Raw genomic sequence first — 576,716 nt, forward strand, 5'->3', positions numbered from 1 at the left:
AAAAGGTTAAGAAGCAATTCCTGTTGTTATTTCATGCTCTGAAAAAGTATATTACAAGTGAAATCAGTACTCAAGATTTGAAAAGTAACATTTTTAGTGCGAAAAACGAGATGATGCATCTCATGGGGCTGATCCTCCAATAAATATGTCCATATAATGCAAGCCACGATTATTTAGACATGAGTTGATCGATGAAAGAATTTTTTACTACTGCTAATTTAAGCAAATAAGTTTCATATGGGGCGCATGTCTCTTCCAAACAAAAGTAAATACAAAAGGGCAGTCAGGTCCATGTATACAAGGAAGACGCCAGGGGTAATGTGAGGCATGTGTGTTGTAGACAGTGTGAACTCAGATCTGGAGAAGGAAAAGAGGTGTCTGGATATATTTAAAAAGTCGTTCAAAGCTTCTCAAAGCACACAAACACACATGGCCATGGAGCTGTGGTCAAAGCATTTTTGGAATGTTAAAAACATCTTAATCATATTTCAACAGTCTGAATAGCAGTTCAAGTTCAAAATGTTAATAATACATCTACGTAAAAAAAAAAAAATCTAAGTTACTGTACTTTTCATACTGAAAATACCATCTAGAAGCAAAGTTTTAAGTTGGCAATGCTGAGCAGGACTAAGTAACTCTTGAGGCCAAAAGCACCACTGCAGATGTCGTAGCATGTTGCAGTTTTGTACTCATTAATTATCCGTGAGAGTAAATACTACGATGGCAGAAAAGACAAAGGGAGAAAGGGATATTGTACATCCAATTACACAATGGAGATATTTTTTTTTAACTCAAATTTGGCTATAAACACTGTTTAAGTGGCGCTAGCCTGCAGTGAGCTTTGCCCGGTAGCCTGTTAGCTTCTTCTTTGTGATTCCATTAGTGTGTATTGGTGGCTCCGACCCACCACAATTGCAGGAAAGTTGCAATTGTGGTTTTCTGGCCAGAGACACCAGGGTGAGATGAAAGACCTCCCAATCAGCCCATCAACAGTTGTATTACCCCAAGAGGGACAACGAAAAGGATTTATTAAGGTAAACAAGTTACATAGTGCTGCTTTAAGAGAAAAAATGAGTGTGGTATAACAGACATATTACTGATTTTGTTCAGGTCATTATAAGATATAATCAATATCAATGAATCTATCGGTTTGTAATTATTCATTTGTATTTTAACTTCTATTTTTCAGGGGAGTGTAACTGTTAAACTCCACACAACCGCTGCACCGTCATACCTTATTATGAAGTTGCATGCTAATAACTCTCATTTGCACATATATACCGTAAAGTGTTGTTTGGTTTTATTGGAGAAAAGAAAATTAATCTAAAATGCCTTGTAAGAGACCTTACCGTCCAGTCTTTTATTGCTGCATGAAATAAATGTTTTACTGCCTTGTAATGAATGTTTGGGTGCAATTATTGTCTGTATCCTTAAGGACATACTGTACTCTGTGTCTCTTATGTTTTATTGACCATTTGATGAAGGGCGTGCACAAGCTTTACGGAAAACAAATTATTTATAGCCTTATTTTCTTTGTCGACATTCAGGACAATATTATAAGCAAGTCAAGGTCATTGTCATGCTCCACCCAATCCCATGTCATCAATCTCAGAGGAAGACGCAAAACTTCCTCTTGTGCAAGTTATTTCTGTATCACACACACATTCTTTTGGCATAAACAAGCTCAACTTTGGAGTCATTGCAAGCTTTCTGTTGTGGTAACCTTCAGTCATCAGAGCAAATAAAGCAAGAATAATAATTTATATATATATATATATATATATATATATATATATATATATATATATATATATATATATAAAGAATACAATAATAACACATCTGGGTAAGCTCTATAAAGCTCAAGAATTTGGTAACTCCCCTTTTTCAGACTCTTTCCTGATCAATTCATAAATCTAACTAGACACAGAACACAGGACCTGCCAACCAGGTTGACCTATCCCTTGTTGTCATATTGTCCCTCCTTTCTATTTGATTTTTCAGGATTTTTGACATAGTGACTCATTTCCTAGTTATCCAGAATGTTGTTGATTTCTGGAGATTTTTTATTATTATTTGTATTATTGAAGAGTTTAGTGGTGCTAGGCTAATGCTTGGCTAGCGCATGTCTATGGTAGCTAGTAGCCTGCATTAAAAACCTCTTCAAAATCATCGGGTAGACCTCCAAACGTTGCCATATCTGTTTTGTAGAAAGCTCCTTTGTTAATTCCTCGTGTAGTAATGCCGACCGCAGGTAAACACTGTAGATCCGGTAACCTCGCAGATCACTCCGCCACTGCGTAGCTTACAACCAGGAAGCTGATGCTGCTCAAATATAAGTTCTTTAAATGCAAAATGGTTATATTTCAAAAATGACTCAGTCAACACAGACATTTATATGGGTAGTCTGGTGTTATAAGTGATTTGCCTGTGCACTGTGCTTGGGTCAGACTGTTTTTAATGCAGGCTACTAGTTACCATGGACATGCGCTAGCTTAGCACTAGCCTAGCACCACTAAACTCTTCAAATATAAGGACTGCATGAATTAAAAAAAGAAAATACCTCCAGAAATCAACAACACTCTGGAAAACTAGGAAATTAGGCCCTATGTCAAAAATCCTGAAATATCCCTTTAAATCATTTTTGATTGTAACATGTAAACAAGTTTCTAACAAGTTTCTAACTCTTAACTAAAATCATTGTCACTAATCCTGCGATGCAAAGACACATAATTAATACCCCCAAATAAATATGGTCCATGAAAATTCTGTAAACACCACTGGCCTATATAAATCATAGCTTAACGGCATTCCACAATCTAGCTGGCAACCCTCGCCACATATAAGCAACACAACATTTATCACATTGAAAACAAACCAACTTCTCTGCCCCACCACTCAAGTCAGACCACACTGTAAGCAGGCCTAACCACAACCCACAAATTACAACTACAGATGTATTCAGTGCCAAGAAAGAAACAAAACAATGGTGGGACAAACCTCGGTTGATTAGGCATTCTACTGTATGAAGTATTTAAACAATTTGATACTGGTCTACAACAGATGTAGCCTACAACATTGACACTATTTATACAGCAGCCTTGCCTCCATCACCTGCGCAGTAGGGCTATGCATTCAGATCCCAAAATCAAACCATCTGTTAAAGATCTATCAATGCACTCATCAATTTGAAGCTCATCATCATTATACAACAGAAGGATTTTTGACCTGGGGGCTCCACAGACACTTTCTCACATTGAGTTTTCATCCACGCACTTTCCCACGGTGAAGACCCACCCACATCTACAACAAAAATACACAAAGCCCAGTCCAGGATTGAGATTACATTCTGGTGTTCGTATGAGGAAGAGTCTCATTTGGATTATAAACACGGATGCAGTACTGCTTGAAACAGTTTGTGTAGTCCATCTAAAACCGGACTTGTCGAGTAAGATTTCAATAGCACACAGTTGCCTTATAATTTGTTTGCAATATTCCTTTGCAAGAAAGAAGCGTGGACCTTCAACGGTAACAAAATGCTACATTCATTCAAGCAATGCAGGTGAAATACAGCCCATAACATCATTACGGAGAGAAGAAAGCAAACCGCCGAATCTCTGCGAATTGGGCTGCACCTTCTTGATAATTTTTAGAAATGACGATTGCTTTTGACTTCCCAAAAAAGCTCATGTGATTACCAATCATTTATATCAGCTACCTACACATATGCTTCAATATTCATAATGTAAGTGATATTTCAAACATAAATGATCATAATTTAAAAAGTTCAGATACAATGCATTTCACTTTGCTTTGCTTTTATCAATACTAAAAAGTAAAGTGTGGGTTGGCTCTTTGAATGGCATTGAAAGATACACAGAAAAGTGCTTTGTGCTGCTATTGTGTAATACATCTGCACTGCACCTGGCCATACCAAAGCTTTTTTTTTTCATGCTGTTTGCATTAAACACATCTGAGGTTGGCTGTGTGTTTATATCCAATCTTTTCTCCATCCCTTTGATGAAACATGCACCGTTTCTGAATGGGGCTTCAGGTGAGTCGAATTGTGTTATTGTGTTTTCAAGCTAATGTAAACCCGTTGAAAGATGCCATTAAGCTGACTTCAGGCAATATTCACTGTGCACTGACAAAGCCTCACATACTATTGAGTTGTTTCTGCATTTAGTGAGTATAAAAACGAGTAAATGACCTAGATATGTTCTGCAGTGAGTGCCAGTGTGAAAGCTTGTACCATTGGCCATCTACACAAAGCCCTTCACCACAAACAGTATGAGGAGAAGCTCCCGGCTCCAGCTGTTCCTAATTCTCTCAGAGGGGTCTCTCCCATGGTGTGGCCAGGAAACCGCATGCTAATGTACCCAAAAGTGCATTTGTTATGTCAGTTTTAGGCAGTACAGTGGTCACATGGACGACTGCAGGAAATGAAAGTCCTAAGGCAAAGGCACTGGTGCAATATACTGGAAAGCAATGAGGCCAAAAAGTTGAAAAACATCCATGGCCTCATTCTCAACGAGTAGCAATGATAAATGACAGTGAAACACCAAAGGGGCTTTTGAAGAATGTGAGATAAATTAAAAGAAAGCATGAAAGAAAAGGAAAGTTTAAAAACAGCTAAGATTTTGCTACCCAATTCTCTTAAGTTTGGCCATTTTTGTGATGTTTATAGTTTCAACATACGCAGAAGAAGGTAAACCATTTTAAACTGTTGCCGTGCCAACCATGTTATGTCAATGGGAAATGAGTGAAACTGCTAAAAAATACAATTTTCTGCCAAACATTTCTTCATTACTGCTTCACTGAAATAAAATGATAATTATGCAACCAATGAACTTGCAACTGATCCATCTAAACAAGTCATATGCAGTGTAAAATATCTTAAAATATTCAACATAAATATATGAAAGGCCAGTCAAATAATATTGGTATGTTGTACAAACTTACCAAGGGATTCTAAACCAGGATTAACTCACGTTCTTGTGATAGAATCTGGAGAAACTGAAGTATTTACAAAATGTAATCTCAGGCTCCCTCTAGTGGGAAAAGGGTCTAACTACCAATAAAGTGTCAATAATAAAATAAGTTACAAAGTGATGTATATGAGCAATTTGTCTTGCATTAGGGGATTTTGACTATTTGACTATAAAAGAACAACAAATGGAAAGATGCGTTAAATACATGAATATATCTACTGTTTATTCAGGCACGATTATAAGTAGTACTCGTTAATTTGACAATATCACTGATATTGCAATACAGGCACATATGGTAACATTTACCTCTTCTAAAGTCGAATATGTGATAAAAAAAACAGCCGTTCATTTAAGTGCATTTCTTTTTCTGCTGTAACCATGCATAATATAGGCAGCACTGAAGCTCAAAGCAGCTTAGACCAAACTATTAATCGTGAATACAGCTCATCCGCCCCTCGGGATTTGGAATATGTGCAAAATGTTCCCAAGTAATGTCCAACCAAGAGTTATCAGTGTTCCATTGTATGTTGTCCTTTCAGTCAATAAGGGTCCATCTTGATCCTTTTGTACAAGCAGCAGGTCAGCACCATCCCACAAATCTGAAACAGGAAGTTGTAAGTCAAAGAGAGCCTTTCGGTTACTATCTGACTCATCCGGCTACACAAAGCAAGGCTAAGCTTTGAAGATGAAAAGTTACTCTCTTTTTTTTATTCCAGTACTGACGAGCATAGGGAGAAAGTGTCTGAGCTGCTGCATTAGCCAAGGGTGCAATAAAGAGTGGAGTCAAAAGCTAAAAATATAACATTCCTAACAATTAAACATAAATTCCATAATAAAGTGTGTGGAGGGTTATTGAACTGAGCCCTTTGGATGCCAGATCTGATGTCGAGTGTGCAGATTCAAATGCTCTCTGAAAACACGATTGAGTGAGCCAGTGCTATATGTATCGACTTATCACCACTTATCCTGAGGCCATTTTCCTTTCTTCTACCAACACCACCCACAAGGCCATGTATACCTTGCTGGACAGAGCAAAGATGTAGGCTATAATAATATTTTAACCTGATGCGTGCGCCTCATTTTAATAATATGAAAAAATAGATGTATAATAATAACAATAATATTAATAATAATAATGCGGAAAACAGAAGACATGATAATGATTTGCTTATACAAATAATGGTCCATCAAATCTGTCAAACATGCACAAGACAGTCTCCAGCAAAGTAGTTCAGATCTAAAGATTGGTCTTGGCGCTGTCATACAGTCATCTAGTCCTTAAAGCAGCTGGAACATTAAACTGTATCAAAACCTTATTGTTTTCTGTCCTATCAACTAGCCACTAAAAACTGAACATTAAGTCTAGTACATTTCCGTCAATACGCCTGTTATCAAGGATGTCGTAAAAATAAAGAAACACCAATCTGAAATAAAATACACTGAAACAATAGAAGACTTCATAGCCACGCTCCGTTATATTTAACCTCTTAAGCCCCACTTTAACCAAATGGATTTGCTCCAGTTCAGCTTTACACAAATCTAAAAGGTTACAGCCTATAGGCCAGTGTAATGCCTCATTTGAAAGCTAAGACATACAAAACTCATTTAAATGGATCTTTCACTTTTTCCCCAAATTTTTGTCCTTTTTTCGCCCCATTTTTGTCACTTTTTCATTGCTTGTATGTCACATTTTTGTCGCTCTTGCATTTTCATCCTGGTTTTTGTCTCATTTTTGTCGCCATTTTGTCACATTGTTCAAGAAGATTTTAGATTTGGGTAAAGCCGAACTGAAGAAAATGCGCTCGGTTCAGGTGGGGGAGGTTTAAAATCGCACCAGCAGAGCTCTCATGTCCTTCGATCAAAAGGTCCTGGACGTGCCCAGGTCCCGGTACCAACAGTGGGGCGATCGTTCCTTTGCTGTTGCCCTCAGTCCCCGTGTTCTTACAGGCCTGTCCCTTTTAAGTCCAGGTTAAAGACTCATCTCTTTGAACTGGCTTTTAACACCTAGAACTCACTGAATTATGTCTAGGATGTAGTAACTATGTGTTTTTAAAGCATTTTGGTCTTCCTTTGTGTCGTCGTAAAGTGAAATTTACTTCGTTTGATTGATTGCTTGCTTGCTGACTTACTTTAATCTTTTTTTTTAAGGGACAATATACACAGACATGAAGCTCATAGAGACAGAGAAGTAATGAACCAGATTGCGAAGATGGTTAATTAATGAAGCCATTCCAAGCCATAAACATACAAAAACAGGCACCGGCATTTGCAGCACCTTTAGGCACAGTCATCAGGTGCACAGCAATCAAGACAAATACATGCAAATAATTTCAATTCCACAATACCATCTGATCTTGTTAGTCGAGCCGATTAAACCACAAAGTAGCGTATAGATAATTATAAAGTACTGAAGTCCTCTTCCTCTTCTTTATATAGTAGATAGATAAAACAGGCTGTCAACACTGCCCCTGCCAACTACAGTCACACCACACAAACCAAAGTAAGGACAGACAAGGTAATGCACCATGGAGTTAGTTTGAAACACAATGACATGTAGAATTTAAATAGTGGCACGTCACAATGACTGGACAATTCTATGTTATTACATGAAATGCAGGCAAGAAATTTGGACAAAGTGTTTTTTTGTAAGTGCTAATTAAGGACTAACAATAAGGGATAAACTTCAGGAGAGGCCCCAATCCTGTACCGGTTGTTCTAGTATTGGAAGGGTCCTTAAATCTGACTAATCACACTTGTGAAATTGGCTAATAATCACGACTGCGGTACATTTTTCTCTAATAATAATAATTATATTCATCATTAATACTTGGCCAACATAAAACATTCAACATTTCAGTAACTAAATATTCACTGTGTCATAATTCTATGAGAAAAGCCCAAGAGCTTCGAACAGGGATCTCCAACCAGCAGCTTTCCAGCGCTTTCTGGGTCACTCGTCCAAGTCTTTCAACATTTCTACACACGCTTGATAAGTCTTTTAGATACATTGTCTTTGAACACTTTGAATAGAATCTGCAAACCTTTGGGTACATAAAGTGGAGTTTAAGGACAAAATGAAAGTCATTTTCACTGAAGTAGCATAATTAGACAAGCCTCTTTGATGCATAAGTACAGTAGCTCTCTGTCCCTTTTGTTACACAAAAGTACCTCATCAGGTGAAAAGGTTGGAGACCCCGGCTTACAATATGTAGCTAATGCAAGTGCTTTGTCTATCAGGTATCAGGTAATGTGCTCAGATACAGGAGTGTGTTTGGTCAAAACATATATGATGCGATAAATTTGTAATTAATTCATGATTAATGCACTAATTATTTTTGTTGAAAAAAACGTTGAAAAAGACCTAATCTAATCATCAAGCATTTTAACTGATTGTGAATTAGCACGCTACTTGCTGTTAACATTACTATGACAGTAAAGCTCTGCTTCCTGAAAGTTGTAAAAAACAATTAAGATCTTAGAATTTAGATGTAATAAACATGCTAGGAAAAAGTGAGAACCAAAACTTAACTTAAATTTGATTTACTTTCTTTGTTTGTAAACCAAAAATTTAAAATTAGAGTACACGGCTTTCAATGACTGACTGATTATTGATTATAGCTTCACAAATAGAAAAACTAAAGTCTGAAAGGCATTGCCACTAATACATTGTTGAATATGAACGTCACAGGTTTAATTTTGGAATATTCTATGTAATAAAAATTCAACCTGTAATAGTACTATTACTTACCTGCAGACAAGCCACTCCAATCCCCACAGCTCCAATGATCAATAAATGATCTGCAAGAAACTTCTCCAGCTTTGTTATGCAACCACCCTGCAGTGGGATCAAAGCAGAGGAATAAGAATACCATAATGAATCATTTACATTACACTGCTGAAAGTCATAATAAGTAATCCTACAATAATGACCCACCTCCACTTTGTAGATATTGGAGGGGTGATCTCTCTTTCCACAGAATAAGGTGATAGTCTTGCAGCAGCTGTCAGGCACCACTCTTCCCTCTGAATGATGTGATTGTATGTAAACACTTTGCACCCAGTCATGAGAGTTGTTGCTTCCACAGCACTTGAACTGCAACGTAAAATTACAAAGTTCGATGATTCTTTATGTTACTATAAGAAGAAAACTGGTAAATAATCACATTAAAACATGCAATTGTAATTTCAAGCATAATAGCTGGTCTGGCCCTTACGTCCTGTTGCAGTCGATCCACTGCTAACGTGATGGCGTCCTTATCTCGCTCAGCATAATTTTCAGTCATGGTCTGGTGTAGATGCTGCTTTAACTCTCCACTGAGCTGAAATTATATTTAATAATTAATAACATATTTTTTTTAATTCAAACAAACATGTACCGTATTTTCCGAACTATAAGTCGCTCCTAAGTATAAGTCGCACCCGCCTTGGCAACTATCTGGGCATAGAGGCGTAACTGCACCGTTGACAAGCCTCTCCCGGCAGCCTGTTTTTCAAGCAGCCATTTGTAAACTCGTTCCTCTAGCTGTGGCCATTTAGCTTATAGTTCTGCTTTTCGCCAGTCCCTCACAAGTTTCTCGCTCACTCCAAACTCTACCATTTTTAAATTTTTATTTTTGGGGCGGAACGGTAGTACAGCGGTTAGTGCTCGTGCTTCACAGCTAGAGGGTCTGGGCAGAGCTGGTGCTGGCCCTTGTGGGGCCCTACAGTAGCATCCCAAGATTATTCGACGAAGAGCGAACTCTTTTACGGTCAAAAACAGTTCCACTGTGCAGTAGTGCAGGGAAGAAGTGGAACATAATGACCTCAATTCAGGCCCCGTCCCTCTGTGTGAGAACCACTAAGCCACTGTCAGACTGGGATTTAGGACTACTAGTAGTCTACTTTCCAACTTTTAAAAATGGTAAATGGCAAATGGTCCCATTCTCTTACCTCTGGTCCCTGACCCACAGTTTGGGAACCGCTGATTTAAAACAACTGAAACCTGCACCTGACGTTTTTTTCTGTCTGACCACTGAGAATTAGCCTGTGAGTAGCCCAATTCGTTCAGGGAAACAACACCGTAGTTTGACTGAGATGCGAGGCCCTTGTGGCTACACAACTTGCATAGTTTGCCTATAGGAAAAAACGGCTCTGGGTCCGGGTTTGATTCCCACCAGGAACGGGGCCTTTCTGTGTGGAGTTTGCATGTTCTCCCTGTGTCTGCGTAGGTTTCCTCCGGGTACTCCGGTTTCCCCTACCACTAAAAACATGTACAATAGGTGAATCCTCCAGCCTGGTGTTTCTGACCACCAGCCTGGCTGCACATGATGGAGATGGGTCCCCGAGCGCCGGCCCACGCTGGCAGCTCACTGCTCCTACAGGTCGCCCCAGCGCCATTGAGGATGGGTCAAATGCAGAGAATGAATTTCCCTACGAGGATTAATAAAGCATACCTAACCTTAACCTTAACCTTAATATATACAGTAAGTCACACCTGAGTATAAGTCACACCCCAAGCCAAACTATGAAAAAATGTGCGACTTGTTGTCCGGAAAATATGGTACTTGTTTGTTTATAATTGTTGTTTTAATTGTTTCTTATATCGAAGTTATTTGTTTATACAAGAATATTTACCCTTTGGTAGTAGACATAAGCCAATACTCCAGCCACAAGCTCAATTAGGAATATCAGCAGCAGAAAGAAGAAATACTGTTTTAAAAGACAAAAATACACAAATGATCACATTCACAGTTTAAGATATACTTTATTAATCTCTGTAGAGGAATGATGTCTAAACAGCAATTACATCATCAGCATATTTACCAAATGCCACAAGCCTACAACCACTCTCAAGTATCAGAATAAAAGACATTCCTTTAAAGTAGCGAGCTGCCCACACACAACGCTAACTAAACTGCACGCAAAACCCACGGCTGACATCTCATTATTTTTATATTCACAGATCTATAAATATGACACAGTTTTGTTTGATATTCAAACAAAAATTGACTTCAGCCACCTCCTCACTCTCTTGCAGCACCTATGTGTTCTCTGACTCTATCCATCAACAGGGGGTGGATAGAGCTAGAAATAGAGCTGCAGTAGCGCCTGCCTCTCCCACAGGCCTCTGTCTCAGTAAAATAATGAGGACAGTGAGCGCCTTGTCAGGGCCATTTGTCAGGATCCAGCAATGATCCATCGAGCAGAGGTGATGAGATCCATGTTAAAATGTTTAGAAAGACAGCAAAGAGAGTGAAACCTTTGGAAAACGTCTGCCTGGTCACTCAACACAATCAATAATTTACTACTTCCACAAGAGCGTCCATACTGCTCATCGATTTTAACTGATATTAGAGGATTTATTATCTTTCTCTTTCTTTTTGCAGAAAAACCTGACAGAGGAAATATCTCTAGTGAAACCTCAGCTCGCATAATAAAGCAATCACATGCTTCTGAACAGATATGGTTTAGAAGAGAGGAGTTATTGTATTATTAATATGCAACCTTTTTTTAATGAAGGACAAATCAGAAAACATAATGTGTGCTTACTGTAGAGAGGCAGCTCTTTTGTTCACGGATCACAGCGCAACAGCCCAAGAAGCCGGTGAGCACAACCAGGCTGCCTGCCAGGATCAGAATATACGCTGAGACTGCAAAAGTACTGGACGCCAGCAGACTCAGGTAATCACTCTTCTCAACCAGAGTCCAAACTCCCACTCCCAGAACAGCCACTCCCCCCAACTGAAAGACACATTTAGTGAGATAATTTTAAAAAGGCAAAGAAATATGTGACAGTGTTATGGCTGCATGAGGCACATTCAGGTGCAGCTGTGTGGTCTTAAAGGGCAGGCGGAAAAGCAGTAAAATCAGAGGTCAAGTCAGGGCAGCCTAGTTCAAACAAAAGTGGACAGGATTCCAGGGTGTTGTCCACATCTATTCTTTTATCACTTTCACAGATGGGCAAATAGGAAATGCCTCAAAGTGCCTCCTACTTCCTCCCACCCTTTTCCTTTAAAAGCTTGAAACACCATGGGGATTCAGATGTTTTCAAATTCAGAGAAGCGCTGTCTTAAAGTGCACTATTATTTTAAGAAGAAAAACTGGTTTGACACTGCCAAAGTTGTTCACCCCACCTTTTTTATTCATTGCCTCCAGACAGACAAAAATATATCAAGAATGCATCATTTTTATTTTATTTTTTCCAAGAGTGCTTATTCATTGCCTCTTACCCAGAAGAGAAAGTTGAAGACAAAAAGCAGGTACTTGAGGCACACTGTTAGCCAATCCGCTTGGTCATCTTTGTAACCCGCCGACATGTTGATTTATTCACTGCAGCTCTGAAATAGAACATTTATGTATGTTATTATTAACTAACATCGTCTTAACATAGTCGTTCTGTGCAGGCTCGTGTGGCATTTTAGCTGTGGTTGCATGAAAGTAAGCCAGGAAGTAGCCTAGTTTGTCATAGAAGATGCTTTATTTGACTAGAATATTATTAAAATGATTATATGGTGATAAAGGCAACTGTTTGGCTAACTTTGCAACAATACACAACTGAACCACACTCTTAAATGCTCTAAACAGCCATTTTGTGACGGATTTTCATTCCATTATAACTCAGCGTCGATGCCAAAATTGAGGACTAAAGAGGGGTAAAACACCTAAAACGATGTATTCACTCATCATTAACGATTTGATTAAAGGAAGACGGTCTTATATGTCTAATAATAGTCTGTAAAAGCCGCGATGTTTTGAACAGGTGGCAGAGAAAACTATGAAAAACACCTCCCCCCCCACCTGCTTAACCCAACCTCGCGTGTAAAGTTTACGCTCGACTGTACTGTACCTGTCTGCAGTGTCAAACTCCACAGTACATGATTGTTGGGCAAAATAGCTTCGCACAACAGTTAGTCTATCCGTCAAAATCCTCAACGTACCAGATAAACATCGATGCGTCCAGCTAGTGGTCCAGCCAAGCTATCTTGGTTTAGCTGCTGCTGTCCAGATGCAGGTTAGTGCGCATGACGCGTTCACGTACAACGCGAGAGTCAGAAATCCAAAAATCACATCTTAAAGCATAATAAGTAATTCAATCGCACATATTTAATTATAACACTTTTGAAGTCAATTAATTATATACGTATATATAAAGATAAATGGCTAAATTCCGATCTTACTGGTCAACTTGTTGCGTGGACTTAGGCAGATCATAGGCGCACACATGGTGCACACTCAGTGAAGCAAATTCCACAGCCATAATAAATAAGTTACTGTGTAACTACATGGCCGATGAAATGGAACTGATGCATGCCGATCTAATACAAAAGCTTAGCCGGACTCCAACGAGTTAATGTACCAGGAAATGTGATTGCGTGGCAGAGCGGCGTCCTGTTTAGGTCAATAAGCGTGTTGTAGTGGTTGTAGATCGCTGACCAGAGACACGTTTTCGAAGTTAGTCGTAGCGGTGGCGTGGCACAGATAGAGAGGCTTGTCGTATATATGGTATATGGCATATGGTATGGTGCATACCATATGCACTATCCATACAAGGTAATACAAGGCAGATAAAATACTCTTAGTTACTGTAAAATAACTGTTTTCGTCCTGGATTTGAACATTGCCAGACCTGTCACATCTTCATGAAGACTTCCAGTGAGCAGGCCGTTAGTCTAACCTGCATGGATTAGTCCCTCTAAATCTGGTTTAGAGAGCATATCTCTTATCCTGGCAATGTTTTTATACAGTCTTGATGAAAAGTTTAAGACCAGTTGAAAGATGGCAAAACAATACAATTAATAAAGCTTTTATTGAAAACAACAATTAAAGTGAAATAAACTGTTTTGCAGTTGCTCCAAAGTTTAGGACCACACCTGAAGAAAAAAAACAGATCAAAATAATGCACATGAACTCAGTAACACATGAACTCTATCGTTACTGTTAATCACTTTTAATCAAATTTGTGCCTGATGCAAGTGTTTCCAGGAGGTGAGTGGGAACATTTCTCCAAGTGGTGAAGACGGTACCAAAAAGGGCATCTACTGTCTGGAACTTGTGTCCATTTTTGTAAACTTCCCTTGCCATCCATCCTCAAAGGTTCTCAGAGGATCGAGATCAGGGAAACACGCAGGTTAATTGGTCCTAAAGAGTGATGTTAATATCCTGGAAGAACTGTAGCGTTGTGCTGTTGAGAAACCCATTGGTTACCACACGGGCCCTCAGTCATGAGGGATGCTCTTTGCAACATTTGCACTTACAGTAGCCAGCAGCTGTTTGATGCCCGTACACCACCTGAAGCTCCATTGTTCCACTGAAGGAAGAAGCACCTCAGATCATTATAGCACCCTCTTCACTGTGGCATATAGAAAACATATAACATATCTCAGTTCTTCAGTGCACCATTCCTAGATTGTTATTGAAGGGACTTCCATGTCCCAAGAATGATGCTTGCAAACAACACGGGACTGCAAAGAAATAATTAGATTTGAGTTTGGCAGGAGCAGCAAACGAGGGGGTCCTGCCCAGGCTGGTATCCCCATGTATAAAAAATACAGAGGGGTATCATTCTGGACTGGCCAGGCTACCGCTTCAGAAGTTGTAGATAAAAGCAGCTATGTTGCTTGTTGGGAAAACTATATATTTTATATTAACAAAAAAACAAAACAAAAACACCTTTTTCATGTCTCCACTTGACCAATCTTTTCATTACTATATCTGTCATAGCCGTCATTGGCTGTACATTTATTGAAGTGCTCATGAACGAGAGTTAACAGTCAGGCACGGAAATTTGTCAACATTATATAGCGTGTTTAATAATATAATGTGTTGATTAATTGTGTCTACAGTATATGCCTATGAACTATACGTGCTGTCCGCACCCTTGATGATTACCAACTGGGGCTACAATATTACTGCTGCTGCAAAAGCATCAGACAATAAAAACTATACAGACAAATTATCTGTACTGTATTATAAGTGCTGAGAAGGTTATTAGTGTCAATTTGGTAACCTTAGAGTCAAACACACAAGTAGAACTGGCCTTTCTGCCTAAATGTAACCTAAAAGCGAGAAATCCATTAATCCATTAATGTCATTGTTAAACTTTCATAATTTGTAAATTAAGACACCTACCCCCTAGAGAACATATGTGTAAGTCATTTTAGACATCTAATGCGAGGAGAGAGGCAAAAGTTACATTTACTACTTTTTACATAATCCTTTACGGCCGGAACCATAAGCCATGCTGCAGGCACACATTTGGTTACTTCAGCTCAGCTGCTTTGAGGGTTGGGTCTAATGTGACAACATATTTCCCTATGTGCCTATGGGACAACACAATATGCCTCAAGTGCTTAAATCTCACCTTTAAACTGAAGTTTATGTATTATGTGTATGAGCGTTCAACTGCAACCTGGCAGGAGCCAAATTGATATTACAGTGTGAATAACATTAGCTTTGATTGCTCCTCACTTACTGCTGATTGGATCAAGTGTGCCTCACTTTATCCAATCAGAATCAAGTCTCAATATACCGTAACAAACCAGCAAATCCATTAAATATTGTGGGGGGTTTTGTTGTTGTTTTTTATGTTATGTGTGTTTGTAAGTCTGCAGCGCAAGATGGATTTGTGTGTGTTTGTCAACTCACACATTTTGTGAGGCAAAATTAGTCCAACTGACAGGGATGAGAATACTCACTTTTACAGCACACATGCATAAGCCAATCCAGCTTTATTAGTCTCAATATCAATAAGACTTATGTTTTGCCTGTCTCGGTACCAATGTGGAGAACAAAAACAAATTCAACATAATACTAAACTAATGGAAAAGGCAACAGAAATTAGATTTTAATCAGCAAACCTGGGATGTGCTGAAAAGGTTCAACTCAACTTTACTGCCAACACAGAAAGTTTTGTATTGGTTGACTCTTTTGTGCCCAAGAGGAAATTTGGCAAACAGGTTCTAAATATATTGTCAACAGGTGGGAGCAGTATAGGTGCCTGAATACAATCTTGAGCCATGATTATGTCAGAATTACCAAGATGGAGGGATGTTTTTGGTTTATGGGGGGAACTTGCGTGTTCATTTAAACTCCAGACAGGAAAACCTCTTCTAGCTGTACCCTTCTGAAAAAATGTACATCATTCATGTGATAATGATTCAAGAGAATCTTAAACTGAAGTGTAAAGTGTAAAGAATATACTTGCCTCATAGCTTAAATGGCGTTTCCATGGAGATAAAAAGGAAGAGGTTGGTCGGCTATTTTTTAAGTGCTTGGAATTTATTTACTGCCAGTTTGCGACACAATACACACATTTGATTATAATATTTAATAAACAATTTTGACTTTAGGTCATGACGTTAGGTCTATTAATAGTAATGATTGCAGAGTGATGATCCATTTGATGTGACACCCACAACGTTTTGTGTGAGGTAGAGTGGATGAACGTATTGTGGGGTGTTACGTGGGCCCATGTAGTTACTCAAGCAGCACTTAAACTCATCCATAATTAAAGCAACTACACCCTGCTGGCATGTGTTTGTGACTTCTTTGTCAATTATTCCTAGACTCTTAATGCTGAAAAGGTTAGTCAACTCGGTGCTGAAGTTGAACACAGCTGTCAACTAAAAGAAACATTTGACCAAAAAATGCTTTTGTTGAGTGGTAATTCTCAAAGAATAAGGCAATCCTACATGTGAGGAACTCAGAAAAATATATATATTTGTAGTATTAGTGTCTGTTCTCTCATGAATACCACTGAAGCAAAGCACTTGGGTGTATCTGTGATAAATACATCCATGTTTGCTCTGTTTGCAGCTCACAGCTGGACGCCTTATTTGGCCGTGGGCTGGTATTGGATGGAATAATGCTATGAGTGAGATGAGCAGCAGGTAGGCGCACAGTGTGGTCTCTGAGAGGAGACTCGCAGTGTGCGCTTGGTTGTTCATGGATGTAGGTTAGGATGAAGCGCCAGAAACCTTCCCATCTTGACGCTCTCAGATCTACTGGAATAAATTATTAACGCTATTAACTCGTGGACGAATTGAGTTTAAGTTGGCAACACATTTTTAATAACTCTTTAGAGGAATGCATTTGTTCTGCAGTTTTTAATGACTGTTATTTTTATCTATGGATAAAAATATAAGCTGTGAGTTTGACTTGTTTTAGCGTTCTTTCCAAAATCTCGCCGGCTCTCATGGGACTGAGGCATTCGTCACGTTGTTTGCTGCTACGGCGGAAGATGGCGGAGGCGGACAGCTCGGAGGTAAGAACCTTGCAATGTCCTGGAAATAAGTCATTTTGAAAACTGCAATTTAAAATAGAAATAGGTTAATAACGGTGGCGCGCATTTACCCACAATGTATCAGTAGGGTCTGTTCTATTTCTTGTCGTTTGCAATGAGAATAATGCAGGGATATTTTTGCAGACGAATGAAAGTACCGCTCTCTGTGTCCTGTACATTGAATAGGGGACACACATAGATTAAACGCTGCCGAATCAAGGCTCTCGTGCGTGTGTGTTTACGATGGGACAAATGTGCAATAACTTTGGCGCGTGCCTTTATGATATCTTCGCTGTCCTTGGTGCTGACGCGAAGCACCTTCCGATTCCCTGATCGACGGCTCCGCTCATCGCCCTGTTTAGCCATGCACAAAATGGGAGATAGCAAATGGAGTCAATCTGCACCTGTGATGAGGGGAACTTGAAATATGACTTAATATGCACATGGTCACATATATTTTATACATGCTTGGAGAATAATGTTTGAAACTTTTTTTTCTTTTTAAGCGCCAAAAGCCTGCCTCGCAGCTCTCCCAGTCTGCTCACCCCTCCCCTCTCAAACAAGTGCCTAGTTCCCACTATGTGCCATGTGTACCCCATGCTCCTCATCTAGTAGCTCTGACCACTTGTGCTGGCAGAGGCAAAAAGTTCATCAGTCCAGAGGATATGACGTCAAGGGACTACTACTTTGACTCCTACGCTCACTTTGGCATCCATGAGGTAAGATTTATAAACATGACTACAGATCGTATGGTCCTGTGTCTTGCATGACATTTTAGTAATAATAATAACAATATGTGGGGAATGAAGACTATTCCCTTTGCCATTGGAGCACTTGGACTTGTTTAAAAAGATCTCAACAAGCGCACAGCCTGGAAACATGGATTTAAAGCAGGTTTGGAAAGTCAGTTTACGGGAATAGCGTATATATTAAGACTTTTTTTTTTGTCTCCAAAATTGAACAACCATTACTCAGTTTTGTTGCATGGCTTGCACCGGGACACCAACTTAGCTTCCGAGATCTCATGGGATCAGGCATAGCAACGGCATTATTGTATCTTTTTTCATGCTGGAAGAGTCAGAATAAAGTGTATATAAAATATTAACTTTAGGGCAGCTTTGTTGTTCGAAGCTTTTTTTAAATTTCCACATGAAAACACATTATTTTTTACATCAGCGGGTTTTCAATAAGTTACAAAAAAAAACAAATCATAATGTAAAATGTAAGGTAGGTCGTCAGCCACCATGGTCCATTGTGAAAGCTCCAGTCAATAGCAGGCCCTTAAAGAGACTAGATGCAAGTTGGTATTCTTTATACTCACTACTGCCACCTCAGGTCTTCCGTGTAACTGCAGCTTCTATATTAAGCCCGTGCATGACGGCACTTCGGACCTGAGGTAACAACTCTTTGAGTGACAGTGCAGGATTTTAGAGGCAGTTGTGGTGAACAGCTCTGGGCTCATTCTACACATTAGGCCATTGCTGGAACATGTAGGGAGAGGAAAATACTTCATTTTACCGTTTTTAAACTCCGTATAGTCCCTTTAAATGTATTAATGACAGATGCAGTAACCTTGATCCATTAAAAGGTTGTTGAAATGCTTGGTACCAGATTTTTTTTTTTTTTGTGTGTGTCCATATTTAGAATTCGGGTCAGGTTTTGTCAACTTGAGGTGCGTCCTCATTAAAAGATAGGAAGGAAACAAGGAGGAAGGAAAGTAGGATGAGTATCAGAAGGCCCCAGAGGCTTTCTGTTGATTACTCAAGATCCTGTTACTGAGACAAAACTCATGAGAAGAAATAAAATGACTTGTTAGTTATACACATACATATTTATGACTTCATTGTGTTATTAACAAGACACGTGTTCTGTTTGTGAAGGAAATGCTAAAAGATGAAGTGCGGACCCTTACCTACAGAAATGCCATGTATCACAACAAGCACGTATTTAAGGATAAGATTGTTTTGGACGTTGGCAGTGGCACTGGGATCCTGTCTATGTTTGCTGCTAATGCTGGTGCTAAACATGTCTATGGGGTAAGACACACAGGGATTTTAATTTTCAGCAAATCATCTCACATGTACTTAAGTAATTTTACATTGTTCTGCTCAATGCAAGAAAGTGTAACGAAACAGAATTGCAGGGAACACTGTGGTCCTGCTTGGTAAAGGGCGATGAGGTTTACTCATGAGCGTGACATGTCTGATTCACTGATATCACAGTTAGGATGGTACACAGAGCTAAAGCATGCATTCATCTTTATGCAGCACTGACTGTACAAGAATATATGCCCACATGCTTAATATGCCTTAATGTATTTTTTGTTGCTTATAAAAACACCCTTGTTGTTCTCACAGATCGAATGTTCAAGCATATCAGAATATTCAGAGAAGATTATCAAGTCAAATCACTTGCACAATGGTAAGTAGGGGTAATTTCCCATACCTTGATAATGGATATGTGTTTCTTTGCACAGATGCATCAGAGTGAGAGATCTGAGTATTCACATTCATTAGCGTCACACTCGAGCACATTAGTCACAGCTTTGAAGTGGCAGCTCACCTCTGATGTCAAATAATGTTAATCTGTGCCATCAATCAGAATACCCTCTGTTCATGTTATTATAGATATCTCCTTGAGAACTACAAAAGGATAATGCAAATGGTCTAATTCAAATATTTTAGCACAGTCACTTTTGAGTCCATAGTTTGAAAGAAAATGGAAGATGCAAGAGGGAAGTTCAGTGTGGAAATGTTAATTCGAAATGGGGTGGGATTAAATACATTTCTGGCAAAATTAGAGCTTTCTTTATGTTGAAATTAATGTTTGTTTTTTGATTATTATTTTTACCTGAAATAAATAAAAAGAACAATGCTTATGAGATAACACAGAGCTTCACGGAACAGATCAAAACGTCATTTTATCTGAGGTAGTTTGTAAACTTGTGCTGGTTCTTTCTGTGCTGCAGTCATCACTATCTTTAAAGGAAAAGTGGAAGAGGTGGAGCTGCCTGTGGACAAAGTGGACATTATCATATCTGAATGGATGGGCTACTGCCTCTTCTATGAGTCTATGCTGAACACTGTCATCTTCGCTAGGGACAAGTGGCTGGTATGTTCTCAGACGCAGAATTGAAAACAAATAATCATTTGTTTTTTTGGTTGCCCCATATCGGATCAGTGTAATGCAAGCTGTACAATATGATCTGTAATATTTAAAATTATGTTTTTGGCATTCAAGCTGGTTCATCTCTTATCTTGGCATATACTCTATTGGGTAACATCCATTCACACATACAACAAAGTGGATTGATGAAAACTCACTATAGTAAACGTACTTGTACATACTGTATGTGGGTCTACATTAAACTATGTTTCTCACTTTCAGAAACCTGGAGGCCTAATGTTCCCTGACAGAGCAGCACTGTACGTGGTTGCCATTGAAGACAGGCAGTACAAGGACTATAAGATTCACTGTAAGTGACAATCATATTCTCAAGGTTTTCACATTTTGTCTAATTATCGCTTTTGTAATCTCTTCAATGTATGTTCTGCAAGCAGCTAGTATGAAAGCTTTAGTAGCTTTTTTCTCTGTAATAATCAATTTGAAATTCCTCTTCAACAGAAAATGGGTTTATTTTGACAAATAATTGAACAAAAAGTCCCTTGTCCTCTATTTATTCTGTACTCTAGTGAATTGGTGTTCAAATAGCTATCACAGCTGGAGAGGCAAACTTAACCTTGTTATTTAGATCAAGGAGCCAATATTAGACGTGCCATTTTCACTTGTAAAAGGCAAGAATCTGGGTCAGTAACTCTGACTGAGTTTAGTGCATAGGTGGTCTTTTCTGTTCTGTTGCATTATACACCATAATTCATCTTCCCAAATATACAATATGATACATTTGTATTGGTGCAGACTTTGGGTTTGGCTTTCTGACAGTGCAAGGTGTAGCAAAAGGACAGAAGGAAGGTAGGAGGAAAAGCCTTTCGTGTGAGCAACTCAAATTAAACTAAAATGATGCGGAGGCGGAGTGACTATTTCTGTTTTTATAAAGAATAACATTTCTAAATAGGGATAAACAGTCAAACGCTTATAGCAAGCTGTTTTAGCACAGTTAAAGGGATAAATCTGTTCAACTAATACAAGATTTTGTCACATTTACAGGGTGGGAAAATGTGTATGGATTTGACATGAGCTGTATTCGTAATGTGGCCATAAAGGAGCCTCTGGTGGATGTAGTAGATCCTAAACAGATTGTAACTAACTCCTGTCTACTCAAGGTAAGTAAGCAATATACAGGTAATGAAATATGAAACATGTAATATTTGTAGTATCTAATTCAACCTCCGTGAATGGTGTGTGATGAATAATGCACACAACTGAAAAGCAACATTGGTGTTTGGAAAAGCACTATATGCTCTCTGTAAACCATGCCAAACAAGTTTCCCTCCCAGGGTCTCCTAATACTCCCCGCTGGGACAGACTATTTCCTGCTAGATAATAAAGCTATAGATAGCTCAGTAGATAAGTGCTTTCAGAGAAGCTTTTTCTGTTGGCCGTTTTACTTCACTCTATCTATAAACCATTTTCAACAAATCTGGCCACTCAAAACACTTCACCATTGTCCTGTCAAGCGACTCAGTCACTCCATCTCATCCTTAATATTTTGCCCATATGAGGAGTAATATCAGACGGTGTTAATTGAATGAGAGTAAGGGAACAGGAAGGCCTCATTGTCTCGGTGAATATCTGGTATGGATATTAGTCAAAAATAGCTTTCCGTGTCAGTGGAATAGTTTTACTACTACCTTCTTCCAACACTTTACGTAAATCCCATCCAGCTTTCTATCCTCCTGCCTCTCCTGGACACTCGGAGATGCACTTACTTACACTGTCTCTCCGCGCCCCGGCCCCATGGCTTTCCACACTGTGCCTCCAGATCCCCCTCATGGCCTTCGCAGTGTGCCAATTAAACACACTCTCGAAACTACGCTAAAAATATATGTATAATTAAATGTATTAAGTTTAGATGTAACAGCGGGAAGTCTCCTCACAGGGATTCCTATGTGCATTGTATCATCGTTTGCCTTGGCACACAGCTACAACTCTTTCTCATTGTGGTCATTGCAAATGGGCGTTTTTTTGTCAGCTGCATTATTAAAACAGCGGCACAAAATAATGCCGTACAATTCCATTTGATCACAATGGTCTCAATGTGGTCCCCGAGGCCATTGCACTTGATGCCCGGCACTACCAATAATACAAGAGTGTTTTGGAGTGTGCAGCCTCATGCCATGATAAAATCCTGTTTAAAACATGTTTTGCAATCCAGTGTGTTTTTTATTGGCCCGTGTCTTTTTTGTTTACACGTTTATTGTAGTGTAGGAATTTGTCTGATCACAATGCCCGGGTTCTGCCAGGCATACCATACAACCATCACAGGCTGCACCGCCCTGTCACAAAGCTTTTTTCCTCCTCTTCCCAGGTGGTGCTTCCATTTGTCTTCATGATGTAGGATAAGGGAGGTTGTGTTGTTCCTGTCTCCCTCCCACACACTTGTGTTTAGACGTAAATTAGTGCAAATCACTCGCGCAGTAAATGGCAATTTTATACTTGAGCGTCAAATCCACGCTGAAGCACTGAACGCAACTGGCAGCCACGCAAATGTGTCCCTACTCCAAAAATTTTCATACCCAACATGAGGAAACAGACATAAACATCTTTAGTCTCCCTCTTCCAAGTTATTTCGGATTAATATATTTGTTCCATGATTTCGTGCTTTTGTGTTTCCACTTTTTATGTTCTTAAGAAAATCGTGTGGGTGCCTTCACATAAACAATTCACAGAGGTCACCCGCAGCTGACGCTTCAGACGCATTTGGTGTGAAAGTACCATATCATCTGCTCTTGCATGGATTTTTTGTGACTGTATGATCACAGTTGTTCAAAGAGCTTTTGTCATCCTTCACATTTACTGTAAATTATGAGCAGTCTGTTGGAAAGGACAAAGATGTTAAATCATTGTTGGTCATGCAGAGATCATATGGCCGAGCTGTCCTCTGCAGACTGCTTCTTAAGATGAGCACTTGCTATCCAAAAGGAACATTTTAAACTCTGTTCTCACAATGGTTGCAAAACATGGAGTTTAGACGTACAGAAAGCGATGTGTTCTCTGTTTTGGCACACATGCGATGCTCTTATGCATAAACTCAGAGTCATAACCTCACTCCCTCAAATCTACACGGAGGACACCCACACAACATGTGTACTGCGAACAGGCTTCACATGCACGCTGTGATTGAACCTGTGGGTTTTTCCCACATGCAAAAATGCATAATTAAGCAATATTTTTGTTTTTTGGGGAAAGAGGAGGGATAGAGCATTGTCACTTGCTGCTTCAAGATTCCCAGTTTAATTACTGCATGTTCAATGTCGTTTCAGGAGTTGGACATTTACACTGTGAAGCCGGAAGACCTGTCTTTCACCTCAGCTTTCTGTCTACAGATTCAGCGTAATGACTATGTTCACGCCCTAGTCACTTATTTCAACATCGAGTTCACCAAATGTCATAAGAAGACAGGTTTCTCTACTGGTACAGCAGCCTATAATTTGAGCTTATATATGATTTCAACTGATCACATATATAATAAGTGTGTCCCAGCATCCAAAGACATGCATGTGTCTGGAAAATGACTATTATTGCCTCTGTTATGAGAGTGAACGGCTGTATCTTTGTGTGAAATCATCTTTCCCTTTTTTAAGCTCCAGATGCCCCTAGTACTCACTGGAAGCAGACAGTGTTTTACTTGGAGGACTATTTGACAGTGAAAAAGGGAGAGGAGATCTTTGGCAGTATCACTGTTCGGCCGAATGAAAAAAATGTGGTAAGACATGAAAACATGAAATGCTTATGGCCTATTTGTATATATCCGTGTGCTTACATTTTAAGCACTTTTCTTACAGAGAGACTTGGAGTTCACTCTGGAGCTGGATTTTAAAGGACAACTGTGTGAAGCTGCCATATCACACGACTACAAAATGCGCTAGTGACTAATACTGCAGCTTGAGAAGTGAATGGAATTTGGCTGCATTTTCACAGCATCAGTAACCTGCAAATCAAATCCACTGATGAATTAATCAGCAATAGTGTGACAGCTGAATGAAACCCATGTGAATGTAAAATTTGCTAATTTATGTGTCTTTTTATGCGTTTTTTTTGGTCTTTATTCCCCATTAGGTGCAATAATGTAAATGGAATGTAATAGATTTGCATGAGAAACATATGGTTGTTTTGTGGGATAGACTCAAAGTTGAACTAGTGTCACAACAAAGTATGTCAGTGCTTGGAAAGATGCAATAGAGACAAAATAATGACAAACACCTGTTCAATTTTACTAAGCAATGATGATTTTATTAATATTTCTAATTAAAAAATAAATCAATGATTTCACAGAATTAAGCCCGGCATTACATACATGGACGTTTCTTTTGTTATAATAGACATAATTCATAAAGCGTTCTTCATTTGAAATCACCAATGTCATTAAAATCTTTATATACAGGATGGTGTGTGTGTGTCGTGATTTCAAGTCAACACCCACAGCCACATTTATAGACACCTCTGTCTCTCCATGTGAATCACTGAAGTGAAAGTTACTTGCAGCAGGGTCTCTTCTTAATAGGCTGAGCTGTGAGGATTATTGTAGTGTCTCTCACTCTGTCCTCCTGCTCCATTAGCACTCTGGTATGTCACATGGGAAAGAGATAGAGGGGAAATGGTATTGCTTTCATGTTTTTCCATAAAGCTCATTGAAATAAATCATGGACACAAGGCTAGACAGTTACCGGGCTAGGTGCGTTAAAGATTCTTCCACATACTTTCCTGTGTAGGCACTGACTTCAAAAAACATCACCTTGTTTTCCTAAAAAAAAAAAAAACGAAAGAAAAAGTAGTTCATCACCAGTCTTACATACCCACTGTAATGTAATTACATATCTATTTACAAAGGCCAGTTGTTCAGCCTCTTTGAAGGAGACCTCCCTCTCTCCCTCCATGTCCATCTTGTTGCCCAGCAGTAGAATAGGGACACCTTCTCCCGCCGCTTCCTAAAAGCACAATTCTATTTTTTAGATCCATATATTAAGTTAGTACATTTCGGTTGCATCATCACACATGAGATACTGGAGGAATTTTCTAATGTCAGACCTGTACATTGATCAGCCAAGGTCGAACTGCTTTAAAGCTGTCCAGCACCGTGACGTCATACAGCACCACCACACCATCTGCCTTACGGAAAAACTGCTTTGTAATGCTGCGGTACCTGTTAACATATAAACACTGATTGTGAAAATGTGTTTTTGACCCAAAAAAAAAATTAGTATGTTTGAATTGACTATTGATAAGCATGTGCCATTAACCTTTCTTGTCCCGCTGTGTCCCAAAGCTGCATGGCGATCTGCATATTATCCAGAGTTAATGTCTTTACACTGTAGTCAATACCTAATTCAAACAAAAAGGAATGTCTTTATTATGAGGCATGAGCTGATAACTTTCTTATTTCGTTTTTCATTTGGAGAACAAAGCAGAGATAATAAGGATTATGTGACTTTTGAAAAATATGAAAGAGAAACTGACATAATCTTAGGTACAGTGTGTGCCAGGGGTTTTAAAGAGTTAGTGTAAAAGCTTCTTCATGTGATGCTAAGTCAACCAATTTAAGCATCAACAACACACACACACAGCAATGCCATTCAACAGTTCAGATATATTACTTTCAGTGATCTGAGCACGCACAATGCTATATTTTGTCGTGTAATGTTCTCACCTACAGTAGCGGTGGTAGTAGGGTGAAATCGCCCTTCACAAAAGGAGCGGAGTAGGGAGGTTTTGCCAACACTGGAGTTTCCAACAAGCACCACCTTAAACAGACGATCAGGGGGCAGTAATGTCGCTTCACTGGTTTTCTAAGGAAAAGAGTGAAAAACAATGATATTCATGTATATTCAGCACAAGAACATTGTTTATGCACTGTGAACCTACTTCCTGTGTCTCCTTCCCCACAGGCTGCCCTCTTGGAGACTGAGGTGTTTTCTTCGCCCAAGTGAAGAGGGACCTTCTTGTCTCTGCAGGGTCTGCTTGTTCAGAGCCTTTCCCTCTGGGCGGTGTGGATGACAGATCTGCAATAACACTAGCCTCCATGTCGCTCTGTGCTTCTTCTGCCTCCTCTTCATCTTCATCCTCCTCCTCTTCACTCAGCTGGTGCAGCAGTGGTTGAGGTCCTCCATGGAGCAGGTGGGGCAGGTGGTCCTCCTCTATTGAAATGACTCGACGCAGGGGCCACCCGTCTGGGGGAGAGTCCAGACCCGCCTCGTCCAGATGACTGCTCCGTCCCTTTTCAGGTTTCCTTGATTTCTCTCTGTCTTTTGAGGTCAGTCTCTTAGCAGTAGGGATTTTGCTGGCAGGCTTTCTGACCTTTGTCTTTGACTCCTGCGCTGTGGGCGCTGTTGTCCTGGCAGGACCGTTGGGTAAGACAGAGCTCTTCTTTGTAGCGTATCGCTGTGGGCCAGAAGCAGCAGGAGATGTGACACTGGGCATGTCATCATCACTACAGGAGGAGGAAGCGACAAACACGATTTGAAGGTGCTCTATTGGCAAGGCCTCAAGAGACTCGTAGGAGCCATTCACCATCAGTGGTACTCTTTGGAAACAGGAGAAACAGAGGATATTCTCCATTACAGTATATAATGAATAGGGGAAATATAAATCTTAAAGAACTCAAATACTGAGTCATTTTCAAATTTTAGATCTTAAAATCTTAAAATTATTGTTGTTAAATGTAAATCATATATCCTCTGTTTTTCCTCCTCGCTGCATGTTTCACAATGATTAAGTTAAGACAGTAAGTGGGTAATAAAATAATCACCGTCTTGTTTGGGTGACATCATCAAATAATTCTGAAAGTCCAGCCCTCTGCTTCTGCTTCTTTCGTAGCGATGATCGAGGCTTGTTATACAAAAAACAAAGAAACATTATTTTGTGCCAATAATATCCTATCCTAACCACTCAAATACACTTACAACACCACGGCTTATATCTCTCTCATCCTTTAAGTGTTTGTTCATTTCTCTGCAAATACAACAACACACACAAATAAAAGGGTTAGGGTTTATTCAATTATTCAAATCACAGTATGATCACAGTAATACCTGAGGAGATCTAGCTGCTTCATGAGACTTTGCTTTTCTCTCTGCAGACCTTCTGTGACTCTGTACATCTCCCTAAAGATGGAATGCGCACAGAAATTATTAGTAAGATGTCATGCATTGCAATAGCATTCAGTCGCTCCACCCACATTTCTTTCTCCTGCTGCAGGCGGGCGGCCTGTTCCTGCAGAATAGCCAGTTGTTCCTGGGCCAACCCCAGCTCCTGGCTCGTGGTTTCCAATGCTCTGGAGAGCTCTTCGTTTGTCATTTTCAGCTTTATATTCTCACTGCGATTTTCCCGTTTCTCACTGCTCAGCTCTCCACACTGGATTTCTAGCTGCATGAAAAAAAGTTGAATATGTTTTCATTTTAAAAAGTCTATGTTTTGATACAGTTCCAAGCTGTGTAGATTTTTTTGTGACTCACCCGTTTCTGTTTCAGAAAAAGCTGCTCCAATTCTTTTTCTTTTGAGGAGAGTTGATGCTCGAGGTCGTGGCTGCGGAGCTGTCGACGTTCTGAGTCCTGCAAAGCCAGTTACAAAGGTTTAAACTAACTCTGAACACATAACTCAGGGATTAAGGCAGAGGAAGACAAAGCCACACAATATTTCCATTGCAACTTGGTAACTTTTCAGATACTAATAACAATGTTTATGTTCATCGTGTTCTTACCTTCAATACCAATTTATCTTTCTCGTTTTTGATTTGTGCCTCCATTTCTTCATACAAATGTCGGATCTCACTGTCATGTGTTGCAGCCTTCCTATAAACATTTCATTAACGGCATGCATATTTAAATTGTATTCTTTTAAGACAATCTAGAATAACCGTATCAACGTATGCACACAAACAAATCCACTAAAATAATGCAAAACAAATCCGATTACATTTGTCAAAAATACTGACCATGGTGTGAAATCTTGCAACGGTATCTTTTATATCTTACTAAAGCCTCAATTTATTCCCATTCAAGCAAGCAGCTGTCGAAACTCAGTATGCCCCAAGATTAACAGTCACTTGACACAGCTAAAGGGGTTGTGCTTGTTGGAGAATTCCAGGTAAATCCATGCAAAAATTTGCTACATTCTAGTCATATGCATAAAGGAGCGATATTTCCTTTGACTAGAAGTAACTAACACAGAAGCTGACATAAAGAATGCCAATAGGCCACAAGTCCTTTACTTAAGGCGCTTTAATGAAAACTAAAGAGAAATTAAGCTCAGTTAGTTCTCACACACTTAATGCTAACCTACAATAATCACAAATCACAAAGAACAGCAGCTTCAGTGAAAGGTAATTAAAAAAATGTTGTCTTACTTTTGAAGCGCACTCTCCATTTCTTTTTTCTCCTGGTGGGCCTCTTTAATCTGGTGCGTCACACGAGCCAAAAACTCCTCAAAATTTGACAAGAGATGAGGCTCGTCTCGCCTTAGCTGAGCCCAAAGACTGCGCACCTCACCTGGGCTGTTGCAGAGGAGTGACATGGTTACTTCTCTGGCGAGGTCCAGTTTTAATTATCCTTCAGAATGTCTCCAAAGGTTAGGCTGAAGATACCCTCAGCTATGACACTCACTCCTCAAACAAATTACTAGCGCCCAGGCTCTCCATCAGCATGCAGAAGTGCCTCTCCTCCTCGTCCTCAACTCCAGCCAACTTGGCCTCCCACTGACTCTGATACAGGGCTTCTGTGGCTTTCAGAATTGAAGAGCGGAGAACGTTTTGGTCATCGGGTGAAGACATCCGCCGGCCATGCAGGAACAAGGCTGAGACATCAAAATATTGACATATTATTATTCAATCAAGAATTTGGTTTTGTTTTTTGTGCGTGTAGGAATCGTGTTTCTATACCTCCGTAGGACATAATAGGAAAACTCATACATTTGTTTGATGAACAAATCTTTCACATTGGGAAATTAACATCCATTGTCAATATGTTTTAACTTCAAAGTGTTATAGGATGAATAAAATGAAAACCAACAGAATCCTGAAGAGAAGGCCTCCAGAGTGAGAAACCCTGTGTGGTCTATATCCAGAGAGTCAAACACATCCTCGAGCTCCTGGGCTGTCAGAGGCAGCTCACTGTGCAGCCTCTGTGTGGAAACAAAACAACACAGTGAAAATGACATGCACCAAGGGCTTTAAAATAACATAAATATAAACTATACGATAATAAATATAGAATAATAAGAGTGTTTTGTCCATGTATGCGTCACTCTGTTGGCTTATTTTTGGGAACTGTTGATACAAACAGCAACAAACGCGTGAATGGTCACAAGAGTCCTGTCATCATGAAACAACACCACACGACTCTGAAGGGTCATGAAGAGGTCCCTGTGCTTTGTTGTCTGTCAGCCACAGGATAAACAGCGTGTTTGTTGAGCAGACATGCTCTTCAACACTTATTGTCTTGAATAATAATGGGGTGATATAAAAAGTATAAGTCTGATTTTCTAACCCTCATATCCGTTCGCGTGATGAAGCCTTTGCCCTCCATGTCGCATATTTGGAAGAACTCCTTGGTCTTGTCCAGAAGGATGATTTGTCCCCAGTCTGAGCCTCTTCTAGCTCTACGGGGTCCAAATCCATTTACACTTATTTCCTCTTCCATTCTGCAATGTCTTTCTTATAATGGTTTAGGAGGACAGTGGATCAAACATCCCTTTTGCAAAACCCATGTAATAAATGGCCTCCATAATGATAGAAACTGGGTTTATGAGGTAATTATAAGTTGCGGTGTTTAAATGTTTCCAGGCCCTAAAAGAGGAGAAAATAAATTAAATAAAAATGACAGTAACATGATATTATTTGATGCATTTGTAAGTATTTAGAAATGTTACAATGAAAGAAAATATTACAAAAAATACAAACTTTGCAACTTGCAATACAGTGCTTTTCATTGTAAGCTTGGAACAAGCAACTCACAATGGTATGTAAACACAGAGATTGTGGATTATCCTAATACCAGTCCATGCAGAACACATGACAACATAATGCCTGCAGGACCGTGGGAGCCAGTCCAAGAGGATAAAAGTGAATTAATTTACTGCTTTGGATCTTTGGATTGTTTTTCTCACAACTATACATTGAACTGATGACCATGAGCGGAAATTCACCTGAAATGAACTTTGTGTTTTAAAAGATCTCAAATAGAGAATTTCATGCTTTACAACATGAAGTATAAGACCATTTTTGCCTCACCGAGAACATATTTGGTCTTGCTTAAAACAACAATAGCCACAAAATCAACATCAAGGCCAAACAGAGATGTTTAAAAACTGTCATGCACAATTGTATAATATAATAGAAAAGATACCTTACCTTTTCAATTAAAAATTGTTAAGACGTTCTAAGCAGCCACAGTAAACACAGTTGGCAAGTTCTTGTTTCAGAAACTTCTGCTTCAACGATGAATGTTGGAAAGTCACTCTGAAAACATGTGATATCAGGAGGAAGCCGCCCCAAGGCTTTCAAACCTCCGTCCAGACACTGCTCCTGATGTGAGAGGGGCTGCACAACCAGCTCTTTAACGCAGCGCCATGGACACACGTGCGCATTGTAGCTATGGCGACACAGTACTCAAGGCCATAGGGCTTTTAATAGAAAACACAAAGCATGAAATCATCAAAACCAACTGGCAAACATTTATTTCAACGTCTCAATACATGCCAATTTGTAAAACAAGCAAAACCTTTTACTGCAGAAAGACCGACGGCTTTACAGATCAAATGAAAAATAACATTTAAGTTAAAGTTTGTGTGTGCAATGACTGGATACTTCTTGTGATGTAAACAGCTACAATTATGAGTCAATCAATTGTGAGGTTTGGTGAATTATTTTTTACTGCAGAGTTTATAATAATGGTCCTGAAGAAAGCAGCTTTTTAAAAGTAAACAAAAAGCTAACTTATGAGCTAAAGACATTTGAGACATTTCTTCTTCTGAAACACTGAAGGGGCACCAAGAGCCCCCCACACCTGCAGCACAGTGGAGGCATCACCAGAGGCACTACAGGAAACAAGCAGGGGACAAAGGAGGAGGTATCCAGGCAAAACCGTTATGGAGCAGAGGGAGCTACACAGGAGGAAGAGGAAGGAGCTGACCAGTGCAGGACACCACGCTCTGAAATAGGTGCCCCATCCGAAACCAGCTAAATTGGTAAGAGTTACGCCAAACTGGATGTGCGTCAGCGTCCGCCATGACAAGAAGTGTCCGAATTGGTCTGTCAGTTAGGAAGGAGTTAGGAAAAGGAGCCTCAATGCTAACCGGTGATTAGGAGCTACGTGCCATCCCATACGCCAGCACGCCAAATCCCCCCACCACCCACGGCCCCACCCTCTTGATTCGTGCGCAACCACTGTTGATTGACAGGCGCATATTAAACAAATAATAATAATAACAATATAGGAGAAGATTGAGATTGTGCACAAACCAAACTTTATAAAAGTGATAAAATACATGTTAAGAGTCGTCACAGCTCAATCACATGTCAGTGTGTTTAAGAGCCGCCTCAGTAAATGGTTTAAATGAAGGCAGTTTGTGCTTTTGCTTTCATTTAGTAGAAACTTAAGCCACATGGCTAATCTTTATTTGGACAGTGTTGTTGCATATGCAATACAGTAGGTGGCGACATGCACTTTTGCAAAGAAGAAAAACAGCTGTTGGTGTTGTTACCTCCCCTTCCCCTGGGTAAGGACGGTCGAATTGTGCAAATGCTGCTGAAGCTCTAGTTCACTAACTGCAAAGAGATCCAACAGTTGACCCCTTGAAAGGTTAAGTATTAGTTGCTAGTGTTAGTACTTAGAGGCTATAATTTGATGGTGGTGCACCGTTTCAGAGGATCAGAGGAGCATTGAAGGTGCCTCAGACTACGGTTTCCCCACCTCCAAAAACATGCTGCTCAGGTTGGCCCACAGCGGCAGCACGGCTCAGTCGCAACAGCTCAGGACTACACCTTAACATACTTTCGTTGTACAATGACAAATAAAGCACTTACTTATCTCATATTTCACTTTTATTATGCAGTAAGCTATGAACTGTAATAAAATGCATATTATAATAAATACAATTTCTAGCTTTTCCACCGTCTCCATTCCTGGTCATTTTGACATACCTAACCTTGTCACACTGCCAATGGCTGCTGAACATTCCGACTTGATGAGAATAATGATAATGATTGATGAATGTTGTCAAAAATTATGTTGAGGGCAAATCATTTTGTAATTAAGAATAGGTCTGTGTGTGTATAAGCCCAATAGGGGGCAGTTATTAACCAAAATAACAGTACATTTAATATAGTACTAATTTAATAAATCTTCGTGTTTGAGTTGCTTTGTTGAGATTTCATACAGTCCAATGGCGGAAGATTTCTATTCAGAGTTCCTTTTGCAATCATTTATCAGTTCTCTGGATTTTCTGTAGTAAATATTCCATCTGAAGGTTGAGATTGGGCTGTCCTTTCTTTGTCTTTTTGCAGAGCCTCTGATACGTGTCCATCTTTTTCTGTTTATACCTCTGGATAGCCTCCTCACGTTGCTGCTTGTTCTTTAGGTACTCCTGAAAATCAACCAAACAGGACATAGTAAATCAAACATGACAACTTTATCATCAATAACGTCACAATTCTTCACCTCTTGTTTCTTTCTTTGATGTTCTCTTCTTCTTTCGAATTCTTCTTGTGTTTTCTGATGAGATGTTTTCTTCTGCTGCTTCTTTCTCATTCTGTTGCTCATAGGAATACTTACAAAAATAAAAATAACAAAAAAAACTTTTAGATCTGGCTCACACACTATACAATACATTTTCACGTAAATAGTTACCTCTGCGCTTTGTCACTAAGCTCTGTTGTTTGTGTAGAGTCCTGGTTAGTTTCGGTTTCCTCAGATATACTTGGGTCATCTGTATCTAAGCACAATTGTGGTGGATCATCAGCTTCATGGGACTCTTCCTCCTCTCCCTTGTCTTTCATTCTCACTTTGCTCCTGTTTACTCTATGGGCCCAGGCTTCTTTTTTTAGCTTCTCTTTCTCCGCTAAATAGAGATGCTTAAGATGCTCCGGATACTCGTCTTTATACATATTTTTTGGCTCAGGGTGTTTCTTCTTCTCCTTACGCAGCAGCTTGATGTACTCATGCTTGGCTTTCTGCTTTCTCTTAAAAGCAAACCCTAGGCCTAGAACACAGATCGAAGACGCAACATGATTAATCAATATTGAAATACAGCTGATATCACTGTACAGTACCATATTATTGCAGTATATTGTAAAACCTTGAAGCTAAATTTAGACATTTTGCTTACCTTCTCCGACGCTACCTTCGAAATGTTTGTGTTGCGGAACCCATTTCTTCTTTCCACCACTAATTTTACTTTTATTCTGCTTGTCTCCCTTTCGGTCTAAAGTTGTGGGCTTCATTCTTTAACCTTTAGACTTAATGAGAACGTGTTAAAGTGTTAAAGATAACAAATTGTATGTTTACGGCATTCGGTACGCACGCGGAATTAAGCTGACCAGGGCGCATGCTGATGACGTAACACAGACATGAAAAGCAGATTCCCGTGTAAATTTGACTTTCCCATTTTCCATATTAATATAACTTGAATTTAAAACACATTTTGAAAATATTATTAATATCCAGATAATCCACGCTGTTTTAAATTGTGCATATACTAATATAGAATTATACACAAACAATCTGTGCATTTTCTACTGCTCATGCCTGTAACACCATGTCAGTAGAGGAAGACGGCTGAAGGGCTTCACTTGGATCTCTTTTTAAAATACACTTTGTAAACATGATGCCCGCTTCACAGAGCCTTGTCCAAATTCAGCAAAAGATAGATGAAGTCATGCGGTTTCTTACTATAGCCTTGAGCATCTCTAATGCTCACACTGTAGAGTTTTACACCCACGATGTGTGGAATCGCTTTATGGCTGTGGCTCCAAAGGAGGTGCTGTCAGCTGTCACTGCGTGTACCGACCACCAGAGGGAGCACGAACTCAAGGAAAATGGTAAACCTCAAATTAAAACTGTTGTTTTTAATGTGGGTAAGGTTATGTTGCGTCGCAGAAAAATATATGCAATATATTTGTGTTGTTCTGTTTTATGATGTTGTTTTTGTTTTGACAGAGTGAGTTTTAATTGTGCCGTGTTGAAATACAAATTTCGGCTCTTTTGAACAGACAATAAAGTTATATTCTATTCTATTCTTCTATTCTATAAAAGCAAGTTTATGAAATATATCACTGACTATGGCAATTCTGATTCTCTCTTTTTCCATTTCTTTATAGGAGGACTTGAGACCACATTTGGATTTTGTCCTGAATCTCACCGTCTGGTAAATATCCATGAACTACTGAAGGCAGCAAGAATGCTCTCTCTCCCTGGTCTTGGTATCTGCCTCAGTAGGGATGAGCTGCTACAGTCTGTTCAGCAAATCTGCTCATCTTCTGGTGATTCAACAGAAGATTCAGGTGTGACTAGCAGGATAGTGATATTTTATTGTTTACACAGGCTACTAGATATAATCCTCTGTTCCTCTTTTACAGTAAGTGCGTTTGAAACAGATGAGTTTATGAACACAAAGAAATCCCATGAAGTCCAGTGTATGTCTGAGGTAGTGGCCCATTTGGCCCGGGGATGTCATGTGAAACAGGTGATCCCCCACCCTTTTCCTCTAAAAAATCGGTTTAGTTTATCAGTGCTTGCAATGCGTATATTTTTCTCTTATAGGTTATAGATGTGGGCTCAGGGAAGGGGTACTTGAGCTCCTTCTTGTCTATGCAGTATGGTCTTCAGGTCTATGGTATCGACTCCTCCAGTATTAACACACACGGAGCACAAGAAAGAAGTAGGAAGCTCAAAAAGTTCTCTAAGGCCTACAGGCAACAAAGCAAAGCCCAGAAAAGGAGCACACCTCAAGAAGAAACACAGTCCAACATTGTAACATTAAATGATCAAAGATCAGAAATAATGGAGGAAAATCGACCATCGCTATCATTCGATGGTTTGCCTGTGGAAGGGCATTTGGAGTGCCAAGAATCTCCTGGGGATTTGTTTTTGAGTGCATTATCTTTAGATATTATTGAGACTACATCATTGACAGTCCCTTCGTGCCAACTGACCGATGAGGAACGAGAGAGAAGGAAGAGGGAGAACTTGGAAAGAAAAGCCCTGAACAGAACTGGCAGTGAAAGTCCCGTGTTTTCACCAATTACATCCTATGTCACAGCGGATACTGAACTGCGAGCGCTCATCAGCGAGCTACAGGTGAGCTGAAGAAAGCGTGCTTTTATTTAGACATAGCTTCAGCGTGTAATCTTTTTTTTATTAACTATTTGCAATGTTTTTGCCATTCGTATAGGCTGCAGTCCTTGTTGGCTTGCACACATGTGGGGATCTGGCACCTAGCTCCCTGAGAATGTTTGTGGCTAAAACAGAGCTATCCGCTGTCTGCAGTGTGGGCTGCTGTTATCATCTACTGTCTGAAGAGTTTGACCCAAATGCACAGGGTAACTATAAACCACTACGAAAATAGTCGATTTTTGTTACAAAACTTAGTGTTTCAAAAGGTTCAATAAAAACCTTTTGAGACACTAAGTTACATCCTTCTTAGATGTAGAAGAGCCAACTGGAACACTGTTCAGCGTCATGGGCAAACAATTTGCTGAGTGTCTCTCACCCCCTTTCACCCTTTGATGTCCTGTCCAATAAAGCCTGGACAAAAAAAATCTGAAGGAGAAAAAAAAAGTTGTTGCAGAGCCAAACTACAGTGCTCAATTGGGAGTATGGGGTCTTCACTCTTTTATTCCAGACATTGTTTGTCTGAAATAATTGTGTCCTCATTACTATCTACTCCTCAATTCTGTTTTGTACAAGTTAAGCGCAACCAACTTCAGCTGCAATTTTTGCTAATGCTTCGTTCGGCAGTCTCTCTCTTTTCGTTCACTGCTCCTTCCTTCCCTCACTCACTAACCCTTTCAGAGATGTCATAAAAAGGATGTTGGTCTGTCGAGAGCTCACCGGCCGCTATTCCTGTTGAAGACTGTGTGCTCCATTCACAGACTGTACAGTAGCCATTGACTAAGTGAGGGTGAGCGTTCAGCGCAGGCTAACTGAAGGTCGTCAATGCTAGCAATTTGGCTGGATTTTTGGAGCCGGCTCCAAAAATAGTAGAGTGTAAATAAAAAATCAAAAGGAAAGGGACAAAAGACGGTGTTGCCCATGTTAAGACAAACACACACCGGTAAGAATGACAAGCCTGTGTTCAATAATGACTTAAAGAGGGGCAAAAAAGTTCCAGTGGAAAGATCCATTACAGCAACGAGCTTCCGGAGCCTGCCCCCATTTCCTATTAGGCTTCTCAGTTCTCACAGTTAATAGTGATGCTACATCCTGTTTTTCCCAATCTGTGGTGCAAATACATATTAAGAGACCTATATCAAACAAGATAAATACATTTTTATATTATTTATGTTGCTGTAATGGATTGATAGGTATCGGTATTAATATAGTGTTTTATCTGTCTTCTCTTAGATAATGCAAAGAATGTATGTGGATTTCCTTTGAGTCAGTACCTACGTGAGCAGTCCTATTTTTGTGGAAGAAATGCCAGGATGTCTGCATGCCTGGTGAGTTTGTAGCACATGCTTTGTCAACCAAGACAACCTCTGTCTCTTTGTTGTAGCTGTCTTATTGACATTGTTTGGGCACTACTTAGGCCCTTTGTTGTAAATTATATACACAGCATTAAATAGTACAGTATATTTAAGGGTCTTTTACGAGTGTCCAGATTAGTTTGTGAATAAACATGCTGTTTTGTTTTACTAACTATACGCTTTGTTATCAGGCACTGGAGAGGGTTTCACATGGGCAAGGGGTGAGTTGAATATGTACTAAACTATCATGTAGTGGCTTTTTCATTGGTTTGCCTTTGTCAAAAATGACCGAATGCTTCAAAATAAACAAAATACTAAAAAAAAAACTTTATTCTGATATTAAGTATGATATTAAGTACCCAAGGCCCAATTGCAAAGTGGAAATATTTTTTTTGTTAGACTTAATATAAGGCAGTGAGGTCAACATTAAGACTATGGTAAGTCTAATGCAATCGATCCATCTAAATAACATACAGGTCTGACTATAAGAACATAATAGCATCAATCCATCTCATTAATTAATCATTGTGCTTTATCTGGCTTTGTAATTGATGACAGTAGATTTAAAATATGACTGATATGACACTAGCAGCCAGCCATCAATATGAAACATTTATAAATATTAATGTAATCACAGTGGTGAGATTGATTGTGTGCGTTGTTATTTGTACTTAGAGCCGGAGTTCAACTCCAGAAACATGATGAGAGTGAGAGTGCTTGTAATATTCATCTAATTAATACCTGACTTTTATTTGTTTCTGTGAGCAGATTCAGATGGAGTCTCTGTTTTATCGGGCTGTACTTCATGTTATACTCAGAGACCACTATGGTTCATTTAAAAGGTACTCTTTTTATCTTAAAAACATCCTAAACTTGATGTTTGCAGAATCTTCTAGTCAATGGTATAAGCATTACATTTTATAATGTTTTTTTCAAGTAGATTTAGTAAATGTATAATAAAACAAAAATTATAAATGTCGCTACAATCTTTCCAAAGTTTATTGTGGGATTATGTGTTGTACCATTCTGACCTTTAGGCTGTTTCTTCTTCTTCTGCTTCTTTTTTCTTGTTCTTCATCTTCTTCATCTTCTTCATCTTCTTCATCTTCATCTTCTGCTTCTTTTTCTTCATCTTCTGCTTCTTTTTCTTCTTCTTCTTCTGCTTCTTTTTTTTTTTTTTCTTCTGCTTCTTTTTCTTTTTTTTTCTTTTCTTCTTCTTCTTCTTCTTCTTCTTCTTCTTCTTCTTCTTCTTCTTCTTCTTCTTCTTCTTCTTCTTCTTCTTCTTCTTCTTCTTCTTCTTCTTCTTCTTCTTCTTCTTCTTCTTCTTCTTCTTTTTCCTTTTCTTTTCCTTTCCTTTTTCTTTTTCTTCTTCTTGCCTATCTATAGTCATGTGCTGGAGATTTGGCTTTTCCCATATTAATCGATCCCAGATTAATCGCAATTTTTGACTAGATTAGAATTTTCATACTAAAAGGTAATACATGATGTAGCTGATTCATGGACTTAGATTGATTGTCTCATCAAAACTAGGTGTTTTTGCCACAGAAATGGCTGTAAACCTGGACGTTTAAAAACTCTCATGACGATTATTGAGATTGTGTATTTCGATACATTTTTTATTAATTGTATTGACATTGAATTGTAAATGTTGTTTTAGTGAAAAACGAGTGGGCAATGTTTACTCCAAGACTAAATCATTTGTGGATTATGTGCGGAGAGCTCTGCAAAGACTGGAGCTTGATGAGATGAAACTTTCCGACAGTGATATCCAAGGTTACCACGATAAATACAGAACGCGAATGAATGAAATGCACGCATTCAATATGGTTAGTGTCTTCGCCCTGATCTGATTACAATGTTTCGTATGTTGCTTTTGTCCTAAACTACACATATTTTTGCAGTTAAAAGTGACCCTGGCACCGTGCATTGAAGGTTTTCTGTTGTTGGATCGTCTGTGCTACCTCAAAGAACAGGTACACAACGCGTATTTAGATGGTTTAACATGTATCAGTGGATAATGTGGTAGATGGTGAAACAAATAATAGTAGTTGTAGTTTAATAATTCTTAATTCAATCTTTTGATGGGAAAACTCCTTAAAATGGTGTCCACATCAGGGAATATATTACATAGGAAATAATAATATTAGCATATTATTATTATTATTTTTTTTTTTTTAATTAATAATGAAAAAGGATAGTTTATTGAACACATGCCAAACAGCAGTCCACAGATGTTGAGTCTCTGGAGGAAATATCAAACGCTTTATTTTTTAAAATTACATTGTGTGTGGATTTTGTCATCCCATAGGAAAATGTATCATACTCCGCTCTGGTGCAGCTCTTTGATCGTATACTTTCACCAAGATGCTACGCTGTCATCGGACTCAAGAAAAATAGATGAATGAAAGCAGTCGCACTGTCAGTAACCTTTTACGGGAGTTAACATTTCTCCAAAGAAGAGTGTGACATAGTATAATGTGTGTTGCATAATATCTTAATTCTATTGAAATGCTTTCATTTTAACTTCCTTTGAAGAATAAATCTTTTTTTTTCTTTTTATGTTGCTGAGTTCTTTGACCTCTTCTGAAAGCTTGAAAATACATATATGGCAAACACCTGGAAAACATGTCTGTCAGTTTACTTGATTGAAGAACATCTCTCCCTGCCCTTTGACCACAGAGAGAGCTGTAGTTGTGTTAGGGTTTTAGGGCCTGGGACTTGGGAGCTTGGCCAGTGTTTATTAAATCTGGATGTATCTGGATAGTAGTCACTTTGTCATAAATAAAGTAGAATATTTCAGATTTGTTTTGGTGTAGTTAACTAGACAAACACCACCTCAAGCATAGTTATTTATCTTCCTTCAGTTGTATTACTGCTGAATAGCTGAAAATGTACTTCCAGTTATTCACAAACATCATCCATTTGTGCTTCTGACAGTATAAAAAGTTCAAATGATTGTTGATACAGCTTGGTGCTTTAACAAAGATACCTGCAGTATCACATGCTCCATCTTCAGTGTTATTTGTCACGGTAGCTGCCACCTGCACACCTGTAGCTCATCCATAGGCCTGTCAAAGTTGTTATGCTTGCCTAAAACCATGTTTCTGGGCTTTTTGTTAATGTTTGTCTCAGTGATGGATGCAGGCATGTTTCATTTTGACACATTTTGATTTGTCTTCAATTTGTTTGACAATATAAATGAGTCTAGTTTAGGGATTCACATCCACCTGTGTAGACTTTGACTTTTTGCATTCAGCTGAACCTGTGTTATTGTAATTGTATACAGGAGCGGTTGTGGTTATGCAATGAGTGAAACGTTAATTTCAAAGAATTCATTTCCTGACATGACATATACTCAATTGGAAAACCGTTACTGTATGTGGCCAAGTTTCAAGAATAGAATAAGCAACAATTAAACAGTTAATGTTCATTGCAGGACACAAGTGAACTGAGGCATTTCTGGAAATCCGGATAAACGCTTCTCATGAACTTTGTTACAGGAAAAAAAGGAACAAACCCATGTGAACTGTTTTATTGTTTGGTTTTGTATATTCTATTATTCATATTATATATTTGAATAAGTAATATGATTATCTGTTTGTGCGTGAAAGAGTTAAATTCTGAAACTGAAGGTTAATCTGATTCAAGATTGTTCCTTTCCTCTGTTTTCTGCTGTGCAGCTTGTACTAACGAGCGTGAGTTCCAGAGATTTTTCATTTAAAGATTTAGTTAGATGCCAATTTGTAGTTAGTACATTCATTGCAATAATAATTCATTCTGTACACCCACAGCAATGTTATATGGAGATGTACACACCAAATGAGGACGTTTAGAGTTACAAGAGTGGCCTTCAACACATTCATTACAACTCCCACCACTGACAGACAGGATCAGGACCTCCTTAAAAAAGAGATGGTTCATCTTAATGCTTGAAATAAAATGAATTATTTAATCACCAAAACAAGAGACAGAAACAGATTCCCAAATTGTCACTGTAGATGTAACAATCACACTATAGTCCATTTTGCATTAAGAGCGTGAGATGTGAGGAGTAAAGTGAGCCTCAATGTGTCGCTTACAAAAATACACTAAAAATACTCAAACGGGTTTCAGAGGTCAAGGTCTAGTTTTGTTAAGTGAATCCGCAACGCTGCAGACTACACTGGAGTGATTTTGTAACCTAAGACATAATGCTCTGTCACTGTCCCCATGATGGTACTTCTGCTCTGATACCCCAAACACCCCCCTGGAGCAGCCATCTGTTTGTCATGTCCACCCCAAGCCCTAACAATGAGGCAGACTTCAGTCCAGCTGGTGGTCAGACAGTCAGAGAGGTCAGGATTCACCCCAGACACAAGCACATGTTTCAGAGGAGTATGTACCAATCAAAGGGACGGATAAAGTAGCACCCACTTCATTTAACTAAATCAATCCAGTTTATGTTAAAATAGGTGCAATCAAGAAAATATGACTTAGATTGTACAATTTATAAACGTGCATAACCCAAGTCGCAGTGCGCATGCGCGTGCTGAACCCCACATGCGCCTCTCCGCTCTGCCCTGAGTGCTACGGTCTGCCAGAGCTGTGAGATGCTCTCTTTGAGACGGAAGGATGCCGCCTGTTTTGCCCTATGGTTTTTGACTCGTACACGATCCCTTTGCCACAGTGGAACCTCCAGAAACGAATATGGGTTAGAATCAACATGACGAAGTTTGCCACACTTTGTCTTTCTCGGGAAATGTATACAGCCCCGCGAGCCGCGCCGACGAGGCAACGCGACTGTTGATATATATCCCCCCCGGCTTTTAGTGACACGTTGGTGGGACCCCGGAGCGATGTTCACGGAGCTGGTGTGCAGCGCTGCGGCTGTAGGTCTCTATGTCAACACGCTGGATGCGGACTTCTGCTACGATGACAGGTACGTACAGGAACCCGTCCTCAAAGTGCACTTGTCTTCTTGCACAACAGGGGCAGGGGCGCGCGTGGGATGGGTCGCAGATTGGCCCGTCCATGCGAGTTTTACAATGTGTTGTTATTTCAAGCGCAAAATGACATTGTTAGATTATTACTAGGTCTGAATTCTTTTTTGGATGGATTATACTGGACTCTTCTTCTTTTGTGTGAAACTTAAAAGTTGCTCTAACGCAGCCATCCTCTCGTTGTGTTGGTGATGCGTGGAAATAACTCAATAGACAAACTAACACGTGTGAACTTAAAAACAGCGCCTTTGTGTCTGGAGTCGAGTCACATGTTTAGAGGAAAATTAATGCACATTTTCAGGGGCTGCACAGTTGCACCAGCAAAATCAATTCTTGTCAATTCTGTTTTTCTTCATCAATATAGCCTAAACATGTATTTTAATTCTGTTTGTCATAAAATCAATACATCCTTATCTGTATTTCACTATGCTGAAGAAAGACAGATCATGACACATATTGATTCTTGATATTATGTGTGATTTGTCCAGTACGAGCTGCTCCTGTGCTCCTTGTTGCTCAATGTCCAGGATTGTTGCTCTTTCAGCATCAATTGTGACTGAGTTTGTGCATCCGAAAGAAAATACATAAACATAATACATATGTCAGCAAATTAATGAACAGCCATCAACAAAGTCATCCATCCACCAAGTTTGTCTGTATGTTGAAGATTGTCGGGTCTGGTGGAAAGAAGCCCATAGTGACAGATTACACCCTGGGCTTTTAACCCACACACACGCCCCAGTAAAAGCTCAGTGTTCATCAACTGTGTGCCGAATCTATCAAGAGTCACTCTAATAATTTACACTCCAGGGATAGACACGTGTTTTGGTTCAGTGCTTGCAGAGATGGAGGCGGTTGAATGCCAATCGCAGGTATGGCCTCGCCGGTTGTTCATCAAATGCTGTCCTCTTTTAGGGTGAAGAATCACAGACACCTCTTAGAAATTCCCAAAGATTTATGGTGTAAAGGTTAAAGTATCAGTTTCCTTTTAAAATGTGAAACTAGTCAAATCACTGCTCTTAAATTGTTTAACACGCTGAGCTTTTTAGCTGCTGCCTTAGCTGATGATTGGAATTCGTCCCAAAACAAACTAAAGCTGGAATCAGTGACCTCACTCTCTGCCTTTAATCGCCGGCTCAAGGATGTTTTCAATGGCTCATGTTAATGTTTTACTAATGAATGATTTATACAGTAACTATTTGTTTTTTATCTCCTTCCCCGTCCTTTTAAGCACACCCTAACCAAAGCAGGGTCAGGCCAACATTGTAAATAAGAATTTGTTCTTAATGTTTCGATACAATAAAGGAAATTAATGAATGAAATAAGTTATTGGACCTGTGACCTTGCAGCCTTGTGACTTGCTGTGCTCTCAGTTGTTGACGAGATGGCGAAAAAGTAGATAATTTGTCTCTGGGTCCACTTTGAGTTTCGCTTAGGCAACGGTCAGGACGTCTGAACAACGAAACCAAATAAAGCTATATAAACTTGAACTAAATAACTATGGACGGTAGTTACTGGGAAGAATCAACCCCTTGGACTGTTCTTTAACAATGATTTGCAGTCAAATCAAAACTGCAATTTCAATGGTTGCATTTGGCAAACGGCAAAGGCTTCAGTAATTTTGGTAATATACTGCGCTCTGAAAACAACAGCATAATTTATTTCCAGGAGGATTTACTGACTAGTGTAACTGCCCAATCACATAAAAAAAAAAGAAAGTCAGGAAAACTGAAACATTTTGGATCCAACGGGAGATGTTTATGGGGCTCAACAGTAGAGGCTCCGCCAGGTGCCATATGTAATACCCCCATTCAAAATCTCCATAGACTTTATTAAAAATTTTGAATATCAAGAGATTAAAAGCACAACAGATGCTGTGAGCTATCTACAGACCATAGTGTGGATATTTGATAAGAAATACGTCAAAATGCTTTTAATAAATTTAGTTTTTTTTTTGTTAAATCTTCTTTTTATGGTGTGTTTTACGTCACGACTTACCACATAGCGAATTAGCTGCTAGTTCTTTTAAACCTATCATTTTATATAGTGTGCATCCATCGATATGTATTTTTACTTCCACCACCATGAGCTCTATTGGCTACAAGGTAAAAAGGCTTCTGATTGGTTAAGAACAGAGGCAACAGTGCTTAGAGAGTAGAATGAAACAAAAATTGCAATTTGGACATATTTGTAAATGATATGAGAAAAAAAAACTGCTGAAGATAGTTTTACGTACCTGAACAGTCAGTTTCACAAATGGGAACGGTTCTCTCCTGTCAATTATGTAAAATATAGAGAGATATAGAGTAACTAATCTTTAAACAGCTAGACAGTAAGAGTTGTAAGTGAGTAAGTGCTTTATGTGTCATTATACAACCGTATGACATGCCATTTTTTCACACTCCGTTCAACATATTAACATAGCAATGAATGTCTTTGTTGGGGGAGAAAACTATATGTTTGAATGCATGCTGTGGCTTTTAGCGGTCTGACTCATGTATCCTAACATCTGTGACCCCCATCACGTCATACTCCCCTCCACCAGAAGCACAAATGAATAACTGTCCCGGCAGGAACTACTATGAAAACATCTCCTCCTTTTGTCTCAGAGCAGGCTGTAGTCAGTGGTTCTTGACTGTGGTGAGGTTTGGTTATTACAGTGCCGTGACATTTTTCTTTCGTGAGCAAAGAGCTGCTGTTAGGAGGAGCTGGTGCATCTAGATGGCCACAGCTTCCATTGCACTGCATCTTCTATTAACATATTTTGATGAGCTATTAACTACCTTTTCATGCAGCCTTTCATAGATACAGACGGCATCTCTGGGATCGCCCATATATGGTCATGTTTGAAATCAGTTAAGGGGGAGAACAATTTGGAGAAAAATGTAAACTTTCTCTATTCAAAAACTACTTTAACAAATGCTGAATTATGAATATAGTTTTCTACTAAATAAAGATACAAAGACATGGGGAGGAGCAAAGTGGTTCAACAGCCCGGATTGTGGTCTCTAGCTATGACTGCCTTTTTTTTTCGCTTCTACTGAACAATCTGCTGTGAATAAACATCCATATGGACTCGATTCAGACTTGACTTTATTTGTATGTGATAAATAAGTTTATATTTTGCCAGAAAATGGCTAAAAAGAGAGAAAATGTATGTTTCCCAAAAGATTCTGTTTTCCCCCCTCGACGAGGCCACGCCCCCTTTGTGCCGTCTGTATCTGTCCCTGTGCATATGTGCTGCTATAACACAGAACACATTACACTTGGAACTTGGACCGTGTTCCCAGTTTTTTACATTTCACATCATTCCAATAGTTTATTGACTTTAAACTCTAAACTGCAAAAAGAAAAGTGTCGAAATCATTGGACACATATAATCAGGCCGTCCGCATGTGTGTTCCTTGTGTGTTTTTGAACCCCTTTATGACCTCAGGAACAATGGCTTAAATTTCTACCAACATTAACTGTGTAAGCAAATAAGTCTTTTGTGGCGTTGTATTACACTTCGAAATTGCTTTTGACTTCCCTTCTTTAAACCAAGGTGCACTTTATGTATGGCTTAGAGCAGTTGTTGGCGAAATATAAAACCAAAACCAATCCGGGGATCACAGCAATGGTAAGCAGTGACCCTCCTCTAGCTTTTGTAATCAATCGCGTTTGAATCTCAACTTTCAGCGCGTGTGGATTTTCTGTCTGGACAGCTGTCAGAACAGAAAATTAAATGACTGTGAAGTGGTTGGATTTCACCATAGGCAGCGCAGGGTTGTGACTTTGAAAAAGAATCCCGTGTTGAGCTTGACTGCTTACTTTCCCTCCACCAGGAGAAGTGTAGTGTTTTCTAAAGCGCTGACAGCTTTTCTCCAGTGATGTGGGGCCTGTCAGCAGATAATGGAGTAAATGGTTTAGTTGATGGGGAACGGGCTTTACTCTCATGGCCCTGCGGACAACACGTGCAGGTGGAAACAACGGATTTTGAGAAGATCTGAAGTAAATATAATGGAGAATATTGTTTTGGAGTTTTGTTGTATGTATTTAATCTAAAAGCAGATCTTAAAGGGGCTAGATGCAAGTTAGCCATTGTATACTCACTACTGACACCTCAGGTCATAGGTGTCACTGCACCTTCTATATTAAGCTCGTGCATGACGGCTCTTTGGACCCGAATTAACACCTTTTTGAGTGACAGAGCAGGATTTTAGAGGCAGTTGTGGTGAACAGGTCTGTGCTCATATTACATATTAGGACAATGTTGGAACATGTAGGGGAGGAAAATACATAATTATTCTACGTGACTTTCTTCTCCCACAATCCTCATTAGCTCCTTCACAGTCTGCTATAGCGATCCCCTGAAGGTGCTCTCTAAGGTAGTTTTATCCACCAGGCTCTCAGAAAGCTGAACTCCCTCCCTTCCCTGCCCTCCCTGTGCTTCCACCCCTTACTCCCCACTCCCCGCTGCACAACAAGGACAGGAAAATGAACTTGATTCATTGTGAAATTAATTGACAGTAAAAAAAATCTGAGCTTTATTGAGAAAATTAACCTCTTTAATTCCTGCCTTAACCAAGTGCATTTACTCCACATCGGGCAAAACCCAAATCTAAAATCTTCTCAACTGAAGCTTACAGCCTATAGGCCAGTGTAACGCCTCATTTGAAAGCTAAGACCTACAAAACTGACTGGAACTTTCTGTCGCCATGTTTATGTCACAGTTTTTAAGCGTTCTTGTCGTGTTTTCATGTCTTTTTTGGGCACTTTTTGTTGTGTTTTCATATTTTTTTCTTCAGCGTGTTTTTGTTGCTTTTGATTGTCTTATTGTTGCTTTCCCTGCATGTTTTTGTCACTTATTGTGAACAATAACTCCATTATTTAAGTTTTTAAATCTCCTTTAGTTTACAATTGCTGCCTGCTAATCCCATAATGCTTAGCGATATGACGTCACATTCCCAAACTCTATATAAATGTAATGTGAATGCTCTGATTTTCCAGACTTCTGCAGCCTTTCAATATGATTCTGTATCAATGACATCTTCATCTTATTCAAATTTAAAATATCAAACTCTACAATACCGCTAATTCATTATATCCACATGTTCTCAAAGGGGATTTGGCATCTTTATATTTCATCCTGGACCAGATTATTTGTCCTGTAGTGGGAGATAGCCTTTCTCTTCTTCCTGCTTCCTCCTGATAAGCGCCTAAAAGAGGAGAGTGTGTAGTGTTGAACGCTTGATAGAGGAAGTGCAGAGATGTGTGTCGCTGTGTTGTTTTGGAGGGCTGCTCTTTGTGGCACAATAGGGAGCTATTTGTGGGAGTGATGACACAGGACTGATGATGTTTTAGAAAAGGTCCAAAATAGAGCTTTGTCATATATTCAGGCCACCTTCATTAGGGATTTAGAGGCCATCACAAAGTCACAATTTAAATGGTCATAAAGGCTGGGGTCATTTTGGTGATATGTTTTCTGCAAACAACAAAACATCCACGAATGTTAATGTGTTTTAACGTATGTGCACTGTAATATAAATCTAAAAATATGTACATAAATAAAAACAATGATAAACCAACTCTAGCAAAAAAAATCCTTTACTGATATCAAAATGATGAGCAAATGAACTAAATGCATAAGAACGCTCTCAAAAATAACTGCAGAGACAGGAAGTATTTAAGATCTAATTCATCTGGGTGAAACACTGCCTCTTTTAAGCTTCTGTTCAGCACACCCTCCTAATTGTCGGAGAGGAGAGTCGGCAGCTCCAGTCTCCTTAGAGTATCAGTCGCTATTTTCACAGGTACTTTGCCGGAGATAAGGTAAAGAGGTGCCAAGCTAAACATGGCAGTGATGTGGAAGGGGGTTTGATAAATGGGGGAAATTTGCATTTGATAATGGCTGCTTTTCTGCCTCGGTCAGCTCAACCTCAAACCAGCCAGTGTATTTATCTTTTCTTCTGATGGTAATGGGTTTGAACCATCATTTGATATTCATGGATCAGTAGCTGCATTGGATTCCAGATAACCATGTTTTTTATTGTACAAAGGATTTTCAATATTACTATTATATTTTTTGGCAAAGAAATTTATACGGAAATATGCACAGTTATGAAGATAAAAAGACAGTCTAGTGGCACTTAAACAGCAAACTTGTACTGTAGATTATTCCCAGGGACCTAAAACCTAGAAATACACCGATCCAGCATTTTTGCTACTGACACCGATTCTGGATTTTGAGCATCTGCCGATACCCGATATTTACTGATACCACTTTATTAAAATTGTCTTTCTCTAAGTAAAAAAAATATTGACTTTTTCTCCATTTTAAGATCAATAAAGTCATATTTTATTGTTTTTGGATAAACATTTAACAAGGACAGTGCTTCATTTGTAAATTAGTATTTTCAGGAACACTTTTGGTCTTATGTGATGGATTTGGGGAACAGGCTAAAACATTTGCCAGGAACACTCTCATTAACCATCAATATATCAGATCAAATCTTTGCCGGATCCTCCTGAAAAATTTCCCGGGTCCTTTACCCTGAAAAACAGAAAATTGGAGGAATGCGTTCTCCCAAACGGGGGATCAAATTAAGCACTGATCAAGGACCACTGGACTTTTCTACACTAAATATCCTTGGGTATATGACTTTAGGCTACATTAATATAAACAACTCACATAAAGGTATTTCTTTGTTAGTTTATGTCCCAACTTTGATTAGCTTTTGTTAGCATGCTAGCTTTAGCATTTTGTGCGGCAATCAAAAATGCTCTTGCGGGGGTTGAAATTAACTCAGCGATTGTTTTCTGGTTCTTAGCTTTCCAATGACATACAGCATGCCCATATTCACTTAGATTTAGGTGATAAACATTATGTTTTTAAGGCGATGAAAGCCAAAACTGATTTCGGTTCAGTAGCAGATATTTGTAGCCGATTTTTTCAGCATTTCTACGAATATCAAACATCCTGTAATGTAATTGTTATTGTTGAGCCTACCAAAGAACGCTAACAATGAACACTAACAGCGTTTTCCAGAATTTCCATATCTCGCTGTAAAGGTCCAGTAGCTTTCAGTGTAATATGGATGTGTTTTCCTCATTATGGGACATCTTAAGGTCACTGAATAATTCATGTTACTGACAACAATATGGCCATTTTCCTTTGCGTTTGATAAGAAACGGAGCATGTAGCAAAAGATAAAAGCCAACGCACGGTCCCTGCTAGTAATACAGGAAATCAATTATTTTCCTTTTTGCAGCTGGGGGAACAACTTAACCCAGTGTGTAGGCAGGACAAGGACCGAGATCAGAGGCCACCGTCGGTTATGCTGGGTGCGTAACATCAGAAAATCCACATCATATTTTCCCAGCGGCACGTTCATTAGTGTCATGTCACATCCAGGCTATCCATTACACAGACACCAACAGTTTTATCTACTCTATCCTGCTTTTTTCTGTTCCTTTGATAGCCTTGTCAGCAAGCCCATGTCTCATCTCAGCTGTAGACAGATCCTGGCCGCGCTCCCAAATATCACATGTTACTTTAAAATGCTTTGCTTTCCCTAAGATGCCCCTTCCTTCATGGCCGTTCTCCATTATGATACCGTAGAAGACGTACAATGAAAAAGAAGAGAGGATAAGAACTTTGCCTTTGCCTTGTTAAAAGATTGGCAGCTGTACTTGGATTCGCTTCATTAGTGAGTGAAGAGGTGCAGTCTCGCAATGCTACTGGCACTCTTTGAAAGGAAAAAAAAACAAAAACGATATGAATATTTATATTAATATCTTTCAGCCTGTTCCTGATTTCCAATGTAAAATTCTACTGATTTACAAGCACTGTTTTGTTTCCTCTCTTCACTAAAACCTTTGCACAACTTCTACCATTATGCAAAAACAATGTTCAGGGCATTACTTTCTGTTTGTGATTTATCTTAAAGCAAAACTTGGCTGCAATCTTGTAAACGCAGACCTACATGCTTTCAGCGTGATGCTATACCACTGACCTCATATTTGCTTAGTCCAGCAATCCATCTAATAAAAAGAGATCTAGTTTATATTATTATTATTCTATCATGCATTTCACAATATAACCAAGATGTTTTTCTGATTATAAAGTGTAGCATTTTTGGAAACTGTTGGTAAATATGACTAATTTGTTAATACTAATTATTTTTCAACATCCTATAGTGAGCTAGAGAAAGTTTGACCGTTGACTTCATCATGCACAAAGATAACAGGTTCTCTTGAGAGTGGGAGACAACGGATGATTAACACATGGCTGCAATTCAGTGTGGTGTGTTTACTTGCATGAGTGCCATGTGTTCATTAGCATGCACTGTCCCAAACAAATAAACAAAACAAAAAGTATATTAGACATGACCTTATGACTCAAAATACAACAGTATGGTTAATTGGCACTGCCATTACTTTAATGATAGCACAGAAAGCTTTTCATTTAATATGTTTCTGATTCTCTGAGTCTTGCAGAATTAGCATACTCTGAATGAAGGACATGTTTGTTTTGGCTTGGCCTCTGTAGTGCCCCTCGATATCGGCAGCTTCTCATTTTCTAATGCTGGAATGTGACAACTGGTCACGGCACAAGAAAGGGTAATCTATTCTCCATTTCATACGTTACTACATGGTGTTAGTGTGGCATTCTCGCCCTTTACTACAGACGCTTTTAAGTCCCCTTAAAGATGACTAAAATTATTATTTTTATTAATAAACAAAGCACTAAGCTAGATTTTATAATCAGATAGAAGGCTTTGACCAGGAACAGAATGTGGCTTTGATACTCCAGCTGCTACTTTGGCAAAACTCGCTCCCAAAATGGCTCAACAGATTAACACGTGTATTAATAATAATAATAAATAATACAATCTTCACATCTGACCCACTTAAATGAAATTCATAAGAATTGGTAAAAGTAGAGAAGTAATGCTTACAAGATTAAAAGTGTATTGCAAGCTAGAATATGGCCGACAGTGGCGCAGATCGTCCCATGATCAGAAGGCCAGAGGGTCGAATCCCGCCTCCTGCAGGAGCACACTGTGGTTGTGTCCTTGGGAAAGACACTTCACCCACGTCGCCTCCAGTGTCTGCGTACATTGGTTTATGAATGAGAGTGTGAATGGGTGACTGGTTCCTTGCTGTAAAGCACTTTGGGTGCCTAGGTGGAAAATACTATATAAATTGAGACGACTTAGAAAATAAGTCTTGCCTTTCTCAATAAATGACACCTGGTCCTGTTGGTGTCTATATCTTTTATGGATGCACCAATATAACTTTTACTCAAACCAATTTGTTCGCTGATGGAGGGCTGATATGAGTAAAAGGCATTTTCTTCAAGTATCTGCTGTCTATCTTGTTCATAGCAGATTGCGTTATCGGCACTCAGTTGTTAATTCAAAATACAATAATTAGAGTGTCAATTTAGGAGCCAAGAGAGGGTACTTACTTGCACAGCATTATGCCCTGCCTGCTATTTTAATCCAGCCCGAACAGCCCACAATATGATTTATGTCCTGTTATTTGGGCCTGAATGCAAAGCTCTGTCCAATTTTAATCAAGCATCACATTTATCACTGTGGGCACATGCAGGCAATTACTTGTCTATAGTCGGGGAGTGTAATTAACTGAGGAGCGTATTGGAAGTAGAGATTGGACGGTGTGATTGGCTGCTCATTTGTTTGGTGTAATATACTGGAGGCAGCGTTCCACCAGTGACAGGGAGAGATGAGGACCTGGTTTACTGATAAGAGCTCAATAAAACCAGTCTTTTTCGCATTCCCGCAAATGTGCGTAGTCTCCACAGTCATTAAAACATGTAATCGCATATAATTTTGGTGCTAATAAGCAAGGAGTCTAAAATAATCGTAAATCTCATAGTGTTGGACAATATGGGAAAGTAATTCAGTGCATGTGTGGCAAAGTTATACATAATAATCTATTTTAGTTTTAGGCAGAACTGGAAAACATATTACTGTATATCTAATCAGCTGAGACTACTTTTAATATATTTTTCCTATCCAAGTTTGCTCATTCGATCACTTGAATGTGGTCAGGTTTATGCATACTGCTGCTGGCACTTCAGTCTAGTAAACCACACTGGCCATCACATAAAATCCTTGATAATTTTACGTTCGTCAAAGCCTTTTAAAATGCCAAATTCACTGTTTTAGTCACTCGAGCCTTGCTGTATTTATACCAGGGCCTATAGCGTGTGATTTATTATCCATAGATTTTCCATTGCCTTCTCCTCACAGCACTAAAGATTCATCAGTCTTTTATTGACATCATTTCTCAGGGAGCACACCAGCTGAGCCAGCAGTGGTGTCACTGTTGTCGTCCCACCTTTTGTATTATAAGAACAGTTAATGGAAAGTGATTAATCAGTCAGTCGATCGGTCAGTCAGGCACAAAAGCTTAATCAATCAATCAATCAGCAGTAAAAGCATTAGTTTGGAAGCAGGCAGGATGCAGAAAAGTAGGAAAACCTTGAAAAAGGATGAAAGGGGAGCAGTTTTGTTCCTGTTTTAATAGAGTCACATTGTTAAGTCAGTTACATAAAAAAGAAAACATTGGCCTTAAAGGGACTATACACAGAGTTTAAAAATGTTAAAATTAAGTATTTTCCTCCCCCTACATGTTCCAACAATGTCCTAAGGTGTCGAACGAGCCCAGACCTATTCACCACAACTGCCTCTAAAATCCTGCACTGTCACTCAAAAAGTTGTTACTTCGGGTCCAAAGTGCCGCCATGCACGCGCTTGACATAGAAGGTGCAGTTACATGTATGACCTGAGGTGGCAGTAGGGAGTGTAAAATGGCTAACTTGCCTTAAACTCAACTAAGATGGGAAGTAACATTAAATATACTCAAACAAAATGATACACGTTTGGCTTTTTGTATGTATTTTCTTTTCAAGGGAGATTTACATTGCATAGGTTGTATTGCTTCAGGCATATGTCTTGAATTATAAATACATGGGTCAATTGAAGCGCTGCACTAATTATATGTGAAGTAGTTGGCATGTTAGGACAGTTCTGTTGCCATATCAACACATTTCGTTCAAAGACCAAAACCAGCTTCCTGATTCACTACTCTCTGAAATAGTTTGACTCTCAGACTTGAAACCGACAGTAAAAAGAACGACTATTTTTGGAATACAAGACGACACATTCTTCACCGCAGTATATACGGTGTGTTTCAAATTCCTGTTTTACCAATTAAAATCAGCTAACCTACTCCTGAAAATATTCTCATTGGCTACTCTGCACTCAAGGGGGTAACGCTAGAGGCTACCCTGCATGGGCTATTTTTAATCAATGAAAAGATAAACCCAGTGAACTGAGAAGAAGAGAATGTGGGTTACTGAGTGGAATACAAATAAGGCTCAGTCTCATAATAAAAAAAATAAAAAATAAGGCTCAGTCTTTCTGGCGTATGTATCATATTTTAGATTATTTACATATTTGTGCTTCAACACCACCTTGCACTTCATCAGTTTGTGGTTCTCAACTTGATACATTTTGTTGAGTTTTTTGTTTATTTGAATTGCAGCAACTTGATTGACATTGATGGGGCTCCCAAAGCTTCACACCAGAACTGTTAACAAGGTTCTGATTTATGTTGAATTTTCTGTGTCATTAATGTATCAAAAGTACTATTTCGTATTATTACTAGTTTCACTTTCCATTCCCATATCTATATTAAGAGCCCCAGCAACGGCCTAGCAACCAATCACCATTCACCTCCCCCTTGTCTCTCCACCAATCAGGAGTTGGTATCCCCCATCCCAACTTTCAGTCAAGTCAGTGCGCAGGTATCATTCCTTGGGAACACACGCTCCATCCTCCCTCCCGCAATTCCGTGAAAACCTCATCTATTCTTCAATTATGTGTTCATGCGTCCATTAGAAAGTAAGTCATGTCCTATATTGCCTGTGTATTGTTTTATAGTAATAGTATTCATCATAGTCCGTAATCTAGTTGTGTTTTATAGTTTCATGGTGTTTTCTTATGAGCGCGCGTTACGCGCAGGCCTTGCTCTAATCACGTGATGCACGTGTTACGCGCACCACTCTCTCTCTAATCACGTGATGCACGTGTTACGCGCATGCATCCCAGCCATAGCATCCAAGCCTAATTATATTCCGGTTTTGTATTTTGGGTTAATCATCACTGTTTGTTTTTAATGCTTCTTTGAATGTAGTTCAGCCATCTCTTATTTATGTCATTTATACTTTAGATCATTTATTATTTAGACTGAAAGTAACTATTCATATTTCCTAGTATTGCATTTCTTTTATTGTTATCACTTAATCTCAAATATCATCACTCATAATTCATTTATTTGTGTTTATAGAAACCATGAACATGAACATGAACATGAACATCAACCATGATCCATGAATCACATGAATCACCAATTCAGTCAATAAAGAGTGGCAAATGAGTGAATCCATTGTTTCTTATTGTTCTAACCGGACAACCTGGGGAGATTGAAGATTTGGAACCAGTTCTATATACAGTCATTATCTGAGGTCACAAGTTTGGGTCTCCTTCCCGACACCTCCTTCACATGGTCCTTCGAGCCGGATCTTCAGTTTCCTCAGCTCTACAATGGATCCCACTCGACCTCGCCGTGATGTCCGTCTGCCTCGCTACCTCGATGACTTCTTGGTGTCTCTCCCGCCACGTAATCTTCCCCCTCTCACACTCCATGGCCACTCCACCGAGGGAGCAGCTCTTCCACCTCCTGCTCCAATCATCACTCCAGCTCAATTCGTACCTGCGCCTCAGAACCTCAGCTCCGAAGCAGTCATGTCAGCTCTGCAGGAGATGAAAGAGGACAACAACCAGCTCAGGCGAGATATGCAAAGCCTTCTCAATTCTCTCTCCCTGAGAACAGCGCCTCAGCCTCAACGCGTCGATCCAAGGCATTCAGTTCAGTTTGAGGACAGCGCCTCCTCATATGTGGCTTATCATCCTCCTGAGAGAACATCCACTCCTAATCACAATCTTCAAGCACCAGTGGATGATCTTCCACCCTGGCCTGACGCTTTACCACCTCCGCCCTGGAGCGCGCCTCTACCTCCTCCACCTCCAGTTGACATGCCGCTACCTCCGCCACCGCCACCGGTGTCATATCTGCCGTCATATGATGTAGGGTTTCAGTCCACTCCAGCGTATGTGGAGCCGTACACTCTCCCTCACAACCCACCTTCGGTGGAGGCGACATACAGAGGGCCAAAGCCTGACGTTCCATGTTTCACAGAGGATGATCCACGTCAATTTGCCCGCCTCAAGATAGCGCTCGACAACCTCTTGCCCAGAGACGCAACTGAGCGATTCAAATACCAAATACTAGTTGACCACCTCAAGCTCGAAGATGCGCTCCTCATTGCAGACTCCTATAGCAATAGTTCAACTCCCTACTCCAAGACGATGGCATCACTGACTGAAATGTATGGGCAACCTCACAAACTAGCCCTGCAGCGCATCAACGAAGTCCTGGCCGAGCCTCCAATCAGAAGTGGGGACAGTCGAAGCTTTCGCCTCTTCGGCCTCAAAGTCAGAGCTCTGGTCGGCATGTTAGATCAACTGGGCAAGGAGGGCAAGACTGAGCTGGACTGCGGGTCACACACCTCACGACTTCTGTCCAAGTTGCCGCATGAACTCAGAGCACAGTTCAAGCGCTACATAGACCCCATCCGCACTCCGATACCAACCTTGGTGCACTTCTCTGATTGGCTCGAATATGAGGTCCGTGTTCAGGATGAGGACTACCAGCCTTACCATTCCCGGCCTCCACGAGATGAACGCCAGAAAGCTTTCAAGCCCAAGTCACAGAAGTCTAGTGCACGCTCTACTACAGTTTTGCTCGGCTTTGATCCTGCTCCTAAGTCATCTGAGTCTTCGTCACAAGTTCGACCTAGCAGCGCCAAACTTGAGAAACCTAAAAAGTATTGCCCCTTTTGTGATGACATCCAGCATTACATCAATCAGTGTCCAGAGTTTAAGAAGTTTTCCACTGATCAGAGAGTGTCATGGATCAAAACTGGGAAGCGCTGCTGGAGATGTGGCAGAAATCATCTCGCAGCTCAATGCTACCTCAAAGCTAAGTGTCAGCAGTGTAATCAGACTCACCTTGACATACTGCATGAGGTCAACACTCCTGCAAGCAAATCAGCACGTTCAGCCACAGAGACTGGACAACCAGCTACCTACTACCTCGATCCAGATCTCAGGACTAGCTGTGTATTGCTGAAGATGGTCAAAGTTCTCCTCCACAATGGCAAACACAAGCTAGAGACTTACGCCATCCTCGATGACGGCTCCGAGCGCACGATCTTGCTTCACAGTGCTGCTCAAGAGCTGCATCTCAAGGGACAGAGTGAAGACTTGGCGCTCAGAACTATCCGTCAAGATGTGAAAACTGTGTCAGGAAAGTCAGTGTCATTCTCTATATCTTCATCTGCCCATCCTCAGAAACGGTTTCGCATTCACAAAGCCTTCACCGCGGCAGAGCTTGGTCTTTCCAAACACTCCCATCCAGTCGAGGCCCTGCAGAGAACGTACCGCCACCTCAGAGGCCTCCCGCTACATTCAATCAACCAAGCGCAGCCACTTCTCCTTATCGGGTCAGACTACCCTCATCTTCTCTCTCCAGTTGAGCCTGTACACCTAGGTCCACCAGGGGGCCCTGCAGCGTTGAAGACTCGTCTTGGCTGGACTCTACAAGGTCCTGCCAAAGTCCTGCTGCACCAGACCTCCACCCCTCAGTGTCTCCTCATCAACACTCCTCCTTCCTCTACTGACCTTCTCAGTCATGTGTCCAGATTATGGCAGATGGACATTCTTCCTTATCGTAACGAGAAGCTCATCACCAGGTCCAAACAGGATAATGCAGCTGTCAAACTGCTGGAGGAGAAGACAGTCAGAGTTAATATTGATGACGTCCAGAGATATGCCACCCCTCTGCTGTGGAAGGAAGGTCTTGCTCCGCTCAGTGCCCCAAAGGAAGCTGTCCTCAGTCACCTACGAGGCACAGAGAGTCGTCTCACCAAAGACCCAGTCAAGGCTGCATCATACAGCCAGGAAATCAAGAAGCTGGCAGACTCAGGCTACATCAGGAAGCTCACATCACCTGAAGATCAGAGCAGACAATCCTGGTACATCCCACATCACATGGTCCATCACAATGGCAAGGACCGCATCGTTTTCAACTGCTCATTCACCTTCCAAACTTCCAGCTTGAATGAACATCTCCTTCCAGGGCCAACCCTAGGCTCCAGTCTCCTCGGTGTCCTGCTCCGTTTCAGGCAGTATCCCACAGCGGTGAGCAGCGACATCAAGGGCATGTTTCATCAGGTCCGCCTCCTGTCTGAGGATCAGCCCTTCCTCCGCTTCCTCTGGAGGGACATGAACCGCAGCAACAAGCCCGACATCTACCAGTGGCAGGTGCTCCCTTTCGGCACCACCTGCAGTCCCTGCTGCGCGACCTTTGCCCTCCAAAAGCATGTCATTGACCACAGCAGCCCTGATGAAGACACTCGGCTCTCAGTCGAGAACTGTTTTTATGTGGACAATCTTCTTCAAAGCTTCTCATCCATCTCAGAAGCAAAGCAGCTCGTCCACAAACTTCAGACTCTGCTCCAATCGGGTGGCTTTGAGCTGCGTCAATGGGCCACCAACGTGCCAGACATCATCAGCCACCTGCCACCAGAACTCACATCCGAGAGCAGAGATCTGTGGCTATCTATGGAGGGTGCAGATCCACCAGAACGGACCCTCGGTCTGCATTGGCACTGCAGAACAGACACTCTCACCTATCGCCTTCGCCACACAGAGCAACCTGAGCCCACAATGCGCAACATCTACAGAGTCCTAGCCCAACAATATGACCCCCTGGGGCTGCTCATTCCCTACACCACTCGAGCCAAAATCCTGGTGCAGAGCCTCTGGGGAAAGAAACGGGACTGGAACGATCCTAATCTTCCCGAGGATCTGCTCAAACTGTGGCAAGCGTGGGTGAGTGAACTTCCGTTACTTCCTAATGTTACTGTTAATCGTTGTTATGTTCACTCAGACACCGACCTCCCAGCTGCCTCCCAGAGCATCCACGTTTTCTCAGATGCATCAGAGAGGGCCTATGGGTCGGTCGCCTACCTACTTACCGCCAGCGCCGATGGTGATGTCCAGGTGGCGTTCCTGGCGGCCCGCTCCCGTGTGGCTCCAGTCCGCCAGCAGTCCATCCCGAGGCTGGAACTCTGCGCTGCCCACGTCGGAGCCCAGCTTGGTGCAGTCCTGAAACGAGAGCTCACCATTCCCATCTCATCCATCACCTACTGGACCGACTCCACCACCGTGCTAGCTTGGTTGCTGTCTCCTTCCTGCCGCTACAAGGTGTTCGTCGGTGCCAGAGTTGCAGATATCCAGGAGTTAACCGAGAGCAGCTCATGGCGCTATGTCCACTCCAGTGAGAATCCTGCTGATGATATAACTCGTGGACTGACCCTCTCACAGATCCAGAGTCACAGCCGCTGGAGATCCGGACCCGCCTTCCTTCACGACAGTGAGTCAACATGGCCTTCCTGTCCAGACATCACCGGCCCTGTTGATTCAGCCGAGCTGCGAAAAGCCAAGTTCTGTGGCCTCATCTCCGCTCCTCCTCATCCACCTTTGCCTGACGTGAGCCAGTTTAACAGCTTCCAAGAACTACTGGAAGCCACAGTTCGAGCATGTCACGGGGCGGCCCCAGACTCTAAACCCACAGCTGAGTCCTTCAGACAAGCTGAACTCTCTCTCATCAGACAAGTGCAAAGCAACTGTTTTCCAGAGGAGTTCGCTCTCATCTCCTCCCAAAAGCCCATTCCATCCAGCAGTAGGCTCATCACTTTGGCCCCAGAATATGACCCAGAGACTCAGTTAATCCGCGTCGGGGGCCGACTAAGACGCTGTGAATCCCTCAGTTCAGACACTTTGCATCCCTTTGTCCTAGACTCTCATCATCCCATCACAAAGCTGATCATTGCAGATTACGACAGCAAGCTAGCTCATCCAGGCCCTGAGAGAGTCTTCGCTGAGCTGCGCAGAAGATTCTGGATCTTACGGGGGCCGAGAGGCTGTCCGCAAGCACCAACACCACTGTCCAGAGTGCCGCAAGTGGCGCAGCCAACCCATCATTCCCAAAATGGCCGACCTCCCACCTTCCAGTTTAAGGTTACACCATCCAGCCTTCTACTCGACTGGAATGGACTGCTTTGGTCCCTTCCTCATCAAGATAGGGAGGCGCAATGAGAAGCGATGGGGTATAATCTTCAAATGCCTCACCACACATGCAGTGTACCTAGATCTGCTGGCCAGCATGGACACTGACTCGTTCCTCATGAGTCTACGTCGTTTCATCTCTAGACGGGGAAAGCCTCACGAATTGCTGTCTGATCAAGGCACAAACTTCAAAGGTGGCAGCTCAGAACTTCTAGAGGCCTTCAACTCCCTTGCCCCCGCTCTGCAGTCACAACTCGCCAGCCAGCAAATCCATTTCCGCTTCAATCCACCTAGTGCACCTCATTTTGGGGGTTCCTGGGAGCGAGAAATCCACACCATAAAATCAGCGCTGCATACCATACTTGGATCACAAACGGTCACCGAGGAGGTCCTCCGAACCATCCTTACTGAAGTGGAGAGCATCATCAACTCCAAGCCCCTCGGCTACACCTCTTCCGATGTGGCAGACCCAGATCCAATCACTCCAAATGTGTTGCTGATGGGGCGGCCAGATCCATCCACTCCTCAAGTTGTGTACTCAGGTACAGAGCTCCTCAGTCGCCGCAGATGGCGACATTGCCAAGTCTTAGCGGACCAGTTTTGGATCCATTTCATCAGGAACTACTTACCATCCCTCCAGAGCCGCTCCAAGTGGCAACAGGAACAAGAGGACATCTGTATTGACGACATTGTTCTTGTTGTTGACCAGCAGCTTCCGCGTGCCTTGTGGCTCGTTGGTAAGGTCACAGCCGTTTTCCCTGGAGTTGACGGTAGGATTCGCACTGCTCAAGTCCAGGTCAAAGACAAATCCTACACCAGACCTGTCGCTAAGCTCATCAAGCTACCTGCACTTCCTCAAGACATTCCCGATTGACTTGTGTTCAACTTTGCTGCCCAAAGTTGGGGGCGGCTGTTAACAAGGTTCTGATTTATGTTGAATTTTCTGTGTCATTAATGTATCAAAAGTACTATTTCGTATTATTACTAGTTTCACTTTCCATTCCCATATCTATATTAAGAGCCCCAGCAACGGCCTAGCAACCAATCACCATTCACCTCCCCCTTGTCTCTCCACCAATCAGGAGTTGGTATCCCCCATCCCAACTTTCAGTCAAGTCAGTGCGCAGGTATCATTCCTTGGGAACACACGCTCCATCCTCCCTCCCGCAATTCCGTGAAAACCTCATCTATTCTTCAATTATGTGTTCATGCGTCCATTAGAAAGTAAGTCATGTCCTATATTGCCTGTGTATTGTTTTATAGTAATAGTATTCATCATAGTCCGTAATCTAGTTGTGTTTTATAGTTTCATGGTGTTTTCTTATGAGCGCGCGTTACGCGCAGGCCTTGCTCTAATCACGTGATGCACGTGTTACGCGCACCACTCTCTCTCTAATCACGTGATGCACGTGTTACGCGCATGCATCCCAGCCATAGCATCCAAGCCTAATTATATTCCGGTTTTGTATTTTGGGTTAATCATCACTGTTTGTTTTTAATGCTTCTTTGAATGTAGTTCAGCCATCTCTTATTTATGTCATTTATACTTTAGATCATTTATTATTTAGACTGAAAGTAACTATTCATATTTCCTAGTATTGCATTTCTTTTATTGTTATCACTTAATCTCAAATATCATCACTCATTATTCATTTATTTGTGTTTATAGAAACCATGAACATGAACATGAACATGAACATCAACCATGATCCATGAATCACATGAATCACCAATTCAGTCAATAAAGAGTGGCAAATGAGTGAATCCATTGTTTCTTATTGTTCTAACCGGACAACCTGGGGAGATTGAAGATTTGGAACCAGTTCTAAATACAGTCATTATCTGAGGTCACAAGTTTGGGTCTCCTTCCCGACACCTCCTTCACAAGAACTATTGTTTCAGTTGATGGAAACAACAAATGATTAGAAGTGAGGCTTCATGAAAGGTGCTGAATGAATGCCAAAGGTCATGTCACACACCATGAAAAGATGGTGCCTTTGTGAGGCATAAATCTTACAGGACTTGGCGGCACACAGTGTAGATGTGTGCGTTTTATGACATTAGCAATGAGATATTTTTGCCTTTCCTCTCAAATTGGTGCCAGTCTGCCTCAAACGATTGTGAGAAAGTCTTCATACTGCATTACATTGTTCTCAAGTGTTGTCATGTTGTTGGAGCACGCCCTTTAACTTCCTAATCTAGCTTCAAGATACATAAACCAAATGCTAAAGAAATATGCTTTCAATTTCGGTGCAGTTGCCCTGATGTAACCCTTTCATATGATTTTCAGTGTGAGGGGTTTATCCTGAATTAACACCGTTTCATGTCACTATTAATCAAATGTATGGAATTCAACCTCTTGATGGAAGTAGGAGACTCGTGTGTGAAGATTATTTTACACAACAGTGCAAACTATAGTCAATTAATCTGTATAACAGGCCCAGTCTTTAAATAGAGCCAGTTGACCCTCACCCTGCACAAACTCTGCAATCTATGATCATGTACTAATCCGGTTAGTGTTGGATTAGTACTGGGGCCCATGTGGACTTTGATGCCACCCACACAACACAACATTTGCCATATAATTTGATGCACTGGGTGTATGAGGGTGTGAATCCAAATGAATGTGAGAAGAAGTAATGCAGGGAAAAGGTGTCCGTGAATGCAGAACACAGCCATTGATATTGTCATTATCAAATTTACTTTAATTCAACTTGCACCGATCCAGCCTTTTTGCTATTGATACCGATACTATATTTATCGATACCACTTACTTACAAGTTTCTTTCTCTGGGTGAAAAGTTGAATTGACTCTTTTTTCCATTTTGAGATCAATAAAGTCATATTTTATTGTCAGCTCAATCATCAATTATATCTATTGATAAACCCTTGGATCAGGGTTACTCAAATATCCTTGGGTAATGACAGGCTTTAGACTACATTAATATAAATAGCTCACATTATCGATTAGTTTACATTAGCATGCTAGCTTTAGCATACTGATGCTAACCGATTGAATCCTTCTGGTTCCTAGCTTTACAATGATATACAGCATACCCATATTCACTTAGATTTAGGTGGTAAAAGTTGTGTTTTTAAGGCGTTGAGATAAGGCGTATCGGTTCAGTATCGGATATTTGTAGCCAATGCCCATATATCGTATTTTTTTCAGTATCGGCTCTGGTGCATCCTTAATTCAACTTATAGTAGATGGCAGTTCTATGCAAGAAACAAATATCGGCTGAGCAATAATTACTGAAACATGATTCTGTTATTTTTATTAATTAAAGGTGCATTATGCAACTTACTTTGTGGGGGAAAAAAATGTATTTGTGTGTATTTCACCTTGTAGTGAAACAGCGGCGCCTTTACTTCCCACAGTGATTTCTTCTCTCCCTCCCATCAATTGTTTGGAAGATTTTCACCGTTGTCGGACCCTCTTTCTAGAAAACCCGCAAAAAGTTTGATCCTGGAGCGTTGTAGAGGCCACCGGGATTGAAAGTAAGGGTGCCATGCTAACGACAATACAGCCGCTACAAGGAAGTCAGTGCTCCTTTATACTCAAGTAAAGTAAAAAATTACGCAAACCCTTCTTTTTGATGCACTGGGTACATGAATTGAGTCACTGGGACGCTTGTTTTCGTGACGTCATCATGACAGAGAAAGGTCAGTGCAGAGCTCAGAGAAATACAGTACAAAAAGAACAATACCATCTGCTCTGGTTTTGGCGACTTTTACTATTTGATCAGTCCACTCCACATCTGTTATCTCAAAAATCACAGATTGACAAATTGAAAAAGGACTCATCAATAAAGTATAGTTCAATGCTAAAAAACAAACAAACTAAAAACATTGCCCTGTACCCTTTTCCTGATTACAAATACAAGTAGAACCCAGAATCTTTCCCCTCTAATGCCTCTTTTTGTGCGCTAATAGAATTCCCTTGATTTTACCTCCCCCCCCCCACGAAAGGAGGGGTAAATTGAAAAGAGCCAGCCCCGTCCTGTACTTTGAGGATTGTGTGAGTAGTGTGCCCCTCAGCTCGCCTGCCTCTCTGCCTCCCTGGCTGCCCCAGTTACAGACGCTGAATACAAAGAACCCCCTCATAAGAGCAATCACTACGGGAGACCACTCTATCTGCACCAATGAAGACATCAGCGCTGCACTCACAAATACGTCGCCAATCCTTTCACCTATAGTCTATTGCTGCATGTATGCATACGCACAGCCCATTGGACCCGGAGTCTCTTACAATCGCTCCCGACTAATGCATTCTTTTATCCCTTTGAGGCAGCGACAGGGCATGAGATGAGCGGTTGGTGGTGCTGATTTGAATATTTAAATTATGTATTAGTTCAAAAACAAGAGACACGGTGAAAATATTTAGTGTTTGATAGTGTTGTCAGAATTGAAAGAGTTGTCACTGTAGAAATTGAGAAACGTCAGTAAGCCTTGTTATTATATGAAATTCAAAATATCTTCCGTGATATTTTGCAATAAAATAAAATAAAATTCACTGAGTCACTGAGGAACAATGTAGTGTAAAAAGGAAGCGGTTTTGTAAACTGAGTGACGTATTGTAATGGGTCTTTTACAAGTGGTTCCTCTGAGGCTGTGTATTATAATAGGTCAAGAGCATGAGAAAGTCACACTCTCCGCGCCTGATCCAGAACAATCCTGGGAAATGTACGAATTCAATTGCTCACTCAAATGCACTTGTGAAGGTGAAATGTGTACAGTGCAAATGCCCAGGCCTTATCAGTGTGGTGTTGCGTTGTATTTAGGAGTTTAAACTAGGGCGGCACCGATCCGATACTGGTGTCGAACATCAGTGCTGATAATAGAAAAAATACGATATAGGGTATCAGCTACAAATATCCGATACCGAACCGATACTAGTTTTGGCTCTCAATGCCTTAAAAAAAAAGTTTGTCATTGTAAAGCTAAGAACCTGGACAATGCAATAGCTGAGTTTGTTTTAACCTTTGCAAATGTGTTTTTGATCGCCGCACAAAATTCTGCTGTTAGCAATAGCATGCTAAAGCTAGTGGGAGCATGCTAATGCTAACAAAAACTAATCAAGGCTGGGTCAGGAACTAAAACAGAAATGCCTAAAGTAGCCTAATAAATTAAAATAACCACTGCTGAAGCCAAGTGTAGTTTAGTTTAACAAACAACTGATCTAACATATTTGTAATGATCAGATCACTTCATGTGAGTTGTTTATATTACTGTAACCTAAAGCCTGTCATTTACCCAAGAATATTTAGTGTAGAAAAGTCCAGTGATCCTTGTTAAATGTTTATCCAAGAGTTTATCAATAGATATAATTGATAATTGATCTGCAACATGACAATAACATCTGACTTTATGTTATTGTCAATAAATAAATAAAAATGTTCACTCAGAGAAAGACACTTTTAAGAAAGTGTCTTGGTATCGGTAAATATCGGATATCGGCAGATACTCAAAACCCAGTGTCGGTATTGGTAGCAAAAAAGCTGGATCGGTGCATCTCTAGTTTAAACCCAAACCAAATTTAGGTGAGGGTGTTTTTATCATTAGTTGCTTTTGCATCAGCTGCACAGGTTGCAGGACTATTTTTAGTGGATCATTATTTTGGGTAATCTTTCGATAGTTAGTGATTATATTATGATTAGACAAGGCAACTTTATTTATAGCACATTTCATGCTGAACAGATACTCAATGTGTCTTACAGCAACATAAAATACAATAAAACACCAATAAAAACTGAACTGCTGTATAGAGTCAAACTTTAAATGATAGATGAAAGGCCCGAAGTTAGAGCATAATGAATCTAAAAGTAAAATTGTTTTCATTCACTTTTGTCACAGTTGGTATATTATTCGCATGTAATTATATTGTAAACTAACAAATGCTTTACTTCCTTGGTGAATATACAGTACATAAAGTTACTTTCATTTTTAGTTTGTGTATTTCAATTCAGCCAGACACATACCCTTTCCGTCTTACCTCACTTGCTCTTACAGGGGTAAAAGCCTTTCAGCTCAGCCCCTCTCTGCCCTTTCTCTTTTCTCAGCGATGTCTGAGTTACAATCTGCAGCAGACAAAGGAAGTCCTTGGCTGGCCCCCTGACGCTGGCTGCTTCCCTGCAGTAATACAGTTCATGCTAATCAAGTCCTAAAACAAAATGACCAGTGGGCTTCTGCTGTTCAAATCCCTCATATACTTTTCCATCTAGGTCAGCTGTGAAAATGTGTCGAAGAGATCACAATGAAATCTTTTGATCTAAGAAACTGTAGACTCAAGTTCAACTCTGTGATACGATAATAATTTGTTATTTACACCTGGCAATGAGGCCTCACAAGAGATGTGTAAACAGTAGATATTTAAATCAACCCTGGCTCAAACAAAAAAAAATATAGCTTTCTACTGCCGTGGAATTGACTGCAGACCAGAGAATTATAAAGAACAGTGGCTATTTTTTTTTCTGACCAGTTGCAATTCCAACTGTTATAAGATACTTTATGAAATACATAGAATTGTACACATTGCTAGACCAGTATAGTTTTGTTTGATTAAGACCCCACCTTGTTTGAGTTCCAGTTGCATCCATCACATTTGTCTCTAGTGACAAGCCTCATTAGTTTTGTGTCCCTGTGCTCTAATGTGGCTCCAGTTTCAAGTCATTATCTGTTAATTAGGGGAATACCAGCAGCATCCTCAGTGTGGTGCACTCAGATTGTTCAGATCAGTGACCCTGACATGTGTACAAGAGCTACGACAACAGTTGCTTTTCTCTAATGAATGTGTTTTATTAACCCCTTAACCAGAACCAAGGGCTTTTTCTCCAGTTTGGCTTTCCCCAAATCTAAAGGCTTCTTGAAGAAAGTGTCAAAATAGCAACGAAAATTAGGTAGAAATAAGGATGAAAATGCAACAAAAGAGGGCGAAAAAACAAGTGACAAAAAAGACACAATAGAGCAGCAAAAAACAGTAACAAAACCGATGAAACCCAACAACAAATCAATGGGGGAAAAAATGTCAAAAAAGTGACAACAACACAAGGAAAAATATATATATATAATATATCCTTTGCATTGTGTGGTATTGTTGGATAAAAAATAGCTTGACGATTTATGAATATTTGTTTTTCAGCCGTGCCATCAAGACCAACCAGGACCTCCTCCCTGAAACTCCATGGACCAACATCCTTTTTGACGACTTCTGGGGCACCTTACTCACCCACAGCGGCAGCCACAAGTCCTTCCGCCCTTTTTGCACGCTGTCTTTCCGCCTCAACTACTCTCTCCACGGCCTGCGTCCCTGGGGCTACCACCTGCTCAACGTCCTGCTGCACGGACTGGTCACGTGCCTCTTCACGGTCATCTGTCGCACCCTTCTCGGTTCGGGACCTTGGTGTCTATTGGCTGGGCTCTTGTTTGCCTCTCACCCCATTCACTCTGAAGCTGTGGCAGGTGTGGTGGGCAGAGCGGATGTGGGGGCTGCCTTGTTCTTCTTGCTGTCTCTTCTCTGTTACATGAAGCACTGCAGGCTCCGGAAGGGGCGACACAAGAGCCACGGTGGGAGTTGGGCGACCCTCTGTGTGGCCTGGCTGCTGGGTAGTCTGTGGTGTGCGGCGGGCAGTATGCTGTGGAAGGAGCAGGGCGTCACGGTGCTGGCTGTGTCCGCCGTCTACGACCTGTTTGTGTTTCAACGACTGCGCTTTCGACAAGTGCTTCACCTCTTGCTTGGAAAGGTAATTCCATGTTTGCTTGTCCGTGTACAATGTCTCTCCTGTCCTCGCTCTTAACCCCCTTTACTAATGGAATCACAAAGAAGCTAGCAGGCTAACAGGCAACGCTAACTAGCACTAGTTAAATGGGTATTTACCACCAAGTTTGTGTGAAAAATCTGTTACTTAGTTCTGCTGTAAAGGAACAGGCCACAGTTTTTCCATAGACGAGTAGATACGTACCTGTCTGGTCTTTGTGAGTGCCCGTGGAAGAGTGTGGTAGCTTCCAACTTCACCCCCGTTTGAAGCTATAGGAATATACTGGGAGAGGCCAAATGCTAACAACATCTTTGGTCGTTGTGCGTGACTGAGTGCACACACAAAGACCAGACAGGTAGGCATCAACTCGTCTAAGCTCAGGTAAGAACATATCTCAGTATGTAAAAACGGTGGCCTGTTCCTTTAAGCAGCTGGGGAAGACCAGATTTTGTGAATGATGTTGGAAGCGGAGGCGGGGAGGGCGGGGAATGGCATAGGTCTCTCTGAAGTCATTGAAGTTGTTTTTTTTTCTTCTCGAACACCACATGCGGTCCCATGGCAGGGAATTGTTAGTCGCTTCCTCTTCCTGCCTTCCAAAGACGAACAACACACCAGCTGTTAAACGTTTCATGCTGATAAGTGTTAAGTGTTATGCAAAGTTGGAAATGATATGTGTCCCATAATGTTTTGCATTTTATTAGGGGTGTTATTTGGGATGCAGCTTCAAGTACAAACCCCACATATCCTGTCCCTAATTTGTCAGCTGGTAAACAGGTAACAACATCAGACAAAGGAATGCCAAATAACACCATCACATTCTCCTAACACTAATTTTGAAAATCTAGATCAAGATCTCAGCTTCAGCATGGGTGATTGCATAATATTTTAAAACGTTCTTACACACTGTCCTTACCTATAATATGCTTTACCCTTTGATAACCTTTCTAACTTTTTTATTGTTTATAAGGACACCCTCACATGCTTTTTCAAAAGCATTAAGGGCATGACACTGGCACAGACACACACTTTCTCATAAACTCTGGTCTTAAATGCCTTTAATTGTACTTGTTAAAGCATGATGAGTGTAATAAAAAAATCCCCTTGAGCTAATGGACAAGGGCAGCCAGCTCTGAACACACGGGGCTGTTTATAGCAGTGTCTTCATATGGAGCCGCCTGTAAACATCTGTGCGAGCTATCAACATCTTTCATTCGGATGCTTTTGCCATTACTGAAGGGCATCTTCCTCTGTGGTCAGATCTGGCAAAACAACAGCCCAAAAGTGTTATTGAGGAGGGCTTATAGTAAACATCAACAAGAGGCCCTCCTGCAGTTTAAGTACTTAGGAAAATAGGGAAAAGAAATGGCTAATTATCTTCCCATGATGTTTGTTTGCGTTTTCTGTTTTACTAGTCATAAAAGATAATTATCTATTAACATGGTAGTTTTCCATCTGAAACGATATCTGAAGCAAAGCCTGAAAGACATAATGTGTGCCATTGTTCTACTGTTGCATTGCTGCCTAAAAGATTTCATCACCCTGTATACTTGTCACAAAGTGTAATGAAGAATCGCCCTCCCTGTTCATTCATCATCGGGCGCAGCAGAAGTATCCCCAGCTGCCCTGGCCCCTGTGCTCAGACACAACAGTCTGGGAGCATGTCCCAGTGCAGGCAGCAGGTCTGGTGCCAGTCCCTGCCCACAGCTGCTGCACATCTGGATCATTTATCATGGTGGAAATGCCCTCCTCTGCTGCCCCGGTCGCAGTTATCAGATTGTAATGTGCCAGGCTAAAGCCACAGTGGAGTGGTTTCCTTGATTAGGAGCCAGACATCTTGTGACACGAAGGAAAACAAATACAAGCAGAGAGTAAACGAACAGTACAGGGAAACTATGCTCTCACTTCCTTTCTTATCTGCCCTTCTCACTTGCCCTAACACCTAGCGCAAGCATAAAATCATTGTTTACCATCATTGGGTATAGGAGGTGAAATGGCATGTTTGATGAAACTACAACAAATATACACTGAGACCACCTGGCCTACAAAATAGACACGACCATGTTAAGTGTGATGGCCAACTGACTAATATGTATCCTCCTCATAGACAATAAACTGATGAAGGATATATATTCGGTTACACTACCCTTGATACATTGTGTTATTGTGTACTTAACTACATTTAGTACAATGTAATCTGCTTTGTAACAATCTGTAATAACTTGTGCCTATGAAGTACATACAAAAGGGAATAATGTGTATTAGTACTTTGGGGGTACATAATGTAATTCGACCTTATGGTTAGACTTAGGGTCTTATTACATTATGTACCTCCAAAATACAAATGCATATTATTCTATTGTGCAAATAACCCATAGGCACAAGTGTTTACACATTGCTACAGTGAAAATTACATTGTACTACATTTGTCAGGTACAATGTATCAAGGGTCGTGTAGAATTAAAGAAGCACTAAGTAACGTGTTTACCTTAATAAATCCTTTTCGTAGTCCCTCTGGGGGTAATACTAGTGTTAATGGGATGATTGGAAGGTCTTTCATCTCCCCCTGGTGTTTCTGGCCAGAAAACCATGCTTGCAACTTCCTGCCTCCGGGTCAGAGTCACCAATACACACTAATGGAATTACAAAGAAGAAGCTAACAGGCTAACAGGCAAAGCTAACTGCAGGCTAGCGCCACTTAAACGGTATTTACAGCCAAGTTTGAGTGAAAAAATGTATCTCCATTGTGTAATTGGATGTACAATATCCCTCTTTGCCTTTTTTGTCAGCGTAGTATTTACTCTCACGGACATTTAATGAGTAAAAAACCAGCAGTGGCGCTTATGGCCTCTAGGGGGAGCTACTTAGTACTGCTTTAAGTGTTACCATATTTTTCACTCTCTAAAACAAATTAGATGCCAGCTTGTCTGTTGAATCGATCAGAATTCAGTGACTGTGGCTCAGTTGCTTAGAGTGTTTGTCCACAGATCTAAAAGCCAGTTGTTTGAATCCTGGCGCAGATATTGTGTCCTAGGGCAAGACACTTCCTCCACTGCGCAGAATAGCAGCAACACGTCTGTGGCGACTGGTTACATACGTAATTTACCATCACTGAGTATGGAGTATATAAAAAAATAAATGTGCCCTTTGCGAAGCTTGTAAAGCCTTGGTAATGTCAAACATTTCTTTTTTTAATCTTAGACCTCTCTCCATACCTGTCATCTTCAAACTAATACGTTCCATCTACTAATTCCATTTTGAAGAGACAATTCAAGCTATTATTGTTGCCTGTGAATTGTGAAAGTCTGGATGTTTCCCCTCAAATTATTATTCTTTCTGCCTCCACTTCACCAACCACAGGCAATATCGTGACGCAAATGACTCATGTGCACTTGGGAGGGAGGAACGCGTGTGTTCAGGCCAGCACTGTATTTCTCATTGTGTGCGTTTGAGCCACACTTCATTTTTCATCCTATTAACTGTGTAATCAGACTCAGATGAGGCTTCGAATGATACAAGGCAGAGCGACTGTGGAGCAGATGAAGATTAAAGAAGGTGTGGCAAGCGCATGGTCAAGAATGTCAAAAGGAAAATTCCTACAATGTGTCATCATACTAGGGTCACAACGTCTCTTTTATATTGACAGGTGTAGTGTAAAACACAGTTACCTACACAAGTGATTTGAGTCAAGGTTTGTTTTCACCAATTAGTCTAAGTCAAACGTATGTTTCTCTCTGGTCGTATGTACCCCGTACACACACAAATTTAAACTACAGTAACCCTGCATTTATCAGCTGTCCCACAACCATTTCAGGTGTTTGGGCAGCAGCAGGCGTTTCACCAGGAGAAGCGCACTGTAATTGGGTCACTCCGTCAAAGTCAGTCGTTCAATTCCATCCATGGCTCTGATGTCTGGGGTAAATTGCCCCAAGTCAGTGCCATCCAAAACACATACGCGAGTCCGGAAAAGAACTGGATGTGCGCCTCAGTTCAGCTTTCATCACTACTGGTACTTTGAATGCCACTGGTAATTCATCAAATGTAGGGACTTCAAAGTACTGGCTGTGCCAAAAGACACTTTGAATGTGATTCCAAGACCATGGAGCTCCTTTAATGAGTGATTTGTGGTCACAAAAGGGATATTTCAGGATTTTTCACATAGGGCCTCACTTCCTAGTTATCCAGAGTGTTTTTGAATTCTTGAGATATAATTTTTTTTAATTAATGCAGTCTTTATATATATTTGAAGAGTTTAGTGGTGCTAGGCTAGTGCATGTCTATTAACTAGTAGCCTGCATTAAAAACAGTCTGACCCAAGCACAGTGCACCTGAGGCAAATCACTTATAACACCAGACTACCCATATAAATGTCTGTGTTGACTGAGTCATTTTTGAAATATAACAATTTTGCATTTAAAGAACTTATATTTGAGCAGCATCAGCTTCCTGGTTTTAAGCTGCGCAGTGGCGGAGTGATCTGCTCGGTTACCGGATTTGTTTTGTTTACCTGCGGCCGGCATTACTACACGTGGAATTCACAAAGGAGCTTTCTACAAATCAGATATGGCAATGAGAGGAGGACTACCCGATGATTGTGAAGAGGTTTTTAATGCAGGCTACTAGTTACCATAGACATGCACTAGCCTAGCACTAGCCTAGCACCACTAAACTCTTCAAATATAAGGACTGCATAACTTTTAAAAAAAAAACACCCTGGATAGCTAGGAAATCAGGCCTATGAATTATCCCTTTAAGGGGCTTTATTTGTCATTATTGAGAATATATAAATATATATATATATATATTTTTTTAATATTTTTTTCAGCATGGGGTTATTGAGTTCATTTATTTTTGGTCGGAAATGATAAATCACTTTTACAGGGATGACATCATAGGTCTCTCCTAAAAAGCCATGTAATAAACTATGTTTTTTTTTCCCTTTTCATCTAGAAGATTGCTCTGCCATTGTTGGTGCATGATTGATTGGAAAAGCAATTAGGAAACCATTTTGACATTGCTTCGGCAGACTGAGATGAAACTCATTCACCTAAACACCATAATGACTTTCTGGAGTTGGCTGATATTGAGGCACTAAGCAGAATTGGATTTTTTTTAAACAATTTTCCTTCCTTGAGAAAAAGCCCTTCCACCGACACTTACAGCCTTCCCTTCAGAGTAAAAGTCTCACCAATTTGCTTCTCATTCTTGTTTTTTTTTTTACTGTTGTTCCTCTTTCTTTTTTAACCTTCTTTCCCATTGCTGGCTCCTGATCTTTCTTCTTTTTCTGATCATATTTTAGTGCGAACAAAAATTAATATCTTAATTTAGGTCATCAGGTTAAAGAAGTTGATATCAAAGCTTGTTTCTTCATAACTTGTGAGTTTTTTTTTTCAAATATCACTGGACTGTGCTAATTGAGTTGGGGAAGTTTGGCAGCAAAACCTGATTCGTCTCGCTCTTGGCTTCAGAAAAAATATCAAACACAAGACAAGAGCAGGAAGAAGCTTCTTAAGATAGAAGTGAAATAGGAAAAGTTAAAGATTTTTGCATTGAAACAATTCAGTTCATTCTTTATAGCAAGATTTGACAGATTTGTTGTGGAGCCAATGAATGCATCATTAGTATGACGAAAGCTGTAAAGTAAACAGACAAACGGAAATCCCCCTGGTACAAGTTCATCCAAAGTTCATGCTTGGAGGGAAATTGAAATTGATTGAAATCAAGGAAGTATTCTGCATCACTACTTTCCATGTATTCTTTCACCTCTTGACCTCCGCCTTCACCAACTGCATTTTCTCTGATCTTTGTATCAGCTTTGCACAAATGCCTACAGGCCTCATTTTAAAGCTAAGACCTACAAAACCTTCCCTCGCATTGTCACTTTTGTTATGTTTCACATTTTTGCCACATCTTTTGTGGCTTTTCTGTTGCGTTTTCTTCACACATTTTGGTCACTTTTTCATCACTTTTTTGCCATTTTTCTGTTTCTCTTTCATCCCTTTTCTGCAGCTCTTATGTGGCTTTTTTCTTGCTTTTTTTTTTGCATTTTCACAACTTTTCTTTGGCTCTTTTGTTGCGTTTTTGTCACACTTTTAGCACTTTTGTCACGTTTTTAGGTTTGGTTAATGCCAAACTGGAGAAAATGTGCGCGGTTCAGGTGGGGGAGATTAAATTATAAAGCTCACAGTATAATGACATGGTGAATAATGAATTTATTTTTGCTTCCGATGGCCAAAATCAATAATTCTTTTTAGAGCATGACTAACATTACAGTATTTAACATTATCATTTTTATTATTTTTTCATTTATCGTGTGAGCGTTTAGTCAAGGTGTTGCGTGACTCAGATCCAATGATGATCATGCTGCAGAAGTAAGACTCTTATGTTTAACACCTACAGCGTGCAGAACATGAGGCCCAAGCTGATTAGTATTCACTTAGTTAAACCATGAAGAAAATTACTTCTGCTGGTTCAGAATTCACCTGTTATTAAAAGAAATAGAACGGCACAGTATGTATGCCAGAAGTGCAATTTTTCATTGTTATAATATTCTTATAATATCCTGTCTAAATGGGATTCTACAGTACTTGTATGTTAACCATATAATTTAGACTTGTTCTGAATGTACCTTGTGTTTCATTTCGCAGTTCACATCACAGTCTTTTCCTTATAAGTTGCATTCACGTGACAAAAGAGCCTACAGTTTAAAATTGAGGGGCAACTGAAATTTCCATGGCGGTAACTATGGTAACTGTTGTAACTGGCAAACTGCAGATTTTTATGTCTTAGTTTTGATTAATATCTCAGTCATTACTGGAAGAATCCACATGAAACAAAAACTGTCTCTTTGTCTTCTCTATCAGCACATATAAACCAGGGTCCAATTATTTTCTCTGAAAGGCTAGAAATAACGTGCCGGGTTTGTGAATCCATTCACTACCAAATACTGACGAGGAAAAACATTTGTTCATTTTCGTTTTGGAGATTACTTGCAAAAACGGTATTTCTCCCATAGAGTTGTATTGGCCCCTGCACCTCCACCTGACATCATGACATCATCACCTGCTAAATCGTGAATGCCACCTATTGTTACCTGAATGTGCTTAAATGTGGTTTGTCAGTTTTGATCTGATCTTTTAAGCTGACTAAATTTGCAAAAGACTCATCAGAAAACAACAATCCAAAACATGACTTACAAATCTGTGAAGTGAAAGAAAGAAACCACATGGAATATTTTGTGTTGACTCATTATCTCAATTGAAAAGCTCCTTTTTTGTGTTTCAGAAAAGAGCTACTGCAGTGTTACCAAGCCTCGGTGCGCTCGCCTTGTGGGGGATGCTCCTGCTGTCAGCTCGTCTCTACTGGATGGGAAACAAACCCCCGAATTTCTCCAACTCTGACAACCCTGCGGCAGATTCTCCACACCTCCTTACACGCACCCTCACCTTCTTCTACCTGCCTGCTGTGAACGCCTGGCTCCTCCTCTGCCCGGATAAGCTCAGTTTCGATTGGTCGATGGACGCCGTGCCCCTGGTCAAATCTTTCGCCGACTGGAGGAACCTTCACACAGTTGCCTTCTATGGAGGATTGACCGCGTTGTCTTTGTTCGGACTCCACGGCCCGAAATGTCACACGAAGGAGAGTAATGGGAAAGCGCATGTCGCTAACGGGAAGACAAACGAGAATGGTAATCCCGTGTCTGACACAAACCATAATAACTACTCAGAGAACGGGTCTCCAAAGACAACAATGAATGGGTCAGCTGTGCGGCACCACCTCCCACAGCAGACTACACTGCCTCCCACGGAAAATATTGTCGTCTTTTCAATAGGCATCATGTCTTTGTCATTCCTTCCTGCCACCAACCTCTTCTTTTATGTGGGGTTTGTCGTCGCAGAGCGGGTACTGTACATCCCGAGTGTAGGATTTTGCTTGCTGGTTGCGGCTGGAGCCAGGACCTTATATGTCAAACTGAGGACTAGAGGCAGCAAGGCTCTGATTGTTTGGCTGTGCTCAACACTAGTTCTGCTGAACGGGCTGAGGACAGTGCAGAGAAATAGGGACTGGCGCAGCGAGGAGAGCCTCTACAGGTCTGGGATCAGTGTTAATCCCGCAAAAGGTAAAAAAAGAAAATTCATTTTGATAATCACCCATGATCCAATAGCCTGACAATGTTACTTCTATTACATGTACTCACCAGTGAGTTAAAGGCCCTATACACCTGACCTCATTCCTAACTTTTGTAACATTTTGTAAGATTCTTGACAGGGACGGGTTTATAGGCACGTTTCACAACTTGCAAGAGTAACTTTTCAGCGTCACAGTCACAGAAATTCTAGATTACTAGCCTGTAAGCTATTGAAATTGATACAAATGCTTTGTTCCTTCCTGCAAGTGTTTACAATACACTAAAGTTATGAAACAAAATAGTGCCTTTAAGCATAATGGAAACATTTAATCAATTTAACTGCTTAACCCTCGCCTGAACCAAGCACATTTTCTCCTGTTCGACATTAGCCAAATCTAAAAGCTTAAAATAAAAGAGTCAAAATAACGGCGAAAACGAGACGCAAAACGAGGATAAAAAAGCAACAAAAAAAGTGATACAAATGTTACAAAAATGTGACATAAAAGCAACAAAAAACTGATGAAAAAGCTTCAAAAAGTTACAAAAAAGCGACAAAAAAGCATCAACAAATCGGACATAAAAGTGACAACAATTTGGCAACAACGCACAGAAAAATCTTAGCTTTCAAATGAGGGGTTACACTGGTTATGTGCTTGGTTAAAGTGGGGCTTAAGAAGCTAAAAATTATATTATATTGTATGTAGGAAATCGATTTAATACTTTGTAATGGTACATGTTTAAAAAAAAAAAAAAATTAACAGATGCTAGATGCAGAGCCAATTTCGTTTGTATTTTATATACTACTATACAACATACTTTTAATGTGCTTACAAATACTTCAAATTGGAAACCACTTGCTTAATGCTTCATTGATTTTCATGTGTCCCGTACAGCCTGGGGAAACTTGGGAAATGTGCTGAAGAACCAGGGCAAGATTATGGAGGCGGAGAGCGCCTACAGGAATGCTCTGCACTACAGAAGCAACATGGCGGACATGCTGTACAACCTGTGAGTGTGAAATATTCTTCTTCTTCTTCATCCTGTCTGTAAGAGTTTGTAAGAGAAAAAATGTAGAGAAGGCAGAAAATTGCATTAGAATTAACTCACAATAAGCATGATTGAAGTAAATGAAGAAATCACACAAATACGGCAAATCGCCCTGGGTCTCAATATGTATTAAATCATATGATCATATTGTTTGATACATCTTTATGTTGTTGACCTTGAAGTTGCATAGTAGATTGTTTCTTACATGTATATTGAGTCCCACACAACACGTATTATATGGGAAATTGCTTTTTTATTACTATTTTCTCAGGGGTTTGCTGCTGCAGGAAAATGAGCGTTTCACTGACGCACTACATTACTACAAACTGGCTATAGCAAGTCGACCGACACTGGCATGTAAGTTCTGTGGAATGTCTCAAGGTTAAGGTAACTTTATTTGTACCCATTGGTAGATTTGATTTGCCTCATATACAACATCCCCTCTCGACAAAGCAACACAAACAACAGTACATGACTTCAGTAAAGGTGCTCAAACCAAATACTTCTCAAGCTTGTACTGATCAAAAATGAAATGAAATCAAGAGAGGTCACAGTCACCACTTAAAATATCATCCCTCAATGCGATCAATAAATCCTATTAAAAAAGACATCAGAAAGATTCTATTTTTTCATATTCAGCAGTGTCACAGTTACAGGGACAAAGCTATTTTTGTACCTATTAGTAGGGGTGTAACGGTACGCTAAAATTGTATTCGGTTCGGTTCACGGTTTTGGAGGGCTCGGTTCGGTTAATTTTCGGTACAAAAAAATAAGAACTAACACATTTTTTCTTTTGAAAAGCTGCCAATACACAATAGAATTCTTGCATAAAATAAATAAAAGCGACCCCCTGTGTGAGGACCACTAACCACTAAACCACTGTGAGACTGGTATTTAGGACGACTACTAGTCTATTTCCCTTTTTAAAATAGTAAATGGCAAATGGTCCCATTCTCTCACCTCTGGTCCCTGACCCACAGATTGGGAACCGCTGATTTAAAACTAACTGAAACCTACTCCTGGCGGTTGTTTCTGTCTGACCACTGAGAATTTGCCTGTGAGTCGCCCAATCCGTTATAGACTGTGCACATTCAGAGAACCAGAGTTACTGTAAGTTACTGTGCTCATGAGAACCATGTGGATTCAACTCAACAAAAAAGGGCACGGAGAACGGCTTTACTCTCGTCTACTCATCAAACTACTGTCCTGATGCTCCAGACTCACCCTCACCAGACACAATAAGAAGAGAGTTTAAATGAGAGTGAGGCCCAGAGTTGCAGCCCAGAGTCCGCGCAGAGAAAACATGAGAGCTGCGCCCGGGACACGGGTGACATGATGCAGCCGCGGAGGAGCCGCGCATGAGGAGAAGCTCCGGAGACAGACGGCCGAGCGGGACACGAGCGGAGAAGCACTCGCGCTTTGGAAGAGACGGGGGAAGGCGGTCGGTCTCTCCTGCTCATTCACTTCAGCAGACTGCTCCGTTTTGGTGTTATATGTGGCGAAGTAGGCGGAGAGTGAGTGCGCGCTGGAAGAGCCTGTCCCCGTAACAACGCATTGATTAATCAGTGAAACAACACTACGCACCTTGCGTAGTTTGCGTATAGGAAGAAACGGCTCTGAGCGCTGGTATAACTTTTTGGCTGAAGTGCGGACGTGATGGGATATTGTTGTGAGGCTCAAGACTTTTAATCAAATACTTAAAGCCAGCGCCTTCAACGACTGCAGTTTCTCTCAGCTAGTCATGCAGCTTCAATAGCGTCCATGCGGAAACTCGCGTAGGAACTTTGTTCCGCGGCACTTAATTTGACGCTAATAATAAATTTACATTATTTCATGAAAATAATACACCGAAACGGTACGCAAGTGGACCGAACCGAACAGGCCGAACCGAAGCGGTTCAATACATCCCCGTGAACCGTTACACCCCTACCTATTAGTATGGCACTTTGGCACGAAAAACCTCCTTCCAGAGGGCAGAAACACAAAGAGGCTGTAAAGGGGGTGCGTGTCATCAGTTAAAATGGAGGAGGCGATCCTCGGCACCTGTCGGTTGTACAAAGATTCGAGGTTGGTCTGTGGCTTACCAAGCAGACGAACCATATCACCATATCATTATGACTTCACTTAAAGGAATAGGCCACCGTTTTTGCATACTCAGATATATTCTTACCTGAGCTTAGACGAGTTGATGTGTACCTGTCTGGTCTTTGTGCGTACACTCAGTCACGCAAAAAGACCGAAGATGTTGTTCGCATTTAGCCTCTCCTCCTCTCCTTGTGTAACTACTCACGTAACCGTATTTAATAAGGAAAACATGGTAGAGCTTGGTCGCTTCTAACTTCACCCCCTTTGGCACCATAGAGGAGAGAAGGAGATGCTAAATGCTAACAACATCTTCGGTCTTCGGTCGGACAAACACCAGACAGGTACGCATCAACTCGTCTAAGCTCAGGTAAGAACACATCTCAGTATGTAAAAACGGTGGCCTGTTCCTTTAAGAATCAAATTCAACACATAACTATCCCCACAAAGTCTGTCTTCAGAGGATCTGTGTCATAGCATTATGATAATTTCTAGCAAATGTGTGTCATCCACAGCTGCCTACCTTAATACAGGAATCATCCTCATGAACCAGGGAAACCAGGAGGAAGCCAAACACACCTTTCTAACTTGTGCCGAAATTCCTGATGAAAACTTGAAGGACCCTCACGCTCACAAGAGCTCTGTCACCAGCTGCCTGTACAACCTGGGCAAACTGCTGCACGAACAAGGACTGCAAGAGGTCATACATAAATATGCCTTTTTTTTTTTTTTTCAAAATGCACAATTTGTGATGTAAATATGACTTTCAACATTGTAAAGCCTGCCTATTCCTGATGAAAAATTATTTCTTCTCAGGAGGCTCTGTCCGTTTATAAAGAAGCAGTGCTGAAAATGCCCAAACAGTTTGCACCACACAGCCTTTTCAACATGATGGGTAGGTGACTTTTCCCGCTGACTCACAGACCTTTATATGTGGGGTGTATTTTGCGCTGTGTAGTACAATATGAAAAAAAAAGCCTTTACCCACTTTAACCATCCTGTAATTTTCACCATTGTAATTTATTGTCATTTAAAATGTTTGTAAACAGTCAAATTTTACTCAAACTATTGTTTTTCAAGCCGTTCTACCCATTTACTCGTATTTCCTCGATTTACCGCATTCATAACAGGTTCAGAAGTAATAAGCATAAAATAATAATGTTTCTTTGAACTCTGAAAATGTGTGATTTCAGTTTAATGACTCGTTTAATGGCTTGTGACGTGTGTGAGAGTGAAATGAATGTCTTACCTGCAGGAGAAGCATACATGAGACTGAACAGACTGGATGAAGCAGGTCATTGGTACAGAGAGTCTCTCCGAGCCAAACCAGACCATATCCCAGCACACCTCACTTATGGAAAACTCCTATCCATCACAGTAAGTGCCCCAAATCAGCCACAGTGTAAAGGTTTAATTTCGTGGTGTAGACAAATTAAATGTGTAGTTGCGCATGGAAGGAACTAAAGCAGTACTAAGTAACTTGTTTACCTTAATAAATCCTTTTCGTAGTCCCTCTGGAAGTAGTACACGTGTTAATGGGATGATTTAATCTCCCCCGGTATCTCTGGCCAGAAAACCACAGAGGTCAGAGGCGCAATACACACTAATGGAATCACAAAGAAGAAGCTAACAGGCTAACGGGCAAACCTAACTGTTTGCTAGCACCACTTACACGTATTTACAGCCAAGTTTGAGTGGAAAAAAAAAATCTCCATTGTATATTTGGATGTACAATATCCCTCTCTCCCTTCGTCTTTTCTGACAGCGTAACATTTACTCTCACAGACAATTAATGAATAGAAAAAAACGCAACATGCTACGACACCTGCAGTGGCGCTGATGGCCTCTAGGGGCATGAGTTACTTAGTTCTGCTTTAAATAATGCATACATATCTAAGAATGTATTGGAGTATAGTATTTGAGTGAAATGGACACATACTCTAAATAATATTACCGGTATTCATTTTTTCCTATAGGTCAGAAAGAGTCTTGATTGATTGATTTATTAGGGATATTCGAGATCCTGTGTTTTTAACAATGCTGTGAGGTGAAAAGTCATTGTGCTTTAGGGAGTGGACTGGAAAAAATTTGAAATCAGTGAAGTTATTTTTAATTGCCAATGACAAAATGAAAAGAAGAGGTTTTCGCTGTTTATCCAGACGTTTTCGTAAGACATTGCTGTGGTCGTCCTTTGACCTTCTTCCTGACTGCAGTGCACATACTCAAGCGCCTTAGCAGACCAATGTACGTCTAACAAAGTCACTGGGATTTGAGTTACACATTGTGAGTGGACATCTGGTGCACTGCCTCAGGCTCTGGACAGCACTCCATGCACTAGTGAGCCCCCCCTCCCCTCGACAGCTTAAGGAACAGGAGATTGGACGGACAATGGGCCAGTGGACAAACTTATAATGAAATTACATTGCTTCCTTATTGAATCACCCAATCTGCTATATTTTGGCCATGCAACTGGATTTGACTGATAATGCAGGCACAGGACAGGACAGGGTGAAAGGAGAAGGATGAGAAGAAGAAGAGTGAAGAGTGGGAAGAGACATCCACCAAATTTTCAGAGCCGGGACATGAAGCCACAATGGTGAAGACAAAACTGTGCGCTGTATGTGTGCAGCAGCCGTAACCACTAGCTGCACCATAATAGACTTATTCTTGCCAGGCACCTGGACTAGCAGTGAAATGGGAAAATAAGTTCACTTCAAACAGTTTACATTTTTTCACAAATTGAATGTCAAAGTCAATTTCATGCCTTTTAATATTACCATCTTTTCCCCAGGGTCAGAAGTCACAAGCAGAGAAGTACTATTTGAGAGCTATTCAACTTGACCCAACAAAAGGAAACTGCTATATGCACTATGGTAAGATGAAATCAAAACAACAAACAGCATTATTTTCCTGTTGAATGGCTTCAGATTCAGAGCTGTGCCATGCTGCCTTCATCGCCTTCACAATAGGGATCAAGCTTTGCTGTAATTGGTCCTTGGACTGTAATAAAGCAACAGTGTGCAAGATCAGAAGAAGAACTTAATTCTGGGGCAGCTTGTTGTTATGTAAGCCATTGTGTAAATGGATTAATGTTTTGGGAAGTAATCAGGATTTGCCTCAACCTTGACATGTTGAAGCCATTTTACCTTTAGCCCCCTGTGTTGCAGCTGGACACAAGTATACTGTAGTCATGACGACACAAAACATACCTTTATCCTGATATGATCGTCAGCATTTTATATCATGCACAGACCCCATGCGAATATTTACAGGATATTTATTTGATTTTTAACAAATAAATAATATTTGTTAAAAAGTAAGAACCCTCTCAAACACACTCTCATACATGGTTTTGGTGGTGAGAAACTTACGCAGACACGGGGAGAACAAGCAAACTCCAAACAGAAAGGCTCCGTCCAGGTGGCAATCGAATCCGGGTCCTTCTAGCTGTGAAGCACGAGTGCTAATTTGTAGTAAACATATTGTGAAATTCACCCTGATTTTGTTAAGTGCAGTTGTGACCCAAATTCTTATCGACATTTCCTTGCTCCACTTTGTATCAGTGTATTGTTGTCTTTGGATGAGCGCTCTCCCCACTTCCATCTGTGGTCCCTCTTTTTTGAGGAACACATTATCTGACTGGCTTTGGAGCAGGTGCTGTTTATAGAGGCTACTTGCAGACTTTATCATGTGAACTCTAAATGTACTCTTCTCCAATTGTAACACAGGTGTAGTAAGTATTTTACTAAATAATTTGAGTTATAGTTGAAAAGGGTGCATTCTTACCAGGAGAGCCAATATTTCTTGAGGACACTGTATGTGTTTTTTAGTAATGACATTATTGAAACATTGTTTTTTCTGTTGAGTCATGAACATAGTATTCTACAAAGCATGTATGTTTAACTATGCAGTGCTCATTCCAAAAAATACTTGAAAAGCTATTCTTGGGGAATTAAAGTTGTAATAAAAATAATTCAGTGAGGGGGCGTCTGTTTATGCAGTATATATGTGTTCTATAAACATGTTCAATAACTTGTTCAATACTTCTGCGCATTATTTGTCTTTCTCTCCTCAGGTCAGTTCCTGTTGGAGCAGTCTCGTCTCAGTGAAGCTGCAGAGATGGCAGAGAAAGCCGCACAGCTGGACAACTCTGAATTCGATGTGGTCTTCAGCGCTGCCCACATGCTCAGGTTTCTACATCACACTACATCTATATGAATAAGAGTAACATCGCTCAAATACCTCCCCCACCCACCCCCTGAGCCGCCTTTTCCATATATTAAAACAGCACTGCAGCCGTTCCTGCACAGTGAACTTGTGAAGAAGTCATCTGAGAATTTTCTTCATACTTTTGCCAAGCGCATGATTCATAAAATGTGTCAAAAAGGATTGCATGTGTTTTATGTTCCGAGCAAACCAAGAAAATAATAAAACCAAGTGCCCTAATCCCTTTTTGAGCTTTAAATCTGGAAAAGTCGTTATTACTCTCTCGTGTCCAACTCGGTTAAAGTCCACAGAGAATGTGTACCAGGTGAAACTCGGAGTTTGGCAAAGTCTGTTTTTGAAAATGACAGATCATTAATGCGTATTGAGGAGGGTTTATTTCAAGGGGCATTTTTATAGTATGTTTTTGCTTTATTAACTGGAACTGGGGGTTTTCAAAATAGTGGTTCACATATAAACACTCGATCAGAGCACATTTTCTCCAGTTTGACTTTACCCAAATGTAAAAGCTTCCACAAAAAAGTGACAGAAAAGCAACAAAGAAGAAACAAAAGAGTAACAGAAAAGTGACACAAACGTGAATAAAATGTTACAAAAGAGCAACAAAACAAGCAATGAAAAAATGTCAAAAAAGTGACGAAAGAGGAAAAAGATCCTTCTAGATCAGGTATGAAGGTTTTAGCTTTCTGACCTTACTCTGGCCTGTAGTCTGTAACATTTTAGATTTGGGTAAAGCTGAACCGGAGAAAATGAACTTGGTTATGACAGGGGTTAAGAGATTAAGACATAAAAAGGAATCTCTGTAGTGAAACCTTCCTACTGAGTTTAACTTGTCCTTGCACTGGTTTCTTTTCACTTGACCTATTCAAGCAAGACTGTGTGAGGAAGATGATGACTTTAATGTTTGAAATAAAGACCATTATCATCATCGTATCATCACATAGAGACATTTATCATCAGTTCATAAAACAAAACTCTGAAACTGCACTTTTTTGGTCACACATGCATATAGCAAATGCAGTAGTTAATCATGGTAACAAAAGGGCTGGAAAAATGGTAATGTTATGATATTTGACCCAGCTAAAAGGGATAACAAGCCCTTAGTCTGAATAAACATAGATGGTTGGTCAAGAAGAGCAATTCCAGAAGGGAAAAGCTGAATGAAAAGAAATACTCAAATACGATCTCAGATACTATAATTAGGCCTCATTGTGTATTTCTTTACAGACAGGCCAACCTGAATGAAGCAGCAGAACAGCAGTACGAGCATGCCGCCAGCCTCAGACCAGATGTAAGTAACTGGACTTTTGGGAGAAGTAATGGAAACACATACACATGTCTCGGCTTTGAATTCAAAGTACAACGACATTATTTTCGACATTGTGGGACATACGTATAGCCGTGTGCTGTTGTTACTGGCAGAGACCACGTTACATGCGACTGTTAGTCACTGCTTTACTGAACACAAACCCCAACGAAAGAAGACTGTCCCTCTAGTTTCACACAGAAAGAAGAATGTTTTTTTATGTGTGTGCCTGTGTGAGGCGATGCCATGATACTGCATCTCATTGCTTTAATGCTGTACTTCTAAATTGGTTTGGCGTCAGGACTCACCATTACTCTAAGATGACAAGCTGTGACGCAAATAAGAATTGTTTTTGTTACTATACTTGGGTAGTGTTCATACATCTTCAGTAATTAAATATTGAAGAAAATGTTCCCAGGGATAGGCCCGCAACCCACTGAAAATGGTTCTGCGACCCACTTTTTGGTCTCGAACCGCCCGTTGAGAACCACTGCTTTAAAGGAACAGGCCACAGTTTTTCCACACTGAGATATGTTCTTACCTGAGCTTAGACGAGTTGACACGTACCTGTCTGGTCTTTTTGCGTGGGCTCAGTCACGCAAAACGACCTAAGATGTTGTTAGCATTTGACCTCTCCCAGTATATTGCTATAGCTTCAAACGGGGGTGTCGAATTCCTAAGCAGATAAAAAGGGGTACTACATTGTAAGGCGTAATAACACCTTAGGAGCACTTCGACGTCCGTGCAGAACTATCTTCACTTTACTGCGCGCACAATGACCAGACAGGTACGCCTCAACTCGTCTAAGCTCAGGTAAGAACATCTCAGTATGGAAAAACAGTGGCCTGTTCCTTTAATGCATCAATCCCTCAGATGAAGAAGATGTGTGAATCTGAGTGGGAAAGTTAATTTATGGTCAAAGTAAGTCCTGCTTTCTCAGAATAGACTCAAATGCTTTCAGCTTTTGGTGTGATGAAGTGGTGTGTAAAGCCATGCAGGTTATATGAGTAATGCATTAGGGAGGATATTGTGCATAAAACTTACTCCAAATCAGTATGTACTAGAGTAGGAGGTAGAGTTTAAGGATAAAGGCCTTGTTTTGCTTATGATAGAGGAGAGAAAGAAAGCGTCATGTGAAATATTTCATTAAATCTGAATGTGCAGTTAATTACTTGTATTACAATGCCTTATGCCTTTGAAGACACCATGGTGGTAAATGCTCCACTAAGCCACTCCTGAGCCTTTTGCTCACATAATATCATGATAATATCTCACTTTTTTATGTCTCCATTTCCTCAGTACCCAGCTGCTTTAATGAACCTTGGTGCCATGCTCCACCTGAACGGGAAGCTCGCTGAAGCCGAGGCCAACTACCTGCGCGCCCTCCAACTCAAGCCTGACGACGTAATCACTCAGTCCAACCTGCGCAAGCTCTGGAACATCATGGACAAACAGGGACTGAGGACCAGACAGACCAACGGGAATGGCCACCAGTGAAGTGGACAATACACTGTGAAGTAGCACTTACCATGGGTGGTTTTCCAGCTGTAAGGCGTATTCATAAACAATAGTGGGTCTATGGAAAATGCGCTGCATGCCATTGAAAAGTTCTTCTTAATTAGAAGAGGATAACTTTTATATTCTAACAATTCCCCAATAATGGTTCAAATGCATTAGCTGTGGTCATTGAAGCAGAGTGAATGACACATAAGACACAGGTGAAACATTTTTGCCTTTTTCTGGTGAAATTATAGCTGAGGTCATAAAATAATGAGATGAGGTAATGAGTTCAATTACCGGTACCTGTTTGTTTAGGTCAGGGGTGTCCAACCTAAATTATTTTCGTTGTGGTTCACATGTGTTGCGGTGTGGAGGGCCACAGATGGTGGTGAAATATTTAGTAGAGGTTTTAACTGTGTGACCACGACTTTTTATTTACCGTCTAACCTTATTGCAACTCTGTCTCACACATTGTTTTTAGTCATTGAGGCTGAGAAGCTTGAGGGCCACAAAACCTGATCAGAGGGCCACACAATGGGCAAACCGGATTTACGTCCCAATATTGTACAAGGCAGTGTAAAAAGAAAATGAAAGTGAATTTAGATGTGTTTGTTTTACATGTATGTGCAGCCTTCTCAGCTGTGCCAAAACATGTATAGATTCTCCACACCTCTGGTGCCAAGCAAGAACATTTTATAATGTGTTGTGTATCAAAGCTGATCAATTTCTTGTGATTAATTTATTTATTTAGTTAACAGCACTGCAATATGTCTTATTCTTGTACAGATAAGTTCGGGTAAAGTTTGGATTCTGGTGGAGTTCAGGCACCGGCGCACTGCTCAGTGATATTATAGTTTCTTAGCATTTCACGTTTTTCTGTAAAGCTGGCTTAAAGTGAAGAAAATTGTACCTGGGAAAACATGTTTTTGTATAGAAATATGGACCTTTTTCAATAAACACTTCCTTACAAATGCTGATTATGGTATTTATAGATTACTTACGCTGTTTGCAATTTACTTTTGTAGGAAATGAACACAATGACAAACAGAAATGCCTTTAACAATAACTTTTATTAGACTCCAGAGGAAGATAACATCACATAATAGTTAAAATGTGTTCTATTGCCTACTCTGTATTATTTTTAATTTTTCAAAAGTAGATTAAACTAACTTGAAACAACAATAACAATCAATTGGCCCAAGGTTTATATTTGATTTCTAGTTAAGAATTTGTAGTTTCAGCACAAAATGTACACCTGGTTCATCAATGCTGTTTCATGAGCCAATGATGGGAATTTTGTGGATTTCAATGAACTCTTATGAAATGCTAATAAGTATTTTATTGTATTTTCCTTAGTGTTTGGCAAGCACTTGGATGGACAAATCCCAGTGGTTGCCTTTTGTTGTGACTTACCATTTACTGTACAAACACTGACCTCTAGTGTCACTTATAGTAAGGTACAGAAGGCAATACTGTAGCTGGGTTCTAAGCATAACTAGTCCTACATCATAAGGACTCTTTGAAGTAGAAGTAATAGTGTAATCAAAAAAATCTTCAGTTAAATTTAATGCATAAAAAGAAATAATTAATCTATCCTATTTGATTTTCATAATTAGGAAAATATTTTCACCACATTAAAGTGCATATGACAGCTTTGATCATGATTTTATTTCAGTGAAGTTGCAGACTAACTAATGTATATATTAGGGAAACTCTTATTCTTATTCTTATTATTACTATTATTATTTTTACATTTTATTTTGCTTGTTACATAGAAAGGGGGAAAGTACCATAGAATCATTTCTCATTGATATATGGTTGCTCGGCCACAGCTATGAGTTTATCTCTACGTATGTCACTTCCTACCCAAATCCAATAATGAAGTGAAATAATAAACTTAACAAAAAATGTTAAAGCAGCAGGGAAAATAGGTTAAAAAAAAAAAAAAAGAGCAAAATATAATTGAATATAATGGTCGTAACTATGTTTTAGTTTTAACATCATTCATAATTACTGTGTATCATCTGTACTGAATTAAATACTCTGGATATATTTGATTGGAGTCAAATATCACATACATTTTGGGAAATTTGATGTCATCCACACAGCTGTCATGAGAGTGATCCTCAGCAACTTGATCAGGTTTGTTTAAATCACGATGTCCCTCTGTAGAATTTCCAACCAGCACCCGTGCCAAAAACATGATTTTGGTGGGCACATCTTGTGCATCCACTGTCTTTCGGCCATACAGAGGCAATGCACATCTGCTGCTGCGGCTGTACTTATCTGCGTATGTAGCATGTATTGCAAAGTATATTCCTTGAAGGAGAAAAAAAAGGCAATCAATGTCCTGGAAAGCGCTCTGGGCACCTTCTGGTTGTTGTTGGGCGCTATACAAATAAAATTTGATTGATTGATTGATTGATTGAATGTAGGGCAGGGGTAAGGGGTAAGTTTGCGTCGGGGAGGGACGATTTTTTGAGCATTGCCAAAACACCAAGGGCCGAACCTCACCATGGTAGCCTAAAGTAAATCAATGTTTTCTACAAATACCAATGTTTTACATCTGCAGTTCTCAAGTGGTCGGGACCCACCATTACCCTAGAATGGCAAGCTGCCACCCAAATAAAATTGTAATTGGCCATATATCCTATAAAATAATACGTTTTTATTGAACAAGTAGTAGCTTTTAAGAGATCAAAACAACACAATGACATTAACTTCAACAGTCTGTTTACAGGCACTTTCAGATGGAAAATAAAATTAAATAAAAAAATGTTCCCTTGCAACCCACTGGAAATGATTCTGCAACCCCCTTTGGGTCCCAACTCACCAGCTGAGAATCACTGGTCTACATTGTATATGACCAAGTGGGATGTTCTGTCAGGTATTTGATTTCTTATTGACATAATATATGGAGGACCATGGCTGCCAAAACTATAAATATATACATAAATAAATAAATAAATAAATAAATTTAAAAAAGATAAAATTTGCAAAGAAATGCGTGCAATTATGAGAATAAGTGCATTTATTTCTGTATTTATTTATTTATATATTTATTTATTTCTGTATTTATTTATTTATTTACATATTTATTTATTTTTGTATTGATTTATACATTTATTTCTGTATTTCTCTATTTATTTCTCTATTTCTGTATTTATTTTTGTATTTATTTATTTATTTATATATTTATTTATTTCTCTATTTATTTATTTATTTCTCTATTTATTTATTTATTTTTGCATGTATTTATTTATTTCTCTATTTATTTATTTATTTCTCTATTTATTTATTTATTTATTTATTTATTTATTTATTTCTCTATTTATTTATTTATTTCTGTATTTATTTATTTATTTCTGTATTTATTTATTTATTTCTGTATTTATTTATTTATATATTTATTTATTTCTGTATTTATTTCTGTATTTCTCTTAATGAGATGCAAATCATGGGGTGGGTCGGGATGCCTCTGCTGTAAGCTCATTGGTCAATCTTTTTCCTTGCTCCAGAGCTTGTCCAGCATAGACGGCCATGTTGAGATCACTGTGTTCTCGCTATAGCCATGTCAGAACGAAAAAGAAAAAAAAGCATTCTTCCATATGCAGCAATTGCATTGTGTGTGTGTTTTTTAAACAAATAAGTAAATTATCCTTTGCTCTGGGTCGCTGAACAGCCTCCATTTTGGAGTGGTGAACGGTTGCATGTTGGACCTCAAGCATATCTAGTTGGGGACTGCTGTGCTATGTTACTACCCCTTACAACAACTAGTAGCTAGCCAAACAAGTCGGAGACTCGAGATAGAAATGGATTCGCTTTGGAGTGAAATTTCTAATGAGCTGAGAAGACTGGCGGACAGGCATACGAGAAACTGTAGCGTTGACTATATTATTTTCCGTTTGGATCAGTTACGTAAAGTCCCGTCGCCAGACGTCAGTCAGGGGGGCATATGAAATCCACGCAGGGGCACATTTAGTATTACTATAAAGTACATATTTTTCGGTATTCGCGTAGCCCTGGCGCACACTGATCATTACATTAAACATAATCAACAGCAAATATGACCAGACCAACTACAGCTGTAACATCAGTCCTCGTGGCGGAAACGTCAGTAGGCCTACATGCGTTTCTCCGAGCTGAGCCTCCTCATCAACACATCCTTCTACTCAAACTTGAACTTATGAGTGAGGTCCTTTTCAAAAGCAGCTGAATGAGCTGGGCCTTGCGTCTGTGCAGAATACTGCGCCGATGCAACGAAAACACGTTTCTGAGCGTGGAAAACGACCGGACTCTGGGGCTGTAGAACGAGCGCCTGCACCCCCACACTCCCCCCACACACACCCCCACACTCGCGCCACCGTTTGTACCATGAATATGGCTCGGTCAGTGCTGTGGCCGCGTCCACTTTTCAGTCTCTCTCAGCCTTCACTGAAAGCTCCAGTGTCTGAGTGTAAAACGCACACTTCGAACGCGGGGACTTTTCGGCGGACTTCAGCGCTTTGTAGTAAAACACACAGGAGCACCTGTCACTGCCTTTGCCTCTCACGAGCATCGTGGACTCTCAGGGCGGAGGAGGATCGTTGATGCCCCTCTATCATATCACCTATATTTTATTTTGTGCCCAGACAACACGGGAGCCGTGCGCAATTGCGCACGAGCGCAGCTTGGAAGGAACCGTGCCAGAGAAAGAGAGAGAGGGATGAAATGCCGCATCCGTGCTAGAGGAGGAAATAGTTAGGCTACTTGTTGTGGAGTTTGGGCTGGTCTAATCGGGCAGAAAGCGCGAAAGTAACACTGTGCAAATGAGTGATCTTTGCCCAATTTGTAGTGGTTTGTAGTGGGCACACGCATCTTGACAGCATGGCGCTTCTCAGCGCACGCCTGTAATGTACATGTACGCACTTTGCGCGAGAGAGCTCGTCGCGTGCGGTGTATTAAACCGATTGAAAGCGCAAAGTAACACTTCGCACATGAGTGATACGTATCTTGGCCCGGTTTGTCGTGGTTATCCGGCCATCCTGCATGTTTTCTTGTGGTTATACCCGTCGCTATGGGCTGGCCATACGGGGCCATGCCCGCCCCCCCCCCGACACAGATGTGGTGTAGTAGACTACGTGATACGCAGACATACGCCGTATAACCACGAGAAGGCCTGCAGAACTGCTGTATAACCACTACAAATTGGGCAAAGATCACTCATTTGCACAGTGTTACTTTCGCGCTTTCTGCCCGATTAGACCAGCCCAAACTCCACAACAAGTAACCTAACTATTTCCTCCTCACGGAGAGAGAGGACCCTCTCTCTCTTTCTCTGGCACGGTTCCCTCCACGGGAATTGCGCACGGCTCCCGTGTTGTCTGGGCACAAAATAAAATATAGCTGATATGATAGAGGGGTATCAACGATCATCCTCCGCCCTGAGAGTCCACGATGCTCGTGAGAGACTTTTGGCAAAGGCAGTGACAGGTGCTTCTGTGTATTTTACTACAAAGCGCTGAAGTCCGCCTCCCTCATAAGTTCAAGTCTGAGTAAAAGAATGTGTTGATGAGGAGGCTCAGCTCGGAGAAACGCATGTAGGCCTACTGACGTTTCCGCCACGAGGACTGATGTTACAGCTGTAGTTGGTGTGGTCATATTTGCTGTTGATTATATTTAATGTAATGATCAGTGTGCGCCAGGGCTACGCGAATACCGAAAAATATGTTCTTTATAGTAATACTAATGCCGCCTTAAGACTGACGTCTGGCGACGGGACTTTACGTAACTGATCCAAACGGAAAATAATGTAGTCAACACTACAGATTCTCCTGTCCGCCAGTCTTCTCAGCTCATTAGAACATAGCACAGCAGTCCCCAACTAGATATGCTTGAGGTCCAACATGCAACCGTTCACCACTCCAAAATGGAGGCTGTTCAGCGACACAGAGCAAAGGATAATTTATTTATTTGTTTAAAAAACACACACACAATGCAATTGCTGCATATGGAAGAATGCTTTTTTTTTTTTTCGTTCTGACATGGCTATAGCGAGAACACAGTGATCTCAACATGGCCGTCTATGCTGGACAAGCTCTGGAGCAAGGAAAAAGATTGACCAATGAGCTTACAGCAGAGGCATCCCGACCCACCCCATGATTTGCATCTCATTAAGAGAAATACAGAAATAAATACAGAAATAAATACAGAAATAAATAAATAAATAGAGAAATAAATACAGAAATACAGAAATAAATAAATAAATAGAGAAATAAATAAATAAATAGAGAAATAAATAAATAAATGCATAAATAAAAAAATAAATAGAGAAATAAATAAATAAATAGAGAAATAAATAAATACATGCAAAAATAAATAAATAAATAGAGAAATAAATAAATAAATAGAGAAATAAATAAATAAATAAATAAATAAATAAATACAAAAATAAATACAGAAATAGAGAAATAAATAGAGAAATACAGAAATAAATGTATAAATCAATACAAAAATAAATAAATATGTAAATAAATAAATAAATACAGAAATAAATAAATATATAAATAAATAAATACAGAAATAAATGCACTTATTCTCATAATTGCACGCATTTCTTTGCAAATTTTATCTTTTTTAAATTTATTTATTTATTTATTTATTTATGTATATATTTATAGTTTTGGCAGCCACGGTCCTCCATAATAATATTTCTCCAATTGATCTTGAGGGCCAGAGGTTCTGTGCTGGCCGGCCGGATTTGGCCCCCAGGCCTGATGCTGCCTACCCCTGGGGGGAAATGATTTTTCCTTACCTTTTCCATAAACATGCCCATGGTATCCAGCCAGTCTTAGGTCAAAGTTGTACTTGCAAATGCTGTCGACATTACTGTTTTGGGTCCCATGGAAGAGTCTCCTCTCCTGAATGTCTGTGACACCATGGATCCTCATTAACTGTTTTTTCTTTCTGTATACCAGAAGCACAGACAGAAAATTAAACCATTGACTCTTTTTAACAAGCACTATTTTACTTTTAACAGACATGACATACCGACAGTAAAATTCCCACAAATCTTGGTTTTGTATTCTACAAATAGATACAATAGGCTTGTCCAGCAAACCATCTTTGCTTACATAATTTGCAACAGTTAGATACTCTGCAGTGGATTCATTCAAAGGGATTAACTGCATACAAAAAGAAAAAAATATATATCATTACAGTCACAAAAATGTATACCCTGACTGCACTGATATTTACTTGATATGGACAGGAGATATTTGTCATTTCCCAGAAGACAGGACCAGAAGAAAAACAGGAACAGCTGTAGGTTTAGGCAGTTTCACTTTCATTTTGGAGTAAACAGTACCTAAAACAGAATGACTTCAACCTTCACTGGTATTTACCTTCTCTGTACATTATACCCGCGCTGGATTCTTCTTTTTCTTCCTGTTTTCATGTCAGTTTGTATCATGTCTAAATGAAAAGGAGGGAGGAAATATTTCTGAAAGACTCCTTTGATGTACACATTCAGACAATGGCAATGTGTAGTGAAACAAGTACCTGTGAAATGAATGGATTGGGCTGTGTCTGTTGAAAACACTCCTCTTGAATTTATTAGATAATACTTTTCTATGTCTTGGCTATTTAGGGGGGTTTCTGGGTCATCCTCCAGAACAGGCAGATGGGGATTAAAAAGAAAATACCTTTCAACAATCTCAAGATAAACTTCCCTAATTTTTTTTGTTTACCTCAAATCTGTGCCACTGTCCGCAGTCTGCCAGGTAGTACCAGCTCCAGGGATCATCTGAGGTGTCCATGTACTCGTCTGTGTCCCACATGTTTGCTATAGATATACACTTTAGGTTTGGATGATGTGAATAAATAAATGTGTACGGTACATTAAAATATGAATGACATCTACACCAAAGAAAGTTCAACTCTGTGGTATGTGGGTGCAACATGTTTATTGTTTCTTATTCAAATACTGTATATGCCATCATGGCTCTGACGTAGTCTGAGCCTATTCAAAACCAGATACAAGTATTTGGAAATACTGCCACTGCTGCTTAAAGTATTGGAGTTTTGGAGTAAGTCTCCAAAATAAAACATTTAGTATTAGAAAATGACTACCTTTGTGGTGAGTTGTTGTAGTAATGGGCTGTTTAGTTTCCTGTTCAGTCTCTGCAGCACTGTCTCTTCCTCATGTGGCACTCAGCTGCTTCAGTCCAACCTACACTACCAGGTTAGGGTGTGGTTTGTTTCAATTACTGTATTGCAGGTTCGAATGGCACGCTACATGCCATTTTTATTTGTGCAACTTCTCAGCTCGAACAAGCATTTAAAAACCACACACACACACTGCAAATATATTATATATAGGCCACACATTTATTCTTAATTCAAGCACATGACCTTATTTAAATAATTTGAGCTAGCACAGTGACACCATACAGTTTGGACAATTATGCTTGATAAGACACAAATACAAATAAACACACAAATATAAAGTGTTTTAGGGAAGTGTTGGACATAATACTATGATACTATGCCTCTAAAGCTACAAGACAATCAGTATGACATTAAATTATTAACATATACACAGTATATGCAAATCCTTTCATAGAAAGGGTAAGTTATTAAACAGCAATGAATGTTCCTTCAAGTGAGGGTAATTATCAACCACCGCACTAATCAGAGAAGCAGGACCATGCTACAGTTTGGTTTGGAATCGCACAAAGCTCATAATGCGAGTTGGTTTGTCTCATCTAAAAACCTTTTTCACTAAACTTTTGAAGCTAAGGAAGCGAGCACAGACTCCACATTAAGTACAACAAGAGCACAAAGACGGTTCTATTCCTAGCACGCAGCTAAGGCACTTTATGATATCCATGCTTCTTTTTGGCACAAGAGTGAAAGGTCCAGGTCTTCCCACAGCAGAATCTTGATGTCAGTAGAACTCTATGATATATTCTGGATATATCTGATTGCTGTCGAAAATCACAAATATCTTTGGATTGGCCAGGTCGTCCACACAGCTATCAAAAAAATGTATGAAGCTTGCATCTTTAGAGGGCGGTCTACAGTACAGAGGATGTCCAACAGTGAATTCTCCCACTAGTACCCTCGCCAAGAACATAGTCTTATAGGGAGGCTCACTGGCAAATATTGGCGGAGTGAGTCCATGTCTCTGTAAGGTGGTATTGTGTTTGTTCGTAGTGTGACAAAATTTACTCGAGTATTTGGCATCTCTTGCGAAATAGCTTCCTATGAGGGCAAAAACAGGGTTATGTACTCGACATGACAGTAAATTGTATCCCACAAAAACATAGACTTACCTTTTCCATAGACATCTCCATGACTTCCAGTTAGTCGCCAATCAAAGTTAAAAGTACATATTGCTTGTACATTACTGTGTCCTGTACCATGAAACAGCATCCGTTCTTCTATATCCAGTGTATGTTTTACTTTGCGCAATTGTGTTTTCTTCCTTGGAAAAAAAATCAGGTGCTTGTCAGACATTTGGAAACACATTTTGGCAAGAAATTCACTAAACAGCAGAAGGGTGACTTGTGAATTTTACATAAAAAAAGTACCTGCAGAAAAACTCCCATAAATCTAGATTCTGGACCCTTTGCACAGATTTTATCGGGTGGTCCATTGTTCGCTCATAGAGTCGAGCTACTTCTTTAAATTCATATGTATCTCTACCAAGTGGGATGAGCTTAAATGAAAAGAGTGAAAGTCAGGGATACACAAAAGGCCAACAAGAAATCACATACATTTACAACATTAATGTATATTATATTAATTCAATAAATGACACAAATCTCTGCAACCTGATAGGGCTCATCAGTGTTAATTCTTTCCCAGTGACAGGGGACCGGCAGGGCAAGATTATCACATATAAAGCTGTGAAAAAACAGCTGATTCAATTAATTATTTTATCATATTCATTATGTCTTCTTGTTTCAACAATTGTTTATAATGTTATTTTAGAAACTAGGTATAACAAAGTATATTTTGTTTAATACCAAAATGTATTTTTTGTCATACCTAGTGGCATAGTATAAGTATTCTGGCTCATTATTATAAAGAACTGCAATACTTTGCACTAAATCAATTAGAATATGCAAGTTACGTTTCCAAAAGTTAAACACCAACTGTAAATAGGCCTACATGTTGCTACTTTTGCAAATACAATCAGTGCTAATTTGTACTTTGTGCAGCCCTTTGGAGTTTGTGTTGGTAAATGGTGCAATACAAATATAGTGGTTTGAATTTCATAGAACATATTCCAATATATTAGTAACAAAATTTACCGAAATCCAGTTGCAGATTGAAGAGAGCGCTTGATCGGCCTTTGCTTCCCAGTGGTTACATTTATTTGTCTCATCACTACACATTAAAGCAGCATTAGGTTTTAATGATTGCAACAAGCAAATATCACATTTATTTTAAGTAAATTCCTCACCAGAAAAATCCAGTCTGTATGTATATTTGGCAGTGTAAAACTCCATTACTCCACGCTGATTTCTAATGTAACACTGTTCAATTTGAGCACTTGTTACAGAACATGCAGCACTAGGATCAATCTGATAGAAAGGGATCACATGAGTAAGACAAAGACATAGCAAAGAAAGCCTACTTTACACCAAAGTAACGTTAGAATAGTCCAGCCAGTCCTCAAGTACGACTGGAAATACAGAGGTGAAAGTAAATTTACCATTAATACTTCAATATTATTATTTGCTCATTTGTTTCATAATTTGTTATTTTATTGTGCTTTAACGTTACCTCAAACATATGCCATACTCCACATTCAGCTAGGTAGAACCAGCACCAGTTTGTCTCCGAGGTGTCCATGTCTTCCATCTCTGCAGATTCCTCCTCGGAAGACTTGATGGGAAACATGGCTCAATCTGTGATCAGTAAACGAGCATATCAGCATGTTTACCAAGCAAAAGAAAAGCGCCTGTATATCACGTGCATACTCATTTTAGAAGCACTAACAAAAGTAGATTGATACTTTGTTACGGTAGCTGAGGAAAGATTATGCGGACAGGAGCTTGGATACGACATACAAAATTACCAACGCTAAAAAGCATTTACGTTTGTATATACAAGGCCACTGCGCTTATTTACAATGATCTTACCAAAGCCAAGTCAAGTGTATCTTGGCTTGATTCCTCAACAATACATGTTCCCTCACTCTCTTAGGGTTAATATTGAAATATGTGTGAATGCCATCTCTATTTGTTTAAATGACAAGCAACTTAGCAACTGTCGCCTTCTGTTTACATTCATTTCCTGGTTCGAGGCAAGACGTAACTTACGCACAGGGCGCACCGCTTGTTCATTTTTCCCGAAGCTTTGTCTCTTAGGCACCGCGCTGAGTTGTTTTAACCAGGTTTTAACCTCTTAACCCCCATTTTCACAGAGCGCATTGTCTCCAGTTCGGCTGTACACAAATGTAAATGGTTGTTCGTCGGCTGGGTCTGCTGTTATTTTGTATAGATCCATGAGTTGCTTTGTCTAAAAATACAAATAACCATAATCCTAACCTTAAAGGAGCTATACCTAATTTTACTTCCAGAAATGGAATGAAATATATTTTGTCCTCCTTTAGTAGCTATGTTGTAAACTCAAAGGTGTGTGGGAAAAACAGCGTGCATCAAATTATAAAACATTTTTATCAATTTGATGAACTTTCAGTCTATTTTTCAAGCATTTTTGCGAAAGTGACTGTTGCCCATGGATCTATTATACACGTTTGGTCACGAATTGCTACATAGCTGATTAGCTTTTGCGGTAACGTTAAACTCTTAATATTTGAATTTTTGGAAAATCGACGGTCGTGTAGACAGGGGTTTTTTGCTTCCGGACCGGAGCAACAGGACCGCAAGAGGCGGGACTGTGGAGCTCTATTTATCTCATGTTTTACAGTTGTATTGTTGGGATTATTTTGCGTAATTTAGTGTTGACATGTAACTTAGTTTACATGTAGCCTACTATTATTTGGGTTAATTTATCAAATTAAAACTGTATGTTTTACTCCAATATTTCGTTGTATTTTGTAGGACAGTGCCTTCATTTGTTCAATAAGGGACAGAGACAATATTTTGGAACAAAATAAAATGTTTATTGTGGTAACAGGCCGTGCCTGTAACCAGTAAAGATAGGAGAGAAATCATCGGATTAATAATGTTAGCTTGCAGATGCAATAACAAAGTAAAAAATACAATTTGTACCTTCAGGGTCTTCCCTGTTTCAACATCACAAAACAAAAGATCAACACTGATGTCATTAATGTGTAAAAAACAAATGTTGTAATTCTGGGCTAATATAGTAATAATAACAATAAGAATAAGAATAATAAGAATAATACGGTCAAAACTAGTCTGGAATGACATATACATGCAACAATGTGCCATTAATAATGGTGCCATAACTTTTTTTTTTAAACTATATTTGTCCTTTATTTATCCAGGATACAATTCGAGTGTCCTGGCCAAGATTCTTTAAAATTAAAATATGCAATAATTTGCCACAGAAAGTGACATCATTATGAATAAATTATAAATTTACTTTACAGCCTGCAATGGCATTTTTTGGGTAGCATGCATTGGGATTTTTTATTTATTTTTATTTTTCTCGGCTCCGGGTCTGCAGCTATCCCCTTCTCATCAATTTTGGAGAGAACTCTATGGATCCATGGGAGCCTTCATTATGAATCTCGGGGTGTCTCCATTTCCAAATTGTGGACACACCCCCTGCACAACTTTGCGAAATCAAACTACAACATACGCTGAGAGCACGCGCGGCGAAGGACACGAAGGGTTCCCAAACAGTTTTTGAGCCTGTTATTTAGTAAGTTCATTTAATGTTGGCATGCATTACTCTTTAATTGACAGCCTGTAATAAATCAAAACAAGGAGACAATTGTAATAATATGCGCATTGACTGTGCGTCTTTTTAAGGATTGGAGAGACTATCATGGGCGGGGAGACAGTCGACGGACCCCGCGGTCCTGAACACGAAAAAGGAATTCCTGAGAGAGAAATAAAACCAAGGGGAAAATGGGCCAACAAAACAGAGTTTATTCTCGCTATGGCTGGAGAAATCATCGGTTTGGGGAATGTCTGGCGATTCCCTTATCTGTGCTTCAAAAATGGAGGGGGTGAATAAGAAGGCTGTTTTAATTCAATAAAAGCATTCAGCTTTACATGATTCTTATTTTGTTGAACATGCCATTCCTTGTGTCCCATCCAGGCGTTTTCTTCATCCCATACTTTGTGTTTCTGTTTTTCTGTGGCATCCCTGTCTTCTTTCTGGAGACGGCTCTGGGACAGTACACAAGTCAAGGAGGGGTGACAGCCTGGAGGAAGATCTGCCCCATGTTTGAAGGTGAAAACAAGGCTTCCTCTCTTCTGTAATTCCACACTTGTCATACATTCTGCCATGCAAATGTTACTGTAAAAAAAAATGTACATGTTTTTTTTTTTTTTTTTTTTACAATTGTTTGCACAGTTTTAAGATGTTAACACTTTACACAAACCGAGTTGATACTTTTTATTTAATCTTCTATTAATATTGTTGTTGTTGTTGTTGTTGTCATCGTGTATGTTACTACACAGGGGTTGGCATTGCATCCCAAGTAATTGTGACCTACCTGAACATCTACTACATTGTTGTTTTGGCCTGGGGCATTTTCTACCTGTTCAACTCCTTCAAAAGTCCGTTACCTTGGTCCACATGCGACAACTGGTGGAACACTGGTAAGGCTTTGTTTCAATTCATGTCTATACTTGTCTTTCCTTATTCACACAAAGTTTAATGAAAGACTTGGCTCTAACCCTTCTCTCTTCTCTATTCAGAGGACTGTCACGCTGAAGGTAGCATGTTGTCCAATCCACATATGTTTAATAATTCTTCAGACTGGTCTTTTCTTCATAATGTCACTTTGGAGGATCATATTGATGATTTTAATTTCACGTAAGTTCACACACATTGCTGTTTGTGGAAAAAAAAAGTCCTTTCCTTTGAATATATTTCATTAGAGCTTCTTGGCTGAGCAGTGCATTTTTGTCCGATACAATATTATTGTTTTACACTGAGGAGGTGAGAAGTACACCACATTAATCTCAACATAATCGTTTTCCTCTGTTTTAGAGCATAACTTCAACTTATTCTCTTAAAAAGCTATAAAAATCAATAAATTACACAATTCTTTGCTATTTCTTTTTGCAGAAGTCTTCAACAACCATCATCACCAGAACTTGAATTCTGGAGGTGAGAAACACACAGAATCACACTTTATTTTCTCAGTTATAGTTATGCTATATTAATCCCTGTGGGGGAATTTGTCCTCTATATTTGTAGTATTATCATGTAATAATAGAATAAATCCAGGGCCATTTATATGGGACTAATAGAGTTCAGTTTGATTTATATTACATGAGGAATAATATGTCTTTTGCAATATACAGCTACATATCTTTCAAAACTTTGCTCTATTGCAACAATCAAAATGTGCTAGGCAGGTTTTTGGCTTTCTTTCTTTCTTTCTTTCTTTCTATTCATCAACACAATGTGCTCGGAAAATGTCCATTTTGACGCACACCAGGCGAGGTGTTTATAGACTGTATACATACAGATACAAACAAACACAATACAAATAAGCAGATGGTACAAACTCCGAGTAACACTGTATTATATGCTTGTGTCTTTCTCTCTAGTTTCCGTGTTTTGAGAATAAATGACGATGATGGTGGTGGAAAAGTACTCTGGGATTTAGCCTTATGCCTCCTCCTTGCTTGGGTCATCTGCTACTTCTGCATCTTTAAGGGAGTTAAATCCACTGGCAAGGCAGGTTCATCCGAAAATTCATCATTCATCTTTTCTGTTATTTAATGCAGTGTTATATTATTTGTGACAAACTTTCAACTTAACACAATATTTTTCGTGAATGTTTTGAATGGTGTGCGAATGTGTGACTTGTTGCAGGTTGTATACTTCACTGCCACATTTCCCTACCTGATGTTATTCATCCTCTTCATCCGCGGTATTACACTTCCTGGAGCTGGAGAAGGAATAATATATTACCTCTACCCAGACTTCAGCAAGCTTGGTGATGCGTCTGTGAGTACTAAAGGCCACTCTATGAACACAAACATACACATTTATACATACATTCACTGATGAAACCTTAATGTCATCAAGTTATGCAAGTCTTATATCTCACTCTTACTTGGGTCACTTTCTTTCACAAAATCTCTTGAGCAGTTTTGATAACAAAGCGGTGTCTTGGTTTTCCCTTCTATGTCTTTCCGGTCTTCCGGTCTTCTCAAGGGACATACAAATTCACTCACACAAAAAAAAAGGCAAAAAATGCATTTCCTTCACATTGCATTAGCAAGTTTTCCATTTTAGAGACTCCAGGGGTCAAAGGACAGGAGGTTTACCTTATGACCCCGCATAAGAAATGGTTTCCCTCTAGTATCTTGTCAGGGTGTCTCTCAATAGGACTGTCTAAACCACAGACCTAATACCATTTTAGCATTTACATTTTTCCACCTTTTAGGACTTGTTTGTATATAATTGTAATTCTTTAACGTTGTGCAATGCCCTTGCTAAGTTCAAAAGCAGGGTAAGTTAGACATGGCTAGCGGTCTTACGTAAAGCCAGATGTTTCTTCAACCAGATGGATAGTTGCATATGGGACTTTCTGGCTTGCAAAATACCACCATGTGCCCCAGAAAAGCTTGGAAAGAATAAACCTGGAGTCCCTCTGCTCATTGGCTTGGAGCCCTGCTGCAGACATTCCAGTGAGCATGTTAAAGCTCATTAAAGAAAGTCTCGAGACGGATGCAACAATTTCCTCTTTGTCAAATGTGAAGACCCTTTCACTGGACTGGAGCCTACATTACAAAGTGGATCACTGTGGACGCCTGCCATCTTATCGTGAGAAAGGCGTAATGGTACCTCTAATATTATCCAGATGATTTCCAGACCAAGGCCCAGACCAAGGCTTCGTGTAAACAAACCCTCACACTTAGTCACAATCACTAGCTTCACACAACAGAACACATGTGGTATGCACTCGTTCAGGAAACAGTGCCACGTGGGATTTTTTTTTTTATTTGCTTGGCTCACAGTTAAAAAAAAAATATCCATAATCAACAATTTCTCGTGTTTTGTAGGTATGGAATGATGCAGGCACACAAGTTTTCTTCTCCTACGCTGTGTGCCAGGGAGTACTGACTGCTCTTGGAAGTTACAACAATTATAACAACAACTGCTACAGGTTTCTATTAATTTGTTATTGATTATTTTGTACAGATGCTTTTTTTATTTTATTTTTTTTATTTTTTTACTTTATTACCTTCCTCTTTGCTTTTGCAGAGACTGTTTGGCATTGTGCTGCCTCAATAGTGCCACTAGCATTTTTGCTGGTTTTGTTGTTTTCTCTGTGCTGGGATTCATGGCTCATGAGCTTGGTGTGCCAATAGAAGAGGTCACTTCTTCTGGTGTGTATTATTCTAACGCTCCACAAGATGGCAGTGGTTGTTATACATCTGAAAGGGCTGAAATTTGCATGATTTACCCATCAAATGCAATGCTTTTAAATTTTTAATTGTTGAATATATTGTTTAATATCCCTAAACTGTATCGACAAGTCTATGTTAAAGCATTTTGCACACCCCACATGCTCTGTTGTAATTCACACGATTTAAATGTTATTTTTGGATTGAAGGTCACGACATGGTTGCATTTACTGAATTCTATGACTTTGTGTCCCTTGATTTAGGTCCTGGTTTGGCTTTCATTGCTTACCCAAAGGCACTTTCTATGCTCCCTGCACCTTCATTCTGGTCTGTGCTATTCTTTTTGATGATCCTTTTCCTCGGTTTGGACAGTCAGGTACACACTGACCCATCTATGTATTTTGTACTTACCTTCATCATCTTGAAATCAATTAAAATGTTTCCAGTTTGTCTGTGTGGAGAGCTTGGCCACAGCGCTCACAGACATGTTCCCACGTTTCCTGAGGAGACGTGGAGCTAGAGAGATCCTTGCACTGGTTATTGCCGTGGTCTGTTTTCTGCTGGCGCTACCACTTGTTACCGGGGTAAGTGACAAAAGGTGTATGCGCTTAAATTGCACAGTTTTGATGAAAAATGTTGTGTTTGTTTCAGAGGGGGATCTTCCTGTTTAGCATTATTGACAATTATGGTGCCAGTGGATTCACTCTCCTGTTCATTGCCATTTTTGAATGCATCGTGATTGGCTGGATCTATGGTATGCTATTATTATTCTTGTCCTCAGCCACCTTATATAATTCATATAAAGTCCAGCATAAAATCAGTTATCAATACGAATAAATCCTTACAATAACCTGTACAATAAAGGGATATTTCAGGATTTTTGACATAGGGCCTCATAGTTGTCCAGAGTGTTGTTGATTTCTGGAGTTTTTTTTGTTTTTTATTATTCATGCAGTCCTTATATTTGAAGAGTTTAGTGGTGCGAGGCTAGTGCTAGGCTAGTGCTAAGCTAGCGCATGTCTATGGTAACTAGTAGCCTGCATTAAAACCAGTCTGATCACTTAGAACACCAGACTACTGATATAAATCTCTATGTTGACCATAGACCTAATATTAATAGACTATTTCTCCTCACTTCTCCCCATTTGCCATAATAAGCACGTTCAAGGGGGAAATCATGGCAGATTTACAGACTCCTCCTACCCAGCTCTGACGTAGCATGTTCCTAATAAGGGCATAAGGGCAGGATCTTCACTGTAGACTCGGCCCTCTCGTGACGTGTAGGTCGTAGCCACGCCAGGCCGTTAGCTCTAATGCTAACGGCCTGGCTGTCAAAGACCGGCCCTCATTAGTGTACGAGATTTCTCACGACAACCAGCCCAGAACCTGTAATTGCGCCTAACACAAAGAGGAATATCAATATAGAAAGTTTAGGAAAATGAGGCACCAGGCTTTGAAGTTGTTTTTAATGTGTCTAAAGTGCAATGGTAGCTTATGGAAGACTAGCTTGTTCTGCCAGCCCTATATGAAGGTACTGCAGCAATGTCGGCCCATTTTGCATTTAAAAGAACTTGAGCAGCATCAGCTTCCTGGTTGTAAGCTACGCAGCAGCGGAGTGATCTGCTTGGTTACCGGATCTACGGTAGTTTTTTACCTGCAGTCGGCATTACTACACCTGGAATTCACAAAGGAGCTTTCAACAAATCAGATATGGCAACGTTTGGAGGACTACCCGATGATTTAGAAGAGGGTTTTAATGCAGGCTACTAGTTACCATAGACATGCACTAGCCTCGCACCACTAAACTCTTCAAATATATGGACTGCATGAACTTCAAAAAAAAAATCTCCAGAAATCAACACTCTGGATAACTAGGATATGAGGCCCTGTGTCAAAAATCCTGTAATATCCCTTTAATTTCTTTGGTTGAGAACAATGTTGTTCAAGTCAACTGTTATAATGTGTTTGAGCAAAATGATCAGGGAAAAATATTAAATCATGTGGGTACAGTGGTTCTCAAACTGTTGTACATGTTGTGTACCACTGGTAGTACTCGGTGATTCCTCAAATGATACTCAGGGTCATCTGTAATTTTAGATTTCATGTATTGAGCTGACATTTCAGATAATTTCTAATGCTTTGGTAATGCATTTAAATTCCTTGTTTTTCTGACTTAGACAAGATTCACACCTAATTTATGCAATCTGGTCCAATGTCAGTTCTGGACGTCCTGATATGATCTTGATGCAGGCCTTGTGGTTTTATAAGGTGCTTGATGTGAAATGAGAACCACTGAGAGGCTTCACTTTTGTCTTTCCTAAACAGGGGCTGACCGTTTCCTTCACAACATCGAGGACATGATTGGATATCCACCAGTGCCTGTGTTTAAGTACTGCTGGATGTTCATCACTCCATTAATCTGTGGGGTAGGTCTCTCATCGTTATTATAGGGGCCTGCAGCCCCGGTATGCTCTCCCTTTAAAAGTTTCATGAGGTCATTATTTTGTCATCCCTCAGATTACACTTCTTTATAATCTGTATGACCACATCGGTGATTTAGTTGTGTATGGCTATGCGATGTCTGATTCATACAAAAGAATCGCTGCCTTACTCACCCTCACTCCAATGATTTGCATCCCACTGTTTGTTTTACGTCCCCTGTTCTACGTAAGTACATCATCATAAAAATAAAAATGAAATACATCCATTGAATTGTCATTCTGATGTACATTTCTTCATGCTGTATGTTTTTTTGGTCCATAGAATTTCAATGAAATGACCACGCCCTCCAGTGACCTCCGCCAGTCGCAGCCACACAGGCCCATATTGACTCTATGCAAGCGCGTGATCTTTGATGCTCAGGTGACACCCAATAGGAACCTGCCTTTTGAAACAAATGAGAAGTTGGCGATGCATGACCCAGATGTTTAACTGCACAAATACAATAGAGGCTCTTTTTTTTCTGGGGTGGCCAAAATGATTAGAACTCTTGTCATATTTAAGAATATGTTTGATTGGAAATTAAAATTAATTGTTCATTTATACCAGTAGTTCTCAACCTTTTGGACCCCCGTTATAACAATTAATGGGGTTCATGACCCTCGTCCGTATACGTATCTCATTTAGTCCCGCTGTTGGGTCACACTGTGGGAAATGGGGATATTAGCCTATATATTACTAAAAAACAAAAGGGAAAAATATCAAATCAAATTAAGAACAAATAATGACACAAAATGACCCTCAAATTTTCCCTCCATGGGAGTCCCGACCCTCAGGTTGAGAATCCCTGATTTATATGACAACTATAATCTGAATAAAATTGAAATACGTTTCTTCAATACATGCAGATGTTTTATTGCTTTTGGCCATAATAGTGGAGCAAATTATGCCTTCTCATTTCAAACTTTTCACTTTGTGATATGTGGACCTTGAGTTTCAGCAAGGGCCTTTTCTGCCCCAAGAATTCAATCTGGGGTCATTTTGTTATATGGTTTTCCATTAATACATATTCTGTATATTAGCCAGGTGTCAGATCTCTGATAATGGTGTTTTTGTTTCCTTTTTCAACCACTATTATTATTTAGAGTTACCATACTGGACCCCATACTCTATGACAAAATGTTAGATTTGATGCAAAATGACGGAAGCGTCCTGGTCTCACTTGCATATCTGTTCCTGTATTTTTTCACTGGTATCACGTTATTTCAAGATAATTTCATGTTCCTACAATATATGGATCACATTATTTCATGATATGAAATCATCACGTTATTTCATAATGAAGTGGTATCAAATAACGTGATATTTTCATCAAATAACGTGATCCGTACATTGTGCGAACATGAAAATGCAAGAGAGACCAGGACGCTTATGTACGTACAAAATACCCTGAATTCTAATTTGATTTTTGTTTACATTACATGGGCAAATGAGGTAAAATAAAAAACAATTGAAATAGAACAACTGACACTTTTATCACAAAAAGAAGATGTTTTTGGCTTAATTTGTATCATTGCATTCAGCTTTGTTTTAATAAATTAAAATAACAGATACTGCCCTTGACCAAACACTGATATCATATACAATGCTGTTAACCATTATATGTTAACCTTGTTAATATTCAATGTACTGAATGGATGGAATATAGCTCTGATTGGTACTTTATATCATGCATTCTCTTAACTGCCTGACTTAACCTAGTGTATTAGATTCACTAACCTAACATAACACGTTGCTATTAATAGCAGTGCTCAACATTAGATTGATAATGCCTGCCAGTATTGATCTCTGCACTAACCAGTTAAAATTCATTAAGATTTCGTCTCTTTGTTTTTTCATTTGTTATCTGACACTGCATTGTCTTTTCCATAACAGGCCGTGCTATATACTCTTGTTTAACATTCATGTCAAAGCTTTAACATATAGCTCCTAAAGCTGTGACATCACACGCTGTAGTGCATGTGTTTGGTTCACCCGCATCATGGCAAACTCATTCATGTGTGTAATCCAAAGCGGCATTCAATTATCAGTCAAATCCGCTCAACAACACAGAATGACCCTCAAACCTGAAACTTGTCCCCAGTAGCAACAACTGTGTGCTGCAATGCGAAATGTATTGTGCATCTTTATAATGTTTTGTATTTTTTTTCTATAATAAAAAAACAAAAAAAGGAAAAATAGTTTTTTTGATTCATTTTGATTCTATATTAGTTCGAAGACTACTAGTGGCCTAAGATAAGCTTCTATTTTGCTCATCGACAGCTGTGTTTGTTTTCGCTTAAGGCAACTATAGGTTAACCACAATACTGAAGCGCTGTTCATACGTCTGTAAGTGTAAACAGTTAAATGAATGTCAACAGCTACAGCACAAAAAGCCAATCGAAAAAGCCCATATTACCAATCATGTGTGTGCGCCCCAATTCTATAGCTTGTTTAGTTTCGACCCTTATTAATTATAGCTGAATTTGGTGCACAATTAATGGAATCATGTCCTTCACCACTTATCCCCTTTCTTCATTTATTTTCGACATAAATAATCACTGGACACAAGAGGAAACCATATCATTATCAAACTCCTTGCTGTTGAATAATTATGTGTACAGGATAGGAACGGAAATGGAAAACACACATCACGTCGTTCCAGGCTACTGAAAACATACACTAAATGGAAGGGGGCCTTTTTGAAAGATAGAGACCAGGACAGACCAAAAACACTCCATAAAAAGATCAGTGATGGTCGCCTCATTGCGTGTATTGAAAGCTGACACATCCCAATTCATGTCTAGGTCATTATAATCATCAGTTTGAGGCGTGAGAGTATTCAATGTGTATATGTATTCAACAGTTTCTTTAAAAAGGAGTTGCTTTCAAAATGAACATCCTGCTTTTTGAAATGTCTTTGGCTGTGTTCACAGGAGCTGATACTTGTCTTTGTAGTTGCAGGTAAATGAAGCGATAAAGTGTTACACAAATACACTAGAAGCTTACATAGACTATAAAAATGAGAGAAGAAAGGATAGTCCTGTTTGTCTTGCTGTCAAACACTTCCGAAAAACTAAATCCTGTCCAGACTTGCATTACCGCACACGCTGCAGATTCATGATCAGTGCATTTAACTGCCATTATGAGTTTGCTGTGTTGTTTCTTGCACTAAGAACAGTGTTGGGAAAGTTACTTCAAAATTGTAACATATGCTATACTAGTGATTACAATTCAATTCAATTCAACTTTATTATAGACTCGAGGTCCAAAGAGACAGCTTTAAACATGTAATATGTTTGTATTACATACTACTGTTTTTAAAATGTAGCTGAGTTACACTACTTTGAGCTACTTTTGGCAAAAAAACATTACTGAGCAAAAGTGGTGCTGCATTTTATTTGGAGGGAGTTTGGAATTTTTTCATTCATATGTTCAAATGCTCTTGTAACTCAGTGACATGAAATGTAATGATATATTCCCGTATTTTAAGTAAGTAACAAGTTATATTCCTTCTTAACTGAAAAAAATCTTAAAGATTTTAAATGACTTTAGGTTAAATTATGACTCACAGAAGGTCACAGTGTTGGTTCTCATGGATCTGAGCGCTGCCTTCGATACAGTCGACCACACTATTCTTTTAAGTCGTTTAAAACACATCGGCCTCTCTGGTGCTGTACACAAATGGTTTACTTCCTACCTCACAGACAGGACATTCATGGTAAGTGTGGATACCTGCTTTCTAAGGTCTATACAATTACATGTGGTGTGCCCCAGGGTTCAATTTTAGGCCTGGTGCTATTTAACCTGTATATGCTCCCTCTTGGTGATGTCATCAGGAAACATGGAGTAAACTTTCATAGTTATGCTGATGATACACAGTTATACGTCTCCATGTCTCCAGACACCAGGCCAATAGATGCACTTTTTAACTGCACACTATGGCAGAAAGCTTTCTCCAGCTTAACAAAACAAAACTGAAGTTTTAGTCATCGGCCCTGAGGCCCAGAGAGAGAGACTTTTACCCAAACTACAGTCACTGTCTATTAATCCTTCCTCACAGGTGAAGAACCTGGGTGTGATCTTTGACTCTGAGCTGGCGTTTATTCCACACATTAAGAATATCACAAAGATAGGTTTTTACCATCTAAAGAACATAGCCAGAGTCCGCCCCATTCTCTCTTGGGCCAACACGGAGACGCTAATGCATGCTTTTATCACCAGTCGTATCGACTACTGTAATGCCCTGCTTTCTGGTCTCCCAAAAAGAGTATCTCAGGTTTACAACTTTTACAGAATTCAGCAGCTCGTGTCCCGAAGACCAGGAGGCGGGACCACATTACACCGGTTTTAGAATTGCTGCATTGGCTCCCCCTGTGTTTCAGGAGCGATTTTAAAGTTCTTTTAGTGGTTTTTAAATGTCTTAATGGTCTTGGTCCTTCTTATCTTTCAGAACTGCTTTTACCTTATGAACCTTCACGGCCCCTTCGCTCATCCGGCAGGAGTCTCATAGTTATTCCTAAAGTCAACAAAAAGACTCACGGCGAGGCGTCTCTCCAATATTACGGCCCTCGCCTCTGGAACGACCTGAGGAGGAGCTCAGGGCTGCAGAGAACGTTCTTGTTTTTAAGAGCAGGCTCAAGAACCACCTTTTTAGCTTAGCCTTTAACTGACATCTATTTATTTAATCCTAATAATATTAGGATAATAATATTATATATTATATAATATACAGTATATGGGAGGATGTGCCAGGCGTATTGTTTTAAATGTTGTAATCTATAAAGCACTTTGTGATACCTTTCGGTATGAAAAGCGCTTTATAAATAAAGTATGATTGATAATGAAAAAAAGTAACACAATTTTGTAAATTGTAGCCCCCAACACTGAATAGGAAAACAATAACAAGTCTGGTGTCTGTTTTAATTTGTTTTATGAAAACTTTAGAAAAATACTATTTGACTGAGTATTAGGTCTCCAATCCAAAAACATAGTATGTTGCGTATGTAAAACTCATTCTATTAACTTCTAAAGTACGTTTAGCACACTTAACCATGTAAGAATCAAAGATTGACAGAATTGTGTTCCATTTGTTTATCCTTCATACATTTGTAAAAAAGTGAAGTGAGTCAACTACAACATTATTTGATTTCCTGTTCATTTGCCCTATATTTCCAGGGTCTTTGCCAACAGTCATTGCCTGCTGTATTTCCCAAAACTGCACGAGTCCTTTCACAAAGCAGCCCTTCCTGTTGGGAAACACCATGGTAACGACGCAGCCAAAGGCCGACCTCAACTATCATCACAAACACTCACACAAAAAACAACCACACACACTGTATCACTGCAGCCACTCGATCAACTCCAAGGCAGAATTGGCCAATTGACGTATCCCATAGCCCCGGGACTGGACCAGCCACAGCTGACCAGCAATCAAAGCAGACACACAAGTCGAACTTTATTAGACACCTTTCAATAGACGCGGTTAGTGTTGCTGTAACTCAAAACAGTAAAGGCTGAGCTGCAGTGCCAAAACTACTTCTGATTGTTTGCATGGAGGCAGGTCAATCTGGAGCAGACTTTAAAATTCACTGCTGACAAAAGGTTAGTCACCAGGGCATTTTGGATTTTAATGTTTCGGACTCCCAAAGCTGATGGAAATCTGATGAGCTGACACAGGACATCTCAGAGGTAAGGAATAATGTCACAAACCATCATGCTTTCCTCTGCATTTGACAGGACAAGTTATTTCTAAATCTAGAAGCAGAAACCTATGGTTTTCAGATTAAACTGTAATGTGCAAGGTTGCAAATGGATTATTGCATTAAGTACATGGGTATGTTGATTCACAAGAGCATGAATAAATGTAATGCTGAAAGTTTCCACTGATGAAATAATAGTTCACTTCACAGAAGCCATCCTCAAAGGGCATTTGTGATGTTTGCACATTATTGTTGTTGAGCTGTATAGGATTTTCTCTATTCATTAGTAGAGTATGTTTAAAAACATTATGCAGTAGTTGGTATGCAAATGAAACGTGCACTTTTACATTTTTCCTACAGAAGAAATGTTACATTTCCTCTGTAGTACATAAAAAGAGAGAAGCATTTATTGCATTATTTTAATTTTAGACATGCCCAGCAGGCAAACACTCATTACCAGTGTCAGGAAATAAAATTAGGCTCTCAATGGGTTTTCTGGGTCAATCAATGTAAACAGGAACTTCCCGTCAGTGTATGACCTTTGATCTCTGATGTCACACTAGTAATGTGATGACTCGAATTGATGTTTTGGAGAAAAGTTGCAATTTTTATTTGTTTCCGGTGGCTTTAAAGCCATACTTTTGCAGACATTTGATGCTTTTAACTTGACCTGTCTTCTGCTATCTTTATGCTTGTTAAAATCTGATAGTAAACAGTTTTGTATACAAACAAATAAACAAAATGCTTTAACTTGTAATTTTAAGGTTACAGCTTTTCTGCACACTCCCCTGAACCGTCAGACACAGTGCTGTAGGGACTGGGCTCCCTGACTGGTTCCCTCGTGCACCACTCATGGGGAAGACTGGCCAGAGCACAGGGGCCCTAAATTCCCCAGCAGAGGTTAAAATGGCCTTTGAGGAAATGGACTCAGTAGCAGCACCTGGAAACAAGAAAGAGAAAGAAGATCCTCCAGATAGGGGCAGCTGGAAGGGAAAATTTGACTTTCTATTGTCATGTATTGGATATGCCATTGGTTTAGGAAACGTTTGGAGATTCCCCTATCTGTGTGGGAAGAATGGAGGGGGTGAGTGGAGATGTTAAAGTAATTTGTGACCAGTTTATATTGCATAATTTAATTTGTGTGTTGTTTTTTTTCGCTAGGAGCTTTCCTTATCCCGTATTTCACTACTTTGGTGTTTGCTGGAATCCCACTGTTTTTCTTGGAGACAGCTCTGGGACAGTTCACGTCAGTGGGAGGTCTGGGAGTTTGGAGACTTGTCCCAATGATGAAAGGTAAAACAAGCACTCAGCTATGAGCAGGACAGGGTGGGTGACACAGGTTTTTCAAACAACTGTATCTGACAATGGATAAATTTGCAGAAAATTGAGTGATAGATATTTATGCTAGGGATTTGTCATAATTTGATGTCATGTTTGTTGTATTTCATAGGTGTTGGTTTTGCTGCCGTGGTGCTCTCTTTTTGGCTTAACATCTACTACATTGTCATCATCGCCTGGGCTCTCTACTACCTGTTCAACTCCTTTGGTTCGGTAAGTCTCACGGATGGGGAATGTCAAAATGATTACCACTGTGAACAACAGTATGATTGTTAGAAGGACCCTAATGATACAGTCCTTTAGGTTCACTGGTTTGACTTGACAGCTTACTCGCTTCTAGCACTGTCAGCTGGCAACACATTTCTCTATATTGGAGGATGAAAGCTCACCTGTTATTGTTTGCAGGAGTTGCCTTGGCAAAGCTGTGATAACCCCTGGAACACAGACCAATGTTTTTGTAACTACAGCCTTACGGACACCACTAACCTGACCAGCGCTGTTGAAGAGTTCTGGGAGTAAGTCACTTGATCTCCTATGTATAAAGTGACTGTGAATAGTGCTTCCATTGTCATTAAGCTGTATAATTTTCTATTTTTTAGGCGTAACATGCACCAATTGACCAATGGACTGGAGGAGCCAGGGGATGTGCGCTGGCCCTTAGTTGGGACTTTGGCCCTGGCATGGGTCCTTGTCTACTTTTCTATTTGGAAAGGTGTTGAGTGGACTGGAAAGGTGCGACTGTGCTTTTTTTTATTTTTTTTATTTGAGAACTTTCTTTTAGATGTGACTTTATGTTTGGTTCCTATCGTCATCTTGTTATGGTCATGCAAATTCGGGCTGGACCATAGAAAATCATCCTAGGACATAGATGTACTGTAAATTATGTAAGTTATTATGTGAACTTGCAGTAGAGCCTACTACTATTTGGCCCTGAATGTCAATTCTGTTTAAAGAATTTGTCACCTTGAATAGGTTTAAAAACTCCTTCATTCTGGTCAAAATAGACACAAACTTCACAAATACCCTTATATTCAAAGCCTCTGGATTGGTCACAGCTGACTGGTGATGAAAGAAGACTAGTGTTCTTCCTTTAAGCTGTGTGGTGCTTGCAGCCATATTATAACACTGTAAAAAGATGTGAACATGGTACACAAAAAAGCTTCTATTTGGGCCTTTTCTTGTCCTGACATAATACATACAGTAAGATATGCTCAATATGGGGTCTGTACATTTTACCTCTAATTACAATAAGTTTACACACCCTGGTGGATTTGTTGATTTTTTGGGGGCCATTTCTCAAAGAATATGACTGAAAACACACACAAAAAATGTTTCCACCCATGGTCAGTGATGTTGTGAAGCCATTTATTGTGAAAAAAAGGGGGAAAACAATGGGAAAAACCAAAATGACCTTGTTGAAAAGTTTAAACACCCCAATGATTTTGGCCTGAAACATGCACACAAATTGACACAGATGGATTTGAATGGCTGCTAAAGGTAATTGTCCTCACCTGTGATTTGTTTCTTTGTAATCAGTGTGTGATTATAAAAGGTATTCTAGTTTTTGGGCTCTTGACAGACCCTTGCATCTTCCATCTGAAGCTGCACTACGTTTCCAGTTTCTGAGTCATGGGGAAAGCCACAAATAATTGTCACAGGATCTACAAGAAAAGAAAGGAAAGGGATATAAAAAGATATCCAAGGTACTGACAATGCCAATTTACAGTGTTAGAACTCTGATAAAGAAGTGGAAAATTGGGGTTCTATTGAAACCAAACCACAGTCAGGTAGACCAACAAAACATTTTGCAACAACTGCCAGGAAAAATGTTCCCGATGCACAGAAAAAACGTCAAATAACTTGTGCTGAAATTCAGGACTCCCTCAAAAAAAAAGTGGTGAGGCTGTTTCCAGAATCACAATAACGATGCATTTGAAGAAAAGCATCTTGCTCACAATATGCCAAACAGCACAGAGACGAGCCCGGACATTTCTGAAACAAACAACTACCACAAAAGACTCCGAGCTGTCATCGAAAGGGGGCAATACACGGTACTAGGAACTTTTCAACAGGGACGTTTTTGGTATTTCATTTTGTTGCGCTGATTTGAAATGAGTTAACTCTACAAGGGTGTGTAAACTTATTGGCACAACTGTATGTTATGCCTTTTGGGTTTCTGCATTTATATTTCATGTACCCCCTACTTTGAGGGTGCTCGTGATGACTTAGAAAGTGATCAACCAAACCAGAGATTTAAGTGTGCTAAAAAGTCTGTTAAAAGCCCGAAATACTCCTCAAATTAACACCTTTTACTGTTAATCATTGGCATTAACCTTGCATCACTGAGTACCATTTAGGTTCACCTTCTTTTTTTAATCTTAAATAACAAAAGTACCACTGGTTGGGAAACACTGACTGAGCAACAATGAAAAATCCATGCCAAAACGTTCTGTCTCAAACTTGGATTTTGGCTTATTTGTATTTTTTCATTTGGGGATGGCATTTGCATTGTCATCCAAATACAAAGAGCATATGAGCCCATACTCCCCTTTCTGTGTCTTGCAGGTGGTGTACTTCTCTGCTACCTACCCGTACATTATGCTGTTTATCCTGTTTTTTCGTGGCGTTACTCTGCCTGGAGCCATTGATGGCATCCTTTTTTACATCACTCCGGACTTTAACAAACTTATGCGATCAGAGGTATACTGCAGTCTTTACACAGCAAAACACAATATTGTCCCAAATGTAATCTAAACTAGAGCATGTGGATCCACTTTAGGTTTGGCTAGATGCAGCAACTCAGATCTTCTTCTCTTATGGACTTGGTCTTGGATCTCTTATTGCTCTGGGCAGCTATAACTCCTATAACAATGATGTGTACAAGTAAGGGCACATCCAATAATCAGCCACAATATTATGACCACCTGCCCTTTCCTGTATGTAGCCTCAACCCAACACACTCCATGGCATTTGATTTATTCAAAACAACACAGATTTTGTATGCATCACCGGTGCTTGCCTATGTACTCTGTTTTAGGGACTCCATTATTGTGTGCTGCATCAACTCTTGTACGAGTATGTTTGCTGGAGTAGTCATCTTCTCCATTGTAGGCTTCATGTCCACTATTACTAAGAAACCTGTGGCTGAACTGGCAGCATCAGGTAGGATTCAATTTTTTTTCATCCTTCTCTTTTTGTGTCACAATGTCCAATCATCTTACCTTTTAGTTTTCATTGGTTCACAAAATGTATTTAATTTGTCCATTCCTGATCCATCCAGTTTATGCTGTCCCAAGAGAGGAACTTTGAAAATAGTCACCCAATTCTGATTGTCGATTAAAGCAGTACTAAGTAACTTATTTGCCTTAAGAAATCCTTTTCGTAGTCCCTCTGGGGGTAATACAAGTGTTGTGATGATTGGGGGGTTTTTCATCTCCCCCTGGGGTCTCTGGCCAGAAAACCATAATTGCAACTTCGCTGCTACCGGGTCGGAGCCACCAATACACACTAATGGAATCACAAAGAAGAAGCCAACAGGCTAACGGGCAAAGCTAACTTCAGGCTAGCGCTACTTAAACAGTATTTACAGCCAGTTTGAGTAAACTGGCTGTCCCTTTGTGTTTTTTGTCAGCGTAGTATAAAAAGCAGTCCCTTCTTGGCCTATTAATCTGAGCTTGAGGCAAGAGCAAAGAGTGACCCCTTGTGGTCGGATCCAGTTACCAAACAAAAATAATACACATTTCAATTTAAAGCAGTACTAAGTAACATGACCCTAGAGGCCATAAGCGTGTCATTGCATGTTGCGTTTTTTTTACTCATTAATTGTATGCTATGCTACTAATACTATACTGATAGAAAAGACAAAGGGAGAGAGTGATATTGTACATCAAATTGTACAATGGAGATAATTTTTTTCACTCAAACTCGGCTGTAAATACTGTTTAAGTGGCGCTAGCCCATTAGCCAATTAGCTTCTTCTTCGTGATTCCATTAGTTTGTATTGGTAGGCAGCAAAGTGGTTTTCTGTGCAGAGACACCAGGGGGAGATGAAAACCCCCTAATCCTATTAACACTTATTACTCCCAGAGGGACCACGGAAAGGATTTATTAAGGTAAACAAGTTACTTAGTCCTGCTTTAATGCCCAAAATGCAAATTATTAAATTTGCTCATTAATTAATCTCCATAAATAAATAAATATGTATATTTTAGAACCATGTCCATTTTGTGTGATTTCATTTGATGTTTCTTTAGGACCAGGGCTTGCCTTTTTAGCTTACCCTCAGGCAGTGACCCAGCTTCCCATGTCCTCTTTGTGGGCTATCCTGTTTTTCTCCATGCTGATGATGCTGGGGCTGGACAGTCAGGTATGATAACCACAAATCTACACATGATGGTGAATATAATAATCTACCATTTGTGTACGCTCTCAGTTCTGTACAGTGGAGGGCTTTATCACTGCTCTAATGGATGAGTACCCCATGTTACTGAGAAGGCGGAAGAAGCTCTTCATCCTCATAGTGTGTTTAATCTCCTTCATCATTGGCTTCTCCAATATCACGCAGGTACTGAGGCATTTCTGTTTATGTGTGCACTCATTTACTGTAGCGCATGATGTACCAGTGTGGTCAAATTTATGACAGTACTAATCATGTAATACTGCTCGCATTAAGAACTTTAATTTCTTTCATGTGTTCAAGTTTATTCGTATCGCACTTTTCATCCATGCAGTATAATGAGATTATGTGAGGAAAACTGCCCTGTTTTTTCAAATACTTTATCTAAAAACTATATCACATGAATATAAATGTTTCAAGGTACTGTAGGCCTACTTTCGATTTGATATGATCCAATCTAGAACAAAGAAGAACACTCTGGTTGTTCCACTCACCCTCTTATATGGAGGTTTAACAGAGGCATGTGTAAAAGGATGCAAATCTTTGGCATAATAAATAATAGCTAAATGGGCTAAAAAACAACCCAAGGGGTGCATCTATCATACATATTTTATGCACCAACAACAAGCCTTTTAATATACAGCCGTGAAAACACTGCGTGTGGGTCAAGTTGTTATGACCTTGTGGATATGAGTATTTGTTACCGGAGTCTCTTGTGGGATTTTAAGTCTTTACATGGTCGCTGAATTAGATTAACTCATTAAATATTAAACTAGGTAGAAGGGAGATGTTATTATAACATTATTATGCAGGGGGTATTGTACCCTTATAAACTAATCCCCGTGTCCATGTGTGCGTGTGACAGGGCGGGTTGTACGTGTTCAAGCTATTTGATTACTATTCTGCCAGTGGGATGTGCCTGCTCTACCTCGTCTTCTTTGAGACAGTGTCCATTTCCTGGTTCTACGGTATGATTATGAGTTCTCTTTAATTGACAAACAAAAAAACACCTGTAGATTATAAAGCAAACAGTGTCTAGACATAGTAATGAAACAATATGGTGATTAAGAAATTGATCGCCTTTATAAACAACATTTTTCACTGTATCTTGCATTACGTGTGTTGTCTTGTTACCACAGGAGCAGAGAGGTTTTATAAGAACATTGAAGACATGATAGGGTATCGGCCCTGTGTCTGGTGGAAGCTCTGTTGGATGATCTTCACTCCACTCATCTGCCTGGTATTTACACCCATAACTAAGATCAAGACACTATAGCTTGCATTTCAGGAGACCTGTTATCAGCAGTGTTGGGCAAGTTACTTTAAAATTGTTATATATTCTGCATTAGTACTTTCTGCTTTAAAAATGTAATATGTTGGTATTGCATATTACTGTGTCAAAAATGTAGCTGAGTTACACTACTATGAGTTACTTTTGGCAAAATATAAACTGAAAATAGAAATAAGGCCACTGAGCAAAAGTCCAGTCAACTATTTCCTTTTCCTTCACTATCCCCCATTCTCTCGTGTTTTGCTTTGACAACATTAACTACGCATTTGAAGATCTTATACACCAATGTCCAACTTGATTTGATGCTGCATTTTATTTGGGGGCATTTTTTTGTTCATACATTTAAATGCACTTGGGACTCGAGTTACTTGAATTGTAATGACTAATATATTCCCATATTTTGTTTCAGAAATACGTTGTATTCCTTAGTTAATGAAAAAAAGCAATATATTTTTGTAACTTATTACTTTTGTCATACATTACCCCCCAACGCTGGTTATCAGTGCAGCATATTACATTTATTACATGTTCCAGCCATGTCCTAATGTGTAGAATAAGCCCCGACCTGTTCACCACAACTGCCTCTAAAATCCTGCACTGTCACTCAAAAAGGTGTTACTTCGGGTCCAAAGTGCCGTCATGCACGAGCTTAATATAGAAGCTGCAGTTACGCATAAGACCTGAGGTGGCAGTGGTGAGTATAAAAAGGACCAACTTGCATCTAGTCTCTTTAAAGGAATAGTTCACCGTTTATACATACTGAGATATGTTCTTACCTGAGCTAAGAAGAGGTTGTTAGCATTTGGCCTCTCCCAGTATATTCCTATAGCTCCAAACGGGAATCTACCACGCTCTTCCACGTGCACGCACAAAGACCAGACAGGTATGTATCAACTCGTCTAAGCTCAGGTAAGAACAGATCTCAGTATGGAATAACTGTGAACTATTCCTTTAAGGTTGGTATATCCTTCTTTTCTGTTTTGCTAATAACAAGAGTAGTATTTCAGTACTAAGCCCAACGCAACAAAGTATATGTGTGGTTTATTGTTGCTGCCTGCTCCCTTTTTAAATTCACACACCCGCACGCACACACTTAATACTGTATTTTATTTTCTTTCTTTAGGGAGTGTTTACATTCAGCGCCATAGAGATGACCCCGCTGACCTTGGGGAAGTATGTGTACCCGCTGTGGGGCCAGGTGATTGGCTGGTTCATGGCTCTGTCTTCTATGGTGCTAATCCCTGGTTATCTCATCTACATGTTCTGCAGCACCAAGGGTGGCATCAAAACGGTAACTTACTTTTAGTATCCTGTCATTCATAAAGCTTTTCAGACACAATACTGCAGTGGTTTGTGTGAATCGCAGTGCATTTTAGGGTCAGATGTTTTACTAAACTATGGCTTTGCTTTCACTGTGGACTTGACCAGCGTTGGCGGATGATGACAACTGCACGCGAGGCTGAGAAATCATCGGGGCATGAAGATGTGTCACCCACAGGAGGCGCCGGTGAGGCTCCTGTGTAGCTGCGCTCTGTCAGACAGAAGTAATAGTAACACCATAATCGGGCAGAATTATGTCAGAGGATTTTCCTTCCACAGCACAGAAATTACAGAAAGGTGCAGATGTACTGTATAAGAGAATGTAACATAGATTTTCTCATGTTGAATTGTTGCACGTTGCAGTTTGAAGAATGTACTGTATATGTTTTTTTTTTCCTTTTTCAGCTATTATTGTATAGAAAGTTAAAGCTTTCAGTCGACTAATCGGTGTAAAAATCAGTCAAGTTATTGCAACCTGTGTTTTTGTTTCTCATTCTAAAAGGTCAACTAAATTATATGAAACTATTAATAAGTTTCAATAAATATATTATTATGAACATATATCTTTTTTTTGACAAGCTGTAAATTATTATATACGGTAGTCAAACTTGTAAATTTAGTATTTTTTACAGGGAAGTGATGTTCACAGAGAGTAAAATTAGTGTAATTGTCTAAACGTGACAGGAAAGCATATAATAATGTTATCCTTGACAGATGTTGTGGTATCACTTTAGATTAAGGTGTGCTTATTAAGTATTAATATACATTACTAATCATTTTAGGGTTAGGGTAAGGGTTAAGGTCAGGGTTAGCTATGAATAATAATTATTAATGGCCTATTAGTATGTTAACAGATAAAAGTATAATAAGCAGTGTGTTAATACTTTACAAACATATTATTAATGCTTATTAATACTTAATGAGCACAACTTAATGTAAAGCGTTACCAATGTTTTCAATTGAATAAAAAAAAAAAGAAGCTGTATGTGTAAATGTATTTTTCATGGGAAGAACGCATATTTATTAGTTATAATAGCCTATTTGTAAAAAACGTTAAACAATATTTCCTGGTCACACTAAAATTTCATTTAGGATAGAAGTCTATTTTGTAAAACTAACCACGTTGTCTTAAAGGAGTTACACCTGATTTTACTTACATTTATTTTGTCCTTTAGTATATTGCAAACTCAAACGTTTGTATCAATATTCTGAACGTTCTTGCATTTTTGTGAAAGTGACCCTGAAAATTGACCCTGCAAGTTGTGAAATGTGCCTATACCTGTAAACCTGTCCCTGTAAAGAATTTGGATGCTACAAGTATATTTCATTGTTTGCAATCAGAAAATGCACAGGATATACATTCCACAAAAAATACTTCAAAACATTAACCAGACCAAAAGCTTGTGGTTAATAGACTTGAGTCATCTTTAATAGCATGTTGATATACTGCAAAGACAGGGAACTTTGAAAGGTCATAGTTCAATCCTGCTTCACTCAGTTCACACTAAATCCTCCTGATACACCGGTCTCCTTGGTATTGTAGTTTCTAACATGAGCAAACACAGTGTTATAGACCCACATCCACACGTCATTCATGGAGCAGTGCATTGGTATGTCAGAGCCCTTTTCACCTTTCCAAACCAAGTGAACGGCACGGTCTAAATTGCTACATTTGTTAAGCATAAAAAAGGGGATTATCACAGCGCCAGAACAAGCACTATGTCAATTTTTCAGGCTACCGGAAAACATCAGGAAAAATGGCGCTGAAGCTGGTAAAAAAAATAAAAATAACAATAATTTGCACAAAGAGATTTCTGCTGTGCATTAGGTGCAGATCGCCGTGTTCATCTATCCATTTTCTTAAGAGGCTCTTTGCGTTATTAAATATATACTTTTTTAGTTCTGCTACATATACAGCATGACAGAAATATGCAATGTCTTCTCCTTGAGAGTGCTCCCAACAAACTCACTCATGCACAAAACCTTTGGGGGATTCAATAGACTTCTAACAAGCTGAAACATGCATTCAAGGAAAAAAACAAAGGAACAAGCAAACACCCATATTGCTAAATTTAGATTAAAAAAAAAAAGAAAATCGGAAGCAATCATAGCAATCATCCATTTGAAAAACAAAACAAATAACATTGAACCTTCATTACATAAACTTCTTTGTGACCCAGTTTGCAGTAGTACATTTTACAGTCGACCAATATCTGTCTTACTTTTTATTCCCACATCCTTCAACAGTGACCTTTTGAGAACCCTGAAGTGAAGGAGACATTTATGAGATAAACGCCCCCTAGTGGGGATTTGCTGTAAAATGACAAAATGGCAAGGGGCCACCGTGAGGCAGCATTAGGCAAACATCCATTGTACCTGGTGGCCTTATGATTAAAAGATAAAGCGATATTTCAGACCGGAACAGACAGTGACCTATGAAAAGCAAAGGAAGGATGTGCGGCAGTAGCGTTTTTGAAGAGCAACGTAGCTTGTCCTTTGTGACACTGGTATTTACAAACTTGGCAAGGGGTGAAGAGAAATGAATCAGATAATAATGCAAGATTGTTGTCCCATTCGTATTTAAAGCAGGCAAGCCAGCAGCATAGAGGCTGTACCGATAATGCCAGCATTTGCAACACAAGCAATGCACACTGTTGTGTTCTTTTCTTTTTTCTTTTTTTTTCTCAAAATGTCAGCTCAAAAAGGTTAGATCTAAGGGAAAAGTCACAAAGAAATAAAAGCAAAATGTGTTGTGCAGACAGAATCGACTTGACATTTTTTTCTTCTTATAAAAACAGACAGGTATGTGTTACAGTAATGAATAGAAACTCTCTCTTATTCATGGCATTGTTATTTTGGTAAAGGTTCTTCACTTAATAAAGTTATGAATCCTAGGTTTAAGCAGTTAGACTTGGGTAGCAAAGCTTATGACTGGTTGCAGTGTTTTTTTTTTTTCTGTTGCCTTTCACTATGGGACCAGCTGAGGGAGGAAGATGTCTGTGTGTGTGAATTTTGAATCAATTACAGCAGCTCCAAAGCCACAGAGAAGCAGATAATAAATAGAGCTTATGAGACAGTTCTTGACAGGACGGGAGCGAGGATAATCCATCTCTTAAAAATCAGTGCAACTTGGGGAACAGTTTTTGATGAAACGGTTCCTAAGTTGGTCTATGAACAAAAAGCATGACAGCGGAAAAGCAAAGTCTTCTAGCCCTAGCATTTAGTGCAAAAGGTCCGTTTGCAGAGGAGGCTTATATATTTTGGCACATCTTCATTTCGGTGTCAAGTGAGAACACACGCACACAACACATGTGAACAAAAATGACAGAAGCTCAACTGTAGCAGTCCTTGATCTGTTTCCACTCACTAAATTGATTGAGAAATGTTTGACAGATTGCAGTTTTAACTGGCAAATACTGTAACTACATGAAATCCTTAGAAACAGAGTATGTGAGTAATCTTTTCCAGTAGAATTGACAAAAAGTTATAGAAATTTGTTAAAACCTAGTTTATTTAAAATTTCAAAATACACGTGGAATCAAGTTTATATATGTATGCATTTCATTTTTAAAGTATTATTTTTCTATTCATCTTAAATATATGCATATAGTATTTTTATCATATGTATGTATATATGTACATTATGTACTAGTACTAGGTAGTGAAGTGTCAGTGTGTCTTGAGGGATCATTTACACCATACTCCGCGAGCCGCTGGGGGTTCGGTGCAAAGACAGACGAGGGTCCGGGGGTATATACTGGTGCGGGTGGTTATAGGGCGGGGGAGGGGGAGGCAGAGGCGGCTGATACCCTCCGTCAGCAGAGTGCACAGGGGTGGACATGGCGGACTGGCTGAGCTGATGCTGGTAGTGGTGGTGTGTCGGTGTCTGGCTGAGGAACCCCTCGAGGCGGCCGTACCCGCTGTTGTCCAGCATGAAGACTTTGACGATCTGCTGACACTGGATGAGGGCTTCAGGCCGCAGGTCCGCCAGGCTGATGGCGGGCTGGTGCTGCAGGGGGACTGAGTGGCAGGGGGTGCTGGTCGCAGACAGTAGCTGCGGGTGCTGTCGATGGCTCAGGCCCAGGGGGCCCTGCTGGAAGACCTCCCCCCGGTGGTTAGGAAGGGCCACGTTCTCGTGGGTCTGAGCCGGGCTGCTGCGGAGCTGGTACGTCTGAAGCCTGTTGTGAATTGACACCTAGTTTAGAAAACAGCCAAGAGAACAGCATCAAATGTTATAAAACTGGTTCCTCCTCTCTGTCCCGTAAGCCCTCTTTTGTATTTTGGGGGTGGTTGGTGAACAGCAGACACACAGGGCATGCTTGGGTGCAGGCGACCCATCCCAAAGGTATTGTGGGGGTGTGTTCAGAGTGGCACTGGAGACAAGGGGGGTATGAAAGACTTTTGGCAATGCTACAGGCAAGGGCCCGGTGGTTCCAAAGGGGACACTGAGGGCCCCTGTGCCTCCTTCCAAAACCACTGTGTAGCGCTATGGTGACAGTGAACACAGGGTACTTGAGATTGGGGTCAGGTCAGACAACAAAGAGGGAGAGGTGGAAGAAGAGGAGGAGAGGTGTGAGCTGAGTGACAACTACAAAGGTTGACAGGCAACACAGAATACATTTAATGTCTGTCCTGCTCTGGAACTATTATGTAATTCTTTTTTAAATTATTTGCTGAAGTTAGTGTTAAATCTGTAATCTTTGATTTTGTCCTGTAGCTACACATTCAAGAAAACACTCTACCATCTGTCTTAGTAACACATTTGTCTTAGTAACACTCAATCAGCAGCTTTTGATATTAGGCAATATCAAAAGCTGCTGATCCACAGGTGTGAAGAGGAGCAGGTGACTGTACTATAACAAGCTTCCCACAGGTCACTGGACTGGACACTGGAGCGGAGCCATTGTTAGAGTAATTGGCTACACCAGCTGACAGTACGCACCACAGTTTTTACATTTGGCAACTTCCTATTTTGTTGTCAGCGCAAAGCTAAGAAGGCTGCTACCCAAATCACTATTTTGATTCCACCCTTTATTTACAGCTATGAGCTACACTGATGCAGTCGGAGTCACACATCTTCACATTCATGTCTGGAGTATACACAGGCTCGGGTGGGTGACCCCTGTTTTTTGGAGATAGATGCGTTTGGACAGCTCCCCACCAACCGCTGACATTTACTGTGGGCTGTGTGGCAGAGGGGAACGCGACTGTTGAAGGTAACTCAGACAAGCATGACGCCTGACCTAAGGCGCAAACATGGGTGAAATAATAAAGGGGAAGCACAATCGAAAGCTCTAGTATAAGACACATACATTTACAATTCCTCTAGTCTTATGGTTTATTTGGGGAATGCATAATGTGGTATAAATTAACTGTTATATTGAAATTGAAAGGTAATGTTTGTTGAATGTGCTTTCAGTGGTTTAAAAAAAGACACTACAACTACAGTTTGCCTTAAGCTGGATACAGCAATCACTATATGTGTACATGTAATTACTCAATTGAAAGCTTGAAATAGCGAGAGTAGTTACTTTATGGTTTTAGCCATAGGATCTGGCAATCCAAAGTGTGGTCTGACTGAGAATCAAAACGAAAAAATGAAAAACCAAAACAACTTTTACATATTCTAAATAGTTTCTGTAATTAACTGTCAGTAAAACCAATATTCAATATGACCATGTTTGCCTCACATCTAGGGACATGTTTACCTTTAATGGAACAGGCCACTGTTTTTCCATGCTGAGATATGTTCTTACCTTAGCTTAGACAAGTTGATGCATAACTGTCTGGTCTTTGTGCGTGCGCTCAGTCTTGCAAATGTTGTTAGTGTTCAGCCTCTCCTAGCATAGGTATAGCCCCAAACTGGGGTGCAGTTAGAAGCTACCAAGCTGCTCCACGATAAAAAGGGGTACTATATATGTAAGGTGTAGTAATACCTTAAGAGCACTGCGCGCAGTAAAGTGAGATATTACTGCTCGGACGTCGAAGTACACCTATGTTATTATGCCGTATATATATAGTACCCCTTTTATCCGCTTAGAAAATCAACATGTTTAATTTTGTGAAACTAGACTTGGATCATGTAACTTTTCACGTAACATATATTTAAATAGGGAAAACATGGAAGAGTTTGATCACATCTATACCTATGCTATGAGAGGCTGAACGCTAACATGGTAGCACAGGTACGCATCAACTCGTCTATGCTCAGGTAAGAACATATCTCAGTATGTAAAAGCAGTGGCCTATTCCTTTTATACAAACGTAGATGAACAAATGTAGTGTGTATGTATCTAAATTGTATCCAAAATCTGCATTCACCAGAATTAAGCTGACCCTAAATTTGGCTTCTGGTAAACTGTTTACTCTTGAGACACATCTATAAGACAGAGAATAGAAAATAGAAAGGCCATCTGATGCCTTAAGTATCCTGACTGCAAAGGCCTATGTGTATTGAACTACAGTCTTCTCTTGCTTACAGGGTCTTAAGCAAGAGTCTCAGCAAAGCAAGAGTAAGCTTTCGTCTCAAACTTTGGCAAAGGCGGGTGACACGTCTGGGTCCCTAAGAGTGGTGAATTTATCTGCCCACATGGTGCTGTGTTAATTAATGTCACAGTGTTGGATGTGTGTTCTTGTCACTGGTCTGACCTGCATGCCTGGACAATCTGGATTAGTGAGGTTCATTACTTATATACCACAATGGAGCTCAGTCCCACTCACCTTGAAAAGATAATACATAATGTGTGGTAATACTTGACCCTTTCAATTATGTCATTTCCTAAAACTTCATAATCCAAAAAGTTAAAACATTTTCTTCGATCTAAACTAAAATAACATGCTAATCATGCAGTTCCAACTTTAAACCGATGTTATCATTTTATTTTTAGTCCTCACTCAGCCAATCAGAAGCGATCACCCTACATCAAAGATCCCACTACTGTGGCATTTGACCAATCAGCAGAGACCGGTCGCGCTCTCAACTTCCTGTTTTCTCTCAAGTCTGAAAAAGACCCAAGTTTGGCTAAATTTATGGTACATTTCTTTACATAACTAGAAAACTAACCATGGTAGGTTGATGAAACTCACAAATTTTATTGGCGGGTAACTGGTAACTAAGTGATGATATGTGTTGGTTTTGGAGAACGTAGTGAAATAAGTGTAATAACACCATAAAAAAGGCAGGAACCCTATTTGATCATACGTTCACTTAAACCTAAAGTAAATTAGTTTTGTCCATGCCCGTTGCACCTATTATTCATACTTGCAGTATTTTCTTGACAAAAGAACCAATAAACCCTAGGACTATGTTACTCTTTATGTTGCCAAAAGTTATTTTTAGTAACTTTTTAGGCAAACAATATTGGAGGTGACTGACCACTCCCACTGCTGTAAAGCACAATCACATTACAAAAACTCTTGCCTATGACAGGTGTGATCATTCAAACATCAATATCACAACAACACTTAAGGGCAAGGAACCAAGTATGGTAACTCCGTTCACATTGATTTTCTGTGTGATATTGAAAAAAATGTAAAAACACTGCAACAGAACTAAAGTTATGTTTTGTCCCCCAATCACATTCTAAAACAAACAACTTAAATGTATTTAAACTCGGGTTAAAAAAAACGGGTTAAACTCATATTATTAAAAATTTTCAGGAAGTCCAGGGGAAAAACTAAAGGAGACCTGGCTTCAGGGGCCAAAGTGGGATTTAAGGTGAGGGACCGTTGAGCTCCATTGTCAAACAGGAAGTAGTATTTTTGATTGTAAAGGGAATAAAGGAGTTTAATCATATGAAACACCGAAGTCACGCTTCCTTTCACTGAAGAAATGTGGTATTTTCACGCTTTATATGAATTACAGTTATAGTGCTGATATAAACCTTTACAATCTACACATTCAAAGAAGTCAGATAATTGCTGGTTTGCGTCAAATCACTTTATAATATACTAAACTGATGGGTTGGATGTTATACAAAACGCTAGTAAAATTGGGTAGTTTTACATTGCATGTTCCTTTTACTACTTTATTTATTTATAATATTGTGGTAGATTAAGCTATACTGTCTGTTTAACTTACACAAACACGTACATTAGTCACTTGCCTTCTACTGTCTTCTTCTACTCTTATCTCTGCCGTTTTACTTGATAACCACTGTACAGCCTGTTGTACGGATGCTGGACTGCTCATAATGGGCCAGTGGACCTGATCTTTTCCTCCCTTCACAGTATGAGTTAATCCTCACTGAGGGACTTACCTGCTCAGTAGGACATGCCCTGTCACTATGCACTTACCTCCATTGCGTTGTGTCCACTTCTGTCATCTACCTTCTGCTGCCCTGAACAGACAAGAAAAGACAAGGAGTGGTAAAATTTACTGAATTGCACATAAACAATGGTGGGCTAATGGGTAATCAGGAGAGTCGTTTCCCAGTGGGCTGCGGCACTTTTGGGCCGTCAGAAAAAATAAAATAATAATAACTTGAGTGGACTCTCACAGTGGGACCAATCCTACAACCTTACTAAAGCTAATGCCCTACAAGATGAGCTATACATTGGGGGAAAGTGAGCCAGTCTAAATCATAAAACTCCCGGGCTGAAATGATGTCCCAGAATGCCCCTGCACAAAACACACAAGGCAAAAAAGTGGCTTATTCCCAGTTTTAAAAAAAATGGGATCTTTGATGTGTTTATTTATTCATTTAACTTAATTGCTATTATAGAGCTAATGTTGGGCATCACCAACATAGGTTTTGTTGGGAGATGATAGCACTGTGTCATGACCATCATGGCTGCCATCGCTGCAATACCTCAACACCATCTAGTGGTGAGGCACGAATTCAGAGGAGACAGTTTAAAGGGATATTTCAGGATTTTTGACATAGGGCTTCATTTTTTAGTTATCCAGAGTGTTGCTGATTTCTACAGATATTTAAAAAAAAAAATCTTGCAGTTCTTATATTTGAAGAGTTACGTGGCGCTAGGCTAGTGCAAGGCTAGCGCATTTCTACAGTATCAGCTAGCCTGCATTAAAAACAGTCTGACCCGCCCACAGTGCACCTGAGGCAAATCACTTATAACGCCAGACTAACCATATAAATGTCTGTGTCAATAGAGTAATTTGAAGCATTTTGCATTTAAAAAAACTTATATTTGAGCAGCATCAGCTTTGTGGTTGTATAAGCTATGTGTGATCTGCTAGAAAATAGTCCCTCAAAATGCGATCATTCATGTGATGCAAGGTCAGATATATTTCAAAAATTATTCTAATGGCACAGACATTTATATCGTTAGTCTGGCGTTATAAGTGATTTGCCTCAGGTGCATAATGGAGTGGGTCAGACTGTTTTTAATGCAGGCTAGCTGATACCGTAGAAATGCGCTAGCCTAGCACAAGCCTAGCGCCACAAAACTCTTCAAATATAAGAACTGCATGAATTACAAAAATAATATCTCCAGAAATCAGCAAAACGCTGGATAACTAGGAAATGAGGCCCTTTGTCAAAAATCCTGAAATATCCCTTTAATGTGGAAACCAAGAGGGACTTTACACATGTCAAAACAAAAAGAAGAAAATTGCCATTTCTAAAGCTAGATATTCCCCTTGTGATAACTCTGAGATGGGTACAGTTGATTCAACCACATGGGTTTTTGTGGTATACATTTGAAAAGTTTTTGCTTTGGGTTTTGATTGGGCCGCAGTGGCGCAGAGAGCAGAGCGGGTCGTCTTGTGATCGGAGGGTCTGCGTACACTGGTGTATGATGAGAGTGTGAACGGGTCACAGTGCCTAAAGCAGGTGCTTTTAAAAAAGGCGCTATATAAATGTGATCCTTTATTTACCCTTTACAAGCCCTGGAGCATTGTAGAGGCTTGCTGCCGCTCCGCCTGTAGGAGGAGACTGAACTGCCGTTATGGATTCTCTCTCGAATCCTGTTATTAACGTAAATGGGGAGGAGTGAGCACAAGAGGTCTATCAATATATAATATCTATGGTTGGTTTCAAAAGCGTAAAGGGCGTATTTTCAGTAGGGAAATTTGTAAAATATGATAAATGAGTGAGCGAACAGTCACAGTATTACAAGATTAAGATTGGGACAAACTGTCTGTAACCTTGTGTTGTAAAGGTAAGCATCCATCCGGCCAACGTGAGTGCGGATGCAGTGGAGCATGCTGCTACCGTCTTATCGGGCATTAAAACAACTTAAATAGTATTTTAAATTGTTCAGTGAGAGACGGTATAACAAGCTATACATTTAAAAAAAGAAACAATCTGAGCTGGATCAGGAAGATAAAGATAAAATGAAATGCATGTTTTGTGCTTTAAATCTTTTTAATTTGAAATATGATTGATACGACAGCAGTGGTGGAAAGTAACTTAGTAAAAAGTACAAATTATTAGGTACTTTTATTTTACGCAAGTAAATTTTATGATGAATACTTTTTACTTTTACTTTTTAGAGCCTGTATTAGTACTTTCTACTCCAGTACTTTTTTAAATTGGGTTACAGTTTAAGTATTTTATTTTCAAAGTGACCTCTTTACGAAGAACTGGTTTAGTCCCAGTTTAGACTTGGTTTAGTGGTTTATTGCTTTAGACCTTGTTTAGATCTGGTATAGACCAAGTTTAGTCTGGGTTTAGTTCCCGTTTTTGAGCTAGTGGTTTACTCGTTTAGACCTGGTTTGATTCAAATGATTAAAAAAAAAAAATTAAATATTCTTAGTAAGTACAATTTACAATGCTTTTTACAGATTTTATCAGGAACTTTTACTTTTACTCAAGTACATTTTTTGTCCTGTATCTGCACTTTTACTTAAAGGGACTATACAGAGTTTAAAAATGTTAAAATGAAGTATTTTCTTCCCCCTATATGTTCCAGAAATGTCCTATGGTGTAGAATGAGCCCAGACCTATTCACCACAACTGCTTCTAAAATCCTGCACTGTCACTAGTAGTGAGAATAAAATGGCCAACTTGCATCTAGTCTCTTTAAGTAAAACTTTACTTTTACGTCTTCCACCACAGTATTTCTTGCTCCTTATTTCCTTCCAGTTTCTGTATATCTTGTGTAGTTTATAAGGCCAACAAACATCTTATATTTGAAGTGGTCCAAAAAGCAGGTTTTAATGAAGATGATACATTTTGAAGCATAATGCAAACTCGCTTACATACATTTCTCTGCGGCTTTCTGCTTTATAATATTAATGTCATGACATCTGTGTGAAATGGAAATAAAGCCTGAAAATCTTTATGAAGGCTTTTTGATGCCGCACCTGATGGAGAGGGTTGTTTGCCGCGAAGCTCGAGTTGCGTTCCATTCTTCACCGAGTGCGTCTTCGCCCCCTGCTGCTTCTCCAGTTCCCCTGTGCACAACAAACGACCAAATTATTCTTATATCCATGACGGGAACCAAAGCAACAAAACATCCAGGTGCCGCCGTAGTGTAGGAGTGACAACCATATTACCCGGTGTAATTCGAGCTGCTTTCAAATGAATCAGGATAACATAAACACTTGCGGCAGCCTCTAAGCTCCAAACATGACTCCTCATCTCTCTAATTAAACTTCACACTTGATGGTAATTGCATGTCATTTCCAATCATGATGACTAAATGTGGGTTTGTCTCGAGCACGGTACAGCATTCTAATTTTCCTGGAACGGCCCAAAACCCACTGCAATGAGGCCGAGAATACCAATCTAATGAGGAAGTTAATTATTACCAAAATGTGTGTGTATATGAGTTTGTGCGCGTGCATAAATTTTTCACAGGAACAATGGCAGATCCTCCCTGGAGTGTTTTTATGTATCTGAACACTCGTCACTGCAGATGTTTCAGAACCTAGTAGGATACTCTTTTGATCCCCCCTGACAGACTTGGATTAAAGTACTTTGTGATACCTTTCGGTATGAAAAGCGCTTTATAAATAAAATTTGAAATTATTTTTTTAAGTGTTTTGAATCTGTGTTTTGGTATGTATTGTATGCATACCAAGAGGCATTTGTCAGTGGTCCACTCCAGACAGAGATACAAAAAAACATACAACCACGTAGAAAAAGAAGGCTTACACTCAATGCGTATCTGCTCCATCTCTGACACCTCTGCAATGGACTCTTTTAGGTCCTCAACAAACTTAAGTAGCTCCTCTGCACTCTGCGCACAGAAATTAAAAACCTGCTTCTTGTCTGAACCAAACGGTGAAAGGATGGTGATGCCATGAGGGTAGTCTATTAGAAAGAAAGAAAACAACAACAACAGAATGATTGCACAAAGTTAGCAACACATTTGAAAACATAGCATTTTTGTCTCAAATCTCTCTGCTGTTTTAAAGCAATTGAGTAATATCTATGATCCACTTACTTTCATTTTCAAACAGATGGAACTGCATGCCAAGAAGGCCCATAGCTTTACAAAAAGTGTACGCAGCAGAACTCTTCTTTTTCGGACATAACTTCAAGATCTGAAAAGAAAACGACCATGAAGTGGTTTAAGTCACTCAAGTTAATCGTCAGAAGATAGTAAGAATGTAAACTGAGGTTGCCACTTCAAATCATTTGCGTCTTACATATTGTAGACGCAACTCTGCATCTAATAACTTGAAATAGTCTAAAGACTGAAAAACTGATCCAACCATTCACCTTCACATAATTAGAGGTGCAATAATCATTATGCTTGACAACAAAAATCTAAATTGCAATAATAGATTATGGTAGGTATTAAATATAAAATGCAGTCACCTGTTGGAGCCAAGGCGTCCACTCTTTTGTTTATTTGCAGGGATCATTTAACTTAACCTACATTTTTTTTATAATGGAAGATCCTCTGGGATTGAAACAAGAGAGAGTATGCAGGCTTCTCTGCCTTTTCTCCAACTTTACACCCTCGGCATTCCTCCACCTAGCCACAACAGTACTGAACATAATGTCACATGCAGTATCCTTTCTTCTCTTTGGACACTGTTGTTTGACCCTGCTTTCCTCAATGTGCCTTCTTCAAAATGTTTTTAAATTACAAACAAATATTATCATTGCTACAAATTAATTATTTTTGTACATGTAATGTTTCATCTAAACAACCAGCTTTGAAGAAAAGGGCTTTACTTTTAAGGAGATTACAATATTGAATCTCAATACTTCCTCTAAAAATAAATATCTGAGTTGCGAAATGACATAAAAGAACATGAAGTCCTGAGGGAATGGCTCAGAGTCAAAGGAAAGGATGCTGCAATGCTGCAGTCAGAACAAAATACGCTGCTTCCGTTAGCACCGGGAGAATATATTTCATACTGTACCATTATTACTTACTGCCATTACTTAGTGTCATAAGTGTCTTTGTGCACTCAGGTACTCACCACAATCAGATCATTGAAGAGGAAGACTTCTCTCTGGTGAGCTGCCTGTTTCTGAGGTTTACTGACATCAGTCACCTCAAAAAGACGACTACAGCACACCAGTCTGCGGTGTGGGACAGACAACACCTGCACATACAGAGGAGCAGTGATTTTAATCATCACACTCAAATGTGTACTGGTACTTATAGAGTGGGTAGGATGGTAGTAGATGTACAAAAAAAATGTGGAGTGAAGTGAAGTATACTCATGAACATTGTAAAAAATGCTTTAGCTCTTCAGAGAAAACCTGATTCTCTCTTGAAATGTGTGTGTTTTCCATTTAGGTCATTTATGTGCGTCTTCAGAGACTTAATGCATTTATTCCAAAACAACCTTTTCCTTGACTTTTATCAAACCATCTTCGCTGTCAAGCCCTGTGGGATTATTGACACATCAAATACCAGCCCGGGCAATCCTTTGAACACTGACCATTTGACACCAGTGTATTGATTAAAAGACTAATGTCAGTATTGCTCATCAAATATTTCAAAATGTAAAAATATCATCAATTGAAATTTAAACCAAAAAAACAAACTTGTTTTTTTTTTAACCCACTGACATAATTCAAAGCTGAAGAGAAAAACTTTATCTGGACCACTTGTATTTTCTGGCAGATGGCTCTTCTGGGCAGGAACAGTCACTTCCTGTCACAATGATCCATCATTGGTTTGGCTCTGACAGCCTTCTCTGTCATCTTACGACCACTCATCCATCACACAGAGACACTTAAGGAGCTACACACACACTGCATGAGGAAAGGGAGGCTCCAGAGATACCTCAATGTTTAATATAGACAGTGAAACTATAGCCATAAAATTTAAATTCTGGGCGTTTTGATCCAGAGAATACAGTTCACTAGATGTTTTAGTTAAAGGCACACTGTGTAACATTGGCTTATGCCATTACTAGCAATAAAAACATGTTCCTAATGACCAGCTTAACACAGAAAATCTTTTAGCCGTGGGTAATCAAAGAATAGATCTGGATGAGGAACTAACCGATTTAAATCTTATATTTGGCTGGAGACGTCCCGCTCACAGCAAACACACATGTTTGTTTGATCATTTTGGTGGGTACTTTTCAACTGTAAAATAAATACTTGTATTTTACTCTATTCATTTTGTGTGGCAGAACTAAGTAACTCATGCCCCTAGAGGCCATAAGCGCCACTGCAGGTGTCGTAGCATGTTTTGTGTTTTATTTTTTACTCATTAATTGTCTGTGAGAGTAAATACTACGCTGACAGAAAAGACAAAGGGAGAGAGGGATATTGTACATCCAATTACACAATAGAGATAATTTTTTTCACTCAAACCGGGCTGTAAATACTGTTTAAGTGGCGCTAGCCTGCAGTTAGCTTTGCCCATTAGCCTGTTAGCTTCTTCTTCGTGATTCCATTAGTGTGTATTACGCCTCCGGGTTGGAGCAGGGAACGCTGCAATTGTGGTTTTCTGGATAGAGACACCCGGAGGAGATGAAAGACCCCCCAACCATCCCATTAACACTTGTATTACCCCCAGAGGGACTACGAAAATTATTTAAGGTAAACAAGTTACTTAGTTCTTCTTTAAATATCGTTCCCTGGCATACTGTGTCTAATTTGTAAGTCTTAAATGTACGTGCTTATGAACACTTTGTGTTGTGTAAAGAATGCCAACAGAATGATGAGCAGCCTTACAAGATACTCCCCGGTTCAATTTCCGTCCTGTGTAGGCCTTCAGTGTGAAGTTTTCCCATCAACTCAAAATAGTCGCAATACATTGATAATCCTCTGAACAGGAGTTGTTTGTATATAACAACTATACATATTAATCCTCATCCTCTGTTTGAATTCTATGACCTGCCCTTCCACCAAAGTATTTTCTCTTGTGCAAGTCCCAGAACAAACATTCAGTTTTCAATGTATGATTTGTATGAAGAAATGCTATGTTATATGTACAGTAAATAAACAAACAAATAAAACAAAATCCCCTAGCTATGTGTTCTTGACCTTGAAGCCTGCTATTAGCCTCTTCCCAATGCTCCTTCATTTTTCTTTAACAATGTCACAATGCAGAGTAGCAGGGTATATATTTATTTATTTCAATTTTGCAAAAGGCTGAGACATGACATAGTGTTTCCCCCCTGCTCTCATCAATGTAGTTTACATAAATAAGTAAATTATTGTATTTTATAACAAAACAATTCATTTCAGTTACTCCGAGTCCAAGTGTTGGTGATCTTGACCACCACATTTATTGCACTGCTGCTGAAGTGCCCTTGAGCAGGTCATCAACCCCTCACTGTAATATTGTGTGTGTTGCATTTGTCCACTTTGATTATGCATTTAGCCCTGAACCAGCACTGAAAAGTGTACAGACAGCTGTGTATAATGCTGTGTGTATTTTTGGATGATGATTGCGCAGCTGATGAGGCATTTAATGGCTAATAAATGGGCTTTGATAGCACTGCAGTAGTCACAATGGCCGATAAAGAGTTGAATAATAAGAAACCATTTGCTTTAGAACCTGGCTCGATCTATATGCATAATTCCAGCAATTTTTATTTTATTTTGCTTGAGATGCATTATATCTATTTACACCATCAGCATGTTTTTTTGCAGCAATACTAAATAGTAAATAACGGGGGAAGAAGTATTAAAAAATCTGTCTCATGCAAAAATAAAAGTGCTGTTACCGCAAAACACTAATACAAAACATCACAATTAAAACGCTAAGCAAAAGTAGCCATTTACTTCCACCTTTGATTACCCATTAAAGAAATTACGAGTGCACAATTGAACGATCCAAAACGCTTCTGACACCTGTGGATTCACAGACCTCAACTACTTTTTTTTTTTTTTTAACAAAATGCATAATTCATAAAATAAATCACCAAGTAAATAAAGAGCCATTTGAGAGAGCTACTAAAACACACAGCTGATGTAAACCCCCCGCTCCCAGCAGCAGATGGTCAGATATAAAAAGCAAGTTCTCACCGTTTTCATGCCCACGATGGACTGCTCCACTTTGGAGACGTAGGTGACGTGGTCCTCGTTGGAGCGCAACTCCCTCAGCTGTATGCGCTCATATATCCCCACCACCATGTCTCTGGGGATGTCAGCGCCATCATCCACACCTGGCACACGAGTGGACAAGGACAATGTTAATTAGTGCAAGAGCAGGTGGGATCTTATTCAAACCCTGGTACAACTCAACTCAAGTATTGCACGGCAGATGGAAAACAAATGTGTGTTACTTACAGGTTAAGTTAAAATGTCACCCCTGAAATGTGTTAGTGCCAAGTCCCTCCTGTGCTGTATTGCATAAGTCTGAAAGGTTGCCCCGAAGATGCGCGCCCTTACATAGCATGTGCAGCTTCATATGCAAAAGTGCCTTGTTTCCATTCAGAATGTGCTTGGAGAAAATGAAGCCGTCAACATAAGGAATTGTTTTACAAAAGATTACCAGGATGTCACAAGGGAGAGCGTCTTTAAACGGCAATTTCAAAGTATAGGAAAAAAAAGAAGCATCTTGTAAATGAGACAAAGCCTTCTAATAAGCTACTCTAGTGGTTTAAGCTTGCTTGCCGAGTATTAGGCGTTTGTGGACAATCTGTGGCACTGTTTGGTCTGTTTAATTGAGATGATGAATGCGCTTTTGGCTGGTATTGGTTATTGTATTTGGACTTAATCAGTTTGCTCGGTGGAGTGTTTTTGTAGAGGACTATGTGAGCGAGCAGGGTCACACGGAATGACATTATATCTGAAGAAGACAACATGAAGACAAAGCACAGACATGAAGGAAAGCGAGGCGAAGAAGATGGATAGAAAAGACAAGTGAGATGCATAACTATAATTTACATGGGATCCAAAAATTGATTTTATAGCTTAATTTGATTGTGGTACACGGTCAAGAATCTAAATTGTTGTGCATCGACCTGTATTTGCTCATTGAGAGCACAGAGTAAAGTAAAAAGCATCATTTGTCTTTTTTACTGAGAGCTGTGTGTCTGCCTGCAAAGAACTAACTACATTTCTAATCTGGGCCTCAGTCTTGTAGCAATAAAGCATTACAGTAATGCAATGTGATATTTGCTAAATGGTCAACCTTTCATTTTATACAAGCTCGGTTCCACTGGACCAACACAAAAGCGTCTGCACCTGTGTTGATATTATAAAATGAAAATACTCCATGGATTAAGGTTAAAAATCATAAGTTAATTGCCACATATGAGGAAAAGCACCCTTTTTTTAAAAGATGTATTGGCACAATTATCAGCTAAATCAATATTGTAGCATAGAAAAAAGGTGATTACCTCGTAGGTTCCTGATGAAGTCCTCCAGTAGCATCTTGCGGTCAGGCTTGATGTTGGGACTGTACATGTCGGTGTTGAGCAGGATGATGGCAAAGGCGAGGATGAAGATCGTGTCTGGGTTGTGAAACTGTTGCACTATGTCGGGGTTACACATGCAGTAGCGCTGGCTGCAGGACCAAAGACAAGAATGAAAAAATACTAAGCAACATAGTTTTGACAGCAATGACAAATGTGGCATCCATTTAATGCATCTACAGAGAGATAGAATGAGAATATTTGAGGTCAAACTCAAAGAAAACCTGACAGAGTGATGACAAATAACTTCTTGTTTGTAGTTGTTTGAGGCTCTAAAGATAAACTTTACACTGATAACGTGTACATGTCCTTGTCCATGACTATGGTCAGCCATAATGCATCATGAGGATGTTTTAGTTTTCTTCTCTTGAGCTATATTCTGCAAATTCTGAGCCATATTTAACCGCTATGGGGCGTTTATAGCTTCTGGTCTCTGGATTTATATTGTTGTTACTGTGCCAGAGGGAATAAGCATAAACTTTAAAGTTAGAAACTCCAATTCCAGGGCGCTTTTGTGTCAAGAATGAGACAGGAGTGATGTTCCGCTTGATGCTTGGTGTCCCAAACAATTCATTATGTTTTTATTGAAGCCATGAATCCAGCAGTTTTGTTGACATGATGGGGCTGTGCTGTTTGTTTTTGTATTTAATAAAAGTGCCCATGGGGTAGAGATAAAGGTTGTATAAAGTCTTAGTTAATGAGATCTCTACCTAGAAATGCTGCTTTCAAAATAATTACTCCTGCAGTGAAAATTAAAGACTGTAGAGGAATCAGTGAGCCACATGATTGGAATATGATGTACTGTATCTACGAATGAAGTTATTTCCATCCCTGGATGGGATTTAGTCACACGGCCTTTCTGTTTTTCTTATTTAGGTCACTTTATGGTCAGTAATGAGTCAAGAACACACTGTTCAGAGCCAAAAATATTTATGAAGCTACAGTACCATTTAGATTGATTTGAATTTATTTTATTTGATCAGGGACAATGCACAAAAGACATTAGTCTAAAAAAGAGTTGTCATGTGCCAGGTTGTGACAAAGATGCTAATTTTCACCCACCAGGTTGATACAGAATAATAATACATGGAAGCATTACTTCACTCACATCATAATGCCAAGAAAATGTATCTCTGAAGTACAGTAGGGATAAATCCTTTGAATGACCAAATAAGCAGTAATTTAGGTTGAACTATAACCTTTGTAAACGAGCAATATATTGTCTCCATAGGGTCTGGATATGTTTAAAACAATGTAGTTAGACTTGTACAAACATTTTCTGAAATCTATCTGATTCTTGTATTAGTTTACCAGTTCATATTTCATTCTTCTCTTTGATATGTTTCAAATCTGCACTGTGAGCTGATTCTTACACATACATTGCTTGGAGACTGAATCAAATGTAATATATTGAATGTTACCAAACAAAAGAGCTGCAGAAAAACAGCACTGGGTAACTGGTGGTAAATAAATCCAACACAGATTATTAAATGCAAATACTGCAATATTTTACATTTCACAATCTCCATTGGTTTATTATGCAGGGGTCTCTTATCACAGGGGTATCCCATTTCACCTAATTTCTAAAATCTTGTCACATTTTATGTATTGTATATGAAGATCTGAGGCCGAAATCCAGATGGTATCACTATCACCATTGTTCCATTCTTTCTAAAAATAAAAATTCTAATTTAAAATACAAATATTCTATACCAATGTTTGCTTGCTTTTTCTTTTGAATTATCAATCATGGTGTCAGTGCACCTCCTCTGAGAGTACAGGTGGTATTGAACATTTTTATAACCCGGTATAATGCATGTTTACTTTGGGGTCAATGTTAAGTTGTACACTGCTCCAAGAATACTAAGCACCTTTTGATAACACAATTATTTATTTGTCAAAATAATGTGCAATCCTACTGCACAGCGCTTTTCTAGACTGGAGGTGTGCTGTCATTACTAACGCAACTCTTTCCCACAACAGAATAACAACATTACTGGACATCAGTGCCTAATCGTGTCTGAGAGTTGACACTTGGGCAGGCAGAAAATGTTAATTACACAGTTGCCTTTCACTCCCACAGAAACTTCATTTCTGCTATATGAAAAATATGACTCTATACTTGATGGAGCTCAGTGAAAGAGTTCTTCAACATTGGCATTTAAGCCTGCTTTTAAGCTTAAAAAGAAAATTTCATAATGCACGGTCATTTACACTGGGCTTGTGTCATTAAAAAGTCAAAGATAAACAGACTTTCAAAAACTACTCCACTAGAAACAAGGATTTGAGTATTTGTTCATCCTTGAACTACAACAACTCCATGCACAGAAATTTCCCTCATTTGTGAGACATTGATTTACATTACAGCAAAAATAAAATCTATATAAAGAAGACTAAGAACACTCATCGAAAGATCGTCCTTCTGTGAGTTAGTTCAGAGCCTCGTATCTTAAAACGGCCCTATGCTGTGCCTTTTTATGTCAAGTACTTTGGGTACCTTGAAGTACTACTATATGAGTGCCAGCAAAGAAAGCAGTCACAGAGAAACGGCAATGATTATACAACTGGGGTTATTTATAAACCCTTCTCCTTTGTTTTCCCCATTCTTTTCTTATATCCTTCCATGCTTCCTTATTCTCCTTTTGTTGCTGATGCCAACATGCGGAGCTAACCTGATGTCCAAACATTAGCAGTGCCAGCTCTTGCTTCCCGCTCAGTGTGACAGTGATGGGTGTTTTCCTCCTCATTGGGCACCTCCACAACTGGGACAGGACGTTGTTACGCCAAAGGAACGCGTTAAACAGATAGCATTAGCAGACTGTGCCACAGCTGCTGCACATACTGAATCTCAGCCGCACAGTACTGCCACAAATTACATCCTGCCTATTTCCACAGTTGGATCATAAAAGGGGAAGCGCTGCATGTCATATACTGATCAACAGTCACAATATTATAATAATACTGCATTAGTCTTATATCGTCAGATTATTACACATGAACTTTTCTATATAGCATATAAACATTATAAAAACAGGATAATCAACAATAATCAAAAAGTGTTTGATTGATGCTGTAAAAGCGTAGGGGTTTAGGCTGTAGCAAATACACCGAGCATTCAGTGTTGTGAGTTGTTACCCAGCTCAGGTCATTTTCTTGACATATTTCATACTGTCCAGTCAAACAATCCCTGCAGACTAAAAACAAAATAATTTGTTTGTCTAAATTTGCCCATTGCTTCACAATAACAGACAATTATATTTATGTCCACATCTCTTTATCACCATTATTTGGGACTAGCGCTGACAATGATGGTTGTACTGACAACTCACATACTCGTTTCCTATCTGTTCATTTTAAATAGTTAAAGGGAAATTACCTGAAAGCCTCAATAAGTCGTTCCACTTTCTGGGCTTCTCCTTGGACTCGAATATGAGCCTGAAACTTCCTCAGAGCTTCATCCAGCTCCATTCCAGAGAAGTCCATCTCATCCACCACACAGCTGCGAAAAGTGAAGAAATAAAAGCTTTCAAATCAACCCGACCGATATTACAAACGCAGCTGTCTCAAAGGGGTTTACTCAGACTAACAGATTAATTTAACATCAATGGCATGAAAATTAGTCATAAGTAACACAGAGAAAGACGGGCAAAACACTTAGATGAATATAAAGATGATAAAAGAAGTACGCGTGATCGTATTAAAGGTTGATATAGTTCAGTAGACACGGTGCGGTGTCTAATACACACAGACAAAATAAGGTCAAAAACTGGCCACTGCAGTCCCTTAGAGCAGAAAATCCACCTACATGGCAACCCTTAAGCTCAATAGTTTCAATTAAAAAGGTTAAATGTTCTATCTGATGAGTCTGAGGCGGAAAAAATACAGAGTTTGCAGTTTCGGGGGTGAGTTAAGGATTAGAAGTTACAGGTGACCTTGAAAGTAACGTTCAATTTGGGATTAAACTTTAAAGCTTTGATGTACAATTTTGCGTGGAGGTGGAAAGTACCATGATAATGAAATATGAAATTACAGCTGGTTTTGAACACCAAGGTAGCCTTTCATGTGGCATATCATGTACTAGATAAGGTCAAGTTAATTATCATGAAAGACTCCCCAACACGATGGATTTAGATGTTTTTTGCTCAGTGATAATGGAACTTGATCAATCCTCTCTATCAACAAGCATCTTTGATCATTCTTTGTGACTCGCTATCTGGTCTCTCCTACCATTTATGTAATGTTCAGCTCAACTCGCAGTTCTGAGCTGTACTCCTACGTTGAGATTATCTACAACCAATTAGGTGTGAGCACACAGACCCACACAGGCAAACACAACAGACAAGTAGTGGAACCGCTTTCTGTTCCACAGCAGATTATCCATGTCCGAGTATGTTGTGATAGATTGATTGTGTAGAGGTTAAAACTCAAATGCTCTTTTGGATACAACCATCTTTATTCATCAATGTTTGGTGCTGACACAAAAGTTTAGTATTATCCCGCTTATACCATTGTCCCGCGAACTGAAACTGCTCATTGGGGCTTGTTTGCTCATTTCTTTTAAGTCCTGGGCAAGAGTTATTTCACTTTTTAAGCTGTTTTACCTGAAGCTAGTTCAGCTCAATTTTTTGTCGTCACTATGGAAACAGCTGCAGTGGAGTGATATACGTTAAGTGGTGACGTCACATTTCTACTTCCGGGTCCTGAGATGTGCGAGAAACTACAAAAAACTCTTTAATACCACAATCAATATCTCTGAAACTCAACAGAGAGTTACTGAACATACTTATTTATCAGGCCCATTAGCCAAAAATGCTGTACCTACTTCTATAAAAGTAATATTTACCAAAATCTGTACTTCCGGTTTAGCAGAGATAAATGCTAACAGCGCAGCAGCTATGCTAACCCCGGAAGTAGTGACTTTAATAATACTTTTTTAGCAGTAGGTACAGCATTTTTGGCTAATGAGTCTGAGAAATAAGTAGGTTCAGTCACTCTGCTGAGTTTCAGAAATATTGACGGTTGTTTTTTCCCGAGGGGGAAAATAGAATCTTTTGGGAAACAACATTTTTCACTCTTTTTAGCCGTTTTCTGGCAAACTATAAACTCATTTATCACATACAAATAAAGTCAAGTCTAAATCGGATCCATATGGATGTTTATTCACAGCAGATTGTTCAGAAGAAGCAAAAAACGGTAGATAGTGTTAGCATTAGCCCGAGGCTAACATGAAGCATCAGGTTAGCATTCTCCGTTATTTATGTAATTATGGACTGTTGAACCACGTTGCTCCTCTCCATGTCTTTGTATCTTTATTTAGAAGAAAACTATATTCATAATTCAGCATTTCTTTAAATAGTTTTTGAATAATTCGATTTTTCTTCCAGATTCCAGAGATGCCGTCTGATATATAGTTTGAACACAACTATCACTTTGACTTTGACTTCTTAAAGTGAAGATTTATCATTACTGTTAGCTAAAGATTATAGTACTAACTACTATTTGCAGACAACCAACATGCCATGATACACATTTACCAATTCTGAAATATACAACTTCTAAATAAAGCTAGTGTGTAGCCTTAAAAAAAAAAAACATCCCTCACTTTCCACATTTGACAGCACCTGCCGTCTGTCCTGTCTTTGAGCGATCCAGAACCTTAATTGTAGGTTTACAAAGACATCGCAGCAGCTACACACAAATACACACTTATGCACAGCAGTTAAGCCAAATGGGGCTGTATTTTGAGCAGCCAATCAGAGGATGACAAGCTGGTGGCATATCTGCTTTTCCTGCTAAGCACTAAGCTGTATATGAGTCATTGGGGGACCATATTTCTTGGAGCATTTGTTTATAAATCTGTGATGAGGCCTGTCCTTTGCGACTCTGAGCTTTATGTTTCTCACATCTTTATGCCAACCAGTCACTAGCACTGATAATATTTACAAACAGTATAAATCCGAGTTAATAATCTGCTAAAACACCATTGACCAGTATGTTGATTTGATACAGGGTCATTATCCAGTGCTTTAGCTGAATGATCCCGAAAACAGCCTATAATAAAAGGCCATGCAATTTCAAGATTTCAAAATTATACTACATCATAAATACACTTTCTCTAACATTGTGCACCTTTTCAACATCACTTCCTCTTGAGCGCGAATGTCTCACTATTGACTAGTCATGTGCTTATGCAACCCAAGGTGAACTCAGTTTTCAAGGTAAAAGTGCAATCTTGTTACCGCAACAACCACGGAGTCCCTGCAGTGTCCCGTATGAGCGCAAGAGAGGGATTGGCTAAGTGCTATCTTATGTCGTGCTGACCTTGAGGAGAGTGAACAGGTGATGGGACAACCCGCTTATAAATCCACCAACTCAGGCTGCTTGGTCATAAATATTATTCAGAGTTTAGCTAATTTCACCTTACACACTCTCTGGGCACACATTTATCTACTTAAAGGGATATTTCAGGATTTTCACATAGGGCCTCATTTCTTACTTATCCAGAGTGTTGTTGATTTCTGGAGATATGTACTGTATATATTTCTTAAATTCATGCAGTCCTTATATTTGAAGAGTTTAGTGGTGCTAGGCTAGTGCTAGGCTAGTGCATGTCTATGGTAACTAGTAGCCTGCATTAAAAACAGTCTGACCCAAGTACAGTGCACCTGAGGCAAATCACTTATAACACCAGACAGACTACCGATATAAATGTCTGTGTTGACTGAATAATTTTCGAAATATAACCATTATGCATTTAAAATCACTTATCTATTATAGAAAACGCTATCTCAATGGCCGCCGCCTGGGCGCCGCCATTTTTATTTCCCATACCGACTTTGAAGCTAAGCAGGAAAGTGCCTGGTTAGAACTGGGATGGGAGACCGTTCCTCGGATGCTAAGCAGGGAAGGGCCTGGTTAGGACTGGGATGGGAGACCGTTTGGGAACACCAGGAAGCCTGGCGACAGTAGTGAGTGTGTGCGTGGTTGGTGTTGGGGGCTGATGTGCGCAGACTGGGTGCCTGTCCATGAATAATGCACCAAATTGTTAGGCGACTTTGAGCGTCTGGAAAAGCGCTATAATGCATTATTACTCTTATTATTATTATTACATCCGCGGCCGGCCCCCACGTGACGGTCCCACCGGCCGCGGGCATTGGCCACGGGTCCATATGGACCGCGGTGCTGCTGTCCGAGGACAACCCACCGTCACAAAAACGCGAGTGCACGACATCTGACTGCCGTGCGTGTGCGCGCATCCAAACAGGGCGATGTGTGTGCGCGCGCGTGTGTGTCTGTTCGTGCGTGTGTGTATGTATGTGTGCGTGTGCGTGCGTGCCCAAAACCTGGTCAAACACGAGCCTCTAATCAAACGCGCTGCTCCGACTGATTTATCCTCCATGTGAGTAAAAGCGAAAATGAAACTACCACTTAACGAGCGCATGGCCTGCACTGCGTAGTTTTTTCCTTTTTTTTTTCCTTTGCTGCTGTACCATTTGTTTTCTATTTTGCTTTCACGTATTGTGAGCCCAGAGGTACATTTTATTCTAAAGCAGCTTGGAAAGCATTGCCAATTTCATTGTAAGGTTATAAATACTGTCTAACAACGATCATTAGGCTATTTCATTTCAAAACCTACATATTATTTTTTTTATTGTACACTACCGTGATGCACCAAACCACGGGACCTGCACCGTCAACCAAACCGTTAGAGCTGAACCCCTAATATTTATCCATAATTATCCCACTGTCTCTTGAATCCTGTTCCCCGAGTTTAGCGAAAATATTGTCATTGTAGTATATAAGAAAGGAGCACGGGTGCATCAAACACTCCAATTGCAGTTTGTTTGAAATTCTTTTTAGCCTTCATTCTTTTACACATTTGTAGTGGCCATAGTTTTTGGACTGGGTTGGGAACCACTGGTCTACAGCTGAACTGTGTGACGGGTTGGACATTTCTTTGTAATCACTCACAATCTCAGAATATCAAATGTGGAGACTAGCGAGGCCCAGCCGAAGGCCGGGTCTCAGCTAGTATACTTATATATGAGCAGCAGTATCAGCTTCCCGGTTGTAAACTACGCAGCAGTAGAATGATCTGCTAGGTTACCGGATCTACAGTAGTTTGTTTACTTTGGAGGACAACCTGATGATTTTGAAGAGGTTTTTAATGCAGGCTACTAGTTACCATAGACATGCGCTAGCCTAGCACTAGCCTAGCACCACTTAACTCTTCAAATATAAGGAATGCATGAATTAAAAAACATATATATATATCTACAGAAATCAACAACACTCTGGATAACTAGGAAATGAGGCCCTATGTCAAAAATCCTGAAATATCCCTTTAAGCAAAGATTACAATTACATACAAAATGCTAATGTCAATCAGTTGTTTTTCATTTTCATCCTGAGTACAGATATTGTTACATGTTGTAGTACAGTATAAACTTCACTCTGCCTTAAGAATGTGACGTCATTGGAAATGCTGTAAGTTTTTCTCATAATTTGAATTAAAAATGTATGTATGTTGTATATATTTGTTCATAGCTGAAAGCACTCACTCCAGCACATCTCTGTTGAAAGGCTTCTTGCTGTTTCCCAGGAACTCTCCGATCATCTGGCGGCTCAGGCCTTTTCTCTGCAACAGGAAGTGGGCCACGCCGATGGGAGTGTCTGGGATGAAGCCTCGGGAAATCAGGAACTGCAGGCCTTTGTCTGGGTTCCTATGAGACGAGAATCAACATGAGAATGACTTAACACAACATTGCTTTGTCCTTTCATCGATGTTATTTACTCTAAGGGAGCCACAAAGACAAATGAAATTAATCTAAATAAGAATTCATCCCTACACTGGGTTATTATAACATTCACTAGCAGTCACAAATATTGCTTGAACATCTCATTGCTTTTCATACATTACTTTTTTATAAACAACAGCAACACACCAAGTAAAGCAACTCTTTATCAGCCCGATGCATTTATGTTTGATCTGAAAAAGGAAACATCTCTACGTGTATTGACTATTTTTAACCACTATTAGGCACAAAAGATAGATGCTTCAGGGACATACTCCATTACTGCCTAAAACTTTTGCTCTGCGCAGTGCTTAAAACCCTTATGTAACAGGGCAGTTTGTGTGCTCCCTCTAATGGGCTTACTAAAGGGACGAGCTGGACACGGGGGAGAAAGGGAGAGAAAGAGAGCGCAGCGGCCAGGGAAGGACAGAGATTTGGAAAAGGACCAAACAAAGCAGATGTTTGGAAACAGAAATATGGGGACACGGAGGAGTCAAGCCAGAGCTGCCAAAGAGATACTACTATAAAAATGTAATCATATGTCTCTGAAAGTTTACACCCAAATGTGAAATACATCGCACATGGGTGTTACCTTCACCAAGTCATGCACTGTCTGATTAATGTACCCCCCCACCCATCCTGGACAGTGTTAATCATCCATTACAAGAGCAGGAATTCATTTGAAGTACAAATCATCAACAATATATAAATGTCTTCTATGTCGAGACACCATCACTATCTGCAAGTGTTTTTCTATTTTGTAACTCACAAATATTGCTGTGGTTTATATCCAACTATTCACTGCCGGATCATGTAAGGAACTGTGACAATTACCACACCTTCAAAAAGGTCCTTAACCTCTTAACCCCCACCTGGACCGAGCCCATTTTCATGAAAAACTTGACAAAAAAACACGACGGAAGAGCGATGAATAGGCAACAAAAAAGCCACAGAAGAGCCACAAAAATACGATGAAATTTACGTAAACAGGACAAAAAAGCAATGGAAAAAAGATGAAAAAGCGTCAAAAACAAAACAACAAAAAATATGAAAACATGACAAAAAAGCAATAAAAAAAGACACAAAAAAAGATACAATCCGTTTTGTAGGTCTTAAATGAGGTGTCACACTGGACTAGAGGCTGTAAGCTTTTAGATTTGAGTAAAGCTGAACTGGAGAAATTTGCTCGGTTAAAGGAACAGGCCACTGTTCTTACCTGAGCTTAGACGAGTTCATTTCATTTCATTTTTCATTTTATTTATTTATTTCATTCAAAAGTGATGTTCACAATCACAATAAAACCGCCAAGCCAACACAGTATGAATGAAACGGAGCAGAGGAGAAGAACAAGTCTTATAATATCTGCCCCTTTTGTTACTTCACACTTTACACTTCACATTGTTGTGGTATGTCTACATACATATATTTACAGTCTTATGTATATACATATGTATATTCACAGTATTAACAGATGTTTTATATTCTATATTCAGTTTTTCAATATATAAAATACAGAACCTTCGTATTCTTGAATGTTTACAAATGGTCAAAAAGAAACAAACCGTCATATTCATGTTTGTTCAAATCAAATATCCCACATTATTCATGTCCAAATACTTCATACTTTTTTAACATTGTGGCTTTTATGTGTTTTTTAAACTCCAGGAGAGTTTCTGACTTTTTCACTTCTTTCTGGAGTTTATTCCATAAACTGATTCCTGTCACTGTAACAGTTCGTTCCATTGCTTTAGAGTTGAACCTGGGCTTGTTAAAGATATCTGTTCCTTTCAGATTATACTGACTTTCTCTTTTCTCAAACATTTCTTGGATGTTCACTGGCAATATTTTTCTATTTGCTTTATACAAAACCTGGAGGATATTAAAGTCTACTATATCCTCAAATTTTAGAAAATTACATTTAATAAAAAGTGGATTCGATGGATCTCTATATCTAACATTATGTATTGTTTTCAGAGCCCGTTTTTGTAGAATGAACAGCGGCTGTATATACGTTTTACAGGTTGAGCCCCAAATTTCCACACAGTAAGTTAAGTATGGTATTATCATTGTGTTGTATAAAGTGAGTAAAGCGGATTGATTTAGAGAGTATTTGACTTTATGTAACACCGCAATGGATTTGGCTATTTTTCCTCTTGTGTAGTTTATATGTGACTTCCACTTGAGGTCTTCATCAATGATGACTCCTAAAAATTTTGTTTCTTGAACCCTTTGAATTTCCATACCTTCAATTTCTATTGATACATCAACTGTCTTTCTTTTGTCATTGAATATTATGAAGTTTGTTTTTTTAACATTGAGAGACACTTTATTTAGATCAAACCAATATTTTATTTTTTTGAGTTCTTCATTGACTACTTCTGCTATCTCCTGTATATCTTTCCCTGAGTAAAATAATGTTGTATCATCGGCAAATAGAATACTCTGCAGTTTGTCCGATGCTTTTACAAAGTCATTCATGTATAATATGAACAGTAATGGCCCAAGTATCGAGCCTTGGGGAACCCCGCAGTTGATGTCACGCAGGTCTGATGCTGTATCATTTATCTGTACATATTGCTTTCTATTTTCTAAGTAACTTGTGATCCATTTATGAGCGATACCTCTGATTCCATATTTTTCTAGTTTCCAAAGTAGTCTTGAGTGATTAATTACATCGAATGCTTTTTGTAAGTCAATGAAAATACCTACACAATAGTTTTTGCTGTTTATTTCTCTTGCTATTTTCTCAGTTAATTCCATTATAGCCATTGCTGTGGAGTGATTTTTCCTGAATCCATACTGACCATTGATTAGAATATTCTCTGTTTTTATGAATTTGTGCATTCTTGCTGCAAACACTTTTTCTAAAATTTTTGAAAATTGTGGCAATAAAGACACTGGTCTGTAGTTTGAAAAGTCATGCTTGTCTCCGCTTTTGTATATAGGTACAATTTTGGCTTTTTTCATTTTCTCAGGAAAAGTTCCTGTCGTTAAAGACAGATTACAGATATAAGTGAATGGCTCAATAATAGATTCAATTATGTTTTTTATGATCATCATGTCTAAACCTTCACAGTCAGTTGATTTCTTGTTTCCACAGTTTTTTACAACTTTTCTTATTTCATCTATTTCCACATGGTCAATAAATATACTGTTTACATTATCTATGATTGTATTTTCTGTTTGGTGTATTATTTGGGGTATTTTTTCTGCAATTGTAGATCCTACATTTGCAAAATATTTACAGAACTCGTTTGTAATTTTTTTCTCCTCGGATATTTCAATATTTTCTTTAACAAAGTAATTTGGGTATGCACTTTTGATTTTGTTTCCTACAACACTGTTAATTATACCCCATGTAGCCTTTATGTTATTTTTGTTCTCATTTAGTTTTTCACTGTAGTATTCCTTTTTCCTTTTCCTGATGATCCACAGTAATTTATTTTTGTACTTCTTGTATCGGTTTTCTGCTTCTTTTGTTCGAGCTTTTAGAAAACAGCGATAGAGATGGTCCTTCTTTTTACAAGCATTTTTAATCCCTCTTGTGATCCATGGTTTATCTTCCTTTTTTTTGTTGTAATATATGATTTTACAATTTTTGTTATACAACTTTATTACAATTTCTGTGAAAGAATTATATGCTTTGTTGACATCATTTCCATAAACTGTATCCCACTTCTGCTTTTTGAGTTGATGTGTAACTGTCTGGTCTTTGTGCGCTCAGTCGGGCAAAACGACCAAAGATGTTGTTAGCATTTGACCTCTCCCAATGTATTCCTATAGCTCCAAACGGGGGTGTAGTTGAAAGTCACCGCGCTCTTCCACAGGCACAAAGACCAGACAGGTACGTATCAACTCGTCTAAGCTCAGGTACGAACAAATCTCAGCATGGAAAAAACTGTGGCCTGTTCCTTTAAGGTAAGAGGTTAAAAACACATCAATCCTGCTCTCACAGGTAGATTATCAATTATCAACCTCTTGGGCGTGTTATCTCACATGTGACTGTCCTTGCAACTCTGTTGTTCAATGTCCTATGTCTGTATTTCTCTCCTGTGTAATGTTTCTTATACATGCCTTAGGACAACGGATGCAATTGAGCTATTATGCTAATTCTGGTGCATTTACATTGAGGCTTTCTGCTGACATGTTGATTAATGTGCACTGTTCTAATTCACATTAATGAATAAATAAATAAACAACCAAACTATAGGTCCGTGTTAAAGCTAATGAACAGATGTTTGCTTTTCCAGATGCAGAGGTTTTGGTTTCAATACAAACATTGACGTTGGTTGAGCATTATTACGTCGTCATATTTTAACTTACTAAGCTACAGTATTTGTTTATAACATATAAAACATAGTCAGTTTGAAACTTGGTCAATGGAAAAATGTTAACAAATGTTTTTGTATTGTTCACCACAAAATAAATGTCCATTATTTTAGTTAACTGCACTTATTTTCCCTATCTTGTGTTATCTTATACTGAACAGCTGGTCTTCATTATATCATAATATTATATGTCATGAAATCAGCCCTGTTTTAATTTTTTATTTACAGTCAGATACTAAAGATGATTTGAGCTTATTTTATAGCTAAATTGGTGATTAACTCTGGACTCAAAAGTTTGTTGCCGGGCAAACTTTCCAAGAATTGTAATTAATTTCAAGTGGCTCGTTGCAATGTTAGAACACAAATTATAATCAACGGCTTGGATTTAGCAGTTTGGAAAATACATTAGTTGGGTTAACGAGGAGGACATTATGAAGTAAACAGAATTTTAATTATTTTCAAAAGATGAAATGCACTCATCAAATCCCTTTAGTGGCTTCCTTTCAACAATCAAGCCCTGAAGGGAGACAACCATTATTTTGTCCACTTTTTAATAAGCATGATGTTTCAGTTTGGTTCCTTTTCCTTGATCTCCTACACATACTTCAACAGATCTTAGCAAATACTCCTTCTACTACTGTATACAAGACTGTTGGAACAATCAGACCAAAATCCCACTTTTAGCCCGAAGCGCATAGACCTGCTTAAGATGCAGCAGCTACATCAGCCAGGTATTAGGGGGAGGGTAAGAACTGGTGGAACTAATAAGCCTCCAGCTTTATTGCCCCACCTCCTGCGCATAGATTTCGGCTCTCCTATCTCCTGTCTCCTGCTATCGCACTATTTTAAGCCAGTTCATTAAATCTGAGTTTATCTAAGATTGTGTTTGATGCGTGGTAAATGACATCATTGTAAAAATGTTGAGTAGTTATAAAAGTTATTCACTAGGATAATTAATAATAATAATAATTTACTACGCGCACATTCAAGCATGTGGAAAGAGAGCAGTATGGCAGGTGCAGTAATGCAATAAATCATTTACGTTAATAGTGTATGATTGAATGGCCTGTTCTGATTACATTTCTAATGCATTTTCCAGAATGTTACATACTCATTATTTCTGCTGTTATTTACTTCTCTTACTTTACTTACTTTACTTCACAACTTTTTTTTTATAAGTCTACAATATGGCAATCATTATACTTTATTTATATACAAAACTGTGTTTGGATTTATCCAAAGCAATAATTATGGGTATATGACGCTCACTGAAGATCATTGAAGGTCATTAAAGGAACGGGCCACCGTTTTTGCATACTGAGATATGTTCTTACCCAAGCTAAGACGAGTCAATGTGTACTATATTGTAAGGCATAATAAAACCTTCGGAGCACTTCGAAGTCTGTGCAGTAATGTCGAAGTGCTCATAAAGTATTATTACGCCTTACAATATAGGACCCCTTTTTATCCGCTTAGAAAATCGAAATGTTTCATTTTGTGTGATTATACTTGGATCGTGTAACTGCTCACGTAACCGTATTTAAAAAATGTGGAAGAGCTTGGTCGCTTCTAACTTCACCCTGTTTGTTCCCATAGAGGAGAGGAGGAGAGGCTAAATGCTAACATCTTTGGTCTTTTTACATGACTGACTGCACGCACAAAGACCAGACAGGTACGCAGATAGGTATCAACTCGTCTAAGCTCAGGCAAGAACATATCTCAATATGCAAAAACAGTGACCTTTTCCTTTAATTCCTTTAACAAAGGAAATATGCAAATTGTTTTAAATCTTGAAGAACTAAAATAACTTTAATGCAAACTTTGAGTCAGACTTCTGACAAACGCAGTAAACGAGTAATTTAGCAAGATACAAGACGGATGCTAAATATAGCTGGAATATAGCATACAGCTATTTGTCACTATGTTACATCAAATTTACCATTTCAGTTTGCCCGTTTTACAGTTTAGGGCCCCAAATGTGATATGTAAATGAGAGAATGCCTAAAAATATGTAAATTACTCACTCAATGCTTATTTACTTTTGTACATGACCCTAAATGTTTGTTTGTTTTCATCAGTATTCTTTGCTGCAATTCATGAAAATAACTAATTGTGGTCAAAACAGGACACAACTTTTAGCATGAATTAAGGCAGATCTTAATTAAGCTGCCTTGCCTGGTTTCTTTATACAATGTACTGTAATTCTGTTACAGTATCTGATGGCATCTTCTGTCTCTCTTATTGATTTTCCAGACATCTCTTTCGGGGAAGACAGAAGGCAACTCAGACGTTCAGGGAGCTGGGCCTGACACTGTTTGTTCTTTGAACTCAATGGGGAGCTGTGAAGAAAAATGATTTGGTTTGAAGCGTGAGCCCAGAGGCATCCTATCAAACGTCAAGTACGACCCTAGAGAGACTGGCACGTGCGCACAGAAACCGGCTACACTTTCCTGCTGATGCCCAGCCACACTTTAGAAGGTATGAAACAAGTGACACTAAACTGTTTTATACAGTAAATAAAAGTATGGAGATTAATAATGAATAGTGCTTTGAATTTTGTAATTTTGTTTGTAACTAACTGTATTAAAACAGATCACATGTATAATACTCACACATTGAAGAGATTGAGACCAATGCGGTACAGACGCTTCCTCATGACGTCGGTGGACAGTGTAGGCGACTTGCAGCTGGCTGGGTTCTCACAGTGGTATCGGGGCAGGCTGAGGATCATGGCCTGCAGAGCCTCTTTAGACGAAGCCTCAGATGTGGATCGCGCCTCGGTGGATGCACTACTACTGCTCATCTGCTCCGAGCTGTTATCTGCCGTCTCTGAGCTGCACCTCTTCACCTCCAGCGTCTCCACTACGGGAGAGTGTCCCAGGACTGGCTGCTGGTGTGATGCAGTGGTAGGAGGGAGTTGAGGGGGCTCTGCTGGGGGTGGTGGTGGCGGGGCGGGGGTTCCTGTGTCCTCTGCTGGGGGTATCTTATCCAGAGGTGTCAGAGGCGGTTGTTCTAGCTCTTCTTCACTGGGAGGAGGAGCGGGGAACTCGACGTCTTGCTCGCCTATGTCGGTTATCTCTGTTTCGGGGGGAGGGGGCGGTGGCTCTTGGGGAGGGGGTGGTGGGACAGTAGCTTTAGCTGGAACTTCTGGTGGAGGTGGGGGCGGTGGCTCTTGGGCATTGAAAGCTGGCGTCGATGCTGAAGTAGATTGTTGTTGTGCGCAGCTGGTGAGGTTCACTGACGCTGATGTCTCCACCACAGATGATGAAACTGTGATATTCTGGTTGTCTATCTGAACAGTAACATCTCGTATGGCCATCATCAGCTTGCTAGCACTTCTCGACAACTCGCTCGGATCTGTCGGACCTTGCGACTCGCCACCCCCCTCTCCTCCACCCGTTGCATCTGAAGCAAATTGATACGCGCCTCCTTCCTGCAAAGAGCACATTGTCTTGAGACTCCAGTTGCTTAGAGCATCGTCTATAGACTTGGCCAGCGACTGGACTTGCTCGGTGAATGAATCTTCCAGGTCGGTCAGGGTGCCTCCGACGGTAGCGGGCAGCGAAGGAGAGCGCACGAGTGGGATGCCCGCTAGGTTGCAGCCTTCAGCCAGGGCTCGTTCAGCGGAGAAGCCCTCGGTGTTCGGTACGCGGACTTTGCGCATGGAGATCCGCCGGGGGAGTCGGCTCTCCAAAAGGGAGTTGCGGATCTTCTCGAAGTTCTTGCTGAGCTGGTACTGGCGGAAGGCAGTCTGGATCTTGCAGGCGGCGCGGCGCGAGATGAAGTGTCCTCCGTACTTCTGCTCTAACATTTCGATCTAGGAAAGAGCAGAGAACAGGTGAAATTAATGAGCTGTGTTTAAAATCATGTTATAGACATCCTGCTATAAAAAATGACTATGTTGGCAACTCATCACTAATTCAACAGAAACCATGTGAGCTGCAGGGGAGAAGCTGAATGAGATGAATGTGGACTATAAGAAGAGGAAATGAATGTCCTGGAAAAAACAATTCCATTGGTTGTGGCCCAAGAGGCCATGAGCGCAACTGCAGGTGTCGTAGCATGTTATGTTTTTTAACTCATTAATTGTCCGTGAGAGTAAATACTACGCTGACAGAAAAGACAAAGGGAGAGAGAGATATTGTACATCCAATTACACAATGGAGATAATTTTTTTCACTCAAACCTGGCTGTAAATACTGTTTAAGTGGCGCTAGCCCACAGCTAGCTTTGCTCATTAGCCTGCTAGCTTTTTCTTTGTGATTCCATTAGTGTGTATTGCGCCTCTGGGTCAGAACAGGGAAAGCTGCAAGGGTGGTTTTCAGGCCAGAGACAACAGGAGGAGATGAAAAACCCCCCCAATTATCCCATTAACACTTGTATTACCCCCAGAGGGACTACGGAAAGGATTTATTAAGGTAAACAAGTTACTTAGCACTGCTTTAACAAATGTAAATTTTTGTTATCATTCATTTATTTAATTTTAGACTAGATAGATTCTTAAAAAATACCCAAAATACCCAACCAAGACACCTGAAAATAATGTATGACTGGTTGTAAATTCAATGAGACTGTGAGCTTTGTGGCACTGTAGAAAAAACATTTAAACGAAAGGTGGAAAGTCACGTAGAGATAGAGAGGTCTATTGCTTTGACAAAGATACATGACTATAAGACAATATAGTCTTGATCTTTCCAGGCAGGAATTAAAGTGCAGATATACATTGTATCTTACATCTTATTCTTCCATATAACTAAGTATTTCTTGATTCATATAACATAAAATATGTATTGAGCGGCCAAGAATGGTTGTGTAGATAAAGAAAGAGAATATAACTTGCAATCTCTGTATTCCAGTAAATGAAAAAGAAGTTCTAAAATAACACGTATAAAAATGACTATTATTTACTTTAATCAAAACTAGCCCGAGGAGCAACAAAACTGTAGCAGTTCATCAGAAGCACCTCGGTAAAACTTAGTGAATGCTGAGTCATGGCATTCGGAAGGCTGTTAATTTCTTCAGCAAATACAACTTATTATCTCCACAAATCCCGCAGAGGAATCCTCCACACGAATCAAAAGTGTCTAAACGCAGGGAAAAAAGCTATTAATCTTTTTGTGTGAAAAATTGCCCAAATGCTGTGGGAAATAGATAGAGATATTAATATAGCCACGTTTGTCTGGCAGCGGCTCAAACACTTGGATGAAACCTTTTTGAGTTTCCCAGAACAATCAGGTTGTGGAAGTGCCCTTATCTCCTCCTTTCACTCCTCTGCTCACTTTGGAAATCCTTTTTATTCAAGCTCAGCCAATGATCATCCTCCTTTCTATGAGGATGATCACCTACACAGAACACAAGAAGGCTTACCATGCATCAGGAACAACTAGTTACGTGTGTACATTAAAACTGCAAATCTCTGTATCGCCTTTTGTAGTCTTTTGTCTGAAGGTCACTTAACAAGGGTGTACAGATATCTCCGCTGCAAAGAGGTGCTGATTGGGTGTAATGCCTCGAGGCCTTGAAATTTGTGATAAGTGGTGATTTCAAGTCGACACTGCCTCCCTCATTGTCATTGGAGATACGCAATCACAGACAGAGCTCTTTAGAATAGACCGATGACACTGGAAATCCATCTTATCGAAAGCATTTACATTTCACTGCAGTGCCACTGTGAGCCAAGCGGGACGGAGTGAGAATATTAAGGTGCTTTATGAATAGGATGCACCACTGTAAAGATAGGGACATCTCAGTGGATCCCGTGGCTCTCCCTTTTAGTGCACATACCCGGAATATCTATCACGCTCCACGCTCTCCTTTGACTTCCTACTAAAGCAAAAGGTCAAACTTATGATGTCATGCTTTGAAAATGGCTACAGAGGTTATGTAAGGTTAACCATGGCTAAGTACTGACAAAAGGTGTGCCTTCTCCAAACAACTCTCAGGGATTTCTGCAGCAGGTGACCTTTAGAGTGAGAAAGACACCTGGGAAAGTCACCTGTACACGTGTGGATGGAATATGGCAGCTCTGTTTATTAACTTGGCTGGAGCTTGTGTTTTGCTTAGAGGTTATACGTCGGCCGGTCGATATATCCAATAGAGACTTCCCGTTTTTTGCATTGGAAAGAACGAAGTTCTGGAAAACAAAAAATTCCGCACAACTCGAGTTTGCTCCCACAGTTTTATTACTTACTCGTGACGTGTCGGGCGTCAAGCCAGCCCTTCCACAGACATGTCTGCAGAAGGGCTGGCTTGACGCCCACAAAGTCGTGACTTTTCGGGCGTTTTAAGGACTTCGTTCTTTCCAATGCAAGCCAGCGTCAAGCTAGCCCTTCCTCTGACATGTCTGAGGAAGACATGTCTGAGGAAGGGCTGGCTTCCTCGCTTTAGACTCTCACTTTAGACCCTGATGTGCGCGCCTGCTCTACTCACAAAGAACGGAGTCCCCCACAACTCCCTAGGCCTCAGGGGGGGGAGAAACATCGCAATGGAAATTGATTAGCTACAGGTTTCACTAAACCTCATGGTCATGCTGCATGTCATTTTGAAGCAGAGTTGTTTAATCAGACAGAATCAGATTCTGTTAGCATTAGCATCCTGCTGTTAGCATTAGCATACTGTTGCCATGGAATTTTGCACAGAGATCAAAAATACAATTCCGGAGGTTCTGCGATTGAATTCACTCAATCACAGAGTTAGTTTTAACCTCCGTAATTGTATTTTTGATCACCAAACTAAATTCCGCAGCTAGCAACAGTAGGCTATGCTAATGCTAACGGCAGGATGCTAATGCTAATGGCAGTCTGCAAATGCTAACGGCAACTAATCAAAGCTGGGACAGAAACTTACCAAAAGTTATAAAGTCAAATCAGCCACTGCTGGAGTGGCCAAGTATTTATGTTTTTTACAAGATTATAGACCAGCCATTTGGAAAAATCGGTCAAAACTATTGGTCAAAAATAACGGCCGAGCATATCAGCATCGGGCAATAAAAATTTCCGAGAAAAAAGCACATCGGTCGGCCTCTAGTTTTGTTTTTGTTTTCAGGAAGGGTCATATAGGCCAAGATCATCTTTATAAATGCATAAGCGCAGACTTTTTGGCTCAATAAATAGAGAAATCCTATCTGCATTGTATAATATCTAATGAGGTCTGCGGTCTAAAAGTTGCAAATGGTGACTGTTCATACACCCAGTTGAATCTTTTGAATCGTTCAACAGTGAACAAACAAGAAACCGCATACACCAGAGCCGCCGACATAGGTGAAAGATCTTTGCACAAAAATGACAGTTGTAGCCACTTATCTGTTCTGAAAACTTGGATGACTGCAGTGTAAACATGTTCACTATCCCTCAGAGTGATTAGTTCTCAGATAACATGATTTCTCAAGTTGGTTTCTTTAAATAAATCATGAAGAGAAGACAGTCTTTTGAATGCCTCTTTGAAATGAACAGATCCCAAAGATATAGCTCCCATTTAAGAGCGTAAATCCCATCACAAGGTGCAGAGTGGATAGACAGATGGGACAGAAGGGAATTTGAGCGATTTAATGCAACCGAGCAAGGGTGGGAAAAGACTAGTAGTAAAGTAATGGCAGAAAAAGGCTAAAAAGAACCAAAATGAAACATGAACAAGGTTATGAGTGAACAAAGACAGTCGAGGCAATTACCTAACTATGGTAGAAGTGGTTCAAGTGTGAATGCCTGTTGTGCCACTGTCACTGCAGCCTCTGATCACTACACAAAGCGCTGATAGAGAGAGAGATTACTCGGGGAGAGCCGCCATGACACCTCTCGTCTTTCAGGGGCTCCAAATTGATTGTGATGGACAGATCAGTACTGCAGTGACCCCATGTTCCTCTCCCTGTGAGGCGTTGGACAAACCTCAGCGGATGGAAACATGAAAGGAAATGTGTAATGAAAGACAGGCTGAAGGGAAAGATAATAGGGAAAGGCAAGATGGAGGAAATGTAAATATTTTATGATGATGGACACACTGTGCTCCAAATAACTAAGATGACTTAGGTTTAAGACGGTTTTGAAAGTCATACACACTTTTCAATACTGAATCACAGCAACAATACAATTTTAACTTGTGACCCTTTTGCTAACTACATAGGCACAATCTAAGGAATATTTAACCATAACTGTATTACAAGAGGTTTGAATATGTATTGAGCCATTTCCACAAGCAAATTCTGATTAGGGATATAAACAATATTACTTTTTCTCTTGTCACTTCCTAATGAGTGGTTTGTGGGTCTCAGCCTAATTGCGCCCATTATCCGATCTCAAATGGTGCAAAAACTGAAGGCTAAAATGCAAATCTACAATTATTAGTTTTCGTATGCAGTGCGTTTGGAGCACACAGAAATCAGCATGATTAATGAGGCGATTATATAAGAGCAAAACTGGGACACAACTAATGCTGACTGGATTACAAAATAAGATGATAAGGCTTGACGTCACTGCAGATTTTAACTGTTTCAGTCCTGGGTCAGATCATACACTGTAAAAACATTACAGTGTCTGACCCAGGACTGAAACTGTAGACCAGGAGTCGGCAATGTCAGGCCCGGGAGCAAAATCCGGCCCTCCAACATAGAAGCTCTGGCCCTCAAGATGATTATCCGGAAATAATTTTACACAAATCAGAGATCAAAGACCTGTTAACGTCTTTACCCCCACTTGAACCGAGCACATGTTCTCCAGTTTGTCTTTACCCAAATCTAAAAGCTTCTTGAAAGAAAGTGGTAAAATAGCAACAAAAACAAGGATGAAAAGGCAAAAAAGTGACAAAATGCAACATGTAAGTGACACAAAAAGAGACAAAAACGTGACGAAAATGTGTCAAAAACTAAGATAAAAACACAACAACAACAAAACAATGAGAAGGAAACAAAATCATGATATAAAACCCACACAGAAGCTTTTAGTCTTGGCTAAAGCTGAACTACAGAAAATGTTTTGGTAAAGGCGTGGGGGTAAGAGGTTAAGTAATCATTCAAAATGTCTCCCTTTAAGAAACTTACCAGTGAAAGTCAACTGTCTTCAGTATAATATTGATGTGGTCCAATTTTTAATGTGTGAAATGGGCTGCTCATTGCCAGACAATGGGCTATACTGTAACTTGTGAAACATACAGTCAATTCCTTTATAGTTTGGAGCAGAAAACTCACTGAAACTTGAAAGTGATGCTTCACTTCGGCTGCGCGATGTTAATGTAAAGATGATGGGACAGAAAAGGAGAAGAAGTAATAAGCACCTGTCTTTCTAAGCTACGCCTCCGAACCATGGTCTCGTAAGCGCAAGCACACTGGCCCTTAAACCTTTAAAGAGGGGGTATTATGCTTTTTTCAGCCACATAGCACCAGTCTATGGCACACTACAATGATGACGAAACCTTCTGTTGGTCTGTAAATGCAGTAAATTAGAATAACTGCCTTGTATAAAATTGCTCTTTCAAAATGGCGGTAGCGAAAGACTTGAAATAGGCCCCTGTCTCTTTAAGAACCTCTGACCCTTTCCGACACGCCCCCTCCACACGCTGTCTGTGGCATCACAACACTGCGCTCGTTGTCTCAACTGTATTGAAACTACGATCGGTGCATTTTAATTTTTATTGTTGGAAAGGAGCTACTGTTTATCACTTTGTGAACAATGGCCACACAGGATATTATTTGGAGACAAACCTTCCACACCGGACGCTTGGAAGGGGCTCTTGCCTGAAAAATAACTGCTGTTTGGAGGCTATCTCTTTGCATCCATGCCCTATGGATCTCTAACTATACCCCCATGGACGACACCAGGATCTGCAGGAGCCCATACGATTCAAAAGACGGACATTATCTGTGCAGGTGGACAGTGGTTTTTCGAGGTTACCCCGTTAGCTTGTTATAATCGACTACAGCTCATTGTTGATGAAAAGTCTGCAATAAACCACAAATGTGTAAAGCCAGGCTCATTGTGTGATCATCGTAAAGGCTGCTTCAAGTAGTTGCCTGCTTTATTGACGTTATTTGTGCATAATATGCTGCCTGTTTTCAATGAATGTTGTGAAGGTGAAGGTTGTTAGCTTGTCGTGGCTAATAGTGCCTTAGCTCCGGGAGAAAACCACTCGGCTACGACTCACTGTAGATGAAATGTGAGCAATAAACTACAAAATCAACAAGCCAGGCTCCGTGTGTGATCATCATAAAGGCTGCTTCAAGCAGTTGCCTGTTTTAGTGACGTTTTCAATGCATAATATGCTGCTTGTATTCAGTGAATTTTCCCGTTAGCTTGTCGCGGCTAGCTTGTTAGCTCCGGGAGAAAGCCACTCGGCTATGACCCATTGTAGATGAAATGTGAGCAATAAACTTCCAAATCAACAAGCCTGGCTCCGTGTGTGATCATTGTTAAACGGTTCTTTATGTGTGTGGTGGTTTTATTGACTTTATGTGTGCATATTTCTCGTTTTCACGTGATGACTCGAGGTTTAGCTTAGCATTAGCTTTCTCCGGAGGCTCTGTGCATCATCAAGGCCCAGCGCAGAACCAGACACTGAAATAAGTGTTCTTGTCACCGGTTTTAATCCTGGGTGTTTCGGTAACAGAAACACTGATGTGTGTCTTTGTAAAAGTCTGCTGTGGCTCCGGTTCACAACACATGAAGCTACTCCTCCATGATGACGCTGTTTACATCTTAGGGCTAGACACCGCGGGGAGGGGGTTCTGCTGAGGGGCAGTGGTTGGTTACTCGGCTGGTGACGAAAGGTTGGAGGCGTATCCTGGAGGTCGGAGGCGTTTCCTGAAGGAATCAGGCGTTTTATCCCTAAAATGGCTGCCATCGGAGTTTTTACAGATTACTCGAAAATACGTGAATGTGCTAAGGCAACACTTCAGGCATGTTTTTAATGAGGGAATGACTTAATAACATGATGTAAAGCTTGAAAAAGTCGATTTTGCATAATACCCCCCCTTTAAGTCTGTTTATGTGGTGATGAAGATAAATTTCATTAACATTGCTATAACACTCTACATTTGCAGATAGCAGGATATCACCTTTTCTCCATAGACGTGTTGCTGCTATTAAAATACAATAGGGCCTCCCCCCGATGTTTTTAAAAAAAATATATAAACTGATGCAAAAATCGCATTACCAGTGTGTATCTGAGCGCTAGGAGCATGACTGTTCAGTTTAGCTGCGTTTGTGACAGAGCAACATTTCTTTGTTATTGTTGCTGATGTGTAAATGTACGAGTCTCTGCAATATTTCATTTCTAGATGATGGATGCTGCAGTATTCATAGGAAATTTGCTGATTGAGATTAGCAGTAATGAAGCCTTTGCAGCAATCATTAAAGCTGGTCTTTTTCATTAGCAATCACTTCATCATGTGTCTGAAACAATGGGACGCAGACACCAAGGACTCCCCCCGTAGCCTTTTCCTTAATGACTTTCCATAAATTTGCCTGTGATGTTTAAATAGGTACGGCTTAACAATGTGAGTTCAAGGGGCTCTGACGAGGGATGTTTAAGTAGACTCAGAGCTCAAAGTGGGAACTGCATCTGTTGTTGTTCTATGATTAAAATCTAAAGTTAGTGGCGTAAGGCTGTTTAGGCATAGCCATCGATATGTGTGTTGTTTGCATTTTGGTGTTAAGCAAGGAGGACAAACATTAGTCATGGTTAAAAGCTGTAGCAGTATGGTCTTGGTTCTGTAAGAATGCCCTGCACAATATGGAAGTTAATGCTCAAGTCAAAGGTCCCTCTGCAGCAAATCAAGGCGTCAGTGTGCCGATCCAATTACTCTGACATTGATCTTTGGTTGTAACTCGCCCCACAGCAGAGACAGCCGATCAATCGCACTGATCAACTATCTCCAGCCCCCCGTCAAGAGCCGCGTGGAGGAGTTGGCTTTTCAGATCATAGATTAAGAGCCTGGGAATAAAGTAGGAACCTGTAAACTCTGATAGAAAATGATGAATTGAACATGAAGCTGAAACTCAAGAAAAACGAGGCCGACAAAAAAGGGGAAGAAAGAAGAAGCTGCGATCTCAGCAAATCTGTCCTCAATTTCTTGGTAGGAAGACTCTTCAGCATATTGCTTTAGTACACTATTCTATTATTAAGTTTAACCAAATGTAACGGTGTGTAATGAGGACAGGGCTGCCTTACCTGAAAGTGAGCCCATGGAGGAAAGGAGGATGGTGATGGTGAGACTGATGACAAAGGAAATGCAATGGTGGATGGATCTGGATGCGGTGGGAGTTATTATGGGGAGGCATATTAAGACCTGGTGAGCAGCGAGAAGACAGAAATCATCACAGTACACATGCGCACACAGACACAAAGACACAGCAACAATGTTACTGCTTGATGTAAAGCACTTTGTGTGCCTAAAGTAGGTGGAAAAGCGACATACAAATTGAGATTCATTTACAAACAATCATGTTTTAACAGACAACAGCACGTACATTTTCCTTATGACAATCGGTGGTTACTTTTCACACAAAAAAATTAAATGAAATAATTTTTGGACACAAAGATTATGTTATAATGTTGCCGTAATGACTGATTCTTTATGGAAAAACATAATGTACGGATAAGTACTGAAGTAATGGCGATGGTAATGGGGCTTTATGATGCATGTGATGTAAGGGAAGGACTGGTGATCTGTGCAATAATATTTCCATTGATTCACTCCCCAATATAAACGCAATCAAATTTATCAGACCACAAACACTAGAACTAGAACTAACACACACAGTCACACACCCTTCACTATCCCGCCCCTCAACCACTCAACACCAACACCCTACCTGCTTATTTTTGAGGTCAAGTGAGAGCTCATAGTCGGACGTGATGGAGTGCGATCCGGCCCCGTTTCGCTGTACCCTGAGTGGCGACGCCGTGTGGTGCAGGCTAGCTCTCCTTCCTGCCATGCCTGCTTTAGCTCCGCCCCCTTCATCCTCATCCTCTTCTGGTGGCTTAGCTTCCTCTTGCTCTGTCTTAACCTCTGCGAAATCTTGAACAACTTCTGTTTCCGTCTCCTCTTGAGGAGGCGTGGGCTCCTGCGGCAGCTCTTGCGGTAGTTCTTGTGGTGCGGGTGGTTCTACTGGGCTTGGGGTCTCAAATTGTGGGGCAGGTTCTGGTTCTGGTTCTGGGGTAGGAGGGGGCGTGGGGTGTGGTTCAGGAGGAGGAGGAGGTTTGGCTTCTTGCTGAGGTTGCTGTTGGACCTCCTCAGATTGACTCTGCGGCACTGGTGGAGGCGGTATCTCTTCTTGCAGAGGGACTTCGGGTTGGGGCGGTTCCGGTTGGGACTGTGTCTGGATCTCAATGCTCTCTCCCTCACCTTCACCTCCCTTCCCCTCCTCCCCCACAGAGGGCGCTGGATCTTGGTCATCGCTGTAGAAAGGAGGAGAAAACGCAGAGTCAGGGTGCTGCTGCATCCGTGGTGAGCTTTGACCTCGTCTTCACGCTTGCCTGGGTTCACCTGTGTTTGTGTGTGACCTCACTCACTCTGCCCTGATACCTGCCCTGTGCTGAGCTAACTAAGCAGAACACCATAAAGCAAAGAACCACTGTGTGTGATAGAAATTGTAACATTATATTCAAAACGAAATGTGACAATATTTAGAACTGACATCCAATGCACACACACACACGCACACGCACACACACACGCACACGCACACGCACACGCACACGCACACGCACACGCACACACACAAACACACAAACATAGGGATTGTCATGCAATGTGACTTAAATTGCATAGTTACTGTGGCTGTACATTAAGAAAAAATAAAACAATGTAATGTCACTTATTTCTTTGTGGTGAGAGGCAGTTTTGTGTTAGCATAGGAAGATCTCCTTCCAATAGAATGACTGGAAACACTTTATTTTACACTACCCATGGTCTTGATACATTGTACCTGCCAAATTGAGTACAATGTAATGTGCTATATAGCAATGTGTAACAACTTGTACCTATGGGTTACATACTACATAATTTGTACTTTGCAGGTACGTAATAAGACCCCAAGTCTAACCCTTAAAGCGATATTTCAGGATTTTTGACATAGGGCCTCATTTCCTAGTTATCCACAGTGTTGTTGATTTCTGGAGATATATATTTTTAATTCATGCAGTCCTTATATTTGAAAGGTTTGTGGTGCTAGGCTAGCGCATGTCTATGGTAACTAGTAGCCTGCATTAAAAACAGTTTGACTCAAGCCCAGTGCACCTGAGGAAAATCACTTAGAACACCAGATTACCGATATAAATGTCTGTGTTGACTGAATAATGTTTTAAATATAACCATTTTGCATTTAAAATAACTTATATTTGAGCAGCATCAGCTTCCTGGTTGAAAGCTACACAGCTACAGAATGATCTGCTTGGTTACCGGATCTACAGTAGTTTGTTTACCTGCGGCCACATTACTACACGTGGAATTCACAAAGGAGCTTTCTACAAATCAGATATGGCAACGTTTGGAGGACGACCCCATGATTTTGAAGAGGTTTTTAATGCAGGCTCCTAGTTACCATCGACATAGCCTCGCACCACTAAACTCTTCAAATATAAGGACTGCATGAATAAAAAAAAAAATAAAAAAAAAAAATATATATATATATATATATATACATACAGAAATCTACAACACTGTGGATAACTAGGAAATGAGGCCCTATGTCAAAAATCCTTTAACTTGACCCCAAGCCCTAAGGTTCTAATGTCTTATTACATTATGTACCTACATAGTACAAATACACATTATTCCATTGGGTTTGTACAACATAGATACAAGTTATTACAGATTGTTACAAAGCAGATTACATAGTACTAAATTTAGTTTAGTACAATGTATCAAGGAAGTGTAAAATAAAGTGTAACCAAATAATTTATTTTATCAAAATGTTTAATTTAAGTAAATTGAGTGAATATTCTCTGTTAATGTTTGACTTGTTTGGAGGATGTGCTCAAAGTGGTTTAAAAAGGCGCTACATTTGATAATGGCTTCATTATGTAAAATACTACAGTACTTTAAATAATATTACAAGTTCATTTTGCTGTTTTTAATCGGTTGAAAACCCAGTGAAACCACTGGTTTTAATAATCAGAAGAAAATGTGTTCACCAGCTTGAACACAGAAACATTGTGAGTAGCAAACGTTTTGCAGGTAACATTAAAAATGTTTTGACCATATCCTGTAAATCCTTGCTCTTGCCCACATTGATCAAAACTAAAAACTGTAAAGTAAAAAGTTATGCAGTATATCCTCCTTCTGGCAGATAAGCTTGGCCTTGCTGTGTCTATAAATACAGTATGTTTATTTAATTGTTGACTCCTCAGTGTTTTATAGGCACATATATCAGAAGAATTCTAAATTAAATCTGGTCCAAGCTTTGCCTTCCTGCACACTACTTTCCTATTCATTTCACTTGACGGAGCTAGGAGAAAGTATCTTTAACAGAATATAGCTGCAACCGTTACTTTTAAAATAGAGCTTCTATGAGGGATGAATAATGAATAGTCTGCTGCCTCGTCTCTCAACTCCAGGTGAGGCTTTTTACTCAAGAATAGACATGGCTGGAAAAACAAGAGCTTTTAGCTGTGGAGTTGTCTGTCTCATACACGCAGCGCTATTGTCCTGAATCCAAATGTAGACCTTATTTTGCATAGTGCCAGATAATCTGACACTTAAGTCTATAGGAGGCATAGCCCATGCAAGGAAAAGTTTCCGCAAAAGGGATGGTATTTTTAACGTATTTTTTATGACGTGGCACGTGCTGTCACTGAAAACGTACTATACTGTTGTAGGTCTGTGAATCAGCAACAGACCTAGTGTAAACTATTTTCTTTTGAATCCGTCTTGGACATCTCTCGACATCTGGATCACTTCATCTCCGCTGCACTCACTCACTTCATCTCCCACTCTGTCATCTGCGGTCGAGCCATCTCTCTTTCACATACAAACTGGCTAGCATCCTCTCCGGTTTGGTTATTGTTAAATGGTTTAACCAACCTTTAGTTGTTTTGTACAATTTTTCAACTTATAGTGTACAACTTTCATTGAGCAATAATGTAATGTAAACAACAGGCAGGTATTTTTTTACTCTTTAAATACATCTACTTGTCCGGTAAAATGTATGTATATTTTAAATTAAACAAAATGATTTACTTCTAAACCAATATAATTGACATTATTATTTTTTAGCATTTGTTCCACTCTAATGTATTCTTTTTTATTAATCTTGCTTGACAATTGTTAGTCTGTTTATTTCCAAATATGCAATATCACTGTCACTTGTCTCAGTATGTTGTTACAAAACTATATTTACTGCCGTGTATCTTATCAACAACAAACGGACAAAAAGTGGGCCACTTGATTTATCTGATATAAGTCTGTCGCCAGGACTGTGCATTTTTATATTTTATCACTCATCCTTATAGCTTGTGTTTTTTTAAATGTGTTGCAAACTTCTGGATTCAATGTTGCAATTAACCATAACATTGGCAATATAACTTCTAAAACTGCTGCTGAGGGAGAGGCGGGTCACAACTCCGACAACAGTTGTAGCTGTTAGCTTTATGTTAGCTCTCTGCTACAAACACAAGCTTCTTTCTGTCTGCGAGGAAATCAGTGAGAACTCAGGCAGGAAAATTTTGCATAAAAGGCAAAATAAGGATCTGTGCGGAGGAATAAACTGTCGGGACACGTAGTTCTGTTACTGTGTATTTTTCACTTGCCCCTCGGGCAATAAGGGAGAGCAGGGCACTTGCTCAGATTAAAAATTTACTTGCCCTGGGCAAGAGGACAACCATCAATGTCGAGCCCTGAAAAAGTGGCTCACTGGTTCTTTCTCAATTAAAACGCTTATAATGAGATGTAGTGCACACAAAGGTCTTTATTCACACGTGTCTGCTTTTACCTGCTGAAGGACAAAACACACTTTTTCAAAGTGAAGAGCATATAAACCATATGCTCTTCAACCCTAGTTCAGTTCAGGGGCAGTTTATGCGGCGACAGAACGGCGGTACGTTGGTATCGGACCAATGGACGCTATGGGGCTGCCATTGCTGTAGTACCTCCATATAAGCTAATGGCAAGGGGGGCGTGGCTACGACCAAACTACGCAACCCACGAGGGCCGAGTCTACAGTGAAGATCCCGCCCTTTTGCCCTTTTAAGGAACATGCTATGTCAGAGCAGGGGAGGAGGAGTCTCTAAATCCGCCATAGATTCCCTTTTGAACGTGGTCATTATGGTCAGCGGGAAGGAGTGAGCAGAAGCTGTCTAATTCTACAGTCTATGTATTGGACGCACATTTCGTTAACACAGCATTGACATCGCATCGCCTGACACCTGGCCTCACTGAAAACTTTGGACGGGGTAGTTCCATGTCTCGGCGGGAGGCCATTCTCAGCCACACTGCCTCATGAACAGGAGACTCACGATTGCATTATTGTGTTGTGAAGCTTCTCACATTGCTATTTAGTCAGAATGGTCTGTAAATAAGTCGCAATCATTTACTTTTACTCTAGAAAGCTCGAGAATTGTCTTAAAAAGCCATATTAATTGAAAGAGATTCAGACAGATGTTTTCTCTTTGTACTCACGAGACCTATAAAAGCATGTGTTAGGAATACAGCGCTGTTTGCTGGACAAAGACGTTTTCCTGGAGACGGACTGTCTTTGCCTCTCTGCTGAACGACCAATTGGCCACTCAGAGGATTGAGCCATTCTGGGATCTGGAGACAAACTGAGGATGCACCTCTCATTTCTCAACACGTCAAGGTTTAAAGATGGACATCCTCCAATGTGCCCCATCCATAATTACAGAGTCTGCTCACGCTACATCCTGGTTCTGTCATAGTGCTAATATTTATGGCACAGACTTTAGAGAATTGGGATTGGTCTACATTTCAGTAAAATCACTGCTTAACCCTGGAATAAACCTGCTTATATTTTAATTCAGATTTAATCAAGTGCTAGTCGTTAATCCCATGGGTTTTTATCTAGCTTAATCCTATAATAGTTATAGTTTTGGTTAAGTCCTTTATTTTTTGTCCCCTAGTAATTCAGTTCTTGCGGTTGTATTTGGTCGAAAGCAATTCGCTGTTCCCTTCCTTTACCGCAGCACAGAATCCAAAGCACAGTGTTTATGTAACCCTCAAGATAAGGAGTACAAATCCATATATTAATGAGACTATACATCCTTTCGTCATAGATGTACTGCCTATTTTTGGACTACTGCTGTGTTGCCTTGGAGGGATGCTACACACTCTGGTTGCCCGTAATAGGTATTTGCTCAGCATGCAGTGCAGTCACTTGCATTTAGAACTGCAGCTGTGGATATTTTTCGTAGCTTTCTGGCTACTCTTGCACATATAAAACAAAAGAATCGCTTTGAAGTAGAGCCTAGTGTCCTCTGATGCGCCTGCTGTGTGGTCAAAGCGACACACAGCAAATTGCATGTGCTATGTTCACAGTACAACCCACAAATGTGCCCTTATTGTGTTACCCCAGGCCTTGAACATGGTGGGCTCTGACATGAAGCCCTAACATCTGTATGGAGGGGAGTAAACAGAATAGCTAACAGAATAGCTAACAGAATAGCGTTGCACTGCTGTGGTGGTGACTTTCATTAACCTTGGTGGAAGGGCTAGTGCTGCGTCATCAGTTCGTGCAGGAGGTGAGATGAGATATTGGACCCCGTGACAAGTGAGTTCAAGGGTCTGTCCTCTGGTGGAGTGGAGCCAGAGAGTTGCTGAAGGGGGCTTTAGGAGCTGCGCTGCATCAGAATAAGCCACTCATAATGAGGTCCTGGAAGAAGATGCCTGTTGCTAAAACTAATATTACGTCACTGTTCTTTTTTTTGTCAACCATTTTAAGAAGAATTTATTAGTTGACCTTAGCTTCAGTGTCCAGTAGCAGTTAATATCAAGTATCTAATTCTAAGGACTAAACAAAGAATAATTAGGGCAAAACTCTACATTTAATAATGATTCGATTTGTTGTATAACAGCTCATGACATGGCGTCTGTATTATGCCAATTTAAGGAGCAATTTATTCATTTAAATTAAAAAGGAAGACAGAAATGTTGCTTGACATTATTTGATATGTTCAGCCACAGTCAGTGATATCTGTGAAAGTTAATAAGGGAGCACTGTTATTTACTCACTTCTGTTAATCCCGGGCAGTTTCCGCTTCCACTTTATCAGTTTTTCCTGTAGATTGAATCGGTTCATCAGGCTGAGCACAAGGGCAGACTGGAGAGCACAAGCCTCTGCATACATAAGCTATTGCTCTCTGTTGAAGGGATAATGTGTGGGGTAAATGTGCAACAAAAATTCAACTTAGAGTCAGTGAGCACGGAAACATAATTTACTGCAACATGCACAAACCTCAGAGTAAGAGAGGACGGCCACGGGGCAAACTACATCTCTAAGGGAGTTTTGTATTGATTTACAGATATAAACCGGGCGGAGAGAATTGATGCAATATCAAATCAGATACAGTACCAGAGAGAATCGTAATATCATTAGATGAAGATAAGCAGATGCACCGATCTTAGACAGAAAGATGAAACGATATTTGCTTGTAGATGTTCCACATGGAACAAGAAAGTTATTCTTGAACTTAAATAGTCAAATTATTACACACAGCCGATATGTTATTGATACTTTACAAGTACTTTACTTTTGGGATTTTGTACACGGTCTTTACTTCATTAGTAGAATGTTTGTAGTGTCATTGGTTTTGCTCTGTTACTGTTTTTTTTAATGTACTTTGGTGATTTTTGTGACATTTACATATGAAAATGCTTAAATATCTGCGCCAACTAACCTTCTGACCACCACCAACGATAGGAACCTGGGGCCCATCCAGGTAACAGGCCCTGCCCTGTTTTACCATCTGAGATTGGGTATTCGCTGATGGGGCCTGTTTAAGGAGGCAATGGAGGCATTTCTATGTGATCGTTTTATATCGCATTTGAATTTGCATCAGTTTATGGCATAAAACAATAGCCTAGTATGTGTGCAAACTGTCTGAATTCACATTGACAACAGTCAATTAGTCTGATCTTCACAATTGACTTCATTATTTGAAGAAAATCTGTGAACATTTAACTTGAAGCCTATGAGTACTACAATGTAGTTTGTATTTTGTATTGTTTTTTAGATAATTGGGAAACAAATAGTGATACAAATTTAACAACAGCCCTGAGTCTGACGTCCAAATATCACTAAATTATTTGCTGTAAATACGAAAAAATTTAACTTAACAGCCACCACATAGCTGGCTGCTGTACTGCTTTTTGCCTCCAGCTGAAGTGGTGATGTCACTGATGACACCGGCAGCAAAATCTACCATCTGTATCCATCTGCATAGTGGAAGCTTTACAAAGCAATTCATTCAATGCATGGAATTTAGGGATGGGTACCGAATCCTGGTATGATAACGGCCCCAGGGCCATGTTTGCCGGTCCACCCGAACCAATAGGCTCTCGCCTCAACAGTCTTCTTACTGGTGTTAAAGAGTCACACTTATCATGTGTGCTCAAATAGGTGCTTTAAAAAGGCTCTCCCCTCTCATGGATGCATTCCCTGCATGGGATCTGTTCATCCTGAGAGCACACGGTGTCGGACCATTCCCGCACTTCCCTCCCTCTCCAGACATGTGCACGGTGAGAAAGGTGTGCTAAATATGACTTATATAAGCACACGGGAAAGACACGCTCACACATGCGCGTCAGCACGTCTTGACCCACTGGACAGTGGACACAAGCTGAGAGACAACGTGGAGAAAACTTAATTCTTAATTTGCTAGTTAATTTTAAACATTTTCATTTAACATTTTGGTTTATTGTGTATTTTACATCCCATTAAATAAATGTTTAGTAGTTTATTTCACAGGGACTATATACAAAATACATTAATCTTAATGATTTTGTAACAGATTTAGCCAATGCTAATTTCCATGCAGTCCCCAGGCAGGTGACACAACAGGACAATGTATATGTTAATTGTAAATAAATTGGGCCTAAATTATTTTCTTTTGGCTTTTAAAGTACTAATAAGAGTACTGTTAAAGTACCAGATAGATAAGGAGTATCGATAAGAGTAGTATTGACAAATCCTTAACGATGACAAATAAAGAAACAAACAAACAAACAACCCTAATGAAATTCTATGAGTTGGTATTATTATGTGTTTTGCTCACCTCACTTGTTCCATAAACTATGAATCAGTAACAGTGTGCATAAAGATTTAATCCAGATGTAGGGCTTAAAACAGGTTTTCTGGTTGAGCATTTTGCTCATTAAATATACTACATTTGATTGCTTGACTGATGGGAAATTTGTTGTAACCATCTTGAAATTCTCTGTACTGGTCTGTTTTAGCAGTGTAGCGTGTGCTTGATCAAACTACTTGACATTTTGCAGATCTAAAGGGATTAAAACCCCCTTTGAGTTCCTTAATCACCAGTAATTGAATCAATATTTCCCAAATGCTATAGGGGGCCTCCTGTAGTAGCAGTTGTGAGAAGCCAACAGCACAGGGGCACAGTCTATGAGTGCAAATACCCAGGTTTATTGTTGCAGTGAGTGAGAATATTTGCTTGAAAGGGTTTTTGATAATTGTGTTTAACAAACAGTGTGCTAAAAAGAGTTTTATGCATTTACTGTCCCCGGAGAAAAATTGCGTATTTTTTTTCCAACAAATACTGGGTTTGAAAATGGGTTGGCTTTATGAAATATGAAAAAAAAAATATGTCAAATTGACTCTCTTCAAGAGCTGCTGCCCCAGGATGTTGGTAAAATGGAGGGAAAAGAGTTGCTGAAGAATAAGTGGATAACAGGCAGAACGATCTATGACTGACAGAGAAAAATATACCAAGGGTCCAGAATGACTTCAAGGATGCACCGCCCGTGACACACAGATAAATCTGCACCTATACGACATAAAATGCATTCTCCAGTTTTGAAGAAGGATGGACATGTTACAGGGATTGAAAGTATACAAATTTGACATACCTACTTGACATTATTTTGTGTACATAGAACTGCACATCGTTAATAACTGTCTAATATAGTGTTACACCACAGTCTGGGTGAATACTCGACTCTGATTGGCTGGAGGGTGTAGGTTAAAAAGTGAAAACAAACAGATACAGACGGCATCTCTGGAATTGCCCGTATATGGTCATGTTTGAAAACAGTTAAAGGGGAAAACAACTTGGAGAAAAATCTAAACTGTCTCTAATTATTCAAAAACTACTTTAACAAATGCTGAATTATGAATATAGTTTTCTATTAAATAAAGATACAAAGAGGAGGAGCAAAGTAGTTCAACAGCCCATAAATACATAAATAACAGATTGTGCTAATGCAAACGCTAGCTAGCGTTAGCTACGACTGCCATGTTTGCGCTTCTACTGAATAATCTGCTTTGAATAAACATCCATATGCATTTCGTTGCATTTGACAGCTACCCTAGTTACCACCATGGAATTTTCAGCTGCCACCCTCCTCAATTCAAAACTACAGGCTCTTGAATGCTGTGATGTCACATGAATGCAACCTTATAATATTGCATTTGCATTACATTGTGCAGCCCTAAACTTGTCCTCTTTAAATGCCATTGCTGTGTTGTTTACTAACAATGAACTATGTTTTTCTTTCTGTATAGTTTAACAAAAGAAATAGCTATGTTTACTTTGTGGAGGCAGAGACAGAGTGCTCAGGAAAAAACAATTCCTTAAGACAAAAGCTGCTGCACTGAGGCGCTGTGACTGAAGCAAACTTCCTCAACCTGATAATTTCACCAGCTAATTGCTAATTATGTGGGCTGTTAGACAATTTGTTCTTCTTTTTGTGAATATCCTAAGGAAGGTGGAATTAATGCGCCACACTGCCCAAAATGACAAATAACTTCCAGCATCGTGTTGTTAAACTTAAGATCACATGTTGCTCAACATCATCATGGAATTAAACTTCAGATGGTAAGAACAAAAGAAGAAGAAAATGTGAAACTTCCTCTATGCTTTATACCAAACCCTAAGTTGTATATAATTTGGGCTCATTATCAGGGAGGCATACCCACAGCACATTCTGTTCTACTGTGCATAATTAGCTGGAAGCGTCTTCAAAATCATATTTCTTATGATTCATCCAAATTATGATAAAACTTTTCCTATTGTGCTGGAGCTTCCTAGCTTTTGGGGGAATTTCCGACAAACAATTCAGAATAAGTTACTCTGAGGAACCAATTTGTAGTTGAAGCTGGAGGTAAGGAATATTGTGAAGTGACAATGATCCATTGGGTTAGCATGGTGCCTTTACTTTCCAACACGGCGACCTCCAGGACGATCCTGGATCCATTGTTTGTAGGGTTTCTGGTTGGTTGTCTGGATGGAAAGTATGCGTAACCATGCAGTGTTCCATCGGCAGAGAAACCCTACCAGAAAGCCTAAAAACAATCGATCCTTGAGTGTCATAGAGGCCACTGTGATGGAAAGTAAAGACACCATGCTAACCACCAATACAGCCGCTTGGTCACTGAAAGGTTAAATACACACAAAATTCTAAAATCCCAGCTGATTCATCTCACGTTTTATTTGTAGAGTACGACATGTTGCGCTCAGGGAGTCAATACAGTGCCAGTAAATGCGTTAAAGAAACAGGCCACCTTTTTTCCCACACTGAGATATGTTCTTACCTGAGGTTAGACGAGTTGATGTGTCTGGTCTTTACATGTGCGCTCAGTCACGCAAAATGACCAAAGATGTTGTTAGCCTTTAGCCTCTCCCAGCAAATTCCTATGAACCAAACGGGGGTGAAGTTAGAATTGACCAAGCTCTTCCACACAGTAATATCTTCAATCCTAAAGAATTCTGAAGATATTACTGCACGGACGTCGAAGTGCTCCTAAGGTGTTATTACGCCTAACAATATAGTACCCCCTTTTTATCCGCTTAGAAAATCGACATGTTTAATTTTGTGTAACTATACTTGGATCGTGTAACTACTCACGTAACCGTATTTAATTAGGGAAAAAATGTGGAAGAGCTTGGTCGCTTCTAACTTCACCCCCGTTTGGCCCCATCTTTGGTCTTTTTGCGTGACTGAGCGCACGCACAAAGACCAGACAGCTGAGGTAAGAACATATCTCAGTATGGAATAACAATAGCCTGTTCCTTTAAGCACAGGCTGGTCCTTGCCCCCTCCACTCCCCTCCTATTGGGCTGTGGGGAAGCTTACAGCCATGGATCCCCTGTCCTTGCCTCCCATTATTCTCCCAGAAACAAACCATTAGTTTATTCTGGTAAAAGTCTGATGCCAATCCCATAATGCTTTGTGATATGACACGATCCCAAACTCTATAGGTTAATCCTCCAGCCAGGTGACTAGGAAAATACATTTTGGCTACAGTAAAATCACTAAGCAACTTTTGAAATTAACTAGTAGTAGCAAGTACCATAAGCAAGGGAGATAAAAATAAGATAGTCAAAAGTCAAATTGACTGATCCTCTATTTAGATATCCCCCCCCCCCCCATTTAAATAATAGTGGCTTTTACAAATATAGTTCATAAACATAGACAAGGAGCTCTCCAGTCCGGGAACATTTAATTAAAAAAGTTCCTCCAAAGTCTGGATTGCACTCCAAATGATGATAACCTGTGATCTGTGATGGATTCAATTAAAATTAGATAATTGCACAGCCCTATGCTAGAGTATAATTTGCAAATGCTTATAAAAAAAAAAGACAAAAAGACATGAGACAAATTTAACGATTGTGACGCTGAAGATGAAGCCGAGGCAGTTTAGTCTTGCATTAGGCACTCCAGTCACTGTCGGACATATTCTCTCTCATCTGTCACCGTCTGCACTGTGATACACCTCCTACACTTTCTACTGCGGTGAGATCCTCTCAGCGGTGAAATTACTTCTTCTGAGCAAAGGAAATTCTCTTAGTATATCCTCAGATAAAAGTTTTCATCTTCAGTATTGGGATGCCTTCACAATGACATACAGTAATACATAATACATTTTGAGGGTTGCCATTAATCAAGGCAGGTGCTAAATAGAGGGTGCAAGCTGAAAAGTAAAATCTGCTGTTTTGTGGGCATGGTGCACTTAATTTATAATTTGAGGCTTCTCATCAAAAAGTGCTTTAAACCGTAAAACTAATATATGATAGACTCCTTATATGCAAAGTGAGATATGTATAGCTTTTATTTGTTATTATTTTGATTATTATGGCCCAGCTTGTAAAAAACAAATTAAAATCTCTGTAAGCCATAATCATCAATACCTGTGTGTATTATATTTTCTGGCACCTGTTTAAAGTCGAGCCTCTTGGACTAACTGCAGGCGGGAAAGAGCTTTGTGGCTGATGTCAGAGTAAAGTGCATTGCAGTAGTCCAGACAATTTGAAAAAAAAAAAAGCGCACAAGACTTGCTCAAAGAGGTTAGAAGCTAACAAAATGTTTAATTTGGATTAGGCGAAGATGATAAAAGCAAGACTTTAAACCCCATTGATCTATCTATGGTGACGCCAAAGCTACATTATTTCATTCGTTGTGCACTATATGGAGCGTGCACAACCGTCTGATTCATAGCCCCACATGCCCTTGCTTTTTATAATAGGCTGGGGCTAAAAAAGTATGACATCTGTTCTATTTATTGAAGGAGACTCTATAGGTTCTGCTCTCATTTGTTGGATATGAGGTGAGTAATGTCGCTGGCTTGATTCTTGTCATGATTATTGTGTTAAGAATCACAAAAGTGACACAAAAGTGAAACATCAAATATTACTCACAATAGTTTTTCCTTAGTAGCAGGAGCAGTACCCATTGTGGCCAAAAGCAGTGGTTCCAAACCTTTTAGGTTGCTATCAATTATTTTAAAAATGATCAACTTAACTTTATTTGTATGTAGCCATGTGTTGGGTTCAAAATAAAGCTAAACCACTCTTAAATTCAAAAACATTTTATATTAAGATATCACAAAAAAAAGCCTTTCTTTTCATATCATATTGAAGTACTGGCCAGCTTCCTTTTCTTTTGGAGGTAAGACAAAAAAAGGAATACAAATAGGCAAACAAGCTAAAACCATACAAGATTCCTGACTTAATTAAAAGCTACAGTAAACAGATAAGAGCTGACGTAAAGTGACTGTCTAAATGGTCACATTTATGTAGCCCCTCTACCTGCTTAATGCACTCAAAGCGTTTTACATCAAAGAACCAGTCACTCATTCACACTCTCATTCATTCACCAATGTATGCAGACACTAGAGGGGTGAGGTGTCTTGCCCAAGGACACAACGACAGTGTGCACCTGCCAGATCCAAACCACCAACCCTCTGGTCACAAGACGACCTGCTCTCTTCTCTGCACCACCGTTGCCCAAGGTGCAAGGGCAGTGCATTCCACAATGTTGGGCCTGCAACTGAAAAAGAACAATCACCGCTCAGTTTCCTTTGAGTCCTTGGGACTGCTAACAAAGAGCGGTCTCCCGACCTGAGGCTGTGAGCAGGAGTATATAAAGCTGAAGAAGGTCGGGCAGATAGGCAGGTGCAAGGCTGTGAAGACATTTAAAAACAAGTACGAGAAATTTAAAGTCAATACGGCGACAGACAGGGACCCAATGTAAGGACTTTAAAACAGGCGTTATGTGCTCAGGCTTTTTAGTGCTAGAAGGTGTGCAGCCACAGTTTGGACAAGTTAAAGTTGGGCCAAATTTCTGAAATACTGACCCAAGAGGGAGGAGATACAATGAGAAGAGGAGAGGCCCAAGAATAGATCCCTGAGGAACCCCACAAGTAAGACTGGATTCAGAGGATTCAGACGATCCAACACGGACGCAAAACTGTCCATCTGTCAGATAGGAATTAATCAACACGCTGCCTCAAATGTCGACACAATTTTCCAGCCACGGCAGGAGGATGTGGTGGTTCACAGTGTCAAAGGCTTGAGTTAGGTCCAACCGGACCAGGATGACTTGTTGGATCCGCGTACCACCTGGGGTCCCTGTACCCCTGGAAACAGTGGTCTAAAGCACAGCCCAGAACAAAAAGGCTTTAATCGGACTTGTGAAGGAGCCACTCCTACTTTATGTTTGAAGGCAGAGGCATCTGAGGATTCAGCAAATCTTTTCTGTCACAAGTCTTGTGTCAGTAAATCAAAGATGATCTGCAGCACATCACTCAAATGCTGAAGACATTTCCTTACAGATTCCTGCCTATTATTATCAAGTGAACTCTGAAAGACTTTAAGTCATTTGTTGCACTGCATCTCTTGATTGGTTAATGCATGTCAGTTATGCCAGGCAAACCGTTTCTCTTAGGTGGCCAGTCTATAATTTGACTGCACTCTGAACACTAAGCATTGGTTATAATACCAAATTCTCCTTGTCTTCAATTTTTCCTCACTGCTTCATTACTAGGAACATCTCTGAGAGACAGCAGGTTGCGCTGTCAGCACATTTTATATTTTCCTCCCCTCGCACTTGCCTTGCTCTCAGTCCTCGCCTCTCATTTCCGTGTTGAGCTTAGCACAACTGCCGAGGAGATGTCAGGACAAGGACTCTGCACCAGGACGTAGGGGTGGTGTGACAGGGGTGCACACACCTGGGACACCTAATGGTCCAACACGAGGAACAGTGGGGACAGACTCACTCCCACATATTAAGGATATATTCAAATCAGAATTCATTAATATGGCGGTTTATTCATTGCACCAACTCTTTCTAAATTGGGGTTTAGTTTTTCATGGCTGACAACCAAGGCCGAAAAATATGACAAACATGTCACTGTCCTTGTCTCACGTTTGTGCCCCCTGCTGATCAGAGGGTGTTTCAGAAACAGTTTAAAGAGTACTTGTTTCAACGGCTTCAATATTATACAGTCCAGCAACTCACCTACTACACCATGGGGACATTTTATCAGAGCAGAGTCAGCCACAAGCTTAAAGTATCGACTACAGGATGCAACTATAGGGCTTGTGGGATTCTCCTGATGCCAAGTAATAGGATGGCAGACTATTAAAAAAGTGGTTGGGGACAGAGAAGGGCATAGACGCTGCTTTAGCACATTTTGTACTCTTGCGCCATGAAGTATCAAAGAACAAAATGTGTTCCCTAAACTAAAGCCTTATCTCAAATCTACTGAAATGGTGGCTAATCAAAGCTTCATTCAGAATGAGAGCAGAAGGCGTTCTATTAGGTAGAGATATGTGACAGGTATAAGCAAAAAAAGCACGGTGGGAAATGCAGATTTATTGTTTGGCAGTGACTGGAATGGTTATTACTGCAAAATCAACCCGCGGCACATTTAAATAGTTTACGAGTAATGTTCACGGCAGTATCTCTGGGGGCAAGTCAGCCGCCTCCTGAAAATGACCATTGTTTAGAACAGTGCATTATGGGACGTAAATGCACACTATTATTCACACAGATGCAGCAAAAATAAAGTCTACTGTATATAAATTGAATTCGTCAGCAGCCTATATGCCACGCTGTTGAGTCTAAAAGTTGGCCTTTTGTACTGTCAGTGCTGATCTATAAATACGGGCTGCTGAAAGCCTGCTGATTCATGACACCCAAAGACATACTAAGCATCATGCGCAGCGCCTTCTGCAGCTGCAAAGTCATCAAATGTGGGGCCTTTATGAAATCTCCATTGTAATAAAACTCAGTGCCTGCATCACAGTGCTGAGATAAGACACAGTGGAGAGGAGAGGGAGAAGTGGAATATCGCAAAATACTCATCACTGAAGCAGCTGTAACGGAAACTCAAGATTAAAATGGAAAAACAGAGAGTTTTTCCCCCCTCAAACTATGCTGTAAGGAATGCACGATCTCATTTGTACATTTCAATATTAAAACTGTTTGAACTTACGCATCAGTCCAGTTAAGATATGAATAGTAAGCAAAAAAAAATATGGTAATGATAATAGGAGTAAAACGTCCGCGCAGTAACTCCTAAAGGTTATTGACGGAAGTGAGCGGGGGAAGTCTTTAGGAGTTACTACGCGGACGCTGTGCTCCTCGTATCATTACGCCTCACAATATAGTCCCCCTTTTTATTTGCTTATAAAATCGACATGTTTCATTTCTGTGTAAATATACTTCGCATGAAAACACTTCACGTAACTTTATTTAAATAGGGAACTCGTGGAAGAGCTTGGTAGCTTCTATCGTGAGCTTTTTTGGAGCTATATGACATGTGGGAGAGGCTGCGTATGTGCTCCGTTTGCCTGGCAGAGCGCACGGACAAAGACCAGACGGGGATATATTAACACGTCTAAAGTGAGGTAAGAACATATCTTAGTATGTAAAAACGGTGGCCTATTCCTTTAAGAGCAGCCAACCAGATGAGCATATTTTCATAGTGTATTGTGGTACTTTCCATAGACTGCAATTATGATGATTGTGTTATCAAACCAAAGGTTTCCCTGCTTTAGCCTGTTTGTTCCCATGACAACCGGACAGTAGGCAATGTCACTTTCTTGAGTATAACTGATAGATTGAAACGGAGAGACAAAAAAACACCAATACACAAACAGGTATTACACTTATACTTAATATATATACAAAAAAACTTTCTATTCACATTCTCTAACTCTAAAGTATGAAATGTTCATCATGTGGTTTCTAAACGACGGGTTCACATGGTTTGCCAGGGATTGCAGATACAATAGTTTGTATCCCACAGCGCCATTTTGAAATGAGGTATTCATTTTGTTTTTTTTAAATGCGACGGCCTTAGTGTTAGTGTTTGGTGCAGAAGTAAACCGCCATCTCCACACCCATGTTGGAAATCCATGTTCGGACTTTGTTTACGAGTAGCGGGTGCAGCGTGGATGCATCCAGGTCAGATGACTCAGGCCTGTCAATCACAGCCTCAAACCCCTCCCACCAATGCTTTCTCTGACTCGGTACGCTACGCCTCTTTTTCATACATTTTTCAAATCAGGCTTGAGGCTCTGGAAGGTGGGGTTAGTTGTCCTTTAAATGAAGGCTGGGAGGGGACACATCCACAGTGAGGACCACCCATCTCTGACACGAGGCTGACAATAACAAGGACTGTGGCATACTTTTTCACTATGCCCATGAATGTCCCCCAACTAAAAGGATCAATCATTCTATCTGAACCTTCTTCTGCCTCAATGCATCCTGGTCCCTGTAGTCCTCCACAGCCAGAACCCTCATTTGTCTCAGTCACAAGCAAAAGTGACAAGGCCTGTGTACTTATCCTGCACATGTTGAGTGAACAGTTAATTAGTTCACTTTATTAATGTTGAATAACGTGAAGGATGCTGTTTCCTTTTTGGGAGTGTCACCATTGCAAATCCTTCAAGCACGCAAAGTATTACATGTCATTTTACAAAGATTACAGAACATTTATGTGTCCTCTTCCTGGCACGGCCATGTTGGTTGGAAAAGGCACAAAAAACAAGATCATCTTGTGACTGTCGGGATTACAGTTTAAAGAAATCCTCAAATTTATGTAAAAAAATAAATAAATAAAGTCCTCACAACTGAAAAAGACATGATTGAGAGATATCTGTCTTTTTATGAAAGTTCTTTAAACACCTGCATTTTGGATCCAATATCCAATTATTTTTTCGCATTTTACATAAACATACATTCTGGGTCTAGCAGTGTGTTATTATACCACATCAATAATTGCAGTCTATGCAATTTACATGTTGCAACCATGCAAACCGCTGTCATCATGAATTTGTATGTACAGTATTTGTATGTAACCACGCACTACTTTCATAGCTTATAATATCATAAAAGATGAGGTTAATTGCATGGGCTGCAATAATCTGGGGGTGTCAAGTCAATATGTGCATTTTATTATTCAAAATGCACATACTGACTTGACCAATCGCATCAGTTCCATTTCTGCTTTATATTCACCATGGTAAAAATTCATTGAACATGGCCTGCCACTTTCCCACTGACACAAGATAAATCATTGTGGCCGATTAGCCGAGATAATTCATTTAGGTATTGTTCAGACCGGCCGTGTTCTGTTACTTGTCAGGCGAAAAAGTCTAAGTTTAGATGCTTTTAGAGAATAATGAAGATGTCTTTCAATACTTGGAAAAGGCAGTTCGTCTGGCAGCTAATCTGTTACAGTCTCAAGCTGTCAAAATTATGGAGCATCACCTGCCAACACTGACTGGTGGTTTTATATTTGACTCTGAAACCAAAACTGTGTTTACTATAGTCCCAGCTGGTCGCCATGACTCAGATGCGACAGAGGCTTGATTTGATTTGAGAAGATGGATTTATAATCAAACAAAAGGGAACATGTGATGCATAACGTGCGTGCCATAATAGTGACGTTGATCTTCCAATCGATTGATTTACAAAAGACTCCCCCCCAAAAAAAAAAAAAAAATGAAAACAGTCCATCTAGCCCTTCAAGCTAAATCAACCGTAGCAGTCATTGTTTTTTATCTGTTTGACACATCCTGTCATTTAACACCTCAAATCTGTCTCTTGTGAGGATGCTGACAGTAATTCTAGCAAGAGCATGGAAAATAAAGGTGTTTATTTCATCCAAGAGGTATTTTACAATATCCTTTAGCTGCAACTGGATAGTTGTGACACCTCAGTTTTCAATCTTACAAAAATCAGGCTGACCTTTGGGCTCAAAACCATGGGTGAATTTTACATCCATTTTTAAGTTAACCAATAACAACAAGGACATTTTCAAAACTACTATCAGCTCAGCAATGTTGTAAAACATGAGGTATGGACTTACAAACTCAAATAACATTTAAAAAAAGTAAATATATAACTTCTATCAACCAAATCAGCAGGAAACATAATAAATGATATACAAATGATGCACTTCCTGAACCATTTATACTGGAGTCTCTCCTGCTTGATACTGTGCTAATTTTATTTGCACTGCAATATATATATATATATATATATATATATATATATATATATATATATATATAATTATTATTTTTTTCATTATGATAAAAAGCCGTGACCCAAATATGACTTGAACTTGTAAAATATAATGTAAAATATAGATTTATATGATATGCCCAATGAGATAATATATAATGCATACCGGTAGTCATTTACCAAACTCCCGTGTCTGGTAAATACACATTTGTAGGAAATCCCATTACTGGCTTACAATCACATTTTCCTTGTTTCCTAAAAATGTATGCTAGCGCACAGCTGCCATTCAACCCTATAATCATCCGTCTTGAGGCTGGTCCAACAGGCATCCTCAGGGGTGTCATTATTCACAATTCTGCTGCTTTTTCCTATGCTAAAATATTCAGTTGGGCTTTCCATCCATTTTAAGACTGAGCCTGTGTGTGTACTGACGACACCAGGTCGGCTAGAAGTTCATCCTAAAGCAGGCCACCAAGCTACCAATGGCTGAGTCAAATTCACTGAACACTGGTTGATGTCAAGTCTTTGGCTTAAGAAGAAATGTGTGTCATCGCAACACAAAAGGTTGTGTTCTTGTTATCATGTTGTGCTATTATTAGTCTGAGTCATCAAACGGTCTGATGAAATCACTTCACTACAGTTCACTATTCTTATAATGTGGTATTACAGACTTAGAAAGTATCTCCCAACATACAACAGTGGTACAGGTGATACTGCTGGAGTGTTTAGAGACAATGTTAAGTGTGGTCCTCTTTTTGTTTAGTCCTATGGCTATGGGTAAACATGGTTTGGCCTCAATTTAGACCTGATTCAAATCTGGCAGTCATGCTACACATCTGTCTTAAATCTGTTGGTAGGTGGTGTACTTTGAGTGAAACATTTACTGCATTATTTTATTGCCGTTTTATTGTAGAGCTATAGTAGAGATGTGCGTTTCACTTAGAGCATCTTCAGAAACTTCTTCTCGCTCTTGTCGTCAGACAGTGAGGCTGGTGTGAATTACCCGTTTTCAATGCAAATCTCTCATCCTCAAGCTTGAGTTATCCCATGTTACAATTTGATCTTAGCAAAAGCCATAATCTCTAAATCTCTGCATACCCCACTTCACAACTATCGCAGAGCTTCACTATCGCTTACCATCCGTCTCCAGACAGTTCAGCAGTTTTTGATTATACAACTGACAAAGTGTGTCTCCAACATGTCCTCACAGAAATGACTGAAGATGTCGAGCAGAGATCAGCACCTCCATAGGGTCCTCATTATAACTGACAGTGAAATCCTTACCGGCTGTCCACTCATTAGATGATCCAATGATCCAGGTACACTGCATTATACCTGCCATCTTATAACTAAATCTAACAGGCTAGATACAAAGTGTGCCTTCAATTTATTCTGTACGGAAATAACCCACACGACTGCTGCCCTTTTCCCTGTCTGGCCCCGGCGACAGCGGCTAGGATTACTCACAGTCGAAGAAGCTGCACAAATGAAATATCAATGATTGCATTTAGGCTCTCCAGTTGTGAATGTAAAATGATGCTTCATTATGTTGTTGGGAGTGATTCAGAGGAAGCAGTCTGGTAATCAGAAGAAATGCAGTTTGGTCTGTTGTCATAAAGAGGGTTTAAACTAATACTTTGCTGTGCCATTTGGTCTGATTTATCAACTAGAGATGTTTTTCCAAGAAGCCCCTCCCTGCATGAGCTGTAGTCAGGCCAAGCCCCCCTGGTTGGGAACCACTGTACTAGAGTAAAAAAAATAAAAACAACAAATGACAAAAAGATTGTCTAATTCAAGGATGTTAAACATACAGCCCACGAGCCTGATCCTGATCTGATGATTTAATCCGCCCCCTGCCATGTAGAGCATAAATTTCAGTGTATGTGAAAAAAAGGTAAGTCTCTAGCCCGTTCCTGTGCGGAGTAAGAATAACTGGGGGCAGCTAAAATTTAAAAAAAAGGAAAGATTTTCACACGTGACCAGCAGAGGGCATTGACATAATACGAGATCAGGATATGAACAACACATTATAGCCACGTGGTAAATGGATAGTCTGCCCCAGGGCAGCTGTAGCTTCAGTAACAGCTTACCACCACCGAGTGTGGAGTCAATGAATAACTACTATGCAGTACTTTGAGACACAGGCTTGTAAAGTGCAATTTTACAGTGTAAGACGTTGTTATTGATTAGGCTACAGTCAATTTGGGGCTTGGACCAAATCACAGCTCATCATTATTATTCATTTATTGGAAACAATGTTCTCAATAGTATTTTCCTGTTTACATGAACCCAAAATGAGTTTGACACCCCTGGGCTTATTGATCAGGGACAAAAAATATATGTGTCTAGTGTCTACTAACACTCATGCTTTGCCTTTTTCAATGAGGGAACAAAATGTTTGAATATTCTTTTCATATTGACATTAATATTTGGTTTGAGAAGTGCAGTGCTGCAGCCAGTGTGTGTTTTAAAGAGACACTTTTGCATTCCTGTTTTAGAAAATCATTATTGCACCTTCGCTCCTCCTTCCACAGATTTGCATATCATAAAAGAGCGTGTGAGTGTGAGTGAGTGTGTGAGTGTGTGTGTGTGTGTGTGAGTGTGTGTGTGTGTGTGTGTGTGCGTGCGTGCGTGTGTGCGTGTGCGTGTGTGTTTAGGTGTGTGTGTGTGCAGTGTATGCATGTCTCTGACACATAACAGCGCTTTAAAGCACACACACAAAGACAAGGGCTGTGTGCTCAGGTCATTGCCAAGTCAAAGCATGCAACATGAAACAACTATTTTCATTTATTTTTTTTTACTCCACATGAACACAGATGCATTACATGTGTCAACAATACAGCTCACTGGTCTATGGCATGGCGTTGAAGAGATACTACAACACACACACACCACTGCGCACACACACGCGCACACACCAATGCATTATGGGAGTTGTAGTAGCATAGACAGTTAGCTCTCACATAAATAGCTGGTTGCGATCACAGTGGAAAGAAAAATATTAGCTTGATCGGTGAGGAGGTTATGATGGCGATGGACACAATGGCCGTGAGGTGGGTGTAGTTGTGGAGCCATGTTGCAGCGGATGTGTTGGAAGATGGACAAAATCACTGGCAACAATGTGGAAATACAAGAAATAACAGCTTCCGCAACAGGAACAGAAAGACATAACAAAAGACGAAGAAACACACGCTGCTAAGTCCTACTTTTTGTTCCTCTCTAAAGCCCCAGAGATGATGGCTTTGAAGCGGTTGGAGCTGGCAGGAGGCTGACAGGTTAGCGTAGCCCCTTCTGTTCTGCACTTTGTTTGTACCTTTAGTCGAATAGTCCCAAAGCCCAGAGCAATCAAATCCCACCACAGCAGAAGCACCTAACTCCTTCCAACTGACAAAGTTCGAGGCAAGCCACGCAATATTGTTGTTGTTGTTTTTTTTGGCCTTTTCAACCCTTTTTGTTTTACTTTGACCGTTTCCTTTTACAGATTGGTAGTTCGGACTTTTCAAAACCACTTGTTCGGCATCCGTGACAGATAAAAGACACAGTTTGGACGATCACACAATGATTTCATGATTGTGTTATGTGAAAAAGTTCCGTGAAAGGATTTGGAGAATGTGTCAGACAAAGAAGGACTTACGTGTAAAGGATCAGCAACATTTTGTGGCGGGGTGACGCTTCTTATTTAGGATTAATCCCAAAACACTTGTGTTGGTTAGAAAATGCTTTATTGATCTAAAATGTAAAATGTATTCCACATGGCTTGGCCGCTCTGACGGGCGCAGCGAATCACAGCTATCCCTTTAAGAGGACAAATAACAGGCTGTCTCTGCGGCTCCAAGACGACTTTAGCATGTTGTTTTGGAGTTGGCACTTTTTTGGCATCGTTAAAGCGCCAGCAATAATCTTTGACTAACATCGCAGTCATTTCACTTCGCTCAAAGTGAGTTCTCCCAGATTGTCTAATTTTTTATTAATTAATCTCTATCATAGGCAAATAAATGCTTATAATTACTATCTATGCCTAAAATAAAGAAACCAGTGACATCTGAGTATCTACAAGGGCAAATAAAATATCTATGTCTTATCTATGGCACTGATGGTAGTTCACGATGACTACTGGGGTAAAATCATTCTTAATAAATTATTAATAACTGTTTGATTATGTGAAGTAATTAAACAATTACATAAACTGAGCAGAACGTCTATTACTACACAATCCGATTTACAATTCTTTCTGTTCAAACAAGCTAATAATGGTAGATTGCCATTGTTGTAGGTCTATTCTGAGTCTAGCCATGTGCTTGATTTAATTCCACTGCGTCTGAGGTATTCACAGTGTGATGCTGTCAGAGCTTGTTGGTCTGCCGCCTTCTGCCACTTATGATTGTGTCTGGAGTCGTGGGGAGCTGTGATTTACCATCAACACACAAGTGCTATTTTGTGCAACTTTTTTTTTGGATTGTGGGCATTTTGTGACAATCCATGATTGAATTACACAGTCCCCCCACATAGAATGCACTCAATAGCTATTGGTGCACTTTGGGCAGAACATTCGCAGTAACTCACAGAGAAAATCCACATTTATTTCGCGTGGAAAAAAAGACTTTCCTGATCAAAGCCAGTTGAAGATTTGTTTCTGTTTTACTACTGCACATGTAAGCAGGTTTTATGAGGGTATCTACACACATGAAACTAACATGTTTTCTGTTCTTCATTTGCATACTCAGTTTTCTGACTAAGCTTTGACTTGGATTCACATTTAGCTGCATCATCTCATTTAATCATCATCTGCAATAGCCTCATCTCTTTCTCATTTTAAGACTCAAATTATTTAGCCATGTTGTTTACAAGCCACAACTTGGCATCATCTAAAGTGTCACTGTCATGCATTAATCTATGACAGACAATAACGTCACAGTCATTTCACTTTGCTCTAAGTAATTTCTCCAGATTGCTTAATTTTTCTGCTCTATCACAGTCCAGATTAGAAAATGGGATCTTGTTTAGATTGTTCCGAGTATTATGCATGCTCTAGTTGATTTATCAGCTACAATAAAGCATCATCACAGAAAACAATTTCGCAGAGACCTCCAGCCCAAGATTGTGTTACAATCCCCTCAAAGGGTCAGTCAGTGTCTGTCACTATGGGCCCATCGTTGCTCATTGCCTTTTATTAGTTGCCATAAGCTTCACAACCACATCAAATCCAGTCATTCCTACTGGGGCAGTTCATCTATGATCGCCTTAAGGAGAAGAAGAAGAAGAACCGATATACGCTGCTGCATTTACAGGATGCATGGTATGTGGCTGCAAGTTACAGCAAATCAACCGTCGAACAGAAAGTACAGGAGTGAGTCTAGAAGAGTGTGCATGTGTGGGGAGGCTGTGGGTCTTACCTGGGGACACAGGCGGAAGAGGTTTCTGCTTCCGGAGCGTCAGGGGCTGGGCAGCAGAACTGGTGCAGCACAGTCTGGTTTCTGACAAGTGGGAGACACAAGAAAAGAAATGTTAAATACTCCTAGTTGGGTCTGTTCTGAAGCATATTCAAGTGCAGATTAGTAGTAATGCCGGCCGCAGGTAAACAAACTGCTGTAGATCCGGTAACCTAGCAGATCACACCCCGCCGCTGCATAGTTTACAACCAAGGAGCTGATGCTGCTCAAATAAAAGTTATTTTAAATGCAAAATGGTAATATTCAAAAAATTATTCAGTCAACACAGACATTTATATTGGTGGCCTAGTGTTATAAGTGATTTGCCTCAAATATAAGGACTGCATGAATCAAAAAATACATATATCTCCAGAAATCAACAACATTCTGGATAATTAGGAAATGAGGCCCTATGTCAAAAATCCTGAAATATCCCTTTAACCTCTTACCGCTTAGCTTTGCGTTGTTGTTTTTCATCGCTTTCTTGTCGTGTTTCACCACATGTTTGTCACCTTTTCTATTGCTCTTTAGTCACTTTTTTGTTGTTGTATTATTGTTGCTTTTCTGGCACGTTTTTTGTCACTCTTTTATTGCTTTTTTGGTCACTTATTTGTTTCGTTTTTATCCTTGATTTCATTGCTATTTTGACGTTTTAGATTTGGGTAATGTGCTCAGTTCTCAGGGTTAAGAGGTTAAACAGTGTTTGTATGGCATTACAAAAGATTTTAACAGTCTTTGTCTGTATTATTGATCAAATCATCTGTGTTTTATTAACTCTGAAAAAGTTATGATATGACTATGTATCAGAGGTCATTGGTGTAATAGGAAAAAAAAGTGGGCATTGCTGCTGTAGACTACAGCTGGTAGATTGGCTAAAAGATTTATTTGAGGCTAGGACAGCTGTGTTGCATGATTTATACAAACCAATACCCAGTAATAGTGAAGAGGAACAGCCACAGAAAGCACACATGTGGGGCTATTTCTAGCAAGGATTTCAGCTCTGTGTTTATAGTGTGTATTTAGTGGAATTACAGTAGATATGTTCCTTGACAAAGGGAACAAATTACCCAGGCTTGGGATTTACTACAAAGAGTGCACTGATGTGATTCAAACAAAACATATTCCTCCCTTGTTTTAGCCCCTTCTTCCAACTTGTGCTTTTAGACAGAACCCATTAAAGACACCTGGATATTGCTTGACTTGCACTGACTCATCTCCAGTGAAGGTGAAATCTACCAGGCTAAGAGCATAAATATAAAACTTTAATGTGTGCCGTGCATGTAAAAAGTAGAAATGCGTTTATTTTTGCTCCTCAATGCTATTTCTATATCTTCTACTTCTCGGACATTGCATCCATCTCTCGGCTCCTGCTCTGCCAAGGTCCCTTCCCCCATTTCTCTCACCTCTGTCCCCTCTCCACTGATTTTCCATCATTTTGATAGCCCCATCCCCCGCATGGTGCGGTATAGAGCAGAGCTACTTGATCTATAACTCTGGATGTCAGACAAGGCGAGCTGTAGGAAGCCCAAGACGGGACAACATGACAAAGAAGTGGAGTATCCCTTATTTGCCCTGTGATGGCTTTTAGCATCAGTCTCTACATTTTGTTTCTCCAGGGATTAACAGGGAAACAATGAGACGTATATATCTTCTTCCTCAGTGCCACAGGGCCACAATCTCAGCCCACACAGAGATATCTTCATTCATTCCTAACCCCCATTCAAGTCTTTATTGCGCTGCACAATGTTTTATGGATTGTAACATTCAAGATGTTGTGTTTCAAGGATGGTGTAACAAGGATGCTATATATTATCAAGAATAAGTTCAGGGAGTCAGAGCCGGGAGGGCAAATTTTGTTTAAGGGATGCTAAGGTTCAAGATTTCCTCCAAAAATACTTAATTTGTGCTCATTTTCTATTGGCTACAATGCAAAATGCTCACAGCGCCCTGGGTTCCCACAGCCTTTCAGGGAGCAGCGTATTGAACACTGTTCATAGCAAAAAGTAAAGGCAGCCGCAGAATATTGCATGTTAACAAAGTGTGTTGGTGTTTCATTCAGCTCAATGTATTAATAATTAGAATTTTTCAAAAACTGTATATATGTGTTTGTGCTTTTTGTCACTGTCACTACCAATCTCCAAGTAGCAAATATGTTGCAGGGTATCTAAATACCACATGTGATTTAAATGACCATACGCATAGCAGTTGTGAAACACATGTATTGTATGATTTGCCTTCAGCCTGCGTCTTGCAGTGCACTGAGTATTCCAGTTAAATTGCTATGGACCAGTGAAATCCCAGTACGTGACGACCTTTACTGCTGACTCTCCTTGTGCCTTCCGCACCTCTGAGCAAACCCGAGCACTCGTGAATTCAATCGATGGCTCTTATTGGACCAAAGCAGCCTCAGTATGCCTGTGATGGTGACAGTGGATGGTCAATCTATAAAGGGTTTTGCCAAACAAACTCACCACTGCACAGCATAAATATTTTAAGTGAATAAATAACAAGGTAAACGGTCCACTCAATAAAACGTTGCAGATTTATTTTTACCACTTACTTTCTATTTGACATGCTTAAGCTGCACCTTTCTTTCATCTTTGATCTTTGCACCAACAATATCCCAGCAATTTCTCCACAACGACATCCAATCATCTAATAGAACTTTATAGCATCAGAATCTAGTCTAATTTTTGATGAGGTGGTGCAACTGTTTACAGCTTAGGAGCTATCCGTGGTGCTGAACTCCCTTTATGCACACACTTGAGTCGGATTTCTCAAACATTTCCCATACAAAGCCTCGACAAAATTCTGCGAGACTTCACAGCACACACACTTGGATGTTGTTTGATCAGTGGGTGCAAAAGATTAAAAGCAGCGCACATGGCCTGGTTTCTGATCTTGAACTCCACCAACTCAGTTCCTCTCATGGACTAATCTCACCAACCTATGAAAAGTCTATAAGCTTTCATAAGCCCTCAAGCACACTCGCCCTGGTGGGACTGGGTGCAATCAGCATGCCACCATCTGATTCCTTCTTGCCTCTATCGATTGTTCTTCCCTCAGTCTAATTCAGACACAAAGATTGCTGTCCTGGTTTAGGGTAAGGGAGTATAAGACATGAAAGAAGATGGGCAAATGGAGTGTAAGGTGTAGGCTTTTTGAGATAGGACAGCTGAAAGGAAGTGAAGAGAATGGACAGGGATTCAGCAAATTTCCAGAGCCATGACTCAAACGTTAACTCAAGACGATGAGAACAGGTTATTGACGGTAAAAAACAAAACACAACATTATTTTATGTGTGCTTATAATCATAAAAAGGCCTATCATGATCAAGGATGAATCATGAGCGTTGATCATGAGTAACTCATTCATTTATTTTGAGAATTAATTTGTGGGTTTGCATGTATCTGAAGCCAAACCCAGCAACATAGAGCCAGGCACGTTGGACACACTGGTTTGGTATTCTCCAGTTTACAGACACTTAAGGAAATTTAAATGAAAGATAAACATCATCATCTCCCAAACTAGTAAAAAAGAGTAAAGTAAAGACATCATGAACACACATAAAAATAAAAAAAAAGGAATGTACATCAGAGCAGGTCTGTGCTCTTCCTGGGTAAGGAGGCAGGGGGGCAGGGATATAAGTAGGTGCACAGACATTTCCAGAGCACAGAACATACAAAGGAAGGGCAGAACAGGATTCCTTAGGCATGCATGAATCGATCGGTCAGAAAACCACTCCATGTAACTATACACGAAAACCACCCTAACCATCTCAAAAGCTCACAAAAGTCATTTTTGCATAGTATGTCCCCTTCAAATGGCAGCCTTATTTTTAATCACTAATTCGCCAAGACATGCATTTCTGAGGACACTGAGAAAAGGCCATCGAGGTCACATGGAGACATGTACAATTTTCAAACGCATAATGGTGGCAGGGTTTAAATGTTAAGCAATTCATCATTATAGGAATGTTGTGAAGTGTTCCAAGCTGTGGGCGCAGCATAACTGAACGCTTGTTTTCAAATCAGTCTGCTCTCAAGGAACAAACAAATGCAAATGTCACGTGAATGCAAGCAAGTGTGACTGTTAGCTCTTTGTAGAAGACAGCTCCAGTAAGACATGGCAATTGCTTTGTAAATTAAGAGTCTATCAATGAGTTATTACTGGGCAATTAATTGGCTGGGTCATGGCTGGGTAGTATTTGAAATATAATCAAAAACAATTTTGGTTAAACTCAATTATCACCGTGATACTTTATATTTGTCAGGTTTACAGATCATTCTTTGGAAGTGACAGCATCTTTTCCTTGTCCAGCGCAAGTGTCGGCCAGTCTGCCGTAGCTACAGTTCACAGTGATGGGTATGTGTACCACAACCAGTCACACATCTCTATGTGCCCTGATGTACGATGTTCAAAGTCTGAAGACATTTTCAGTCCTCACACATCTTAGTTATGTTTAATTGAGATACATATCTATATCATAAACTCAGTGCATACCTAAGACTGCACTGAGAGTAAGAAGTGTCACCTGTGGGTGCTTTTGCACCACAGGGATGGTGTCCTGCCTACACCTACACTGTGAGAAATGGAGGGGGAAAACACAGAGCTTGAAGGGCCTACTTTAAAAGCAGCAGTGAAAATCACTGTATGACGAAAAATGTTACAATACTTTAATATCACATCCGAAAAAAAGTACTCCAGGTATGTCTCAAAGTGTCCTGTAAATTCCATTGAATTCCCGTGAAAATGTAAATCGCTTCACTCCAATGACTGCAGTGAAATTAGGATTATTTTAAAAGGCTGAAAGACGGAAATGAAATACTCACACCAGATGTTGTTGGTTGTCCCAGGATGTTAGAGTAGAAATTCAAAGAAGAAAATAATAATGCAATGGCTTGCATTGTGATAAATATATTGCACAGATGTATCTAGTTTATTACAGGTCAACAGATACATTCAAACCTTCATTCAATAGTGAGCGAACCTGAGCCCTGAACTGTAAAAACCCATCAACACAAATAGCTTTAATCTTCTCTCATTGCTGTACTCTACAACTGATGTGAACACTATCAAGCAGTTTTTGCAGCTTATTGGCCATAGAGGCGCGCTGTGTTTCTGCCAGCCCATCTGCTAAAGATTTGGCACTGGGTCAAATTACACAGATATCACCATGCTCTGCACTCATTCTTAACTATCAAAACGGCACTGCTTGTGATATATCAGCTTGTCTTTCAGCTTGGGGGAAATTCTAGTCATGCACCTTAGGCGAAAGTAGCCATAGATTTTGTGATGCAGTAAATAACATTCATTAATCACACTCAGCGCACAAAGGCTCGTATGGAAGATGGTACTGCATGGTATCTATTAAATATGGAAAAGATTTCAGACTTGAAAGGGCTTTCGACTTCACTATCTGAACTGACTCATTCTCACTTCATGCGCAGTTCATCCTGCAAGCTTTAGCTGTTTTAGCTGAATCCACAACATACTCCTCCCTGTGGTGTGTGACGCAGTCAGTGACCTAGTCCTGGCGTAATGGTTTGTGTCCACTGGTGATGTAATGAAGATCAAGAGGACAAGTAAAGCATACGTAGTTAAAAATTCACGAGTGTGGACCAATCAAGAGCTTTCTCCAACAACAATGTAGGAGCAGAGCCTCGCAGATCATATGCCTCAGATGTAAACAGTCATGGAGGATTAGCTTCATCGTGTTGTGAACCGGAGCTACAGCAGCTCTGGGACTTTTACAAAGACACACGTCACTGTTTCTTTTACCTAAACACCCAGGATTAAAAGCGGCGACAAGAAAACTACTTTCAGTGGCTGGATCTGCGCTGGGAATGTGTTTGGGCCTTGATAATGCACAGAACATTCCCACTGGAGAAAGCAATGCTACAAGCTAAAATGTGAAAATGAGAAATATGCACGAATAACGTCAATAAAACCACCAGCTTCATAAGGCAACCGTTGAACAATGATCACACACTGTTGATTTTGAAGTTTATTTCTCATTTCATCTACAGTTTGCCGCAGCTGCTCGGTCAGCACTGCTAAGTCTGCTAACTAACTTCAAGCTCGCATCAATCCTGTGAAAAGCCGGTAACTACATAGAGCAGCCTTTAAGATGATCACACACTGAACCCGGCTTGTAGTTTATTGCTCACATTTAATCTACAATTGACCGTAGCCGAACGGTTTTCATGGTTTAGCATCAAAGAACATCTCTGACATGTGAGAGCCATATGAATCATATTTCAGACAAATGACATGGAAATAACAATGACCACTAAACTTTGTGAAAACAAAAAAAGGTTTTTGTGTTAATGTTGTTTGCTAATACATGTCAGCTATTGGCTTGGTTGTTTATTGTATTTGTATCATAAATGGTATTGTATCAAGGCACCTGTATCATGAAACGCAAACAATTTGAAATCCCCAAAAATCTATTCAATTTGATTGTTGATTCCTGCAGCACATATTTATTCAGCACATTATTCAGAACAAACACACTGACAATCATAACTTTACTTGCAAAGCTATAAAATATTGTTTCTTAAGATTCATCATTATTATATAATGGACACGTATCGCGTACCATGTACTCTGTATCGGGATACGTATCATATCGGGAAGTTGCTGGCAATACCCAGCCCTGTGAAAGGGGGTACTCAAAAATGCCAGATGTTGTTTTTGGAGATATGGTACGATTCTGTTGGTATGATAGCCAGATAAGGGATAGCAGGAGAAGCTGATTAGACACTATGCCTATTTCAATCTGCAACCCAATGCCTCCGAGTCAGCGCAATGGCTTTGAACAGTTAACTGCACCTGGCATTTCCTGAGGCGCGACCAGGAATGTGTGTGTATTTCAGAACCCATGTGTATAACAACAGTAAACATTGAGAAAAAAGAGCTAGGGCAATAATGAATGAGGCGTACTTTATATAGAAACATTTGGCTTAAACAATGCAGTGTATTATGCTTAATTGAACACTTAGGATCAGTGTAAATCACTTGTTTAAGGCAAGTGCAACTTTTTTTTAACCAACCACCAATGTTCTGAGCAAACAATATATCAAATCAATCACAACATGTACAACAAATTAGATAATTAGATTTCCCCAGCAGCATAGACAAAGAGAGAAATCTACTGAGCAGCTCCAGAAAGCTTCACATTTAGATAAAAAGCCATACCTCACACACTATCACACTTTCAGCAAAGTGACCACACACAGCTGGATTCCTCCTGACAACCTAGAGTGTCTTTTTGCCTTGCTCAACTTGTGCATAAAAATAGCTAATAATGTTGCAGCAAAGTCAGGGATCACCGTAGCAGTTTCATCCTCTGAGAAATGAAGCAATTTAAAAGCACTGTACACCAAATGTGATATTCATGATTTGAACTCAGCAGCAGAGCCAAGCCAGAAGCCATACTGCCTGCACGAGTATGATTTCCTTTCACTTAGAGTGAAGGGTAGGGGAAGGCGATGAGGAGATCCCACGCATCCAGAGGAGGCGTGTCAGAATCTAACGTGGGAAAAAATGTTACGGTTTTCCCATTTTCTTTTGATTGTGAGTTTTATTTTTTAAAGGTTAAGGTTAAACTTTACTGTGCCATAGGTAAATTTGTCTTGGACTTGCTATGCTGTGGTTGACCGTAAATATTTTGCTGGCACCAATAAAGATTGTGTCATGTGACAGAAGTCCTTTATTGCCAATTGTTTGCATCGGGACTGGTACATATACACAAAGTCTCTAATCCTCTCCTTTTCACCTTGGATTTGGGTACGTATTCTTTCTGCCAATTCATCCTTGTAATCTTCCAGAAGGAAGGCATCTCGAAAGTGCTTCTGAAATTCCGACCAAGTGTGGACCTTATGTTTTGCATCCCACAGGGTGCCATGTTGCACATTTCTCAATGCTGCCATGAGTTCCTTATTGGTTTAAGAGTTAAGTGCCAAGTAGTCCTCGCAGCGCTCCAGGTACTGCAGGGGATCTGGCGATTTCTCAATTTAACCATACACAGGAAACTGAAGTTTCTCTGGGCTCTTTCCAATGTCTATTCTATTCAAAGCAGGGTGAAACAACCAGGTGCTGCCATCTGGACTCCTGTCAGCCCAAAAAATACTGGGGGAACACATTTTTTTGTTTCATTTGTTTAAAAAATGTGAAAGTCATTCCAGTTACATTTATGAACAGCTGTGATGTGACCAATCATTATCAGTAATTTGCTATACTAAAAACAAGGGCATGGCTTATCGCACATTGAAAACCTTAACCTATCAGAAATTAAGGATAAAAGTCCAAGCATGTGCTCATTGTGCATTGCAGGCTAAATCCCTCTGAGATAGGACTAACGCTTAAGTGTTTGCCCAGTGCTGGCAGAGCTCCATGACCATTGATCTGAGCGATATGTGAAACAAGAAAAGACTGCAGTATCCAACCTCCACTCAGCAGGTACGCAAGCTAATGTATGCCACACAGCGGACGCTGCAAGGTGCTGTCCATATATCCCCTTCCCCCACTCTAATCCAGAGGGAGACTGACTGTGGTTAGAAGTGGCAAACGCAGAAAGATGCCACACATTCAGTGGAACTGGACAGAACTACTTAGCGAGACTGTTCTGTATTGTTCAGAAATATCATTTAACCAGGAAAGGGGTAGACAAAAAACAATGACCTTGTCAGCTCACTGTAAAATAATTGACAAAACCATAGTTCATCTGTTAATTTTCTGATCAGCAAGCTGAGGGGAGAAGTTGTATCTGCCCTGTTGCTGTTCAGCCTAATTTCATTTCACCATCAACTTAACCAAACAGAACAGGCAGAGTGCATCCCACCTCAAGCCCAAAGAAATGGCTCAAATACACCATAAGTGGCATCTAATGAAGAAATACCTGTATCATACACAGATTCCTGCACTGGCTATTATCAGAAAAGGGATTTTGGAGCTATACAGCACCTCAGCCTCAAACCATGGATGAGCCTTGCACTTTGGCAGGGAAAGGCAAACAAGATGGCATACTTTCGGCGGATCTGGAGAGGGAGCCATCTGGTAGAAAAAGGAGGGCATGGTGGGTGAAAAGGAAGGCATGGGCCAAAGCTGAAAAACAAGCTGGTTTGCCAGGTGGCATGTGGCGCACAAGGGTTGTTTTGTCCTAAGAGCAAGTGCTTATTCTGACCGCGAGTGCGTGTGGGAGGCAAGGAGGCAGCAGCGGAGAGGCACCAACAGTAATATATGAGAAAGCTGGGGTTTGCACCTGAGGCAAAGAGGTGGCATGTCTAGCACACACTGCACCATCCGACCTGTCCACTGTAATTACTGTCACTCTGGTGTGCGGGATGTCACTGTATCAAAATTTACTTGGCTCATCATTGTCAAAAGAAGAAGCACAACCTGAGCTCTTTAATGCAGCCTGGAAATCGGTTAAACGTTGTGATGTGGTTGTAGACAGTTGGAGGTTGGACATGAATACTCAATCTGGCTGCAGAGGTTTCTACTGTAGCAGAAGCTGCTAATTACAGGAGAGGAAAAAGGAGACAAGATAAAAGCGTTTCTGAACTAAAAATATGAGCTATATATACACAGACAGTCAAGTAGACCTAAATGGTGAGAACATAACTGGAGACAATATAAGCAGCAGGTGTAGGAGGATGAAAGGGGTTGCATTGCTTAAGGCTTCCCTAGGATCACTCCAGCCCATAATAGAGTCAGCCCGATTGCTATACAATATTGCCTGTTTACACAAGTCTTATTTTTCTGCAATAATTAAACCATTCAGAAAACATACCAGCTGTACATTCATTTTACACCCTTTCAATAGCCCATGCACTTTAATGTACTGCAACCTTTGGTGCTATTTTACCATTTGCTCGCGTTAATTAACATTAGCCTTTAGCTTCGAGGCTTAAACATTTGCACATTTGAGGGCATGAAGGTTTGTTTTATTTTCTCTGCACCTAAATTTGTACATGAATTTGAAGGCAACAAACACAGATCACAGGCAGTCGGTTATTTCTTTAAAGCTTTAGATTTGGATTAGAAGATTTCTATAATAATCATCATTATCATTATATTTTTTTTATTTTTTTATTTAATTAATAACAATTATTAGTGAACATCTTTATTCATCTTTTTAAATGTTAGCTCAAAGGTGCTCAATCAGAAATAAGAGCAGTAGCAGTTCTGCGCAGCCTCTGCTCATGCAGTTTAGCAGATTTTCGGCATTAATAATACCCACTAATCAGGTGCAAAACAGCAACAAAATTGCACTTGCTCATTTTAAGTATACCCGCGAGTTAGCACCTGGCTTAATAAATGAGGCCCTTACTATACAGAAGTCTCCTCTGAAGTATTACACATCCTAGTTTTTAACATGTTATAATTATCCACCAGCTGCTTGTTTTCAAACACTGTTTAAGTATTTATTTCAGCAAAACATGGCTAACTCTCAATAAAACACAGACAGGAAACAGCCGTTACCCTAGGAAGTTAGCATCATTGTTAAAAGTGCATTATAAAGAGCAAAATATCAGTATATACACACATCCTGTAATTGTAGAATATACCATATATTTGATGTATTGATTTTTTTTTCATGTCGCTAGAAAATCAACACAATACCAATTTCAATAACCTGAGCTCCTCCTTGTCTACTCAGCGAACAGTTGTCCCTGTATACCCTCCACCACATCCTTATCCAGTATTTTTAATATTTAGTTTGTGTACCTCATGTTTTGTGACTCATATGAAGCACTAAATCAATGTGATATAACCAAAGCAATGCAAAAGCAGTGTGTAGAGCAGATGGGGCTAAGCAGCCTGCCTTGTGTTTATAACTCTGGGTATTTGTGCAGCTCTGTCAGTTCATCTGACCTTGATAATGGGGACTATACAAAATTCAGCACCATAGACAGCACCAAAACAAATACCACGAATGCAGTAAGAAAGAATATGTTAATGTGCTTAATTTGAAGTTCCAGCTCAGTGTACTTTAAAGGGACTATACGAAGTTTAAAAATGTTAAAGTATTTTCATCCCCCTACATGTTCCAGCCGTGTTCTAATGTGTAGAATGAGCCCAGGCCTCTTCACCACAACTGCCTCTAAAATCCTGCACTGTCACTCAAAAAGGTGTTAATTCGGGTCCGAAGTGCCGTCGTGCACGAGCGTAATATAGAGACTGCAGCTACGCGTAAAACCTGAGGTGGCAGTAGTGAGTATAAAATGGCCAACTTGCATCTAGTCTCTTTAATGAGACGTAAGCGATTGTTACTGTAAGCGGTAATTTAGCCATCATTGGTTTACTTTTATTCCGTCCTGACTCCTCCACTCAGGAGATGTCAAATTAGCTTACATTCAACCTATTCCCATCATACAATGTATACGCGAGAAGAAGCCTCTAAGTGAAAAACTGAATCAACCATGCAAATTATCCTTAGACAAGCACGAGTACAAAAGCTTGTGTACATTTGACAAGGCACCATTGGAATGTTTGGACAGCAGGGCCAGAGCTTTCCAAAACTGTAACCCTTGAGTGCATGTGGACTGTCTCAAGTCATGAAATATTTAAGACATTGCTGCCATATCACTGGGCTGCCCGATTTAGAAAAAAAAAATGCCTTATTGTGATCGCAATGAGATTTGAAAATCACAATTCAGTGCATAATAACAGGTTGGGGTGACAATGACGGAGATGAACCGTGAGGTTGGCGGTTTTGAATCCCGGCTTCACTGTCATAGTGTTCTTTCGAAAGACACTTCAGGAGATTCTGTGTGAATATAGCATGGTCAGAGGGGGCCGATGGCTATGATTGGCAGCCTCACTTCCACAATTGGGCAGCTGTGGCTATAAAAGTAGCTAACCACCATAAAGGTTGTGCACGCCATTACTATTACTATCATTACAGCTCCACGGGCATAAACAATTGAGAGGAGTTAAATATGCTAAATGCTAAACTAATGCTAGACTAAGATTTGCATAATAACAACATGTTTGTCGAGGGAGATCAAGTTACATGAAAAGACCATAATGAGAAAGGAGGATTGTTTGTTATTTGCAGGGGTATTGCTGTGTTTGCTATTAGCAGGTCACGCTAAACTTTAAGTGGCAATTTCAATTCGATTGCAATTGATTGTGCAGCCCACACATCACCCAGTAACATGTTGATGGCAAGATATCATACCCTCATCCTCAGATGCCTGTTTAAAGGAATAGTTCACCGTTTTCACATACTGAGATTTGTCCTTACCTGAGCTTAGACGAGTTGATATGTACCTGTCTGGTCTTTGTGAGTGCGCTCAGTCACGCAAAAAGACCAACGATGTTATTAGCATTTGACCTCTCCCAATGTATTCCTATAGCTCCAAACGGGGGTGAAGTTGGAAGCTACCACGCTCTTCCACGGGCACACACAAAGACCAGACAGGTACGTATCAACTCGTCTAAGCTCAGGTAAGAACATATCTCAGTATGGAAAAAAACTGTGAACTATTCCTTTAAGCTTTCCCAATCAATATCCATCAAGTCTTCAATTGATCTAAAAGGCCAACAAAACTCTGAATATGAGGACATTTTCAGGATAGATTTGAATTACCTGTCAAAAAATAAGCTGCTTGTCAAGGGGATGAGGCCTTAATCAAAAACAAATTACAGGCATTTCAGGACACAGGGTTCAGAGAAAAGTAATGCCTGTAAAGCTCGCATCCACTTTGGTTTCTAATTACAGATCAATTTAAGGCGTTCTGACAGAAACAGCTGCACTATTTTTGAAGGATATAAAATAGAGGAAATGTATAAGGCTTGAGCGTTGTAGTGATTTTTAACATTCAGGTCAATGCACACAATCTTCATTAACATTTACAAAAAAAATATTCAACAACTGTTATACAAGCATTTCCTACTTTAGGGGACAAATAGGTCATCTTTAGCCTATAACATCCATGCAGGCAATAGTAACGGCCCAGGTACATTCCTGCACTGCAGTAGCCATATTCTTGCCAACGTTCAGGCTCAGTAAGGCAAAGATTTTTTTATTTTTTTTAGAATAACCGTATGTGGAGCTTGACCTTATCCTGCACGTGACTTCTTATTTCTTTTTTTCTGTCATTTTGCGTAGTGTTTTTTTGTGTGTGTGTTCAACTTACTCTGCTTTCCGGGCCAATCCCACAGAGCGGCAGAGCGTGGTGGGGGTCTGCGGGACCAGGGACTTGCAGCACGGGCTCCTCTTGTCCTCCTCGCTCGGGTCGGGGCTGGCCTGGTTTCCTTTAGGCGACTGAGGCGAGGTTGGCACGAGCTGCAGGTGCTGGGGGTGATGGGCGGCGGGAGGAGCAGCGGCAGGGGTGGTCTGCGGATGATGGTGGGGATGGTGCTGCTGCTGCTGCTGCTGCGACGCTACGGGCTGGTGATGCGCCGAGGGGGCTTTGCTAGCAGGGGCCGCGTGCTGGTGCAGGTGTCCCGGTGCCTGGGGACTGGCGCTGCGGTGAGCGGTGGTGTTGGTGGTGGTGGTGGTGGTGGACACGGGGTGGTGGTGGTGGTGATGATGTTGTTGGTGGTGGTGGCTCGTCGGCGCAAGTGGCTGGGGCACGTAGTGGTGAGGGTCCCGCAGTTGACGGTTCTCGCCGATCAGATCCTCCACCTTCCGCTCGAGCTCGTCAATGCGCTGCCGCTGCGTCTGGATGAGGCTCTGCTGGTTCTGCACGATCGTGGTGAGCTCCTTCAGGTAGAGGACTGCTTTCATGGGGTTATCCAGCAGGCTCTCCATTACTAAAGCCGTGGCTGTGGTGGTCGTGTAACCCGCCTGGAGGAGCCTGTTTGATGTAGCACTGTGACTGACCCAGTTGCTCTGACGCTCTACGTTCACCGTGCGCGGGCAAGACGAGCCAGGATACACCTCTCTCTCTCTCTTCTCGGTTTGCTGTTGCTGAGCCAGGCGGTCATGAGCGTCAGCCGAGGGGGCAGGGGGAGCGCTGTGCTGTGCCGCTGTGGATAAGTGACGTAAGCGCGCACGAGAAGATTGTCAAGGTTGTTTCATGCGCACTAAATGTAAATAGTGTTGCATTTGTTTGTAGCCACTAGCTATGTATCACACTGCTTTAATCGTTTTCAAGCAGGCTGATATTTTGAAATGGCAGGTTGCAGGGCAGTCACCAACATAGGGTTGGCCACAGCCTAAACCAAAATACCCCAAACACAACGCTTGGATTGAGATGCGTAATGACAACCTTGTGTTTTCAAAATTAAGCAAAAATGAAAGCATTTCATTGCAAAATTCCACTGACGGAGGTTATTGCAATTATTATATTGCAATAAGAAACAGAATGAAGCATGACCTACTTCTAGCCAAGGGATTAAAGTGCATATGACAATGCTTTTGAAAACATTACTTATTTAGGTGGATAACATCAGTTGCAAGTTCATCAGTCGCATTATCATTTTTATTTCAGTGAAGCAGCAATTTTAATGAAGTGATTTTTTTAAGCTGCTGACAGGAACTGACAAAGAAAAAGGTAAAGTTCCATTGACTTGACATGGTTGCACGGCAACGTTCACATTTTTTTGTTTTACCTTCATCTATGTCACTTCCTCTGTGTGAAAGTGAAACCATAAACTTCACAAATATGGCCAGACAAAAGAAAGCTGGGTGCAATCTTCAGCAAAATTATATATAACTTAGATATAATTGTGTTATCTATGTTTTAGCAAAAAATGTATCTAATGTGTCATATGCACTTTAAGCTTTAATTGAATGTATTTGGCTCTTGTGGGATCATGTGTTGATGAGCAGTGGACTCTACTAAAGAAAGTCTCCCCTATTTAAAAGTATATTATAATATGTTATTTATTCACTACCACATAGCCTATGACTAGCTACCCTAAATGATTGTGTTTTGCTACAATGTGAATTAAGAATAGGTAGGTGGTACTGCAAAAAGTAAATTTGTCTTTCACTTGATCTGTCCATGGGGCAAGATATTAAGTTTTATTTCAAGCAGCCAAATTTTTTTAAATTTGTTTTATCTAGTTTTGAGTGATGTGAATTATTTAATCTTAATTTAAGTGTAAATATCTTCCCGCACCTCAGATTTCTTGAAATTAGACTCTCAAATCAAGGACAAAAGTTCTTATTTCATTGAAGTTTTACTTATTTCAAGATTACTTTTTGCAGTGGGATCGCAGCAGGTCTTGCTGTTGGCTTACAGCTTGGAATCCACATAGCTAATAATGACACTACACTGCCATCTACTGGTCTTTATCCTACCCTATATTTCATGATCCCACTTTGCCCAACAACTAAACACATAGATTTTTTTTAAACTTATGTTTATTTACGAGGATCCCCATTGGCTGTACCCTTGGGCCATAGTCTCCCTCAGATCCTTACCATTACAATCACTTTAATTCACAGACATGTTTTAGGAATACAAATTTAGCTTAAAAAGTTTGTTCAAGTCCATCTGCAATTGATTTTGTTAATTTTTTTTAACATAGAATATTCAACAGTACAATTCACAACACTTCATACAGCCATACAGCTGACAGTTCATACTGGATAACAACATACTGCACGAGCACAGCCGCAGTGAGCATCAAAGTTAACATGTTCCCTAGGTTTAGGTTCATTACATTTGACATTGCAGGAAAGAACAAAATGTTTAACCTGAAATGTGTCAATTACAATATTATAAAAACAGCAGTATACAAAAAATTAATAAAAACATCTATAAAACAGATTATATCGAGAACCATAGTTACATGGTTCCCGATTCTGTTTGCCCATTGAAGTACAACCCTCTGAGGATCATTGTTAGAGTTTTATATTAACGAAAGAAAGTTACTGGAAATGTATCAGTGTTGAAAACAATTAAATACAATTATTGGCTAAGGCTCTCCATGTTGCTGCAGTTTTACAAAGACTTAATAAAAAAAAAACATTGTACGCTACATTTAAAATAACTGACATGACACTCCATAGATTATGATTGAAAACATTGCAAATTAAGTGCATTATTGTACATATGCATTGCTTTAAATACAATTACGTTGGTCCAAAATGAATGCAATATAAAACATATATAAAGTCAAGGCTAGGATTGTCTGTAAATCATTATTTAACTATTATTATTTAAAGATTGCCTGCTATGTTATATGCACTGCTATGATTTTGAAATTATTCAGCTAAAAGCAGACGCAATCCTTTTAATTAAAAGTTAAAAATAACACCCAGATAAAACAATGGCATGAATTTGTAAAAAGAAAAGGGAAAAGGTACACAAAGGGCTGTTCAAAACATATTTGTAGTTTATAAACAATAGTCTTGTGCCTTGTTGGACATGACTTTTGGGAATGTTTTTCTTTTTCAACTGTTAAACGTGCCTAATGAAACTTTTTATGTGGAAAAAAAACAACTTTTTATTATTGCATATTTGACCTTTTAGTGACCCAGCAGCTGCATGTGTGGGGCAGCTTCACTTGTTTTACTTGAATTGTTTCTAGAGTTTTTGGCAGGTTTTCACTGCCCTCTCATCAGAAAAAACTACAAAACATTTGATCCTGTTGAACTGTAGAGGCCACCATGATCGAAAGTAAAGATGTCATGCTAACCACCCATGCAGCCACGAAAAGCTAAATCGCGCACAAATATCTTTTCTTTTTTTTTTCGCATAAAAAGTTCCATAATGCATCTTTAATTGCTGACTCATTGTTTTAATTGATTTCTTTTAAATCTAAGCAATGTTTTTTTTTTGTATTTTGTATTTGTAGACTTTGTTTCTGCATTTGATCCATTCTTCAACCAGTGTGTCAGGGGCATTGTCAGGAATACCTCATCAAGATCAGGTGCCCAGACCTTCTGTCCGTGGATCGAGCCTGGGACCTTCAAGCAGTGAAGCAATAGCGCTTTGATTTTGGAATTGCCTATACCAAAAACTTGACAGTCCCTTTTATGAAATAACACATTTGTCCTGTTTTTTTCTTGGAGATGGTCTTGGAGATGGTGTTGGAGGTGCGGTTGCCTCCAGAGAACCGGCAGTTGCTGCAAATCTAAACGACGAATCTGATGTGAACGTGCGTGGATTTGATGATGCGGTCAGATTTGTTCGAACATTTTGTGAACTTGTTGAGGATGTTTCAGTTGGATATTGTAAGGGATGTGAGAATTGTATGGTTGCTGCAGGAGGTGGATTTGATGTAAAAGCATTGGATGATCTTGAGAATGTTGTGCTTGGATTTGTCACCGAAACATTTGAGGATACAGATGAGGATGTAGTGGCCAAATTTGATCTAACAGCATTTGATGAACCGGTTGAGGGTGTTGGGGTCAAATGTGCAACCGAAACATTTGAGGATACAAATGAGGATGTAGTGGCCAAATTTGATAGAATAGCATTTGATGAACCGGTTGAGGGTGTTGGGGTCAGATGTGCAACTGAAACATTTGAGGATACAGAACTTGTTAAGGATGATGTTGTGGTCAGATTCGTTACTAAAGGATTTGCTGCAACTGGAGAGGCAGATGATTTTGTGACAGGTACTGGAGGAGTCATCACTGTTCTTAAAGAGACTGCTGGCGTGAAGATGGTGTGTTGGCGCCTCTCGCTGTACTGAAGCACATACTCAGGGTAGATCTGCTGCTTCTCAAACACAACAAAGATGGAAGGGTTCATGACATCGTCCACACAGCTGTCATAGAGATTCACATCCCCTCCGTCTTTAGAAGGCGGTCGTCTGTATTCAGAGCGCCCCCTGGTGTATTCTCCAACCAAAACACGAGACACAATCATGAACCGGACATCAGAGGTGCCGGTGTAGCTGTGGGAATACTTGGCATCACGTGCAAAATAACTGCCTGAAAGAACGGGATATACCCACCGTTACACTATTACTGGTATATGACATCTGTATTGTTTCTTTTTGAAATACTTTTAGATTCAGGGCGTTTTCACACATGTTGGAGCGCCTTATGAGTCGACCTTAATTTAGACAAACCTAGTTTCAATTGAATTTACTTCAAAGTTAGTTCAGTCCGTGTTCACATGAGCTCGCACCAGAGCCTCGTAACAACACTCAGCTGTTCACTGAACTTATTCCCATGACAACGGGCATTAAGCTGTCAAAGCGCTGACACATGCGCACTTCTCTGATGTTACTGTTAGAGAATATGATTAAATTGCTATTTATCATACTGGGTCAAGCTGTACAGACATACTATCTCTGTTGTAACCTTGATTGTGGTGCTCAGGCGCCTACTCTCAGCCAATGAATGTTTTGCTTGTGACACCATTGTTTATTCTCTATCAGTTACACTACAGTCACTCTTCTCCCTCGTGGTTAAGTACAATGAGGCTGACATGCGAAGCGAGGAGAAATGTACTTAATCGTCACATGGAGAGGAAAGTTTTACTGTGCAGCAGGAAGAGAACGAGGGGCAGAAGAGAGACGTACCAGGGTTATTTATATTGATCAATTTTGCCTCGTCAGAGTAGTAATCCAATCGTCCTGTCATGCAGCGTGTACAGTAACCATTCTTTCTTCACGCAAAAGGAGGCATGAAAGTGGCAGTTGCTCCCAAAAGTGCCGCTCTCAGGTCGAGGGCCACTTTAGGTTAAGCTAACTAGAGCCTGTGTGAAAACGCCCTTAGATCTCATTCAGAGACTGACCTTGGCCATACGCTGTCCCGTTGACTCCACAGACTCTCCAGTCAAAGTTAGTGGCACATATGGTCTTGACATGTGTAGGATCGGTCCCATGAAAAAGTTTCTTCTCGGTCACTGCTTGCCCATTGTTCTTGTTTTTCAAGTGATTCTTATGTCTAATGAAAGACAGAAAAATAAATAGAGATAATAAACTGATAGCATTTGGACCAACTGCAGTATCGCAAATACTTACAGCTGAAAGGCTTCCCAAACAGCTTTGTTCTGAATCCTTTCAATTTCCAAAATGTCAAAACCTTTCATTGTTTGACAGAATAGATCGTGGATCTCTTTATATTCACTAAGAGATGGCTGGAGACTGATGCACTATAGAAATAACACACATCTTATAGTATATAGACTCCAATAAAATATTTGCATAGTCATATTATATGTTCTTGTACCCTGTGTTCAGTTGGCGAAATTTGTGTTTTGTCCCAGTAGACCGGAAAAGTGGTCGGGTTGGCTGGTTGTTTCCTAGAATAACTTTAATATAAAATATATAATACCACATGTACAGGGCATGTGCATATACACTCAATATAGTTATCTATACCTCTTTGTTTGAACTTCAGCTGCAGAGACAAACCGTGGGCGTCTCCTCAAAATCCTCTTAGTGCCATACTTTATGTTGGTTTGAATCATATCTAAAATCACATCAGATGTGGATACTACCCTTTACAGTCAATACAAATGTGCATGTTTAAAGTCAATGATGTCCTGCATGCCTACCTTGAAAACGGAGCTCATATAACTGTGAACCAGCCTTAAACTGGATCACATCCTTGTTGTTATTTAGATACAGTTCCTCCAGCTGTTTACTGGAGACACTGGCCATCTCGTGCACACTTGCCTGAAAGATACAAACATCACATTGGTTGCATGTTAAAATCTGTAAAAATACTTTAAATATACTCTACTTAATTAGGCCATTTTTATCATGGTTATTGTTACTTCTGTACACCTTTAACCAATTGTGGGCATTAGCAAAGGGCAAATTAATGACTTCAATTATACAATAAAATAGAATTAAATATGTGGATATGGAGACAGCAAAATAAACACTTTTACTCCATGGCTTATTGTGAAGTTTTGCTTTTAAAAGCAGACAAGGCACATTTAAAACAGAAATAACCATTTTGAATCTTAATATAAATGGGCTGGACTCTGAGCAGTTTTCTTCATATGAAAAATCAGCACTAAAAAAACTATTTCCAATAAAATCGACCATACTGAGTAAAAAAAAAAAAAAAAAAAAATCCATGATTTTGGGCCAAATCATCCAGCTGTATTTTGACTTTCTTCAGTTATATTAGATTGTATTGTACTATATCTATACTCTTTACTTCTATGGTATTTTCTTTGGAAGTATTAAGATTTTAACATTATAGTTTTGCATAGTTTGTCATTACTGGAACATAAACCAAACATTTATGCTCAAAGAGTTACTGAGTACTCACAGTACTCAAGTAACATTTTCTCCAAGTACTTTTTTTTTTACTCTGACTTGAGTAGTTTTGGGAATATTTTAAAATAACATTTCTCTTACTTGAGTAAATATTTTTGCAACGCTCTACACCTTTCATAAACAGAGATTCAATAAGCCATCAATAACACAATAGGTTGCATTCATGAGACATCACAACACTCCAAAGAGCCCATGCTTTAAAACTGAGTAACCATGGAAACACTCAAAATGCAGATTGCTCATTTTATTTTATTGCTAATTTCTCTGTAATTCCTGGGCCAATCCACATGAAACAAATATTGTCACAAAGTTCAAAGTCCTCTATTTCAGCACATATGAACCATGGTCTAATTATTTCCTCATAAAGGCATCGAAAAGTGGAGACAACATTCAAAAACATGAGCATGATGTTGGTCATTAGAAACCGTTTGTGAATCTAGTCACTGTCAAATGATGATCAGGGAAAACATTTGGATATTTTCTTTTTGTAAATTTGTAAAAAACTTTTTTCTCTCCCATAGAGTCGTATGGGAAACACAATTCTACAACATGAACGCAACCTATTATAGTCGATGGCGTAAATGGTCTGTATTTATATAGCATTCATATACACTCTCATTTACATCAGTGTATCCACTCGACCATCTGGGCCTCAGTCGCCCAGAGTTCACAGAGAGAAAACTGACTGTTGAACCAGAACATGCATCCACTCACATGAGCCCCATACTGCAGCCACTTCCCATCGTTGTCCTCCCAGAACCAGAGCCAGTCTGTGGTGTGAATGAAGTTCGGCTCCAGCACAGAGTTAATGGTAGAGAGGCGTCTCACTTCCTTTTCTCCACACTTCATAGTGTCGAAACACACAAGAGGACAGGAGGTACTGAGGAAGATAAAGTATAAATACAGATATAGATATATCTATTCACCCCCCTCCCCCCAGAAATGACTATTCATATTCATCCTCGTCTTCGTTGCCATTTTGACACTTGATCTCGGCATCAAAAAGCGACGAAAACAAGGATGAAACAAAAAAAGACAAAAAGAGACAAAAACACGATTAAAAAGTGATGAAAACGCACAAGAGCGACAAAAAACACAAAAAAACATGTAAAAAAAATTACAATAACGCAAACAAAAATGTGCCAAAACATGGCGACAACGCAACAAAAAAGTCAACAAAAGTCATGAACGCCTCATTTGAAAGCTAAGCTAGGTCTTAGCTTTCAAATGAGGCGTTACTCTGGCCTCTAGGCCTCATCTTCGGTCAAGAAGCTGAACTGGAGAAATTGCACTTAGTCAAGGGTTGGGGTAAGAGCTTGAGGCTAATTCATAGCCAATTGGTCATATCAATAATAGATAATATAGTGGATTTATTACAGTCATATTCCTTTATCCACATTGCAACACCCATGTCAAACACCTATTATTAGTTCTAAGTCTTTGCATTTATGGCAAGTAGTTCCTATTAGCGCTAGTTGTTTACCTATAGGCGTTTGCAGGATCACAAAAGGCCTGCTCAATACTTTCATTCTCAGCCATACGAGTCCACTGTCCATCCTGGTTGATCTCCCATCTGTACGGCATCTTGTCATGAGCTTTGAAACACCGATCTGTCGACACATGTCCACACGATGACACATACGCTACTACAGTTATGACAACAAACAATAATTAGTTATGTACCTTCATGTTTACAGTGCCCTTTGATAAAGTACATGCAGATCTCGGTTTTATCTATAAAGTGGAATATTTCAATTTAGTGTTTGTCACCACAGCTTCAAATGAAAGTTCCAAGATGATGACGTTACCTCTTTTTCCTTGACCTTGTCTTTTATCAATGATGTGTTTGGGACTTAAATCTGTTTGAGAGAGCATCCCATCACTTTGGGAGTCGTTGCCCCTGCCCCTACCTCCTCTGCCCCTGGTTCCTGTATTGCCCCCAAGGCTAAACCCTCTACCCCAATTGTTGCTGCTTGACTCAAAGCCAGTGTTAAGTGTGCCTTGACTGCTGTCATATTCAAAATCATTAGAAACTGCCTTTTGGTCACTCAGCCCACTATTGCCCCTGTCTCCCCTGTTTCTCCGATTGTCCGACTTGTCAGCGGATCGCAGCGCCTCTTTATTTGCATAGACAGACTTTAAAGACTTAAACAGACTGGCTGGGATACGCCTGTCCTGCAGAAGCATTAAGGGCTGTGGGGCGAGAAAGTCGTGCGTCCTGAAGCAGCTGCAGTCCTGGCAGAGGAACTTCTCACAGATGTGCAGTCTCTTGCAGCTGTCCTCGCATCCATTGCGGTTATTGTAATTATAGCAAATCTTTGAGAGAAGAAAAAAGTGCCAAGTTAAATAACAATGAAGCAACAATTTTCTTTATTACTTTTTAGGCAACAGCTGCCCTAGGGCTGACTGACAGAGGGCACAAATCTATGCAAACAACTCAAATTTATTTATTTATATAGCACATTTAAAACAACTGTTGTTGACCAAAGTGCTTTACAAAAAGGTCTACAGTACAGAAATAATAATAATAATAATAATAATAATAATAATAATAATAATAATAATAATAATAATAACAATAATAATAATAATAATAATAATGACATGATTATAATAATAAAAACGAAACAACTGTTACAACCACTATTTGACTCAAACGCCATATTCACGTATAGGCAAGGTGGCTGAAGTGTTTTGCCCAGAACACAAGGACACTTTGCACTGGTTGGAGGCTGAGATCAAACAGGCAACTTTCCAGAAATAAGACAACCATTCCACCACCCGTGTCACTGAGTCCCAATTCCATGCACATTAAAACCCTTACACCTGATTAAATGGCATCAAAATTGTGCTGTAAAAATATGGCATTGTCAGTGTAATATAGGCTATCTACATAGTAGCTGTAGTTTTCAAGCATTTGATGAACAAAGGGATCCATTACTTACTTACTGACTTACAGCACAAGCACAAAGGTTATCCAGTGTTAAAAGTGTCACGTTGATGTGTCATATATTAAAATTGAATAAAGGAACAGGCCACCATTTTTCCATACTGAGATATGTTCTTACCTGAGCTTAGATGAGTTGATACGTACCTGTCTGGTCTTTGTGCGTGCGCTCAGTCACGCAAAACGACCAAAGATGTTGTTAGCATTTGGCCTCTCCCATAGCTCCAAAACGGGGTGAAGTTAGAAGCGACCAAGCTCTTCCACGAGCGTGCACAAAGACCAGACAGGTACGTATCAACTCGTCAAAGCTCAGGTAAGAACATATAGTATGGTATGGAAGAACTGTGTGCTCTCAGTCACGCAAACAGACCAAAGATGTTGGTAGCATTTGGCCTCTCCCAATGTATTCCTATAGCTCCAAATGGGGTGAAGCTAGAAGTGACCAAGACAGGTATGTATCAACTTGTCTAAGCTCAGGTAGGAAGGAACACATCTCATTATGGAAAAACGGTGGCCTGTGCCTTTAAGAGTAAGGTAAACATGTATAGGTTTTCATTATTTTTGAACTCCCGAGAGAAATTTGACTTAAATTAGGGGTCTCTTGCATACTATTAGTACATTACACATAAAGCCAATATGAACAATATCAACGATAATGTCCAGATTCATTTGTTTATAACCTTGTTATGTTTAAGAATCTTAAAGTTAATCTGACCCAGACACTGTGTAGGATTAGATATGAGCTGGATGGATTCTCAGTGAATACCGGTGAACTTCTTGTGTGCGTAAGAGAGATATGGGAAAGAGTTCTGAAAGCAGCCTCTCTGAATTTGTGAACTTGTGTTACTGTTGTCCATAAATCTGGATCTGGACACGATATGCACCTCTCTGGGGTTTTGTTATTTTTTCAACCTTAAAACTCTTGAAAGTTAGGCTACTACTCCACACTTAGTTTCAATGATTGAGGCTGTGAGAGATAAACATGTTATGAATGTGCTTTCATTTAGTTGTACATACACAGGGTAGTAGATTGTTGTTGCTCTGCAGCAGGAGGACGCACAGCTGTGCCCTGGACAGGGTCTCCAGACCAAACTTTTTGAGGATCTTCTCATTGTAGTCTGAGAGGATATTGTGGGAGAATATGCAACCTCTCCTGCGACACAATTAGACAATACTATGATGTGAACAGTCATGCTCTATAATCTTAATCATTTGTAATACATATATATAAAAAAATAACAAAATACACAGACGTGGGTGACATAAATTATGAGAAAACAAACAAGAAAGCAGATACTTCAAATTAACTACTTGTGAGCCGAAACACATTGACTTTTAAATGAAATTAGTTGTATTATTATTATGTAAAATAAAGGCTTTTACTCATCTTTTTGAGTGCCTCAGGTTTGTTTGTTTGTTTTTTTACTTTGACTCGCAAAAAAAAGTGAGCACCAGGGTTTTATGCACAGTGACGCTCTCAGGTAAATTGTGTCCATGTGATTGCACCTTGACCCCTGGCCTGCCTGCTTAATGCACACATTGCTACTTCTTTTTTTTTTTTTTTTTTTTTACTGTGGAAAGTTTTCAACAAACGCTTAGGTGAGTTACCTTGTTGAGCTAAATTGGCATGACCCCGTGAGAAAGAATCCTTTACAGAGGTGCAGGCCCGCGCAGCCTGGACATCCTTTGCGCCAGCACAGACTCACTGGACTCCGCACCACAACTTTCGGTGTCCCGTTGAATAAACACGTCAAAAACTTGTCATTTTTACAAATCAATTCCGACAGAGTGTCAGCGTCACACAGGTTGAACAGGTCAGAGGTGTCCACCGCTCCCTGATTGTCCAAAATATACTTTAAAACCACCGTCTCCATCAGGCTACTTCCTGGGCGCAGAGAGCAACACGCCAGCCAGTCAACAAAACACGTGATCTGTAAGGATAACTCTCTCACGTCTGGAAATCGAAACCTATCTACACTATTAATAGCCAGTATTGTAATTTAACAGCACTCCACGAGGGGGAGTAATCGCCTAAGGACTGTAGTCTTTATGTTTTACAGTATATGGTCTTGTAGAGTACAGTGTTGTCAAACGTTTTACACTAAGTAAGTAGCCTACCAGAATCAGAATAGAAACTAGGAATCTTTCTCGGTACAATCGTGCAACACAGAACATATAACACAGAATTTAGATAAAAATAAACGATACAAACTTAAAAACTATAAGTCTATAAGGGCATGCATAAAGAATATTAATATGAATAAATAAAAAGTAAAATATGACAAGACGACAGAAATTTGACATAGAACAACAGCGGGATTGTATTCACAGATGTTTAGGTGTATTAAGTGATAGCAGCGGGTCTAAGTGTGGACATACCATATAGTGCAGTAGAGCAGATTACATTCATGAGTGATACAGAGTTATAGGGTCATTTTTTTGGTTCATGAGTCTGATGGCGGAGGGGAAAAAACTGCAAGTGGCAAGGGGTCTGGGTCTGTATGGACCGTAGCCTCCTGCCTGAGGTGAGAAGGGTCAGCTGTGACCTGACCCACACGCCTTCGGGTTCCTGGTGGTGAACAGGTCCTCGAGAGATGGGAGCTTACAGCCAATCAGCCAATGAGGGAGCTGATGGTTGGCTCCCACTTAAGGTCCTGGGTGATGGTGCCCAGGAAACGGAAGGAGTCTGGGGCTGTCTGTCCTGAAGTCCACGATCAGCTCCACTGTCTTCTAGGCGTTCAGCTCCGCGTTGTTGTGGCTGAGCCAGGACGCCAGCCAGTCCACCTCCCTCCTGTAGGCGGACTCATCACCATCCGAGATGAGCCCAATGAGGGACCGGTGACTGGAGGTGCAGCAGTTTGTGCACAGGAAGAAGAGCCAAGGGGAAAGTACACAGCCCTGAGGAGTTTCAGTGTTTATAGTCCGAGTGTTTGTACCAGTAGCACCTTTTTAAAAAATGGCTCTTTGAAACTTATCGCCGTGAAATCTAAACCGGCCAATAACAAACCAGGTCTAAAAAATTGGCAGAATCTGGTCTCAACGAGGGCTAAAATGTCCTAAATATAATTAACCATGACTTAAGTATTTCAAAAGGACTAAAAAGTATAGACAAAAGATAACCTGAGCGCCACCTGAGGCAGCATGTGCGATACCCATGAGTTTGAGAAATAGGCCTAGTGCTCTACAGTCTTTGGTGTTGTAATAAAGCAGCTACGCCTGTGTTAAACTTAAATGTGTGAAATAAATATTAAACTGAAACAAATCAGCCCACATTACGTAAAATACAGCATGTCATTTCTTTCTTTTCAGTTCTCACACACCACATGCTTGGCTTTCCATGTGCAGCACCAGGTCGAACACAGCGCTAACCGCATCAAGTTAATAGTTAGAAATATTCTGACAATGATTTGTATTTTGCGTGGTCAAAGGTGTAAAATAGTTTTAGCAAAGTTGGATCATACTAACACCACAACTTATGCCCTAACAATTGAAATGTGCTGAAAACCTGCATGGGATGTTGATTCCTTTAATATTCAAAATACTTAATGAAGAATATGGGAATCAACAAATCTTTTGGGTTGTTATTATTATCAACACTATTTAGCCTTGTGCATACGCAGATGAATAACTGACAGCACATTTCCTTCCTTTATTGCTTCCTGTCTTCCCCTCCCAGAAACACTGGTTCAGATCTTATTGTTAGAGATTTTCCATCACTCCTCCCTACCATCTGCTGTCAGTAAATGAAGCTACGGCAGCATTCCTCAAGTCTTGTTTGTGTTCTAACCCCTATCCAGTTATCCCAAATGCCCATTCAGATATACCTTGATGATCTAAGTTCCACACTTGGCCCCGACTCCAGCCTTTGGAACCTGTGCTGTAGAGCGTAAGGGATGATCTCTGCTGACCTAGTGACCTGACATCTGTGAATGACTTTTGAATGAGTTTTTAAGCCTTTCAGACTCAGCCGAACTGAATGTATTGCCCATTATGGCTGATAGACAGTTTGCTTCAGGCCAGAGTTTACCCAGGGGATAAACAGGCTATACCCCACAAGCCAGGATATACTGAATGAATGAGAGCATTTATTGCCCTTGAGGGGAATAAAGTCTAACACCGAAAGCATGAAACAAAAGCAACATAAACACATAAAAAGCACATCAAACTTATATACAACACATGAAACAAGTCACACAGGGATGAGTTGTTTTCCCATTCGCTGGTCAATTATTTTGGAGCTTACTCAGATCACCATGTCAAACTTGTTTTTGTTTTGTAGGGACAGAGCACCGCTATCTGAGCAACGCACAAAAGTTCCTGTAAATGATTGGGTCATCCATTTATACTCTGACTACCCCTACCTCGAGGAGCTTGCCAATATTATTACAAAGTGACCGACTAAACAAAGATTGTTCAGTATTTAAAAGTGTGTTGTGTTCAAAATGAAGCTAAATAACTCTCAACATCACACCTTTTACTGAAAAAAACATCGCAATTCTACTCAGTCCCCGTACCCCTGGTCTGGAAACACTGCTATAGGCTATTACTGTGTACACCGAAGATATAACCTAGGCAAGGCATAGATGGGGATATACTACTTGGGCCTGTTACACTGTATTACATTATTCTATGTATTCAAATAATTATTTTCCTGGTTGTGCCAGTGCAGCAGGAAACTTGATGGAGCAAACCGCAGTTGTTACAGTAATCTTCTTCTATCAATAGGAGAGTCACTGCTAAAAAATAACAATAGTGCAGCCTTTTTTTTCTTATTAACCTTTGTAAAACGTATGATAATAGAAGAGAACTTGCAATAGCACAGCATAGGTGGTGAAGTTACAGGGCCTACTGATTTAGGTCGCATTCACTAATAGAAGCACAATTCATCAATTCATCCCTGTAAACAGGGGCGGACTGGCCATATGTCCATTCTGGAAGAGCACAGGGGCCACCAGTCCCGCCTCAAACGAGCTTTACGCAAATCTAAAAGCTAAAAAATGAAAAGTAGTGAGAAAAACACGGACAAAAAAACACAACAAAAAATGCTAGAAAAAATAATAACAAAATTCAACAAAAATGTGACAAAAGCTCAACAAAAATTCAACAAAAATTCAACAAAAATGTGACAAAAATTCAACAAAAATGTGACAAAAATGTAACAAAAATTCAACAAAAATTCAACAAAAATTCAACAAAAAATTCAACAAAAACTCAACAAAGATGTGACAAAAATGTGACAGAAATTCAACAAAAACTCAACAAAGATGTGACAAAAATTCAACCAAAAATGTCACAAAATCTCAACAAAAATGTGACAAAAAAGAAAAAAAAAAGAAAAGGAAAAAAAAACATACAAAAGGTGACACAACACAGCAACAGCGCGAGGAAAAAGGTCAGTTTTGTGGGTCTTAGCTTTCAAATGAGGTGTCACACAGCCAAAAGAGGACAGAATGCATTGGTTTAGGCGGGTGGTAAGAGGTTAAAACACATTTGTGGAAGTGCACAATTACGCTAATTTGGGCCAGGCTGGTCAGAGTCCAGGTCTGTTTCTCAGTCCCAGTCCGCCCCTGCCTGCAAATAAGATAGGGCTTCAGCAAAAACACTAATCTAATATCGATGTAAATGAAAGTTATGGAATAGCTAAACATTAACCTGCCTACATCTCACACTCTTTCAGAAGCCCTGTCCTGTTGGGTAAACCATAACATTGCCTTGCTTTCTTGGCCGCATATTTGACTGTTTTTTCTTTCTTTCTTTCTTTTTTTTTTTTTTTTTTGTACAATTGCAAACTGCTTCCCTCTGTCTTCTGTTTCTCCGCCTTGAGCAGCAACTCGGCCGGCCGCGATTTCCTACTTCGGGTTTCCCTTTAAAAGGGGGCAAGGCTCGTTGCTGGGAATTCACGTCACTTCGCCGTTTACACACAGCCAGATCAATGAGCGCGGGAGAGGGAGCTGTGGTGCGCTTCCAGGAAGGGATTATTATTAACGCGCGCGCAGCCGAGCACCGACGGGAAACGCTCAGAGACAAAAGAAGTTTTCGCAACGATCGCTGCGCCATGGATGCAGCCAGCACTTAGAAAGCACGCGGGCTTGCAAAGGGACGAACTTGTTTGCCATTAGAAGTCGATAGTCGCGAATGCCACTGCCCAGGGTCTTGTTTTGGTGAGAAAAAACAGGGAGAGAGACGAGTGGGGCCGCGGGAAGTGAGGAAGGAGACGCGGTGAAGTTGACGGAAGATAATGTCTGATTCCTCCCCTGCTGTGGCCAAGGTAACACGCTCGAGTCGCTCTTTGTTTTTCTCCTGCACACACTTTGTTTACTGACCACATTTCCAGGCTAGCCTCCGATGTGCAGACTAGCGTCTGTTTGGACACTCATCTGTTGCTCGCCTCCGCTTAACACTGCTCTATGCGGCTGCTGTTCTGATGTCGTGACTGCCACAAAACGCGTGGTTCGTTCAGCACACGTTGCCTAATCTGTAGCAAACTCAAGGCAAATTACTTATTAACAATGTTATGCAGTAGTTAATTATTTATTAAAGCAACAGCATAAGACAAATGCTATTAACCCCTTCTCATGCAAAAAAAATATATAATTCTAGTCAAATGGCCAAATGCAAGTAGGCTTCCCGAACTTGAGTGTTCTATTACTTTGAAAAAACAAATAAACAAGAATGAATAACATTAAATATAACCGAGTCAAAGTTCCTAGACACTCAAAATCCGTTGTTTTTGACTATTCTGTCATTATTCAATATTTCAATTTAAGATTACAGAAATGCAGTTGGAATAGATATTGAAATATTATGCTTGATCAAAAGCGCTGTGTCCAGTAAAATGAATAATTCAGCCAGTGATGGCAGCCAGGGTATCAGATTTTCTGGTAATAATCTTGCCCTTCATTCAGCTGACTCAAACATGCATCTTGTAGTGTTTGTCACCAGCTGAAATAGGTACATTACATGTTATAATAATAATTTAATAATTTTTAAAGGCCCAATTTGTTAAATTTTTATTGACACAATGGCCACAAAATGTTACATTTCCTTGCATTTTGTGTTTTATTCCATAATAACAGGATTGCAGGTAATGGTGGGTAGCAGTAGAATGGCATCAGAAGCCAAATGAATGGCAATTCTACACTGTTATGATTTTATTTTGACACTCAGTTCAGAGTGTTCTGTTAAGAGTGACGATAATAAAGTGAATACCCACTTATTCTTTACATTTTAAAGTGGTTGCACAGTTCTACAGAAGCAGATTAAAGCTATACCATCAACACAGCTCCTTCAAGCATTGCAAGTGACACCCTTAATCACATTATCTTTATCCATCTGTGTCGATTGCACTTGCACTCTCCTGTTGCTGCTGTCCCTGTGAGAAATTTATTCCAAGAAGAGGAGAAAGGGAAGAGAAAGTGGAAGACTGCTTCACTTTTTATTGGAAATTCCTCATTTAAACAGAGTAGAGTCCTGTTCAACTGTTGTTGTACTGCTGTTTGTTTTCTTGAAGACGGCTCAGCCCTTTGTGTCTTTACCAAAGTGTTTGAGTGACTGGAAACATGGAATGATGCAAACTTTAAAACTGCATTACTAGCTCTACATAAATAGACAATAAACAATAGTACTATGTTTATGTGCTATACTGTGTGACAAATAGTTCTCTCTCTTAATATTGGTTTACAAAGGAAGAAAATTAATAAAAAATGTTCCAGATCATGCAAATGTATAAAAAAAGTTTGATATTTACAGTTGTCAATGACAAGACAGAAAGACATAGCGGGGCATCCCGGGAGAAAGGAAAGAGGATCAGCAGATTGGGTTTAAACCTATAATGTTGGTTCTGTGCAAATTCCAGTTATTCCTTATTGCAGGAAGACTAATTTTAAAATATACCAAAATAATCAGTTGTCACCTGAGAGAGATTTATATCCTTCCAGCGGTTAATGTGAGCTTTAGAATTGACACGGAAAACTGTGAGATCGTGATCTCAATCTCCGTTCCTGCAATATGAATCACTTACCTTTTTGTATTCAAACATTGTGGTTGAATATTGCTTCAGGTTAATGAGAATATGAAATGTTTTGAATGGGAGAGTCATTCAAAGGTAGTTGTATGTTAATTGTTTTTTTTTTTAAATGTTTTTACAAATTACCTGGATGTTTCCATCTACAATAAATTATTCTAGCTTTAATGTGTGCAGTGCAGAAGAATTTAAATACAACTCATGACAAACACAGTCACACAATGGTAAAATCCAGATCGGAAATGAAACTCTGTAATGTTTGATGCTCTTTGTATTACATGTTGTACATATATCACAAAACATGGTCATATATGATGGCATTGTCCTCAGTAGTACATTCATTGTAATATTATGCCACTGGAACAAAAATAATTCATATTGGATAGTTTATATTAGGCCTAGGAGCCTCAATTGGTCACACAACAGTCATTCAATTGTTATAGAGCAACAAATCTTTTATGATGCTTTTGCCACAGGAGGTGAGATAAGTTGACTTTCAGGGCTGTTTGGGTTCATTGCTGCTGCGCTGAAATCTCTGTGAGCACGGTTTGTCTCTGTGTCTATTCATAGCAGGAGAGGAGCTCTTTCAGTCCTTCCGCAAACCCGCTGCCAAACTCCACTTCCTCCCCCGTCCATGCTCCCGCCTCGAGGCCAGCCAGCCGAATGGAGGACGAGCCCAACAGGCTGCCGGCACACCTGCGTGAGTCACACCACTGCACACGCTTCCACTTAGGTCCACTGAGATCAGGATGATGATGATGATGAGGCCTTTCAATTAGGGATGAACAATACAAAACAAGTATGTTTTGCAGTTACTGTTTTGAATGAGGCATGAGCTGTTGATTTATAAAGTACATTCATAAAGTCTTTAGAAGAAATGTTGAACTTTATTTTATGAATTCTTAAATTTTCACACAGGTTCATATGGCGGCTTTACCTTTCTGTGTTAAAGAACAGAATCAGATTCACATTATTTTTGTTGAAATCCTTTACTTTACGCTCCAATGTGTTGAAACTGAAGCATGAGTCCTTGGTGAGACCGCTCGACCTCATCTGGCTTGACCAGTACTTGAATGGGAGACCGTTTGGGAACACCAGAAAGCCTGGTCGAATGTAGAGAGTGAGTGAGAGGTTGGTGGTGGTCGGAGGTGGTCAGTCTACCCAAGGGCAGCTGTGGCTACAATAGTAGCTTACCACCACCAAGAATTGTGAATGAATAATGCAATGTAAAGCGTCTTTGAGTGTCCAGAAAAGCGCTACATAAAATCAATGCATTATTTTCTGTCATCAGAAAGATATACAAAAATGCTGGAACCCTCCCTCCTGTGCTTCCTGAACAATTGCCATGTTAGAGTTTGCATGTCTGTTATATTGAAATAATATTCAGCATTTGTTATACAGTCTTAACTGTCTGTAATCAGTTTATGATTTCTAACAATTCTGTATGATTAATATCAGACTGCTACATGATATAAAAGAAATCATTTTAAAAGGTCTGAAATAGTTTTAAAGCGACTGCCCCCAATAAGGCAATTCAGTTTCAGCTGAAAGTGCATTGGCCTCAACCCAACAAAAACAAGAAGATAAAACAACAACAACTTAGAAATAAACAGAAAATAGAGCTAGCCTAATTCTTTGGTAGAAATACTATTATGGGATCTAATGGGGTACGCGTTGTCATGAACATGTTGCATCTTTCATTATTACCTTGTGTACTCATTCTGTGATTCTTTCCTCTTCCCGGTACCAAAAGAAATAAACCAAACAAATGATCATCTCACGCAGAGACATTGGAGGAGAGCATGAATAAGTCATGATGTTGCGGATTATCACTTAAATAGTTAAAGCTACTCTCAGATACTCAATTTTGCTCGACCGGCATTGTTGCGCCACCTTTGCAAACAGCAAGCTGACTTTGTACCACAAAAACAAGCTCCGCACCTCCTTCGCCTCACAGCACCCCCCCCCCCCACACCCTTCACCTGCCTCACCATGTAAACACAAACATGTGCAGGGATCGGCAACAGTTAGCAGCTAGCACAGTCAGAGTTTAGCATTATGACAGAAGTTTACAAAGAGATCAATCCAAGGAGGAGCCGTCAGGTTTTTTTTCCTCCTCATGATTACAAAGCAGGCACCGGGGGCTGTGAGGTGTTCAAGGGTTGCGGGGAAAAAGCTCTGCACTGTAAGCTTAGTTCTAAATGGAAGTATTGTGTTCTAAATACCCCAAAAAAGAGAGACTTTCATGAAAGTTGCAGTTTAGCAAATAATATAAAGTATTATAGCAAATATCTATATTTTTTTTTACTTTGCTACCTATCTTAGTTATGCTGATAAATGTGTGTTTCACACAAGATTGATGAGATTTCCGCATCTCATTGAACGCAATCAGAGCAGTGTGTGGTCTGTGGTGTGAAGGGGAGTGGGTGAGGGTGAAGGGGGAAAGCCAGGTGAGGGGAGGAGGGGGGGAGCAGAGCAGAGTTCACTACTGACACCTACTGACAACAAAACATCAAAAAGACATAGCTGAGGGACACTTTAAGCTACACCATGTCCCATCCATCCATTTTCTTCCGCTTTTTCCGGGGCCGGGTCGCAGAGGCCACTTGTATCCGCGATCTTGTCCGGTAAATCGAGAGCTTTACCCCCCAGACACAGCTTATGGAAGAAATATGTTTAAGCTGTTAATCATCACATAATTAACAAAAATAAAAAAGAGGAAGTCAGCCATGTTCAATGTTGATTCCAGTATCTAGATTACTATTTAAAGGGGCAGGTGAAGCAGGTTGGAATTGGAGAAAAGTGTGATGAATGGCTTAGAGAAAACATGAGGCACAGCTCAATTGCTTGCTTGGACTTCTTTTCTTTCCAATAACATACACCCTCAGAAATTAATGGAAATTTCCAGTTGTTTTTTCAAGTGTGCATCGTATTTGTATTTGAATAATCTAATATATGCTATATCAACACTCAGTTAAATTATTGGCTGATATTAACACACTTTTCTTACTGTAAGTGTTGATTTATTGGGTGTGTTTTTATGCCTTGTCGAGTTAGTGCCAACTCCCGATTGTTCAACCAATCCCAGTGCAGGTGGGGCTGGAGAGAAGCCAGTGGATTGATAAACCTGTCCAAAGACTAACCTCTTGCCACTTTCCATTTGTGAAGTGTGAAGCTCTGGCCAGTAGATGAGGCACACAGGAAACCCCCTCTGTTCACTTCCTCTTTGCATTGTTACAGAAAGGGGAAGTAGCCTCAGTAGGTCCGTGTTTAGTTTCCTGTTCAGTGAGCCCTGAGTCAGATCACATCCGACCTACAGTGGAAGTCCTGGGGCCTTCAGATTAAATAAAAAGTAACATTTTTAGAGACTAGTAACAGTTCAGGTGACTCATGGGTGCGAAACCTATGTCATTCAAAGGTTTATAGTGTGATCAATGTGTGTATAGTGAGAGAAAAGATCATGCGCTTTCAATTGATTGTATTTGTGATATTCTGGAATAGAACAATATATTTGCTTTTTTTTTTTCATTTTAAAGTTGGAATAAAATCTATTTTTTTATGATAGAGACAATATTGAACTTAATTAATCCTGGCTTGTGTTTCATATGAATAGGCCCAATAATAACAGAAGTCGGCTAACCATAAACCAGACCTGATTGAAACATCTACGCATTTTGACAGTAAAAAATCTATAGAAAACGAACCTGCAGTCTACCTCATACAAAGGCAACATACATACGGTACTTCCTCTCGTCTGACCCTTGAATCTGTGACCGTGTTAGAAAAAAAGCAAACTGCTTTTCTTTCCCTGGAACCTGACTCAACACCCACACTTTAAGATCCTTACAGACACTTCAGTCCAGAGGGAGGAGGGGGAAGGAAGAAAGGACAGAGGGAAAAAAGCCAGAAAACGAGGGAAAAAATGAGGCAGGAAATTGCAGTGTGGGCAGAAGTCTCCATTTCCTGAGGAGGAAGTGGATTTGATCAGGGGAGAGAAGCAGCCTGCTCCTCTCTCTGAACAAGGGCAGTTCTTAACCGTAACATATTTTTAAGAATCAACAAAGTGCGCACAGTCTCTTCAAACATCTACTCCCATGAAATATTAATGAGTATTAGACTTCCCAACAGTGTGTGTTTCATGAACTCTTTTGTGTTTCGTAATATTGTAATATTGACAGGTTACATGTAATTTACATTTTTACATCTTTTTTTAAAAGCCAGTGAAATAGTTTTCTGTGTCATTCTTTTGTTTGATTTTCATTTGAAGTCAGTATGTCTGGACTTGTCACACCCATAATTTGAAGTTGATCTGAGTTGAAAGAAAAAGGCCAGTATTAAAAGTGTCAGTCACAAAATAAGCTTGCTTTGTTTTCTATGAATACCCATGAGCTGTAAAGAAATGTGTGTCTGACAATCTCAAGATATCTTAGTGAAGAGTTATTAGAAGCCATGGAAACAAGACAGGCTGGTTTCCTACATTGTAGGCATGTGAGTCTTTGCACAGCTGGCTCTGCAGGCTGCAGTGGGTGGATGACTGAGTAAGTCTTTGTGTGAATTCTCACTTTGTGTAGGTGTACATTGTATACGCAATTCATTCCTTATTGGCTACTGTGTTACTGAAAACTAGTTTATGTTGGTCTGTCATTTTACATTAAGCTTGAGGCATTTTTGTGCAGGAGAGAGTTCCGTTTCCGGACAGTCTGGGAGTTCAAATATCCTTCAGTCGGCTTGTCCTGGCCTGGAGACTTTTTAAATGTATTTTATTTGACCTTTATTTAACCAGGAAACTTGGAAAGTTTTTTTCAGTTTAGTGGTAGGGGAGACTGGAGTACCTGGAGGAAACCTACGCAGACACGGGGAGAACATGCAAACTCCACACAGAAAGGCCCCGTCCAGGTGGGAAACGAACCTGGGACCTTTTAGCTGTGAGGCACGAGCGCTAACTGCTGCCCCTTTGCGGTCCCATCCCTGAATGCGGCACACTAGAAGAATGTATGATTGTGGCCCTTTTGTAGAGCATGTATTTCTGAGCATGTAAAAAAAACAGTATGTCTCCAGCCTATTCCTGTGCGGTTATGGGTTTTTAAAGAAATGGCCAGAATGCTCACTCCAGCCACTAGGGGGCAGCTTAAATTAATCAATGATCACCACTAATAATGAAAATGATTAAAATAAAAATTGGGAATTTACATAATTTTATTATAATTTTCTCTATAATACTATATCATCGTACACAATAATTGGTGTATTCATTTTATTGTATTTTTTATTAATTTAGAAAGAAATAGAAATGTGCACAAGGAAAAAAGAAACCTACTTACATCCCACCCCCTCTTTACACCAAAAAATAAATTAAAGCCAGATCAGATCAGATCATCAAACTATACCTTTTTCAAATTTCCAAAACAATATTAATGACATAACAGTATTAATATTGCCAAAGTACAGCAAAAGTCGTCATCTTGGTTAGATTTTACATTTAAGTTGAATTTGTTGTTGAAATTTGGACTTGCTATGGTTTATGAGCCTCCAGGAAATGAGAACTTCAGTGCTATGTCCCTTCACATTTGCAGTCCAACATGCTTGGAGTGTGAGGACTTTTTGCAGAGGGGAAATTTCCTGCCCCTGGAAGCCGCTCTTGTCCCAAGGAATTTCCTGAGTGGGCAGACACAGCTTCCTGAATAGATGTTGATGTTGTTGGTGTGTATTTCTGGCCTAAAAGAGAAACTTTTGTCTTAATGTGGCACAGCTCCCATCTCTTCCTGTTTCACACTCACCACATGGCATTTTCATACTCCAATTTTACTCACATCCAGTGCATGCAATAATGTCATGCTTTCATTAGTTCATTGGCATGCCGTTGGACTGGAGTGTAGAAATGATCACAACTGTCTCTGTAGGTCTTAGCCCTGCAACTGACTGACTATGTTCCAGGGTCTATCCAGTGAGAACACTTCTTTTGTGTGTTTAGGATCGAAGAAATATTTAGAAGCATCGGGCAAAGATTTGAGATGATATAATCACATTTGTGATGCCATAGCGATTTTGACCTGTTCTCCGACCTGTCCAGTGGTCCAAAAGTATAGCCTGTATCGATTTTACATATTAAACACTGACTGTATCATATGTTACTATGGTAGACAAGACACAAATCAAGTAACTTCATCTTTCTTTGGTTTTGTTAGTTCTGTTCTATTTTTGACCAAAGAGGCTTCTTCCAGTCACTTTGCCCTTGACATTTTTCTTGTAAACATTGTGGAACCCTTTGACCCGTCCTAAAACACATGTGTGGCCTAGAGCACATTCAAGCACAAACAACCCATTATTGTGTGTTACCATTAGACGACAATCGAATCTAAGGTAATGGAGCAGAACAGAACAGAATAGGACACCTCAGAATGTGATATACTGAAGGTCCGCATTAATGAATAGACATATTTGAATGTGAGTCTAAGTGCTGCAAATCCTATACCTTCTGCTACTTACTCGGATATTGTAATGCATTTTACTAACTATGTTGGCAGAAAGTGTCTATGCCCAATTTATTTGCACAGCTTAATAACGCTGCACAAGCAGTTTTCAGCAGTTTTACTTTTACTTTTAAAGGGGTTGAATGGAGTCTAACTCTGGAGACCTGAGCTTTTGTATCACTGCCATCATCTGTATCAAAGCATAGCCTGCCTTTCTTTTGTTTATTTATTGAGGTGTTTTATAATCGGCATATCAAGCCGTGTAACATTGTTTATCGTTGATGCAAAATCAGGCATTAAGATTTGAAAAATAGCAGGAAATCATTGGTATCATAATCAGAGATTGTAGTTTTCTATCTTGGTTTGACTTTGTTACAGAGGGGAAAATGCATTCACTAAAGTTTGGTCTAAGAAACTAAGACCAGTTTTTTATTTGTAAACAAAGGTTTTCGAAAAAAAAAACAGAACAGAGCATATTGTAGTAGTTGAAGAAGAATGGCTGGGAACAAAAGGAAAAGTGTCAGTTGGAGGCAAATTCAGGAACTACAAGTACAAGAGTGGGCTTGTTCCTGCCCCGGCAACTTATCAGAAACCGGTCGAGCCACTTCCTGCCCATAAACGCATGTGATTGATGAGCTGTTTAATGTTTGTTTTGACTGGATCTGGTCCAGTCGTGCCGGACGGGGCGGGCACGTGCACTCACCGGAGGAGGAAGCAGTGGATGGGGGAGTTCCATTGGACTCAAGAGTTAAAGTCCAATGTGGTGGTGGCTTTTCCTCCACGCCTCCTATCTGTCAGAGATTAACTTTGAAACATTTGAATGTTTAATTCAGTTTACTATGCACATTTTAAACATGTTCAGGTGCTTTAACATGTGAGAAGACTAACTGCTGAACACAAGAATCACTAAGAATGTTTGTATTTAGCAGGTTTGATTCAATTGGGATTGATCTTGCATCCTTATACATCATTCTAGCAGGTAGTTTTGGCCACAGTTTTAATATTGCATGCTGTTATCTTTACACTCTATTGTTCTTTTTATATTTGGCCTGTAATTTTATGAGCTGTAATTGCTCCACTTTGTTCTGGACTTTGAGAAATAATTTAGATTCAAACCTGAATGTGGAACGAACCACATGCTCTTGACTCAGGAGGAGGTCACAGGTCACTACAAAAACTCCCTTCGCGTGCCTCCTTCCTCCTCCTCTCCCTTCTTCCTCCTCCTCTGTGTCTGGAGAAAGAAAATCCTTTACTCTATTGAGATGGTTACACCAATATCCGCCCACTTCAGCTTCGACCGAAAAGACAAACATTTACAGAAGAAAAAGCATGACTAAGGAGCTTTCAGTTCTCAGAGCAAAGTCCCTCTCTTTCAGACGCAGACATGGGCTTTTTGTTTTCATTTCCTTCAAACGGGAAGTACACTAAACCTATGACTTGTTTTTTATTGCTGTATTTCTAATAAACCACCTTTCATGTAGGTTTTACAGCCTACAATGGAACACAAACAGGAAGTGAGAAGCTTGTTTCTTTATTGTGGCATAATCTTATGAGAATAGTGGGAACTGTTGTTAACTGTAAACTATATGGTTATTATACTTTGCATACAACTAGGAAGCCCAGTGGCTAGTTTCCCCTTTTTTGTTCTTGTTTAGATACAGGATTTATAAAGCTTGCCATCTGGATCGAGCACAGAGTCGGTGCAAGGCATGCATCCTTTGGAAAGTGCTTAAGATGGAGAAAAGTTAGCTATTGTTGGGCTGAGGACTGCCAGTCGGACTGTTAATAGGCATGCGGCGTTTAGCGCTCATGCCTCACAGCAAGATTGTCCGGGGTTTGATTCTCGGGGCCTTTCTGTGTGGAGTTTACATGTTTTACCCGTGTCTGTGTGGTTTCCTCCGGGTAGTCTGGTTTCCCCTACCACTAAAGACATATGGTAAATAGTCTCATCTTGTAAAGCGCTTTTATCCAAAGCGCTTTACATCGGGGAACCACTCACCCATTCACACTCTCAAAAACACGCACAATGTTTTTTTCCTGAGATGGTTTATCACACTGGATAAATAAAGGTTTAAAAAGAGATATTTATGTTAATACAAATTGAACAGTTCTATGATCATATATTTTGATTGTCATTTTCAGTGTAAAGTCAACTATCTCATTTTATCAAAGCATTACTTCCACAATTTCAGTTAAAATGTTATGTATTTGTTCAGCCACCAAATGTATAGCACTTGTACATCTTAACTGATCAAGTAAATCCTGTTTTGGAAATCAATTTTATTTTTAAATGCTACAGTCAGTGAAGTATGTTGACTTTTATAGTGATAATTATTCATTTTGTATTATTATCATTATTATTATTATTATTATTCGGTAGATCTAGATTATGCTATAATTTGTGTTTTACATTTTGAAATGAGAATAAAAATCAAATTATTAACAGATCAATTATGAAGTTATTTGCAGTTGATACTTTTCATCTGCTTTTCCCATAGTATTTCAGACTGTGTTTAGAAGATTTTCTCTTTAACTTTTTTTTTTGCATAGCTTGTACAGTATGACCACAAGCCCTTGACTATACCGTCCTAATCTTCTCTGATGACACATTGTTTCTGTGGGAAGCTTCTATCGTGAACAGAGTTACCAGGGCAACTCATAAGCGCCGGAGATGAATGAAGGGAAGAGGAGGATGAGATCATTGGTGTCTTGTTTCGCTGTTGCGGTACAGAAGCCATCGACTTCCCCTCTCAAAGCCAGACGAGTTAATGAGCTCCGTCCTGCTGCCAAACTCACGGGTGCTGTCCAGAGACCCACTCACCTCCATCGCTTCCACAGAGATGATGAGCGGAGAGTTGAGATCAGGATGTTTTGATGAAAACTGGGACTTGCGAGTGACGCAACTGACGGTCGATCTGTCCACTTCTAATAAGAGTAAAACAAACCCATTTTCTGGAACAGCAGCAAAAACGATTAGGCGCTCATTCTGGTTGTGTGCAATAATCATGAATGAATTATTGCTTCAAGAAAGACATTCTCCATCATTGCAAATAAGTGCTGCAAAGTGTTGTGTATAGGCATTATGTTATATCAGGCCCTCTACACCTGATATTTTATGATAGTGGAATGATTATACACTTGTTTTAGCCTTCAGTATATCATAAAAGCAGACAAGTGTGGAAAAAAGACCTTTGTTTTCATCTAATTACAATGCCTTTTATTCATTGTGAACCAGCAGTAGTATTTGTTGTTTACATTGCTGGAATAGTATTGCTCCCTTAGAGGTGTGAAATGTGCTTTTCAACACATCCCTGCAAGGATTTGAGATGTTAGAAATGTGTCAGCAAAGTTAGGAATAAGTGTTTGCCTTTGTACAATGCTGAATGTAATGTCAAAATTACTGCCATACTGGAATTACCTTTGACAGAAAATTGCACTGGGTTGTGAGTAGAGATGCGCTGATCCGATACTGGTATATCGGAGGTGGCACTGGAAAAATATCTACAATATCCAATACTGAACTGATGCCAGTTTTGGCTCTCAACGCCCTAAAAACACAACTTTCACCAACTAAACCCGAGTGAATATAGACATGCTGTATATCTTTTTGAATGGAAGAACCTGGAGAATCCAATCGCTGAGTTAACAACCTATTTGTGATGCAACAGCATGCTAAAGCTAGCGGGAGCATGCTAATGCTAACGGCAGCTAATCAAGGCTGGGTCAGAAACTATGATAGTAATATCTAAGTAGTTTATAAATACCTTAGTTTGTGAAATGCTGTTGAAGATGAACTGATATAAGATATTTTTAATGCACACGTTGTTATGATCAGATGACTTGATGACTTCCTGTGAACTGTTAATGTAAAATAGCCTGTCCCAGTGTTTTTCCATTAGTTTATTAATAAATATAATTGATAATTGATCTGTAACATCGTGACAAGAAAATACTTTATTGATCTCACAATGAAAACAAGAGGACCATTCACTTTTTCACTCAGAGAAAGTCACTTGGTGTCGGTTAATATCGGATATCGGCAGATACTCAACCGGCCAGTATCGGTATTGGTATTGGAAGCAATAAAGCTGGATCGGTGCATCTCTAGTTGTGAGCAGAAAAATAGTTTAACATGCACAGCACTTACAACTGGCCCGGGTACAGCCAGTGAGTTACGTTTCAGCGCTTGAATCCCATCTATATATCTTTTTTTCTTTTGCCTCTGACATCTCTTTCCTCTAAATCCACTCTTCCTTTCTTTCCTCCACATCCCACCGTCACTGTGTAACCTCATACGGAGGAAGTTTCCAGCCCTGAAACTGAGCCTGTGCTGGATTACTTCCTGCCTCGGCCCGTTGCGGGATACTTTTGTTTGGTCCAGTTTGTTTCCTTCCACCCCCACACTCCGCACTGTGTTTTCTCCTATGGGCTGTGTGCAGATGGCTCGGGCCGGATCTCCGAGGATCTTGGCAGAGCTGCGTCACTCGGGACGGCCCCGGAGGAAGCATACCGGAGCCGTGACCCCGTGACCCGCACCGTACTACTGCCTGCCCCGGACACTGAGCGCTCTCATGTAGGCCACAGGAGACCCAAGTCCAGCTGCTGTGTGCTGGACAGATGGCTGCTTGATTCAATATTGATCAAGTCACTGATGTAGACTCTTTCCTTTGCGTTCTCTCCATCCATTTCTTTTAAACTAGGACACTTGATTTTTTTAAAAACTGAAGCAAACTAACTTCTGAAGCGTTTATGCTGGTGTAGGACTTTCTTCCAAAGTTTTGTCATCTACACCTTTGGAACTCTGGTCAATGATCAAGACTGACTTCAATGAATGCATAATAAAATAGAAATATTCACAAATCCTTATGATGTTTATTTAAACCTTAAGCTGTTTATTTGAGAAAACCGACAAAGGAAATATGAAGCAACACATTTCCTTATCTGGACCACAGTAGTTCCTGTCAGAGTGCAACACCTGCATCCCTATGTCTGACTTTCTCAAGACGCCTTATGTTACAATGCTACAGTTCAGTTTGTCAGACAGTGCACTGTTCCTTAGATAACCTACATCCTTTTGACTTATCATTTCAGTGTCAAATAGACTGTTACAAGGAATGGGAGAATGGGAAGCTGGGCATCTAGACAGGGTTTCACATGATATTTATTGCTCTCTCTCTCTCTCTCTCTCTTGCTCTGAAAACTTCCTCTGTTTTTGATGAGTGACTGTGGGGGTTTGGCAGCAAGGACAAGGCTCCTATTACTGGTGTGACAGTGACATTGGTGGCAGAAGATAACAGCTGCCCGACACTCCCCTGGGAAGTGTTGTAGGCAAGCGATAAGTGAGAAGTTCAATGTTTGGTTTTGGCACAGGGAGGTGAGAGTAGTCCGTTCTGGGGAGGTGTTCATTTCTTTGAAATAATACCGCACAGCATTATTTTTTCTGTTTTGAATCATTTGGTAGGGCTTCGGTTTTGGACGGAGGGCCCCGACCTGCCTTGCGCATGAGACAGAGGGGTTTTGAGTATCTGCCGATATCCAATACTTATGGATACCAAGGCACGTTCTTAAAAGTGGCTTTCTCTGAGTCTTTTCTCCATTTTAAGATCAATAAAGTCATTTTTTTATTGTCATGATATGGATCAATTATATCTATTGATAAATTCTTGGATAAACACTGAGCAAGGATCACTGGACTTTTCTACACTAAATATCCTTAGGTATAATATATGACAGGCTTTAGGCTACATTAATATAAACAACTCACATGAAGTGATCTGATCATTACAAATATGTTAGATCAGTTTTTTCTTAAAGTAAAATACAAACACTTATATTTTATTAGGCTACTTTAGGTATTTCTATCATAGTTTCTGACCCAGCCTTATTGAGTCACACTTAGTATTAGCATGCTCCCGCTAGTTTTAGCATACCGATGCTAACCACGGCATTTTGCGCAGCGATCAAAAACACGTTCGCGGAGGTTAAAACTAAATCAAATTCCCCAGGTTCTTGGCTTTAAAATGATATACAGCATGCCCCTATTCACTTAGATTTAGGTGGTAAAAGTTGTGTTTTTAAGGCGTTGAGAGCCAAAACTGGTATCGTATTTTTGGTACCACGTCGTTGGTCCAACAGCCCAGATCGAAAATGACCATTGAGCAGAGGTGCTATTAGTCCGAAATGTTTAACCTTGTTGTGTTGTGGATTAGAGAGCCATATTCACCTTATTCCGCCCCGCCCACTTTTGCCACTCTTTGCTTTGTCTCGGCACTTTCGATGTACAAACACTTCCGGTCGAGCGCAAAGCCCGGAAAATATTCTCCGCTCAAATCTGATGTTTAGCGGATTGATTTGTGTAAAATGGCCAATGTTCACTTGCACCAGCATTTTTCCTGTAATAACTGATTTTATCTGGACTTCTCCAGTCCCATGTTAACAGATAGGAGAAAAGGGGCGGGCGCAATTCATGGCGGCGCCCATGCGAACTTCTGGAATAAGGTGAACACAACCATTGTCCCTAACCATAAGGTCTGTGGACTCTTACCTGAACCTAATTTTGGGAAGGACAATTTCAGTTTTACATATACATATTCGGAATAATGAGATTTCAGCACTAATGGGTTGTCGGATTAATGTACGGGCCCCGTACTTTTTGCAGTATTGGTTCCGATATTGGATCGATGCATCCCTACAACACGTTTTGAGTGCATAAGCCAACTACAACAGTTTAAGGTGGAACACTGAACATTTCCCCTTCTTACTTCGTACACATATTTCGTACTACTGTTCCAATGATACTTGGGGATAAAACAAATGGCAGGAAAGGAACACTGTCCTTTTCCCTCCTTGTTGCGCCAAAACAAACCAATAAACTTTCAGCATCCTCATGTGGGCTTGAAGGAGCAAAGATTATGATCAAATCTATCTCCATATTTTGCACATCCCATCAGGCCCCTCCCGTCTCCATGTCCTAATCTCTCCTTCTCCTCTGTCTCCTCCTCCACGTGTTTTTTTTTCTTTCTTCATTTTATCCGAGCAGCCGTTCCCGTAATCACTCCCTCCTTTTGGCTTTTATCTCCACTTCCTCAATATCCTTTTTACGGCCTGTGCCTCTTTCCTTCCTGTGCCCTTCCCCCGCCTCCTCTCTCTCTCCTTCCTACTCGCCTCCTTCCTGGCCCCCTAGCTCCCCCCCCTCTCCCGGCCCCTTCTGCTGCATCTTCACTGAGCTCGCGCTTCCTTCCTTCCTTCCTGCTTCTAACACACTGCTTTTTTTCAGTCAATGCGACTATGGCTGCCTTACGTTGCTCATTTAAATGAAAACGAAGGTATGACGGTTTATTTTTGCGATCAAGTAAACAGCAGCTGCAATTGGCCAAGCAAAACTGAGAAAAAAAAAACCTCCGACAAGACAAAAAAATAACAGACATAACTTCACTAGAACAAGCATAGAATATCAGATCGACACAGAAGACAGCAAAACTGAGGGAAGAGAACATTTGTCTGTCAAGGGCTTATTTTTGAAGATTTTCTGCTTTTTGTCCCCATAAAGTTCTACTAACTAATATTTGCTTAGGAATCATAAACCTAATGTCAAAAATTAGGTGTTGATGGTGACTTTTTAAAGAGCTGTACAAATAATTGAATTGTTTGAATTTAAGGGGGGAAAATGTAACTATTTTGTATGAAATAGTATTGGAAATTGTTGAATTGTTGAAAATAGCAATTTATAATGCTGCACAGCTGCGCTATCTCCGTCGTAGAGCCTTATAGTAGAGTGTTTTCGGTTGCTAATCAGTATGACGGTCAAAAGAGGGTATTTATCCCTCTTCGTGTGGAAGTATAGGCAGACTTGAATGGTTAGACTAGGTGATGTCTCCGGGCCTTGAACTGATGGTAAATAAACTTCTCAAGCATAAAACGTCTAGACTCCGGCCTATTTTTCATCCTATCCTCTCAGACACTATTGTTTTTTCTCCAGAAAGCCTATTAGAAAAAGGCTCATTGTTTTGATATCGCAATATAAAATTGAATCTAAAATCAAGATCAACCTATATAAGAAAAAAAAAACATACATTTTTGTATTTGTGTCAGTACCTGCTAACAGTATATGGGGCAATAATGTTAGACTCATAGTTTTCTCTTTCCTTCTCACTCGTGCAGGTCTGCAGCCGGTGTACTGGAGCAGGGAGGACGTGGCCCAGTGGCTCCGATGGGCAGAGAAAGAGTTTGCGCTCCGACCCATCACCAGCAGCTCCTTTCAGATGAACGGCAAAGCTCTGCTGCTGCTCACCAAGGAGGATTTCCGCTATAGATCACCACATTCAGGTACCTGCCTTTTGTTTTTATTCTTTGGATTCATGTCAAGGTGAACACTAATGCACAGTCACAGAATCCTGGGCAAAATGTACTGTATGCCAAATTTTAGAAATAAGCAATAGATAAGGTGAGGGAGCAGACAGTTGGTATAGGACAACATAGAAGGAAGTTGATGTTATGTAGAATTAGTTTATGACCAACCTCAGCTGTCACTCTGTTAACAGCAGTAGATGTAGAAACACACTCCCAGTTTTCTGATATGATGATATAGTGACGTTGCTCTCCTGTGGTTTAAAGCAATGCATAAAGTCATTGTTGTAGGAGGGGAAATTAAACAATTGTGAAATAATGAGACATAATAAGCTTGAGACGAGAGGAAGAGTGAAATATGTCAAAGGAGTATCTTATAAGCACTTAATTACAATAAATAATTTTAGTTGCATTAGCATTAGTTGATTAATGAGAAGGGAGGGAAGGGAATGTTGTTTGTATTATGCTTTTTACGTGACTTAAATCACCCAAAGCGCTTTACGGTAAGGGGATTTTATTCATTCACTGCATACTGGGTACTGTATGCACAGTGTGTGGCCACAGTTGCCCTTGTGGCAGACTGACAGAAGCGCGTCTGCACACATCTGCACACATCTGCACACATCTGCACCAATGGACCACCACTAACCACTCTCACACACCACTCATGATCTCCCATCAATGTGTAAACAGGCCCGACCCTGCTTAGCTTCTGAGATCTGACGAGATGAAAGTTGAAGTAACAAATGAACGCAGACTTGTGTTGACATTAGGCGCTCAGTTTACATGGAAACCTACTGCGCTTGCTTGTCTGCCTTTTGTTTATGGTCGGCAGATAAAAAAAATTTAAGCTGTCCTTGAGATCTGGTCACACACATCAGTTTTGTATGTTTAGACTTTAATGTAATGTAATTCTGATCAATAAACAGTAATAAATAATTTGGACAAATGTGTATACACCATGAATAGAGCTCCAGGAAGAGGAAACAGGAATTACCTCCACAAAGCAAGTTGATGACACACAACCAGAAAGTGAGAAGTGAAACGGGTGTGTTTGTCAGAAAGTCAACTTACTTATGAGAACCATTTCCTTGTTATTGGAAGCCTTTAAAGGATAACATTACAGTGTATATACCAAAGGTTTGTTAAGAGGCATCATGTCATCATGACCCAGGTAAAAGTGTTGAATGAATTTAAAGCTCTGGGCTTTGTGCACTATGTCATCACTGCGTTATGGCCTCTTAGAGCTTAGTCACAGTGCTATGGCTCATTTACATGCATTGACAGAAAAAGCATGTTTAGCAACAACCTTTCACTCATCGCTGCTTGTGTTCAAGCTGTTCTAATTTCCTTCCTAATGTAGAATTTTATGGGATAATTGATATGTCATGTTACTTCTTGCATTACAATTTGAATAATGTTCCTTCAGGCCCTGTACATGGAGGAAGAGTGTAGGTGACCCCAGTACTGCTGTAATATTACATTTTATGGCTTAGAATAGATAACACTGACACTTTTTAAAGTTTAGCCTTTATATGAAACATACAAGAACCTTTTCAGTGCTATGATCAAGTTTATCCCTGTCCCTGAACAATTGGGAAATGCTCTCCTAGATAACCTTGTGGGTTAGGCCAAAAAAAATTTAGGAAAAAAACAAAGATACTCTTATTCTACGCGGCGTGCTTGCAGTGACGACATGGCGATAAATCGACCTAGAACAAGTCTGCTGCTAAAAACTGTTGAATATAGATCGTCGCAATTGTGGAATAAGCTGCTTGTGAATTAGAGATTCATCCAATTTACATGTTTTCAAAAACACACTAAAATCTTTGGTATGGTTTCAGTAATTATATGTATATATATATATATATATATATATATATATATATATATATATACTTGTCCTGTATTACTGTTGTGCCCTGTTTGTTTTAATGCATGTTATTTTATTGTAAATGCTTTTTAATCCTGGACCCCAGGAAGACTAGCAACCACTACGGTGGTAGCTAATGGGGTTCCTTACCAATAAACAATAAACAATAGTGTTAGAAGCCATTTAAATGTCATGTGACTGCATGAAGCATTCTCAGACTCAATGTTGTTTAATGCAGTCCAGTTTGTTTAGCTTTTAACACCTCCCTTAAATAATTCTTCAACTCACACTCTGCGACATTGCATACAAAAGCCCAAGTCCAATATGGAGGTGCTCACACTGTACCGAGGGTTAATGCACATGTGGCTTACCTTCTCACTGTACCAGGCCACTTTGCAGCTATATCGCTTCAAAACAAACTACCTTTTATAAACACAGACGTTTCATTCACTGAAGTATACATCCTACATCAAGTTTTTAACACATGATACGATATCGTCTACCAGGAACTCACTGTCCACCACCACGTGAAGTCCTGCGCTTACTCACAACATCAGATTAGCAAAACCAGCGGAGCCACATTGTTCAAAGAACCAATTGGTTTTCTTGTAGCAAACATGTTTTTACTGTAAAGTAAAAAGGAATACCGACTTGCTAGCATGAGAATAATGTTGTGTTTTTTGTGAATGGACAACATGTGGTATAATACAGGCTGATGAACCACTTGACCAGACTGCAAAACCACATTCATTAAACATTCATTAAAAAAAAAAACAAAGCTGAATGAATGTCTGGAAGTAAAAACATTGCACAGTATGTAGCAATTAAAACATCATCATATTTCCAACCAGAGAGCACAGAAAAAATACTTAATACCACAAGGCCCCACAAAGAAAGGATAGTTATAGAACCCTTAAAGGAATAGGCCACCGTTTTTAAATACTGAGATATGTTCTTACCTTTGCTTAGACGATTTGATTCATAGCTGTCTGGTCTTTACACGTGCCCTCAGTCATGTAAACAGAGCACAGGATCTCCTCCATGGCGATCCATGTTGAAATAATGGATTTTTCACCTCACAGAGTTTGTTTTTTTGGACTGCTTATAATTACTCTCACGCTAGCAAGTTGGTATTCCTTTGCACTCTAAATAATATCGCCCTCAACCTTGGAGAGCACCTGTTTGATGCACATTTCAAGGACCCTGAAGCACTCACGTACGCTATATTTCATGTTTCTACTGTATTTGTCCAATTTCTGGTATTGGTTAAGCTGCAGCTGCCAAGAAATACACTCCAAGAATAAGAGGAGCTTTATGACGCCACATTATGAGTCCATTATGCTTGTTGGTTTTTGACCTTCCTTCTTTGTTTCAGGTGATGTCCTATATGAGCTGCTGCAGCACATCCTGAAGCAGAGGAAGCCCCATGCTTTTTTTCCTTCGGGCTACTTCCCTGGGAACTCCTTCCACTTGCAACCTGACAGTGTTGCAGTGCCACACATGAAGCTTGATGGTCAGTTGTTAGCCAAAGTAGCAAATGTTGACTGTGTTGCATTTCCCTCCAGTAAATAGAATAAAATACAAACATCGGTTTCATTACAGGTGTTTTTGTTGGTGAAAATTGCCTTAAAAAACATATCTTTACTGAGTGGGTCCTCAAACCTGACTCGTAGCTTGCCGTATATCACCAGCTTGTTTCCATGGAGATGTTACTGCTTGCTAGTTTGTTAGGTGATGATGTCATCGCTCAACTTCCGAGTCCATCAGAACTTTAGCCCTATTCACTACAATGGGATATGGCTGATTTTAACCAGCTTTCGCACAGAAATATTACATTTACTCTGGGGAAAAAAAAGAAAAGCATTACCAAAGACACAATGAAGGCTTATTTTAGATATAAAAAATTTGCCGAAATGGACAGAAATTGACAGAAATAGACAGAAATGGTAACCTATATTATTCTAATTAGGAGACAGCCTTCCATCTGTTATTTCAGCAGAAGATTCAGGACTTGTAACAGGGCATTATTATTTTTGGCAGCTGTTTAAACAGGACTCCCAAATGCAACAGTATAGCTTTACAGACCTGTAACAATTGTGAGACAAGATATACCCTACCTTGACAAACGAAATGTATTTTGCAGTTTTTTGTAATATTCAGTCAGGTAAATAGTACAGCGTGTGTTGCGGTCTTCGGCGAACATGTGGGGGAAGGTTATTTGGCGTAAAGTGCTCCTTCACCTGCACGCTTCGACGTAAAGCAGGGCTTGAGCTTTAGCAAAAATCCATGATGACATTCATGCTGTTTCTGATGTAAACACAGGTCTTGTGTGTGACGTCAGAGCATATATAGCCGCTGGCAGAGATGTACGCCCTCCGGTTATTTATGTCCACACTCAAACGCATAACCAGAGTATTCCTAAATCTTCACTTTGGCCGGAGATCGTAGGAAAATATCTTTGTTTTGTGAAATGCCCTGCTACGTGTGGACGGGGCCTCAGATAATGTTGCGTTTCTTTTTGCTGCGTTTATCTATGGAGCTCTCAACAGTTTGGACCCGGTCACACTTAGCAAACGTATAGACCATTCTCAGCCATGTGACTTTTGGTTGGCGATCAGCTGGAGCCTCAAATGAATGGACAAATCAAATAATAACGACTCTGTCCTTTTGGCTGCCCAATCAGCTGTTTGGAACAGAGACTGAGAATGGTCTATAGGTAGCCAAACATTAGTTGCATTATTATGCTCTATTTTTGATAACCCACTGTGATACAGATTTGTCTGTCTAGCTGATTATTAGGAGTATTTTTTGGTTCCAAAGGCACGTTTATCCTGCCTTAACTATACAGGACATATGACATATCTATAGTTAACATCAAGCATGTTTCTGAGTATCTGACCTGTAATGTAGTTGCTTTGAGCAAAAGCCAATTTTAATTTCAGCCAAGTGGATTTTCTGTGAACAAATAAATCAGGTTGAGGCAGATGTCAAGTGTGTTTTCAGTGTTGTCAGTGTTTTGAAGAGGAAGTTGCTTGACATACCTGAGTTTATGATTGTGATCTTAGAAAATACTTGTCAATGAATGTGTGAGCATGTTGTGGCTGTTAAACCTGTTCCACAAGGAAATATTTTTCTATTTATAACAATATTTTTTTTAATTTTAAACAAAAGCAAACAATTGAGTAAATAGTCTTGCTGTCTATCTAAATACAAATAATATATACGGTTGATTGGTGACATCTAGTGGATTAGAAGACAAACTACAGTTGGTACATGACAAAAGAAGACAAATGTTAATGTTTGGACCATACATATTTTACTATTTAGATGATAGTATAGTATTTTATGACCTCTTCTAGCTGACATGCCAACAATGTATGTTCATCCAGTTCTGACTTTACTCTTGCTACAGATTAAACTATATTAAAGAGAGATCCAAATATTATAAATTTTCAATTTTTTTATTGTAATGTCCACAGAGACTGTACGGAGGACGTCCCGAGGACCAGAGCCCATTCCCCAGCACACACCGACCATTGAGCTGCGGCACCGCTCCCGCTCACCCCATCACCTCACGACCAGACAGTCCTCCCCAGAGCAGAACCCTCGCCCCACCAATGAGGATCACATACAGGCCTTTTCACAGCTGCCGGACAGCAACCACCACCTGCCTGAAGATGTGTACCCACTGTCTGTGTCCCCTACTGCTCCCAACGGCCGCTGCACCACCCCCAAAGAGGCCCTCTGTCCTGGGAGCCCATGTCCTCAGGAGGCTGGACCTCCGCGGGTCATCCAGCTCATGCCCAGTGCCATCATGAATCCTCTGCTGCTCAGCCCCAGCAGGAGCTCAGTGGGGATGGACTTCAGACACGGGCGCTCGGGGCCCCCCTCTCAGGTCAAAGTGGAGAACGGCCGGGACAGTAAGGTCCATGGTTTGCTTCACCCGCTCGCCTCGCAGCAGCAGCACCTCATTAAGCAGGAGGACATCCTGTACAGGAACATTATCATGCCTGTGTCACCACCTGAAGAGCAGCATATGCCCTTAGGACGGATAGCAGGTAAGACCAGGTTTTGTGGCTGGCTTCATTTAAGTGGACAGGATCGTACAAAATATATATATATATATATATGCATAAAAGTTCAACAACATTTAGTTATTAAAAGTTGTTGCTTAATTACAGGACCAAATGCATGGCGGCTAGCTAACTCTGTGTTTAAAAATTGTTGAGATAAGTTTTCTTTTGTTGTCATGCTGTGCCCTTAGACTGTAGGCTGCTCTGGGATTATGTCTACCAGCTCCTGTCCGACAGTCGGTACGAGAACTACATCCGCTGGGAGGATCCTGAGAACAAAGTCTTCCGCATCATGGACCCCAACGGCCTCGCCAGACTCTGGGGCAATCACAAAGTAAGTACACTGTCAAAACCATCAGCTATTTTCTTTACTCTTATGGTTTGACATGTAGCTATTGCACTTCCTCTTTTTGGAAACTTCTCATGCCTTACACGCTGCCATTAAGCATCCTCACGTCCTTCCTCTTAAAGCTTTGTCCATATTAATTATGGAAGTGAAATATGCTACTTGCCATCTACTGGTGTGTTACAAAGTCCTTTTGATCTTTCATCCTAAGAGTACATGTAACAAATGTTTTGTCACAATAAAAAGTACGAAAACACAGTTAGTATCTCCTTGCATTCACCTTACACTCCTCCCCAATTACTTCAGAAATGATTCCTTCTTACGGGCTATTGTTTATGGTTGATTATGGTTGTTCTTGCTTTACAGAACAGGACAAATATGACGTACGAAAAGATGTCAAGAGCACTGAGACACTACTACAAACTTAACATTATCAGGAAAGAGCCAGGACAGAGACTTCTATTCCGGTAGGTACCGCCAACAGGCTAGACGAATCTTATTTTCATGTAGCAGAAGTAATAGTTGTTGTAGTAGTTGTTGTAGTAATCAAATCCTTCTGTCTGTTATCCATCATTAGGTTCATGAAGACCCCTGATGAGATCATGAATGGCCAGGCGGAGCGTTTGGAACATCTCGAGTCCGACATGGATGAAACCGTTTACATCAAAGAGGAGTGTGAAGCAAGTGTTGGACATAACATGAACTAGTCCTGGTCAAGCTTTGGTCCAGTCATGATGCCTTTCAAAGCAGCAAAGGACAATCGGAAAACAGAGCCTCCACTTCACATCTCTGCTGCACCTCCCCAAAAATTACATTTGTTAATACGGTGCACTTCAATGGGTGAAGCTTTTTTTTTCTTCTTTTTTTTTTTTTTGATCAATGCAACAAAGTCAATCAGTTTGTGATTTTATGACACTTTCTTGATTTTTTTTGTCTTTACATGTGAATCACAATACAGATTTCTGTTTCTAAAAAAATATATGGGCGTGTGCTTGTGTGACAGGAATATTTCCACTCAAATAAAGCTTTTTGAATCATAATTTGTCTATCACTAGGGCTAGAAAATATAGGCAAAATCAAAACTTGACCACTCTCTATTTTAAAATTAAATACATTTTCCCATTGCTTTTATGTACCGGTGTATATAGAATATACAGTATTAATACCTTTTCATTCTTCCAAAAAGAAAAAAAAGAAAAAACATTGAAGTGACTAATATATCTTATCTGAACCTCTTATCCCCGCCTTAACAGAGCACATTTCCTCCAGTTCAGCTTTACTCAAATCATAAAGCTTCTCGACTGCAGTCTATTATAGGCCAGTGTAACGCCTCATTTGAAAGCTAAGGCCGACAAAAACGGATCTTTGTCGCGTTGTTGCCGTGTTGTCATCAACGCTGTTTGTTGCGTTTTGTCACATCTTTTGTGGCTTCTTTGTAAATTATTTGTCACTTTTTAATCGCACTTTGTCATATTATTGTCCCTTTTTGTTGCATTTTTATCACTTTTTGTCACTTTTTCATTGCACTTTTGTCCCTTTTTTGTCCCTTTTTGTTGCATTTTTATCACTGTTTGGACACTTTTTTATCGCACTTTTGTCACCTTTTTGTCATATTTTTGTCACTTTTTTATCGCATTTTTATCACTTTTTTGTCACTTTTTCATTGCACTTTTGTCACTTTTTTGTCATATTTTTGTCACTTTTTTGTTGCATTTTTGTCACTTTTTTTGGGTCACTTTCATCGCACATTTGCTCTTTTATGGCTTTTTTGGGTGAATTTTCACCCTCATTTTCGTCGCTACTTAGATTTGGGTAATGCCAAACTGGAGAAAATGTACTCGGTTCAGATGGGGGTTTAGAGAGAATGCCACCCTATTAAAACAACTTATAAAAATAACCAGTGTAACCACTAGATGGCACTGTTGCATAGCGTTTGAAGAACAATTTCCACACCGCGATTAGCCGATTAAATAATGAAACCACTAGCCTATAAGCCTGATGAAACTAAGAATTAACTTTAAAGCCAAGTTAGCCTGCAAATTGACACATTATTTTTTTATTTATTTTTTGTTATAAACTGCAGTAAACAGCTCCTAGCTCATTATTTCATAATGACAATTTCACACTAACATGATGCATATGAGATCGCAGCGTGACAGGCAACGAGGCAAACGAATCGCTCCTGCACTGACGGTGGAGAGACTCCATAAAAGTTGGTGCGGTGTGCGCGGAGCCCGTCAGAGCGCGCAGAGAGGCGGAGGGGTGCGGACCGAAAGCGGCTCCACTGTGTTTCAACGCGTTCATTCAGAAGTGTGTGGGCGGGTGATGCAGGAGGAGGTCGCCACGCGCCGGGAAGTAAACCACATCCAACAAGCTCCCGCGAAATCTTTCATCCGCGGGAAATCCGTGTGAACAATTTGGGATGTGCCAGGAGGAGACACCAATGCGCGTCAGCTGAGATGCCAGTACAGATGCCCAAGAAGAACAACTGTTAGCATTCTTCTACGTCGGAATTAAAACAGAAGAGAGAGAAAAAAAAAGACTTCCCCAGGTCGTGTCGTTTTTGCCCCGGCTCAACGCGTCCATGTGTGAGCCGAGAAAGGTCCACTGTGCATTGTAGCACCCGGCAGATGTGTTAAAGGGAGCCTGAAGGCGCGGGAAGGGAGAGGGACATGTACAGGTAAGAGGCATTCGCACCTTACCGATTTCAGTCAAATTCAAAAACCCTAAAAGTGCCTGTATAATTGTGGGGTTAAAAAAAACTACTTTGAACATTAGGCTGATGTTAGATTGAGGCTACTTCACATCTGCCTTCTGAGTTCAGGAATCGGGGCTTTCTTTTCTATCGCATATGCCATTGAATAATCGTGATCATCTCTTAACAACATGGCATTTGTCAGTGAGGAAATGTTATTTTGCCTCTCAGTTTGACATGCTGTTAAGAATGAAACTAGTGCATTTGCATATATTGCTGTGTGTGTTTATTATTGCATAGGCCAATTTTTAGAGGGACACATTAGTTCCCCCATGCCATGCAATAATTTTTCTATTATATTTCAACTATTGCCTCACTTTATGTGTAGCCTTTTGTCTAGCCCAGTGGTTCCCAACGTATTTTGTCTTTCGTACCCCTTTGGCCTTTCAGTGGTCAACCGTGTACCTCCTACCTCAAGGGTGTTGCAGTTTATTTAGAAAGTAATTACTTAATAAAAGTGGTAAGAAAAAGGACAATTTGCAGTCAAAATAAACCTCAAATTTTACTGAAAAATATAGCTTTTCCTAAAAAAATGTATGTTACATTTTCCCCTTTTTTCAATCTTAAATAGTTCCAAGTACTCCCTGCTAGGTCCTGGAGTACTCCCAGTGGTCCCTGTACCCCTGGTTGGGAAACACTGGTCTAGCCTATCACAATTTTGTGCAACTTAGATGCCACTCTGCTCTTTCAATGATTATACATGATTATGTTGTCTGTGTTCATCATAGCTGTGTGCCCATTAATAAGCCTTGATTATTATTTAACAAAGACGTGAACTAAAGATGATTTGTTTACTATATTAAATTTGGGTGCAGTTCAGTTATGACAAACCTGAGTTGTCACCCTTTGCTCATGTGTTAAGCGGAAGCTGACTATAGCTGCACACCTTGTTAGTGCAGCGAGCTGAAGCTGGTGGAAGTGAGCTTATTTTAATAGTGATTTATCGAGGTGCCCCGGCGCTCTCAGAGACAGACCTTATCCTGGTTAATATGATGAAACACAGTGACAGACCGCAGCAGCCCTAACCAACATAAGCCGTTCACCTGTAAAACATCACTGCCCATTTAATGAAGGACATGGGTTTGCCAGGGGGGCAAACACTTCTGCCTCTCAGCTTTTACAGCAATGTTCTTTCAAAGGAAATACACGTGCATGATTTTTTCCCCCCCATTTGCTTCAGATTGTTCCGTTCAGCCATTAATCAAGAAGTATTATTTTCTTAGAGTATCAAAGATTTCAATCAGTAACATAGATACAAACACTTCAAATGCCATATATAATGACTAGGGAATGCCAATGATGATGTTATGCACATTATAAACTGGCTCAGTAATTCTTATATATGGATGTGCAGCTGTCATATAGCTCCAGCAAAATGCTTTAAACTTTTACCTTTTGACAGAACTTTAGAACTTTATTTGTCAGACTTAGTGCATTGCTAATGTACTAGCGCTCTAGGTGGTCTAGTAGTATCTATTTGGTAATGCTTTATAGTAAGGGGTGCTCATTACGTATTAATAAGGTAACCATTAATAATCTGCTTAGGGTCCAGATAAAATAAAACATTCCGATGACCTCCTGGTGGTCAAAGATATGCACTGACTCGTATGTCATTTGCAGTTTTCCATTCACTGCATTATGTAAGACTGGTACTGTGTTCAGAAGATCTTTTTCTTTGTAGTTGCAATGGATGTGTCCTCAGTAGATGCCTCCTGTTATATATTCTTGTGCATTAGTAATCATTTCAGGGTAAGGGTTAAGGTCAGGGTTAGGTTAAGGGTTGGCTATGAATAAGCATATTATTAATGGCCTATTAGTATGTTAAGAGATAAAAGTATAATAAGCAGTGTGTTAAAACTTTACAAGCATTAATGCTTATTCATACCTTATAAAAACTTAACGAGCACGCCTTAATATAAAGCGTTACCCTATTAACTTTAGGCTGAAGTCCCAAATGGTTGGTTTGGTTGGAGTTAAAGATCACGGTAGGCCATGTATATTTTTATAATAATAAGTACTCAGTAATTATTCATAGCCTATTAACAGTTGATAATATAATAAGCAGCTTTACAAGCATATTATTCATGGCCTATCAACTACTAATGCTTATTACTGTAATACCTTAATGAGCACCCCTTAATATAAAGCGTCACCAAGTATTTCAATGGAAATGCTTAGTTTCAGCAACAACAAACATAGTTTTATTTATTTGAGCTCATTTATAATTACTCACTGGACCAGATCCGCAACTTCCTGTGTTTTTAAGATAAACGTATTGCCAATTAGACCACTTTTGTGACTCTAAAGCAGAAGTAAATATAGTAAATGTAGTTAATTGTTGTGAACCAAAAGGAGGAATACAACCTCAGTACACTGAACTCTGGGTCGTATCGGCTCATTAGCTGCTCTGGGGTTTGGTGCACGCGGCACTGCCTTCTGTACCCTAACTTTTAAGAGATCAAATGTGTGCATTGACTCTTGCATTCCTGCATTATTCAAAATGAAACATGGTTCTTGGTTGACTGGTGGGGCGAGTATCTAACAAGAACAAACTTAAATAGATTTTTTTTTTTAAAGTGAGTAGACTGCCACAATTCTCTCTTCTGCAGATCTGAGTTTTTTAATGTTTTTTTTTTAATGATTTATTGGACAGTTAACTTGTTATGTAAATGTAAAGCTCCACAATAGCAACTCAATCTTTCAGTCTTTTTTTCCCTTAGCTGGGCAACAATCCATTTTCACTTTCACAGATGCTTCACAGGCGTAGCCTTCATGTGCTTTTATGTTACACTTAAAATCCTGTTTACAACATAAGCACAAGCTCAGCGCTCACTACAGAGTGCACAGGTCACGGTCAAAGCCAGGCCACTCACACAGATATTGGCATCATGGAGTGCAAATGACTCTCAGCTATTCATCAGTCTGTTCGGCCTCGTGTGAAACCTTCACAGTTAAAAAAAGAAAAAATTCAGAAGATGAAAGTACAACATTAACAGCATTGTGTGTAACAAGGATTTTCCCAAATTGTTTCCAGTAGGGTTACTAATGTAGTGTGAATATCAATAATGTGTAATGGAATATACGGCTGGTATTTTATTTATTATATCTGTATGGACATATTCATATTTTTATCGGAGAATCAGCCCCATGAGATGAATCCTCTCGTTTTCAAGGGCAGAATCACATCAAAACTAAAGCATGTAAACAGGTGTAAATGCCAATACATGAAAGGATTTACAGCTGGATTAATGCAATTGATGGAGAGTTTCTTCAAAACCTTCCGTGTATAATTACTCTGTCCTTAATTACAGATTCTCATCACCACATCTGCCTTTGGGTAGACTGCAGTCTCTTCACCATATCAACTATCACACAAACATATTCACACAACGTGAATGTGAATTTTTACTATACATACTGAGCCACATTACCTAATATGTATGATTGACAACCTAACTTTTATGTGATGATAAGTAAATAAATAAATAAATAAATAGTGTGTTTGTAAAGTGTGAGAAGTGTATATACATTTTAAGCTGTTGTTCTAAAGAGCTTCTAAGAGCCAAGTCTCTAAACCTTAGTGAAAGTGCAGCAGTTTGATGGCATGAAATAGTATATTTTTAGCCACAGTGCATCTCCACACTGCTGGGTTGCAGTCTCCCGCATTTCAGTTTAAAAACAAGCTTTGAATACTTTATTTATCTGTCAGCGGCTTATTAATAATAATTCACTGTGTGTCAGCAGAGGACCATTAAAAATACAGGACCTGATTATTCAGCTGGCATTATTTTTATGGGTGATTTAGAGGCTCATTTGCACTGGCTGTCACTGTCAGCGCAGTAAATATGAAATGCTTTTTGGGCTTCAATTTTGAAAACAGAGCATCCTTCATTTAATGTTAGAGGTCTTGTGATTATCTTCTAATCAGTGGCAGTGTTGTGCTGTGTGTTCACACTGTCCTGGCAATTTGCTGCAGAGATTTCTGTTAATTTGAGCAGGGTTATTCAAAGCATATTCATGTCTTCACTCTTTGTTTTTAAACACCAATATGTATGATTCTAGAATATCTCTTTTTTTTCTATCATTAGACAAGAATCCTTTTCCTCATTTTGTTGTTGCAGTTTATGTCTTTGCTGTTAAGAAAAGTTACATTTGTAAAACTAGAATACTTAAGCACAATACTGCTGTGAAAGCCCAAATAGCCTGTTAACTACTGCCAATCAATGATTCAAGTGTTTTTCATTGTGCATTTGCTGATTATACAACTAATTTTAAATCCATATAGAGTCTCTCTGAACATTGATATTCATAAAAGTATTTGGTGGGAGTTCCAGGGTGCTATAACATCTGCTGTTTACCGCCTGAGATGACGACACGCGCGCACACACACACACACAATTTGATGCATTGTTTTTGATTATCTTGCAGCTCTGGGTCCCTGGGCAGAGCATGTTGTGATCATGTTGCACCTGCCTGAATGCTGGAAATCAGAGCCAGACTTTGAATTGGAGAAGGAACAACTTCACACACAATAATCTTGCTATAAAGACCAAGTCCCCTACTGAAGTAAAGGAATGCCTGATCCATTCTCCTCTCAGCATTAAAGCGTTATAGCTCTAATATGGTGTGCACAGTATGTAGTTGCTCGCTGATGCACTTCCTCTTCAATGACAGAAGTTGCATGAAAATATTTGTGTTGTTAAATGTCATGAAAAGAACATTCTAAAGGCAGACAGACAAAAATCTTAAAATAAACAAATCAAACAAATCAAATGAAAGTTACATTTTGCTGCGGAAGTATAATGCAACATCGTCAACATAAAAACTGTTTTATATTGTGGTCATATAACAACATCTATACCATGGTCCGGGTGAATACTCAATTTTGATTGGCTAACTGACGTGCATTAAAACCCTATAATGCACAGTTGTGGTGCGTTCATGTGGACTGGGGTGTTCGTTTTCCCGAGATGTGACGTCATTGTCTCCAGTTGGTTTGTGTTCATGTGGTTTTTATGTGGGAAGGTGGGGATATTGATGTCATCTTTTATCATTGAGTAGCGCTTAGCTGAGCTTATCATTTAAAGCAGTACTAAGTAACGTGTTTACCTTAATAAATCCTCCCCGTAGTCCCTGTGGGGGTAATACAAGTGTTTATGGGATGATTGGAGGGTCTTTCATCTCCCCCTGGTGTCTCTGGGCAGAAAACCATGTTTGCAACTTGACTGCCACCGGTCCGGAGAAAGCAATACACACTAATGTAATCACGAAGAAGAAGCTAACATGCTAACGGGCAAAGCTAACTGCGGGCTAACGTCACTTTGAACAGTATTTACAGCCAAGTTTGAGTGAAAAAAAATATTTCCATTGTATAATTGGATGCACAGTAACCCTCTCTCCCTTCGCCTTTCCTGTCAGCGTAGTATTAACTCTCCAAGACAATTAATACGTAAAAAAATCGTAACTTGCTACTACACCTGCAGTTGCGTATATGGCCTCTAGGGGGAAGAGTTACTTAGTACTGCTTTAAATGTGTTGTTAGCATTTCAAAAGCTAAAGGTTAGTTTGTTAGTTTAAAAAAAAAGAAATCATGTAAATTTACTTTTTGCTAACGTTGGTGACCGGCATTTCACTCGCAATTTTGTTACTACGAGGATGACGACAGTTCACACTTAACTCAAAAAAAGCAGTGTTTAACTTTAAAGCTCACATTAGACGGTAGAAAAACAAATCAGCTGATTTCCGCAGTCAGGTGTGGAAGTCTGGACGCTCGTCTTGACCCAAGTTCCCCAGTTGTTTTCCCCAGTTGAGTGAGTGTTCATGTGAATTCCCAACTGGGGAAGTCGTTCACCCAAGGACCACATGAACGCACCATATAGATACAGACGGCATCTGCAAGAAAAATCTAAGCTTTCTTTAATTATTCAAAAACTACTTCAATAAATGCTGAATTATGAATATAGTTTTCTACTAAATAAAGATACAAAGTCACGGAGAGGAGCAAAGAGGTTCAACAGCCCATAAATACATAAATAACAGAATGCTAACAGGATGCTTCATATTAGCATTGGGCTAATGCTAACGGTTAGCTAGCGCTTCTACTGAACAATCTGCTGTGAGAAAATATCCATATGGGCACAATTTAGACTTTACTTTATTTATGTGTGAGAAATAAGTTCATACTCCACCAGAAAATTGCTAAAAAGAGTGGAAAATTGTGTTTCTAAAGATTCTATTTTCCCCCTTGGCGAAGCCACGCCCCCTTCCATGACGAGATGCTGTCTGTATATCACTCCACTGCAGCTGTTTCCATAGTAACGACAAACATGTGAGTTAGTTTCAGGTAAAACAGCTTAAAACAGAAAAATAAACTCCTTCCCCGGACTTAAAAAAAAAAAGCAAGCAGGCCACAATGTACAGTTTCAGTGACCATGGTATAAGCGGATTAAACACGAGGAGCCGTGCATTATACAGTTTTAATGCACTTTGTTCTTGCCTCCTCGTCGTGCATTATAACTGTGTAATGCACGGCTCCTCATTGTTTAACCCCTACATTAAAACAACAGCAATAAAACTAGAGACACTAATGATGTTTTTTTTAATAATATTTAAGCCGAACCTGAGGAACATTATGCTATTATCCTCTATGTCACAGGCCCTATAGTACACTTGTCTACGTCTCACCAACTGGCCTTTCTCCAGTGTTTATAGACAGTGCTGCTTCAACCTGATGTGTGTATGTGAAAGGGCATGTGGACAGAGCCTGATCTCATACACCCGACTAAGCCGCGCACCCAAGGGCTCCACAGTGTAACTCAAAGACTTGATACGGCTGCCTGTGGCTTTCTATCAGACCGCTCCCTCCTCTTATCTGGCCAATAAGCCCTTTTAATTGCTTACACACAGAGCCCTATCGGTGCGTGTAGTGAGTGTGAGATAAGGGTTACGCGGAGTCAGGCATTAGTAACAGGAGAGACGGCCGCAGAAAAACAGAGCGCACGGTCCCAGGAGGAGCAACAGTCAGGAAATAGCTTTGGCCTGCCGATTCATTTCACACTGTCCTCCTGGAGAGGTCTTCAGGCCGGGTTCACTGTAAAGACATTGACCAAGCAACACAATTAAATTAAACGATACATTACTTAGCTAAAAGAAATAAGCGCTCACACCAAAGCAACATTTGTAACTTTGTGTTATAAGTTATTGTATTGTATTGACAACAGGTAGACGGTGTGTGACCAAGCCAGCATACTGTATCGTTCAAAAGTCTGGCAACACGTTTTATGCATTGTCGTTGTTATTTTTCCAACACTGTTTACATTGTGTGTTTCTCATTGAAGATATGAAACTCTGAATGAACCCATGGAAGTATGTCGGAAACAAAAATAAAGGTGTGAAATGACTCAAATTATACCATGGTCAGTGAGAATTCCAAGGCAAACTGGTGTGCATTATTTTCGTATAACCAGACACGTAGTCCGTAGTTAAATCACTGGGATATCGATCCGCTGCGGGCATCGCCATGGCAAAGCATAACACAGCTAAATCAGATTTAATTTCAACATTTTTGGCCATAACAAAACTTTTGAAGAATGGGAAGTAGAGGAGAGCAAGCAGCTAGGTTAGCCTACTGTTAATAAAGATGAGCTTTCCATTTCTATTGAAAACGGTTAAGGCATTCATTATTTTCAGACCTACATTAAATGATCCCTGCACGTAAGCATATTTAGATGGATTAGTACAGTTAAACATAAAAGTTTCAGTTCGTGGGACCGAGGTATAAGCGGGCGCCACCGCAGCTGTTTCAATAATTAACTATTGAGCTTCAGGAGAGAATGGCTCACTCTGAGAGGAGCCTTCAGACAGTGTAAGACCGGCTAAAAACCCACATAAAATAGTCCTGGTAGTTTGGTGTATCTAGCCAGTTTAGTAAATGAAAAATAACATTTGTTAGAAAATGTTAAGTTTGTGGGACAGTGGTATAAGTGGATTAAACAACTCACAGTTTGTGCCAGAGGCAGATCTAGAAAAAAAACTACAGGGTGGCTAGCAGAGTCAGGGAACATTTCTGGGGTGGCAACATATGTTACAATGGCAAATGTTTACAGTGGGGGTGCACAAGACAATGTTTCTATTTAGATGCAGGCTGAGCCTCCCAAAATTATATACAAATAGTAGCATTGTATAAGTAGGGGGTTTCTAACTCGGGTAAAATATACTTTTGTTAAAAAAAAAAAAAAGCATGATCTCGGGAGCCACAGGAGTTGGCACCTAGCTCCTTATTTAGCTATAAAGTTGTTATAATTCTTTGTCCTGTAAGTACTAAGTGAGAGTCAGCCTCTGTAAGATCCCAGGTAGCTTCTACAGCAGATGTGAGACATCACTTGTCATCACTGGGGTGGCAAGACAATTACTGCCACCCCTCTAGATCCGCTCCTGTTGTGTGCAATGCTGGCATCTATTTTAGATGTTTTTAAAGTTCTGATTTGAAGCCAAAGTAACCAGCACTGCACACACTGACCACAGATATGGTGTCTGTTTTTGTCCACATGTCCCATCTCGCTGGGACTTTTGTGTTCTTTTGTAATGACCTGGAGTTTTTCCGATGCTGTGCTAATGAGTAAGACCTGGCTGTCTCCAGGCGGTTGAGCCCCACGGAGCTTCAGGCTTAGGGATGTGTTCATGCGCTGCTCTGAAACAGATGTTATAGGCTGAGAAACTCACGGACAAATGATTTCTTCATTATTTTATTCAAAGAGTTGTACCCAAGGGCATAACACTAAAACACAGTTTTATTGATGTTTCATGAATTAGTCTAATAATATGGTGTTTTTGCTTTTACAACAAAGTGTGCTCAATGTACTCAATATTACAGTATACAGCTACCATGGGGAAACATCTTTTGTATTATGTGCTATTGTGAGAATCTATACGTGAAAAGTAAATTGGAAGTTATTATTAGCATAGTTACTTTTTTACACAGGCACTGCCTGAACTAAGAGAAGTCAAGGAACTAGAATTATTATTTGAGAAAGTTATGAGTGTAATTTCATTGGACTTTGGGTCTGGTGGTCATGAACTGATTTGACCATTATTTATCCCACTGAGATATAAGAATACAAGAACATGGCAATGCTGCCATGTTCAGAAATTGAACATGGGACTTTCTCGCTGCAAGGTGCGAGGGCCAACAACTGTACCACTTAATGGAGGTGTGGGTTAGTCGGTGTGGACATATTCACACATTTAGACAAATGACAGTCCAATTCAACAGTGTCTGCTGCCAACCCTGCTGCACGACGACTTCTCAGTTTCAGTAATTAGCTGTCAGCACCTACCGCTGGAGTTAGTAATTGGTGTGAGTTCGAACCTCATTATAGAGGAGTATTTGAGATGCTGATGTAGGCTCCGCCCTCCCGTTTCACAACACGTGCGACATGTGTTGTGCGCATATCGTTTTTGAAAAGCATAAGGCCTATGCACGGAGTCCGTAGAGTTTAGAGTTCACTTTTTCAAAATCTTTTCAATTCTTTTTCACCAAAGAGCTATCCTTTTTAGTTGAGTCATGCATATTTATTTATTTATCCAGACAATACACATATATTAATACGCATATTACAATACAATGTAACTTGTAATGAAAGATATGACTCAACAGGAAAAATCGCAATAAAATACTTACTATACTATTACAGCTCTTCACAATGCAAGTAGAGCTCTCCGTTGACTTGAATGGGATTTTCCAACATTCTACCAGTCATTATTTTCTGATAGAGGACCTCTGAAAAAAATAAAGGCCGCTGCCAATGGCAACGGAGTTCTTGCTTGTAATGCAGGTCTTTCATATCACTCCGCACGTAGTAGTTGAGGATACTATCTCTGTCCCCGTCTCTGTGAGAGAAGTTGGGGGAATCACGCGTGAAGTCAACGGGAGTCGGACTTATGTGCTGCGGAAATCATTAAATAAACCTTTCGGCCTTCAGAGCGAAACAACTTATTTTCCCGATAATGACCAGCGTTCTATACATTATCCCTTACTAAAAAGTTGCAATTATCTTCTAGTCCCTGTACCTGACTTTTTTTCCACTATCACACCAAAAACAGTCCAAACATATTCCTAACTGTCCTTACATCACCACTTTTCTCTTCAATGAGTTTAAAAGCACATGTGACAACTTTCAATGAACAAAGCTGAGATGCACACTTTTTCCAAGAGTCTGCTCATCAATAGAGTCACACATACCGGTAAAAATCTTCAAAATTGTGTTTTGCTTCAAATTCCATGCCTGTTTTTTGCTGCCTCGGGAATTTGGCACAATCTAGAGGGCTGTTTGTAATTTGTATTTACATTGTCACAGGGCACCACTCTGTCGGAGTCCTTTAGCCGCACACTGTGATCCCCTTTGGCTGCTGCTCCTCTAATAGCTACCGCCACACAGAACTTGTTATCCTCCCATTTCCCTGTAAGTCACAACAGCCTTGCCCCATCACGATTCGGAGGCATTAAGTAATTATGAGCGCTTATTGAGTGCTATGGGCTACAATAAGAGCTGTAATTGCAGTGGAAACTCTAATCATGTCCGGTTAAAATTGTGAGGGCAAAAGTGTCACCACAGAACAGCCACCGTGTCCTTGTCCTTAAAATCCACTTTCCGGAGTGTTTTCTTTCGTATCACGATGAACCCGAAGCTCACATGGTTCTTGGAGATGAGAACTGAATTTCACGGATACACAGATAAAGGTCATAATGTGACATTTATCTCTGCCTGTCAAAAGCAAGAAGTGAACTTTTGAAGATTCATATACGTATATTGCCATCAAAACCATGGCAATCATGACTGAATGAGTCAGATAAAATTGTATTAAAACATTTTTAGCATCTAAATTCCTTAAAGCTATTGATTTATAGGCATTTTCATTAAAGGAATAGGCCACTGTATTTACATACTGAGATATGTTCTTACCTGAGCTTAGATGAGTTGATATATACCTGTCCGGTCTTTGTGTGTGCGCTCAGTCACGCAAATGTTGTCAGCATTTAGCCTCTCCTAGCATAGGTATAGCCCCAAACTGGGATAAAGTTTGTGTGACTGAGCGCACGCACAAAGACCAGTTAAGCATCAACTCGCCTAAGCTATGGTAAGAACATATCTCAGTATGTAAAAACGATGGCCTATCCTTTTTTTTTTTTTAATGCGTGTCTCAGTGTCCTAAAGTGATCCCCCATATCCATAGCCACCTATTTAAAATGAACATGGGAGAATGGGAGAATTCAGGGAGAATACTGGTAAATAGTATCCCAAACTTTACAAATAACAAATCCCGATTACTTGGCAAATTATTTTAACATCACTACCATGTGCCAGTCCGTCCTGAATCTTCTATATAAACACATTTTTATTATATGTGCTATTGGTTATCTTTCAAAACAGTCGTCAGGAGCTCTTGGGATGGCAGGTCTGTTATGGTCTGTGATTGAGGACCTGGGCTGATCGCTTGGCGTTTTGGGGCTTTAAGGGGAGACTCAGTGAACGTAATGACCAACAGAAGACAGCCCTGCAGTGTATAGTCTGCATGCTTCCCAATTATGTGCTGGCACCGGTCTAAACATGGTGGTGCTGCAGAGCTAAATGCCCTGCCTCTGAGTTAGGTATTGGCTCTAATGAGACAGGCTTGCTGTGGATTCTATATTATCACAAGCCTAAGTTCTGTCCACACTTTTGCTACTTCTGAAATATGTGCTTTATTTTGACTGCATCATCTGTGTTTTGTTGTTTTTTCACATCACAATGTCAGCTCAATAAAAAAAGTAAATCTAGTTTACATATACATAGATCCACATAAATGGAACAAAAGCATGCCCTTAAAAAAACATTCATGAATCAATATTAGAAGTAGTCACACTAAAATGCACACAAAATATGACTACAATACAATGAAATATGGTGCTGTCTTGACAAACAGGGCTTGTTTTGTCATATTTTATTCATAATCTGATCGTTCTGTACAACATCTCATTGGAGTCTTTATACCTGACAAATTATCTTTATACCTTAGAATATTTGAATAAAATGATCTGTTGTTGTCTAAAAGGAAATAATGTCTTGTCTGGCAACCAGTCATAGTTGATTGTTCTTCAACAATCTTATCTTCAACAATAATGAAAGTGTCATGGGCAGAGACTCTTTGTGGGCATTTTGGTTTGATAATGTTTGTTGATGTGTAACTATGGCAACACACAGTCAGAATTAAGGTGGAAGCAAGCACTGTTTCTTTTGTTTGCCATATCATCTAGGATGTGAATCAAAATGTTATTAGAAGCCAAAGTGATGTTAAAGGGACTAGTTGGAAGTTGATATTTTTATACTCTCTACTGCCACCTCAGGTCTAACGCGTAGCTGCAGTTTCTATATTAAGCTTGTGCAAGACCGCACTTAAGACCCTAATACCTATTAATCATTGAATCTCAGAGAGCATGTGCACCAACCATATTTTTTGGACTATAAGTCGCACTTTTTTCATAGTCCGGCGGGTGCATCTTATACTCAGGTGCAACTTATACTATGTGATCTTTTTCCCTTTCTTTTTTAAAAATTCAAATATATAATTTCACATGCAGAGGGCACTTTAGGCTAATCGAGCGGCAGAAAGAAAGTTTGGAGTGAGCGAGAAACTTGTGAGGGACAGGCGAAAAGCAAAGGTTACTCTTATCGCAATGAAGAAAACAAAAAAAAAGCTAATCTCGGGCTAAATGAGAGCTTGAAAAACGTGCTGCCAGGAGAGGCTTGTCAACGCCGCATTTACACCTCCATGCTCAGCTAAGATAAGATAAGATGACACTTTATTGATCTCACAGATGGAGAAATTGCATTCGATGAGAGAGCATCCGGCAGCAGCACCCATTCAGTGCGCACCACTCTTTTTCCACTCTTTTTTTTCTTTGGTGAAAGATCGTTGTGTCGTGGCCGCCATCTTCACTGTTTTGGTCACAGGAGGAGCACTGGTTGATGGGAAATCCGTAGACGATGACCACGGCGGTGGAGCTCTTGCGCTTGGCCACGATGTTCTTGGCCACACAGGTGTAGTTGGCCGTGTGGGACAGACGCGCCTGCTTGATGATCAGGTTGTGTCCACGGTGATGTAGAAGTTCCTGTCCTAGTTGCCAAGGCGATTGTTCAGAAGTGACACAGAGGATTTCAATGGATTTAGTGATTTGGAGTGTGATCGAGAGGTTGGTATGTTCTTTGTGCTATAGTTATCTGAACTGTTTATGTGATGTTAACATACCAGACACCTATTCAGTGCTTCATGTAGCTAACTACCAATGTGTTACGTTAGCATACCGTACACCTATTCAGCCTGTTGTTTTTGTCTTTTTTTTCTTATACTCCGGAGCGTTGTGTAGTCCAGAAAATGCGGTGCCACAGTCAGTTCCTGTTGGCTGGTACCATATAATCTTCTACCTCGCTGACTAACATATTGACAACAGATGCCCTTACTGACCCCACCCTTGTTGTAGGTGAATGGGAGAGGCTTAAAATACCATTTGGAATACCATGCAGATTGAAACCATTTCAATTGCTCAATAAAATGCACCACATTCATGTTCTGAGTAAAGCAAAGAATGTTTGTAGACGCTTCTTCTTCTCTCCCCCCCTTTCCTTTCCCTGCCTGCAATTGACTGCCCAACCAAAGCTGCGAGTGTGACCCAAAAATTTTGATAGCTTCTCACATTGATATGGGATTTTGTCATTTTGCTTTCGTTCTCAGACATAACATTTGGTTTGACAAAGGCAGCACTGGGGCCCACCATCATTTTAATCACCTTAACCCACATCCAATCTCCGTCATTTTAGCCGTAGCAGCGAATCCATTAGCCTTCTCACTTTTCAGCGCCGATCTGCCAGAGCTATTAGTTCTGCTATGCTTCGCCACATTTCAGGATTCCGCCACATTTCAGCATTTTCACAGGGAAAATGGGAAAACGTGCGGATTCATTCGAGCTAATCCGCAGTTTTTATTTTTTATTTTTATCGCCTTTAATTGCATTTTCGCAGTCACATTGTAAATGGGCATCAGGCACAAGTTGATTTAGGGCAGTCCCATCATATTGCGAGAGCTCTTGGCATTACGTCAGACGCTCAGGCAGTGGCTTTGATTTCGCTCTTTTGAATTGGTGTTTTTGTCTCACTGCTGAGCTGCATTCATCCCGTCTGATGGATTTCCACTCTTGAATAAAACCCATTTTTCCCTTTTCTTAGCTCTTCATTTCACTATTGCTGTCATTGGCGCGCGTTTAACTTATCATGGTTAGGAATGGCTTGGATGTGGAACAGTACGCGTTTTTGTTATTTTTTATTTGCAGTGTGGGATTTGCAACGTATTTTTAGCAAGTGTAGCACTGGTTGGTTGGCTCAGATGCAAAGGAAGCTGTGGTGGTTTCTGTCAAAGAAGTCAAATATAAAGTCTGTCATTTCATATCCAAATAATAATATGTTGAGTCATCATTTGTGGTTACAGTGTAGGACGTTGCGCTTCTCATCCAAGACCCTAAAGTTTCTGACCACAGGCGGACTAAATATAGACCCAATTAAACACTCATTTCCCCACAACTATCCGTGAATCTAAACCACACTTAAACACACTACAGATATGCTAACTGTGAGCCACTCTCTCTCACGCTGCCTGAACCTCCACCTCTGTGATCGATGAGAGTGCCTTAACATTCTAAGTGGAATAAGTGCAGCATGTAATTGAGTGTTGGCTCTATATAAACTGGATGGTAAAACTTTGAATTAATTACAAAAGAGTAATGCGTCCACCATGCTTATAGCGCTCTTTGGTTGGTTTTGTTTGGAGTTTGGAGCTACGTTTAGGGGAAGAAGAAGGTATGAATATATCTGCGATTAACACAACACTTGTAAACTTGTGTGATGCAGCAGAATGATTGAGGCGGTGATCCGTGAAAATTGTTTGAGAGGCAAAGGAAGGGCTTTTTTTTTTATTACACGGCTCATGTGTTCAAAACAGGGCAGCACAATTTTGAAAAACAAGGGCCTGTAGGTTTCAAGCTCATAAGGATTTTGGCAGTCAGTGCAATTTACTCATTTAACAGTTAATATTAATTATGCAGCTGTTATACCTATAAATACTGTAAAGTTCTCCCTCCTCAAATGGTGCTTTCTATAAACATTTTGTGTCTCATACAATAGTAGGCGTCACACTTCGGTAATCATATAGAAACAAACAAAAGAGATTTGTCTTGTGGTTGGAATAATGTTCTCTGATAGTCAATACGTACCATACAGATACTAAAGCTGTATCAAATTAGAAAGAGACGTCTCAATAATTCCGCCCGCTTTATTGTCAATAACAAGTAAAGCACATGGAGAATCTGATTTTTGTTTGTCTCATGATGAAAACATGGCAACACAGATCGATATCAAATACATATGTATTGTACACAATAGGGATGTCCTGCTTCGATATTCGGTATCGATATCCAATCCAGGTATTATGAAAGTATTGGATCGGATTTATCTGAGATCCTGATTCATTTTACATGAGTTGACTAGTCGTATGTTAATCTCTCTCTACCTTTCTCTCTCTACGCCGTTGTGTGTTGATGCTTTTCGCTGTAGCTTGCACGTTTTTTATTCTGCACTCTACTGTACATCCTTAATGTTACGGTGAACTTGCCCTGTTTTAACATTAATGTCTAGGCGGAAACCCTTTTCTGTTTGGTTCACGTTTAGTTCTCCAGGATAAAGCTTTGCCTGTGTCTCTTCTGGACATATTCAGTCGATATGAAGCCCGGCTTTTAGTTTTTTCTCTTCCACGGACTCATTCACACAGGGTCAACTACGATCTAAAGGGGCATTTCCTTAGGAGAGGACCAGGGCGGAGCAGAGCTTTTTGCGGGTGTTTCCACAGCCAAAAGTCAGTGCACTTTCTCACAGCTGAGTGGATATAGGGCTAACCAAGCACCTGAGCCGCTGTTCTCCTGTCCAGACCTGGCTCTTTATGCAAAACTCAGTGAATTGGGTGCTCTTATGAGATGGCGTGCTCATGTTTGCCTCCTCATTTATTCAGCTTCAGCCTCTTCACTCCTACCATCGCAGAGAAACATCGCTGCACGTAAATCTTCACATTTCCCACAAATACAGATCAAATTGAGTCAAAAGAGAAAGAAATTAAACATTTACCTGTCAAATGAATTGGCTAAGTTAGAGTCCAGACAATTTTTTATCATCCTTCCAACTTTAATCCATTGTGGTTCTCGTTTTGCATTAATCCATTTTATGACTGTGATTGTACTTGGTTTGCATATGAATAATTGCTTAAGTTTGGTAGTCCTCATCCACCCTCATCTTTGGACATTAGTTTTAGTTTAAAATATGAATGCAACAACAACCTGTAGTCAGTTTGTAAATATGTCTATACTTTTGGATTGATGTGATGAATTTGGGGAACAGGCCAAAACAGTTGCTGGAACACTCTCATTAAACACCACTATATAGACGCCAGGCAGAATAGCTCCAAATGGGGATCTCAATAAACTTAACTGAACTCAATATCATCTGGGTCATATTTGCACCGGATCCTCAAAAATAGTTCCCTCATCCTTTACCCTGAAAAACTCATAGATGCTTCCTCCTGAAACTGCCTATAATTTCAAGTTGAGGCAGAGTACTCTATAACCGGTAACCGTCAAAACACAGATTAATTTTTGTCTTGGTGCATGGCCAATACCTCATCAATTATTGGGCCTATCCACATGAAGCAAAAACTGACATGACGTTTAAAATCCTCTTTAAGGACAAATGAACTAAGATCCAATATTTTTTTTCTTTATGGTGTCAGTCAAAAGTGGTGTCTATATAACAACGCTATTGTTGGTCAAGCCATTATTATTATATCTTCGAAATTCCTGGTCCTATCCACATGAATCAAGTTCATATTTTCCCATAAAGGTGTCCAAAAGTGGTATCAAAACATTGACGTGATGTTAGTTATATAAAAGGACTTTCACCAAATCCCTCACACATATTGGACAAGTTGAGCATTTGTTTTCTGTTGTTCTGGATTGGATTATTAAAATACTATGTTTAACCACAGGATCCTTGTTATAATCTCTAAAGAACCTTTGTATTGCAAAAGTAAAGCCAGATAGATCATTCCCAAACAGTTTTATCTTATGTGACGATTTACAAAATGCGCTTTGTTCATTTTCAGTGGAAGAGTAGAACAAAAAAACTCACACACACTCACACAGTGGAAGAGTATATTTCACATCAGGAACTGACACATCCCAGTAACACTTTATACTTGTCAAATTAATTCATTAACACCTGTGTCTGTTAGACTTTTGTGACGACCTATAAAAGGCTTTGTGATTACTATAAAATACAATGAAGACAACTGCATTTAAATAATCAGATGTTGATAGTAAAAATGTGTCCATCTAACAGATGAATGAAACTTTTTGTTTTTTAATTGTGTTTTCTCTGCTTGGTTACTCTGTTACTGTATGCAAAAGCCCTTTTAGGGGAGACTGGGACTGGTTCTTTTGTTCCTAGAGTCCACTGCTCACCCACAGAACATGAAGTAGGCTTTGTTTCCTTTAAAAAAGAAACGGGGAGAAATCTATGGCAAATTGCCTGATGTGTGGCGTAGTTTGTCACAACTGCGTGGGGTTGATTGTGCCTATTGTTATTTATGGGGGAAATTGATGTTAAATTTAGAAAATAATGTGCAATTTTTCTGTTTCTTGTGATAAAAACCTAAAATGAGTTCATAGGGCTAACCAACCAACAAGCAACAATGAGCTCTGAAATGTATGATTTCACCCAATCCACAAAAATAAATACAACAAATATTTCGCCCCCATCCCCATCAGAAAACCGACAAACACTTTAAACTGATCTCAAGGCAACCCTGGTCTGAAATATGGGGTTAACATGGCTCTACTATGACTGGACTACAGGGCCAGTCACAGTATGGCAGAGGGAAAGTCGCTGACAAATGCACTTAACCTACTTTAACGTACTTTTATAGGTTTGACTTCCCCTGTGTCCTTCATAGCACTCGCAGGATTTATGAAATCTGACTCCAGCGTCACACAGCTTGGACTTTTAGTTTTACTTGTGAAAGTGACACCACGGTTGGCGCTCTTTTTTGACATATTTGTTTGAGCAATAATGTGATTCACGATCGTGCTTTAGTCTTCATCTTGAATTCAAATTAGTCACATGACATGATTACTTTTCGCTTTACCTTTAGTACGAGGTATTAATATGGCTGTCACTGCAATGGGTAAAACATCATTGTATAGTAACGGGATGTGTAATTTTTGTAAACTGGCTGCAGTCATGAACCCTGATAAGCTGAATGATTAGCAAGGAGTATGAGTCGAGTAAAGGAACAGTAAATACCATTGTGCAAGTTAAAGAAAATGCACATTATTAGTCATTGTAATGCATAGTGTTTTTGCTCTCATAGGTATAAAATTCATATGAAACCGAGCGCCTCTCCTCCCTGTGCCTTCTTGACTTTCAGTTCTCACTTCGGAGTGCTTATCTTCCAAAATGTTTACACCGCTAATATTGATATTTGATCATGTGTCTTATAAGCAGCCATTTTGTGAATTCCCAGCCTTTAATTAATACATTGTTAATATGGTGTTGATATAGTTCATTGGGGACTTCTGTCTGAAATCCAAGCTTGTATCATGAGACATTGATGCAAAAGAAAACCATTTATTAGATTAGATTTAACTTTATTGTGGATGTTTATGTAGATGGGAGTTAGCGATCGTAAAGAATGAGAAGGTCATTTTGGTTGTTGCCTTACAAACAGGTCTGCACTGATGATATTTAACCAAAAGTATAATTTTAGCCACTCACAACCCGAGCAGAAGTATGTATGCAATCAGAGTGAATAGACTGCAATCAGGGTGAACACAAACACTAAATGTTTTTTTTTTTTAAAGACTGAAGTGATGTCGGGTTATGTGAGATTGCCACACAGCTTTATGGACTATAACACATTATTTATTATATATAGTACAAGCGCAAAGACATGTAAATCTACAGTGTTATTCTATCGTCTTGGCTGGAAATGGCTGAAAAAACATTTATTATTTGACAGATATTTTCATCATTAAAAAATGCATCATAAATGTACAAACAAATGTGCTTTTGCTGTGAGCGGCTCAGCTTTCCTAAAACATGACGGTAAACTTTACCGGGAGTGGGTACGTCTCCAGCTCGTCTCCATGGAGATGTCGACTAAACTGGTTAGGTTCACATCCAAATACATTATTTGATTACCCACTGCAGTAATAGCATTTTCTGTCTCCAGCTGGTCATTAGGAGCATGTTTTGTACTGATGGCAACAGTATAGTCCAAAAAGTTACACAGTGTGCCTTTAAATCGGAGCAGACACCAAGAAAAAGAGGAAAAAAGTGTCACAAAAATGCTCAAACTCAACTCCGTGGAAGACTCTGTGACCATGACCTGGGCACCATGAGCACAACGCTGTAGCTCACCTGCAAAAGCTCATAACTCTCCCAAAACAGTTCACTCATGTGTTTTTGACACATGAGTGTGTCTAAATGTCCTTCTCATTTGAACCGTTAGTGCCCCAAAATGCTTTGGCATGCTTTCCTTTGGCATTGTGTGAGCGCTGCAAGTCTAAATGTTTATCACTATGGCAGTGGACCATTGAAATGTCCCTCATGTCCACCTTTCAGTCTTAGCCCAGTCCTTCATTGACAATGGTTACTGTAACTTTTTTTGTCTAACAGAATGCAATTGTGTATAACAAAGAAATAAATAAAATGCAGCCTACAGTGCTGTAAATAAAGCTGGAGTTTCACAACATATATGGTATTCATGGTATTGTGTTCTTGACTCATTTTGACAATTGAACAGACTATTGTGCATGTGATGACTTATACAATGAAATGACGCTGACATGTTTTGGAATGAACAACCATTCGACTGAGAATCAACAATCAGTTTAGATCAACAAGATCTATTAACCTGGAAATTGTGCTAATTGCCGGCTACATGTACTTAATCATTTGCAAAGATGTACTGAGACATTGAGACATTGAGACATTTGCAGAGAATAACCTGTCTGTGACGCCCTATTAATGTTTTTTAGAGAAAATCAGTTACGTACGTCAAAAAACAGCAGTCGACGTTTGGCTGGTTTTGACTAATTTGATGTGCCGTCTTTGGCACAATGAAGTCATTTGGTGTCTAAATCAGAGGTCTTTCCTCATCCTTGTTTATAGATTGATTTCAGTGGGCTGATTACAGTGGGCACTGACAGCTTGTCGTGTCTTGTTTATGGGCGGCATGATGCGGATTGGCAGCATATGCCTCGAGAAGTGTGTGACAAAGCAGTGGGTACTCCCTTTTTTAAGATATTGTCATTTTTCAATTGCAGTTACAATATAACAATGCAATATAGTATTTGTAAGTGTAACGAGCTTGTGAAGTCTCCTCCTTTATGCTTGAAAAATAAAGCTGTTAACTTGGTCTTGATGTAAGAAGCAAGTGACAAATGCGTCGTACTCTTTTGAACTTCTGTCAAAAAAGCATACTTTTATTAGGCCAAGGTTGACACACTTTCCACTCACTAATGAAAGTGTAACAGCTGTGCATCTGCCCATCAACCCAGCAAAATAAGTGACACAAATGGGACAACCATTAAATAGGGGTCAAAGATCTTTCCGCATTCCTTGAAGTATTCCTCTTTGTTCTGTTGTCAGATCCAATATAGCGTTATATTTAGCTTTTAATACCACTGTATCAAATGAGACCAAGGGCCCAAATGGGAAATAAGATCTGTACAAGGGAAGGCGCAGTTGCTAAATGCTAAGACCTGCTTGAAAGGATCTTAGAATCTCTAACAAAAGCAAAGTCACAATTCAGGCTTAAATGAAAGTACTTTTAAGTTGACGTAGCTTCGTTGGTAGAGACTTAAACGTTAAGGTTGAATCCTGCTACCAACTTTGCACAGAACTAGTCATCCCGGCCATCCATCCATCTATCCATCCATTTTCTTCCACTTTTCTGTTTCCGGGTCGTGGGGGCAGCTGTTGGAGCTGCCCAAATCACATTGCACCAGCCCCTTATGGCTCCTCCTGCAGGTGGTGGGTCCACAGAAGGACGGCCTCACGATTCTAACCGGGCCTGTTAGTCTCTCATATGGGGCTTCTGAAGTGCTCTTTGTCTGACCCGTAACGTAGGACCAGTTTGCCATGGGAGACCCTACCAGGGGCACGAAGCCCCCGACAACAGAGCGCCCAGGATCATTCGGGTGCTCAAACCCCTCCACCACGTTATGGTGGTGGTAGAGAAGGAACCCATTTGTATTAATCATTTGACAGGAATCATAGACAGGCCTTTTCTGCATCTGCGTCTCCACCATTTTGTTGCATTATGTTATTTCTTTACACTGAAATTCTCAGCAGCATTTTACAGTTCCTTGACAAAAGTGTGAGATTGCAACAACAGTCTGTAGATCCACACAGTGTCTTTGAATTGCTTAGGGAAGTGAACTGCTTCCTGTTTGTGTTTGTCTCTCAAACAGCCCAGTAAAAGTCCTCTGCCCATTTCCGTCAAAAGAATCTTGAATCACAGGCAGAAATACTGTTGTTACCATTTAATCATTGATTAATCATTCAGATTTCCTTTTGTTTGAATTAAGTTCATTTTTCCACAGTGATAGTAAATCCGCATATCTACACAGCAGGTTTACGTACGACAACAGAGCTGGCTCATGACAACGGGATAAAAGTCCGATCTCTGGATAGTTTTTGGCACATGAATACCTCCGAGAACTACTGAGGTGCAGGTACCATTCAAAGACGTATGCATTATTCCACATAAAGGTGTGGATTTGCATTTGAAAGTGCAGCACAAAAAACAGCAGGGATAGGAGCCTCAGCTGCTAGACGACATGAAGACGCCCAGCAATCTGCACATGATTAAACATCTCATTGAAGATGCAGTTTATTAGAGTTTGTTTTCCCTTCTGTTCATTTGTGCGTCTCATGTTTTTTTGCTTATGGCAATCATGAGCATATATTAAGAGTTGCACTTCAAGGCCCGTTCTGTGACAACAGCCATATATTATACATGAAGTGTAGAGAGAAGAAAAATCAGTCCCTCAGTCACGCAAAACTACTGAAGATGTTGTTAGCATTTGGCCTCTCCCAGCATATTCCTATAGGGGTGAAGTTGGAAGCTACCACACTCTTCCATGGGCACATGTAAAGACCTGACAGGTACGTATCAACTCATCTAAGCTCAGGTAAGGACATATCTCAGTTTGGAAAACGTGGCCTGTTCCTTTAAGCTTCTTAACTGACAATGGCCGAATTGGATGTCTATTCTCGAGTCATTTCTCATTTCCGAAATACATGCTGAATGAGAACAAGAAGAATGAGAACGGCCGCGGGTTGGGTTAAACGTCAGTCAAACATAATTTTAAATGAGCCAGAAATATGTAATATATGCGGAACAGGGGATTCACAGTCTCAAAGCATCATGATTTATCATTTTGGGTCATGCTGTAGGCCATACCATCTCTGTAGAACAGTCTTAAAGAGGGGGTATTATGCTTTTTTCAGCCACATAGCACCAGTCTATAGCACACTACAATGATGACGAAACCTTCTGTTGGTCTGTCAATGCAGTAAATTAGAATAACTGCCTTGTATAAAATTGCTCTTTCAAAATGGCGGTAGCAAATGACTTGAAATAGGCCCTGTCTCTTTAAGAACCTCTGACCCTTTCAGACACGCCCCCTCCACACGCTGTCTGTGGCATCACAACAACACTGCGCTCGTTGTCTCAACAGTATTGAAACTACGATCGGTGCATTTTAATTTTTATTGTTGGAAAGGAGCTACTGTTTATCACTTTGTGAACAATGGCCACACAGGATATTATTTGGAGACGAACCTTCCACACCGGACGCTTGGACGGGGCTCTTGCCTGAAAAATAACTGCTGTTTGCAAGAATTGATATGTTTTTGATATCAAACAATATAACCAAGCAAGTTGTTCACTGTAAAATTAATGCAATAGCCCTATCAGATCATGCAGCTGTAGAACTGGGAATTGATATAAACAATGATACTGAAAGAAAAGGTAGATGGAGACTCAATACGTCACTGCTATTTAATGAGACTTTTAAATTATCAATTAAAGAGGAGTTACAATCCTTTTTTGAAATAAATAATGGTAGTACTGACAGAAGATCGACTGAATGGGAAGCTTCAAAAGCTTATGTCCGTGGGAAAATTATAGCGTATGCATCTAAAAAGAAGAAGGAGGATATCAGGAGGATAAAAGAACTGGAAAATAAAATTACAATATGTGAAAAAGAATTAGCAGATTGCTACTCACACCAGTTATATAAAGTTATCTGTCAACATAAATTTGAACTTCAGGAAATTTATAATAAAAAGGTTGAATACGCCCTGTTCAGGTTGGGGACATCCTTTTATGAAGAAGGTGAAAAAACAGGCAAATTACTTGCCAGACAGCTAAAACAACACAACTCCTGTAATTTAATACCAGCAATTAAAAAAGGGAATATAACCGTGACAAATACCAAAGAAATTAATGAAGTGTTGCAAAATTACTATGAGGACTTGTATACCCCAGAAACGTATCCGGACCACAAAGAGCTAGCAGATTTTTTTACTAGGGTAGACCTGCCTAAACTGTCTACCGATCAATCAAATTTATTAGATGGTCCCATTACAGAAACTGAAATTAGAAAATCTATATCAGACATGAAGAATGGGAAATCTCCTGGGCTGGACGGTTTTCCCATTGAATATTATAAAGAATACATTGACATCTTGGTACCAGTGTTGAAAGACGTGTATAATGAAGCATTATGCATTACAGTCGCTTCCCCCAACCTTCGATGAGGCCTTAATAACAGTAATACCAAAGAAAGATAGAGACCCCTTACAACCCTCTAATTATCGACCTATTAGTCTACTGAATGTGGACTGTAAGATCTTAACTAAAATTTTAGCAACTCGCTTGGAGAAAGTATTGCCAGTTATCATACATACAGATCAAGTAGGGTTTATGAAAAATAGATCATCCACTGATAATATGAGAAGACTCCTACATTTAACTAGCCTGAATCGTGAAAAAAATAGTCCTATCGTAGCCCTCTCCCTTGATGCGGAGAAGGCTTTCGATCGCGTTCAGTGGGAGTTCTTGTTTGCAGCCCTATCAAATTTTGGTTTTTCAACCTCGTTCATTACATGGGTCAAAATGTTGTACAGCAATCCTAAAGCATCCGTTACAACTAATGGTTTTATATCACCCTTTTTTTGTTTAAAGAGAGCCACAAGACAAGGGTGCCCACTGTCACCCCTATTATTCAATATCTCATTGGAACCACTGGCTGTCACTATAAGAGCAAATTCTGAAATTAGGGGTGTGGGGGGAGGTGGTAAACAACATAAATTGCTGCTTTATGCAGACGACATATTGGTCTTGTTGAAAGACCCAGCTCACTCCGTACCTCACTTAATGAGTACAATTCAATCTTATTCTACTGTCTCAGGATATAAAATTAATTGGACCAAATCTGAGGCAATGCCGATATCTGGGCTCAGTTGTGGAAAACTAATGGAACAATTTGGATTTAAATGGATTCCAAAAGGAATGAAATATTTGGGAATCAAATTAAGTCGGGAGGTTGAAGAAATGCCCACATTAAATTTTGAACCAATTTTACAAAAAATTAAAATTAACCTAGATAAATGGCAAAAACTTAGACTAACATTATTGGGTAAGGTGAACGTTATCAAAATGGTTGTCTCACCACAATTTAACTATGCTCTTATGATGCTGCCGGTTACAGTGCCAATGACCATATTTAATCAATATGACACAATAGTCAAACATTTTCTTTGGGAAGGGAAGAGGCCTAGAATCAAGATGGTTAAATTATGCTCACCTACAGACAAAGGGGGGTTGGGTCTGCCTGATCCAAGGTTGTACTATTTTTCATTTGAGATAGCAAAACTTGCCATACACTGGAATGGACTTGATCATTTAGATTGGGCTTCAATTGAAAAATCCTTGTCCTCTCCTTTCACGCCTATAGAATATCTCTCCCAGAGTCCAGGTAACACCACCAACCCTATTATGTTACATTCAAAGGAAGTTTGGATGAAAATGCATAAACTTCTTAAATTGTCACATTATAAACAGTCATATTCTTGTCTATGGCAAAATCCTACTATATGTATTGGGAAGACACCCGTTTATTGGAAGAGTTGGCATGTTAAAAACATAAGTGCATTAGAAAATCTATATGATAGTGGAGTGTTTATGTCCTATAATGACTTGGTAAACAAATATAATCTACAGGGGAAGGGACATTTCTGGAAATACCTTCAGATAAGGAACTGTGTCATGTCACTACCCCAACAAATCGAGGACAACCATATTCTGGACTACATGGCTCTGCCACACCGACATCACCGAGCCTCAGTGTTCTACAAAAGGACCAACTCCGCACTCAGCAGTGACTGTAAAAATCTAAAGGTCTCATGGGAAAAGGATATTGGATGTATGTTTGAAGATGAGGAATGGACTAGAATTGTTTCTAAGAGTGGGAAATTTATAAGAGAATGTAAAGGCAAATTTACACAATACAAAGTTATACATAGATATTATTGGACTCCTGTACGATTGAATAGAATGGGTCTCATGAACAACTCTCTATGCTGGAAGTGTCAAAAAGATACTGGCACTTTGATGCACTGTTTATGGGAATGCCCAATTATTAGTCGTTTCTGGCTGGTGATAGTTCATGCTTTGAGTGGTTGGTTGGGAAGAAATGTGCCATCATGTCCAAGATTATGTTTACTCGGTGATAAAGAACAAATGGCAAATATGCCTAATGATAAATACTCTGTTATTATGGTTGGGGTATCAGTGGCTGCTAGAGTTATTCTTAAACATTGGAAAACCCCCAAAGCCCCACACTTTAAAGAATGGGTAAATATGATGATTAGGATGGCTTCATATGAACGCATGCTTTATAAAATTAATAACAAGGACAACACTACAATGTGTGTTTGGGAAAACTTTTGGTCTCATTTTAATGTAATGACCAGTCAACAGGAAGAAACCTAATTGTATTTATTTTGTAAGTGGGTATTTTGCAAGGATTTCCACACCCTACATCCTTTACTATTATTATTATTTAAACGTTTGTGTTTCACTATTTGATCCTGCGTATGCAGAAACCCCCAATGGCCAATATGTATGACTGATTATTTTGTCATGTACCAAGTAAACATTAATAAAAACTTGAATTATAAAAAAAAAAAAATAACTGCTGTTTGGAGGCTATCTCTTTGCATCTGCCATGCCCTATGGATCTCTAACTATACCACCATGGACGACACCAGGATCTGCAGGAGCCCATACGATTCAAAAGACTGACATTATCTGTGCAGGTGGACAATGGTTTTTCGAGGTTACCCGTTAGCTTGTTATAATCGACTACAGCTCATTGTTGATGAAAAGTCTGTAATAAACCACAAATGTGTAAAGCCCGGCTCATTGTGTGATCATCGTAAAGGCTGCTTCGAGTAGTTGCCTGCTTTATTGACGTTATTTGTGCATAATATGCTGCCTGTTTTCAATGAATGTTGTGAAGGTGAAGGTTGTTAGCTTGCCGTGGCTAATAGTGCCTTAGCTCCGGGAGAAAACCACTCGGCTACGACTCACTGTAGATGAAATGTGAGCAATAAACTACAAAATCAACAAGCCAGGCTCCGTGTGTGATCGTCATAAAGGCTGCTTCAAGCAGTTGCCTGTTTTAGTGACGTTTTCAATGCATAATATGCTGCTTGTATTCAGTGAATTTTCCCGTTAGCTTGTCGCGGCTAGCTTGTTAGCTCCGGGAGAAAACCACTCGGCTACGACTCACTGTAGATGAAATGTGAGCAATGAACTACGAAATCAACAAGCCCGGCTCAGTGTGTGATCATCATAAAGGCTGCTTCAAGCAGTTGCCTGTTTTAGTGACGTTTTCAATGCATAATATGCTGCTTGTATTCAGTGAATTTTCCCGTTAGCTTGTCGCGGCTAGCTTGTTAGCTCCGGGAGAAAACCACTCGGCTACGACTCACTGTAGATGAAATGTGAGCAATGAACTACGAAATCAACAAGCCCGGCTCAGTGTGTGATCATCATAAAGGCTGCTTCAAGCAGTTGCCTGTTTTAGTGACGTTTTCAATGCATAATATGCTGCTTGTATTCAGTGAATTTTCCCGTTAGCTTGTCGCGGCTAGCTTGTTAGCTCCGGGAGAAAACCACTCGGCTATGACCCATTGTAGATGAAATGTGAGCAATAAACTTCCAAATCAACAAGCCTGGCTCTGTGTGTGATCATTGTTAAACGGTTCTTTATGTGTGTGGTGGTTTTATTGACTTTATGTGTGCATATTTCTCGTTTTCACGTGATGACTTGAGGTTTAGCTTAGCATTAGCTTTCTCCGGAGGCTCTGTGCATCATCAAGGCCCAGCGCAGAACCAGACACTGAAATAAGTGTTCTTATCACCGGTTTTAATCCTGGGTGTTTAGGTAACAGAAACACTGATGTGTGTCTTTGTAAAAGTCTGCTGTGGCTCCGGTTCACAACACATGAAGCTAATCCTCCATGATGACTCTGTTTACATCTTAGGGCTAGACACTGCGGGGAGGGGGTTCTGCTGAGGAGCAGTGGTTGGTTACTCGGCTGGTGACGAAAGGTCGGAGGCGTATCCTGGAGGTCGAGGGCGTTTCCTGAAGGAATCAGGCGTTTTATCCCTAAAATGGCTGCCATCAGAGTTTCTACAGATTACTCGAAAATACGTGAATGTGCCAAGGCAACACTTCAGGCATGTTTTTAATGAGGGAATGACTTAATAACATGATGTAAAGCTTGAAAAAGTCGATTTTGCATAATACCCCCCCTTTAATACCCTTGATTTCACAATAAATAAATAGGCTAATCGCAACGCATTTGCTAATGCTAATGCTAACGCGGCTAATGCTAATATCCCCAGCAGCTTTTAAATACTCTCACAGAGGAGGCTCTGCGACTGCTAAAACATATTATTGCAAGGAATGACATACCTTAGCAGCCCTCGCATGTCGCCTTCAGAGAAGAATCAAAACTCTGGCAGAATCAAGTCCAACAGTGGTTTGAACCCAGCGGCTTATACAACGATGCAGCTAATTTACAGATTTTTACGGTAGGACTAAAATAGCATGTGTCTGTCACAGTAAGAGTCATAATACTGCATCTGCTGTTTCTGCTGTGGTGTTTAAAATTCTGCACATGCACAACTTGACCCAAGATTGACCAATTTCTAATTTCTCCCTATTTTGGAAGGGACACATTAGAAAGTGACAAACAATACTGTGTGCAGTGTACTAGCTTGGTAACCTGTAAATTGTTTCCAAACCAGTGTACCAGCGTTAATGTTGTTGTTGATAATATATAATCATCATCATTAGAATCTTGATAATAAACAACCCACCAAACCGTGAACTACAAATTAATTTTAAGAATCGAAACAAGGCCTACTTCACATGACTCAATCATTCAAAGTTTATTTATATAGCACTTTATAACGACACAAAGGAAGACCAAAATGCTTCACAGAGAGATAAAACAATTTCAAAGCACAGACTTACAACAATTCAGTGAGTTCTAGGTGTTGAAAGCCAGTTCGGTGAGATGAGTTTAACCTGGACTTAAATGGGACAGGTCTGTAAGAACACGCCGGCTGAGGGGCAGCTGTTCCGCGGTTTAGGCGCAGCAAAAGCAAAGGAACAATCACCCCACTGTTTGTACCGGGACCTGGGCACATCCAGGCCTGGAGAGCTCTGCTGGGGTGATGTTAAAATCTCAGTAAATATGACAGAGCGAAGTCCTCAAGTGCTTTAAAAACAAACATGAACATTTTAAAATCAAGATGAAAATGGGCCAGGAGCCAGTGCAGGAAGGAGAGGATGGGGGTGATGTGACTGTGTCTGGATGAACCAGTCAGAAGACGAGCTGCTGCATAGACTCTGGCGACTGTGGGAGGCCAGAATAGAAAGTGTTACAGAAGTCCAACCGAGAACTGATGAAAGTACGAGTTGCCTTCAGGTCGTCATGTGAGAGAAAGGGCTTATCCTTGGTCAAAAGGCGCAGCTGGAAAAAGCTGACTTTGACAACAGCATTTATTTATTGGTTAAACTTTAGTTCTTGGTCAAAAACAACTCCCAGGTTCCTGACTGCCTGGCTAGCTGGACCCATGACCCTGGATTGAATCTGAACACAGAACCAAAAACGAACAAAAGCTCCCGCACGCCGTCTCACTCTTTTATTTAGACATTTGTTGCTGCAGCGTTTTGGTCAAACTGACCTTCGCCAGGCTTGAGCACAGCCCTCGCTGTCAGGTATTTTATAACCTTAGGTACAGCCCCCAACAAACAATAAGCAATCAGGTACAGGCGATGTGTGTTCTTCACAATCGTAGCATACTTCACCCAAATGCCTAAAAGGGGAAGGGAACTATTGGTAACAAAACATGATTATTTGTAACATGACATTAAATAAAAGTTCATCGTTAAGGTTTCTTGGGCTTAGAGTATTTAAATTAAAAAAACAAAACGTTTCTCATTGTTTTAAAGGGACTAAATAGAGGTTTTCTTGTAGTACACGTACGGATAAACAGAAACAGCAGCCTTTGCATCCCATTTTGCACAGATTTGCAGACATGACTTCAACTGAGGTAAGAAAAGTTTAGTCTCTTAGTTGCCTAAACGTAGGCTTAACAGGTGTAATCACCAGGCCACAATACACTACAGGCTATGCAAAATAAGCAACGAGCAAAACAATCACTCAACCATTGACTGAGCGAACATTCACTGAAGTTGCAAACAACTTGCTCTGAAAATGTACTGCAAGCTAAAGGCAGAGCTACCTTCATAACTTTTACATTTATAAGCATTGGATTTTATTTTTCATCTCTTGCCAATCGCCATTGCTGAAAAGCTGCTCCAATATTTACTCTATTCTTTGGCCTGCGCCGATCTCACTCCAGTTTACATCGTTTAGTTGCACTCGAAAGTTGTTTCTTGCGTTCTCTCGGGGTCTGTGATGGCGGTCTGCTGCTTGAGCATGCGCATGATGTCACGCGCTGGCGCTAGTTATTTTGGCCCGAAGTACCAACTTTTTGAGGGACTGTGCAGGCTTTTAGCGCCAGTTGTGGTGAGTAGGTCTGGACTCATTCTACACATTAGGACATTGCTGGAACCAGTTGGAGGTGGAAAATACATAATTTTCCCTTAAACACACGATCGTAGTCTCCGCCTCAGGGTGGGGGCGGAACCTGTCCGATCATGCAGAAGGCGCTGACACTTCTGTCCCAAATACCTAACGGGAACCTATGGGACCTGAGCACATTGCAATAATAGAATGAGAACCAGGTATTTTTGCCACACCTGGAAGAAATATCCCATATCCCCGAGCGTGATCATATGTGCCTCCACCCATGTCGTGTTGCGCTGTCCATGGACTATTTTAGCTCATGCAAATGGAGAAAATGTTGCAGTTGCCATTGTTTTATGTCTGAAAGGCAGCCATGGAGCGAGTCAAGTGCAGAGGCAGGATTTGGGAGCACTGCTAGACCTGGACATAGACCAAATTGTGTATGGCGATATTTGACCCAAGTGGCAGCATGTAAAGTGAAAAGAGCAACAAGTCCTTTGACCATTACTTAAATTGTCAACCTTTTATCAATATTTTTTCTTATCTCTACTTTTTAATTCATCTTGTTTTTATTGCTCTGCGCAAACATAGGTAAAATTCAGGTCAAATCTAATTGTCTTTGCCTCTGTGAGCCCTTCTGATATATATTTTTTTCTTCAGCCAAGTCATGCATCTCAGTTCAGAGTCCCCACATGCCTTCTAACCATGTCTATTGAAACAGATGAACCGAGTAAATAAAGCCCAAATCCAAACCAAAACAACATGACCCTAACCAAGCACTGTTTGTCCTCTGAGTCCTGAAATGTCAACAATGCTGCTTATGAAATGTCTTCAACTTTTGTATACTACTCTGAAATTGGTGTCAAACTTAATACATGCAAATTAAAAAGGCAAAGAAACAATATTTTTTTTAATAAAGAACAAAGAAAATTAAATCTCTTTCAAACTTATCAAATCTCAAATGGGTTTTTCTGCAGTACCAGGTGTGGGTAAAGCTAATGTCGGAACATTGAACAGCCCTTTTCAGAGGTGCAGTTTTAGGCAGCCATAGAAAAGTGATGCTCCGCTTCACCAATGACCCTTTTTCTACTGGGGATTGAGGGCAAACATTTACTGCAGTCACCATTATAAGCCCAGGCTCCAGTTTGGCCCAAGTAATTTCTTACAGGAGGAAAGGGCAAAGGCCAAAGAAAATAAACCTTTGTTGTCCTAAAACACAATGAATTTCAGACCAGGGACCAGGGATTTCCAACTAGTACCTCCTGAAAAACTTAACTTTTTCTTTTTTTCTAAACCAGGAAAGTCACTGCAATTAGCAATCTCATTTTCAAGGGAGTCCTGGTCCCAGACGGGAACCTATTGTACATATTTTAGTGATAGAGTACCCAGAGGAAACCTACGCAGACACAGGGAGAACATGCAAACTCCACTCAGAAAGGCGCCGTCCAGATGGGAATCGAACCTGGGACCTTCTTGCTGCAAGGCACGAGCGCTGCCCAATTTCTCCACACACTTGATGAGTCACAATTTAGATTCATTTTCTTTTTGATTTGAACATGCTGATCACAGTCTGCAAACAACTAGATAATAACATTTTCGTTCAAACAGGTATTATCCAATGGAAAATATTACTGGTCTCAATCGTAATAGATTAACATTGAAGTTATGAGAAAATATTCACCCTTTGAGTATCACCTATCATTTGAGTTCACATCCTGCAATTACAGTCAGTGTAGAGTAGATTATTTGAAATGTATCAGTTCTCCATATAATTAGTAATGTAAACCTGTGGTCTTAAATCCTTTGTGAGAAAAACTGCTTATCTATAAATGTCAGCAAAAAAAATCCCAAAATCTAAAGTGCATCAGGTAAACAACAGAAACTCTCCGAATGATCTCTTTTCTTTGTTGTTTGGGGGTGGTGAGCAAATGCATTCTGCTGTGCAAAGTTTCAGTGACTTTGATTAGTTTGTTTTCACAAGTCAAACATTAATAATTCAGGTCATGTCGACATATCACCGGATCAAAGGCTCAATAAATGTATGAGGCATGGCACTCAGAGGACTCAGTGATGTTTTTGTTGTTGCCGTATGTCCTGGTGACATACAACATGGTGGTAATGAAATTAATCTACAGCAAAAGTCATGTTGGGCTTGCCAAAATAAACTATTAATAACGTAGTTCTCAGAGAATCTACCAACCTATATGTCACTTAGGGCGGTGGATGGAAGGCTGGAGGTGGTAACAAAGGAGAAAGTGCAGGTTGTAACACGGCACGGCGATGCCACGTGACACCAAGACTGTTCCAGTAATTACTGAACTGCAGCCCTGTTTGAAATGCGATCATTGTCTGTCAGTGAAGAGTCACAGTGGGTCGGATAGATCAAGGAGTGTGGTCCAGGCTTACACTTCATTAGTGAGAGGCCGGGCAGAGGTAACTGGGGCTTGCCAGATGGAGCAGTTGGATAGCGGAAGGATAATGATGGTAAAACAGAGCGATGCTGTTTAATCTTTTCTCTGTATATCTTGTAACTGGCCAAGTAGTGTTTACCACATACAATACCACCATAGCATGACATTGCATAACATCACAAAATATCGTATAGCAAAACATAGCATAGCATAGCATCACATAACATTACATAACATTGCATAGCATCACATAACATCGCATAGCAAAACATAGCATTGTATCACATAACGTAACATCGCATAACATTGCATAACATAGCATAACATAGCATAGCAAAACATAACATCACATAACATTGCATAACATGGCATAACATCACATCACACAACACTGCATAACATCACATAGCATAACATAAATTCACATAACATAGATCATGTTAGATCATAGCATAGCATCACATAGCATCGCATAGCGTCACATAACATTACATGACATCGCACTACATCACATAACATAACACTGCATAACATCACATAGCATAACATAACATCACATAACAGATCATAGCATAGCATCACATAACATTACATCACATCGCACTACATCACATAACATAACACTGCATAACATCACATAGCGTAACATAATAAAGCATACCATCACATAAAATTGCATAACATTACATAACATCACATAACATCGCATACCATTACGTAGCATAACATTGCATAACATTTCATAGCTTGACAGCATAGCATCACATAACATCACATAGCATCACGTAGCATTGCATCACATAACAGCGCATAGCATAACATAGCATCACATTGCGTAACGTAGGATAACGTTGAATAACAACGCATAACATAGCATAACAAAATTGTCGCCACTGCCTTGTTTATATATATATATTTATAACATCATGCTGCGTCAAAGATATGAAATAATCTAAAGTAAATGCCTTGCAAGTAAATCTGGTGTATTAACATAAATTGCTCCGATGATGACAAGGCTCCTCCAGTCTTTGCGATATACTGTATTGCGTCTTGTGAGGGAGAAGGAGTGAGTTGACATGATTTAGAGTTGAAGATCCTTGACAGCAACGCAGCTGTAGTTGTTTTGTGAAGAAACACGATAAGACTGTCTAACTCTCGATAAACATGCAGGGAAAAGAGCCCAGCTATTTGTTTAACCGCATCTTCATGAAGGTACATTTAGTCTGCTGTACAAAAGAGGCTGCCAGTTCCAGTGAGTGAATGTGCCAGTGAAGGCAGACGTTTGAAGTAGCAGAAACAACTAATCAGTGTTAAATAATATTTTTTCCCATATGTTTATGCATTTATTTTTGATGCAGGATGAATGAGAGATTCGCTCACAGTGGAAGCAGAGGGGCTGTTCTCTTCATGGTGCTAGTGGTGTGCCTATGGGACATGTTGCTGTCAACAGAGGGCTCATTTGGTGAGTAAATTATATGATCATTTAAGCATTTATCACTAGCAGTAATGCAAAAATATATGCTGCTTACGTTGATGCTTTTCAAGTGACACTGACAAGCTGACAGAATGAATACAAAACATAGATTTATGTCTACTTCATTGCATATTGATTCATGATAGCCATACAATAATATAGTAATGTAATAATAGTCAAATATAATATGTGCGAAAGTTTATGCTGATCACTCATAACATCAAACACATGGCCCTTCAGTACTAAAAGGTTGCTGCACATTAAACAAAATACTGATCTTTTTTTGAATTTTCTATATATATCTGCTTTAATTTAAATATTTGAAGGGTCTGAACAGTAGTAGACATTCAAAAAAGTCCAAGTGTACAAAACCCACAGAGAATATGTCTTAAGCCACGAAAAACACTTGGCTTTTATCACTGGAATAACTGCTCAAGACATAAACAGGAGCTCCCAGAGAAAGTCCCTTTTATTACAGGTAAACATCATAAAAAGTTCAGGTCAGTTTCTGCGGCTGAGTGAACTTCATGCTATGGATGTTTAACGACATCCATGGCATGGCCTGTTTATTGTGTACTGTAGCAGTGGACCCAGGGAATGCTCACTGCGGTGTGGAAGCTTCCTCTATACAATGTAGAGTCTATAAGAAGCACATGATTAAGGTATATTTTTTATTGTCCCATAGGGAAATTTTTCCTCTGCATTTGACCCACCCTTCTATGCCACTGGGGCAACCCATAAGGCACAGTGAGCGACGGCAGTGCCGCGCCCGGTGAGCCATCTCCAGATGTGGAGCCAGGCTGATGGTCAGTCACACCTGGCTCGAGGCTTAACCTATAGGTGGCGTTCACGATTTAGAATGTGATGATGTCATAATGTCAGATGGAGGGCAGGGCCAATGCAACTCTATGGGAGAAATGCAGTTTTTGGAAGAAATCTCCAAAACGAAAATTGACAAATGTTTTTCCTCATCAGTATTTGATCGTGATTGGATTCACAAACCTGTGATATTATTTTTATGTCTGAAAGTCCTTTCTATTGGACAACATCACGGTCATGTTTTCACATATTGTCACCACTTTTTGACATTTTTCAGAGATAATAATTGGACATTAGCTCATATGTGCCGACAGAGGAGACAATGAACTTTGTGACGGTTTTTGTTTCATGTGGATTCCTCCAGTAATGACTGAGATATGAGCCAAAAAACAAAGACATAAAAATATGCATTTTGTCAGTTACCACAGTTACCATAGTTACCGTCAGTTGACCTCCACCTCAATGTTAAACTATAGGCTCTTTAGAATGTTGTGATGTCACGTGAACGCTACCTATTGTACATATTTTTAGTGGTAGGGGAAACCGGAGCACCCAGACACTACGCAGACATTGGGAGAACATGTAAACTCCACACAGAAAGTCCCTGTCCCTGGAATCTAACCTGAGACCTTCTTGCTATGAAACACAAGCGCTAGCCACTGCGCTACCGTTCCGCCGATCTTGCGTATACTCTGCATACACCAGACTTTTAGAAGCATGGACTATTCCTTGGCAGCTGGACATCACTTGATAGTGATGTCCATATCTCATGGAAATATTGGTATTCATTGAACCCCGGCCCAAATGCGTTTTGTTATTTTACCTCCAGCAAAACTGGTATGTTTGTATGTAATGTTCTGCAATGTGGCTTCAATTGACGGTGCTTGTCGCCACACTCAGACTTAACAACACACAGCCTTCAAGAACTAAAAAGAAAACAAAAAAACATTCTGCCAATTACAATTCTATATACAAAGAGAGACTCAGGGACTCTGGGTGAACATGGCCGGCAAGAAATGTTTTCACTGAGCTCCAGCTCTCAATGTGTGCCAGTTTCACTGTCAATATATTTTTTGTCTTCAAATAAATTGACTCTGTATTTTTAGGACGTTTCCACACATGGTGGAGTCACATGCGCTGTCAACAACGCAGCACCATCAGCCACGTGGCCACGATCAGCATGTGCACTCTTCCCTAAATGTTACACAGTGGTAATTTTTCTCTCTTGTGGCTAAATACAGCCAGGCTGAGAACAGATGCATTCAAATCGGTACACAGGCAGTGGCAGAGATGGAAGATGTACCTCACTGATAAAGCTGATAAAATTTGCGTCGTCAGAGTAATATTCCAAACATCCAGTCCTGCAGCGCTGCTCATTAAAAATAGCTGATGCGCTTCTAGTCCTTTCTTCGCTCAAGAAAGAGGGAATGAAACTGAAGCTAAGTCAGCCGGAGGTGAGCAGGCTTCACACCACTCCAGAGTGCGACAGAAGCTGCTCCGAGACCACGTGTCTCTTTAGATTGACTCCAAAGCAGCAGTCTCATGTCAAGAGCCCCTTTAGTTCTGCCTAATCACTGACAATGAAAACAGCCTTAAAAGTTTCATGTTTGGGCATCTACATTTTTGGTGGGTGAACTTTGTCACAGCGAAGATTCCATTGGAGAAATGCGTCTTCTGGTAATGCAAAGACTGATGTGGGCATCTCGGAGGCCCTCCCAAGTCTCACACATTGGCTGTGCAACACCCACATTTCACTGATCACACAGCACACCTCCCATTTCTCACCCTGAAAAAAAAACCTGCCCTGTGTTTTGAATGTTTTTGCCCACTTATACATGACACTTATACAACTATAAATTCCCCTTCATGCTGAACTGTCATGTAATGAAGAGCAGTGAATGTCTCAGAATGGAGAAAGGAGGTGCTGAAGGTACTGTACCATGATGGGAGGACAACCCCCTGCATCAGATGTACCACCAAAACATAACTGACGGGGCTGATATCATGGCTTCACAGGAGCAGGTCTTAAGCACCAGGGCAACAGGGGGCCAGAACTATCGCACCAGACAAGACCCCAGATGTAGACTGTGCAAGGCGGCCCCTGAGACTTTTCAATACATAACTGCAGGGAGTAAGATGCTGGCAGGGTTTACATGGTAATTCATAACCAAGAGGGGCATCTGTACTTGGTATGGGCAGAAAACCCTCAGGTGAAAGTGGGAAACACCTCCAAGTAGAGGTAGAGAATGATCTGGCCAATATCCTGTGGGACTTCCAGATACAGAGTGAAGGAATGCTAATGTTGAACCAACCGGACATTGTGGAGGATAAGGGGCAGAGGAAAGCTGTTGTGGTTGACATAGCAATTCCAAGCAATGGCAACTTCACAAAATATGAACTTGAGAAAAAAAAATAGAAATACCAGGTGCTCAGAGGAGCTGGAGAAGGCCTAGTTTGGTCAAGCATCAGTGGTGCATGTGGTAAATGGAGCACTTGGGGCAGTAACTCCCAAACTGAAGTGGTTAATGGAGATCCCAAGAAAAACATCATACATCTCATTCCAGAGACATGTACTTTTAGAACCCTCAAGCTTCCAGGATGACCATTTATTTTTCTACCTCCAACTTTTGACTCCCACCATATTTTCTACCAGTTGTAATAATAAAAAATAATAATAAATGGTTACCCATGTTTTGGAGTGATTGCAAACAATATGGTCCAAATAGATGCTGGCAGTGCAAACCTTTCAGTGCAGACAGTATAATATATTCATGCAGAGTTGTCGATAGTTAAAGCCCAGGGAGGTCAATTATGTACAATCAGCAACACTATACTGAAGAGGCGTTTCATCTCAGGACATTCTCCTGACAATAGGCCTCAGGTAATTGGTGATATACCACAACAACATTTGTATGGAAAGAGAAATCTCCATTTATAGGGTTAACGTACAACCATGGGGTTGTCTGTCAACTGATTGCTGCAAACATATTCAAAAGGTATAATGAAACTGGAAAATGTAGACAGAAACAAATCTGAGTGTGATCTTTCAGAAGCTGTTTAAGTACAAGCTGTTTCAAATTGCCTGAACCAGGACCCGTGCGAATGCTGAGGCAGCCTTGAGGGCTGCCTAAGGGCCAGATCTTGTGGCGGCGCACGGGGCGGCGCAGGCTCTTGGCAAATTATTTTCCAAGTGGCGGCGCTATATGTGCCATTCGCCTCCACCACCGTCACAGGAGGAGGTGACTGCACTGATGGAAACATGGCTGACATTCACTTCCGCGTTTACATTGCGCTGTCTTGCGTTCTTTCTTAAGCCTTAGGCTCTCACAGGTCAAACTAATAACTTTATTTACCCCATCGTGAGCTAAACGATGTTCACGTCTCGAGAGAAAAAGAGCTACAGCGTCCGCTGTGGCGCGGATCGGCCCGCGCTTGGCGTGAACGCGAAGCAAAACAAAAGCACATGTTCACCCCACACAACCACTCTCCTGGACGCGGAGTCGATCTGGTTGGAGGAAAATGTGTGTCTCCACCCACTTAAATGCGCTAAGTCTGGAGTGGCAAGATCACAAAATGTCACGCTATCGTTTCCGTTTTGATGCACAAGATCGGGCCCTGAGACTGTCGACTGCACTGGATATTATGATGTTTATCGAATGTGCTGTATAATAAAGTGCATAATGAATTAACGGTGTATTATGCCTGAAGCTAAACCGTAGCCTGTTCTAGGGATCACTGTTAGTTTTCTGGACTGACTGCCTCCCAAGAGAAATGCTTTCCTCTCCATTTTTGCTGGCAGAGGAAAGCTGAGTCTGCATCCAAGTCACAAATCCAGTCAGAAAACCACAGTTGGGTGTAAGAGGTGGTCCGTGAGGAGATTCTTGCAGTTCTTCTGTGAGCCAGGCCTTACTTGTTTTCAAAGCCAGAAAATGTGTAAGCAGCTTGGATTACTTGACTTCTTGTATGGGTTTGATTTAAAAGGAAAGTGTAATGGGAGCTGTTGTTGAAGCAGAAGATTAGGACAGGCTTATTTTTGTCAATTTTGTTGTCTCTATTATCAATAACTGTTTGGGCCATTGATTCATCATACAGCTGATCTGATCTAATCTAATCTATGAATCACATTTTTATGATAAACCTCACATTGAAAGAAAGGTTACTGGTTTATGTCTATGTTATGGAGCCTATAAAGTATCCTAACTGAGCAAAAATGGAATTCACCTTTTGTGACACGAGGCTGTTATTTCTAATTGGATTTCAAATCCAATCACGGTATTCTGTAATGTTGAAAAGTTGAATTGTTAAAAAATGCTGAAAGATCAAGTAACACAATTGGTCAAGTTTCGTTGTTGCTGTTACTGGCATTGTTATTGTTGATTGAGACAGCTAAAAAGGTGAGGAGCCTGCTCCAAGTGCATTCACTTTTTGATTTTCACGTAGGACACATTACAAAAATGTGCAAGAGCGTGTTGTTGATGATTGCACTAATGGCCCGTGTACTTTTGTGTTCATTGTATTTTTGATTTTTAAAAGAAAATGCAAAATCAAGAATTGCGTTTTTTACATATTCAGTATAAGTTGCAATATTAAAAAAAATAAGGCATTATTTTTTTCATCCATTGAAATGCCTGTCATGTATATGAAGCTTCAAACTACAGCTAAGAAAAATGAAGCTTCAACTGCCTTGCCCCATAATGTCGTATTGATGTATGTTATTTACTTATAATCAGAAAAACAACCAATGTGGGACCTGGTGGTGCGGTGAGGGGCAGTGGCGGCCTGTAGTGCGGTGACTGTAGTTGGTCCTGTATGTGGTGGCGTGGCCTGTGGTGTGTTTTGATAAGTTATCACACAGAGCAAAATTGAACTTTCTTTGGTACTTGATGTATTTGGAAAATTCGAAATTGTATGTACGGTCCATTCTATTGGGACTAATCAACACATAGGGCTGTGCAATTAATCGAAATTCAATTACGATTTCGATTATTACACTAAACGATTATTAAATTAGCATGATCGAAATTATTTATTTATTTATTTTTTCACTTTTTTTTTTTTTTTTTGCAAAGCAGACTTGCATTATTTCATGCCGCTGGGATTATTTTCCCTTCGCATTTCATGTGCCATGGCTCAAATACAAACTGCGCTGTGTGATGATGTCATCAGGCCGTGCTGCTCAGTTTACTTGTGAGGGCTGGCCAGCAGGGGGCAGGTGTGAAGCAGAGATCTCTCCTTAATCGAGGCAAACTTGAAATCATTTGTACTTTTATGACTGTTCAAAAAACATAAAATATTCAGCATAGTTGTTTGATTAATAAATAAATAAAATAAAGGTAGACTTTTTTTTTTTTTTAAAGGCAACAAATAATCGTTTGAATAATCAGGATTTCAATTATGACCAAAATAATCGTGATTATTATTTTTTCAATAATCGAGCAGCCCTATCAACACATACCTATAATTATACAGACTGAGCTATGATCCAAAAACAATAAACAAAGGAAAATGAATAAAGATAGACTTTATAATCCAATTGGATACTTGTACTGTGTGCTGTGTATTTCCCATGTCTTGATGTTTCTATATATGTACTTTACCTTAACTTAACCTGATTGTAATTTCGCATATCTTCTTTTGTAAGTCACATTGAGCTGCCTTGTGTACGAAATGCACGGTATAAATAAATCTGCCTTGCCTTGCCTTACTGTATTATGATGGTGTACATGATGACACTGGTGACCTGTTACATTCTGGAGGGGCCTGTGCGGCACTTGTGCAGCGGCTTTGGTGCATTACAGGTGTGTTATTGCGTTGTCGGCCTGCTGCATTTGGGACTGACTGTGATCGTTGTGCTGGGGGCTGTTGTCCATAGCTCCACTATGGGCTCTTGCCATAACCATGTAATTGAGTCTGTGAAGAAGTGACTTCCTCTTTCAATCCAGCAGGGCAAAATAAAAGCACCATCTTATTCATTAGTTCAACTTTCTTTCTGCCTTACTATTAACAGACAACACACTTAAAATGCGTGTATTTAATTATATTCTTGTAATATTGCAAGTACTGGCTGAACTAATCAGTAAGACGAGCTGTGTGCTTTTATTTTGGCGTGCTGGATTGAAACAGGAAGTCACTTCTTGGGCAACGTTGTTATGATTTGAAGTTATGCACAGAGTCAATTATAGCACTTTCAGGGGTGGGAGACTCTAAATCATCCTTCTTCCCACTCCTTTTTCGAGTTTGGAGAGAATATGCTCAATATTTGATAATGTACAGTGTTTGAATATATATTGTGTATCTGTTCATGTGCCATGGTTGCATATAACCATGTAAATTTGCATGAGCTTATCATATATTTGTCACTGGAAATAAATACTAATCTATCTAATCTAATGCTTTGTGCAAAAAACCTTTCACTCAGGGTTCTTTTTCTGCTCATAGGCTGCTTTTGTGTTGTTTCTTGTGTCTGTTTAGTAACATCTGTGTGAAATTGCATAAAAAACAGACAGAAAAAGATCAGCCTCTTTTCATTAATGAGATTCAGTTCGAAACATTCAGGCCAAAGAGTCATTCGAAAGAGCTGTTTTAGTCATGAACGCCACATCCCTAAACGGTGTTCTCAAAATGTCTGTAATGAAACCAAAGAGCCAACAAGCCTCGGTTTGATGTCCAAATAAATAAATAAATAATATATATTTTTTTTTTTAAAGTCATACATTGAGATCAAGTGTCCTCAAGAGTCTGGGGTATAAGGTAATAATACATGTTCTGAGCCCATCTAATTTACTGCTCATATAAAATAGGAGCATTTCCCCCGAGGAAGACAAGTTGCTGTGCATCTTTGTCAGTTTTAATATCATCTGGTCTCTACAGACTTTCCATCAGTGTGCCAGCCGTCGTAACACAGCATCCAAGTGAAGCCTAATTAAGTGGCTTTAGCCCATTCACTTCACTGTGTGCAGGCAGTTAAGAGCAGATCTTCTCCAGTCGGTTAAAATTTACTGTTTACTTCGACTGAGGAGAGTCTCGATGCAGAAGGACACGCCACCAAAATGTCAAATGCAATTAAAACGATAGAGCGGCGCAGGCTTTAAATTATTCAGACAATGGAGTGCAATCTGGTTTTGAGTATACAGCAGATCTGCACTCGAACCGCAGAACTTTATGTCATTATTTGTGTCAAGTTAAGTTTGGCTTCTAATTTGTTTTCGGCATTATTGTCAAGCACACCAATATAGATAATAAATGTTTGGATCAATCCAATTTGTAATGACATGTTTCCAAAATACAGTGGTGAAGGCCTAAGACTAAAATGCAAAATAGTGCAACAATCCTCATCGTAAAAGCGCTGTAGATAGTATCATGCATCTCATTAATAATATGGAAAATACAAATGTAGCGTGATTAGCATTTGCCTCTCACCAAAAGTTTTCATAATTTTGAAGTTGCTCAAACGGTAACAAGAACATTGTTAACAAGTCTTGGTGGTGCATGATAACTGTGATAATTAAATTTCCCACACAGTAATTCTTCATCTTTTGAGTCATATAGTTCCTACTTTCCGTCTTACAGATGATTTGTATTTCTTTATTTAATTGCAGTATTTGACCAAAACAATTTAAAGCAATTCTATGCAGCTCATGCCCCTATAGGCCATAAGCGCCACTGCAGGTGTCGTAGCATGTTGCGTTTTTTTGCTCATTAATTGTCCCTGATAGTAAATACTATGCTGACAGAAAAGACAAAGGGAAAGAGGGATATTGTTCATCCAATAACACAATGGAGTTTTTTTTTTTCACTCAGACTTGGCTGTAAATACTGTTTAAGTGGCGCTAGCCCGTAGTTAGCTTTGTGCGTTAGCCTGTTAGCTTCTTCTTCATCATGATTCTATTAGTGTGTATTGGAGTCTCCGACCCGGTGCAGGGAAAGCTGCCCCCCCCCCCAATCATTCCAGTATCACTTATATTACCCTCAGAGACGATTTATTAAGGTAAACAGGTGACTTAGTACATCAAGTCTGACAATCAAATTGGCGGCAGTTCAAACATTAAAACTGTACTATAACTATACTATGTAAAGTCTAGGACATAATTGCTTCTTTATAGACACAAATACTCAATAAGAATATCTGAATGAATGATACAAAAATAAGATATTAAGGGCTATCAATAAATATTCACAATGTTATATCTTTGATGCTTAATAATACGTGCATAATAATAAATACTTAATACTTAAATAAATGCCAAATCAGATAAGTTAGTGTGAATACTAATGGTTTTGTCCTATGCCCTGTATTTGTTAAAGAATGGTAGTCAGAGGCAGCGCTGTTGTCAGGTCACTTCTTTCCTTGACTGCATTCTTCTCACTCATGTTTTGTCTCTCTTCACAGTGGATCATCAGGTCCGGACAGGAACCTGTGAAGTGGTGGCACTGCATCGCTGCTGTAACAAAAATAAGATCGAGGAACGCTCACAAACAGTCAAGTGTTCATGTTTCCCTGGGCAAGTAGCCGGCACAACCAGAGCTGCACCTTCCTGTGTAGATGGTAAGTCACACATTGCTCATATTAACTGTGCATAGGTATGTTCTACTGACTGTAGCATGGATTGTTTGGATCAGGGATGCCAAAAGTGCAGTCTGGGGTCCAAATTTGGCCTTCAGACCCATTTTTGGTGGCCCTATAGTCTCAGGAATTGGTGCACATTACAGAGATGGTACTAATGCAAGTAAATAATTAATCCATACAATTAAAACCTCAAACACTGACATTGTATTGTCAGAGAGAGCAAGCGTTCCAAGCCTAAAGGTATGAGAAACTGTCTCTGAAATGCATCCAGTTGAATCAGGAAAAACTGGAGGCAAAGTGCTCAGGAAGTCAAAAACAATATATGTTTTTTGGAGGAAGGTGCTCTTTGGTGTTTGGGAAACAAAGACTTAAGAGAAAAACAAAAAAACAAGGCACTCCTCCCACGTCATAATTCTCTTTTTACACCCAGTTGAATGTTTGACAAGGCTGAGCACCTATCTGTTTGCTTCCATGCAGTACTTTATTATGTGGCCCCTTGGCGTAAAAACGCCCCTGGATTATTCTATTTAATTTTCAGTTTATTTATATAGCACATTTAAAAACAACTACTCAATCTTTATTTCAGCCTCGGTCCATAAAAACATGTAAAAGAGACAGAGAACTCACTGATCTAGTCCATATAAGCAGTCTCTCCAGTGCCTCCAAAGCACTGAGCTGTACCTGATACTGCTGTGGTCAGGTCTTATAACAACAATTATCATTTCATTATGTGAGTCCACGAGCCTTATCATACATGTATATACAACATTTCTTATTACAGCATTTAATGTGGTCACATTATTTTGCACAAACAGCAGACTGGCACTTTCCCAGCAAAGGCCTTTCAATAGAATCCTGAGAGCATCATTGTATACTACTTATAGCTTATGGAATTTTGCTTTTGTGTAGCAGCACCACAGGTGGGCAGTGTAGAGTGGTGTGAGTAGGCTTTGAACAAAGCTATTTTTTTTTAAACATTTTCTGTGCACATTCCACATTTCCATCCCAGCATGTTAGCTTGTGCATACAATTTACAGTACTGTCTCTGGATGTCATCATCATGAGAGAGGTCACTGCTGATGATTTATGATGTGACCGAGGTATTTCACTTTATCCACAAGCCCAAGTTCCCCTCCTGACATGGGAAATACAGCCTTACACTGCTTTCTAGTCTTCACAACCATCACTCCACTCTTTAGAGTTAAACTTGATGTCATATTGTTCACCATAATGAGTACATACTTTGAGCCGTTACTGTAGGGTGACATGATGACCAGGTCATCAGTGCAAAGTAGTTTAACATTCTTTCCCCTGTCATGCAGCCGGTCGTACAGTCTTTCAATCTTTACTGTTCTGTTGACCAAAGTGCTTTTAGGAGATTAGAGACTACAGTGTGACAAAATTATTTTATTCTCTCTTTATTTAACTCTTATAAACAAGATTTGCCAATGTTGAAAGGCACTGTAGGCACTGTGATGATCTGTGGAGATTAGATGAATATTTGCTCAAATCTACAAAGATTTGTAGTAAACCGTCAAACAATCAAAATCACAATTGTAATGGTTGATCTGGAAATCACTGATATTTGTGAAATCTCTGGAAAACAACAAAATCTGTCTCCATAAGAGTTTATAATGTATACAAGCTGCTCACCCTGTAGTTCAAAGTCCCTGACAAATAAGTTCTGAAATGTATTAGCATAACAATTGTTTGTTAACATGTTTCAAATGTTAACTCTGAACTGAATCTTTATTCTAACATAAAATGGCAAAGAATCTAAATTGCAATGCGTGTTTGCCTCAATAACTATGCATGTCCAAAGAAGCGTGCCTGGCTTTCTTTGATGACTAATATTATGAAATTTAGAATACAGTGCAGTAGCAGCCTTGAAAAAAGCAGAGAAACCACAAGTTACTCGAAGTACCTCATTAGCATTAATCATGGCTATAAAACTTGCAGCACTAAACTTCCCTGTGTGTTATTTCCACTATAATGAATGGTAATGTAATATGTGATTCCCTGAAGGTTCTTTTAATCACCAATATATGTATAAATGAATGTGTGCTGTCCACGGCTCACTGTAGTCAATGACCCACAGGGGCTCTTAGCATGCTAATGTGTCAGAGACTCTCTTTGGTCTGAGCAGCTCTGGTTCAGGCTGCACTCCCAGCACAGTCCTGTTTGACCTATTCCCTGACATTTTCCTATTGACATTTTGGGCAAATTAGAGCTGTGAGCCGCCGGCTGGAGTTTAAAGCTCGACGGGTGATCGCAGCGAAAAATGATCAGCACTTAACCTTTTAATTATTCTTTCCTTTTACAGCCAGGGATTACCTTTAGCAGCACAGTGTGAGAGACAATTTCCCTCTTTTTATGGAGACAAATGGGGCTCCACGCATCTGGAAAAACTTCCATTGATCTGAATTTGCAATTGACCCGAGCCAGCAACAAATTCTCTCTGTCTGTCTGTCTGTCTGTCTGTCTGTAGTGTTGGGCAAGTTACTTAAAAATTGTAATATATTCTATATTAGTGATTACAGCTCTAAAAATGTTAATGTAGCTGAGTTACACTACTTTGAGTTACTTTTGAGTTACTTTTGGCAAAATATAAACTGAAAATAGTAATAAAGCCACCAAGCAAAAGTGTAGTCAAAGATTTCCTTTTCCTTCACTTTTCCCCATTCTCTTGCGTTTTGTTTTGAGGACATTCACTACACGCAACTGCAGATCTTATACACCAGTGTCTAACTTAATTTGGCATGCAGGTACAAGAGTTACAAGAGCATTTAAATGTATCAAGGAAAAAAATGCCAAACTCCCCCTAACAGAGTTATTAGGGGGAGTTTGGCATTTTTTTCATTCATACATTTAAATGCTCTTGTAACTCGAGTTACTTAAATTGTAATGACTAATATATCCCCGTATTTTGTGACAGTAATATGTTATATTCCTTAGTTACTGATAAAAGTAATATAATGTCTATCTGTCTATCCAGCCATCTATCTATCTGGGACCAAATATCGTTTTGCAATATATCGCAATCATAGTCTTTTGATACTCAACTACTAAACAAAAGAGCATACTTTCAAAATGTCTGACTGATTTAATTTAACCTTTGAAAACTCAACTTGTGCTTTCTTATTCAATTCATTTAGGGAAAAGTAATGCAGTTTGCTTTAATGTAATACGTTGTCTGTCTGTGTGTCTGTGTGTCTGTCTGTGTGTCTGTCTGTCTGTCTGTCTGTCTGTCTGTCTGTCTGTCTGTCTGTCTGTCTGTCTGTCTTTAATAGGCAGTGTCAGGCCAGCAGCATCTGTTAGCTGCCTTACCAACACGCAGCCCTGATATTAATCAATCCCTTTGCGTCATAAAGTATCTATTCAGGCTAATTTTGTGCTGTGAGAATGTGCTGTTACGAGTGGAATATAATGGTCGTTCTGTTGATTAGATCTGAGACTAATGACAGCAGAGGGGCATGTGGAATGTGCGTAATGACCTCTGTAATACGCCAAATTCAAATCTGCCCAGTGTCTGCTGTGATACACTCACAGTTCAACGTTGACTTTATGGAGCAACAGTAGATTTAAAATGACTAGTTTATTAATCCTGTAACAACGGCTACATTATCTAAAGTAAATACTGCTAATGTTGTAAAAATTTACGTCCTCTTTATTGTTTCTCGAAATCATTTAAGTAAAAAAAGTTTATAAGAAAAACTGGGGCCGGGCGATATATCGATATTTAAGATATATTGATATATTTTTAAATGAGCCATGGAATTAGACCATACATCAATATAGTTCAAATTCAGATAAGCTATTAAATGAACAAAAAGAATATATAAATGATGCCCTTAGAAAAAGATTGACCTATTTTATTTTATTTTTATTTAAGACATTTTTTTTATTTATTTACTTATGGAGCTTTGTTATACAGTGTTTATGTTTACATCTTATAGCGAGTTTTCAATAAAACTACTCAACATTTCCCTTGAAGGCTCTCACTTTGCAGAAAATATATCGGGATATATATCGCATATCGATATTCAACCTAAATATATCGGGATATGACTTTTGATCCATGTCGCCCAGCCTTAAGATATGACCCATATGCCAGCAAATTGTCAAATACTTCACCCTGCGGCTGTGACACTTGCGGTTGGAGGTCATAGCTTGAGATAAAATGAAACCGATATTTCTCTTTCAAAGCAGAAACACTCTGTAAACGAGATCAGTACAATCTTTGACACTTGACCTTTGATCCCAGAGACCGTCTCTTACTCCCCATGTAATCATTCGTACTTCATAAATAATCAATGTTTATTAACTAACCATGTAGATATGACAGATGTGCCTGCGTACATGTTTGTGAATAGTCTTGTAACAGAATACATCCGCTGTGTACCCAGCCTCGATAGTGGCGCAGAAGTGGTGGTGTCAGATGCATCCGTGCCTTGATGGAGAGGAGTGCAAAGTGCTCCCAGACTTGAAGGGCTGGAGCTGCGCTACAGGCAACAAGATCAAAACCACCAAGGTACAGCTCACCCATTGGACCGTCCCGCACACTCTAACCTTCAGGACAATTATCATACTCAAATTGAAAATGTACTGTCGGAAAATGATGCTTGTGCTGTAGCTGCATTCTTAACATCTCTTAGTCATCTGGGCTTAGCAAAAAATTAAACAGAACTAGTCCTGATGCCTACTTTTTGAAACATATTTAATTACATTTTACGAATGCTAAATTTGTGTCTTATTTGCGATAATGTTATATTCAGGGTTATGAGGTCCATGCACGTTATGATCGGAGTTCGGTTCATTGTGCTATTTTTAGCACCCAAGAATTCACATAAAAATAATAATAACAACATTTGAATCATTTGTATAATGGCATTTTTTAATCCCGCTGTTAAATGAGCTGTGAAAATAATTACAAATACAAAGGGCCTGAGAGGTCAAATTAGTATTAAAAACTTTATAAAATGCAGGAAGTCATTCTAACCAGGGAGGAACATTTGTTTTAATTATGTTTTTCAGTAAAAGGTTTGATTTTGAGAGTATTTTCGCTTAATTTTGAACACAACACACTGTTAAATACTGTATAATCTTAGTGTAGTTGGTCACTTTGTACTAATATTGGCAAAATCCTCAAGGTAGGGGGTACTCAGAGTATAAATCAATGACTCAAGGGGTACGTAAGGCAAAAAAAAAGGTTGGGAACCACTGGTGTAATAGACCGGTTCATCCTAAAGGCACTTGAAGCGCAAACTAGGTGGGACAGCCCTCCCACCATCGAACTGGTCTCAAGAGATCCACACTGCTCCGCTCCTGTCAATATCCAGCTTAACAAATGGCTGCTTGTGGCTCTCATGTCGTACGTGACGGCCTTCTGGTTATACTGTATAACACACCTGTTCTTCCTTTTTAAACTACAAGCCCTGATGAACATAGCTATAGGTAGATGATTCACAACTTGCACAAACGTGATCTGAAATCTTCATATTTTGGGGTTTAATGGGAGTTGTACATCCGGATCGGATGTGACTTTATTTACGTCTCAGCCGAGGGACAGAGCAATTATCCACCTCATCTCACTTTAGCTCTGCACCCATTCACAAACACATGACTGACTGAGCTTGATGCGTTCTGGCGTGGAAAGTTTTAACGCTTGGACACGGTTATTCCTTGAGACGCTCAGCCAGAGCTTGTCCGTGTGTAAAAAGTTCCCCACGTTGACAGGATGCACCGAGCCTGAGCATTCAAATCTTTTTACTGATATTTAAAGGAACAGGCCACCGTTTTTCCATACTGAGATATGTTCTTACCTGAGCTTAGACGAGTTGATGTGTACCTGACTGGTCTTTATGCGTGCGCTCAGTCACGCAATAAGACCAAAGATGTTGTTAGCATTTAGCCTCTCCTCCTTATGTTATGAGCTAAATATTTCTCTAAAAGGAACAGGCCACCGTTTTTAAATACTGAGATATTGTCCGACCTGAGCTTAGACGCGTTGATGCGTACCTATCTGGTCTTTGTGTATGCACTTTCTCTCCTCTATGGGGCCAAACGGGGGTGAAGTTAGAAGCGACCAAGCTCTTCCACGTTTTCCCTATATAAATACAGCTACATGAGTAGTTACACGATCCAGGTCTAGTTACACAAAAATCAATGATTTTCTAAGAGGATAAAATGGGGTACTATATTGTAAGGCGTAATAAAACCTTAGGAGCACTTAGACGTCCACACAGTAATATCTAAAGAATTTTGATTACTGTGTAACTATAGATACAGACGGCATCGCGTCATAGAAGGGGGCGTGGCCTCGCCCAGGGAGAAAATTATTTTTTGGGGGAAACACAATTTTTCACTCTTTTTAGCCATTTTCTGGCGAAATATAAAGGTATTTATCACATACAAATTAAGTCAAGTCTAAATCGGGTCCATATGGAAGTTTATTCACAGCAGATTGTTCAGTAGAAGTGAAAAAACGGTAGTCGTATCTAGCACTATCTAGCGTTAGCATTAGCACGGGGCTAACATGAAGCATCATGTTAGCATTCTCCGTTATTTATGTATTTATGGGCTGTTGAAGCTCCTCTCCATGTCTGTGAAAGTTTAGATTTTTCTCCAAATTGTTTTCCCCCTGAACTGTTTTCAAATATGACCATATAGGGGCAATTCCAGAGATGCCGTCTGTATCTATACTTGCATAGTGTAACTAACGTAACCGTATTTAAATTGGGAAAACTGGGAAGAGCTTGGTCGCTTCTAACTTCACCCCGTTTGGCCCCATAGAGGAGAGAAAGTGCACGCACAAAGACCAGATAGGTACGCATCAACTCGTCTAAGCTCAGGTCGGAAAATATCTCAGTATTTAAAAACGGTGGCCTGTTCCTTTTAGAGAAATATTTAGCTCATAACATAAAAACAGTACAAAATACCTCAAATGTGAATGTAATTGGTCAAACATAAATTAATTGGATCAACATGACCTTTGCACTTCGATCTTAAGTGTTTTTAAGTGCTTTAAAGTGAGGCCCATACCCTCTGCTTGTTGAGCTGCACTTAAGGTTTAAATCTACCCAAGGTCACTGCCCCTCGTCTGCACACCTTTCACCAAAACCAGGTCTCCTCTTGGAGTGTCTAGACCCCAAGGAGCTCTGATCAATGGGTTGGCCACGTCTCCTTTGCCCTGTCAGCCCACTTTGAGCCTCCAAACCGTCCAATTACTCACTCCAATTACCTGCTTTTAACATTGTAAGGCGAGCCCCCTGTAGTCTTTAGTGTGTTATGACGAGCCTTTGACTTGACTCCTGCTTTGAGGTTGTTTAATTATTAAAACTGTCCACACCACACCTTTCTGGAGCCAGCTCTATTGATTTGGAGACTAGTTGGGACCTCATAATGGTGTTATATATAAATCTTTTTGTCTTTAAGTGGCCCACAAACGTGCCATGTGCCCGAGAAGTGATTTTTGTTGATCAGTTTTTGTTTTTGACCTTGATGATAAATAGTATTAAAGTTAACTTTTTTGTTGTTGTCTTTTTTTCCCCCTTTGTGGCCTGGCACAGATTTCTGCGGACAGAGACCAGCTTTGGTAATGCCGGAGATTGCACCATCGATCTCAGGTAACCAGATCAATATTCCTTTTTACGACAATGAATGTTGATAAAGGCCGAGTAGAAAAAGTCAAATGTGCTTGCTCTTTTCCCCTCAATGACTGAATGAATTGACAAGATTATTTTGGATGTGTGAGTAAGAAAAGCATCGCTACTTTTTGAAAAACATTTTCAAAGGACTGTGAACAATATTTGATAGAGATATCTGTATTGTGTAGACTTGTGCTCAAAAGTTTACATACAGAGTTTTAGATTTTTTTTGGACTATTTTTCAAAGAATATAAAAGATAAATAGTGGTTATGTGAAGCCATTTGTTGTGAAAAACTGGGTTTGCTCTTTTTAAATCATAATGAGAAAAGAAAGAACCAAAAATGACCCAGATCAAAAGTTTATGATCAAGAGGAATGGGCCGCTTTATCTTTAGATTATATACAGAACCTTCTCCACAACTACTACAAAAGACTCCAAGCTGTCATTGATGCTAAAGGGGGGAATAGCAATATAATAATGGCAATAATGGTACTTTGGTTCTTTTTTCATTATGATTGATCATTGATCATTATAAAAAGACCAAAAAAAAATGGCTTCACACAAACACTAACTATGAATGGAAAAACAAACAAACAGAAACACAAAAGTGGGTGCTGGTAAGGCTATAACTGCAGTGAATTTTAACACTGACTTTCAGCAGGTTGATGCTTCACAGTATTATAAAAAACATACACACTCTCCAGGAAACCACAACACAATTATCCAGGCACACACAAATTACCGGTACACCGATAAGCACAAAAGTCTGAAGCTGAAACCAGTCTGCATTTGATCTAGAAATAATAATAATAAAAAGCTCTCTTTGCTCTAAATCAGGGGTGCCCAAAGTGGGCCCGCGGGCCAAATTTGGCTCGCCGAAACAATTCTGTTGGCCCGCCAGAGAGTGACATACTTTTGCACTGCATGTGGTTAATACTTACTCTCTTCCATTCATTCTCAATGGTAAATATGGATGCAGTACACTTTATGACCACCAGGGTCAAATTGGGGGCGCTGTTTCACTCCTTTCGCAAAGTTAAGGAAACACTGTTGTGGTGTCTTGGTGTTTATCAATCACAGAGCGTTGTAGCATCAACTTTCACAGTTTTCCAACTTTTATTGCAAAGGTTGTTGACATCAACAACAGTATATGTTAAAAATCGCCTTATAAAAGAACTGATGCTGAACTGACACTTTCAAAATAATCTAATGTGGCATTTTCTTTGAGTTAACGAATAAGGTAAAGTTACTGTAGGTGCTGTGGATACAGGTGTTTTTTTTCCCCACTAAATTGCTGCAATTGTTGAATTTATTTTACTAAAATGAGGCTTTTGCCATAGTTACCATTTGTTTTAATATAGCATGTAATTTGCATAGATAGAATCAAATGCAAATCTAGGCTATCTAAAAAAAAAAAAAGAGTAAATAAAAAAAGTAACTTTATAATTTGCAGTTATATGTGTGTTTCGTGCTTGACATCGCCATGTTTGGCCTGCGACTCACAGGCACTTTTTAGTTTTGGCCCTCGGAGACAAAAAGTTTGGGCACCCCTGCTCTAAATACTTCCATCTTGCACTTGTCCTGTTTCAAGTCTAAAAAGTGCTTGTGCAGGACTCCATCAGTTAAAGCTTTGCGACAGTAAAGTCAGTGAAGTTCAGATGTTTCAAATGAGGTTCAGTGGCATGTCCATATGTTGTGTTTGTAGGAAATCCAGGTTGCGTTGCCGTGCCATTAAAGGATCTGTATCATGCAATTTAGCCATTCCAAAGTTAAGTATAGGCATTTATATGATATATTGTACCACTATGGAGCACTCATTTTTGTATTAAATATAAGTGTTTTCTGGAGGTATTTTTCAAACCCGGAAGACACAACGCTTCGATTCAGTTAACTCCGCCCCCTCTCTCCGCACATACAACTTTACCGTAATATAAATAAACAGCAATAAGTGAAGTTACTTCATGATGCAATTATACGGAGTTGACATCTGCAACACAGCTTCATAAATGGCTAACACACATGTTAATATGCTAACACACAAGCTAACGAGTGTTTTGATAAACTCACCTCTCTGGTCCATCGCTGTTTACATTATGGGACTAGCGTTGGTTATAAAAGTGAATCCACTTTGATTCAGGTGAAGGTTCACCAAACATCCATCAAGAGACAGTCACAGAAAAACACTATTTTGGTGATAGTCACCGAATCCCGGAGAGAAAAAACAACCTCTGACGAGTGGCCTCTCTTTTAGGAAGGTTGAATAAAGTATTTGTAGCCAAACGCGCTTCTTTTTCTCCGTGACATTGTCGTTAGGTAACAAAAAAGAACAGGTGTGTCCAGAATAGGTTACAACGAGCGCCATCTTCACGGCTGCAGCGCAAACATGACGTCTGTTCAGACGCTCAGGGGATGCGTTTGTTTTGACCCCAGCTGACCTCGGGCACATCCTTTTTTTTTCTCTCTCTCTTTGTTTCTCTCTTACGCACTTCCGTTCCGCTGTGACGACACAACTGAGCAAGTCAGTCGTTTACCAGGAGAGGGCGGAGCGGCTGCTCAGAGAACAGGATTCAGGAGAATTGCTGAGAACTGCGTGAATGAAGCCAAAAAACACTCTTGGGGTGTTTTTGATAAGGAAATAGCATAACATGGCTAAAAGCTCTAAAAAGTCATTTCCATGATATGGGACCTTTAATAGAGCACATTCTACGTACCCTCACTTTAAATTTACATCATCCAATTTAATGAAACGACCGTTGTTTTGTACAAGTATATTTTGCATTATGAAGACATGATATGAACCTGCTATAATTGTCATCTTGTGACAAGAAGCAGTTCTGTGGGAATGATTCTTAGGTGCTACATTAATCTTGCCGACAACTCCCAGTGTAAATGTCTGTAAAGACTCAAAATTGGATTGCAATTTTTTATGTAATCTCCCCATGATTCTGCAAGTCTCCGGCCCTTTTTCCTGGTAAAATACCCTTAATGGTGTTAGAAGTGCTTTGCTTTAAATTTGTTTTACGCATGACTGAGAGTGATTCATGTGATGTGCTTTGCAGCAGAGCAGCACTATCTCATGACAAGTGGACGGTTTGTGAATTCATCACAGCATTGCGTTGTCAAAGGCGACTCTCCTCTTTCAAAAGTTTCCCAGCGATAATGTTGTCTTACAAGTTTGGCTAGGGCTTCCCCAAACTGTGAGGCAGATGACAGATGGCTAGAATCGATAGCGGACACAGTTCTAAATGTATAAATGAGTCCCTTGCACATTGTACTTTGGGGGCGAGCGTTTTGGAGTGGCTGCCAGTCAGACACTTGGGAGAGATGACAGGCAATTTAAGCTGAAGGAGTAGGGAGGTGCTCCAGTCTGACAGCTCACAAGACAAAACAGGAGCTGTGCCCATCTCACTGATAGATCTGTACTCTCCTCACACAATGGGTTTACAAGGGAAAAGAAGATTCAAATTTACTTTTTTCCCAAATTCAAGTTCAACTGAAAGTGTATTGAATTGTGTATAGATTTTCCAGATGTGGTACATGTGGCACCAAACATGGAAGTTACAACCATTCACCTAAAACATTTGTAACCGAGCAGCTAAAGCTCCCCTTTAATTTGTGCAACAGGTAAGTCTGACTAAACAATATTACAAAGGCATAAATATGTAAAAATATAATTTTATATGTGGTTCACAACTACAGTGTGAGGAAAAAGTGAGTACACCGTGTGGAATTTTTTACATTTCTGCCTAAATTGTTCAGAAAATGTGGTCCGATCTTTTTTAAATTCACAAGAATGAGTAAACAGTGTCTGCTTATACTAATACCACCCAAACATTTACATTTTATCATTTTTTTACTGGCCACAACATGTAAACATTCACAGGAGAGCGTGGAATAAGTAAGTACACCCCCTGAATCTCGCTGAACTGCAGCAGTTTTGTAAAGAGGAATGGTCCAAGATTCATCCTGATCGTTGTGAGCGTCTAATCTGCAACTACAGAAAAACAGTTATTGCTGCAAAAGAAGAGTCAGCCAGCTATTTAATACAGGGGTTCACTCACTTATTCCACGCTGTTGTAAATGTCTCAGGTCTTTCTGCAAAATATTGAGTTAAATTTGTGAATACATTTTTCTATTGATGATATCATGTTGTCCAGGCCCTGAGGCAACCAAACAGCCCCACACCATGATTCTCCTGCACCATACTTCACAGTGAGGATAGGGTTTTGATGTTGGTGCTGTTCCATTTGTCCTCCACACATGACGTTGTGTGTTCTTCCCAAATTATTAAACTTTGGGTCCAACCATAGACTGTAAAAAAAAATGGACGTCTTATGCTCACTCCTCCCCGTTTACCAGATTGACCACGGCCGTGGGGCAATTCATGGCGGATTTACAGGCTCCCCCTCCCCAGCTCTGACGAAGCATGTTCCTAAAAAGGACATACGGGCGGGATTTTCACCGTAGACTCGGCCCTTGCGTGACGTGTAGCTCGCGCTGCTCCAATGCTAACAGTCCGAGCCTCATTAAGTACGAGATTTCAAAAAATCATATTACGAAAACCAGCCTGGTTTCATATATTGTTATTAACCCAGCGTTATCTCAGGAGGAATATCTAGCCTAGTCTAGGTTTGAAAACATTGAAACCAGGCTTTAAAGTAGTTTTTAACGTGTCTAAAGTCCAATGCTTTTCAATGGGGGCCTAGCGGCGATATGGAGGTACTGCAGCAACGGCGGAGCAATGGCGGCCCCCACGTTTGTGGTCAAAAAGCAGGGCAGCCAGCGGCCATTGGGTCCAACAGTCCACTGAATATTTGTCCAGTAGTGCAGTAGTCATGGAACAGCACACCAACATCAAAACCCGATCCCCACTGTGAAGTATGGTGCAGGAGAATCATGGTGTGGGGCTGTTTTGTTGCCTTGGGGCCTGGACAATATGATATCATCAATAGAAAAATGCATTCACAAGTTTATCACGATATTTTGCAGAAAAACCTGAGGCATTCACAGAAGCACGTGAATAAGTGAGTGAACCCCTGTATTAAATAGCTGGCTGACTCTTCTTTTGCAGCAATAACTGTTTTTCTGTAGTTGCAGATTAGACGCTCACAACGATCAGGATGAATCTTGGACCATTCCTCTTTACAAAATTGCAGCAGTTCAGCGAGATTCAGGGGGTGTACTTACTTATTCCACGCTCTCCTGTGAATGTTTACATGTTGTGGCCAATAAAAATATGATAAAATGTAAATGTTTGGGTGTTTTTAGTTTAGGCAGACACTGTTTACTCATTCTTGTGATTTGAATAAAGATCCGACCACATTTTATGACAAATTTAGGCAGAAGTGTAACAAATTTCACACGGTGTACTCACTTTTTCCTCCCACTTTATAGCAAATTCACATTTGACAAGCCCAGTTAGTAATTTACAGCCTACACTATGTGCACAAAAACTATATGGCTGACATACTTGGCCATCTATCAGCTAGCAGCCATTACTGCCAAATTGTTGGTGCACCACTAGGTATTGCGCTGCGGTCAACGTTACGAGTACCACACTGACTGAGTCAATTAAGAACAATGAAACACAGTCAAGTCAAGGTCGAATGGAGAACAAGAGCACAATTAAAAGAGCACAAAAGCCAACTGTGGCCGACTGTTGACCAAAGAAAAAGAGGATAGACCCTGACAGGTTAAACTAGCAGGGAAACATTGAATAATCGAGGAAGTTACTTTGGCGTATTAACTCTCCTGAGGGCACTATTCAGAACGGGAACATAGCACATGCCCTCAACACCTGAGCTAAAATAAGAACGAAATCAGACCTTGCAAATACAGCAATAAAACTCTAGTTCCATGAGCAAAGGGACTTACATAGCAACGTTCAAAACACCAGCAACAGCCCTGAGAAAACACCTCATCATTTACACCTTTAACTAATCCCCGTAATCAGCCAACGGAACTAGCAACGGGGTATGGTGCGTTCACAGGTGCGCCAGTGTGAGTGATTTACAAAAAAAACGCTTTTAGCTACACGGTTACACTTTTAACAAAATCTAATCCAGAGTCCAGATCTACAATGTTTTCAAAATAAGTTAAGTCCTATTTGATTTGTTGGTAGCTCTTAAATGCTACGTAAAAGTGTAATGACACACTTATCCCCAAGAAAAAGTCAAGAGAGAATCCATGTTGGTAGATCTGACCTCCTACAAAGCATGTAGGTGGGATCTTTGCTGTAAAATCCACCTTCCCGGGGCAAGAAGAAGGAAGATCTCCCGGACCAGTCAAGCATAGCACAGCCTCATTAAAAGTGCATTTTGCACTTTTTATGCAGGAAAAAAGTGTATATTAGTGTATTTGATCTGTCAGTGACCCTGCGGCTTTATGGGTGCATGGTTTGCATGTCGCCTTCACTTTCTATCCCGCTCCAGGACCAATTGTTTAAGGGCGTCTGGTAGGTATTTATTTCCTGCCAACTCCTTATAATGCCTCATTTGCAACTTGAATGCACCTTTTCGAATAGAATTTAAGCCCTGGTCCATTCAGACCTATTATATTTGTAATGTGTAATTTTTAATGGTCACAGGGTGAGTTGTATGAATAGAAACAGGAGTACGGTGTGGTGAAACCGTCTCACATGCGGCCCTGTGGACTGAAAAAACCCCAACATCAGCAGTGACTACATACATAGCTTTTCCCCGCTGCGTGGAGTGAATGTTAGATTGTCCCATGTACAGCACTTTGTGACCATGTTGTGAAAGCTGCTTTACAAATAATAATAATATACCAAAATACCAGGAAACACGGCTGGTATTTTCTTCGTAATGAAATAGAAACAGGGTTGCAAAATGCATTGTCCCTCATTAAGATGCTATTTCTACCAACCTACTTCGGCCACTTCTTTTTTATTTCTAATTTTACAACCCTTTTTGGGATATCTTCTTTTAATTATCAGGAAATTGCAAAGTGCTTTGGTTGTTCTTTTTCTTTTTCATGTGAACAAACTGCCAACATGCATGGTACTTTCAAATACTTACCCCCACCCAGTATGGACTGAATGAAAAACAAATCTCCTTACCTGTTATGTTCGGAGTGCTATACAAATAAGATTATATTCCTTTCCCTATGTTTTCAAACAATGTGCAGTTTCCCATGTAATTAAAATGTACAAACAAATGTTTGTGAATATTGGTTTGTTTAACATTGTTACAAGAGAGGAAGGAAGGAAAGACAGGAAGACAGAAAGAAAGAAAGAAAGAAAGAAAGAAAGAAAGAAAGAAAGAAAGAAAGAAAGAAAGAAAGAAAGAAAAGGCTTTAGTTTTAATTCATTAATTAATTGACCTTCTTTCAACACCTTTTCTTGTGTTTTAGGGAAATTGCCTTGGCCTGGATCATCGAAAGAGAAGAAAGTGTTGCAATGGACCTTTCTGTAAATAGACACTGAAGTTCTATGAACCATAAGTATTATTTGGGAAAAGACAATGAATTCTTTTTTGTCCAAAGACCCTCCAGACACAGACCCAAACGAGGAACTGGCCAACTGTCTCTCTCTTAAAGGACTACATATGCTTAGCCTTACACCGGACAAGGGATTTTTCTCACAATGTACTGCTTATAGTTGAATGGTGACTCTGCCTTCCAATACAATCTAAAAAAGAAGGCCTTTTTCCTTTGTGTGTCCATTATATAAGGCTTAAGTATTCAATAAAAGCAAGTTTATATTTGTTTATCATTATTATTTTAGGTCCACTTGTCATCATCAAATAATCTGCTTGATCAATTCAGCCACACAGTTTTTGTTATTACAATATCAACTCAGTAAATGGAGAAGTTTAGGACAAATTGAAAATGGCTTTTTAATATTAATGATGATGACGATTTGTTGACAATTGTGGGGTAGACATCTAACTGTCTGTTTTAACTTTCTTCAAGCCTGATAATGGTTAACTTTACAAAGAAAATGTAACTGTCTCTTTATTTCACTTCTCATGCCTTATCGGAAGCTAAAAAGTTTATCATGTCCCTTTTTTATAATATGTGGAGTCCAAGTTTAGTACGTTTCACAGCGAACACTGTAGAACTGATTAAAGTCAGTCGCTGACAGACGGGTGCCGGTCTCTCTTTTCTGTGGAAACCACTGATTTCCTTTGGCTCGTGCCAGATTTTGGTTTTGTATTACTTCTCTGGAGTTCAGATCACAATGTGGAGACAGTGTGTAAATTAAACAGGCAGCATATGGTCGTCAAGCAAACATGCATCACTGCAACCAAAGCGAGTGCTCTGCTGTTTCTCTTTCCCAGGTATCGCTGACAAGTCTATTGTCTGTGTAAGTGGTGAGCTGTAATAAACTATGATTGTGTACCTAAACCCTCTATCTTCAATACAGCACACATTCAAATATTATTCTATGTTACACAATTGATGGATATTTTGCCACAGAACTGGGAAAATGCTTCATAGTGAAAAAAAATGAAGAATGTAGTGAGAAAGGAAATGAAAGCAAACAGTGTTTGTACATTTGGTTCAGTCGAGAAGAAAGTGTCACATCTCATGGTGATGAGATAAGCCTTGCAAAATGTCGCTCATTTGATGGTTCAGAACCTCCAGATTAAGTAAAACTGGAAATAACTCTTCAGATGCAGTCGTCTGCTGCACCTTATAAAGATTACATATTATTCATGCATTGTTTTTCCTTTCTAACTTAAGCTACAGACTCGACACACATTTATTTAGTTTGTTTTGACATTTATTTGTTTATTTGGCAGGGACATTACAAGAAAACATTGCACATACTAGGTGGCCGATGTAATGTACATCGTAATTTGCAGCCCGTGTCCCTGGTTAGGTTTTCAAGATACTGTATTTAAAAGATAAAAAGATGGAAAACTATGGTAGCAACTAGGGATGCACCGATACCACTTTTTCTAAAACCGATACGAGTACGAGTACTTGGATTTAAGTACTCGCCGATACCGAATACCGATACGAGTACAAGGCATTTTCTTCAACATTCTTACTTTTTTCCACAGCAGATTGGTTTGTAATTAGTTAATTTACTCATGTACTTTTCCTTAAGTAAAATAGGCGACGCATTTAAGAGCAGTTATATTAGAATTGTGCTGATGCCATTTATTATTTATTTTTATTTTTCATTCAATATAATTTTTTATTTTTATTGCACTGTCCATCATAGACAGAAAAGCCCATGTCCAAAAGCTCCCCAATTCCTGTGCTTTATTCATATATTTTTATTTATATATATAAAGTATCATCTATCTATCTATCTATCTATCTATCTATCGTAACAATAGTATTGAGAAGTTACTTAAATGGTCTCTTTTCGTCTTTACTTCAACTCCGTGTAGATTTTCTCGTGTGTTTTGTAGCAACTTAGCGAGTAGCTACAGCGTTTTCATTGTTCTGCTGCAGCTCATTTTCGCTCAATATAAACATGCTGTATCTCTTTTATTTGGATTTTCTGAGGACTTTTTAGTCGCTGGGTTAGTTTTTCAGAAGAATAAACCCCTGGGCTTAAAACGGCGTCAGAATGGCCAAAAGTGCGCTAGCCGCGAGTTAGCATCGTTAGCCTGTATGTTGTAAACACTGCAGACGCTGCAGCACGAACAACATTTAGCTCTGGTTAAATCCAGCACAGACTCTGATTTAGAGAGCGCAGTCTGTAATAAAGTCAGCTCTATGTGGATTATTGTATTTACACTAAACAATTCTCCAGTTTGTTGCTATTTTCTCTCCTCAGCTGAGAGGTGCGCCTCGTAGGTGCGCTGGCCACACGTCAAATGGTATCGGTTTCTGGTATCGGGACCTCATGAATGAGTACGAGTATGAGTACAAGCCTGTGGTATCGGCCCGATACCCGATACTGGTATCGGTATCGGTGCATCCCTAGTAACAACATACATCAATAAAAAGAAAGAAGACATATCTGGCCACTTCCCAAGTTCATCCATACAGTTCAGTCAGTGCTCACACTTTTGTTTGTTCTTGTTTGCTATTTGCTTCCCTTATAAATAGGAGCATTTTTGTCAATGATCCTTACTCTTATGGTGGCAATAAAGATCAGCGATCTCTACGAAAAAGTGAGGCAATAGCAAAGACGAGCTCCTAAACAAACGGTGTCTTAACCGATTTCAACGTAACTTTTATTTAAACCCCGGAGTCGTACCTGCTTTTAACGTTACTTTTTACTTGGATTCACATTTTACTTTTTTTTTTACCTTGTATTGGACTGGTACGAACCAGGGGATGAGCAATGGCTCTACTCACCTCCACGCCCAGCCGTGAGAGCTGTGCTGGTCTCAGCCAGAAGGTCGCAGATCTGGAGCACCGGATATCCTTTTTGTTTAAAATCCGGGAGGAATGGGACTCGGAAATAATCATGGGCAAAACCTTAGCCAGTCCCACCAGTGCCCAGCTCGCTGACACGGCGCATGTCTCCAGGAATGCCTCTGAGCACCAGTCCAACCCTAGAACCACCTGTCCAGAGAAACCCGTATTGTTTGGTCCTGGTGCTGTGCCAGCGCAAACTTCTGAATCCAACGTGGTGCTAATCCCAAAGGTCCAGTTAGCTCGACCCCATGGAAGTGGCCAATCAGAGACCAGTGGACAACTGGCCAGCAAAAGTCGCCGTAAGTCTGGCCCATAACACCGGAGACATCGCGCTGGATCATGAGAACCTTCCTGCGCAACAGAGACTCATTTAGTGCGGGACACCAGACCACCACCACACTCAAATTAAGGTAACCTTGATTTGATTTGGTGTGGAAGGTTAATCTGAAACAGCTTTTTATCATCGTCTGTTTACTGTGTAGCTTCATATCGCTCTTGTGGTTCATGTTTGAGTCATTGAAGTCGGTGGCTGCAGTAGGAGCGTTTTGTAGTCCAATACTATATGAGTGATGTAGCTTTACTGCAACAGCTGTTAGTGATGTCTGTGATTTTAGATTTTTAATTTGGAGTTGTTAAGATCTGAGCCATAATGATCAAAATGAAGGCAAATGAGGCTACATATCTCACTTTGCATGCAATGAGTCTATATCATATATTAGTTTCACAGTTTAAGTTTAATAACAGAAGTAAATGCCCCTTTTCATGATATTCTATTTATATGACGAGCACCTGTATTACAATGTATCACACTCCAAAGACATGTTTAAAATGCTGAATTTCCTTTATTCAGTTAAAAAATAATGTATATAGGACAGCAATGACTTATTTGTTTCATACCTTAAAGAGACTAGATGCAAGATGGTTATTTTAGGCTCACTACTGCCGCCTCAGGTCTTTACGTGTAACTGCAGGCTCTATATTAAGCTTGTGCATGACGGCACTTTGGACCCGAAGTAACAACTTTTTGAGTGACAGTGCAGGATTTTAGAGGCAGTTGTGGTGAATAGGTCTGGGCTCATTCATATAGTCCCTTAAAGTGAAAAAAAAGTAAACTATGAAGTGACGTGATGCACAAGCTTAATATACAACCTGCAGTTACGTGTAAGACCTGAGGTGGCAGTAGTGAGCCTAAAATGACCAACTTGCATCTAGTCCCTTTAAGGCGATTTATAGGTTAAAGCTAAAGTAGTTCAAACATGAGAATGTGTCTGTGGAACTTCCTGAGGAGGAGAGTCACTGCATTATGTCGACCTGTGAAACCAGATTTTTGAGCTCATGAAAGGGAGATGGGTGGGATGAACATTTGGGATTACTAAAGGTGTTTTATTATAGAACATCAGAATATGGGTAATGGATCTTTATCAAAGTGCAGCAATATTTAAATGATTGCTTCAAAGAAACCCCACAAATCTCAGACCTACTGAATGTAGAACCAGGAATATTCTTGCTGTGAAGCCTAAGTGCTAACCACTGCGCCACCATGCCGTCACATATGTTATGATTCTTTGGGTCATAACACTTAAGTAAACGGAACAATACTATGGCATTGGGATTACAATTGCCCCATAACAAATACTCTCTTTATATTACTGTCCTTGGACATGTCATCAGTGTGTTTTGCAATCATAGTCATAGTCATTTGCAGCCAATGTCGATCTATTCCAGCCTGCTGCTCACAATGAATGTGTGCATTGTTGCATTGTGAACACAAGACAAGAGAGGAGCCTTAAGCCTCTCTCTCTCAAGTTTGTGCAGCATTTTCCCAGAGCGCAGCCATCAGACATCAGTCTCTGTCTTCTTTTTAACCATGGCAGTCGTTTGGTAAAATGACAAATGCAGTTGATGAGAATCAAAAGGCCATGGACCTTCTAGTCTGGGCATGTCAAAGTGCTATGACATTTAAAAGCAGCCTACAGGGACTTTTTGAAATAGCTGGGCAAATCATTTTAATGTTGGCCTAAAATCATTGGTGGACTCTGCAAGAACCTTTCTATAAGAGCACTCATGGGCTCTTCTTGCTGCTACCTGGCTGTACCTGTATGGTTATATAGGTCACTGTATAGGCTTGCATAAACTACAGGAAGCAAAGGGAGAGAGTTCAGCTTTCTGTTAGCCTGGTGGATAAAGCTGTTCTTCAGTTTTTTATTAGAATTTAGAATATTTGTATGTGTATGAGTAGGGCTGACTCAATGACAATGAGAATTATTAGATTTCACCACTCTGCTGTTGTGCAGTATTTTCTGATTATTCCTATTTGTAAACTATCAACATTTTGTAGGGCTATTTTTACAGATACAATTCAGTGAGGTTTGAAGAATTCAAAGTGAAGTACATGCTTTTTAATCCTTTTTTCTTTGCTGCAGTCATTACACAAACACATCAAAGGGATCTGCTCTCATATGCTTTGTACTTCCATAAAGAGGGTTTTGTAATTACACGGTGCACTAGGGAACTGCTGCTCATCGATTGTTTAGGAAGGGAAATTTAATCACATATGTCAACTTTATCTGTATCAAATCTGTGCTAATATTTATATATTTATGTGAGAAAGGCCAACGTAGCCAATGAGAATGCCTCATTACACACGCATGCACACACGCGCTCTCCGTGCGTTTCTTCTGTTTTTTGCACGTACACTGGCCATAGGAGCCTGTAAGACCGGTTGTGACCTCGGCTTTACTAAATGCTAAATTGCTCAAATTAAGGCGCCTTATCGCACACCAAATGTCCCTACGAACTAGATCGCCTCCTACTGGTCACAAGTTTGTTGACCAAGAAGCCATTCTTTAAGCTTCTCTTAAATGAGACGTAGGTGGTACTTTCTCAAATAGTCATTGGTAAAGTGTTCCAACTTGAACAGTGAGCAAACGTGCTTGTTTCATTATTCTTTTCTTTTTGATGAATTCATTAAGAGGCGGTGGAGCCAGATCATTCAACACTCTGTACACAATGCAATTATTTAATTATTTTTATTTAAAGTTGTCAACATTTAAAAATGTTCAGCTTCTGGCGTTCGGGACTTGGAACGTCACTTCGCTGGGGGGGAAGGAGCCTGAGCTTGTGCGGGAAGTTGAGAGATACTGGCTAGATATAGTCGGGCTCACCTCCGCGCACAGCTTGGGTTCCGGATCCCAACTCCTGGAGAGAGGCTGGACTCTCCATTTTTCTGGAGTTGCCCGCGGGGAGAGGCGGTGGGCTGGGGTGGGTTTGCTCATAGCCCCCCAGCTCAGCTGTCACGTGTTGGAGTTCATCCCGGTGAACGAGAGGGTCGCGTCCCTACGCCTTTGGGTTGGGGACAGGTCTATCACCGTTGTCTCGGCCTACGGGCCCAACATCGGTGCAGAGTACCCGGCCTTCTTAGAGTCCCTGGGAGGGGTACTAGATGGTGCTCCAACTGAGGACTCCATTGTTCTACTGGGGGACTTCAACTCCCACGTGGGTAACGACAGTGAGACCTGGACGGAAGTGATTGGGAAGAACTGCCTCCCCGATCTGAACCCGAGTGGTGTTCTGTTGTTGGACTTCTGTGCTAGTCACGGTTTGTCCAAAACGAACACCATGTTCGAGCACAAGGGTGTCCATAAGTGCACGTGGCACCAGGACACCCTAGGCAGGAGGTCGATGATCGACTTTGTAGTTGTGTCATCTAATCTCCGGCTGCGTGTCTCGGACACTCGGTTGAAGAGAGGGGCTGAGCTGTCAACCGATCACCACCTGGTGGTGAGCTGGATCCGCTGGCAGGGGAGGAAGCCGGTCAGACCTGGCAGGCCCAAGCGTGTTGTGAGGGTCTGTTGGGAACGTCTGGCTGATCCCTCTGTCAGTGGGGTCTTCAACTCCCACCTCCGGAAGAACTTCACCTAGATTCCGAGGGAGGCTGGGGACATGGAGTCCGAGTGGACCATGTTCTCCTCCTCCATTGTCGATGCGGCTGCTCGTAGTTGTGGCCGTAAGGTCTCTGGTGCCTGTCGCGGCGGCAATCCCCGAACCCGGTGGTGGCGCCCGGAAGTAAGGGATGCCGTCAAGCTGAAGAAGGAGTCCTACCTGGCCTTGTTGGCTTGTGGGACTCTGGAGGCAGCTGAGAGGTACCGGCAGGCCAAGCGTGCTGCAGCTCGCGCGGTCGCAGAGGCAAAAACTCGGGTCTGGGAGGAGTTCAGAGAAGCCATGGAGGAGGACTATCGGTCGGCCTCGAAGAGATTCTGGTAAACCATCCGGCGCCTCAAGAGGGGGAAGCAGTGCTGCTGACCTCGACTGGGGATATCGTCGGGCGGTGGAAGGAGTACTTCGAGGATCTCCTCAATCCCGTCGTCACGTCTTCCAATGAGGAAGCAGAGGCTGGGGACTCGGAGGTGGGCTCGTCCATCACCCAAGCTGAAGTCACCGAGGTGGTGAGAAAGCTCCTTGGTGGCAAGTCTCCGGGGGTGGATGAGATTCGCCCTGAGTACCTTAAGTCTCTGGATGTTGTAGGACTGTCGTGGCTGACACGTCTCTGCAACATCGCGTGGCGGTCAGGGACAGTGCCACTGGATTGGCAGACCGGGGGTGGTGGTCCCTCTCTTTAAAAAGGGTGCTGGAGAGGAGGATCCGGCCGATAGTCGAACCTTGGATCCAGGAGGAACAATGCGGTTTTCGTCCTGGTCGTGGCACACTGGACCAGCTCTATACCCTCCGTCGGGTGCTCGAGGGTTCATGGGAGTTCGCCCTACCAGTCCACATGTGTTTTGTGGATCTGGAGAAAGCGTTCGACCGCGTCCCTCGTGGTGCCCTGTGGGGGGTGCTCCGGGAGTATGGGGTCCGGGGCCCTCTGCAAAGGGCTGTCCGTTCCCTGTATGACCGCAGCAGGAGCTTGGTTCGCATTGCCGGCAGTAAGTCAGACCTGTTCCCGGTGTGTGTTGGTTTCCACCAGGGCCGGTTCTGTTCATTACTTTTATGGACAGAATTTCTAGGCGCAGCCAGGGACCGGAGGGTGTCCGGTTTGGGAGCCTCAGAGTCTCATCTCTGCTGTTTGCAGACGATGTTGTTCTGTTGGCTTCAACAAACCAGGACCTTCAGCTGCTCTGGGGCGGTTTGCAGCCGAGTGTGTAGCGGCCGGGATGAGAATCAGCACCTCCAAATCTGAGGCCATGGTTCTCCACCGGAAAAAGGTGGTTTTCCCTCTACAGGTCGGTGGGGAGTCCTTGCCTCAATTGGAGGAGTTCAAGTATCTCGGGGTCTTGTTCATGAGTGAGGGACGGATGGAGCGTGAAATCGACAGACGGATCGGTGCAGCGTCAGCAGTGATGCGGTCGCTGTATCGGTCTGTCGTGGTGAAGAGGGAGCTGAGTCGGGGGGCAAAGCTCTCAATTTACCGATCGATCTACATTTCCACCCTCACCTATGGTCATGAGATTTGGGTTGTGACCGAAAGGACAAGATCGCGAATACAAGCGGCCGAAATGAGTTTCCTTCGTAGGGTGGCTGGGCGCACCCTTCAAGATCGGGTGAGGAGCTCAGTTACCAGGGAGGAGCTCGGAGTAGAGACGCTGCTCCTTCACGTCGAAAGGAGCCAGCTGAGGTGGCTAGGGCATCTGTTTCCGATGCCTCCTGGTCGCCTCCCGCGGCAGGTGTTCCAGGCATGTCCTTGTGGGACAAGACCTCGTGGAAGACCCAGGACACGCTGGTGGGACTATGTCTCCGAGCTGGCCTGGTGTCGCCTCGGGGTCCCCCCAGAACAGCTGGAGGAGGTGTGCGTGGATCGGGAAGTTTGGGCATCTCTGCTGAGACTGCTGCCCCCGCGACCTGGCCCCGGATAAAGTGGAAGAAAATGGATGGATGGATGGATGGAACATTTAAAAATGTAAAAATACTTTTCTAGTACACGCATGCACATGAAAGGACTGTGGCTTCCGATCGGGTATCTTAAGTCAGTAAGTGCTTTATTTGTCATAGCGTACAAGGAAGTAGTGTCCAGGTGTTTATAGCCTTTTTATAGAACTGTTCAATCGGCTTTAGCGCAGTAACACCAGTCCAGGCTGCGAAGTAGTGTTCGATATGTGAGAATATCATACAGCGGAGGTCGGACATAGACACACACAAGACAAAATGTCAAACAAATGTGTGCATGGCTACGACTTTGTTCTGTTACTTGATGTTAAGAGGGAACAGAACCTTTTGCCGGAGGGCAACAGTGAGAAACAGGCATTCAGAGGAAGTGAGCAGTGCGACAGGATGTTGTTTGTATACAGCGTTAAACAAAAAGTTCACTTTACACTAAACTTTAAGCTTTCTTTTGTCCCTAAATTGGTGAGTCTTTTGAACCAAGTCTTTTCAGCCAAGTTGTTTTTACAACTTTTTGTACTTTTACAATGCCAGACTCACCACTTAGGGGTTTGATAGTTGCATATTTGTGCTGTAGCCTACTGTACTGTATGTATGTTGTACTGTATGTAACTATGTTTGACTACATCAGCAAGCTGCTGTGAGCCCACAACAAATTTCCCACAAGGGACAAAAAAGTTTAATCTAATCTAATGTAATCTAATAAATGAACACATCAGCTGCCAACATGTAAGGCAGTTGGGCAGAATGTTTTGACCAGAGTTCCCTAGTTTGTGTCTGTAGTTGTGTGAGTGCTCATGTGTATTTCTCGAGGACCAAATGAACGCAGCATGTATATTCACAGGCAATACACAACAACAACGTGTGTTTCCAAATGTAAATCAATGCTATGTCAGTAACAGTTTCTGAGGGTCGAGTATGCTTTAAGCTTAAAAGTGGGTGAAAAACAAAGTAGGATGCAGCCACACAGGATGTATAGTTCTCTTTACTTAAGAAAGGCACCTCCTGTGAGAATAGCGGTAACTTTTTTTTTTTTCTTTTTCCCTTCTCAAAGATACAAAGTTAATTTCCAGATTCTTTGTCAAACAACATCTGAGGCACTTGCCGTTGTTTAATTAAGTGGAGGCACGCTCGGCTTGTGCATTTCCTACTTGCTGCACGTTGGAAGTCGTCCTGTGGGAATGCGCTGGTTTGAGAGACTGGCGTGGGTGGAAGAGCAGAGATAGACTTGCCAGAAAATAAGTACTGTGCTCCACCAACACACTCCAACGCCCCAGGGAACTCGCGCATAAAGAATTCCTCCTGGATTTTCTCTTTTAGCCAGTCGTGTCCTCCCCGCTCTCTCCCTCTCTGTTCCTCATTTGGTTGTGTAATTCATCATAGAAAAACAAAACCATTCAAAAAAGAAGATGAAGTTGGTAGACAAAGTTGGTGGCAGAACATACAGCATATACGGCATGATAAAGAGATGGAGAGAACCCTAGAGGCATACAGAGGGGCTGGACCAAGAGCTATATATGTACATATCTGTAACATTCAAGGTTAGTGCATGCTTGGTCTTCATGTGTAAATTATACAATTATTGGAAGGGGGCGGAGCCATTAGAACATTAATATTCAACAATCCATCATCTGCTGGGTACAATGCAATTACCATAGACAGGTTTTGAATAATTAAGGCTAACTGTCTTATAGGCTGCTTTGTCAATCACTCTGTTTAAAATAGGAGAGTCAGACCTGCATTAAATGAAAGCCTGAATCCTTGACTTGAAGTAGACCTCACTCTCTTTTTTCTATCATATTGCGCTAAAAAGTTATGAACCATCAAACACAACAAAATCGACTGTGACAATGTGCCCGATGTGCGGGGCAAGTTGTCACAAGGCGTGGGGTTGGTCGTCACTATTGTTATTAAAAAGGAGTTTTTGATGTTAACTTGAAATTTGATAAACCTTTGTAACTGTTTTGCTTTTGAGATAAAAGGACAACATATTTTATAACAGTCGCAATGCAATGCCAGATGAGTTTGTAACACTCTTTGAGTGATATGATCTTTTTTCTTTTTTTTTTTGCAAAATGTTCTATGAGGTCTAAAATGTACAAAATCACTAAAAGAACCCAAACATACAGGCTAAAATATAATGTTGAAATAAATTGATCATAAAAAAATGTTAGACACAAAACAAAACAAATGTCCCACCATTTATACCGCATGTGACAAATGGCCCCTCAGGTTTTGTGACAAATAGCCCTGAGTGTCCAGTGTCCACTTTACCAACAATGTAAGCTAGCAAGCAAACGGCTTTAGCATGTTTGCTCTAAAACAGCTCAAATCAAAGCTAACGTCTCTGTCTTTCAGATCAGTGTCTTTTGTTTATGGCACTAACAAAAGGAAAGCTCTCGCTACAAAAATAACCCAAACATTAAAGTTTGGGGAAAGGCATAAAAACAATTCAAATGTGTCCTGTCCTCATGTCTTCTGTCCAAATGAGAAAATTATTATTGGAAGAGAAGAGGAATAAATACAGAAATTATATCAGAACCAGAACCATTTCAGAACCAGTGTACAGCGCCCTCTAGTGTGGCTATAAAAAGCAAATTGACAAATTACCCCGTGTGACAAATAGACCCGGTCTACCCTACAAATCAAACTGTGTCTGAAATAACGCTGAAACAACTGATTTTTTTTTCTTCAAATGGCTAAACGTCGGAATGTATTTCATTGCAGATACCCCACACCCAGGTAAAGGGGTGAGCCCAGTGTAGGAAGAATAACACCAGCTCGCATTCACACGGAACAGCGGTCAACACGGGTCTGGAGGCATGCAGCTTTGAGAACTGCAGGTCATGACTTTCATGGGGAAAACGCAGCCCTAGAACGTGGACTGAAGAGTTTTTAACAAGGACAGACTGGGGAGAACAAAACAAATTAGGTTTGATGAAGTAAACATGTGACACGATGGCGTCAGAGGACAGCGCTATGTGAGTGAAACGTTTATACGGGCCACTTGGGCTGGGGCCAGAGGAAAAACTGAGTTGTGTTTCTACATTTGAATGTGTCCTTGTGGCGTCTCTCTTTCTGTGCATCTTTACAGGTTATTCGGGACAGGAAAAAGTCGCCTCAAGAAATCAGCTTGTGAAGGCTTAGCTCCCGAAGGGCACGGCATGACACTTAACTGAAAGGTTATAATAATTATCAGACCTAATGCAATTTAGAAATGAACCAAATCATGACGGGATATTCCAAACAAAAAGTAAAGTCTTATGTGTATCACCTCATAATCTCAGGTATGAATGAAACAGGTCTCCGAAAAGATTTTTTTTTTGTCTGGGTGAGACAGATGGCATCGCTTTAAGGGGGCATGGCATCGCCAAGGGGAAACACAATTTTTGGGAAACACAATTTTCACACTTTTTAGCCATTTTCTTGCAAAATATAAACATATTATCACTTACAAATAAAGTCAAGTCTAAATCTGGTACATATGGATGTTTATTCACAGCAGATTGTTCAGTAGAAGCGAACTATAGCGCTAGCTAGCGTTAGCATTAGCACTATTTGTAGGCTATTTATGGGCTATTTATGGGCTGTTGAACCACTTTGCTCCTCTCCATGTCTTTGTCTTGTCTTTGTCTGTCATGTCATGTCTTTATTAAGTAGAAAACCATATTCATAATACAGCAGATTTGTTAAAGTAGTTTTTGACTAATTAGAGAAAGTATAGATTTTTCTCCAAATTGTTTTCCCCCTTCAATGTTTTTTGATGAGTAGAAGCTCTGCACACCCGAGGAAGCGACAGGTCTCACTCTTTTGCATGGCTTTTATTACAGTGACGTTTCGGTCGCTCTGACCTTCATCAAACTCCTCGCAAAAGAGTGACACAGTGTGCGGGAGCCTTTTTTTTTCAAGGTAAGTAACCCCTTCACTGTTTTCAAACATAACCATATATGGGCGATTTCAGAGATGCTGTCTGTATCTATACAAATAAGCTTCCATGTAATGAGCGAAGGTGAACAATTTTAACACTTCAAATGACCTATTTCAATTGGTTGTTCAGGCTCTAGAATGTGATGATGCCACAGAACCAAGTGGGGGGCATTAATATCATTGACTGGGTCCATGATCTCTCTCTGTACAACACCTTTAGAATGGTGTGATGTCACCTGAAACCCAGCACTACATCTTGTTTTTCCAATTGAAAACCAACCACAGAAAAGTGTTAAAACAGTGCAACATGTCTTCAGACATACAGTCATCATCTCTTTCTTTTGCCTGAACATGTTATTATTTAAAAGCCTACATATTAAAAAAAAAAAAAAAATGCTGTAAGCCCATATAAATGAGAATATTTGTGTTTTTAGTGCAAGAAACTGCCCTTTTAACAGAGCATTAACTACCTCAGAGACAATGAGTGAGAAGCGCAAGTGAAAAAGCGTAGGCCCTTTGATGTTCACTCTTGTATAACCCTCGACTGCCCTGAATCCTAATAAAGACCTCATCAGAGCGCTGAACAGCTAACAGACTGAAGATCACCAGCAGCCCTTAGCCCCATCTGTGCGTTTGCAGGGCTACTTCCTGTATCCTCTATCCACACTATACTCCAGCCAAACTCTGTCTCCACCGCTTCCTCTGTGCGAAGCGCTGAGGAGGAGAGTACCGAACATGCCCTGTGGTTCAGACCGAGATGAGAGTGAATCTCAATTTACCCTGGCATACGATCCCTCTGACAGCAGCAGCCAGTCACAGAAAAACAGGCCATGCTCTCAGTCTTTGTGTCTGTGGTTCTGACTTGAAGGCATTGTGATTGTTGATGGTGATTTGTTCACAGTTGCATCATTGTGCGACAGCAATTACATCAAGTTGTGTCGAGGGAAGTCAGATTAAGTACAATTAAAAGCCAACAAATGACGTTGCTACTCTGGTCAAACTTAAAAGGATATTTCAGGATTTTTGACATAGTGCATCATTTCCTAGAGAGTTGTTGATTTCTGGAGATATATCTTTTTAATTCATGCAATCCATATTTTTGAAGATATAGTGGCGCTAGGCTAGTGCCAGGCTAGCATTTACCAAAATGAATATGTGTTGCCTATTAAATAGTAGGAGTCATTAAATGTTTGTTATTTCAACTTCAATGTAATGGTAGAAATTTACATAACCATAAAACCCCTAATAAACATTAAACCAACAATAGACTGCTATTTGGATTAAATGTTGTTGCAATAGTCTACAGCAGGGCTATAGCAAGTTTATCGATAATTGTAAGTGCCACTAATATATTTATAGGCCTATATCAGCACAACAGAATAGTAGCTTTCTTCAGACTGGTATCAAAGAGCTCCTTCCCTTTGCAGCCTCTCTCTTCATTTACTCATCGCTTTGAGGTTGTCTCATTGTTTACATGCTTTTGTGCTCTTTCCTTCCCCTCGAACTATTGTATTTCATATGGGGGGGAAAAAAATCATATAATGACATCAATGACATCACTGTGGTGCCACTATCGGTCATTTGCTCCGACTAGAGCATGGGTGAGAGAGGAAGCAGCGTGCAAGGGCACGTGACATATAGAATCAGACGTATGATTTTTGTATGCAGCCTTGTGGGGTACTGTCCCGGCTACTATAATTAGCTCCACTTCACCCTCTTTCATCCTATCACAGAAAGTCTGCTGCCCCAAAACATTCCTAAAGTAGATGATGATGGTGATCGTGGTGGTGGCGGTTTCTGATTTCAAAATTTGAAAACAATAAAGTTCTTCATTCGTTCATTCCTTGTAATTGCAATACACAATAGTGCTGTTTATTCATACAGTCAGAGAGATTTTTGCTTCAAAGACCCTGCTGTGATCAATATATGGATTTTGGAGTTTGAAAAGCAAAACATTGACCTATGACCCGCAACATGCTAATGTGTATGGTAATGATACACCTCACAGCTTTGACCTTTGGCAACTGGATGATTCAGTGGACGCAGCGCTGAATTTCAAACACATTTAAAGATATCAAGTTTCTACTTATAAGACAAAACTCTACAGCATAAATGAGCCTGAGATCAAATTGAACTACTTTTGGATTTTTATTGGTGCACAATGAGTTATATTGGTACAGCAGTCCAAACATTTTTAGCATGTACAGTTGACATGCTAAGATGAGGTTTGCAAAACAACTATGCATTTCACAGTTCATTAGGTTAGACACTTAAAGATGTTAAATTATTTTACAGAATGGTAATGATGAACCAACTGGACATTGTGGTGGTGGTGGACAAAGAGAGGAGGAAAGCCCTTGTGGTTGACATGGCAATACCAAGTGATTGCAACATCAGGAAAAAGGAAGGAAGAGAAACTAGAGAAATACCAGGGGCTCAGAGAAGAGCTGGGGAAGGCATCAGTGGTGCCCGTGGTCATTGGTGGAATGGCTACAGAAAGAAAAATAATTACTTTTTTTGTTTTCTCCCTACTCTATGCTTCTCATATTCCAAATCAAATCCTGCGTTCAACTTTTAATGGGCAATACATTGACAGAGTTCTCATAGGTCAGCGTGCAACAGTGTGTGCTTTTATCTCTACATTCTCATCTGTTATTGAACCATTCATACACCTAACAAAGCATCACCTTGTCTTCTCCTCCGCTCTGCAGCCTATGAAGATCTGCGTCCAAATAGAGTTGTCGAAACATGAGAATCCCGGGCTTAGAGAACAAAAGAAAAAGGCCAAGTTTGTGTGAGATGCGTTGAGTCTAAGAGATTAAGGTCGTCAATCCCAGCCTCTTTAGGACCTAGCCCTGCGTCCTCGTGGGATCAAGCATAAAGTTGTATTTGAGACAGAGGAACTTTTCACATTAAGAAACACACTCCTCCCCTCCCTATTTTGGCTCAAATCTGCGTGCTTCGGGGCAGCAGAGATTTAGGAGAGGCAAGTGGGCGGGATGGTGCTGCGTTGGAGAACTTTTCCTGAACTCTGGCAGGCTTTGCGTCTCGTTCTTTCATCTGGGGTCACTGTCAGTCGAAGGTTTATCTCGTTAGAAGCCGCTCCAAGATGAAACAGGGACCAAGTCGGGGCATATAACAAAAAGGCCATGCTGCTGGGGTGTTTCAAAGAATGTATGGCAGCATACAAGTATTTGCGTTTGCGGTGTCCTTCCATAATTTTCACCGGGTCAATGGTTGGCACAGCTGATCCAGACATGTAGTGTTTACAGTGCATGGGAGGCATGTGTTGTTTGGCCAATCATGGAATTAGAATTATTTATTAAACACATCAGAGTTGTGAACCAAACAGAGAGCCCTGAACTTGATGACACTGTGGTTGCTGGTATTGGAATTGGTGTCAACATGTAAGATTAAACTCAGAATGCCTCTTCAAAATAGGTCATGGTCAGGTCAGGCACAGAACTAAACCCACAGCCTATGCATTGCTGCCCAAGGAGTAATATTGCCGGGCAAAATATGATGCACTAAACCCCTCTGGTCCTTGTTATTGCATATCCTGTCTGCATATACATACAATATTTACTTTAAATGTAGTCTGTTTATTATGAAATGTAGTCTGTTTATTATGAAGCGCCATATTTTTGTTGAATCTCCAGATTAATGGACTAAATATGCTGTATCATTAGCGTGTTTTATTTTGTTATTGCACCAGGTTTAAATGCAGCCAATGGTTTTAATCACTGTGTCCAATGCATGTTCAACTGCTGTGCCAGATGAGCTATAGGCTGGAATGAAAGGACACTGCAGGACACTGACGAGAGCATCTGAAGAAAAAGCCCCTTCATGTGGCATCTGCATGGCCAACATAAGTTACAAACTCGTTTCCAGAAACGTTCAAAAGGGATTTCAAACTTAGCAGATCATTAGATGTAAACAAAACTTCTCTGTAGTAAAATTAAGTTCACAAAGCACTTTGCAGCTCCCCACGTCACGTTTTTAATGTGTGCACATTTGAGTAAGAAAATTTAGATCAATTTATTAAGGTTGGGGGGCAGGTTTGATGTTTATTGGGTTGGGGTGAGCAGGATCAAGAAAAAGCTGACAAGCTCATAATTACTGTCATATATTGACCCCCTCCGATCTGAGGATACTGTTTCAGATGCCAGGCCGCTGGTTACTTGATGTCCTGTGATGACTCACCTTATTGACATCTGTGTCTGTGCGACCAATATGGACAACCAGACCTTGATGAGTCCCTTTCTCATGCTGTCCTGAAACCCCAGCAAGGACCCATCATCCCTGGGTCTATCTATAGCCTGTCCAGAGTGGAATTACTCTATGCAAGTGGTTCCCAACCTTTTTTCCTCGAAGCCCCCACTAGTTAAAAACCGTGGCCCTCACAAATGTATCAAAACCTAAGAAATAATAGCCAATAAGCATTTATTTTAAACTAATTCACTGGAAGTGTTTTATGCTCCTCTCCTTTTGCATATTTGATTCATATTTGATGATTTTTAACCTTTCAGTTTGCTCAAACAGTATCACTTATGTCCTGACCCCAGACCCCCCCCCCCCCCCCCCCCCCCCCCACACACACACACACACAAATGCACACTGTTGTTGTGCCGTTTGGCAAGACATTTTGCCTGTTTACTAGTCACTAGTGTATGAACGAGAATGTGACTTGGTGACAATAGGAAGGAAGTGCCTTGAGAAGAAAAGTTCTCTATAAATGTGAACATTCAAGTAGTAGCATTGTACATTCATACAATAAATTAACAATAAGATGGGATCAGGCATTCACAAGGTGGTATTCACAGAATGTAATACACATGTAAGAATGTTGCAATTTTACAGAAATGTTGCTAGGATAGCCTCAGGCATCCTCTGCATGCTATAATTAAATTAGTAGAATTTATAATAACTCTTTTATATTTGCAAAAAACCTTCAGACAATTTCAATGAAGAATGTGATTTATTGATAATCGCTTGAAAATGCTTTGCAAAAGAAACTACTGAAGTCTATTTGTGACTGGCAGATGTAATAACTTGTCAGGACTGCTTTTGCCAAAGGCATACATTGATGACATGTTTGGATTGCCCAAATAAAGACACTGTCAGGAAACAAATGCTGTGATTAATTTTGACAAAAGACTATTCAACTCACAGGCGTCATCTGACAGAGACTTCATGAAAAGCTTGTGTTTTCTCACTCATGTGTTGTTAGGTTACTGTCAATCTTCTTTCAGTGCAAGCCTCATTTTATCATAGCAAATTCATCCTGTAGGCTAGCCATTAATGTACGAAGGCATAATAAATGGCTTTGACAGGGTGCGTTTTAGTCTATTTTCCCAGGTAAGTTTGATGACACTGATGACTTACTCAAATTCCCTGCGCCTGTGCTTCTCTGTTGTATTGGATGTAATTCTCTGTTTGATTTGATCTTGCTTTTTCCAATTTTGATGCCTTTATAGGTTAACAATAAAATGGCAAAATTGTGTCAGTGGGCAGACAATAACACTGAGGGGGAAATGATTTCTGCAGACATTATGTGCTGCTAGACTTTGGTGTTCATTGTGTTGGTGCTGCTTCAATATTACCTTTGCAGGGCACAATCCAACACTGAGGTATTCAGTGAAGACTAAGTTTATTGCTTGTGTAAAAAAAAATCACAGCAGAGCACGTTCAATGCTCAATGTTATATCTAAAAGGTTTTGAAGTAATTATACAGTAAATTTAAATGTATTTTCATCAATGGATCCTGGCACAAAACACATGAGAGGGCAACTCATGCCCCTAGAGGTCACAAGCACCACTGCAGGTGTAGTAGCACGTTGTGTTTTTTTACTCATTAATTGTCCGTCAGAGTAAATACTACGCTGACAGAAAAGACACAGGGAGAGAGGGATATTGTACATCCTATTACACAATGGAGATACTTTTTTTTCACTCAAACTTGGCTGTAAATACTGTTTAAGTGGCGCTAGCCCGCAGTTAGCTTTGCCCGTTAGCCTGTTAGCTTCTTCTTCGTGATTCTATTTGTGTGTTTTGGAGACTTCTACCCGGTGGCAGCAAAGTTGCAATTGTGGTTTTCTGGCCAAAGACACCAGGGGGAGATGAAAGACCCCCCAATAATCCCATTAACACTTGTATTACCCCCAGAGGGACTACAGAAAGGATTTCTTAAGGCAAACAAGTTACTTAGTACTGCTTTAATGAATAAACATTGGTGATGTTCTAGATTGAGATCAATCTACAACATCACCAATCTTTCTTTCTTTCTTTCTTTCTTTCTTTCTTTCTTTCTTTCTTTCTTTCTTTCTTTCTTTCTTTCTGTCTTTCTGTCTTTCTTTCTTTCTTTCTTTCTTTCTTTCTTTCTTTCTTTCTTTCTGTCTTTCTGTCTTTCTGTCTTTCTTTCTTTCTTTCTTTCTTTCTTTCTGTCTTTCTGTCTTTCTTTCTTTCTTTCTTTCTTTCTTTCTTTCTTTCTTTTTGGGTGTGGGGTTGTATTCTCAGGACCTAGACACTGGTGAGATACATTCCATGAACATTCATTTGCAAACAACGTTCAAACACCATACAGAAGGGGGCCTCCCATCAGTGAAGCCCTAGTGCTAACCGCTGCGCCACCATGTCCCCCATTATTCATTCACACAGGAAAGGTGTCATGTCCAAATACACCATAACACTATGCAATGGCCAGTGCTTGGATTAAATTACCAGTGCTTCGATGTAATTGCTGGCTGTAAGGTCAACTAACAAAATCCACTGACGACAAACAAAGTGACGTTTAGCAACACCCTTCTGCTTTCTATGCCATATCCGTGGGTAATTCAGCCCAGGCCTTCAAGCAGCTCAAGGGAGCTTCACCAACAGCCACAATCCATTTTGGTGCTTATTAGAGTTGTCTCCATTTAATTGGCATGACTGGGACCGGATGCTGGTGTTAATGTCAGCAACTGGTAGTAGATGCTTTAGGATATATACTCATCAAATTTCCAACAACTAAATATAGTCATAAACTCATGAGGACAGTCTTAATGACATTAATGAGGACAGCAGTGATGTATGACTCCAGCACCTATGATAATAGGAAGCTTAATTCAGCTGTTACGCTGGGGGTTTACCTCAGAGGTCTAGGACTCTGTGGTAACTGGGGATTAAAATGGTGGATGAACCCGTATTACATCTTCTGCACCTGTTGAACGGGTAACATGCTGACAGGAATTTAAACACAAATAAAACATATTTGTAGAACAGACGTTGTATGTTTTTGAACTACTGCTTCAATAAGCAAAAAGTATACAGTACAACCTATTTCTGAACCCATTTAGTGTGAACTTAAAGGCGCTATACCTGATTTTTGATCCAGTAGTGGAACGAAATTTGCTTAGTCCTACCTTAGTGTGTAAAACTCTTGACATTTGCGGGAAAACTGTGCCTCTAGATTTGGAACAATTTCATTAACTTGCAGGATAGCTTTGTAGCATTTCTGTGAAAGAGACCCTAAAAAGTGACCCTGCAAGTTGTGAAATGTACCAATAAACTTGTCCCTGTGAAGACTTGGTAGGCCACAAATATGTTAGAAAAGTGAGGAATGAGTTTGAGCCACATCTAACATTTTAATTTTGTGGTTTCCTCTTTCATTATTTGTAATCCAAAAATCAGGTATAGGGCCTTTAAGGGGACACTGGATGTTCTAAAGAGAATATATTTGTCCATTTCAGGTGATGAAATATGCATCCTCACACACTTACCCTACAGTGGCAATACAGCCGGCCTAGATCATTATTGATCAGTATGTTTATTTAAGGAAAATATTTTTTTTCCATTATCATATGGTGTGGAATAAGTAAGCACATGCCATTTTGCATGAATCTACCCTTAAGAGCTGAAGAAAGCATCAGAAAGAGATGCAGCGGATCCACCTGACTCCTCTCAACATAAAGGAGCAACATCTCTACTCCAGGCGTGTATCCCGGAACTCTGCAATGCTAATGATGCTTTCACAATAAACGTGTCAACAGGCAACATACGCTTGGTTGCATGAACACGTTGCAGTTACTTAATTTGCACATGCTGTGCGCTTCCTCGCGTCTTGCAATGTGAAATTAAAACTCTTTAAGATTCCTCCTCTTTCACCACAACAGCCTGGTACAGAGACGTCACACAGATAGTGACAGTAACAGTTTAACTCACACTCCATTCTTCCCTCACTCGTGAACAAAACCACTGTCTCCTCCACTTCTTACCAACCTGAAAGCAACACATAAAAGTCAGTTATACAAAATCCCTAAAACTGATAACCCTTAATTCAAGTCATGGGTTAAAGTTTATGTTTTAACTCTTGCAGCACGCCTTTACACAAACAGAGAAATAACATTCTCAATTTGTTATGTGGCAAAACAGCAATACAAATGAACCAAGATTTCCCCAGAGACAACAGCAAAAACATTTTTTCCTCAGCATCGTGGAGTCTGAGTCAACTCATGTGGGTACTGTACTTAAGTTTACCCTCAATTATCTGCCTCAGGCAACATTTTGTTTACAGTCAACCACACTTTTTCCATACACAGCCTACTTACATTTCAAAGCAATGGGATTTTCCTAATGATCTAATGATGTAATTGAGTTCATGCGGGTTTTGTCCATGTTTTGTTTGCATTTTTTTCTCACAAGAGGCATTAATCCAGCACAAAGATCCTTTCCAATAAAATATGCTATATTCACTCTATTGAGATCAAAGAACCTGTAGAGAACAGAAAAACACACACGGGGAGAACATGTACGTAAACTCGACACACAAAGCCTGAAAAAGTCAAGGAAGCAATCCCAGAACCAACTGCCCACAGTCTGCATAGCTGGAGTTTATATTCACGCTCTAATGGCTACAAGTGCAATATAAGACGTGTAACGACATACAGGAACAGTTACTGTGAGCACAGCATTTGAGAAGAAACATTATTGTTCACCTGTGTGTCTTTCGTGGTTGAGGAAAGCTGGAGAAAGTCCATAAAGAAGCCTATACACAAAGGTAGACTGGCCTTGGGATAAGAACAATACACAAGGCATTGAGTTGCCTTGCGTAGGAAATGCGCGGTATAATTAAAGTTGCCTTGCCTGTGAGACACCAATTAGACAAAGCTTCTTCTTGAGCCAACAAAAGTATATAAATAATTGGAGACTCACAAGAAATACATCACATCAGTTATATCACAATTAATAACTTCCACTGTGAAAGGCTATGTTAGTGCTGAGTTAATCTAAAACCAGACATGCCAGGGCTATGAGCATAAACTATTTTTATGCTCAAAAAAGTAGCCTTTATTGCAAATTTGAAATTGAAGTTTGATATCTCTGTCATAAAAGGAGGACATTTGCTGAAATTGATACAAAATGTTCCCTACTATAAAATGACTGAAGTTGATTTGACTTGGGGCCTTAAGTTATCAAGTATCCCTTGAGCTAACATTAAAAAATAAACTATAGCCAATTTACTTTCTGTGACCACTGACTCATTTTATAAAGCAGTCAATGAGAGATTGCAGGTTTTAGAAAAGCGCAGCCCGGGCTCTGAGAGGGACACTTGGCTGTAATGAAGCAGAGTGGCTCCCCGATTTAGCCAGACATTTTTGCAAATGTGATTTATGCTCGGTACGCAGCAAAGAGGCTCAAATCTTTAATTACCGTGCAAATTACTGGCCACTGTAATTCATCAGAACACAAGCAGCAGGCCCCTGTTTCCACACAAATTTAATGAATAATTGCTTTCTCAGGAAAACGTCCCTCTTGTAGTGAAATGGCAAAAACCTCAGGAGACCAAAGCTGATTTCACCGCATTCCTTTCTGCGCTAACGCTAATCGTTGTGCAGCATAGGGGGTACTCATTGCATTGACGTCTTCATGCTGCGGGGAATGTAGGCTGTAGCACCTCCACAGCAGATTGTCTGGATCTCCCTTGCTTTTACTTTCTAACTCAGGGAGAAACAAAAGAAGCCCGTAGACCTGCTCGGATCAAAAGAGGCCACCACTATGTCCAAATAGTCAGTGGAATAGTACTGCCAGATCTACAGGGGTGTAAAAACTCCCTCCGTTAACCCTCATCTTGCTACACATATACAGGTTAAACTCAAAATTAGTTTGTTAAAGTTGTTTTATATTTTTTCAGTTAAGCTTTTCAACATCTAATTAATAAAATAGTATTTTTATTATTGTTAAAGATCTATATCTATGTTGTTTCTACTTCGGCCTCTACATTGACTAAACTCAAGACTGGACTGAGACCGAGGCAAACCAAAGACGTTTCAAAGGTAAAAGGGGAGTATATTTACGCGGCGCTGTCACTGACTGCATTGGGCCCTCCAAGATCCCAGTCCAGCGTCACCTGATTATTTTTCACCTTGTTTACAGCCCTACCTCCATCCCTCCTTGCATAGAGCTGTCTCATTATGTACATCTCAAACATGCACTCAGCCGAGAGCGGGAGGGCGAAGGGGACTGGAGAACAGGTAATACAAGGACAGGTGAGCAAAGTCGATTAGAAATGAATATAGTCTCTGAACATTGCCTAAATTTGTCCTGACAGAAGACGAGGAGGTGTTTAGTGTGGAAATGACTGCCAGGCTGAACATGCATCTGGAGCAGGGCAGACTGGAAGGACATAGTAAATGGTCTTTTGTATCACCGCTGAATCGTAAAGAGGAGTGACAGAGTTTACTGCACACATGCATTGGACAAGATAAGACCTTGCTGGTCACTTGTTACAGCATCTCATAAGAACACACAGTGGAGCTCAAAGAAGAAAAATGCACTCAAAGAAGAACAAGACATTAATTATTATAGAATAAAGGTATCTCATGTAAAATGGATACATAACTTTAAAAAGGAAACAATAATATATATTATCTACTTAGAATATCAATCAAATGTGCAGGTACTTGCAGAGAGGTTATTGTACATGATTTTGCATATAGAGATCATGCACTATATATTAGGGTTGTGCAGTCTGACAGTAGTGGGGATGAAGGACTTGCGATTGTGCTTCTTGCACTGAGGGTGTCTCAGTCTGCCACTGAAGAAGCTGCTCAGTGCTCAGCTCCTGTACAGTAGGTGTTGTACATGATGGATGGACAGAGCTGTCCCTCCTGACCAGCTTGTTCAGTCTCTTCTTGTCCTGCTCCGTTCGGCCTGGCAGAAAACCCTGAATAGAAGAGGCTACCAGGGTCATTAGAGGTCTGAGCAGAGGCCTGCAGTCAGAAGACTTTGGCCCCTCTTGTTGGTGCTGTGGGACAAGTGTAACGGGGTGTATAGTTGAGGTGAACACCTTTAAACTGTCCAGCGACTCCCCTGAATGTTCACTGGTGTCTCATCTCCTACGTCTAAAGGTACGTTCACACCTAACCGCAAGAATCGCGCTGTCGCTTTCATTTGGCTGCATGAAATGCTTGCAATTAATCTCTGCGCTGTTGCTGCTAAGCACTAGGATGTGAATGAAAATAGTTTCCTGATTCGTTGCTTCTGCTTTGATGACAGTGTGACAGTTTTACTATCTTTCCCTGACACTTGACACGTAACACGTTTCTTTTCTCTCTCCCTCTCCCGGATAATATCTAAATACGTGTGGTTTGAGTGTGCATCTGTCCTGTACAATCCACTTTAAAACATGTTTGTAGTCAGATCCGGTTTGATGATGTTGAAAGTGCTCGAGAAGTCAAACAACATGACTTACTTAGCGCTCCCTGCGGTCTTCGAGCTCACCACGGCACGAGATAGGTGGGGATGAGACTCTCCATGAGGACCAGCAGAGCTGGTCTGCACTGGTCCTCAGCAGCCTGGGACTGATGCCGTCAGGTTCTGCAGCTTTCCTCCCCCTCAGTCCCCCTTCTTCCTGACCCCCTGGTCTAAATCAGCCGAGGGAGGATTGTCCGTGTAAAACACTATCACGAGGGAGAACTTCCTGGGGAGATAAGGCCACGTGTCCTAATTAAGCCTCTCCGAGCCCTGGCTCCATCCCCTTCCTTTCTTTATACACTGCGTTCCAAATTATTATGCAAATGACATTTTTCTCTGATTTTCTAAATTGTCAACTCAAAAGAGAGTCAGCATAATTTTCAAGTCTTTACCTGGTAGAGGATCATTTAAATGTGGTGGAAAAAATTTCCTAGTGATAACAGTATTTTTTCCCAAAATAAATATAGTAAAAACCTCAAAATCCACTGTTTCCACATCGTTTCAATACATTTTAAAGCTTGTAATTAACTGAAAATGGTCATTTGTTGTATTTGTAGCATTAGGAGGTCATATTTACTGAAATCAGAAGCTATTTCAATCAAAAAAAATATTAACAGGCCAAGTTATATTTTACCATAGGAGCCCTTCTGTGATAGCAGCTTCAAAATTCTTAAATCCATTAAAATTGTGAGTTTGTGGACAGTTTCTGCTTGGATTTCTTTGCAGGATGTTAAAATAGCCTCCCAGAGCTGCCGTTTGGATGAAAACTGCCTCCCACCCTCATAGAAGTGTTTTTTGTTGAGGCTCCAAAGGTTCTCAATAGGGTTGAGCAGCCAGTGATGCAGAGGTATTCTTTACAGTATGACATGGTACGTTGTCATGCATGAAGAGGATTTTGTTAGGGAAAGCACGGCTCTTCTTTTTGTAGCATAGAAGACAGTGGTCAGTCAGAAACTCCATATATTTTTCAAAGGTCATTTTCACACCTTCAGGGAGCCTAAAAGGACCTAAAGGGGCCGACCAGCTCTCTCCCCATGACTCTGGCCCAAAACATGACTCCGCCACCTCCTTACTGACGTCACAGCCTTGTTGGGACATTGTGGCCATTCACCAACTATCCACTGCTCCATTGATTTGACCATCCAGGGTTACACGGCCTCATCAGTGAACAAGACTGTTTAAAAATGAGTCCTCATGTATTTCTGAGCCACTGCAGCCGTTTCTGTTCATCAGCATTCAATTAACCGTTTAGGGGAAGCCCGGATAGAAGGTTTATGCACAACTGCAGCCTCTGGAGGGTCCTACACCTTGATGTTCGGGAGACTCCAGAGGCACCAGCAGCTTCAAATACCTGTATGCTGCTTTGTAGCATCTGTTCTCTTAATCTGATGTGTTTGTCTGGCAGAAACCGTCCATATTGTGCCATTATCTGCACAAAATGCGAGTGCTCTGAATCATCCACAAATCTCTTATCAGTACGATGATTACACTTAATCTTTCATGAAATATCGAAGGGTTTCATACCTAGACCAAGGCATTCAACTATTTCACGCTTTTCATCAGCAGAAAGACCCTTTTTCTTTGCCATATTGCTTGAAAATGATGATCTGCATAATAAAGTGGAACACCCTTTTCAGCAGTTTTTCCCTTAACTGGGCTTAACCTGAACACTAATTATCCCAGGTCTCTGAGATTAATGTCAGTGATTCATAGAGCCCCGAGACACGATACCATCCATGAGTTTCATTATTATTGTTTTTTTTTTTACCTTTTTGACACAAAAATCCAATTTGCATAATAATTTGGAACGCAGTGTACGGCTCGCCGCCACTCTCTGGGCCTCACTGGTGAGTTTAAATCCAAGTCCATACTTTAAAGAAAAATGAAAAATAAGCCAAGAAACAATCAATAATAGCAAAAGTAGGAAGAAAGAGCACTGATCTGTTGTAACTTATGGCTGGTCATTAAGCGCCATCTTGGAAAAATAAATTCAAAATAACAGTGTTCTTGTTTGAAAAAAACAAAATCCCATTTAAACAAAATATAACACAAAACAAGCAAAACAAAACAATCCAGCACAGCATAACGGTCCAAAACGAAGTCTGACCCTCCCCTAAATAAAGCTGCAAGGTGGATAAGAAGGGATTGCCATGTAATTTTGTAAAATAGCATTCAAATAACTCCTCACAAAGGAAATTTTACAACATTTGTTTATGTTAAAAGAGAAAGGTTTATTGGCTCCCTGTCTTAGGTGTACACAGTGGGTTACATGTTACACAAGTGTCGATTTATATCCTTCGATGTTGAATTTCCTCCTTATCACTTGGACAGCATTGAATGGTTCATTGAAGTCTATGTAACCAAAGAAGAATCACTACACAGAGACCAGTGGACACACAGCAGTCATGTACAGGTTACAGCAAGAGACACTGTATGATTATATAACAGGGAACTGCAACCCATTAAAACTAAATGGGTAAAGCTTTCATAGCCTGCGAAGTGGGCTCATGAAATGCCCCAATAAGCAAATGAGTTTGGGCAAAGTTCAAGAGCACAATCTGAATATAGTCCCAAATGCAGAAAACCATTAATGTGTAAAATGTAAATGTTCAAGGTTGGAGCCTGTTCATTTCCAGAACTTCCAAAGGGCTGAAGTGGTGACTCTTTTAGGGAGAAATAGCTAGTTTGTGGACGGCTCTTTGGACAAACTTGCCCTGCGACAGACGGTGCATATTGTCCTACTATCATTGGACACTACACCAGTAAAGCTTAAGAATGTGTGTGATGAGTGTTGAAAAGATGAGACATTCATGCTACATGAATGATGCATTGTTTGTAATTTCTTACTTATAATCTGTGTTGAAATAATCTCATATTGAATGGATGTGAGTGCGTACAATTCCCAAATCTTTCTTGTGCAAGTCTTGTAGGTTTGTGGCTCATCGATTGGCTCTTTTTAGGTCTTGAGAGTCTAGGGTCCATTGGTCTCTGTAGCCACAATTAGCTCGTCACTCTCTGGTTTTCTGGAGCAGAACAAATCAGGAAGGAGAAGAGGCTTACTCCATTGCTATCCAACCGTGACCTCTCTTTACATTATATCCAAAATACACGGCTCAGTTGGATTAAAATCCCCAATACTAAGGACAGGTTGATTTCCCTGTAATTAATCACAAAGTGATTGGGTGTATCATTACACAGCTGCTGGGAGGTTTAAATGGCTAAAAGCAAACTTCTTGACAACTCTGTAGTGATATGGTTTAAGGTGGAAGAATAATTCAAAGGGAGTTTTAAGTCAATAATAAAAAATAAAAAAAAAACATGCTGGTCAGGTTGACCCACAATGGATTAATCTGAATGCAATTCTGTTGTACAATTACACATAAAGCACTTACTTACTTACTAACATACTTGTGTATGACAAAATAACTATACAAAATATAATGTATGATATTACACTAAAAATACCTTTATTATTATATAACTCCCATATATACATAATATTGAATTAGATATTCACCTTCAGATTAATAATATACATACTTGGAACTTGGAATGCTGAATTTTTATTTGCACATGAAATGAAGCTAGTTGGTTGTCCCAGTTCAAATAAATGATCAAAACTACTGGTTTTAAAGTACTGCTACTAGATAGAAGAACAATGTAGTAGCACTGAAAAAAGCAATGCTCAGATACTGGTATCATAAAACAAGCACTGTTAAAGTATTGTTAAAAATGTAAATGTACCCAGCACTAAAGACTTACACTAACCATACAGAACTTTGTCAGTTACAGAAAACAACAAAAACAATCATTTGTTTTTACTTTACATCGTGTAATCAATCCACAGATTTAAAAATGAGATCAAATAAAAATCCCACTTTGATAACCTGCTCGGCACTCGGACTGTGAAGTGCACCTTCAGATATTAAAAGATAATGTCAATCAAAGGTCACAGAGACTATTTTCTGTACTTGCAGATATGAATTGATCAGCACAGATAAACCACATATGAAGTCCCTATTGCGTCTTCATCTTGTGAGGACATGCAACAAGCCTCAACTGGTTGGTATGTTTAGGTTGAATTGAGTGATTTTGTATCATTTTGTAGTTGTTTATTTATCAAGACCATATTTGCTGATTTGATGATGAAATTGTCATTTTTTTTGCCATAGAAAAATTGTTTTACGTGAGCATGGCGTTATCTACTGAGTGTACAGCTAAATTGAACCGAATGGATGGTGTAGAAATATTATAAAACAAATCCACTGTGAAAGCTTTGGCATTTAAGTTGAGTGTGTAAGTAAGAGAGGGCTGAGCGGACTGCAGAACTTAACTCTTTAGTGGACTCCAATGGATGTAACTTGATGTCACATGTTAAATGGCCTCTGTAATATTAGGGTGGTCCAATTTTTTTTTTTTTAAGATTCCCGAGATTAGACCTCTTAATTCATATTTAGAGGTAGCACAAGACACTTGAAAATTGCCCTATACTATAACATAGGCGAGCCAAAGGAAAAAGACTTACTATAATCATTTGTGGTTTTATTTTTCAAAAACAAAGTGAAACTTGCATAAAATGTTACTCAGAAAGTCCACTATCACCGACACCGTGGCTTTATTGGCATCACAAAAGATCCGCCTGTGCTCTTTCACAACTTGCAGGGTGACCTCAGATCTGACCAATAAAAGAATCATTAATATCTCAAAAGCGAAACCAGCACGAACGGACATTTTTTCAGATTGTTTTTAATATAAGTTTGAGTATGATGAGGGGCCAGGTTTACGATGGTGGCCAAAGTCCGCAGTAAATCCCCGGATGAGAACTTGCTTTACCGAGGATGCATCAGAGGAGACTTGTGCGTATTCCGCCAGCTATATGGCTGATTTATACTTCGGCTTCAAATCCACGCTGAAGCGCCGGCCGCATCTGGCAGCCTATGAGTGAGCTTGTGGTGATGCAGACGTGTCGCGGACGTGCACCTATTCTAAAAAGTCACCTCGTGTCAAGCTCAAGGGCTGTGATTGGTTGATCCATACGCAACATGAGGAAACTACGACAAACTCCTTTGGGCTCCCTCTCCATTAATACGCTGTTCCCATGTTTTAGTTTTGTGTTTTCACCTTTGTTATTTGTTGTACTATTGATGCACTATTGATCAAGATAAACAAAAAGACTCAAAAGACCTAAAAGTATTAAATTAAAATGATTCACTCGGGTTGCAGTGGGGTCCCTTGAACTTTTTTAAAGCTGTGAGATTCTGTTGAGTTAGAAATCAGTGCTGCTGTGTACACAGCTCAAACAGCCTTTAAAAAATATGGAAAACATGTTTGTTTTTTTATTAGCAAGCTCTTGCCCTGTCTGAACTGGACTCTCATTATCATTAATAAAAGTCAACATTTTAGTCCCACACTGTAAAATAAAATTTAAAAAAAACAGTGATCTCAAAAACTCTACCCTTTTACCTCAGGGTGTTAATAACATCCCTATTTGACTTGGACACAAGAGGTTATCTAAATAACCTGATGATGAATGTGGACAAATGTTTGATTTATAGCCTCTCAGTAATGACCTGGCTGTCACAATACATGTCAGAACCCCTATAATGCAACAGTGCAGGTAATAAGGAACAATGAAAAACCATCACTTTTAATATATGGCAACACGGTAGCACAGTGGTTAGCGCTCGTGCTTCACAGGTAGAAGGTCCCGGGTTCGATTCCCACCTGGACGGGGCCTTTCTGTGTGGAGTTTGGATGTTCTCCCCATGTCTTACTAATAATAGTAACAATATTAGTCATAGTAGCAATAAAGATATAATTCAGTGTGGGTTCTGTGAAATAAAATGAGTAGAAGTATGGGGTCGCTAGTCCCGGGCTCACCTACAAAAGGCACTGCTTAAAGCCGGCAGTTTGGCAAAATGTCGGCATCGTTGAGTTGCATGTGTGCAGGCTAGTCTGTGTAATGTTTGTCAGGGCAACACATTTTAATACATATATGTATGTGCATATATAGATGTTTTTTCTGTAATTGTATAGATTTATTTGTTTTTATTTGTTTTTATTGTATTTTTATTTTCATTTTTCAATCCAACGCTATGCAAATACAGAACCATTTCCGGCGCCGTCCACCAACCACAGAACAAGATCTGACAGAAACCTGTGCGTAATTCGCTCACACGCTTCAGCTGCGTCTCAAACCCCACCTCCACCTGCTCCTGCACAAGGGACACTGGCAAAGGAAGGAGAACAAGCTGAGGGACGGAAAGCGGTTTTTTCCCACTTGGTTTGAGGAAACAGCCAAACAGAGCCTCACGATAGTGCATAATAAAAATCTAATGTCATCTGTTAAACATCATGCCGATTCTATTACAGACTTTATTGTACATTTTCCATTATTACACAAAGCTTGAAACAGATGACCTTTCCCCCTGAAATAGTTGCTCACATTCTTCACAGCTACTAATCAGTGCTTTGCCACTTTAGTGGAGCATCCAGCTGGTCATTAGTGCACAAACATTAGTGTACAACGGAGCATTATGTGGTATTGTTCAAAAGATAACTACAATTTCTGACCTGATTGTTACCAAAGAGGCCATAGCGAAGGACCATCCAAATGTGGGATAAAGATAGGAAAGAAGAGGTTGAATTGAAGTCTTCCATCAAATCCTCCCTCTCAAAGAGTGTTGGTGTTGGTGAGCTTGACGAGCCAGTACCTCTGAACTTCCTGCACTAGCTCAGGCTCCTTCCCCAAACCTGAGGTGACGTTCAACACCCTGACAGCCAGATGCTGCATGTGTGGACTGGGCCGTAGAAGCACCTGCCTCTGACTATGTGAGTGTGAGTGAGTGTTTGCCCTAGGTGCTTTGGTGCGGGACTATCCGGTTGAGGTGATATGCAGATCAAATGGCGACCTGTGGCAGCCAGTACGCCCCAGCCGCCTCTCTGAAAGCAGACACAATCCCAATAAATGTATTTCTGTCAACATCGCTGCGATGCGTTTTTAATGCAGTCCCGGGAGTATGCAGGCTATAAAGCAGCCCAGTCAAACTCCATTTCAGTGTGGAGAGGTGACAGGAGTCCCATAGGTCAGGGACTGTCCACAACAGGGAGCAACTTTTTTTTCTTTTCTGTTTGTGTAGTTTTCAACCTATCACTGTTCTTCTGGTAAATATGTTGAATTTGATAACTGCTTTAAAATGTTTAACATGTTATACTGTGAAGACAGAGTATTTGACGCATGCTGTTGTTCAGTTGTAACATATACAAACATTTAAACAGTAAAAGCATCAAACGTATTTCCTTTTGCTCTTTTGTAATGCAGGAAAAATGTATTTCACAGTTGCATGTGTTTTACATGGATCCTTTATGTAATGTGTTTCTGTGTATCAAGGTGCCAGCATAGATCGCTTTTGTGTTCAACTTTCTAATGTTCTCTGAAGAATGAGTGGGCTTGTTAGAAAGGATAAACCACAAAGTAACTTGTATGTAAAATGTTCAACTTTGAAAGAAATTAATTAAGAACAAATGGAATGTTGAAGAAAACTTTTAAAAAGGTTTCTTTGATTAACTAAGGATTTCATATGGTCAGATCTGCCATCACAGACACGCCTAAACAAGCTGCACTGAACTCATGCTGGTGATGATGCTGGTGAAGTTAAGTGGGGTCTTTCTGTGTGAAAGGATTACTCCACTGCAAGGTTTTGGGCACTGTTGACTGCAGTTTGTCAATACAAAACAATGGTTCTTTCTGGTTACCTAAGGGCCTACATCGGGCCTACTCAATAGGCGGCCTGTGGGCCAGTTCCGGCCCACCAAACAATTAAATCTGTCCCGCGCCTCATTTTGTATAAACATATATATTTTTTGGCATTACCCGTGCTGCACTCACGGTGGAATCACACTGCGTGGCGCAAGCAGTGTGCTTGCGGCTTCATCTCCAATAGAGTGGGCTCAAATAAAAACATGGCTCTGTAGAACTGTGCAAGATGGCTAAACTAAGAAAGCAGAAGGCTTATCGTTGAATGGGCTGACAGATTTTTATCAAACCGAAGCACAAGGACACTGCGCATCTATGCAAAAGCAGGACTCTTCACGGTCCACGGCAGATGAATAGTGTGTTTTCCTGTCTTCATTGTGTTCAAGGGCTTGACCAGCAACTTTAAGGTAAGGAACATCAGTTCAGTTGTGGATGTTTGTAAAGCAGACGATGAAGCTGATTAGTTTGGGAAAACTGCACTGCACATGTGTGGCGGATCAACGTAGCGATCAGGTCAATGTAGGGAAAACAAAGCAAAGGCAGCAAAGACATGATGCACCTCAGACCTGGACATCTACATCATATTTTCCTTGGAATAATCATAGCAGACTTTCTCTGAAGTGCGTCTCAGATCAAGGCATCACCCTCTTGACATCAATGAGGGACCTAGATGTTGAAAGGTTTTTCCCAACGCTATGAGTATGTAGGACGCAAGAGCTGATCCGTCCGAAGCCACTGTGAAAACAAACAAACAATCCCTTCGATGCGCAGTATGGAGTATTATAGTATCTTTGGAAATATTAAGCCCGTATTCACCCTGAAAATACCATTTACATGTAGAGTTAAATGTACATGTGGATTATTTGCTGAATAAGATTATAGTGTGCAGGGGGGTTTGTTGCTGGGTTATCTGGTTCATTGCCAAAAGGCCACTTAGATACACTAGTGGCAATGCGGAAAAATCCTAGCCTTTGAATTATTAATAGCTCCATACAATTAAATATGTCCATAAGTTTAGGGGGAATATGGTAGAGTGTCAATCATTGAGTTCCGGTACTGTATTTGGAGAACGCAGTTACAGTGAATGTGAGCTACTGCACATTTTGATCCAACAGCAAGGATTTTTACACTGGATGGCTCTGCTTAATAACCGTAGCTAATTTTTTACATTACAAGCATTTTTTACAAGCATTACTCAGACTGGCAGCCCCTTTGATGCAGCTGTATCTGTAGTATTGAATCTATAGAAGAAATGTGATACAAAATGAAAAATACACAGTAGATAGAGGATCTGTGATTGCTTATGTAAATTGCCGCTCACTTATGTTCATAGATGATAACACACACAGTTCTGTAATGCATTTAATGTCATCATTTGTAGATTACAGAGTTTGCCGCGAATGTTTGTATAAAGAAATGTAGCACTATGTAACAGCACCTAACGGGACTGCGGATGGAAAATAGCTGCTGAGCTAAATCTGGTACAAACCATCTCCTCTTGTAAAGACTAATGGTTCTGTACATTGTCCCTGTTTCAATAAATAATGATAATAATAATAACGGCAATGCGACATATTACAGTGCAATTAAAGAGCTTGAAAATGACTCAGAAATGTCTGTTTGGGAGTGGCGGTCATATATATATATATATATAAAGTCTGAAAGGTGTGATGGACAGAGGCCATCTTGGGTTGAAATAGTCACATATCGTTCCTTTCATCTTGCACAGCCCAACCCATTGTTCACACTCAACAGCTTGAACACTATTTCAACAAATCCAGCATCATTTGTTACGTCCAAGGGCGCCTCAACAACTGGAAGAATTTATCTCTTACCCAGCAGTGTGCTTGTAACCGACACCTTATAAGCCTCAGCAACTTAGAAAATGAAATGAATGAAAAAAGAAAAGAAATGGTAGAGAGCGCTGTACTGGATCGTTATAGTGAAGGAGGTGATCTTCGGAACTTACAAACACAGGTGCTCTCTTCAAACTTGGAGGGGAACATATATTTGAAAGGCAAGAAGAAGCTGAGGCGCTCTCTACGCCGAGATTATTGATTGCAAACCAACGTGTTTCTACAATAAAGCGCCTCAGCTGCTTCTTACCTTTCAACAAATAAAATGAATGTTTGGCTCATGATAGTGTTAGCTGCTGTATCTTGCGATGGACTTAAAAGATTAAAGCACTCTGTTTGAAACGAGGTATAACGTGTCCAAATACTGTTGTGGAATCGCTATATCTACTTGTGTTTGTGTTGTGTCCAACCAAAGTTAACATAACAGTGGTGCAACAGGATGCACAGAGCAGTGATGTGAAGGGTAAACCGACTACAATGCCATTACAAACTAGTAAGGGCAGAATGTTCACCGCACACTGGGGGAAGTCTTCTGAAAACCATGCCATGTCTGTACACACTTCTCCGGTGCGTCCCGCCGTGTTTGTCTGCCTCACGTCACCGTGCCGCTTCCCACCTCCGTCTCGCTCATCCAGTGTGGCTTAGGGCCACTTCATTACGCGCAGATTAGATGAGCAAACTCAGAGCTACACTCATAAACTTATCAAACGAGGAGAAGATGGCGAAAGACTGGAGGGAGCTGCACTGGAGGAAGAGGAAGGAGGAGGTGTAGCTGACCAGTGCAGGACACCACGCTCTGAAACAGGGACAAACCCAGGAGGCACTGCGTTTCAGAGGATTTCGACTTGTTGCCCACAGCCGACCTAATACCTGAACACTATTTCGTTGTTTGCTTGTACAATGACAAATAAAGCACTTACTTACTTACTTCCTACTATCCTAAAGCCACAGTGGTTCAGTTGAGGACAGAGAGATATGGGGCTGTGATACCAGCATAATCCTATTTACTCAAAATGCAGCACTCATAAATACAAGGCCTAAATGTTTGTTTGCTTGTTTCTATTTCAATATCTTCACTTTCTCCCATTGAATGTGAAATTCCCTGCTCACTTGAGGTGCTCAAACCTTGGGCACATCCTTCAACTGCAACATTGTGCGGGCTGGAATCCGTTTATTTTAAAGTGCCGCTCCAAGGACTGGTTGGTTTTTATATAGATTTAAATTGAAGCCAGACAGAAAACTCAAATTATCTGTGAAACCTTTTGCTCAGTGCACATTTTGATTGCAAATTCCACTGTTTTCCACTGTGTTTACATCAGGATTAATTCTACCCATTGGAATGGCAAGGCAAGACAAGGCAAGTTTATTTGTAGAGCACAATTCATACACAAGGTATTTCAAAGTGCTTCACAGTTGCATGAATACAAGAAAGCAAATAGAATCAATAAAGATATCAACATAAAAATAATCAATTACAGTAAAAGGCAAGAGTGCAGATAAAATACTTTCAGTCATGTGCATGGGCAAAAAGAGCCGTTTTCAGCCTGGATTTGAACATTGTCAGAGTTGAGGCCTGTCTCACATCCTCATGAAGACTGTTCCAGATGTTAGCTGCATGAAACTGAAACACAGCCTCACCGTGTTTATTATTGACTCTGGGAACCACCAGGAGACCCCTCCCTGAAGTTCTCAGGGCCCGAGATGGTTCATATGGCTCTAACATGTCAGAAATGTACTTTGGTGCTAAACCTTGAAAAGACTTGTACACAAGCAGAGCTGTTTTAAATTCTATTCTCTGAGCGACAGGAAGCCAGCGCAGAGACCGAAGCACTGGACTAATATGGGCGTATTTCCTGGTTCTTGTCAGGATTCGAGCAGCAGCGTTCTGGATGTACTTCAGCTGTCTGATAGCTCGTTTACAGTATCCCCGAGCTATGGCCCTGGTACCCATCCCACTCTCAGCCTCTGGTTTATTCAAATCCATAATAAGGTGGAGCAAATCCATTCAAAACTTTGCAAACAAAGCAGCCATATATAAAATGAACAATAATCCAAATTCAATCAGTCAATCTATCAACTTGTAATGAATTAGGTGACCGGAGTGCTTTCCAACATCAGAGAGAAAAAGCGAAACAATCAAGTAAGTGTGTGTGTGTGTGTGTGTGTGTGTGTGTGTGTGTGTGTGTGCGTGTGTGTGTGTGTGTGTGTGTGTGTGTGTGTGGCTTGAAATAACTATTGCAAATATCAGCATGCATATACTGCAAAGTTTAAGTTATTACTGTAGATAATGTCAAGGTGGCCTGTGTCTAAAAATAAAGCGAAAATGAACTCATCTCAGTTAAAGGTCATGTGTAGTTAGCAACACTTTCACAGAAATGAAAAGGGAACTTTGTGACTTATTTAACATTAAATTAAGTCTTTATTATGCATTAATGATAAATATCAATGTAATTTTTTTAATAATTATTTAATTTTCTGTTAAGTACATTCCCAAAGAGGAACAGGAAGACGTTTATACTGATTTGTCCCATCCTTCAATGCTACCATTTTGATAACCTTCAGCAGCCTGCATTTAAGTACTTCAATTCAGTTTGTGAAGTGGGGCTTTTTGATACAAAGACAGAGTTATCAAAAGAAAGGTGCTCAGCGCTTGAAGGGAGGGGTGCAACAGTTCATCTATCTCACTATTCGGTGCATCACGGTGCATGTACGATGTAACAGTAAGTTGGTTTTGATGGCATCGCTTTGTAATGTCAGATTGGTCACGCAGGTAATTATAAGCACACGTGCACGTCCACATTGACAATACACCTACACATGACACGCATTCGTCTTCATACAAAGATGTGAAGAGGCTTCAGGAAAACGTGAGACTCTGCTCCTCACAGCTGAGCAGTCAGGGGGCTGAGCTAACCAAGCACCTGTGAAGCCGCTGTTGTTATGTCCAGACCTTTATGAAAGAACTCAGTGAATTAAGCGCTCATGTTTGCATTTTACCCGTATCCATCGCAAACAAAGCATCTCTGCGATTGTATCTTCACATTTCCCACAAATGCGGCTCAAACTGAGTCAAAGGAGAAAGGAAGCAAACATTTACCTCCGCATAGCGAGGTTTAACAAGCGTGTTGACCGGTTGAACACTTGTGCTAGCCCACTGCTGTTTCCCCATACTCATGCTCCATCAGCTTCATCACCCGCTTTACAAATACCCCCACAACTGCTGTTCCTTACCTAAAAGGAACAGGCCACCGTTTTTCCATACTGAGATATGTTCTTACCTGAGCATAGACAAGTTTATACATACTTGTCTGGTCTTTGTGCGCGTCCGTGGAAGAGCTTGGTCGCTTCTAACTTCAACCCGTTTGGAGCTATATGCTGGGAGAGGCCAAATGCTAACAACATCTTTGATCTTTTGTGTGACTGAGGTGGCCTGTTCCTTTAAAGTCACTGGTCAGGCCTTTTGTAATGGTGAAGACAGGGAAACACGCTGTCCATCTGCCGCGGACCGTGAAGAGTCCTGCTACTCCATGCAATAATCCGAGCAAAACTCCAAAAACACGATGCACGAGTGCCCTTGTGCTATGATAAGCCTCCTGTTTTCTTACTTAAGCCATTTTTCAGCGGTTTACAGAGCCATGTTTACATTTCAGCTTGCTCTGAGGTGATGGTAGCGAAGCCACATAAACACAGCTACGCAAAGCGCTGCAGAACGACATGAAAGTGGTGCGGAATGAAAAATTATGTTTTTTTTAATGGAAAATGAGGCGCGGGTCAGGTCTAATTGTTTGCCCCTAGCCTCCTATTGAATAGGCCTGTTCTAAACTCACCAGACAAGCCGAGGGGAGCTAGATGTGGGCGGGGGACTTTAGTATTTACCCTCGTGGTTAGCCGAATTCTACATATATCTCCTTCCAAACTAACCTCTGTTTAATTTGTGGACCTCATCACTATAGTCTTGCTTCCACATATTGCTGCGCTATGCTTCTGCGTTATTTGTCCTTGCCCTGGCTTTTAGCTATTTAACTTAAGAAAATACCACTACCGCTCGTAATGCCACAATACCAAAACACTTCCACGGTCATACGATACATATTGTCAGATTTACACCAAGGTCTCTTCTAAAGTACTGTAGCTTCATAAATCTGACAACATATTAATAAAAAAAATGGCCGTAGCATCTATCCTGTGCACGATAGGGATTAATGGAGGATACCGGATTACACATGGGAAGGAGAGAGAACATAATCCAGAACAAGAACGTCAACTTCTTTCTTTTAATGTTCACTGTCACCTTCAAACTTCTCCATATGACGTTTTTACAAATAACACACATGAAATGGGTACATTTTCATATAAATTAAACCCAACCCTGAGCCTGAGCCCAACACAAATGCTTTGTTGTGAGTCAATAATTCAGACTAATGGCGGCAATAATAGCGGCATTGCTATGGTACCATTATAGAGGATATCATTTTACACACCCTAACGCCCTCAGCATTTGTCCTGGCGTCTTATTACTAAGCCATTGTTTTCATTTTTAACGGCTTATTGAATTGTAAGACAAGGCATGCTTTTTCATATTTAAACACTCTGATGAATTTCGCTCTAGCGCGCTTTAAGTTATGAATACTATTTTTAGCTGTCGCTGTGTGCGGACATGATCTTCTCCTCTTTACACTTCTTTAAATGGCTCAATTAGCAGTAGCACACTTTGATTGCTAATTAAATGGCATGCCAAAATATCTCCATGGCAACACAAGAGAGCTGTAACAATGCACTCTTCATCATGACAGAGATGCAAAAGGACGGTGAAAAATAAAAGCCAAATGGCAAATTAGACTGATTTATAGTTGCAAGGTTTTAAGACAAATTAACACTTAGAATGGATCTCATTTTTGAAAAGAGACAAACCTTTTTCTTACTGCATATGTTTTCTTTTGTTATGGCGCAAACATATTTTATTTTAACCTCTCTCAAAGGTTAAAATCCGGTATATCTGTAAGCCCCATCTTATAATAAGAGTTAGACTGACTTAAAGTAGACTGACTTAAAGTAAATGTCTGTAAGATTACGAAATGAGGAGAGTGTCCACCCTCGTCCAGTGGCAGAGCCAGGGGGGGTTGGTGGGGAGGCAATGCCCACCCCCAACAAAGTCATTGCCAACCCCACTGGAGAACCCCACTATTATATATTTGTCCCGCTTTTCCGCGCATTTGTGAAAAAAACTCACCCTTCCCACAGATCTTACGGTCAATGAATGCATCTCCCACGCTGCCTCGCTCTTACCAAAACAACAGCACGTGTTTTCATTGGCTGCACCGTAGATAAGTGTAAAAGGGCGCAGGGCACATGGAAGACAGGCCTGTTGTTCTGGATTATGCTTAAGAAGTTTTGTCAAATGGACACTAATGATTGAACAAATGATGAGAATCCTTTGGTAAAGAGGTGAAGTGAAGAGCATCAAATTCTACAACTGATCCCCAGAAGATCGAGTACACAGTGAGTGTGGAGTTTTTATGCTTATTATTCTGTGGAGCAAAGTCGAGGTTGCACTGACTCCTTTAGCACTCGTGTATGTTGCTATTGTGTTTGTCTTGATGGATTCAGCGTTTGCCCGTGTCACACATTGACAGGAGTATATTACATAGTTTGGGGTTGAACTGGTGTGACAGTTCCATATACTGTGAAAAACTAGAGATTTGCACTGCAACATTTTTGATCACTGCACATTCAAACCATTTTGAGTCAAACTTGAGCCACCAACTACCAGACTTATCGACTTATCAGCCTCCTCCTGTGTGAGCTGCTGAGGGCCCTGCTCTTATCTACACATCAGCTCGACATCACCACCCGAGAGACCACGACCAGGCGGCGGTCAGACGCCAGCCCTCCGGGACGCCGGACCACATCTTGGCATGAAAAACCTTTCTCTCACGTGTTGCGAGCGCAACCCACAGACCTGGCTCATCAAGACTCACATCACTTCAACACAAACCACCTTCAGCTCACCAACTGACTTTCAGATCAATTTAAGAACATTTCATCTGATTATTCATTCTTTAAACATAGCACAGAATGTCGTTCTGTAATCTTTTGTCATGTTTTGCATTTCAGTATTCAATGTCGTCTGTTAATTTATTTTGATCAGTAGACCACAGTTTGCTTTGGTAATATCTGTGTTTATTATTTCAGACTAAGGCTTAATGTATGTGGTTCAAGAATTCACATCCTTCAGATAAATCTGTACTTTAGCCTCTTATTCTTTACTTTTATTTTTTTCACTTTTCTTAATTGATTAATAAATCCTTATATACTACATACATTTTGCCCAATTTTAACCCCGTGCCCCCCGGCCTCTATTGCCGACCCATGTTTGCCATTGGCCTCCATTATAATTTCATATCTTCACTTCCCCTCTAGAAATCAAGGTAAAAATATTTTCCCCAGCAATTTCCAGTTTGTATGCTAGACCTACCCCTTACATTAACAGAAACAAATATGTAACCCCTTCCCTCCCTAGCCCTATATTATAGCCCTATACCACAACCAGGCAGCCTTGGATTATTCGTGTCTAGAAATTCTCCTCATGTAAAGCCATTAGTAAATAAAGCTGTAAAAACAACGGTATGAGTCCAAATTTTATTCTATTTTTTACTTCGTTATTGTTGATTTCAAAGGTTTTTACAGTTTTCCCCAAATGAAACAGCCAAGCCCCCAAAAAATACAGGTAAAAATAGAAAACTCTAAACATTTGGAGGTTACAGGCCATTCTGACAAAATGTCTTATTTTTTTCTCTGGTTGATTGAATTGTTGAAACGACTAGACTAGCACCTTCATGTTCAATACCCAATGACCCCCTGTGGGCGCATGTGGGGGCATGTGGAGGCCGTGGGAAAATGTGTGGGAAGCTCAAATAGTCGTCAAAAATATGCATTCAGGGACAATATTTGGGGTGGGAATAAATATCTTAATTAAAAAAATAAAATAAAAAATGAAAAACTGTAATTCTGGGGAAGCTTCTGGGAAAAAAATTCTGGGAAAAACTAAGAAAAAAGATGCTATTACAGTCTATTACAGTTAAGTCAATGTTAATGCAAAGTCTCGGTTTTCAGGGCATACAGAAAATGTGGCACTTTAGTAAAAAACGCAGAAAAACAGTAAATGTAAGGGAAAAAAAGTTATTACTATAATGGGGGGTCTCTCAAAAGCATACGTTTATAATGGAAGTCTATGGGGTATCAGGTCCTGTATATGTTTCTTTTTGCGCTGGAAAATGCGGCTTCAGGAAGATCATCTGTTTCCTTTTTGCAATCTGGCCTCCCTGGGACCTTCACATGACCAGCCAAAGTAATCGTTACTTGGTGCCTTTTTCTGCTACCATTAAAGTCTAATATATCAGCGGTGCAGTCAATTGTACCTGACAGCAGCTTCTTGAACTTGAACTGGGTCGCGTGGTGACAGATAACACAGGCTGTTTGTTCAATTTCCCCCCTCTGCAATGGTGTCGCTCTGAAGTGACTTATTATAAATGACTGTGGATGCCCTCATCATGTATCTTGTCAGTGTCCCAGCAGCAGAGGTGTTTGTATAAGGCAGACCTATGTATGAGTGACAATGAAGAGAGGACACAGAGAACAGGAGACCACTTGTCCTGCTATGCCATGTGATTCACAGTATAATCATTTGTACATGCTCTCATGGAAAATGTTGATGTTATGCTTAAAGGATCTATACCTGACATTGTCTTTTCTTTTTGTAGGGTGAAATTATTTTTGCCCGATAAGAGTATATGCTGTAAAAGTAGTCATTTGTGAAAAAAAGTGTGTGCCGTATTATGATTTGTTGATGTTGTGTCTGGTCAATCCACATGGTTAACCACATGACAGCTCCACACCAATTTTCTTTTAAAGGTCCTATATCGTGCAACATCTATCTTTTAACTTTATTACAATGCTTATTCCTTATCAAAAACACCCCCAAAGTAAGATTTGGCCTCATTCCTGCACGTCTGCGCAATCCTCACTAATCCTAAACTGCTGCTCCACCCAGAATGACTCGACTGAGCATGATTGCGTAACTTTGGGCTGACCCGCCCCCTTCAGGAAGTACCTTCTGCTCTTGCACAGTAAACGTAGGCTCGACCTTCCACCCTCGCGCCCCTCCTTTGTGCGTTCCCGATGATGGGTGCGAGTACGTAGGGTGTCTTTGGCCCCGCCCCCTTTGCGCCCCTGATCCACACTTCGACGAAGCCTGCATCCAAGCGGACTTTGGCGAAGAACATTGCCCATAATTCTTTGCGGTATAGACCGAAGAGACAGAAAAGTGGCTGCATCCGCGGATTATGTGCCAAAAACAACACTTTTAATTAAATATTTAAACTTTTCTTACGCTGTATATGTGTAAATACAATCAAGGTTTGCTATGTTGCTTGGAGAGAAGCATAAATATCTGATGAAGCATTACGATGATTTGCGCATCAGTATTTACAGACATTAAGCAAACAATTTCATTACTTTTTGTGCTCTCATTCATATAAAATTCAATTTCAACCTTTCACTTCAACGAAATGTACTATGTATAAAAACATAAAACTTACCAGATACCAGTTAGTTTCCCACTGTATACATTTAAATAAAAATTATACAGCGAGCACAGATAAATGACTAACATCCAATATACATTTATTTTAACGTGTTTTAACGTCAACTCATTAACTACTCCTTTTTTTTCCACAGGGCTGGACGAAATTGCCTTCAACTTTATGACTGTCCCAATTCTGCCTTTTTTGCATGCTTGTACCCTGCGCACTCGAACCCGTACAAGTGCACACTTCGTAGAGGAGCGTAGGGCGCAGTGTGGGTATTGGGACAGGGCCAAACACTCACCTTGGAGCTGCGAGCCGTGGCTGCATGGGCCCACTTAAATGCACTAAGTCTGGAGTGGCAAGATCACAAAGTGCACTCCTGCTAAGCGCAAAATGTTACGCTATCGTCGACGTTTTGAGACAAAAGATCGGGCCCAATGTGTAATTGGTGAAAGATGTGTTTGGGGGCAAGAGGTGTGGGACTTTGGCAGCCCTACTTTGAGAGCTTTTTACATGTGGACTGTATTTTCCTGGCGATTATTACTTGGAGGTTCCCTCGGAATGACTGGAGAGAACCAGCTGATGAAGAGGCCGTGCACTAACTTAGCTAAAACTAGTGTCGTGTGCACAGGGTTTTTGAGCGTCTGTCATACATGTTTTGCTGCTTTGGGAAATAGTCAAGAAGTCGCACGGCTGTAGAAATGAAAGAAGCTTGGGGTGGCATTTCATATGTTTGTACCTACTGTATGTCAATTAAATTCAACTTAATTACAGATCCAGAGAGAGACACCTACTCTTTATGCTCAGTGAAGTACAATATATTTAAACTTGTCGGCTGTGAGAGTTATGTCAGAGAGTATGGTGAACGTGCTCAGGTGTGCACCTTTGGATGAAGAAGTGGAAAAGCGTGAATGCTGGGGCTAAATAGAAACAGTGTGTGGTGAGAGTGTCCTGTGACATGTTTTAATTTTTACAAACTGCTCAGTTTCTTCTCAAACTGGCTCTGTAACATTCCTCCAATCATATTTTTTTCCGCCTGATTTATGATGCACCAGAATAAGATATAACATGGCAGGTGGCAGGTCTAAAATAGCATGGCCCTTTGAACTGTTATGAAGCTTTAATATAACACCTTTTGAGCGTTCACCTTTTGCACAGAGAAAGTCGCATCTGAGAATGGCATCTCATGTGACACTTCGACATGTATTCGTGGTGTTCGAGAAGACTTATGTCAAGTGCCCACTGGGATTGCAGTTTAATCAAATGGTATTATAAAACAAGGCCAGATAAATGATGTAGCAGAGTGTTTTTGGGCTAAGCTAGCACCCATATGCACCTATTCAAAGTGCCCAGAAAGCCACCATAAATTTATACAAAAAAAAGGAAATAAAAACGCCAAGGTTATTGAACACATTTTCATGTGTCTACAGCACTCAAAGGGGGAAAACCCAAGTGAAAAATATGAAATCTTTTTTGGAGATAAAGCTAGATAACATATTGTAAATTACATGAGAAAGTCTGAGTGAAAGTTCTGACGGTATGACAAAGGAAAATTTTAGCTCTAATGTCACTCAGAGACAAAAAAAACAAAACACAATAATTGTTTTGGCTGAAGCTCTGATCTCAAGAACTCCATCAAAGGGAAAAGAAAGTTTAACAAACAAACGCAACCTAATCAATAAAGTCTGGCGTTCAGATCCAAAAGAAAGCGAGCAAAACCGAAATCCAGTTCCCAGCCCTGAAAAGAGGTACATGACAACTTGAAATCAAGGACTCGTTTCTGCTCATTAACTTCTCAGATTACCATGACAGAGCGAAGGTACCTGCGGATGCGAGTGAGAGAGATTTGCTCTGACAGGTTCAACTGTGACTGAGAAACTGGGCACCCATAATGGACTAGCCGAGTCTGAAAACTAAAGGCTTCGACAGATAGGATTTCCAACAGCAGCTGTGACCTTCCTATTGTCCATCAGACTGCATCATTAGCAACTTGGAGGGATCAAGTGCACATGGCCGATGAATGGTCTCTGAAAAAAATAAATCTCCTATTATTGTCCCCCCTGCATTTGTTTTAATACCTGTTCATACCTGCCCCTTTTTAATAATTATGTATTCTCTGAAACTGTTAGAAAGTTTACAGTTAGTTCTCAGCGCCTGTTTCCAAGCAAAACTAAGTAACTCATGCCCCTAGAGGCCATAGGCGTCACTGCAGGTGTCGTAGCATGTTGCGTTTTTTTTTATTCATTAATTGTCCGTGAGAATAAATACTACGCTGACAGAAAAGACAAAGGGAGAAAGGGATATTGTACATCGAATTACTCAATGGAGATTTTTTTTTCACTCAAACTTGGCTGTAAATACTGTTTAAGCTGCGCTAGTCCACAGCTAGCTTTGACCATTAGCCTGTTAGCTTCTTCTCTGCGATTCTATTAGTGTGTATTGCATGGTTTTCTGGCCTTTGACAACAGGAGGAGATGAAAGACCAACCAATAATCCCATCCAACACTTACAATTACTACTAGGGACCACGAAAATAATTTATTATGGTAAACAAGTTACTTCTCCTTTAAACTAATTCACACTAAACTACAAGTGAATCAAAAGTACTGTGTTGCATTTTGTTTTTGCTCAGTCACTTGTGCTGGTACAGCTAGTAGAGCCCCATCAACAGATCTTGAGTAGTAGGTTGATGGTCAAGAGCTTGCTGGAAGATTGACCAATTGTGTATGGATGATTTTTTTTGTGTCATCAGAATGTGAATTTTAAATTTGCATTTTCTGCTTTGAATTTTTTTTTATTGTAACAACTGAATATTCACTGCTCATTTTTCAAGGGAAAATGAAAAATTCACCTTTTAAATATTCAATGTAATTTTTTTCAACACATCCAACATTCTAAAATTTGCACACACAAAAAATCAAATACATAAATTCACCCTTAAATGAAAAAAAAAAAAAAATCAACAGGAGAAATTTAGTGGGCCAAATTTGCAGTAGAAAAAATTCACACAGAACATCCTGGACATCAAGGCATGAGCAATCGTTCCTGGATGACTGAGAGCTGAGACAAAGGATGTGTCCTATTGGTTTGTGTCTTTAGTGGGCGGGACTTACAGATGAATAAACAGGAGTTGATGAGTCAAATCTAAGCATTTTGATTGGTTTGCTGATGAGCCAGAATTTGGCTCGGCTCACTCTGAATCGATTGCTCAGGCCTTGGTGTCCAGGCTTTTCTGTGTGATCTTTTTCACTCTCTGAATTTCTAATGTGGAATTTGATTTTTTTAAACATTGAATATTTTAAGGGTGAATTTCTCCATTTTTTTCTACGTCAAATTTTTCACTCTGAATTTTGAAATATTTAAAAACAATACAGTGTATATTTTCAATGTGAATTTTTCAATTTGAATTATGTGCTGAATATTTATTGTTGAGGTCCATTCGAGGACAAAAAATATTCAAACATGTTATGTCAGTGTTATAAAATTAAAAAAAGAATTCAAAGCAGACATTTAAAATTCACTTTCTGACGACACAAAAAAAATCGTCCATAACTGTGCGTGTTTTGTTTGACACAGGGAGAACAAGCAAAACGGTCCCCACGGAACCAGCAGACCTTCTCACTCACAGGCAAGTGTGCTCAGCCGGATTGGTTGCTGATTCAACAGACCTGCTGAATTACCTTCAACCCATTAAATACCACAGAAATCCATGTGCACGAATGAAACAAATTAAATATTGCCTGCATGGACAAAACTAATTAAAATGACGCCGTGAATGCGCATGATTGTTGATCTGATTGGTTTGCCGGCCGCTCTGTGAAATCAATTTGCATGGTTTAAATTGAATCCCTTAATCAAGAGGTTTTCTATCCGTGTTTTGCTGTGCACCCAATTGACTGATGCATGCTCTCTCAGTCAGTGCTAAAAAGAAAAAAAGAAAAGAAAAAAACAAGAGAGAAATTGAAGTTAAAGCCTTTTATTAAATGCCCCCTTTTGAAGCACAAGGTGAATTGAAGTTAAAGTTACTAAATGAGGGAAGGTGCCACGAATAGTGTCTACCTGGTTGCCCTCAGCACCTTCTGCATGGTCTGCTATAATGAGCATTTGCCCACACACACACTGCTCATGGGCGCTCTGGCGTGCAGCAGTGGGAGCACAAAAGGTGCCGTCAAATTCAGATCCACTCTAATTAAAAATACTCGCATTAATCATGTTTATCAAATTAATGATGCTCGTACTAACGAGAAAAATCGGCGCGATAAGTCCTGTCAGGGTGATGGCGCCATGTTTTGTCGAAAAGGAATTGCACTAATATGTTTGTGTGCGCAGTGACAGGAGCTGAATAGCTGTGTGTCATATTGAGCCCAAATGCATGCTGGAAAACATGGTTTTAGCGCCTACTTTTCTGTATTTCAGCACCCAATCTTCACTGGTAAAGATCACTACTGCACAATTCCAAATAATCTTAAGAGATAGATTCCTGAAGTGTGGGGTGAAACGTTTTAAAATAAAGTCCAGTTTTGTTTAAATGCTCCCCAATTGAGTTTTGTTAGACGTTAAGTGTAATATTGTCACTATTATTAACAAATTCAACCTGGATAGACTCAAACAGACAAAAGCAGCGATTAGGAAGATTTATTGACATGTATATTAGTTTTAGTATTAGTCGATGTATGAAAGTCAGTATTGATGAACAGCTTGTAGTTAGGGATGTCTTCTCCCGGAGCCTGGACACTGGTGGTGGTTTGGAAGATCCATGAAGATGCAGCAGGTAGAAGCCGTGGATGGAAGAGGCGGAGATGGGGTGGAGGCGGGTCGCAGCACAGCTGGGAAGCGAAGGAACCATGATTACTGGGGCTTAAAAGCGGGACCAAGGGCGATGATTGGCTGCTACGGAGGTGCGGCTCTTACGCTGATGGCTGAGGTGGAGGTGTGGTCCTCTCGGAAGTGGTCACTAGCTGAAGGTATGTGATGCTGAAATTAGTCTCCCAGGTTTAATTGACGCCTCGGCTTCATTATGGGTAAGGTTTCTAGATGGTCTAGTCGTGCTGCACTGTCTTAAAAGCTTTTACGCTGGTTACAATTTTGTTTTCCAATTAAAGATAACTGTCTTATTTCAATCATGACAAATGCTTTTCAGGTATTTGGAAAAATATCTTACACACCTCGTACCCATCACTTTTCATCTTGGGCTGAGAAAATTGAAGCACTGTCACACTAATGAGTAATAATTTACATTTCATTCAGATTATTACTCAACAGAGCCATCAAAGCAGTTGGACAACACACATAAGACCAGTCACAGATCTGAGATGAACACTCTCAGCTTGAATTAACAAGAAAGATGATTCATTGAACAGCCGCTAACTGTTTTTGTTTGCTGGAATCAAAGCAGTTGCTCCTAAATTATGCACGAGTTGTAATAAGTGGATACATTCTTTACAGTGATGTCAATAAGAAACAGGCACTAGGGCAGTAATGGCAGAAGGAAAGCAGGATCTCTGTGTGAGATGGAAATTGGCTAAGTTGAGTGTATTTCCATGTTGCACACAGAGTAAAGCTCTTTGGAGGGAGGAAAGATTTTCAGAGAAATAGTGAGACCCAAGCTTCAACTTGCTTCTGGGAACCTGTTTGTAGTGTAATGTTATTCTGGCCTGTGGACGTGTTCACAAAAAGCAGACAGCTGCTTTCAAACAGCATATTTTAAATGGATTTTTTTCACCGGTTCCACCTTCTGTTGGCTTTTCTTTGAATTTGTCTCATGTCCAGAGGCTACAGTACTAACAAGGCTCCCTGCTAAGATGTGCAGTCCTACCTCGAAATCACTGCAGCTCAGCGCGTGCCCAGGTGAAACTTAAGCGAGACTTTACTCTAATTATCAGTATTAAAAACAGCAAGAAGAATGTCAGTCAGAGCAGCCACGACAGCACACGTTTTAAGATATTGTGACTGTCTTCCTTCTGATAATAAATCTCTCAAAAAAAAAACTCAAGACAAAAACTCAAGTCAAAAGCTCATGAAGCAGTGTCTGAATACAGCGGGAACCATATGTTTACATACACTTCATAAAAAGACATATTTGCATTTTTTTCTCACTGTCTGACATGCAACCAGATGGAACTTTTTTGTTTTTATTTAGGTCAATTCGAATTTAAAAAAAATATTTCTATTAGTCAAATGCCAGTTACTTTTTGCAAAACCTTCCACAAGTTTCTCACAATTGTTAGCAGGAATTTTGATCCATTCCTCCAACTGGTGTAGCTGAGGCACATTTGTAGCCACCTTCTGTGCACAGCCCTTTTCAGCTCTGCCCATACATTTTCAACTGAACTGAGATAAGAATGGTAATGGTCACTTCACAACATTGACTTTGTTCTCCATAAGCCACTTTGTAACATACTGTATAGCGATATACTTTGGGAATTGTCCATTTGGAAGACCCATCTGCGCCCCAGCTTTAACTTCCTGGCTGATGTCTTGAGATGTTGCTCCAATATTTCCTCATAGTGTTTCTTCATAATGTCATCTATTGTGTGAAGTGCACCAGTACCTCCCGCTGCAAAACAACCCCACAGCATGATGCTGCCACCCCCGTAATCCACAGTTGGGATGGTGTTCTCAGGCTTGCAAGATTCCCCCTTTTTCCTCCAAATGTGACTATGATCATTATGGCCAAACTGTATTTTTTCCCCCATCATACCACAGGATATGTCTCCAAAAAATTAAGTTTTCTCCCTGTTTCATTCTGAACTGGCTTTTTTTTGGTTTCTTTTGGAGTAAGGGCTTCTTCCTGGCAGAGTTCCCTCTCAGCCCTTGTTGATACAGGACTTGTTTCACTCTGGATAATGACAAACTTACCAGGTTCAGCATCACCAGGTCTTTTGCATTTGTTCTTGGGTTGATTTTCACATTTCAGACACAGCACGTTCATCTCTGGGACACAGAACCCGCCTTCTTTCTGATAAATATGATGACTGGACTTTTCCATCTTTTTTATACTTAATTATAATTGTTTGAATCAGTTAATGTGGCACCTTCAGGCACCCAAGGATGAACCAGACTTGTGCCTCCAAGGACATTACATCATCATGTGGGCTTTCCCGAATTGTTTAAAGGTATGTAAAACTTTGGGTTTTGTAAAAGGTAATAAAACATTTTGTAGAAAATTCTATCTCTCCTTCTTCTGGAATTTGACAAATAGAAATATTTTTTTTTAAATTCTAATTGATCTAAAAATAATATAAGTTATTCTGGTTTCATGTCAGACAGTGAGAAAAAAATGCAAATGTGTCTTTTTATGAAGTGTATGTAAACATATGGTTCCCACTGTATATGATTCAATAAGTTTATTGTTATGTCCATATAAAACACAGTTTTAACAATGCAATGAGATTCTTACTCTCGTTCTCTTCGTATGAGTAGTGTACAGTGCAGTGCATTCATTAAAACTATAATTTATATTGCACAGACATGACACTGTCACCACTGTAGGCAGGAGAAACAGGTGCTCATCAGGATCTAAGGGTCAGAACGTACTTGAGTCGGAGGCGTCTCCAGGAGGTGGGGGCGTTCCTAGGAGGACTCAGGCAAATCTATCCCTAAAATGGCTGCCATCAAGAGTTTTTACAGATTCCTCAAAAATACGTGAATGTGCCAAGGCAACACTTCAGGCATGTTTTTAATGAGGGAATGACATAACAACATGATGTAAAGCTTGAACAAGTCGATTTTGTATAATATCCTCCCTTTAAAAAACAATCTCAAATTTATTTAGATGCCAGTGCATTTCGAAACGAGCCCTAAGGCTAAGCAACAGTATATGTGATCAATTAAACTGTTGTATACATGTTGAGCTCTTAAAGTTGCCAATTTCAATCACATGTTGAAGTGATTGGACACAATACACAATGTTAACTTTTTTTTTTGCTATGCAATGTGATTAATCAAAACAATATTTCTCCATTACTTGTGATTTTCCAGATGAAGATAGCAAGACATGACAGATAAAAGACCTGGAAGATCAAGAGAGGGACTTGCGATGTCGTGAAACAGATCACGAAGAATGAGAAGAAAGAAGAAGATGCAGGAGGTGAGAGCAAGAAGATAATTGGGGAGGTGGCAGAGATTTGCAGCTTGTGTCATTTTTACAAGCAATGTCACAATGAGATGAGGAGAGTGATTCCTCAACCGTTCTCCCTTTTCCTAAAACTGGTGTCACAGATTACATTATTTAATACCATATTTACAGACACTGAAATATTATCTGGAATATGATGTGTCGCCCTTTGAGACAAGGTGATGAACAGAGGTGTAAGGGAAAGTTGAGCTTATTGGAAAAGATGTCAGTACTTTGATTGTAATTAAAAACCGGAGCCGCAGTGTTCTAGTTTTGCCTAAGTTTGGCAGCAGAATAAACACTGTCCAAGCTGAGCTGGAAAATGTGATTAATGATACAAGCAAAAGGAGAACAGCTTTAGCTTTGATTTTGATGGGTTTTAGTCACCAAAATAACAAATGAATAATGTAACATATCGCACAAGCCTGCACTATAAACCGGCGTATTATCAGAATTCATCAAACATAGTCATCCGGCACACACGAGACACTGATAGCTCTTATTGAACATATTAATAATGTTACATTATGCAGATTAATCTTACTCGCTACAGCATTATTAACATGTCACCCAGAACTTGCTGAGCTATAATTAGAATGTATCACAGTCATCCGGCAAACACAAGATATCTGCATCATAAGAACTTGTTCTTAGTTCCATGACAAAACTTCAAAACCGATGATCAAGCGACTTGACTAAGTACAGAAACTCGTGCACAATATACTTGGTTGCCATGGAAGTCTCAGCTCTGATTCACAGCTGTAAGGAGGAGACTGCCACACCTACAGAGAGGATATGATGCAGTGTGATTGGCTGTTCAATGTGCCGAGGGGTCTGTTTGGCTCCGTCAATGCACCAACAAGTCTAACCTATGGTTGCCTCCCACGTGCCTTACATTTATAAATCATTGTATAACACGTGCACAGATCCTGGCCAGGGAATGGTTGAGACAGGGCTCCTTGAAAATGCTCCAGCTTTTACCCAGACTAACTAAACAATTATTTACAAACTTTTATCCATCCATCCATCCATCCATCCATCCATCCATCCATCTTCTTCCACTTGTCCGTTGCCGGGTCGTGGGGGCAGCTGTTGGAGCTGCCCAAATCACATTGTACCAGCCCCTTATGGCTCCTCCTGCAGGTGGTGGGTCCACAGAAGGATGGCCTCATGGTTCTAACCGGGCCTGTTGGTCCCCTCTCATAAGGGGCTTCTGAACCGCTCTTTGTCTGACCCGTCACCTCGGACCTGTTTGCCCTGGGAGACCCTAGGGGCACGAAGCCCCCGACAACATAGCTCCTAGGATCATTCGGGTGCTCAAACCCCTCCACCACGTTAAGGTGGCGGTTCCAGGAGGGGACAAACTTTTATCTTCAGTTTATTTTTATTTTTTTAACAGAGATCACAAGTTGTTGTTTTTCTAACAGTTTGTTGGCCTCATGTATCTTCTTTGTTTTAAGGATAGTTTTAATGGAGTTTTGCAGTTTTCAAGTTCATTTTCCAGCAGTCACCTGATCAAATCTCTGTTTAATACAATGTCATTTAAATGTATTGTATTGAGTTGTATTTTTGATTCAGTTTTACTTGAAAGAAACAGTCCACCATTTTTCCATACTGAGATATGTTCTTACCTGAGCTTATGGTTGATATGTACCTGTCTGGTCTTTGCATTTAGCCTTTAGCCTCTCCTCCTTTCCTCTATGGGGCCAAACAGGGTGAAGTTAGAAGCGACCTATATATCCCCTATTTGAATACGGTTACATGAGAAGTTACACGATCCAAGTATAGTTACACAAAATTCAACATGACGATTTTCCATAGGAGCACTTCGACGTCCGTGCATAGAATTCTATAGGAGTGAAGATATAACTGGGCGGACGTCGAAGTGCTCTTTTGGTGTTATTACAATATAGTTCCCCTTTTTGGGCCAAATGCCAACAACGTCTTTATTAGTTGTTTTTTTTTTGCGTGACTGAGCGCACGTATGAAGACCAAACAGGTACGCATCAACTCATCTAAGCTCAGGCAAGAATATATCTCAGTATGAAAAAAGGTGGCATGTTCCTTTAAAGGGACTAGATGCAAGTTGGTCATTTTTATACTCACTACTGCCATCTCAGGTCTTGCGCGTAACTGCAGTTTCTATATTAAGCTCGTGCATGTCTGGGCTCATTCTACACATTAGGACATGGCTGGAACATGTAGGGGGAGGAAAACACATAATTAGAACATTTCCCTTTCTGTTTTTGAATTTGATAACTTAAAGGAATAGTTCACCGTTTTTACATACTGAGATATGTTCTTACCTGAGTTTAGACAAGTTGATGCGTACCTGTCTGGTAAGCTCAGGTAAGAACACATCTCAGAATGGAAAAACGGTGAACTATTCCTTTAAATGCAGGAAAAATGTCTAGTGACTTGGCTTATTTTGGTTAGAAAGAGTCATTGGTATTTCAAGTCTAAAAACAGTGCCAGATATATTGATCTATATTGAGGCACTTGAGACCAATCAAATCTTACCAATGAGACTAAAAGATTGGTATCTAATTTGCATAAGGATTAGTAAAATATCAGCTGTATCTAAAAAGCAGTTAAACGATGACTCTTCCAAGTCCAAGTCTTATTTATGGGCTCAGTGGTGGCGAGTTTTAACCACACATTTCCAAGTCAAAGACAAAGCCTGAGTTCAGTTAGAGTTGAGTTAAGCCTTAAAAATGAGTCCCAATCTCCCGAGTACACGGTGTCCCAAAAAATCCACTCATAACTTCCTCTTATGAAATTGCTCTGCTTTTTATTTGGTGAAATTATTTTCGAGGGCAAACACAAGGACTTTGAATTTAGAACTGTGCTATTGGGATTTTTTTTTCGGGTGCTAAAGCCAGAATATATTTTTTTTTCTGCCAAAGACTATTTGCCCACATAATTATCAAAGACCCTGCTCATTTATAGTATTAATTTCCTTAAAACTATGTGATTTTTTCCGAGCAGTGTTTGTAGATTATTAATAGCCTCACGAAGGACATTCAAGAAACATGCTGCCAGTTGGAGATACACACTTTCCCTGTATACACGCAATCATGCTGGTATTTCTGACCACAACTCCGCTTTTATGTTACATTTTGGGGTGTAAAAGCGCTATGAAGACGGCATATTGATCTGATTGTGACCAACAGAATCAATGGAGCAGATCATGTGGATAAAGAATCGATGACGGTAAGAGATTCTCCAGGACAATGACAAAAGACAGAACCGAGACAACCCCATTCATCGTTTGTGCAATATTTTGACACAAACGAAATACGCCCAAATCAAAGCCATTGTCAATGCTGTGCAACACTGAGCTGATCCTTGTCAGAAATAACATAAGAAACCCATATGGTGTGTGTGCAATAGCCAGTTTTGGACACAATGCTACACACAAGCTCATTACACAGAACAAATGTGATAACCACTTCATGAGTCATTTTGTTGAGATTATTGTGAAGAAACAATTATCAAGATCATTTTCTCTCCTCGTGTTTTCAGATGCAGCGTATTTAAAAATGCTTGTTTACTTTATGTGTGAGTGGGTGTGTATGCACAGTGTGACTAAAGCAAAACAGTTTTCAATAAATACTTTGTCGCTAAGCATGGGGGCACACACCCAGGAAGATTAAACCATGAATACAAAAAAACAAAGCCAGAGGATGCAATAAAACATTTTGCTTGTGCTTTGTATTTTGCAACATGCCTTGGTTTATGTCAAGGAACAATGAAAAGACAAATCATCCATCCGTATCCATCTCACACAAAATTATCAGAAAATATAGGTGCCCTTTCCTGCTTTGAATCCAGCCCCGTGTGCTATAAATAACTTCCCTGAAGGCTTACACTCTGGGGGCATAACTGGGGAAACAGCGCCCTCTATGTGCAGCACTGGGCATGTGTGCTTCCTCTGTGCGGCAAAAGCCTGTACCAACCGACACAGTGGTTTTTTTTTTTTTTTTTACTGTCACAAGTCAAAATCATTTAAGCCCCTTCTTTAAGCAAACGAGACAGCGCCTCCTCTGTGCGTGGATCATTCGAGGTGAAAGTCATTTGGAGCCTCACGTTCTCGGTGCCCTCAGCGAGCGCAGTGTCAGCAGAAGTTAAAAAGGAAGTCAGGCCAGATCAAAAAGCCATGACAGATCTTCACTGTCTCACATTATCTAAAGCCCAAGCCAGCCCTGCCACCGACCAAATACTGTTTATGCACCAACTCATTATTTCCCCGAGACCAGTCAAAGAGCTGTAAATATAAAAGTAACCAAGAAAACAAAACAAGAAGAAAGAATATGAAGAGCCCGAGCTTCAAATGACTTCCACCACCCTTATAATAAGCAAACCTTATTATATGTCTTCTTATTGTTATAGGTTGTCATGAGGCCGATATGATTGAAGCTGCACAATGTCAGGAAAAAATGCTCTCTTTAATACTCTGATGACAATGTTGTTTCCTCATCTCAAATCCAAACTTTAAAGGAACAGGCCATTGTTTGTTTTTTTATACCTGAGCTTAGACGAGTTGATGCGTACCTGTCTGGTCTTCAGTCGCTCAGTCACGCAAAAAGATCAAAGATGTTGTTAGTATTTAGCCTCTGCAATATCTTCACTTTACTGTGCGGACGTGGAAGTACTCCTTTAAGGTGTTATAACGCCTTACAATATAGTTCAAGTATCGCAGTACTTACAATACTTGTGTTTGGAGGCATTTTTATCACACACTCCTTTGTTTTTCAGTAACAGTTACACAGCATTCGGTTTATAACTTTAGACACATGACCTTTTACACATTTCAAAGCAAACACATTACTTATCATAATTACTCTTAAATCGCAATGCGCATCTGCCCCTGAGTATCATGATACGTATCGGATCGTGACAAAAGTGGATCGTCACAGCCCAACTAAATGCTAACCATATTTGGTCTTTTTGCGTGACTGAGTGCATGTGCACTTTGCACTTTGCACCCCCCACGGGAATTTCTTTTTATTATTTTTTTATTTAAAAATTTTATTTTTATTTTGGTGTTTGTGTTTCTTGATTCAAATAGCATGCTATAGTTGTTTGATTTATGCTTTTCAATCCTTTTGGACACTTTTTAGATATTGTTTTATTTTATTATGATTATCATTGTTATATTATATTATGATAATCCATTCATAAAAATAAAATATATTCATAGCAAAGTTACACGGCAAAGAGGGCTCGTTTGAAAGCTTGAAATCTCTAGTTTCCAACACAAAAGACCACAAGCTCCTATCACTTTCTGTTCCAAAGTTCTGTCTACAAATCGCCGATGTTGTAGATGATGTAGTTCCTCCCTTTGCTGATTCCAGCAACTAATCAGAATCCCCAGGATACAACTTTGACCAATGAGATGAGCTTTTTTTGAAAATTCTGTTCCCACTTTCCCCATTTTCCAAAGCTAGGAACGGTTTTCTTTTTAAAGGGGGCACACATTTTATTGTCACTACTCCTCACTGCAAACTTACAGACTTCAGTTTGTAGACAATGTTTTTTTCCTCATAGTGAAACAGGGGGGGGGGGGGAAATGAATGAAAGATTGTGCTATTGTTGTGGCAATAGCACAATGGGACAGAGTTAACTTTTTGGGCTTCAAAAAAATGACCCCCCCCCCCCCCCCCCCCGCATATTCCAGTGTGCCCTATTTCTCATGAACCTATCAGAAATGTGAAAAATAATCAATGAATAGTAACACAGGCCATTTTATAAACTTCCTATTGTGTCTCCCCAGATATCCACAATCACATAAAGTACAATCGCTCTATAGCCTAATGTCGACGTGAAGTATTGTGGCGAAACTGTAAAAATGCCTGCCTTCATAAACACATACCTCAAACCTTTAATGGTGATCAGTGTCCTCCTCTCCGGGGGCACTCTCCTCCTCTGTGGCCAGATTAAGTGTCTTCGGAGACGGTGCTTCTGACAGTGATCCGCAGTGAGCCTCGGTGAGATCCAGCCATGACTGAACCAACAGCTCTGCACAGTTCCACCTGCCGCCCGAGCAGACAGATGTGTTGATATGCCATCTATAGCCGCGGGCCTTTTCTGACTTCTAAAGGCTTGCGCTGTCAAAATGGAGCACCGCGGAGAGAATGACACTAAAGTTAAATGAAGGTTAAATGGGAGCACTTCAAAGTGGGAGATCTCCACTCGCGGAAAAAAAAAAATAACGTAGGAAAGGTTAATGCGTGTCTTGTCGAGGCAGAGCGCAGCAGCTTGTAGCTTTGGGCATGACGACTCTGGGTCCAGTTTAGGTCACTGCGCCTCGGGCTGACACTCATTGATTTGGTGTTGGGTTTGGTTTATAGACAGTAGACAGAACAGTGCAGCGAGATAATGTTCAAATTGGCAGGTAAGAGCTGAGATTTTATTGCATTATCAGGCAAGATTATGAATGTACAAGACTGAAAGGTTTGCCATGTTGTAACCGGGTCTCAGTAGTGGGACAAAATACACTGAAATATAGGCTAATTTAAAGGCACACTGTGTAACATTTTGGACTATACTGTTGTCAGCAGTACAAAACATGCTCCCAATGACCAGAACATGCTATTACTGCAGTGGGTAACCAAAGAACGCATTTGGATGACGGCCTAACCTGTTTAAATCTCAAATTCTGCTGATTTATTTCACATCTCCATGGAGACGAGCTGGAGACGCACCCACTCCTGGTAAAGTTACAGTCATTTCTTTGCAGAGCTGAGCCGCTCATAGTAAAGGCACATATTTGTTTGTGTATTTATGAGGTATTTTTCAATGATGAAAACATCTGTCATGAAATAAATGCATGTATTTAAATTTTATTTTTTGGATAAAATTCTACATGGTGTGGCTTTAAGGAAATTCATTCTAAATAAAAATATTCATTGACAAAAAAACTGTTTGATTTGTGCCAATCAGTGCAGGGATTTTCCCTGAATCATGGAAACTTGCATGTGTAATTCCAATATTTAAAAGTGGTAATGCCCAATTAACCTCTAATTACAGGCAAATTAGTATTCTACCAACCGTGTCCAAGGTATATGAGAAACTGTTAAGCAAATAGTTGATCATCTTAATAACAGTTCCTCTTAATCGCATCCAATACAATTTGGATTCAGGTCCAGTCATTCAACTGACATAGAAACTTGTTTTTTCTTGAAAAAGTCAAGTCATCATTAGACAAAGGGGGAATAGGGGGCAGTTTTTCTCGATCTGCGGAAAGCATTTGATTCAGAACCATTCAATCTTATCTTATCAAATCATACCTTTCAGCTCGCACACAAGTCGTAGAAATCCATCCATCCATTTTCTTCCACTTTTCCGTTGCCGGATCATACTGCACCAGGTGATGGGTCAACGGAACGACAGCCTCACGATTCTAACCGGGCCTGTTAGTCTCTCATTAGGGGCTTCAAAACCGCTCTTTGTCTGACCCGTCAACTAGGACCTGCTTGCCATGGGAGTCGCTACCAGGGGCCCGACAACAGAGCTCAGAGGATCATTTGGGGTGCTCAAACCCCTCCATCACGTTAAGGTGGCGGTTCCAGGAGGGGAGTCATACAAATCAATAACCATAATTCCTATCCATTACAATTATCTACCGGAGTGCTACGAGGTTCAATAATTGAGCCTATCCTTTTTTAGCCTGTACATTAATGATTTGCCATCAGTATCCAAAACCTGTAACACCCTTATGTATGCAGACAATACAGTCACTTTTGCACATGGCAAAACAGCTGAGGAGGTTGCTTCAAAGCTAAAAGAGGGCATGGCATCGGTCACATCCTGGCTCAAAAAATCCTGCCATCAACTTAATATATTCAAAACCGTTTGCTTGTTCTCTTCAAAAGACACTGAAACATTGAACATTACAGAAAGAAATACAAGCCGTTACTGAATTCAAACACCTAGGCTTGTACATTGATTCAAACCTCAGCTTCAAAGCACACATCCAAAATACTATAGCAATAAGATAAAATTCTGCTTATCAAACTTTTGGTTATTAGAGATTGTTTGTCAAGTCAAGTTGCCTAAATATACTTTCTTCCATGATCCCCTCACATAATCACATACTGTATCATAAGTTGGTCCAACACACATGCCACAACAATCAATCCCATGAAATCATTACATAAACAAGCGCTTCAAGCACTAGATAAAAAAAACCCTACAGATATCACCCTTGTCAGATTTTACAGAAACATCAGTTATTAACTAGGGACAATCTTATAAAATTCAAAAACATCTGTCTAATGTACAGAATCAAAACCGGCTCAGCTCCCCCTTCACTGAGCGCGTTTGTAAACTTCAGATCGAGTGCAGCCAGAGTAACTCGAGTGGCAATGAGGGAAGACTGCATCCTCCCCCGTAGAAAAACTGCATTAGGGCAGGCTGTCTTTTCTTATAAAGCCTCCCAACACAGTGCCTGAATCAATTCGCGAGTCTCCCTCATTCTATCCATTTAAGAGACATAGACTTGTGAATCTAGTTAAAATGTATACTTTTCTCTTTTTATGTATTATGTATGTATGTAACTATTTTGTGTAATTGCTGTGTGATTTTAATTCTGTCTTTTTTTAGGCTGCCAAAGGGAATACCGATGAACATTAGCTTTCTCTGCTAACTCATTAATGAATAATAATAATTTGATGGATTGAGAAATAGAATAAACAAGCAATTAACAGACATGGGAAAGAAAAGCTTAATTTTCTATTATCTTCAAATAGTAACATGTTCATGGATCCTTTATTTCTCCTAATCTCAGTGTTTTGTTAAGTGCTGCTGGAATCCCAGTGCAACAGCTAATTGTCAAACAACACAGTCACTGGTCGACCTGAAACAGCCCAGATTGACAGAGAATAGACTTTGACACTGTTGTGAAGGTCAGAGCCCAGAGCGGGTCCCCTCTTCAGAGGCTCACCCTCGTGTTCAAACGCATATCACAGGGAGACGCTCTGCTTTATTGTTCTCTTTTCTCCTGTTGACCCTCACCGCCCCATTAAAATATAGCCTCAAACTGTGCCTGAGGGTCTCCAGCCATCATTGGCACACTCAGACACACCTCACTCAAAACCCTGCATGTTAATTGAACCAGGAGGTGGGATCTCTGCAATGAATCCTTAAAATGTAGTTCACAGGTTGGTTGCTTGGTAGAATGAATGACACATGGTGGAAAATATAGAACACATACTGTAGGATCGCAAAATGCATAGAATAGGCCTGCACCTATCAGGCAGGTCAGAACAGTCCAGTCCAGTTTTAGTTATTGTTTGAGGGTCGTCCAATGATTGCCTTTTTTGTTTAGAAACACTGATTGTGGCATGGGGCAAGGCACTTAATCTGTGTTGACTCCAGAGACAGTATGCTGTTGTCGGTTGCAACAAAAAGGCTAAGTGTAAAATGTGATACAACCATATTACTGCAACTGCATTGTTGTGGTGATTCCTAATTGAGCTAGGCTGATAGTGTTAATTTAAAGGGGGGGGTATTATGCAAAATCGACTTTTTCAAGCTTTATATCATGTTATTATGTAATTCCCTCATTAAAAACATGCCTGAAGTGTTGCCTTGGCACATTCACATATTTTTGAGTAATCTGTAAAAACTCTGATGGCAGCCATTTTAGGGATAGCTTTGCCTGAGTCCTCCTAGGAACGCCCCCACCTCCTGGACACGCCTCCGAGCTTTCGTCACCAGCCGAGTAACCATTCACTTTTCCTCAGCAGAACCCCCTCCCCACTGATGCCACAGACAGCGTGTGGAGGGTGTGTGTCGGAAAGGGTCAGAGGTTCTTAAAGAGACAGAGGCCTATTTCAAGACATTCGCTACAGCCATTTTGAGAGAGCAATTTTATACAAGGCAGTTATTTTAATTTACTGCATTTACAGACCAACAGAAGGTTGCGTCATCATTGTAGTGTGCTATAGACTGGTGCCATGTGATTGAAAAAAGCCTAATACCCCCTCTTTAATATCTGAAAACAAAGTGCATGTTACATGGCGTCTTGTGATTTTGTCTTTGTAACTTTTTTTGTTTCCAGTTAGAAGAAATTTGAACAAGTCTTGTCTTTAGTTTCATGTTTTGTATGAAAAAATGTATTAAATTCAGCCTGTACGTACTGTAAAGTGCTGATTTTTCACCTTTTGTATTTTACTGCTTTATGTTTGTTTTACTTGTTTTATCACAATCTTTTTTTCACTTGTGGTAACTAGTCACAGCTCATATGCAACAGACCACAAAGGCAGCCCAGACAGTAAAGAGAGTAATTATGATGAGAGTAATTCAATTATGATGAGAAAAAAAAAGCCACAAAATAACAAGTCATCGAATAATTTAGTGAAAAGTTAAGTTAAGTGCTTTATTTGTCATCGTACAGTTATACAATTAAACTACATTTTGGTGTTTGGGTTACCTGACCAGCATGTAGCGGTGCAGCGCCTCCTGGGTTTGTCCTTGTTTCAGAGCGTGGTGTCCTGCACTGGTCAGCTCCTCCTTCTTCCTCCTGCACAGCTCCCTCCGCTCCACAACAGGCTTTTACCATCTTTTGGGAAGAGCACAGCAGTTAATCCATTTTATTCTCCGTGAATGTCCATTAGCCAGTAGGGATAGAAGGGATGTGTGGCTTCGTCTTGCCCGGATACCTCCTTGTTTGACCCTTTTTTGTTTCCTGTAGTGCCTCTTGTGACGCCTCCACTGTGCTGCAGCTGTGTGGGGCTCTTGGGGCCTCCTCAGTGTTTCAGAAGAAGACATTTGTAGAACTCAAATGTCTTTAGCTCATAAGCTAGCTGTTTGTAAACCTAAAAAAAATCGACTTCATGGTTAGTACAGACTCTCTGCAGTAAAAAAAAAAAATCTGCTCAACTTCTCAAAAACACAGCAAAGATGTGCAAAAGTATCCAGTAAAACAACGTGGAGCACAGAAACTACAAATTAAGTTTGCAGAAAAAGGCAAAAAAAACACTGCTGTACCAAGAAAGAGGGAAGTTGCACAGCACAAAAACTATGTTTAATGTGTTAGTTTTTTATATTACATTATTGGTTGAATTTCTTACATTTGTGAACGATTTTCATCTTGTCAGGCCAATAATGTAATAATTATCATCGGCCGGTAAATCATTATTACGTTATTGGCTCCACAGAGTTACCGGCCTCATCGTTTCCTATACTATATACAGCGCATCTTGATGGTTTGTACCATTATTACTCACAGGCCATTTTTTTTTTATAATTTGAATCAAGACCATCATGCAATCACTTCTTGTCTTGGATGGTACAATAACTGGTTTTACTGCAGCATTAAAATGTCACAGTGACTATATCACAAGGATGGTTCTGACGGCATCAAAAATGTTATATTTTCTTTTCTTTCTGTCAGAAAAAATTAAAATCAACTGGCTCTAAATTTCTTCAAATCTTTTAAATCAAATAGATTATTGTTCTACATACACACCATTTTAAACAGGAAAACAGTGAATTTGAGGTGTGCAATAATAATATGGGGAAACTCATTTATTTATTTCCTTACTTCATCTGGCAAGAAGACGAAATTATTTGTTATTTACAATGTCGGCCTGGACTCATTATGAAATAGTTTAATTCTTGCACTATAATAACATTTAAAAGTAGGCTATAGTTATATATTTGTTTTTTAAATCTGTGTCATCAAACTATGTAAAATTATACTCATCCCTACATTAAAGCAATTAAAAATCCCTCTAGATTCACTAGCTCTCTATAAAAGAGTCAAAAACAGTCAAATGAAATAAGGAAAGTACTGTAAAATGCTATGTAACTTTTGGCTTGGTCTATAAAAACCTGGTCCTTTTGAGCCGTGGCGGGACAGTGTCGCACTTGTATTTCACAGCAAGAAGGACAAGTGACCATATCTGTGGTGCTGCGTTTTCTGATTTCCATGAACTGAAGGCACCAATACACCACTCTCCATTTCCCCCATGCACCTTCTACTTCAACTCCTATCATCTTTGGCTGCTCAAGTCAAGTAAGTCCCCCAATGACTCTTTTATCTTTCTATCGAAAAATCCCACACATAATTCTAGCTAAAAAATGGTGAAATATCAATAAAGAGATAGAATAGAATAGAATCAATAAAGCGCAATCTATTAATCAACATCAAGTGCTGGTTCTGATACATTTTATTAAGCTACTGTGAAGGTGATACAGTGTATTTATTATAGCTACAAATACATTAGATACCCATTAGGTTTAGTTCCTTGCTCTGACAGTTGGACAGTTGCAGAGGTAGTGGAAAGACAGACACAATCAGAAATACTGGTCAATTCTTACATTTAGTAGCCCCAGTGCGAGACTGTTATTCATCGACAGACAAACATAGAAAAGCGTATACAACGTCATACCACAGTTTCAATGACAGTGATGAGTTTGCCAAAGAGGTACATGCCACAGTTATATCTACAGACATATTCTAACCATATGAGCTCAATAAGGCACAGTTAGCTTGTTAGTCACAGTCCTTCCTATACAGGTGAAGCAATGGAGGTTAAGATGAGACATTTAGTTTTTTGTAGATTGAAGATGAATAATGTTATACAGTAGGCCAGAACCTCAGTTTGAATTTAAAAAACAAATTATATTTTGAACATGTGGCAATGTGTTCCCTTCAGTGTTACAAAAAGTAGATTAACACTGGCTTAATGCCAATCTGAAAACTCGACTATTAGCTAAGTGCATCTAAAGACAATCCTTTCACAAAGAAGGAAAGGTGGCTCTGGGCCAGATTCAAGTTTCATTACATTGAACCCATAACATTTAAAAAGCATCTATTGCAAGATGAAACACCAGATGCACTTTGTATAGGTTGACCAATAATCAAAATCATATTGTTTACCTTATTCATAATGTAGAAATCTAATAAGGCTATTGGTAAATGAATGTATAACCCAATCATAGTCACACAATGTTTTTTTTTTTTATTCAAAAAGTATATGTATATGACCATCATTTCCTAGTCTGTATTTTATTGATCATATATAACCAGAAGTATCAGTACATAAGATTGTGTCACAGGGGTTTATATACATATAGATAAAAACAATAAACTGATTAAAAACAAAAAAGAACCTGATTTCAAATAAAGGAACCATTACAGTTTCTATTTTCAGTAGTAGCATTGGTAGTGTTACTTGGACCCAGCAGAGGGCAGTGTTATTGTAGTGTACAGACTGATTGTACAGCAGTGTATTACCCTCATTTATGAAAGTAGGCTACTCTGTCAGTCACAGCACACTGTAAAATAGTCAACAACAAATGGAAGTTGTGGTAATCACTTGGTACAAAAATAATCATTGTTGAGATTTGCAAAAGTGCACATTCGGCACTGTTTTGTCTCAACTAAATCACGTGAACAATATGAATCATCTGCCAGACAGGTGGAGATTTGCTGAATACAATACACACATTCACATATTGAAATGAGAGACAAATACAATAGCATTGTTCATGATTGCTTTGAAAATGACATTATATATTAAAATGAGTGTGGCTTTGTGAGCACATCTGTCAGAGTGCTCGTGGTGTTGGCTTTTCACCAAAGCTTTGGGTTTTGAGACAGAAATGTGAAAATGCCCTGATGCCAATGTGATGGGAAAATATCTGACGCTTCAGTCATTTTCTTTCAGTGCTTGGCGGGCATCATAGGTGACTGGAACCTGTCCCCTATACTATACTTCAACAGGTAGACAAAATGGTAACACACCTCTCTGTAGTATGACAGAATGCCCATTGACATACACACCTATTGGTAACAAATAGTGATACAGTTTGTGACGTCATACTGTGTCCTTTTGTATTGTCAGCCATAACAAGCTCATTTTGCTGAATTACAGCATTAATTATTAGAGGACAAAGGGTCACTGTCACACACACGCACGCACACATACTGTATAAGTGAATAATGTCATGCACCCAATGGGCTCTGCAGTCTTAGCTTTACATTTAAGGCAATGATTCACTGGAAAGACTGGCACACTAACCCTGTACAGCTTCAATAATGAGGGAGAATATTGCTCGTGGGCTCTGTCAACAGAACAAAACACACTATTACACAGATGGTTTTTGGTCATTTACACCTTATTAAGGCCTATCGAGGAAATTACATTCAACTATAATTAGTTTCATTGAGTTGCAGCAGTTTTACGAAGATGTATAGGTTGAAGTTTATGGCCATGTTTCTGGAAAGTGCAGCATAAATGAGTGCAAAATGAAACCATCACAGAAAGCCTTCATAACTTGATTGACATTATCACATTTTTTATGTTACACTATTATAGAGCTCCTGAGGGCAGCGTAATATACGAGCACCAGGCTTCTGGAAACAGCTGTTTCTCTTTTATACAGGTGGGACTTTTAATCTAACACACAGCAATTAGTGTATCTTCTCTCTCTCTCTCTTTCTGAAACCTCACATCAGATTATTCTCTCTCTCTCTTAAGGGAGCTGCAAATAACACAATCACCAGGTCATTATTTTTCTCCAGCAGTGTGTGGCCAGGAAACTTTGTGGTTTTAGCAGTTGCCAGTATTGAATTAAATTGCATTCTTCTTGTTTGTGACGATGATAACAAAAATATGGGCTTGATCAGGTTTACAAGAGCTTCTACTTTCTTTAAAACTTAGTTTGATCTGGCTCTTGACCACCTATACATGTACAGCATATTTTCTTCAGCTGTTTTTTTTTTGTTTTGTTTGTTTTGTTAATCACATCACAATAAAAGCACTGAGATAGAAAAATAGATGAAATTGTATTCCAACTAAACATTGGGTGGTGTTTACAGCGTTCAACGCAAAAAGTGCTTGCAACCCAACTGATTAAACAGATAGTTACATTAACAATATTAACAGAGGCTTCATGATTGGATTATGTGGTAAAATGCAATTGCCTCCTTCATACGTGAACATTTTATGACAAATACTTGTGTTTCCTGGGACAAAATGATGTGATATTATGTGATTTAATGTATGTGAACCACCTGTGGTTCACTGACCAGTGTGTCTCACATTGGAAAGCTAGTGCATAAGTAAAATAATTAATAAATAAAAACTATTTGATGCAAAGTGCATTCATTTAGTTTTTAACAGCCAAAATGTAGATGTCTGTATTCTGACCTTCAGAACACATAATCACCAAATTTGAAATTCTGAAGCAAGCAAAAAACAAAAACCCAAACAAACATGTATAGCAGCTTTTTTCACAACACTACCATTTGTTCATTCAGAGCATATTCATTTTCAAAGCAGAGAGACAATAGAGATGGGACTGGGCTGGTGGACACTGGGCAGCTTGACAGCCATTATTAGGTATTCATCAAAACTAATTTTCTGAAGGCTATACATTCATTAGCACACTTAAAAGTTTTCACACCACCTTGTGTAAGACGAGTGAAATATATCACTTAAAATGTATTGGACACTGTGTGTATGGAAATTAATACTTTTGATATAAATGTGTCGTCTTATTCTGATAGGTGTTGATTCTGTTTGCTCTGGTGCCCTGTGTACTCAACCAACAATCACCACATCCTGATTGTAAATGCAGCTTAGTGTTTGTTTTCTTTATGGCAGTCATTTACTTAATGTTAATCTGATATAAAGTGAATGTTGAAAAACATTACACACAGTTAGTTTCTTCACATGCAGCTTATAACACTTTTCATCTTGATTGATATTCCCACTTTACACAAAGAAGAATCACTAAAGCTGTCCGTTAACCCCACTGTTTGGCAGTGCAGAAGGGTCTGAATGGTGCCAGGTGTGACTGCGCACAATACCTTTCGGCGTGGACTGTAGGTCTTCCTACTTGACAGTGCATGTCATTAGCTTTACATGTTTGTTTCCCGTTGCATAGGCTCCACCTCCTTCTGATTTTGCTCGTCAGGCTCTTGTGATGGATACTGTGCTTCACCATCAGCCTCTTTTTGTCCTTCAGCTTGATCCGGGTCCTCCGTATCAGTTGGCTTGTACATCTGTGCCTGCTTTCGCTCACGCTCCAACAGTCGGTAATTAATGAAATTTCCAATGAAAAGCCAAATACTGGCCACAATGACTACACATCCACAGCAAAAGTACATATACTTGTAGTTTTTGGTGATATCGACCAATTTACCTGTAAGAATCAAGACAGACAGTCTATATGTTAATTCATTATTTTCTATTATTTAAAGAGCAAGAAGAGGATACTTAGCTGTACCTGCCAAAGGTGGGCCAATCAGGACAGGGCAGCACTCTACTATGGTGGTGAGTCCCACTGCACTGGAGAACCTCGGCGCTCCAACCAGGTCCATGAGTGTCTCAAACAACACTGAGCTGACCATCCCAAAGGCAAAACCAAAGAATATTGCATAAATTACCAGACCAGTGTAGTCTTCCGCTAATGGACACAGGATGTGGCACACTCCGTTATACAGTACTGCAAAGCTAAAGAAGTATTGAATTCTGGGTCGGACCCAGCGCGAGTTGGCAAGTAATCCCATGGATGGTCTGGCGAACATATCAACAAAGGCTAGGATTGAGAGCAGGAAGGCAGCACTGTACTCATCCACACCCATATCTTTAGCATAAGCTGCAAGGAAGACAATGGGTGCAAAAAAGCCCAAGAACATGATGCAGTTTCCTGATAGATAAATGAGAAAGCCTCGATGCTTGAACAGGCTTAAATCTAGATACTTGTTGATAGTTTGCCAGGCAGTGCGCTTCTCTGTGGTGGTGATGGCAGCCACCTCTTCTTTCTTGGCTTTACCTGGTGGGGGTCCTAGAGGTCTCATGAGGGAGCCAGCAACACAGCAATTGAGCAGTAGCCCGCCCAGAATCTGGAAACTGCCCCTCCAGCCGAATCTGTTGAAGAGGAACTGGTTGAGAGGAGCGAGTGTGCTGAGAAACACAGGGCTACCAGCCATGGCCAATCCATTGGCAATGGGCCGCTTCTTAAAAAAGTATTTGCCAATCATTGTCAGTGCTGGCTGCAGGTTGAAAGCCAAACCAAGACCTGAAACACATCAGGGGTACATCAAAAACGTTCTGTAATATTGATGAATTGATGATTGATGATGGAATTATTCAGACATCATGGTCATTGTGAACTTGAATGTACACATTCAAAATAAGCTGAAGATTAACTTTACATGAGGAATATTTTCATTTCAGAATTCGTTTACTGATTTATATTTTATTGATTTATCTTATCCTTATTTATCTGGCATGGTAGCGCAGTGGTTAGCACTTGTGCTTCACAGCTAGAAGGTCCGGGTTCGATTTCCCCCTGGGCGAGGCCTGAGTACCTGGAGAAAACCTACGCAGACATGTGGAGAACATGGAAACTCCACATAGAAACGCCGCGTACGGCCGGTGATCGAACCTGGGACCTTCTAGCTCTGAAGCATGAGCGCTAACCGCTGCGCCCCCCAAATATATGCCTTTTAAGGATAGCATTGCTTAAAACATTTTCCTAAATGTCTATATAAAGAACATTGGGCTCTGAGTTAGCTGGTAATGCAATTATTGGATTATCTGGACTTACCACCGATAACACCAATACACAGATAGAGCTGCACCACACTGTTGCAGAAGGAGGCTGAAATCATCCCAATAGCGCACAGACAGCCTCCCATCATGACTATAGGCCTGCAGCCATATGTGTTGACCAGGATACTGCTGATGGGACCTGCGGTGAGAAGCAGACACTTTATAGTCAGTGCATGAGTGTAATATGTCTGCAGAAGGCAGGGAAAGACAATGTGTGGCCTTTAATGATCGGATGGGTTTAGAGCTGCAGCCACGGGAGTAAGAGCTTCTATTAATAGTTCCATCTGCAGCATGTCAATAATTAAACACAATACAAGCAGCCTTTGCTTACATCTGTTTAAATGGGTGTAGGTCAGCTGACTTCAAATAAATGCTTGAGATTGTTTAAGTAAATCATAATTTCATAGCAAAGTAGCTGCAAAAATGTGTTATGGCTCTACAGTTCATCTTATTGGGTTTTGTGTAACAGCAATAAAGAGTTTTGAAGGAAAAAAATAAAGTGAATTGTAGACATTAAAGTCAGATGCTACAATCTGACTGAGAAGTTGTATAGCTTAATTTCCTGTGCATGAACACTGATGACCTTCAGGAAACTTTCCTCATTTGCCTTGGCAGCTGTGATGTGGAGTCTCTGGGGCACAGTGCGATCGTGTGTCCGTGATGATGAAGCCCCATAGCAGCCATATTAGCACCATTGAAAAGGGCTTATCATCTCCAGGCCAGACACAGCCTGAACTTCATTACACAGTGCACAAAAACTCAACTAAATTTATCCACCTCCGTCCCAAATGGGAATGACACATACAGTTATACATTTTCAGTTAAAAGGCGCTGGGAGCTACAGCTGTGAAGCTCTGTGGTTGGTGAAGTGAGATGCTGGGAAACTGTCACACTTCAAATTGGCTTAACATGAAGTAAACATTTTGGAAAAGCTTGAAAAGTCAAAAAATAGCTTTTCCCTTTTAACATTTCACATGCTTTACAGCATTGTTCTGAAAGCAAAATGACTGGCAACACCTAGCTTAAATATTAAGAAATATAGACTTAAACTTGCATCCTCACTTTCGTACGGCACATACTGTCAGATTTTTGTCCGATTTTTCCACCCCAGCCAAACTATAGATAAAAGTGTGACTTATAGTCCGGAAAATACGGTAGTTATTATTATTTATACCATGGTCTGGGGGAATACTCGATTCTGATTGGCTGGGAGGTGTCCATTAAAAAGTGATAATGTAGACCAGTTAAAAAACTGTTAGATCGCGTTCTATATCACTCCACTTGCAGCTGTTTCCAAAGTAACGATAAACAACTGAGCTGGAACTACTTTCAGGTAAAACTGATTAAAAAGTGAAATAACTCCTGCCCAGGACTTAAAAAAAATAAGCAAACAGGCCCCAATGAACAGTCTCAGTTGGCGGTACCATGGTATAAGCGGGATAATGCACTCCGAGGCGTCGGACGGTTATTTCTGATAATGGACACTTCGTCGTGCATTATCCCTTACTTAAATTTTGTTTCTATTTCTGAGAGGAGATCAAAATGTATTTCTGCTGCATAAAAAATGACTTTCTAAATGATACTTCATCTGCATTGGGATAGACTTATGGGCTAATATTATGTCATAGAAGTATGCACATAAACATCATGCTGCGCAATGAATGAATATTACGATATTATTGGGAGTTGATTTTACTGAACCAGCCCGTTCCGTTTACTTCAGACAATATTGTAAGCAATATTGTAAGCAAAACTGTCAAAACAAGACTTTTAGCATTACAGAATATGGAAAAAACTTTTGTACGTTTTAAGTTAATACGCATTTTTGTTTTAGAAAATGTGTTAATCTCAGAGGTTTAGTGATATTGTGGCTTATTGCGATATGAATATGAACGTCACCTCATAAACTGAGCACGTTTTTTTTTTTTTCCTTTTAAAGGAATAGGCCACCGTTTTTATATACTAAGATATGTTCTTACCTCACTTTAGTCGAGTTAATATATCCCCGTCTGGTCATTGTCCGCGCGCTCTGTCACGCAAACGGAGCACATACGCAGCCTCTCCCATATGTGACATAGCTCCGAAAAAGCTCACGATAGAAGCTACCAAGCTCTTCCACGTGTTCCCTATTTAAATAAAGTTACGTGAAGTGTTTTCATGCGAAGTATATTTACACAGAAATGTAACGTGTCGATTTTATAAGCAAATAAAAAGGGGGACTATATTGTGAGGCGTAATGATACGAGGAGTAAAACGTCCGCGCAGTAACTCCTAAAGGTTATTGACGGAAGTGAGCGGGGGAAGTCTTTAGGAGTTACTACGCGGACGCTGTGCTCCTCGTATCATTACGCCTCACAATATAGTCCCCCTTTTTATTTGCTTATAAAATCGACACGTTACATTTCTGTGTAAATATACTTCGCATGAAAACACTTCACGTAACTTTATTTAAATAGGGAACACGTGGAAGAGCTTGGTAGCTTCTATCGTGAGCTTTTTCGGAGCTATGTCACATATGGGAGAGGCTGCGTATGTGCTCCGTTTGCGTGACAGAGCGCGCGGACAATGACCAGACGGGGATATATTAACTCGACTAAAGTGAGGTAAGAACATATCTTAATATATAAAAACGGTGGCCTATTCCTTTAAACTTCTTTCACCAACTGTGTTTCCCAGATGGTGACACCTCGACTAACCATGAATTAGAGCCCAGGCAGATGGTGGGCACAGAGCCGCTGGTCTGCAGCCAAAACAGCCGGGCCACCATAAGACTAAGCCGACCTCCGTGGACCATATTCAGCAGGAAACCACCAACATCTGGGCCAGTGTGTCACTCTCTGTTATATAAAGGTTGTCTCGTTGAAAATGTTGATATTTATATTGTTTTACTCTCCCATAAATGACGCATAGCCCACAAGCGCCAAAAGCCCATCAGTCATTTGTCGCTGCTTTAGCAATGGGTCAAAGCTCATCTGGACACAAACATCAGACAGTGCCAGCATATCCATGTGTGGGTTGTGAGTGAATATGGATATAGCATGGAAATTGCAATGGTGGTGTAATGTTAATACAGAGAAAAGATCCACATTGAAACAGAACAAACGTGGTGCAAAGAGATCTCGGAAACGCTTTGTTTTCACACTATACCCTTGATACATTGTTCCTGCCAAATTCAGTACAATGTAATGTGTTCTGTAACAGGACCCTAAGTCTAACCCTAACCTAAGCCCTTTATGTCTTATTAGATTATGAACCTCCAGAGTCTCATGTAAAGCGCTTTGTGACTATGTCTGTGAAAGGCGCTATATAAATATCTTCTTCTTCTTCTACTAATACACATTATTCCATTGTGGATGTAGAAGTCGTTACAGATTGTTAAAGAAAAGCAGGTTACATTGTACTAAACTGTAGCTGAAATCTCATATAGGCGTATGTTACTGTGACAGTTTCAGAGCAGCACCATCCCAGGGTAGGAAGGTCTTTGAATTTGATCCCTGAGCAGAGAGGTGGAATTTTGGTATGAAGTCTGCTTGTCCTCCACTGAATGGTACCCTAAAGTGCTTTCTTTCCATAATCCTAAAATTCCCTTTCTCCAGCTAGATCCTCCTTACTACAACTCTGTTGTTGAGATGAGCACACACAACGCCTCTGACTATTACTGTTTAAAAGCACTATCAGTTGTAGATGTTGAGGCCTATGCTATTTTTTGTTTTGTGTACACTTTTCATATAATATAATAAAATATATATAATTCATCCTCACCTGCAGCGTACATGACAGCCAGCATTATGGAGGAGATCCATGCAATCTGGCTGTAGGAGGCACCGAAGATGATCTGGATGTCCTTGAAGAAGACAGTGATAGCTTTGGGAAAGGCGTAGGAGAAGCCGATGGAGATGAATGATCCCAGGACAACTGCCCAGCCCCAGCCGCCATCGGGAGGAGGCACAGCCGCTACTCCTGTGGTGGGGGACGGCATGGTGAACCTCCTCAGCCTTTACTCAGACCTGCAAACAGAGAATAGCCTGGTCTGTGGTCTGTGATGAGGTGTAAAGCAATGGTCTACAGTTAACTGTGGCTTTTAAAACCACTCCATAGAGGACCACCATATTTTCACATTTTAACAATCGTAGGAGTCGCGGAGGGCTTGTTTATGCCTGTTTTTTTGCAATAACAATGATGGAAATCTACCTCAAGTATCCGTTCTCACTCGAGTACGGCAGACCACTGCACTCATTCACACCATATTCCTCAGGAGATTGTATTGTGCTTTAATGTACTAATAGCACCAAAAGCACACAGCTCAATAGTATAGAAACAATATAACAGAGACAGGAACATCCTGCAATAAAACCTGAGCGCCAAGTTGGCAGCTACGATCGACTTTCACTAAACCACTCGTCACCATGAGGCAAATGTGCATCATCAATACTGTACTGCTGACACACTTCTATTGATCATTTTAAATAATACAAAACCATATGCCGCTCTATAATTGTTTATTGATGACTCACATTTAGTCATTATGTTAATGCCCCTGGGGCTTTATAAATACTGAGGATACAGATGGTGAAAAATACGAAAGAGAGAGACTTAGGTCAAGTCAGCAGGGCGACGGTGGCACAGTTGGTATAGCGGGTTGTCTCATGAATCAAATGCACACTGTCGTTGTGTCCTTGCTCACCCTAGTTGCCTCCAGTGTCTGCGTACATTGGTGTATGAATGAGAGTGTGAATGGGTGACTGGTTCCTTACTGTAAAGCGCTTTCGGCCTGATAAAGGTAGAACATTGAGTCCATTTACCATTTAAAGTAATATATGCACCAACATTCAGTGTAGAGGTCAGAATGTACCTGGAAGATCAGACAAGCTCCTCCCCTAACTCACCTTGACCCCACCCCTCCCCTGTCTCAAGGCGGTAATGGAAACTGCTTCACTTCACTCACCTTTGTGTACAAAGCAAACATACCCTGATCATAAGGAGTGTGATGTATCCACTTTTAAACTGGAGTCTGCAGGCTTTCAATGGTGTGACATCAAAAAGAGCCAAAAAGAGGGCGAGGGGAGCTTGAGCACCTGCCCCTTTTGCTCCACGCTCCAGAAGTCCCCTTTTCACTCCATACCTTTTATTTATTTGTATTTATTTGTATATTGTATAGTTTGTTTATCCAACGCTTTGCCAGGGTCCTTATCCCACCATTGGTTTTGTCCCAATAAGCCTTATTAGCTTACATTAATAAATTAAATCCGAAATGAACATGCCCTGTGAACATGTTAGTTCATCGTGTGTTTTCAACGCTTCGCCCTCCGGCCCTGCAACGCAGCAGAGAGCGGCGCTCAGAGAGGAGGAAGCGAGGGCTGAGGCATCTCCTGCACAGAACAACGATCTCCGCACCTTGTGCTTCAGATCGCTCTTTATTTTTGCATCAGTCGGCCTCATAATCACAGACCAATGAGGTCAACAAGCCGACAGTTTTGTAAGATCTAAAAAATAAACCTTGTGTCAGACGCGAGCGCCGTTTAGTGCGGCTCAGCGCCGCATCCGCGCGACGTAATTTTGTCAAAATAGTTCAGCTCTATGTTCTCTTAAAACAACGTGAAACTCACGCCCAGACATTCTCAATAGTTTATGTTCTTTTCTTAAGCCCCTGTTTTCAGCCACAGCCCAGAAAGAGAGAGACATGAGACAGTTGTGAAAGTCTGTGTTTCTGTAGTGGCGCTGCTACGACACTTGTGGCCTGGGGCAGATGCACCATGCAAAAATACCCCACTAGCAAAAAATAATAGCAGTTGGCTTTCCCCAAATCTATATTTTTAGCTCCTATACAGCCCCTTTTACTTTTGTATAAAATAAATAAATAAAATGGATTTGAAATAAATGTGATTGTGATTAGAATATAAGAGGAGCCGGATCGGCCGGTTTGTCAGGGGTCGCGGGAGGAGGGGTTGGGTGTAGTGCCCTTTTGATTTTTGAGCCCCTGCCCCTCTGTAGCTCTCTGCACGGCCCTGCTCTCATGGACAATTAATGAGTAAAAAAAAGAAGCACAACATGCTACGACACCTGCAGTGGCGCTCATGGCCTCTAGGGGCATGACTTACTTAGTTATACTCATGATTCTTTTGAGCATGTTAATGAAATATGAACAAATGCTTTAAAAATGTTTTATGTCGGCCAAGTATTAATAATGAATATAATTCTAACTCACTAAAACCTCTGAGTTGATTATCACAAGGAGGTCCAGCAGGTCTCTCGTTGTACACTTGGGCCTACTTTAAAAAATAATGATGTCTCTTTGAAGATCAGGTTACTCAACAGCCCTATTGCCTCAACTTAACCATTGGACAAGTTTGCTTTGTAATAAATAATGTTTTGTTTTTAAACTTTTGGCTTTTGCTTTATTCAAAGTTCCAGTTGTGACACTAAAGACACTGCACCACTTCATTATAATCCTTTGTGTTTCCCCTTTTAGTGTCGGTCTAATCCACACTAATACGTTTACAGGCTGTCAGTTCTTGTAGATACCACTTCTGATTGATATGGCATTGTACAAAGGAACAGTGCCGTTTTCTATAAGCAGCTTAAGTTGATGAGTTCAAAAGGTGAGGGCAGAGCAGCTAAAGCTAAGCAATACAATAATACATGATACATTTTTATAATTGTGCTTTTATCATAGTGTTTTATTTAAAGTGAATGCTCTTAACTTTTTGGACTCATGCTGGACTACTGCAGTACACTTTACTCCCTCTCCTCTGCTATTAGCCCTGCTTTTTTTTTTTTTCATCTTTGCACTGGCTTCCACTTAATTTAAAAAAAATATATATTATTGTTTAGGCTTTGAATTGTTTCGACTGTTAGATCTGTAAGGTGGGAGCGCTGTGGCATTTACAGTAAGTGGAGCAGCGGGTGCTCTGCAGATTAAGTTACTCATTCACACAAATGAAAAGCGAGGAACAAGATTCCCAAAAGCACTCAGAACATTTACATAAAACCTACTTGGTTAAGTACAAGAGAAGAGCCCCCATCTCCAAATAAGGCCATTGAATATTCTTCTGCTTTACACTCTTTTCAAATAAAAAGGCAATGCAGTTTAGAATCTACAAGAGAGATAAAGCCATATTTGATTCAGCCGTCTGTGAAATCCGATTCCTAGCAGTGTTGCGAAGAGACGAGTTATTTCAACACTAAACTTTTTTACCACATTGTCCAAGTAAATAGTACAACAAAACAACCGAGTCAGCAGTTTAAACTTGAGCTTAAAGTATGTGGTGAGCCGGTGTTGCACTGTTTCCAAGCTCTGAATGGTAAACTTGACCTCAGATGACCTCATCAACCACTCCTGAACAATGTCAGAGTTATGGCGACGGCAGATTAGCACTAAGGTTACCTCCACGCCACAAAAAAAAAAAAAAAAGGTTTATTATTAACTTGAAGCAACCACCTGATAAAAACATTATTTTTATCAAGAGTCTAATCTCACTGCAGCCGCATGTTCTTGAAATTGTCTCTTTAGAAGTCCAAGTATGTCATGTGAGAATGTGAACTCATACAGAGGCTTGGCTGAGGGGATTTGTGGCTCAAAAGACGAGAATTGCTTCAAACTAATGTCAGTTTGCCCTCTCAGTGGGGCGCAGCTTTACACATACATGAAACTGGTGTTGTTTGTCGCGTTTAAAATCTGTATTAAAAACTGCACAGTGACTTCATTTTTTCTTTTCTTTTTTTTACAGCAATGGCCGTTGCTATTTTTGGGGTTTGTTGATGCACTTTAACTAAAAACAATGAATATATGCTCGTCATATAACTAGAATATCATGAAAAGGTTAATTTATTTCTGTAATTCAACTTAAACTGTGAAACTACTATATATGATATAGACTCATTACATGCAAAGTGACATTATGTCAAGCCTTTATTTGCTATCATTTTGATGATTATGGCATAAAGTTCTTTTTCAAAATATTCTAATTTAATGATGCATGTAATGAGCCTATATCATTAGTTTCACAACTTAAGTTGAATAATAGAAGTGAATGCACTTTTTCATGATATTCTAATTATATGACGAGCACCTGTAATATATTGCTCGCCCAATCACCAGGTCCTGCTCTGCGCCACTCCTCCCACCATATCAAGGTCAACACAAGCATATTTGACAGTGCTCCATTGTTGTGCCATAAGCAGCCTCTACCAGCATACATGCACTTTGTGTGTAGAAAACTAAATCACCCATATGGCTACTGCTACTATGGCCAACAGCAACTTCAATAGGATTCATTTTCTCCATAAGCAAAAAAAAAATGGAGACAATAAATACTAATCCTCAGTAACCGGTCACTTTTCTCCACTGGCCTCTCAACACGCTTTGCACCAAGAAACCACTCACCCATTCACACTTGCATTCATACACCAGAACATAAGCTGTCACTGGAGGCAAAGAAGGTTAAAGAAACAGGCCACTGTTTTCCATACTGAGATATGTTCCTACCTTTAGGAGTGAAGATATTTCTGTGTGGAAGTCGCTCCTAAGGTGTTATTAGGCCTTACTATATAGTACCCCATTTTATCCGCTTAGAAAATCACCATGTTTCATTTTGTGTGACTAGGACTGTGTAACTACTCACATAACCGTATTTAAATAGGGAAAACGTGGAAGAGCTTGGTCGCTTCTAACTTCACCCACGTTTGGCTCCATAGGAATATGCTGGGAGAGGCTAAATGCTAACAACATCTTTGGTCTTTTTGTGTCACTGAGCGCACGCACAAAGACCAGAAAGGTACGCATCAACTCATCTAACCTCAGGTAAGAACATATCTCAGTATATGGAAAATCAACAATATATCAGGATCGACGCACCAATCTTTGGATAATTGGGCCAATTCTCTACCAACTGTCAATCTGGTTCTAAAACCTTTCACAGTAAAAAAAACAAAACAAGAGGATACATCACTGAAAGCAACAGGACTATGAGAGGCCAAAAAACATGCATGAGGACTCTATTGGAATACCTAGCAGAGAAAACCATGTAGTTTGAGAACCACAGCTTTACTTCTAAAAACAGTCACTTATGTCACATGAGCTACATGCAGTGACACAAGTGACACAATCATCATGTGAATTCAGACTTTTAACACTATTAGTTCTATGTTAAAGCCGTATCACATGCTACATTGCCTTACAAGGGTGTTTCTATGGGAAAGGTTGGTAAAAGTTGTGTTCACAGTGTAAAGAAATCCCTAAGGCTGCAACAGAGGTGCAGTCTGTGTTTAATGTGATGCAATAAGAGACAGACAATCCGTTAAACAATAGAGTATGTGTTTAATCTACAGACTTAAAATGGTAGCCTGCTATATTTAAGCTATAATTAAAGGGGAATATAAGTCAAGTGTGTTGCAGTCACTCATCGCATAATGGTATAATGGTTGGGTGTGGTCAAGCCTTTGTTGTTTCAGGGACATGACTACATTTATTTGATAACAAAACTGTCCTATACACTCTACAACTTACATCAGCATTACTATAACTACAAGCAACAACTTGGTAAAGCTTTGTGTTTGATTTGCAGATGTAGGTCAGAGAAAGGGGAAACCACAAGGTAGAAATCAGGAAATAGGATTGTGTCAGTTATATTTACAGTCTTCGTTTTCTAATTCAAATATTTACTGATGACTGACAGCCTATCACTGCAGCAAGAGGAAGGAACTTATAAATGAAACTATAAATGACTATGAATGAAAAAAGACGGTTTGTCCAGTACAATACTTTCATGGGTAAAATATACTTATGCCAATAATCCGGTTCCAGACCTATTCATCACAACTGCCGCTAAAATACTACAGGCTACTAGTTACTATAGACATGGCTAGCCTAGCACTAGCCTCGCACCACATAACCCTTAAAATATAAGAACTGCATGAATTAAATATATATATATCTCCTGAAATCAACAACACTCCGGATAACTAGGAAATGTATGTCAACAATCCTGAAAAATCCCTTTAATATTGAAACTGCAGTTACGCGTAAGACCTGAGGTGGCAGTAGCGAGTATAAAAATGACAACTTCCATCTAGTCCCTTTAACTAGTTTATTTATTTGTTTATTTGGTTGGGACAGAGCATGCTAGTAAACGCACATGGGACTCATGCATGTAAACACAGCTACAGGCTAATTTTCTTCTGTTGTCCCACACCCGAACTCTCAAACACACTTTGATTTGACTTCAGCCACTGTTTCAGACCTCTGTTAAAGCTGTTCATGTCAGTCTGCAGTTTGAAGCCAGTGATCAGAAAGTTCCACAGTCTGGATCCATTAAAGGGGAAACTGGACTGCCCAAAAGATTGCCCCAAAGATTCAGTAATTGGTGGCCATACCGCCTTTGCGATGCCCAATCCCGTCAGACCTTGGAAGCTAAGCAGGGAAGGGCCTGGTCGGTACTTGGATGGGAGACCGTTTAGTAACACCAGGAAGCCTAGCGAATGTAGTGAGTGAGTGAGTGGTTGGTGGTGGTCGGAGGGGCCGATGGCGCAGACTGGTTGCCTCGCTTCCGTCAGTCTACCCCAGGGCAGCTGTGGCTACAATAGTAGCTTACCACCACTGAGTATGGAGTGAATGAATAATGCAATGTAAAGCGTCTTTGAATGTCCAGAAAAGCGCTATATAAAACCGATGCATTATTAATATTATTAATTTGTAATTTGTAAAAAAAACAGCGGCGACACATGATTGTTCAAACATTTCAAAAACACTTTCAGAGTACTAAAATTCAGACTATCACGTGTTATCAGGGGCAAATGTTTATCAGTAGCTAAAACATTTGTATAAAGCTGTATAATCAAGTAATTCACTTAATTACTTGTGTTTTTTAATTTCGTATGACCCCTGTTTCTGGTCCAGTTGATTTTGTGTTCACAGCAACAAACCTGCCCTCAGACACAAGAAACACAAGGTGTAACCTGATCCCATCCGAAAACACAAGGGACTGAAGGAGCAGGCAACTTACTCCATTCCCAGGTCACCATTGTCTCGGCATATACTCCTCCTCATATAATACCGTCACAGTACTGTGATGGAGTGGTGGTATCATATAAGATTCATGTTAATCTGACAAAGGGAAGCATTTTTTGGTCTAAACTTCCCCTTAGTACAAACTGCAGGGATTTTAATTATTCAGTCTTCAAATAGACATGGCATTGCAATTCACAGAGACTGATGCAGTACAATCCTTTGTAAACAACAAATATCCATAGTATGTTCTTGTGTGTAAAACTTGCAAACACTGGAGTTTGACAAAACATGTTCAGAAATATGTGCTCTTCAGCCTTCTCTCAAAAGTACATGTTCCTGGATATGTTTAAATATTCCCAGTGACTTTCATCATAAATTACAAATCCTATCACTATTGCAGTATCAAAAATGAAATAAATTGAAATCACAAAAAATATCAAGCAATCATGTAGCCCTATCAAACAGGGACAGAGAAGGTTCCAAAACAGAAAGAACGCACATTTTGGGAGCGAAAAAAAAAAGGTTTGTAATATATTAAACGTGCATTGAACAGAAAAAGCTCAGCTCACAGTATGTCCCCACAACATTGGCTATATTGTTCCATATTGAGTTTAATGCTTGCATTTTTCTGTTATGTGTGACTCTCTCTCTCTCTCTCTCTCTCTCTCTCACTCACTCCCTCTCTCTCCTTCTCTCTCTTTGTCTCCCTCTCCCCCTCTTTCTGTCTCTCCCTCTCTCTCTTTCTTCCTCCCTCCTTCTCTCCCTCTCTCTCTCTCGCTCTCACTCTTTCTCCTCTCTCCCCTCTCTCTCTCTGTCTCTCTCTGTCTCTCTCCTCTCTCTCTCCCTCTCTCTCCTCTCTCTCTACCTCTCTCACTCACTCTCTCTTCTCTCCTCTCTCTCAATCACTCTCTCTCTCCTCTCTCTCCTCTCTCTTTGTCTCCCTCTCCCCCTCTCTCTCTGTCTCTCCCTCTCCTTCTTCCTCCCTCCCTCCCTCTCACTCTCCCTCCCCTCTCTCTCCCTCCCTCCCGTCCCTCTTCCCCCTCTCTCTTTCCCTCTCTCACGATTCTACCTTTTTCTCAAGGCAAACCCATAGATCTAGTTGGTCCTGTGCAAGAACATTGGATAAATCAATCACAGACCACCACTCCCACTGATTGATTTAAGAAGAGCAGATTTATCATGAGAAGCAGGTATCCAAATAGATTGTATTTTTGTTTTAATTATCTAAACACCACGTGGCAAGTATATATTTACAGTGAGTGCAGACATACAGTAAGCTGAGGGGAACAGGAAATCACAGCTGGAAACAAAGGGGAACAACAAAAATATAGGCTACACATTTATAAAAAAATGTCTTAATGGTGTGTTCGCGTGTGTGAATTTCCACATCTGCTCATTGTTTAATTTGAATTAAACCATCATGTTGCTTTTGTAAAATAGAAATAGATTTCTTCTCAAAAGTAAAGAGTGCAGTTATTTTTGTTTCATAACATCAGCTGACTCACTGGCCGCAGACTCCTCAGGGGAAATGGCTACTGTGTCCTTTCTGTGGAGGAGCACAATGTAGAGGACCAGCACCGTCAAGTCTCTTATCTCATTAGTCCAGTCTCTTATCTAATTAGTGATGAAAGAGATCAACTTTGAACACATTTTATTTCTATCCTTCGCAATATAGAGTTCAAGACAGAATGTTTAAAAATAAAATGAACTTTATCATTCAAATCTGGCCACCGGTACAAACATTGTACAATAACTACATTAGCTTAAATCATTGTTACAAAAACACCCTGGAGAATACTTCATTTGCACAGGCTACATCAAACACACTCTGTCGTAATGCATGAATGTAAAATGATAATTGTGATAATTGTTTATTATTGTGGGAGGCATAGGAAATCATACTGTAGCTTTGAGAACAAGATCCCACAAGATTTGTAGCTCTAGAATTGAGAGAATTTAGACTGTGTTACTACTGCTGTATAAATCAAACAAACTTTATGAGGAAAAAAAAAAAGTTGGGTGTATTTACTCTGCTATTTACTATGTTATTTGACCTCGGTTCACAAGTCTATGCTGTCATGGCATTGTAGCATATACTCAATATTTCAGTATATCAGTATTTTTTTCTTTTTCTTTCTATATCTGGACCCCCCAGCTCAGTGCTTGTGACTCCTTGGGGGTGTGAAAGTGAAATTCAGAATGACCAGAACTCCAGAAGTACTTGTAGCCTAGGCCTTTGCGTCTCAATGGTGTAGCCCTGACTAGAAAAGTGAATCTAACAAGTCTACTAATGTTTCTTATATTTAATAATCAAATGTTGCTTATGCATCCAGTACGAAAGTGTTAATTTCACCACACATTAACCTCTGAATATGATGCCCCAGTGCTGTGAAGCCAGTCAGGGGACGGCCTGCTCTGCTGCCGCCACCAGCACTGTCACACGCTCAACACGCCGCGGCTTATAATTTATTCATCGTGCCTGGTACTGTCCGCAAGCATAGCGCACGACGTGTCCCATAAAACAATTTTCATTTAGGATTCAATGGGTGCCTGAAGCCACCATTCATTGTTGCCTTGCACAGTCTACATCCACTTCATCACGCCTGATCATCCCAAAAGACGACGAACTTACCTGTGTGGAATGGAAGCGTGCGTCCCGTTCCCTCAGACGGGCCGACGCAGTGACCTTGGCGGAGTTGGGGATAGAGAGATGCGCGTGTGTCCGTGAACGGCCGTGTGTGGATGTGTCCGGTTTTAAATTTCCCGAGTTTGACGTGGAACCGCTGCGGGCTGGGGATGGAAAGAGGGCGGCGCTGTGCGTAAGAGCTGCTGTTGCCTCTGATGAATACGGTCTATTTTTGACGCACGAAACGCACAGGATTGAACTGGCCACATCTACTGTCTGTCCCTAACCCGCTTAAGTGCTCACTGCCGTAAACAATCCAAGGCCGCCGGTGGAGACAGCGCGATGGGTGATGCTTTCTTAAAGGCGCAGTGTGCAAGATGCGAGGAGGCTGGGGAGGAAGTGTGTTTGTGCATGCGGAGCGCGTTGGCAAGTTACAGCATATCAAACATTGTAAAGTCCTGAAGCATATCAGTACTGTGTGAAACAGACGGGTGTTTGGAGCTGTCACGTGATTGGCCAGCTCTAGTAAAGGCATGGCGCGAGCTCTCATTGACCTAATCTGATTGGTTAGATTTCGGCTATTGTATTATTCTCTTCTACAGCACTGAGCAAATAAAACTATGACAGGCCAAGTCAGTTATGATTCACTAAAACACGTTTGGAAGGTCATTCTGTTTGTACTGTAAGGCCAAGGATGAACCAACGACATGCCATCGTCATCTGGGCTTTCCCAAATTGTTTAAAGGTATAGTCATTTTAGTGTATGTAAACTTGTATGTAAAAATGTCTGCATTTAGCAAATAGAACATTTTTTTAATTTTAATTCTAGTTGACCTTAAAAAGTAAAAGATAATTCTGGTTTCCATGTCAGACACTGAGAAAAATATGCAAATGTGACTTTTTATAAAATGTAGCTATGTGAACTTCACCGTAATTGTATTGATTCATTAATGTATTTGTTTTTTGCTTTATGTATGTATCAAGGTTCACGGTAACGTTATTTGTACCTAAAGGTATATTTTGTTGGCATAGAATGAGACAGCGCCACACACACAGATACAGAGCAACATAGAGACAAATATAAGACAGATCTGTACACAGCTAAAAGGGCGACAAGCCAGTTATGAAAAATAAAATACAACGATAGAACAACAATCATCATGTGATACATCGAATACAGAAGTTAGAAAAAGGTCACTTGTTTAGAGCACATACAGCAGCTGGAACAAAACTATTTCTGTAACGGTTAGTTCTGCCAACTGGGACTTTGACCCTTTTCCCAGATGGGAGCAAGTGAAACTCGCCATTCAGGGGATGGAGGACATCTTTGGAAATGGAAGACGCCATTCTCAAAAACTGTTTATCATATAAGATAGAGCAAAGGCTCCCCAGTCAATTTGCTAATCCATTTTACAATCTGATTTCAACTATTTTTGCTCTTCAGAGTCAGGCTCCCAAACCAAGAGACCAGACAAAAGAATATAACTGACTAAATAAAACAACGATAAAACATGGTCAACAGAGATTTGTCAATGTGAAAAGAGGCCAACTTTCTTAGAAAGTATAAGCGCTGGTGACCCCTTTTGCACACAGCTACACAGTTAGGCTCAAAACTATGTAAGGTTAAGGTTAAGGTTAAGGTTAAGGTTAAGGTTAAGGTTAAGGTTAAGGTTAAGGTTAAGGTTAAGGTTAAGGTTAGGTATACTGTATTAATCCCCGTAGGGAAATTCATTCTCTGCAATTGACCCATCCTCAATGCCACTGAGGCGACCTGTAGCAGTGAGCTGCCAGCGTGTGCCGACACTCTCCCTGATGTGGAGCCCGGCTAATGGTCAGAAACACCTGGCCAGAGGATTCACCTATTGTACATGTTTTTAGTGGTAAGGGAAACTGGAGGACCCGGAGAACAGCTGCACAGACACGGGGAAAACATGCAAACTCCACACAGAAAAGCTCCGTCCCTGGTGGGAATCGAACCCGGTATGTATGTATGTATGTATGTTTGTATGTATGTATGTATGTATGTATGTATGTATGTATGTATGTACAGTGGGGGAAAAACGTATTTGGCCAAAATCGAATAGAATGTCTATGTGAAACTGACCAAATACTTTTTTCCCCCACTTTATGTATGTATGTATGTATGTATGTATGTATGTATGTATGTATGTATGTATGTATGTATGTATGTATGTATGTATGTATGTATGTATGTATGTATGTGTGTGTGTGTGTGTGTGTGTGTATGTATGTATGTATGTATGTATGTATGTATGTGTGTGTGTGTGTGTGTGTATGTATGTATGTATGTATGTATGTATGTATGTATGTATGTATGTATGTATGTATGTATGTGTGTATGTATTCATGTATGTATGTGCAGTGGGGAAATAAAGTATGTGGTCAGTTCCCCATAGACTTTCAATTGGATTTTGGCCAAATACATTTTTCCCCACTGTATGTTTGTATTTATGTATATTTATCGCAAATTAGTTGATTTAATTCTTTCTTTCTTTCTTTTTTGAAAGTACAAAAAGTGAATGGTTTACCAATTGTAAACCATTTCTTCCTATATGTGCATATATACAGTTCACTGGACCTGCCACAGGATGATACCCTAATGATGTTTTAATGTAGTTTTGTAATTCATGGTTTTCAGGCTTTTCTCAGTGTGAAAAAGAAGAAACACACACACACACACACACACACACACACACACACACACACACACACACACACAAGGCTCGTCTATGCAAAGATTCTCCCTCCATTCTTCATCGGGTCAGAATGAATATGGGTCATTGTAGGATTACTGTGAGTGGGTCACTCAAAGCAGCGTAAGATTGATCTCAAAGATAGAAAGCTATACCGAGACATAGAGACTTCATGTGCATTTTCCCATATGCTCATACAGGAAAGATTGACATTCAAAGCTTTAGCAGAGGATGGAGATGTCGGGGTCTTTCAGCACGACAAAGATGTAACCAGGATTGACCACACTGCATTAGAGAGATCATTTGTGCTTAGATGGTTAGATAAGCGACAGTTGCTGCACAAATGGGAGGAGAGAAAGAGAACGAGATTGTGAGAAGTGTTGACTATATCCTCCAAAATGTACAGTTGTAAAATTATTATCAACATCACCACCATGGAGCTACCTCATGACCCCTGCTGTTTAAAGTGTAAATGGCAACTGCTGAGACAGAAACACGAACCCGAAGGCTTGGAGCTTGCATTATAGTGGCACATAGCTCAGATAAAGCAAACAGTAACTTCAGACCGTCTCTCTCTGTGGAGGCCAGGGCAGGATTCGACAGAGGAGCCAAGAGAAATATAAGTTCAGTCTCACAGATCAACTCATTGTTTTGGGTCACATCTTACCTTTCAGTCAAAGCCTCTTTCCAAACTTAATCTGAACAGTGGTTATTTCATTGAGGGAGAGTTTCCACAGAGACATCAAACTGCTTCAGGGGCCAACAAAAACACAAGGTGTGTCTCAAATGTATTGGTCAGGTTTATGTAACAAATCTGACAATTTAGATGACCCCCGATTTCAAGGGAAGAATTTCTATCAGTGCAGTTTGCCTGCCACCAAGGGGGGAGAATATTTGCCCAGCCAGCAGAGGGCGGTGTTGATAATGAATTGGACATGAGACAGACATAAAACAAAATGAAAGTCAGATGATTATGAAAAGATGGTGCAAACAGTTTATAGAGCATGCACACAGTAAAGACACTTTTTGAGAGGTCGTGGTGGGAGGTTTTGATGGATGTTCTTCACAGCAGATCTCATATGCGCGGGAGTGTCCCACAGCAGGATGCAGCTGGATATGATGCTCTTTAATGTCCCTCTGTAGAAGGGCTGATGTACTTTCTTGGTCCATGATGTAGTGTTTGTGGACCAGCACAGGTTCTCTGTGATGTGCTCACCCAATAACTTGGAGCAGGTCAGCCTCTTCACAGCAGCTCCATTGATTGTCAGAGGAGCATGCTGCATGTCTGCAATCTGAAAGTTCAGAACAATCACCTATACATATCTTCTTCAAATTTGTATATTTATTGATCTTCTTCTGGACACAGTTTATCACAGTGCACTGCGCTTCATCACCAAATCAGCGCACAGGACCCATCATTGTGAGCTGTACTCTCCCGCTCCTCTAAGCGACTTCTTCTCTCTGTTCCGAGGATCCACACTGAACTGGGCAGAACAGCTTTTTCCTACACTGCTCCCCCGTCATGGAATGATATTCAAAACTCTCTCTGGCTTCAAGAACTCATTCCCATGAGCTCCTTCAAATCAGCACTGTCTGAGAGCCTTACCCAAGAGTGTTCATGTTATTCATGAATTATTTGTTTTATACTTGTTACCGGCACGTCTTGGCCAGGTCTCCCTCAGAAAAGAGATTTATCTCAAGGGACGTCCTGGTTATATAAATGTTACATAAAAAAATAAAAATAATAATTATACATTGACAATGTGGGAAAAGATTAAATAAGAAAAAAATGTAAAAAACAAATAAAAAATACATAGATAAAGGAATTAGTTTATGGAAAAAAACTTCAGAAAGAAGTTTAAGAGAAACACATAAGTGCTACAGTGTTAAAGAAGTGAAAATTAGCCTGAGATGTGAGATATTTACTCTCATTAAACACCATTATAACAGATCAAATCTTTGCCGGATCCTCCTAAATACTTCCCAGATCCTTTATGCTGAAAAACTGAAAGGTGGGGGAATTCGTTCCCCCAAACGGGTGATCAAATTAAGCACTGGAACCAGGCAAAAGAAGAAGTGCAAATAACATTAAAATGGTTATGGGAAATGTGAACTCGACTCACAAATCTCACTACAATACAGTTTGCAGTTTCAGGTGAGCCCCTCATGTGAAGGGTTAAGTGTTTGGTATCTATATGGTATATAGTTGATAAATATAGAAGATTGGGGTTGATCAGAGTTAAAGTGCTTTCCAATTGCTTTCCACATTGCTTTTACAGTAAAACATAGTTTTAGCAAATATGAAAGTTTGTGATACTTTTTATATTTGTCCTCTACATCAGAGAGGATAGTGCGCTTTCTGTGAGTCAGAGGATGGGGTGAAAGATGTGTTGTGCACCATTGGTAAATTCAATCTCGGAATATTGAGGGGAAAAAATCGGAATGAACTTCCTCAGAGTTTTGATTATAATCTCAGACTTCTGACTTGTTATTTTTTTCTTTCTTTGATCTTAATGAAAACACATACAACATTTTGTGATTTGAAAGACATGTTTCCATTAGAGAGAACATAGTTGGAACAGGCTTTAAAGCTCAAGCTTCATATCTCATTGTGACTCCATCAGTGGCATGTAGAGGTCAGTGTGCACTAGCAATATGTCACCTTGCTCTTGAGAAGATCTCAAAGTTAAGCAAAGAAAGAAAGAAAGAAAGAAAGAAAGAAAGAAAGAAAAAAAGAAAGAAAGAAAGAAAGAAAGAAAGAAAGAAAGAAAGAAAGAAAGAAAGAAAGAAAGAAAGAAAGAAAGAAATCAAATTTCAAAGTGCTCAGGGAGTTTTTGTGTGGTGAAGTTAGGGACCAGAAACTTGTAATGTAAAATCAGAATTTTGATGCAGCGTGCCATGTTTTTGTATTTGTATTGTATTGTGCTCGGTGCTTTTACTCTCATAGGTCCCCAAGCCGCTATTCGGGAAACACTGAACTAAAACTGACTTACTTAAACAACTTGATCAAATTTGTGAGGGGAATCACCCCGATCCACGTTAGCTCCTCTGCAAGAGCGTCTGTCTGCGCCGTCAGCTCTCTCTCCATAACAGTTTGTCCATGTTTGAGTTTACAGGCTGTGGTTGTGCTCTTGGACCCCGCAGGCCAAAGTGAATGATGGGACCACCACTGAAAGACGCTCTGTCCACACCTCCTTGTTTACCTTTCCTGTCAGCCTGTTTCCACCGGCCCAGTGAAAACCCAACTGTTCAGACAGAGCGCAGCTGGGACGGCCCATTCTCATCTCCCCTGACCCATCCCAACACAGGGGGCTTATGGGTGTGAGTAGGAGATGACTTGCAGCTGGGCAGACAGGCATGAGGAGGTTGGTAGGGGGAGGTTGTTCTAGGGCTAGAACAGAAATGATCACAAACAAAAATAATCTGATTCATCCAAAAGAAGAGGATGGAAATCGATTTCTAATATGTTCTACCCAAACTAAATTTAAAGGAATTGCCATTGGTTTCCATCTTTGTTGCCCGGGTGATAGAGTCTTATTTTGTGGATCTCAAAGATGGAGAAGTCATTGCGATATTGTGCTATATAATGACTGAGGAAACGTAAAAAGGATTCAAAGATAACTAATAACAAAAATAACTAAAAAGAACATTCCAATTTACAGATACATCGAATGAGTACTTATTTCTGTGTTTGTTAATTTTACTTTAAAAAATTCACAATTTCCTCCATCAAGCCCAATGAATAAGAAAAAAACAACATATCGATGACTTAAATATAAACAAATATTTCGTTTGGTTTAAAAGCCATCCATTTCGTGCTTGTCTGGCAAAACATTTCACGATTTTACCAGGATGCAGGGCCATTTCCTTCACTGATCAATGCTATCAGAGCCCCCTGTCCTCTGTTTTTGTGGGTGAACTCAGGTATTTCCTGCTGAGTCGGTAAACAATATGTTAAGCGGAACAGAGAGACAGTGGGTTGAGCTGTTGGGGGCCAACGGGGAGGAGCACTGGGTGGGGGCTGGTACTGTCAGTTACTACGTTTACATGTGAAGTCTAATCCGACTAGGCTAAAGATTCTACTCCGATTTCAGACAAACTGCTGTTTTGGGTTTAACTGTGATGTCCTATAGATCTTAAATGAAACACACACAGTCTATGCCAGAGTTTCCTCCAGTGACTAAGCTCAAATCCACTTAAAGCGCTAAAGAGAACAATTAGCAATCGGCGGCTAACGACTAGCGGATAGCGTTATATGACACTATGCTACAGTAGGCTAAGGCTCTTTAAGGATGATAATTGTGTAATAAACTATAAATTCAACAAGTACAGTTTAAAAGGCCAATATCGAAAATTGGGTTTGCATGGGTTTGATCCTATTCTGGTCTGAATAGGTGAGAGATTCCCTTTCCCTTCGGCATGTAACCTCACCTCATAAAACATTTGACCCAGATCAAGATCAAATCAGGACTAAACCGGATCTAAAACAGATCTTAAGTGGACTAAATTAGAGCATAAATGAAATACAGTCTAAAATAGCAAATTAGTCTCAGCCTAAAATTGCAAAAATACCACCAGGAAAAGCCCACATTGCACAGTTTGAGAACCACCGGTCTATAACAAATAAGAAGCATAGTACATAGAAGTGAAAAGTAGACAGTATTTCAACACTTCATTCAAATAGCTAAATAATGCAATTGACATAACTCTTTGGGTCTTATGTTGGATTCGTTCTTAACATTAATGTAATCTGAGCTAGATTAATCACAAACTTAAACACACGCCTAAACTTTCAAATCTACCTACATTTTCAAAATCAAGCTTTTAAAGTAGGCCCTTTGCACTTGGATTTGTGTGTCCAGTCCATCCATGATTAATAATGAACTGATAAAGAACCTCAGTCCATCACTGACCTCCAGCTCATCTGTTTAACCTCAGCTTTGTTCTTGGAAAATGCAAATTCAGCGACACACTTTCACATTAGTGATTCTTATGGCTCCGTTCCTGTTTCAGGTGCAGCAAAGTAAGGGGAATCTGTAATTATCCAAGAACAACCCAAACTGTATGGACTCAAAGTTTCGACAAAGCCATTACATCAACAGAGTAAAACAACTTTATAAATGAGTTCATTAGTAGTGGCGGGTGATAGAAAAGAATAAGCTATAAGACTTGTGCTCTTTCAGTTGAACATTAAGGCAAACATCTGAAACCTAATCCATGACTTTAACAGTTGTGATAGTTTTCCTTTGACTCACTTGTGCTTGTGCTGTGAGGTGGTCTGTTGATGCACACCAGTTTGATTCCTCTAAACTAAATATGCTGATTTCTGAGTCCACTACCCCCGCTCCGCGCTCTCCTCCCCACTGTTTGAACAGCTGGCCGTTCTTTATCACCGCTGGGACCTACCGCTGGATCTTCAATGTGGCATGAGTAAGGGAGGTGAGAGCGTTAAGGTGGGGGGTCCTGGGACTCATGGTTCTGTCCTAGCGGGAGTCGGGCAACGCATTGAAAACTGCCTTGCTTAGCAGAAAATACTCACATACCAGCAGCAGGTTCAAGAGAGTGGAAAGAGTTAGTCTGGGCAAAGGTAAAGAAATGTGCGTTTTCACTTTGATTGGTATGCTGCCATGTCCTTATTACACTACATTAGGACATTGATGATTATAATAAAACAGCAAACATTACGATTTAGATGAAATTTCTGCTGCACTCTGGTCTCACTTTTGGTGTCGTAAGCTGATTGTCAGAAATACTAGCTCAAACTAGTAGGATGGAAAGATGAATCAATGTGGTGCTTCTGATAAAAGGATCAGATACTGTACATGCAACTGTGGAGGACCTTATGTGAGTGGAATGAGAGGTGCATCATGTGATGAAGAAGGTAGACAGTGGTAAGTCACTGCCATCTGTGTGGGACCCGGGAAAGGAAACACTGGCTCACATTTGTACATTATACACTGTATGTTTTTACCAAATGGCAATGTTTAAACTGTAGTTACTGTGCCATTAACCAAATTAAATAAGGTACTATACTTACCTGTGTTGTGACATCAGGGGTCAGTGTAGTGAGTCTTGAGCAATTAGTGGAAATTCAAATGTTTAGGTCACTTGATGAAATTCTATTCGGTATCACTTTATTTCACACTACCTTGATACATTGTACCCCAACTAAATTTAGTTGAATGTAATGAGCTTTGTAACAATCTGTACTATGGGTTAGATACAAAGTGGAATAACTTGTGTGTAATGTAATAGGACACGGGACCCTTAAGTTTAGGGCTTAAGATTAGGGTTAGAGTTATGTCTTATTACATTATGTACCTACAAACACACATACGTATTATACCATTGTGTATCTAGCCCCCATACACGTTACACATTGTTACAGAGCACATTATATTGTACCAAATTTATTCAGGGACAATGTATCAAGGGTAGTGTAAAACAAAGTGTTACCCAACTCCCCTCTGATTATCACATTTATATTTACTCAGATACATGTAACTGTTAAACTTTAAGGTTAAAGGGGCTAGATGCAAGTTGCCTATTTTATACTCACTGCATGACGGCAATTCGGACCGAAGTAACTACTGTTTGAATGACAGTGCAGGATTTTAGAGGCAGCTGTGGTGAACAGGTAGGGGGGAAAACATGTAGGGGGAGGAAAATACATTTTTTTTTTTTTACATTTTTAAGCTCCATATAGTCCCTTAAGGTACTCTATGGTAACCATAAGGAAATTTGTCCTCTGCATTTGATCCATCCTTCGATGCTGCTGGAGTGACCCATAAGCAGAACTGGGCAACCCATCTCCAGATTTTTTTAAAGTACTTCTTTGTGTAGTTTCACTAGCCGGTACTTCTAACTTATAGTTACTCATTCCATTTGGATTGGAAAAAGCTTCTTGTGACATATAAAACAGAGGTAGTTTCTGTGTTGTATACTTTATTCTTCACAATTATTTATCTTTATATATGAGTTCATTTACAAAAACAGATAAGTGCCATTGATAAAACTCAACGTACGCTTGCAAATATTTTTCTTTACATAGCAGTGTTTTTCATTACCCAGTCTGTTTCAGAGCCATAAAGATATAAAGTAATTAGTTCTTAATTATATTTACACAACTTTAGTGTCATATGTAATTTACAGTACAGTCACAAATTCCAAACGGAGATATCTGCTTTTGCAAATGAACTATTAACTATATTTTTAATTGCACTTTCTTTGGAAATATTACTATATTTACATTATTTTGTTTCTCATAACTTATGAAATTACTGAAACATAAATCAGACTAGAATTACTTTTTAAAGTGACACTAGTCTTACTGGAGTTTATATTTTGGCTACTCTATCCACCTGGTGATAAAGAGCACAGATGGAAATGAGCTGCATGTCCATCCATCCATGTATCAATATATGCCGCTTGCTCCCAGACTAATTAAGAGAAGCAGTGGTTTGTGGAGTAAATGTCAGAAAGAGGTTGATTGGGAAGTGAAATTAGGTATTGAACTGTCACGTCTATGTTTCACTGTGTCTGTTAGAAAGCAGGAAGATAATAAGAGATAACTCAAATACAGGACACTGAGGCAACAAAAAAGAAATACAATCAATTGCACTGATTCAGGCCAATGTCCAGTTTAGTCTAACCTCGAACTTGCAAGGCTTAAAGGTCAAAACAATCATCAATCATGTTCTTTACACACAAAACCAAATTCAGCAATGACCGTGAAGATTCTTTTAAGAAACAAGCAAGTTTCTGGAAGTATAGTATGTTTTGTCTATGTCTGCCACAAAATATAATAACTTACGTTCAGAGTGAAATATAGATTTGTTCTGCTCAAAAAAAGTAAAATATGTATTCCCTATGACATCCATGAATCACACATCCATATGTGAAGTATCTGAGTGACCCGATCTGAAACAAAAAAGTTAAATTTTTGCTCTCCGGGTATTTTGGACGGTAAAACTATGCAGTCAATAGGCGCATGTTGACAGATCACAGGTTCATCCATCTCTGTCACCACTAGAACCCAGCCACGTCTAAGTCCCATAAATTGCAGTGGACAGGCATCCAGGCCCTTCAGCCACACACTGGTTCACTTATCCACACAGCGGACATTTTGTTTTAGGGTTCGACACTTGTAATTGCCGTGGCCCACACAACACAGACCTTAACACAAGCTACTTTGGAGCCCTCACCCATTAACCTCACACATTCAACAGTTGACAAGGGGCACACTGTTTGGATGTCCTCAACCTCAGCTGGTCGTGGCAATGGAAAAGTGCCATAGCTTATGAACGTGATGCATGCATACTTAAAGGTACACCACGTAACATTCTGGACTTTACTGTTGCCATCAGTACAAACCCATGCAGCTAATGACCAGCTCGACACAGAAAATGCTATTTCTGCAGTGAGTAGGCTAATCAGAGAATGGATTTGGCTGAGAAAATAGCCTATTTAAATCTCAGCACATGTTTGCTTGTCCATTGTGGCCGTATATTGAATTTGTGGCCGTATATTGAATTTCAGACAGACATATAGACGTATAACATTTAAATCACGGTCAATGCACCCAGTTAAACAAATCAAAAGACTAGTTGCGAACCTTTTCCAACAAAGAGGGTTGTTTTTGCCCTGAATGTACATTTTTTTAAGTTTGATCCTAATGAGACTTTTCATATGAAGACCTTCAAGAAACGTATTAAGCTTAAAGGTGCATTATGCAACTTTTTATGCAAAAAAAAAAAAAGAGTTGATAATTGTTCATACTTGACCTTGTGCTGACCCAATGGCTGTATGAGTGGTTATCATGGCAACTGCACTTTCCATCACATTGGTCTCTAAGACGCTCCAGAATCAATTGTTTTGTAGGTTTTCTGGTGGGAGGGACCGTCAGCCATGAAAACCTTCCAAACCATTGATCCTGGAGTGTCCTAGAGATCACTGTGATCAAAAGTAAAGTTGCCATGGTAACCACTCTGTGTCACTACAAGGTCAAATACACACCAATATCAACTTTTTATTGCACACAAAAAGTTGCCTAGTGCACCTTTAAAGTTTAATACATTTATTAAGATTATCAAACTTGATTATATGTCGAATGTTGACGTTTTTTTCTTTTAAATCCTGACATTTGGATAGTCAAATATCCATATAGGACAGCAATACAATACAACACAAAACACAACAGCCTCAGAAGCACATTTCTCCATCTAAAGTTCACAATGGAAGTGAAGACATAATAAAATGCACAGGTGTTTTGTGTATTAAATAGTCTGCCAGATGCATTACGTGTTGGAAAAGTGTAATCTCAAGGTACATTTTGAAATTGAATTTCTTGCCAATTTTGTCTTCATTATGTGAGTGGCCATGACAGGATACTAGCTGAAAGATGATGGATTTTCCCAAAATATTATATCTCCAATTAGTCTTGGGACGCTCCATTGTACTTGTACCTTTGTTCTTGTCCCATGAATACACTCAGGCTTTGAGTCCATCCTCTCCAACGTGAGCTGGTCCTGGCAGTGAGTATAGCACCTGGAGCAAAGCATGCTGGGTAGGCATTTTTCAGAGCTGTTTCTATTCTCAGTATAATGTCTGGCCTGTAGCCCATTGGCAGCATTAACTGGAGTCTAGAGAGCTCCTTGCCAACATCTGGACTATACGTTCATCTCATGGACTAAACAGGCTCTGAAGGGCTGCATACCTTCATCACTGTCCTGCAAGCTGTCTGTGCCTAAAGAGGGTAGTGAGAAAGGGGATTCGAGAAGTGTTTCTCAGCCAAAGAGACATCTATCATCCTGGCGCCGCTCAGGCCAAACAGATCCGCGGTGGCCAGAAAATATGATTTCACTAAGAGAGGAATGTCAAACTGTAGCAGGCGGCTGGAGTACAGTGTGTATACACTGAGAACGCTGTGAGAGGAGGCCAGATGTGATTAGACTGAGCTGGAGAGAGGTGTGAGCACAATTAAAGGGGCCTCCAGCTGCAAAGAGCAGTTGTGCTAAAATTTTGTCGCACTCTCTAAATGGGAATTTGTTCATCCAACATATGTCCAGAATCCGTGTACCCTTCGATCATTAGTTATTCCGTTTCAAAATAAAATCAGAAAAACTAATTATGTGGTTGTTTTATTGTATTTCCATTTTCTAAATTAAATTGGAAAGGCAAAAAATTCTAAATAAAATATTGACCCATTTCTTTGCCATGCAGTGGAAACAAACACTGCTAAAACAACTTCCGTTATTTTGTTCACTACTGCTTCGGTTTGATTTGCTACTGGAAATGATGAGTAACTTTTTCTCTGCCTCTCTCTCCCTCGCGCAAGAGGGAAACAAAAACAAACGTAAGCAAAAGAGGTCGAGCTTCAACGCGATCTCCTCTGTAACCGTTGTTTATTATTTCATTAGGACTTTTATTTAACAAACTTGTTGCTGCTCACTTTGAGCTCCTCGTGGAGCTGCAGCAGTAGCCGAGGTGACCGGGGCGGAGGAGGAGGAGGCAGTGGGCGGTGATGTCGCTTCGGAGGCGGCCAAGAGCGGAGCTGTGGGAACAGGTGGAAGATGTGAGTGTCGGGGCTCCTGTAGTCGCCTCACTCACGGACTCCACGCGCCGTTTTCTCTCCCATGGCCCGGGAGAGCTGGTGCCGGGAGCGTTCGGGAGCTCTCTCTCTCTGTTTCCCCGGAGCCGCGCTCTAAAACCCTTTCCCGTCGTGCATTCACAAACTGTCCCTCTGCCTCCTCTCTCCGTCCACCCCACTTCAGCAGTGACTTTTGTTTTGCAAAGTAACCATGCACAACTAAAGTGAGACCGTGCGATTTTCACTCGTACGTTCGTCGTGAGCAGCTATTCGTGGCTCGTAGCCCCCTGTCCACTGCATGACAGAGACGCACAGTGTCTGCCCAGCTTTTTAAGGCTGTTTTCCAAGCAGAATCTCCTCACGGATATTTCTGAGCAACCATTCCCTCCGTGGTAATATAAAGCATCTCTGATCTCTGCATGTGTTGCCCAATTTTTAAAAAGTATCTGCATAAAACTTTCCAAACAAGTGTAGGAGCGGCTCTGAGCTGAGGTCTCCCCTCACTTCGGGTGTCGCAAACAATAAGACGAAATAATGGTAACGTCATAATTGTGGGGGGAATTTAAAACAACTAGAACCAAAACAAACACATTGACATTGACGTATACAAGATTTCTTTTTTTAATTCAAGTTTAGAAAGGGAAAAAAACAAAAAACAAATGGAAATGTTGTTTTTCTGATTTTATTTTGAAACGGAATAACTAATGATCGAAGGGTACACGGATTGTCCAGCTTTGTATTTATATTTTAAAGCAGATCAACTTTCATTCCACAAGGATCTGCAGTGTGTCACACAAGATATTGATATTATGCACCAAGCCACAAGTCCAACTTCAGCTCAGTAGGCAACAGTGGTTTTGATTTGATCAGTGCTTGGCTTGCAAATTACTATACACACTATTCTCCAACATATTTACAAAATAAATAGAAGAAGAAGAAAATGCATTATGTTTGTATTCTTCTCCTAAGAAAATCAGGACACTGAGTTGCATTTCTAACAGGCAATAAAAAAATTAATTAAAAAAAAAAAATTTGAAAAAAAAAAAAAAACTTTATTAGTGTTTTTGTTCACAAATCTGGATTATATTGAGCGTGGAATACTATATGTCATTAAGGAGTTCTTCATTGTACAATTAAATGCTCGAGGTGCTGCATTTGAACCTGGCTGTGGTAAATATCAGGATAATTAGCTTCTTGGATTTTTTTTTTTAGGTTGGAGACAACTATCCAGACGAAAACATGCACTCTTCATGAAAATAACTTAACTTCAGAACAAAACATTCATAGTTCTTTTATCTCTTTATGTCTTTTTGTGAAACAGTCATTATCTGTCAACAGGAAGTGGACAAACATAGCCTGCCTCTTCAATAGAAAATGATGTGCTGTTTAAAGGCACACTGCGTAACATTTTGGATTCTACTGTTGCCAGCGATGCAAAACATTCTCCTAATGACCGGCAGAAAATGCCATTTTTGTGGTGGGTAATTCAAGAGTGGATTTGGATGAAGACCTAGCATCTCTCAAATGTGGCCTCATCCTGCTACAGTTAGGTCTGAGGAGAGTTTGTTAAATCTTATGATACATGCGGCAGAAATATATATTTTTCCCCCTAAAAGTATTTTTATGGTAAGAGTTAAACTAAGTATACCATAAGGAAACAATTGGGCCTTTGCTGCAATGGCCTGCATGGACCCCCTCCTTTCCCCCCAAATACTATCTGAAGGTTCAAATCAATCACTGCTAACAGCACTCCACCCCACACCAGATTCCTCTTAAAGATTGTTTATTTTTGCTTTTATTCACTACGAAATAATGCAGTGAGCAAATAGATTATTGAACTTGTATAGGACCTTTCAGTGGGCCGCAGTGCCTTTGGTAATTTGCCCATGATAAATAAATTAAACAGTTTTATATATTTTTTTTATCCTCCTTATGATTATGAGAATGTTCTATAACGGTCTCTTAATAAATACATATAAATATATACATTTGGTTTTGTCATATATGGTTGAAGGTCGGTCCTGAAGCTACAGTTGAGAACAGCTCAACTTTTGCATTGTCACTTCTAATTATTATTGAATTAACAGACTCCTTTACACTCCAGTTTCTATCTAGACCAATCCAATGTATTGAACAGTCTATGATTGAACAGCTTTAATTACACAGCGTGTAATTCAATAAGGCAGTGAGAAGTGAATGACCGCCTTGCATTTTACCCTGAAGCTACACTAAATTACATGTACACATGATGAGCTCGTATTTCCAGTAAACATCATCATTAAAAATATATAATCGTAATCACAACAATTATAACAATGATAATATAATAATAAAAGAAGGAAGGGCGTTAATTGTATGGCGCCTTTCACAGACATAGTCACAAAGCGCTTTAAATGGGAAAACTTACATTCACTCCGTACGCGGTTGTGGTGAGCTATGTATGTAGCCACAGCGGCCCATTGGGACTGACCGACTGAAGAGTGGCTGCACACATCTGCTCCAACGGGCCCTTCATCTGCCATTCATTCACGACATCATTCATTCTGGCCTATTGTACATGTTTTAGTGGTAGGGGAAACCAGAGCATCCAAAGGAAAGACTGTGGCCACCTTGTTTTTGAATATAATACACATTGTTATGTGTGCAGGCTTTCATTCGTCCAGGAGACTTATAAATCCAGATTTAAAGTTCCATCGGTCACACGGTTTCCCCGCCCCACTGACTTCTCCATTGGCTCCTCATTGAATAGGATGATCTGACTCACACCTTCAGAAAGTCTCATGGTAATAAAGCATTCACAGACAGTGGGCTCAGAACAATGGCAGCTGCTTATCTCCAACAGGCTTCAGAAAACATCCTCTTGTTTACATATTGACACACTGGTGAGGAAGACTATCATGTCTGTGACTGATGGGCAGAGATATGGGTCTTTATCACTTCATTAGAGAAGAGCATAGTGATAGCAACATGTAGATGGAATGGCTCAAAAGCTCAAGTAACAATGCATGATATACTGCTTCTTAATATTTGATCACTGCATTCACTACCATAGGCTACTTGCTTCCACCACCAAACAGCTTTTAGGTCTAACTTTCATATTGTCCGATATCTAAAAAATGCGCCTTACAATAGGATAAGCCTTTATTGATCCCACAATGGAGAAATTCACTTGTTACATTCAGCTCTCAAGATAACACTTGCAAATAGGAAATGTGCAAACAATTAAATAGGAAATCGAGGTATCTTATATAATGAATGCAAAAACTTTAAGGGCCAAAAAGTATAAACAATAGAAAATTAAACTAAAACAGACTCTAAAAAGGTCAGCATTGGCAGTCTATGGTTTACAGTCATAGTGCAAGTGCAAGTGACGCACATACAGAGATTAGTGTAGTCCTCCACTGAAAGAGCTGCTCAGCTCCTCTACAGTCCAATGCAGACTTACAGGGCGGATTTTCAGTAGTAAAGAGACGAGGGACAAAGCTAGTAAACTGACTTCGGTCAAATTGGAAGTGTTGGACCATGGAATGATTCAAATAGGGAAGCAACAATGAGCATATCATGTCTCTTTGTTAAAGGGACTATGCAGAGTTATAAGATGTTAAAAGTATGTATTTTCCTCCCCCTACATGTTCAAGCAATGCCCTAATGTGTAGAATGAGCCCCGACCCGTTCACCACAACTGCCTCTAACATCCTGCACTGTCACTCAAAAAGGTGCACGAGTTTAATATAAGGTGCAGTTACATAAGACCTGAGATGGCAGTAGTGAGTATAAAATGGCAAACTTGCATCTAGCCCCTTTGAAGCCTGCTAGTTGCACTTTAGAGCTCTTTAAGGCAAACATGTTGTGCACTTTTGTACTGTTTGAGACATCAAAGTTGGCTACAATTCTTACAGTTTTCTAGATGAGAAAAATAAAGGCCACAACACACAATTTTAGACCTGAGCAGCAGGATTTGTTTCCACTATACAGAGTGAGTTGGCCATAGGTAAAGCAGCAAATATTAGCTAAAACGTGTTACTAATGCCAAGAAAAGCAACACCAAGCATCACACTGCGTAATGCATGGGGATCAGACTGTCTTTAGGCAAGGCAAGGCAAGTTTATTTGTAGAGCACAATTCATACACAAGGCAATTCAAAGTGCTTCACAGTTGAAAACAAATAGAATCAATAAAACATCAACATAAAATTAATCAATTACAGTAAAAGGCGAGAGTGCAGATAAAATACTTTCAGTCATATGCATCGGTAAAAAGAACTGTTTTCAGCCTGGATTTGAACATTGTCAGAGTTGAGGCCTGTCTCACATCCTCATGAAGACTGTTCCAGATTTTAGCTGCATGAAACTGAAACGCAGCCTCACCGTGTTTATTATTGACTCTGGGAACCACCAGGAGGCCCCTCCCTGAGGTTCTCAGGGCCCGAGATGGTTCATACGGCTCTAACATGTCAGAGATGTACTTGGGTGCTAAACCATGAAAAGACTTGTAGACAAGCAGAGCTGTTTTAAAGTCTATTCTCTGAGTGACAGGAAGCCAGTGCAGAGACCGGAGTACTGGACTAATATGGTCGTATTTCCTGGTTCTTGTCAGGACTCGAGCAGCAGCGTTCTGGATGTACTGTAGCTGTCTGATAGCTCGTTTAGAGAGGCCAGTGAGCAGGCCGTTACAGTAGTCTAGCCTGCTGGAGACAAATGCATGGATAAGTCTCTCTAAGTCCGGTTTTGACACCATTCTTTAGACGATACAACTGCTAAAAGTGCAGGCATGACCCTCGAAAGTTTAGAGCCTCGCACTTCGGTGGAGGCTGAAGGCACGATACTACATTACCCACAGTGCTCTTCGGCCCCTCCCCCTACATACCTCTGCTGTGCGCTCACGCTGTGCAGTGGGGATCCTACTTCATACTAGTTACCCACAGCGGAGGCAGTGAGGCGCACAGAGTTTCTCCTTAGGAATGGAAAAGTTTTCAACGTTAGCCTTTCTCTCGTTTATTATTTCCAGGATTCTTCAAATAACTTCGCATTGGATATAAGTGCACTATTATCGCTTCATCTCTTGTGGAGTTTTGTTTTTTTGTCTACTCGCTCATTTTCTTTGGATACGTTTCGCCTCAACATCCAGCGCTACTACTAGTGCTTCTGGGGGTGTTGTGTGGCCAAAATGCGCTACTTTACGCAGCCTCGCCTTGTGGAAGCCCGGCTTTGCGTCCTTTCCCTTGTGTTTTGGGGACTACAGCGTGAATGTGGGGCTACTGTCGGGACGTGCCCCCCACCTTGCGCGTGTTTTGGCGAGCTAGTGGACTGCAGCCGGCTCAAAAGGGGGCAAATGCCAGAGACCATCCCGGAATGGACCGTTCAGCTGTAAGTAAAAACCACGCACGCAGCAAATGTATTCTGCCGTTGTGAAAAGCACAGCAGGTACTTTACTGAGCTGTACTAACACCTCTGGCTCTATGGGAAGTTTTTTACTGACTTGGGATGGGATGCGCTGCATTCCTATAGTGGTCTTTTTGGTGTAGGCTATGCCCCATTGCCTAAACCACAGTAAAGATTTGCGCGGAACGAGAAAAACACGGGGACTCCGATGCAACTACTTTTGTTCGTGTTGCTTGCGAATTGAAATCCACAAATCCCTGTGCTGATGAATTGAGTATTATGTAGCCTTGTTTCTGTTTCTGTTAAGCATACCAATAATTTAGGTAGCGTATTGCCTATAAAAATGTAATTATAGGAACAAAAATATGCATAATAATGTTTCTGCAGAAAAAAAAAATTGTATTAGTGCAAAAAACAGCAACAACAGTTAGGCTATATATTGGCTATAGAGTATGTGTTTTTGATCATAAGCTCTTCAATTGTAAACCGGGAGATTTAGAAGTATTGCTGTAATTTAGCCTCGTAATCCATGATGATGTATGTGTGTTATCGTTGCATTCCACCAGTGGCGTCCAGGTCACAGGGAGCTGCAAAACAGGGCTTCAGTGATAACCCCTGAAATAAACTGATTTCAGAAGTTTAGAATCTGAGTTGATGCTGTTTCATTACCTTGGTTTCTAAAAAAAAAAAAGCCAGTCAAGTTAGTAAAGTCCTTGTTCACTAGGAACATTATAACCTGACCTATTATCACATATTTCCTCATCATGTCTTGTCACTCTGGATTTTTCTAACTTTTTTATTAGTCAAGGGAAATTGGATGTGTGACACCCCGCTTAGGTTGATTTTGTGTAAGTTGCCAATATATACATTTTTCCATTTAAAGAAGAACTAAGCAAATCGTTTAACCTTAATAAATCCTTTCCGTAATCCCTCTGGGAGTAATAAAAGTGTTAATGGGATGATTGGGGGGGTCTTTCATCTCCTCCTGGTGGCTCTGGCCAGAAAACCACCCTTTCAACTTCCCCTGTTCCGAGTCAGAGGCGCAATACACACTAATGGAATCACGAAGAAGAAGCTAACGGGCAAAGCTACCTGTGGGCTAGCGCCACATTATCAGTATTTACAGCCAAGTTTGAGTGAAAATAATCATCTCCATTGTGTAAGTGGGTTGTAGCACAATATCCCTCTCTCCCTTTGTCTTTTCTGTTCAATATTTACTCTCACGGACAATTAAAGAGTAAAGAAAAGCGGAACATGTATTACACCTGCCGTGGCGCTCATGGCCACTAGGGGCATGAGTTACTTAAAGTAGTTCAGCTTTAAGTAACAACGGTGTAATCCAAGGTAACGGCAACTACAGAGTTGCTGTGTTCGTCTTTGTGGTAGCCTAGTTTGATAAATTGTAGCAGCACTGCCATCACAAATCTGCAGTTGTTTACATTGTGTTGAGCTGTGGGGGTGAAATTCCTCAGAGTTGGTGGAGCCTTGATGGAGCTGGAGGCTTATATACCTGTTAAGATGTAAATCTTAGTTGGGAATGGTGACAATGATCCCAGTTTTCTAAAGTTCATTGGTTCTGTCAGTGTCCTCCATCAAAACCTTCACAACACATTTCGCTTTGTCTTCAACTTTGATTGTACTTTCTACACTTTTTACTTGAGATTTTTCCAACAGCATGCAGGCCCGCTTCACCACTGCTTGCTAGCCTGGTTCAGTTTTCTCCCTCTAAAAAGTGCTGCTGTGGAAAGTTGGCGTTGCCAGAGCAAACAAAACCCAGTCTGAGCCTCTCAACCAAGGACAGACTTCCAACAAAGTGAAAAAGTTCCACATGGGGGAAAAAGCTTTGCACTCTGGCACTCTAATTTACGAGTGGCTCTCCAGCACATCTTAAAGCCCTTACCCTGCCAACCCTTTGTTTTGTTGCACCCCATTATTTCTGCTGAATTAGCAAAGTCCGGAGCCAGCGATGGTCCTGGTTAAAGGGGATTGAGAAGGATTAGGCTCGAACAAAGTGAGGAGAAAGTTTTGGGGGAGGTGTGGTCGGCATATGGAGTTTACTGCCAAAGGTTCATAAGACACCACTTGCCTTTTGGCCATTAAAGGTATATACTGAGGAGAAGTGAATCTGGATAAAACTTTTAAAGGGTTAAAACAAAAACAAATAATTCTTCTGTGAAACATAGGCTTTTCCAATTTTCTATCTTTGCAAGTGTGAGTGGAAAGGGTACTGACATTCTTTTCACTCTTTATGGGTAAAATATTAACATAATAATAACAACAACACATTGCAAGCCAGTGTCAAAAGTTTCTCAGATAATTATCTCCATACTTGGTAGTGGTAGGCTAGTGTAGCCACAACTGCCCTGGGGGTAGACTGACGTTGCCCCTCCGACCAAAACTATTATTATTATTATTATTACTATATACTTTATTACAAGTGTTGGTGCTGCTTGTAGTAAATGCTTAAACTTCTACTCCAGCAATTATAATGACCCTAAAATGTACTGTAGTAATACTGTTGTAGTTGTCCTTAATTACAGTTGAATGAGAGTGCTTGTAATTTGCTACACTTTCCTCCCTCAGTCCCTGGGCGCTGTGCCACTGTCATCCACGAGACTGACAGGTTGTCTCAGTGACATTGAAAGAGGGGTTAGATGCAGTACATTCATTTCCCACTGGAGACTTAACTGTTCTCACATGGCTTAGTAACAATATAAGCAAATTGTTTATTATTGTTTGTTAATATGTACATATCATAATTAGGGATGGGACGATAAACAATAATATTGTTAATCATGATAAAAAATGCGTTAACTTTGACGGGAGTGGGCACGTCTCTATGGAGATGTGACTAAAGTCTGCAGTATTTCAGATTTCAGTATGCCATACAAATCCATTCTTTGATTATCCACTGCAGAAATAGCATTTTCTGTGTCGAGCTGCTCATTAGCTGCATGTTTTGCATTGATGACAACAGTGTAGTCCAAAATGTTACACAGTGTGCTTTTAAATACTTACTTTATGTCTCACTCAATATAACATTTACAGCAGACAATGAAGAGGAATATTTAATAATTGCTCAATCCCCATCATTTCTGCAGTTTCAGTGATTTTTTTTAAACCATCGGCTAATATCATTAATCGCAATTATTTTGGCCAAGATAATCGTGACCCCAAATTTCATTATCGTCCCATCCTTGGTCATATTATAGCACTCACCATTTGGCCTGTCCATTGAATGAAATTCCTTGTTACTCCTCTATCTGAATCTTAATGACAGCTTTTGTGACGAATGAGTGCCTCATTCATCAGCTTTTCAGTGGCTGATAAAATATTCTGTGGTGAGTTCTAGCTGATACAGGCCTCGGCTCAGTGTTATCTGGGTGCTTTGTGCTGGAAGTGGAAGTGTCAGAGCTACTCAGCCTTTATCGGGGGAGTATGATAGGACGTCTATCCCATATGCACCCATCTACAAGCCTATAACCATAACAAGAGCACACAGCGACATGATGGAAGGGATGAGCTTAGGTTTAGCTGCTGAAATCATGACCATAAACTTTAGAATGGAAAGTATGTGTGATTTATTTGCTTGTGGGATGCTGTTTAAGGGAAAGGCTATGGTTCCCTTTATGATACTATGATACTAAGAATTTGTTCATTTGACTGATCTCAGTAAGAATCAGTTATGATACTGCATACCTTTTTACCAGTTCCTAACACAAAAGGGTCAGACCTTTGTGTATAGCATTGAATAGAGGTGACCTACATCAGTGTTTTTAGTTAGTATTATTAGTGGTTAATTATATTAACGTGTTGGAAAGTACTGTAAAGATGCAAAAGACACCAAGAAGTGGCAAAATAGGCATAATACATTTTTCTTACTATCTAATCTACTTTTTCGTTAGAATGAAATCAGATACAGTAGCATCCTATAATGGCTCTGCTTTGACTGTGACACCTCAAAATTTACTACAGCTTTAAACTTTCGACCAAAGATCAGAGTCAGGCAATAGAAAATGTGACAGGGGTGTTGTAGACGTTTGAAAGGCTCTGCTTTCCCCTGCATTGTGAATACATTAACGGTGGTCGGGCCTCCCCCTCCTCCTCCTCCTCCTCCTCCCGGGACGTCCTGATGGGTTCCAGATGAGTGAGGTGCGGCGCAGGGGTGTAGGGGGCGTTGGGTGTACAAAAGCGTCTGGCACCACAGTGTTGATCGTGCGCAACAACGTCAATAACTCCAGTCTTTTTTTTTTCTTTTTTTTTTTATGGCTCACGGCGCTGTGCTCTCCAGACTGCTGGAGCTGGGAGTAAGGCTTCCACTAAAAACAGAGCACAAAACCATAGCCTAACCTCCTCGGGAGAGTTACGGAAGAAGTGGAGTCAAGATTCCGATACTTTTGAAGAATAGACCAATATTTACTTTTTAGTTTGATAAAGAAACTAGGAATTTACAATACTCGAGTAGACAGTAGACCGAGGCCTGTTAAAGCGAAGGTAACTGAAGTTGCTAATTCCACCAGAAAATAGTATTAAACATTCTTTCACTTTCAAGACTTTGCTTTATCTACACTGTCAATTGATTTTTTCCCCAATACTCTAGTATCTGTTGCAGGGAAAGCTACCTAAAGAGTGAAATGACTAAATAAAGGCAGTAGAGCCAGCTTTAGCTTCAAACTGCACTTGAAAGTTGTGCATGTGTTTTTATCTCTCTTCCTTTCTCTGCTTTCACCACATAGGCCTCAAGCCCTAATAACTCACCACTTCTTCATGTTGGCTCATGCTTTGGAGATGAAGCGTGCTGTTTTTGTGCTGGCTGCCTTCAACAACTCGCAAGCCTTTAAAATTATGCAGCTTTTGGGGGGGCTCCACTGTAAGGGAGTTCAGTTTTAGTTTTTTTTTCAGTCAATTTGAAACATTTAGAGCAAAACGTCTTGAACTTGTGAAAAGAGATATCGCTGGAAACCTTAGAGGATTCAAACCAGCTTGGCTCCGATTCAGACTTTCATCCTCAAATCTGGGAACTCGAGCTAAATTACAGGCTTGATCGGTCTTGGTGGTGACTGTAGGTGATGCCATTTGAGACATTTCTTTTGACATTACGTGGTATTTAAGTAATAAATCTTGCACTCCCTGACCATCCTGTTTAATCTTCGCATGTCTCTAGACCTTGGCACATAATTAGAGCAGCTTCTCGTCTGCTCTCTGTGTTAATGCACAATAACACAGTGATTTAGAGCGTAATTATGTTCGCAGCACAGACCTGAAATACACTTTTCCAGCATGTACTTTTCCCTCATTTCTCTGCTTGTGTTTTCTTCACAGGGACCTGAGCCATAACAAATTACAGGTGCTTGACGGAGCTTTGTTTGCCAATCTACAACATCTAACTGAATTGTAAGTACACAAGTGGGAACACAGGATATTTTCAATTATTTCTACCTCAAACTGTATAAACTCTGAAGGCGAATTTGCCATTGAATACTTTTCAGTATTTTCTAAAAATGTATCATATAAATATATCGGAGTTTTAAGTAAATGCAGCACTTGCTCTACACGAATGAACTTCCTATCCCTTCCATTTGTTCCCAAACTCTTTTGTTTCATGCACCCTTTGAAAAAAGTGCTGTGGCTTCATAAAAAGCTAAAACACTCTCAGAATCCATCATTTTACTTAAAGCCACACCACATAGAATGTAAATAATAAAATTTAATTGAGCATTTATTTTAGAATAGATATTTTCATCATTGAAAACAAACAAACATGTGCTTTTGCTGTGAGCGGCTCAGCTCTCCTAAAACAGAACTGTAACTTTGCCGGGTGTGGGTGCGTCTCCAACTCGTCTCCATGGAAATCTGACTAAAGTCAGCAGAATTTGACATTTAAACAGGTTAAATCCTCATCCTAATCCAATCTTTGATCACCCACTGCAAATTTTCTGTGCTGAGCTGCTCATTAGGAACATGTTTTGTACAGATGATAACAGTGAAGTCCAAAATGTTACACAGTGTGCCTTTAAAATTAATACATTCATTTGAAAATAATTTTGAAATATTAATTTCTATTTTGTTTTGCTGTCTGAAATAATTCCAAGTGCCCCCAAGTGCTTGCTCACCCCTAGGAGTTCCCGTACCCCTGATCGGGAAACATTTCCTTCGACAATGATGCTATAATATGTTTCTATATTGACAATTTTTAAAGGCACACTGCTTAACATTTTGTACTCTTCTGTTGCCATCAGCACAAAACATGTTCCTAATGAGCAGCTCGACACAGAAAATGCTATTTTTTGCAGTGGATAATCAAAGAATGGACTTGGCTGATAACCTAACCTGTTTACGTCTCAAATTCTGCTGCCTTTAGTCACATCTCCATGGAGACGAGCTGGAGACGTACCCACTCCTGGCAAAATTACAGTCATGTATGAGGAGAGCTGAGCCGCTCATAGCAAAGGCACATCTTTGTACATTTAGGCATTTTATGATGCAGAAAATATCAGTCATAAAATAAATGCTTGTATTTCAGTGTATTTATTGGGTAAAATTATACGCCGTGTGGCTTTAAATCCAATCACATGCAGTTAAATAAAAAAAAAAAGTGCATTCATGTCTGTTATTCAACTTAAACTGTGAAACTGATATATGATAGACTCATTACATGCAAAGTGAGATGTGCATAGCCTTTATTTGTTATAATTTTGATTATTGTGGCTCAACTTGTAAAAAACAAAATTAAAAATCTAAATCTAAATCTAATCTAAAATGAGAATATTTTTAAAATGGACTGTAAGCTATAATCTTGTAATGAGTCTATAATGTCATATTTTAGTTTGAACGATATTCTAATTTTCTGAGTTTTACCTGCTTTACCATTGTCTTTTCTACAACACCTAGAGCGGTGGGTTTCAAACCTTTCACAGCGAGTATCAATTCATAAAATAGCTGACCTTCCAAATGCCATTGGCCTAGATCAAGCTTCATCATCACAATCAGGGCTAAAGGCTGCAGAATAGATCTATATCTGACTATGTTCCTTGTCTGGTTCATGGACAGTTGTGTTTGTTTTTTTTTCACTTCAGGGCAATATACAGTAATTATAGTATTGGAAACTTGAGTGTATGTCAATAAATAGCGCTGGAGTGTAACAGAAATATGACCACACAAACCACAATGTTCCTTTGCCTGTTAACTGCAGCCAAGCAACAGACTTAGCATTTGTGGCTTTTTACTAACTCTTTTTATCCATAATATCACACGCCTTATTTTCAGCTTCTTTCTTTCTCTTTCCACCCACACAGAAAGCTGAACCACAACGAACTGGATGCAGTACCTGACCTGGGCTCCGTAGCGTCGAACGTCACAACGCTTATTGTGTAAGTAGAGCTACCTCAAAGCTTTTGGCCCGCTTTTAAGGCTGTCATTGGTGGTGAGAGGAGATGTTGTTGTCCTCCCTTCCCCCCCCTTTTTCCCTAAGTCCATTTGGCCAAAACGCTTTCCCAGACGGGGCAGTCGCAGCAGACATGGCCAGCTGCCCTTACTCACACACTCAGACAAATGCCATCATGAGGATTGGAAATGTTTTGTTTGGTGTCTGACGCTGCACACGGCTTTTTTTAGAGGCAGTGGAGTGATGATTGTGGAGGAGGAAGAAGCTCTGTGTGAACATACTCGAGGGTTTACGGCTTAAACAGCGGGGGGAGTAGCTTAAAGAGAGCAGTAGATTGTACAAGACGCATTCAAAAAGCTCATGAACCAGAAATTGTTTGGGAATCGTATTGTCCAATCGGCGCGTTCTCTAAAAGCAGTATTATCAGTGTGTGAAACCGCAACAATTTTCGCTGTCTTTCCGAAACCGGCGGTCGTGAAGCTATTGCGGAAGAATGTATTGCAGCTAAATGGGGCCTATTCCTCATCAAGCCTCGACACGATGCAGTGCTGTGGCCTTGGGGTGTTCAGCTGTCAGACACTCGCTATTTGTTTTCAAGTCCTCCAGCTATAAGAGGTCCCAGCAGACGCTCGCACCCATGAAAGGCCTCAGCTTCATAGGGTGTATCAGAGCTGCATACTGTTCAATGGGTGCCACAGTTCCTTCAGCACAGATACATTTCCCCACTTTAAACAGGGTAAAAATAATGTCTAGTAGTTAGTCATGTTAAAAGTATGAAAGATCTGTGGGTATTAGCCTGCGTGTCCTCACAGGATATAAACTGTTCAATGTTGTCTGAAAACAATGAAGGCTAGAAAGATTTCCAGTATAGACATCATACTGCATTTTGGCTATACCGAATGTATCTTTTCCACCTGCTGGTCATGATTTGCAATAAGTTGATCCAAATGTAGAGATCAAACATAAATGATGTTTACATTAACAGTAGGCTGTCTGTGTAGCGCATGCAACCGTTTCTGGGAAAGTTGTTGAGTGCAGTTCAGCCAAAGTCTACCCTCTTCCTTTCAACAAACTGCAGAAACAGATAGAATTGAAAGCATAATGAAAAACAACAACTTTTCAAACAGGGGTCATGCAGCCAAATGCTGACATGTAGGAATGCCGTGAAATATGGAGCTCATAAAGAAGGTTCAGCTTGGTGTAACCGTGATCATCATGTTAGCAGTGATAACTCTGTGACTTTAGTCTTGATGTGCTGAATACAATGCATTAGTACAATCATCAAAGATCATCAGTTTCACTCTTCTCTTCTTGCGAAATCTTAATTCAGTATTGTCCTGACGATGTAAACTTGGACGTGTTCACGGACCTTTGAATCCATAAAAGTGTTGGCGAATGACATTTAGTTATGTCACCATGTTTTGCCAAAGAATATTAAGAGTTGAGGACTGAAAGGGTTGGAAAGGTTGCTCTTGATTTCTACAAAGCAGCGATTTGATCCCCTTCTCCAGTCGTAGTAGAAGCCAAAATACAAGTGTTAGTTTAGGGAGTACTTTTTACTCCACTACATTCTTGAACTTGACTGAAAAAGAAAAAAGTATTTTGAATTTTGGTTATTAAATCCATGACCTATTTGTAGATTTTCAGTAGGTGAATTTAAAAGCTGCATTAAAGTTCTGCTCCGAAAACTTCAGGATAAAACACACTCTTTAACTCGTTCTCAGAATCTATAGCATAATGTTATATACCATTTTTACTTTATGTGCATTTATAAGTGGATACTTGAGTACTTTTACTTTAGTAGAATTTGCATCTGAGTTTGCTTTTTGATTTAGAAAGTAGTCTTCACCTTCCTTATTTTTACCCCCTGAGATTAAACATGGTTATGAGTAGGGCTGAAACAACTAACTATTTTAGTAATTGATTAATCGTTTTCTAGTAAAAACAGACTCAAATAAGGCAAAAATGACATGTGCGTTAAAATGTCAATGACATGACATTGTGTATGTTTTTATGAAAACCTACTGTTTTTAAAATTAGGGTCTGTAGTGTTTTGTACATTGAAACTTTCATAAATATCCGTCTGTGTCTCATCCAATCAGAAGCAGAATTAGTGCCAAGAGTCTCCAAGAAACATTTACTTTAAAGCAACACTAAGCAACTTCTTTACCTTTATAAATCCTCGAGTCCTTAGCGCCTCTGGGGCAAGAGTTACTTAGTACTGCTTTAAGTTTAATCCATCAACTTGTCCTCAAGCGATGCCACTTTAGCTTTATGTGGAAAAAAAGCAAGCAATTAATTGATTAATTGTGAAAATAATAGTTAGATTAATCGATTGCAAAATAATAATTTCAGGTCAATCATCAGTTGCTGCCCTAGTTAGTTATGAGTTTCTTAAGTGGGGCAAGCATCAGCCCACGATCATAATGTATCTGTCAAAAGTTCCGTTTACATGTTTAATTTTTTACTGCATCACATAGAAAGTGAATGGTGAGTTACATGAAAGTCCAACATGTTATACAAAGTGGTATTTCAAATTATTAACAGCAGATTTTGGCGGAATGAAATCAATGATCAGGATCTCAGGGTTTTTGGATGTTGAAGGCCTAGTGGTGGTGAAAGCAGCACTTTTTTTTTCTTGGGACAAAAATGCAGGTCTGGAACACAGCGCCTCACACATGCTCCCAGTCGCAGCGAGCCGTACTGGCAGCCGCCCTCTTCCCTCACTCTCCCCGTGTGATTTTCCCTCCAGTTTTCCACAATTTCTCTCCCTCCTTCAGTTCCTCCAAGCTGGGAGGGTAGTGAAGCCAAAAACTTCCGAAAAAAAAAAAAAAAGTAGTGGAGACAGAGTATCAAATAGCACTTATTCAAACAGGCAGTCAGACATGGCGGCTGCGCTCGTCGACTCCTCTGACCTCGAAGCTCGGAGTGAAAACAAACGCCACTAACCCGGCAGATGGTAGTAATTGAGTCGTGATCATCTTAATTAATTGAACAATTTCCCCCGGAATTTATGAAGGGGGCAATGTTGTCCGCCGCTAAATCTCCTGCGCCTTGTGTTCAAGGGCTGCGACAAATGACCCGGAGATTCCTGCCCTGATTAGGATGACTTTAGGCTTTAGGACCGGGAGCCTCGGAAGTGCAGCCTTGTTGTGGGAGACAATTACAAACCGGCCATTAAAGTAATAATCCATGACTTTTAACACTGGATTATGCTGATTGGCCAACATCATTTTTGCCATTAGGCTGTGATTCCCAGGCTATAAAAGATCAGAAAGCCATTGTACCGATGGGAGCGACTCTTAAACTCTTTGTGGATGACATTAATCTTGGACTTAGTCTGGTACAACACTTGAGGAAAACAATGAGAGTGGTCACTTAAGAGTTGATTACATTTATTCGATTGGACCAAAAAAAAGTAGAAAGAAAAGAAAGCAGCTTCTACTTCTGCGTGGTAGCTGTAGTGGATCTGAATCTGCTGTTAAAGAAGTAAGGCTATAAAACGTGTTTATACAGTTCACCCACAAAAAAAACAAAAACGTAACGCTCTGTTCATTCTTTAAAAAAAGTTGTGCTCTCTGCTAAAAACAAGCTACTTTCTAGCAGCGAGGAAATCGGAGCGAACACGGGTGTTTTATAACTTTATATTAGCTATGTACATTTCTTATAGCATAACTTGACAGACTAACGTGCGCATCTTGGCCAGTAAAGGGTTACAAATGATAATAATAAATGTATTACAAATATATGTAAAGCGGTTGTACTGTGGTTAGCGCTCGTCCTTCATAGCTAGAAGGTCCCAGGTTCGATTCCCAGAATAAATGTGGAGTGAATGAATTATGACTACAGTGTAGCGCTTTGACAAACTTGGTAACACAAGCTTGTAAAGGGCAATACAATTATCGAGTCTAATGAGTTTTTAAAGTAGAAAATAATGTATATTATAATATAGTATAATGCTCTAGAGTCCAAGGTATTAGTCCTCAAAAATGAAGAATGAGACTTTTTTAAATCTCAACTCTGAAAGACCAAGTTGAAAAATATATAAATAAATATGAACTTGTTCTAAAATGATAATCCAGAGGCAAATCTGAATTCCATTAATGTCAAAGTCCCCAGGGTGAACAGAGGGTGAACAGTGATATCAAAATTGGTACTGACTTAATGCAGTTATACTGTATCTCCTTCAGTCCATCTGTGTTTCTCCATAGTCTGATGGGGAGCAGACGTGTAAAGCAGTTCTGTCTTAAATGTGAGAGAGATTTGTGCCGTATAATGAGGTTTGTGCAGCAAACTCAGCCCTGGTTTTCATTACAGGCGCCACAGCAGTGAGCAGAGTCATCATATGGGTTCTCCAAACTTTTTTTTTTTCTTTTTCCAATTGGAAATACCACACACACACACACACACACACACACACATGAACACGCACACACACATGAACAGTTTACGGAGAGACAGTTCTAGAGCCATTGCAACTTTCCATTGCAGGGGAACTTAAACTCTCTCTTAGTTGCTGAGTGAACAAAGTACACTCCACACACCCCAGTTTAATTATAATTTATTAAGAAATAATGCAAAAAACATGTCATAATATCAATAAATATAAAAAATAATCAAGATAAATAAGTTTATGAATATATAGGAATAAAGTCCATACCGCCTTTGCTCTGCCCGATCCTGTCAGATCTCGGACCCTAAGCAGGAAGGGCCTGGCTGGTACTTGGATGGGAGAGCGTTTGGAAACACCAGGAAGCCTGGGTGAATGTAGTGAGTGAGTGCTGGTGGTCAGAGGGGCCGATGGTACTGACTGGTAGCCTTTCTTCCGTCTACCCCAGGGCATCTGTGGCTACCATAGTAGCTTACCATCACTGAGTGTGGTGTGAATGAATAATGTAGAGAGGGAAGACATGCACATCCCACAAAATCTGAAAAGCGTGCCGGACCGAGAGAGTACGAGAGAGTAAATAAGAAAAGGTCCACACAGCTCACTTAGCTCCCAAGTAAGAAAGTTTAGTTGTTGCTTACACCAGGTGGATGAATAATGCACACAATTGTAAAGCGACTTTGAGCGCCCGGAAAAGTGCTATATAAGACCTTTGAAATCTAAACTAAAAAGGTGCGACCCTGATCACTGTTGATTTCAGTTAAATTCCACTTTATTCTGGACTTGTCTACTGGAATATAAATAAATAAAAGGACTAGATAAACAATTCAATAATAAAACAATTATCACAATATCAATCGAGCAATGGACATGACTGCAAGTGAAAAGCACAACTAAAATAGTAGGCATTCTGTAGCCTCCAGCTGCCGTCTCTCTGGGGCAGGAAGTGTGCTCCAAAGCCCAGTGCCTCCCGGTTCCCCCCAGGGATGAACTGGAAAGACTGGTTTTGTATGAGTGGCGCCCCTCTTCTCTCAGCGAACAGTCAGTGGAACATGAAAACTGAGATACAGGTGGTGTGCAGGACTTTTGTGTGAGGCCTGGAGGCTACGATGCGTGGAAAGCCCTCTGCAAATCTCCAAACAATAGACACCTGTGCCACAAGTTTAATAAAGAAAATGCAATTCAAACTTGCTTATGCTGCAACTATCCCAATATTTGTGATTCACAAAGTATTTACAGTAAAGTACGAGCATGTACTGCTTGCTCAATAGATTGTTTCTATAGTTTGTTTTTTAGATAATTATTTCCAACTATTGCTAATGTAAATCGCAAATTGCTTTGAAATGAAAGACTACAATGATGATTCTGTGCTGCAGTGTGCTAGTGATACTATATATTTTTGACTCAGTTTACTTGAGAGCTTGTTTTATTTTCGTGTTAAAGCTGGAGCAAATTTCTCCATGGTTGTAATATCATCATGGCCCTTATAGCTACAATGTAATGGCAAAATATCTTAAAGTTTTAGATGAAACATAATCTTTTCCTTATATGTGGTGCTCCTAACTTTATAAGTGAAACTAGAAAGTCTTTTATTAGATTGAAATGCTATACATGTCATTCAAATCCGATTTATGCAACATAACGATACATATGATGTGCCCCCCCCCACCGTCCAGAAAGGCCGACTCGTACTGAAGTAGGTCAGTCTGAGTTGTCCATAAGCTTTCACCTGGCTTTGTGAATAGGTGGGATATCTCGATTTCACCCTGTCATGGTGCCATGATGTCTCCTGCCTCAGGTGCAGGAAATGAATAGAAAGCCTGAGCCTGAGATTAGACCTGGCAGCTGAAGTGTATCCATGCAGAAAAAACACATGATAGAACAAATGGTCTTACACCAGATAAGTCGCCCCTGCACCTGGTGAAGTCTGCTCAGCGCGACATGTGACTCAACTCAAATATTAACAGTACAGGTAAACCCAATATAAAGCATCTATTGGAAGGTGGTCTGTAACATTGCTAATGGCAGCTGGCGAGAGAGGTAAATGAGCTGCTCTGTGGGCAGTAAGGTGTAGCTGATGTGAGTGCACATTGATGAATACTGAAAACGAGGCCTGTAGTCTGTGTTGGAGCGAATTCCTGCCCCCCCCCCCCCCCCTCTCTCTCTTCTACCAGTCCCCGGCACAAAGAGGGCACTGTACCACACTGTTTATAACTAAGCAGTCCCTGCACTGCAATTTAGGAGGCGTGCAGCTCAGGAAATTGCCGGCCTCTGCCGAGGCATGCTTTCACTGAGGGAAAGGTATTCATCAGCCAAGTAATTGGCAGGTTACTTTTTTAAATACCTTGTTAGTAATTACCTTATAAACAAAATAACACGTCGCTAAAGAGAAAGGCTGTTTGGACCTGTTGTCAGAGCAGCGTCTTTGACTATGGTGAACAATTTGTCGGCTGACGTGAAATATGCTTGCATTATCAGCGAGACAAATGCTTGAGCACTGTGGGTGGCAAGTGTTGAGTGTGCGTGTGAGAGTATGTCATTTTTTAATACCGCAGGCTAATTGAGAGACTTGACTGTTTGTGTCTGTGGAAACATGAAGCTGCTGCTCAAGCCGCTAGTCAAATACACTATATTTTTGTCATTTATTGGAGCGATATGTCTGTATTTTCAGAGCAAACAACAGGATCTCCAGGATCTCCATTGAGCGGCTCAGGGCCTTTCTTGTTCTGGAAACACTGGACCTCAGCAACAACAACATCGTGGATTTAAAGGCTAGCTCTTTCCCCACACTGCCCCTCAAAAACTTGTAAGGGTCATTGCTGGTCACACCACACTTTAACACAATACAGTGATGAAAAGAGGCACACAGTTCTTAAACTGCATTTATTTTTACCCCTTTCTGCTCAGGTATCTCAACAACAATCGTATTTCTTCATTGGAGAGCGGCTGCTTCACCAACTTGTCGAGCAGCTTGCAGGTCCTACGTCTCAACCGCAACCGCCTGTCCTCGATCCCAGCTAAGATCTTCCAGCTCCCCAATCTCCACCATTTGTATGGGACCCTGTTTGCCAAAAATAATAAAATGTAGTAAAATGTATGTACTGAACTGTGTTTTTTCCCTTTTCAGAGATCTGAGCAGAAACCGTGTCCGTAGAGTTGAAGGTTTAACATTTCATGGTCTTCACGCTCTGAGATCACTCAAGATGCAGAGGAATGGCCTGAGTCGCCTCATGGACGGGGCCTTCTGGGGGCTCAGCAACATGGAAGTCTTGTAAGTGCAGTCGATACACTCAGCAATAGTTTTTTATATCCCGTACTTTATTGCACTAATACAGCATTAGTTTTCTGCAAAAGATAGGGAACAATTTGATCCGTTCCTAATGTTGAGAGTGCAGAAAAATGTTGCCTATAGTGACATCCAATTAAAAAATAAAACTTATACAGCAGCATTAGCTTATTTTTCATTTGTGATTTTGTCAGCTAGTCAGACGTAAATGCTATGTCTTCAAATAAACTATGGTTCCCTAAGTCCGGACTCTGTATGTTTGTGTTCACAGGCAGCTGGACTACAACAACCTGACGGAGGTGAGCAAAGGGTGGCTGTACGGGTTGCTGACGCTGCACCAGCTCCACCTCAGCCACAACGCCTTCAGCCGGATCCGACCGGACGCCTGGGAGTTCTGCCAAAAACTCAGCGAGCTGTAAGTCCACTTTTTAGCCCCCTCCCCTCTCATTATTCCCCCACACGTCTCCATTCAGACTCCGCACCCCCAACACTTGAGTGCGTCGCCCTCTGCTCCTCTCTCACACCACCCCCATAGCCTTTTCTCACACTCTTGGACAAATTGGAACAAAGCATGATGTTTTTCGAGCTCTGATCGCACTGTGCCAACATGAAAGCCCCATGCTTGCCAAAAATGGCACAGCCCTCTGCCCACACTTTCTGCCCTGCTGTTGTTTAAACCAAAACAATGAATTTAGAGAGTCCTGTTCAATTTGGTTAACTGGAGTTTTCATTATTAGTTATTTTTTTGCTACCACCCATTACCCACCATCTAGCGATAAGTTGATCAATCAATATTGTCATATTTATGGCTGGCCATCATTGAATAATTGTAACTTCTTATCTTTGCCCCTGGAGATGTCACTATCAGGCCTTTTGTTTCTATGACAACAGCTTCAGCTTCAAACTTCACAGTTTTCACCAGACACATTCCTGCAGCAGATTTGGTTTCCTTTGTTGTGGCCGTTGTTTGCAGAAGCGGTCACTTCAGAGTTTGCTATGTCTGTGCTTTTTCCACATTTGAACAGACTATTTAAAAAGGATTGGTTTTCCCTTATCACTCAACAAACAAAAAGTAAACAAGCAGGTTATCAGCCAGTATGAGCACATCTTATACATTTTATACATGACAATTTCAGTTTCCAAAGTGTATTTAGTTTTACATGCATTACTGATAATATTATTGATATATGTCCATTCATCAATCTTCTGCTTTATCTGGGGTCGAGTCACAGAGATGCCCAGACTTCCCTGTCTTCGCAAACTGAACTGGTAGCATTCATTAACCAATGTGTTCATTACATTTGTAGAAACTTGTCGTCCAACCATCTGTCTCGTCTTGAGGAATCCAGTTTTGTGGGGCTGAGTTTACTGGACCAGCTGCACATTGGGAACAACCGAGTGAGCTTCATCGCGGATGGCGCTTTCAAGGGTCTCTCCAGTCTGCAGATGCTGTAAGTTACAGTACAAATATAGATTGTGTTTGAGGCAATAGGTCTCAACTCTTGGACAGTGTTTGGCAAGTTACTTAAAAAATGCAATATATTCTACATTAGTGATTACAGGTCTAGAAATGTAATATGTTTGTTTTACATATTACTGTTTCAAAAAGTTACACTACTTTGAGTTGATTTTGAGTAGGGCTGGGCGATTTAAAAAAAAAAAAATATTAAGAAATTATAAAGATTATTTTCCCCATATTGATCGATCTCGATTTTCGATTTGATTATTTTTGTTTTAAAGAAAAAAACAATAAATGTGGCCTTTCCTGGACTTACAAGTAAACAGATGCTGCTGCCAAACTGAAAACTGCAGCTAAATCAGCAGCAAAAACAAGCTCTACACTTCTAGCATTACTTCTTGAGTTAATTTTGGCAAAATATAAACTGAAAATAGTAATAATGTCACGGAGTAATGACTAATATATTCCTATATTTTGTGCAAGCAATATGTTATATTCCTTAGTTACTGAAAAAAGTAATATATTTGTGAAACTCGACAAACACTTGTGTATCCAACTGTATTCAAGAACTTGCTTTCTTACCCTAAACTTTCAGCTTTGAGTAATTCAATCCCTTGTCGAGGTTTGTTATCTTAAAAAAAAAACTTGAAACCAAGAAGTTTCCACAGTCTAGTCTGAACAATGTGGTCAAACAATGCAGTTCAGTTGAGCAAAGTTGACAAACCGCTACTCTGCGATTGCCACGCATCATAAATAGCCCATAGAAAACCTTTAGTACGTAGAGCACTTTGTAGCTCCTCCCGCATCTTTTATCTCGGTGCCACCTCCACCATCAATCCCTCGGCTGAGTGGAAATCTCCTGCCTGATTTGTTTTGGGGATGGGGAATAAATGACTGCGCCGAGGTCTCCGAGCGCACATAAAAATCTCAGCACGGCACAACAACCGCCGACCTCAACGCCCCGCATTCTCTTCAAACGGGACCCCTTTTCTATGCTCTCGGGTTCCTTCGGCATGTGCGCACACACCTCCCCCATCTTTCCCTCTCGTTCCCACACCAGGCAAGCAAACAGGCTCCAGAAATCTCGGTGAGCTAACTCGAACCAAATGTGTGCTGTGCGGCTGAGGTCATTGTATAGGGCAGGTGTGCAGGCTAGGTGGATCACTCCAGGGCTTTGAAACGCCAGCACTGCCCCCAACGTGTAAACTGCAGACCGGCTTCCTCAGTCCCAATCAGCCATAACCAGACATGCAGTGGGGTGGGGTGGGGGGGAAATGACTATTTGAAGGCATTAGACCAGCTGAGGGGATCAAAGGGTGCGATTTCTGTGTGAAATTCTTGGCTGTGGCGATGTTTGTGCACTGCGTCTGCGTGTTTGGTTGTTTAGTATATTTTCCCCCTTGTGGATAGCCAATAAAACGTCTCATATTTTGTTTCCCATGCAGTAGTTTGAGGTTGTCAACATTTTTTCCCCAATTTCGGTGTTGCAGAGGGGAAAAAGAGGGATTTTTGGGCTGTTGATTTGAAACTCAACGGACAATACATTTGTGAAGCTTGCATCTCGCCTCAAAAAGTGCATCATACATCCTCTCTCTGGATAACTTACTTTAGTTTACAGTGTATTGTTTGCAGGACAGCAATAAATCGGTTTAGTGGTAGGAATCTTTTTGTATTTAGAGAATACGAAGTTAACTTGCAAGGAACAGTACACTACATGGCTGACATGTTCAACAATCATGTTGCAAGCAGATCTGTGGCAGACCTTCTTTGAGGGAGAAAACATATTTGAATCGCACGCAGAGTATATTTATCCCTTTAGATGAAGCCGAAAATGCAGCACACATGTTAATGCTGCAGCGCTGCCTTGTAAAAATCTTTTCTGCTTTCCTCGACAAAAAAGACACTGCCGCAAAAGCTGGGAAGGACTTCCTGTTGAGCGTCGGGCCCCTTTGAATATAATTTTAAACGTCTCAATGCAAAGCTGCGTTGAGTTTTATTAACATCGCAGGCACGGTTGTTTGCTGGGCGTGTGTTTTTTACAAGGCGGTCTTGTCTTTGTTTTCTCCTTAAAGGGACCTCCAGAATAATGAGATCTCCTGGACCATTGAGGACATGAATGGCCCGTTCTCTGCGCTGGACAAGCTCAAGAAATTGTGAGTTCATGAAGGGATATTCAAATGGTTTTACTTGGGCTCCACAATACATGTAATGGCTTAGCTGAGAGTTTATGGTTAAAGCTGCCTCCATACACACACAGCACTGTCCCAGCCTCAGCGTCATGGGTTCAAGGCTTGTACTTGTCATATAAAGTATGGATAAAAAAACGAGATCATAGAAAATAACCTGGACTTAACCATAACCTCTTACCCCCTGCCTGAACCTCCGGGTTGGAGAAGTGAAAGTTGCATGGGTGGTTTTCTGGCCATCAGGGGGGGATGAAAGACCCCCCAATCATCCCATCAACACTTGTATTACCCCCAGAGGGACTTATTAAGGTAAACAAGTTACTTAGTTCTTCTTAAAACATGAAGTGGGCAGGACCATAGTGGTCGGTGTACAAAAAAAGTTAACCTCTTAACTCCCACCTGAACCAAGCACATCTTCTCCAGTTTGGCTTTACCCAAATCTAAAAGCTTCTCAACGAGAGAGCAACAGTGTAATCATTTGAAAGCAAAGACCTACAAAAGTGATTGTAACTTTTTAGTCACATTGTTCCTACGTTTCCATCTCTTTTTTGGTGGTTTTCTTTTGCCTTTTTGGCATGTTTTTGGTTTTTCATCGCTATTTTTTAGCGCTGTCTTGTCCCTTTTTTTTTGCTTTTGTTTCTGCTATTTTGATGCTTTTAGATTTTAGATTTGGGTAAAGCCAAACTGGAGAAAATGTGCTTGGTTCAGGTGGGAGTTAAGAGGTTAACTTTTTGTTGTACACCGACCTCTATGGTCCTGCCCACTTCATGTTTTAAGAAGAACTAAGTAACTTGTTTACCTTGATAAATTGCTCTGGGGGTAATACAAGTGTTGATGGGATGATTGGGGGGTCTTTCATCCCCCCCTGATGGCCAGAAAACCACCCATGCAACTTTCCCTTCTCCAACCCGGAGGCCCAATACACACTAATGGAATCACGAAAAAGAAGCTAACAGGCTAACGGGCAAAGCTAACTGTGGTCTATCCACACTTAAGCAGTATTTACAGCCAAGTTGGGGTGAAAAAAATGATCTCCATTGTGTAATTGGATGTACAATATCCCTCTCTCCCTTTGTTTTTTCTGCCAGCGTGGTATTTACTCTCACGGACAATTAATGAGGTAAAAAACGCTACGACACCTGCAGTGGCGCTTATGGCCTCTAGGGGCAAGAGTTACTTATTTCTGCTATTTTTGCTTATTTTTGATACAATCAAAGCCTATTGATGGTTATGAATTATAAATCACAACATCTTGGCTAGTAAATAATAAATAAATAAAAAATCCCTGGATTTGACTGGGTTCCTCAGAAATTGAGCACCTCTGACCGGTATGTTACACTCGAAGCGCATAAGTTTAAGTGAAACTGATAACATTGTGTGCGTTTTTTTCCCAGATTTCTGCAGGGAAACCGAATCCGTTCGGTGACCAAGAAGTCTTTCTCTGGACTGGACGCTCTGCAGCACCTGTGAGTAGAGCCTCGCGTTTCAGTGATTGTTGCCAAAAATTCGAGCCGTAAACTCGGCAGACTGAGTCACACAGAGCTTGCTTGTTCGCGTTGTCTGCTCTCATTGCTTTGCTTTGATGTGGAGAAGACAAAAGGCCGCCATTAGTATCCTCTCTTGAGACCATATTGATCACTAGTGTGTACACAGCATTTGTTTCTAATTAGAGTTTCTTTTTCCCAGCTCAAGTTTGGCCCCATCTCGATTCACAGAACAGTCTTAACAGCCTAGTGTTTTATTGTTCTGGAGCCTGTAACCTTTTGTTCAGTCTGTTGAAGATCTTAGAAGAGTTTGGACTTGACTGTATATACAGACGCCATTTGCAAAATAAAACTGAACTTATTCTTCCTCCACTACAGGGATCTGAGTAACAACGCCATCATGTCCATCCAAGCCAACGCCTTTTCTCAAATGAAGAACCTGCAGGAGTTGTGAGTATTTTGGTATTGATGTTGGACATAGTTTTTGTTTGAGCTGATTTGAGACAGGCCTCCAGGTGAAAGTCATTATGGGCTCCTCGGGGGGAAAAAAGCCAACAACTGCTGTATTTAGAACAGGAAAAATACAGAATTAGCCGTCCAGATACCTTTTAATCTGATGTTCATGGCTTCCATATGCTCAGGGATACGTAAAAAATGGCCATGAAATTCTTATGTGAAAATACTAGAAAGTTGACAGTTTGAAACAGCAGCTATTGCCCAGTTTAGAAAAGGGTTAGGGTTAAAACATGTTACCAAACCTGGCCCTGCTTTACACGTCAAAGAAAGGGGACTAAGATATAAAGCCTCTTCCATTTATCGTTCTGTATAAAATAACATGCACGCTTGTAGTTTTCCAGTCGACGTTAGTGCCACATTTCAGAGTGACTGATGTTTTTCTGTATGCACTTTTCTGTTGCACTGCCAGGCGTCTCAACACCTCGAGCCTGTTGTGCGACTGCCAGCTCAAGTGGTTCCCGGTGTGGGTGGCGGAGCAGAGTTTCCTGTCCTGCGTCAACGCCAGCTGTGCCCACCCGCAAATGCTGAAGGGCAGGAGCATGTTCTCTGTCAGCCAAGAGGACTTTGTGTGCGGTGAGTGATGCGTTCATTCTGTGTCGCACCTAAAAGCGCACACGTACGCAATGCATGCAACGGTTCCATTCTGCAAAGCTGGCCTACATTATTAAGTATCTTCCTGATGCCGACGTGTTCTTATAAGGCTCATGATATTTATGCGTGTAATATTCAAATGTGCAGGTTGTATTGAAAGGATTTGCGCCTCAAAAGATGTGTACCATGCATACACGATACACACAGTAATTCACGAATCAACTGAATCAAATGGATTACTTCTTGGGCAAACCTACTTGACCTCTTAACCCCCACCTGAATCGAGTTTGGCATTACCCACAACTAAAAGCTTCTAGAAAAAGGTCGAAAAAATATACAATTAGGCCTGTCATGACAACAAATTTGAAGTTCGATATATTGAGGCAGGAAAGTATCACGATAAATGATATTATTGACTAACGATACTAGATATTGTCCACTCTCAGGCGTAAAAATGACAATAAACCTTTGTTCTAAAAGTGCATAATCATATCCTAAAATACCACACAAGCTGCAATAAACATGAAATATAATGTAACTGAATTTGCTTCAGTTAGAAACCAAATGAAGAAAAAAATAGGGGGGAAATGCTAATAGATGTACAGACGATAGATATCGAGCCCAAAAATGTATCGTTTATCTGTTATTTATTGAAATATATAGTAATCATCATCGATATAGTAATTATCGTGACAGCCCTAGATACAATAACACAATTTAAAAGGCGACAAAAACACAACTAAAAAGTGATGAAAAAGCCACAAAAATGCAACAAAAAAAGTGACAAAAACTCAACAAAAGAGCGACAAAAACGTACCAGAAAAGCAACAAAAAAGTGAAAAAACGCAGAGATTGAAACACGGAAAAAAATAGCTTTTAAAATGTGACAAAGGGGCGACAACACGGCAAAAAGTTACGATATATAGTCTGTAAGCTCCAGTCGAGAAGCTTTAAGATAAGAAGAAAACCAGACTGGAGAAAATGTGCTTTGTTAAGGTGGGGGTAAGAGGTTAACATAGTACTTACAATTAATTCACTTAAGTCTTCCACTTTAGCCGAATACCAGATGAATGAAACATACTATTCATGTCCTCACAGATGACTTCCCAAAGCCTCAGATAACAGTGCAGCCAGAGACCCAGTCGGCTCTCAAAGGTGGAAACGTCACCTTCGTCTGCTCAGCCGCCAGTTCCAGTGACTCACCCATGACGTTTGCTTGGAAGAAAGACAACGAGGTCCTGAATGACGTGGAAATCCACAACCAGGCCCACCTGAGGGTGCAGGGCGGAGCGGGTGGAGACACGGAGGTGACGGAGTATACCACCACTCTGCAGCTGCGCACTGTGGACTTCTCCAGTGAAGGCAAATACCAGTGTGTCATCTCCAACCATTTCGGGTCATCATACTCCACCAAGGCCCGGCTCACTGTCAACAGTAAGTGATTAAGTGATTTGTACCATTTACCTTGGCTTGTTACTTTACGGAGTTGGCTGGCTGTTTGCAATCTCTTTACAATCAGATCTACTGAACGCATTTATCACCACTTGTCAGACTAAAAAAGAAGCATGTAACCACCTATATCAGCAAATACTCACAGAACAAGCATTACAGACAAGTCTTTTTCCCAGAGCATCAGACTAACAACGTTTACTCTATAGACGGCAGTCAAACAGCTCCAAAACATAATTTATACATCTGATTACTAAACAGCAGATTACCTAACAGTGCATTTACCTCAGCACAATGATATGAGTGCATAAAGGAGTTGTTTATGTCTTGCTAAAGTTCACAATAGCTGAACCCTCAGGACAGATGTGAACCGTGGTGTAAACATGGACTCACCCGTAGCATTGAGGTCTGTTAAGCCTCACTAAAACTCCATAAACACATGGCCGCTTCCCTTTTCATCTTGTGTCGCCAGCGAAAAGTCCCATTGACAGGAATCGTTCAATAAACGAAGAATAGCCGTATAATCCACGGGTATAATTAGCTAGTTTCCCCATGCTGTCTACAGAGAACTTAAATGAAAGTAGTCTTCAAGTACTTGCTTTGTTTATGAGGAAATGATGGAATTCTTCTAATTGTTTTTCTTTTTTATATAAGTTAAATGTCCAAAATAAGTGTAATTTGCAGTTTGCTTTTTGAGGTATATTAACTACCTGCTGTACACATGAAATAGGAGCTTATAAAAAAATAAAAATGTTTTTTTTTTCCCCGTAGTGCTGCCTTCCTTTACTAAAATGCCCATGGATCTGAGTATCCGTGCCGGAGCTACAGCCCGACTGGAGTGTGCCGCGGTGGGCCACCCTTCCCCTCAAATAGCATGGCAGAAAGATGGAGGCACCGATTTCCCAGCTGCTCGCGAACGCCGCATGCACGTGATGCCAGAGGATGACGTCTTCTTCATTGTTGACGTGAAAACTGAGGACATCGGAGTTTACAGCTGCACTGCTCAGAACACGGCAGGAGCCATCTCTGCAAATGCGACACTCACTGTGCTAGGTAAGAGGTTGTCTGTATTTGTCACCGTAATTTAACCAGGTATGGCACAGGGTAAGCAAGGACTTGATCAGGATTCAAGCAGGACTAAACTGATGATGATACCTCCTGTGTTACCCATGCCATAGTCTGAGGAATACTGATCTAAGCTGTGTCATCCAATTGCAGGAACCTTCTCTTATTATCAATGGAAAATAGCAGAAAAAGATGTTAGAAATGGTGTATTCATTGTGCTGTATTTATCTGTCGTTACTATAGAAACCCCATCCTTCCTGAGGCCTCTTACGGACCGCACCGTTGCTAAAGGCGAAACAGCCGTCCTTCAGTGCATCGCTGGCGGCAGCCCTCCTCCGAAGCTCAACTGGACCAAAGACGACAGTCCCCTTGTGGTGACCGAGCGGCACTTTTTTGCAGCCGCCAACCAGCTTCTCATCATTGTGGACGCAGCCGAGGCGGACGCTGGGAAATACACGTGTGAGATGTCCAACGCCCTGGGGACTGAAAGAGGCAATATCCGGTTGGCTGTGCTGCCGAATCCCAATTGTGATCCCGGAGTTCAAGGCGGAGTTGGTGTCGGCATTATGGGAGTGGGCGGGCCAGATGACGACGCGTGGGCCACTGTGGGAATCGTGATCATTGCAGTGGTGTGCTGTGTGGTGGGCACCTCTCTGGTCTGGGTGGTCATCATCTACCACACGCGAAGAAGAAACGAAAACTGCAGTGTAACGAATACAGGTGAATGTTTTGTAAAATTTGTAAACTATTAGGAGGGAAATTTGTTGGTGTTTATGTATTTGTGCAGTGCTCAATGTAGCATGAATGACAAATAAAAACGTAATGTTTCTCTAACTTAGATGAGACCAACTTGCCTGCAGACATCCCCAGTTACCTCTCGTCCCAGGGCACCCTCGCTGACCGGCAGGATGGGTACATCCCGTCAGAGAGTGGCAGTAGTCATCAATACAGTGGCTTTTATATCCAATCCAAAGACATGAATGGTAAATTTGTGGACTTTTTTTCTTCATCGATCACATGTAGTGTTGGATACTAAAATGTTTGGTCTTAATTTCTGCAGGCCTCTGTCAGCTTGATGGAGGAAGTGAAACTGATTTAGAGGCAGCGCTCGATCCCCTGCTCTGTAACTATCAAGGTGCGATAGGATCACTCCTCAGACGGGACAACTTGTATCCCCCCGACTACACAGAAATCTGCACAGGTTAGTAAATATTACTGGCACATATATTCATTATTATAGGTTAATTCAGGGTTTCCGTTAGCCGGCTGTAGTCGGCTTTTGGCCGGTTTGAAAAGCAAATGGCCGGTAAAAATTATGTCCATCGGCCAAATTGGCCGACAGTAAAAAAGAGAGAATATAGAAAAATATATTAAACATGTCACCTAAGTCAGTGACTAACATAACAAAGTGTTTTCGAGACAGGCCTAAATATTAAAAAAGGTTCAATATTTCTATCAAAAAAGTTTTGATTTACGGCTTTAGCCCGTTTTACAAAGCGCTGTCTGAGTTGAAGTGCATATGAGTGGTGTAAATCCGCGCAACACCTGCTGCTCCACCGTCTCCACGCACACAACTTCATGTTTGGATTTTCGCTGTTGCTACATTTTTCTCACGTCAGTCTTTAATTAGAAATAGCCGTGTTTTGGGACCCACTAAAGCACTTGTGTAGCGCTCTGTCTAAATGTAGATTGTTGTTGATAATATGCCACGTTCATAATGTATATATTTTTTAATGGCCTGTAATTCTTGCGAATGGCCGACATTATACGACCCAGCCGGCCAAAGTGGCCGACAAAAAAAAAGTCTACCGGAACCTCTGGGTTAATTGACATCTTCTTTTTCTTTGCTTTTTAGGCTGTTCAATTGATCAAAAGCCCCCTTGCATGGACTATACAGGCAGTCTTCCCAGCTCCAAACGAAAAGACTACCTACTCTCGGAGCCATTCGACCTTTGCTCCTCTTCCGTCCTTATGCAGGTGCCCAATGGCTGCCACCATAATGGCCAAACTCAGCAGCACAGTGAGAACCGTCTATCTGTGGACGAAGGTGATCCAAATGATTATGGAACAGAAGGCCTCTCTCCATTTAATACTTTTATGGGTAAGTCTAAAATTGAGTGCAAGTGTACTTTACTAGACTATAGCACTTGTCCAAACCGTGCTTTACCGACTGTAGCACAGTTTTGCTGAGCACAGCTCGTGGCCAGAGGCTGCATCTCTTTGCCTCATTGGGTTAGGTCCCTTTGATACAGTGCTCATAGGGTGATGTAATGTTATAGACACAAACATAAAACTGAAGCCTAGACGTCCTTTAGAGGCTCCAGATTAACGTCTGTGAACTGCCCGCAGCTTATAGTCAAGCGCCAGACACTGAGTGAGAGCTTCAGCCCAGCTTAAATGCTCTGTACAGAAGCACCTTGTGTCGCACATTTTTTTATTATAAAAAAAATGTGAAACAATGCAACGCAAGAATAAATCAAAAAACAGTTTGTGTTCGTTAAGGCCTTTGCTCTGCCAGATCCCATCAGATCTCAGAAGCTAAGCAGGGAAGGGCCTGGTTTTTACTTGAATGGGAGACCTCCGGGGAACACTAGAAAGCCTGGGTGAATGTAGTGTGTGAATGAGTGATTGGTGGTGGTCGGACGGACCGATGGCACATATCGGCAGCCTCGCTTCCGTCAGTCTACTCTAGGGCAGCTGTGGCTACATTCGTAGCTTACCACCACTGAGAATGGAATGAATAAATTATGTATGAAATTGCAAAGCAACTTTGAGCACTGCATTACTTGCATTAAATTACAATTTACATGTATTTACAAATGTAAATTGCTCAAATAAACCACACAAACAAACAAACAAACATTATAATGATCCAACCGTGCATAAATGGCCATGGTTGTGTCAGGAAGGGTATTATTATATTATTATATTAGTATTATATTTTGCCTGTAGCGCTTGGAATAAACATCAAAAGTTGACTGTCCGTGACCAGATCCCAATCAGTTAACTTTTCTTTAGATTGTCTCACTTTTGCTTTATGCTGTATATAACCTTTACATCTTTTCTCTCCAGGAACATTTGGAAAAGCTCCATGGAGACCTCACCAGGACCTGTATCCAGGCTTCATCCCTCCTCCAGTGATCCATAATGGGATGACGCTCCGTGAAAACCCCTACACTACCGCGGACTCTGACTCAGAGCAGGAGGATCACCCCGGAGACTCAGAACAAAGTGTATATGAACAGCCATATGACAGCAACAGGACAGATCCTATTCTACAGAGAAGAACTAGTACTTAGCTGACATGGCACAGCTACTGCCAGCTATAGTTCTCCATGAAGAAGGAAACCAAAAGTGTCTACCTCACTGAAAGGACATTTGCAATAACAGACTTTAGTGCAACAAGTGAATGTAATGGACAATGAGAATTTCCTAAAAAGAAAAAAGGGACAACTTAGAGCTGTTTTGTGATACAGCTCAATATATGAATAGATTGTTTTGTTGTTGTTGTTTTTTTAATCTAAAGTTTATTGTAATTTGTAAAGTGTACATAACAGATTGTATTATTTTCGCGTACCATTTCCAAGAATATGCAGCCTTGTATTTTGTAGTTAAATGAATGAAGCAATGTTTTGCACTACAATAAAACAACTTAACTGTGTGCCGTTACATTTGTTTATTTTGTCCCTCCCATTAGCTTGTCTAGTACTGGATTCTTCAAGTGGTACGCGGGGTCATTTGCAATTTTAGACTTTATTGATTTTAATTAGAGTTATGCTTCAGTAATCCATTTACGTTTAGTGGTTTTCTGGTTCAGACATGGTTTTCACACAGATTAGACTAAATTTTGTCAATTTTTGGACTATGCTGTTTAGATCTGGCATAGTCCTGATTTCATCTCGGGGTAACACTTTATTTTACAGTACTCTTTTTTTACATTGTACTCAACTAAATGTAGTACAATGTAATGTGCTCTTGCAATGTGTAATAACATGTACCTGTGGATTAGATACACAATGGAATAATATGTATTATTACATAATGTAAAAAGGCATAACTCTAACCCTAAGCCCTAACCCTAAGGGTCTTGTGTCCTATTACATTATGTACCGACAAAGTACTAATACAAGTTATTCCATTGTGTATGTAACCCATAGGTATGTGTTATTACAGATTGTTACAGAGCACAGTACATTATACTACATTTAGTTAAAAATAGTTGATACCAATGAAAACATCTTGGTTGTTATTGGATACTGATTTTTAAATTGGTTAATGAAAGGAGATAGTGCTTTTGTTCCCTCAGAAGGTGTAGCCAGATTTCTTTAAGCAGCAGTACACTGGTAATACTTTTCAGGCAACAGCCACAGACCGCCATGGATGACATTAGTCCATAATGAATGAGATCTCCCACTGAGACTCAGACAAACTCTTAAGTACATATTTTGTTTGCTTTCAGCACTGCTTCCATTTAGGCCAATAGGCCATTATTCTCTGTTATTGTTTGTACTCTCCTCGTAATCACAGGCGTATGTTTTTATTAGCTCTATTTCGGTTCCAAATTAATGAACATGACTAAGTTGGAAACTTTGCTTTGGGCTATCAGCTTTTGTACATATTTACCATATCCCTGCAAATAAAAATACACATTAACATCATAATAGATTAAAACACTTTCAGTTATTGCTTCTTTGGGCTCGGTAGACGCTCCAACTGCTTTTCATTGTTTGATCTACCTTCTGCCTTTACGATATGAAACAGACTTGTTAGTGGACTGCTTTGTTTTGTTGATAATACTCTATACCGAAAACAGCAGGAGGGTTAATGCTAGCAGAAGTAAAACTATAGTTCCGTGCCTTGTGGCCATATACTTGCACAATAAATGGGGTGGAAGACCATAACCCCAACAGCTTATGGCTCATTGGTCGTGAAAGACAGTTCGTGGCTATTTCATCTTTGCTGCGGTCACAAACAGGCAGTAAAGGCTTATTGTGTCTCATTGTATGCATAATGGTGGAGTAAAGTTAGCTTGTTGTTTGGATGAAAAATGCCACTAGAGAAAAGGGTGCAGTAGAAAACAGAAAACAGCTTGAACTTTGCACAAAATTAAGTTACTGCCAAACACACTTAAGGTATCCCAGGAAAAGTTGGAGGCAGTGTCTGGGGAGAGGGAAGTCTGGGAATCTTTACACTGCTGTATCCATCAGCCGGTCAGGAAGAATCAGTAAATGTCTGCATTTCCCAATCATCCTTGCAAGAAAAAAGGATATTACGCTAAATATATCAACCTTTTTACATTACTTTTTCACTCGACACTTTCACACAAAACTATAACTTGAAATTTGTAATGAAACAATGACACTGAGCTCCCTTTATGTAAGGCTAATGCTAACAATGTTGCACACAATGTTTTTCTAATTACACACTAGCAAATAGCTGTCTGCAAATACACACGTTATAATTACACCTAAGCCGTGTTAACGCCCTGAAATTGCAGTTAGACTAATATTGCTCAAACCTGAGCTAGACCTTGTGTTTACATGTGTTTGGGTGACTCACCTTACTTCATCTCACCCCTCTCCTCTCACCTCTCTCCCATCTTGGTCAGGACTCAGGACGTTTGTTGTTTTAGGCCTCTCTTCTCCACCATGAGGGGAAAAAGGTGTGCTTGTTGCAGAGTTAGCTGTTAAAACCTGCGCTTGGAAAGTGTCTCGCTGCTGCATGACTTCCACAGAGAGAATACACGCGTCAAATCAAACCTATGTAATTAATGCCCCTAGTGGCCATACGCGCCACTGCAGGCGTTTTTTTTTTTTTTTACTACGCTGACAGAAAAGACAAAGGGAGAGAGGGATATTGTACATTATGCCACAATTCAATTACACAATGGAGATATTTTTTTCACGCAAACTGTAAATACTGCTAAAGTTGTGCTAGCCCGCAGCTAGCTTTGCCTGTTAGCCTGTTAGCTTCTTCTTCGTGATTCCATTAGTATGTATTGTGCCTCCGGCCCAGCGCAGGGAAAGTTGCAAGGGTGGTTTTCTGGCCAGAGACACCAGAGGGAGATGAAAAACAAACAAACAATCGTCCCATTAACACTTGTATTAGCCCCAGAGGGACTACGGAAAGGATTTATTAAGGTAAAGGTTACTTTGTTCTTCTTTAACTGAATGCTACATTTAAGATGGAGGTGCCTTTCATATGGAAATAAAGGCAACAGCTCCTATTCAAGTGCAGTGGTTTTAGTCAAAGTTATGTATGTGACATGAGTCTTGTTCTCTGCTCTGCTCGAAGCTTAATAAAAATCTTCCGCTGACTTTGATGCTGCATCAGTCTGAATCAGCTGTGAACCAGTTTGACAATCACTGAGTCTACAGTGATTCTCAAACTGTGGTACCAATATGTCGTGTTTTGGTCTTGTTAGTACATTAACTATAAGAATCATGGGCCACACAACTTCACATATTGATTTCATTGTTGTAACTAATAGAACAGCCACTGTCCCTTATCAATAGACAAAGTTTGAGTGTTTGAAACAGTAAAAAAAAAAAAAAAAGATTAAAGGAATTGGACGGATTTTTGTTTTGTTTTTTTCTTGTTTTTTACGTATAAAAAGGCCTCAAATCTCTGTCCCCCGTGCTTCACATGCTCGTTTTCTGCTTTTGGACTCGCGAATGGAAACGCTGATGGCCGTTTGCTTTCTTAGGTCGTGCTGTTTATTCCCTGCTCGTGTGGCTGACTAATGTTTAGTACACCTGGCTGGGCTCTGTATGCAGCGCCGCTCTGAATGCCTTTACCCCATTGTAAAGGAATGGGAGGCTTTGTTGGAAGTGCTGCCAGGTCTTTGAGGAGACTGCGATTAGGACAAGATGGTGCAGCCACACACATACACACACCTGGGGCACAGCTGGGGTAAAGTCCAGCAGACATTTCAACTGAACCTAATCAAAGCCACGGAATATAGAGCAGAGCTGAACAAGGCTAATCCACAAGGAATAAGGCGAATGAGTGTGGCGGGGACAAAACCTAGTGAAGGAAGAATATTACAGTCAAAAAATTTCAAATCTATAAAGAGGACATTTTTGAGAGCAAGTGTTCAAGATTAACTGAATTAACACATTTTTACACAGATCTCAAAGAACAAAGGTGATGATATCTGGACAAGCAGAATTGGGGCATCAAAAGTGCCCGTTCTAAAATACTGTATTGTGATGTGATGCAAAAACCTTTCTGATAAAATGACAAATGTGCAACAAAACAGAGACAAATACAAATACTGATCATTCAAATCTTTATCAAAAATGCATTTCCAACACCAGCCAGATTTTCACATTTCCAGCTGTTTTAAAGGGATATTTCAGGATTTTTGACATAGGGCCCCATTTCCTAGTTATCCAGAGTGTTGCTGATTTATGGAGATTTTTTTTTTTTTAATTCATGCAGTTCTTATATTTGAAGAGGTACGTTGTGCTAGGCTAGTGCTAGGCTAGCGCATTCCTATGGTAACAGCCTGCATTAACAACAGTCTGACCCGCTCCACAATGCACCTGAGGCAAATCACTCATAACGCCAGACTACTGATATAAATGTCTGCGTCGATAGAATCATTTTAACCCTTTTCCATTTAAAATAACTTACATTTGAGCAGCATCAGCTTCATTGTTGTACGCTACGCAGCGGCGAAGTGATCTGTTATAAAATAGTCCCTCAAAATGCTGTAATTAATGTGATGCAAGGTAAGTTATAGTTAAAAAATGACTATCGACACAGACATTTATATTGGTTGTGTGAGTTTTCTGCTCCGATTCGGGACTTAAGAAAAACCTGATAGGAAGTCTCCCAATTCAGTTTGGTCTTAGACATTTTTCCTTTAGCCCTGCCTCTAAATCAGGCGTACACACAGACATTTAACTCCTGCCTTAAAAGAAGCACATTTTCTTCTGTTCGGCTTTATCCAAATCTAAAAGCTTCTCTACTAGAGCTTTCAGCCTATAGGCCAGTGTAACGCCTCATTTGAAAGCTAAGACCTACAAAACTGATTGTTACTTTGCTGCATTTTTGTCATGTTTGCATCTCTTTTTTTGTCTGGTCTGTGTCTGTTTTTTGTCATGTTTTTGTCCCCTTTTTGTTGCTTTCCTCGTCGCTTTTTCTCCTCGCTTCTTACTTTTTTATCATGTTATTGTTGCTTTTCGCTTTGCGTTTTGGTCAGTTTTTAGGCCATTTTTTTTATTGTGTTTTTGTCACTAGTTTATTTCCTTTTTTGACGCTCTTTTGTTGCTCTTCTTGGTTGTATTTTCATTGCCATTTTGACACTTTGTTCAAGAAACATTTAGATTTGTGAAACATGAGAAAATGTGGTTGGTTCAAGTGGGGGTTAAGTAGTCAAGCAGACAGTGCGTGCAAGTCTGTAGCAAAACAAGTTTGTTTAACTGTCTCTTATTGGCAGGAACAAAGATCAATAACCCAGTACATTTGTCAATACACATCCGCTAGTACTTTTCCACATGGAACATTTATTTGACAAGGAGACATAGAAGAAATCATAATGTAATTCTTCTCCGAATGAGTTTATAAAGAGACTAGATGCAAGTTGGCCATTTTATGCTCACTACTGCCACCTCAGGTCATACATGTAACTGCACCTTCTATATTAAGCTCGTGCATGACAGCAATTTGAACAACTTTTTCAGTGGCAGTGCAGGATTTTAGAGGCAGTTGTGGTGAATAGGTCTGAGCTCATTTGGCCATTCTACACCATAGGACACTGCTCGAGCATGTAGGGGGAGGAAAATACATATTTTTTACATTTATAACCTCCGTATAGTCCCTTTTTAAGCAACCAGTTGCAAATGTATTTCTTGACAGTAGTCTGGCGTTATAAGTGATTTGTCTCAGGTGCACTATGGAGTGGGTCAGTCTGTTTTTAAAGCTAGCTGTTACTGTAGAACTGCGCTAGCACTAGCCTAGCGCCACTAAACTCTTCAAATATAAGGACTGCTTGAAAAAAAATAATATTTATCTTCAGAAATAAACAACACTCTGGATAACTTGGAAATGAGGCCCTATGTCAAAAATCCTGAAATATCCCTTTAATTTTGATGAAATGGGACAGGACGTAAAGAAGCATTGACTGGCAGACAAAGCATTAGGGTCCAGTCCATGCAGATGTGAGTTCAGACTATATCACTTGTAATTCTAGGCCCCGGCAGTGTTCAAAACTGATCTTGGGTCAGCTCCCCAGAACATTGCTTTCCTGCACTCCTGGAAAATGAATGTAGCATGCTGCTGCCTTATCTCATTGCCAGACACCGTTTTGTAGCTAATTTGCTGTTATTGCTGCCAGATGTGGTGACATGCAGGCATATGTGTATTGAATTAAATGGCTGCAGGCGGCTCGCAGAAATGATTATTCCTGAATTATAATGCGCAGGAAATGTGCCGGGGGGAATGGGGTCTGACCACGGAGCTCATGCCTTGTCAGATACAAATCCTTTTCAGATATGAATTCAAATAAACGTCCTCAGTTTTTGGTATGTAAGGTTACAACAGTCGTCCCAAATATGGTCAGACAAGCTGGACTGTTATGCACACGATGTTAAGAATAATTTAGTTAATTTTTTTTATTATTTGAAAAGAAAATCCAAATATGGCAGACAATTTTCCTCTTGCCGGTCATTGAGACATGCATGAGTTGCTGACTGGCTTTTAGCGAATAGATATCCAATGACGTAATGTCGCTACATAAGTAAAGCAAACATAAGTAAAAGTCCTTCTGGAAGGCCTAAAAATCCCACAGTCCTTTGTGAAGTGTTCACATACTTTTCCGTCATCCTAGATCTCAAGACCATCGAAAGCAGGCATACCACGCATACTGCACGTATAACAAAATACATATGTAGTGAGAAACTATGCTATATAATGTTTTCTTAAAGGAACAGGCCACCTTTTTTCCATACTGAGATGTGTTTGGTACGTACCTGTCTGGTCTTTGTGTGTGTCGCTTCTAACTTCACTCCGTTTGGAGCTATAGGAATATGCTGGGAGAGACCAAATGCTAACAACATCTTTGGTCTTTTTTGCGTGACGGAGGGCACACAGTTCTTCCATACTGTGATATGTTCTTACCTGAGCTTGGACGAGTCTCTAAAACCAAAAAGTCAGGTTAGAATATCTAGGAGTAATCATGGACTCAGACCTGAACTTAAACAGCCACATCAAAGCAATAACATCAGCAGCTTTTTACCATCTGAAAAACATTGCTAAGATCAGAGGAATAGTGTCAAAACCAGACCTAGAGAGACTTATCCATGCATTTGTCTCCAGCAGGTTAGACTACTGTAACGGCCTGCTCACTGGCTTCTCTAAACGAGCTATCAGACAGCTGCAGTACATCCAGAACGCTGCTGCTCGAGTCCTGACAAGAAGCAGGAAATACGACCATATTAGTCCAGTGCTCCGGTCTCTGCACTGGCTTCCTGTCACTCAGAGAATAGACTTTAAAACAGCTCTGCTTGTCTACAAGTCTTTTCATGGTTTAGCACCAAAGTACATCTCTGACATGTTACAGTCGTATGAACCATCTCGGGCCCTGAGAACTTCTGGGAGGGGTCTCCTGGTGGTTCCCAGAGTCAATAATAAACACGGTGAGGCTGCGTTTCAGTTTCATGCAGCTAACATCTGGAACAGTCTTCATGAGGATTTGAGACAGGCCTCAACTCTGACAATGTTCAAATCATGGCTGAAAACAGTTCTTTTTGCCCATGCATATGACTGAAAGTATTTTATCTGCACTCTTGCCTTTACTGTAATTGATTAATTTTATGTTGATGTTTTTATTAATTCTATTTGCTTTCTTGTGTTTATACAACTGTGAAGCACTTTGAATTGCCTTGTGTATGAATTGTGCTCTACAAATAAACTTGCCTTGCCTTGCCTTATCTGGTCTTTGTGCCCGTGGAAGAGCGTGGTAGCTTCCAACTTCACCCCCGTTTGGAGCTATAGGAAAATGCTGAGAGAGACCAAATGCTAACAACATCTTTGGTTGTTTTGTGTGACTGAGCCAGACAGGCACACATCAACTCGTCTAAGCTCAGCAAAACATATCTCAGTATGGAAAAACGGTGGCCTGTGTTCCTTTAACAACGGGTACTCAATCTTTAAAGGCACTCAAAACACTCCGCGACAAATCAAATACTTTTTGTATATTCATAAGTTGGGTTTGAAACAAGTGAGTGACCGAGAACATCGCAAAGCTGTGATGCGGGAACACAAAGAATATGGGGATATGGAGACAGGATGTGGTCGCACTGATTATTGTCCGTTGTAAAAGATACATGTCAAGGCGGGCGATCCAAACACTGCTCTAGATTGTAACATTGCATTGTTTCCACTGCAGCCATAGTGAGATGATACACTTACTTTGAATGAAGATAAAGGGTAAATGTAAGGATTGAAATTAGATCTGTCTAATCAGCAGAGAGCATGTTTCTCCCAAACCGTGATGACTGCCTGTGGAATGATTCACTCCATTACGCTGGAGCCTTTATGGTCATGGGGGAGCGTGTTACTGGCGTCCGCAGACACATCGGCTGCCGAACTGATTTAGCTCTTCTGATTCGAGTGGGATTAGTCACAGTGGAGGGCCAGAGGAGACAGCAGGGAGTTTAAAGACATTGTTGGGTCGTAGAAAGCCTTGAGGGGGTGGGGTTTTCTCCTCTGTGTGATTTTACGAGCCTTTGCGCTTCCACCTGTGCTGACACGGCTCCAGCTTTATAATAGTCCTGAAAGAGTTACAAGCAGCCGGATAGGAATTCCAGGACACCCCCCCACCCCCCACCCCCCACCCCTATTTACTGGAAGGGTGGGGTGGGGGCCGCAGTTATTGTGGAGGGTTTGTCAAGCAGCCAGTTGTGGAGGCAGCGCAGAGAGAGCTGATTTATGGCAACATCTGCAAGGCGCACAGCTCTTGTATGTGCTTTTAATCACGCAAAAAGCCAGGGCCCGACAGGGAGATTGAAATGGTGACGGTGGGGTCCATGCCGGGATCCACAATGATGGTAACTCGTGTGAACCTGGGCATGCCCATTTCCATTTAATAGTACCAGCTCAAATATCAGTATGTCTGTCTCAAATTACATCACATTTTAATATTTTTTTTTTATCTCTGCTTGGCCCTTTCAAGAAAATGACTTAAACTTTGTACGTAATAAAGATGTGTCAAATGTTTTTGGTGTTTGGTATTACAACATTATAGCAACAGGTAATTAACCACTTAACTGCCACCTTAGGGTTAGGATTAGAGTTAAGGTGGACAATTATTTACATCCAAACCTCAAAGCTTATTGACTGGAGAGCTTACAGCCCATATAACAGTGTGATACCTAATTTGAAAGCCAAGACCTTCTAGTTTCTAAAACTGTGTGTGAGATCTGTGTGAGTGAATGTGGATTTTCTAAGCGGATAAAAGGGGGAACTATATTGTAAGGCGTAGTAATACCGGGAGTAATTTGGCATCCGCACAGTAAAGTGAAGATTACTGCGCAGATTTCGGACTACTCCTGGTATTATTACGCCTTACAATATAGTTCCCCCTTTTATCCGCTTAGAAAATCCACATTGTTTAATTTTGTGTAATTATACTTTGTAGTGGAACACTTCACGTAACCATATTTAAATAGGGAAAATGTGGAAGAGCTTGGTAGCTTCTATCTTGACCTGTTTTGGAGCTATAGTGGAGAGAGGGAGAGGCTAAATGCTAACGCCGTCTGCGCTGTGTTTACGTGACTGAAGGCACGGGGGAAGACCAGACAGGTCCTAAAGAACTCGTCAAAGCTAAGGTAAGAACATATCTCAGTATGTAAAAACGGTGGCCTCTTCCTTTAAGAACAGCAGGCAACAGGTTAATGAGAAAATACACTTGTTTGACCTGAAACCATTTTCATTGCAACACTTTTGCTTTGCCCATTTCTGTCAACTCGTTTTAAAATATTTCACAACTTTTTTTATTTTCTATGGCAACATTCTTTAGTTTCTCATATTTGCAGATATGTTTAACAGACCCTTCTTTTGCTGTCTGTGTGTAAAGGCGGGAGTGGTGAGAGTGCAGATTTATGAGCGACACCCTGGCAGTAAAACCACGCTCAGCCCTTTGCACCTGGAAACTTCAGCAATTTCTTTATAGTTTAACTTTTGTACCTTCCAAAAAACAACATTTCATTAAATGTGGCAAGATGTGAGAAATGAAAACATGATGTGTCAAGGCGGTCTCTGCTATGTCCACCTGGCTAAATATTAACATTCAAGACATGTTCTCCTTTCACCCGTAACACTGACATATCTGCTTGTACAAACTATGTCAGGAATAATCCCAAACAAATTGTCAATTAGGAGGTAAGTGTTGTCTGCTTTGGTCGGGGATGTGTCCAGACTGGTGCTGGTGCAGCCCCCCCCCCCCCCAGGGATGTTTTTCAATCGAAAGGAGAAGAAAGAATGAGCAGAGGTGACCTTGGAGAGGGGCTTAACTCCAGGTGGTTTCCGCTCGCTCTATCATCGCTGCAAAGACTCATGGCATTTCTCCACTCGATGCAAACTCAGAGTGACATAGAGACAGGCTGCAATTAGTGCTTCATGTATTCTGCCCTCCATCTCAAGTGCATTTAAGTTGTTTACAGTGTGCATTGTTAAATAATTCCTGACATTTTTGTGTGTTTTACAGCAACATGCCACTATGCAAAACATAATAAACTTTTAATTTTGTTGTTACTATTGTTCTGTCTTTGTCAGATATTTTACCTTTTACTTTTTATTTTATATAGTGCACTTCCACACAGAATATGTTTGAAAACTTTAAAATGTATTTTAACTACAGACGCCTGTGTGATCATTTCTAGCAGTTTTGGGGTTATGAAATTTTGACTTATTTTATCCTCCCCCACCCTTCAGTGAAGTCGACCCCCATCAAACAAAGATGTGAAAACGACATCAATCATTTGTGCTGTGTGTTTGTGCTGGTTTGTGCTGAAAACAATGGGCTTTGATCTCAACACATTGAATAATCATAGTTTAGTTGGTCATTTTGTAATATTATTGGCAGGCACTACTAGATTCATTGCATCCATTGAACTCTTTTGAAATAGTAGTTTAATAGTCAATTATTATTGAACTATTATGAAATTATGAACTTAAGACCATATCTGAGTTTAAAATGTCAAAGAACGTTTTCAACACTGGGTTGTACTGCAAGACAAGAGTGTGATTGAAAAAAGTTTTTTCTGCAATAGTCCATGCATGAAGAAATGTGGAGCTGAAAGAAGCTTTTTTTTTTAACCACAGCACTGATTTGTTCTGTCACATTTTAACGATTTTCTACATGGGAGTTGTAGGGAACTCAAACAGCTCCCATCCTTTCATAAAAGTCCTACATTGACAGCAATGGCCAACGTGTTTCGGCTTCACCTGGGATTGTGAGTCACAATTTTTACTTTTTTTTTTTTTTAAATAAAACTTCATTTCCCATTGACAGCTGCTAAACTGTTGCGAGAATCATATGAGAACATGTTTGTAGAGATCTGAACTACAGTGTTTGCTTTATAATATCATCCCATGGAGACAGAAGGATATTGTCCAACCTGAATACTGTAATTGCAACCATATAATCTGCAAACTGCAATGATTGAAATAGCAATTCTGATTCAATAGCAAAACAGCAAACCAAAAACGCAGCCCTACACGATAGTGAGATTCCTTGAGTGGCGTAAACACCAATGTTGTCGAGGTCAAGCACTTACCAGCGTTTGACCTGCAGGAGAGTCTCGAGTGTTGATTCAACAAGAGGTCAGAGCGCGACTCGAGCCTGTTGACAGAGTGGATATTGGCTTCCTCCGCTGGTTTCTGAAAGGTGTTTTTACAAATACTGCACCGTGAAACGTTAAAGAATAAGGTCAGTTATATTTATTTTACTGGTCTCACAAAAAATGTTTTCTTTTGTTGCTTGTTTCTTTGTTATGTTCTGCTATAGTAGTTTGCGCATGGCATTCGTGCTTCAATGTTTATTTCAGAATTGTAAAAAAGTTTGATCGGGGGTGCATTCCTTGTGTGCCGTGTCACGCATTAAAACCCCCTCCAACTCAAATCAAAAACTTGGAGATGAGTGAGAAAAGTCTTGCACTGACGATGAGTAAACAGATCTTTTATTTCCGATTGAGACGGCTGATGCACCGCCTACGTTAATTGTGGCGAAAGAAAAAAAAATACTAATTCTAAATATTTGCATCAGTGTGTTTAGTTTCATGATGTTCTGATTATTGGAACAAAGAATCACCATTCGCTTTTTATGGAAAAGCACTGGCACAGGCACCGTTTATATGCTGGCTGGAATGTCACTGCAATTAACTCATACTTTCTTCTAGTTTTCCAGTCATTAATGAGTCCAATATGCCTGCTGCTTAGCGTGATCAATCCAGTCTTCTTGGCTCCATGCATTTTTGCCTATGTTGATCACTGATTTAGGTGGATTTGAACTAACAAAGACGGTTTTGGCCTGAGTTTTGCCTCTTGTAAAAGTCAGTGCGTGTTGAACCGATCTTTCACTTTTATCTGTATACTCGGTTTAACATGTTAGTGAAAGAAGGCAGTGTGTGTTTCTTTCAGGGGCTGACAATAGAAACACCTCTACAGTGGAGCATGTTCAAACACGCCCTGTTGCGCAAACAGCACAGCCTTTTAACAGAACTGAGCTGTCCAATATTTAGTGTTTGGTTTAGATTTGAGAGAGAAATTACGACACCAGTCAGTGGCAGAGTATCAGCTCACTCTGGGGATTTCCCACTTTCCCTTCAGACTGTCTGAGCCTCATTGGAGTGCACAGAGGGACTGGGCACAAAACAGAGGGGAATTACTCTCAAAATCCTACATGAATGACAATTTGATTAAAATTTAAGATTGATTTGTTGTCTACAAAACTCTCTATGTATGTATGTATGTGTGTGTGTGGGCCTGTGTATGTACAGTATACATGTGTGTATGTAGGTGTGACCAAGTGGGTATTAACTATTTTCAAACTGTTGTAACAACTGTTGCCGTCTGGAGTATTTTTAACAATTTAGGCCAGCACGTTTGTTTAACTGAAGTTACAGAAGAGGTTCTCACTACAGTTTGGGAGTGGTGTTGTGGGGCAGCGCAGATGAGATTGCCCTTTTCGTTAGTTTGTGTCATGCTAATAGGCTATTGTTTGTCGTGGACCGGTGGCGACATTGGACCTCTCCTCTTGACCTTTTGTGCGTCTCGGCGTGTGTAAAATGATGTTCTCGGAATGTTGTCACTGCTTCAAAATAAGTTGTATTGCCCCTATGTAAAGTTTTGTATCCCTGAAGGCTTCTGTGGGCAGCGAGCCTCTCCTTTACCCTCAATCCACAAGCATGTCATGTGTCCAGTCCTACGTGGAGCTAGTCGTGGGAAGACAAGCCGGTTCCTCAGTGGACTCTATTGTGCGGATATTGAAACGGACTCACCTTGTGCGACCTTGTGAGTTTTTTGCGTGTGCATCTGATAACCAGCACGTTAATAGTTCATATTCATCAATTATAATTGTGTCAACAAACATGTGCTGCCTTATGCCTAGTGTGAGGTGAAACCATACAAGAGAAAACCGGTGTTCCATTCAGCCCCATTCATAGTAATGATCCTGTGTGGCTGTGGCCCGTGAAATTAACATGGCTGCTCGATCACTACCTACAAAAAAAAAAAAGCGGGAAGCCCTGCCCTCACGGGGCGGGTGGACTGGCTCTGAGCCTCCACAGAGCTCCAGGGCCTGTCAATCATAGATTTAGGCTTTCATTTTTATTTGCTGATGTACAAAAACCAGCATGGTTAAAAATATTACACCTACTGGTGTCACATGGGTCATAGAAAAATAAAAACTCTTTGGAGTTAGGCTTTTAAGCAGTTTAAATGAGGCCCAAAGCTACATAGGAATCCTGTATACCAAGTGTCGTTGGAGTCACCCCTGGCCACCAGGGGGTGGTATTACAGCAATGTCAGCTCCCCGCCATGAGGACCAAAGAGAAGTGCTTTCCTCGACCATTGGGAGAAACGTAAATTAGCTTTACCTGGATGTACCTACCTGAGTTGGTGTTGTTGTCGCACATCCAAGTTCTACTTATTTAAACCCTGGATATGTCACACGTACAAAAGGGAGGAGGTTCCAAGCGCACGGATCACAAGCTGACAATCACATTCACATTACACCATACGCACAAATTAAACATAAACCGTCATCACTGAGCCAGCTACAGTATAAAACAGGACATGCTCCTCCAAACACACATGGATCCTACGCTGAGCCGCTGAGCTCAAGCCCAACACCCTGTTACCCTTCTATCTCTTCTTCTCATGTTTCTTTTTCCTGATATGGCCATCTTTTGGTTTTGTTACATCAACCACAATGCCTACACTCTGTTCCATTCTGCTCCTTTCCACCACAACCGTTGCCATTACCATTCAATCTGTATCTCAAATCAGATCATGTTGGAAGTCCAACATGATCTTGGTTCCGTCATTCTCTACCACCTTAGAGGTGTCTCCCACTTTGGCCTCATGGTTTCCTGATCATATAGGCTACTCTGCACAGATGCCATTTGCTGATGTATCATCTTGCACCTTGCACCCTGCAGTTGCAGTTATGCACAGGACTGTCTCATAGAAGTACAAATCCCATTGAAAATGTTCACTTTTAATATTGTTATTTGGACTTCTGGCACCATCAGTGCTTAATTTGTAAATAAGTATTTTCAGGAACACTTTTGGTCTGATGTGATGGATTGAGGGAACAGGCCAAAACATTTGCCAGAACACTCTCATTAAACACTTTTATATCAGATAAATCTTTTGCCTGATTCTTCTAAATATTTCCTGGATCCTTTACCCTGAAATGCGTTCCCCCAAAACGGGGGATAAAATTAAGCGCTGATCATGGACAGTTGGGCTCCATTGCTGCTGTACAGTCATGATGAGTGCCCTATGCTGTCCTTCAGCCCAGCTCTTTTCAGCCATTGGAAGGAAGAAGAAAAAGATCTTTATTTATATAGCGCCTTTCACAGACATAGGATTTGCTTTTAAAAAAGAATTCTCAATCATTCAGGACAGTAAATACAATCTCTCAGTCACAAAGGGACCCGTTGTAAGTATGACATAAGTGGACTCTTGTAATTACTTTCCTGGATGATCCAGAATAATTTATTATTAATCATATTATTAAGTTTGGCATGTGTTTGCCGTGTGCTTGTGCAGTTCTTTACACCTGTGGCACTGCAGTGATCACCACCCTCTCTACCATCTGTGGCCCTGATGAGGAAAATGTGACGATTTTTGAAACATTCTTGCTGTAGAAAAGTCCAGTTGCATCGATTAAGTAGACTCTCTGAAACCCAGTGTTGGAAAAGTGGTTTATGATTAATCTGTAGCAATTTCCCCTTTTGAAATTCAGTTTGACTATACAGTATATGGTTTAAAATATTTGCAACAAAACTAACTGACTTAATGTACAGAAGGAACACGTGACTTCTTCAACTGAGAGATTGAGGGAAACTTTCCTCTCCCGTAATTTGTTAACAAGTTAAAAGCAGTATGTTGGATGAGAATCATGAACGTGAGGAAGCTTCTGTGTTTATTGAGGCAGGAGTTTTTTATTTCAGAGCTAATAGAAAGTGCTAGATAAAAACACAACACACATGGGAGTCATCCATGTAAAAACGCCTGGTGGGTTTGTAGCCATGGGCTAATTTACATCAGTTGTCCCACAGTCGCACTCTCACTCAACCTGGCCTATTGTACATGTTTTAGTGGTAGGGGAAATCAGAGGAAAGCTACGTAGACATGAGGAGAACACACAAACTCTACAGAGAAAGATAATGCCCAATTTAATCTATTTAGACTAACAGATACAATTTAGTTGACGGGCCGATTATTTCTTTGGGCTTGATCAAATGTTTGTGCTACTTTTGATTTTGTGTTAGCCATTATTAGCTTTTAGACAGAAACAATGCAATGTTTTCCCCCGTGAGTTATTACAACCAACATAATGTGTCTAACATGTATCCATTTGCATCTCATCTGTAACTCACTGTCACATTTATTTATTTGTGTGAGACACTGCTAATTCTTCACAGGAAGAGCTGAACAACAGTGACCATCAGAAAGTCAAGCCAGAAATCAGGCCTAATAGTATCAAATGAAACACCTTTTTAACTTGCCGCATGTCTTTCATTTCACGTTTAGCGTTCTCAATTTAAACTCTACAGCAGTGTAAAAAAAAAAGAAAAAAAGCAGAGAGTATCTTTTACGGCTTCTTGCACAGTTTCAGTCTCACTCGTCTACACAAAACTGCTGACAAATGTGAAATTAATCCATTGCAGACGCAACTTGTTACATTTTCTCGGGCCCACCCAGGAGACGGACGGCAAGCATTTTTCTTATTTCATAACTTATTTTTTGTGCGCTCCAGTCCTCCTACACTGACTCAGATGCCTCCAAATGGAAAACACAGGTCTATTGGTGCGCTCTTCTCATAACAAAGACTTTCAGATGTTTTCCAGACTGTATGGCAGCAGCAGCAGCAGCAGTATGAGGAGACTCCATTACTTGACTCCTCTTGGATAATGTCTTGGCACTGTCTGTAACTTTTCTGAAACATAAATAACGTTCTACAGCTACTTGGCAGCAGTACGACCTAGCTCTGCATTCTGGTGCCCCCTCTCCCCTGCTCACTCATGGGACAGGCTACTTTCACATGCCCTCAAAATAGGTCCATGTAAGGCATTTAAAAAGAGGACAAGTCATACCAACAGTTACCTCTGAGTGACTTTTCACATGATGTATGTTTCATGTAATGTTTTGGTAGGACTAAAATTATAAAGAAGTTATCAATATCAACTTCGCGACCGTTTTTCGGAACACAAATATGCAATCAGGACACAAAATTTTAAAACATCCTTTCAGTGTAAGCTCAACCTCCTGAAAGTCATGGTCGACACCATTCCAGAATCCTTAAGAGGGGGCGACAGAGTTAAAACCCTCGCTCAGAGGGAGACTTTTTGGATTGAAACACTACAAGCTACACGCTTCCCAGGTCTCAACGAAGATATTAACTTCTCTGTTTTCCTCTGATCAGTTACCTGTTGGCCCTGCGTTTTTTGGACAAAAACATTTTTTACTTTAAAACCTTACTAAAAACTTCACCAAAAACTTCATAAACCTAATTAATTAATATATCTGTGGTTTCTGCTTGGACATTTTGTCCCTTTTCTATTTTTTATAATGTCAAAGTGTATTTGAGTGGGGTTCTCACATTTTGTCCAGCTTGTGTTTTTGAACTTCAGCTGTAATCTTGTCTAACATATGCTTCACTTTCTCCGAAAGGTATGTTTGCATATAATTGTATATAATTGTACTTAATGTATGGTGTAAATATTTCTAAATAGTGTGTGGAAGATGGTCACATGACCACCCAATTAGTATTTAAGGCCACCTGGTGCCGCTTTTTTAAACATTATGCCCTGAGGAAGACCACCTCTGGGTCGAAACATGTCGGCATGTCCATTCAATAAAGGACGTTGAGTTTGTAAGGCAGTGCCTCAGATCCTCTTTTTCCTTTGTTTATCAGGTTTTATACCTGATCTCTGAAGATCACCTGCGCCCACTTTTTTAGACCTGCTGATGCACTGACTTTTTTCTGTTTTTCTAAGTTATCAATACTGTTGGATAGTGACTGAATACATGTGCTTAGAATAGGTATTTAGAATACTCATTTTGAGTTAACTGTATTCTAGAGTAACTCTTTTATTTGAGGGTATTTAATAATAAATAAAAGACTAAAACAATCAGTGAAAAGGTTGCCTCTGTAGTGCTTCACTGTTTAACAATCTTTCCTCCCAAAACTCAAATAAAGATTTAAACTCCTTATATTACTCACTGCAAGGCGTTGATAAGGGCGATCCAGGCAGACACACAGGGCAGGATTGTCCAAGGGGCAGCATGAGAGGGAGGTGTCAAAATGCATCACAGCATTTGACTTCGTAGTGTAATCCATCGGAACCTATTGCAAAGTACCGGACCAGAGCCGCTAGCCCTAACCCAGATCCACAACAGCAGATCCATGTTAAGATCGGTCTTTGATCCTGTTGATAAAACACAGATTTGATAATAAAGGTATATGAATTAATGCATAATTCATCAATACTTATCACAAATCATCTTGAATGAATGTGCTTGGAATAGTGTTTTTTTACATGACACAAGTCACCCAAAGCACTTCACAGAACAGAGATTTGTTCTAGATTCACTGTACACACGGTGGTGCTACATATGTTTCTTCAGTTTCCCCTGAGGGAGACTGACAGACTGCCACAGAAAGGCCCTCCAGGTGGGAATATAAGCAGTTATTGCATTATTTTGTGTCGAGCTGGTCAATAGGAGCATGTTTTGTACTTATGGCAACAGCATAGTCCAAAATGTTACACAGTGTGCCTTTAACTGCGTAAAATTCACAAGTATTTATTCATGAAAACTCATGATGATGAAGTCGTCCATGCGGTTTTGATGAATCAATATATTAATGTGCCCTTATTATAAAGTGTTACCAAACTAGAAGCCCACCATTGTTTAGTGACACTTCCTCTGTCCTCCATGTGGTGTCGTCCGGCCCAGCTGAACAAACAAACAACACCAATAATACAAAAACTTACACAGCCACTTTAAAAAGACAGCTTTACCAGTGCCTCCACATCCTCGACTGATAGAGAATGGCACTACAGGGACATCAACCATAGAACCAATTACTGTATTCACAGACTTAGTTAAACGGCATATAAAACGGTACATAAGTAGTGTGGCTTGCAGCGTGTTTATTCCAGCAGTGACAAACATGTCACTCACACTGGTTCATCTTGGCCCCCTAGAGAAGCACACACAGAGCGTCATTATAGGCCACCTGCAACCTTTGCAAAGTTCCTTTTTTATAGTTCAACCAAAGGTGCGCTGTGTACAATATGATTTCAACGACATTATTTTCACTTTGTCCGTACAAAAAACAAATGTACGTGCCAGCATGTTTGCCTGGGCCTACAACGCTCTATATTGTCTGTTTCTGTCCGCATCATCAGACAAGTCCTCTGTAAATATATGCCCAAGATATTTATTTTGTTTGTAACATAACGCGTATAAGCAGTAAGCATAAAAACGACAACTTGCATCTAGTCCCTTTAATATCTAGGTGGACTGGTTGTAACTTGGTTGCAACAGTTCTCAATATTTTACTGAATCATTCATTATGCTCTCTTCAATTCAATAAGCAAAAACGTTCAATATGAATGGATGAAAGATTGTAGATGTGTCGCTAATAGTATTTTCAAATGTCTGCCTTTTCAAAGGTCTATGAGAGTTAAGCACTTGAATATTTTGCACTAGAATGTGCATATTGAACTAGGGATGTATCGATCCGATATTCAGTATCGATATCGGTAGCCGATCAGTCTTTTTTTAGAGTATCGGATTGGATCGGATTTGATGACTGGACGGGTCCGATACAAGATGGCCGTGAATCTGCGGTCATGGATCTGCAGCGCAGAGGTTTATCGCAGCCCAGCGGTAAACCTGCAGAGTGGAGCAGCTGCAGATCCATGACTGCAGATTCACAGCCTTCAAGCTATCGCTAAGCAAAGATACTGATTTTATTTGAGTTATTATTATGATTATGTATTACACATAAGTAAGTGCCCAGCCCTCATGGGCTTACAAGACACATTTCAAAACAGAATTCAGATGGCTGCCAAAATAAAATCACAGAAACTGTACAATCAATCAGAACAGAACAACATCCACATCACAGAGGAGGATATAAATTAATTTGCCTCAGAAAAACTTTGTAAATTAAAATTCAAAGCTAAAGCCAAAACCTCTTGCATGTTTATGAAAAAAATGGTAAAACTACTTTAATATCCATAGGCTATAATATATAATGATATATATTATATAAAAATATAATAATACAAAAAGACTGTATCGGACCGGTATCGGATCGGTACATCCCTATATTGAACCCCCTTCATTTCCCTTATATCTTGACCTTTCGGTCCTTACCCAACCATCATGACCATAGTGAGGGTAGGAACAAAGATTGACTAGTAAATCAGGAGCTTTGCCCTCAGACTCAGCTCGTCCTGCAAAACTAGTCACCTGCGCTGCTTACCCACTACAACGGGCTGGACAAACGCCCTTGGATGGTACTGGGGTACCTAAACACAGTGTCGACTAGTATAGGTAGGAGATGAACAATTGAAGAGTAGCGCTCTCTTATGCTGCCACTGGATGTGCAGCAACTCCTCTTTTGTTACACTTCCTTTAAGTTTGCTGCTGTTTGTAAGAATTTGACTGATGCAAAAATGGCAGCATTATATTCTGAATCATGCACATTTAGATGTTGATGATGAAATGAAAATGAAAACGGGGCATTTTTTTATGATTACAAATTGCCCTACATGAACAGCATTCTAAACACAGCCTTATTTAACCCTAAACTTGTGATTTATGGTGCTGTCCACTGGAAGCTAAACAAGCCATAAATAACAGTATTGTTTGTCTGGGACTGACTGCATAAAGAAACATTCACACTGAGGGAACACTTCCAAAACATCATGGTGAAGCTGAAGTTGAGTATTTGTGCAGGGGAGAGGGGCCAAAGCAGGCAGGAGGGGGCTGCCTGTGGAGTATACTCCTCTGGCCTGAATTACTATCATTATTGTAATGACTCTGTAATGTTTGCTTTCCTGGCCCAGTAATTGTTACCAAGCCTGCTGTTCAGAGGTGCAGGTGGACAAATTGCTACCGAGCTTTACTTTCCATGATAGAGAGGGGGACATAATCATTCCCATCGTCCCAAGCTCAAACAGGACGTCTCTCCTTGCACATAGTGAGGACACCTATGTTCCCCACTAAAATAAAAGGAGCAGAATTCATTTTTACCCATGCATGCTTGTCGTAATGCAGCTTAGTCATGCAACAATGGCAGAGCTCCATGTTTTACTTTGTGCTCATCACACCTGTGTTGATTTGAGACCAAACAAGTCGCCGAAACAACCCATATGCAATCAAAATTTAAAGGGCTTATCTACAAATCCACAACAGAATGATGTACATTGCTCACTGGCTCATGGAAGTATGAGAATGTAACTCCTGTTCTGGCCTCCTTGCATTGGCTCCCAGTGAGCTACAGGATCAGTATAGAGGTCCTATTGATGGTTTTTAAATGTTTGAATGGGATGGCCCCATCTTACCTGTCTGAGCTTCTGTCTGTTTATGTCCCGATGAGGACAAGATCGGCAAATGAAATATTGTAAGGTGTCCCGAGATTGTCGATAAAAGGTCAATCTCACCCATGTCATATTTTTCACAGCGTTGCCGTAGTGATGACCAGAATATTCTGAAAATGTTAATAATTCTGTGCCTTGTGCTTTTTCTATCTTCTCCCAGGGAAAACCTGGTGAAAATGATCTGGAGAAGTGTAGAATCCAAATTATCCAAATTACAGGCCGCAAAAACAAGACCACACCTTAGAATAGTCTTCAAACCTGTTGTATTGTAAAAGTAAATCTACAAAGAAACAAAAAACTAAGAAATTCATATTATATGTCAAAATGTTCAATGGGCAAACTGAAGATTTAAAAAGGTCTGTGTACATTGGTGAATGGGTGAGTGGCTCCTTGATCATGTAAAGTGCTCTGGGGGAAAAGTTATATATAAGTTGATACCATTTACCATTAAAACAACATTAGAAGAACTTAACTGAACAAGAATAATTAATAAAAAGATATATTAAAGAAAACAAAATGTGTTAATTTTTTTCCATTCTTTTCTGCAAACTACTCAAGCTATAAATGAATGAATTAGAATTAATTAAGCATTCGATGTGTTTTAAAGGTCTGGTGACCGTACTAGCTCATAAAAGCCTAAAACACAACATCAAGTGTGAGAAAAAAGCTAATGTTTCACCTCAAAAAGACTTTCAGACAGAATTAGCTGTGTGTGATCAGAGAGAGAGGGGCTACAGACTGATGTATCTGTGCTCTAAGTGGTTGATCTGGTGCTGTTACAACTGACCCCGTGTGACAACCGACCCTGGGCTCCCCTGACCCTTTTCAACCTCCATGCGTCATATGAACCTATGAGCCCCGCCCAGCACCACCTGCAAGCGTCTATGACTTAAAACTCACCACATGCTTTTTAGATGTGTATGGTTCTTCTCTTTTGCAGATGGTTCAATCAGAGCCATGTCCTTAACTTGGTTTTCTCCCCCCAGAGAAGCGCTGTGAGCTAAACTTCTCTCTGGGATGCTCCACCAACAGACTGAAGAACTCATTTTTCCCTCGTGCCATCAGGCTGTATAATAGAGCTACTTCAGGGAGGAGCAGAGGAAGAGATCTGGAAATGTTGAGATAGAACATTAGTCTTTATTGCTATTTTTTTAATGTGTTTTTAATGTATTGGTTTCAATAGTTTCTGCTTTGCTTGTGTGAATGTGAGCAACACTGTCCATCTATCTACAGTATCTGTAACCGAGAGGGGTATGGAGGGGATGATATTTTACAACAGAAATCAAACCAGGCAACGCCACCCAACATGAACTTAGGACCAATAATAGCACACAGGTTCATTGATTGAGACAGAAGTTATATTAAAGTTAACAGTATTTATTTAATTGATCATTTAATTGATAAATTAGTTTTTGGCAATGATTTAAAAGGACTAGTCATAATCATGCCCATCATAGTCCATTATAGTCCCGACTATAATGTTGAAGGCAAGGCAACACAGCAACCTTTATTTTTTGGATCTTTGGTTTGAACATTTGTTTTGAAATATGACGATTTATGGATGGCAACCTTTTCGCTGTGTTTTCAATCATTTAGAATGAAAGTTTGTTGTTGCGTTGTCCTCTGTCGAGTGGGATGCAAAGTAATGCAGCAATTTTCCAATGGTTCATAAAAAGACGGTTCTCCCAACATAAAATTGAGCATGAAAACTCATCCATGGAGCATTCAAACATGCTCCCCGTGTGTGCCATGGTTTTCCAGTGTGATAATCAGCCGACTGGAGCGGCTGCACATTTGCGACAGCAGAGAAACAACACGAGAGCCCAGTGAACATCATGCACTTTTTTTGTGGTAAATAAGCAAACTAAACATTAATAACGAGCATCCGCTACAAAAATATACGGTGTATTTACAAAGTATTTAAAGCATTCAGAATACAGTACTCTGATTGGCCAGAGTAACGGAATACGTTATAAAATACTTTCGGCAAGTATTCAGTATTCTGTAATGGAATGCACTTTTAAAGTGGAATAAAGCAAAATATAGTCCGAGGCACTCGAGTCATGTTGCAAAAATGAAAAGTCCTTTATTGACAAATGTCACATGCCCTGTCGAAGACCTGATCCATTTGCGACCAAGCTCTTCCACGTTTTCCCCTACATGAGGCGGAGTAATACTACTACACCTATACTACTATATTGCAAATCATTTTAATATTACTACACCTTAAAATATAGTTCCCCTTTCATCAGCTTAGAAAATCGACATGTTTGATTTTGTGTAACTATACTTGGATCATGTAAAGGCTCATGTAACCGTATTTAAATAGTGAAAACGTGGAAGAGCTTGGTCGCTTCTAACTTCACTCTCGTTTGAGGCCATAGAGGAGAGGAGAGGCTGTGCTCTGTTTACGTGACTGAGCGCACGCATAAAGACCAGACAGGTACGCATCAACTCGTCAAAGCGAAGGTAGGAACATATCTCAGTGTTTAAAAACGGTGACCTATTCCTTTAAACTGAGGCACATTTAATGATTCATATTACACATGCTGTATGACAGCCACCAAGATACAGTAGTTTAAGCAATTTAGTATTTTGCTCATTCTGAAAAGTATTAGCCCAGAACTTTACTCTAATTCTTTGGTTCCTTTTTTGCGTTTTTGACACTTTGTTTGCTTTTTTGTTGCGTTTTCATCCTTGTTTTCATCTCATTTTTGTTACTATAATGTTGCTAGTTTTTTCAAGAGGCTTTTAGATTTGGGTAATTCCAAAATGGAGAAAATATGCTCAGTTCAGGTGGGGGTAAAGTGGTTAAAGAAATAGCCCACTGCCAGTGAGGTGATATGATCATCAGAACAATGAAAACAACAAAAAACAAGCAAACCTAAAGAATATACCCTGAAATTACAACAAACACTCCTGTGCTATATACAATTTCTCAGCTGCATGTTAGTTTCTTCTTATTGGCAGGTGTCCTATGTGCATAAAGGTCATTTCATTGATAAATTATTTTAACCCATGGTTATTTTGCACTGGGCTAGTTGCTCAGTCAGCAGCACCAGAGTGACCTCCAGGGGAGGCAAATGCTATTACATTTAATGGTGAAAAGAAATACGGCACCTGATATGCAGCAAGAAGACACACAGTTCAAAATATTGGCCTACCCACTTGGTAATGCAGTTCAAATTTATTTGTAAAGCATTTAAACACCACCACTACCAACAACAACTGACTGAAGTGCTATAGAAACATATCTGATAGCAATGCATTAAATGACAGCACATAAAAAATAACGAACCACTAAAAACATTACAGCACAAAGGACAAAAAAATATATTTAACTATTAAGTGTCTCCACTTCAAAACCAACTTTATTCAGTCGTCAAGTAACATTTGCAGCCAATCTTCCGTTTCACTGTCAATTTTCACAATCTCTCATGTACAGTCCTTCTCACAACTCTGACCTAATAGCCAAAACATCTAACGACTTTCTTATCCTTAATGTCATAAGGCAAACAAGTTTTGAGTCCTCTTTTAGTAATAGTTTTGACTTTCCAACATCTTTTGTCACCAAAGTTAAACTGAGGATCAATGTGTTTGTCCTTGCTGGAGTGTGTGATGGCTATAGTGCCTTGTGTGCATCATCAATAGTTGGGGTTGAGAGTACAGCAGTCACGCCTGGGTCGGCCTCTACTAATGAGTGTGATGTGCAGGCGGAACGTGGGGTCAGCACTGCCCCCTGTCCTGCTGAGTAATGAAGCCTCGGTTGGTGCAGGAGGTTAGCCGGAGTAAATGATAATTAGACAGTCTGGCAGCTAACGTCCATGATGCTCTCATTAAGGTCTGAGGCAGCCCATGGATGATCAATAACATCATCACAGCTTGTTAAAGCTACTCTGACAGGAGAACATATTTTTTTAAATAATAATCTGCATGTTAATTGTGTCATCCATGTTATGTAGGCACTAAGTCTGAAGTTTCTTTTGATTAGGGAGTGGACGACTTTTCTTTAAATCTATCCTAAAGCACAAAAGCGAGGACCTTAAAGACCCTGTACCTGATTTTATTTTATGTTTTTTCAAATTGTTTTCAGCATTATTGTGACAGTGATCCCATAAAAGTGACCATGTAAACTGTGAAATGGGCTTATAAACTTATCCCTGTGAAAAATAGGGATGCTAGAAATGCCCTAGAAATGTTTGGAAACGAGTTTAGCCATAATTAATTAATCACATTTTACAAACCATGAGCACAAACAAAACGATGAAAAAAATCAGGTATAGGACCTTTAAAGGAATAGGCCACTGTTTTTACATACTGAGATATGTTCTTACCTGAGCTTTGATGAGTTGATAAATAACTGTCTGGTCTTTGTGCGTGCCCTCAGTCACGCAAAACTACTAAAGATGTTGTTAGCATTTGGCCTCTCCAGCATATTCCTATAGCTCCAAACAGGGGTGAAGTTGGGAACTACCCCGCTCTTCCACGGCCACGCACACAGACCAGACAGGTACGTATCAACTTGTCTAAACTCAGGTAAGAACATATCACAGTATGGAAGAACTGTGTGCCCTCAGTCACGCAAAAAGACCAAAGATGTTGTTAGCATTTGGCCTCTCCCAGTATTCAGCTATGTTGGCTATTTGATTGACTGCGGGATACATTCAAGGATTCCAACACTTTCAAGGATTTGAACAAGGGCAGTTTCATAATGATCAATAACATCTTCACAGCTTGTTAAAGTTACTCTGACAGGACAAGACTTGAAGAGGAACAAGTCTGAAGTCTATGCAAAGTTTCTTTGTCCACTCGAGGGGGAATCCAGTCTAGAGATATAATGCACACATGTGTGTTTTAGCTGTGCTACTAATTTCACTTTTAACAATTACATCTAATTGCCATTGCAAAAGTTATCATTAACATTGATAAAGCACCACAATTAGCTTCGTACATACCATACTAAATTGCTGCCCTATTTCCTGTGTATGTATGTCAGTGGCAGTCAAATGTGAATGAAAGTGCTCAGTCCCCCTGTCCCGAGTGTGGGTAGGTTGCTCCCCACGGTTATGGATGTTCAGCTCAGGCACCCATCCGTGACAAAGCTGCACTGCTGGAGGACACTCACCTGGACTAACCACACATGAGACGGGACAGGTCAAAGTAAAGTGGCTCGCCTGGGCGAGAAGTCTACCCTCCAGGCTCTTTCCATCTCTGTAAGAACGTCCCAAAGGCCTGATGTCCTCGCAGAGCAGCACATATCTCTAATGAGAGCAGGACAAAGAGGTGATCTCTCATCTGTCCTTGGGCTGCTGAATGACACATTGTCTAAGCATCTTTGTTTTACTACATCAGAATCAAGAACAAACAGCAGGAAGAAACATTTCAAAGGGTGCAGAGCTCAACAAGGGTACAGTTTTGCGTAATAATAATAATAATAATAATAATAATAATAATAATAATAATAATAATAATAATAATTAAAGCCGCAAGCGGCATTTAGAGGCCCTCGCGAGCAGCGTTGGCCGGTTGGCGCACGCCGTCGCACGCCACCGCAACAACCGGGGGGCGCTGCCGCGCCATACGTGGTTATGCCGTCCCTACCACCCTCGGTCGAATTTATAAAAGAGCAAAGGCAAGAAATGCGCCTTCGGCGCCAGATCACGCAATATTTCATAGGCCGCAATGTTAACGTGGTTTTTCCAGGGGGCGCTGACGCGCCATTTTTTTGAATTTTTGAATTTTGGAGATGTGAAGTTTTTTGTTTTCACCAAATTGAATTTTGGGCAAAAATTCAGGACTTTTCATCCATTTCCGACAAAGTAATTTTTTTCCCATAATGCATTTTTTCTTCTGCACCTGGAGGGGGCGCTATCGCGCCCAATGTCACTTTTTCACATTTGTTGTGTCCAGGGGTGAAAGGTCAATAAAATGTATATTTCCGATTTTTAATCGGAGTTTGTTTGTGCGAATGGGAGCCATTTTGAGTTTTTGATGAATCGCAAAATACTTCGGAAAGATTGCGGCTTCGCCGCAAACAAACCGTACCACATAGCCCAAAAATTTGGATAACCTTTGATGCCCCACATCTCGAGATGAGCTGGAGCGATTTTGAGCTTATTTGGTGAAACGCCCTAGGAGGAGTTCGTTAAAATGCGACGTCAGCGAAAACGCTGACTCAGCATTCTCAGGACTTCCTGTCAAAATGGCGGACTTCCGGTTTGTCAGGGGGCGTGGCCACAATAATATTTTTTGTTTGTCGTCACATGACGAATATCTGTACCGAATCTCGTCGCTCTATGACAAAGTTGACGTTGGCCCCGGTTGGTCCCGCCTCCAGAGACGCAATGTATTTTGATTCACCATGGCAACACCGTACAAAATACGATATGGGTCTCATTGGCTTTTTGGATCGGGATGTCATCAACTATTTCTGTGCCGAATTTCATCCATTTCCGACAAACTAATTTTTTTCCCATAATGCAATTTTTCTTTTGCACCTGGAGGGGGCGCTATCGCGCCCAGTGTAACTTTTTCACATTTGTTGTGTCCAGGGGTGAAAGGTCACAAAAATGTATATTTCCGATTTTTAATCGGAGTTTGTATGTGCGAATGGGAGCAATTTTTAGTTTTTGATGAATATCAAAATACTTCGGAAAGATTGCGGCTTCGCCGCAAACAAACCGTAAAAGTTAGCCAAAAAATTTGGATAACTTTTGATGGCCCACATCTCGAGATGAGCTGGAGCGATTCTGAGCTCATTTGGTGAAACGCCCTAGGAGGAGTTCGTTAAAATGCGATGTCAGCGAAAACGCTGACTCAGCATTCTCCGGACTTCCTGGCAAAATGGCGGACTTCCGGTTTGTCAGGGGGCGTGGCCACAATAATATTTTTTGTCTGTCGTCACATGACGAATGTTTGTACCGAATCTCGTCGCTCTACGACAAAGTTTACTTCGGCCCCTCCCCCATTGGCGTAATGTATTTTCACTTTTGTAGGTGGCGCTGTCGCGCCATTTTTTTTTCCCCCAATATGAAACACACATTTTAATTAATTTTTCGCCGAACCTGAATTTTGGGCAAAGTTTGGTGAGTTTTCGACAATGTTCAGGGGGTCAAATTCCTGCTCAAAGAGCAGAAGAAAGAAGAAAGAAGAAGAAAGAAAGAAAGAATAATAATATTTCCGAGAAAAACAATATAGTCGCTTTCGCGACAATGTCATATTATACATTTTTGGAAAGCTTTCAACGATCCGCACGCACCCGTGGGGGTCCTGGGTGGATGACGAGCGCTTCGCGCTCGTCATCCACTATATACCCCCATTCACACTATATACCCCCATTCATTTTAAAGCAATAATAAGTATAAAGGGCCTCCGGTGTGGGCTTCACTGTTTTACATGGTGAGTTTACGGTTGACATGGGGACAGCGCTTCGCGCTGTTTTTGTGCGCTCCGCGCACTTAGGTTCAGTGCGCTGCGCGCACTGCGCTGCGATCGCGATTGCGATTACAATAGGCCCTTGCGACGGCAGGCCGCTCGGGCCTAATAAGAAAAACCCTTACAATAACAATATAGCGCCGCCTGCGGCGGCCCATATTTATATCGTCGGAAAGGTCTCACGTCCAGTAACCCACCCGTGAGGTTCATTGTCAAATACGAGCGCGTTGCGCTCGTATTTTACCACTTCTTTGTCAATATTTCTTAATGCGTTTTTTTTCCAGATTTTTGTGCGAGCAACAACAAATATGCCGCTTTCGCGGCAAACACCTATATCATTGGATAGGCCTTAATGCCCTGAGTCACTCTAGTAGTGTTTTGGGCATTGGGAAGTGGCCATGGTCGATGACGAGCGCGTTGCGCTCGTCATCGACTACTTTCTTGTCAATGTTGCGCCTTCACTGGATTTTTCACCTTTTTTCATGCGAGCAGTTACAAATGTGCCGCTTTCGCGGCACACGCCTATTTCACCGGACAGGGCGTGGTGCCGGGAGTCCCCCCATTACTGTCTAATGCATGGGGAGCGCTCCGCGCTCTGTTTCTTGAGCGCTGCGCGCTCTTTTCGGGACGTGCGCTACGCGCACGTCTTTCATCAGTGCGCTCCGCGCACTGCCGTACAATTACAATAGGCCCGAGCCCTGCCAGGCCGCTCGGGCCTAATTAAAGCCGCAAGCGGCATTTAGAGGCCCTCGCGAGCAGCGTTGGCCGGTTGGCGCACGCCGTCGCACGCCACCGCAATAACCGGGGGGCGCTGCCGCGCCGTACGTGCTTAAAATGACGCTGCCACCCTCGGTCGAGTTTATAAAAGAGCAAAGGCAAGAAATGCGCCTTCGGCGCCAGATCACGCAATATTTCCCAAAATGGCCGACTTTGTGTGGGTTGCCTAGCAACCACGTAATGTACTTTTTTGTTCGGACAGTCATGACGAAGGTGTGTACCAATTTTGGTTTGGCTAAGCCAAACTTTATTTCGGGTCGTTGCCTTGGCAACACGGTGGGAAAATGGGCGTGGCCATAATTTACTTTTTGATCGGGGTCACGTGACGGATGTCTGTGCCAAATTTTGTTTGTCTACGACAAAGTTTACTTTTTTTCTCCATTAATTTTTATTTGGTGCTCTGCAGGGGGCGCTATCGCGCCCATTTTCAAAATTCCTATATCAAAACATCCGGGGCCGACGACTCGACCAACGATTCAAGTTACAGTAAAATCGGCCAAAGTATGTGCGAGTTATGACTCTTCGAAGGTGACGGCGAACGCCGAAAACGAACGCCAAATTCATGGCGTTGCCATGACAAAACCGGAAATCCTATTAGAAAGTTTTTAATAACTTTTAATGCCCCACATGTGTAGATGATCTGGAGCGACCGGGGAGTCGCTGCGTTCAACGCCCTAGGACGAGTTCGTTCAAATGTGAGGGCACGAAAAGGCGCCTTCGGCGCCAGGTCGCTCTTTTGGCCAAGATGGCCGCCATACAGATGGTTGCCTAGCAACCGCGTAATATCTTTTTTTTTTTGGTTCCATGTGACCAATCACTGTGCCGAATTTTTTTCGTCTACGACGAACTTACGTTTTTGGGTTTCTCTATAGGCGCAATGTAATCCTGATTTCCAGGGGGCGCTGACGCGCCATCTTTTTGAATTTTGAAATTTGGGAATAGCAAATTTTGAACCATTAACATTTTTGAATTTTGTGCCAAAAATCAGGACTTTTCGTCAGAGGGAAAAGGCACTTTGTGGGGGGAGAGGAAAAATAATAATAATAATAATAAGAAGAAGAAAAACCCTTACAATAACAATATAGCGCCGCCTCCGGCGGCCCATATTTATATCGTCGGAAAGGTCTCACGTCCAGTAACCCACCCGTAAGGTTCATTGTCAAATACGAGCGCGTTGCGCTCGTATTTTACCACTTCTTTGTCAATATTTCTTAATGCGTTTTTTTTTCAGATTTTTGTGCGAGCAACAACAAATATGCCGCTTTCGCGGCAAACACCTATATCATTGGATAGGCCTCGATGCCCTGAGTCACTCTAGTAGTGTTTTGGGCACTGGGGAGTGGCCATGGTCGATGACGAGCGCGTTGCGCTCGTCATCGACTACTTTCTTGTCAATGTTGCGCCTTCACTGGATTTTTCACCTTTTTTCACACGAGCAGTTACAAATGTGCCGCTTTCGCGGCACACGCCTATTTCACCGGACAGGGCGTGGTGCCGGGAGTCCCCCCATTACTGTCTTATACATGGGGAGCGCTCCGCGCTCTGTTTCTTGAGCGCTGCGCGCTCTTTTCGGGACGTGCGCTACGCGCACGTCTTTCTTCAGTGCGCTCCGCGCACTGCCGTACAAATACAATAGGCCCGAGCCCTGCCAGGCCGCTCGGGCCTAATTAAAGCCGCAAGCGGCATTTAGAGGCCCTCGCGAGCAGCGTTGGCCGGTTGGCGCACGCCGTCGCACGCCACCGCAACAACCGGGGGGCGCTGCCGCGCCCTACGTTGTTAAAATGACGCTGCCACCCTCGGTCGAGTTTATAAAAGAGCAAAGGCAAGAAATGCGCCTTCGGCGCCAGATCACGTGATATTTCCCAAAATGGCCGACTTTGTGTGGGTTGCCTAGCAACCACATAATGTACTTTTTTGTTCAGACAGTCACGACGAAGGTGTGTACCAATTTTGGTTTGGCTACGCCAAACTTTATTTCGGGTCGTTGCCATGGCAACACGGTGGGAAAATGGGCGTGGCCATAATTTACTTTTTGATCGGGGTCACGTGACGGATGTCTGTGCCAAATTTTATTTGTCTACGACAAAGTTTACTTTTTTTCTCCATTCATTTTAATTTGGTGCTCTGCAGGGGGCGCTATCGCGCCCATTTAAAAATGTCCTATATCAAAACATCCGGGGCCGAGGACTCGATCAACGAATCAAGTTTCACTAAAATCGGCAAAAGTATGTGCGAGTTATGACTCTTCAAAGGCGACGGCGAACGCCGAAAACGAACGCCAAATTCATGGCGTTGCCATGACAAAACCGGAAATCCTATTAGAAAGTTTTTAATAACTTTTAATGCCCCACATGTGTAGATGATCTGGAGCGACCGGGGAGTCGCTGCGTTCAACGCCCTAGGACGAGTTCGTTCAAATGCGAGGGCACGAAAAGGCGCCTTCGGCGCCAGGTCGCTCTTCTGGCCAAGATGGCCGCCATACAGATGGTTGCCTAGCAACCGCGTAATATCTTTTTTTTTTTGGCTTCATGTGACCAATCACTGTGCCGAATTTTTTTCGTCTGCGACGAACAAAAATTTTCGGGGTTTTCGGGATTTTGGGGGGTCTGGCCATAGGCCGCAATGTTAACGTCGTTTTTCCAGGGGGCGCTGACGCGCCATTTTTTTGAATTTTTGAAATTTGGAGATGTGGAGGTTTTTTTTTTCACCTAATTGAATTTTGGGCAAAAATTCAGGACTTTTCGTCGGTGGGAAAGTGGATTTTGGGGGGGAGAAGAAAAATAATAATAATTAAAGCCGCAAGCGGCATTTAGAGGCCCTCGCGAGCAGCGTTGGCCGGTTGGCGCACGCCGTCGCACGCCACCGCAATAACCGGGGGGCGCTGCCGCGCCGTCCCTGCCACCCTCGGTTGAGTTTATAAAAGAGCAAAGGCAAGAAACGGCGCCTTCGGCGCCAGATCACGCGATATTTCCCAAAATGGCCGACTTTGTGTGGGTTGCCCAGCAACCACGTAATGTACTTTTTTTTCCGGACAGTCATGACGAACGTGTGTACCAATTTTGGTTTGGCTACGCCAAACTTTATTTCGGGTCGTTGCCATGGCAACACGGTGGGAAAATGGGCGTCGCCATAATTTACTTTTTGATCGAGGTCACGTGACGGATGTCTGTGCTAAATTTTATTTGTCTACGACAAAGTTTACTTTTTTTCTCCATTAATTTTTATTCGGCGCTCTGCAGGGGGCGCTATCGCGCCCATTTTAAAAATTCCTATATCAAAACATCCGGGGCCGACGACTCGACCAACGATTCAAGTTTCACTAAAATCGGCCAAAGTATGTGCGAGTTATGACTCTTCGAAGGTGACGGCGAACGCCGAAAACGAACGCCAAATTCATGGCGTTGCCATGACAAAACCGGGAATCCTATTAGAAAGTTTTTAATAACTTTTAGTGCCCCACATGTGTAGATGATCTGGAGCGACCGGGGAGTCGCTGCGTTCAACGCCCTAGGACGAGTTCATTCAAATGCGAGGGCATGAAAAGGCGCCTTCGGCGCCACGTTGCTCTTCTGGCCAATATGGCCGCCGTATCGTTGGTTGCCTAGCAACCGCGTAATATCTTTTTTTTTTTGGCTTCACGCGACCAATCACTGTGCCGAATTTTTTCCGTCTACGACAAACTAAAATTTGCTGGGTTTTCGGGATTTTGGGGGGTCTGGCCATAGGCCGCAATGTTAACGTCGTTTTTCCAGGGGGCGCTGACGCGCCATTTTTTTGAATTTTTAAAATTTGGAGATGTGAAAGTTTTTTTTTTCACCTAATTGAATTTTGGGCAAAAATTCAGGACTTTTCATCAGTGGGAAGTGGCCGAAACGGCCTCCGGGGGGGGAGAAGAAAAAAAATAATAATAATAATTAAAGCCGCAAGCGGCATTTAGAGGCCCTCGCGAGCAGCGTTGGCCGGTTGGCGCACGCCGTCGCACGCCACCGCAATAACCGGGGGGCGCTGCCGCGCCCTACGTGGTTAAAATGACGCCGCCACCCTCGGTTAAGTTTATAAAAGAGCAAAGGCAAGAAACGGCGCCTTCGGCGCCAAACCACGCGGTATTTCCCAAAATGGCCTATTTTGTGGGGGTTGCCTAGCAACCACGTAATGTACTTTTTTGTTTGGAAAGTCATGACGAAGGTGTGTACCAATTTTGGTTTGGCTACGCCAAACTTTATTTCGGGTCGTTGCCATGGCAATACGGTGGGAAAATGGGCATGGCCATAATTTACTTTTTGATCGAGGTCACGTGACGGATGTCTGTGCCAAATTTTATTTGTCTACGACAAAGTTTACTTTTTTTCTCCATTCATTTTTATTTGGTGCTCTGCAGGGGGCGCTATCGCGCCCATTTTCAAAATTCCTATATCAAAACATCCGGGGCCGACGACTCGACCAACGATTCAAGTTACAGTAAAATCGGCCACAGTATGTGCGAGTTATGACTCTTCGAAGGTGACGGCGAACGCCGAAAACGAACGCCAAATTCATGGCGTTGCCATGACAAAACCGGAAATCCTATTAGAAAGTTTTTAATAACTTTTAATGCCCCACATGTGTAGATGATCTGGAGCGACCGGGGAGTCGCTGCGTTCAACGCCCTAGGACGAGTTCGTTCAAATGCGAGACCATGAAATGGCGCCTTCGGCGCCAGGTCGCTCTTCTGGCAAAAATGGCCGTCATACGGTTGGTTGCCTAGCAACCGCGTAATATGTTTTTTTGTTCGGAAGGTCATGACGAAGGTGTGTACCAATTTTGGTTTGGCTACGCCAAACTTTATGTCGGGTCGTTGCCATGGCAACACGGTGGGAAAATGGGCGTGGCCATCATTGACTTTTTTGATCGGAGTCACGTGACTGATGTCTGTGCCAAATTTTATTTGTCAACGACAAAGTTTACTTTTTTTCTCCATTCATTTTTATTTGGTGCTCTGCAGGGGGCGCTATCGCGCCCATTTTCAAAATTCCTATATCAAAACATCCGGGGCCGAGGACTCGACCAACGATTCAAGTTACACTAAAATCAGCCACAGTATGTGCGAGTTATGACTCTTCGAAGGTGACGGCGAACGCCGAAAACGAACGCCAAATTCATGGCGTTGCCATGACAAAACCGGAAATCCTATTAGAAAGTTTTTAATAACTTTTAATGCCCCACATGTGTAGATGATCTGGAGCGACCGGGGAGTCGCTGCGTTCAACGCCCTAGGACGAGTTCGTTCAAATGCGAGGGCATGAAATGGCGCCTTCGGCGCCAGGTCGCTCTTCTGGCCAATATGGCCGCCATACAGATGGTTGCCTAGCAACCGCGTAATATGTTTTTTTTTTTGGCTTCATGTGAGCAATCACTGTGCCGAATTTTGTTCGTCTACGACAAACTAAAATTTGGCGGGTTTTCGGGATTTTGGGGGGTCTGGCCATAGGCCGCAATGTTAACGTGTTTTTTCCAGGGGGCGCTGACACGCCATTTTTTTGAGTTTTTGAATTTTGGAGATGTGAAGTTTTTTCTTTTCACCAAATTGAATTTTGGGCAAAAATTCAGGACTTTTCGTCGGTGGGAAAGTGGATTTCTGGGGGAGAGGAAAAATAATAAGAATAAGAAGAAGAATAATAAGAAAAACCCTTACAATAACAATATAGCGCCGCCTGCGGCGGCGCATATTTACATCACCGGAAAGGTCTCACGTCCAGTAACCCACCCGTGAGGTTCATTGTCAAATACGAGCGCGTTGCGCTCGTATTTTACCACTTCTTTGTCAATATTTCTTAATGCGTTTTTTTTTCATATTTTTTTGCGAGCAACAACAAATATGCCGCTTTCGCGGCAAACACCTATATCATTGGATAGGCCTTAATGCCCTGAGTCACTCTAGTAGGGTTTTGGGCATTGGGGAAGTGGCCATGGTCGATGACGAGCGCGTTGCGCTCGTCATCGACTACTTTCTTGTCAGTGTTGCGCCTTGCCTGGATTTTTCACCTTTTTTCACACGAGCAGTTACAAATGTGCCGCTTTCGCGGCACACGCCTATTTCACCGGACAGGGCGTGGTGCCGGGAGTCCCCCCATTACTGTCTAATGCATGGGGAGCGCTCCGCGCTCTGTTTCTTGAGCGCTGCGCGCTCTTTTCGGGACGTGCGCTACGCGCACGTCTTTCTTCAGTGCGCTCCGCGCACTGCCGTACAATTACAATAGGCCCGAGCCCTGCCAGGCCGCTCGGGCCTAATTAAAGCCGCAAGCGGCATTTAGAGGCCCTCGCGAGCAGCGTTGGCCGGTTGGCGCACGCCGTCGCACGCCACCGCAACAACCGGGGGGCGCTGCCGCGCCCTACATGGTTATGCCGTCCCTGCCACCCTCGGTTGAGTTTATAAAAGAGCAAAGGCAAGAAATGCCTTTGATCACGCGATATTTCCCAAAATGGCCGATTTTGTGTGGGTTGCCTAGCAACCACGTAATGTACTTTTTTGTTCGGACAGTCACGACGAACGTGTGTACCAATTTTGGTTTGGCTACGCCAAACTTTATTTCGGGTCGTTGCCATGGCAACGCGGTGGGAAAATGGGCGTGGCCATAATTTACTTTTTGATCGTGGTCACGTGACGGATGTGTGTGCCAAATTTTATTTGTCTACGACAAAGTTTACTTTTTTTCCCCATTCATTTTTATTCGGTGCTCTGCAGGGGGCGCTATTGCGCCCATTTTCAAAATTCCCATATCAAAACATCCGGGGCCGACGACTCGACCAACGATTCAAATTTCACTAAAATCGGCCAAAGTATGTGCGAGTTATGACTCTTCGAAGGTGACGGCGAACGCCAAAAACGAACGCCAAATTCATGGCGTTGCCATGACAAAACCGGAAATCCTATTAGAAAGTTTTTAACAACTTTTAATGCCCCACATGTGTAGATGATCTGGAGCGACCGAGGGGTCGCTGCGTTCAACGCCCTAGGACGAGTTCGTTCAAATGCGAGGGCACGAAAAGGCGCCTTCGGCGCCAGGTCGCTCTTCTGGCCAAGATGGCCGCCATACTGTTGGTTGCCTAGCAACCGCGTAATATGTTTTTTTTCTCGGCTTCATGTGACCAATCACTGTGCCGAATTTCTTTCGTCTACGACGAACTAAAATTTTCGGGGTTTTCGGGATTTTGGGGGGTCTGGCCATAGGCCGCAATGTTAACGTGGTTTTTCCAGGGGGCGCTGACGCGCCATTTTTTTGAATTTTTGAATTTTGGAGATGTGAAGTTTTTTGTTTTCACCAAATTGAATTTTGGGCAAAAATTCTGGACTTTTCGTCGGTGGGAAAGTGGATTTCCTCGGGGAGAGGAAAAATAATAATAATTAAAGCCGCAAGCGGCATTTAGAGGCCCTCGCGAGCAGCGTTGGCCGGTTGGCGCACGCCGTCGCACGCCACCGCAATAACCGGGGGGCGCTAACGCGCCCTACGCTGTTAAAATGACGCTACCACCGTCCGTTGAGTTTATAAAAGAGCAAAAGCAAGAAATGGCGCCTTTGGCGCCAGATCACGCGATATTTCCCAAAATGGCCGACTTTGTGTGGGTTGCCTAGCAACCGCGTAATGTACTTTTTTGTTCGGATAGTCATGACGCACGTGTGTACCAATTTTGGTTTGGCTACGCCAAACTTTATATCGGGTCGTTGCCATGGCAACACGGTGGGAAAATGGGCGTGGCCATAATTTATTTTTTGATCGGAGTCACGTGACGGATGTCTGTGCCAAATTTTATTTGTCTACGACAAATTTTACTTTTTTTCTCCATTCATTTTTATTTGGTGCTCTGCAGGGGGCGCTATCGCGCCCATTTTCAAAATTCCCATATCAAAACATCCGGGGCCGACGACTCGACCAACGATTCAAGTTACACTAAAATCAGCCAAAGTATGTGCGAGTTATGACTCTTCGAAGGCGACGGCGAGCGCCGAAAACGAACGCCAAATTCATGGCGTTGCCATGACAAAACCGGAAATCCTATTAGAAAGTTTTTAATAACTTTTAATGCCCCACATGTGTAGATGATCTGGAGCGACCGGGGAGTCGCTGCGTTCAACGCCCTAGGACGAGTTCGTTCAAATGCGAGGGCACGAAAAGGCGCCTTCGGCGCCAGGTCGCTCTTCTGGCCAATATGGCCTCCGTACAGATGGTTGCCTAGCAACCGCGTAATATGTTTTTTTTTTTGGTTCCATGTGACCAATCACTGTGCCGAATTTTTTTCGTCTACGACGAACTAAAATTTTCGGGGTTTTCGGGATTTTGGGGGGTCTGGCCATAGGCCGCAATGTTAACGTGGTTTTTCCAGGGGGCGCTGACGCGCCATTTTTTTGAATTTTTGAAATTTGGAGATGTGAAAGTTTTTTTTTTCACCTAATTGAATTTTGGGCAAAAATTCAGGACTTTTCGTCGGTGGGAAAGTGGATTTTGGGGGGGAGAAGAAAAATAATAATAATAATAAGAAAAACCCTTACAATAACAATATAGCGCCGCCTGCGGCGGCCCATATTTATATCGTCGGAAAGGTCTCACGTCCAGTAACCCACCCGTGAGGTTCATTGTCAAATACGAGCGCGTTGCGCTCGTATTTTACCACTTCTTTGTCAATATTTCTTAATGCGTTTTTTTTCCAGATTTTTGTGCGAGCAACAACAAATATGCCGCTTTCGCGGCAAACACCTATATCATTGGATAGGCCTTAATGCCCTGAGTCACTCTAGTAGTGTTTTGGGCATTGGGAAGTGGCCATGGTCGATGACGAGCGCGTTGCGCTCGTCATCGACTACTTTCTTGTCAATGTTGCGCCTTCACTGGATTTTTCACCTTTTTTCATGCGAGCAGTTACAAATGTGCCGCTTTCGCGGCACACGCCTATTTCACCGGACAGGGCGTGGTGCCGGGAGTCCCCCCATTACTGTCTAATGCATGGGGAGCGCTCCGCGCTCTGTTTCTTGAGCGCTGCGCGCTCTTTTCGGGACGTGCGCTACGCGCACGTCTTTCATCAGTGCGCTCCGCGCACTGCCGTACAATTACAATAGGCCCGAGCCCTGCCAGGCCGCTCGGGCCTAATTAAAGCCGCAAGCGGCATCGAACGGCCCTCGCGGGCCGTGCCTCCTTTAGCGCCTCTGTAACACCACTACATTTTATTGCCCTGATGTACCATTAATCCGTCAATAAACACAGACGAAAAGTTGCATTTTAGCCTGTCCTTGTGAATAATGGCACCCACCTGAAGAGGGCGCTAGCGCGCCCACTATATTTTATTGCCCTTGAGTGCCATTAATCTTTGTCAGTAAACATGAAAACGGCATTTTTTGCCTCCATGTGAATAATGGCTCCAACATGCAGAGGGCGCTAGCGCGCCCATAATCTATTTAATTTCACAAGCAGCATCGGGCTCTATTTCACTGACCACCGTCTGTGCCTCGATTGTTGCATCTCCATTGCCCTACCCTACCGAGGGCGCTAACGCGCCAACTACATTTTATTGCCCTGATGTGCCATTAATCTTTGTCAAAACTAAATATTTAGCCTGTCCATGCGAATAATGGCTCCAACCTGTAGTGGGCGCTAGCGCGCCCCAAATCTTTTTTGTTTCACAAGCAGCGTTGTACGGCCGTACTTCAATGACCACTGGCCACAAGCTCCTTATAGAGGGCGCTAACGCGCTGTAATGTTGTATAATGTGAGATCTATGTGTCTGTCCCGTCAGAAAAACATGGTGGGCCTCAGTCGTCTCCATGGCAACACCGTACAAAACACCGTGTGGTTCCTATTAGCTTATTTTATCAGGATGCCATCAACTATTATTCTGCCAAATTACATACATTTCCTACAAACTAATTGTTTGACTACCAATGCATTTTTTCTTCTCAAACTAGAGGGGGCGCTATCGCGCCCACTGTCATTGGTTTACATTTGTTGTGTCCAGGGGTGAAGGGTCAATATACTGTTTATCTTTTTTTCATGGGAGTATTTTCACTTTTGTAGGTGGCGCTGTCGCGCCTTTTTTATTTCCCACAAATGGAACACATGTTTCAAAAAAATAAAAATCATTTTAACATTGGGTAAAACTTTGTGACTACACATACAGAAGGCGCCAGCGTGCCTGGCATTTCTGACTTTACTTACATTAAGTGTGATTAAATCATGTGAGCGATCAGGCAAACACAGGATCTCATTATGCATCTCCACCTGTCATCAATGAACCACTATTCCACAGATTTAGCTTCTGTGTTGATTTATGTGAGTAACCCCCCCCCCCAAAAAAAACGACTTAAATGTTCCATAAATGTCATGCTATTGTTGCAAATGCAAATATGCAATTCTCTGGCCACTTTCTGTCCTTTCTTTAAGAGCAAATATTTTCCATCAGTATAATACATGTCTTATTTAATTATTGTAAATCACGTCATCACAGGAGTAAAAGTATATCTGTATAATATCTGTATATAAAGTACAAAGAACTCCCAGTTTAGAAACTACATCTCTCAAACTCCAGTCTGAGTGATTAACCATTGAGCCAAAGAGAAACAGAAATCTACTAAGAATTGTGAAAAAATAACTCTCCCCTGATCACACAGCTCTTGTGCAGATATAAGTATCTCAGAAACAAATCATCTCTCCTGTCCTGGTTTATATTTGTAGTCCTTAAACTCACTAAACTAATCATGTCCAAACGGAGGCTGTTTCTGTGTCTGTTTCTGCTCCGCACAGAGCACGTCTCCTCAGCCCCTCCCATCCCTGTGTATTTTCTGCCCAGTAACAGCGCCCCTCCCCTCCCCCACGAGCCCCACCCTCCGCTCCCTCCGCTCTGATTGGTGGAGAGACGGCGCATCTGTGACTCACTGGAGTCTATAAATAGACGAGGGAGAGGACAGAGCGTTCCAGACTTCTGGAGAAGTCACTTGTGGTTGAACCAGAATCGTCTTCTCTACCTTTGGCTTGCCTTTGCGATCATCGGATCATTGGATTACTGTTTTTTGGTTGTTAGTCTTTTGTAGTCTTTTGTGAGTTTTATCGTCTTTTGTGTGGACTTTTTTTTTGGATTGAGGACATCTTCTTCGGCTGGAGAAAGGACCGTCTGATCGTCTTTGACTTCAGCAAAGAGCCACTTTCCCAGGAGAAGGTAAGAAAAAACAATGTTTTACTCTCTTTATTGCTGTTTATTTCAAATGTTGGGTTAAAGTGCTAGCTTTTTTGTGATTAAGTTTAGTTTTGTTTGTTAGCCTATTGTTCTCAGATGCTAATGTTGCTAGCAGGTGGTGTTTGAAGACCTCGTGCATTAAGGCTGGCTTTTGTGTGATTTAATTTACTTCTGCTGGATGCTTATTGTTGGCTAAATGTCTATCACGCTGTTGTAGGTTGACAGAGTTCATTAATATTGGCTTTAGGTTGATTTTCGTTTAGTTGTGGATGAAAGCCTCATGTTTTCTTCATATGCTAATGCGGCTAGTAGGCTTTTTTCACTGTGCCTTTGAAGTTGCGTCTCATGCTCCGGCGGCCATTACGTCTCTTCCATGTGCTATTATCTGCATAACACGGCGGCCATTTTGTGTCTCATGTGTAACAGGGCTCTGTTTTATTGATCCATGTTAACTTTACTGTCGTGTTCTGACCTGGCTCATGGTCCAGTCTCAGTGTGGTACTGGTTCAGACCTAATGTTCCTCCTCGTGAGAGGTGTCTGTGTGATGGAGAGCCGCCATTTTGATTCTGGGACTGTGTTTGCATTAGACCTGCTGGTTCATCTTTTTTCATTCGTCATGTTGTAAATATGTTTTGGAACAGTTTTATAGTGTCACTTAACACCTAATGTTTCTTAAACAAAATAGCATGTTTTTTTAAAAACTGATTTTATGGAGATTAAGTTGGCTTTTCTATCCTTTTCAAATCACTATCTTATTGAAGTTGAATTGTTAGTGAGGAACACTCTTATTTCTTGTTTGCATTAGGTGAAATGGTCCAGTTATTAACAGTTAGATCCTCTGTGGTGATGTGTTTTTTTTGTGTTTCTCTGCTGTGAGAGCGTGTGTGATGAGGCTGTTTTATTGTGTGATGTGAAGATAATGTAATGTAATTGTGTAATGTTCTGACTAAGGTTATGGTTCAGACCTGCTGTGAGGGGGAGGATGCTGCTCCTCTGTTTGTTATAGCAGCCAATGCTGTCGACCTGTTGGTTCATGACTTGTCATCTTTCATGATGTGGAACATTCAGATTTATTGCACATGTTCTCTATGAAGATTTCTGCTTTAGTTCTGATGTTCTAGGTTAAGATTGAGTTGGTGTTTTGTGTTTTAAGTTGCATCGTGTATTTCTGATTAGTCCGCTTTTTGCAATTGCTTATCTGATCTGTTTGTGAATGTTTGAAATTGGCAATAGTTTTCAGTTGCTCATATAATCTGGAATGTTCCCACTGTGTGGCTTTAAAGTGATGGTCTGTACATTTCAGGCTAGTTTCTCGTTCTGTTAATGTCCTTGTGTTTTACTTAACGCTTCATTGTGTAACTTTTAGGAGTGTTTTAAAGACCACTGTGATGGAAAGTAAAGGTGCCATGTTGACCACTCATATACAACCGCTGGGTCACTACAAGGTCAAATACACACATTTGATCTGTTTTTACTCTGACACCTCACAAGTAAATCATCATTTAAAACTGTTGTGAAGAAGTCTTTGTTCTTGGTTTTGCCTGTTTGCATTGGGTGAAATTTGGAGCACAATTAGCCTCTGTGTGGTGGTGTTTTTTGCTGACTCTCTGCTGTGGTAGCGTGTGTGATGTACAGGTGTTTATATTATAATATCTGAAGTGCAGTGCTGTGGGCAGCCATTTCGTCTTTGTAAAAGGTTCATACTGTCTTGTTAGGTTAAGTCTATTCCAGTTTTGTTCTTTTAGTAATACAGAAGGTTTAGTTTACCTGCTTCACTAGTTTCAATCACTTCCTGTGATCTTCCTCTGGAAGGAGGGAGATGAAGAAGATCACAGGAAGCGATCGAAACTAGTGAAGTGGGTAAACTAAACCTTCTGTGTTACTAAAGGAACAAAACTGTAATAGGCAGCCATTTTGTGTCTGCAGGACAGTTGCTCAGGCGGTTTTATTGCAATGTGAATATACATGGGTAACACTTTATTTTACATTACCCTTGATTACTTTGTACCTGCCACATTTAGTACAATGTAATGTTCTATGTAACCATAACACATGGTTACAGAGCAGATTACACTCTACTAAATGTGGCAGGTACAATGTATCAGTGGTAGTGTAAAATAAAGTGTTACCTATAAATGTACTGTTATAGTGATTCATGTCAACATTACTGTAGTGTTCTGGTACTGGTTCAGACCTGATGTAGGGTTTGTACTTGTGAGAGGAGGTTCTATGTGTTTAAGGACAGCCGCCATTTTGTGTCAGATATGATACTGCTAATGTGTTTGCATTAGACTTGTTGGCTCGACTGTGACACTTCACAAATAAATCATCATTTAAAACTATTTTGTTCTAGTAGCTTAGCTGTTTGTGGGGAACAAGTCTTTGTTGGTGTAGCCTGTAGTGTTGTGTGAAAATGTCCAGTTTTGACACAGTTGGCATCTATTTGTTTGCTTTTTTTCTGGTTCTCTGTTGTGAGATTGCATGTGATGAACAGGAGTACATATTCTCTGAAGCGCAGTGCTCTGGGTGGTCATTGTGTGTATTGCAGGTCATTTGCTCAGCCTGTTTTATTGTGTGACGTGAGGATAAATGCTATGAGAGCGTGTGTGATGATATAAATGTAATGTTCTGACTAGGGTTATGTTTCACACGTGTTTGTCCTTGTTTGAAGAACACGTCTGTGCTGAGCTGTGTTTGCATTAGACGTTTCAGTTCATGATTTAAACATCTTTAATGTTGTGGACAGTTTTATCAAGTCATGTGAATGTTCATGCAGTGATGATGACAGTCTTGTTGAAGACTTGGTTTAGTTCTGTGTTTTGGGGATCATTTTAATATGGCAGGTCTTCTATTCACAATAAAGTCTGACCCTGGCTCATGGTCCAGTCTCAGTGTGGTACTGGTTCAGACCTAATGTTCCTCCTCGTGAGAGGTGTCTGTGTGATGGAGAGCCGCCATTTTGATTCTGGGACTGTGTTTGCATTAGACCTGCTGGTTCATCTTTTTTTATTCGTCATGTTGTAAATATGTTTTGGAACAGTTTTATAGTGTCACTTAACACCTAATGTTTCTTAAACAAAATAGCATGTTTTTTTAAAAACTGATTTTATGGAGATTAAGTTGGCTTTTCTATCCTTTTCAAATCACTATCTTATTGAAGTTGAATTGTTTTGTTAGTGAGGAACACTCTTATTTCTTGTTTGCATTAGGTGAAATGGTCCAGTTATTAACAGTTAGATCCTCTGTGGTGATGTGTTTTTTTTGTGTTTCTCTGCTGTGAGAGCGTGTGTGATGAGGCTGTTTTATTGTGTGATGTGAAGGTAATGTAATGTAATTGTGTAATGTTCTGACTAAGGTTATGGTTCAGACCTGCTGTGAGGGGGAGGATGCTGCTCCTCTGTTTGTTATAGCAGCCAATGCTGTCGACCTGTTGGTTCATGACTTGTCATCTTTCATGATGTGGAACATTCAGATTTATTGCACATGTTCTCTATGAAGATTTCTGCTTTAGTTCTGATGTTCTAGGTTAAGATTGAGTTGGTGTTTTGTGTTTTAAGTTGCATCGTGTATTTCTGATTAGTCCGCTTTTTGCAATTGCTTATCTGATCTGTTTGTGAATGTTTGAAATTGGCAATAGTTTTCAGTTGCTCATATAATCTGGAATGTTCCCACTGTGTGGCTTTAAAGGGATGGTCTGTACATTTCAGGCTAGTTTCTCGTTCTGTTAATGTCCTTGTGTTTTACTTAACGCTTCATTGTGTAACTTTTAGGAGTGTTTTAAAGACCACTGTGATGGAAAGTAAAGGTGCCATGTTGACCACTCATATACAACCGCTGGGTCACTACAAGGTCAAATACACACATTTGATCTGTTTTTACTCTGACACCTCACAAGTAAATCATCATTTAAAACTGTTGTGAAGAAGTCTTTGTTCTTGGTTTTGCCTGTTTGCATTGGGTGAAATTTGGAGCACAATTAGCCTCTGTGTGGTGGTGTTTTTTGCTGACTCTCTGCTGTGGTAGCGTGTGTGATGTACAGGTGTTTATATTATAATATCTGAAGTGCAGTGCTGTGGGCAGCCATTTCGTCTTTGTAAAAGGTTCATACTGTCTTGTTAGGTTAAGTCTATTCCAGTTTTGTTCTTTTAGTAATACAGAAGGTTTAGTTTACCTGCTTCACTAGTTTCAATCACTTCCTGTGATCTTCCTCTGGAAGGAGGGAGATGAAGAAGATCACAGGAAGCGATCGAAACTAGTGAAGGAGGTAAACTAAACCTTCTGTGTTACTAAAGGAACAAAACTGTAATAGGCAGCCATTTTGTGTCTGCAGGACAGTTGCTCAGGCGGTTTTATTGCAATGTGAATATACATGGGTAACACTTTATTTTACATTACCCTTGATTACTTTGTACCTGCCACATTTAGTACAATGTAATGTTCTATGTAACCATAACACATGGTTACAGAGCAGATTACACTCTACTAAATGTGGCAGGTACAATGTATCAGTGGTAGTGTAAAATAAAGTGTTACCTATAAATGTACTGTTATAGTGATTCATGTCAACATTACTGTAGTGTTCTGGTACTGGTTCAGACCTGATGTAGGGTTTGTACTTGTGAGAGGAGGTTCTATGTGTTTAAGGACAGCCGCCATTTTGTGTCAGATATGATGCTGCTAATGTGTTTGCATTAGACTTGTTGGCTCGACTGTGACACTTCACAAATAAATCATCATTTAAAACTATTTTGTTCTAGTAGCTTAGCTGTTTGTGGGGAACAAGTCTTTGTTGGTGTAGCCTGTAGTGTTGTGTGAAAATGTCCAGTTTTGACACAGTTGGCATCTATTTTTTTTTTTTTTTTCTGGTTCTCTGTTGTGAGATTGCATGTGATGAACAGGAGTACATATTCTCTGAAGCGCAGTGCTCTGGGTGGTCATTGTGTGTATTGCAGGTCATTTGCTCAGCCTGTTTTATTGTGTGACGTGAGGATAAATGCTATGAGAGCGTGTGTGATGATATAAATGTAATGTTCTGACTAGGGTTATGTTTCACACGTGTTTGTCCTTGTTTGAAGAACACGTCTGTGCTGAGCTGTGTTTGCATTAGACGTGTTTCAGTTCATGATTTAAACATCTTTAATGTTGTGGACAGTTTTATCAAGTCATGTGAATGTTCATGCAGTGATGATGACAGTCCTGTTGAAGACTTGGTTTAGTTCTGTGTTTTGTGGATCATTTTAATATGGCAGGTCTTCTATTTACAATAAAGTCTGACCCTGGTGGGTCTTATTGTTTGTGTAGGCCATGCAGAGTTCTGGTTCTTGTTTAGTCCTGTAGTGTCACGTTTTTACTGTACAGTTTTGTGCAACAGTTAAGTTGATCTGTTTGTGTATGTTTTAAAGTAACAATAGGTTTTAGTTGCTCATATAATCTGGAATGTTTCCACTGTGTGGCTTTAAAGTGATGGTCTGTCCATCTTTGCGGTCGCTGTTACGACACAACTGAACACTCAGTCGTTCACCAGGAGAGGGAGGAGCAGCTGCTCAGAGAACAGGATTCAGGAGGATTACTGAGAGCTGTGTGAATGAAGCCACAGACCACTCTGGGGTGTTTTTGATAAGGAAATAGCATAACAACATGGCTAAAAGCTCCAAAAAGTCAATTTTGCATGATATAGGACCTTTAAGTTGATCTGTTTGTGTATGTTTTAAAGTGACAATAGTTTTTAGTTGCTTGTATAATCTGAAATGTTTCCACTGTGTGGCTTTAAAGTGATGGTCTGTCCATCTTTGCCTGTTTACCTTATCTGCATTTAATTATAATCTGTCTATGACCACTTTTAGACACAGTTAGCCTCAGTATAGTATTTTGCTCTGGTTCTCTGTGTGAGATTGTGTGTGATGAACAGGAGTAGTTCAAAGGCTTTGTATTTTAAAAAGGCATTATGTTTACTCTTGTTGTTTCTGTGGTGCTGTGACCATGTTGTGACTCACAGGACAGTGGTTCTGTTATATTGATTCATGTGAACTTTCCTGTAGTGTTCTGGTACTTGTGAGAGCGTGTCATGTAAGAGGATGTAATGTTTGGTTCTCTTTCTGTTTGTTAATGTCCTTGTGTCTTACTTAAAAGTGCATTGTTCATATTTTAGATTTAATCTAAATGAGTTCTGTTGTTGGGAGGACTCTGTTTACATGGTTTGTTTGTAGTTTGTTGAGTTCTGGTCCAAGCTTAGTGCGGATGTTGTTTCAGTGTAAGGTTTGTTAATGTCCTTGTGTCTTAAAGCTGCATTATGTAACTTTTATGTGGAAAAATAGTTTATATTTGTGGGTATTTGACCTTGTAGTAACCCAGTGGGTGTATGAGTGGTCAGCATGGTGCCTTTACTTTCCATCACAGTGGTCTCTATGACGCTCCAGGATCAATTGTTTAAAAGGTTTTCACTGCTGACTGAGCCTCATCAGAAAACGAAAGTTACGTATGTAACTACGGTTCTATGAATCCCGGATGACCGCCAGAGCTTCTCTGTCAGTGCTTACAGCACCGCCTCTGGCGGTCAGGAGGGAACCTACTTAACAATTGATCCAGGAGTGTTTTAAAGACCACTGTGGTGGAAAGTAAAGGTGCCATGTTGACCACTCATATACAGCCGCTGGGTCACTACAAGGTCAAGTACACACATTTGATCTGTTTTTACTCTGACACCTCACAAGTAAATCATCATTTAAAACTGTTGTGAAGAAGTCTTTGTGCTTGGTTTTGCCTCTTCGCATTGGATGAAATGTCCAGTTTTGAAGAGTTAGCACCTATTTGTTTGCTTTTTCTGGTTCTCTGTTGTGAGATTGCTTGTGATGAACAGGAGTACATATTCTCTGAAGTGCAGTGCTCTGGGTGGCCATTGTGTGTATTGCAGGTCATTCTGTTTTATTGTGTGATGTTTGGATTGATGCTGTGAGAGCGTGTGTTAAGAACAGGAGTGTTGGCATGACTGAAGGTTCAGCCTCAGTATGGTGCTCATTCAGACCTGATGTAGTGTTTATCGTTGTGACAGCACATCTGTGTGATAGAGAGCGGCCATTTTGTCTCAGATGTTTTGGTTCATGATTTCTCATCTTTCATGTTGTGGAACAGTTTCATTGTGTCGCGTATTCATGTTTGTTTTGGTGCAGACTTGGTTTGGTTCTGTGTCTTGTTGATTTGATTAATTGTTTTCATTTTAAGCTAATTTTAACTTGATAGATGCCTCTAAGATTTAATCTTAATGATTTCTGTTCCTGGTGGAACTGTCTACATGTTTTGTATAGTTTGCATTCTGGTCCAAGCTTGGTGCAGATGTTTCAGTTTAAGGTTTGTTTCTCATTCTGTTTGTTAATGTCCTTGTGTCTTACAAGCTGCGTTATGCAACTTTTATGTGGAGAAAAGAGTTGATATTTGTGGGTATTTGACCTTGTATTTGACAGTGGCTCTGTTTTCTTGATTCATGTGATCTTTACTGTCGTGTTCTGACCTGGCTCATGGTCCAGTCTCAGTGTGGTACTGGTTCAGACCTAATGTTCCTCCTCGTGAGGGGTGTCTGTGTGATGGAGAGCCGCCATTTTGATTCTGGGACTGTGTTTGCATTAGACCTGCTGGTTCATCTTTTTTTATTTGTGATGTTGTAAATATGTTTTGGAACAGTTTTATAGTGTCACTTAACACCTAATGTTTCTTAAACAAAATAGCATGGTTTTTTAAAAACTGATTTTATGGAGATTAAGTTGGCTTTTCTATCCTTTTCAAATCACTATCTTATTGAAGTTGAATTGTTTTGTTAGTGAGGAACACTCTTATTTCTTGTTTGCATTAGGTGAAATGGTCCAGTTATTAACAGTTAGATCCTCTGTGGTGATGTGTTTTTTTTGTGTTTCTCTGCTGTGAGAGCGTGTGTGATGAGGCTGTTTTATTGTGTGATGTGAAGGTAATGTAATGTAATTGTGTAATGTTCTGACTAAGGTTATGGTTCAGACCTGCTGTGAGGGGGAGGATGCTGCTCCTCTGTTTGTTATTGCAGCCAATGCTGTCGACCTGTTGGTTCATGACTTGTCATCTTTCATGATGTGGAACATTCAGATTTATTGCACATGTTCTCTATGAAGATTTCTGCTTTAGTTCTGATGTTCTAGGTTAAGATTGAGTTGGTGTTTTGTGTTTTAAGTTGCATCGTGTATTTCTGATTAGTCCGCTTTTTGCAATTGCTTATCTGATCTGTTTGTGAATGTTTGAAATTGGCAATAGTTTTCAGTTGCTCATATAATCTGGAATGTTCCCACTGTGTGGCTTTAAAGTGATGGTCTGTACATTTCAGGCTAGTTTCTCGTTCTGTTAATGTCCTTGTGTTTTACTTAAAGCTTCATTGTGTAACTTTTAGGAGTGTTTTAAAGACCACTGTGATGGAAAGTAAAGGTGCCATGTTGACCACTCATATACAACCGCTGGGTCACTACAAGGTCAAATACACACATTTGATCTGTTTTTACTCTGACACCTCACAAGTAAATCATCATTTAAAACTGTTGTGAAGAAGTCTTTGTTCTTGGTTTTGCCTGTTTGCATTGGGTGAAATTTGGAGCACAATTAGCCTCTGTGTGGTGGTGTTTTTTGCTGACTCTCTGCTGTGGTAGCGTGTGTGATGTACAGGTGTTTATATTATAATATCTGAAGTGCAGTGCTGTGGGCAGCCATTTTGTCTTTGTAAAAGGTTCATACTGTCTTGTTAGGTTAAGTCTATTCCAGTTGTGTTCTTTTAGTAATACAGAAGGTTTAGTTTACCTGCTTCACTAGTTTCAATCACTTCCTGTGATCTTCCTCTGGAAGGAGGGAGATGAAGAAGATCACAGGAAGCGATCGAAACTAGTGAAGGAGGTAAACTAAACCTTCTGTGTTACTAAAGGAACAAAACTGTAATAGGCAGCCATTTTGTGTCTGCAGGACAGTTGCTCAGGCGGTTTTATTGCAATGTGAATATACATGGGTAACACTTTATTTTACATTACCCTTGATTACTTTGTACCTGCCACATTTAGTACAATGTAATGTTCTATGTAACCATAACACATGGTTACAGAGCAGATTACACTCTACTAAATGTGGCAGGTACAATGTATCAGTGGTAGTGTAAAATAAAGTGTTACCTATAAATGTACTGTTATAGTGATTCATGTCAACATTACTGTAGTGTGCTGGTACTGGTTCAGACCTGATGTAGGGTTTGTACTTGTGAGAGGAGGTTCTATGTGTTTAAGGACAGCCGCCATTTTGTGTCAGATATGATGCTGCTAATGTGTTTGCATTAGACTTGTCGGCTCGATTGTGATACTTCACAAATAAATCATCATTTAAAACTATTTTGTTCTAGTAGCTTAACTGTTTGTGGGGAACAAGTCTTTGTTGGTGTAGCCTGTAGTGTTGTGTGAAAATGTCCAGTTTTGACACAGTTGGCATCTATTTGTTTGCTTTTTTCTGGTTCTCTGTTGTGAGATTGCATGTGATGAACAAGAGTACATATTCTCTGAAGCGCAGTGCTCTGGGTGGTCATTGTGTGTATTGCAGGTCATTCTGTTTTATTGTGTGAAGTGAGGATAAATGCTGTGACAGCGTGTGTGATGATATAAATGTAATGTTCTGACTAAGGTTAGGTTTCACACGTGTTCATGTTTGAACACGTCTGTGCTGAGCTGTGTTTGCATTAGATGTTTTAGTTCATGATTTAAACATCTTAAATGTTGTGCAGCTGCTGTTTTACCAAGTCATGTGACTATTCATGCAGTGATGATGACAGTCTTGTTGAAGACTTGGTTTAGTTCTGTGTTTTGGGGATCATTTTAATATGGCAGGTCTTCTATTCACAATAAAGTCTGACCCTGGTGGGTCTTATTGTTTGTGTAGGCCTTGCAGAGTTCTGGTTCTTGTTTAGTCCTGTAGTGTCACGTTTTTACTGTACAGTTTTGTGCAACAGTTAAGTTGATCTGTTTGTGTATGTTTTGGTTCTCTGTGTGAGATTGTGTGTGATGAACAGGAGTAGTTCTAAGGCTTTGTATTTTAAAAAGGCATTATGTTTACTCTTGTTGTTTCTGTGGTGCTGTGGCCATGTTGTGACTCACAGGACAGTGGTTTTGTTGTATTGATTCATGTGAACTTTCCTGTAGTGTTCTGGTACTTGTGAGAGCGTGTCATGTAAGAGGATATAATGTTTGGTTCTCTTTCTGTTTGTTTATGTCCTTGTGTCTTAAAAGTGCATTGTTCATATTTTAGATTTAATCTAAATGAGTTCTGTTCTTGGGAGGACTCTGTTTACATGGTTTGTTTGTAGTTTGTTGAGTTCTGGTCCAAGCTTAGTGCGGATGTTGTTTCAGTGTAAGGTTTGTTAATGTCCTTGTGTCTTAAAGCTGCATTATGTAACTTTTATGTGTAAAAATAGTTTATATTTGTGGGTATTTGACCTTGTAGTAACCCAGTGGGTGTATGAGTGGTCAGCATGGTGCCTTTACTTTCCATCACAGTGGTCTCTAGGATGCTCTAGGATCAATTGTTTAAAAGGTTTTCACTGCTGACTGAGCCTCATCAGAAAACGAAAGTTACGTATGTAACTACGGTTCTATGAATCCCGGATGACCGCCAGAGCTTCTCTGTCAGTGCTTACAGCACCGCCTCTGGCGGTCAGGAGGGAACCTACTTAACAATTGATCCAGGAGTGTTTTAAAGACCACTGTGGTGGAAAGTAAAGGTGCCATGTTGACCACTCATATACAGCCGCTGGGTCACTACAAGGTCAAATACACACATTTGATCTGTTTTTACTCTGACACCTCACAAGTAAATCATCATTTAAAACTGTTGTGAAGAAGTCTTTGTGCTTGGTTTTGCCTGTTCGCATTGGATGAAATGTCCAGTTTTGAACAGTTAGCACCTATTTGTTTGCTTTTTCTGGTTCTCTGTTGTGAGATTGCTTGTGATGAACAGGAGTACATATTCTCTGAAGTGCAGTGCTCTGGGTGGCCATTGTGTGTATTGCAGGTCATTCTGTTTTATTGTGTGATGTTTGGATAGATGCTGTGAGAGCATGTGTTAAGAACAGTAGTGTTGGCATGGCTGAAGGTTCAGCCTCAGTATGGTGCTCATTCAGACCTGATGTAGTGTTTATCGTTGTGACAGCACATCTGTGTGATAGAGAGCGGCCATTTTGTCTCAGATGTTTTGGTTCATGATTTCTCATCTTTCATGTTGTGGAACAGTTTCATTGTGTCGTGTATTCATGTTTGTTTTTGGTGCAGACTTGGTTTTGTTCTGTGTCTTGTTGATTTGATTTATTTGTTTTCATTTTAAGCTAACTTGATAGATTCCTCTAAGATTTAATCTTAATGATTTCTGTTCCTGGTGGGACTGTTTACATGTTTTGTATAGTTTGCATTCTGGTCCAAGCTTGGTGCGGATGTTTCAGTTTAAGGTTTGTTTCTCGTTCTGTTTGTTAATGTCCTTGTGTCTCACTTAAAGCTGCATTATGCAACTTTTATGTGGAGAAAATAGTTGATATTTGTGGGTATTTGACCTTGACCCTGAAGTGCAGTGCTTTGGGTGGCCATTTTGTCTTTGTAAAAGGTTCATACTGTCTTGTTAGGTTAAGTCTATTACAGTTTTGTTATTTTAGTAAGACAGAAGGTTTAGATTACCTGCTTCACTAGTTTTGATCACTTCCTGTGATCTTCCTCTGGAAGGAGGAAGATGAAGAAGATCACAGGAAGCGATCGAAACTAGTGAAGCAGGTAATCTAAACCTTCTGTCTTGCTAAAAGAACAAAACTGTAATAGGCAGCCATTTTGTGTCTTGCAGTACAGTTGCTCAGGCGGTTTTATTGTATGATGTGAATATAAATGGGTGTGTAATAACACATGGTTACATAGAACACATGGTTACAGAGCAGATTACACTGTACTAAATGTGGCAGGTACAATGTATCAGTGGTAGTGTGAAATAAAGTGCTACCTATAAATGTAATGTTATATTGATTCATGTCAACATTACTGTAGTGTTCTGGTACTGGTTCATACCTGATGTAGGGTTTGTACTTGTGAGAGGAGGGACGATGTTCTGTTTGTTTAAGGACAGCCGCCATTTTGTGTCAGATATGATACTGCTAATGTGTTTGCATTAGACTTGTTGGCTCGACTGTGACACTTCACAAATAAATCATCATTTAAAACTATTTTATTCTAGTAGCTTAACTGTTTGTGGGGAACAAGTCTTGTTGGTGTAGCCTGTAGTGTTGTGTGAAAATGTCCAGTTTTGACACAGTTGGCATCTATTTGTTTGCTTTTTTCTGGTTCTCTGTTGTGAGATTGCATGTGATGAACAAGAGTACATATTCTCTGAAGTGCCGTGCTCTGGGTGGTCATTGTGTGTATTGCAGGTCATTCTGTTTTATTGTGTGATGTTTGGATAGATGCTGTGAGAGCGTGTGTTAAGAACAGGAGTGTTGGCATGACTGAAGGTTCAGCCTCAGTATGGTGCTCGTTCAGACCTGATGTAGTGTTTATCGTTGTGACAGCACGTCTGTGTGATAGAGAGTGGCCATTTTGTCTCTGATGTTTTGGATCATGATTTCTCATCTTTTATGTTGAACAGTTTCATTGTGTCGTGTATTCATGTTTGTTTTGGTGCAGACTTGGTTTGGTTCTGTGTCTTGTTGATTTGATTTATTTGTTTTCATTTCAAGCTAACTTGATAGATTCCTCTAAGAATTTAATCTAAATGAGTTCTGTTCCTGGTGGGACTGTTTACATGTTTTGTGTAGAGTTTGTAGATATCTGGTCCAAGCTTGGTGCGGATGTTTTTTCAGTTTAAGGTTTGTTTCTCGTTCTGTTTGTTATTGTCCCTGTGTCTTACTTAAAGCAGTACTAAGTAACGTGTTTACCTTAATAAATCCTTTTCGTAGTCCCTGTGCGGGTAATAGAAGTGTTTATGGGATGATTGGAGGGTCTTTCATCTCCCCCTGGTGTCTCTGGACAGAAAACCATGTTTGCAACTTGACTGCCACCGGTGCGGAGAAAGCAATACACACTAATAAAATCACGAAGAAGAAGCTAACATGCTAACGGGCAAAGCTAACTGCGGGCTAACGTCACTTTAAACAGTATTTACAGCAAAGTTTGAGTGAAAAAAATATTTCCATTGTATAATTGGATGCACTGTAACCCTCTCTCCCTTCGCCTTTCCTGTTGGCGTAGTATTTACTCTCCAAGACAATTAATAAGTAAAAAAATCGTAACTTTCTACTACACCTGCAGTTGCGCTTATGGCCTCTAGGGGGAAGAGTTACTTAGTACTGCTTTAAAGCTGCATTATGTAACTTTTATGTGGAAAGAGTTGATATTTGTAGATATTTGACCTTGTATTTGACAGTGGCTCTGTTTTCTTGTGTCATGTGAACTTTACTGTAGTACTGTAGTACGCAGGTTCTGGTTCAGACCTGATGTCGTGTTCTGGTACATGTGAGAGCGTGTCATGTAAGAGGATGTAATGTTTGGTTCTTTCTCTTTGTTAATGTCCTTGTGTCTTACTTAAAAGTGCATTGTTCATATTTTAGATTTAATCTAAATGAGTTCTGTTCTTGGGAGGACTCTGTTTACATGGTTTGTTTGTAGTTTGTGGAGTTCTTGTCCAAGCTTAGTGCGGATTTTGTTTCAGTGTAAGGTTTGTTAATGTCCTTGTGTCTTAAAGCTGCATTATGTAACTTTCATGTGGAAAAAGAGTTTATATTTGTGTGTATTTGACCTTGACCCTGAAGTGCAGTGCTCTGGGTGGCCATTGTGTGTATTGCAGGTCATTCTGTTTTATTGTGTGATGTTTGGATAGATGCTGTGAGAGCGTGTGTTAAGAACAAGAGTGTTGGCATGGCTGAAGGTTCAGCCTCAGTATGGTGCTCATTCAGACCTGATGTAGTGTTTATTGTTGTGACAGCACATCTGTGTGATAGAGAGCGGCCATTTTGTCTCAGATGTTTTGGTTCATGATTTCTCATCTTTCATGTTGTGGAACAGTTTCATTGTGTCACGTATTCATGTTTGTTTTGGTGCAGACTTGGTTTGGTTCTGTGTCTTGTTGATTTGATTTATTTGTTTTCATTTTAAGCTAATTTTAACTTGATAGATTCCTCTAAGATTTCATCTAAATGAGTTCTGTTCCTGGTGGAACTGTCTACATGTTTTGTATAGAGTTTGCATTCTGGTCCAAGCTTGGTGCGGATGTTTCAGTTTAAGGTTTGTTTCTCGTTCTGTTTGTTAATGTCCTTGTGTCTCACTTAAAGCTGCATTATGCAACTTTTATGTGGAGAAAATAGTTGATATTTGTGGGTATTTGACCTTGTGTTTGACAGTGGCTGTTTTCTTGATTCATGTGAACTTTACTGTAGTGTTCTGGTCTGGCTTAGGGTTCAGCCTCAGAGTGGTACTGTTTCAGACCTGATGCAGGGTTTGTATTTGTGACATGTCTGTGGTAGGAGGAGGAGCTGCCCTGTGTTTAAAGGCCCTATGTGACTTTGTTGATTGCAAACACAGAAAAGGAAATCACTAAATTAAAATGTTGTTTGTGGGCCAAACTCATTCCTAACTTTCGGAACATATTTGTAGCATCCAAATTTGTCAGTTTAAAGGCAATATATTAGACCTGTTGGTTCTTTCTTGTTGTGGAGCAGCGTCATGTTTTAATGTAGTGATGATAACACTGTTGGTGCAGACTTGGTGAGGCTCTGTGTCTTGTGTACGTCTTTTTTGTTTATTGCCTTATACCTGATGGGTCCCACTAATGATGAATTCTACAGTTCAGATGAATTCTACAGTTTAGATCATTTGACTGTTTTGAGTTAATAGTTTTTAGTTGCTTATGTTATGTGGAATGTTTTGATGAAACGGGCCGTAAATGACTGTCTTCTTGGTACAACTGAGATAGTGGCTTAGTACTGCTTGGGATAAGGTCTTTCTTTTGTTACTCTTTGGTGAAAATTTGGGAAGTGGAGCGTTTTCTGTTGTCAGATTTGGAAATGTATTGTCTGTGTCTGGCAGGTTGACTAAATCTCACTTTAGGCTATATTTGGTGTTAAACTAGATACATCTAGGATCATGTGGTTTTGGTTTTGCTGGTTCTGGCTTGGTCCATGTCTGGTCCTGTCTGTGAAGACACTGAGGACAGAAGTTGTTTCACATTAAACCTGAATTAAATCTTTAGCTGTTGACAGTGTGGACTGAGTCATACCAGTCCATGCTGTGGTCGTCTCTGCCTCAGTCCATTGATGCCAGAATGAGGTCAGTACCTTCTACAGCACCATCACAAGACTGAGGCTAGGATGATATGAAGTGTTGTTTCTCTATGCGTCTGACTTTAGTTTAAGACATGGCTACTTCGGTTTGATTGTTTGACCATTGTGTTGTTTACTCATTCCACTTTTGTATTTCAGATGCCGCGCGGCAAGGGGTCCAGGCGATCCCTTGCGGCCAAGAGGAGGAGGGAGAAGCAGCTCGCGGGGCAGTGCGCTGTTCCTGAGGAGGAGCTCGCGGGGCAGTCTTCTGTTCCCGTCGAGCTGCTCCCGGGGCAGTGCGCTGTACCTGACGAGCTGCTTGCGGGGCAGTCCGCTCTTCCCGAGGAGGAGCTCGCGGGGCAGTCCCCTGTTCCCGTCGAGCTGCTCCTGGGGGAGTCGTCTGGTCCCGTCGAGCTGCTCCCGGGGCAGTCGGCTGTTCACGAGGAGGAGCTCGCGGGGCAGTCCGCTGTTCCCGTCGAGCTGCTCCCGGGGCAGTCGGCTGTTCCTGAGGAGGAGCTCGATCCCTCTCCTCTTTGGCCCCCCGTCGAGGAACGTAAGTGGATTTCAGAATACTTCCACCTCCTTTTTAATTCTGTTTGATATTACAATGATTTCTCTTGTCTTTGAAGCCCGTGGACCCGGCTACCGACACCGTCCCCAGGTTTGGCCCACTGGAGTGTCCGGGAAGCAGCACCGGCTGGTGCTCCCGCAGGAGTCTCCCGACAAGAAGGCAAGTTCACGAGTTTGAGAAGGAAATAAATGTGTGACTTTTGATGTGCTGACAATCACTAAATACAGATTGTTTCTTTTTTGGTCTTAGTTCATTCTGCTTGTCGGGAACTCCCATCTGCGAGCCATCGTGGACCAGCACGTGCCGATGCAGGAGGGGCACTATTCCTTCGGCTTCAGCGCGACGCCTGGTGGTGGACCCTCGCACATCCACAGGGAGCTGGCTGGGACCACCCTGCCCCGAGGTGGGTACAGTTGTACTAGCAACATTTTAGCCTTTTAAAAAAAAAAGAATTTTTTTTTTTTTTTTTTTTTTTACATTTTTGAAATGTCTCATATAGTTCAGCACGTTTGACCTCTGACCCTTCTCTTGTTGTCAGAGCCAGCTCTTGTCGTTCTGATGGCACCCTGCAACGGACTGACGACGTGCCGGACGTTGGACCAGGCTGCGAGGGAGTTCGGCCAGCTCCTGGCCTACGTCTGTGGACGCTGGCCCAAGGTGTGTACTTCACTTCTATGAGGTCTGAAAGTACTTCATTATTGTATTTAATATGTCTAAATTGTAATTTTGTGTTCGTAGGTGTGTGTCGTGGATTTTCCACCTCGGCTTAGCGCTGGGGTGGAGATTCAGACCCTCCTTCGGCAGGCGTACCACCGCATCGCTGTCGGCATGGGTATGTATAAAAAATGCTGTCATCACTATTTTCGTTAGAGTGGCGCATACTTTAACATGTTCTTTTTGTTGCTAACATCTGTTTTAGGGATCCGCTACTTCCGTGTAGCACACAAGTTTCCCCGGAGCAAAGGGCATCTGTGGGCCAGGGATGGTGTAAGTACAGTCTCTCTCTTTTAAAGTTGACCATTTTAATGACTGTTGTTTTATTTAACGTGGGTGAATGATGTGTTTCAGACTCACCTGAGCGACGACTTTGGCATGCCCATCCTCGTCCAGCTGCTGTGGCAGGCGTGCTACATGCAGCTGGAGCTGGATGACGCTGCCGCTGTTGCGCCGGTGTCTCCTCCCCCGCCCCGCCCGGTCACCAGGAGGGTTTCCCCAAGAGTGGAGGTGCCCGAGCCGCTGCCCGTGCCACCTCCACCCCCTCCTGAGTGGACCGAGGTTCGACAGGGCAGCAAGGTGAGAAACTGTTCCTGTTTTGTTTAAGCATTGTTAACTGAAGTTGCATTTTACTGACTGCTTTGTGTTTATCTCTGTCACTCAGCCTGGGGTCTCCCCCGTGAGCCCCAAGGGACTGCTGCAGGCGCAGGAGGTTAGTGTTCTACTCTATAAAGCTATGGTTAGATTGTGAGTGCTGTGACTAAACTGTCTGTTTCCTTTGTTTTGAGGTGGAGACCGTGTTCTCCTTTCCCCTGTCCCCTTGCCTCTTCAGCCCTGCCATGCTGGTGGAGATGGAGCGCTTCTCTCCATCTCACGGCGGCTGTGGCCAGGGCATCGGCTCCTTTCCTTCGGGAAAGAAGGTAAGTATCAGATCTTGTGTGAAATGTTGTTGTTTAATCATGATTTCTGAGCTGGTGAAATAACACGTCTTTATTTTGCAGACGTCTCGGACGAGGCGTCGCAAGCGTGCTGCCCCAAAGAGACGCCGGCCCACGCGGCAGGTAGGTGTTTTTAAGGCTGTGCTCTTTATACATTCTAAAGAAATTAATGCATATTTGTTATTTTGTTTATTGTAGGCGCGGGCAGCACAAGAGGTTGTGGCGGTGAGATCCGGCTCATCTGCCAGCTCCGTGTCTACTATGGAGGAGGACCAGGTCAGTGTCGTTTAAAGTGGCTGAATATATTTTTACATTGTAACTTCTTTGATTATTAACAAATGTTGTCCTCTAGGTGGCGGCAGCTGTTGTGGAGGTGACACCAGGAACGTCACCTACCAGCGTGGTCATCCTGGACGGCTTCCTGGAGGAGGAGGTGTGTGTACTTTTTATTAATTGACATTCTATGATCTGTCATGAAGTAGTATCTAACACGTTATTCTTTTTGCAGCTGGAGTTCGTGGATGTGGGGGTGATTCCAGGAGCATCACTCACCAGTTCCCCCGACGCCCCAGTGGTCTTCGTGGACCAGGTGAGATGATGATTTTTATGTATCATTTTCAAAAGCAGCTACACTGAACAGAGTGAGATCCGCTTTAGTTTGAGAGATGTCTAATGGTTATGTGTTTTCTTTGTGACTTGTAGATGAAGAGGACCAGCCCCCTTTCAGCCAGTCAGCCTTCTCCACGCCGCAGCATTCCACCAGCTGTCCACGGGGAGAGCGCTTCTGACGCCAGGGACCAAGATAAGTCTTGCATTTGTTGTGCACAGTCTGACATAGATGTTAGTGATAGTGAAAGCCTTATCACGTTTGGTAGTAGCGATGTAGAGATGGAGGTTGATAGTCCTGTAGCTTGTGCTGATATAGTTATGGAGGATAGCGTTCCTGTTGGTATTCCGAGTTGCGTTAGGGGTAGTTTTCATCAGGCTGATGACAGGTTCCCGTATGGAGGGGCTCAGTGTGCAGCCATAGCTCTGGTGGCATTAGCTAGGCACACTGTGTCCAGTGTGTTTACATGGCAGCAAAAGGATTTAGACAGGACTTTAGTGATTGGTGATGCTGTTTACACAGAGCTTAGGGATAACGACCTGACTCATGGGCACGAGCTCTTACTAGCTTCTGACTTGCCCAAAGAGTCAGTTATTGATGGTCAACCGTTTGAGTTTGAGTTCAGTCAGCCGGTCGCTGGGGCTGCAAATGTACTTGAGAGTGAGCTGATTGTTTCCGGTACCTGTGTGACCTTAGATGGTGGTTTAAGAGAGATGTTGGCACACTATGATGCATGTCTACTGACGATGTGTGGCAGCACTTGTGCAGTCATTAAAGACAGCGGTAGGTACGCGGTGGTGGACTCACACAGCCGTAGTGCGACTGGGATGGTTGACCCTGATGGTAAAAGCGTTGTACTTTACTTTAGCAGCCTGGATGATTTATATGCTCATTTTTGCGCGTTAGCTGACTGTTATGAAGTTGAATATAAGTTGTTTGAGATTACAGGTGTTGTTGTCGTGGTTGTTGGTTTGAAGTGTGAAGCGTCTGAGGTCATTTTGCCTCAGAAGCCTGACACTTCTGACCAAAGGCCAAAGCGTAAAAGGTCAGTTAAAGCTAAGTCGTCTGTTCCCAAACGCACAGTCACAAGTAAGAGGGTGAAACGTGAACGTGAATGTGACGATTTGGATGTTGTGTGTTCTGATATAGTTATGGAGGATAGTGTTCCAGTGGATAGTCCTGTTGTAGTGTGTTCTGATATAGTTATGGAGGATAGCGTTCCCGTTGATATTCCGAGTTGTGTTAGGGGTAGTTTTCATCAGGCTGATAGCAGGTTCCCGTATGGAGGGGTGCAGTGTGCAGCCATAGCTCTGGTGGCATTAGCTAGGCACACTGTGTCCAGTGTGTTTACATGGCAGCAAAAGGATTTAGACAGGACTTTAGAGATTGGTGATGCTATTTACACAGAGCTTAGGGGTAACGACCTGACTAATGGGAATGATAACTTGCTACCTTCTGACTTGCCCAAAGAGTCAGTTATTGATGGTCAACCGTTTGAGTTTGAGTTCAGTCGGCCGGTTGCTGGGGCTGCAAATGTAGTGGAGCATGAGTTTATTGTTTCTGGTTCTTTGGTCACCTTAGATGGTGGTTTAGGAGAGATGTTGGCACACTATGATGCATGTCTACTGACGATGTGTGGCAACACTTGTGCAGTCATTAAAGACAGCGGTAGATACGCGGTGGTGGACTCACACAGTCGTAGTGCGACTGGGATGGTTGACCCTGATGGTAAAAGTGTTGTTGTTTACTTTAGCAGCCTGGATGAGGTGTATGCTCATTTTTGCGCGTTAGCTGAGTGTTATGGACTTGAGTATAAGTTGTTTGAGATCACGGGCGTTGTTGTCGTGGTGGTTGGTCTGAAGTGTGAAGCGTCTGAGGTCATTTCCCCTCCGAAGCTTGACACTTCTGACCAAAAGCCGAAGCGTAAAAGCTGTGTTAAATCAAAGTCGTCTGTTCCCAAACACACACACACACCTAAAAAGACAAAGCTTGATCGTGAATGTGATGTTGATTGGGATGTAGTTTGTACCGGTGCCACAGATGATGCTCTTGATTTTATTCCTCTTCAGGACAACGTTTGTAGGGCACTGTGTCAGAACCTTAACATTGACTATGAGAGACTCGCTGTAGCAGAACCAGAAACAACAGATCCTTTGAGATCATTAAAGTTAGATGTGCCTTGTACAAATGATAAAATCGTTGCCGACGGTAACTGTTTCTTTCGCTCGATCTCGCAGGCTGTTAGTGGCACGCAGAAACATCATAGGAAACTTAGACTTGCGGTCGTTAAACATCTTAAAAGTAATGCATCAAAATACAGTAGTCTTTTGCGCGATGGCTGCTCTTCTGTGGCCCAGTATATTAACGATAGTAATATGCATAGAGTTAACACGTGGGCCACTGAGATAGAGATCCAAGCAACAGCAGATCTTTTATGTGTAGATATATATACGTTTTTGAGTGGACGTTGGCTTAAATACGGTTGTACTACCAGGCCTTTGTCAACCAGCGGCATCTACCTTGAAAATATTAACAATATTCATTATGAAAATGTAACTTGCGTTAAAAACCCTGTGACCCATAGTTGTTACGGAAGCTGCCAAATTAATAGTTCTATTCTTATGGGTTACAAGACTAGGTCTAGACAGGTAGATGCCCAATCAGTGGTTAGTCCAAACACTGAAGCGAATGTACAACACAGTAAATTATCCAAGTACATTCAAAACAAAAAGCATAAACATTTAAAAAGCAAATATGCCACAATTAAAGATAGACTGCGTGAAACACTGAGAAGTAGATATAGGGAAAATATAGATTATAGAGAGGGAAAGAAGGTTGCAAATAGAGCTGCAGTCAACCTTAAATATAGAGATGATGTAGATTATAGACAGGGAAAGAAGGCTGTAAATAGAGCTGCAGTCAACCTTAAATATAGAGATAATGTAGATTACAGACAGGGAAAGAAGGCTGCAGAAAAAGTTAAATATAGAGAGGATGAAGATTATAGACGGGGAAAGAAGGCTGCAGACAAAGTTAAATATAGAGAAGATGTAGATTATAGACAGGGAAAGAAGGCTGCAGACAAAGTTAAATATAGAGAGGATGTAGATTATAGACAGGCAAAGAAGGCTGCAGTCAATCTTAAATATAAAGACAATGTAGATTATAGAGAACAAAAAAAGTCTGCAAGCAGTGCTGCAGTCAATCTTAAATATAGAGAGAATGTATTTTATAAAGAGGAAAAGAAGGCTGCAAGCAGTGCTGCAGTCAACCTTAAATATAGAGACGATGTAGATTATAGAGAGAAAAGGAAAGTGGCAATCAAGGCAGCAAATAAACATAAATATTGTGCTAATACAGAGTATAGACAAAAGAAAAAGGCAGCTAGCATTAAAAAGTATGAAGATAACTTAAAGCACAAACACGATGTCAGGGCCGCCAGTAAACAGAAGTACAAAGATAGTCCCAAACATAGGCAGAAAGTAAAAACCTACAGCAAAGTTAAATACCACAAAGATGAGCAATACAAAGCTCAAACTCGTGTTGCTTACAGAAATCGTAAAAGGCAAATTAAGCAACAATTGGCAGATAATTTTGATTTGGTTAAGGAACGCTTTTGGCGGGAAGTTGAACACGGTCCTGAACACATTTGTTGCGTGTGCTTTAAATTATTATTTATCAACCAGGTCTTACCTTGTAGAAAGGATGATTTTATGGCTGATCCTAAATGTGCTGCTGTTGCTGAGGCCTGTATCTCAGATGCCTATTTACATACGTGCAGTAAGAGTTGTCCGTCACCGTGTCCGCTGTCTGATTGTAGAGGGAGTTTGTGGATCTGCTACACTTGTAACTCTAAACTCAAAAAGGGTCAAATGCCGGCTGAATGCTCAATAAACAATCTACAGTTAGATGATATTCCTCCTGAACTCGCGTGTTTGAACACCGTCGAACAGCATTTAGTGGCGCTCAATATAGTGTTTATGCAGATGTACGCTCTGCCAAAGGGGGGTCAAGGGGGGACTCACGGTCCGGCCACATGTGTGCCATCCAATATTATTGATACTACTAAGCTGTTACCGCGTCGTAGCATGGACGGATGGTTATTACCTGTGAAATTAAAGCGTAAACTTACTTACAAAGGCCATTATGAATATCAATACGTCGACACGGGTCGGATAAAGAGCGCGATAGCCTTTCTTAAAGCGAACAACCAGCATTATTTAGACATAGAGTTTGATGAAGAGTGGGTTAATGAGTTTGTGAGGCAGGAAGAGGAAGCTACGGATACGGGAGCGACACCGATGGAACAGGGACAGGCGGTGCAGGGGCAGGCGGTGCAGGGGCAGGCGGTGCAGGGGCAGGCGGCGCAGGGGCAGGCGGCGCAGGGGCAGGCGGCGCAGGGGCAGGCGGCGCAGGGGCAGGCGGCGCAGGGGCAGGCGGCACAGGGGCAGGCGGAACAGAGACAGGCGGCACAGGCGGAACAGGGACAGGCGGAACAGAGACAGGCGGCACAGGCGGAACAGGGACAGGCGGCACAGGCGGCGCAGGGACAGGCGGAACAGAGACAGGCGGCACAGGCGGTGCAGGGACAGGCGGAACAGAGACAGGCGGCACGGGCGGAACAGGGACAGGCGGAACAGGGACAGGCGGCGCAGGAGCAGATGGGGGCTGCACAGGGACAGTTAGTACAGGAAAAGGAGGCGAAGGGCCGTGCAGCGAAGGGCCGTGCAGCGAAGGGCCGTGCAGCGAAGGGCCGTGCAGCGAAGGGCCGTGCAGCGGAGGGCCGTGCAGCGAAGGGCCGTGCAGCGAAGGGCCGTGCAGCGAAGGGCCGTGCAGCGAAGGGCCGTGCAGCGGAGGGACAGGAGGGGCAGGGACAGGGGGGACAGGGGGGACAGGGACAGGAAGCACAGGGACATGCTATACAAGGACAGGAAGCACAGAGACAGGCAGCACAGGGACAGGGAGGAGAGAGACAGGAAGCACAGGGACAGGCAGCACAGGGAGAGGATGAAGATTTAGATGATGAGCATCTCCACGACCGTCAGCGTCATTGTATGTTTCAGGACACCTTCTTTATGCCTGCAGATATGGCTCAGGAGGCTCTTGACCACTACTTCCAGGGTGTACTAAATTTGGCTCCGGCGGAGGGGAACAGTCCAGTTAGTTTGCTCACTGATAAGGAAAATGAGGCAAAATGCTTCCCAAAAGAGTTCCCCTTTGGGCGTAATACGTTTCACACCCGTAGGCCTGTACGTATTACTTTGTGCCGGTATTTTATTAACAGACTATTGCACGCGGACGGTCGCTTCGCGCGTAATCTCAAATTTCTATTCATGGCTCTGTACATGCTGGAAGTAGAGCAGGTTGTATCGAAGGTCTCCATAGCTTTGCGAAAGGGACATGCGTGTCAGGGTTCGGGTAATGCTGCTGCAGATGAAGAATCTTTGGAAAATTTATTACAGTTTGATAGCGGTTATCGTTTTTTAAAGCCTATTAGAGGCACGCCCCCATACTGGCAAGCCACACTCAAAGACTTAATCGCGATGGTGCGCCAGCTGGGTATTCCAACATGGTTTTGTTCATTTAGTTCGGCAGATATGCGTTGGCCAGAAGTCCTCGAGGCACTGTTAAAAATAGAAGGTAGTACCAGGAGCGTAGAGGACTTAAATTGGGCAGACAGATGTGATCTTTTGCGTCGCCACCCCACAACTGTCGCCCGTATGTTTGATCAGCGGTGGCATAGATTTCAAAATACCGTCCTGAAGTCCCCGGCTCACCCGATAGGCGAAATTATAGATTCCTTTTATCGTGTAGAGTTTCAGCAGCGCGGAAGCCCTCACGTCCATTGTTTATATTGGGTTAGAGACGCTCCCAAGCTTGGAGTTAATACAGACGAGGAGGTAATTGACTTTATTGATAAGTACATTAGTTGTGAATTACCCTCTGATCCAAAATTATTGGAAAAAGTTACTTCAGTGCAGCAGCATTCAAAGCGTCACTCCAAAACTTGTAAAAAGGGAAAAAAGAAGTGTCGCTTTAATTTCCCACGTCCTCCGTCCATGCGTACGTTTATTAAAAAAGTAGACCCGGAGAGCGAACCGATTATGCCTAAAGAGGAAGCTGTGGCGTTTATGACTGCACTTAAAGATGCTATTGTAGATGAGAATGTTCCCATTGATAGTGTGCAGTCATTGTTTGCAGCTGCCGGTTTAACACAGGACTCGTTTGAAATGGTGTACCAGGCTTTAGGCGGTCACACTCATGTAGTTTTAAAGCGGGGGATTAAGGAAGTCTGGATTAATAATTATAACGCAAAATTGTTGGATGCTTGGGATGCGAATATGGATATTCAGTTTGTTGTAGATGCGTGGGCGTGCATAGTTTATATAATTTCATATATTTCTAAGGCAGAGAGGGAGATGGGTTTGCTCTTGGGCGCTGCCCAAAAAGAAGCTTCCAAAGATAATGTTAGTGCAAAAGAGGCATTGAAAAAGTTAGGACGCGTGTATCTGCATAATCGTGATGTCTCTGCGCAGGAAGCTGTTTATCGCGTTACAAACATGCACCTTAAGGAATTCTCACGTAAAGTGGAATTCATTCCGACGGGAAACAACATTGTTAGATTGAGCAAACCTATCAGTCAGTTAGATGGTGATTCGGCTGCGGACGATATTTGGATGACCAACATTATAGATCGCTTTAAGAGTAGGCCAAACGATAGCACTTTTAATGATATGTGTATTGCTTCTTTTGTATCTGAATACCGTGTACTTAGTCAAACAGATACTTGTCAAAAGGCTATTCCTTTACAAAATTCTTTAGGTGCTGTCGCTAAACGGCAGAACACCAAGCCTGCAATTGTTAGGTATGCACGGTTTTCAGAGACAAAAGATTCAGAGTTATTCCATCTAAGCATCCTTCAATTATTTTTACCGTATCGCGATGAAGCCGACCTTAAGCCGGCTCCATATGAAACGTATAAGGACTTTTATGAAAATGGGGAAGTGCGCTATAGTGACGGGTCGGTGCATTCGGTGAAGGCGATCGTTGATGCGAATAGGTGTCGTTTTGAAGTGGAGGCTGAGGATCTGGATGAGATCCAAGAGGCAATGAACTCTGAAGAGCTTTTGGAAGAGGCATGGGCGGATCTCTGCCCAGAGCTGGAAGTTGAAAGGTTGGAGTCGAAGGAGGAGTTTAGAGAGATGTTGCAGGAGGTCCTCTCTGAGCATGAGCAAGAGCCCATCCCTGACTTAGCTGTAAGGAACGAGGACATTTGTCATTTGGAGAGGACAAATGTTATGAGTCGTCCAGAGGGTCTCGCACTTGTGCGAAGCCTGAATGAGCAACAGCTGTCCATTTTTTACAAAATACGGCAATGGTGCTTAGACAAGGTTGCCGGTAACAACCCTGAGCCATTGCACGTATTTATATCAGGTGGAGCTGGCACTGGGAAGAGTCACCTGATTAGGGCTATTCAGTATGAAGCGTCGCGGTTATTGGCTCCTATTTGTCATAGTCCCGATAACATTAGCGTTTTATTAACGGCTCCGACCGGGATAGCAGCGTATAACTTGGAGGCGGCGACAATCCATACAACGTTTTCTATCCCTGCGAATCCTCCAGCAAAGTATGGTAAGCTCGGAGAGGAAAAGCTAAGTACACTGCGCGCTAGATACATCGATGTTCAAATTGTCGTAATCGACGAAATATCGATGGTTGACAAAAGGGTGTTTCAGTGGATTGACGGTCGTTTGGGTCAAATTAAACAGACGGATGAGGAGATTAAATTTGGAAACGTTTGCGTTATTGCAGTTGGGGATTTTTATCAGTTAGCTCCTGTTGGGGGGGAGGTTCTGTATAAAGAAAATTTAGGCGTCGATTTTTTCAACGATTTGTTTAAAGTAGCGGAATTAAAAACTGTTGTTAGACAACAAGATAGTACTTTCGCGGACCTCTTAAACCGGCTAAGAGTGCGCACGAGAGGGACACCCATGCTCCAAAGCGACATAGATATATTGAAGCGTCGTGAAACAGGCGAAGAGCCCGACGTATTGCATATTTTCGCGAGGAGGGTTCATGTTGGGGAATATAACTTAAGAAAGCTTAGTAGCGTTTGTTCAGAGGTGATGACCATAGAGGCGCGTGATTTTGGGATTGATAAGGGCTCCGGTAAAATTAAGGAACTCCATGGTCATCTGTGTTTCCATAAGTCCAAAAAAATGAAACCTAGTTTGGCGGAGGCACTGCATATCGGCATCAATGCACGCGTTATGCTTTGTAAAAACATAGATCTTTCTGACGGTCTAGTAAATGGGGTATGTGGCATTGTAACCTATATAGTCGAAGATCCCCAGAACAAGAGGTTTCCTTTAGCTATTTACGTGAAATTTGATGACGATAGAGTGGGCGCGAAGACAAGGAAACAGACCCGTACCCCTGCAGACCTGACTGGTTCTACCCGCATAGGACCAGCTGAAGAACAGGTGAATAAACGCACCGAGAGGCGTAGACAGTTTCCGCTTAAACTCGCGTGGGCCTGTACAGTACACAAAGTACAAGGGGTAACTGTAGATGAAGCTGTGGTGTCCCTGAAGAAAATATTTACCGCGGGTCAGGCGTATGTGGCCTTAAGTCGCGTCCGGAGTTTAGAGGGTCTTGTAATTCAAGACTTTTCGGAAAAGGCCATTTACTGCAAGGACAACATTAGAGCCGCGTTAGAGAACCTGCCTCCCTTCGTGGTCGACAGTTTGCCCTGGCACAGACAAGAGGCACATGTTTTGACAGTATTTTTTATGAATGTACAGGGATTAGCCCGACATGTGTCTGACTTGGCTTCACGCACACAGCTTTTGCAGCCTAACTGTATCGCTGTGGTAGAGACATGGTTATCTGTAGACTCATCTTTTGAGGGTTGTCAAATTGAAGGTTATACCTTCCATAGTCGTCCCCGTAGTATCTCGTACCAGCGCAGTAACCACACAGCGTTGGTTAGTTTACGTGGCCAACAGTACGGTGGAGTTGGCATGTACTGTGAGGAAAACCGTAACTATGAAATCACAGTACGAGATTTCGATTTGGAGTGTTTAGTTAATTATTTTGCAGAGCATCAAATCATCATAGCAGTAATTTACAGGCCACCGTCTTATCCCATGTCTCTATTCAAATATAACTTTGACAGGTTATTGAATTGGCTGAGCTCACATTGTGCCACTGTGGCTGTGATGGGAGATTTTAATGACGACGTATTGAAATCTACAAGTCTCTGCAATTTTATGGTAGAAAGAGGATATGTTCAATACGTTACATCTCCCACAACTGAGAGAGGGACATTAATTGATCATTTTTATCTAAAGTCAAGTGATTACGAGATTGACTGTTCAGTCGTGCCAACATACTTTAGCGACCATGAAGGGATCGTCTGTTCTTTTAGGGGGAAGTGCGTTGAAATGCCGCATTTAGATTAGATCTACTTTATAGTTAAAATGGACAGCTGTTGTTTATTGTGTCGGCTCATCACATTGCTCCTTACATATGACTTGTCTTGTGTCTCTTACAACTTTGTCTTCCCATGCCTTTTCATCATGCTCTAAGCAGTCCATTCCTCTCTCTTGATTATTGAGCATTCAGGGTTTGACCCTTTGTTAAAATTGTATATGATATTTTAATAGTTGGCATCATGTGTTTTGACTTTTGTTTGTGTTTGCCTTTGGAAACATTTTGAGTGTTGTACATATTTATGTGTTTGTTCGTTTGAGGCCATTTTGATGATAGGCTTAGATGTTGGATCATGGTAATTCAGTAATGGTGCGTTTTCAAATATTTATTTGCATAGGTTTTCTCTTTGCTGACAGGTTTTTTGTGAATCATGCATTACAATATTGGTCTTCCTCCTCTAGTCCCCTTTATTAGGTGAAGCTGTGCTCAGTCTTGTAGTTTTCTAATGTTATTTTGTCAGACTGGGAAAACTTATCTGTGACCATGCCGTTTTCCCATTTTGCCTGACAAAAGTACATTAGAAAACTACAAGCCTTTACACAGTGACATCATGTGAAGAGGGAGGTTTCTGAGGAAAACCAAACTTGTAAAGCAGGTGAACAAACAAACCTGTCTGTGAAGAGACTGCTTAGCTTTGGATCATGTGTTTGCTGATTTAGGCGTTGTAGTTTTAGGGATTTCGGTTGTAATTTTTGTTACAGTTTTAGTTTTGGCTTTATTGTGTGTTGTACCTTTACAGTGATGCGTGCACACATACTGTAAGGTTTGTTGTCTCTGGTCTTGAACCATTCTGACTGGTTCAAAGGGTCCCTTGAATAATAAATTATGTAATGTATACATGCATGCCAAATAATAATGTATGAATTGTATTTATAATGTATATTTTTATGTAATTTATGTAATGTTATGTATTTTATAATGTATTATTGATAACATAATGTAAATCATGTATTCGATTGTAATGACACTAATAATGTTAATAAATTTTCCTCTCCTTGAACCACCACCTTATCGTGGTGGAGAGGTTTGAGCGCCTGAAGGATCCTATGAGCTATGTTGTGAGGGGCTTTATGCCTCTGTAGGGACTCCCAGGGCAAACAGGTTCTAGGTGACAGGCCAGACCAAGAGTGGTTCAGATAATATTAAATTAAACTACAATGAAGTTTTCACTGATTTATCCTCATTTTTTGTAGTTGTGTATGATGTAAGTATTCATGTTGTAATAATGTGACAGAAATTGAAAATGTTTTGTTTGTTTTAAGGGACGACAGTTATTGTTTGAAACATGTGTATAAATGTGTTGTCAATTTAAAGTATTCAACTCAATAAATGTTTTGTTACACTTGTTATTGATTTTGCTTACATTCAAGGCCTGGTCATTTTTCTGGTGTAGAAATGTTATTATGACACACTACAAAGGCAGCATTGAAATACTGCACCAATTGTCAATTTAGCAATTCAGATGAAAGAATTCACAGACGTAAAGAGCAGATTAAGTGTTTCAGATACATGACACATGTTGTTCTTAAATGGTCAAGTAGTGGTAGTTGATTTTCGGAGAAACAGGAAAACATCTCACAGTGGTCTGTGGATTGATGGGGTGGAGGTGGAGAGGGTCTCAGACTTCAGGTTATTTGGTGTGCAGATCAGTGAGGACCTGACATGGAGTGAAAACACCTGCATTATTCAAGTCCCTATACCTGATATTTTTATTTCAAGTAATCAAAGGAAATGGGCACTTTTCACAACTTGCAGGGTCACTTTTCAGGATCACTTTCGCAAAAATGCAGGAAAACCTGCCTGCAAGTTCATGAAATTGTTGCAATTGCTTTAATTAGATGGAATGTGTTTTCCCCCCCCCACAAACATCTGAGTTTAAACAACTTTCATCCAAAACTTGAACAAAATCAGGTACAGCTCCTTTAAGCTAGCTCAGCAGAGGTTTTTCTTTTGGACCCTGCGGAGGAACGGGCTCCCTCAGAAGTAGCTCGTCACCTTCTATCGCTGTACCATAGAAAGCATACTAACATACCATACTACTGCAGATTATGGTATGTGAGCTGCGCTGTTGCTGAGATGGACCTGCAGTGCATGATAAGGACAGCAGACCGGATCTTGGGCTCCTCTCTGCCAAACCTGGATGACATCTACTTCACTCGACTGCTCACACGTGCAGCCAACATAGTGCAGGATCCCACTCACCCAGGAATCTGCCTCTTCACCACTCTCTCCTCAGGCAGTCTCCAAACTCCCAGGGCACACACAAATAGGCTGCAGAACAGGTTTACCCACGATCAGTGGAAACATGGCGCAAAGTGCAATAACAGTTGGGTTTGTAATCCTTTTTCAACTGAAGGTGTACTTTTAAAATGAACTCATGTTTATGATTATTTCTTATGGTATTTGGATGAACGGGGTAGAGACTGAGTGCACTTTAGTGAAGTCCATCAGTGTTCTGGTCTATGGTTCCATTGTATAAAGATCTGTCTTATCTTTTCTACTTCTAAAAAAAAAATGTGCATCATTAGGTTGTGTTCTCATGTCACAAAAACAGCCTACAATTTAAAATCAAGTTGACAGTTACGATTTTATTGTGGTAACCATGATTACTATTGGTTTATGGCTGGACCTATCCATATGAAACAAAACTTGTCCCAAGGTCCAGCGTCTTCTCTCTCAGCACATAACGTCACATGACTTTCTCATGAAGGCATCCAAAAGTGCTGATATTTTTCATTTGTCTTGGTTTTTGGCTAAAATCTGTCACTTTGTTGACATGTATGAAATTAAATCAATATATTTTCCCTTAAATGTCCAAATAAGATTATTGTAAAAAAAATAAAAAAATAAGCTCAACGTCACTGTGAGTGGCACTTTCCAGCAATAACAATATGTTTGGTCACTGAGATGAGATTACGTATGAATGGGGGACAGTGCATTTTACCTTTCTCAGGTAAAATTTTAGCCTCTCCATGTGCGAAACAGCTCCAACCCACCGAGGGCGCTAGCATGCCCAAAATCTTATTCATTTCACAAGGGAATTTGTACCTCCATGTCCGCTGTCCAAACGCACCTAACAGAGGGGTCCCATTGGCTTTCTTGATCGGGATGCCATCAACTATTTTTGTACCGAATTTCATCCATTTCCGAGAAACTATTTTTTTTGCCATAATGCATTTTTTCTTCTGCACCTGGAGGGGGCGCTATCGCGCCCAATGTCACTTTTTCACATTTGTTGCCCCACATCTGGAGATGAGCTGGAGCAATTTTGAGCTCATTTGGTTAAAGGCCCCAGGAGGAGTTCGTTCAAATGCAACATCAGCGAAAACGCTGACTCAGCATTTTCCAGACATCCTGTCAAAATGGTGGACTTCCGGTTTGTCAGGGGGCGCGGCCACGATCATATTTTTTGTTTGTCGTCACATGATGAATGTCTGTACCGAATCCCGTTGCTCTCCGACAAAGTTGACGTTGACCCCGCCCCCATAGGTGCTGTGTGTTTTTTCCCTCTCCATGTGAATAATGGTTCCAAACTCCAGAGGGCGCTAGCGCGCCCATAATGTTTTTTATTTCACAAGCAGCATTGGACAGCCCTTACGGGCCTTACTTCAATCACTACTGTCCACACGCTGCTGACAGAGGGCGCTAACGCGCTGTAATTTTGTATAATGTGAGATTTATGTGTCAGCCCCATTAGATAACATGGGGGACCCCAGGCACCACCATGGCAACACCGTACAAAATACGACATGGGTCCCATTGGATTTTTGGATCTGGACGCCATCAACTATTTTTGTGCCGAATTTCATCCATTTCCGAGAAACAATTTTTTTTCCCATAATGCATTTTTTCTTCTGCACCTGGAGGGGGCGCTATCGCGCCCAATGTCACTTTTTCACATTTGTTGTGTCCAGGAGTGAAAGGTCAACAAAATGTATATTTCCGATTTTTAATCGGAGTTTGTTTGAACGAATGGGAGCAATTTTTAGTTTACAATGAATTGCAAAATTGTTCGTAAAGATTGCGGCTTCGCCGCAAACAAACCATAAAACATAGGCAAAAAATTTGGATAACTTTTGATGCCCCACATCTCGAGATGAGCTGGAGCGATTTTGAGCTCATTTGGTGAAACGCCCTAGGAGGAGTTCGTTAAAATGTGATGTCAGCGAAAACGCTGACTCAGCATTCTCAGGACTTCCTGTCAAAATGGCGGACTTCCGGTTTGTCAGGGGGCGTGGCCACAATAATATTTTTTGTTTGTCGTCACATGACGAATATCTGTACCGAATCTCATCGCTCTACGACAAAGTTGACGTTGGCCCCGCCTCCATCGACGCAATGTATTTTGATTCACCATGGCAACACCGTACAAAGTACGATATGGGTCTCATTGGCTTTTTGGATCGGGATGCAATCAACTATTTTTGTACCGAATTTCATCCATTTCCGACAAACTAATTTTTTTCCCATAATGCATTTTTTCTTCTGCACCTGGAGGGGGCGCTATCTCGCTCAATGTCACTTTTTCACATTTGTTGTGTCCAGGGGTGAAAGGTCAATAAAATGTATATTTCCGATTAATAATCGGAGTTTGTTTGTGCGAATGGGAGCGATTTTTAGTTTTTGATGAATCGAAAAATTCTTCGTAAAGATTGCGGCTTCGCCGCAAACAAACCGTAAAACTTTGCCAAAAAATTTTGATAACTTTTGATGCCCCACATTTCGAGATGAGCTGGAGCGATTTTGAGCTCATTTGGTCAAACGCCCAAGGAGGAGTTCGTTAAAATGCGATGTCAGCGAAAACAATGACTCAGCATTCTCCGGATTTCCTGTCAAAATGGCGGACTTCCGGTTTGTCAGGGGGCGTGGCCACAATAATATTTTTGGTTTGTCGTCACATGACGAATATCTGTACCGAATCTCGTTGCTCTACGACAAAGTTGACGTTGGCCCCGGTTGGTCCCGCCTCCTTAGACGCAACGTATTTTGATTCACCATGGCAACCCCGTACAAAATACGATATGGGTGTCATTGGCTTTTTGGATCGGGATGCCATCAACTATATTTGTACCGAATTTCATCCATTTCCGACAAACTAATTTTTTTCCCATAATGCAATTTTTCTTCTGCACCTGGAGGGGGCGCTATCGCGCCCAATGTCACTTTTTCACACTTGCTGTGTCCAGGGGTGAAAGGTCAATAAAATGTATATTTCCGATTTTTAATCGGAGTTTGTTTGTGCGAATGGGAGCGATTTGTAGTTCTTGATGAATCGCAAAATACTTCGTAAAGATTGCGGCTTCGCCGCAAACAAACCGTAAAACGTAGCCAAAAAATTTGGATAACTTTTGATGCCCCACATCTGTAGATGAACTGGAGCGATTTTGAGCTCATTTGGTCAAACGCCCTAGGAGGAGTTCGTTAAAATGCGATGTCAGCGAAAACGCTGACTCAGCATTCTCCGGGCTTCCTGTCAAAATGGCGGACTTCCGGTTTGTCAGGGGGCGTGGCCACAATAATATTTTTTTTGGGTCGTCACATGACGAATGTCTGTACCGAATCTCGTCGCTCTGCGACAAAGTTTCCTTCGGCCCCTCCCCCATTGGCGTAATGTATTTTCACTTTTGTAGGTGGCGCTGTCGCGCCATTTTTTTTTTCCCCAATATGAAACACACATTTAAATTAATTTTTCAGCGGACCTGAATTTTGGGCAAAGTTTGGTGAGTTTTCGACTATGTTCAGAGGGTCAAATTCCTGCTCAAAGAGCAGAAGAAAGAAAGAAGAAGAAGAAGAAAGAAAGAAAGAATTAAAGCCGCAAGCGGCATCGAACGGCCCTCGCGGGCCGTGCCTCCTTTAGCGCCTCTGTTGCCACAACCGTACCAAGGGCGCCAGCGTTGCCACACTGCATTTTATTGCCCTGATGTGCCATTAATTGTTGTCAGTAAACATCAAAACAACATTTTTAGCCTCTCCATGTGAATAATGGCTCCAGCCTGCAGAGGGCGCTAGCGCGCCCGTAATCTTTTTAATTTCACAATTAGAATCAGACGGCCCTAACGGGCCGTATTTCCATGACCACTGTCCACAAGCTCCTGACAGGGGGCGCTAACGCGCTGTAATGCTGCATAATGTAAGATTCATGTGTCAGCCCCATTATGATAACATGGGGGCCCCCGGGCATTACCATGGCAACACCGTACAAAATACGGTATGGGTCCCATTGGCTTTTTGGATCGGGATGCCATCATCTATTTTTGTACCGAATTTAATCCATTTCCGACAAACTAATTTTTTTCCCATAATGCATTTTTTCTTCTGGACCTGGAGGGGGCGCTATCGCGCCTAATGTCACCTTTTCACATTTGTTGCGTCCAGGGGTGACAGGTCAACAAAATGTATATTTCCGATTTTAAATCGGAGTTTGTTTGTGCGAATGGGAGCGATTTTTAGTTTTTGATGAATCGCAAAATACTTCGGAAAGATTGCGGCTTCGCCGCAAACAAACCGAAAAACTTAGCCAAAAAATTTGGATAACTTTTGATGCCCCACATCTCGAGATGAGCTGGAGCGATTTTGAGCTCATTTGGTCAAACGCCCAAGGAGGAGTTCGTTAAAATGCGATGTCAGCGAAAACCATGACTCAGCATTCTCCAGGCTTCCAGTAAAAATGGCGGACTTCCGGTTTGTCAGGGGTCGTGGCCACCATAATATTTTTTGTTTGTCGTTACATGATGAATATCTGTACCGAATCTCGTCGCTCTACGACAAAGTTGACGTTGGCCCATATTGGTCCCGCCTCCATCGACGCAATGTATTTTTATTCACCATGGCAACACCGTACAAAATACGGTATGGGTCTGATTGGCTTTTTGGATCGGGACGCCATCAACTATTTTTGTACCGAATTTCATCCATTTCCGACAAACTAATTTTTTTCCCATAATGCATTTTTTCTTCTGCACCTGGAGGGGGCGCTATCGCGCCCAATGTCACTTTTTCACATTTGCTGTGTCCAGGGGTGAAAGGTCAATAAAATGTATATTTCCGATTTTTAATCGGAGTTTGTTTGTGCGAATGGGAGCGATTTTCAGTTTTTGATGAATCGCAAAATACTTCGTAAAGATTGCGGCTTCGCCGCACACAAACCGTATAACTTAGCCAAAAAATTTGGATAACTTTTGATGCCCCACATCTCGAGATGAGCTGGAGCGATTTTGAGCTCATTTGGTCAAACGCCCAAGGAGGAGTTCGTTAAAATGCGAAGTCAGCGAAAACGCTGACTCAGCATTCTCCGGTCTTCCTTTCAAAATGGCGGACTTCCGGTTTGTCAGGGGGCGTGGCCACAATAATATTTTTTTTTTGGCGTCACATGACGAAAGTCTGTACCGAATCTCGTCGCTCTACGACAAAGTTTACTTCGGCCCCTCCCCCATTGGCGTAATGTATTTTCACTTTTGTAGGTGGCGCTGTCGCGCCATTTTTTTTTCCCCCAATATGAAACACACATTTTAATTAATTTTTCGCCGGACCTGAATTTTGGGCAAAGTTTGGTGAGTTTTCGACTATGTTCAGGGGGTCAAATTCCTGCTCAAAGAGCAGAAGAAAGAAAGAAAGAAAGAAGAAAGAAAGAAAGAATTAAAGCCGCAAGCGGCATCGAACGGCCCTCGCGGGCCGTGCCTCCTTTAGCGCCTCTATCTATCCGTGCCACAACCCACCCAAGGGCGTCAGCGTGGCCACACTGCATTTTATTGCCCCGATGTGCCATTAATCTTGGTCAGTAAACATCAAAACAACATTTTTAGCCTCTCCATGTGAATAATGGCTCCAGCCTGCAGAGGGCGCTAGCGCGCCCGTAATCTTTTTAATTTCACAAGTAGCATCAGACGCCCCTGACGGGCTGTACTTCCATGACCACTGTCCACAAGCTCCTGACAGGTGGCGCTAACGCGCTGTAATGTTGCATAAGGTGACATTTATGTGTCAGCCCCATTACAATAACATGGGGGGCCCCGGACGTCACCATGGCAACACCGTACAAAGTATGATAGGCGTCTCATTGGCTTTTTGGATCGGGACGCCATCAACTATTTTTGTACCGAATTTCATCCATTTCCGACAAACTAATTTTTTTCCCATAATGCAATTTTTCTTCTGCATCTGGAGGGGGCGCTATCACGCCCAGTGTAACTTTTTCACATTTGTTGTGTCCAGGGGTGAAAGGTCAAAAAAATGTATATTTCCGATTTTTAATCGGAGTTAGTTTGTGCGAATGGGAGCGATTTTTAGTTTTTGATGAATCGCAAAATACTTCGGAAAGATTGCGGCTTCGCCGCAAACAAACCGTAAGACTTAGCCAAAAAATTTGGATAACTTTTGATGCCCCACATCTCGAGATGAGCTGGAGCGATTTTGAGCTCATTTGGTCAAACGCCCTAGGAGGAGTTCGTTAAAATGCGATGTCAGCGAAAACCATGACTCAGCATTCTCCAGGCTTCCAGTCAAAATGGCGGACTTCCGGTTTGTCAGGGGGCGTGGCCACAATAATATTTTTTGTTTGTCGTTACATGATGAATATCTGTACCGAATCTCGTCGCTCTATGACAAAGTTGACGTTGGCCCCGGTTGGTCCCGCCTCCATCGACGCAATGTATTTTGATTCACCATGGCAACACCGTACAAAATACGATATAGGTGTCATTGGCTTTTTGGATCGGGACACCATCAACTATTTTTGTACCGAATTTCATCCATTTCCGACAAACTAATTTTTTTCCCATAATGCATTTTTTCGGCTGCACCTGGAGGGGGCGCTATCGCGCCCAATGTCACTTTTTCACATTTCTTGTGTCCAGGGGTGAAGGGTCAATAAAATGTATATTTCCGATTTTTAATCGGAGTTTGATTGTGCGAATGGGAGCGATTTTTAGTTTTTGATGAATCGCAAAATACTTCGGAAAGATTGCGGCTTCGCCGCAAACAAACCGTAAAACATAGCCAAAAAATTTGGATAACTTTTGATGTCCCACATCTCGAGATGAGCTGGAGCGATTTTGAGCTCATTTGGTGAAACGCCCTAGGAGGAGTTCGTTAAAATGCGACGTCAGCGAAAACGCTGACTCAGCAATCTCCGGGCTTCCTGTCAATATGGCGGACTTCCGGTTTGTCAGGGGGCGTGGCCACAATAATATTTTTTTTTTTTCGTCACATGACGAATATCTGTACCGAATCTCGTCGCTCTACGACAAAGTTTACTTCGGCCCCTCCCCCATTGGCGCAATGTATTTTGATTTTTGTAGGTGGCGCTGTCGCGCCATTTTTTTTTCCCCCAATATGAAACACACATTTTAATTAATTTTTCGCCGGACCTGAATTTTGGGCAAAGTTTGGTGAGTTTTCGACAATGTTCAGGGGGTCAAATTCCTGCTCAAAGAGCAGAAGAAGAAGAAGAAAGAAAGAAAGAATAATAATATTTCCGAGAAAAACAATATAGTCGCTTTCGCGACAATGTTATATTATACATTTTTGGAAAGCTTTCAACGATCCGCACGCATCCGTGGGGTTCCTGGGTGGATGACGAGCGCTTCGCGCTCGTCATCCACTATATACCCCCATTCACACTATATACCCCCATTCATTTTAATGCAATAATAAGTATAAAGGGCCCACACCTCCGGTGTGGGCTGTCACTGTTTTACATGGGGAGTTTACGGTTGACATGGGGACAGCGCTTCGCGCTGTTTTTGTGCGCTCCGCGCACTTAGGTTCAGTGCGCTGCGCGCACTGCGCTGTGATTGCGATTACAATAGGCCCTTGCGACGGCAGGCCGCTCGGGCCTAATAATAATATTTTCGACAAAAACAATATTGTCGCTTTCGCGACGATATCATATTATACATTTTTGGAAAGCTTTCAACAATCCGCACGCACCCGTGGGGTTCCTGGGTGGATGACGAGCGCTTCGCGCTCGTCATCCACTATATGCCCCCATTCACACTATATACCCCCATTCATTTTAATGCAATAATAAGTATAAAAGGCCCACACCTCCGGTGTGGGCTTCACTGTTTTACACGGTGAGTTTACGGTTGACATGGGGACAGCGCTTCGCGCTGTTTTTGTGCGCTCCGCGCACTTAGGTTCAGTGCGCTGCGCGCACTGCGCTGTGATTGCGATTACAATAGGCCCTTGCGACGGCAGGCCGCTCGGGCCTAATAATTAAAGCCGCAAGCGGCATCGAACGGCCCTCGCGGGCCGTGCCTCCTTTAGCGCCTCTGTTGCCACAACCCTACCAAGGGCGCCAGCGTTGCCACAGTGCATTTTATTGCCCTGATGTGCCATTAATCGTTGTCAGTAAACATCAAAACAACATTTTTAGCCTCTCCATGTGAATAATAGCTCCAGCCTGCAGAGGGCGCTAGCGCGCCCGTAATCTTTTTAATTTCACAATTAGCATCAGACGCCCCTGACGGGCCGTACTTCCATGTCCACTGTCCACAAGCTCCTGACAGAGGGCGCTAACGCGCTGTAATGTTATATAATGTGACATTTATGTGTCAGCCCCATTACAATAACATGGGGGGCCCCGGACGTCACCATGGCAACACCGTACAAAGTACGATAGGCGTCTCATTGGCTTTTTGGATCGGGATGCCGTCAACTATTTTTGTACCGAATTTCATCCATTTCCGACAAACTAATTTTTTTCCCATAATGCAATTTTTCTTCTGCACCTGGAGGGGGCGCTATCGCGCCCAGTGTCACTTTTTCACACTTGCTGTGTCCAGGGGTGAAAGGTCAATAAAATGTGTATTTCCGATTTTTAATCGGAGTTTGTTTGTGCGAATGGGAGCGATTTTTAGTTTTTGATGAATCGCAAAATACTTCGGAAAGATTGCGGCTTCGCCGCAAACAAACCGTAAAACGTAGCCAAAAAATTTGGATAACTTTTGATGCCCCACATCTCGAGATGAGCTGGAGCGATTTTGAGCTCATTTTGTCAAACGCCCTAGGAGGAGTTCGTTAAAATGCGACGTCAGCGAAAACCATGACTCAGCATTCTCCAGGTTTCCAGTCAAAATGGCGGACTTCCAGTTTGTCAGGGGGCGTGGCCACAATAATATTTTTTGTTTGTCGTCAAATGACGAATATCTGTACCGAATCTCGTCGCTCTATGACAAAGTTGACGTTGGCCCCGGTTGGTCCCGCCTCCAGAGACGCAATGTATTTTGATTCACCATGGCAACACCGTACAAAATACGATATGGGTCTCATTGGCTTTTTGGATCGGGATGCCATCAACTTTTTCTGTGCCGAATTTCATCCATTTCCGACAAACTAATTTTTTTCCCATAATGCAATTTTTCTTCTGCACCTGGAGGGGGCGCTATCGCGCCCAGTGTAACTTTTTCACATTTGTTGTGTCCAGGGGTGAAAGGTCAAAAAAATGTATATTTCCGATTTTTAATCGGAGTTTGTTTGTGCGAATGGGAGCGATTTTTAGTTTTTGATGAATCTCAAAATACTTCGGAAAGATTGCGGCTTCGCCGCAAACAAACCGTAAAAGTTAGCCAAAAAATTTGGATAACTTTTGATGCCCCACATCTCGAGATGAGCTGGAGCGATTTTGAGCTCATTTGGTGAAACGCCCTAGGAGGAGTTCGTTAAAATGCGACGTCAGCGAAAACGCTGACTCAGCATTCTCCGGACTTCCTGTCAAAATGGCGGACTTCCGGTTTGTCAGGGGGCGTGGCCACAATAATATTTTTTTTTTGTCGTCACATGACGAATATCTGTACCGAATCTCGTCGCTCTACGACAAAGTTTACTTCGGCCCCTCCCCCATTGGCGTAATGTATTTTCACTTTTGTAGGTGGCGCTGTCGCGCCATTTTTTTTTCCCCCAATATGAAACACACATTTTAATTAATTTTTCACCGGACCTGAATTTTGGGCAAAGTTTGGTGAGTTTTCGACTATGTTCAGGGGGTCAAATTCCTGCTCAAAGAGCAGAAGAAAGAAGACGGAAGACGGAAGAAGAAAGAAGAAAGAATAATTAAAGCCGCAAGCGGCATCGAACGGCCCTCGCGGGCCGTGCCTCCTTTAGCGCCTCTATTGCCGCATCTATGTAACCCTACCAAGGGCGCCACACTGCATTTTATTGCCCTGATGTGCCATTAATCGTTGTCAGTAAACATCAAAACAACATTTTTAGCCTCTCAATGTGAATAATGGCTCCAGCCTGCAGAGGGCGCTAGCGCGCCCATAAACTTTCTAATTTCACAATTAGCATCAGACGGCCCTGACGGGCCGTATTTCAATGACCACTGTCCACACGCTCCTGACAGGGGGCGCTAACGCGCTGTAATGTTGCATAATGTGAGATTCATGTGTCAGCCCCATTACAATAACATGGGGAGCCCCGGGCGTCACCATGGCAACACCGTACAAAATACGATATGGGTCTCATTGGCTTTTTGGATCGGGACGCCATCAACTATTTTTGTGCCAAATTTCATCCATTTCCGAGAAACTAAGTTTTTTCCCATAATGCATTTTTTCTTCTGCACCTGGAGGGGGCGCTATCGCGCCCAATGTCACTTTGTTGCATTTGTTTTGTCCAGGGGTGAAAGGTCAATAAAATGTATATTTCCGATTTTTAATCAGAGTTTGTTTGTGCGAATGGGAGGGATTTTTAGTTTTTGATGAATCGCAAAATACTTCGGAAAGATTGCGGCTTCGCCGCAAACAAACCGTAAAACTTAGCCAAAAAATGTGGATAACTTTTGATGCCCCACATCTCGAGATGAGCTGGAGCGATTTTGAGCTCATTTGGTGAAACGCTCTAGGAGGAGTTCGTTAAAATGCGACATCAGCGAAAACGCTGACTCAGCATTTTCCAGATTCCTGTCAAAATGGCGGACTTCCGGTTTGTCAGGGGACGTGGCCACAATAATATTTTTTGTTTGTCGTCACATGACGAATATCTGTACCGAATCTCGTCGCTCTACGACAAAGTTGACGTTGGCCCAGATTGGTCCCGCCTCCATAGACGCAATGTATTTTGATTCACCATGGCAACACCGTACAAAATACGATATGGGTCTCATTGGCTTTTTGGATCGGGACACCATCCACTATTTTTGTACCGAATTTCATCCATTTCCGACAAACTAATTTTTTTCCCATAATGCATTTTTTCTTCTGCACCTGGAGGGGGCGCTATCGCGCCCAATGTTACTTTTACACATTTGTTGTGTCCAGGGGTGAAAGATCAATAAAATGTATATTTCCGATTTTTAATCGGAGTTTGATTGTGCGAATGGGAGCGATTTTTAGTTTTTGATGAATCGCAAAATACTTCGGAAAGATTGCGGCTTCGCCGCAAACAAACCGTAAAACATAGCCAAAAAATTTGGATAACTTTTGATGTCCCACATCTCGAGATGAGCTGGAGCGATTTTGAGCTCATTTGGTGAAACGCCCTAGGAGGAGTTCGTTAAAATGCGATGTCAGCGAAAACGCTGACTCAGCAATCTCCGGGCTTCCTGTCAATATGGCGGACTTCCGGTTTGTCAGGGGGCGTGGCCACAATAATATTTTTTTTTTTTCGTCACATGACGAATATCTGTACCGAATCTCGTCGCTCTACAACAAAGTTTACTTCGGCCCCTCCCCCATTGGCGCAATGTATTTTGATTTTTGTAGGTGGCGCTGTCGCGCCATTTTTTTCCCCCCCAATATGAAACACACATTTTAATTAATTTTTCGCCGGACCTGAATTTTGGGCAAAGTTTGGTGAGTTTTCGACAATGTTCAGGGGGTCAAATTCCTGCTCAAAGAGCAGAAGAAGAAGAAGAAGAAAGAAGAAGAAAGAAAGAAAGAATAATAATATTTCCGAGAAAAACAATATAGTCGCTTTCGCGACAATGTTATATTATACATTTTTGGAAAGCTTTCAACGATCCGCACGCACCCGTGGGGTTCCTGGGTGGATGACGAGCGCTTCGCGCTCGTCATCCACTATATACCCCCATTCACACTATATACCCCCATTCATTTTAATGCAATAATAAGTATAAAGGGCCCACACCTTTGGTGTGGGCTTCACTGTTTTACATGGTGAGTTTATGGTTGACATGGGGACAGCGCTTCGCGCTGTTTTTGTGCGCTCCGCGCACTTAGGTTCAGTGCGCTGCGCGCACTGCGCTGTGATTGCGATTACAATAGGCCCTTGCGACGGCAGGCCGCTCGGGCCTAATTAAAGCCGCAAGCGGCATCGAACGGCCCTCGCGGGCCGTGCCTCCTTTAGCGCCTCTGTTGCCACAACCCTACCAAGGGCGCCAGCGTTGCCACACTGCATTTTATTGCCTTGATGTGCCATTAATTGTTGTCAGTAAACATCAAAACAACATTTTTAGCCTCTCCATGTGAATAATGGCTCCAGCCTGCAGAGGGCGCTAGCGCGCCCGTAATCTTTTTAATTTCACAATTAGCGTCAGACGGCCCTAACGGGCCGTACTTCCATGACCACTGTCCACAAGCTCCTGACAGGGGGCGCTAACGCGCTGTAATGTTGTATAATGTGAGATTTATGTGTCAGCCCCATTGGATAACATGGGGGGCCCCAGGTGTCACCATGGCAACACCGTACAAAATACGATATGGGTCTCATTGGCTTTTTGGATCGGGACGCCATCAACTATTTTTGTACCGAATTTTATCCATTTCTGAGAAACTAATTTTTTTCCCATAATGCATTTTTTCTTCTGCACCTGGAGGGGGCGCTATCGCGCCCAATGTCACTTTTTCACATTTGTTGTGTCCAGGGGTGAAAGGTCAATAAAATGTATATTTCCGATTTTTAATCGGAGTTTGTTTGTGCGAATGGGAGCAATTTTTAGTTTTTGATGAATAGCAAAATTCTTCGTAAAGATTGCGGCTTCGCCGCAAACAAACCGTAAAACATAGGCAAATAATTTGAATAACTTTTGATGCCCCACATCTGGAGATGAGCTGGAGCGATTTTGAGCTCATTTGGTGAAACGCCCTAGGAGGAGTTCGTTAAAATGCGACGTCAGCGAAAACGCTGACTCAGCATTCTCCGGCCTTCCTGTCAAAATGGCGGACTTCCGGTTTGTCAGGGGGCGTGGCCACAATAATATTTTTTGTTTGTCGTCACATGACGAATGTCTGTACCGAATCTCGTCGCTCTACGACAAAGTTTACTTCGGCCCCTCCCCCATTGGCGCAATGTATTTTGATTTTTGTAGGTGGCGCTGTCGCGCCATTTTTTTCCCCCCCAATATGAAACACACATTTTAATTAATTTTTCACCGGACCTGAATTTTGGGCAAAGTTTGGTGAGTTTTCGACTATGTTCAGGGGGTCAAATCCCTGCTCAAAGAGCAGAAGAAGAAGAAAGAAGAAAGAATAATAATATTTTTTACAAAAACAATATCGTCGCTTTCGCGACGATGTCATATTATACATTTTTGGAAAGCTTTCAACCATCCGCACGCATCCGTGGGGCTCCTGGGGCTCCTGGGGCTCCTGGGTGGATGACGAGCGCTTCGCGCTCGTCATCCACTATATACCCCCATTCACACTATATACCCCCATTCATTTTAATGCAATAATAAGTATAAAGGGCCTACACCTCCGGTGTGGGCTTCACTGTTTTACACGGTGAGTTAACGGTTGACATGGGGACAGCGCTTCGCGCTGTTTTTGTGCGCTCCGCGCACTTAGGTTCAGTGCGCTGCGCGCACTGCGCTGTGATTGCGATTACAATAGGCCCTTGCGACGGCAGGCCGCTCGGGCCTAATAATATTTCCGAGAAAAACAATATAGTCGCTTTCGCGACGATATCATATTATACATTTTTGAAAAGCTTTCAACGATCCGCACGCATCCGTGGGGGTCCTGGGTGGATGACGAGCGCTTCGCGCTCGTCATCCACTATATACCCCCATTCACACTATATACCCCCATTCATTTTAATGCAATAATAAGTATAAAGGGCCCACACCTCCGGTGTGGGCTTCACTGTTTTACACGGTGAGTTTACGGTTGACATGGGGACAGCGCTTCGCGCTGTTTTTGTGCGCTCCGCGCACTTAGGTTCAGTGCGCTGCGCGCACTGCGCTGTGATTGCGATTACAATAGGCCCTTGCGACGGCAGGCCGCTCGGGCCTAATAATATTTCCGAGAAAAACAATATCGTCGCTTTCGCGACGATATCATATTATACATTTTTGGAAAGCTTTCAACGATCCGCACGCATCCGTGGGGTTCCTGGGTGGATGACGAGCGCTTCGCGCTCGTCATCCACTATATACCCCCATTCACACTATATACCCCCATTCATTTTAATGCAATAATAAGTATAAAGGCCCCACACCTTCGGTGTGGGCTTCACTGTTTTACATGGTGAGTTTACGGTTGACATGGGGACAGCGCTTCGCGCTGTTTTCGTGCGCTCCGCGCACTTAGGTTCAGTGCGCTGCGCGCACTGCGCTGTGATTGCGATTACAATAGGCCCTTGCGACGGCAGGCCGCTCGGGCCTAATAATAATAAGAAAAACCCTTACAATAACAATATAGCGCCGCCTCCGGCGGCCCATATTTATATCGTCGGAAAGGTCTCATGTCCAGTAACCCACCCGTGAGGTTCATTGTCAAATACGAGCGCGTTGCGCTCGTATTTTACCACTTCTTTGTCAATATTTCTTAATGCGTTTTTTTTTCAGATTTTTGTGCGAGCAACAACAAATATGCCGCTTTCGCGGCAAACACCTATATCATTGGATAGGCCTCGATGCCCTGAGTCACTCTAGTAGTGTTTTGGGCATTGGGAAGTGGCCATGGTCGATGACGAGCGCAACGCGCTCGTCATCGACTACTTTCTTGTCAATGTTGCGCCTTCACTGGATTTTTCACCTTTTTTCACACGAGCAGTTACAAATGTGCCGCTTTCGCGGCACACGCCTATTTCACCGGACAGGGCGTGGTGCCGGGGTCCCCCCTATTACTGTCTCATGCATGGGGAGCGCTCCGCGCTCTGTTTCTTGAGCGCTGCGCGCTCTTTTCGGGACGTGCGCTACGCGCACGTCTTTCTTCAGTGCGCTCTGCGCACTGCCGTACAATTACAATAGGCCCGAGCCCTGCCAGGCCGCTCGGGCCTAATAAGAATAAGAAAAACCCTTACAATAACAATATAGCGCCGCCTGCGGCGGCCCATATTTATATCGTCGGAAAGGTCTCACGTCCAGTAACCCACCCGTAAGGTTCATTGTCAAATACGAGCGCGTTGCGCTCGTATTTTACCTCTTCTTTGTCAATATTTCTTAATGCGTTTTTTTTTCAGATTTTTGTGCGAGCAACAACAAATATGCCGCTTTCGCGGCAAACACCTATATCATTGGATAGGCCTTAATGCCCTGAGTCACTATAGTAGTGTTTTGGGCACTGGGGAGTGGCCATGGTCGATGACGAGCGCGTTGCGCTCGTCATCGACTACTTTCTTGTCAATGTTGCGCCATGCCTGGATTTTTCACCTTTTTTCATGCGAGCAGTTACAAATGTGCCGCTTTCGCGGCACACGCCTATTTCACCGGACAGGGCGTGGTGCCGGGGTCCCCCCATTACTGTCTAATGCATGGGGAGCGCTCCGCGCTCTGTTTCTTGAGCGCTGCGCGCTCTTTTCGGGACGTGCGCTATGCGCACGTCTTTCTTCAGTGCGCTCCGCGCACTGCCGTACAATTACAATAGGCCCGAGCCCTGCCAGGCCGCTCGGGCCTAATTAAAGCCGCAAGCGGCATTTAGAGGCCCTCGCGAGCAGCGTTGGCCGGTTGGCGCACGCCGTCGCACGCCACCGCAACAACCGGGGGCGCTGCCGCGCCGTACGTCGTTATGCCGTCCCTGCCACCCTCGGTTGAGTTTATAAAAGAGCAAAGGCAAGAAATGCGCCTTAGGCGCCAGATCACGCAATATTTCCCAAAATGGCCGACTTTGTGTGGGTTGCCTAGCAACCATGTAATGTACTTTTTTGTTCGGAAAGTCATGACGAAGGTGTGTACCAATTTTGGTTTGGCTACGCCAAACTTGACATCGGGTCGTTGCCATGGCAACACGGTGGGAAAATGGGCGTGGCCATAATTTACTTTTTGATCGGGGTCACGTGACGGATGTCTGTGCCAAATTTTGTTTGTCTACGACAAAGTTTACTTTTTTTCCCCATTAATTTTTATTCGGTGCTCTGCAGGGGGCGCTATCGCGCCCATTTTCAAAATTCCTATATCAAAACATCCGGGGCCGACGACTCGACCAACGATTCAAGTTTCACTAAAATCGGCCACAGTATGTGCGAGTTATGACTCTTCGAAGGTGACGGCGAACGCCGAAAACGAACGCCAAATTCATGGCGTTGCCATGACAAAACCGGAAATCCTATTAGAAAGTTTTTAATAACTTTTAATGCCCCACATGTGTAGATGATCTGGAGCGACCGGGGAGTCGCTGCGTTCAACGCCCTAGGACGAGTTCGTTCAAATGCGAGGGCACGAAAATGCGCCTTCGGCGCCACGTCGCTCTTCTGGCCAATATGGCCGCCATACAGATGGTTGCCTAGCAACCGCATAATAGGTTTTTTTTTTTTGGTTCCATGTGACCAATCACTGTGCCGAATTTTTTTCGTCTACGACGAACTAAAATTTTCGTGTTTTTCGGGATTTTGGGGGGTCTGGCCATAGGCCGCAATGTTAACGTCGTTTTTCCAGGGGGCGCTGACGCGCCATTTTTTGGAATTTTTGAAATTTGGAGATGTGAAAGTTTTTTTTTTCACCTAATTGAATTTTGGGCAAAAACGCCGATCTTAAATTTTCGAGTCTCTCCATAGGCGCAATGTAATCCTGATTTTCCAGGGGGCGCTAACGCGCCATTTTTCGATATTTTTTAATGGGATTTATTGACACTGTGTATCGCCGGGATTTTTAATTTTGGGCAAAAAATGGTGAGTTTTCGTCGACGACTCGTCGAGTTATTCCAAAAAAACACGGATAGATGAAAAATAATAATAATTAAAGCCGCAAGCGGCATTTAGAGGCCCTCGCGAGCAGCGTTGGCCGGTTGGCGCACGCCGTCGCACGCCACCGCAATAACCGGGGGGCGCTAACGCGCCCTACGCTGTTAAAATGACGCTACCACCGTCCGTTGAGTTTATAAAAGAGCAAAAGCAAGAAATGGCGCCTTTGGCGCCAGATCACGCGATATTTCCCAAAATGGCCGACTTTGTGTGGGTTGCCTAGCAACCGCGTAATGTACTTTTTTGTTCGGATAGTCATGACGCACGTGTGTACCAATTTTGGTTTGGCTACGCCAAACTTTATATCGGGTCGTTGCCATGGCAACACGGTGGGAAAATGGGCGTGGCCATAATTTATTTTTTGATCGGAGTCACGTGACGGATGTCTGTGCCAAATTTTATTTGTCTACGACAAATTTTACTTTTTTTCTCCATTCATTTTTATTTGGTGCTCTGCAGGGGGCGCTATCGCGCCCATTTTCAAAATTCCCATATCAAAACATCCGGGGCCGACGACTCGACCAACGATTCAAGTTACACTAAAATCAGCCAAAGTATGTGCGAGTTATGACTCTTCGAAGGCGACGGCGAGCGCCGAAAACGAACGCCAAATTCATGGCGTTGCCATGACAAAACCGGAAATCCTATTAGAAAGTTTTTAATAACTTTTAATGCCCCACATGTGTAGATGATCTGGAGCGACCGGGGAGTCGCTGCGTTCAACGCCCTAGGACGAGTTCGTTCAAATGCGAGGGCACGAAAAGGCGCCTTCGGCGCCAGGTCGCTCTTCTGGCCAATATGGCCTCCGTACAGATGGTTGCCTAGCAACCGCGTAATATGTTTTTTTTTTTGGTTCCATGTGACCAATCACTGTGCCGAATTTTTTTCGTCTACGACGAACTAAAATTTTCGGGGTTTTCGGGATTTTGGGGGGTCTGGCCATAGGCCGCAATGTTAACGTGGTTTTTCCAGGGGGCGCTGACGCGCCATTTTTTTGAATTTTTGAAATTTGGAGATGTGAAAGTTTTTTTTTTCACCTAATTGAATTTTGGGCAAAAATTCAGGACTTTTCGTCGGTGGGAAAGTGGATTTTGGGGGGGAGAAGAAAAATAATAATAATAATAAGAAAAACCCTTACAATAACAATATAGCGCCGCCTGCGGCGGCCCATATTTATATCGTCGGAAAGGTCTCACGTCCAGTAACCCACCCGTGAGGTTCATTGTCAAATACGAGCGCGTTGCGCTCGTATTTTACCACTTCTTTGTCAATATTTCTTAATGCGTTTTTTTTCCAGATTTTTGTGCGAGCAACAACAAATATGCCGCTTTCGCGGCAAACACCTATATCATTGGATAGGCCTTAATGCCCTGAGTCACTCTAGTAGTGTTTTGGGCATTGGGAAGTGGCCATGGTCGATGACGAGCGCGTTGCGCTCGTCATCGACTACTTTCTTGTCAATGTTGCGCCTTCACTGGATTTTTCACCTTTTTTCATGCGAGCAGTTACAAATGTGCCGCTTTCGCGGCACACGCCTATTTCACCGGACAGGGCGTGGTGCCGGGAGTCCCCCCATTACTGTCTAATGCATGGGGAGCGCTCCGCGCTCTGTTTCTTGAGCGCTGCGCGCTCTTTTCGGGACGTGCGCTACGCGCACGTCTTTCATCAGTGCGCTCCGCGCACTGCCGTACAATTACAATAGGCCCGAGCCCTGCCAGGCCGCTCGGGCCTAATAATAAGAAAAACTCTTACAATAACAATATAGCGCCGCCTGCGGCGGCCCATATTTATATCACCGGAAAGGTCTCACGTCCAGTAACCCACCCGTGAGGTTCATTGTCAAATACGAGCGCGTTGCGCTCGTATTTTACCACTTCTTTGTCAATATTTCTTAATGCGTTTTTTTTTTCAGATTTTTGTGCGAGCAACAACAAATATGCCGCTTTCGCGGCAAACACCTATATCATTGGATAGGCCTTAATGTCCTGAGTCACTCTAGTAGTGTTTTGGGCATTGGGAAGTGGCCATGGTCGATGACGAGCGCGTTGCGCTCGTCATCGACTACTTTCTTGTCAATGTTGCGCCTTCACTGGATTTTTCACCTTTTTTCACACGAGCAGTTACAAATGTGCCGCTTTCGCGGCACACGCCTATTTCACCGGACAGGGCGTGGTGCCGGGAGTCCCCCTATTACTGTCTAATGCATGAGGAGCGCTCCGCGCTCTGTTTCTTGAGCGCTGCGCGCTCTTTTCGGGACGTGCGCTATGCGCACGTCTTTCTTCAGTGCGCTCCGCGCACTGCCGTACAATTACAATAGGCCCGAGCCCTGCCAGGCCGCTCGGGCCTAATAATAATAAGAAGAAAAACCCTTACAATAACAATATAGCGCCGCCTCCGGCGGCCCATATTTATATCGTCGGAAAGGTCTCACGTCCAGTAACCCACCCGTAAGGTTCATTGTCAAATACGAGCGCGTTGCGCTCGTATTTTACCACTTCTTTGTCAATATTTCTTAATGCGTTTTTTTTTCAGATTTTTATGCGAGCAACAACAAATATGCCGCTTTCGCGGCAAACACCTATATCATTGGATAGGCCTTAATGTCCTGAGTCACTCTAGTAGTGTTTTGGGCATTGGGAAGTGGCCATGGTCGATGACGAGCGCGTTGCGCTCGTCATCGACTACTTTCTTGTCAATGTTGCGCCTTGCCTGTAGTTTTCACCTTTTTTCACACGAGCAGTTACAAATGTGCCGCTTTCGCGGCACACGCCTATTTCACCGGACAGGGCGTGGTGCCGGGAGTCCCCCCATTACTGTCTAATGCATGGGGAGCGCTCCGCGCTCTGTTTCTTGAGCGCTGCGCGCTCTTTTCGGGACGTGCGCTATGCGCACGTCTTTCTTCAGTGCGCTCTGCGCACTGCCGTACAATTACAATAGGCCCGAGCCCTGCCAGGCCGCTCGGGCCTAATAATAATAATAATAATAATAACAATAATAATAATAATAAAACAATAATAATAATAATAAATGATAAAAATAATAATAATCATCATCATCATCATCATCATCAATCATCATCAATCATCATCATCATCATCATCATCATCATCATCATCATAATAATAATAATAATAATAATAATAATAATAATAATAATAATAATAATAACCTGAGCCAAAGACCTGGTTGGCCCCTGGTGATTGAACCAGCTCAAATGCTGAGATGATGATGATGGTGGTGGTATGATGATGATGATGATGATGATGATGATGATGGCAATAATAATTACACTTGTAGCCTGCACTTCCAGTTTTCTCAAAGCGCCACACTGTAGTCATTATTCATTCACGCCATATACTCAGTGGTGGTAAGCTACTATTGTATCCGACCTCCACCAACCACTCGCCTTCCAGCACCAGCACTAACATCTGCACCACCGTGCCAAATACATGCCAGTGAACAATCACATTTATTCAGTTGCTGCAGCCCCTTATTGTAGGGAAATTGGGTAGAACTTAGGAAATCTCTCTACGTTGTCTCATATGAAGTTACAAATTAGACATATTGAGATAAAAATTGGTGATTTGGAGACTCTAATGTATAGGTTCAATGTTTATCTTTTCTCTAAAATTTAAGTAATATTTGAATATTTGAATGAAATAAGAAATAGCTAAATCAAAACAGGAAAATGGCTGGAGGTTTTCTTTTGAATTGAACTTTCTAAGAAAAGTTTAACAATTACTTATAACTGTCAAGGTTAGCAGAGCTGCCTGTTGGGACGTGTTAATGAGCCTATGTCTTCGGGGAGAGCCACCCGCTGCTATTCCTATACCCCGGGACGTGTCCAGCGGTTGTTATATGTTAATCACTTTCTCTTAATTAATACCATGCATATCATTAGAGTGAAGATCCAAATGCCAGCATGTGTTAATTACTGATGTAGAAGTCATCTTCATTTCTGCAGCACAAGTTATCTGCCTGACACTATCTTTGTAGACATCATCAGCGCAAGACACGTATTGTCTAAGCCAGTGGTTCCCAAGTCGTTTTTTGACTCGTGCACCCCTTGGGCCTTTCATTGACACTTCCAAGTGGGCTCTGCCCCATATACCTCAATGCTCTCGACAATTATTTATAAAGGGATGAAACAACACTTCTATCCACTAGCAAAAATCAACTCAAGTGAAGCAACAAAACTGCAAAAAACAATTCATAAACAGGCAATAAAAAAAAAAGAAATTACTATTGTCCATTGAAATTAAAACGCTGAGATAAAAATGCATGTGCTTTTTGATTAAACGGATTATTGTTGGTTGTTGAAGGAATAGATAACAGAATACAGGACCAGGATTCCCTTGTAAAAGAGATTCTTAATCTCAGTGGGACTTTCCTGGTTAAATAAAGGTCAAATAAATAAATCATTGGTGGTATATAGACTGATATAACAAAATGTAGGCCCATATAATAATACTTTTCCAATATGGTCATTTACAGTAAATATTTTGTTTTGGCAGTCAAAGTTGCCAATATCTGTTACAGCAAAATATAATTTAATAGCATTCCTTTAATATGCGCTTAATACTTTAATACTGGGAAAAAGTCATTTTGCACAAACCAGGGTGAGGCACAATTAAGGCAACAAACCTCACTGGAAGTGGATAACTTGCCTGCTGAGAGCCATTTCATGATGGCTAATTACAGTCTTTGATTTTGAATCCTATGTGTTTGTTTTTTTATAGAAACGGGCCGGTGTGCAGATAAAGGAATGTTTAGGTGGATTTCCTGGTAACATTTCCAGGGTTATTTAATAAACCTCTCTCAATGTCACACAAATCTACTGGATTAACTTCTTCAGGACACGTCGTGGGAAAAGGAAGTAACACCAACATTTACGTGTAAGCCTGTCCAAACAGTGCTCAGTATTGCTGGCCCATACAATTACTGTAAATCTTACACAAAAAAGTTGGATGCTAAAAATTGCCCTGTAAAATTGCCCATTCATCCCAAATGGACATTCAGTTTATCAGAGCATGTATTCGTCACACATAAAAACAACATATTACTTTTGCACATATGTGGTGTTATCACATAAACTCCCTTGGTGGCTGTGTGCTACCACTGTAGTGACAGGATCATTGTCTTTCTTGATACAGTGGTAGTTTTCTGAACTCTGCTTGAAGCAAAGCTGCCATCTTGTGGAGTAATTTGGCAGTGCAGTTTTCATTATAGAACGCTTTAATTTCCCGAATAATCCGAAAAAATACTTATAAACTGTATGGAACCATTTTAAATGAATGTATAAACAAATACAAAGTACTGAAAAAAATGCTTCATTTCTACTTTTAAGTCATTTAGGAGAAAGAAAAAACCTTTAATAATGTCAAATTGCTCATGTAACTAGATAAACAGTGCACCCTTCAATCCAAGCTTTCAGTGTAATGCCAAATGTCTTTTACAGCTTTAATTGATTAACTTCTAACTGAGCAATGAATTAAACCAAAAATACTTTTGTAAAGCCATCGGATTAAACACAATAGCATTTAATTTATTTGTACAACATACAATTCAGTAGTTTGGTATAATTTGTCATGTTTAGTCAACTTGGGTGACATTGCATAAACCCCCAAACTCATTTCCTCCTTCATCTCTCTCTTGTTAGAAGCTCTTGTGATCATTTTCTAAGCTGCTATAATTAACCTAATCTTCTTCAGCCCGTCCCACCCACTCATCTCATCATTGTTTAGCCCCCGCACATGTTTTGTCATTGCACTCTCCAGAGCCAGCGATACAGCAAGTGGTATATTACACTCAACAGCGGACAAACAGTGGGCTTTTGTGGTGTAAAAGACATTAGAAAGAGGGGGTGGGGGCTCTAATTCGTATAACTTTGTGTCTTATTAATCCCTGTGGAAGGAGACAAGGACTGGTGCATTTTACCATGGCAATGACAATGTTAACTGCCTTGAGGATTAAAGCACAAATCAACGAGGATTACAAAAGATTTCATAAGATCTCATGGAAACAATTTGGTGTCAAGGTTGAAATAATGCACTTTGCAAAGACACATGGGAAACTTTGTGAGCAGCCGCTTCAAAGTGATTGAACTATTGAATTTTTACATTCACAAGAAGAGGCCTATAGCAAAGTACATTATAGTCTCGGAGAAAGGCACAAACTCAAATGGTGCAAGTGATTGTAGAGAAATGAATATCAAAGTATTACAGAGAAATATAAGACCCTATGTAATAGATAATTGAGCATTAACAACAGTAAATTTAGTGCGTTTGGAATTCATGTAGTATGACCTTAAAACAAGGTCAACTTATTTATTAACATTTTTCATGACTATAAACAAAAACACGTTTCCAAAATGTTTAAATGTTCATAGATTGTATACATGTAATTCTTTTCATGTCAATCTTAAGTGTATGACTATAGGCAGATAGTTTGTGTTTCTATATGATTATACAGAGCTTGCACACATGGGTATATTTGGTGTAGCAGGGCTGAGTGTGTATATTTTTGCATGATCAGAATGAAAAAGACGTGCTTTGGTATAAATCATACGTACCATATGGTGTATTTATTTTTGAACGACTATAAATGATAAATCATTTGACATTATTGTACGACCACAAGCATAGACTCATGCATCGGTGTCTTGAATGAGTGTATGCTGAAAGTTTATGTGACGATAAAGGGTTGGTTTATTATAAGTTGTAGTACTTCTTCTTACTCCTTTTGAGCACAATAGTCTTGTTTTGTTTTCTTTCCTCTGTAAATATGTTGGAAATACTTTTGGGCTCAAATGAATAAAGAAATGAAAGGAAACGTCAATAGAGTTCGGGAATGTGACGTCAAAAGCATCATGGGATTAGCAGCAATAATAAACTAATGGAGATTTTGAAAGGTAAAATACTGGAGTTATTCACATTAAAACACTTATATACACTTACTGTATTTACCAGTAGTAGCTCAACAGCTAGCAGTTGCTCCACGTCTTTTTTCTCCACTTTTTATACTGTTTTTAGCTGATGTTAGTCTGTAGATAATGTATGATAACAGCTGCAAAGATGGCGGATCTCCATGGTAACAGTGGAATTTCCAGTAATCTATATCACAGATAGGACTATATATTGACATGGAAAAAGATTATACAAAACATTTGGTTAATTTTACCATTATCCTTTTTTATTAACTTAAGTACAATCATCTTTATTTACATGGAATCTATCGAGGTTGCAGAAAGATGGAAAGGAAATAGTGCATTACTGGTAAGCACCCGTTGTTCACCTAAAAGCATCATTTCAACATCATCTAATACTTTCAGGGTGAATAGTATAATCCCTTTTCTGTAGAATTTGTGTCCAAAAAGGAGAAATGTTTTATTCTTCAACTGCAAGGGCACATTAAAATCTCTTCAGAATAGATTTCATTGCTTGACAGTAGAAGGCAGTCTCAGAAGCTTCCACTACTGAAGCATGATAGCTTATAAGTCAGCTAAAGCACCTTCCAAGGTAAATGAGAAACGTGGTCATTAAATGTTTGCGCTATATCGATCTCTGCTCTCGTAATGTTTGTAGGCAAACTTTGCATCCGTCTTGCTGTGAGGGATACGCCCAAATGGTGCGTGGTCATTGAAACAAGAGTCAAACACTTCGTCCACTATTTTCTCAGCTTCTTCTTTGCTAATTTTTCTCACAGCAAGAATGGAGCGCAGGGCTCGACTGCGGACGCACTCCTGAAAGATTTTGAAGTTGTGTATGAAAGAAATTGAACAGCTTCTACACAGAAGATTGTCTAATTATTACAATAGATACCTGGTGGTGCTTCTTTAGGCCAAAGTGAAATCTTGAAACTTCATTACTGAAAGTACAGTCTCCACTGAGGTTAGCTGCACGAATCTGAAATTAAAACAATTGACAATTTTTTAAACTAAACTAAACACAGACAACTATAAACAGACAACTATCGGTGGAACAAACATGCATCCATTGAATAGAAAGAAAATATATTTTCTCGGTCAGATGACTTTCTATGGGAATTTTCACAATGCACAGTTTGGTCCAGACTTTAGAACTTGTTGGATTTGGTCTAAAGTACAAAATGGAAATGTTGTTGTAAGGCGTAATAATACCAGGAGTAATTTGGCATCCGCACAGTAAAATGAAGATTACTGCGTGTATTTCAAACTACTCCTGGTATTATTACGCCTTACATTATAGTTCCCCCTTTTATCCACTTAGAAAATCCACATTGTTTAATTTTGTGTAATTATACTTTGTGTGTAACACTTCACGTAACAATATTTAAATAGGGAAAACGTGGAAGAGCTTGGTAGCTTCTATCTTGACCTGTTTTGGAGCTATAGTGGAGAGGGGGAGAGGCTAAATGCTAACGCCGTCTGCGCTGTGTTTACGTGATTGAAGGCACGGGGGGAAGACCAGACAGGTCCTAAAGAACTCGTCAAAGCTAAGGTAAGAACATATCTCAGTATGTAAAAACGGTGGCCTATTCCTTTAAAAACAACTTTAACGCCTGGTTTCAATTGTTTCAACACTAGACTAGGCTAGATATTCCTCCTGAGATAACGCTGGGTTAATCACAATATATGAAACCAGGCTGGTTTTTGTAATATGAATTTTTGAAATCTCGTACTTAATGAGGCTCGGACTGTTAGCATTGGAGCAGCGCGAGCTACACGTCACGCAAGGGCCGAGTCTACGGTGAAAATCCTGCCCGTATGTCCTTTTTAGGAACAGTCTTCGTCAGAGCTGGGGAGGGGGAGTCTGTAAATCCGCCATGAATTCCCCCACGGCCGAGGTCATTCTGGTAAACGGGGAGGAGTGAGCATAAGACGTCCATTATTTTTACAGAATAAGAATGAGTATGACATTGTACAAAAACACTGTAAACTAAAGGATTTAACTGCTTTTAGCAAAGAGAAAATACAGGAGGCTTTCCCCTGGGGACAGTAGGAATTTAAAACAAACTAAACAACCTATTTCATCTTAATACACACTGTTAATTTAATCACATTACTAATGTTACTAAAGTGACTACATGCGTTTTGTTAAAATCGATTCATATTTACGTTCAGTAAACATTTTCCATGTTTCCTCTGCATTCATTTGGCATTCCCCCCTTGTCATGCCCACAGTACAGAAATTATAATCAAGACAATAAGGGCAACCAAAGGTTTACGGATCAGAGTAAACCTGAAAGTTCTTGCGTTGCTTTTTTCCTACTAAGCACTAAAATGCACCAAAGATGACCGTTCTTGTGTGAGTTTAGCTGTAGAAAGATGTTTTGCGCACCTGAATCTTTGAGTTTAAGATAAGATAAGATAATCCTTTTATTGATCTCACAATGGAGAAATTCACTTGTTACAGTCGGCATTCAAGAAGGGAAAATGTGGGAAAATGTGCAACCAGTTAAATAGTATAAAAACGAGGTATCTTATGTACAATAAGCAAAGCAAACCTCTTAGGAAATATAACAATAGGGCAATAATAATAAATATATAAGTAGAACATCTGGGTGTAAAGTTACAGTCCTAGTGCAGGATGTCAATAAGTGATGCTGGTACAGGGAATAAAGTGCAGCTGATACATAGATTATTGCACGTGGTTTGCAATGGGGGTTATTGCACATGTTACTTTACAGTCTTATTGTACAGTACAGTGGCAACGTGAACAGTGTTGTTTTTGGCAGTCCACTTAGATTTAGTCTTAGTCTTTTGGACGGAAATGCTTATCGTTTTAGTCACATTTTAGTCATTTCTAAATGTACTAGTTTTAGTCGATGAAAACTCAAAAGGTTTTAACCAGTTTCATTGAAAAAAGCAATTAAGTAGTATTTCAGCAAATAAATTTAGATCAGTATAGAAAATAAGTATGAACTGCTTTTGACTGACAGATTATACCACAATAGGAACTGGCAGAAGTGTCATTGTGAACATGACTTTTCCCAAAAGCAGCAGCTCTCCTCATCCTCTTATCATCGCGTCGAGATTTTTTTTATTAACGGCACCATCTGCACATTTCTTCATCAACATGCTTTCTGCGTTCATACCGCTACTGTATTTAATAGTGTTCAGGCGGATGTCATTTGTCACTTTAATCAGAGCTCTGTCAGATGTTTACCAGATGGAGCCTTAAGCCTGACTAAACATCTAAGGCATTGTTATGCAGGATAAAGTCTGCAAGCTGGTAAAAATCTCACAGACTTTACCAAAGAATGGAAAGTTCTATATGGGCCAGTGGTTGTTTAGCACAGTTCATATGTTGAACAACTATTTAAAAAAACACACACAATATTACAGTACCAGTTTGCAAAGTTGTTAATGGGACTGGATTGTTAGAGCAGAGAACTTTCACATGAGTTGACGGCTTTGATCATTTCTACAATGTAAAAGGACATCATTTAAAAGCGGTCCTCACCTCTGAACAGGCCAGATGTCTGTAGTTGTTAAACCAATCGACGTGGGCTCGGCAGTGGTCGAAGGCATGAATTAGCTCATGCGTGACAACCCTGGTCATATGGGACTGCTGGCGGATGTTGTTTTGACACAAAACAATCTGTAAAAAGGTTCATTATAACATGCTGGTCCATTATATTGTGTGTTTTACATCATAAAAGGTACACTTACTTGTGAAGAAGTAGCATCAAACCCACCACTAACTGTACCATCACAATCTTCACAGGCAAAATGTCTGTCATTGAACACTTGGCTGTGCAAAAATAATAATAAAATGAACATTGAGTCCGCACACTCCCAGATGCTTGATTTGACTGAATGGTGTGTAGGGAATTAATTAAAGTGTTGGAAAAACTGACCATGTGTGAGTAGGGCTGGGTACCGTTAAGCGATACCAGTACGGTATCGAAAATGAAGGTTTAGGTACTGCCGGTATCGGAAAAATAAAAGTATCGAAAGCAGGTACCGAAAAGAAATATAAAATCTTTATATTCAAGTTTTTATGCTGTTGGTTATACAAAAAAGAAAACAAAGTGAAAGACAAGTAAAAAAAAATAAAAAAATAAAATGCAAATAGTGGGAAAAATTGGGTTACATTTGGGAAAAATTTGGGGAATCGAAAATATCAAAAAGGGAAATAACGTGGGAAAAAATGGAAGACAATTTTTTTGCGGTAAATTTGGTGAAAATTAGAAAGAAAAAAAAAAAAAAACATACAAAATTGGGGAAATATTTGAAGAAAAATTTAGGGGGGACATTTTTCTTTTAAATTGTTAAAAATGGGGGGGAAAATAAGAAACGTGGAAAGATTTTTTCCGCCTGTTGTTAAAGGAAGTTTCATCTCAAACAACTCATACGAATGTAAAAGAAATTAAATGGAAGGAAAAGAATGAATTAACATTTTTCATCTGTTTTATGGTTCTAAATGAAAAATAATTAAGCATCTGTACCGAAAAAAGTATCGTTCAGGTATCGGTACCGACAACTAAGTATCGTTTAAGTACCGGTATCGAACAAAATGTAACGGTACCCAGCCCTATGTGTGAGTGAGATCTTTCATATAATCACATTGGCTTGTTCGTCATACATACATACATACCATCCAGAATTTTTCATAGCACTGAGCAAGAGTTTGGCATAGGGACCTGAGAAGAAAAACACAGATTATTCACTGACAATTATTGCTCTGCAGCAGCAAACATAAGGTAGTTCCTAAGAGTAAACTGTTTGCTTCTTATGAGCTATGTAAAGCAACAATGTGTATCAGACATGCATTTGCACATTTACTGGTAGCACAGCTCTGTAATGTTTTAACAATATTGCAGAAAGACTGACAGTGTAAACTACTCACTGGCATCCACTGCGTACTGCAACATGAGCCGACACTTGTGGTGAAACGAGAAGACAGAACTTGCGATTGAGTCATTATTACGCTTCGCCTTGTTCCTCTCGGGGAATAAACCATAACCGTAATCCTCTTCTTGCTTCGGCTGCTCCATTTTTTATTTTATTTTTATTTATTGTCCACAATTGAAAACAGCACAAGTGCACTGTTAGCTGCCCGGCTGCTGCTAACCAAGGAGGTCACCATGGCTGTACGGGGGGTCACGTGGTACAGACAGGTTCAAAGGTAGTCGGTAGAGGTGATGTCTTATGAAACAAAGTTTATGCTTGTGGTCTGCTTTTAACAGTAAACTACATTATTAAAACGTTGAACACGGAGACAAATCGTAGGAAATGTTTAAAAAAAAAGGCCCAAATAAATGTTTTAGATCAACATCCAGTGATTTTCAGAGTGCTTCATTCCGTTAATTCAGTCTGTTCGTGATTCTTGTAACATCTAACGATCTTTGTCAACTCTCTGCGCATGCGTCATTGCAAAGCATGATGGGACCACACTGTCATGGCCACACAAACACAGGCGGCTGATGTTTAGCGACTTTTCTCAACAGTGGAGCAAGTTAAAGATTTGGCTTCGATTGTTGTTCTGGAAAGTGTTTAGGTTTCATGTACAGGTAGATGTTGAAGTAACCGTCAGCAAATAAGTGTAATGAATTGCTGTTTTATATGTACTTTTACCTTCTCCGCGTGAATCCCAATGCCGCAGTTTGCCACCATTTAGTTAAGCAGCTTCTTTGGATGATATCACCCTTATGCAAGAGTTTGTGCTACTATAAGGATAATGTCGGGTGGAAATAAAGCCGTTGAACTGCAGGTCCAGATGCGCCAAAATGCTGAAGATCTGCACAGCTTTATGCGGGAGCTGGACAGTTGGGAAGAGGACATAAAGAAGAAGGATGAACAACTCAGGACTGGAGGAAAACAACTTGATGAAGAGGTAAGATTTCTTTCGGGTCGTTAAACAGTCATTAACACACAGACTTCCATTCTATGTCCCACAAGCGACAAGAAGAATAGAGTGCGGGGAAAGTCCACTGTTACCATGGGGATCAGGCATCTTTGCAGCTGTTAGCATACATTTTCCATAGAATAACATTAGCTTAAAATGGTATAAAAAGTGAAAGAAAAAAGCCGTGGAACAACTCCGTTAGCTACTGTGTCACTAATGGTAAATACATCTAACACATTGTAGTGTCCAAGTGTTTTAATGTGAACAATAACTCCAGTATAGAGTTAAGGAATGTGATGTCATATCGCTAAGCATCATGGGATTAGCAGCAATTATAAACTAATGGAGATTTTAAAAGTGAAAATACTGGAGTTATTAAACACTTGGACACTACTGTGAGTTAGACGTTTACCAGTAGTGACTCAGCAGCTAACGTTGTTCCATGGCTTTTTTCTCCACTTTTTACACTGTTTTTAGCTAATTTTAGTCTAATGTTACCATCTCCATGGTAACTGTGGATTTTCCCGAACTCTATTGTATATTTGAAAATCTCCATTAGTATATCATTGCTGCTAATCCCATGATTCTTTAGCGATCCTGAACTCTATAAGAAGAGATTAACTAAATTAAGTGTGTCTGGCTCAATCAAATGTGTTTGTCAGAAAAAGCTTCCCCCTATTCGCAATGAAGACAGCAAGACAAAGTTGAGAGAAAAGAGGAAAAAGAAACCGACCACTGCAAGTAATTGCCTTACGGGAGGAAATGGGGATACTGCGACCGGAGAGAAGACGCAAGCCTCAAAGATAAAGGCCTATGACTACAGATCGTGGGACAAATTTGATGTGGTATGTCGTGTTGCAATAGATTGCACAGTATGAGTGACTGTTGATGTAATGTGAGAGATTTATAAAAAAAATAATGATGTGTTTGCATCAGGACAAGGCATTGGAAGAAATGGACAAAGAAGAAATCCCAGCGGAGTCAAATGAATCAGACTCAGTGGAGATTTCAGTGGATCGAGAGAAGTCACTGGCCGAGAAAGAACAGGTAACTTACTTTCTTTTTACCCTTTTTTTTTTTTTTTTGGTAAGTCAATATTTAGCTGTTAGTAAATGTTTGAAACCTTTTCCAGGGCAACATGTTTTTTAAAGAGGGAAAATATGACAATGCTGTTGAGTGCTACACCAGAGGGATGGCTGCTGACCCCTACAATCCTGTGCTTCCAACTAACAGAGCTACAGCCTTCTTCAGACTCAAGAAGTAGGTGTTCTGGTAGTTTTACGTTGTGTTCTTTTTGAGATGTCTGTTACCTCATTCATTGTGGTCCTTTCAGATTTGCTGTGGCAGAATCCGACTGTAACTTAGCCATTGCACTGGACAACAAGTATTTAAAAGCATATTTACGAAGAGGAGCCGCACGAAACGCTTTAAAGAACTATGAATCTGCATTACAAGGTATATGTCATAAAACATTACGTCTCCCTATTCTCAAACAGTAATAACCCTTGATCGTTTTAATAGATTATGAAATAGTTCTAAAGCTTGATCCGGGCAACACAGAAGCTCAGAATGAAGTGATGAAAATTAAAGAAGTTAGTGTCATGCACATGCTGTCTAATCAAGAGTTACTTTATTGATCTAAAAATGTAAGGTGTGCTTTCAGATTACTGGTTGCCATACGACTCCCCTCTCGGAAGACGCCGCACAGACAAAGGAAATGCCTCAAGTTGACATTGTGGACCAAAAACATATAGAGGAACAGCAGAGAAAACAGGAGGCAGCATTACAAAAAGATAGGGTGAGAATCCAGCTGTGTATTATAGTATTATCTTTTCATATAAACCACTCTGTAAATAGTAGTTTTCCAGCTAGTGTGTTGTCAGAACATTTTAAATGATCTTAAAGTTACTATACGGAGTTTAAAAATGTTAAAATTAAGTATTTTCCTCCACCTACATGTTCCAGCCATGTCCTAATGTGTAGAAAGAGCCCAGACTTATTCACCACAAATGCCTCTAAAATTCTGCACCGTCACTTAAAAAGGTGTTAATTCGGTCCGAAGTGCCATCATGCACGAGTTTAATATAGAAGCTGCAGTTACACGTATGACCTGAGGTGGCAGTAGTGAGTATACAATGGCTAACTTGCATCTAGCCCCTTTAAGTTGATTTTCATAATTTTAAGGTGCAAATAAAGTGTGGGCTTTAACTGGTTTTCAACAGTACCCAGTCTTCTAACCGCTTTGCCACTGTGCTCCATATCATTATTTTCAAGCTGAAAAAGACAATAAACTGTAATCAGGAAAAAAATACATTGTAAGATACATTTTGTCAGTCAATACACATAATATCAAATTAAGCTATATTTTCACAGGCATCTGCAATCAGTGTGTTGTGTTTAGTTTGCATTTGACAGAGGGTTTAAATAATATTTGTTCTTAGGGAAATGCGTATTTCAAAGAGGGTAAATATGAAGCAGCTGTAGAGTGCTACAGCCGAGGGATGGAGGCTGACAACATGAATGTCCTTTTGCCAGCGAACAGAGCAATGGCCTTCCTAAAACTCGAGAGGTACAGAGATTTTTTTTTCAACTTGGTGACACAAATGTCATTATCATTATGTATTTGCTTTAGGTTTAAAGAAGCAGAGAACGACTGCAGTAAGGCCATTTTTTTGGACAACACATACTCCAAAGCGTTTGCACGTCGAGCCACAGCTAGAGTGGCATTAGGGAAACTGGAAGAGGCCAAAAACGGTGATGAACAACACAACTTTGAATGTAGTGAAATTCAACTGGAAGAAAGAAAAGAATTACATTTCTTTACGTTTTTTTTTTCTACTTTATAATGCATTCACAGATTTCCAAGAGGTTTTGAAGCTGGAACCCGGGAACAAACAGGCATTGAATGAGCTTCAGAAAATACAGGTACTGTACACACAATGGCCAGTCTTAACCAAAGTACCATAAAGAACTACTTCAGTATAAATCTGTGTTGAGGTAACTATGGTGGTGTGTCATTTATAACATCCTGTACTATTAATACTATGGATTTTATGATGTCACGTCTTTTAGGATGCTTCCAGTGGATGTCTTTTGTCCTCTGATGGCACAAATAAGCGAACAGTCCTGCCAATAGATAAACCCAAACACTTGCAGTCAACGGTGAGTTTTTTTTTTTGGCTGTTTATTATACATTTGTTTTTGCATAGATGGGCTTTATGACTTTATCTCAGAAGTATCAACTTTACTATTTATATGTTCAACCACAAGGATCAATTGTTTAACAATGCCATAAATACACCAGACTGTCATTGCTTTAGTTGCCCAGCAGATGTCAGGAGAGCCATTCTTCACTTTGGTCATGGAACTTCAAAAGCTTCAAACATTCAATTTGGGAGCATTTATATTAATTCCACATTTAGGCAATGCATTTACTGTCCATGGATTTTTACTGATTTGTTATTTTCTTTATTTACTCATCAACCATGTGTATCACTACAGTTTAGTCCATCCTTTTCCTTCTGTCTCTACTTTACAAAAATAATTATAGTAAAAACAGAACTATGTGTTCTCGTTTTTAGAAACCGCTCAGGAGAATCGAGATTGAGGAAGTCAGTGGAAATGTATTGGTCCCTGAGATACCAGTGAGCGAGTCCCACGATGGTGTGACGAAAGCGAAAGAGGACACATCACCATTGTCAACATCACCAAGTGCCAAGATCATTAAAATTGAAGAAATAGCAGATGTTCCCACGTGCCCCTCAGAACCGTGAGACTGATTTGTATTTTATATATGTGTATGTTCATATTTGGCTGATCTATATTATGTTATCATTATCAAAAATGCCTCAATTTTAGATCTACGCAAGGAGGACAACCTTTATGTAGAATTAATACCCCAGTTCCTGACGCAGCAAGCAAATCCTCATTAACAGTGATGGACATACCTCCGCCTCCAGCCAATAGTTTTCAATTTGAAGCAGACCTGCGCAAGATTGGATCTCAACCTGAAATGATTTACTCATATTTAAAGGTTGGTGTTCTGGAGAAAGTTCTTAAAATATGCTTTAATCTGCATTTTATTACAATGGCATTTGAATAATGTAAGGAAAATGTGAACCGGCCCTGAAGAAAATCCAATGTTTTTTTTTTTTTTGTTTTTTTAACAGCAATTACAACCAGAGGCGTACTCAAAGATATTTCACAACTCACTTGAACCAAGCATTCTGAATGAGATCCTAAAGACGCTGCATGTTTTCTACATAAAGTAAGTTTAAGCACCAAAAATGGTCCATGTTAAAATTATTATTTTTCATTATGAATATTGATTCAATTGAATTCCTCTTTGGTGCAGGAATGAAACGCCGGCTTTAATCTTTCAAATTCTACAGAACATTGCCAGAGTTAAACGCTTTGACATGGCAGTTATGTTTATGTCCTCTTCAGAGAAGAGAGGTACGTTTACTCAAACTTTGAGAATGTTGTGAACAATTTTTTGTTTACATTTTTAATTTTTCCTTTTATCCAGTGCTAAAGGAACTGTTTGACTTTCTTCAACAAAGTGGACTTGAGGTGTCATCTGTCACTGCTTTACAGAACAAGTATTGCGTATGATGTCAACACAAACATGTCTTGCTACTTTGTTCTGCATGATTTTGTGTTTCCATTGCATTACTAAATAAAGATATGTGTTCCATGTCTTTCAATAATATCTACATTTATTTTGCGTAGATAAAAGAAGTTTTCAGTGATTTTCCATTGTAGTATATATCTCTACACTACAGCTAGTCGTGAAACTTACTTGCAAACTTATATAATTAAAGTGACACAGTCTTTGCTGGCTGCTTTCACACCTTAAACATTAAATCATGGAAAGGTAAACAGGACACAGCCCTGTTACAGGTGTGTGCAGGTATCTGACAGTTACTCCCTACCTTATTGGAAATCAGATAAATGTGTTTGAACTAGCAGAAAGAGTAAAAAGTACTTGTTAACATTTTGCTACTTTTTATTGGTAAATCATATCTAGGGCACAAAAACATTGAAGCAATATTTAACCCAGTTGTTCAAAAAGCCCATTTACATTATGTTTCTTGTATCTATGAAATGATTATTGTACAGCATTTGATATACAACGATAACTCTAGTCCTATTTTGACAATAGTACAGTGGTGTTACATTGTAGTTAATATAGTAATGATGACAAGCAGCAGCAGGACAGCTGAACTCCTCAGATGAGCGACTGCATTATCCGGATCTAGAGAGAGAAATGTATGTTGGTAATATCTGCATCTTATATTGTTCATGCATATTCAACAGCGGGTTAGAAAAAAGTAAATAGGATAGTTTGTACATGGTGACGGTCTCTTGAAGGACCGAATATACAGACGGGATGGATCAGGTGAATTAATTATAAATTTAAAAAGTTTCAATGTAGGAAATTAAGTGTCAAGCGAGTACATGTTTCAAACTTTATATTCTTGTGTATGTGTAGACTAGACAACTTTTGACAGGGGCCCAGGCACTGCTTCCCAGATCCCAGTTTTTATCTTTGCAAAGAGCATTTTTTTCATCTGCGCCTATGGCCCTTCACACCACCATCACTCACACACCACATCTATTGATGGGCAAAGTGTCTTACCCAAAGACACAACGGCAGCACCAAACAATCTTGGGGTTTGTAAGTGAATGCCTTTGCAACTCTAAATCCAAGGGCTCCTTCTTTACTCTGGTTGTTAGTGTTTGTGTCCAGTGTGTTAGTGTTTTGTCATTGGGCAAAACACTTTGCTCATCTAAACTGTATGAATGTTTTTTGGTGTGCGTGGCAGCAGGCCCGCCTTATCCAACGGGCTAGCAGGGGCTGGAGCCCAGGGGCCTACTATTGTCAAGGGCCTATCAGAATGAAAGAAAAAAGGACAAAGAAAAGATGATTCGTCAATTTTCATGTCAATCACTTCACTTCACGCTGTGTACCTGGAGTAGGCCCGCCCTTCTTGGCCCAGAGGGCCTATCAGATATAATCGAATTCCATAATATTGTAATTTGTTTGTTTTACCTGTCAATCACATACTGCGGCGTCAATTGACCAATTGGCTAGAATTTGTCATCGCATCGCATTGATACTATGACAAATTCTAACCAATCCAAGCGCATAGAAAGACGTAACTTATGTACGTAACGCATCTATTCACTTTCACATTTCTTGATGGCGACTCGTAGCGAGAGACAGAAGTGTCAGGGAAGGAAAAGTTTGAGAGCGGTGCACAGAAAAGAAAGACGCAAAAGAAGAAGGAGCGTCGTGATAAAGAGCTGATGAGCCATATGCCGAAGCTAACGGGCTTTTTAAAATCAACACCCAGAGGTGGAACCAGCGCCGCGGACGCAGGCACCTCCACAAGCCTCGGCGAACTGGCACCGGCAGCCGCTGCAGCCAGCGCCCCTGACACGGGAGGCGCAGGCCGCGCAGCTGACAGCGAGAGCCAAGAGGAGATTGTTGGCTCTCAATCCGGTGAGGAGGAGCTGCTAGAGGAGGTGCCACTGCCTTCCCCGTATAGCCAACCCAGCCTTCAACCAGTAGCTATGCAGCTGCCATTTCACTGCCACGCCCAGACGAGTCAGGGGGGGAGAGCGCGGACCAGTTAGGAGCAGAGAAAAAAGGCGCCGCTGAAGCAGACCTCCTCCCGCAGCAGGAGGAGGAGTGGAAGAGGACTCGAACATTGTGGACCCTTTTAACTCAGACCCTGTTCGATGGCTGGGGAGCGGTCCTTTTCAAAGCTTTCATTGGTAAAATCTCGCCTGAGGTCAGGGATGCACCAAGAGAGACTTAGCCATCTTTCACTGATGTCACTTGAAAATGACATCGTTCGTGACTTGGACTTTACGGACATAATTAAAGACTTCTCAGCCAGAAAGTCAAGAAAAAGACCTTTTGAAGATGTATAGCTGTGCTCATTTTTATTATTTCTGCCATATTTTTGAAGCATGTTTTCTGTTTGCAAGAGACAGTCTGTTTTAGTTGAGTTGTAGTTTGTTTTTTATTTGCATTAAAGATAGAGATTTTGATACACATTGCAAGATGTCATTTAACATTTATTTTTGACACATGTAGGAGTTGCAGGTTGTTTTTTTTAATGGGATTTAGGGTTAGGGTTTGCGCTGAGGGGGGGCCTACAATTCTGTTCAAGCCCCGGGGCCTATGGGTACATTAAGGCGGGCCTGCGTGGCAGCGTTGTATGTGGGCACAGATTTGGATTCACAACTATGTCTGTCAAGCCCAAGGCAACTTTGATCACCTGAGAGATTTACCAGAGCAACATTGTCACATAGAATTTTTTTTTTTTTTGCTGAAAGTTTACCTGAGTTATCACTGATGTCTTTTGTTGCTGCTGTGAACATCCCGGACACTGTGTTGGTGGCCTTGCAGATCAGTATTTTGGAGCTGTTCATCTCAGTGGGTGTCAGAGAGAGAACGTTCCCCTGTCCCGTGACCCATGGACCAGACCCCAGCTTCCACAAGTACGAGCAAGATGGTCGACAGTGGGCATGGCAGTTGTAGATGTGACTGACCGAGGGATTAAAGAGGTCAGTAGAGTCAGTGTCTCCAGAGATGGAGACATTTACTGGACCAACTAGGAAAGAAAAGTAGAAATGTAAAAGTATATATTTAATTGGATATAGCCTACTACAGGCCTAAAAAACTAATGCTTAAACTAGGTCGACTGTCATTTAAAAAACACAATAGGAATGACTCAAATCAATAGAGAGGTTGGCTCAACACAGAATGTTCCTTGCAAACCCCAATCAGTCACAAGTCACATTTAGCACCTACAACAGGTGCTTTGAGTGTTGAGTTTAGGTGGAAAAGCATTATATAAAGTGAGATCATTTACCATGATACTGTTCCTGATGCAACCCACACCACGGATCTCACCTTAAAGGTGCATTATGGAACTTTTTATGCAAAAAACAAAACAAAAAAAAGAGATTTTTGTGTAATTGACCTTGTAGTGTTCCAACAGCTGTATGAGTGGTCAGCCTAGCGCCTTTACTTTTGATCACGGTGGTCTCTACAACGCTCCAGGATCAATTGTTTTATAGGTTTTGTGGTGAGTGGGTCCATCAGCAGGGAGAACCTCCCAAACAATTGATCCTGGAGCGATGTACCGACCACTGTGATGGAAAGTAAAGATGCCATGCTGACCACCCATATTCTCCTTATTCCGCCCCTCCCACTTTTGCTCTTTCTTGACTCTGTTATTAATGTAAATAGGGAGGAGAAACAAATAATCTATCTAATGCAGGACCAGCGGTTCTCAACTGGTGTGGCACTGGGACCCACCAACATACTGTATATAATGACAAGCTGCGACCCAAATAAGAAATGATATATTGCACTTGTCAGCTTGAATGTGCAGTATGAATTTAAGTAGTGTTTCCTACTTTTTGAGTAGCTAAACATGGAAAGACATGTTTCCTGGGAATTTGGCTCACGACCCACTAAAAATGGTTTTGTGTGAACCGCTTTTCAATCATTTTCATACAAAAGTTAATTTAAATGATGTGTTTCAGTAACAAGTTTGAATTTGAGAGTATTTATCTTCATTTTAAACACAGCACTCGACTAAACACTGAATAATCTGAGTTTCGTTGATCACTTTGTGGAAATAATGACAGGATCCTCGAGGTAAGGGGTACTTGGAGTGCAAATGAACGACTCGAGAGGTATGTGGGACAAAAGAGGTTGGGAACCACTGGTCTTGAACACCAGGACGCACAGAAGAGCTGTGTTTCTACGCAAGGTGCAGTTAAAACTGTAATTCACGGATCAGAGTTGTTTAATCTGCTGCTTATACCATGGTCCCACAAGCTGAAACAGTTCAATTAACAGCTAAGCCTATTTGCTCTTTGTAAGGGATCAATGAAGTCCAGGGCTGGAGTTATTTCACTTTTTAAGCTGCTGTAGCTGAAACCACAGGCAACAGTCCCACAGCAGCACACAACAGCAGCACATTTGTTTATATTTTACATGGAGACAACAGCAGTGGAGTGGTGCAGAGGTTATGCAGATGATGTTCTAGCTTGGCAGCAGCACAAGGGAAATGAGTGTCAAATAAACTTTGAGTTGTTATTATAGTATTTGCTTTGACACTCGCACCACAATGTTGAGGGTTCTGTGTAGAAGGAAAATATTGCATGTGCATGCCCTATAGAACAGTTATTTAACTGGCCGGGCGGACTACCTGTGCGGTTACATGAAAATAAACATTCAGAATTCTCACTGACCATGGTCGGCTATAAAGACAGATAATAAAAATGATAATGTGCTCTCCCATTAGTTACCTAGCACTTGTAGTTTCTTGGTGGTTGTAGCGCTGTGTCCTTGTTCGTTTGTTACTGTGCAGGACACGGTCAGACCCTCAGTGTATTTGCTTAAAGTAAAGACCAGAGAATTGCCCTGCCCATGAGCTGTCTGTCCAACTAGAGACATGGAGTAAGAACAGGCCTGGCAATCTGCATCACATTCCACGCTACTGGGCACTCCCACTGTCACATAGTCTGGGCCTCGGATTACTGGCATCAATGAATCTGCAAAGAAAATCATCAGTTATTGGCTCTTACAAAATTAGTAAGTAATAAAACCCACTGTATCGTTAGGCTACTTGCCTGTTGTTTGTGTTATCATTATTCCATGAAAACCTGCTAAAGAAAGTATCCAAATTACTGGTGTTTCCTCCCCTACCACTAAAAACATGTACAACAGTCCGGGATGAATGATGTCTGTGCGTGAATGAATGGTGGTGGCTGGACGGTCCAGATGTGTGCAGCCACACTTCTGTCAGTCTACCCCAGGGGACACAAACGTACAGTAGCTTACCACCACCGTGTGTGGAGTGAATGAAGAATAATTCATTACCCTGTGTGAAGCACATTAGGTGACTTATGAAAAGTGCTATACACATAAGCTTCCATTCCATGTCATACCACATCCATCACAGCAAAAAAAAAAAACAAGCGTTTGTGGGACTTTAAAAATGTACACTGGGGTTGGCCACAGATGTGGACACACAACTGCTCCGTACGGTTGTTGTAGCAAATTGAGGGGGCAGTGTGGCCTTTAAACTCAATATAAACAAATAAAGTTACATTAGCACACAAGGCCGCACAGAGGCAACCGATTTACAAAGAGATGTATAATTTGTTTAAATTACACCTTTCATAGCCGCAATATGTGAAATTATATTAGAGGCATTTTTTCATGTTAAACAGCCAAACAAAAAAAAGAGAAAAAAAATAATATTTAATATATAATATATAATATATATATAATATAAAATATTACCTGTCAGAAGCAGCAGCAGCCATTTATAATAGAGTCTAAAATAATCCATGACTGGGGTTAAATCTTGTGAACACCAACGTACACGCAGCTCCTTCCTCAGTCAGTTGAGGGGAAAAGCAAACGGCTCATATCAAGCTCATTTATTTACCTTCTTACTCATTCACCTTTGCCTATATTTTCATTCACCATATAAGATAAGATAACCCTTTATTGATCTTGCAAAGGAGAAATTCATTATTATTCACAACAAATTCACTATATATTAAAACAAAGCACCACTTTCAATTGAAATCTGAATGACTCCATCAGTAATTCTGAGACACAATGGTGAATAGCTGTTTTGTCATATGAATACATTGATTTGCACAGACTAAACTCTTGTCGATGCTCTGATACAGGTGTGTGATAGGCTCAAGCCATACAGTTCCTACATTTTTGTTTTACTGTCACTTACTATCAAATAGAACAAAACACAAGAACCACAACTCTCCATGAGCACTAAGAGAAAAATCACATTTATTCAAATATTAAAACAGCTCAAGACAACAGAAACAACCAAAAAACAAGCAATAAAAAAAGAATGTGTGCAAATCTGTAACACACTGTGTGCATAGGTCTAATATATGTTTTTATGTACGTTATGGTTCAAAGTGTGGTCTCTTTGGAGTCTTTGGGAGGTCTGAAAGTCAAGATCTCTGTGAACGTGTGACCTGGACAGACAGAGCAGCAAAATGTACAGTTAAACACATGTTCGTTGTTGATATATGTCCAATGTCACACATCTGAAAACCACTAGTTGCCATTTTTCTGATCAAATTATGACACTAATGTTCAAACAGTCTACCGAGTTAATAAAGTTTTGTTAGTTCCTTTTATTAGGTTTGTTTACCAGCTTGACTAGATATGACCAAGCAGGAACATAAACCTTCCTAAAACAGCAATTGTTTCTTATGTTACTTCCTCCAAAATGATTGATGCCAGATAACTTCTCTCTATGCATTTCAGAGTGCAATAATGACACCCTCTGGCAGACTGTAGGTACTGCAGAAACCTTTTTTTTGTCTTCCTGTGTTTTGCTGACTTACGTTTCCACTGATCGAGGGGCAGGTCTGTGTTGTCCATGGTCTGGTCATACGGCTGTGCTTCGGTTTCTTCGTCAGTGTCTCTAAACTCGCTGAAGAACGGCAGCTCGAGAGATTCAGAGGCACTAACCCGCTCCTCCGGGTCCAACAGGAGCATTTTCTCCAGAACATTAACCGCTGGGAGCAACAAAGAAAATACTTTAGGCTTTAAAATAAAGACACCACAAGGTAACAAATACAACACAAAAATGTCAAACAGGAACATACCATTTGTACTAGCTTTTGACAATAAGGCGTGCAAATCTTTTTTTGGCACCTTTGGTAAACTTCTAAGGTAGCTTCTGGCCTGTTGAAAAACATTAAAATATGACTTATGGGAGTAAACAAGCAAGAAATTAGTCTATCCACCTTTCTATCTCAAGAATGTCATTTGAAAGGTTGTAGCACTTACATCTTGGCTCTGTAACTTCATCACAAACTCAGGAGTGGGCGTGCCGGTGAGCTTCATAATTTCTCTGAGCTGATCCAGGTCTGCAGTGGCTCAAGGTCAAGGGTCATATGCAAAAATCTGTTGTGTGTGGATTATATCAGTAATATTGTTGGTGTCCTACATGGTGTACATGACACAGGAGGCAGTAAAAAGATACGGTCATTTCCTTTAAACAGAGGTTTCCCCAGCAGCATTTCAGCCATAATGCAACCAGCTGACCAGATGTCCACTGCAATGCAAAAATGGGTCTTTTTGACACAATCTATTTATTATAAATGTAGGTTTTAGTATAGAGTTTACCTGTTTGTGTGTAGTGCATCCAGTTGAGTATGACTTCCGGCGCTCTGTACCAACGGGTGACAACATAACCCGTCATCTCTGCGTCGGTCTGCCGAGCCAAGCCAAAGTCCAAGATCTACGAAGATTTGAATAAAACGTGAGTACAATAACTGAGGAACTAAGGAATAATTTAGGATAGACTGAAAGAATGTGGTGGTACCTTTAATTCACAGTCTGGATTGATGGCTAAGTTTCCTGGCTTGAGATCCTGCAGGGTATGATAGAGAACTATTTTGTTTACACATGGATGACCTCAATGCTGTTAATACCCATTATAACATATAACGTGAACATATAAAAGGACAGATACATCTCCCTGTGAATTGTAGAAACAGTTTTAAGAAAAAGCCAATTTGAAGAGGTGGGTTTTGAGAACTGAGCTGGATGATGGTGTTAATATAAACTGATTAAAAGTCCAAGTGAATTCATTCAAACGCTTGCACTGAGTGACCTAAAAGGAACAGGCCATCATTTTTCCATACTGAGATATGTTCTTACCTGAGCTTAGACGAGTTGATGCGTACCTGTCTGGTCTTTACGCTCAGTCATGCAAATAGACCAAAGATGTTATTAGCATTTAGCCTCTCCTCCTCTCCAGTATGGGACCAAACAGGGGTGACGTCGAAGTGCTCCTAAGGTGTTATCACGGCTTAAAATATAGCACCCTTTAGAAAATCAACATGTTTTTATTTTGTGTAACTATACTTGGATCGTGTAACTACTCACGTAACCGTATTTAAATAAGGAATGCATGGAAGAGCTTGGTTGTTTCAAACTTCACCCCGGTTTGGCCCCATAGAGGAGAGGAGCGGCTAAACGCTAACAACGTCTTTGGTCTTTCTGAGTGCACACACAAAGTCCAGACAGGTACGCATCATCTCGTCTAAGCTCAGGTAAGACGGCGACCTGTAAAAGCTTTAAATGTGCAATTGTGAGCATAAATGCACATTAACATCTTTATTAACAACTTAATAAAGCATTACTTGAGCCTTGAGGATTAGCAGATAAATATTACAACATCGTAAGAAGGCGGAGAGCGTGTCTTTGTGTCTTCCTTCTTTGGGTCTATGCGGACAAGCACTGCACATAAAAGTGGTAAATCTTGTGTGGGAATGTGGATGAAAAGAGCAGTATGTGAAAAAGAATAAGCTCCACCCCCAAAGGTCAGGTCTAAAAGATCAAAGGTCACGTACCCTGTGGATGATCCCCGCGGAGTGGATATACTGAGAAAACAAGACGGAGGCAGGACCGGCTTTCAGTAACAGAAACTCAGAGGTACAACATTGTTTCTATACATATATACATGACTATACATATCATCAGGTACCTATACCCCCCGTAAATGTAAGGAAGATATATTTCTGCTTCTTATCACTTATCTTATCACCATAATCACTCTCAGAAACATAGAAAACTACACTTGACTGATGAAAAAATAGAGAATAACACTGTTTAAAGCATAAAGAGGCCAGCAGGTGAAATTGTATAAATACGTATTAACATAAGGATTGCCTCAGCAAAGATCTGTTGAAAGCACTGATATAAATGTATTTACTGTAATAAATACTTTTGTCGAATTGTAAAGTGTTGCTTAGTGACAGGCACGGCTCTACGGGGTGCAAAACCTCATTTTAAAATGTTTCCACCCTCAGTTTTAGTTTCATCACAATGGATTTTAATGAAAATATCTATTTGAACCCCAATGAAACTCTGATGCACCCTCAGTCAGATTGTCCTGGATCCGGCGCTGATTAGTGATTACTGACATCCTTACAAAGATAAAAGATAGCTATTATTGAACTGTATAGGAAAACAAATCCCATCTAACACAATGACATGTGCTGTGCAGTGCATGATAACCTTGAGTCCTCGGAGCATCTGATAAACCAGGAACTGTACTCTGTCCTCCGTCAGTCTCTCCATCTTCATCAGTTTACCCAGGTCTGTGCCCATGAACGGCATCACCAGATAACTGCGCAGAAGCAGCAGCACTGAATACAACGGAGCCGTTCAAATCCTAATTGCAAGATTTAGAGCTCACAAGAAAAAAGAAACTTACAAGTCTTTAAACCGATCCAGTGCAATTTCTGCTGTGAAGACGTCTAACAACCCTATGACCTGCAATAAACAATAACATGCATTTAGAGTAGATAAGGATAAAGTTCACGTCTACTTTACCTACATTTTCATGCTTCATGTGCTTGAGCAGCCGCAGCTCTCTGTAGGCTCGTTTGGCGAAGAGCTTGGACTGAAAGGGTCTGTGGAGCTTTTTGATGGCGACTTGAGCCCCTGCTCGCCGGTCCCACGCGGAACTGGAGAGAAATGTACAACTTAGAGTCAACACGTGCTGTGCCACAACAAGTAGGAAAAGTCAATTCAAGATCTGTGCATTTGTTTCATGCCTAGTCTGTAAGTTTGCAAAGTAAGGAGAGATTAAAGTAAGTAAAGGCCTTCCTAGTTTGCAAAATGAGTAGCACAGGAACAGAATTTTCAAAAGCAAATAATCAAGCTCCTCCCCCTTCTCTCCTGATTGGACCTGACAGGCCGGTTCACAGGAAAAGCTCGTCCCATTGGTCAAAGTGATATCCCGCGGATTCTGATTAGTTGCTGAAATCTTAATCTTTATCTATATTTAGTTATTCTCGCAGCAGTGACTACACACAAATACAATTTAAACAGAAACAAGCATGAATTTGGCAAGTACTTTAAACTTTAATTTGATAGAATAATGTCCTTCATAAGTATTATTATAAGCCTTTTTAACTTCTTTTTAAATGTCTCCTCTTTACTGATCTGTGTTAAATACGGAGGCAGATGATCCCGCACTGATACAGCTCTATACAACATTGACTTCCTCAAGGCATTCGTTTTTGGTATAGGTAGTGAGTTCTTCGAGGCACTCGTTTTTGGTATAGGTAGTGAGTTCTTCGAGGCATTCGTTTTTGGTATAGGTAGTGAGTTCTTCGAGGCACTCGTTTTTGGTATAGGTGGTGAGTAATGCATTAGACCTGCTAGCCTCGTATGGTACCCATGTCTGTCTTTAGTCAGAGTCAGCTGATTGTAAAGGCAGGCAGGTTCTTTAGTCAATGAGAGCTTTTTGATAAACTGAGCCAGTTTACAGGTCGTTCTTTGCTGCACTGTCAGCCAGGACAGTCTGCTGTCAGCAAAGGGAGGGACTTTAGAAAAAATATTATTATTTAATAATGCATTACCTTAAATTTCAGACTCAGACAGTAAATTATACACCATCTTTCCAATATGTGAAATATTTAAACTTACAGACTATCACTATAAGTCAATGCAACATTATAAAATATCACCTGCCTCATTTGATGACATTTGAGCAACCTCTAACTTGAGTAAAACTCTTCCTTGTTCCGTAACTATGCATAAAGACTGTGGAAAGATTAACAATAGGAAGTGACAGCTGGGTCAACAAAGTTTATTCACTGTGCATATACCTATATTCCTAGCAATTCTACATTTTCCAAAATCTAAACTAAAACAACAATCCTATTCAATTCCCACCTTTTCCACGCAGTGAAACTATGATTTCTGCAGCTTTTGCAAACATAGCAACCCTTACCAGCCATTTTTGATTCTGATTGAGGTCATATCTCTTCAGCTTCAACACACAGATGCCCCTATTCTACACTGACACCTGTCAATGAATGCGTCAACAATTATTTCTATCTCTGCCTCCCCTAATATGTAACAAAATGTCTGTGTCGGGACAACACCGTTTTATGTTTAAAGCCCAGTGATGGAGCTTTCAGTCCAGCTCTTTGACTCTTTTGACAATGAGGCTGGGGGTAGAACCTTTGTCGACCATCATCCACTCATTACAAAGGGAGGCCCCTGCAGAGCCAGCTGTGGACTGAGGGAGGGCTCAGTATTTACCATACTACGTCACTATGGGTTTAAACACAGGACAAGAGTGTCTATTTAAGTTGCAAATTGTCGGTATGAATTAGGCCTAATATCATTTGGCAGAGGTAGGTTCTGTCTATCAGCAGACTATAGGATAGGGTAAGTATTAGGTGACCACCGTAGTGAGAGGGACTGAAGATGCAAACATTTCAAATAGAGAAAGATCAATGCATTTTGTGTTTTGTTTTTGTTTTTTTGTTGTTGCTGCCTTTCTTTCTGGCTCAGCTATTTAAGGACTCAAAGTTGATACCGACTAGCCATATTTGCAAGATGTATCTACTTTCAAAATAAAGGCCGATATGATATATAGGCCAATGAAAAAAAAGTGTTTTTACCCCACAAAACTGAGAGACGGGGATTGTAAAATTATTGTACAATAACATGGCTCTTTATTAGAGATAGGAGAGGGGCAGGGATGGGTGTAGTACAGCCAAAATAGGGCCAGGTGGTCCTGTTTTTCTATAGTGATATTAAAAATAGGCAAACAAATACTAAAATGCCGAAAAGACGCAAGTGTTTCCTAAACCTCTTAACCCCCACCCGAACTGAGCACATTTTCTCCTGTTTGGCACTACCCAAATCTAACAGTTTATGGAGAAAAAAAAGCCTCAAAATAGCAACACACACCAGAAGAAAACAAAGATGAAAGTGCAACAAAAAGTGACAACAGTGAGATGAAAAAGAACTTTCAAAAAGTGACGAGAACATGACAATGCAAGGAAAAATATCAGTTTAGATCAGTTTTTCTAGGTCTTAGCTTTCAAATGTGGCGCTACACTTGCCTATAGTCTGTGAGCTCAATTCAAGAAGCTTTCAGATTTGGGTAAAGTCCAACTGGAGAAAAAGCACGCGGTTCAGGTGGGGGGTAAGAGGTTAAACATCGATTAATTTAACACCAATTTGGTTTTAACCATTTATTTATAACTTGCAAACAACAATGGAAGCGCGTGAACGCACTCATGGCACGAAGTGTTTACATCCATGACTCACTCACCAGACTGTCCCGTAAGCTCCCGTCCCGATTTGCTTCAGCTCTCGGTACCGCTCCGGGACCTCCCACGCGGTTCGGTTCACCTCCTGCCGGTAGAAGCCCGTCCTGCTCGAGCGCAAAGCCATAGCTCACCGTGGACCTCAGCAGCAACTACGTCTGTTGACCTGAGTAGGAGCCAGGAGGAGGTGTGGCTACTCTACTCTGGGACTGAAATACTGGTGTCAACATTAGAGGAAGCGGTTTCACGGACTTTGCTTTTAGAGTAAGTTTGGTGCGTTTGGTGAGGCGAATTCCTTCAGACGCAGCGTCACGCCCCCCTCGGAAGCGCTTTGTTTTGTTGACCCTCGCTGGGTGTGTCCACGATATTGGGAGTGGGACAAGCTGTCTATAGCACACCCTCACTCAAGCTGCAGGCCCAGGGTGAAAGTTTTTTTTTTTTTTTTCGTAGGATAGTTGGTGCACAGTGGACGTTCATCACTATCCAATCAGAGATGTGTTAAAATAGGCACAGTGCTTTTTTTTTATTTTTTTATTTTTTTACTTCTACTTGAGAATAATATTTTTTAGCTCAAGTTACTTACATGAGTAGGTGGGAGGGTTGCAGCTTGCGGGAAAAGGTGGTTCTTTTGCATGGTGGAAGGTATTTTTCTTGTTCTTAAAAAAAAAAGAAGGACATCAACATGTTCCAAATTCTTTTTAGGAAGAGAAAGTAGGCCTATATGACATACTGCGGTTTTGTAATGTACTCACGTGAGCCGACTGTACAACTAGGCTCTTCCAAGAATAAAGACTGATCTAGATTTGCTGCAAACAGCGTAGCGTTGTGATACACTGCACCAACATACACAGAGGTGGGTATTACTCAGTTACATTTGTGTACTTGAGAAACTATTTGAAGTAATTGTACTTTTGCAAGGAGTTTTTACTTCTACTTGAGTTGTATTAAAATGAAGTATACTGAATGAATGAAGCTACTGGATGGATACAAAAGTCCTTTTTTCTTATCATGAGATTCATTTGTTTGTGTAAGTTCTTTTGCAAAGACCATTAAGTAAGTAAGTAAGAGCGCTTTATTTGTCATTGTACAAGCGTACAACAAAATTGTGTTCAGGTGTTAGTCCTGAGCCGCTGCCACTGAGCCGCACCGCCACTGTAGGCCAACCTGTCAACCTTAAGATAACTTTATTTTTAAATGTGCATCTTATACATTCCGATTCATCAATGAATCTGAATTTGTTATTTACATAAGAAACATTATTTTGAATCTCTTAATGATTATTAATTGTTGTCTAATCGTTTTTTAAATTATTATTATAATTATTATTAACTAGAAGTGGGCTAGAAATCCTGGAATTACCATAATACTTTTGTTTCAAGGTTGTTAAGTGTGATTTGGTTGGCTGCACAGATGACATTCTCAACTTCAGTGAGCAATATGTGCCCAGCTGTGTAGTCTAACGTACACTTGATAGCCTGTTTATGATATATTCAATACAATGCAATACAATATAGTTCAATACAAAAAGTCTGCAGTAATCAAATAATTTCATTTAAACAGCAATTTTCATACAGTATTTGGTCGTTTTTCCTTCATATCTATGCAGATAAGGGTACAATTCTAAACTAAAACAGAATATAGCAGGGATTCATCTATGTAAGCCTAAAAACAAGTGTCAAAATAGCTGTCACAACACTCAATATGAATTAATTGTAGCTGATGCTGTATATAAACAAGAGCCATTGGTGTTAAAAGTAATATTTGCATTTATTTCTCTCAGGCCAAGACTGGCTGTGGGTGGATAAAGGCGTTTCAGCTCAGGGATTGGTGATTACTGCAGAAGTACATGCATTTCCAAGTTCAAAGTACATACACACAGTAATAGGTACATTCAGTTTGCAGGTACTACGGTACTCAAATCCACCATATACACTTTACACTGGACATTCAAAATAATGGTTCAAACTCCAACACAGACACCTCAAAATTATTGAACTGTTTTAGGTTAGACCAAGTACAATCTTCAGTCTGCTTAGTAAATGAAAACACACAAAGATCCTTTTTGAAATACCCCAAGAAAGTCACCAACAATTTTGAGCAGTCAGTTCTGAAAACATCTTTAAGCATTGCATCAAAACAATAGACAACAGCTGCACAGCTCAATGAGAAGACCAGACTTGCATAATGTCTTATGTAATAAACTATTTGAACAATTCAACCATCGTTCCTTTGTATAAAAAGCACAGCATTTAAATGTTGTCTGGTCAACAAGAAACAAAAAGGTATAAAAAAAAATTAAAAAAACAAGTTTGTGAGATTTATACTTGAAATAACAGTTTCAGATACTTCATGCTCCTTAGTAGATCTGTAAAGCCAACATTTCATTATCAGGTAGTATCTTCTGATGTGGGTAATACTCAGTTACATTTATTCAGTTAGATGTACTTGATGTAATTGTATGGTATGTTTCATTTTGTTTTTTGAAAATTGAGAAACAGCAGAATTTTCACATTATTGAAGTTTTTATCTGTCCTATTGTAGCAACACTAAAATATAGATTTTACTGAACTCAAGTAGAGTACTCAAGTAGATACTTCACCAAGTACTATTTAACTTTTACTTGAGTCACTTCGTTTTACATCTGACTAAATATTTTGGCCACTGTATCCATGTTTGTTCATCTAGTGCCATCATCAGTATCAAAACTGTTCATACAAGTGTTTTCTTCAATGCTGAAACCTTTTCTGACTGAAGAAATGTTTTCACGTTGACTAACTTCCTTTTTGAACTGTGACAATACAGATTATTAGACATGAGACTGGGTGAAACATCACAACTTACCCGGATATGAAGTAATTGCAGATATTTGATTTGGCTGCATTTATATTGTTTACTGGAGATGACACGTTTGCAACAGTACAGACGCACAGGCTTGTTTTGTTAATGTGAGCTTGGTTCGTGCAGTAGAGTATAATGTTTATTTGATAAGCAATTTTTAGTGATAATGATGTGGTATAGCAGCAAGCCATTTGGTATACACAGATCAGGCATAACACTATTAATCCCAATTCAATGGACAACAAACTGCGATGCACTTCGTACCGTTTTATGAAACCTATACCGTTAATGTCTTCACTTCCCATTTGCGCCACATGTTGCTACTTTACCACCGATCCTTCTTCGAACTACTTTTGACAGACTATATCACACCTCCTGTAAGAGCTGCTTAACCAGTTATCATCAGACTTTCACAATTCAGACGTTTAACAAGTGCACTCAGATTTTGAGATCTGAGTGCACTTGTTAAACGTCTGAATTGTGAGAGCCCATTCTTCTGCTTCTCGCCCAAACCCCACTGATTCACATGCGTCCTTACATTTACCACCCATTAAGAGGCTCTCTTGCCTGCATCATGCATTTCGAAAAATAGCAACATTGTTATGGCAGATTGGTGCATACTCAAGTAGAAAAGTCACTGTGAGCGATTATCCGCGTGTGCTGTTACTTTGGATATCCTGGTGTGCGTTGGTTTTTGTGTTTTGTAAACAGTTAACATTGCATCCTTGTATGAATCCTTCCATCCACACGTATCCCTGAAATCCAGCTTTCTGATACTTTGGAGATTGTTCCGGGAAATTGCTCCGATGAACCTATCCCAGGTAGAACGGAGCAGGGCATATTCTCGGCCTTGTGGTCCAGTCTTCCTCTCACTCGTGCTCATAATAATAGAGTTCTTAAAGAGGTTTATTGCTCTGCCTGAAGACTGTCATTGCTGCAGACTGGAGTTTTGAAGCTGTCCACCTCTTCAAAAACCAGCTCTACAAAAATAAGACAGGAAAGGACAAAAGAGGGAAAAATATTAGTAAAATATAGTATAATAAATAAATACAACTGAGAGACCGTATTTGCTGTAATAATAGTGAATAATAGGCAAATTGATGCCTGATGAAGGTCTTAGTACCGAAACATTGACCTGATCCTAATAAACTATTTTTGCAAGTGTTGGCAGTGTGCGGGAAGTATTTTTATTCAACTCACTGACTTAGACATCACCAAAATCCAAACGGCGCTGACACATCATTAAAGTGTACTTAACAAAATGCTGAAATGCATAACTTCTGAACTTTTTCAGCTTAGCCGGACCTCAAACGCAAATGCAAGCTTTAGCACTTTACCAATTCCAGTGAATACCGAAGTAACAGTCTTCATCGTTTTTGTTTTATCTCAGTATTCTTCTGGTAATGTATGTTGCATGTACATACATTACCACACAACTACATATTACTAAGTGGCAGATAACTGTTCAGTGCAAACAGCGTTATAATTTATTATTATTTCACCTGCCGTGCCTCCATCTGTGTGCATCGGTTTATGAATGAAAGTGCGTTAGTGGCATGTTTATCTACGTGTGTCTAATGCACAGTTGTTCATTAACAATATATTGACCAAATAAACAATTATGCTATAATGTTCAACAAAGCAGAGAAGGTACTGTGCCATATCCATCTCTACTAAATGCATTTTGATCAATCCTTTCTTTCTGCAGTACCTTTCCACTCCTCCAGGGTGCGATCTTTGCTCTCTAGAGTTTGGTCGTAGGGCGGTGCTTCAGGCTCGTCCTCAGGGTCGTGGTACTGGGAGAAGTACGGGTGGGCCAGCGCTTCACACGCCGAGATACGCCCATCACAGTCCAAGACCAGCATGCGCTTCAGGAGGTCTATCGCTGTGTCAAAATGCACAAGGTGTTGGACAAGGAAGCAGAAACATCCTCTTAGTCCAGGCCAAAAGGCTGTACCGCATCGTGAAAGAATGAACTGGAGAAACAGTGATCTTTCTGAATTGTATTAAAGACTCTGCAAATCAAATAAATCAATCACCTAGTGGGTTTGCTCCTCTGAAGATCTTCTCTAGGTCTTGTGGGGGCATGTAGGGCAGGGACTGGATGTATTTCTGTGCCTGTAAAAAATGAAGTTTAGTTTGAGAGCATATAATATAACTTTTTTAACTGCCTATTCGATTGTCATACTTTTGTAGGGGACAGGAGGGTAAGCACTTTAAATTAGGCTAAAGCACAAGCTGCTTCAAAGTTGGAAATATGAGCTTTTAAATGATAACTTTCAGTCTGGTAAAGGTTTATGGGCAGGAAATACATGAGCACTTATAATCAGCATTTAAAAGGGTAGCAAATAGAGATCCATGTCATTAAAGTAGATGGGGACGCAACCAAAAGTGACGGTGCAAACATTAAACTGAGGTTGCAGTGCAGCCGATAGTTCAATAGTTAAAGCTCAGCGTCGGGACAGGGTCTCAGCTCCAGCAATTTGCTGAATGTCTCTACCTGCTCTTCAGATTTCACCCTATGCAATCCAATAAAGCCTATGAACCAAAAACTCCTTTCTCTTTCTCTTTGTCTTTGTTTTTATGAGGTTGGAATAGAGTTTCACCGACCCGAGACTAAAGATTCTTTTTGTTTTGTTTTTTAAAAATGAGCACATGGTTTCCTATAGATGGCTACTTTGCAATAACAATTCTTTCTTATACTGTTAGTCACATTGATTTAATTTGCATTTTTAAAGTGTAATTCTACAGGTCTAGTGCCTCGGTGATCTATTACACTGCCATGTAGAGATAGCTCACTTAGCTATTGTGTCCCTTGAGGCTAATCAATTACACCATTTGCCCGATAAATGTGGACAGAGCAATGAGTCAAATATATCTGTTTTAAATCCATGTATTTTTAACACTTACATGCTCAGAGCAGATTTTTTGCAATAGATCAGGCGTTGGCGTCCCCACCACCTCCATAATCCGTTTTAATTGGTCAATATCTAAGTGGACAACATGTTAAGGGAAATTCAAATGCATGTAGATTGTTGCAAACATTACATAATTTATTAACACTTGGTATTTTAAAGATAGAGACTCAATCTGTTTTTGAATTAGGATCTTAGATTATGGACTAGCTGCAGCAGGAGTCCTAAAAGTATAGTCATGGATGCACACAAACAGTTATTGTAGAAGTAGGCTACTATTAGCAACAGCATCAGCAGTAGGAAACAGTGTCTAGGGTAACGTTGAGATGATTTAGTAAAAGGATACAGTCACTGCCTGGAAATAGGACCTTTCCTTTTATCAACTCTCCCATGATGCACCCAACAGACCATATATCAACTGAAACAGAGACAATACAGCTTGAAAGTTGACACTTCTTCTGCACTATTGAAGCTACAGTAATTTCCTCACCATTCTGATTGTAGTGCATCCAGTTGAGCATTATCTCTGGCGCCCTGTACCAGCGAGTGGCCACGTAGCCTGTCATCTCATCATCTGTCTGTCGGGCCAGGCCAAAGTCAAGGATCTTGAGGACAAAATCATCAATGTTGTAATGTTTAATTAGTTTGTTTTGTACAATTTTTTAATGCAAATGTGTTTTTGTAAATGTTTGTTCATACTCTGAGTTCACAGTCCTCATTGACGGCAACATTACTGGGCTTTAGGTCCTAGGGGAAAGATGTGATATTAACACAGTACAAATCATGATGAAATACTTTTTATTTAGTTTAAACTGCTCTCTAAATCATGATAATGTTTAAGACATCTAATTTTAAATCTATTTGATCACGTCAATAGTTCTCTGACTGATTGACAGAGAACTAATAGGAAATCAGCAACACACAGTTCATCACTGGAATAAAGACACAAAGTAAATATGCTTTATGGCTCACATTGCCTAGTGGTTCTGGTGCAGTGTTCATTCAATTTATTTAAATCAATGCAGGACTGTGCAGTGCTTTTCACAGTTTTCTGCAGAGACTATGATTTCACGGTCAACATTGAGTTAAAAACAATGTGAAGCAAAGTAATAATAATTAAAGTATAATCAAGGTGTTTGCACATTTGTGATCTAAAAAGGTGTATCGCGGCTCAATCCTTTGAAGACAGCGTTTGTAATAGATGTGTTATAGTATCATGATGTGACTGTGTGACTTCAAACTAGGCTTTCTTGTCAGTAGATAAAGATGCGCAACCCTATTTTTGCCAACACAACTTATAATAACTTAAGCAGTACTAAGTAACTCATTCCCCTAGAGGCCATAAGCGGCACTGCAGGTGTCGTGGCATGTTGCGTTTTCTTTTACTCATTAATTGTCCGTGAGAGTAAATACTACGCTGGCAGAAAAGACAAAGGGAGAGAGGGATATTGTACATCCAATTACACAATGGAGATGTTTTTTTCACTCAAACTTGGCTGTAAATACTGTTTCAGTGGCGCTAGCCCGCTAGCCTGTTAGCTTCTTCTAGCTTCGTATTGGGGGCTCCAACCTGGTGCAGGGAAAGCTGCAAGTGTGGTTTTCTGGCCAGGGACACCAGGGGAGATGAAAGACCTCCCTGTCATCCCATCAACACAATGAAAAGGATTTATAAAGGTAAACAAGTGACTTAGTACTGCTTTAGAATGTGCAAATGTTCACTTTTAGTCACGATTTTCTTAATTTAGTTAAATCGTTGTCTTGTTTTTGTCCAGTTTTTTTTTACCTAAGCACATGATGACATGAAAACAAACAGCTTAGACTTTGTGTTCAAATGAAACATACTGTTATGCTTTGAAATGGATTATCAAAATAATTGCAAGACTAATAGAATATTGCACTTTAGGGATAGGGATCAGGAATATCACCAGCAATAAAGTACAAAAGAATCAGTATTTTTCATCTATATCACATTAAGTATTGTCATTATTTAATGAATGTAAAATACATTAAGAGGATGCTTACTCTGTGGATCAATCCCGCTGAGTGGATGTACTGTTAGACGATAGGTGGGAGAAGACAGAGAGAGAGGTCAAGAGTGCAGCTCACAAGATCCGCCCCAGTAGCTTAACGTAAAAGTGCTTTGGTTTCCACCTATGCAAAAGGGTTACTTGCTCCATAATGGAAGGGCGTAACTAAAATGTATTCTGTTTGCAGTGTTAACAAATGGTCATTGTTATTGATATACAAAAAATATCACAATGAGCTGTCACATGCCACAGTAAATATTGTGAAGTGTGTCAGTGTGTAAATTACCTACTGGAATAAACCATTCAGAGTTTGGAAACATACTCATCAGAAAGACTGCTGATCTGCTCTCTTTGCACGGTGTTGCGGGTGTTTTATTGCATATGCAGCAGGGACTTAGTGACACGGAAAATTACCTTAAGCCCTCTGAGGAGCTGATAGATTAAAAACTGCACATGTTCGTCGGTCAGTCGCTGAAATTTAACTATGTTGTTGAGGTCAGCGCCCATCAGGTTTGTCACCAGGTAGCTAAGGGGAGAAGGAGATGTAAAAAGAGTGAAGCAGGAACGGAGGAACAGGAGACAGGAAGGGGGAAGGGGGAAGTGTGGCTGCCATGGAAACCAGCAGACATCTCCAGAAGACTGTGAACCCCATTACCATGAACCACCACCAGGAGAGACAAGGCATACGGGACAAATTCTAATTCAGGTTTTGAATATTTACTGCAAACTCACAATGTGGAATCTGCTAAATACGGCTGGCTTTTCCCAACAGTATATATCATGCAAAATAGAAACCTTCAGAATTATAAATAGGGTGAACTTTGTTTAAAAAAAAACAAAAAAGGATAATTTTGACTCACAGTTCATTAAAGCTCTCTAGTGCAGATGCAGGTGTGAAGACATCCAACAGTCCTATTACCTGCACAGGCAAACAGAAGTCCATAGTAAGGACATTAGGCTGCATGATCTCTGAAAAATATCTCAGTATTGCAATTAAGTCTTAAAGGAACAGGCCACCGTTTTTCCGTACTGAGATAGTTCTTACCTGAGCTTAGATGAGTTGATGCGTACCTGTCTGGTCTTTACGCATGCGCTCAGCCACGCAAAAAGACAAAAGATGTTGTTAGCATTCATCCTCTCCTCATCTCCTCTATAGGCTCGGTTCCACCTACCCTACTCTACTCTACCCTGCTCTACTTTGCCTGCATTTGAAATGTTTCCATCAGCCCACTTTACAGTTAACTGGTACTTTTTTTAGTACCTGCTTGGCCCTGGTACTAACCAGGCCAAGCAGGTACTGTTTCCAATGGACACAGTCAAAAGCAAAGCCCTATCCATGGATACACCCTGGTAACCATGGATACAGTATCAGATTCTACAGAATAGTGGAAACACAACCAGGCCAAGTAGAGTAGGACCAAACCAAGTAGAGTAGAGAAGGGTAGGGCTGGTGGAAACGAGCCATAAGAGGCCAAACTGGGGTGAAGCTAGAAGCATGTTTTCCCTATTTAAATACGGTTACGTGAGTAGTTGCACAATCCAATTATAGTTACACAAAATTAAACATGTGTAACTATACTTGGATCGTGTAATTACTCATGTAACTGTATTTAAATAGGGAAAACATGGAAGAGCTTTGTCGCTTCTAACTTCACCACCTTTTGGCCCCATAGAGGAGAGGAGGAGAGGCTAAATGCTAACAACATCTTCTTGCTTTAGCATGACTGAGTGCACACGTAAAGACCAGACAGGTACGCATCAACTCATCTAAGATCAGGTAAGAACATATCTCAGTATAGAAAAACGGTGGCCTGATCCTTTAATATACAAATTTTACAAACTTTAGACATTTTAAACAATACAAAGATCACACAAAAGAACATATTTGTGGAGGTCTGAACTACAGGATTGACAGGTTTAATTCGCGCCATGGAGTCAGAACATGTTCATGTTTGCAGGGGTTATTTCACTTCCTGAATAGTTCTTTATGATTGTTCTTTATGCATCTCTATTTTTCTTTAACTAGAACTCACTTACATTCTCATGTTTCATGTGTTTGAGCAGCCTCAGCTCCCGGTAGGACCGCCGGCTGTGGATCAGGGACTGGAACGGCCTTGACAGCTTCTTTACCGCCACCTTCTGACGCAGCACCACATCATACGCCGAACTGGAGGGAGAAAACACAGGGGACATGTAGTGCTAAACTATGGAAGCACGGGTAGAAGAATGGGCCGCTTTACCATCTGAGGAAATAAAGAACCTCATCCACAAATACCACTAAAGAATCCAAGATGTCATGGACGTTAAAGGGGGCAATACACAGTATTAAAAACTGGGGTATGTAAACTTTTGAACAGGGTCATTTTGGTACTTTCTTTTTTTCATTATGATTTAAAAAGAGCAAACTCAGTTGTTTCACCATAAATAGCTTCACACATATCTTTGAAAAATAGTCAAAAACTGTTGTGCAACATCGCGCGTCTTTATATTATTCTATTATCAAACATGACACTTAATAATCAGGTTGAAGATGTATAGCTTTTGTTGTGAACTCAAGCTATTGTACAAGAAAAAGCCTCATATTTCATGTTGACATTTAATAGAGGATGAACAGAGGACGGATAACCAGACAAGTCAATAACACCAGGAAATATATTGAGAGGATGTGGTTGAAAGTTCTGGAGAATTGCGTTTGTCACATATTGCATAAGCAAGAGTTTTGCTCCCGCTTTTGAAATGTAAATGCTATTCTTCATATTGTATGCTGTACTTCTCTCCAGTGAGCTGTTGTCTTTGCCCGGGTCTCTTTGTGCCTCTACACCAGATAGGAAGGAAATGAGGTCAGGATTGAGAAACCGTGCAAAAAAACACTAAACACACAAACATTGCAGAAGAACTGAAACTCCAATGTGAGATGCTGCTTTTTAAAATTTAAAGTGAGTTTACGTAATATAGGAATTGTGATCTTTAGGGATCATGCATTTCGAGGATGTACCAACTGCAAAGCACAACAGGCCACAACAAAGCAACACCATTTGCAGCGGAACAGCCATGATTTCAATGGTGGGTAATTGTAAATGTATCTATGCCCTTTTCAAATGCAGTGGTAGGATTCGTCATAAAAACTGACAAAACACTGTTCGTCTGGTGCCCGGATGCCCCGCCAGGCTCCAGCGGGGTACCAGTCTGTCTGTCTGATCCGAGCCAGGCCTTACCCTTTCCTCTGCCAGCTTCCATACAAGGCACTGCTGCTGCTGCTGCTGCTGCTGCGTGGTGAGCAACCCAGAGCACTTCCATTGATTACTTTACTTAAGGCACATGTTTGTTATATCGCGCTTGCTAATGAAAACACACGGATGAAAATAAATAATACAAGATAGATGGACGCCAGTTTAATATGTTCCCATATAAGAGTTCAAGTACAGCGGTGCTATCCAAAAATATGACCCAACCATGTGCATAAAGCATGTTTCGAAAGGAGGCTTTGTTCTTTAAAGAATTAGTGTAATGGCGACACATAAACAAGCAGCAACTTACTCTTTCCTGGTACATCTGCCTTTTTCTGCAAACTGCATTTATGGTTTCTGTGTTCCACACTGTTTTACTGGATACCTTTGTATGTCTCTGCCCTTTTTTGTGTGGGGTTCAGTGGATTTTTTTTTTTACTGCAGAGTCCATAATGGTCCTGAAGAAAGTGTCTCTTTAAAAGTAAACAAACTGCTAGCTTATGAGCTAAAGACATTGGAGACCTACAAATGTCTTCTTCTGAAACACTGAAGGGGCACCAAGATCCCCCCATACCTGCAGCACAGTGAAGGTGTCACAAGAGGTGCTACACGAAACAAGGAAGGGACGAATGATGAGAAGATTGTCAAAGACTGTTGTGGAGTGGAGGGAGGTGCTCAGGAGGAAGAAGAAGGAGGAAGACGTGGAGCTGATGAGTGCAAAGCGAGTAGCACGTACTAACTCACACAGCATTGTCTCGTCATTTACATGTCAGATTTGGGAGCCTGATACTGTAATACAGGCAACATCAAATGGTAAATTAAAGCAGTACTAAGTAACTCTTTCCCACTTTTACCCGCAACTGCAGGTGTCTTAGCAAGTTGTGATTTTCTAACTTATTAATTGTCCGTGAGAGTAAATACGACGCTGACAGAAAGGGCGAAGGGAGAGAGGGATATTGTACATCCAATTACACAATGGAAATATTTTATTTCACTCAAACTTGGCTGTAAACTGTTTAAAGTGGCGCTAGCCCGCAGTTAGCTTTGCCCGCTAGCCTGTTAGCTTCTTCTTAGTGATTCTATTAGTGTGTTTTGGTTGCTCCGGTCCGGTCGCAGTCAGACACCAGGGGGAGATGAAAGATAAGATAAGATGGTACTTTATTGATCTCACAGATGGAGAAATTGCATTCGATGAGAGAGCATCCGGCAGCAGCACCCATTCAGTGCGCACCACTCTTTTTTTTCTTTGGTGAAAGATCGTTGTGTCTCGGCCGCCATCTTCACTGTTTTGGTCAGACCCTCCAATCATCCCATTAACACTTGTATTACCCCCATAGGACTACGGACAGGATTTATTAAGGTTAACAAGTTACTTAGTATTGCTTTAAGTGCAACATGCCCACAGAAAAGCAGATTTTATTTTTCAGCTTGCACCCACTAGTTAGCATCTGCCTTGATAAATGAGCACCTTAGTGCTCACTGGGAACTAGTAAACAACCAAATATTGATATAGTAATAATGTAATGAAAAAGGTGAGAGACAGAATAAGATACATTGGGTATAGCTTTTATGAAACTCCCTCTTGGTCGACACTAATGTGAACCAGATATTCTGGCAGGCACATTCTGAGTTCTGACACATTTGATCTAGTAAAATATGTTGTAGTATTATATAAAATGAGGCTTCCTTGCTCCACCCCCTCCTCCATCTAAAGCTGTTCAGGTGGGCTGGCAACACAAACTGCCACTTCACTTTGCTCCAGGACCCATGTGCCACAAAACAGAAACCTCATTTGAAATTTGGATACATCACTGACAGGGGCAATATAAGCTTGAGTACAAAGATATTTGAATGCATACAGCTTGCATTTGTGTCAGACTGACATAATGATTAATTACCATAAAATCAATCTGGTCCTGATCCCATCTGTCACATTTAAATGTCACAAACAAAGACATCGACGTTGACAGTCGAAAACTAGACAGCCAGGTTTCATTCTATCCAAATGCCAGCTCTACATTAACTGACCAGATGTGACAAAGGCAAACAATGCAGCAAACAGCTAGACTGGTCTCAGGATGTTTTCAATGTATTCTCTCAGTATCTATTGGATAGCACTAACCTTGCAGATATCCAATGCAACATGAGGTAAAGGATAAGCAGAGGAGAGGTGTTGCAGTGGTGAAAAAGTAATCAAAACTTGACGGGACTTTAGTTCAGGGGTAGGCTACATACATGTCGAAATGACTGCTGTGTGAATTAATAGTGATCACGGTGCCCTTGCAATTGTACAGACAAAATTGAAGATTCTGGAGGTAGCACTAAAAACCTGCAATGATTAATCAAAATAGCTGGGTACTGTTTGTTATGTTTTTTTAAAGGGGCTATTTGTGATGCTACTTTATTGCTCATGTCTGTGCCTTTATAGCTTCTCTTTTGACCCACAACATAAGCAAATAGATCCTATAAATCCTAGTTTTGAGGATGAATAGACAAATTATCATTTACCTCACATAAATCACATAAAGCTTATAAATCCTATTTTCAGATCCAGAGCATCTGCCTTTGCTCAGCTCGACTTGGCTCCGAAAAACACTGGTGAAGACAAACAAACACAAGATCCAAACACACACTGATCCTTGGAACTCATCTTTACAAATGTAGCCTTACATGAATGAGCCAGGCCAAAAGAGGTAAAACTAGACACTCTAGTGATAGAAAATGCATTCCTGTCTGTACATAGTCTGTATATAGTCTGTATATAGTGTCTCTGTATGTTTTTACTAACTTGTGTGTAACATCAACCTGCCAGGGGGTCTGCAGATGGAAATTAGTCTAAGGCTATAATCTGGCATATTTACATTTGTAAAAATGTTCATTAATATGTATTGTCCCTCCTTTTCAAATAAAATAATAATAATAAAAAATCAACAAAGGACACACTTCATCTCTTTTAATAGGACACCAGGTTGCAATAGCATAGCAAGTCAACAACATGCTAAGAGTTTGTGTGTCCCTTTGCAAGAAACTTCCTCAAACCTGCGTCCTGCACTCATAATGTATCTGAAACCTAACATACTGAGTAAAACAATTACCTGAGAGGTGCTGAGCTCAATCAAACTTTATTTATAAAGCGCTTTTCATACCGAAAGGTATCACAAAGTGCTTTACAGATTACATTTGAAACAATACGCCTGGCACAACCTCCCATATATATATTTTATAAATTAGGATTAAATAAATAGATTAGTTAAAAGCTAAGCTAAAAAGGTGGGTCTTGAGCCTGCTCTTAAAAACATGAACGTTCTCTGCAGCCCTGAGCTCCTCCGGCAGGTCGTTCTAGAGGCGAGGGCCGTAATATTGGAAAGACGCCTCACCATGAGTCTTTTTGTTGACTTTAGGAATAAGTAGGAGACCCCTGCTGGAGGAGCGAAGGGCCGTCAAGGTTTGTAAGGTAAAAGCAGTTCTGAAAGGACCAAGACCATTAAAAACCATTAAAAGAACTTTTATTGGAAGTGCTCGGACAGTGAAAATTTGCAAAACTTTTCAGTAAATCATAATTGCTCGGTGGCCAATTCCAATGGCTCAGTCTAGCGGAATCTCACAGAATGTCATCTTTGTAAATTCATCACATGGCAAGTACTTTCAGGTTGAGTGCAAAGTGATTCAATAGCTTTGTCCAAATGTTGTCCATGCAGCCCTCACTCACACCATCAGCAGCAGAACTCCTCTGGAATATGAACGTATCAATAGGGATAATAATTCTGGGGCGTTTCTGTGTCCTATGTATGTTACTACACCCGCTGCACCCTGAATTCCCTCCCCCCTCCCTATGGTAATCAAGTTGTGCCATGAGAAAGTCAGTGACAATAGGCCCAGATCAGCATCAACAATACAGGTCAGATGGAGGGACCACTGCAGGAATGTGCTTTGTGCCTCTTTGGATCTGACCGTGACTCAAGTATAAGACAACATAGTGAAAGAAAAGGTTTTTGTTATTAAACTTAATTATTATTTATATAAAAAAAAGAAATATCCCTGCTATGGACATTTCTGCTTGTATCGTATTGCATCGCAGTGTTTCGACATGGATTAGACTAGAATCTGGCCCATTTTAGACTTTGAAGACAGAGCTAAAAAAGATGGAACTTTTTTCATCATGAAAAGCTCTTTGGTCACTGATCTCGAGGAAAAACTGTCAGAGATGTAAATACGCTTTTCCGACACAAGCAGAGACTAATGATAACCATACCATCTGATCTTTGGTTACTTTCAAAGCTTAATAATGAGTGTATTGTGCAGATGCCCAGGCAATGTGAGCGGCACAACAATGATTGGGTTGTACTAAGCAGCAGACACGGTTGAACATAATATTCTTGGAAGTAGGAGCTGAGATACTATAATGATCTATTTCACTGGCTGTAAGAGGCTGGGCTATTCTGAGTACTGAGCGTATTGAGTTGCACTTCAGAATATGCATTATAGTTTTCCATGCACAACAGCAACTGTCCATGCAGCGTGGAATTGGGGTGTACACTTTAGTGCATGTTTGAAAGTGCCGTCACATGTCTTTAGGGGTTCATACTTCCAAAATCTGGCAATCTCTTAATGTAAAAGTCATCCAAAGAGTATGTTACAATTCAGTTTCACCTTACCACTAAAAACAAGAACAAGAGATCGCCTCGGGGTCAGAGCTCCCCTGAGAAAGAGATTCTGAAATTTCAGAGTCTTTCCTAGTTAAATAGATGTCAAATAAAATGAAAAAAATAAATTATAATAACTTGGTATTAAATCATTGCTATTGCTGAATGCAAGGATTGTTTTGGGCTGCTCCCTTTACTCACTCAGATTTGGGAAGTGAAAGTACAGCTAAGTCCAAATCAAGTGCATTTTATTGTTGACTTCTTTGCTTCAAAACTAAATCATTCAACTTTCACCAAAGCTGTGAAGATCCAAAAAGCTGTGTCTTGTTTTCACATTTTTCTACGTAGTCATGTAATATTCTCCTTTAATCTGAAATCCTAATATATCTTGAGTCAGTTCAGTACACATTTTATAGATTACCGGTAGGAAATGAACTATTTTTGAAGCATCAGGGCTGTTAATGATATACATCATTTGAAAGTTCTACACACAGAGAGATTATGCTGCTGACCACAAATGTGAAAGAATCACTACAAGGATACAATTGCACGGTAAAATGAGCCATTTTGGACAGTCAATATCTCTGTAGCACCTATGCATCGACTTCTTTTTTCTTTTCTTTTTTCAGTTTTTTGTGGAAATGAGATGTCAGTGTAGTTTGTGTCAACACAAAGGCTGAATTTATGTATAGGGCCTTATCCTATCTTTAAGGCTTTTCTTCCTTTTTTATACATTTTGACTAGCATATCCATTAATTAAAACACCTTATCATTAGCTCCACTGTATTATGTCACCCATATGAAAGACCATGTTTGTTTTAGTGTATATTCTTCCAGAAATTACTTGCCTAAATAACTGGAAACAAACCTAGCCTAACCAAGCCTATTGACTGAGTTGGCATCAAGACTGACAGGTTTTTGATTCAGTCCAAGGCTAATTACGGATTGATAGCGAGAAACAGCAACAGTGTTATGGATTATATTCCCCTGTCACTGCTGCGCTACTGCATAGTACCAGTGTATCAAAAAACATTGTGCTAGTGCCTCGCCCCTCTCGTGCGTCCTGGACAAACACTCACCACACGGAGCCGTACGCCCCGGATCCTACCGGCGTTAGATTCTGGTAGCGCTCCGGTACCTCCCATACAGTCTTGTTCAGCTCCTGACGGTAAAACCCCGGTCTGGCCGTCATCTCCATGGACTGGACACCATACAAAGAGCGAATCGTGGAGAGAGAGCCTGCGGGGAGGACAGATACTAAACGGGGAGAATGTGGGAGATGAACCGGAGGATGAGCTGCGGGATGCAGCCGCTGCAACCACTGCCGCACACGCGCCAGACTCGTCTCTGTTCACCCCCTCTCCCACACAGGGAACACAAAGTATTGGTCATTTGGAGAGGGGGAAATGAAACGGCATGAGCAAGTTTTACCTAAGCAACTATTGCTAAGATTTAATATAAAAAATAGTAATAATTATATTATTATATCGGAGACAAAAATAAAATCAGCATAAATAAATAATGAATCTTCTATGAAACATGGCAAAAATGGTCGAACCTGAAGCTTTAGCGCCATCTAGTGGTTTATATTAGTCAGTGGACTTCTAGCCTGTACTGAACGGATGTAGCCTAATGTTCCATTGTCTACTGCCAAAGGTTAAATGCACTAATGCAGTAGGCCTACAAGATATTGCTTGCTATCACGTGGGTTCGTGATATTCGTGATTCGTGATTTCACACTATTTACAAAAACAACATTTGTAAATATCATAATTCAATGAGTGCATTTTAACATGAGCAAAACATACATAATATTGGAATTTATTTAAAAAAAAAAAATGTAGGCCTACATCTCTCAGACAGCTATGATTGGAGTTCTTTATAACGTTCATTGAGAATGCACACAAGTTGTTTTCCAAAATAACTATTTCCGTTTAACCAGATCACTGCTATATTTTATTACCAATTTCAAAAGTCCACTTTTTCCCCAAACTAAACCTCTGGCTGAGCCTTATGCCAGGAGCGATTGAGCCATTTTCCACATCATCTGTTTTTAAAAGCATGAATTAATTCAATTTATCGCTCAGCCCTAATATGTATTGCCAAGTACACCGTAAAAATAAATTGATATATCGTATCAAGGCGCCTGTATCATCAAACTAAATAAAGAAACAAAGACATGGAGCTCATAAAAAATGATATGAAAAATTGACCTTTTGCAAAAGCCCCGCCCACTTAATTACTGTTGCTATGTCCGTCAAACTTTTTGATGCTGCTGCTGTAGTGACTCTTACTGGAGCAAAATACCAGCGCCATATCCTCCAGATCGAGGCAAAATGGATTGCCATCTGCAGCAGAGGGATATTCAATTAAACTATCGAATGAAGGGGTCTATTGAGATCTATTGAGACTAAAGCATACAGGTCTCAAGCGAAACGCCTCATGATCTCTTCCTGAAATGCAACAGCGCAGCCTTGGGGACCAGTCGTGCTCTTGCACTGCCTGGTAAGCACTCTCTTATTTTTGTAGTTGTTAAAAATATAAATGAACATTGCTTCAGTTCGCTAAAGTTAGCTACTGCTAGCTAAACCTACAGGTGCCACAATGATAATCAGCTGCAGCCAGTTTTCAGGACAGAGACAAAATACACAGTATTTTTTCATCATAAAGGGAAACCAAAAAAAAGTGTGACGGCGGTGAACTTTTAAAAGCCTACCGTCACACTTTTTTTTTGTTTCCCTTTATGATAAAAAAAAATAAAAATAAGAGAGTGCTTACCAGGCAGTGCAAGAGCACGACTGGTCCCCAAGGCTGTGCTGTTGCATTTCAGGAAGAGATCATGAGGCGTTTCGCTTGAGACCTGTATGCTTTAGTCTCAATAGATCTCAATAGACCCCTTCGTTCGATAGTTTAATTGAATATCCCTCTGCTGCAGATGGCAATCCATTTTGCCTCGATCTGGAGGATATGGCGCTGGTATTTTGCTCCAGTAAGAGTCACTACAGCAGCAGCATCAAAAAGTTTGACGGACATAGCAACAGTAGCTAAGTGGGCGGGGCTTTTGCAAAAGGTCAATTTTTCATATCATTTTTTAGGAGCTCCATGTCTTTGTTTCTTTATTTAGTTTGATGATACAGCAGCCTTGATACGATATATCAATATATTTTTACGGTGTACTTGGCAATACATATTAGGGCTGAGCGATAAATTGAATTAATTCATGCTTTTAAAAACAGATGATGTGGAAAATGGCTCAATCGCTCCTGGCATAAGGCTCAGCCAGAGGTTTAGTTTGGGGAAAAAGTGGACTTTTGAAATTGGTAATAAAATATAGCAGTGATCTGGTTAAACGGAATGAGGTGTTTCGCTTGAGACCTGTATGCAACACCAAGTATTGATACTTTATCAAGTATCGCAATACTTTCAATACTTGTGTTTGGAGAGGATTTTTATCATTAACTTTGTTTTCCAGTAAGAGCACTTTGTTTCATTTTGAGTTAATGCATTTTTCAGCAACACATCAATAAATGTCAAATGGCATTTGGTTTCTAAACTTTGGACACTGTTTTCTTTTTACACATTCGAGATACATATCGGATCCGCCCATGAGTAACGTGATGCGTATCGGATAGTGACAAAAGGGGTCCTATTTTGGGATTCACAAACCCGCTGTATTATTTTTATGTCTGAAAGTCCTTTCTACTGGGCAACATCCCTCTTGTGTTTTCGAATATGAATGTATTCATTCATTGGTCCATGCTGATAGAGGAGACAATGAACTCAGACCGTTTTTGTTTCATGTGGATTCCTCTAGTAATGACTGAGATATCAACCAAAAAGACAAAAACAAATCTGCAGTTCGCCAGTTACCACAGTGACCATGGTTATGCCTTAGTAATTTAGTTGCCCTCCACCTCAATTTTAAACTAGGGGCTCTTAAGAATGTTGTGATGTCACGTGACCGCAACCTGTTGTTGGGTTTCAGGTGACGTGGGGGCGCAGGTAAAATTATTATTTCGCTCTGTTCAGCTGAGAGGGTCGATCTCTCTTTGCAAGCGCAGGTGCGAAGCAAGTGTCAGGATTTCAGGTTTGAGATGGCTCTCTACGAGGAAAACCTGCACTCACTATGTCTCCAGGATGCACTGGATGTGAACAGCGAGATCCTGAGGGCGAGTAGAGTAGAGGTCCACACTCTACACATCCAAACAAGCAGAACAAAAGACTTCGAAACCTCAGTGTCCGAGCTTCCCCAAAAATCCTTCAGCAAAATAAAGACTCTTCCAGAGGAGCAGCGGTCCATGAAGGCAGCCAATGAAACCACTGCAGAAGGCGCATTTCGGTATCGAGGAAAAAGATAAAAGTGCATCAATAAAGATCTGGGCTCACAACAGAGCGTAAACCAGACACTGCGTCTAAATCTCCTCCAAGAAATGAAAATGATCAACCACATGAAAGACACAGTTCTCTCACAGAAGAGTTCAAAAGGTCTAAAACACAAACATCAGAGACCATATACGGCTGGAAACACATCTCAAGGAGGCCAAGACGGAACTGGAAAAATCCACCTAGAAACTCCAAGAGCAGCGGACACAGACCTTATTCTTGAGAGTCTCCAAGAGGAGAAATTAGAGATGAAGGCGGCCTATGGAAGAGGCTGACAAGCTGAGGGAGAAAACAAGCTTTCTCCATGGACAAGTTGAGGAACTGTACGAGAATATGAATGAAAGTGTTAAAGTTATTGTGGATTTGGAGGAGACAAAAAAAGGGCTCTTCAACATTCTGAAACTAAAACTGAATTAAAAGTTTTACATGAGTCTGAAATTATGACTAAAATGGTCAGATATTTTTGTCGACTGAAATAAGACAACAGGTCTGTGCTTTGCTCATGTGGCGGAAGAAACATGAAGCAGCACTAAAACTAGACTAACTAAAACTAAAGAATTATTTATTACTTTAAGTCTTGACAGGCGAGACACTGCAGGTGAATAGGGAAATATATTTACAGATATCAATTTGAAACTTTTGCTGTAGATTACTGGCATAAATGTGAGAAAAAAATACATGGCAAGTTTTCTGTTATTTTATCTTTTCAGATAAGAACAAGGTGTTTTATGCCTAAAAATGCCCCAAATTTCCCATCTTTTCGGCGACGAAATCTGAATAATGGTTTGAGCTACATTCAAATTTATGGTTTCATTTTATTGATGAATGAGTTGCCAAGACCTTTTCACAGGGGATTTTGGATTTCTTGTTTAGTTTTAAAATAAGCTGTTTTTTAGTGGAAAAATTTGTAAAAATGTAATTTTCGCCTTATTTTTTGACATTCAAAACTCAATCAATTGGGCTGGGATTAAATAATAAAAAATCCCTCTGAAAAGAATCTTCCAAATATTGTTCAGTCCAAGGCTGGAAAATTTGAAGACATTAGGTCCTACTGACGTGGACATAGTGTCGCCACAATGACAGAAAAATGTGTTTTGAGAAAAAGGAAATTGCATTGTCCCATATCTATAAGTCTACATTGAATCAGCGCAATATTTAAACATGTTATTGTGAAGATTAGGCCTTTTTTCTGTTTCCAGGTGAAAGCTTATATGTTCAGAGACCAATTTGGCCCAAAAACTGAAAACTGAACAAATTGAGTCTTGCCTGTAGTGTCTCCCCTTAAACTAAATTAAAAAATTCTGGTCAAAAAAGCGCACAGCATGAGACGGACAAACTACAACCAGATCAGCTGAAATCCGAGGAGCCAGAGAGGAGCAGAGCGCTGCAGGACACACGGGGCAAAAACAACGTCTGGAAACATCACAGGACGCAGAGAGAGAGGACAAGAAGATCGAAGCCGACTTTAAGATGATGAATTGTGGATGTTTTCTCCTCAGTTTTGAGATGATCATTTCAATCACACATTGAAGTAGCACTATAGACACATTCTCAACAAAATAGTCACGTGTGCCAATGTTTAAGGCCAAAGAATTAAAAAAACACATACCAAGTAGTGATATTTAATTATTATCATCTCATCATGTCACAAAAAAGTGCATATAACCTCCTCAACTGAACTCAGGCTGAAGAATGTTCAAAATCAGAGGTTTTTGGATCCCAGAACCAAACGTTGTGCCAAAAAAAGTTATGATCTAGTGATGAACTTACACTCCATAACAAAAAAACAATAGCGACAAAAAGTAAAGTGTTAATTCTCAGTAATACAGTTGATCAATTCAATATAATACTTTACATTTCAGTCCAGATGATTTGTTTCAAGTTTCAAGTTTAATGGTTTTGTATAGCCCAATATCACAACAGAAGTCGCCTCACAGGGCTGTACCAAACATCAAGGCAATAAAACAGAGCAATAAATATGACAATTAAAAGTTCAGGTAAATAATTTGTTTAATATATATTAGATTACACACGTAAGGCAAGTGTACATTAGAATTTTAAGAGGCTTGGGGCAGTTTGTACTTGATCGAGTGAGTGGTGGTGGTGGTCGGAGGGGCCGATGGCGCAGACTGGTTGCCTCGCTTCCGTCAGTCTACCCCAGGGCAGCTGTGGCTACAATAGTAGCTTACCACCACCGAGTATGGAGTGAACGAATAGTGCAACGTAAAGCGTCTTTGAGTGTCCAGAAAAGCGATATATAAAACCAATGCATTATTATTATTTACTTAAAGGCACACTGCGTAACATTTTGGACTACACTGTTGCCATCAGTACAGAACATTTTTCTAATGACCAGCTCGACACAGAAAATGCTATTTCTGCAGTGGGTAATCAAAGAATGGATTTGGATGAGGACCATACCTGTTTGAATCTCAAATTCTGCTGACTTTAGTCACATCTCCATGGAAACGAGCTGGAGACGTACCCACTCCCGGTAAAGTTATGTCATGTCTTTGGGTGAGCTGAGGCCGCTCACAGCAAAATTACATGTTTGTTTGAGATATTTTTCAATGCTGAAAATATCTGTCATAAAATAAAAGCTTGTATTTCAATTTTATTTTTTGGGTAAAATTCTACGCGGTGTCGCTTTAAAATTATACATGAAGCAATATGTTTTTCCTTCACCAAACATTTTGCACCCGGGTCACCAACAGAACAGTTTTTGTACTTATTTTAATTTTTTAAATTTTTGAAAGAGTAGAACAAGTTCAATGGAGGGTCGATATTTTTTTAAATTTGTTTATTTTTTTTGGGTCACATTTTAAATGGGATTATGTGCATAAAATCTCTCAAAATGTTCCATATGCTCAATTTCCCACCGACTCCAGTGACCTAGAGTTGGGGACTATGAGCTGGTGCCCTTTTGAAGCCTTTTTATGTGACATCAAAGAGTCACTAAGGGGCGCTGTCCGCGTCCTGTTTGATGGATTCGGTGTATTTTTAGTCTTCCCAAAAGCGTTGCTCCACTTTGTATCAGTTCAGCATGACAAAACGGTGACAGCTCTGTCATTGTGTCCCCTACTCCGATGACAAGTTCATTTATTTGGTAATGCCGACCAGAACTCACCTTGTTGCTCAACTTTTGACCATGGTTTAGCCTCGTCTGTATAGCCTGAGCACAGCTGGTTTTGGTGTCTCGTGAGCCCATTTTCTGTCCTGAAGTTTATGGTATGCTAATTAGATATAGGTCCATAATTAAATCTATTAAAATGAGAAGTTTGTTTGGAAGGGGGAATTTTTTTTTTCCATAACAAACAAACTCTATTAGGGCTTTACAACTCCTGTGTCTCCTTAAGTAAACCTAAGTCCTGATTTATTCTATGTTTAGTTATGATTTTGACTCAAAGTAACAAAACGCTCCAGATTTCAACACACCGCAATGAAATGGTAAAATATATCCATTAATAATAATAATAATAATAATAACAGTGATAATAATAATAATATGCTATATTCAAGGTATTTATTGAGTATTGCTTTTCATAACATGCAGCCTTCTGTAACCTTTACAATTTTGCCAACAAGCAGGAAAATCAAATGTTTCATATTCATCGTCCAGTACACAACTGAGCCAACAGAGGGCAGTAGAGGCATGCGGGATCTAATCTGAAAACTCACTGTTCTGGAGAGTAAACATACTCAATTGTGGAGTGTAAACGTAACAGAACAATATTTACATTTACAGAAAAGTATAAATAAAACCAACCACTACATGAAAAATCATTCGAGTGACTTAGCTCAATCCTAGGCCTATATGTGCTGCTTAGACTGTTGACGGCTGGAGGTGACCCTGGGACCAGTGGTTGGTTCCTTTGTCCAGCGCCATCACTCATTAGTTAAATGTTGAACAGGTTGATCTCAGCTCATTCTGCATGTATTTTCCCTGTAGCAGCTGTTGGAAGCCGGCTAATGACCCTCACAGCCAGCCTCTCTGTGTGATATGCAGTTTGCCAAAGACATGGGTAATGGTGGTTATAAACATGATTAATGAAGACTTATGGCTAGTGGCGTGGGTGTAGGCCCAAACAGGGTACTGGACATTTAGGAATTCACCTTCAACCTCTCATGACAATCCATGACCCAATTAAATTCAAGCTTATAACACATGCATTTGACCTGTAAGCAATCTTAAAATAGGGTATTCTTAAAATACAGTATTCTTAAAGGAATAGGCACACCGTTTTTACATACTAAGATATGTTCTTACCTTGGCTTAGACGAGTTCAGGCGTACCTGTCTGGTCATTGTGCGTGCACTCAGTCACGCAAATGTTGTTGCTGATGCTTGTGTTGATGCATTTAGCCTCTCCCAGCATAGGTATAGCTCCAAACTAAGGTGAAGTTAGAAGCTACAAAGCTGTTCCACATTTCCCCTATTTAAATACAGTTACGTGAAACATTACACGATCCAAGAATAGTTACACAAAATGAAACATGTCGATTTTCTAAGCGGATAAAAAGGGGCACTACATTGTGAGGCGTAATGACACCTGGAGCACTTCAAGATCCGTGCTCCATAAATGATAACAACATTTGCGTGACTGAGCACACGCACAAAGACCAGACAGGTATGCATCAACTCGTCTAAACGCAGGTAAGAACATATCTCAGTATGAAAAAAACGGTGGCCTATTCCTAAAATAGAGTATTCTTAAAATAGTATAGTATAGTGAGGCCTGACCCACCACGATCACGCACATGTAGCCTGGCACGAGCCAGACTGATCCTCCATGTTCAGAGATAATTTGGAATCTGGAATTGTGCGATTTGAATCTCGCTGACTCCGGCAAAACCAAGACGAGCCAATCATAGCACGGGAGGTGGGAGTTAATGGTGCGTCATCTTCCGCGCTAGGATTTTCCATCAACCAGTGCTAATCCCGTAACCAAAACAGTGAAGATTGCAGCCGCGACACATGATCTTTTACCAGTGGTCTTTCTTCTGTTTTAAATGAGTTGAACTTGTCCTTAAAGCCACAGCAAGAAGCTGTGGAAGCTGCGATCGTCAGCCCCGCCTCCAGTCTCCATTTGGAAATTTCGTCCTGTTACCACAATTCCAGACTGTCTTTATATGTATTTATAAATACATAAATAAAGTCAGTCTGGCTTTATAACAATCATGGTAATCACAAAAATATTTAAATAAATAAGATAAGATAAGATAGGACTTAATTGTTCACAATGGAGAAATTCACATATGAGGCATTTCTGCTTTCACTGTAAAACACTGATTGATTTTTAAAACAAAGCGCCAACTTAGTGACACCTTTTGAGGTATAATTTTAAGATGTGATCTTATATAATATTCACCTAGGTGATGCAATGTTATGCCTGATTGGAGTATCGTTCAAAGATGACAGAATGTATTTTCCCTTTCTGAGTAGATTTTTGCATAATCACAGTCATCTGTCCTCTCAGTGAACCTCCTCCTGTTCAGCCTGATCCTCTGTGCAGCCTATAAAGTTGAGCTGAGAGTTAAACGCCCACACTCTCCAGAACGGACTGTCTCAGTCTTTGGGGCCACATTGTCTACAGCTTATTCACAAAACTCAGCAAAAAAACAACTTTTACTGTATTTTAATAAGCAATGCTTTCCAGAGATGGGAACAACTGCTGCAGTTAGTTGATGAGAAATGAAGAGTTAGTCAGCCACACATTTTGCTGCACATTATTTTAAGTCAAATGTTCCAGTAATCCATTCATTATTGCTGCTCCTATGACTTTCTTAATGATTGATATGATTTGTATAATAATGATCTAGGTTTTTTATCTATGCATGCCTTTCAGTCGTGTGACTTTTGGTTGTTATGGCCGCCATGTTGGAGACCTCTGGAGACACATTACTCCTGTGCTAAAGTCTCTCCACTAAAATCCTGCTCCTCACGTTTAAGGCCATAAAGAGTGTGGCTCCGATCTTTGTCCATGACGCTATTGTTTCATATCGGCCAAACAGAGCACCTCACTCTCAAAACACAGGGCTATGAGATTCCTCGTATCTCCAAAATCATTGTGAGGTCTTTAGTTACCAAGCTCCGGTTTATGAAATCAACTTGCAGCTCATGTTAAAGATGCAGACACAGTTTGTACATTTAAGACTATAGGCTCAAAATGTACCTCTTCGAATTAGCCTATGGTCAGGTCAGGGAGGTAAAGTTCACAGCCTAAAGCTAAGCTGCATTAGGAGGAACACTGCTGTGGGAAGTACAGTGCACTGAGCGCTATCCTCTAGCTCTTTTGCATACTTTGTCTTTAATTATGATACAATATTTCTTTTGTCTGTTGCCTGTTCATTGTCTGTTCATTCACATGGTGTCCCCTGTCCCACTCCCCTCTTGGCCTCTGTTTCAGATGGTTTGTCGTTAGTATTGCAGTCTTCACCTCTATCCGCAGAGGATCCCCTGCCTACAGGGACTGGACAACTTCAACTGAAGCTCCAAGGACTGGACGCTCTTCCACAGTCTTGGCCCCGTCTGCAGAGGGACTCCCATCAGCCCTGGGTCTATCAATAGCCTGCGTCCATCCATGGGAGTGGATCTCTCCTATGGTCGTTCTCCCTGAGGTTTCTTTTTTCTCCCAATGGGTTTTTGAGCTTTTCCTTGCTGTGTAGGAGAGTCTAAGAACAGGGGATGCCCTGAGGCTCACCACCATCTGCTGCTAACTGCTTATTTGGACATTGCCTCTGTTGGACACTGTGTTTGCCCTTGGCACTACATTTGCCTGAACTCAACATTGTCCTGTTTATTGCTTTGCTTCATTGTCTTAATGTTTGTCCAGTCCTGTGAGGCAACTCCTGTTGTGATATTGGGCTATCCAGAACGATAATGGCTGTTTCTCAATTGCCAGAATTCTTCCACAGTTGTTCACTTCGTTGACGTCCTCGGTGTTGGGCTCCTCCAAAGAGTCGAGTGTCCTCTTACCGCCGCATTTGAGCTCAGCCTCCGGAGCGAGCGGCTGCGTGATATCACGTGTCAAATCCTATGATAAAATATCTATCTATACTTACTTATTAATCTGATTTATGAATAAAAGCTGTTTATACACTGGTAGTAGGTTGAATGTCTTACTGTTTGAACATGTTGGCCTGAATAAAATAATAACATTTTGCAAGGATTTGCAAGGAATACAATTCGAATATTAAATAGCAGGTCCAGTTTATCGCTAATAGCTGACAATTGCAGACTTACATAAACAACCATAGGCCTACGTATTTTCTGAACAGAAACCTATCCATAAGGTCTTAAGATTAACTTCATTTTTTACATCTTTACTTGCTTACAACACTTCTACCGCTGAGTTGAGTTTTTCCACAAAACAAGAATATATTTTATTATTTTATTGTGTACAAACATCACATTTGCTAAATAAAGTTTGGGCAAAACGGTTGCAGTGGGTAATATTCAGCTCTCCGAGGCAGTGGAGGATCCACAGGGACCGAGGGATCCAGGTGAAAAACGGAATCGTGCTAATGCTAATGCTAACGCTAGCTATGACTGCCGTTTTTTCACTTCTACAGAACAATGTTCTGTGAGAAAATATCCATATGGGCCCGATTTACACTGGACTTTATTTGTATGTGATAAATAAGTTCATATTCCACCATAAAATTGTGTTTTCCAGAAGATTCTATTTTCCCCCTCGGCGAGGCCTCGCCCCCTTCTATGGCGAGATGCCGTCTGTATCTATAGGAACACCACTTGGCGGCGCTGTGATGATGTGGATGTCCCCGCAATTGAGAAACAGCCGTTGTCTTCGGTTTTCAAAATGGCGGCCTTATTGTGACATCATTGGAAACACATGTATTGAGGTTTGGATCTGCATCCGATGTGATATTCTCCAACAGACTGTTGATTTGTTTGAACTGAGAAGTGGACAGCCGTGTATACTCTTTTTTATAGAATGCTAATATGATAGTTTCTATTCAATAGTGTTTACGTCTCTAACCATAATTGATCAAATCACTTTCTGTTCTTCAGCCTCCCCATGACAAAAATAGTAACACTAACATTAGCCTGTGAATAATTAACTAGACATAGATGAAACATCTAAAAGCACAATACATCTCTTCTCAGAGACAGTTCATAGTCATCAAATATTAAAATGTGTCATATAAATGACTTGAAACATAATGAACTGAAGCCACTTGAACTGCCTCATGTATATCTGAGTGATGTATTGGACACATGTAGTTATGTTAATGCGCTCATTAATTACAGCTAATTTACATTCAGTACCAAATAACTCCATGTCAGCAGCACTCACATAATGGCCACAACTTATAGTAGAGTTTGGAGACGAACAATCATTTTGCTCACATTATCGGGTTCTTCTACCTCATATATCAGAGCTATTGAACTATATTTTTGTGGGGGCAGTTTTTTTAGGCTTTTGGGACAAACATTCAGATAAAAAAGAAAACACCGTAACCTTATTACTGAGACACTTTTTAGCACCACAATATCCACCAAGTCTGGTTCAATAATAGATCCGTGTTTGCATGCAAGACTAAATGATTCTGGAGGGGAAGTTCCTCCAAATCCCGAACTGGCAGCAGCGTGTCCAAGATGGGCGCTCCACTGCACATCAAGACTCCAGCTAACAGAGCAGGCCGTGAATGTGAATCAGCTTGTGCCCACTCCCAGTGATTTTATGTGACAGAGAAAAGCTTTATTACTATTACAAATACATTTACTTTATTGATTGCACTTAGGGTGCAGTTTAATGCCCAGGGGCCATGGTCTGCAAACCTGGCATCCCCGTCACATTTGTGAGCAAATCCTAATGTGTTACAAATGACCTTAAACAGTAGAAAAATCAAAATCAATAGAATTGAAGCATTTTCAAATACAAAAAATCCAATTTAGATTTTTATTTGACTTTATTTGCTGTGTTTTGATTGATAAAACAAGGTATTGTTGATTTATTCAGAAACTACCCTGCTGAAATGCATCCTCTTCCCGCTCACTTTAATAGTCATTACAGATGAATATTACTGTTCTACTGTTGTTGGTAGTAAGGTAGTATCTTTTGTCATGTTAGACATTTCTGCATTAAATGCACTGAATACAAATCACAAATTATTAACATTTACAAATGATTTACATTATACAAGGAGAACGCTCCCTTTAAAGGTCTTTACATCATTTCAAGGGTGAGACACCCTTGAAATGATGTAGAATAAACATGTCATTCACCAACTTTCTGTACATCAATAATGTAAGTACGTACATTTCCCTGAATACTTTTCAAGGCAGCTTTTAGATAAATGCAGCTCCGTCATAAATCATGAATATGTGTCATTTCACTACATGGCCATCCATCAAGTTTCCAATGCACTGGTTATCAAACTTTTCACACAAAGTACCTCTTTGTATAGAATTTGACCTTCAAAATATATCCAGGTCTAAATAAAGATCAGATCAGGACTAAGACGTGTTTAAAAAGGTTCTAGAATGGGTCTCCGTTGTAAGATCAATAAAGTTCTATCCTATCCTAAAGTAGACCTAAGTTTGACTAAATGATTTCTAAAACAGAAAAACACCTACATTCATTTAATTACTAAAGCATAAATGAAATGACCTTTAATTGGAAATGAATAGTCTAAAATGGCAGATGACTCCCTGAAGAACCCCAAGTACCACCCGAGTTACAATTACCATGGATTGAGAATCATTGATCTACTGGACATTCGTCACCAAGTGCCAATGAGCAATACACTGAGGCTGCAAGCCCCAACACTGAACTCTGCATTAAGGCAATTTGTGCAATGGCAAGAGCATTTCTACTACAATTTCAGTAAACCTTTACTGACTGCAAATTGTTGTATGATGACACGTCTAGCTCTTTATTTAATGTGTAAATATTTGCAAATGCAATCCCAATTCACACAATTACAACAAAAGGCCTTGCAATTTTTACACTGCACATCCTTACAATAATGCAGCCTATAGATAAATTGCACCAGTCTTAATTAAAGTATGTTTTGGCTCAATGCTGAAAATAACACTTAAGCTCCAGTCTGTGCCATAAGGAAAGTGGGTACACTGTCTCACACAAACACACTGGGCCCGATCTTGTGTTTCTAAACGCAGACAGCAGATACTGTGTTATCTTCCAGCTCCAACCCTGGCACATCAAGTGGGCAATTCGTGTTATGCAACAACATTTTTCCTTGAACCAGACTCTTTGTGGGGTAAGGGAGAGGGGCTGCAGGGGGGGTGAACTTGTGCTTTTGTTTAATGCTATTACAGCCGTGTGCAGACCAGCACCACAGCAGGACTGGCTGTACACATCTTTATCTCTCGAGACACCGGACACCAGCAGTGTTTAACTCACAGTGGAATAAATCAAGTTTTTTGTCTGACTGATGAATAGAGCTTATAATGCTAGGAAGAACATGAGGCAGCACGGTGTAAATGGGGAAAAGAATGCGAGGCTGCCATAGGAGAGGAAAGTGCTGCTTGTGTTAAACCACGCCTCAGTCGACCTCTATTTTTTAATAAGCAACACCCTCTCACCAGTGGCACAGGCAAATAGTGCAACAGCTGCACACATGTAAGATGACCGTTTAGTTTGGAGCAATGCTGTTCTTGCGCCAGGTGGAAGATCGGGCAAGTTCAAGCTGGAAAAAAAAAAACATGACTCTGCTGTTAATCACTTTTGCACATGCTTGTTAAATTACCCCCAAAGTTTTCTCATGGCGCTGCTGGAGCTAGCTTCTCTACGGAGTGGTAAGTGCTCCCTTGTGGGAAGCGCTTTTGGGTGACTGACTTGTGTCATATGAAAGTGCTATAAAAATACCTTTCCTTTTCCTTTTGTCTGATGCATTGCTTTCCGCTCCTCCACCACACAGCATGGTGTGTGTCTGAGAGTGAGACGCCTATCAGTGTGTGTATCACTGTTAGGTAATGATGTCGGCAGACTTGTTTGGCTCCTCAAAAAAATGCAAATGGCAGTTTACTGTTTAACCATGACTGACTTCACACATGGGTTTAACACAAAGAGCAAATTACATTAGTTTACTATACAATGGCAAAAAAAATAAAGAAAATGGACTGGAAAAATTAGACAATGCTCTTGAAATGTTTAAGAGGAGAAAATAAGTTGGTTTAGTGTTTAGTTCCAACAAAAACAGCCTCCTTCACTCATGTGCAATAACTTCTATGCAAAACCACATGCAATGATTTCTGTATCACTTTATCAACCACCTGCACTATGACTGTAAACTCTGTTTTTTTTCTTTTTTCTTTTATCATTAATGTGTCAGGTCAGGTCTGAGTACAAGAAGTCCATTGCCTAGTCCAGAGCATCGGCTTGTGATAATTTTGCTTT

General features: G+C 40.5%; 21 protein-coding genes across 27 annotated transcripts; 10 read left to right on the top strand and 11 right to left on the bottom strand.

Annotated features, from left to right (window-relative positions):
* Window positions 1–5,224: 5,224 nt before the first annotated feature.
* On the bottom strand, window positions 5,225–12,992 carry tspan11 (tetraspanin 11). Of its 3 annotated transcripts, none has more exons than XR_013794253.1 (9): window positions 12,908–12,992; window positions 12,200–12,307; window positions 11,520–11,711; window positions 10,605–10,679; window positions 9,206–9,310; window positions 8,926–9,084; window positions 8,740–8,826; window positions 7,337–7,466; window positions 5,462–5,590 (listed from the first exon to the last, which is right to left on the bottom strand). XR_013794253.1 is itself a non-coding variant. In XM_079582790.1 (8 exons), exons 2-8 carry the CDS (start codon window positions 12,284–12,286, stop codon window positions 5,531–5,533), a joined length of 765 nt encoding a protein of 254 aa, XP_079438916.1. In that variant the 5' UTR covers window positions 12,287–12,307; window positions 12,908–12,992; the 3' UTR covers window positions 5,225–5,530. The 3 variants fall into 3 exon arrangements, 1 of the variants encoding a protein (XP_079438916.1); XR_013794254.1 differs by having other exon boundaries at window positions 12,817–12,960; XM_079582790.1 differs by lacking the exon at window positions 7,337–7,466 and having other exon boundaries at window positions 5,225–5,590.
* A 3,877-nt stretch (window positions 12,993–16,869) lies between these two features.
* Window positions 16,870–24,724, top strand: prmt8b (protein arginine methyltransferase 8b). The gene is made up of 10 exons (XM_079551310.1): window positions 16,870–17,232; window positions 17,757–17,969; window positions 19,131–19,286; window positions 19,608–19,671; window positions 20,219–20,361; window positions 20,638–20,725; window positions 21,418–21,533; window positions 23,694–23,844; window positions 24,015–24,136; window positions 24,216–24,724. Exons 1-10 carry the CDS (start codon window positions 17,164–17,166, stop codon window positions 24,297–24,299), a joined length of 1,206 nt encoding a protein of 401 aa, XP_079407436.1. The 5' UTR covers window positions 16,870–17,163; the 3' UTR covers window positions 24,300–24,724.
* A 131-nt stretch (window positions 24,725–24,855) lies between these two features.
* Window positions 24,856–30,166, bottom strand: cracr2ab (calcium release activated channel regulator 2Ab). The gene is made up of 17 exons (XM_079551311.1): window positions 29,910–30,166; window positions 29,433–29,544; window positions 29,028–29,217; window positions 28,772–28,918; window positions 28,127–28,217; window positions 27,882–27,977; window positions 27,605–27,792; window positions 27,459–27,530; window positions 27,330–27,378; window positions 27,176–27,255; window positions 26,293–26,950; window positions 26,078–26,216; window positions 25,671–25,752; window positions 25,459–25,573; window positions 25,257–25,358; window positions 25,098–25,174; window positions 24,856–24,993 (listed from the first exon to the last, which is right to left on the bottom strand). The coding sequence occupies exons 1-17, from the start codon at window positions 30,060–30,062 to the stop codon at window positions 24,906–24,908; spliced, it is 2,439 nt and encodes an 812-aa protein (XP_079407437.1). The 5' UTR covers window positions 30,063–30,166; the 3' UTR covers window positions 24,856–24,905.
* Window positions 30,167–32,650: 2,484 nt separating this feature from the next.
* ccdc59 (coiled-coil domain containing 59) lies at window positions 32,651–33,984 on the bottom strand. The gene is made up of 4 exons (XM_079551837.1): window positions 33,748–33,984; window positions 33,270–33,621; window positions 33,081–33,189; window positions 32,651–33,006 (listed from the first exon to the last, which is right to left on the bottom strand). Exons 1-4 carry the CDS (start codon window positions 33,860–33,862, stop codon window positions 32,842–32,844), a joined length of 741 nt encoding a protein of 246 aa, XP_079407963.1. The 5' UTR covers window positions 33,863–33,984; the 3' UTR covers window positions 32,651–32,841.
* Window positions 33,985–34,077: 93 nt separating this feature from the next.
* Window positions 34,078–39,850, top strand: mettl25 (methyltransferase like 25). Its single transcript, XM_079551836.1, has 11 exons — window positions 34,078–34,459; window positions 34,739–34,921; window positions 34,997–35,103; window positions 35,181–35,717; window positions 35,812–35,959; window positions 36,984–37,078; window positions 37,297–37,326; window positions 37,874–37,947; window positions 38,763–38,931; window positions 39,007–39,078; window positions 39,414–39,850. Exons 1-11 carry the CDS (start codon window positions 34,243–34,245, stop codon window positions 39,504–39,506), a joined length of 1,725 nt encoding a protein of 574 aa, XP_079407962.1. The 5' UTR covers window positions 34,078–34,242; the 3' UTR covers window positions 39,507–39,850.
* A 1,927-nt stretch (window positions 39,851–41,777) lies between these two features.
* tmtc2a (transmembrane O-mannosyltransferase targeting cadherins 2a) lies at window positions 41,778–85,655 on the top strand. Its single transcript, XM_079582762.1, has 12 exons — window positions 41,778–42,023; window positions 66,493–67,093; window positions 74,390–75,224; window positions 76,127–76,241; window positions 76,552–76,637; window positions 78,878–79,062; window positions 79,179–79,257; window positions 79,618–79,739; window positions 81,154–81,235; window positions 82,438–82,552; window positions 83,814–83,877; window positions 85,192–85,655. Exons 1-12 carry the CDS (start codon window positions 41,941–41,943, stop codon window positions 85,387–85,389), a joined length of 2,565 nt encoding a protein of 854 aa, XP_079438888.1. The 5' UTR covers window positions 41,778–41,940; the 3' UTR covers window positions 85,390–85,655.
* On the top strand, window positions 80,946–300,399 carry LOC306983080 (chemokine-like protein TAFA-2). Of its 2 annotated transcripts, none has more exons than XM_079582792.1 (6): window positions 80,946–80,949; window positions 275,763–275,869; window positions 285,090–285,245; window positions 289,673–289,797; window positions 292,835–292,891; window positions 300,285–300,399. In XM_079582792.1, the coding sequence occupies exons 2-5, from the start codon at window positions 275,767–275,769 to the stop codon at window positions 292,862–292,864; spliced, it is 414 nt and encodes a 137-aa protein (XP_079438918.1). In that variant the 5' UTR covers window positions 80,946–80,949; window positions 275,763–275,766; the 3' UTR covers window positions 292,865–292,891; window positions 300,285–300,399. The 2 variants fall into 2 exon arrangements, with proteins under 2 accessions (XP_079438918.1, XP_079438917.1); XM_079582791.1 differs by lacking the exon at window positions 80,946–80,949 and adding an exon at window positions 241,071–241,604 and having other exon boundaries at window positions 275,766–275,869.
* LOC306959506 (protein mono-ADP-ribosyltransferase PARP11-like) lies at window positions 87,413–93,511 on the bottom strand (the record flags this gene model as incomplete). Its single annotated transcript, XM_079551629.1, has 8 exons — window positions 93,502–93,511; window positions 93,120–93,214; window positions 92,932–93,037; window positions 92,775–92,844; window positions 92,629–92,692; window positions 92,422–92,555; window positions 92,186–92,337; window positions 87,413–87,711 (listed from the first exon to the last, which is right to left on the bottom strand). The coding sequence occupies exons 2-8, from the start codon at window positions 93,207–93,209 to the stop codon at window positions 87,413–87,415; spliced, it is 915 nt and encodes a 304-aa protein (XP_079407755.1). The 5' UTR covers window positions 93,210–93,214; window positions 93,502–93,511.
* On the bottom strand, window positions 93,846–96,680 carry LOC306959760 (protein mono-ADP-ribosyltransferase PARP11-like). Its single transcript, XM_079551963.1, has 8 exons — window positions 96,525–96,680; window positions 96,166–96,290; window positions 95,843–95,963; window positions 95,691–95,766; window positions 95,208–95,280; window positions 94,965–95,092; window positions 94,707–94,858; window positions 93,846–94,635 (listed from the first exon to the last, which is right to left on the bottom strand). The coding sequence occupies exons 2-8, from the start codon at window positions 96,280–96,282 to the stop codon at window positions 94,319–94,321; spliced, it is 984 nt and encodes a 327-aa protein (XP_079408089.1). The 5' UTR covers window positions 96,283–96,290; window positions 96,525–96,680; the 3' UTR covers window positions 93,846–94,318.
* LOC306959357 (sodium- and chloride-dependent betaine transporter-like) lies at window positions 98,094–105,134 on the top strand. Its single transcript, XM_079551445.1, has 16 exons — window positions 98,094–98,207; window positions 98,349–98,548; window positions 98,641–98,775; window positions 99,006–99,146; window positions 99,246–99,363; window positions 99,619–99,660; window positions 100,107–100,236; window positions 100,375–100,509; window positions 101,571–101,674; window positions 101,773–101,897; window positions 102,179–102,291; window positions 102,362–102,499; window positions 102,567–102,669; window positions 104,241–104,341; window positions 104,433–104,582; window positions 104,679–105,134. The coding sequence occupies exons 1-16, from the start codon at window positions 98,098–98,100 to the stop codon at window positions 104,844–104,846; spliced, it is 2,013 nt and encodes a 670-aa protein (XP_079407571.1). The 5' UTR covers window positions 98,094–98,097; the 3' UTR covers window positions 104,847–105,134.
* On the top strand, window positions 109,623–119,203 carry LOC306983067 (sodium- and chloride-dependent GABA transporter 1-like). Its single transcript, XM_079582772.1, has 15 exons — window positions 109,623–110,084; window positions 110,860–111,179; window positions 111,257–111,388; window positions 111,546–111,646; window positions 111,839–111,948; window positions 112,033–112,165; window positions 113,999–114,133; window positions 114,213–114,316; window positions 114,471–114,595; window positions 115,687–115,799; window positions 115,866–115,997; window positions 116,695–116,797; window positions 116,969–117,069; window positions 118,244–118,411; window positions 118,549–119,203. Exons 2-15 carry the CDS (start codon window positions 110,948–110,950, stop codon window positions 118,642–118,644), a joined length of 1,785 nt encoding a protein of 594 aa, XP_079438898.1. The 5' UTR covers window positions 109,623–110,084; window positions 110,860–110,947; the 3' UTR covers window positions 118,645–119,203.
* iqsec3a (IQ motif and Sec7 domain ArfGEF 3a) lies at window positions 121,103–200,659 on the bottom strand. Of its 2 annotated transcripts, none has more exons than XM_079582750.1 (14): window positions 199,835–200,656; window positions 186,648–186,728; window positions 162,119–162,704; window positions 151,934–153,138; window positions 144,760–144,921; window positions 139,575–139,697; window positions 136,124–136,290; window positions 134,805–134,944; window positions 131,789–131,914; window positions 130,798–130,897; window positions 130,506–130,664; window positions 129,713–129,802; window positions 126,736–126,779; window positions 121,103–122,635 (listed from the first exon to the last, which is right to left on the bottom strand). In XM_079582750.1, the coding sequence occupies exons 1-14, from the start codon at window positions 200,449–200,451 to the stop codon at window positions 122,132–122,134; spliced, it is 4,104 nt and encodes a 1,367-aa protein (XP_079438876.1). In that variant the 5' UTR covers window positions 200,452–200,656; the 3' UTR covers window positions 121,103–122,131. The 2 variants fall into 2 exon arrangements, with proteins under 2 accessions (XP_079438876.1, XP_079438877.1); XM_079582751.1 differs by having other exon boundaries at window positions 122,416–122,618; window positions 199,835–200,659.
* Window positions 203,630–211,721, bottom strand: LOC306959358 (protein mono-ADP-ribosyltransferase PARP12-like; the record flags this gene model as incomplete). The annotated part of the gene is made up of 12 exons (XM_079551446.1): window positions 211,402–211,721; window positions 210,811–210,946; window positions 208,655–209,162; window positions 208,530–208,580; window positions 208,330–208,456; window positions 207,561–207,726; window positions 206,111–206,231; window positions 205,935–206,025; window positions 205,783–205,864; window positions 205,575–205,705; window positions 205,346–205,497; window positions 203,630–204,534 (listed from the first exon to the last, which is right to left on the bottom strand). The coding sequence occupies exons 1-12, from the start codon at window positions 211,665–211,667 to the stop codon at window positions 203,630–203,632; spliced, it is 2,736 nt and encodes a 911-aa protein (XP_079407572.1). The 5' UTR covers window positions 211,668–211,721.
* On the top strand, window positions 215,652–239,789 carry etv6 (ETS variant transcription factor 6). 2 transcript variants are annotated; one of them, XM_079582783.1, is made up of 8 exons: window positions 215,652–216,061; window positions 218,387–218,516; window positions 232,447–232,611; window positions 235,881–236,018; window positions 237,985–238,563; window positions 238,770–238,912; window positions 239,291–239,391; window positions 239,502–239,789. In XM_079582783.1, the coding sequence occupies exons 1-8, from the start codon at window positions 216,032–216,034 to the stop codon at window positions 239,629–239,631; spliced, it is 1,416 nt and encodes a 471-aa protein (XP_079438909.1). In that variant the 5' UTR covers window positions 215,652–216,031; the 3' UTR covers window positions 239,632–239,789. The 2 variants fall into 2 exon arrangements, with proteins under 2 accessions (XP_079438909.1, XP_079438910.1); XM_079582784.1 differs by having other exon boundaries at window positions 218,390–218,516.
* A 65,782-nt stretch (window positions 300,400–366,181) lies between the features above and the next one.
* LOC306983073 (monocarboxylate transporter 2) lies at window positions 366,182–382,703 on the bottom strand. Its single transcript, XM_079582782.1, has 5 exons — window positions 382,321–382,703; window positions 372,446–372,690; window positions 368,679–368,822; window positions 367,353–368,147; window positions 366,182–367,268 (listed from the first exon to the last, which is right to left on the bottom strand). The coding sequence occupies exons 2-5, from the start codon at window positions 372,660–372,662 to the stop codon at window positions 366,985–366,987; spliced, it is 1,440 nt and encodes a 479-aa protein (XP_079438908.1). The 5' UTR covers window positions 372,663–372,690; window positions 382,321–382,703; the 3' UTR covers window positions 366,182–366,984.
* A 17,871-nt stretch (window positions 382,704–400,574) lies between these two features.
* On the top strand, window positions 400,575–428,414 carry lrig3 (leucine-rich repeats and immunoglobulin-like domains 3). The gene is made up of 19 exons (XM_079552126.1): window positions 400,575–400,982; window positions 406,320–406,391; window positions 408,293–408,367; window positions 415,440–415,574; window positions 415,676–415,819; window positions 415,896–416,039; window positions 416,326–416,469; window positions 417,362–417,505; window positions 419,586–419,666; window positions 421,094–421,165; window positions 421,562–421,633; window positions 422,109–422,272; window positions 423,389–423,724; window positions 424,511–424,792; window positions 425,048–425,524; window positions 425,644–425,787; window positions 425,865–426,005; window positions 426,660–426,905; window positions 427,877–428,414. Exons 1-19 carry the CDS (start codon window positions 400,783–400,785, stop codon window positions 428,101–428,103), a joined length of 3,300 nt encoding a protein of 1,099 aa, XP_079408252.1. The 5' UTR covers window positions 400,575–400,782; the 3' UTR covers window positions 428,104–428,414.
* Window positions 428,415–485,022: 56,608 nt separating this feature from the next.
* LOC306959359 (uncharacterized protein) lies at window positions 485,023–488,806 on the top strand (the record flags this gene model as incomplete). Its single annotated transcript, XM_079551447.1, has 6 exons — window positions 485,023–485,121; window positions 485,533–485,757; window positions 485,843–485,890; window positions 486,011–486,023; window positions 486,180–486,239; window positions 488,793–488,806. 6 exons carry the CDS (start codon window positions 485,023–485,025, stop codon window positions 488,804–488,806), a joined length of 459 nt encoding a protein of 152 aa, XP_079407573.1.
* A 33,676-nt stretch (window positions 488,807–522,482) lies between these two features.
* On the bottom strand, window positions 522,483–527,386 carry atp23 (ATP23 metallopeptidase and ATP synthase assembly factor homolog). The gene is made up of 6 exons (XM_079551722.1): window positions 527,130–527,386; window positions 526,878–526,923; window positions 525,950–526,031; window positions 525,741–525,878; window positions 523,119–523,202; window positions 522,483–523,039 (listed from the first exon to the last, which is right to left on the bottom strand). The coding sequence occupies exons 1-6, from the start codon at window positions 527,275–527,277 to the stop codon at window positions 522,836–522,838; spliced, it is 702 nt and encodes a 233-aa protein (XP_079407848.1). The 5' UTR covers window positions 527,278–527,386; the 3' UTR covers window positions 522,483–522,835.
* Window positions 527,387–527,667: 281 nt separating this feature from the next.
* On the top strand, window positions 527,668–532,795 carry rpap3 (RNA polymerase II associated protein 3). The gene is made up of 17 exons (XM_079582771.1): window positions 527,668–527,793; window positions 527,901–528,116; window positions 528,791–528,973; window positions 529,065–529,175; window positions 529,261–529,388; window positions 529,462–529,583; window positions 529,650–529,720; window positions 529,792–529,926; window positions 530,570–530,697; window positions 530,761–530,882; window positions 530,986–531,053; window positions 531,201–531,290; window positions 531,710–531,897; window positions 531,987–532,161; window positions 532,298–532,395; window positions 532,483–532,583; window positions 532,657–532,795. The coding sequence occupies exons 2-17, from the start codon at window positions 527,961–527,963 to the stop codon at window positions 532,740–532,742; spliced, it is 1,962 nt and encodes a 653-aa protein (XP_079438897.1). The 5' UTR covers window positions 527,668–527,793; window positions 527,901–527,960; the 3' UTR covers window positions 532,743–532,795.
* A 6,256-nt stretch (window positions 532,796–539,051) lies between these two features.
* Window positions 539,052–545,567, bottom strand: mapk12b (mitogen-activated protein kinase 12b). Its single transcript, XM_079582788.1, has 12 exons — window positions 545,303–545,567; window positions 542,561–542,690; window positions 542,438–542,496; window positions 542,239–542,350; window positions 541,572–541,601; window positions 540,539–540,586; window positions 540,340–540,454; window positions 540,197–540,268; window positions 540,001–540,080; window positions 539,817–539,895; window positions 539,553–539,726; window positions 539,052–539,177 (listed from the first exon to the last, which is right to left on the bottom strand). Exons 1-12 carry the CDS (start codon window positions 545,422–545,424, stop codon window positions 539,113–539,115), a joined length of 1,086 nt encoding a protein of 361 aa, XP_079438914.1. The 5' UTR covers window positions 545,425–545,567; the 3' UTR covers window positions 539,052–539,112.
* A 3,055-nt stretch (window positions 545,568–548,622) lies between these two features.
* On the bottom strand, window positions 548,623–562,315 carry mapk11 (mitogen-activated protein kinase 11). Of its 2 annotated transcripts, XM_079582786.1 has the most exons (12): window positions 562,027–562,312; window positions 555,115–555,244; window positions 553,938–553,996; window positions 553,492–553,603; window positions 553,073–553,102; window positions 551,750–551,797; window positions 551,541–551,655; window positions 551,397–551,468; window positions 551,046–551,125; window positions 550,175–550,253; window positions 549,847–550,020; window positions 548,623–549,115 (listed from the first exon to the last, which is right to left on the bottom strand). In XM_079582786.1, exons 1-12 carry the CDS (start codon window positions 562,143–562,145, stop codon window positions 549,042–549,044), a joined length of 1,092 nt encoding a protein of 363 aa, XP_079438912.1. In that variant the 5' UTR covers window positions 562,146–562,312; the 3' UTR covers window positions 548,623–549,041. The 2 variants fall into 2 exon arrangements, with proteins under 2 accessions (XP_079438912.1, XP_079438911.1); XM_079582785.1 differs by having other exon boundaries at window positions 551,397–551,655; window positions 562,027–562,315.
* Window positions 562,316–576,716: the final 14,401 nt, after the last annotated feature.

The sequence above is a fragment of the Gobius niger genome (genome assembly GCF_951799975.1).
Source record: "Gobius niger genome assembly, chromosome: 2".
In the NCBI taxonomy this organism is placed as follows: Eukaryota; Metazoa; Chordata; class Actinopteri; order Gobiiformes; family Gobiidae; genus Gobius; species Gobius niger.

Coding starts and splice junctions, on each gene's coding strand:
- mapk12b (XM_079582788.1), bottom strand. CDS start 545,424: ATGGCTTTGCGCTCGAGCAGGACGGGCTTCTACCGGCAGGAGGTGAAC. Junction 541,602..542,238: donor AGATGCTCCGAGGACTCAAG/GTTATCATGCAC, acceptor TTGTTTTCTCAG/TATATCCACTCCGCGGGGAT. Junction 540,587..541,571: donor CCGCGGGGATCATCCACAGG/GTACGTGACCTT, acceptor CATACCCTGCAG/GATCTCAAGCCAGGAAACTT.
- LOC306959760 (XM_079551963.1), bottom strand. CDS start 96,282: ATGTTTCCCATCAAGTCTTCCGAGGAGGAATCTGCAGAGATGGAAGAC. Junction 94,859..94,964: donor TTATGGGAGTTTTTCTGCAG/GTACTTTTTTTA, acceptor TTTTTTTCCAAG/GAAGAAAACACAATTGCGCA. Junction 94,636..94,706: donor TGGAGATGTCTATGGAAAAG/GTAAGTCTATGT, acceptor TTGCCCTCATAG/GAAGCTATTTCGCAAGAGAT.
- etv6 (XM_079582783.1), top strand. CDS start 216,032: ATGTCTGATTCCTCCCCTGCTGTGGCCAAG. Junction 216,062..218,386: donor CCTCCCCTGCTGTGGCCAAG/GTAACACGCTCG, acceptor GTCTATTCATAG/CAGGAGAGGAGCTCTTTCAG. Junction 218,517..232,446: donor CAGGCTGCCGGCACACCTGC/GTGAGTCACACC, acceptor TCACTCGTGCAG/GTCTGCAGCCGGTGTACTGG.
- mettl25 (XM_079551836.1), top strand. CDS start 34,243: ATGATGCCCGCTTCACAGAGCCTTGTCCAAATTCAGCAAAAGATAGAT. Junction 35,104..35,180: donor GGGGATGTCATGTGAAACAG/GTGATCCCCCAC, acceptor TTTCTCTTATAG/GTTATAGATGTGGGCTCAGG. Junction 37,948..38,762: donor CACTATGGTTCATTTAAAAG/GTACTCTTTTTA, acceptor ATGTTGTTTTAG/TGAAAAACGAGTGGGCAATG.
- LOC306959357 (XM_079551445.1), top strand. CDS start 98,098: ATGAATCTCGGGGTGTCTCCATTTCCAAATTGTGGACACACCCCCTGC. Junction 101,898..102,178: donor AGAAGAGGTCACTTCTTCTG/GTGTGTATTATT, acceptor CCCTTGATTTAG/GTCCTGGTTTGGCTTTCATT. Junction 102,670..104,240: donor CGTGATTGGCTGGATCTATG/GTATGCTATTAT, acceptor TTTCCTAAACAG/GGGCTGACCGTTTCCTTCAC.
- LOC306983067 (XM_079582772.1), top strand. CDS start 110,948: ATGGGGAAGACTGGCCAGAGCACAGGGGCCCTAAATTCCCCAGCAGAG. Junction 115,998..116,694: donor GCTTCTCCAATATCACGCAG/GTACTGAGGCAT, acceptor TGCGTGTGACAG/GGCGGGTTGTACGTGTTCAA. Junction 116,798..116,968: donor GTCCATTTCCTGGTTCTACG/GTATGATTATGA, acceptor TTGTTACCACAG/GAGCAGAGAGGTTTTATAAG.
- rpap3 (XM_079582771.1), top strand. CDS start 527,961: ATGTCGGGTGGAAATAAAGCCGTTGAACTGCAGGTCCAGATGCGCCAA. Junction 528,974..529,064: donor CGTGGGACAAATTTGATGTG/GTATGTCGTGTT, acceptor TGTTTGCATCAG/GACAAGGCATTGGAAGAAAT. Junction 531,291..531,709: donor CCAAACACTTGCAGTCAACG/GTGAGTTTTTTT, acceptor TCTCGTTTTTAG/AAACCGCTCAGGAGAATCGA.
- tspan11 (XM_079582790.1), bottom strand. CDS start 12,286: ATGTCGGCGGGTTACAAAGATGACCAAGCGGATTGGCTAACAGTGTGC. Junction 11,712..12,199: donor TCTTCAACTTTCTCTTCTGG/GTAAGAGGCAAT, acceptor TGTGTCTTTCAG/TTGGGGGGAGTGGCTGTTCT. Junction 9,085..9,205: donor TGGATCGACTGCAACAGGAC/GTAAGGGCCAGA, acceptor TTTACGTTGCAG/TTCAAGTGCTGTGGAAGCAA.
- LOC306983080 (XM_079582791.1), top strand. Junction 275,870..285,089: donor GTCAACAGAGGGCTCATTTG/GTGAGTAAATTA, acceptor CTCTCTTCACAG/TGGATCATCAGGTCCGGACA. Junction 285,246..289,672: donor TGCACCTTCCTGTGTAGATG/GTAAGTCACACA, acceptor CTGTGTACCCAG/CCTCGATAGTGGCGCAGAAG.
- atp23 (XM_079551722.1), bottom strand. CDS start 527,277: ATGGAGCAGCCGAAGCAAGAAGAGGATTACGGTTATGGTTTATTCCCC. Junction 526,924..527,129: donor GCAGTACGCAGTGGATGCCA/GTGAGTAGTTTA, acceptor TTTTCTTCTCAG/GTCCCTATGCCAAACTCTTG. Junction 523,040..523,118: donor GCCTAAAGAAGCACCACCAG/GTATCTATTGTA, acceptor AAAATCTTTCAG/GAGTGCGTCCGCAGTCGAGC.
- mapk11 (XM_079582785.1), bottom strand. CDS start 562,145: ATGGAGATGACGGCCAGACCGGGGTTTTACCGTCAGGAGCTGAACAAG. Junction 553,604..553,937: donor CTAGAGAGCTTTAATGAACT/GTGAGTCAAAAT, acceptor TTCTCCCCTTAG/CTACCTGGTGACAAACCTGA. Junction 551,798..553,072: donor CAGCGGGATTGATCCACAGA/GTAAGCATCCTC, acceptor TCTTTCCCCTAG/GACCTAAAGCCCAGTAATGT.
- LOC306983073 (XM_079582782.1), bottom strand. CDS start 372,662: ATGCCGTCCCCCACCACAGGAGTAGCGGCTGTGCCTCCTCCCGATGGC. Junction 368,823..372,445: donor GGCTGTCATGTACGCTGCAG/GTGAGGATGAAT, acceptor TTCTCACCGCAG/GTCCCATCAGCAGTATCCTG. Junction 367,269..367,352: donor GATTGGCCCACCTTTGGCAG/GTACAGCTAAGT, acceptor TGATTCTTACAG/GTAAATTGGTCGATATCACC.
- ccdc59 (XM_079551837.1), bottom strand. CDS start 33,862: ATGAAGCCCACAACTTTAGACCGAAAGGGAGACAAGCAGAATAAAAGT. Junction 33,190..33,269: donor CTTAGTGACAAAGCGCAGAG/GTAACTATTTAC, acceptor TATTTTTGTAAG/TATTCCTATGAGCAACAGAA. Junction 33,007..33,080: donor ATCAAAGAAAGAAACAAGAG/GTGAAGAATTGT, acceptor GTTGATTTTCAG/GAGTACCTAAAGAACAAGCA.
- iqsec3a (XM_079582750.1), bottom strand. CDS start 200,451: ATGGAGAGCCTGCTGGATAACCCCATGAAAGCAGTCCTCTACCTGAAG. Junction 134,945..136,123: donor CTTCATCAGGAACCTACGAG/GTAATCACCTTT, acceptor CTCGTGTGCCAG/GTGTGGATGATGGCGCTGAC. Junction 130,898..131,788: donor TCTTCAATGATCTGATTGTG/GTGAGTACCTGA, acceptor TTTTCTTTTCAG/ATCTTGAAGTTATGTCCGAA.
- prmt8b (XM_079551310.1), top strand. CDS start 17,164: ATGGGACTGAGGCATTCGTCACGTTGTTTGCTGCTACGGCGGAAGATG. Junction 17,233..17,756: donor CGGAGGCGGACAGCTCGGAG/GTAAGAACCTTG, acceptor TTTCTTTTTAAG/CGCCAAAAGCCTGCCTCGCA. Junction 19,672..20,218: donor GTCAAATCACTTGCACAATG/GTAAGTAGGGGT, acceptor TCTGTGCTGCAG/TCATCACTATCTTTAAAGGA.
- tmtc2a (XM_079582762.1), top strand. CDS start 41,941: ATGTTCACGGAGCTGGTGTGCAGCGCTGCGGCTGTAGGTCTCTATGTC. Junction 42,024..66,492: donor GACTTCTGCTACGATGACAG/GTACGTACAGGA, acceptor TTTGTTTTTCAG/CCGTGCCATCAAGACCAACC. Junction 76,638..78,877: donor AAGTCGACCGACACTGGCAT/GTAAGTTCTGTG, acceptor TGTCATCCACAG/CTGCCTACCTTAATACAGGA.
- lrig3 (XM_079552126.1), top strand. CDS start 400,783: ATGCGCTACTTTACGCAGCCTCGCCTTGTGGAAGCCCGGCTTTGCGTC. Junction 416,470..417,361: donor TGCCAAAAACTCAGCGAGCT/GTAAGTCCACTT, acceptor TTACATTTGTAG/AAACTTGTCGTCCAACCATC. Junction 421,166..421,561: donor CTGGACGCTCTGCAGCACCT/GTGAGTAGAGCC, acceptor CCTCCACTACAG/GGATCTGAGTAACAACGCCA.
- cracr2ab (XM_079551311.1), bottom strand. CDS start 30,062: ATGGAAGAGGAAATAAGTGTAAATGGATTTGGACCCCGTAGAGCTAGA. Junction 27,978..28,126: donor AAGATAAATTGGTATTGAAG/GTAAGAACACGA, acceptor CTGGCTTTGCAG/GACTCAGAACGTCGACAGCT. Junction 27,379..27,458: donor AAGCAGCTAGATCTCCTCAG/GTATTACTGTGA, acceptor TTGTATTTGCAG/AGAAATGAACAAACACTTAA.